This window comes from Corvus cornix, chromosome 7, assembly GCF_000738735.6.
Source record: "Corvus cornix cornix isolate S_Up_H32 chromosome 7, ASM73873v5, whole genome shotgun sequence".
Lineage (NCBI taxonomy): Eukaryota > Metazoa > Chordata > Aves > Passeriformes > Corvidae > Corvus > Corvus cornix.
In genome coordinates this window covers 20,717,501-21,294,216 of record NC_046337.1, presented here as the reverse complement: position 1 = coordinate 21,294,216, position 576,716 = coordinate 20,717,501, and the positions used below count along the sequence as shown (strand labels likewise).

The following is a 576,716-nucleotide window of genomic DNA, read 5'->3' as shown; positions in this document are numbered from 1 at the left end:
TACTTTGTTTGTGAAGTGACTCCTCATTATATTAACTGAGTATATTGAAACACACACAAGTATAGTGATTTAGACTAATGTGTGAACTCTTAACAGTTTAACATAGTATTTCTTTTGCTACTAGTGTATTTCTACAGTTTGGCTTTGCAAATAGGTTGTTCTTATTGCTAAGACAGCGTGCTTGCAATATTTTGTAGCTGTCTTTCTGGAGAAGGGGAAGCCAGTTATGTTGGGTAGAAAGGCTGAAGTTGGGAAATAGACTCTTCTGTCTGCCAAGGTTATCAGGCTATCAGGAAAATATGCAATGGTCCAAGTCCCTTGCATTTACTACACAATATCTCCTGTGCTTCACTGTCTGTAGCTGTAACAATCCTTGTGCTTCAGTGGGCCTGATTCTTTCATGTAACTGGTTTTTGTACCACTTCTGCTGTAGTAGAATTGGTGAAGTCTCTTGAGTAGAACTGTGGAACAAAGAAAGGATTACAATCCCTATAACACATGCATAGTCTCTGCATAAATCAATTAGCTCAATCAATGATGAATGGTAGCTCTTCAATAGAAATCCTGTCAATTCTGATAGAATTTTTGACATCCTTTTTATCTATTCTTGATCAAATCTAGACATGTTTTTTAGAAGAACAGAACACTTATTTAATGCAGTATAGCTATCACTCATTGTCATAAATGTGAAAAGTTAAATGACTATTTTTCTGGTATAAACTATTAGTTTTATAACCTAAATTTCAAGAGGAAGGGAGCGATAATTGCAATTACAGGGATTTTGGCACACCGGTTATTCAGTTTTGAATCGTTGGACACAAACAGCGAATACTGTGATATACAGGTTTATTTTTGCTGTCTTTAGCATAAAGACAAATTTAAAAACAATAGCTATTATTTCTGTACATCCTTCAGTTCTGCCTGGTCGAGCCAGGTAAAACTAATTTCAGAGATTCCTGCACAGGATTTGCTGGAGCAAAGAATTAACCAAAAATAAGTGAAACAGTAGTGAGCAAAGGGAGTAAGTGTCAATGGCAAAGAAATAGGTAATTCCCAGCATCCTCAAGTCATGGTTTGGCACCTGCAGAGCAAATGGGGCAGAAAAGGCAAAAAGTTACAGGATGTCTTCTGGATGGAGTTAGACTCTCAACCATTCTGCTTCTATGTCATTATGGTGGAACTTATTCTCCCACTTCTTGTACTGCACAATTCAGCACTTTGAAAACAGAAAAGGAGATTTCCTTTTTCAGCACTGTAGTGGCATCTCTTCTATAAATGCACTTAAAGGCAAAGCAATAAAGGGCGGTTGTGCCAAACATTCAAAAGGAGTATTTGTTTTTTCCAAGGTTTGAAACAACGGAAACTATAAATGTACTAAAAGCTGTAGAGGTATTTTAAGTTTGGTTTATGATAACCTCTTCTGATTATTAATCATGAGATGAATATTACAGATGACTAATGAGTAACATCACATATGATTTCAGTTAATTTTATCTGACCATGTTCATCTTGATCTGGAAGAGGAGAAGCAATCAATTCAAATTAATACTAAAAAAAAAAAATTACATTTAGGCTCTGAAGCAGTTGGTATTGGAGCAGTTTGGATCAGGTAGATCCTATGGGTTGTCTCCTGTGGGACTGGTGCTTAAAGTGAAATTCCTGCTTGGATACTTCTAGGCCTGAGTCATAGCCTTAAAATTTTCTATAACAGCATCTACTCTGTTGGCTGTGTTCTCAAAAACACTTGAAGAGAAAACTGAGAGAAATTATGCTCCTTTGAGCTGTTAAAGGTAATTAATTTCAGTGATGATCTTATTATTCCTGATAATGCCTGTTCTTCCATTTACTTTCATGCTCTAATCCAGCAATACCTTGACTGTAGCAATTAGTAGAAGTTTTAATAGTTTTCAGTTGATGCTATTTATTTAAGATTATCATATTGCAGTGTTTAGCTCCACTTTTGTTATTGGCTTTGGGTGTTTAGTGCTTTAAGAACCCAACTTTAAATCAGTCTGCAGCATTCACTGAAAGACTGAATATCTGGTATTTCAGAGAAAGGAAGTCATTGGATATGTGTCTTTGCCCTGGACTGCAGAGTGGGAGAAGAAATTTAAAAAGGTCATCACAAAAAGCCATTGATTCCTTTAAAGCTGGAGGTAGACTGTGGGAGCTTGAGCTTGTGCACCAGCTCTGAGGTGTCCAATTGCTCACCTGCTATCTGCCAGTGGAATTTTTTTTACAAGGAAATTTCACTGGGAAATTTCAACATAAAAGGAATGTGTGGAAAAACTAGTACACTTTCCAGTGTTGTAGGGTTTCTGTGGCTTCCCTGTTGCTGCCTGTGGATATTTCTATGATGGTCTTTCTTCATGAACCTTGGAGAGTTCCCACCTGATGTGGGCAGAGTCACAAAGCTGTGAAGGTGACTCATACTTGTCCTTTGAAAGAGGAAGACCTATGTACAAAAGGAGAATGTCCACAAGGCTACAAAGGAGATATTTCCATACTTGCCATAGTAAACAAGTGAAATCTTCTAGAGAAATGTTCTCTGGTCACTCACGGAAGTGCTTATGCTTTCTTGTATGTACAAATAGTGACCAGCATATCTGAGGAAAAAACTATTACTGGAGTTTAAATGCACAGACCTAGACGTATGGGCTCAGAGGGAAATGTAGGTTCCTAAGAGTTCCATCTTATTTTGCAGTTTCATTTGGCACTACAAAATAGAGTTGTTGGAGACAAAGAAAGAAAGCCTAAAGGAAAACTAACTTAGACAGACATTAAGACATTAAAAACACGCAAAAAATTTGATTAATGTTGACTTCTTCCTGCAGTTTGGGCAAAATATTTTTTTAACATGTAAGTTCCACTTAGAGCTTTGCTTTAGAAAGCCTCCCTGATGTGCTGAAAGGTTCAAAGAAGTTCTGGGTAGTAACTAGTGCAGCCAAGACACAAAATTACTGCAGGGTGAGCAAAGGAACCAAGCAATGGATGCAGAGCCTCAGGATGGGAAATGTATTTTCAGATATTGCTGATGATTTTCTATAACCTGTCGTATTTCGTCATTATTGTACTGCTATAGTTTTGGTTATGGCAAATATTTTGGAGCTGGCTGAATGAAAGGGCAAAAAGAGATGTTGCCATTCTTTTTTCTCCAGAAGCCCAATAGTCTACTAAGGTGTGCTTCTAGATTTGTTGCCTTTTTGCTTGAAAGGCTTTGAAGCATATTGTGTCCAGGAACTCCAAATCACCATTGTGTACCCTGTTAAATTTCCAAAAGGATGGGGGAGATAGGAGATGAATCAAGGAAGATGCCCTTTGTCCTTTGCAGTTATTTCACTTTAAAATACACATATGTGTCTGCAGGAAAAGTGGCTAAGACTGGCTAGGAGTTTAGAAGAAATACTTTAGGATGCTTGGATCCAAATGCCAAATGCTACTCTTCTGCATACAGCTGTCTAATAAATCTGGACCAGGAGAGATTATAATCTAATGGCCTACTTTAGGCATATGCATTGAAACGAATCTCTTTTGTATTTCTACTGGATTGTTAATGTGAGGAGAAGATGACAAGCATTCCAACTCTATGAATTTACATTCTCTTCTTTTTTTTTTTCCTAAAATGCTAAGGGATTTATAGATTTTCTGACCTAAAATTATACTTATTCTATTGTCGATAACAATCCAACAGCCAGATTTGCAATCCTATGGTATTGCAGTAAAAAATTTAATATCTCTAAGCAATTTTTTACTAACACATATATTTATTCCTGGAATTCTTTTGAATTCTCTGTCATCATTAATCCTATGCAACATGATGTACAACAGAAGAGAAGCCAGAAGATTACTCTGTAAATTGTAAGTAAAGCTCTGGTAGAGCACTCACATGGTGGTAATAAAATAGAGCTTTCAAGGGTGCTGTGGAAAGTTAGAGGTGACAAGCTGAACTAATAAAACCATCTATCCCATAGGCATATGAGTAAGCAGAGTGATTTTTCAGCCCAGTACCAGTTTAACACATAGGCCAGAAGAGGAGGGATTGTGTCGGACATAAACCCGCAGTTTGTGGGACAGAAGAGGAGATTGTTGCCGGCTTATTGGCTGACCTGAACTTAGACAGAGGAGTTAGCCCTTGTCTTGGAGGTCACTGCTGGAATTTTTTCGTACATGGAAGATATTCCAAATCTACAAATATAATTTGGTGAGAGGAGGCCAAATTTGGACCTGTCAACTTTGACACATCCCTTAAAAGATTCCAAATGATAGCAATGGTGTGTAAGAGAGTTGTAACAAAGGAGAGATTTTCAGCTCTTTTAACAGAGAGCTATATAATCACACTTTCTTGTAGAAGCATTCAGTGTGAAGATCTGTCAATAGAAATCTCAAACTGTGAATATACAATTGCACTTTATTATCCCTTTGTTATTTTGTAACTACATAGGTATGACAGACAGAAACTGATGTTAAAAGAAATCCACAATTGTCGGTGTGTCACATACATGAATCCCACTGCTGGAAGTTTTTCAGTAAATCAGCATCTTTGGGTAGGTACACCAAATGCCATATTTTAACAAAATGTTTTTGCTCACAGTAACACTCAAGCTCTTAATTTAAGGAGAATGAACATCCTAACATTTTGTTACTGTAGTGCACAGCAGACAGATGGTGGTCTGTCTTGCACAGAGCAAACAAGGAACTCAGCAGTTATAATTACCAGGTAAAAGGTGCTGAGGGGATGGAGTACACAGGGAAACCTTCAGTTAAACCCATTGCCAAGGCATCCCTGGGAGCCTACATAAGCAAGTAAGTGCTGCATTTAAAACAATAATCATGTGTAAGACACTCCAGGTTTCCTCAAAAGTCCTTTGGCTCTCTAAGGAGTACAGTGAAAAGAGTACACAGAGGTCTCCAAACCTTCGCACACCAGCAAGGTTATTTGTTTACCTTTGTGTCTTAAGATTTATGGTGCTACTGTTCTTGGCAGGGCCTGGAAACCAGCCACACACAAAACAGAGAGAGATGGAAGCAACTGGTGAACTTCAGAGTTCTGTCTTTCATGAAAGATGAAGAGAAGGAAGCAAAACTCCTCCTAAGGCGTCCTTTTTTTTTTAAGAATTAACTTCATTTTATATTAAAATTGTTTTGTGATTACTTTGTTTCAGATCTTTGGGAAGGATGTGTTGGCTGTGTTTTGTCTGCCAGCTCAAATGAGCTGTTTGTGGCAGTTGCATAGCATTTTTCTTCTGCCTTGTGCCATATCTTGGTTGCCACTGCCTGTACCTGTGCTCAAGCTCAGGGGTTTCCATTTTTAAGGTGGTTAGGATTTGAATTCCAAAGATCAGCAAAATGTGTCTGTTAGGATGTGCATGTAACAATTACCTCAACAGTCACACTTTTCTGAAATCTTGTGTCTGTGCTGTATTTATTAAATGCATAGACTATTAAAGGAAACAATTCAGTTCCCTTAATCCCATTTCTGACAGACCCACGTGCAAATCCTCTGAGAGAGCCATGCACCTGTGACTGATCTGATGGAGCACCAAAGCAGAGAGGCGGCCTGAGATCAGCTCCTTGAACAACCAGACTTCACTGAGTGACAGCTTGTTTGTGTCCTGAGTGAGGTGCAGGACCTGGTTCGGAACGTCACAATGGAATCGCTGCTCTGTGACAGTGACCGTAATGTACTTCAATTCAGTCACCCCACAGCAGCAACAAAGGCCAAAAAATCCACCACAAGTGTGCTTAACTTCAAAAAGAACAACTCCGTGAAAATAGGCAAGCCCACTAAAAAGAAGCTAAAATGGGCCACTAAAAGAATTAAATTCTTCCAGGCAGTAAGAAAATCTCTGAAGTAGGGGCACAGCAGCAGAGCATGCCCCATCCTTTGGGAAAGACATCAGAAAGGATGAAAAGAGCCTGGCATGGCTAATCAGCAAAGGAAAAAAGGTTATTAGAAGTAAGAAAGATCATTCAGAAACTGAAGTTGTGTCTAAACTAAGTTAGAAGGGCTGCATACTGAAGACTGAAAATAAAACTGTAATCAAACTAGCCAAAAGAGTTTAAGGACTAACCAGCTTCAGGGATCAGAATTTCCCCTAAACATTTTTTTGATCACTTTAGCAGAAACAGATGATAAAATAAATATAAAATGTCAAAATGGCTATGCATTTTTTGTACTGATACTTGCTGTGAGTAAATCTGGGGCTAATCCCACATAGAAACTTTTTTTAAGAAGAGAGTGGGGACATCAGCATAGCTCTGAGGAAGGATTCAGAGTACCAAAAGCGAGATCCACACTATTTAAAAATACATGAGAAGCTTGGTGACAATGTAAAGTCCTTCCAGGTAGTAATGACGAGGATCAGTTGTGAAAAATTGCCAAAGTGATTGGGTAATAAAATTACCCAGATGAAATTCAGAGTAGATAAGTGTAAAGTACATGTACACTGGGGAAAAAAGCCTTTTTCATATAGAAGATGATGGACTCTGAACTGATGATTACCACTGAAGAGTGAGATGTGGGGGTTATGATAAATAATTCCATGAAAAGATCATCTCAGTGCTTGGTGGTAGTTAAATAAAAATGAATCAATAGTTAGAAGTTATTAGAGAACAGAGGACAAACAGAAACCATAATTATTCCACCGTGTGTGTATTCCACCAAGTATTCCACCATGATTCACCAGGACATTGAAAATTAGGTGCAGTTCTAGACATGTCATTGCAAAAATGATATTTTAGAACTAGAAAAGGTGCAGAGAAGTGCAACAAAGATGACTGAACCAACAGCTTCTGTGAGGAGGCTGGGAGACTTGATAGCATTGAAAGGAGGCAACCCAAGCAGCTGTCTGCAAAGCCACAAGTGCTAGCAACAAGGTATATGCTGAGTGACTGCTGTCTCTTACAGTGCAAACACATGTGAAAGGAATGGGAGAGAGAGGTTTAAAACAAGAAGAGGGACTTCACGCAGTGGATAAAGGGCCTTTGCAACTCCTTTCCAATGGATTTAATGAACACAGGTTTTCATGCCATCAAGGGGAGACCAGAGTTTATAACTGGAAGGGTGCTACCTTTTGTGAGTAGACAAAGCACAACCCACTGAGAATATCTCCTGAGCTGAAAATATTCAGAGATTATGAGAGTATTAGGGGCCAAATATCATATGTTCTTGTGTTGGTTTTATTCTCACCAGGTGGCAGCTGCTGACCACCTCCCTGTCTGGTTGAATCCTTTCTCTGGCCCAGTATGGTTGCTCATGAGTGTGTGATCACAGGTAATTACAGATGCAAACTTTTCACATCCAGACAGTTGTAACATATCTTGCTAAATTAAATAATGGGTTTTTTTGAGAAGATCAAGTATCAAAATGAGATTATAGTCTTAATACTAAAGCAATACCATAACACTTTATAATTAGTGGCTCATACTATTTTCCTATAAGGTAGCTCCTAATCATGAGATTCAGTGTTGGTTGTGAGAGTCAGGACAGAGTGGTATATTGGCTGTGGGGACAGTGTTTAAGTGGGCAGGTTCAGCTGGTGTTTCAACCATTCATTTATGCCCTTGAACAAGAAGCTCATGTTCACTTCTTTTCACCTGTTAATTTCAGCTGAAATTAAGAGAGCTGATTAATTAAAAAGGAAGGAGTCCTTTTATCTTCAACAGCAGACCTTGTGCCTCGCTACTACTTTGTACTGTTAGTCTCCTTTTATACTTATATTTCAACTTGTTACTCAGAAATATGTTTAGCATGGTTTTTTGCCTTACACTGTGTTCTTTCCTATGCAGCAACTTTTATTTGTGTAGTTTTAGTATCTTTTAACACCTGGAAATACATAGATTTAAAAAAAAAAAAAAAAGGTGTTTGAGTATTTATTGAAACCATCTTTCCAGTTTCTGAGGTGCTCTCTATATTGTATTTGAACTTGTCAACAATTTTTTTGGTAATAGATAGAATTGAGAAACACATCTCAAATAGCTTCTCATACCGCTTGGTCTCACTCTTAAGAATCACTGTTCTGATACAGCCTGTATTAGTATACTTGGTAATTAAGTTAATTATGAATGTTCCATGATATGATTTTATTTGAAAATGTTGACTGATCCAAAGCATAATTTCTACAAAGGTGTATGAGTCTAAGAAATTTCTGTTTAGCTGGGTTTGCTTAAGCTTTCTGATTTACAGATATTATTTTTTTCTTTCACATAGGAACAAACACTCTGAAAATGAGGTATTCTGTGTTTTGCTCAGTCCTATCTCAGCCACACCAAGGCAAAAAAAAAAAAACATCCTCAGGTAATTTTTCTGAGTTCTCTTGTTTTTAGGTGACTGTTAAAAATACCATAAAGATGTTAATAATAGAATTATAGTTTAATTGATCCAGGGTAAAGGATCAATATGTTACTCTCCCTAAGAAATTTAACAACTCTATAGTTCTTTTTTGCTTGACATTCCACTAAGGTGCTCTCTAACATATTTTTATTTTTTTAAAAACAGCATGCCTACTCTGAGCTATCCCAATTTGATTAATCACACGGAGATTATTAGTCCTTCTGGAAAGAAAATGCCTGCAAAGGAGCATGCTGCCCTGAAGTCAGGCACATTTGGCAAGCTTCATACTAACTTGATAGTGATTATGATCTCCATCGAGTGAGACAGGCAGTGAATAAGGTATTTAACACTGTGTGCTTTGGCTGTGAAAACCTTTTCGACTTGTGCTTTCAATTTCTGGATTTCAGTGTTATTAAAAATATCTGTGTGGGTATATTTTAAAAGAAATAATTATCCTTTCCTATACACACACCATTTTTTTAATCTCAGGGAATTTTCTCTGTTTACTGACTGCTCCCCAGAGATGGATGCTCTAACCACCATAGAGAGAGCAGGACCATAAATATCTTTTGCAACACAGGAGCTGCAGTTACAGTGTAGTGAAATCTATCCTTTTGCAACACAGGAGCTGCAGTTACAGAGTAGTGAAATCTATCATTTCACTCATATAAGATACAATCTTTCTGCATCAGAAAATTACCCAGAACTTTCTACCCACAGTGACTAGATTCAACTATGTTTTTAATTTTAGAGATTTGATATGTGTATTCCAGGTAATACAGGTCTTTCTATGTAGCTCTTGTATTCATAAATTGCTCTTTCTCTTTACTAAATATTACAGATTCTTGTATGATTTATGTAACAATTATTTTCTTAACATCTTCAGTCTAACTCAGTGGAGAGTTCCCCAAATATACTTGTATAGGCTATGTCAATATTCAGAGTAAGTATTATGCCTGAACATCTAAATTCTGTAATGCCATTTTCTCATGGTAGTCCACTGGCCGCCAGAAGGAGAATGCAGCATTCTCAGGCAATGAGGAGCGTAGCCATAAGATATCTAGACTGTTGTAATTATCAGGATAGAAGCGTTTATAAAATCTCTCCTATAGCTCTCCTACAAGCCTGAAAATTACCTTACAAACTCTGAAGGTAAAAGTACCAAGAGAATAAATTAGACCATGTTTCATATACAATTGCACTGGTTTCAGTCAATTCTGAATTGTTCTGAAACACCTGGAAAAGTAGCTGTTGTTTGTAATTATTATTTTAAAAACTGTAATGCATTGTGTAACAGCCATGATCTTATTCCTGGGTTTCTGTTTTATAAAGCTTCTAGCTGGAAGTTTAGTATTTACTAAATACATTTTCTAGATCTACTAGGAGAACTCACGTCTTGCTTCTTGTGCCATTCCATGGCACTTCTCCTTGGAGGGAAGAGTAGTAGGAATGAGAGGGTAAGGCCAAATTTTCTGAATGTTGGAGTAATGCCTCTAGTCTAGTCAAGAGTATGAATGTGATTGATGACTTTGCAGTGATGTGGAGGGCAAAATACTGACATGTTACAATAAAAATTTTTTGAAAGCCCAAAATTTTGTTGCCCATGACAAGCTGCCACATGATTAAGAAAAGAAGTTTGTGTTCCAGACTGCTCTGAAACAGAATGTGAACAGTTCCTGCAAATAGTAGTTCTCCCAAATGTGTTTATTCTAACCCGTCTATACAGCAAACTACTGTGCCATGTGGTGCGAACCTTGAACAAGCTGATTCAAATATCAGAAACAACCTAAATGTGGCAGATCTATGGTCCTGCACACTTATAAAAGCCAGGTAAATATGTCTGCAGAGATCTGGTTCCCATATAACCAGGTTTTTCCCTTACTGAAGGCAGCTCAGATGTAAAGCTTACATGGTACCACTCCACTCTGCTACAGTCTAGGAAGGAGACAACTAAAGCTTGGGGTCTGACATAGCAAAGGACAAAATTTGGGCTCTAGGTTAAAAGTGCCAGCTGCTTTCTTTGTTTTGGTTTGGTTTTTCCCCCTGGTTTTTTTGGTTTATGTGTGTGTTTGTTTAGCAAACAAACTTAAGTACAACCTTACAACCCCTGAGATGTCCTCTCCCCCCTCCCAGTTTTGTAAATTACTGGATGCTTACACACAGAGCAGACTGCAGGGAGGGAAGAGCATGCAGAGTGCTGAGGAGTCCAAGTTACTCCCATTGGAGATGATGGCTTCCTTCCTCATCCTTCTCAAGTCCACGTTCAAATGTTATCATGGTGGTTGTCTTTTCAAATATGAATGGTCCTTCCATTTCCTTCTGCTGCCTCGTGCCCACAAAGTTTGGCAGGATCTGTCTAGAAAAAGCACTCTCATCACGATTCCTGTACTGCCTCCTGCATGTAGGCAGAAAGTGAGGATGGAGGAAAGAAATAAGGGAAAGCAAAGAACATCTAACGATTCTGAACATACTTTTCCTCAAAAGAATTATTGAAAAAATACCATAAGATTTGGCAACTCAGTGAACCTAGTGTTAATTTTTTTTTCCAAGCTAGCTTTCTTTTTGTTTAGCCTTCCTATCTGGGTTAGCTTTTAACAAATTCAGCTGTCACTTTCTATATGAGTGAGAACATTTTTAGCACTGCAAATCGAGCTGGCAACAAGTGAGCAGTAGTGTGAGACCATCAGCAGGTGCGTGGGAGACAGCAGCAATTTGGGAAGCCTGAAACAGTGCCTGTGAGGTTCGCAAAGGGAAATCAATGTTAAAAAAGCATAGTAAAAATCTTTCTGGTTGTAAGAGGTATTGCTGGAACAACTGTGGTGCTGAGAGCACAATTTGTTTTTCTAGCCTTCAATAATTTCTGATCTTTGTATGTTATCTCTAAGATTTAAAGACAGTTTCCTTTTTTCAATGCATTTGGAAATATTAATCTTTGTATTGAGATAGGAATTTCACGCATAGTTCCTGAGGGCTGCTTATTTAGGATCTGTTTAGAAGCAAGAAGGAGAGCAGGGTGCCATTTTTTTTGGATCAAAAAGTTGCTGCGAAAAGCAATACCCCAATAACGGAAAATTTCAAAATAAAACTTCTCAATAATGATATCTGCTAGACATAAAAACAGATAAATTGTATTGAATCAACTTGTACATAAACATGAAGACAGTAGAGGAAGTATGGTACATGAGCCACATGCACACCAAATAATTATTAACATACTTGCTGAATTTAGTCTTAAGTATTGGGGTGATTCCATGCTGCAAAAGTCCCAGTGAATGCATTTGTATTAGCACTTTGCAGCAGAGAGACTTTAGTCTGCCAGTTCCTAAAAATGAATGCAGTGTTCTTGAGGAAACCATGCTGGAACTGGCACTCTGGGTGAAATCCTGAAGTCAAGAGGAACATTTTCACTGCCTTTAATAAGGCCAACATTTGTTGACTGATAACAACCAATAACAGAATGGAGAGTTGGAGTATCAAAGTGATAGTTAATGAAGGGTATACTAAAGGGTCGAGGTGAACAACACATCAGAAACAATGGCAAGTGTCTTAACCTCAAGTCTGACGTGTTGTTCTTACTGCTGGTGTAGTCCTTTGGTATTCAGTGTGTCAGGATTATCTATAATGGGAGTGAAGTTAGGAATAATACAGAGCAAAAGAGGCAATCCAGAAAAAAGAATTTTTAAACACAACCCAGGACTCCAGGAGGATACAGTCAGGCTATCCTAAAGAGAAAGATATGTGACAGAGGTAAATAAAATGGGATTATAACAAAGGTGAAAGTCATAGAAAGAAGGGGTAATGGGAAGGGTTCATTGTTTCCATGGCAAACAACTTCATTATGTAACTCCTTTTTAAACAGGACATTAATTGTCCATTAAACATACATAGTATGGAAAGCAAAGATTCGTCTTTTGGTGACCCAAGAATGCATATCACTGACTGAAACATTTTAGTTTCTAATGAGGGATTGACAGTATCATGTATAAGGAAAAAGTGTTTGAATTTAAATGTTTTTGCAGGGAACACTTTCACCACTCCAGTGATACACAGCTTCCTATTTCCTTGGTCCTTTTATGGCTCCATGAAATCATCCTGTATTTCCTTAGTTAAATGTATGGAGGAAAAAGATACTGAACATTTTAACAAAATTTTCATCCATGCTACAGAAGGTACTTGGAGGTATGATTCTCAGCATGAGGTAAGACAGGTATCTGCCCTGCTTCATGGTATATTATACTCTAAGTACTAGAAAGATGTAAGGGGTGTTATTATACTGAAACTATACATTTTACAGATCAATTGTTTATTACAGAGTATTTTTTTGACTCTGTTCCTTGTCTGAATGAACATAATTTCTATATAAGAGGACAGATGATAAAAACAAAATCACTAGAGTCACAAGAAGTATTCCGTCTTCTGTTTTACTTGAAGAAGCATACTTACTGAAGTTTCTTCTTTGCAATGATGTTATTTATCTTTCTTCTGTTCAGATGCTACCACCTTATGGTTGCATGCCATGGTAAAGACTAGGAGAATATTCAGAATCAATGGAGGATACACAGGAAGTAGAGTGTACTCCAAGGAGGGCAGAGTAAAACAGCATGAAATCATATATTAATAGCATAAAGTGCCAGGGAAAAATAGTCCCATAATTTTGGGGTGAACTTGTTTTCCTCCAGAAAGGGAGCTGAGATGAAAATCTATCAAAAAAATCTGCCTTGCATTTGATAGCCTGTTCAGTTGTCTACAGAGAGAAGACCCAGTCCAGGAGATCTAGCAGCCAGAACTTCTAGCAATGGCATGCTGCCAGGGTCTGAGAGAAAAAAAAATTAAGATACTGCCTACTGGTTCTATAGTTAACAGGGCTGTTCCCAGACTTCATAAGTGCACACATGAAAAAGAGACAATTGTGATAAAGGGTTAATATGCTGGGTGAATACTTGTTTGTATCTCTATATTGTTAGCACCAGGGTGTTGATGAGCACATATTTATCCATAAGCCACTAATTTACTGCCACTTTGCCCATGGTGTTGGAGAACCTCGTTACTTCCCAGTATCTGATTGGGAGAAGCTGACCAGAATTTTAAAAGAATCACAAGAGCACTAAAATGAGCTTCATGCTGCAATGAACCGTGTTGTCTAAGGATGCCATACAGCACATGTAAGTTTCTTTACTTTTGGTACATATAACACCTGCTCTAGCAAAGGTAATCACTGATGTGCAAATTCATTTAAAGGTGACCAGCAGGAGTATTAAAAATAACCTCCCCAGCTTTAGGGATATATGCTGAGTACCCCAGGAATTTATCACAGTTTTAATGTGAACTGTAACCACTTTTACTTCTAATGCTTCCAAGAAGTCTTTACACACTGTGAATTGTTGGCTCCTTCTCAGCATGACCCACTGGCCTGCTACTGGTCATATCAAACAGTAGAGCCCCGAGGGAGACTGTGGTTTGAGCTGTCCAGGTATTTTAAAACTCCTTATTGCAATGTTACAGTGGCTTCAAACATTCTCCATTTTATGTGGATAGGAAATGAAGGATACTAAAAAACCCAAAGCACAACAACAAAAAAGCTCTGCATGTTAGAAACATATACAGAGCTTCAGAAAAGAGGTTTATTTAATGCTGTTAAATTAGCCCCGTATTTTACAAAGGTATCATGTGGTGCATCAGCTATCATCTGCTTAATGCATTCCAAGGGGTCTCCTCATACAGGAGCAGTTCCTATAACGCAGTTAGAATTCAGACAGTTTTGAAAAGCAAATTAAAAGAGTAGATGGATAGAGAGAATGGGGTTTAAATTTAGATTTACTAAAACTTCTTTTGGAAGAGTTTCTGCGGCATACATTCTATGGTTCTAAATCTGACAAGTACTCGATAAAGTGGTTTGACTTTCTATTCCTATACAGATTTTATTTTTGTGCTGAGATGCTAAATTCAGCACCAGTTCAGTTGTAATTATTCTAATTATTTATTAAATTATTTTTTCTACAGAATTTGTTAGACAGTCATTAAGTCATTTAATTAAGGATTGTTCATACAAGCAAGGATTTCCATGTCCATTTCTCAGAACAAAATACTCATTTCTTTTGCTGGGTGTTCACTTACTGCATTCCACATAGTTTGAACAGTAAAATGGCCTTGGTTAGATTTGTTTTGCATGTGTTGCTTCACCCTCTGTTTCTCATACAAATCTAAACTGGTATCAGCTTTGAATTGCTGGCAAGTGTTAACTCAAAATCTGCACCTCTCCCATTTCATAGGAAGGTAAAAAAAGAAAATATTTCTGTTCACATTGGCTCCTTCTTTTCAGCTCCTCAAGCCTAAAATTACTTTAGTATAAATTTAAATAAAGCATCTTATTACAAAAACCTTGATGCATCCAAAAATTACCTGTTTATAGTGTTTTCAGGAAAGTCACTGGATTTATCTCAGTGCTAAATGATGAAGAACCCCCAAGAAATACATACAGGCTTCATCCACTGGGACCCAAAGCAGAAAGCAAATTAGCTCTTTATCTTGTTTGGATTTTTGTTAATCAAGGAAAATGCACTTAATTACTGTGACAGGAAGCAGTGCATGTAGAAACTGCACTGAGCCTGTAGCCAGATGTCATGCAGTCTGAGATAGCTTAAGTTTGTTGTGCTGCCTCTTTGTCAACAGAAGAGAACCTCCTCAATCACAGCTAGAACTTGTTATTTTATTCAAATAAGAATTCCAGTAACTCCTATAAGAAAAACATATCTTTTCATAGCAATAAATGCTTGTTTGTTGTTGTTCTGGTTTTGGTTTTGGTTTTTTTAACATGACCTTGTGGGATTTGGGGTTGTTCTGAAACCTGGATGCACTTAACATCTCTGTCACCTTTCAACCTCTCAATTTGTTTTGAAACTGGCTAGTGAAAATTGCCAACTTTGAATCAACAGACAAGCATGAAGTATTACTGAATGAGAATGGAAAAAAAAGAAAATTAGTTTCTGTAAAGAAACTACATTTAGAAAAGTTGAATTAACACATAATGCAGAGCAGGACTCAGTCAAAACCTTCATTTTGTTTCCCCTGGCTGCACTTGGAAACACAGAAGTTCCGATCAGGAGTTTGCAGCTTGGATGAGTTTATGAAGATTTTACTACTATTTTCTGGCCCATTGCTTTTGATAGCTCAAATATCTTAAGAATGCCTGTTATCATGCAAAAATAAATACTCTTAGTCCTATCTTTATAATTATCAGCTGAATTCTTGAGGTATCTTGTGGCAATGCTCTCTTAATTGGAGTTGGAAGTAGTATCAAGAAAAGTCTATACTGTTTGCCAGTCTTCCACAGATCAGTGGAAGTTTATCAAGTCTCCAGACTTTAAGGAGGTGGTCAGGTTATGGATTTTGGGTTGCTGTGACATTACAGCGCAACGGTTCATACAGCATTGCTGAATCCCAAATGCCAGAAAGGAGAGAGTGTTTGCTTTCCACAAGGAATGACCCGAGTCAGATTGTGTGTCAGCAGTCGGATTAAATTTCAACAGCAGATTGCAGGGTTTCTTTCTATGTTAGTGGTTGGACTTGATGGGCCTGGAGGTCTTTTCCAGCCTTAGTGATTCCATGATTCTTCTCCCCATCATTGCAGAGCCTTCAAATTTTGACCCTGGAATACTGCACTGTGAATTGTCTGGTTTCATACATAAGCAGTGTCAGAAGGCAAATGAAGAGGGCTTGTCACCACATGTGTGGATAGTTTCTCATCTGCTCTGTTCTTTTTTATTTTTCTCGGCTTTTGTAAGGACTGCTAATTTAACTTCACGTTTATGTTGTTCGGGCACCTATCCCAAATTCAGACCATCATTCAGCAACCTATTACACAAGTTCCCAGTAGAGTGCAGGGGTCCATGACAAATGACGTGCAGCCCAGGCAGGGGGTTAAGGCTGTGGGGTGAGAGAAGCACTGTGAGAGGTGGCAGATCCCCGTTCTTGGCTCTGTAAGACTCAGCACAAGCTGGGAAGCCACCACCTCACAGACAGGTGATAGGGTACCAGACAAGTAGCTAGGTGAAGCCTAAATGCCTGTTCCTGGCTCCTACTGAGTTCCTACTATCACAGTTTATCTGTAATTTAGGAAAGAAACATATAATCTTACCAATTGCCCTGTAAAAGTTGTCAGCTCCTTGTTTACACAGTTCCATGAAATAGATAGTATTTCAAGGTTACTTGTGACTAGCTTTTGTTCTGAGGTAACAGGGAATGTTACTTCTAATTAACTCATCATGTTCATCAAAATCAAATTCTTCAAATCCTTGGGACCTGCATTACAGAGAAATTGCCTCCAAGTACGATGTAGTAAGAAGAAACTAGCATTATTTAATCTGTGGGAAATTCATTGAAATAATGTCACATTTACCCCATTTTGACTGACAAATTAAAAACAACATTTCTCAAAATATATGTTCAGTAAAACTATAGTGTTAACAATTTCTAAATTATTATTTTTACATTAATAGAAAGCCTTCAAAGATAGATCTTTTGCTAGGAATGTGCCTAGAGTTACAGAAATAAAATAAGTATTTTATATTTACAGTGCACAATAAAATGTAGTCAATGGTGAAAGAGGACTATGTAATGAAGTCCAGAATATAATTAAGAAATAGAAATAAAAGCTGCAGAGAAAAGATTTTCTGTTTTTCTCATCACCAAACTTTGTAATTGCAAAGTTTGTTCCTATTTGTCTGATGGGTGGTAGTCTCTTTCACAGCTCCAGGCTGAAAGCAATGCTTATTGAAGACTGATCCTCCCACCCTCTTCATATATTTATCTATTTTTTACTTTAATTTTAGAAACTCTTTAATTTTACAGTCATGGTGTCTTTATTGAATCTCTTACAGCTACTTTGATATGTAACAATGAAGGAAATTTTGGCTCAAAAACCCAGATTAATGACAACCAAAATGTCTTGTGTTGGTTTCGAAGAATTTTTAAAAGAAATAAGCTAAGCTTCCAAGGATTCTGGACTCTTTGCTCTAAAGCTGGTAATCACTCAACTTCTTGGCATGATATTATTTTAAAATTTTAAAAATATTTTTATTATCTCAAAACTAATTCCTCTGCCCCTTCTTTGGGAAAGCTTGAAACTGTATAAGTTTTGCCAAAAAGTAAAATTCTTCTTTTTCCATAATAGAATTTCTCATAAAGTTGCAACTCTGATTTTTCCAGCCTGCTTTAAACCTGATCTAAATACAAGATAATGCAAAGCTGATCGTTAATGTGAAGTTTCCAGAAGTGGCTTTAATACAGCACCCTTCATGGCAGGATAGCATTTCGCATGGAACCTCATGCTTAGAGGACTGAATTGGAAGATTGTGGCTAAAACTATTAGAGAAGGCCATAAGTCCTCAGTGACAATAAACAAGTGGCAGAGGAAAGATAACACTTGTCCAGCAGCACTCATTTCCTTACTTGCTTTCTGCTTCCAAAATAGGGGTTTAGTGTAAAAAAAACATTAATGTTATTTGTCAATTCTAACTTTGGATCAGGAAGAGCAACTGGGAATTTTGTATGAAAGGTCCATATTTGTGCCTTTCCTGTGTATACTGCTATTTGATATGGATAGACAGAATTCCCATGATACCTACATTCTCAAGTCAAAAAATGAAATACCATCCTCCCTTGCAGACACACACGTAATATAGAGGCACCCATTTCAACTGCTCATTTACAAAGTAGCCATGTCCTGGCACCTACATAATTCAAACAGCTTTATTGACCAGCAGTCCTGTGTAGTGCAGGTACTGTCTCAGCATTCTTCAAGCCTGCTCTGATCAGTAGCTCTGAGTTTAAAGCTGAAGAATAAAGGCACTTCTTTATTTGATAGTTTCAGCAGGCAGTCACTGTAACAATTGAATTATTTTCATGTAGAAACAAAACCACAGATTTGACTTGTTTACCCTATTGTATGAAAAATCATTCAATCCTGAAGGTTGTTTCATAAACTCAATAGTAGTTATCATTTTTTTTCATTTGCACAAAATTTTATATATATATATATATATATATATATAAACTCGAGTTTTACTTTACCTTTATAATCAAGACGACTTTAACGCTTATTTAATCTTCTTTCTACCTGCCCCCTCCCCCAAACAGGAGTACTTTACTGCTTTTCTTTCATTCTGTCTGCTTGTTGTCCATACCTTCTGCAATCCCTGCATTTTACTAGAATATTAAATGATCCTAGAGGAAAATATTTACTATAGAAAGTAGTTCGTTGTGATATAAGGACAAATAGTACGGGTTTACAGTGCAATCAGGAAGCTGCTCGGAGAACAAAACGCTTGCTCCCGTTTTTGGGCAGCAGCCCCGTCTTTGTGGCAGTGGCCGCCTCCGCCAATATTAATTGCGCAGTGCCCCCTAGGGACTCCTGCCGCCGCCGGGGATCCCCAGCGGCCCTCGAACGCCGCTCCTCTTCGCCTTTCTTGACCTTGATAATAACTTCGAATTTCATCCTATTCCAGCTATAATGATATTACTTGCTCTTTAATTCCTTCCAGTTTTTGTTTTGGTTTGGTTTTTTAAGTAGACTATTAATATCTGCGGTTTACAGCACTCCGTGTATCTTCAGTGCGTGTATATTTGGTTTCACATACGGAGTTTTCTCTACGTTGTTTGAATTTGATGGTAACATTTTAAGACATTCTTTTCCAATGTGGTATTTCTGTGAGATGAGGTTTTTTTTCCAATAGTTTGTTAAAAAGGAGCTGTGTGAATTTTCTTCTGAGTGCTGGAAGAAAGAGGCTGGGAACTGCAGTACTTTGCACAGATGTCAGATACCTGATGAGTGATTTCTTATTGATGTGGTGGTTTTTGGGGAAATAATAGTAATAATGAGAACAATGATAAGGACATGTTTCCTTTCACATCACTCACATAGGTGAGCTGAGATGTCCAAAGAAAATTTGTACTTAGGAAAGTAGAATTTTGCCAAAAGTATTTATGATCAAAGCAGTTTGGAAATAAAAGATGGTAAAATGAGGAAAGGGCAGTAGATTTTGAATAGGCTTCATCAGCAGAGGGGAGAGGTCATCTGGGAAGATTAGTTATAGGAGCTATTAAATCACCTCTGTGACACTGTTAGAAGAAGCTGCTTAACATAATCATGTGCAATCAGTAAAAATGCTGTTTATTACAGAGCAGTTTTGATTTTCCTATTTGGTATTGTTATGTAAGATGGTGTAATGTAAGGCCATACACATTTCTCCAGTACAAATTACCGGCATTAATGGTTTATGGTGTTTTCCTGACATTTTTCAATGTAAAAAAAATTATAGGGAAGTATCTCTCCAAACCTATTTCCACTAATATATTTATTAGAGACTTGCAAAAAATTTTTTCTTTATACTGTTGTTGTACACAATTGCAACTGATACAGAGTTTATGTCAACTAGTCCCGCATCCTATACCTCTGTTTGAGTTTAATTACCCTTCTTATTGACACAATGCCAACCATCTCTTTGAAGTGCTTCTCATTTAGGGATAAGACTCCACAAAAAAGGATTGTCTTCTAATGTGGTCTCTCCAGTTTGAAATTGGACTTTTCTATGCATATTTTCTTATATGTAAAGTGGAGAATAGTATCATCATTTATGTTTCTCATATATTTATGTTCATGGGTTATCTCAGGATAGACATGCCAAATCAGAGTTTTGGATTTGGACACATTTTGGTTGCAAGATGTTAAAAGTTGACTGTCACATTTCATGAGAATGCACTAGAAAATTTGAGGGTGATGGAATCTTTGCCAGGGTGTTTGGTTGGGGTTTTTAAAATTATTTTATTTTGCATAAGTTTTTGGCACATATTAGTATCTTGCAATATACTAGCTTATATCTTTCCCTGAGTTTCCCTTCATTCTAGATCATAATTTTGTCAGGATGCATGTTTTTGTACCACGAAGTACAACAGATTTCCAGATAAACTGAGTCAACAAGGGGTTAGCAAACTGCTTTAAAATCAGTAAAGTTAACTCAGTCTTAACTGTTGTAATGCTGCTTCCATAGCGATGCACAGTTGTAGGACCAAATATCTAGTAGCAAGCTACTAAATTGCAGCAGATTACAGACAGGCTGTACTCTCACTTATTTTATTATTTTCTGTAAGTCTATCTTGTCCCCACAAAGTAAAATCGTGTCAGAAATATAGAGCTGTATTTTTTTAATTTTACTTCCTTATTATGTCTTAGTTTAGTACAATTCAGAATATTCCTTGCATATTCTTTTACTTCCATTTTCGTGATTTATTAGATGGCATTAGCATGTGTTGGCTCTTTCTTTCATTTTCCCGGATAATCTGGCAGCCAGAAAGAGCTAGAATGAGGTACAAGTGCAAGTACATACTTTTGGAAATCATTCTAAAGCATAATATATTGAAATGTTTTATAATGAATCCTTGTTTGCCAGAAAAATATTCAACCATGCCAGAAAATTATCTGTGAGGAATAATTCTACCCCCTTCTTTCCTCCCCCTCTTCCCAATTTGTGTTGCTTGGAAGAGGAGACGAAAAATGGCACAGATGCATGCAGTATTGCACAAAGAGTATATATGGACATTTCAGTCACTGATATTTCCCCATTTTCTGATGCTAATGTAAGATATGTTGGTTTTGCATTTGTAATTAAGATGAACAGATGGTGAAGACTTAGTTTAAAGTAATACTGTACATCCATTAAAATAATCTCTGCTGACAGTGATTCTTTACTATAGCAAGACTTAATTGCATCTATAACATGTGTACATCAGAAAGAACTCGGTCTTTAGCCATTTGCTCCATTAGGACAATAGTAAAACAGACGTCACCAAAATAGAATTTGTCCTGGAGACTCCTAAGAGTAACAGATGCATCTCTGCTGAGAATATTGGCTTGCTTTAATTAATGAACACTTTATGAATAAAAGAAAACATAATTTCAGAAAATATGCAGGATTTCTGTTGAAAAAAGGCGCCCAAGTTTTGCAGGACGAACATTCAGGAACATGAAAGTAAAATTTTTAATAGATAAACTTGATGTTGCTTACCCTATTTCTCTCATGGACTAGTACATGTAATTTGAGTGTTCCTTGGCAAGCTTTATAAATGTGTATCTTTTTAAACTGGGGTTTTGTTTTAAATTAGGTACATTGTGAAGGGTCTGACTGAAGCAAGTCCTTAAGTCTCTACGAAGAAAAGCAAACCTCTGCATGTTTTCATTTTCCATAGAAATGATATAAAATGTCTTTTTTGAAATTGTTTATATATGGGTTATATAAAAATACCATTATGTGTTTTCTCCTTAAAATCTGTACTTCACAGGAAAGGAATTTCAGGTTATAACTCCAAAGCAGATATCTATTCCTTCACCTCTTGTACAGAACAACAACAGGTTTGTTAAGAAATAATACTTATTTTTCACTAAAAACATCATTTGGTGGTTGTATATTTATAACACCCCCTTTCTGTTTATTTCTTGTGCTACCTGCTGTCACCACATTGGTAACTATTTTCTGTGATAATGAAAACTACTGAATTCTAACCTCTGAGGACACAGATTGGCAGAAATACCTTTCTTCCTTTCCCCAAGCTTCTTTTGTAAGGACATCTATTTTACTATTGTTGTGATTACCAGAAATTAAGTATAGGGTTTGATTAGCATTTCTGCAAGTTTTTTTAAACTAAAGTATATCTTCTATTGTGCCAGAACTATCAGCAAAATCACTATACAGTGGCTGAACAGGTCTTTACTGAGAAAAACAGTTGTCCACACTAGTTTCACAAAATGAGTGAATCCCCATCTTTTATTGTGTGCTTCATCTGTTGAAGGCCTGGGCTCCATACTCTTTCCTCCTCAGGAGTTGTCACTATCAAGGACAATGTCTGGGAGACTGTAGTGTGTCACATGTTGGTTTAAATTCCTTCACTTTTTCCTGTTAAAATTCTGCTTTGTTTAAAAATATTTAGATATTTATTGAAGCAAAGACTTGAACCCTGAGGACCCATTTTCCACATGAGTACCACAAACCTCATGTTACTGAGTCATTTTCACTGTGCCTCAGAATATTTAAGTGTATTATACCAAGTGGAATAGCACCAGCAGGAGAGATTGAGAGAGCCTTTATCCTAGAATATGAAAACTCTGTAACATGCTAGTTAAACATTTTTACAGAAGATATGGTTCAAAACCCCTCAGGCAAAAGAAGGAATTGAACCAACCTTTCTTCTATTCAAGACGGGGTGTAGGGTAAAGCAGGATAGAGGTACTGCTTTCTTTTAATCAATACATTAGTTTTCTTTAAAATGTCTGAAATTGAAATTAAATATTTCTCTTCAGTGTGCATGCCTCCTTCCCTTCCCACAGCTAAAACTATTTTAAAATAATTTGGGCAGAAATTTGTGGTTGGGAAAGAAGATGGTTTGACAGGCACACTGAGAAAGTCTTTCATTTGCATAGATTTCATTCTGGTGACAGAATTAGACCAAATAGTCATGTAAATACAGCTGAGGTATATGGAAAAAAGGAAACAAAAAAGACAAGGGATGAGACAGACTGGGACTCAAGGGAACAAAAAAGACTGCAAGTTTTACAAAACATTCATTTGTCTAATTTGCTCAACGTAAGAAAGAAAGGACGGGTTTATTTGGGGAGTTAGCAGAAATTATTGATTAGAGGAGAATTATATTTACTGGATATGGGATGGGTAATGTTTTTGAATGGATATAGAAAATATCTCTCCAGAACTGGAATGATCCATAAGTCATAGGATGCAGGGCACAAAACACCAACACACTAACATACTGAGAAAGGCTTTAAACAATAACTGAGTAAATCTTGGAAGAGTTCCAAAGAAACCGGGAACAGAAAAGGAACTACATGCACAATAATGGGGTTTAGACAATAGAGATAGTGCAGCAGACATTCATGAGTGGAGTATTAGCTCTTTAATTATAATAATTACCTAAGTTTAAGGTCAAGGCACCTGTGCATTGCTGTCTGTGAGAAACTGATTAAAAAATTAGAAGTAGCATTTAATCTCTGTGATACTTTTCCCAAAAATTCTCTTAGAAATTTGGATATTGCCAAGATTATTACTTATTATTTGTGCTGTACCTAGAGACATTGACTGAGATGGGTCCCATGTCACCACCCTGATATCATTGATATCAAGATTGACTCTCTTACCACTTAAAATAAAATATAAAATGAAAATTCTCCACAGGGAGGAAAACCATGAAAAAGACTCACATCTTATTTTATTCTGCTTTCCCATTCATACTGAACACGGAAATGAAAGGCTTCATTTTGTTCCCTTTAGTAATTCAGAGAAGTCTATTCCTGGTCTTGGAAATTAACTTTTTAGCTAATCAGTTGGTATAACCTCAGATTTGCTGCAAGGGAACCCTATCTGAGAAGCAGTGAAGGTGGATCTTGTCACCTGGACATGGATGAAGCACAGAGTTTTGCAAAGTATCTCTGTCTGGAAACAACACTACTCTCATCATCCCAGTTATGTTCATGGCTGTCAGAGGCTCTGTCCTAATTTCTGAGCAGGAGAATGCAATTGTGGGAGAATTTTGTGCTTCTGGGACCTCACATGCAGCCGGTACGTGACGTGGGGTTGGCCAGCTGTGCTTGTGCCACACAGTTCCATGTTCTCGCTGCCTGCCACGTTAGGTAAGCTGGAATTTGAAAAAGAGCAGGCAGAGATCACTGAGGTGCATACACAGAGAGAAAGACCTCCTGTCCCTTTCCCCTCCTCCCCCAAGGTATAAGTATTTGGAGTTGGATTGCAGGTAGGAATAGAAAGCCAGTCCCAACAGGGATGGATACCAGCATTTTTTACCGAGAACACAGTTAGAGGAGACTTGAGTGAAGAATGGGTGTCGAGTTGAGGAAATTATGGAAGAAACAGAGGAGCACAAAAGAAGGAATAAAACAAAGAGAAGAAGGAAATATTAGAGGCGCTGCAGCCAAGGTATGGACATGTGTTATATAGGAAGACATTTACTAAAAGCTTATAGAAATTAGAAGCATAAGGTTATTTCTTAAAAGAAGGGAGCAAGTGCATGAAAAGAAGTCATAGGAGAGAACAAGAGGAAACCTGGAAAAAGAGACTGAAAAAGTAAATATGACAATTTGTAAGTGAATTGTTGCAATTTGTTATAGCTATTGCTCTGCAATGCCATTTCTGACAAAAAAATATTTCCATCCCAGTAAAAATTTGAAAATTTTATAAGGCTTTTAAAATGAGTAATTTCTAGTAAAACACAAATGGAAATGTTAGTATACATTTTTATTTTAGTGAGCAGTCCAGATTTCGCAATTTTAGTTCGCGGTTTCTTGACTTTCTCTCTTTTTGCTACTTCCTCCCTTTTTCTTTTCCTTCATTCTAACAACTCAAATCTGCACCATGTTCAAAAAGAAGTGTGTTCCAGAGGAATTTTGACAGTCTAAAAATGTCAGAAATGAAGAAAAACATCTCACAAGTGCACTTGACAAGTGCACTTTGCAAGAAGGAAGGAACTGCTTCTACAAAAGGTCACACAGAAGAATAAAAAAATACAGACGAAAAGAAATGCAATAGTATTTTCTGATGAAAAAAATTTAAGTGACATGTCCAGGAATGCTTCATTGGAGAAAAAAAAGGCATTTCTAGTTTGTATTTCTCATATTTCTGAGTGAGAAAGAAAATATTGAAAGGATATGTTAATACAAAAACAACTTTGGATCCCCTTCTGACCCTGAAGCAAGTGTCAGGCTATCATTGTAGGGGGAGATGTTTTCTCTCCAGCTATGGCCTATGGTTGATAACCAGACCTTTTACATTTCAATTGTAAGTTAAAGATGTCCTGAAAGAAACAGAATTGTTTTTTCACCATTGTATGTGCTCACCCCCTCTTGTGCTTTCACTAGTTCAGGGGTCGTTGTTTACATTCACATTTGAGGTAAAATGGACTAGAGATGATCACTGGAAAAAGAAGTTCACAGAAGATGAATTGAGAAAATGAGGTGCCTGTGGTGAAATTCTGGGTAAAAGCACAAAATTAACTGTCGTCCAAGCCAAAGAAGGTGAGTAACTCCAAGTCGGTACCACCATCACTCTGATTGAAGTAGTGAAAGAACATTGGAAGAGCCTGTTCTAGGTGAGAACAAGCCTAAAGATGAGGAAAATGATTAGAAGATGAGAGGATGGAAAGCTTTTAGTGAATCAAAAGCACCTGTTAACAATAAATAAATAAATAAAAGTGAAGAAGAAGAACCCTTTTGCCTGTTCTTGAACGTTTTGGTCAGATAAAACCAAGTCTTGCGGTATCATTTGACAGTATCTTGTGAGAGGGATTGCAATAATGTTAAAATATGGCAAGAAATCAGTAATATTTCATGGTTAGAATATTGTTACAATGAAAGATGAGACCAGGGCTGATTGTTTTCAATATGATTAAAAACTGAAAATTTGACTCGAGCAGAAAAATGAAAATAAAGGTCACTAGGATTATTTGATTTCTAATACCATCTGAAAATTTTGAGAGGGAAGGTTCTGTAAGTTAATATATAAGCATATTTAGAAACAGTTACTGCTTTAGAAAACTTGCAATTTAAAAACACAGGTGAAAGGCAAGGAGGGAGAACAGAAAAAGAAGCTAGTATACTTTCCAGCAAAAGTTTATTCTGGGAATTATTAAAAAGATATTCTTCTAAAAGCAGCTTGACAATATCTCAGGCTATCTGGAGACATTAGGAAAGCCTCACTGGAACACTAATCAATGGGTCTTGCATGATACCTGTTTTGGTAAAGTGCCTGGACTACATTATCCTTTTAGGTTGTTTCTAGCAGAATATTTTTTGACTGGGGAGAAAAAAGAGAGTTGGTCTTCTGATTCCAGGCTAGCCAATATCTTTCTCACTGACATTTTAGGGGAAATGATGTGAAAATTTGGCTGTCATTGCAGTTGCACTGTGAACAGCTTCTCCTCCACTGGTATGCCTATTATCTGAAATAGTCCAATTAATTCAAATGTGCAAATAATTTCTACCAGAAGTAAGAACAGATTCATAATATGGCCCTTAGTTTTGGGGCTGGGGTGAGGGATGGGTGGAGTTTCTGCCCTAAATGTTATTTTTTCTTTTACCTAAAAATTTAAATTGGAAGGCTCTTATGAGACAGAATTTAGTTAATTCTGTGGAGTGCTCTGAGATTCCAAAGTCAGAAGTGCTAAAACCTTTGCAAGGTTTTCTTCCCCACTAATTAACGTCCCTGTGATCAGATGGGAATTTGTAGAGTAGGCTGGCACTTCTATGTAATGATGTTATATTGTAGATGAGAATATTTGTACTTTCTGTTGATATTTGCACTGTTTACTCAAGGCAAAGCAGAGAGCATGATTCTTTCTAGTGGCATAGAATTACAAGGGTTTGGCAAGGCAGATTTGAGAGAGAATGGCTGGCAATTTTTTCATTGACAGAACTTGTCAACACTTAAAGGTGAGCAAGGACAATAAGTGGGAATGATGAAAGCTTCTTTTTATTTTCCATTTTAAAATTGACAAATAGCTTCACCAGGCAGAAACACAGCAGAATGAATTGTAATAAGCACAGTGTTTTGGTAAATTATATTTGTTAGTGAGGAAAAATCAATGTATTGATTTTTTCTTTTTATGTGCAGAATCTAGTTATAGAATGCCTCATAAAAATTATCCTTCTAATCCTTGTACAAGAGTAAGTTAGAAAAACTCCACTTCAGATCACAGTGTTTCATTCTCTTTTTGCTTCTGGAGAGTAAGTTTGAAGGGCAGAATGTAAAATGTTCTTACTGATTTTGAAGGGTACTTAAGAGTAGCTCCCTTAGGTTCAAGTTGGGGTAAAAAGAAAATGTATGTGTTTGTGTAAGTGAATTTAGCCACTGACTTTCCGCAGTAGCTCACCTGAGTAGACAAGCTAATGGCAAAAACCTCTGTAGACCTGAGCAAGGCACCCTTCTGCAGGGCAAAGGAAGAGGTTAGATGTGTTTGGAAGCTTTAATTAAACTTTGTGTAAATGATGCCAGAATGCTACATGAGTTGAGTGCTGTTCTCTCTATCTTTTATTATGCTTTCCAAAGATACTGGAAAAATATTTCAATTATCTTAATTTTTTTCCCTAAGTTCCAACATATCTCTGATATTGTTTCCAAAGTAACAGGTCCAAGCACACTCCTAGCATACTTCTGAAAGTTGTAGGATATAATTTGGCAAAATTGAGAATGACAAATTTGACACTTAGGATGAAGTAGAGAGGATTGAACACAATCACTTCTGACTGTGTTGTGAGCAGTAATAAAAATACACTTTTATGAAGCGAGCAGATACGTGGTACTAGTCCTACCTTGTTAGTGTAAATGCACTGAATGAGAGTGAGTTATACAAGTGTAAAGGCAGCATAAAGGAGAAGAGTCAGTCTAGAGTATTTTGAAAGTACATGAAATCTCATTTATGCTACTGTGCTGCTGAAAGCAACTCAAACACATTTTGTGTAGTACTTGTATAAATATTTTGGGCCTGTGTGAGAATGCCCTTTCCTGGACTTTTAGCATGGAGCAGAAATGCACAGGCTTTTTTTTTCCCTGCTTTTGAGACTCAAACCAAGGAAAAGAAATGTTAGCATGGTTTGAGGTGGCTCTGTTTTTACCCCCTGGATTTATTTTTCCAATTAGAATCACGGTGAGAGCCACTGTGAGATGATGCTGAAGAGAGTGTTCGGTGAAAAATGTTTCACCTATTTGTTTCAATTCTCACAGCAGGTGTTTAGTTGTAAAACAGTAATTTAACATATAGAGTAACCTAGAATCTTTTCCAGATGCTTATTCACCTATGCCGTTGGCTTAAATGAAAATACAGATGACTGGACCAAACTTGATGTTTGTAATGTCATTAGTCATGGGAATAAATGGGATTCTTCATGGTTCATTTTCCTTTAAAAATAGAAGGAAATAAAATGCAGATGAGTTAACGTTGCAGGCATAGAATTTCCCGTATTTTTCTAGAAATAATTTCTTATAAAATTTTCAGGCTTTTGAGTAACATGTGGTCCTCAGGATCCTGATTAATTAAAAAAGAACGTAATCACACCCTCTTTCATGTGGTTTTAAGCATAACCCCATGCTCTGTAATTTTTCCAAAATACTTCCTCAAGTTTTCCAGCCTGCTTTAAGCCATTTTTCAAGCATTTTTTTTATTATCTCTGCTCGGCAGTTGGACTTTTTCTTTCAAATTAATTCCTTGATTTGTGAGATGTCATAGTGTCAGAATCCCACTTAAACCAGGTAGTGCAGCATTTATGGCAGTAGGATTCAGAGTAGAGCACACTTGACTAACAGCCAATGTCTGATACACTTCCCTACGTTGTGCTGGGATGAATAGGGGCAGCAAGAACCAAACCTTCATAACCTCAGCAGTTTCAGCTCAGCTACCAAGGAAAAGTTACTTTGCAACAGTTTACAAATGGGGGAAAAGGTTTTGCAAAGTAACGTGAGAAGCCTGTGTGCCTTAAGGAGTGTGTTTCTTTATCTTTCAACAATTCTTTCTACAATTCTCATCTGCTATAGATATATTTTGTATATCCAGGTTTTGTTCTCTGACAAATTCTGTTCAATAACTTGTAGAAATTGCAGATCTGCAGCAAATGTTCCAGGTTTTTACACTAATGGCTGTGTAAGATTTTTCCTATTTTCCCTCTGCCTTGTTCTACTTCATATTTTGGCATTCATATGGTTCATCCTTTTGATATACAATATATTTCCATGGTGTATTTGTGTGTTTGTGCACGTTGTGAAATTTCAGTTCAGCTGTGCTACAATATGCATGCTGCTTATATTGTACAGTGAGAATCTATTGTCCTGCCTTTGTAATTTGATCTTGATTTCGTTCCTTTCCAAGATAGCGTAACTCCCATGTTTTGACCTTCCCCCCCTTTCAACATTTCTCCAGAGAACTGATCAATACCTGCTGCTTTCCCTTTATTCAGATGATGGATAGTTTTGGATAACTCTGTAATCTTTGCTCTCCTGTTCAACATCAGATTCTCCAAGCACTGACCTTCATACAGGAATTCTTCAATGGCATTCAGCAGCCATGCCTCTTTCCACATGTTAAAGAAAGTCTGGTGAGGTTCTCTTGTTATTTATTTAGATTTCCTGAAACAGAGGAAGCAAAACATAAGAGCAGTGAAACATATGAGTTCTGACCTCTTGTAGGGTTTGATAAAGCTTCACCAGCTGAGTGTCATTTGATCTCCTTCTCTGTTTCTGTAATCTGTACTTGACCCAGTTCTAAGTATGATCCAGCACTTTCCAACAGGTTAGTGTCATGTGACTGAGAGTTTCAGTATTTACAGGAGACGCCTAAGGGAGAAAATAAGGTATTTACTGCTCAAAGAATGTAAGTCTGGTGTTGAAGCTGCTTTCCGGTTCTCTGAAGTGACTCACACAGGGCTAGAGACAAGAAGAATTTTCAGAGGAATTTTTCATAATCCTGCAGAAAGCCTCCCCCTTTTAGTCTGAAGAAGCAAGAAGAAGAAAAGCAGATCTCTTCTTGCCTCATAGTAAGACAAAATCATGACTTTGATACTAAAATGGAGGGTAGAATGCACCTACTTGTGCTTGAAGTTAGGACCAACAGAGCACTATTTTGAACTGAAGGAAGGAGAAATAATGAGCAATTCCTATTTTGTGAGGAAGTGGGCACTGACCAGATGATTCTAAATCTGAATGCAACAGCATCCAGCTTCCAGCAGAGAGGCAGCTGGAATTGCCTAGGCACAAGGTGGTAACCAGGAGGAACTGACAAACCTGAAAAAAGTGAACGATTTTAAATGAGCACCAAACCTCCACAATAACTTTGAGAATACTCTCTATAATATCTTTTTGAATTGCCTTTTGAAATGTCTTGGGGGTTTGTTTGGGTTTTTTTCATTTCAGATCTATGTAATATGCATTAATTTTTAGATCTGTGCCTTTCTATTTTTTCTCTTTACTCTGTGCATTATGTATATTTGTATCCAGCTGTGCACATGCTTGGGTGCCTCATGGATTGGCCTGTACAGAAGAGTCATGAAGTATTTATGACTAGATCTTAGTCTCAGATGGATAAAATTGCACCAATATCTCATGATGAACACAAAACAGACCAACAGCATGTCATAAATATGACTGAATTTTGACTTCAAATAATTGAACTGACAATACACAATAGTACCAGACTTAGAAAGACCTGCTGAAATGATCCCAATTTTAAAAGGGCTTTGTCAGCATACTTCTTAACACATATTAGAAAGCAGCAAAAAAACCCAAAAAGCAAGTTTCTGGTGGAGTTTGTGTGCTAGGTTTTAGCACATTGTCCCTTCCTACTTTTCTTTCAATGTTTGCTTTTTAAAAGTATGGGTTCCTCTGTTCTCTGGTAGCATAGGAAGGACTTTGAAGGACTTTTTGACGAGGGAGCACCTGATTATAGATAAAGACAGATAGATACACACACACACACGTACTACACCTTTGATTTCCCATGTATCTTATAAATTTTCAGGCTGTAGGAAATGTTTTTTGAGCAAAACACAATACTGAAATTTCAGCTTTTTAAGCTGGTAAATGTAACTCAACTGGATTTAATTTTTGTATTAAATAGAAACTAGCATTTTATTTTCTAAATTGCATTGACTAAGAAAATGTGTTTTTCCTTCAGATAAAATTATGTGAAATCAAGACAATCTTCTGAGATGCCTATCTGATATTGGTGGGGAAGAAACCCCCAATGCAGCCAAAAGAACCTCCTGATTCTGTGAGTTTTAAAGCAGAAACAAATTTCCAGTCCTGGTGAACTATGCAACCATTGACTGACTCGTGTGGTGTCTCGGACCCTTGGATACTGTCTTGACAAGGTAGAGTTACATGATTCAGCTTATGTTACTTCTTTCACATGTTACTATGATTTTCCCATTCTCCAGTAATGTGTTACTTGAAGCAACCATTTTGTGTTATTTCAGACTATCTCTTAGTAAGAGCTTCAACCAAACACTGCATAGTTTGCTGCTATGAATAGTTGCATAGAATGCTACTAAATATAATGCAGATCAGCAATGCAAAACAATTTGGAAAGTTATTCCCAGCTTAAGAGGATTTCTCTTAGATTTGTTGAATTTTATTTTTGCTTAGTCCTTCTGAAAAGTGCAAAACTAAAAATAGAGAGTAAGGCAAAAGTTTCACATTATGCACAGTGTAGGAACAAAGTGATCCACATGCTGCCCTTTGAACACAACCAGATGAATCCAGATTGTCAATTCTTACACCCTTATTGGATTTTGTGATGGTGAGATTTGTCATAGTTTTTATCTAGGTTCTTCTTAAAGCCTTAATTCTTAAAATCTAGGAATAGCTTGGAGAAATTGGCTTTTTCTCATTCCCACTTGTTTTTTCTTTTCCTTCCTTTGTTTATTTCCTTTCTTTCTTCCTTTTTGTTTTTCTAGCTTGGTTTTTTTTTCTGTTTAATAATTTTATTGCTTCCATGGCTAGAGAAAACTTCAAAACATATTCTGAGTAAGTTTTTTTTTTAAAAAATGTATCTTTTACTTCATTGCTTTAAAGCCAATTCAGTTTTTCAGTGGAACATAGAACATACGTAGATATTAGCAGAATTTTCTGTTTCTTCTTCTGTAAGAATTAATTTATCCCAATACCAGTACAAGCCACCCTCCTCAGACAGCACTGAGTCCTCATGAACTCAGGGAGAAGCAGAGAAAGGAGTGTTCTGGAGAGCATTGCATGACAAGGGGAAAAAGTTTTGGGGCCTCTGGCTGTTGCTGTAGAATGTTCATCCGCCTGATCTCATTAGATCTCTGCCCTCTGCACCAAAATTGCACCAGTTTTAATTGGTCTGGAGAATATAGTTGGCTGTGATGTCATGAAAACAGATTCTTGCTTCCAGTGCACCAGGAATGGTTGGTTGAACTCAGAGGTCAAGGCTGTGTTGCCATTATGAAGACTGACTAAATTTGACTGACTAACATTCAGGCAGGCATGGATTGAATTTCACCATGGAGAAGATGTAAATTCAGGAGCAAAAAGTCTTCAGATTTTACATCTGTTTAAAAATAAATATATATATATGTATTGACATATGTTCGTGAAAAAGGTGCTAGAGGGTTTGGGATTTTTTTTTCTTCTGACTTTATAGAACAGTATAAATTTTATATTCACTGGAAAATGACAAGCTGTTTTTAAGTGGTAGCTTCATGTCAGTGCTAAAGGCTGCAGCTATGATTGCCAGAGGGATGAAATGCCCATTAAAGATGGCAATTTTACTTGCACTATGGGATTTCTGGGTACAGGGAATTTAGCCATGAAAAAAAAAGGGGTTTTAGCAGAAACATGCACTTTTTCCTACATTCAGTTTATAAATACTAGTCAAAGTATCATTGTCTTTATCTGTGTGTGTATGTGATTACTTTCAAGATGGAAAATGGGCATTTCCACACAGCTTGAAAGCTGTGATCCTTGAAAACCCATCTTTATTCTCTGTCAAGGATGACTGGAGTAGATTACACTGGAGTATTAAAAGTACTAAACCACAAAAACCTTGAACCGTTACCACAGCTAAGCTACCATCATAATGGTAAATTTTTTTAAGATCTAGAATATGCAATAAGTGTCAGCTTTCTTTTTTAAATAAACTATTGCTTTATCACTATAAGAGAATTTACTTATCCCTTGCAATCTGCATTTATTAATAACACTAAAAATAGAGCAATTATATTTAAATGACAGAGCTAAATATTGAGTCAGTGGTATGAAGCAAATGGCAGTGTTGCTCGTTTCTTGAAGAATAACATACTTCATGAAAGCTACTTTTCCAGGTTGTGAAACCCAGCAGGGCCTTTCTGACAACAGGCTACAACTTTCAAGTAAATTACATAATGTAATACTGAGTTTCTGTATTTCACATGGTTATGTACACATTATGTGTGATTTTTTTTTTTCCAGCTCAGAAAAGTTCTGAGTTAGATCCCACTTCTCTGCATACTAATGTAAATTGTAAAAAAACCCCAAGGAAATTAACAGTTAAGCCATTCAGCTATTCACCTACACTCCACTCACTTAGTTACCTCCATTCTGTTACTTCCCACACACACATCTCCATCCTCCACTTGAACAACCCACAATTATCTCCATAATAAACCACTGTGTTTATAATAATGGAGCTGGGAGCATCATCTATCAGTTTAAGGCAAACTTACCATTGTATGGCCTTGTTTTCAGTTATTCATATGAATGAATTTCAGATACCTAATAGAATTTCAGTTACTTATAACCTTTATCAGAATGACTTTTTCCTGTGTGCATACCTCAGTCTAAAGTTTTGGGAAAACTGCAGCCAAACCAGCCATTTGCAACAGAAATGCTGAACCAAGGTGAGTGAATTTGCTCAAGATAATATACACTGGTGACTTTTCTTGAACATGTAAAAATTATTAGTATTTGAGGCAAGAGTCTGAATTGATCAAGAAAACAAACATATCATCAAATCTGTGCAATTCTACAAGCTTTATTTTGGTTGGAGCCACGTAACCTGTGTATAATTTGGCCAGACTTTGGCAACTCTATCTGAAATGAGAAAGGTTCACCCTGAAGTTGTAGGTGATAGACCAGGACTTTTCATTCAGTAACAACTTTCAGTTGATGTGAGCTTTGCAATTCCTGAGTCTGGGCCCTAGAAAACAATAATCTGTGCTTTCTTTATTATGTTTTCTCTTGTTCATTATTTTTTGCATTTTTTCAGCACCCACAAAGTTCAGGTTATCAGCCACATCTCCTCCACTGAGTTGCAGAACAGGGCACACAAAAACTGCATTTCCCTGTAGCATACTGATACCAGTGAGGAAGCTCCTGTTGTGTAGCTGAGCATTGCCCTGACACATGAACAGTCAGGCTCTTGCTGCAGTTTCTGAAGGCAAAGTGAAGATCTGAGGGGGATTTTAAAAGGCAGAATGTGAAGGCTTTGCAGATACTGATAGACAATTCCTTCCACAAGTGTGAGGGGCAACAGAGGAAAGAGCATGACTGGGCTTGTTTTGAAAGCATCGCAGTCAGAGGAAGGTACCTTGGCTCACAGACTAATTGGAAGCGAGCGCTGACCTTTGATATTGAACATGAGAGGGTCAGTGGTGAGCAGATAGGCCACAAAGGGCTTTGGAAGTCAAGACAAATCATTTGTGTCTAATTCGACTGAGAAGGCTACAGAGAGCCAGTTCTAGGGAGTGGCAAGGGAAGGAGATTTGTGTCGAGCTTTAGAGAGAAAGGGCTGAGACTGGAGGCGGGAGAGGGAGTTGGGAGAGCAGGGGAAGTGACTGGACAATCTGAGATCAGCTATAGCAGTGAAAGGGGGAGGGAGGATGGGATGTTTGAAGCAACCTTCATATGAATGAAAGCTTGACAGAAATGGCAGCAGTTTCTGAATTATTATAATATATTCCAAAGACATGCCAATTCAGGAGTTCACAATGCAGCTGTTGTTTCTGAGGGAATGAGAAATTATTTTACAATTTATGCAAAGGACTATTAAAAAGGTGGCAGACGAAGAAAAAATATCTGCATAAAAAGGAAAGTTAATTGCTTCATAAAATGACTCACTGAGTGGTTCAAAAATCTTCTCATGCATAAACAGCAAAGTTTTACTGTTTGGGTTTTGTTATTTGGTTCCTTCATATACTGAAAGAGTAATTTTCATGGGCCGGCATCTCTAGAAATAATGGTAGTTACATAATTGGATGTTATGAAACAAAGCTGCTATCTCTTAGTTTTAGGTTCCTGGAATTGGAAAGTTATAGGAACTGGGAAAAGTGGTTTCATTTCTATTTGCTGAATTTACCCATGGACATTTGTTCAAAGTGCTCATCATGTGCCTAACTTTCACCTTTCTTCTGGGACTATCAGAGACATAGCTTTAGCTGAGCATGAATCTCTTGTCACCAAAAACAAAAAAAAAAAAAAATTATCAAAGTTATTGGCCTTGTAAATTATCAAGATAAAGTAATAAGTATAATGGGCACTGGACTTCTGGTGATCTTAAATGCTGTTCTAATAAATGGCCACTATAATAATTGAAAGTCCTCTGTGAAGTTTTCTGTCAGTCAATTCTATTTCTCATATGACCACACATAAAGACCACTCTGAAAATGCTTGTTGCTGCCTCCAAATCATGGCTGTGACTGGCAGTACTCTGTACAATCATGAGTACTTTGCGATCACAGGTGTCTCATACTGTTGTACAGGTTTGTTTAGATGATGTCCAAAAGTCCAGTGAAACATGGGCTCTGTTGTGATGAGTGATGTGAAGATGTGGAGCCAAAATGATGCTGGCTTTGTGGCAGCTGTCTAATTGTTCATTTTAGCATGGAGGCTGATTTCAAACCAATGTTCTGCAAAGAATCCATCAGTGACAGAATTTGCAGGGGTGCCTTTTATGCATGTGGGTGGCTTGTAAAAAATCACAGACCTGTTCTTTTATTTCAAAAGCAGCAGTTGGATGTTGTAGTTAGGCAGGTGTCTATAAATCCCTCATCTATTCCAAAGAGGAGAGCAGTTTTGCTAATGGAGTGGATGAGCTAGCTGCCAGACTTGAGAGAAACCAGGAGTGGGGACTTGGGTAACCTTAGTCTTTCACATGCATCTTACATACAAACAAAAATGTTTGTTTTCTAACTTCTAGCTTGGAATTTGGATGGGGATGTTCCTCTAGACAGATAGGAAACATGAAAGCATTGTAAATAGCACAAGGCCCCTATATTCATATCTTTATCTACATCTATATCTACTTTCATTTTTATTGTTTATGGCAGAGTGTGTTTGGGTGGGGTGTGCTTAATGTGGAGGTTTACTTGTGGGCTGGTACTAGAGATATTGGTTTTATTTTGATGGATAATTTATATGTGCAGTGTCATAGCACCTCATATTTGCAGGGGACTTTATTCAAGCTAAGTTTAAGACAAGATGTAGACTGTGTCATAATACAGGAGTGATTTGGTCAGCATTGACTTCAAGGTATTGCCCACAAACAAGAAGGGATAATCTCCCTTCCTAGTTGGAGGCGTTTATGTGCCACAAGCATAATGACACTGGTGAAGATCAAGCCAAATATAATAGTTTTCAAATGCTGGAAGTGCCCGGTCCAGTACAGCTTCCCTTGTGCTCCCTCCAGTGATCCTCCATCGCTCCCCTGTAGCAAATCAGGATAGCTGGCTATTCAACCTAGCTGATTTTTTGTCTTGTCCCTTGCTGCCCCTCACATATGATTTCCCAGGCCCACAGTACTAATTTCCTTCTGCTCTTTTTTGGTGCTAGTGGTGCTAACAACACAAAGGTTGTGGGTTCCATCCTTATATGGGCCATTTACTCAAGAGCTGGGCTTGATGATCCTTGTGGTTCCCTTCCATCTCGGAATATATCTGTGAATAATTATATCATCCTACTGTGCTTATTTTCAGAAACTGGAGGAGCTATTAGCTCTCTCATCTTTGATCAAGAGCAATTTTAATTAAATAAATTTTCTAAGAAGGAAACTAACAATTTTTTTCTGTTCAACCCTTTTCTCCTATTCCACAAGGAATCCTGCATTTTTATCCTGCCTTAAATTGGGAACATGAACATAGTGAAAACCTCTTTGTTTTAAAGACATTGTCCTTGATGGCCCAACCTATTGTTCTGCCTTCCCTTGGCAAGTCACCAAGTCTTGTTGCCCTTTTGTATCTAAAAATATATCTTAGTATCTTTTAATGTAATTTTTCTTCTATCAATTTGTCAAACAAGCAGAAACTGCTACAAATAACTACAAAGAACTGACCTTTATTGAGGATATGAGTGATATCTTCTTGTCACATCTCATAATATCAGTCAATTCTGATAAGCATAGTTCAGAAACAGTTTAAGTAAATACTGCACATGCTCATAACATTAATTGTCAATTCAAACAAATTGTAGTTATCAGTCTATCCAAATTCTTTGACATGCATTTTGTACGGGCTCTCTGCTCACTCACCTCTTATTTTGTGATCTTAGCTGGTTTTCATGGTGCTGAAAGATATATTTTTGATCACACCTTAATTTATTTAAAAAAGAATACACTTTCATGTCCCATTTTATAAAAAGCTCCCTCTCAAGAATCCTCCTTCTTTAAAAAGGCTTGTAAAGAATCAAAAGGTGGGTTCCTGGGTTTAATTTATGATAGTAGAGCCATTTAATACACAATGTCCTTCTCCTTAGTTACTTATGAATTGACATTATAAAATAAAATGTCCCCAAAGGTGTCTATATGCCAGTTTGCAAGGAGAACATACCCTGCTACATAAAGAGAAGGGATCTCATATTAAAGGACTAATGCTTGGAACATCTGAGAGCTCTTTAATGTTATTTACTCAGTGTTGGCTTGAAGCCAGTAACAGAAACCCTTTAAATACAACAGTGAAGAATTTGGTCCTGAGAGATGTTGCAATAACAAATTACCTCTCTCTTTCCCCCTCAGTTATCTCCACCTGTGAGATGGGAACAGCCTGTTTGTCAGAGCACACTTGTGAGATGTAATTCATTAATGCCTGTGAAATGGTTTGAGATCATTGGACAGAAGTCTCTGTTCAAGTGTCAGCTCTCAAATTAAATCTATTTTATATTGCTGCATCAGAAACTACTCGGACACTCTTGTTCCATACAAATAATGAGCAGTATCTGACTGACATTTTCTTTGGCTTAATAGGATAGTCTGTCCACAGTGCCGAAGGAAGGGCGTGCGCTAGTGCAGGGACATTAGGGAGCATTGATAACACACTGAGCAAAGTCCAGATATATTTGGATTTGGGAATTCAAAGAACTAGGAAAGAAAGAAAGTAAATTAGAAAAGAGAGAAAGACAAAAAGAGGTTGGCTGAGACAGTAGGTAGGAAGAAAGGAGGAAGGCAGGTAGACCAGAGCAGATAACCTGAAAAAAAAAAGATGAGGAGAAAAAGCAGAAAAAGTTGTGAAAAGCGACTTTTCAATTAAAATGAAAAGGCAGTTGGATGTTTATTGCAAAAAGTCACAACTTACAAAAACAAGGCTGTAATGCCATCTTGGGGTTTCTAGTGACATCTCAATCCAGCAGAGCTCTGCTCATTTGGTTTGTGAATGTCAACAGAAACCCCTTGATGCTATTGAGCTCACAGTTACCTCTTATTGATTCTGTATTATTTCAACAGTGGAAAAATAACACCTTTATTTTCACAGCCAAAGTATCTCACACTGTGATAGAAATGTACATGAGCTTATTGAATCTCATCTCTGTTCATTTCTATCGAGCTTCCAACACCTAGGTAATGTTATCACTGTGGTTTAGAGAGATATGTGTTCTTTTATGGCTATCAAGTGAAAGACTATTTATCAAATATATCGTAGTCCAGGTCTTTATTAGGCTAAGGGATATAAAGTGTCCAGCTGTCTTCTGCTGTTTATTATTTTAACCTCACCTTATCAGTACAAATATTACCCCAAACAAGCCTCTTACTGATGTGTTGTATACATCTTTCTCATTTTTCACAGACAGAATAATCAAACAGGAATAAAACCTATTTTGTGAACTGAGTGAGAATATGCACCATTTAGTAATGAGTTTGTATAAAATGCATTGGAGCTTCGAGCCCAGCTCTGTAATATGTGGAAAGTCTTTCAATTTTGCTGAAAGAGAAGCAGTTCAAAGGTGACATCCATGAGCAAGTAGTATGTTGTCTCTTGATTTCCAAAGAGTTCAGGTAAATAAGTGTGTTGGGTCTGGCTGAGGTGGAGCTCATTTTCCCCACAGTGCTGTGCTTTGCTTTGTGTCTGGAAAGGTGTTGATAACACACCGGTGTTTTGGCTGCTGCTGAGCAGTGCTTACACAACATCAAGGCTGTCTCTCAAGTGTTTCCCCCCTCACCCAGGAAGCTGGGAGTGGGCAAGACCTTGGGAGGGGCTTCAGCCAGGACAGCTCACCTAAAGTGACCAAAGGGATATTCCATCCTGTGTGATGCCTGCTCAGATATAACAGCTAAGGAGGGGGTTAGGGTGGGGATGAGGTGAGCGTTTGTTACTATGAGGTTTGTCTTCCAGGACAATTGCTACACGCACTGAAGCCCTTCTTCCTGGGAAATGGATGGACATTGCCTGCTGGTGGGAAGTAGAGAATAAATCTTTTTTTTCATTTGCTTCCCCATGGGCTTTGTTTTTGCTTTACTAAACTACCTTTATCTTGACCCATGAGTTCTCTTCTGTCTTATTTTGTCCCTGCCTGGCATGCTGAGGAGGAGAGTGATAGACAGCTTGGTGGGCACCTGGCATCCAGCCAGGGTCAACCCACTGCAATAGGAAACAAATTCATTGTAAAACATACAGCCTCAACTATACTATCCTGTGCATGAGTCACAAAAATTCCATTAATTAATTGGAATAGAACAAATTTACTCTCTGTGTTGCCAGTGGAAAAGACTAACAGTTAAGTTCTAGAAAACGGAAATGTTGTTCTGCATATAATGCTCCTAAAATAGACATTCTTACATTGAGAAGTAATCACAACTTTTAAGTAGAAGTTTTTTCTTTAGAAATGGCAAAATTCGGAAGAATTTTATAAGGTAAATTTATGTTCCAGTAATCAAACTGAAATTTTTTTGTACCTCAGAAAATAATTTTGTGAGTTCACATACACCTAAAGCTTCCCTAATAATTATCTGCCTATCTAGTCTAAGCCAAAATCCCTTTAGTGCTGAGAATTCTACAACCTTCTTATCTAGGCTGGACATGTGTTTTTCTTTTGGGGAAAACTTTTCCCAATTTTTCTTCATGCCTTCAGACTGAAATGGTTCTTTCTTGTTCTGCTTGTTGTAGACTTGTAGGAAACTGATCATCAGCCTAACCATAACATCTTTCTGCATAAGTGAAGATATCATCATACTGTTTTCTAAACATTATTACCAATCTTTCCCCATTGGCCATGTTTTCTAAATTGCTCTAATTTTTTGTTGCTCTTCCATGGATTTTCTCTGCTGTAAATGTAACTTGTGAACAGTGATGCCAAAAACCAGCCATCAGTTCCCTTGCTGAGACCTTGTACATACTGCATAGCTGACCTCTGTTACCCTACTCAGATCCTGCTGCTAAGACATCCCAGAATGGTGCTTTATGTTTTTCCAAGTTTCATCTCAGTGTTGGCCACACTCTGCCTTTGGCCTTCTCCACCCTGCAGTGCTGCTGTCTGCCAAGTATTCTTTTTTGTGCGTGTATATTTGATACTTGCTACCTAAGTACCGAACTTATTTTTGATACTAAACACAAAAACCTCCTTGAACTGAGTGAGAATTTTGAATACAGAGGCACTACATGTTCTTGCAGAGGGTATGGATCCAGTTCTGTGAATTGCCTTGAAACCCTCTTAGTGCAGTAGAGGACTCCTATTATCAGTCTTAAATATGTATATATTGCTTCACATTTGGGGGAAAAAAACAACAAACCAACAACTTGAGTCCAGAATTTTAAAATTATGCTTTATTTTCTTTTTATTTTTTTCTTGGCAATGAACACTTTATTCTAACTGTCTTTAATTACCAAAACTTTATTGAAAACATCAAGAGTTATGTGAAGATACACTTGACCTGGAGTGAAGTATCAGGAGTTTTTAAACATTTAACTTATAGTGTATATTAGTATGAAACTAAGTTGAGCAGAACCCATTAATGTCACAGTGGTCGGTTACCAATGGAAATAAATAATTCATGATGAAGGGAATTAGTCTAATTAGCAGGCAGTTTGAGTCCTTTGATAAAACCCAGCTCTAATTCCGTGAAGGGCAGGAAGTGCTGTCATCAGTCAGCCCTGAAAAGATTAGCATCTATTATGAATGAGGTTAGACACCCTAGTGAAGTCATGTGTGTCCTGGAGACAAACTTAATATGTTCCAGAATGGGACACAGTTTGTCTCACCAACACATCATGATTCCTACTGGGCTATTGTATGTAATAACAAGCAAAGATCAGTGCTCCTTCCTATCATTCTCCCCCTGTCCATCATTCTGACAACTGTGCAAATACATTTTCCATGCAAAGCAGGGAATGTGCCCTGAATACTTGTAAAATTGCACAAGATGTCAAAGAAAATGTATTACCTTTTCTCAGCAGCCTAAAGCCAAACAAACTAAAATACCAGTGCAGAAAGAAGTATAAAAACACATCTGATAAATGTATGGGGTGTAGAGGAAGGTGTATCAGTTTAGAGGTACATTGATTCCATTTGAAAACATTATTGCTGTCTGTCACAAGATGTGTCAATAAAGCTATAGACGTAGCCCTGTGTGATAGGTTTTAAAATAACTGGTGATGCTATAACGTTATAGTATTGGATGGAGAGTAATATCCTGCAAAATTGCCTTAAATTCTGGAAGTATGGCCTCAAAAAAAAGGAGAAGCTTCTTTGTATTATGTATTTTCGTTTAGAAATGCTAACTGCTTCATTTGAGGAGAGTAGCTGTGAGCTGTGCAAGCTTCACAGTTTTGTACTACATGCTGACGCAACATCAGCTGTGTTTCCATTTTTGCTTATGAGCCTTTTGAAATTATATGTTTCCGTTTTGCAATTTGATGCAATAATGAAGAAACTCCACATTTGTACGTTATTGTATTGCCTGTTTTTATTGTAGGAAATTAATTGCTTCTTTTATTTATGTTATTAAGGGGGGGAGAAAACAATTTTGCAGTATTTTATCATTTGCTGTAATAATTATCCTACTAGTAATACAACGGAAGGCTTAGAAACAGTATATTATGTTCAAATGTCTGAACAGTACTTAATATGTTGACACTTGTGGCTGGGGAATGTTGGTCTTCAAGTTGTATTGAAAAAGGTAACAGTAAATGGTTAATAATACCCCTGAGAAGCTTAAGATGATTTATAATAGAGAAATGAAGAGGAAAAGAATAAGTGTAGTCAACACAAGAAATTATTTTCACAGAAGCAGAACAGCTTAGCAACTCTGCTGTCCAAATACTAATTGACAGTAGAACACTGATATTTCAGAGAGTGCCGGAATCAAGTGCTACACTAACTTCAAGTAGATTCCTGGATGAGATTTAAAAAAATAGTGATCTTCTCTGTAGGGTTTCTTGCTCTGAGTTCCTTGAAGAAGGAAGGTACACAAGGTAGTGGTCAATCTTTATTTGTTCTTTTTTGTCTTGAATTCACTGGCTAGTAAAAGTCAGAACAAAATTCAGTTGTAGGAGAGTTTTTGGGTTTTGATTCTTTCATCTCTGTGTGCCTCTTAAAAATGACCTACAGTGTGGGTGTGCCCTGGGCTGACAAATGGGTCCATTCAGCTTACTGAAATGGATTTATTTATACATATGTGTGAACAGGTGCATACAATAATCACCATTTTTATCCCTATGTTGGTAGGGACATCGTGCTTGGAAACAGAAAAGTTTTATGTTCTAGAAAACTTGCAGTATTAGGTACCAGTTTAGGAAAGTAACCACATGTGCCCTGAAGTCACATAAGACAATTGGGATAAACAGGCAGAAAATTATAAGGAAAAAAAAATTATTTTGTCATGTCTCTTGAGGTTATTAACTGGCCACCTAGCTTTGGCTGTTGTAACAGAATACAGGAGCTTCTTGTATAATTCATGGGTATATGTTAAGTCCTCCATGGAGTTCACAGACTGGCTGGATCACTTTTTTTCAGGTTAAAAATGCTGCTGTGTGTAAACATAAGAATATATTGAAACATCATTTTTTTCCATAGATCCCAAGAAACACCTGCCCAGGTCATAATTTGGTAGTATCCACCAGAGAAAGAAGTAGAGCAATGAATTTCTTCTTCCAAAAGCTCTCCTGTGTATCTCGTCTAAGGGAGGCTGAAGTGACTGAACATAGATACTTTGCCTTTCCTGTCTGTGAAGTGTGATACGCTTTTTAGCAACTGTTGTTTTTCACGTATCATTGCCTTCAGAATTCATAGGGTAAAGCACAAGGACTGGGAGAGGGTTAGTGAGCAAAGGCTGTTTCCATCCAGCTTTGGTCTGTAGCCCTGTGTGAGGCTTCCACCAGGCAATGTGTGGCCTGGTATCAGTGGGCCCAAGTCAGAGCACCACAGAATGGTTTGGGTTGGAAGAGACCTTTAAAGGTCATCTAGTCCAACTTCTCTGCAATAAGCAGGAATGTCTGCAACTAGATCAGATCATCATGGACTATTTTACTACTTCTAAATCCAGTCCTTTCAGCCAATAAATCACAGGTAGTTACACAGCTCAGCTATACACCCACTGGGAAAGATACATATTCCAAGTGCTACCAGAGGATAAATTCTTAATCTGCTGATTTTCCTTGAAAGATGTGTTTAAAACAGTACCTTATTCTTATTTTCTGATTACTCTGCTTTCAGTACCAGGAAAGTAACACTGGACAATGGCTGACGGCACAGCATTTCTGATTCTTACAGTGTGCTTACTTTGGTATGTTCCTGTGACAATATCAGTGTTCTTATCTGGGACAGATGGATTCACTGTGTCAGTAAGGAAAACTGGGGAGGTCACAGTAGTGCCCACATCATGGGACAAAGAGAGCATATGCCTCAGACAGCCATGTTGCTATGGATTTGCTCTTTCACATTTTACTGGAAAGGTGAATCCTGCAAGACTTAGATATTTTAAAAACCAGCAAGCTGGTGAAAGAAGATCTTTTTACTGAGGCATTCTTTATCTCAGCAGCTGTCTCACCTGTCCCCTCATCAAGACATCCTTATGGGATATCATCCATTAATCAATTCCTCTCCTTCCTGCTATTTTGCTACCAGTGTTTACGTGTCATCCTGTGTCTCTATTGTCCTTATTGTTCTCACACCCTCCCACAACAGCAATACAGCAAGATACTGCAGCAAAGGACACATCAGCCACATTCACAACTAAACCTATGACATGCTGAATCCTTTTCAAGGTTTACAAAAGTGTGTGTAACAGCCCTATGTATTCTCATTACTGATCACCCTTTTAATCTGTTCTTGCTGCATGTTTTATTCAGGGACCCTTGTCACACATATCACTGTGAACCATCTCTTTGGTCTTGTTTAGGACTGTTTAGATCTTCTTGTAAACATTAACAAGGAGCTAAAATTGTTCCGATTAATGTAACATATTGGTGAAACGTTCATTCTCAGGTATGTCTTTGATTCATTACTCTCATAATATCCTATGCTATCTAAACAAACAGCTGTCCATTGTCCCCATCTCAGATCAGCTTATGTTCTCAATTACCTCCTAAGAACATAAGATATTCACTGCTTCTACTGAACAGAAAAGTCTACTGAGCACAAAAATGTATGTCCCTCTGTTTCTTAATTCACCATGAAGTTAAATTCCGGGGATTTTATTCTGCTAGTAATGTAAGTTCAGGTGCTGCAACTCTCACTTAAAAAAGCTTTTTCTATATTTAGATCAACTAGATGATTGTCATAAGTCCTCTCCAACTAAAATATTCTATAATAGAGCAATGAAATATAGCAGGGAAAGAAAAAAAGACAGATTGAAGTAATACCATAGCATGCACTGATTTTAGCATGTTTATCTGAATCAAACCCACCAAAGTTTACTTGGAGTTAGAGAAACTGGATAGAAATTAAGGTTGCAGGAATTTTCATCAGGAAAGTATTCAATTCTCAGGGCATTACTGAGCATATAGCAGCATGACAGGAGAAGGAAGGGACCGTGGAGGTTAATATTGCAGCAACACCAAGAAAACTGCAATGTGAAGTCAGTAGCATACACTGAAGGAGCTATCCTGAGCGCCATTATAAAGAAGCTGAACCTTGAAATAGGTAGAAAAATGGTTAGGCAGCTGAATCTTTGAAAAATTACTGAGAAACAATACTTCTGCATTACAGGCAAGTGAACTTTTCACTGCCTTAGCTCTAACTGGTTGTACTTCATATCATGTCCTGTCTGTCACCCATGGGTTTGCAGGTGAAAAACACAGTTCATACTTCAACTCTCTGTGTGAACCCAATCCAGAGGGAACATTTTGGGACCATTTCCTGTGTTTTGGACAGAATAGAAGCCCTGGTTAAATGAAGAGAGAAATGTAGCCACCCCTTCGGACCCAAGAGGAGGAAACAGGTTTGTCTTCAGTTTAACAGCCCAAGATATTCCTATGTCAAATTTGCAGTCCTGATCAATGGGAGATTCTTGCTCATCCATCAAGGTGAGGTCTGATGTAAGTAGCCACAGTCAATTAAGCTGTCATGAAAAGACTTTACTTAAATAATCTTTTATATTTATTTGCAGATGGCTGTCTCACTTTCTTTTTTTTCAGCTCCACCTCTTTCTCTGACAATGCCTCAGGCCCTATTCTCTGCTGCTGCTTTTCTGCAGACTCACAGCATCATCTGCTAAGAGTGCCACCAAATGAAGGAGCAGTGAGAACCCACTGGTGAGATGCTTTCAGTTACCACTCTCAAATATCGGGTTCTTGTCTGGGATTTCCATCAAGAAATGAAAAGAATAGGAATTGGTGCTTATGGTTGAACTCAAATCCTGCCTGACTCCCTTACATGTGCAGCCTGTCTTATACAGAACACATTGCAGTGTTTTGACAGAACTCTGTTGAGATTGTCTCCAAACTGAGCAGCAATGTGACCTTCTCCTACAGTACAAATTATAGGAATGAAAAATGTGTTTTACCAATGCACCAAAAATTTGAAGCTAACAAACCTTCTCTGAGCAGTGTACTGTAACTTCTGTTCCATAATTAAACCAGAACCCCTCTCCTGGACAGGTTCACTCAGCTTTGCCTTTCTTTGAGTAATACACCTTCAGACCAGTGCCTTGTTTTGATGTATTACAATGATAGACTGAAGAGTTCATGTAATATATCATCACAGGCAGCAGTTGCTGGACGCTAAGGATTGAGAGACTGAGCCAGCTGTTTTTCTGATGGGTTCTTGCAATGCATCACCAGATGATGGAAACTGATAATGTATTACTTCAAAATGACCCCACCCAGAAAAGGAAGAGTCCAGAGGTGCAGATTCTGTATAATGAGGCATTCAAAGTATGAAACAGGGCTGCAAACTCCTGGAACAAGATGTTGGTAATAAATCAGCTTTCTATAGTACTACATTAGCTATGTGGCTGCACAGGTACACACTGTGGTCTGATTTCCAGAGCGTCTCTGTGGTGCTGGTTTGGTGCAGACCAAAGATAACCCTAGCAGCAGTTTTACCTTCACTCTTCTTGCAACTAAACAGTTCACAATTCAAGTAACCCAGAACAAGGGATAGAGCAGAATTATATTGGCTCAACAAATTCGAATATTTGGGATTCCTCCTCACCTTGGGGTACTGTCAGAACCGGTCGGATGCTACTCTTTTAGTGAACTAAGCCCATCCATGGCAATGGCACAGATGGGAATGGCCCCCTTGATGTTTATGGGAGTATGGCATCCTAAAGGGACAGAATGGGCTGGCCCAGAGCACTGCAGTTGTGATTGACTTTTCCTGCAAATCCTGAAGGCAAGAAAGACTCTTTTAGCCATCTCTTCATCCCTTCTTTGTTTATCTTTCACCTGCCACACACACAAAGAGTCAGGCCAAACAGTAATTGATCCCTAATTACCATCATCAATTAAAAAGAAAATTACTGGAACAGATAGCAATTCTGAATACTTGCCAACAAAACTTTATCTCATTGATGAAGCAGATTGTATATGTGTAAAAGTATTTCCTCTGCATTTTTTTTTAACCCTAGGCCAACCATGGCAAAACAGAAAAACTGAAAAATAATCTTTTAAAATCATGTGCTATATCTCTACTGCAGCTCTTTCAAATACCTCGTTTGTTAAATGCAGTACTGTTTATAATTTTGGATATATAAACATCATTATATCTTTGGCAAACTCTTGAAGATAAATGGGTCCTACCCTCAAATTTTACTTTTTATTTATGGAAGGTTTGTACTGCAAATAAACAGTAATTATATTTTACTAACAGTAAGTATGCTTTTCTGACTGTAGTCAAATATTATAAATCATGGGACTACAAGACATTAAATATGGTTTCGTAGCATGTGATTCTGAGTCAAAAACATTCCAGTCTCATATATACAGAGGTCCATACCCATAGAACTCTGCTAGTTCAGATTTGATCAGGGATTTTTGAAGAGGAGCCTTGCCTGGCAGACTCCATGCAGGATTGGGTAGAGATTGCGCGCTCATGTCTGATCCACTGCCAGTACTACCAGGTGCTCTCTTCATCTTTGCTACTCCAAGGAGCTGGGTGTTTTCCCCCCCGCCTGCCATTCATCTCGAAGCCAGTGCTTAGCACTTTGCAAGGACAAGTTCTTTAAAATCACGTCTGTAATTCCTGCAGTTGTGGGTACAAAATTGATTGCGGGTACAAAATTCCGAGTGCAAAAGATCTCAATACCTACCAAAGATTCCTTGATTTAAAAAAAAAAAAAAGAAAAGAAAACCAAGAATCTTCTGTGTTTGCTTCTTCAGACTACCTTATTTTATTCCCAAGATTATATAAGTGATTGGCCATCAACATTGAAGCATTACAGAAACATTTTGCTCAGTTTTGACTGCTTTTGTTTTATTTTATTTTATTTTATTTTATTTTTAAAGTATTTTTGCTTTACCTTTAAATATTCTGGCTAACATACAATGGGGAAAAGTTTGTATATCAGCAGTTATGTTTGCAAGGGACTGGTGGAGAATGTCAGGTGGATGTTCCCTCTCTGACAACATTTTGTCACAGTTAAGTAATGATCATTAATATCTCCTTGAATGAGACTTTATGGAAATTGTAGTTCTGAACATGCAATCAGCTCATTTATGGCCTAACAAGTGTTTCCCTGAGCCAGCAGTTGACTGGCACTTATCGTTTTTATAAAATACACCTTGTCTGCTACTATTAGACATTGAGACGGCACTTTCGCCTATAGTTTTTGGCACACAACAAGCATCTCTACTCTCTCTGAGGAAAAATCACAAAACTTGTATTTAGCTCTCCTCATAAACTTGTGCCAGGCTTCTAATCCAAATAATTGTTTAAGATTATTACAATGATAATTATTGTAGTGATAATAACACATTATTTCAGCTGACAATACATTAGTTCCATGGGGAGATAAACTGCAAGGCCAATGGATTTATCTTGATAACAAAATGGATTACTATTAACTATGATGGTAATTTTTCCATCCATGCACAAAGAAATCTCCCATTGAGTTCATTGTCTTTTGGCTGAGTGCTGGTAAGAATTTCATCTACATGTATGTAACAAGACCGGATTCCAAACTAGAACAATATTGTTACTGTTATTCTGTATTGTCTAGACTTGCTCCAAAAGCCTATAGCTTTACTTGGCACTTCAGGCATAGGATTTCTGTCTTTCAAAATGCCTCTTAAAAATTATGAAATGCAAGACAAATGAGGGATAAGAACAACTGTGAATTTATTAGGATATAACAGGGTAGATTTATAGATGAGAACAACAAACCTTAACCTAACTACTGTTTCCTGTATGTAGCAGCATGGAAGAAATGGCTTTACTTTCATGATCTTCCACCATTTAGCCATAGTTTTTGCTCTACTGGTGATACAGGCTTTGAACATCATAGTTCCGGCTTCTTATGATGATTTTGGACCATAGCAAGTCACATCTTATATCCCTGTTTTTCATTCTCAGTCTGAAAAGTATACAAGGACATTTGATCTAGAGAATGATTTTCACAGTGATTATGTTTCTGTAGGCAAGCAAACATACAGAACTGTATTGGCAAAAATCTACAGGCCAAGAGTCTTTAAAGAGCTTTGGATCAGAACCTGAGTCAACACTTAATACTTATTTACCAAAACAATTACAGGTCATACTGTTAAAAATCCATACTTGTTTTGTTTAGTTCATCTGGTTCATTCCTCTCCTGTATCTTTATCACTGGGCTGTACTGGCTTTCATATTTTGTCTTTACAGCACATCTTTTAAAAAAATAATTAAGTAATCCAGGTCAAATATAGTATAAAATTCTTTGGAAATTTTGATAATTGTCATGGACATTTATTTGCTAAAAAGTACATCTGACACCATAAGACTGACATTAATATGCAAATCAGTGGACTATAAAATTCATTTTCATACCTTTAGGGCAGTATTTTTATAAATACAGAAACACAATCACGCATCCTCCAGAGGACTAAAAATAATTATACAAATTTACAACAAAGCCCAAGGCAGTGTCTCCTTTTAACAGTCTGGTTTTAATATAATTTAAATCTTGTTAAAACTTAATTACCAATTCTCTTCCATAATTTAGGTGGAAGAGCTGAAGTCTAAGCTTGCTGTTTGAGATAGAGAACTTCATCTGAGAAACAAAGACACCGAGGCACAGATTGACAAAATAAGACAGTACACAGAAAAACTTGGTAAAGTCATCACAGATAACAAGGAAAAACAGAATATACATCTACCTATTAACATTGTCATAGTTTAACTCAGGTCCACAATTAAGTTCCATGCAGCCACTTGCTCATCCCCTTCCCTCCCCTCCTGCCTCCCCATGGCAGAACAGGGAGAGAATCATAAAAAAAGGTAAAACCTGTGGGTTGAGGTAAGAATAGTTTAATAATTTAAGTACATTAAAATATAATAATAATAATAATAATAATAATAATAGGGGAAAGGACAGAGGAAAAACCCCAAGAAATTCAAGTGATGCCCAACACAATGGCTCCCCACCTGCTGACCAAGGCCCAGCCCATCTCCAGCAGTGATCAGGCCCTCACATCCAACTCCCCCAGTTTATACACTGTACTTGACATTCTATGCTAGGGAATATCCCTTTGACCAGTTCAGGTCACCTGCCCTGGTCATGCCCTGCCAGCTCCTTGTGCAGCTCCTCTCTGGCAGAGCACGAGACACCAAAATGTTCTTGACTTAGGATAAGCATTACTTAGCAACCAACAAGAATTTGTCAACAAGAATTCTATAGTAAATCCAAACCACCAGCTGTTAGTAAGAAAATTAACTCTGTTCCAGCCAAACCCAGAGCAAACATCCATAAAATGGAACTGAGCTTATGTCTTGTATGACAGAAATATAAATACACTGGAGTGTATAAAAATCTACATAATAATATTTACATCCACACATACGTACTTATATATAGGTGGTGATTTATTCATTAATGTTGGTATAGCTCAAGCTGTATCCACCTGGGAGGGGAATTGCAGGACCAGTGCTTTCATCCTCTTTGTTCCATGGCTGTTTTCTGGGAGATGATGGCGGCTCAGAACAGGTGTAGAAGTGAGTAACTCTAAATTTAAAGCTGGCCTGTCTACAGGCTTTGGGTGATACGTGGAGTAGGCCCATTTTATCAGGAATTTCTACTGTATGAATACCTGTGGATCCATGTCTACTTTCTAAGGCTGCACTTCTGAACAAGATAATCTGCTCTCTTCCTCCATGACTGATAGAAGAGGTCACGATGGCAAGTTTACCTCTGTATCAGAGGTATGAGGTCAGGGAGAGGGCCTCAGCTTTGTACCCCAAATAAAGCTCCTGGTAAGCAATTTTAAAGTAACATTGTACTGAAAAAACCTGTTTCTTTGGACTGATTAACAGAAGCTTCTGTACCCTCAATGTCTACTCTCCTTACGTTAAAGCAGAAAGCAGAGCATATGGCTTCTCTGTGCTGTGTCCCCTCACTCCCTTCCCCCTTCTACCTTTGCTGCCAAAAAACACAAGGAATCTCAAAAATGGTAGATTCCTGATTTCCTCCCTCAGTGATATGTGTCCCATCGACACGGAGACTGCTGCCTCAGGTCTATTCTTTGTGCTGTGTTTGCCAGCCAGTGTTTCGTAACAAGTGTCACTGTCTGCTCCCCTGCTTTGAACTGGAACACATTCCTGTTAGCCCTCGCAGCCAACTGAAAGCAGCTTTGTATTGATTTAATTCACCCTTTTGAGTATGACCATGGTCACAATGAGGGATGTGCATCCAAACTTCCAGCTATTGCACAATCGCCACTGGGCAGAAATTCAAGCGATTTGGCACAGCATCGCTTGGGAATCAGTTCCCATTGGTTCATTCTGCCCAGTGCATGCCTTGCCTTTGAAATGCCAGGCATTTGTTAGCAATACTGATGCTGGTGACGGCCATCCTCATAGTGCTGCTCTGTCCTTCTGGGCTGCACATTCATTGAGTGTTAATGGAAATAAGAAATGCAGAGTATTAGAGAAGCCAGTATGTTACAGATTTCACATACTTGCATTATTGCATTAACAAATAACCTGTTCATTTACAGATATACAAATTCATCCTATTTGTGACGGACACTTAGTATGCCTCAATTTTTCCTAGAATGATGATGCTTAAATTATAAGATGTCAAATTTATTTGGTTTTTTTAACTGCATAGAGTATTCAAGAATCTTTCATATAGAAAAGGTATCCTTCAGAGCCAGAAGTATGGCATATTTAATAAATAATAAATAAGATTTAATAAGACATTTAAATCAAGTGTTAAATAGGCTGTCATTTGCACCTGTGTGAGTTTGAAATTGAGGAGGTTCCTGTGCTGGACTAGGTTGTAAATATGTTGGTTTCATTGGGCTGTAAATACTTTTTTTTTTTAAATCATTTTTGCCACGTAGCACCACTGCAATGGGTGTGAAAATGGAAGTGTGATATTTTCCAGATTGTTGCTAGTCAGGCAAAAGTTAGAAACAGCAACAAGAGTCTGAAGATGACCTTGCTAAAGCTGACTCTGCTCTTAATGCAGAAAATGCTGCTTTAAATATTTTAAATATAGTAATGTGTCTCTCTTTCTTGTGCTGTGGTAGAATTAGCAGGTTTTTTTTCTCCTCACTTGGAAGTTCTGGATCTATACTTCTTACAGTGGAGCTTTGTAATCCTGTCAGCTTTTAGGTAAACCTGATGGAGTTGGGAACTTTTCTGAACCTACTCAAGCTATAACCAGTGTGATGCAGCACTGTGGAGCCTCGTGTCTGTCTCCAAGGGGGAAAGTCCAGAGGACCGAGGCTGGAAAACTGCAAATCTATACGTGGAGAAGGTAATTGAAAATCTGTTGTGAGCACATTTAAGAAATGTGATTTATTTGAACAGTCCAACTAAATGAGGTTTTATTGCTAGGCATAGGTTTTCTAGTGCTATTTCAAGAAAATATCAAAGATCACAGAAATAGCTCAAATTCAAAAAATGTTCCCAAGTGAATTGCAAGCACCTTTACCATCTTATTTCTGCAAAATGTGACATATTTAAATATTGCCAAAGAATACACTTCCTAAATGTCAGTATGTTTTTAAGAAATATACAGGCTCCAAGATGTATGTCAAAAAACCAGATTCCTCAGATGGGTGCCACAGAAAATCTTTTTCCAAAGAAGCTTCAGAAATTTCATTCTAATGTGTGCTATTAATGTGATGCTGTGACTGTTCTTAAGAGAGCTGTCATTATCAGGCTTGTTTGGACTGGACTGTGTCAGGCAACCACAGGCTGAGAACTCAGTGCTTAGCTTTACTCGCTCTAATGTACCTTAACTAGGCATTCAAAAGAGGAGCCAATGACTATCCAACAGTGTACCCTGTTCTTGCCATACCTTGGAGGCCAGCAATTCCCAAATAATGCCCATATGTGAAAAGGAAAATGTGCTCCTGTTTGCTTTGTTTGAGGCTTGGAAAATACTAACTTTTATCATTCGTCTGAGCAGCTGGTGACAGCAGTGCTGAAATGCCAAAGAGGTAGGCAGTGGGAGGTTTACAGCATGTCTGTTTGCTTGCCTCATCTCCTTTGTGCTGAATTCCTCTGTAGCACATCCTGTCCATTTGTCACCAAGAAATAAGATATAGTGACCAAGAGAAAGTCGCTTCACATGAAGGATTAATTTCATATCATGTAAGAAAGATGGCTATTGATACTGCATGCAGGACCACTTATCATGCTGATGAATTTCATGTACCAGATAGTGTCAGGCACCAAAGATTCGGTTTCAACACAGCCTTCTTTGCAGCTTTTGCAAGTTCCGAGGCTCAGTTAAGCACCAGTACGTTTTAAAGTTGAAGCCTTGCTTGGTGAGATGGCACAGGTAGATTGAATCCTACCTATTCAGCAAAAGGTTCCAATTCTTGGTCATTCTTTAATATCTCTGATGAGATACAGAACAGAGAATAAGGTTTCAAAGCCTTTCAGTTGCTATATATCAATATCTGCTAATTGTGGAGAGAAAAATATTTTTTTCATTAATGCTAAATGGATCTTTTACATATAGATACTATATTTCCTAGAAGATAAAACATTTCCTTTGTTCACCACATCCCTGAAAGGGAACACGCAAACATTTTCAAAAGCTTTCATGGGAGATAAAATATTGTGGATTTCTTTTCTAATTGCCAGGAGCAGTGTAACTGCACAAGCCCTGCCCATGGGTTTGGCTGAGAACAAGGCAGGATGACGCACTAGATGCCTTCAGGTGGGTGAAGTTACAGTTTCCATGAGTGGTGTTGTGACAGTTCCCAGTAGCAATACTGCAATCACAGCATAGCAGACTTTCAGTGTCAGGGCCGTGTTCCAGCCTCCAGTCTCTGCTCTTTTCTCCAGCTCTGCACTGCCTATCCCAGGTTATCTAAACTTAAATGACTGGAAAGTATAAATAGAAAGAGTTCAAAACACATCAGGAAAAAGACACACTTCCCATCATATTAGACTGCAAAATTTCTGATTCTGTTCTGATTTAGGATATAAACATACCAGCTCTTCCCCTTTAATTTGATGGTATTCTAAAAGACAGAGTAATTACAAAAATGTGTTGGACAGCTCTGAAGTGAAAAAGATACTAATATACACTTCACAGATTTCTCTGTCTTCCTTGGGGAAATGGAAAATCAAAGGCTTGTGATATTGGTCCTTACTGCTCTAAAAGTGTTTGAGACAGTGGTGTGGGGCAACACAGGTTTAGGTTTCAACATGTCCAGGTGTCACTATCTGTATCTTTGAGAATACAACCTCAGTCTTCAATTAAAAGGAGTGACTGGAAAACTGTTGGTAGTCACACAAAGTAACAACATACTGAAATTAAAAAGTAAAATAATCAACAGTCATAGCTGACCATAAAACTGCTGAATGTCCCAAAAGAGCATGGGGTTTCAGCTGTCTGTCTCCCTGTATGCTTTAAGGCAGTGTCAGGGCAGGGTTGCACACATTCTTTTCTGCACAAGTCCTGCAGAGGGATACAAAGCAAGTCAAGAACCCCTATGTATGAGGATCATATCTTGACTACTCCATAGGTGGAGTTTTAGTTTATCCCAAGTTATTGCTCATTAATAGTTCTACAACCAGTTCTGTCCTAGGGAATTCATGCCACTACTTGAAAGACTCATTTTGAGCTATTGATCAATGAAGAAAACAAGACAAATCAAGTTGTTGCTTAAAATTAAATTAGTGATTGACCCACTGGAGTTAATACCTCATTTAGATTAAACATTGAGAAGATGTGCTTCTGCAAAGTAATGCATTAAAAATATTTTGTCATTTTGGTTTCTTACTGATCAATTTCTGAAAAGCAACAGTCCCTGGTGAATAACAAAAACTAATTACTGCAAGTTTTAAGAGGAGTTCATGTTAGTAAATCACCCATCAGTCCAATTAAGTACTGTTTGTGTCCAGAAAGGAATTGTTTCTCATATCCTGGAACAACCAGAATATCTCCAGGATCACAGACATTTAAAACAGTAATTGCAAAACATATTATTGAGATGTACAATATTGGCATAGTTTGCTCGTAAAATGAAAATTTTGTGTTATTTTTTCTCTGTTGGGGCTGTTGTTAGCAAATTGCTAGATTACTCAGATTTGTTGAGATCACAGACCAAGCCTGCATTAAAAGGTCATGCCTAATACTAAAGATTCTCACAACTGTGGGCTTAAAAAAATCAAGCATTATCTATCTATTTGAAAATAGAAATAGGAGCCATGGGAAAACAGTATCCTGAATTTAGTCTGAACATACTGATATCAGTGGGAGGTGCTCATGCAAAGTAAAGGCCAGAACTGAGTGTTACATGCTGTATGCTGACAGTCCCACTGAAGTAAAACTGCAGTAATCCCCCAGGTTATTCTTTCAAATTTGTAACTACTTTTTTCTTTGTAACAAAAATTAAAAATAATTATGTGACTATATTTTGCTTTCTTTTTGTGTAAGGTCACTTATTTAATTTTCCCCACACTAATATAATTTTTAGATTTTACTAGTTAAACCCCAGGATACTGTGATTATGTAAAGGAGATAGGGACAAAGAGTGGCAGACAATTTATTGGTAAAGAAAGACTTGTGTTTGCAGATAATAAAAAGCTTCAGTAAAGGGAAGGTTTGGAAAGAAGAGTAGATTTAGTGTCAGAATAAATATCCAAACTGATAATCAAAATATATATGAAAAACAGTTTTGAATATTTTTTTTCCATTTCTGGTACTGACTCAGGATTTAGCAAGCTGGTATTTTTGTGGAACGTATAGAAATTTCCACAAGCTTCAGAGTTTGTTACCTGATTACTGTATCTCCACAAACCATTTCCTTTTTTTCCTCTAGGTAGATTGATTTCTGCAAAATTGTATTAATTTTGATGAGGAATACATTTCTGTAGTTATTGTTTAAACTGTAAAAGAAGATTGTCTCCATGACCCAGAGTTCAACTCAAAATTTGTGCAAGAAAATTTCAGTGGCTGCTGCCCACAGTGCTTGAGTTGTTATCATTAGAGTCCAGGAGGTAGGAGTCGAACTGGTGCAAATTTCTTCAGCTCAAAATTTTAAGATTTTGCTTCTTTCAGCTCTTCTTTTGCTATTGCAAAGAACTCACTTCATAGTTACAGACATTAAAAAATACTAGAGAAAAAAATGTTTTAAATGTCATAAATTATTTTTAGACTGTGAGAATGGGTTGTGTATCATGGCCGTGCTTCATTTGGAGGCTTCCAAAAATAGCTCACCAGAAGAGTCTCTGCACAGAGACCCAGAAGATCTGAATTTAATTCTGGTTCTCACACTGATCTGCAGGGTGACCTTGGGCAGTCTGTGTGCCATTTTCCTTCTCGCTAAAATGGAAATAATAATACTTACTGCCTTTGCAAAGGACTTACAGACTAAAGCATATGAATCGATAACATCTTCTCCTCAAGTATGTGAACTAACACAGGAAACTCTTCCCACTTGCATTAGTGTGCTTTTAGCATTTAAAAATGTGAAATTATAATGATTATTGCATAGGAGGGAGAAGCCCAGAAGTGTTCCCCTAATCAATAAGTTGCCAGCTGGAATGCAAAGGAAAACAAGGTAATGTACCATTTAGTGTAACAGAGAAGAAAATAGATGCTTTCAGTGTGAGTATGGCAGCTACCAGTGCAGTCATACTGTATTATCTTGCTGGCTTATGCACTGGTGTGGCAGTAGAAGAGTATAAAACATACAAACAGTTTGAAATCCCTATGCTAGTTTTCAAGACTTCCAGTTCTCCTGGAGAGATCTGTCACCTTAGACAGAAGAGAAAAGCTAGACTTAAGTGCTCTGACAACGTGTGTGTGCCTTGTTCTGCATGTGGGGACTTCCCCCTGGAATGCTGCTTTGCTTTCCCCCAGCAGATCAGCAGCACAAGCTGTCTTGGCACAGTGTGCTTTACAAGAATGACAGCAAACATGATTCTTCACTTGTGTCCATAGGCTTGTTGACCTGCAGAGCCTTTTTGTGGTCCATGCAGATGGATTCATTGAGCTTGAGTATTCATACATTGCTTGTATAATATCTCTCAGTATTTTATATCGGCATTTTATATCAGGCACTACACAAGTCCAGTGTCATCTACTGTGCAGCCTAGGTGAGCCCTGGCAGTAATTAAAGTATTTTAAACCATCTGCTTAATTGCATTAAAAATACACTGTTTGAATGCACTGTTTGAATGATCTTCAGGAAACTATTAGGCTAAAACAATTCCCTCTTGGCAATGTTTAACTAATTCACAGTGTTCTGTGAATTACGTCTGGTCTTTACACCATTTGTTAGTCTTACTTGTAGCAGAGCCCTGCTTGCTGCTACTGAGCCAGAAGATTCCTCCTGTTCTCTTTCCCTCTGCTTTCTCATCTCTGCCTGTGAAGCTCTTCATCACAGTGGATACGTGGGCAGCAGCGCACGAGAGAAGATGGGCAGTGAACTCCAGCCCTCCCTTGCCAGCCACGCTTGGAGCCTTGGCCCTGAGCAAGGAAGAATGCTTGTGCCAGCTACTGCTGTGCACTCCGGCTCTGTCCCACACATGCTTCGCTGGTCACTCAGGGCACCACAGTCTCTTCGGCCAGGGAGAACAGGGAGGCGCTGGAGCAGTGTGACCAAGCGGCACTTGCAGCTTCCCAGCACAGCGCCTCAGCGGGAGCGTCCGCTCGGCCCTGGCCGAGTCCCCGTGCCAGAGCACGGGCACTTCCCCGGCTTTCTGGGCGGTGGCGTCAGGCAGCACAGCCGTGCTGCAGGGCCCAGGTGCCTCGGGAGCCCTTCAGAGGGCCCTGGGTGAACAGGGACAGTGGCCTGGCGTTGTCACCTGCGGGAGCGCCCCCTCAGGGCTGCCGCGGAGGCACGGCACGGCACGGCACGGCATCCGCACATCCCAGCTCCTCCAGAACGGGCAGGCCCCAGCTGCCCGCAGCTCTGGGCTCTGGGGAGGCAGTGTTGGCCGTTCGGGCTCTAAGCCTGGCCCAATCCCTCCTCTGCCTCCCCGCCAGGAAAAAGGCACTGGAAACACAGGAGAGAAGGCTACTGAAGATATAGATGATAACTGTAGGCTAGCGGGCTTGCTTCAGTTTTCATTAAGAGTGAATTAAAGCACTCCTTTAATAAGCATTGGAGTCAACCCATCATGAAGATTGTTTGAATATTCCATCCCTGCCACGTGGGCAAGAGTCAGTGGGTAGCTTGTCCTGAGATCAAGCCCCACCCTTTCTCCAGAAATCCCCCTTACTGTGTTACTAAACTGCCCGGATGTCTCCCAAAAGCTACTATGTAAGTATCTAATAGTCTGAATTACAAATATTAGGATAGTATCAGGTAATACCATTAGGTTATCTCAGCATAAACTGAAATAAAATTGTAATGTTTATACATTTTACTTGATATATGTGCAAAAAAGAAAATTTGCTGTTGGGTGTGGTAAAATGTTTATGATTAAATGCTTTATTCATACTTGTATGTCAATCTATTAGTGTGCTGTTAATTCAAATGTTACTATGATGTATTCTATCGCTGTTAGCACATTTATCACAGGTAGATGTGAAACTTAGACAAAGGTGTACATTCTCATTAATGATGAGCAGCCTATTCATCTTACTAGAGTGTAATTAATGTTAGTTACAGTACTTAATTTTTCACTGTTTGTCATGGTGCATATTTAGCATTTCTTCTGTCCTTTATCAATCTGCTCTCCTATCACATGAGCACATCAAAAAGATATATGTAAATATCTGACCTGTTTTGATGCCTAATTTTTATACTTTTCCAAGACCTGGAATATTTTTAATCTTATCCTGTAGGCAGCACTGTTAGTTAAAAAACAGACTGTAAAGTGTTGTCCATTGCTTTGAGGTTTGGGTTAACTTTATTTGCAATAATAACATAAAAATCAGATAACGAAGTAAAGCAGGGCACACCATGAAGACACAGATACTACTCACTGTAGTACTGTGCTGTGCTTGTGTGAGGTTGAAATGGTGCCAATTGTTCCCCTGGATTTTCAATTACATGGTTTTTGTACTCTAAGGCTGTTAGTGCTAGTTAACTATGTTGTGTGAATAACACAGCTCCAAAACCAATAGAAGCATGGAGTATCTGAAAAGTGCACGTTATTCCATAAATAAGTGCTACAACAGCTTGTTGTTATACTTTAGGAGCATCGCTTTGTCAATAATGTTGTTAGCAGTACAGAGCCAAACCACAGTCCCTTGTGCAGTGGTGCAAGAGGGGAAGAAGTTATGGCTAATGTGTCACACAGCAGGTGGGAAACAAGCCCTGCAGAGGTGGGTAAAAGGGACTGAGCACTGAACACATTCTTGGATTTGCTCCCCGGTACGCCAGTAAATCCAGCTGAGCTGGAATCCCAGGATAAGTCCATATTTTTGTATTGGTCCCAGAAAAAATACAGTCACCTTAGCTGAAACCTGGGCAGCAAAGCATTTTTGTTTCTTGATCATCCATAATTCCTATTAAGATGGATTGAAAGAGAATGGATCTTTCCATTAATTGTTGTTGAATGAAATTTCTTGGGAAAAATATCTGAGTTGGGTCAACCAAATGCATCAGGTGCAGAATGGATTTGGGATATATTTTCTCAAAATTTCAAGGAACTGTGTCTGAGAGAAAGCACACCAATTCCTATTTGTTTGTCTCTTAATTGGTGGATATTACACCTCTAACGTATTAGGAATTAGTGGTACTTTTCTGTGAGATGACTTCTTTTGTAAACCACTTTTCATGCCAGACATGAAGCTGATCACATCTCCAACATAATGAAATCCATCTTAAAATTTCATTCAAGCCCTCAAGGGCCTGCAGAAAAACATAAATCTATTAGCAAATCCTTAAAATAGTTCATTTGTATGCCTTGGATTAATCATAATTTCCTTTTGACCCACCACAATTGAAGTAGAAAGGAATCAAACACAGGAATTTAACACATTTCAGTATGAAAATTCAATTTGGACACAATTACAAGTAGGTGTAATTGTAGTTTAGTAGCAAATTAAGAACAAATATACCAAGCTAGGTTTAGGCATTTTAAACAAAATGATGGTTGAAGGTGCTCCATAGTGATTGAAGTATGATAATAACCTGTAATGTGAGCAGAATTGAGTAGGGCTTTTTTCCATGCTACCAAAGCAATGCTTTATAGCAATGAGTTATATTTCTATGACTGCACCAAAATCTTTTTACTAAAAAAAACTTCTTCCTTTGAAATTTCTATGGCAAAAAGACCAAAAATTTTTCCATAAAATAACAAAATTCCTAAAATAATAGACTCTGGCATTCTCTTTCTCCCCACTTAGCCCTGACTTATTTGAGTAGAGGGAATTGCTAAACTAAAATGTCTCTTTTTAACTGATAAAGAATAAATACAAAGAAACTACAAAGTTGCCTTTAACCTTTATGGCATTACAAAGCTAGGTATAACAACAAGCTGTAAAACACACCAAAAAGATGAGCATTTCACTCCATTTTGATTTGACCATTTTGCTTTCAAAAGGAATTTATAAAAACACCCAGGAACAATGAACATCTGAACTCAAAATGGTCCAGGTTTATTTTTACTCCAAAAGAAGAAGTCTCAATAGAGATATTGATTTTCTAGCATTCATCCAATATTGCACAGAAAATGGACCTGACCTTGCAATCCCTAGTGGAGACATGGAAGCAGTCATTACAGTCATGGTTCCCATTGATTTTAGTGGGATTACTTGCATAAGTAAGGGTTTTCAGGATGTGACCCAGTGTCCCATTAGCAGTAAGACCAAGCATACATGGATGTCAGTCCCACTCCATTCAGCAGGATGCAGTTTACCTTCCTGTCCTATATTCATCCTATGGTTTTATTCCTGCCTATTTATTCTACATATTTTTTGTTTTCTGTCCCACTGAGCCTCATCATTATGTGAAAAGTACCAGTCCTCCTGCCTTCCTGAGCGGTTTTTTTCACTTATCTTCCAATGTCATTTTGAGCTCAGAGTTGATGCCTGCACTTACAGATCTTTCTTCCTTTATTTGTGCTGTCTATGATGATAAAAAAAGTCCTTTGGGCTACACACTACCTCTCACTGTATTTTTTAATCTCTGGGACCAAATGAGAAGACATTACTATACTTTGCAAAGTAAACACAGAGCAGTAGAAAGCTAAAAAATTCAGAGACTGATTTTTTTCTTAACCCTCAGGAGGTTTCTTGTGCCCCATGGCTTGTGCAGGAATGCTACTCCAGAACCTCACTGCTCAGAAGGATAGTAACCTCCTAATTGTGACTCAAACTATACCACTGACATTCTGTTCAGGTTTGTTCTTGTGACAAGCTTATCCTTTACCTCAAATAGCTCTTTTCCTTCTTCAGTATTTCCTCACTAATGTAGCTGTGATAAGGAGTCACATCTCCTCTCTGCCTTCTTTTTTTTTCATTAAATGTGAGCAAGGTGGAGGAGAGGTGTGCAAGAAACAGGAAGACTACATGTTTGTACAGTGCCTTGCACAATTGCCCAGTCATGGTTCAGGGCTCCATAGGCTGACTTTGTTTCAGCAGTGAATAATAATGACCCTCCAGAACACACTGCATGCTTTATTCCAGATGGACACCATTAATTCCTTCAATTTTCATTGAGATGCAGAGCTTTAGAACAAGAATACTAGCAATTGATTATTTTTGTCAGTGGTATTTTCAAAGAAATGAAGAAATGAAATGTACAGTATATTTCAGTTTGCAATGATCATTCTGTTGTTCCATTTGCAATGGAAATGAGCATATAACATATTCATGTGTACAGATAAGGAAAATGACAAACATTAACATCCCTTGCTCTATTCATTTATAATATTCAGTTAAAAAAAAAAATTCTTCCATTCCCTAGTTTTTATTTTTGTTTCAGTAGCACAATGCAAAACAACAAAAAAGAGAGAATTAATAGGTAAAATACATTTAATTACTTTCTAAGCAAGTTTCCTGAAAATTAATATAATCTAAATCACAAATTCTTTGAAAATCTATCACTAAAAATATATAATTCCATGCCAGTTTCATTTTTTTATATCTTTTTATGTGTTTTAAATATAAAGTTGCTTATGACATCAAATAAACTAAGAGTCTGTGTGTGTGCACACTTATATTTTCGTGGCCAAGCAGCCTTTGATATGAGACTCAGCCTGTTTAAGCGGACTGCAGTGTTTGCCTTCTCAGTGTCAGTCTGTTTCTGCACAATTTAATCTGCCACTAAAAATAAGTTTTTTGTTCTCATGGGTATAAAACAATATGCCAAGGATAAATCGGTGCAGCTTGCCTTCCTTAACATTTTAGGCACAACCTGAAAGTGCAGCTCTTTCCTTTTCTCATCTCAATGGGATGCTAACCTAACAATCACAATTTTAGGACAGGGAAATTGTTTTGAGCAGAAATAAATTGTCCTGCCAGTATTGTTTCATGGGGTAACATTAAGGCACATTGGGCCTGGGGTTCACAGCTTATGATATCTGGTTTTGGAGGACTGGGGTGAAAGTAAGAACATGTAGAGAAAGAAGAAGAATTAAATATGAGTTCTAGATTGTTCAAGTGAGTTGAAGCAGTTCAGCAATAGACATCCCAGAATCCTGCAAAGAGGCTTATTCTCCAACCACCTTCCCTGGTGCATCGCCACCTCCTGTCAGAGCCCCCGAGGAATTATTCTCTTTAAGTGTGGATTCCCTTTTTTCCTCTTTTGTTGAGGTATCTAAAGATACTGGGCTTTAACTTACGGCTTATATTTGCTGAACAAAACAAGAAAAAATATCTGTGGTTTTCTCTGCAGCTGCCAAGAAAGAGAAATCCGTTATTTGTAGCTCTAGGGGAGCAGCAGAGGAGGGGTCTTTTTGTCTGCTTTCCAAGGCCTGGAGTGGAGGCTATTGTGGTCTGGGAAGGGCAGGCTGGAGCAGCCACTGCTGCTATTGCACCAGGGTTTCCGTGCTCAGGCCGGGCACGGATCTGTGTGTGACATTCATACCTTCACCTGCTGTGAAACAGAGTTTTCAGCTTTGAATCTCAGTGAAGAGAAAATGAGCTGCCCCTCAGGAATATGAAGCTGAGGCTGACGTGTCCAAAGCCCTCCTTCCCTCTGGCAGCACCTCAGGGCAGCCACTGACACCTGCAGAATGTATCCTGCAAATGTGGCCACAGAACGGCAATGCCACAGGTGTAAAATCCTTATGATCAGTGCTCCCCATTGTGACCCTGAACAAGTTAATCACATCACTCCTCTTGAAGGTTCACACTGCCACTATATAATTTATGTGGGCCCTCAAAGATAGATGGAGACGTCAGCTATTGATCACAAGGAATCACTGCCAGTCAGTCTTTTTGTTGGTTTCCATCCTTGTGATGTGTTTTAAAAAATATTGTATGATTCAAAATTATACCTGTAAAACCTACAAGTAGAAAATTACTGTGTGCATTTAACTTTAATAACAACCTTGCGAATATTTATAGTACTAGTAGAGTAGAATGTGTTATACTAGTTTATTTCCCAGTCTGTTTTAAATGATATTATTCATTAGTAGTTGTGAAGTGGTATGACATATTTTTAATGTTGCTTGTTTGTAACAAAGGTTCTTAATACCTTTTCATAATGAAAGGGGATAAATGCTCACATGGAATATGGGAAATTGTGCTTGCAAGAGCACAGAGTGTTGTCTTAGGGTATTAAATTAGCATTTGGTACTGCTCTGCTTTGTGTGCATTTCTAGCAAATGTTTCAGCTACAAATCACTGTAATACACCTGTATTCTGGTTCTTCAATTCATATAGCATTTAAATCCTGCCAATACTGTGTCTTATAAATATAAATATGCAATTTAATTTAATTCAAGCATGCAACACATAATTTTTCTTCTAATTAAAATATGATATTGCAATATGGGAGCTGCCTGGGGCAGACAGGACGCATTAGATTGCCAAGCCAAAGGGAATTCTGAGACAGCTCTGAAGGCTGGCAGGGGAAGGGACCAACCCCCTGAGCCCTTGGCACAGGGCACCAGCGGTGCCCCGCCTGGAGGCTGTGGTGTTTGTGGTACCTGCAGGTGCAACCTGGACTTGCTGGCCCCACTGCAGAGCCTTGCTGGCCCCCGCGCTGCAGACAGCGGGAGCCCGGCGGGGCACAGCCCCTGGTGCTGCGCTGCCCTGCCTGTCCTGTGCGAGCTGGCAGAGGCAGCACGGCCGCGGCAGCCTTACTGCTGCCTGAAGTTGGCTCATGTGCAGCAGAACTCCGTTTTGGGGAGGAGCGACTGCCCCACAGCAGCAGCTCGAGGGATTCCTGTAACGCTCTCCCAGAATCGAGCAAAACAACACGAACAGGCCTTCTGCATAATGACTGAAAAACTGTTAATGGCCATCTTTAGTAACATAGCAACAGCCAAACCCTTGAAAAGAGGAAGTTTTCATTGAGAAAGCGTTTCATTTTAAACATTGAAATTTGGTATAATGTAGTGTATGAAATAAGTTTTGAAAGGAAGCTGATGATTAAGAAGAAATGCAGTGGGCATTTAATAAATGGAGGAACTGCAAGATAATTAACTGGCATGCATAAAGATTCATGCTTTATACCAAAATTTTAATTTTGCACATAAATGTGCCTGATGTAGGCAGCATTTAATCACCTAGCTGACAGGAGTAACTACTTTCATTTAACCTTGACTGAAGATCATGAATTCTAACAGGTTTAATTGGATACATCATTTAACAGAATGAACAGAGCAAATTTTTCTCAATTCATAGGTTCTGATTGACATGCACCAGCAATAAGGCGTTGCACAATTAAAGCTGATCTGTATTCCTGGCCTGGGCAGCAATTGCCATAGTGATGTGACACTGTTTGATCACTGTGGCACTGAAACTATACTGAATTTCCCCTTGTTTTGAAAAGGGCAATGCTTTAAAAAAAAGAGAGAAAGATAAAGAGATTTTGGCACTTTTTTTTTTTACATTAATCACATTTATATGCACAAACTGTAAGGGAAGGAACTTGTCTTGTTATCAGTAACTCAGAGGAAAGAAGGAAAAATGGTATATTCTTTTATCCATTTAGCACATTATTTACAGAAAGTCAAAAATGTGGATAGTCAAATGAATTGTAACACATTAAGGGCCTGATTGTTCTGGGCTTCCATTTGAATAGGAAGTAATTCTGTGCAGTTCTGCTATTCACCTGCAGTTTGGCCTCTCTGTCCTTGCCCAAATCAGTTCCACATCACAGATTACTTGCCAGCTGAGTAAAGGTACTGAGAAGGGGTGCTCGTATTGCAAATGAGGTAGAAAAGCATGAGAGGGAAGAAGTGGTACCCAACAGTGATCTGCTACATACTTTTCCTGGCACACAGTGTTTCATATGATAAAACCTTGAAAAAATTCATGGAGGAGCTGGCAACTTCCAGTTCCCCATATGGCTCCTGCCAGAACTTTCACTGCCTCTGGCACCTTTCACAAGTTCTAGGTTTGACCTTCATGAACTGGAATTGTTCTTCTATTGTTCAACCATAAATATATGCATACATACACACACACACACATATATACATATACACAAATGTGGTTTTTTATGTCACTGTCTTCCACTTGAATTTTTGCTTCCAATACCGCCTTTTAATTTTTTTTTTTTTTAAGAGAAAGGTTTGCCAAACACTAAATGGTCCAAGGGCAGAGAAGCACACAGTGTGTTTCAGCCTGGCTCAGTAGAGCCAAAACTGCAGTAAAAAATCCTTCCTAAGTCCTGAACGACCTCTAAAAAAAGCTTCAAGTACGTTCTGCTCCCCACCATGAGCATTGCAACATCCATGCTCAGAACAGCAGGTAGCTTTTCCACATTTTTCTCTCTGCATCCCCTTAGCTTCAGTGACTAAGTGCTGGTCCTTGATCTCACCTGCAGACAGACCTATTGCTACCCATTTGGCATCCTTCATTTCTGTTTAGGCAATGTATATACACATCAAGCAACAAGCTTTGTAGGAGTGCACTGCAGTGGAAGACAGAAATCTTGGGAAAAGCTGGAATCCTGATAGGCTCAAAGACATGAACTTTAGAGTCAGGACCGCTAGATGTATTAAAAAATACTTTTTTGGACATTTTAGAAGCCTCTCTAATTCAATTATTTGTAATACCTTCCTCTGTCAGAGGTATTTCCTACATGATTCATTGTAATACAGGCAAAGGTATTTGTCAGTATAATTTATCACTCACTAACATTTTTAAGTTTCAGGTAAATGATGGGATCACATCCCCTGCCTCTGCAGCCACATCATGTGCCTTGGAACCACAGCAGGTTCTTTTCTTCATGCATGGCGAGTTCTGGGCGCCTGGCTCTTCCCTGTGCAGGAAGGAGAGGCAGGATTCAGTCAGTGTGCCTCAGCCTGGCCAACAGGACACGTTTCTAAGACGCATTGCCCGCGCCCTCCTCGCGTGGGGGCACACGGCAGCAGGAGGTAACCTGGCCCCACTCTGCCCAATCCTGAGCCCCTTCAGGCTGCTCAGCATGGGTGCTGCAAAACTGCTGGGCCCTTCTTTAAAGGGTATCTTTGGGCCCCATTTAGAAATGCTTGTGCTGTAATTTACTCCAAATTTCTCCAAACCTTCCCAATAAAACAGCTATCTGTCTTTTTAATGTCCTGTAATACACACAGGTTCCACCTCATGGTGTCCTCAAGGCAGGAAGACTTGAGGCACCCATTCAGCATTTCTCTAAAGAGATTCCCAGGGGCAGCCCTTTGCCTTCCCCAAGGTGCACAGAGCTTGTCAGGAGCACAGTTGGGATAAAGTACAGCCCTCTCCCAGGAGCCATGCTCAGCTCTGACTTTTCTGGGGAATACTAGAGAGTTCAGTAGAGCTGCATGGATACACATTTGCCAAGCTGAAGGGAATACAAATTCGCTGCTGGAGGGAATTGTTTCTCTGGCTACTCGGATGGCCCCAGCTCCAGCCAGTAGCTCTGTTCATGTGCACCCAGTGACACCAGTTCTGGAGTGCCTCGCTGTGCAGCACCCTTCTGACCTTTCCTTTATCAGCTCCCCAGCCAGTTCATCCTCTGCACTCAGAGTCATTTGGGTGCTCCGGCCGTGAGTCTCAGGAGTTGCACGTCGTTCTTGCCTTGTCTTCGTGCTCAGTCATCCATGCTGAATTATCTTCCACTCCTCCCTCAGGGAATAACCAAGGCTTTGACCTAGTGGGACTGTTTGTGTGCTTAAATGCTTTGATGTACCAGACACTGAGCTGCTTGCTCCCAAATCTAAGGTGGCTGGGGATTTCAGGCTGTTCTCAGAACAGTTTGTGCACTGGGAAGCATAATCTGACTGACAGTCAGCAAAGGACACCGACTTGTGCGTTTTCAAGTATTTTATCTATCATCTTTAAACCCTTCTGTTTTCTTTAGTTTCCAAACAGCTGTCTTTTCAAGTTTTGGATCTCCTAGAGAGGATATACGGCTGTAATAATAAATATATTTCATTTCAGAATCCTCAGGGAGAAGGGGACATTCCTTTTTCACTGATATAAGATCACGTCAGTAATTTCATTTTGAAGGCTGTTCTGAACAACTGGGGGAAATGAGAACACCGGTCCCATTTTCCCCAGGTTTTCCTGAATCCACCTTTGGACCATGACCTAAGCAAAATTCTGAGTGCAGTTAATGTTTACACCTTACTTGCACTGTGTAATTTAACTTTCAGCAATATAAAATGGGATAGCAGAAATATTTTTATGTGTTCTTACAATGTCCAAAGTTGTTTGTTACTGTTTTTATTTGAAGGAACTAGACACAATCCTGGCTGCCTTAACCACTGCCTTTGAGAGAGCTACAGCTGAGAAAATCCGCTGCCAGGAAGAAGTGAATAGAACTAACAAGGCTATTGAGCTGGCCAACAGATTAGTGAAAGGTCTGAGGTGAGGTCCTACAGGGCAGGCTAATGAAGCAGCCTACAGAAAGCACTTCTTTGTTATACACTACTGATCTGGCAATAACAGAGGCACTTAGCAAAGAACCTGATGAGCTGAAAAAATTATGTCATTATCATTCATTTTTTTCATAATAGAAACATGGTTTTGACCTTTGCATTTTCTTACATTTTTGCTTCATTGTGGTATATATTAACTGTAAGATTACCTGGTAACTAACCTATCCACGAGCATTAAGAGAAGTAGTCAATTGTGGATATTGACAATGAAGGCAATTTATTAAAATCTGATGACTATATTTGTAACAATTAAACAACACTAATGATTCTGCCCAGGGTTGGGATACATAGAATCTAATATAATTTGCACTACTTAGTCAAGCAATATGATAATTCTCTAATTATCTGTCTGAGATTTGCAATGGGTATTTCAGGAGAGAATAAATAATGGCAAAGCCATGAATTTTCAAAAATCCATATTGTCTGTTGATCCAGTCTGGCTCAAGGGAATCCATACTCACTGATGGATTTTTCATTTATCATTCATCTACTGATGAGACTGCTTTTTATACACACACACTTGTACACTTTTTATAGATAACTTTATTTTATTGCAACATTCATTTAGGAAATCTCTTGCGGTGGCTTACTGCCATTATAGGTTTTGTCCTCTTCTACCCAGTACTTTCAAGTTGAGTTTGATAACCAAACACATAATAAACAGCAAAAATAGAAGATCCATTTGTTATTAAGCAAAATTATATGGCTGAGTGTGGCTAGTGGAACTTAAAATATAAAACAGGGTTTAAGACTTATTTCCTGAATCAATAGAAAGGATTTATTGACTAAAGGGGAGGGAGGGCAGTGCAGAAGGCCCATTGTTTCTGTTTGAAGAAGCAAGATGAATGCATTTAGAACGTTAACATCCTGGCTGAAAGTGTAATGTATTTTAGTGATTAATAATGCCTGTAAAACTAAACCATGTACCTAATACAGAATAATAAAATAAATAACATAGAAGGCCTCTTTAAAGTGTGACAATAAATGATTGTTCCAATATTTTCTTCCACCTAACATATCATATTGTTTGGTTCTCCCATGTGCCTCCTGCTGGGCCTGACAAGTGCTGGAATAGCATACGTAGAGAGATGAAAGGCAAAGTGTGGGTATGCTGGGGGGGAGGCATAATGAAAAATAATCTAAAGGAGGAAACAGAGATGAAAGGAAAGAAGGAAAGTTGAGCCATGTGCTAGATGAAGACAGTAAAATGAGTTTTAATGGAAAGTCCTTCAGCTAGTACCTCCCAAAGCACCAGCCCCATGAAGAAGGCGGCCAGCTCGACAGATTGGTAATGGGAAATAGAATTCATTCCTGTTGTTAGCTGTACCACACTTGGTCAAAGGCAGTAATAACCATATGACAACTAGTGATGTACAGGAAAAAAATCCGTTTTAATCTGCTCTGTGGTAAACAGTAGGTCACTGTTTACTATTAGCAAGCAGTGTAATACTGACACTGCTGTACTGGCTGTTTCTTTGTCTTAGTTTTTGCTGAGAAGACATTCTCTTATTTCTGTAGTTGTATTTTGTAAGGACAATTTCTCAAGGAAAATAAAATTATTCACAGCATTTTTTATAAGCAAACATGTAAAAATTTCTTTATTAACTGGTCTTTATAAATACACCTTTACCATGACAATAATAGTAAGTAACCAAATGTGTGAGTTTTCTTCTAATTCTTAGGGAAAGTGTTGACCAAGCAGCAGAAGAGCTGATAGTGTCTAGCCAGGATCCCAGGGAAAAGCTTGTGTCATGTCAAATCTCTTATTGACTTTATGGCATAAAAGACCCTGGCCAGAAGTAAGGATTATTTTTTTCTGCCTTCTTCTCTGAGCCCTGGCACACAAGGACTGTTTTGGGTGGTTGCATGAGTAGTTGTTACTCTGCACCAAGGAATCCTTTGCTTCTGACAGGTGCCAATAATGCTGTGGACATCTGCCTTGAAGGCTTTGAATCAAGCTGACAACTCATTTTATATCAATCAAACAACAACCATTTTCAATAATTTCCCATCCAGCTGGGACTGAATTTGCACAAGTGATCTATGTATTAGAGACATTACCAATCCACAGAAACATTCAGCATCATGATTATGTTCTGTTTTCCCATAGAAACTCTTGCATCTGCAGAGAAAGCAACAACTTCTTCCACTATGCAGGAGGATGCTGACAACTCAATTTTGGTCACTTGCTGCCAAGCTCAACTTGCAACAGTCAACTTACGTCAGACTGGAAGGGGATTTTTTATGTCCAAGCTTGCCACTTGCAAATCCTCTCAGTTGATCCTCTAATTGATGTGGATCTGTGAACCTACAAGGTAATACTTTAGCATTCACTACTGTTTAGCCACTGTAATGTGTATTTTTTTAATAAACCCATAGTAAATGAATGGGAGTTTTAATCCTGTTTTCTGGGTAGGAGAGCTGGACTTATCACCAAAGAAAAAATATGATGCAGAAATGTTCCAGATGGTAACTTTTCCTCACTGTTATAGTTTATTTTCAAAGTGGTACTGGCATGAGCCCAAATTTTATTCTGCTTTGTGGAGATAATACCTTCTTCACAGATATATATATTTTTAAATACACAGTTAATCAGAAAAAAGCCTGGCACTGATTCCATTCCCTTTTTGACCTGTTGAACCATCATGTGGCTTACACGAATTCCTTCAAATACTTTATTTAATAGAACAGTATATTTGGAGGCAATGTTCTTCTGGAAAGGGCCAAAACATTCCCTTTGCTCGTGCTTGAAGTACATTTTGCTATCTGACTGGAGCTAGAGCTGACAACTAACCCACAGACCCTAGGAATGTGGTTAGCAAGCCAGGACAGCAGGCAGGCTCACCTTCTTGTACTCTGTCAAGTGCTGTGCCCTGCTGTTTGCATAAGGGGACCAGCTTTTATTATTCTACTCTGTCCCTGCTACCGTGCACCAGGGCAGCACAAAGCAAGATTTAGTGCTTGGATATAGTATTTGCTTGATAGCAATTGTTACAGTTAAGGCTGCACTGAGACTTCTGTCTTAACCTGCTGTTCTCCCATGCTCAGAATATTCTATTTCTTTTTTAAAAAATCCCTTTCATCTGAAATTTTTCATGCTTGTTATCAGCTGAAATATGATTTTTTGGCAAGCCTGAATAAAATTCATTCATATTTGAATTATACAAGGAAGTGGGTGTAAGGAGAAAGGTCTCTTTTTGCACATTCATAATTCACAAAAAAAGCTGCATATTACAAGCTGAAACTTTCCAGGTGGCTAGTTTTGACTGAAGGGTAGTCTTCATGCTAATTACAAAGAGAGAATGACTGAAAGAAAAATGAAAGAGAAAAATTAAAAATGACACATATTGTGATTAACTCATTTGTTTTGTAGGTGTGTCATACAAAAGTTCCATTGTGAGCCACTTAGAGCAAGTTTAAAGTAACAATTTCATTTAAGTTAAGATGAACTACCATAATTACATAATATCAATGTTTTGTGCTGCAATTTCACTAAGAATCTCTCTACAGAAGCTGCAGAAGCTTTTACTTATGCAAATGTGTAAGCTCACAGTGAAATCAGTGCAGAATCTTATGAATCATTAACTTCGGCCAGAAAGCCAGTCTGGGGAAGGGGGGAATGGCATCTGGGGAAGGGCAGCAACTGTCCCTATGCTCTGGGTCTCCCTGAACACCGAACTACTGAGGAAAATAACTCGGGGTTTTTGCAGTTTGTTCCAACTTACTACACTGACTGTTAGGGACAGAAAACCCCTAAAGCTTTGTTATTCTCTTTTCCTTGCTATATTCTCATATACTTGTGCACGTAACAGGTGGCACATAATCGACCAGCACTGTGTGACTAACCCTCCATGGTACCAAAGGATTGCTTCAGCAGAAGGTACCTGGGCAGCAGAAGCTGGGAGTGTTAGGACAGTCTCCCTTAACCCACGGAAAAGACGTGCTGTGACATGCAGCTCCATGTTCTCACAACAGACCTGGAAATAAAATACAAGTATATAAATAAAGCAATATAACTGTAATTTTAAACATCTGAAAGAATAACTGGCAATGGTTTGCATAGTAATTCCTGACCTTGCTCTACATGGAGCAAAGATGAGTTCAGAAATTCCCCAGTACTAAGTTCCCAGTAACCTCTTGGACACTAAATAAGGACTGTTGGATTCAGTGCAGGAATCCTCATCTTTTTTTATCCCTTGACTTTTGGGTGAAGTAAGGACAAATACATTTTTCCCCAGTGCTGCTGCATTTTTTTACAAAAAAAACAAGTGAGTGAATTCTGGGACATACTAGCTTCTGTAAGTAGAAATTTAAAACTTAACCTTTATTATTCCAGGTCCCTATTCCAGGAACAAAAGGTCTTGATCTGGTCAGTGAGTGGATGGATACTACAACAATTGCTAAATAGAAAAGTGACAGCAGTGCCTGGCAATACTACGGCCACATAAAAAGTCCATGGTCTTATATTTACAGTCATCACTGGCATAAGATCAAACCTCAGGACTGGGGAACAACTGGATAAAAGTCAACATCTGTTTCAAATGTGTAAATTATCTATTTGAATCAAAAAGGGACAAGTGCTAGTGTGAGTAAAAACTGACGTGGAGCTATGAAGGAAACACGGCAACTCTCTTTCTTCTGAATGCCTGATGCTGCCCAAGGTGTTAATGCCCCAGCAACCATAACAACTCTGCTCAAGCCCTTTCCAACTTTCAATTAATCACAGTATAATGAATGGGATACCACATACTGGCATTGTATCTCTTGTCCTTCACCAGCCCCATACTGGGATGACTCTATAGGTGCATGTCATACTGTAGGTATTTCTTGCTGGTGGTCCTGTTCTGGCACAAACCTGGAAGAAATTACTGATCTTGTACTTAACCCAGTACTTGCAAGTTACATTCAGAGTATTTTTAATAGTCAGCTCTCTCTCTGATTATGTTCTACAAGTATTCAAAGTAGCTTCCTCTGAAAACTCTTCTTACACCTGTATGATAGTTACATTAACTCCCAAGGGTTGCAGTGCCCGAGACACGTTGACTCCAGCTGGATTTTTACTTGTCTATTTTTCTTATCTTATTTGCACCCTTGCATTTACTACAGTTCAATGATTGTAATTTGAGTACTCCTTCCTATCTAGCTGAACAATCTTCCCCAACACAGCACCATCCTGATGTGTAATCACTCAGGAGACATAATCATTCACTTAGAACTAAAATAATTCTCCTACCATTTGCTCCTTACCTCCATTCTGCCCTTTTTCTCTGATTTATTGCACTATATTCCTTATGAAATATTTTGACATCCATCCCCTCTATTCAAGTCTTGTACCCACCCTTGGAGGGAGTGCTTTGAACAGAGGAAGGCCGGGATGAGTGTGTATCTCATATACTCACCCTTTTATTCCAGTGTCATTTCCCCCACCTCCTCATTATATTCCTGAGCCCTTCCCCTCCTTCTAGTTTAGCTGTACCTACTATCTCTCCTAGAGCTGAGTCCTCCCTTCCCTCCCCTGCCCCTCTAGTGAATGTCAGAAAACATCTCCTCACAGCCTCTGCTATCAGGATTGTGTCTGAATATAGGGATCCTGAACCCCAGCCTCATCTAAGCTCTCTAAATCACTTGACCCCAAAAAGGTTGCCATAGGACAGCACTTACCTACAGTGCAGGCTGGAGAGAAAGTGCTGTTAAGGCACTGAATTCCTTCAGCTCTGAGCTTTGCACCTTATTTAGACTGCAAGAAAGAATTTAGTGAGCCAGAGCACTGAATTTGTTACTCGTTAAGCTTAGTCAAAATTACTGTGAAATTCCCTAATTAAACAGTTCAAGCTGAGAAGCAAAATGCTTTCTAACCCAGCCACCACAGTGCCCCACTCAGTTCTGTACCTTTTCTTCTTTCTTGCTGCCCTCATGTTACCTCATGTGCTGCCTGTTGGTTTTGCTTGTCCTGTCCCCCAGCCCCCACACCACATCAACAAGCAAAAAGCTCTTTATGCCAAGTATTGACCTAGTGGTGTGGATGCACTTCCCAGGCTGGAAGTGCATCTTGAATTTCTCGCTCCCCCAGGAGTATTTGATTAAAGGAGGATTTTCATGGTGTGTTGAGATTCAGAACATGGCTGCTATTCAGTAGCTGCTGGTGGCAGTTCTGAGCTGGAACACACACTGAGGCTCCGCTCCTTCTGTGGTGGTAAACTGAGTCCTGGGACCAGGAATTCTGCACAATTTCCCCCAGTGTGCAGAAGAGCACAAACAAGACCATGCTCACACTCGCTGCCAGACTGCTGTTCTTGCACTCAGGGACACAGGTTTCAGCAGATTTTCAGTGAACGATTTTCCACAGAAGGCTTTCACACCTGCTCTCTAATGTGTCTCTTACAGCTAAAGAACTTGAATCAGCTTCACTGTTACTCGAGATGTGTGAGGTCAGTTTGGAACCATTTGGAAACTGAGGACGTTTTGTGAGTGTCTGCACACCTGCACAGGGCCCCAGAACAGAACTTGCAAATGCAGGAGACCTCACAGGACAGTGTGCCTTTTACAGGCCTAGGCCTCAACAGGCTTAGCCTAATTCACAAACACACACGTGCTCCTCATTGTGTTCAGAGGAATACACAATCTAAATTATTTTCTGCTATTATAAATCTAGAAAAACTTCTCTATAGCCCAGGAGATGGCTCTGGAGTCACAACACAGATGTGTACAGTTGTACAGAATACAGTTCACAGTTTTGTTTCTTTCTTCTCTTTCTAGTAATTGAAGTTTTAATTAATAAAAACTATGCTTACAATGAAGTTTTAGGAAAACAGAATATTTTAAACAAAGGTATATATTTCCTTTATTTCCTGTCGTTTGATTTATGGATTTGCAAACTTACCATTTCAGCCTGGACTCATAAAGCAGGAAAATTACTTTAAAATTAAGTTGACAGCACTTTAGGATGAATTATGGATACTTTTTTTGGCTTCTGACAGTAATTTGCTTAGGGATATTCTTCTGGCTGAGAAGCTGTAAACAACAAGACATGGCAGCAAAAATGCAAGCAAAGAAAAACAACTAAAAGAATTAGATCGGCTATAACATTTATAATTTTGATGCTGAATTTCACTCCTCTGGGTCTAAACCAAAAGAACAGTATTTATTTCATAATCTTTATTTCTCAATTCACTTATCCACAGTGAATATATCTATGTGTATGTGTTTTCCCTCCATGAATCACTGCATCTTCATCATGAGGAAAACAAAATAAAACTTTTAAAATCACCACAAAACTCTTTCATTTATTTAAAGTAACATCTGCAAGAGGGGAATTCTAGTGCTCCATTTTACTTATCATATAAATGTAGCTTTCCCTGGTACATTGTTCCACAACTCCTTATAGTGCTAACTTGTTAAAAATTGTGCCACTGTTTATATTAACTAGAGCCCAGGACTACAAGGAGCTGTTGAGGCACTTACCCAAGAGACCAGCCAGAACACAGGCACTGCAGTGGAAGGATTAGTGAGCATGATGCTCAGACACTCATTTCTAGCTTGGAGTGGCCACAGCTGATTGCAGTTACATCTGGCCACCGGATGTGCCCCTCTCCATGAGAAAGTTGCAGACACTGAAAAGTTAATAAAAGCATTTTCCAGCTCTGCAGGATGTATGCTGTTCCTTTCTGCTATGCTGATGCACATGACCTTGTGCACAGTACCTTGTGCAAGCAGTTACTGGACATGCAAACCAGGAAGTGGATGTTAAAAATCATTGTATTATTAAATGATGAATCATATCTAATTTAAGTAAGAGATAAATATACCATTACTAGTAAGCATATGTCATCAGGTGATATGAGTTGTATTTGCATACTTTCCAGTCACCAGAGTGCTTTAAAACCATTCTCATTTATGGACAGTATGTTTCTCTGAAATAGGAAAACAAGGTTTTTTCAGGTGGTGCATGAAGCAAGAGTTCAAAGGACTTGACCAAAGAGTATCAGCAAGTTAACTAAAAATGTACGCTATCAATAAAATCCTTACAGGAATATGTCATAAGCATAGTGTTTTTGCAGTTGGGTTGCAGAATTTTATGGGCAAGGAGTTGAAAATTACGATCAAGATGGCTGGCTCTTGTAGCTTCATGCTTGCCTTGCAGTCTGCATAAAAAATCTGGAAATTAACTTGGAGCTTCACATGGTTATCAGGCCTGTGCTGATAACATGACTGAAAGTAAGATGTTTCAAAGAAACAAGTTGATGATTATTACTGCAGGCCTGGGCCCTAGGGTATATCACCATGTCCCGCAGCCATAGGGAGGAGGAGGAGAGAAGATCCAGCAGGCAGGAATTGTGCAGCAAGATTGATTTATTTAATTATTTTACAAATTCTTTCATAGACTTTTTTCTTCATAGTCTAATTGGACAAAGGACCAGCCACCCCTTGGGGGTGATTGGCTAAAATCCTAAAACATCCATTGTCAAAATATTTTTCTACTATACCATAAACAAGACTTTTCAAGGTTGCAGGTGGCTTGGTTGTTTACATTCCCTGCTACCTCTTCTGCGTGAGAGAAAAGTCTCTCATGGACTTAGAAAATAGCAAGAAAATCCTTGCTAGCAGCATTTTTGTATCTACTGATGATGATCCAGGTGTTCATAACATGCATGTGTTTGCCTTGTCATGGTATTATCATCACATAGTCTTTAGACAACCTCAGACATTACAAAAATCAGTGTTTGCATTGCAATTACAAAATGTCTTACTTTTAAAATCTAAAGATTGCAGAGAAACTATTTCAGAGGGCAAACAACAGAACATTAGAAGAAAGAAGCAAACATTTTATTAAAATAATTTTTGGGAAAAGCCTTCAAGGATTTTGAAAAAGGCACAGTCCTTCTTTATGACCATGTGGAGCCAGAAGGGTCATCTACCAAGTTCTACCATAGCTGCATTTGAACGGTAAACTGTGGGAACTCACAAAATCCCAGGCAAGGAGATTCCCCTTACTTTAGAAATCGATAGATTTTAGACATATTTTTCCACAGCACTTTGTGATATCACATATCACGGTACTTTGTGCTGTCATTTACATGGGTGAAGTAAAGACTGGCAGCAATCCGACTGCTCACTTTGAACTGAACAACCACACAAGATGCTGACACAGAAAATCACTCTTTGATTTCTCAAGAGTTAAATTGCGTCTGCAAACCATGTCAAGTTCCATTTGGAGTAAGCTTTGGTGTCTGTCTAGTGCATTTCTGCCACTGGTTATTCTTTCTTTTTTGTTTCTTCAGATAAGAAATGCTGCTAATGAGAGAAGAGGATAATTCTGAAATGCTTAGTCACTTTTATACTTTTTTTACTGATCCTGTGGAGAAATGACAGAATCCTGTAGTTAACATGATTCAAAAGATAAGGGGGAGGAGAAGGTGGAGAAGGATTATATAAAATGTATTTATATTGCTTCTACAACTCAATTGTTTTCAGTATAGTGTCACGCTCTCAGTGTGGGGGAATTCTGCATGTGTCATGATTCTACAGATGTTCTTGCACACTACATGCAGCTGCACTATTTGTCACGGGCAAATTTAATAACAAGATGCTTGTTAGGTGTTCCCTTTAATCCTAGTTCACAAAAACATAGAGGGGAAAAACCCACTACCTGATAGCTTGCTTGCTTCCCTTCTTTATATAGCCTTTTAAAAGACTTTAAAACAAATATTGGAAACACCCATCTTTTGTACTAAATTCTGTAACACCTGCAATTACAGCTCTATTACCTTTGCTAGAATGATCTTGTTCTTTCTAATGTTTATAATGCTAATTAAGTAATTTTAAGTACCTGAAGAGGTCATATTCCTAACAGTGGGGGTTCCTCAAGAGCTTGATCCTTCAAAAGGGAGAATAATTTCTGCTAAGTCCCGAGTATCCTCTGTTCTCAGTGACTTGCAGATGAAACTCAGAAACACGCCATACAGCAGCACGACAGAGCCAAGTGCTGCCAGAAATTTTACAGAGTCAAACTCAGAAGAGCTTTCCTAATCTCGTCATTTTAAAACCCTGGATCCTCTCCTCTAGGTACTGTCTGTCCTAAACTTTGTTGGTCCAAGGGTAGTGTGTTAACTAGCTCTTCAGAGGGGACTATACCCTTGGGTTCCAGCTTCTTCCAAATGTATCCAGGAAGTAGAAGAAGATTTTGAAAATAGAAAAGAGAAGAAAAATTAAAAGGGGGGGGGGTGTCACCTGGAAAGCCTATAACATGCTGAAACATGGGTTGTCTAGTTAGTGGCAAGTAAGGTAACCAAAGAACTGGCAGTGCAAGGAGAAACTTGGACTTCAGAGGAACACAACGGAAAGCTGCAGTAGAAGTACATCCAACTAAACCAAACAGGACAAAACCCAAAAAGAAGGTACAGCTGTAGAAGACATAACAGGTGTTACACTATCAGTAGGTGTATGAACAAAAAATAGATGTTATAAATGAAAAATTTTAATTTAATTACTGCATCTCCTACAGTACAAGAAAGACATTAACCTACTGGCACTACTCCAGTGGAGGCTATAGCAGGAAACCTGTGAGGAGAGGCCGAGGGCACTGTGGTTCTTCAGCCTTGAAAAGGCCAAGAGGGCAGGGAGACCTACTGCTGCCTGGAAATACTTCACAAGAGGCTACAAAGAAAACAAAGACAGGTTTTTCTTAGATGTGCACAAGGACAGGAAAGAGGCAACCTGCAGAAGTCAGACCAAGAGAAATTCTGATCAGGGATTCGGAAAAATTATTTACCATGAGGGTGGTGAAATACTGGCAGAGGATCCCTGGAAGGTTGTGGCTCTCTCATCTCCAGATGACGAGGTCTGTATGTCCTCTCCTTGAGAGTAACTGCACTTAACAGATCACCTAGATATTAATATCTATACTTGTAACATTAAAATATACATATATTTACAAGTACAGTTGAAACTGAGTTCTTATAAAGCATAAAAGAAAAGATGGATCAACAGGGTATTTTTTTTGCCATGGAAAAATCACATTTTAAAAATAAATGTAACATTTATGTACAATTGTATGGGAGATATTTTAAAACATCTTGAATATTGTACATGGTGAAAACTGCATATATGTAAAATACATAGTCATGTATCAAGTTGATGGAAAAGTTCTTGTTTGTACAAAGCTGATCAGATAATTTTGGAAATGTATAACAAGTGTTTCTGTTATTAAAGATGTGCATCTGTCAACACAGTCTGCCAAAGAAAATGGAATATTCAGTGAGTCTTTTCAGAAGAATGCCGACAAATAGCATTGAAATATTTAATAGAGATGTGAAGATATTAGTTTCCAGTCTTCAGATGATTACTTAGCTTGTAAGTTAAACAGATGTGACTATGATATCTCTCATTCTGTTTCTAATCTATCTTTAATCATATATATGAGATCTAGTTGTGTTTGTGTACAGACCCAGTTTCAGAAATTATTGTGAACTACCTCATGTAACACCTGCCTGACAGTGCTTGTCTGTGTGTGTGTATGTCTGAGATATCTTAGATTCAAGCACGTTTCTTAATTATCCTATACCTTTATCAGGTAACACTATGGTCTCCTGCAGCTACAAGAATTTTTAACTTAGCACTACAAACTATAGCTCTCAGTTTAATAATCACAGTATTCCTGCTGATTGGGCGAATTATATTGGTGATGAAAATCAAATACTTTTTGTTAGCTGGCCTCCTGAAGGCAATGAAGAAATACAAGTCAATCAGACTTCGAATTACTCTAATTTAAGAGAAGGTAGCAAAGTGTGAATGTTTCCAAGATCTGCTGCTCATTCATGACTCTGCAGTCTCAGCAGGGTTTGCAAATCCTTGCTCTGTATTTCACAGGCTATTCAAAGTGACTTTATAGCCAGATAAATGTGATTTTGCCATTATTAGTAAAAACCAACAAGGTTTGTATTGACATGACAGTGTACGGACTTGGCAGTGCTCTGGGTTTTTCTGGGCCTAGATAGATTTTAACTTGGTTTAGCTGTGACAGCAGTTGTCCAGCTCTGAGGCACTCTTGACTAGATTTGTTTAACTCTAATTTAGGGTAATAACAAATGATTATTCATTGTGAACTAAACTGCCTACAACTCTAGGGGCAGTCACGGGGAAGAGTGCAGACACATTTGACACAAATCAGCCATTTAATCATAGTTAGATGATAGTGTTAAGAAAACATATAAAACTAAATCCAAGGAGACACCAGGCTGAGAAGGAAGACACCCCTCTCCATAAGTATCACACTAATCATAATACTCCCCCATTCCTTTTGAGGAATACCAATCTTAAGACCCAAAGGAGAACTGGAAGAGTAAGCACAACACCAGAGAAGAGGGAATTTTTAGTGTAGCAATTTTAACTCTATTTTTAATGAGGTCTTCCTGTATTCATTAAGTAATTTTGACTATTAGACTGTTTAAAACATTAATTGGACTAACAATAAATTCTTAGATTCATTTATATTCTGTGCCTTTTGCCAGTACATTTTTGCCAAACAGAAGGCTTTGAGTGCAATAGCACATCATAACATTGCCAACATCTTTAAGGACCTGGAAGCTGAAACAATCACTATAAAGATCACTGAAGCTCACAAGCACTTTTGGCCAGTTGCAGTCAATGCTGCTGTGCTCTATTTTCTCATGGACAAGCTGAATAAAATCAATCCGGTGAATTAGCTCTCACTCGAGGTTACCACTCAGGAAGAGGTCAGTGTGTTTGCGTGCTGCTGTTTTAATCTAGTGCTACCACTGGCTTACCACTTTCCCTCTGGTCACAGGCTTTTACTGCTGTATTTCCCAGGGCAGTGCAGTGAGCAAAACCTTCTGAGAACATGAGGCCGAGTGTAAAGAACCCAACTGCCTGTGTAACACCCTCAGCTGTCATTTACCTTGGTCTGTTTAAAGGTAAAGCTTACTTTCACAGCCCAGTTAGCTCTCCCAGTACAGCACGAACCCTGCACGAGCTCCCATTTACTGCTCTATGTATGTACAGCTCTATGTGCGGCCCAGCAGCCACACATAGATTTTCAGGTTTGCCTTGCATGCCTTCCCAATTCAGCACAGTAGAAGGGAATATGGAAAAGTTTGTGTAGTTCTGCTTCAGTCTCCTTGCTGTAGCTTGAGCTGTTCATGCTGCCAGCTGGCTCTGCCAGGCCCCTGGAAAACTCCCTCCTCAGGGAAGAACATCCATCTGAAAGGCTTCCTACAAACTGCATTTGCTCTGAACCAGTCCAGGCTGCTTTCTCGTTAAGGATAGAAAAGCACGATGGCTGCACAAACGTTGCTGTGGCTGGGGGGCACCTCTGCAGGGACAGCCAATTTTCCCACTCTCTACTTTCCATCTTCATCTCAAACACTGGGAAATGCACCAACTTTCAAAGTAGCTCTTCATGTCCTGAGTGCTGCTGCCACATGTATATATTCCTCCTAGAATGAACTGAATGGAAAGAGTGTTGTATAATGATCTCTCATTTAGCTTAAAGTGTCATCTTTTCCTTCACTGCATTTTGTCTGTGAGAAGTATGCTGAGTCTTGTGCAGCTGTGCTCTCGCTCTTATTCGGCACAGATCTCTTCTAAGCTTTGCACCCATACCAGGAGTTTCCTTCTTCCCTCTAAAAAGAGTGACAAATGGGTACAGAGCAGAGGAGCCCAAAGCCTACATGGATGTGAACCTGGACTAGGATGAAAATATTAATCTGATAAAAGAAAGTAAAATTCCAAATGGAGAAGAGAAAGGGAAGACAAAGAAATCCAGATTCAAATGCTGACCCTACTTGTTTTCAGAGCATAGAATATCTACTATACTGAAACATAAATCAGCCAACCAGTGAATTCTTGCCCAGTATCCTCAAGGTCATCTGGAAGTCACCTACAAATGTCCTGCACGAGGACACATGCAGTGACTGACTTCAGCAAGGTGACAAAGACCTGCTCTGGTTGAGGTTGGAATGCTCAGAATGCTCACCACCACACATCGCTGGGCCTTGCCTTTGTTTGATACATTTCTGATTGAGCTGTGTAAGCAAGATACAGTTCTTCTCAGAAAAAAACACACTATATTAATTCCCTAAAAATTAACCGGGGTTAAACCAATTGCCATTGTCAGGCATGCTAACCTTTAGAACAAATATAGCATTAAATCATGGATATCTATAGGGAGTTCCCTTGGATCATTTGATCAAATTATGCTCTTAAAAGTGTACTTCAAAAATGTCATCCTGGTGTAGGAGGAAAAGAAAGAAAATAAGGCAATGAAATTAATGGAAATTTGGAGAAATGAAATGTTGTCTCATGTATTTTGACAATGTAGACATCAGTAGGTTTGCCAGACAGATCAGCTTCAGATTTGACTTGAGCAAATTAAGCTAGTCTAAAGCACAAGCTACTTGCTAGTCATTTTCTTGGCTTTTTCCTCTTGAACCATTTTACAAGTTTATTTACATTAAAACAGCATTGGCTACGTGTCTCCCATGTTTGAGGTCATTCCCTAGCCTCTGGGAAGAAAGCTGGCATCTGACAAGGTGGCCAATTCCTGGTCATAGAAATATTTTAAGTAACAAGGCGTACAGACAGCAAGAGCAAAGGGGGAAAAGATGTGAAGTTGAAGAAATGAGAGACTGCTAAAACAATTGGGTATAGACAGAAGAGGAAAGGGCACCGAAACACCTGAAGGGCTCTGACAGAGAAATCCCACTGCACCAACTGTTTAATCGTTACCCTGCTTTGCAAACACCACACTCTAGGCACCTTTCATTCGCAGACATCTGCTGCTGCACCCCATTTCTTTCAACTGTAAGACATCAGGCAGAACTCGGCATAGCTGAGGGATCCATAATAATACCAAAAAAAGAGAAATGATACCCAAGAAAAAGTGATGCCAATGAGAAACAATTGCTCACCACCACCAAACCAATGCCCAGTCAGTCCTTGAGCCACAGTCCCCAGCCAACTTCCTTCTCTAGTTTATACACAGAGCATGATGCCATATGGCAGGGAATATCCCTTTGGTCATTTGGGGTCAACTGCCCCAGCTGTTGTCCTCTTAAGTTTTTGTGCACCCCCAGCCTCCTCACTGGTGGGATGGTGTGAGGAGCAGAAAAGGCCTTGACTCTGTGTGAGCACTGCTCAGCAATAATTAAAACATCTCTGAATTATCAACACAAATCCCCATGCTAGCTGCTATGAAGAAAATTAACCCAGAAAATCTACCCCAGTCAAAACTAGCACAATCTTAAACTGAGTTTGCTGGACTGGAAGGTGTTTGGTGGTGTTGGGATTTTTACTTGTGAATGTGACAAATTTGACTGAAGCCTAAGAAACATTTTTACAGATTGCTTTAAAACAGGCTTATACTTTAACACTGTCTAGCCTCACACAACATGCTGTGATTTGATTTGGTGTTATGATGATGATGTATTACAACACCAAGTAACAAATACTGTAGGGAATTCAGATTGGAGAATCTAAATATCGGTCCTCTTGTTTGATTTTCCTACATCTCTTTCTGACCTAAGCACCTAAATATCCTAAGTCTGGTCATGGTCCACACCTTGACCATATGGTCCTCTACCAGAGAACAGAATTATTCTAGGCAATTAAGACACTTGCCCATATCCATTTCATCTGCAAGATCTTTGGAGGCGCAAACAAAACACTGGATGGGAAGATTTGCTAATGCTGATAGTGCTTTAGATCACTTGGTAATCTTTTTCCTGTGATAGTTATTACTGAATGGAAATCAAATGCATGCATGTTAGGACTAGTAACAGATGGCACTTCTGTTCTGTGAGGAAGAAATAGGGGCAAAGGGGCAGAAAAGTTGAACCTCCCCCCTTCCCTGTCTTACCAGGATTCATTGTGTTGCCCTCCTGTTACAGTTGGCTGTGACTCTTTCTTGTTATAAAGAGATGTCAGAAGTTAGAGAGAGACAGACGATAACCTTAAATCCTTTACTGCATTTTACCAGGATTCTGAAAAATAAAAAATAAAAAAATAAAAGCCAGCTGAGGGAGTTGGAAAATGTCAGTGAGGCATTACACAAAGAACTTGATACATTTGTTGACCTTTCTTCTTCCTCCACCCTTCTCCTCTAAGATGGATTTAGTAGTAGTGAGTGCTTAGTGCTATAAGTGCTTTCTTAAAAATAATTTAGATGCTATTGTCTGTCTGCCTGCACTTGGAAAACATAGCTGTTTCAATGAGCCCCTGCTGAAACGGAAGAAAAAGGGTTTATTGAAATGCCTCCAAAAATGCACCAAAATTTCATTCTTCCCCTTGTCTGCTGAAACCCATCTTGTTCTTGCTTTTACAATCTTTTGTTTTATTTTTTTAATTGTACCATTGTATTCAGGGTCTTTTCATTCTTCTCCGCTATTTTACGAATGGTGTGTGTGGTATTAAGAGCTGAAGGCAGAGATGAGAGGAGAAGTGTTTTGAATTGACTAATTTGCAGGCAAGAAATAAAGCTCTTGTAAGGTGGTCCCAGGGGTATCTTTGCCATGAACACTATTTGAAATGACATGTAATCTGGTACATTTCAAAGGCAAAACATTTCCCATTCTAAAGTATCTTCCTGAGCCAGGGTTGGTTTACCTGTTTCCAGAGAATAATAAACTCCACTGAGGCCAAGGAAACTCCTTCTCTCCCCTCTCAAAATTCCTGTTCTTTTCCAAAGGGGCAATTGCAGCTAACAGTTTATTTTTGTCCTATCTTTTGCTGTTCTAATGGCTCAGTGCTCACTATTAATACATAGCTGAATGCACCTCTGGATTAAATACCAAGCAACAGAACCCAGCACATCCCTGTACAACACAATAAATAATGGCGTGGAGCTCTCTTGTTGTTTCTTACAACAGTGGAAAATTTAGGTCTGGTTCTTACAGACTTTTAAAATTTTAAGCATTTCACCATATAACTTTGATCTGGCAATTTCTTAATAGAAACTGTTCCTCTTCTAGGGAAATCTGAGTTCAAATGACCTTGGAATGTTGTATTAATACTCTTTCTCAGCACAATTCAGTGTTTCTAGTCCTGTTGACATGCTAAAAGGCTTACACACAAAAGTCCACATTTAATTTGTTAAGGCAGAAAGTTCAGAAAAGCTTTATGTTTAGAATTTTGTCCATATTTTGGTGAAGGCTTAGCTAGTATTATAAATTGACACACTTCATCATCATCTGTGAACATGTTCATATACTCTAAGGAATGCTTCTATATATGTATGATTTAAGCTTATGATATTCAGAAGCTGTATTGCATGGTTTTAAAAGATTTTAAAATGTTTTAAATGAGGAAATTGGCCACAAATAAACCCCAAAGCTTTTGAGAAAATAACCACTGATAAATATTACAAATAATTCCTATTAATTTCACAGTTGTTCTGTTCTAAAGCTTTTAGTTACAAACAAACTCACGCTTTGTGAATATTCTGAACTTACATGGATCACTGTTTCAACATTTACTTGATTTTCTCTTTAACTCTCCATGAAGAGAAATCAGGGTATGGTGTGTCTACAACAATGACTCTACATTTTTATATTTTTAAATGTATTTTGTATTTATTTTTAAAATAAAAAACTTCAGTTACATTGATTTTAAAAATTCACATGCTTGTGCTCAAATGTACTGTCTCTACTTAGTATTTTTTCAAGTGTGGACAATGTTAAATAAATTATGTTACTTGAACAGAGATACTTAAGATTCCTGGATAGAACAAGCAAAAGAAATGTATTTGAAATGTCCAGAAAGGAGAAATTTCTAAAAGCATGAAAAGTGAAGAGTTCTCTCCTCAACCTAATATTTTTGTAAGCTAGCAGAACTTCCAGGATGACTTGTCCTGTCAGTTTGTATTACCAGTCTTAGCCCTTTGAAGGACAGATTTTGTACTGTGAGTGACCATAATGTGTGTTGTATTTGGATCTCTACCAAACAGAAGTCATGATAAAATATTATGCACCATAGATAGGTCTTACACCTTAACTGTTGTTTTTCATGGGGTTCTGTCAATTGTAATTCTTAATTTATGGGAACTTTGCCCAAATGTAACTTGGAACTAAACGTGTCCAGTGTTCACAAAGAAGGCAGTGCTATTCCCCAGTAGTGTTTATCTCCTGGACAGGTTCCCATATCGGTTCTGAACTATTAGATCAGTCTGGGCTAGATGCTATTACTAACAATCATGAGAAAATGTACATTTATCATGAAATAAAAGACCTTTCTACCAAGTTAGTTAGCAATACCACTGGTCTTAGAAATTTTACCACAACGAGAGAAATAAACCAGGCCTTTCCATGACTGCTGAGTGCTGTCACATGTTAACACATGGACGGCATTACACCTCCAACACTCAGTGTCTGAGGAAAGTTACAGTGCTTGGCTCAGGCAGCTGCCTGGGGGAACACTCGCTGCTTTCTGAAATCAGAGGTAGCTGCCTGCTCTTGTGTATTTGCACAAGTCATCAATCTTGCACAAGTATGCTTGAGCAATAGATTTGATCCTATTGAAAACTTGCTAACCCTCCTCTGACCCAGCCAGTTCCTAATGCCAGCGTAAGGACTTCTGTTCAGCCCCTTTCATTGCCTGTGTGCAATGTCACCTTCAGTGAGACATTAACTTCTTTTTTTTCTTTAGATACATTTCTAACATATCCACTTCAGTGTGCATTAAAATATTCATATAGGCAATATTTAGGGAAGCCATCGGCAGGAATCAATTGTTTCACTCTGGGATGCTTTTCAGACACAGGAGCATTTTGCTAATACAGAATACCTAGTCAGAAAGCAGCACAATATCCTAGCTCAGCTGATTTATTGAAACTATATTTTTGAGGGCTGTTATTTTCCTTTGGTGACTCACGTGATGTGGTGCCACTTAAACACTGTGTGTAGAACACATGCTTGTTTGAACACTTCATTATTTGGCTCAAAGTAGTACAGTATATTGTTCTGTTTAGGGAACAAGTTTGAATTTACCATTGACTCAGGAGAACTTCACAATGTATCGCTGGGTCAAGGACAGGAAGCTGCAGCAGAAATAGCTATGGAAAAGGCATCAAAAGAAGGCCACTGGGTTATACTTCAAGTAAGTCAAAGCTCTTCATTACATCAGTGCTGCACTGCGGTGTTAAAAACTGAAGCGTTTCGAAATAACGTGTGCCTAGATGAAAAAATACTAAATAGTGATTTAAAACTTCCTTTGTCTTTGCCACAAGGGAAGCACGTAACTTCATCTGAATATGTGAGTATCGCTGAATATCACATAAAATATGTATTGCAACTATCTTGCATGTAGGGAGTCAACTAACGTATTTTCCCAAGCACATGATATCTGATTTACTAATTTATTATCCATTAAAAAAAATCCTTTAGTAAATAAATGTGTAGCAAAAAGAATTGTTACGCTGTATAATCAGATGAATAGATACAAACAGGGAAGATTGCTGTCATTATGCAGTGTATTGTGCTAAACAGATGCACACAATTTTTTTCAAATATTGTGCAATATCAAACTGCTTCCTTATCTCTGGGTTTTTCTTGTATCAATAAAATGTTTCAAATTTCAAATCAATAGCTCACTGGGAGGCCTGTTTTTCCCTCCCTTCTCCCCCCTCTCCCTCCTTATCTCTGAATATTTATTTTGCAGTAAAGTGGCTGGACACATTAGAGAAATTACTGAAGAAAACCAGGGAAGGAAGTCAGCAGGGTGATTGGTTTTGAGTGTGGGGAACCTGCTCCTTTCCCTAAAGCACATCTAATTCCAGAGTGGATTTAGGAAACCTCCCATTAAAATAACTGATAAGCCACTACCTGTATTACTGCCTGATCACCATGCTGCACTGGATAAATTTGACCAGGCAAGCAAAACACCACAGAAGCAAAACTTTAAAAATATGAGTATTAAACTTCTCATTTTAAAGCCACTTGAAACAGTAAGTCACTAAAAGCCTTTACAGGATATGCAATAATAAAGCAGAATAAATTTCTTTTCTTAAAGATTTGTTCACATATCCTAGACTGACTGCCATCTATCATCACAAAAAAAAAATCAAACAAGAAACTACTTCTTTCAGTTTTAAAGTATCACATACAGTTTCTAGCTAAGTACCTGTCCGTGTGCATGGGAAATGAAGAATTTGCAGTCACTACAGGTAATTACTGTAGTACAGAATAAGAATTTATTTTGGTTTCATCTAGCTTAGTTTGGTTTATCTTGAGATGCACAACCATGTGGGTTTGTGTCTCTGGAATATATTTTATATATTCTGAGCATGCAGTGCACTGGAATTAGGTCTTCAGCTGAGGTAAATCAGTGAGGTGCACTACACCAATTTATATTCCTAAGGGTTTGGTCCAAAACATTTGGATCGTACATGAGAGAAAAGCGTGGCTTGGCTGCTAGACTATCATTATTTTCCTCTGTCCGTTTAATTTTTACTTTGGAAGGCTTTTAATGAAAACAATTTTTCTTATTCACTCTTAAAAGATACTTACAAACACAGGTGTATATAGGTAATAGTTATAAGCTGTGAGCAAAGATACGGTCAAAGAAATCAAGTATCTCTTTGGAACACAAGTCTGTATTAAAGAGCATCCTCCTGAATGCTAAGAAACTCACCAATTACGAAAAAAAAAATTGCTTTTTCGGCAGTATATTCTAAAAAACCTCTGTAAAAATTACAAAGGCTTTTCTTCTTTTTCACTTGCATAGAATAACCTCTTCCAGCAATAAAAAGGGGAAATACCGCCAGCCACCCGCGCGGCGGAGGGAACGTCACCCAAAGTGCTGACAGACGCACAAAGAAACCCGCGGCTGCAGCCACGGCCACAACACGTTTGTCGCCAACTTCTGCCGCCGGCTGTGGCTCCGCCGAGCCCGCTGCGGCCCCCGGCCGGGCCCGGCCCCTCCACCCGCGCGGCGCCGCCTTCCCGCGCCCGCCCAGGTGTGCTCGGGGCGCCGAGCCGGGCCGGGCTGCAACTCCCAGGCCGTGCCCCGAGGCCGGCGGCTCTGCCGGGGAGGCCGACACCTGTTCGCTGCCCGGCGGCGGCCCGGCCCCGCGGTACCTGCCGGGCGCCCGGGGCAGCGGCCCGTGCCCGTGCCCGGGGGCGGCGGGGCGGGCTGGGCCCCGGCAGCGCGTTCCCGGAGCCAGAGCGCCCCCTGCCGGCCGCTGCCCCGGCGGGCCGTGCCGAGGCGCGGGCGGGCTCGGGGGGCGCCCGGGCTGGGCCCGGCCCCGGCGGGGGAGCCCCCGCGAGGAGCGCGTACCCTCCGCGTTTGACCCCGGGCAGCGCTGCGGGGGTGGGATGGCGGCCCCGGCCTCCACGGGAGGTGTCCCCTTCGCAGACGCTCGTGTTAACGCTGGAGTGGGGGCGCACGGGACTCCCCACGCGGGGCCGCACCCCCAGCACCCGCTGCCAACACCCAGGCACCGGCGGGGAGAGTCTGTAACCCGCCCCCCGACCCGGAGCCTCCCGCTCGGGCGCCTGGGTGAGCCCGGTCATTACCAGCGCGGGAGCCAGCGCGGCTGGAGCGGTGTCAGCAAAACCAAGGCACATCCTGCACTTTGGTCCGCAGTTTCCACCCGGAGGACAGCGGTGTGTCATGGGCAGGAGCCAGAGGTCACAGACCTGCGGGGCTGAGGCGACTCGGCCGACGGCAACCCCGGGCGTCCGCCCACGGAGCTGGGGTTTGTGCCTGGGGAAGAGCAAACACGGGCTTGAACGGGCACGCTCTGTTAACTGGTTTAAATGGCCACAAGCACACTGCTCTTCCTGAGCAACTACACCTTAAACAGACTTGGCTGTTTAATAAACCAGCCCTGGTCCCCTGCAGCGCTGACCTCTGATCCCATAGCAATGCAAAGATTTCTTGGAGTGCTGTGCCCGCACTGCTGCGGCCGAGCGGCGATAATGACCAAGGGTCCGTGACCGACAAACTATTTAGGCAAGAGGGAGGCAGAAAAGTTCTCTCCCACGTCTGTGGGGCATTTGGTGATTATCACTGCCTGTGGCAAGTGGCCATGCCTGGCGGGCGGCAGGCTCCTCACTGAACTCGGCATTTGTCAGACGGTAATGGGAGCAGGTAGCAAACAAGCCCCTTCCCAACCCATGCAAGCCAAGCACGGCCGAGAGAGGTGGTTCACAGCCCCCATCCTCACCTGAGCACACATTTGCCATTTCACCTCCTCCTCCTCCTCCCCCGCAGCCCTGAGCAAGGCAGGTGTAGAAAGCTCCAAGCGCCACAGGCTTCACACCCACGCTGTCCCTGGGAAAGAGGGAGGGCGAGGAGGGAGGCAGGAGTGCAACAGGCCCCGTACCCACGCGGCACCAGCCGTGGGCTCCCCCGCCTCCCCCGCCGCCCCGCTCACCTGCAGCGCCCCGAGCCAGCCCGCGGCCGCCGCGCTCCGGCCTCGCTGCCAGCAGCTCCCGCTGCGGGAGGAAGGAGAGGCATCCGAGGAGACAAGGGGAACAAAAGGACGAGATCAGAAAACGGAATAAAAGAAGGAAATGTAGCGAACACTAAAAACAAGAAGAGGAATTTTACCCGTGGGGAAGAGAGGGAAGCGCCACTTACATGAGCTTTTCTTTTTCCCCCTACAATTTCTGCAGAAATTCTGACAATGCACGTGCTCGTTTTCCCTTTCCCATCCCACACAAACCTGTTGTTATTTTACTTTCATTATTTCACTTTATTGCATCAGAAATGCTGAATCATAAAACAGGGGTTAGTGAAAATGGTGTTTATATTACAGAAATAAGCCCCACATTATTTTAAAGATCCCTGCACTACTGCTATTATTATTATTATTATCATCATCATCATCATCATACATCTTGGCAGGTTGAAAGGTATCTCAGAACAGTAAGAATTCAGCAGTAATTTAACATCCCACAGCAGTATTTTAAAAGCATCAAATAGCATTTTGAATTTTAAGTCAGTACAAGTGTAAATAAATGGATGTACTCCCACATGTCTGTTGTTTTTAAACTTGTGGTGATACTAAAATATTTGCCTAACAGCTTTGAGTTGTAGCAGAATTTCAGCTCATATATACACATGCGTGTGATATTGAATTAAACCATTTGTCATTCTTTTCCCATAAAAGACACAATTTGGCTCTCAGCAAACCATTTGAAATAGAAATTATGATGATACCACAGCTCCATTTTATTTTATGGTACTGTATTGATTTTCAAATAGACAATACATTTTTGTATTTTTGTAATGGTCTAAAAGAATATATTCTGCCTTTTTATTTTACAGTCCTTATGCTATTACTTGTTTTCATTTCAATAAAGGATGGCATTTTTCAGAGATGCTACCATAAATTGCTTCATTTAATAAGTTGCTACACAGAATAATAATGTTACACCAGAGAACAGCACTTTGTAATTTGGAAGAAATAATGTTTTTCTTTTAAAAATATTTCTGCCTCTTTATTTTTAAATTAAAATTATCTTTCTGCTGTTTTCTTTCTGAAGGATAATCTGATTATTTAAAAAATCCTCTTTTTTCTTGCAAGCATCGGAACTTGGGTGTGACATAAAGGGGCTAATTAAAATGGGGAACAAATTAGATTAATTTCCATGGATATAATAGTGATATAAAAGTCTTGTTCTCAACAATGACTCCATAATAGAACAATTTCATTTATGCCTAAGCAGGTTCCTTATTCTGTCTAATGAGGATTGCCAGCAATATCTTAGTGACAAGGTTTTTATATATTTTTTTGACAGTTTGATAGGAAATCAGTGCTTGCTTCAGGCTTTGCAGTCTCTTCAAACCTGGATTATGAAGGCTACCATAAAAATATGGATAAAATGCTACCTCCCCGTAGTGCCATCCGTTATGGCCTGCACCCCAACGTGGAGATTGCTTTTGTAATAACTGCAGACAACATACTCCATATGCTATTAGAGCTGCAATTCAAATATTCAGTCACTGGGGAAGGAGTCTCCTAAGCTTGTGGAAGACAAGGTCAGTCAAAACATAGAGCAGGCTTCAAATTTGTCACAAGACAGTTTTTGTCTATGTTTATGGGTTTATGTTTGGGGTTTTTTCCCCCTATGGACACTGATTTCAATCGAATTAGATATTTTCATACCTATATTTTTGCAGGGATTCATTCTGAAATTTGCAATGAGAGATCTCTAGTATACGTGAGACATAAATATATGCATTATTTTGCACCACAAAGAAAAAAGATCTTGCCGGGACATTACAATATATTAATAATGTCGTGCCATTTAGGATCCTTCATCAGGTTGCAAAATGCCATTATTTCCAAACTATAAGGCAGAATTTGCTTTTCTTCCTAACAGCATGGATGTGCACAGCTCTTTCACTCCTTCTCCGTTTCACAGGATAAATCCTCCATATCCTTCATACTATGACATGAAAGCATAGAAATGCTTTCACTGCATAAAGTTAAGATACACAAAGTTTATAATTTGCTTTACATTTATGCAGTAGTGGGTACATGAGACACTTGCCTCATACAATATGGTATCTCTTGAGGATGAAGGCAGAGCTAGACGACATAAAGAAAAAATCTTTCAGAAGAAAGGAAGATCAGGTATTTCATTCAAACACCAGCTGAATGATACTCACATAAACTGATTTGTTTTCCAGAATATGAAAGACTGGATCTGCTCATAGATGAGGTAAGTCATTCTCTTCAAGAACTTAACTTAGGTCCGAAGATATGTGTGCTTTGCTTTACTAATCTTATGGGATGCATGGTTTTAAATAGCATGAGTGTAGATGCCAGTAACAAGCACTTGTGAGTGACACCTGGGGAGCTTATTTGTCATTTCATTTATTTAAAAACTGTGCTTCCCTAAGCTGCCTGCTCCAAATTCATCTCCATATATCAAATTATTTGTTTTAATTTGTGTGGAAAAAATTATCATGAAACTGCTCAGGACGCTGAAATCCTCTCTCTCTCTCTGCATACTAGGAAGCAAAATGCAAGGCCTCTTATTATGGTCAGATTCCTGTTTCAGTGCAGACATGGAAGTAAGGTTGGTACATTCTACTCTTCTGCCACTGCAGAAATTTGTCTCCTCTGTTATAACTGTGAAGAGATCTGGTTGCTAGTTACGGTATGTGTTCACGTGTGTTTTAGGCAATCCATAGGAGAAAAAGGAGGCAGCTGTTTGATGCCTCAAGAGACCTTCTGATGCCAAAACCGACTACTTTATATATATACCTGCTGTAAAAGGCACATGGTTCAGATTGTGTTAAATGATCAACACCTTCAAAGCCATCAGTATGTGGCATTCGACCGTCATTAGGAGAAGGCCACATACTGCAGGTAAAGGTGCAGCATCAACACCCAAGTCCTGATCTCACTGTGCCTCTGGTGAGTGCAGTAAAGTGAGGTAAAAAGAACGTGGGTAACATCACACATCTTCAGCAATGTTTGGTAATAATACGTCTCTCAACACCAAGAAAGTGCTGAATAGCAACATGTAATGTTCTTAATCACAGAAGGCCAAATTTTCATAATATCTAGCAATCTCAAACAGCAATGTACCTGCTGCACTAACATGTAATACATGTTCAATCACATAACTGGGCAACCAAGTAGCTTCTTAGGCATTGCTAGCAATTTACACAGACAATTGTAGTAAATCCATGCAGAGCTGTAGTTTATGCATACCACTCCAAAAGTAGGTACTAAAAATCTAATTCATAGAGCTAGTTTTTTTAAGAGACCTCCTTTTTTGCCACCTAAAATTACCTTCCTTTCGATCTTTAATTCAGAGTAACAAAACATGGGCACTCAAATAGCCATTAGTGCAAGCAAGCCAGCAGAATGGTAGCTTGATTGCATGTACAATTTTCTGTGGGATATCGGAAAGCAAGTTAGTAATTTGGCCCTTTATCATTTTCTCTCTACATATGCGTAGGTGGGTGCTTCCATGTGTATCTATATGAATTACTATATCATATAATTACTTAATGCAATTAGAGTGAAAACCCAGAAACTACACTCTTGTTTTTCTGACTGTTTCCCCTTTTTTAAAAATAAATTACTCACCCCAGTGGCTAGAGCCAAAATATTCTTTACACTTGATGATTTAGCTACCTTATGTGTTTTTACTGGGGGAAAAAAAAGCCCTCTATCATTTATCATGTCATCTTATCACAGTCTCTTTGTGAGACGCAAATAGCACACTAATGTTTTCTTTTGTTAGGGTGAGTTGGCAATCTCCTCAGAGATGGAGCAACTACAGACAGCTCTTTTTTTTGATAATCTTCCTGACACTTGGATGAGACTGGCTTATCCATCAACATACAGTTGCTCAGTAGTAAGTCAAATGCCAACAGTCATTCAGTATGGATGGCACTTCATGTCCATTATAAAAAGACAGAATTGAAACTAAAGAATCTTTTTGGCAAATATCTTACCTTCTTGTGTAACTCAGAATAGCTTTTTATCATAAACTGGTATTACCAGTGTTATGAAAAGCAGAAAGAGCCTTACATTTACCTTGCCAATTACAGCAGACTTTACAAGATTTCTCTAAAATTTGCATTCCCACTTCTTCCTTGCTTGCTTGCTTTTTTCTCAAGCTGTGTGCGCTGATCAAATACATTTGACAAGTGCTGTAGCACTCAGTTATCTGCTACTCAGAAGACCAAGCTTGTTTTCCTGTGTCTTTTGGGATCAGAATTTGTAACAATAAAAGGGCGTTGCTCTGAGCTCAAGGGTGAAATGATCACCAGAAGAAGTAGCAATTAACAAAGCGGCTTCTGTTAAGGACAGAGAAAAGTTTCAGAGGAATTAATGGAGCCATCATGTTTCTGTTCATCTTAATTGAACATCTTAAGATGTGTCAATCTATCTACTCTCCATGACTATTTTATAATACCAAAAATAAAACTGAAAACAAAAAGTGAAAGCCGTCCAAGACTGGCAGATTATTTCCTTGCTGACATACATTCAATTCTCCACGGGTAGCCTCCTGAGTGAGGCAAAGAGCCACTGGCTGATGGAGCTAACCAGGACTCCAGAGCTGACCAAAGGACAGGAAAGCTCTGCCAAGCACAAAGACAGGTAGCGCTAGAAGGCAAAGCAAGCCCACACTTCTGAGATCCGTTCAGACTTCTGAGAGATCAAAAGTGGAAGAAGAAATCTTGTTCAGCAGAGGAGACATTGAGAAAAGCACCAGAGGTACATTGTGGTGAAGATCAATCAGAGCTTTACGGAATTAAATGCTCTTTTAGCTTTCCTTGATGGAAAACTAAACCACCATAGAGATACTGTGATGTCTGTGATAAATATATGTCCTGAAGACAGAAAGCGTTGCCTAGGGGATATAACGCAGTAATGCTAAATTACAAGCTGTTTTCCTGAAGGACAACACAGCTGCTTTCTTTAAAAAAATATATGGAGGATTCAAGCTGGACCTTATATTCATGTTTGGACAAAAGAGGGTAAAAGTACCCACTGATTATATAAAAGCTGTCTTGCAGAACTAGTAGGATTTAAGGTGACAGATTATCTTTTACCATCAGGTGCAAAATGCAGTGAGTCACCAGGGAGCAAAATCATTGCTGTGAAGCAGAGTTATGCAGCTGGGCTCCAAGACGGCCTCCCTGCTGGAGCACAGTATGTACGGGGAGGGACTGCGGAGCAGGTGAAAGGGAGCCACCACAGCGGGTCTGCATAGACAGCACTGGTGGAGTGGTCAGCTTAGCCTGGCTGTCAGTCCCCTGGGTTTGGGGAGGTGAAAAAAAACCAACAGAGACTGAAAACAAAACTTGAATCAATGTCATGTCTAAAACCCCATAGTAATTGTCAGTAGCAGGAGCTGTGAGCTTACTCCAGGGAAGGACATCCTCCCTGTCATGCACGCTGCAAAGCATGCAGAGGCCTCAGCCATCATGATAGTTTTATCCTCCCTGTTTTCAAACCCCTCTGTCTCTTATATATCTATCTGACATGCCACCATCTGAGACATCTGAAAAAACTCTCTTGGTTTCTAAGAAGCTGCCATTTTAAAGTAAGGTGGGACAGAGTGAGGAGATGAAGGGGGAAAATCAGAACACATGACAGTTTAAGCATGTTGGGCTCAGCAAACATGTCAGAAACAGCAAACACAAGTGATAAAATGCTGGAGATCGTCAGATCACCTAATAATCTCAGATCTTCAGTTTGTCTTCAGGATCCTTTTCTGTGTCTCTGAAATGAACATGAATTCTGTTAATGCTTTCCTTCCTGGCCCTATATGTCACCTATTTCACGTTTCTGTGGAGGAGTCGCCTCTTGCCTCTAAGCCAGCAGTCTCCTGTCTCTGGCTTAGAGACAGTCAACTACCCCCAGGGCAGATGTGCTAGCATTTCTGAACAGCAGCATTTTAGGAAGCAAGAAGCAATGTCACAGAGTGCCAAAAAACCCCTCAGCTAGAAAGGTGGGGATGTGATGCCCGAGATCTTAGATGGGGGAAAAAAAAAACCAAGCTGATGCTTTCTTTTTCAGGCCACAGAAATTCAACAGATAGGGAAATACAGTGTGGAGGAAAGAGAAAGATTGGAAACTTGTGTCACTGGTCATCCAGCTTTCTGTAAATTTGCAAAAGACCAACAGTGGAATGCCTTAACAGAGGTAAAAAATGTTTGGGTTCTGGGCTGTGACTGCATTGTCAGGCAACGGCTGGTGCAGGCTGAGGTGAGAGCAGCAGTGAATGAGGATTTGAAAGGAGACATCACATGTAGAAGGGATGAAGTGAAGGGGCATATAAGGAGCAGAGGATGGTGGGGAGGGGGGGCAGGAAGGCACAAAATATAGGAGCTGCCAGAAGAGGGGATGTTCATTCCCTCTTTGGGAGATATTCATGATACACAGATAGAGGCTTAGAAACTATTCCACAAAAACTCAGGGTTATGGCACTGACTCCCTCACAGGCTAGAAAAATACATGCTTGAAAAGAAAAGGCCTTCAGGGTAGGAGGGTTTGTTATTTGGGGTTTTAAACTGACAGAATCTGCTGCTGACTTGTAAGGTGGGGAGGTATTAACTCCTGAGAAGGAGGAACAAAAGGCAAGGATTGCGATCCTGCGAGAAAAGACAAGGAGCATTGCAAGTAGAGGTGGGCTGGTCCAGACGGGGGGGTTAAGGATATTCATCGAGTGCTTTGAGATGAAACATGCTGTGTGTTCGCAAAGGTGTCTGTCAGTCAAGTGGGGGAGCAACATTGTGACAACCTCTCTTCCAGGAGCAGCAAAGACCAAGATTTTATTCCCTGCAAAGCCAGCCAAGAAATTACTGAAATGGCTGTTTTAACAATCAAAGCAAACAGGGAGAGAACAAAAGAACTCCAGATGCATGTACACACACATCCATCCATCTATCCATGTCCTCCTATGGCCTCCGAAGAGCCAACTTCCACTTCAAGAAAGTCTCTTACACTGGTGAGAAAACAAGCAGCAAATTATTTTGCTGCTGTAAAACTTAAAATTATCTTCGTTTCAGGGAGGGGTGCGAAAAGGGTATAACTTGCATGAAAATTTCTGAGAGTACTGTTAAGTCTAATGCACATGGAATGGCAGAAAAGAGGTTAGATTTCTTTTGAAGGAGCCACTCTTGTTTCCTGAATACCAACTTGCTGTCTTACTGCCTACCTCTCAAAGCACAGCTGCTGCTGTGGCTCCTTGAGACAAACAGGCTCAGGTTCCAGAGGGGCTGTCCTGAAAGCCCACAAACACACAGTATTGCTGCACTTGCTGTTATTCACTTGTCAGTATTTAATTAACAAACACAAATGCAGAACTATGCTGAAATCAAAAAAAGATAGTTCGGTTTGGAAAAAACTTTTAATATGAGGAAGTTGCTTGATAAACAGAGAAAAAATTGTTGTTCAGCTGCACTCAAAACACAAGAAAAGGGAAAAAACATCAATGTGTGCCAGGGCAAAAGCACCACTGTCTTGGCAAGAAACAGAAACATTTGCAAGCTTCTGAGTTAGTATTTGAACAATTGGGAAGAAAATGAACTAGAAAAACTGCCTGATGGGCTGCTGAGAAGAATCTTCCTCCCCCTGCTACACACACTGATTTTTGTGTTTTCTTATATCCGGATAAGATGGACTGATGGTACAACAAATAATATCTGACACAGGAGTTATACAAAAACTATGGTATCAAGAACAGAATTTATAGTGGCCTGCACTCCTTGAATTCAATAGCAATCAGATGAGCAACAAAAGTATAATCAACTACCACTAATCTGTTCTACCAGAAGATACTGAAAACTCTATAAGCTTTTTCAGACAGTTGCTATCCCAGTATAGGCTGATACAAAATAAAAACCAAAACACCAAAACCAAACCAAGCCCTGAATTCCTGGTTGAAGATCAAGGTGAGAAGAAACCTTAAGCCTGGCTGTCAAACACCTGAAGAAACAGGTTTTCCAGTGTTTGCTTTGGTCATTTTCCCTATGGTTGATAACTTTAATAAATTACCCTTAACCCTTCATCAGAAGTCTGCCCTTCTCCACTTTTATCCCAAGTTCCTAGTCAGCAACTTCTCAAATTGCCCTTCACATTTTGGAGCTATCTTCACATATTGCAGATGAGGGTCAGAATTCCCTGTTGCCAAGCTATTCATTTTTTCAGTATTTCCTTTTAATCCTTTTCCTACACAAAACAAATTTCTAAATATTACCTGTGTCAAAGTAAAGATTTTTAAATATACATACTTAACTTGGGGCTGGTGGGAGGTAGGGCTGCAATTGTTTGCAGTCCAGGAGCTTCACTTTACTGGATCCTTCTTAGCAGGGCAGGTGCCAGGTTGGTGTGTGTGCACACACAGAGCATTCCAGATACAATGTGCATCCAGGTCCTTCCCAGCACCTGTGATTCCTGACCTTCTACACCCAGTTTGCTTCTAAACACTTTGAAAGCAAGAGCACCCTATTGAAACCCTCAGTGTTCCAGCATTTGCTAAGCAGTACATTCTATTAGTGAACACGTTCACTGCAGGTTAAAATTCTCAGACGCAGATGATACAATGCACTGAGAAGTATTGGCTGGAGGAAAAAAGCCTGTCATACATAGCAGGACTACTGATAATGTGCAGTGTATTACACTACAGCAAAAATGACTAACATCAAAGCTAAACAGGAATGATTTGTATGGTTGAGACAAGTAGAATAAAATACGTATTTTAACTAAATCAGTTTTTAGGAACACCAGGCACAGGTTAATCCTTTATAAATATGTTCACAGAGTACATTAGACACCAGCCCGCCTACACAAAATGAATGCAGCACACACTCTGATGTATTACAGAGGCAGGATAAATGAGGGAACTCTTCTGTGTTTGATCTGGTTCTGCTCTGTAATTCAGAGATACTGGAGATGGGTGGTGAGTTTCTCATTGATCCCAAAAGAACCAATAATGTTGAATCCTGTGAAATGTAAGCTTTGTAGAGGATTGGAGGCTATGCACGAAGGACATTGTAGCTTTAGGGGCATAGTCTCTTCTCTGGAATGTGTGTAACTGGCATTCGCAAGAGTCATACATATCCTGGGGAAACTAGACCCTGTAGCTTAACAATACTTAAAATGCATACCTAGCTCCACAGGCAATTATATCACTCTCATGGCTACATCTGCATCCAGTTATCAAAGGATAAATTTCCAGCAGATAATAAATGAACCTGCAAATGAGTATCTTCAGAATTTTTGAAACAATGCTAAATTTGCCACACATCAGCATTTAAAAATGCAGCAGAACGAAGCCAGAACATCAATCCAAGTCTAAGATATTTCAATAGAAAACACAGAGCTGGAAATAAGCAATTCAATTCCCCCCCACACCCTCCATTCTTTCCAGCTCTTTAAACCACTTACTCCAGTCCTTGCTTCTCTGAACTGTATTTTGCATGTGGTGGAAGTGTTAATCCACAGTTACCGCACAACAGGGTTGTGAATTTTAGCTAATGAAAGCTTTTAAAGGCACAATGAAATGCTCAGATGAAAGGCAACAAAGAAGTGCAAAGTATTATTACAGCCTAGCCTAAGTTTTACTGAGAGCATTCTTATACAGGATGGACACAGCATAAATACGTATTACAGATGATAACCTCCCTGGAAAGGCTAATTCCCACCTCTGAAGCTGCCAGAGGCAAGGGGTGGCAGTCTTATAAGACTTAATAGAGTCTCATAATGTTTTCATCCTGTTCCTACCCCCAGGAACTGGGAGAGAACCCCTGTATACATCTGAATCCTTAATGAACAGTGTGTCCATCCCGGCATATTGCCGGCACAATGAGATCACAGGGAGTGCAGACTAGGATGGTTCAGTGAACACTTAAAGGCAGAGGCAAACATAGGAAGGACAGCAAATGCTGTAGTCCCAGTTACAGCAGCTTGCCATACAGTAAGTTTACAGCGTGTGTCTGTATGCTATCTATGGGAGAGGTAAGCAAAGGGACAGATGTCTACTTGTCATTTTCCTTGATAATTTTTCCTAAAATCCAAGTAATTGTGCATGATATCAAAAAGGAGCAATTAACACAGTCTGTATTTTGCAAAGGTGAGAAAGGGATAGCTGTCAACAGGATGTGGATGAAAGCACCAGTAACTCATTTGGAAAAGAACTAGCACCAGAATAAATGTACAACAGCTTACCAGGCAGAGAGAGGACAGGATCTGCTGCTCTGAAAGATGGTTTGATCTGTTACGATGGGAATGAAGTCTCCAGTTTGAAAAATATTATTCTGCTTCCTGGGTCTGCAAAAGCTAACATTGTTCTAAAGACTGCATCTCTCTGATCAGCTGCCCTGTTTCACTGATCATAGTCTAAGTGATCCGTAGCCCCCTTCTTTTTCTGCCTCTGTTCAGATAAAAGATTACAGCTTCATTTCAGTTATTATTTGCATGTTTTTCTTAACAGTTTACTCTCAGCAGCTTCTGATTTAACCTTACATGTTCTGTAGTTTGGGAAAAGGCTAGAAAGATAATTTTTAGATCGGTACCTAACATTTTCAAAGTAATAGCAGGCACCTCACGCATGCATCTCATGTTCCACCCTTTTGGAAAATGTATTCTAACACTCTACTTACCTGCTTTAAAAGGACTGGCATGTTGAACCAGCCGGCCTTTTCCCACTGCTATAGCTTTTCATGTTGTATTCTGCTCTTCCAATTTCTGTATTTTCCCTGCATTTTGCAAGACAAAATGCAGAAGTTTAAAGGCACATAATGTTTATGTGACAAAACCTTGCTTCTAAGTACAGTATTACAGATGGATTCATTTAATGCAACAGCATAACGTAATTTAATTATAGTAATAGTGCACAGCAACAATCTTACTACTTATGTCAGATTGTGAGACATTGTCTCTTAAAAGCTTCATTATTATTATTTAGTTTTTGGATTTAGTTCCACAGTGCCCCCCCCCCCCCCCTACATACAGTAAATTAATTTCATAGGTGTAGGAGAAGAAACAGTAGGTAAATTGCTGCCATTTTGCCCTAAGAATTCACAATACTAACTGAAAACCTATTTTGCATTATCAGGTGATAGTCAGACAGCCTATGATGAAAGCTTGTAGCCTTCTGGGCAGTAAGCCCTCAGACCTGCATTCTGCAGTTAAAAAAAATTTTAAAAAAATCAAAAAACAACATGGGCAAAAAACCAAATAGGAGCATTCCACCACATCTACCTTTTGTATTTACCTGAGAGCTTTTACTGTGGATTGATCCAAAATCCTGTGCCAGTCATTAACTATTTCTACATTCATGTAAACTATAGTAGTTCAGGGCTCCAGGTTTTTTCAGCCCACAGCTTCCACTGATATCAGCTGTGGCTGACAGCAATTCTGAAAATCCAACCCAGAGTAATTCCTATTTCTAAAATGTTTTCTATCTGAAGACCAAAGATTTTTTTATCAGTGTTAATTTAGCCTTGAGAAAGACAGAAAAATGTATCTTCAGGCAGCACAGCTGTATGCAAAGTGAACATCTGTCCATTGCCAAATTCAGTTTAGCTAATAATATAAAAAACACACTTCATTTTCTTTTGCAGACAGGATCAGACTGCAAGGGAAAGCCTGGGGAGGAGAGGATTTCCGTGTTTTAAAAAGAGAAACGGGAAGACTGAATTTCCTAAAGTCACTGAGGAAATGTGTGGCTGCACTAGGAAAAGAACTCAGCACTCTAGCAGCAGAGATACCATTTTCACAGCCAAAACCAGATGGTTTTTCCCTGCAGTGTGACATAACAGCACAAACAGAGTAGGTCTGTGGATTTTGTGGCAATGAAGTTAAATAAGGTTAATTTCTGGGTGGCTGAGAGGTATTGTCTTTTTGTAATTGCATCATGGCAAAAGCTCTTCTTGTTGTATTTCAATAACAAGTAGCCAGGTAATGTGAATTAGCCAAACCAGTGCAAATCACTGCTTTTTAGAGGAGTAACAAGATGTACCCTTTTCTTGAAAGTATGGAAACTGCAAAAATAATCCTGCTGCATGCTGACCTGTTGCTGTTCATTTCCTAGCTTGCCCAAGGCTTTGTGTGTATTTTCAGTCTATACATTTATTTAGGTGTGAAGCTAAAGCCACAAAGGGTCTTGGGCTCAGTCCTGTAATGCTTGACTCTTGGGGACTCTTTCAGCTTAAGAAACCCCTAGCTCCACAAAAGCCAGTATCTCTGCATCTCTGTGTGCAAGGGACTTGCATTTCTACTTCTTTCAAGGTTTTTTGGAAGATGACTCCAGGGTGAGTGGATACACTTGTCTCCCCTTTTGGCTTCACAATGTGTATAGGTGTGTGGAAGTATCCATGCCCAGTGGCTCCTTTTAGTACAACATACCAACATAAGGAGTAAATAAGTCGAGCTAGATTTCCCCACTCCTTTTAAAGCATCAGCAATGTATATAAGAGCAGTTCTGTGCCATGAGAAATAAAAATGCACAGCCCTTTCCTATTTGATTTTGAGTAGATGTTTCAATCCAGAATCAATCTTCTGCAGCAAGTATTTGCTAAAACCTAGCCAATTCACTGTTTTACAATACCAAAGGCCACCTGCCACATCTATGGCACCTTTACAAGCTACAGATAGAAACATAATTACATGCCAATTCATTTTTGCATTAATTTTGGCATGCAGCAGAACCCCTTTCTCTAGCCAGTCTCTGCTACTGCAGCAACACCCTGTAATCAGCAGAAACCTGGACTTTGATAGAAGTGGCACCATTTTTACACCTTTATGCCCTGGTGTACTTCATACGGTGTACCATTTGCTGCCAAAAGCCTCTGCATTCCTTAAAGCTTTGTCTCAGAAAAAAGAAATCCGGGTCAAACTCCCCTGCATCAAAGCAAGCTGGTGGGGGATTTCAACCTTTGTCTTAGCTCCGCGTCTTAGGTGACTCTTCTGAAGATTTAAGGGCACTAAGAAAACATTGTCCTCTTTGCTGTGTTTTGCATGGAACTTTATTACAACTGGAAAGCAAGAAACTGTTCCCAGCCTAAGATCTGCTACAGTAAATAGGGTCACTTCAGCTGCGTTTGTAGCAAGATGAGGTACAGAAGTCTGTTCCTCACATTGATAACATTGTTCCCTTGCCTATAGGTGTCAGTTTGGAAACAAACCTAGAGCTACAATCCATTTAAAGTGAAACTCATGATTATTAGTCTCTCTGCTATTTCTTTTTCCTCTTTTTTTTCAGTTTAACCATTCCAGTGCAGTGAACAACTTCCGCGCTGCTGTGAGCTTGACTCCTAGCCTCAAGATCTCACCCTCCCTAGTGTTGTCTGGATATCAATTTTTTCAACCCCCAGTCCTTCCTCACAGGTAGGAAGCACATCACAACTCATTAGTAATTTACTGCTACAGTAATTTTTATAATTACTGCCAGGAGGCCTCATTAAATTTGATCTAATGAATAAATATTGTATTTTTCAACGTGATTACCAGAACAGCTTAAGCTGTGTGCCATAAACAATTATTTTCTTCAATATGCAGTATGTCAGTGAGTATTGATTTTTATTTTGTAAAGAATTTACTGTATTTCTATCCATGGCTATTAAGTAATAAGTAGCCAACCCTCTGAAGCCTCAATTGCCACAGAGCAGATGGCAAAACAGGATTTGGGGTATATGTTGCAAAACGTAAAATAATGCACATTAGTGAAGATAAAGGGTTTGTCTGGAGGTTAAGGAGTGCTACAATGGGAATGTCTCTTCTAGCCCTCAAGAAAGCAGCCTGCTCTAGTCTGATGAGTAAGTCAGATAACAAAAAAATTTAGGATTTATTAGCAGGATACAAAAATGCATTTTATCTCGAAGAACTAACATATGAACAAACAATGATGCCTTACGTTTCATTTGCTTTTAGAGCAATTGCTCAGATGGAACATTCTTCTAACAGGTTTAAGAAAAATAAAGAAATATACAATATGCTGAACATGAACCTATAGTTCAAACTGAGGCTGCAAATTATATTTACTTTCCAGCATCATTTACTCCTTTTTTTCAGCAATTGCAGACTTCAGCAAACAAAACTGTAGCAAAACAGTGAACTGTAACAAAAGGCATGCACTGGCAATGTCTTAGGACATACATCAGAGGAGCTCAGGACCAGGAGGAAACCCTTTACGTTTTTGTCGGATGAGAATGTTTTCTGCACCTCCAGCTATCCTATACCACATTAGATAGATCCAATTCCCTAGCTAAAGCACTACTTAAATAATTCTAAAGTAAATTTATCTACATCAATAAATAGCACTGCTAGTCTGTGCTATCAGGTTTTTGTTTAAGCAAGACTTTCATTTAGGGCAAAAGAAAAAGGGGTGTGGGTAAACCTTGGGTCACTAGGGGCAATTCATGTACCCGAATCCTATTTAACGGACATTTTGGAACCACATTTTCTGCATTTTCTCCCTTGATTGTTTCATTTAAGGAAACCTGGGAGTCTTGAGATTGTTAGCTCAGTCTCCCACACTCAGTCTCCAAACTGATGGCTTCCACTAGATTTCCCTGGGCTGAGCACAGTGCATTTACCAAGCTGTGTCACCAGAACAGACTCTCTGGCTCTCACCTACACGCAAACATTACCTCCAAGTAAAGCACAGCAATTAACTCTACAGAGAACCTCAGGACTTAGATCCACCTTAGTTGCTACTTAATAACATTTCTGCTTCAGGACACTTAACATTTGCTCTCATAAGGCCCCTTTATACCCAGGCTTCTGTTGTGACAGATGTAAAGGAACCTTAGTCTCACCAACACTGGATGAAAAATACCCGTGCTTCCAGATAGGCTGCCAGACAAAGCATAACCTCCCTCATCTCACCAGTGGTGGGAGCTGCTGAATGATCTTTGCAACAAAGCAACTACAAGACAGATTCTCTCCCCTCTTTTTATTTTTGTTGCTCCATGTCCCAAAAACAAACTAATCACAGCACTGCAGAGCTCAGTAGCACTACAGGTAAAAGCACTAGCAACAGTACCCTGGTCTGATACCTCTAGTACCTCTCTTGGCTGCAGCAACTATTTTGTGACGGAAAATGGTTTAGGTGCCATGCAAACACCAAGAAAACATTGCTCAGAAATTGAGGCAGAAAGAGCTCGAGGTGTTTTTAAGTGTCCAGAGGAGTTGAATGTTTTGTAGAAACAAAGCCATTTACAAAATCCATGTCTTCTTGCATATTATACAGCAAGCCATGGCACACTGGGAAGCGCAAGGGAGCTCCAGCGAGGCTGGCTGTTGCACTACGTATTAGGGAACCCGAAGATATGGCAGGAATCACATTTCCTTGTGGATCCCAATATGTTAAAAGTATAATGTGGTATCTGTACAGGGGAAAACAGAAGCTACATTTCAGCAGTCAGGCTCAATTACCAAGTTAGTTAAGCCTGACATCAGCCAAACTGTTGATCTCATTCATAACTTTTCTTCAGAACTGGAAATAAATCAAAAGCTAGACATGAGATTTTAGAAACTGGAAAAACAGGTGGGAATAAAACCAATGGTACCTAAGAGACTACAATACTCTCAACTCCCGCGCATCAGCTAGAATGTAAAATACACTTACTAGTGAGTATGTCAAAGAAATAAACTGACTCTAATTGCAAAGAGAAAGGGTGTGTGTCTCCAGCCTGTGCTTAGTAGGTACATAGAAAAAAAACAGAAAAGCATTATTCTTTGCTGTGGGTAAGTCTGCAGGTGTTGATGAAAATTAATTGTAATCACATTAAGAACATTCAAGCGTTAATTTTTTCCAAAGCAGGCTTTAGCTAGGTGAGTGAATGGGGTTTTGGTCTTGCAACTACAGGAAAAGTGACTTGTTTAAGATCATACCAGCAGGCTTTGACAGGACACTGTATCTGTATTCGGTAATGGGCACATAGATATCATATATACAGGTATATTTTTATTTACTGGAGGTGTTTTCAGAGCTTTGTAGTATAGATGCTGTTTTCTAGCCACACCAACCATTTAAAAACTCGAAGTTACTTCTCCCAGAAGAAAAATAGGATTACATCAAAGCATTTCAGTTCCTCACAACAAAACTCTGTGCTTGGTTTCCAGTACCAAAATTGTAACATCGCAACTTTTTCATAAGAATTAAATGGAAAGAGAAATAAAGGGGGAAGAAAAAGCTTTAGAGTGTTAACTCTCCACGGCAGGAGGAAGCCAGCATGGGCATTGAGCTCGGCACACTCATTCCCTTCTCCCTGCTGAAAGGGACACAAAAAGAACTCTGGCTAAGCATTTATTTTTCTGCTAATGTGAAAGTTTTCTTTTAAAGAGGAAGCAGATTGAACAGAGCACGAGAAAAGAATTTGACTCTGGCTTATTTCCAAAGGGGTTTTTTTTCCTGATGATTCACTGTTATCACTTGTATTCACATTACTACTAGCCTCAAAAAGAAATACCCAAAACCGAAACCAACCCCCCAACACACCCAACAACAACAAAAAAAATACATAGCACAAAAGCACTAAGAAATATAATCTTTCCTACTGCTAAATTCTGCTAATAAGCTGTATAAGAAGAGAATCATGTAAGATAAGAGTGCCTGTGTTCATTCACATTTGAGTAGGAACATTGCTAAGCCTCTATATCTGGAACTTTAGAGCACATCTAAAAATGGTGAACCTCCAAGGTGTTAAATGAAGTAGTGGACACTGCTTGAATTTATTTTATCTCAGCTATATAATAAAGTAGAAACCATCTAAATCTCTCTCAAGTCTAAGATGTTTAAATATTCAGTATAGTCTTTCCAGTATGTCCTGGGGTGATGTTATGAAGCCGCTTTATTCCTTAACCGTCTGCTCAATGCCCAAGGACACCGTGCCTCCAACATGGACCTGAGGGGGCGTTGAACGGCTCAGCCCAGGGGCTCCAGGGGCTCGGGAGGGAGTGCGCCGGGAGCACTGTGCTGCTTTTTCGATTTCCTTTGTGTTCCAGCTAGCTGGGAAAAGGTTCTGTTGGGTTTTTTCCTTGTTCTTTTTTCCCTTCCCTTCCCCTTGCCTCACTGCCTCCCTTCCCTCCTTGCCGGTCCGGGAAGCCTGCGGGGGTGGCCCCAGCTGGTCCAAGCCCATGTGTCTGTTCCCTCTCTGGGAATTTGTTGTATTTTGAGGGGGTTTTTGATCCTGTTCTACCCTGTTTTGTACATGTGCTAATAAACAGTTTGGCTTCTTTTTCCCACTTTCACTTCTTGTGACCCATTTGTCTCATTGACGGAGGAAAAGAGGAGGAACACGCATTCTGGAGTGTTTCCTTCTGAAGTCTTGTCTCGAAAACCGAGACACAGTAGTTTCATTTTCAAACAGGAGTTTGCTTGGGAGAGCTCTCACCTTCAGTCCTAGTGTGAGTCAGTTGTGAAGCTTATGTAGCAATTCACAAACACAGCACTTTTACATGGATATTCAAGCTATAAAGAGGTAAGGGAAGGCCAAAAGGAGCACCGGTAGGGTTGCTTTGTTATTGCGTATGTGATTAAAAGAAATGAGGGTGGTTGCCATAGGCTTCTGTTATTTACACCTCTTAACACAACCTAGCACATAATTTCATTCTCTGTGCCTGCAGTTAATATTAAGACAGGAAAGGATATAAAGCTAGCTTGAGCCCAAACACAAATCTGTAATTTCAGTAACATTTTGTCTGCCTTCAGGAGTAGACATAAGTTTTACCTGTAGACATATTCCAAGGGAAAGATTGTATCAGTAGGCTTCAACACAGCTGGAGCTACACTTCAACTGATTTTTTTTTTCTAGTCCAAGTGATCAGTACAAAAACTACTACCAGACAGATGCATGCCTTCTTACACCCCATCCTGACCAAACTATGACTTCCGGTTTATTTTTTTCATATAACAGAATTGCCTGCCATCCTTTAAACAAGAGCTTGATCAATTCTAGCTGGAAGAAAGCCTGTACCAAACAGCAACAAGATCTAGTTTAACATGACTGTATCTCTATGCTCTAGACATATTTTCATACAGATTCAATACCCATAACTTCTTGTAAGTATCAGTCACAACAGGATTCCTAGTTCCCCTCCCAACTTCCATTTTCAGGACTCCTACCTGTAGCACTGATCATTATGTTTTTGAGTTCAAACATACAATTCCCCCACCGTTTCCCAGATCCAAAGGGTTTGTGGGGTTCTTGACACCCTTTTAGGTGACCCAGGCTTATTACTTGGAAGGAGTGAGACCCAGTCATATCAGTGTGGTGCTGTCTTCTCTCTCTGGCATTTGGAGCCCATGCACTTGTGTATCTACAACAAAGCCCAGGTTATCTTGGTGCTGGTGTTTATGACCCCACAGACTGACAAGCCTCTATTTGACAGTTTTATCTTTTTACTCACTTAGAGTTGCTTTAGAGGCCAAGAACATGAAAGAACAGTAGGCAGTGTTTCCAAAATCTCCGCACTAGCTCACGCCATTAGCCATCCAAGAGCTGCACTCACAAACAGGTGTAAGTGAATAAACTGGATTATGCCAGCACAGGTCAGTGGGTGACTCTTGCCTAAAGTTTCAGGTGCACAGTGTATTACAGATGGTTTCAAAGTCAGCTGTGTTCCCTCACCCTGAAACATTTCAAGCCATTCTTTAACTAGATGCCACCATTTTGCCCTGCTTCATTTCATTTGCCTACCTAAGCAAATGATGATGATGCTTTGGTATGTTGCCATCTCTACGCTTTTCTCTTCAAAATACATTTTTAGGTTGCTGGCAGACAAAATGAAGGTCTATGAGGACAAGAGGCTAGGAAGGAAGAGGGGTAGTTTCCAAAGTTAAAATTCCATTGCAGCTCCCTACGCTAATATAACTGGTTAAGCAGCCAAGTGTGCTGCTCTGCAATGTTTACTGTATGCTGCTTCAGCCTGTGAAGTAACACTGCCAGGCTGGTTTATAATGAAAAAAACTTTAATTGTTAAGGAAGACAAAATTTTTTTTCTCAAGATTTGAAGAGAGCTTATGCTTCAATGTTTGGCTTAACTAAAAAGCAAGTGGAATGGGGAAGAAGCAAATGACATACATATTAATATATACCGGTCTAAAAAAATCTTCTGATAATAAGGAAGTTATGGCAAATTTAATCAGTATATACCATATATTAATTATAAATTATTATACCAGGTTAAAAAAAGTTTTATCAGACCTATGCACAAGATCACCTGGCTCTACATCTGAGTAGTGAGGGAATGTCAACTCATGCAGCCTTTTTCAATAATAAATCAGTAGTCATTCTACCTCACACATGAGCTTCATTCCTTTGCTCTTCCTTACACAGTGATACTCTATTTCCATGTATCTTTGGTTTTTAAAGCTGACAGAACCTCTTCCTCTCAAGTTTCCTAAACTGCTGCTCTTCCACTGCACTTACAAACCATGAGCTCATTAACTATTTTTCAAGTCCACATCAACAGCATTTAAGTAGCTGTGGTAGAGGGGCTTGGGGAAAGTGATGTATTGAGACACCTCAAAATCATCACGTAAAACACAAACTAACATCCTACACAATTTTTAAATATGAATTTATTCTCACACCATCAGCAGTGCAATGAAAGGCACATCCGAACACAGCTTTTAGGTGAGAGTAACGAGGTGAGGATTTCACCAGTGAACAGTATCCGGGACAGCTCAGTCACTCTGCTGGATCACTTCTTTCCCATTTCCTCTCACTCGGGCCAGCCTTGTATAACCCTTCTGCCACAGCCTCATACAACTCCTGTCTCTAGACCCAGAACAAAAAAGCAGCACAAGTGTCAAAACCAGTCTTCACCATCAGCCTGCAATCAAGGCCCCTCAGGTAATTCTCTCCTCCAGGAAAGAGCTCCTGAGAGGCTACTTAAGAGCTTGTTTGTAAAAGAATAAATAAATAAATAAATTTAAATGGCAGCCACATTACTCCAACTTGTGTCCAAAATTTTATCCTCATCCTTGTCAGCTCAGGATGTAGGCATCAGGTTTAAAAAAAAGTAGAGAAAAAGCAGAAGGGTAAGCACAAAGCACACATGCCTAGAGCCTGTATCGAGCCTGAACTAAGCACTCTGTATTTTGACCATCACAAGTGAGTCACCAGGTACCAAACAATTCAATCCAAGCAGCATGAATATCAGAGCAAGCCTGGCTCAGAAACACAGGGCCAGAGACAATAAGATGTCCAAGTCCCACTGCTCCCCCACGTATGACGGGAACAACCAAGTCCTTTATGTCACAGCATAAGTTCACCTGAAAGTGGTAAAATAGAAGTACAGCTCTAACAGGCTTTTTAAAAACAGTTCAGAGATGAAAATATTCTAAATCTGAAAATCTTTATTTTCAAAATGAAAAATTTTGTACAGAACAGCACAGATCTGAGTAAATCTAAATACAGCAGTCTCTGTAATATAACACAAGGGTCTGCTTTTAGCACAGTACTTTCACACTCTAGCAATCAGAAGGCAAGCCAAGCAATTAGGAGGAAAAAAAAACCAACCACTTTTATCTGTCAGAACATGTATTTCTAAAATGAGTTCCTTCTTCACAAAATGTACCTAGAGGGAAGAGCACTCTCCACACCTCAGATTGCACAGCTATTCACACTATAAAAACAGATGAAGAAAGGACAGGAGATTTTCTATAGGAGAGATGATTTATGAAACAGAACTGCAAGTCTGAGACATAAATATCTGTTGTTTCTAAATTCCTCTCTCCTCCCCTCCCACACACACTGATGCAATTCCCAGAAAGGTATGAACTGCGGATCATTTTGTGTACACACAGTGCAAATACGGCGCAAACAGAGAAGTGTAATCCCATGTTGATTTTTCTACTACTAAACTGTACATTATTTATAACATTACCTTCTAAACCTTATACAAAGCTTACACAGTAGTTTCCATAACCAAACTAAGCACATTTACAAACTTTGTGGTTCTCTGGATGCAATTTTCATGGCACCTTCTTTTCTACAACACTGAGTACAGGAGACCCCATGCACTCAGCATATCAGAATTCTTCAGCTCCATTTCTGCTGTACTTACATTTCACAAATGTCATGTGAAAGAACCTTCAACAATCACACAGAGCCAGATACAGAAACATGCACTGCCCCTTTTCCTGATAACCAAATTAAACAAGTTACCACCTTTCATCCACTTGAAGCTGGCCAACAGCCACATGAACTGCCACCCCTCTGCTTCACCAAGCCCTGGTCTGGAGGTATCCCTCTTCCCCAGGACCACTGCTGACTCTGCAAAGCAGTTCTGCAGCTGCAGCAAGAACAGGGAGAAGAGAGTCCACGAACATAGTCATTTAACACACGAAGCATTCTGTTTCAGACAGTGGTCACTACACAATGTATACCAGTATGTTCACATCACATCACCAGTAGGCAATGCTAGTGCTGTGGAAGCTTTCAGCAGTGGCCTTATCTCAGCAAAAACACAAAGTGCCACGTCAAACGGCTTCTGCTGCATTTTTTAATTCAGAGAGTCTCCCTTCAAATGGCCAGGATGAACTTTTAGTACTCTATAAAACCAAATATTAGTGCTTGAAGACTGCTCAGCTGCAACTTACAGGGCTTCCTTTTTGAACTTAAGAACATGCTGCTGTTTCAGAGAATTCTACAATTCCATTTGATCATTAAGTGTCTGTATTGCAGAACTTGGCTGCTTGGTTTTGTGGAGAAAACCACCCCAAGTTTTCAGAATATCTCTATCTTTTTGTAAACAATTTTGGAGCATAAGTATACCTGCAGCAGAGATCGCTGCATGAGTGAAACGAATGGCTTAAAGCCCCATCTCCCTTCAGGAAGAAAAAAACAAGTTACTATCATGAAAACAAGGACTGATGCTATCTGATTTGCAAAGTTGTTTAAAAAGAAAACAATGGCCTCTGGGCAAAGACCTTCATTGAACAGCTTTCCCAACTATGGTTTATACTGAAAAAAATGAAAGGTTTTTATCCTTTTTTACCCAAAAGGAGAGGGAAGCAGGGAAGGCACTTTGTAATCTCATTTGATTAAACAATTCACTGCAGGCAATAATATGACGTAGTTGAAAAGAGTATGTAATTTAAAGGCAGCCACAGCTTCAGTCTTCCATTCCAAGTTCTTGTTTCAGACTGAAAGACAAGTAAAAACATGAATCAGCTTGTAGCAAAACACTGAAAACTCTTTTAGATCAATTAGTGGAAGCCCTGACAATACACACTGAGGTTAAGAGCTAAAAGGCAGAGTGGATGTATCATTTGTTTCAGGTGAGAACCAGTGTATCAGAATAATCATAGGGCAAAATCTCGGATTCTGGAGGCAACACAGACTAATCTTGAGATTTACCTGACGAACTAGGATGTGGACATCTCTGCCCTCCCACTTTTGAGATGCTTATCCCACTGAATGCAACCACGTCACTGACACAACGGCACACTCACCTTTTTAAGTAGGCATGGACATTGTCAAAGCCGTGGTACTTGGCCAGGTAGACCAGGACACCCGTGGCACATCGGCCATCTCGCTGTCTGCAGAAACTACAGTTGCAGATCCCACGACATGGTGGGCACCTCCATGTCTACACAAAGAGAGACAACAACAAGCCCTTTCAGCTGAGACGCTATGCCAGATGCAACTCACACCCACAACTTGGAAGAGTGCCCTGCTCCACAGTGAGTTCTGCAGTGAACATCAGCACTGCATAAAGTTGTCTAAACCAGTGCAAGACTACAAACTCCTGAGTCTGTAGGTGATTAAACTCTCTGTTGCCTGCCTTGCACGTAACCACAGGAAGCATTCCACTCTGTTTAACTCCTACATCACAGCCCACAACAGCAGCACTTTGTCCACAATACAGTTTCTTTCCATAGGGCATTAAGCACTAATGCAAGGCGAAAGAGAACACTGTTCTGATACTCAAACACAAGAATATTTCGGCTGCTGCTCTGTTCTCATACTTTACTCCTGCAAATAACACTACCGAAGTAGTAAATACAACAAGTTCTACGCAACACAGCTCTGTGATTCAGGGTGAATCACGCCAGGACTGCACGATGTACTACAGCACTGTAAGCAGTTCTGTTAAAACTGCTGTCAGTGACCAACACCTCTGGCTGTGCAAGTCAAGCACAATAAACCACCCCTGAGCATGTCTTACCGGGTCCAGCAGTGCTGCTCTGACATCCTCCCCGTATCTGTTGCGGAGGCACGGCCCACAGAACTGGCCCCGCACTCCTACGCAATCAGGGTTACGACAATTTGTCTTGGTGTCTATGGTTTTTTGGCGACACTGATGGCAGGTGGATCCCTAGAACACAGGAAAAAGAAACAAGACATTTAAGATGGCATTTTAGTTAGGGGAATAAGGCATTGAAGAAAATCTCTTTGGGAGCTAGCAGTGCTTATCCTGAAACAGAAAGCCACCTTGCAAAGTTTGAACCAAGACTGTTTTAACACTGCATCTTCAGTGTCTGGTAATCATTCTCCCTGGCTGGTATCACTTAGGTATTAGCTGTTGCAGAGTGACAGCAAGCTAATTGGCTTGGTAAAGGCCATTCTACAAATTCAGGCAAAAATAAGAAGGGGCATTTCAAGACCTCACACCTATTTCTGCCAAAAATCACATCTTTTCTCTCAGTGAGAGGGAGTGTGCTCTCTTTGATGCAAACAAACACAGTGTAACAAAAAAATGACTTCACAAAGTACACATTTCACAAAGTTGGGATATACTTACCATGGCCCTGTTATATACTTTTTCTCTTGCAGATACACAAATATTATCCAGCTCTTCCGCTGTTATGTCCTCAACTGGGCGCACAACGTGTGGAAAAGCCACGGCACCACGGTGACCCCTCCTGGGAGTACGGGCTTCATGCTGAATAGCAAGACACAATACTTTAAGTATTAGTTTCAGCAAAAACTATACAAAGGCAAGGACCTTCACAGCAATGCTGAAGTCTCAAACACCCATCATATATTTAAGCAAAATATAACAGAACTTTGTACAGACATATGATATGCATGCAGCTTTAGCACCCTCACTTGATCTGTCACCTTCGGGGTGCAGCGATGCTACTGATCTTGCTTCACTCCTTCTGGAGTGAAAGAGGAAATGGTTTTCTAAGGACAAGGAAGGGGAAGTGCAGAACACGTACAAAATGCCCCCCCCCTTTTTTTTTTTCCACTTCTTCCAAGGCCATGGCATACTGATAAACCTCATCAACTCTATGAATTGCTGTTCTCTTGAAAGAGTACAAAACCACCCTCAAAACTCACAACAGGAGAACCAGACCTTCATCATACCTCCAGGTATTCGTCAGACATCTTTCTTCTTCTCACTAAGATGTACCGGTCATCTTCTTCCTCTTCTGGTACAAGAGTAGGAGGACCTTCAATCAAGGACCTGGACCTTGTGTGAGGCCGAGAACTTCGGTCTGGGTTCCTCCTCAAGGCACATTTGGGCAAGGAACGCCTTGGAAGTCGCTTTGGTCCCTGCTGAAGTTTAAAAGCCCCTAATGAAACAGGTGAAAATACAGATAGCTCCTGTCCCTACTGAATTCCTCCTCTAAAGATGCCTTCCTCCCAGCTTTTCCAAAGACGTATCTATCCCTGTCCCAATCAGAAAACACAAGGTTAAGAAGATCCTAAGCAAATTCATCTTAAACATTCTGCTAGTCTCAGAGGAATAGTCAAAAGCAGCAGAACCTGTGTCTATGAGGAGTTGCAATTTTTAGTGTTGTTCTCATCTTCACCCAGCTTACAAATAGATCAGCAGTGAAATTCATTACACTGCTGATTCACAACCTTCTTTAAAGTTAGGCTAAATGCCAGGTGTTTTTCAAGGCTCCAAGTTCACAGAATATTCAGGTCTGAGCTTCAAAGTCTGAGCTGCCCCCCCTTATCTCCAGCCTTTGTATAACCGCATATTTACACAGCACCTTGTTTAGTTTTATTGGCCTGTGGAGACACTTAACCTTTCTAAATTAATCTGTTCTGCTTTATACTGTGACAAATCAAAAGAGAATTACATAATGAGGACACCTGTTTTAGAAAGCAATAAAATTCTAACTGGACTTTGATTTGCATGGTTTATTAAGTTTTTTCATTGAGAATCCTGCTTTGTAATGTCAGAATTTGACTCTTAGAAATCTGAAGGCAGATACAGCAAGTTTATACTCACATGACTGACAGCTGGCAACGATTTTCTCCCACCAAAGATACCAGAAACATTTTGCAACTCAGCCATTAGTTTTGCAAGCTAACAAGAGAAAGAAAAATGAAGCAGAGCCTTAAAAGGGTATTTATGTGCTATTACAGACTACTAGGGCAATTGGCTAAAAGTACAATTACTTATAGGAAATGCAGTCACTCTTCAACTCTTTACATTTATGTCTTATTTATGTTTTAGTGACTGCAAGTAATTTGGAAATACTCAAACTTATTATGTTGTTAGGCTTGCAGCCTATGGATTTTCATATGCCAGTAAATGTAAAGTATCAGATTTATATTTTAGGAATGCAAATTTGTCTTAATGCATTCATGCAGTTCCCATTACAGTGAATTTAAACAGAGGTCCCCCAAGAGTCAAAAGGGAGGGGGGAAAAAGGGAGGGTCCCCAGGGAGACATTGAGTACTTGCCATTGCTTTGTTTTCCTTTATGTTTAAAGCTCTTTTTTCTAAAAACATAGCACCGTTTTCTTCAGTGTCAGAGTCTGAATCTGGAGCAGGCATCAGTGTTTCAGGAACAGGTTCCATCTCACCCTTCCTCCTCTCCGATCTTCGAGGTGGAAACCTCATGGCTACTTTCAGAGGAACAGGGCATTTCTGCCCTCTCTGATCTATCGCACTTTCAGCACTTGTATCATTCTCCTCTGAATCCGATTCCAATTTCTATTAACAAACCAGAATGGAAGCATGTAAATCCAGGAGAGCTGCTATGCAGGTAAATACAGTCAACAACATTTTGTCTGGGAGTGGTTTAAGAGGCTACCTGGCTGAAATCCAAACATCCAGTCCTAGTGTTCTAGTGCACTTTGGAGCGGGAGGGAAGGAGATGGGACACGGGGATAAAAACCTCTCAGGAAGACCTACATGGTCGTGCCAAACACACCAGAAAAGGGAGTGTAGGTCCAGTTGCAGCAGTGTCAGCTGTCACTTGCAGGTCTAATAGCAAAAATAGTTTGTGTGTGTGGTGTGAGAAAGAGAACTGCCTTTAAAGGGCTCAGTTTTGCTACATATAGCATTTGGCTGTAAAAAAAGACACCATGTAGTTCTCTGCACAAGGTCAAACCCAATTTTGTAAGCTGCCAAGAACAGCCATCTCATACTATCAATGATAAAAAATGGAAACTTCCTTCTAGAGCCAGCCAATGAAATAATTATGAATAAAATCCCAGTATTTTCCAATCTTTGAATTCTGATGTCTTGCTTACAGATTCTCCTAGAACCAATGGTTCAGTGAGGACATAAATTATTTAGTTAAAAGCTCATTTTGCAATGGGCTTTGATTTTTCTTTTTAGACACAATAAGTCTGATTTTGATCAGCAGTAACAGTGGGCATCAAATGGCCGTTTTTATTTACACAGGGTTTTTATTAACCAGGTATGTGATTTTGGTTGCACTTTATGTGCAGTTATTGATTCTTTTTTCTACTTATCTATTCCAGCTTTGTCTCCTACTTACTCTCTTTAGTATTGTTTTAACTCAGACGTGTCTTCTTCCAATTAGACATTTTTCTTTTCTAGTCATTCCTCAACATGTCCTGAAGTTATGACAAACCTGTTTTTGCCAAACGTGGTACTACTTCAATTTCTCTTCTGAATATCGACCACTGACCTTTTTAAGCAATAAAACTGACCTTGCACTGATGTCAAGGAAAAGCAGGAAGGCAGATTTCAGCACCTATCACTATTTCTCTAATGCTGAAAGACATGCATTCCCTGTTACACCGCCAGAGTGGAGGTCTGACTGTGTGTCAAGACACACAAATTTTTCTGAGGTTTGCTGGAGTCCATGGGCTAGCCTAACATTTCGTATTGAGGAAACCAGAAACGTTAGGGTCCAACAGAGTAACATCCAGCAAGACAGTTTTAAGAGATATATTTCAAAATACATGAGGCAGATTTTAAAAGCTCAGAATCTTGAGTGCTTTTCATGGAGACAAAAAGAAAATTAAACTTTGGCTACTCAGACTGTTTACTAAATGAAATGATGCTTCTTTCTGAAACACTGAACTTTCAAGCTGAAGCTGGCATTGTTTTCCAACGAAGAATGTGTAAGAATTCAAATATAAAATAGCGAACTAAAATCAACTGTCTTACCAATGCATCTTGAACTTCATTTTCTGAAAAGCCACAGAAAGATTCATCATCAGAGGCTTCATGAAAAATTTTTGCCAGTTCTTCTTTAATATCCGACCTAAATTTGCATTTCTAAAAAAAATAAAATATCCTTTAACTGAAGTTGCACAGAAAATTATTAGCATTTACAAGTGCAGTACAAGCTAGCTTTTTAATAAAGAAAAGGAAGACTTAAGGCATTTCACAAGGGGTTTCAGAACCACAGCTACAAATTACCAGGCACACTAGGTTAGGTGACATTTCAAAGGCTAGAATTGATAGCTAATCTGTTCCCAACAATTACCACCTAGAAGCACAAGTAAAGAGTGAAATGAAATTACAGCATACCACAAAGGTTTATAACTACTATACAAAAACATAAGCAGAGCAAGTAGTTTTAATTGTGCACAAAACATTTACCAGCTTTATAAAGTTTACATTTTTGTTACCTTTACTAGTACTGCACATATGGAATTATTTGTTCTTGTACTGTACTTACTGTGCTTGCAAAATTATCAGAACCAAAACTGTCACAACTGTCATCAGAGGATGAGGATGTTTCCATGGGAATCAGTTTTGTATTTCGAAAGGCTGTGAAGTTTCTCCTTCCCGAACAACCTCGGCGCTACAAAAGGACAACAGCAACACCATTAAGAAGAGACCTACGGCAGCACAGTAGCTTTTAAAAATATCTTTTTATTGACGCTTAGGATCGAACATTTTAGGATGTTGAGCAATCTTGAATGCAAGTCAGAAAACAAACATCAGCTTTGAAATAAATCTCAGAGTTAGGAATGACAATAGTTTTTACTCTGGTAAAATTCTGATCATTGTTACAGATGAGTATCTTTCAGTATTTAAGAATACTTCTCGTATGCAAACAGACAAGTGGAAATAAGCACATAAATCATGTCATTTCCCAATCATAATAGCCAGTGATGGAAAAAAGTGCAAGTACACGAAAAGCACCTGGAAACCTACTTTGATTCATTTATTACTTTCAGTTTGAGGCAAACACTAAATACTCTGCAGCTCTTAAGAAAGGGCCAAAGAATCCTATCCACAGATTTGAAACAACTGTTCTAGACAAAGCAGTTTGCTGTTTTTTTCATTTCGCCACCGATTTGAAAGATTTTTTTTTTTTATGGGCTTCAGGTTTTCCTTTCCCCGGAAATGTTTCTACTGGCAGTGACCCATTTTATCCCCCGAGGGTGGCATCGATGCGGGGGGGCAGTACCCACGCTGAGGTGCTGCCACGGTCGTGAGCGCTGGCCGCGGCCGGGCCAAACGCTGGATAGACAGGGCTTAAACAGCAGCTGCCCGGGCCAACCTGGAGCCCTCCGTCCTCTCCCCAGCACCGCTCTACTTGCGGGTTTTCGCTTCACAGTTTCGCCGAGCACCCAACAGCGGCTCGGCCCGGCCGGCCCCAGACCACAAAAGGGGCGGCTTCTGGTGCCGCCCGCCGCGGCTGAGGGTGCGCGCAGCCGGGGGCACGGCCCGCACCGAGGGCCTCGGGCACGGAAGCCCAGCCCAGATGACCCGGGGCGGCCAGGGGCTCGCAGACACGCCCGTCCCCTCAGGCGCGGTCCCGCCAGTGCCTCCCCCGCCTCCCGCTAAGATGGTGCCGCCCCGCACACACGCGGCCCAGCCACCCGCCGGCCGCCGCGCCGACCCCTGCGCCCCTTCCCGCCCGTCCCGTCCCGTGGGGCCGCCCCCCGCCTGCCTCCGCGCCCTCGGCGAGGCGGGGGCGATGGGCGCATGGCTGTGGGCCGCCAGCTCCCCGCCGAGCGCGACTCCCAAGCCGAGACCCCCACCTCAGTTAAGGGCACCGCCATGCGCGGGCCGCCCCCATGCTCCCACCGCACTGCACGCGGCGGAGCAGGAGACCCGAGGCTGCCGGTCCGAGTGGTGGGGCTGCCCCCACATCGCTCTCCCTGGGGTGCCCAAACGAAAGAGCCCCCCCACCCGACCCCACCAGCCTTCCGCAGCGCGGCTTAACCCAGCTTGCTCTGGTTCGCAAGACCCCGGAGGGCCCCGGGAGCGGCGGCAAGCTCCACAACCTCCCCCCTCCCTACAGCAGCAGCGATCCGCAGCCTTGCGGCGAGCCCGGCGGGCAGCGGCGGCCGCAGGCAGCGCTCACCTGCGGGCGCGGCGGGGCCATGCTGGCGGCGGCGGGCGAGCGCGGGGAACTGAAGGTTCGCGCCAAAGCGGCTGGACCGCGGGGGGCGGGGCCCGGCGGCGCCTTTCCCGCGTTGCCGCCCGCGTCCTGGCAGATGCAGCGCACACCCCCACGGGATTGGGCACCCCGCGAGCTCACCCCGCGCCCGCCCGCCCACCTCTGCTGAGGAGCTCATCAGGTCTCCCGTGATGTCCCCGAAGGGGCCAGTGCGGAGCCCCCTTTTTTTTTTTTCTATTCGCGGTTTGAGCTTTGTGGAGCTGCAAGGGCCTGGCCCGTGGCGCGAAAAGCTCCCGGGCGGAACGCGGCGGGAGTCGGGTGCAGAATGGGGGCGGGGGCCGCGGCCGGTCGTGCCTAGCCGGGGCCTGCTGGGAAGTCCCCGTGGTCTCTACGCCTTTTTTTAAAAAGCAGTTTTTATATGCCATACCTAGGTTGGCTCCACTCTGAAATAAACCCCCCAAACCTGCCAGTTTTCAAGGGCAGCGGGGCTTCTCCACGAAAGAAAGCCAAGGGTCTGTGCCCCGGCTGTTCCCAGCAGAGCCCGCACCCAGCACCGCCTGCCAGGCAGGGTAGTACAAGTACAGTGCGTCGGAACACTCACCCCGCAGCGCGCAGGCTACCCCCAGTCCCACGAGGAATGGAGGGTCGCTTACCAGGGCCCCACCGATGAGTGAGAGGAGTGAGACGAGGTGACGCCTCTGCTCCTCGGGTAACAACAGTTCAACAGAATTTTACAAAGAAGTTGGCTGCCTTGCCCTTTGCAATCAAAATACTATTTGAAGACGGGCCAGAAGAAAATAGATCAGTCATTTTAAACCATTTTTGGTAACATGTATAATAGCACGTTAAATCAAGTGCGGCCGTTAAACACAGCAAAATAACTGCTATGCAATATTTGGCAGCGATAGTAATGGGAGAAGCCCTGAAGAAGCTGTATGGGATTTGTGGCCCTGGTGTTTGCTATAATCCTCTGTTTATCCTGGGGTTTGAGCAGGGCTCAATACCAGTGCAACTCTTGCTGCTCAGCATTTCCAGGTGCCTCCCTGACAGCAGGCGAGTCCCCACTGCAATCGGCTGGAGGGAGGAGGCCCCGTGCACGTGCAAACCTGTGCCCGTGTAAGGCAAACCACGAATCATCTCTGAGCCAAAGCCTGTAAATAGGCTACAGCACAATAGAGTACAAGAGCCCTCACAGAGGTGTTCTATTTTCTCCGGGCATTATTCTTCCTGCGCATGCTGCAATCTGTCACGTAAAAGAATCTCCATTTTAAATAAGCCCATAATTACATACTTACCTGCACTGCTGGCTTCTCAGCACACACACAAAAGCAGACAAACGAAACCAGTTCTCCAGAGACCAGACCACACTCCATTCCTCTAAATCCAAATTAGTGGAAGATTGCCACCCAGATGGCTTCCAAATAAGACAGCTCAGTTGGGAAGAGGGGGATGTTTTCTGAATTTTGATGTAGTTTTACTTCTTTCAGAAAAAGAAATCTACAAATACTTATTTACTTACATGGAAGAAGAGATCCAGTTTATTAAGAGTAAAAGCCCTTAACATCTTGAATCACTTACCAGAATTTTACTAGAGAAGTAGCCAACCTTCACAGCTTTTAAGAGCATCATATGAAATGTTATGGAGTACTGATGGCACTAGCTGAAGCAAAACTTCAGACTGCAGTTAATTTTCCGTGTAATGCTTAATGGAAACAGCATTCTTCAAATCTTCAAACTGCACATGTAGTTCAAATGGCTTTCAAATTAATAGGCCAGAGCAGAGATTTTGTGGGGAATCCAGACAGAACATTTTGTGAACTGTATTGTCAAGGTTTTTTTAATATGTGAAAAATAATTATTTTATTGAAAATTGTGTATATCAGCTCACATATTTTACAGATGACTGGGGATAAGGGAGCAGGAAAGGGAAAGAGAAATGGGATGTATGTGAAGGGCAGAGGCTTCCCTTCCTACAGCGCACAGCAAGGGTACCAGAAAATTAAGGTCTGTAACTCAGGAGATGGTTGTTGTGACCTGTGACACTGTGATTTCCCATTTTCATCCTCATGGCCTGCATGGCCCTGCTCTGCCCTGCAGGGCACAGGTGCCCTCAGCGGATGGGCAGAACAAACTTACCAACTGGCTTTACCATGATGGAAAAAGTTTTTCTGTGTTTGTCAAGACATAGGCAGCACCACTGTCCTACATCTAGCTATTAACAGAAGCTGAAGACATGCAAAGGTGAACTCAGGTGAGCATTGCATTTTCAGCCACACTTACATTAGGCTAATGTGAGTAGAGGAAAACATCCCTGCCCATTCAGTCCCCCAGTCAGGGTCCTGCACAGCCTGTCCAGTGCTACCAGCCAGCTCACCCCTCAGGGCTCACATGTCGGCAAAGATCATCTGGAGTATTTTATCAGGTGTTTTCAATAAAATAGTCTGTTAAGGTCTCATCTTTCCTTGAAATGAGCTGTCACTACATGGTAGCAGCCCTTGGAAGACCTGCTAAGGGAATTGGCTGAAATTATGGAGGGACATGCAGTAGATTGAGCGTGCAATGCTTTCTGCATCTATCTAGGGGAATCAAAGTTGTTTACATGTTAGGAGCTTCAAGCAGTAGCGAGAACATGGACCTCCAACAATAGCCCCATTGTCAGGAACAATAGATGTGACCTTTGGTCTGCTGGGATGAAGGACAAGGGCTGTTTTCCATGTCACCCCGCAGATTTTGGCTGTTAGCATTGTAACACAGCTTTTCTCTCTGGAGGCAGGAATCCTGCTGCCCTGTCCCTGGCTCTCCTACACAGTTCCTATCTTAACTACACTCAACACACTTTATGCTCCTTTCTCTTTTTTTTTTTAAATTGGAGCTATACATTTTTACCTGCTGTTATGAATGAGTGTTTTAGGACACCCAAAGAATCCCTGGCAAAGGTATCAGCAAAAGCATGTTTAATATAACAATGAAAGCATGACAAAGTTCATTGGCAAGGTTCACTCTACTACTTACTAGATGGTTAAAGCACATAGAGAAAAATTGTACTGAAGTCTACAATCAATCTAAAACTAAAATCAACCAGAAATTATCTACATGAAAAAAGGGTAAGGCCGAGAAAGACTAAGGATAAAAAAGAATAAGGGAGACCCTCCCATTGAGTCACAAGGTTCAGAATGGACTTCCTTGACAAACTTAGCCCCACACCTGAAAAACGGTCTAGGTGTAAATGTTTTAATGGCACTTAAACTCAACAGCACTTAATGACAGATTAATGTAAACAATTAAACAAAAGATTCTTACAGAAGTTACTATAGCACAACAGTAACTCAGTAATAGGCCTAACTTACTTACAAACCTAAACTACTTAAGAATCTAGGAGAGCAACATTCATAGTACATTTGCTATACCACATTCACACTCACATGCGGACCCAAAGGAGTACACACAAGGTATATACATTTCAAAAGTTCCCTTTGAATTCAGCAAAGTACTCACATCGGATGCCTTTGGATCTTCTCAGTGGGCAAAGTGTTGAGTCTCGAGGAGTGGAGGTAGCCCAGGCTCCATTGTTGGCGATTGGTGGTGGTCCCCCAAGTATGGCAAACGTGAGTGTTGGCTGGCCCTGGGAGGCCCCACTCAGGGGGAGGTGCTGGTCACAGCCTGCTGCGGTCCAGGAGGGCTCAAAGGGTCTCACTTAGGACTGCTCTTTATAGGGTCACAAAAGGGTTGGCTTTAGCCATAGTAATTTTCCATCCTGGCCACAATTTGGGTCAATAATTTTCTTCGAAAGTCTGGGAACAAAAATGTTGTTCCACTTGGGTTGTTATTCAGGCAAGAAAAATCAGTTTTCAAGGCTGTTCGTTAAAAACAGCCACACTAGAAAGCATAAGCTCCTGGCAGTGTTTCTGTTAAGTTCAAGAGGACCTTAGCCCAGGTGGTGTTTGTCAAGGCCAAGGCTTAATGAGTATTTCTGAGATCATAGTATGGCCCAAGGGTGGGGATGCACCACCACACCTGCCTAAAATAGCATGTGGACACATTAGTTAATGTCTGTGTGATGCTAGTATTTATTGTGATGAGACTTGCACAGTGACACATATTTATGGGTGCATGCGTTTAAGAGGAAAGGGAGAGTTTGGATTCTCATGGCCACTGAGTACCCGTAGCACAATGCAATGACACGTATCTTAGCTCCACAGGAAAGAATAAGACTGCAGCCACTAATGACAGTAATTAAAAATTTATGTAAGAGCTGTCCAATCACCTCTTCATCTAAGCAAATTATAGTGTGTTATTGAAACCATTAGTGCAATAAAATGAAGCTAAAAACATTTTGCATTAAAATAATCAGACATTGATTTATGATGTAAATTGTAAATCGGTAACCTATAACACACACTAATTGTTTTTCTCTCTCCTGTAAGGTGTGTTTCTTGAAAAGATCTGATCAAGCATATCTCTTTGTTCACACATCACCCTCCAGTGGCTCACACTACTATACAAGACATAATAAGGTGTATAATCAGGTAACCTGCTATTGATTGCAATCCAGAAAGGACATACTTGTTCTTACACAGAACATCACTTTTGGAGATTTAATTACAGCTAGACCTCTATGTGTTTGCTGGACATGCATTTTTATGGAGTACCTTTTTAATGTAAATACCTTAACACTATGCTCTCATAGGTAGAATCAGATTTTGTAAAATAAATATAATATTTAATATGTACAATCCGTTTCTAGTAAGACCAGCTGTACTAGCTCCATAAAATACCTCCACAATGCAATTAGTATCTTTTTCCTTTTTTTTCTCTCTAAGGAGAAATAGATTTTCTCCTTTTAGTTTAACAGGTTTCTATCTCCTTGTGCTTTGCTATGATTTTCTTGTTAGTAAAGGCTGTGTGCCAATGCATCCTGCATGTTGGATTGAAGGTGGTCATGTCCAATCTTATCCGATACTGTATTTCTTTGACACAAACTGCCAAGACCACAAAAATCAAAAGAATAAGAGAAGGAAAACCAAAGGAATAATACAGATCAGTGTCAGAAAAAGTGCAGTTGATACTACATTCATCGGTGCACTAAGAAAATGGCTGAAATGTGGTCATTTTTGATAGAAACCTTAATGATTATTCCAAATGTAAGTCACAGCAGATCATTTGGAGCCCAGAGCGTTATGATGCACATTATGGGAGCATAATTACAATGCTCATTTGATTGTCCTGTAGCCATTCCACAAAATGCATAGCAAAAAATGTTGTTCGAAAGTAGCTGGTTTTGATATGCAGTAGCCACTTTTAAAAGCTCAAAATCCCAGCCCTTTCATTGTTGGGCTTTGATTTGTATTTCCCTTTGAAAACGCAAATTACATTTAGTCACATCATAAAGAAATCATTTACAAAATGTTCTGCAATTGTATAGCTGTGGGAAACAGAAGGCTATCAGGAAATAATCAAAAATACTTACTGTAGTCTCTTTTTTTGCCCTTTTACACGAGCTTTGCCATTGCCTTTTTGCAAATGTTGATTTGCATTGCCTCCACCAGCCTTCAGCAAGATGTGGTTGCTGGGAGAGGATGGGGGTGGGAGGACATGTGGTGGCATAACCTTCTCCCCAGGGATCTCTCTCCCCAGGCAGCTCTCTCAGGGGGGAGGAAGTGAGGGGGACAAGTAGAAAGAGTCCCTCAGGGCTCGCTAGTGCCTGCCACAGGTTCCCAGGGCACATCTCAAGTTTTCAAGCCCTTGGGTTTTTTCACAGCATGAGGAAAATGCCCTCTCTGCTGCAGGGAGCCCTCACCTTGCCTGCTAAGGCAGGAAAAGGAATGTGTGTGTTGAGCCCCAGGTGTACCAAGCTACTTAATTCTGCACAGCACAGTGTCCGTGTCTCCGCCCGCCAGCACCTGCCAGAGCGCCCCGGGAAGTGTCCGGGAGGAGGCTCCGGCCCCGGGCAGGGACGGGAGCAGGGGCTGCGGCTGTGCGGAGCCTGGGTGCTGCTGCAGTGGGAGCTGCAGGGACGGGCTGCACCCCCCAGCTCGCATTTCTCCCAAGAGGCCACTCCTCTATCCTCTGAGTTGTTCATCTCAAATGCCCTGGATTTACATTCACTCAAACGTGATCTTGGCAGACCCTTATTAGTGTTATTGCCTTAACAGACTTCTCCTCTCTAACCTCCAACTTCTTGCAACAAACTGGCTTGAGCTGCTAAGCATGGCAATTCATTAGATAAGAATGTTAGGTAAAAACCCTTATACGGTGGACACACATACAGAAAATAATTCTGTCAGATGCAAATTTCAGAGGTAGCACAGCTATTTGATTCCATTTTGTGATAAGAGATGCCATGTCATGTCACAAAATGGACATGTCAGCCCCTCAGTTTGGGGTTTTTCCACAGTTACATAAGTCACTGCCCATCTTTCCCAGCCTAAAGTAATAATAATTATTATTATTATTATGTCAAAGTGCATTCTCTAGCACAATCCGAAAAATCAATTGCATATATTTGATGCACAGTCCAATCTTCTTGGCAGCAAGTCTGCAAGTTATAGAAAGTCTTAAAATACGTGGGATTTTATCCTGAGCAGCATTAGCTGAGCTAGAGAGCAGGACAGAGGTGAGGGATGCCATGGCTGGGGACTGTTGCTCTCAGTGAGGCAACATCTGCTCCTTCAATCAGCTCAGCAAGTTGCCAGATTCTGGTCAGCATGCTGTCATACATGGCCAACTGCTAGAAAATAATCAGTGGGAGCAGGTAAGATAGAGCAAAACTGCAGTAGCCAGTTCTTTCTTTAAAAAGTAAACCATGTCCAAAAGCAGCCATCCCCATTTCACAGCAAGAAAGCAGGTTCTCATGGGGCATTAGCTCAGTCATGGCAGTGCTGGGGGGAGGCACAAATGGGCACCCCCCCCCCCCCCCCCGAATAGGGACTGTTTGCTTTCTCTAGCACTTCATGGAAATAAACCCCCCAGCAGCAACAACAGCTGTGAACCCCAGCCCTGAAAACCACTGGGAGCATGGCAGTGTTTTATCCACTGGTCCATCACTGAGGTCAGGGTGTGGATGAGGAGACAGAGGGGCCACTGGCATCCCCCCTGCTCAAGGCAGTTCTCAGCAACATCAGCACAGGATGAGCAGTTCCCAAAGTCATCCCTTTCCAGCCAGGCAGTATGGCCAAATTTCCCTGAGCACAGGGGTACCGTGTGCCGTGGCAGCAGGCAGACAGGCTGAAACCCTGGGAGCTGCATATCCTAGCAAAAAGGGGTTGGATGGCCACCTCATCTCCCCTCTCCGATCATTAATTCTGTTCATCTTCCTGACAAGACCAGCACAGGCACTACATTTTGGTATGTGTGTCGAAATCAATAGGAGGCCAAAGCAACACGCAGAAATGCAGGAAGAGAAAGAGATTACAGTGTTGCCCAAATAAAACCCTGAGCTGCGGGAAATTCCTGCCCAGGTCATAAAAAGCGACCTCTGCACCTCCACCATCCTGGGATGGATTGATGGTCTGCTCATGTCACAAGGGGTTAGGCTGAGGAACAGCCTGGAGTTGTTTATGATTTTGGTGCCCCTTGGACAGTTCAGTGGGCTGTCACCTCTGTGACAATCGTCCTGTGAATTTGCAAAGGCTCTGTGGAAAAGAAAAGGTTTGTGTGAGGGGTCGAGCTGCGTGACAGGTAACTCTGCCATTTCATTCGCTCGCCACTCAGGCAGGTGAGCAGCTACCAAAACCCTCTAAGCATCTCTCTCCCTTTCAGAAAGACCTCTGTCTCTTGAGCAAGCTGCCTGTGGGCAGCCCCCTGGCTGTATGTGAACAAAAGCAGCCTGTGTTTGCAGGCCTGGGCAATGTTTTTGCTCCAGGGAGTCTCCCATTCACGAGCTGCCCTGCTCAGGAGCAGGGTTTCACAGGCGCCTGAATTGCCAGCTGGTTCACAGCACAGCAGCACATGGCTCTGATCTGCAAGACACAGGGAACAAGCTCCCAGAGAGTGCAGCACCACGGCAAGCTGCTGGTCTGGCTGTCACTCCCTCTATGGGGCAGGTCCCCAGGACACTCATCTCTTACAGCCAGTCCTGATGGCAGTGGCAGTGCTGCTGGGGAAACCTGTGTTCTTAGGAAGACAATATCCAACAGGGTCAGACCCAGCTCTGGGACACTGAGCTAAAGAAGAATGATTGCTACCCTCAGCAGTGAATGCTCTCCGGCCTCTTTTTTTTTTTTTTTTTAAGACATCCTTTGGTATATGGGAAAGACAAAAAAAAAGAAAAAAACACATCAAAAAAATTGAACCACGTGTCTTGTTGGTAGAAAAAGAAAGAAGTGTTTTTGCTCATGCCATGAAGACATCATCTGTGGAGGTAAAGCCTGTAAAGTTTCAGAAAACCAAGGGCCATGATGCTGAGGTTAACCTGCTCCTCCTGTCTGAACTGAGCACTGCTTCCTCCCTCACAACCCACCGGCAGGGTCAAGAACCAATGGCCAGGGAGAGATGCTGCTGTTCACCCTGAAGCTTTCCAGCTGATGTCTGGCATCCAGAGAGAGCTGGGCAACTCTTGTGATTCACATAAGATCCAGACTAAAATGCTGCTGAATGAACAAACAGATTCTGGTGTAAGCTCTGACAGTAAGTCTCACATTAAAAACAAAAAAAGGAAAAGAAAATTTGTATCTGATTTTGTAAACATTCTCTCAATTGGATGCAAATACTCACTCACTTTGGATGTCCAGTTCTGAATCTGCCTTCATGAGCTCTTTGCTGTTTTTCATCATCCATTCCAGCAGACACCTCAGAGCTCGCTTCTTACAATTCAGAGCATTTTAAACCCTGGAAGAGGAAAATGCAGGTACCTTTTGGGGATTAAGAAAACATCAACATCCATGCATGGAGATATGAAGCCCAAGAGAAAGAAAAGCCAGGAAATCAAGGGGCAGCTCTAAGCACTGGTATTTTGTGCCACTTGCAGAGTCAGCCCTGGAGGGAGGGTGTAGCAGTTGCAGCACTGCCAGGGATATGTGTGTGGATGGAGGGCAGTGTGTCCAGCTCCTGCCATGCAAATCTAGACATACTGGTACTTAAATATGGTTGGCTTTAACAGACTTGTAAGAAAACCCTAAGTGAACATAACATGGCTCCTTTCCAAAGAGCATTTCCTGAGGCGTAGCTGCCTGAGACAATCTGATTTTACACATTGCTGTGCATGGTCTTCTAGCTGCATGTTAGTAAAACATGAAAAAAAAAAGCTCAGCTTTGTAAAGTACTGGGGGTGTGTGTGAAAATGTAAGCACAATTTTATTTATAATGCATTATCACCAAGATAGGGAGTAGCCACATTAAAAATGATAAAAACAAGATGGAAAACTAGATCTTGCTGAGAATTTTTTTTTACAAGTTCACTCACTGTTGCTTTAACCAGCAGTGCTGGTGCAGCAAAAGGATTCCTAATCAGTCACTAATGCATGATTGTTTAATTTTAATGGGCATGATCAATACCATCCGCTCCTTCTTTAAATGCTAATGAACACTTTAATACAACAGATGTGGACAAACAGTACATTGCAGATTAAAATGAGGCACAGCACTAAATAGCTTACAAACAGCAGAGGAATCCTGCTGGACATCTTGACAAACAACCACAGGCAGCTGATAAATCTTGAATTGCCACCACCAGGCCACAGTGTCTCAGGCTTGGACAACTACACTGCCATCCTGATCACCCCAGAAGAGAAAGGTGCCCTTCCAAGCCCTTGCAATTTCTTTCTTAGGATTTGTGCAGGCCCAGCTGTGATTCCTGAGATGCATATCCAAATTTTAATAACACAAGCACATTTCTAGCAACTACTCTCAGGTGCAGTTACTATCAGTTGGTATCCTCCAACCCATTTTGGTCATGGCAAGAAATGTCAGGGGAGGATCCCCAACCTTTACAAAATCCCAGTCCCCTCCTAAGTTGTGACAGAGAAACATCCAGTACTAGATTGTCCATGTCACCCAAATTAGTTGTCAGGCTCAGTAAACCAGGGCCAGAAGCTGGGTTACTAACTAGCTTTCAGCCAGTTTGAAGCAACAAGAAAATGGCAAATGTTGTTACCACAGGGCATCACAACCAGCTGAATTCACTTCAAGGTAAAGCTTCTCTTTTTTTCTGCTCTTAACTGTTGTCAGAGGTAAAGGCACTTCAGTGAGAGAGATGCAATTCCTGACACCTGGTGTCATTTGTGTCTTGCTCCATTGGTTTTGGTGGACCCTGTCCTGAATTCATGAAATGTGAGTCCCAGTTCTGGTAGGTATTGGAAACTCACCCCAGGGCACAGCCCTCACTGGGGCTGGTGGCAATCAGAGGAAGGAGAGTTGCATGTGCCCACAGGAGTGGCCTTTGTGTGGAGCAGGGAATTTAGAACATCCAGTGACAGGGCTATGGTGATGCCCCCTCACCCTGAGCAGGTGACATGCCAGCAGCTCTGCCAGCATTGCTCACAATGGTGTGCCAGCGAGTACCATCTGGGATTGATGGTGTGCAGCACCCTGTTCAAAGGCATCTCTAATTCACAGTTCCTTGGCTTTCAGAGTATACCATGCATTGCTTTGGGTTCAGCTTCCTTTATCTCTTTCTTCCTTTTTTCTTCTCTTGCATCTTGTGAAACCCAAAATTTTTTTTCTCCTTTTTAATTGTGTGAAATCAACTTGGAGTGAAAAGGCCACGAAGAAACTTTCTGACGCCAACTGAGTCTAAGCTGTGTCTTTGTTCTCAGCAGAGCTAAAGACCACATTAATCAGAAACTTTGCTGACCTTGTCTTTACTACCTGAAGACTGAAAGACAAAAGCGACACAGTCTGGCCATTTAAAAATTCAATTAAAAAATACCAGCTGCACAGGGATAAATATTATCATAGACCTCAGTGGGGTTAGTTGTAACTATGATAAAAGGCAATGCCTTCTTCTCACTCTATTTTAATTTTTTTTCACCAAAAGAATAAAGCGTAGTTTTTGATTCTCCTTCTGATTAAGACAACTGTGTATGTGACAGAGTGTGCTCAGTGGTGTTGGGTAGCTAATGTTGCGGCTTTTAATAAGGAACAAAGTAAGAAATTCCTGAGAAGGGATGGCAAGCTGAAAGTGGAGAAGTGAAGCTATTAAAGTGGACCTGAAGAAAAATGTCCCTGTGTCCCTTTTTTTCAGATTATGCTGGTCTGATAAAAATACTACCTCTTCCTAAAGCCCTGGCAGAAGCAGAATAGACAAGGGGTGAGGAGACTCTGCTCAGAGCTGGACTCAGCATCTAGAGGCAAAGTGAGGTGAGGAGAGAGGTAACAGCACAACTCTCCTAAGGATGAAACGGAGAGCCTTTCATTGTGGCACCTGGCTGTGCCTTACGGATTTTATTTTTGAAATATTAAGCAAATGAGTGGATATCCAGTCAGCTGAGAACACAAGCAGCCAAACAGAGGGGAGAAAATCAAATAAAATCCCTTGGTGCTGACAGTGACAGGAGGAGAGGTGGCAGCTCCCCCTGTCCACTGCCAGGCCACAGCCAGACGGGTACCGGCTTTGGTGCAGCAAATTTAATAGGAGCAGGCATATCTTCTCTGGGTTGAACGTTCAGTTAAATAAAGGGCCAAATTCCTCTCAGAACATCCTCCGGCCCCGCCAGCTCCCCCTGGCTCTGTCCTTTCCCGGCTTGCCGGCGGCCTGCCTGTGGGGTTTCCTTGTGTGCTGCACCTTTATCCACCCGCCCTCGCTGGCTCTGCTCTGCCCTTCGCCCCTCCTGGGCTCGCTGTCACTCTGTGGGGGCATGCCAGGGATGGCCGTGGGCTGCGGAGGGGTGCGCGGGTACCTGCGGTGCTGGGAGGCCGGGGGGGCCGCTGGCAAAGAAGTCCTGCTGGGTCTTCCCGCGTGCCGAGGGGGCACTGGGGAGCTGGTCCCACTGCGCCGCCCGTCCGAGGAGCTGCGGGAGGTAGCGCTGTGCGAGGCATTTCTACCTTTGCCCGCAGACCTGTCCCTCTCCGAAGGGGTGTCAGAGGCTGTGCTGGAGGCGCTGCTACCTTTTGAGTTCAAGTGCAGATTTGAAAGGTTTCTCATCAAACTGTGTGACAGGGGAGAGGAATTCCTCGAGTGGCTGATGGACGTGAGCTGGTGACTGACCGGAGCACGTGTCCTCCTGACGGCAGCAGCGTAGGAGTCCTGGCTGCGAAGGTAGGGCAGGTAATGGGTGACTGTGGTCGGGCTGTGGGGGTGGCCGTGCTGGAGAGAAATGGCTTTTGCTATCTGGTGCATGCGCAGTGTCTGCATCCACTGACTGTCAGTGCCTGGCAGGGAAATGGAAACAGAGTCAGCTTTCTGTAATCGATGGAAAACAGCTCTCAAGTTTACCGAAGGTGTGAGGTTAGGTACCAGCGTTTCTCTCAGAAGAACCTCAAACCGCCCTTCCCCTCCTAGCCTTGCAGCAAATAGTCCTAGGTTTGAGTATGTTCAGTGTTATGGTTGAACATAATGTTGGGCTTTTAAAATAGCAAGTGATACAGATATTTCTGATGCCACTGCAGATTATGGAGCTTAGACCAGAATACACTTACTGAGCCATCGACTTGGCTCTTCAGGTGGGTTCCCACTCCCAGGTGCCTCCTGGGCTTTTGAACCCAACCTGGTTTTAAACATGCCCTATGATGCTCTTAGCAACCTCAGCAGATTTCTCCACAGCTTTCATTACAGAAGAGCCTGGAGACCTCCAGAGCAGGCACAGACATCACCCCAAGGTACCAGTACTGCTGCAACATTGCCTTCCAGCTGCATCTCTCCCATCCAGCACAGTCGTGCTGTTCGCAGCCCAGCACAGAGAGGAAGCGGTGCAGAGCCAGTGCAAATCCCAGCTGTGGCAGCCACGTTCACCTCCTCTGGCTCCAATTTCTTTTCAAACTACTATACACCACAAAAACCAGAGCTACTTCAGTTGTTGCTGCTACTACAAATTCAGAATTCAATCCACTTGGCATCCAGCTTCATGCAGAAAACCCACTCTGTATGTGGAAAAGCCAGTGAGGCATCAGGCTTCAGCCAGCCTGGCTCAGACAGTGCTTAACTGTGAGCAACTCAGGGTATTACAGTTCCCTCTACATCTACTGTCACAGCCCTGGGGTCGTAACAAAAGTTGTAGCTTTCAGAGATCAGACTGAAGTGGTTTTGAAAGTCAGTCCTGTGGTTTCCATGAAAGCCTTTAGCAAATACAATAGCTGTAAATTTTCCATTTGAACTGCAAGGGCTGCCTGGTTTGCTACTTCGTGGGTAGAGCAGAGAACAGGAATTCCTCTTATCTGAGGCCACAGCTCTGGCCAAAGATCCATAGGGAGCAGGTAAAATAATTTTGTTCTAGAGAGATTTGAATGATTTGTCGTTAAAGATTGCTAATATCATTCCAACAGGAAAGCATAACCCTTGCTGCCTCTTGCTGGAACACTTCACTGACCATGGGGAGTTTTGTGGGAGCTGGATAGCGGCTCTGTCCTCATTAGGATTGCTCCTGTTAAAATGTAATGGATGATCTCTTCCACTCCTCTTTTCCCCAGACTTTGTTTGAATCCAAAGAGATTTAAATCACTTCAACTTATTGTCAAGTATGTCAAAAGGAAACTGTCTTTCCTGTTGTAGTGTGTGTGACATCGACACAGCAGATAGGTCCACCTGCACTTAGAGGTGAACCTTCTTTCAGAGAAAGACAGATGGGAATTGTCTCCTCTGCTTCTTAACCTCCTTGAAAGTCATGGTTTCAAAAGAAACATGCATGCCAAAGTGTACTTGCTAGACAGTATCGCCTCTGTCGTTCCCCCGTGCCCTCCTACCAAGGATGTGGATGTAAATCACAGACCTCATAAACCTGGAAACAGCAGGCTCAGGACTCGAGTTTGGGTTTTCATCTGTTACCAACACTCAGGTGGCCATCACAGACCCCATGGGACCAGTGCTGATCTCCCTGAGCAAGGGGCTCCCTTCAGACTGTTCAGTCCTTGCTCCTTACAGCCAACAGCAGTTGCCAGGCCAGGATCCAGCTGCCCAGCAAGGATCTCCCAGTGTGCCCTGTGGGGCTGCCTCTCATGGGTTGGAGGGCTTCTCCCTCACATGGTCTCTGAGCCACCAACTCTGTACACTGAGTGAAGTGCTCTGTGTGGTAGCCCACAGAGGCAGTACCTTCACTGCCGGTTATTTTAGCCTATTAGACAGGTATTACCCATACCTCTGTGCTTGGATTTGGTGGTCTTTTAAAACTGGGATAGGTGGTCTGGTAAAGAAGACAGGCCAGAAGGTTTGCTAGAGCTGAGGCACAGCTTTCGTGCTGGCTGGTAACCCACCTGCTCTGAACTGTGCCTATTTAATTGGCTGCTGACAATACATTAGTGCCTCCATGTAACTCCTCCAGTGTGCCAAAGGGACAGACAAGCTCTCCCACCACTCACTGAAAAAAAGCAACCATTTCGGCTTACAGCGGCCAAGCCAACCTGTGAAGATACACACCACACTTTGGTATGGCTGCAGGGTTCATCACCCCAAAACCAGGGTAACCTCTATCTGCAAAGCTATCTGCAGTAAAGATGTGTCTTCTAGGACACTCTCTAGGTGCCATTAGCGTTACAAGACGTAATTGTGTGGCAGATGGATCACAATTGCTTAGGAATAAGCACACCCATTTTAGATGTGTCTGTAGTCCAAGTCCAGCACCTCTGGCTTCACAAGGCCATTCTCCTACAGTTGCCAGTAGTGTACAAAATTGAGAAGTTCTTCCTCTGCTCACTGGCATCTTGTTCCAGCTCCTGTACTGCCCCTCAGGTGTCCCAACCCAAACACTTCCGAGAAAAACAGCTTGGCTACCAAACACTTTTACAAAAACAACAGCACATCTTAAAGGCAGAACTGTGCTAGAGTCAACTGAGCCAAGTGTGAATCTGTCAGCAGCATACATTAATTAGGAAATGAAAACTGGAAAAGTGGAAATTGTAAAGCCCACTGCATTATTAAATGTATCTCACTGAACAAATCAAGCCTCAGAACCCATAACAAACACCATTCCAGAAGTCAGATAATGATGAGCTAGGGCTGGCTCAAATGGGCAAGCTGAGCTGTGGAAGAAGAATGCAGTGGGAAGATTTCCACAATTCCTCACAGAAGAGCAGGATGTCAGGAGCACTTGTGTCTGCCAGGCTGGCAGTATGGTACCTGTCAAAACAGCCTATCATCCACAGGGGACTTTTTGGCACCCCACATGCAGCTTCTGAGGCTACAGCCTCAGTGTGTGTGTCCCCCTGCAAGAGCACTGGCCAGAGCAAGAGCAATCTGCACCCACACATCTCTAACAGGAGGTGCCCTTTATCCAAGCCCATCCATGCAAAGCTGTGTGCTGGGTGGCTAAGGGTGGGAGGGAAGAGCTGGCCGAAGCACTCCAGTTGAGTTTGAGCTTATCACCATGGACTGCTTCCAGCCTGCTTCCTATAGGAGCATACAGGTCATTCCCCTTATCCTTCAGAGACAGGTAACAGACAGCCCTACCAGAGGGAAAAATGGATCTGACGGCCACCAATGTAAGCAAGTTATTCAGGGACATCAAGACTGGAGGCAGCCTGGGCTGCAATGATCATTGGTAGAGTTTGCAGTTCTGAGGGACATGGGTCAGGTAACGTTAGGCTCACGAACTTTAGAAAAACAGACTTCCAGCTCCTCAAGGACATAGTCAATAGAATCCCCTGGGAACAAGGGAGTGGAACAGAGCTAGCAGATCTTTAAGGAAGTCTTCCATAGAGTGCAAGAGCTCTCCAGGAGCAAGAAATTGGGCAATGAAGGCAAGAGACTGGTGTGTCTGAGTAGAGAACTGCTGGTCAAAGTCAAGGGAAAGAAGCGAAAGCACAGCAAGTGGAAACAAGGACAGGCAACCTGGGAAAAGTATAGACCTGAAGTTTGGTTGTATAGGGATGTATTGAGGAAGGCCAAAACAATGCTGGAACTGAACCTGGCAAGGGATGCAAAGAATAACAAGAAGGGTTTCTACAGCTATGTTAACAAAATAAGAAGATCAAAGAAGCTGTATCCCCCTGATAAACAGCACTGGAAAACTGGTGACAACAGATGGGGAGAAGGCTTTGCCTCAATCTTCAATGGCAGCCTCTCTTCCCACTCCTATCAAGTCAATGGATAGCAGGATGAGGACTGGAGAAGCAAAATGCTTCCTGATCTTAAAATGATTCCTGTCAGTGGACAAGGGAAGAGCTACAGATGTCATTTATCTGGATTTCTGTAAAGCCTTTGACATGATCACCCCCAACATCCTCTCTCAATTGGACGGAGATGGATTTGCTGAGTAGACTCTTAGGTGGATAAGGAATTGGTTGAATGGTTGCATGCAGAGGTCAATGGCTCAGAGTCCTGGTATACATCAGTGACAAGTGATGTCCCTCAGGGGTTCATATTGGGACCAGTGTTATTTATTATCTTCATCACTGACATACAGAGGGGTCAAGGGCACCCTCAGCATGCCTGCAGGTGACACCAAGCTGAGTGGGGCAGTTGATGTGCCCACTTTTTGCTGTTCTCCCCATATACACCCTGCCTATGTCAGCAATAAAGTTCATATGTGTTGACTCACCTGAGTCGGATCTGCTCCGTGAATTCCCCTCCGAGTTGGAGTGTGAGGTCTGTATTATGAGCTGTACTGCCTCAACCTCGTCCTGTGCTTTCATCTTGCTCCAGCAGATAGCTTGGATGTGCCTTGTGCTTTTGGGAGCTCTAACATCACTCTGCTCAGGAAGGACACAAGTGTGAGGATGTAACAACACACAACACACTAAGCTCCCCTATGAGGGGACTTCCACTAGTGCCTGGGTGGCAGCAGTGCTTTCAATATAGAGTCTGTCTTGCAAAACCACTTAGCTAGTTCTCAAATATTTTTAGACTCTAGATAATTTTGGCTGGTACTTGTGATTATGCTAAAAATGTGGTAGTGAATAACTGCATCAATTCTTGTACCCTGTGGAGGAAAGATCTGAAGGCCTTCCTCTAGAAACACAAAAATACATTTTACTAGTTCTATTAATGTGAGCATCAACTGTGCACTGCTTTCTGCTAAAAGAGGTAGGACTAAGCAGGTCTTTTTGCAGAGGGACCCCCAACAAAATTTTCCTGGAGTATAAAGCTCTTCAGTCTGCTGTTAAGGACCTATGAATCCTGTGAGAAACTTCAGCCTGAAAAAAACTACTTCGGCACTTCTGAGACAAGCAAGGCCCAGGATTTCCCCATCTCTCCATCACTGCCTGAATCCTTGTTCAGGACAGAGCTGGAATCTCATTTACTAACCTTCTTCTGACACACAGTAAGTCTTTATAAAATACTTACAATCACTTTTGTAAGTAACTGCAAACTGTTTTTACAAAGCTAATTTCTATCACATCAAATTGTATTCAGGATTTTATCTTATCTTATTCTTGATTTCTCATTTTCTATCTTCTCCTGTTGCTTCTCTGCTCTCCTAATTAGCACATCATTGAAAAGATAAAAACCAGCTTCTTTAAATAATGCAAACATCACTGACCATTACACTTCAAGCAAAAGGAGCTTTCATCCTTGAGAACAAGAGCCATCGCAGGCCGCAGTCTGCGGCCATTGTCTCTGTAAACTTCATTCAGCTTTTGCTCTGGACTTTATATTTTACAATTAATTACAGGCTGCTGAGACTTGATTACAGGATATAACAAAGCCAGAGGATGTTATTTCCACACCTCCTGTGTAGGTTTTATCTTGGATCAACTATTTTATTTGTTTCTTAGATCTTACCTCATATGTAACAACACATTCTACAGACTGGTGTTCTTCTATGCCCACAATCCATTTCTCCATTACAAACGGTGGCTGGAAAAAACATGGTGGGAGTTTTATAAGGTGCTCTTCACTGCCCCACTTGTTTCTAAATCGCCCAAAAGGTATTTACAGCATTTGCCTCTTTTCATTCATTCCTATATTGTTAACATCAATACTAATCTTAATATTTTATGAGACAAAGCGATATATTTTTGAAATATTTACTTCCCTGTTTACAAAAGGAAACTGAGAAGAGATTTCCATACATAACACACAGCAGATGAGACAACATGGAATTTTTTTGTGGGGGCATAAACCTTTTTCAATTTCATGCATGTACACTTTTTTCCCTGCTAGATCTACAGAGGAAAACATGAACAAATATCTATAGATTCTCAGAGATATTCCTTGACAAATATAAAAAGGTTGAAGTATGTGAAAAGGTAATGGTACTGTATGTAGCTGTTGGTTTATTTAACTTCACAGCTTTTTTAAAGGAAAAATTGAAATGTCCAAGATTAAAATTAGACAGAAAACTAATATAGTAATAGCAACAGTAATAATAATAATAACCAAAAAAACCCCACAAGTGTTGTTACAGAAATCAGTAATTATAAAAATAGTATTAGCATGAATTAAATATTAGAATCTTCTTTGGCAAATACACCTATATCATATTTTCCTTACAATTTTTACTGTTGACAATCTGCTTTTTCATTTTTTTCCTTCAGAAAAAATAACTAAAGGCTTCCCCCCCAATTTTGCCCCAAAAACTCACAGCTAAAAGCACTCAAGAGTTTGGGTGTTTTTACCAGTGCACATTAGAGCAGCATTCTAATTGGCAATCAAGCTGTATATTTTTTCACTTAGAACTTTATTTTGTTAGCTATTATCAAGGGGAGCATATTAATAAAAACAAACAATTAAAATAATAGCTAACAAAATGCCCTCTGTGTTAACAAAACTTCTGTTCCTTAGGAAAAAGCAGTCTAAATGCTTACTGGTAAATATTTACAGGCAGGTTCTGAAACAGGGTAAAATGCCCAGTGACAATGAATTGCAGATGTTCAGTGCTGTACTTTCTGCAATGGGTTTCAGTCTTTGCAATCCACTGTTGCATGAAAGAGAGAGTTTTAGAACCAGGTAAAATTTCTAAAACCGTGCCAAAAAGAAGAAAAAAAAAAAAAAAAAGAAAAAAGCCAACAAAACGCCCCCGACAAATTACATGAAGTTTCTGGAACATTTAAATTGGTTTCCTCTCTTGAAAAATCAAGCAATTTTTTGAACATTCTTTTCTTCAAAAGGGGTAATAAATTCAGAGGATACAACATGGAATTAAAACAAGAAAATATAAATTAGTTCCTTCTCTTATTTGTCTATTGTTAACATTATTGTCAGCTTAAAGGAAAACCAAAATACCTAACTCCTATTATGATACAATTCTATTTAAAATGTGCATTTTATTTAAAAGCTGTCAAGAGATTGAGCTTCTGCAAGCACAAAAGTCGACTGCTGTGGTATTTTATGTCTTTGTTTGAGATCTGTGAATTTGTGAAAGCTTTAAGACTGTAAATACCTTCGTCATCTTTAAAATCTCTACATCAGGTAGGTTAGTGTTGAATGTCACATCTTTTATGTAGGTTATTGCAATTTCATCCCCGTCCATCTCCATGTACATTTTCCATTTACAATCCTATGAATAATAAAAAAAAAAGAATGTTGGATTGTTAGAATACAAATAGGAAAAAAAAACCCCAACAACAAAACCCAAAATGAAACAAAATGAAAGCTGAAGCAACCTGAAATCTAATCCTCAATATATGAAGGCAAAAAACAACGCAGCAAGAAAGTTAAGGAACATATACATGTTTTAGGATATGCATGTTTGCAGTACAGTGTTGATAATGGAAAACCCTCAGTCTTCTTGTTCCCTCTTCTCTTAGCTCAACCTGTGAGGCAGCAGCCACGCTGACAGGTCTGATGTCTTCCGAGGTGTGGTGTCCCTGAATGACCTCATTCAGACAGACAGCCTGTTGCAGCACGTGGTTTGGGAGCTCTGCACACCCACCCTGGGGCAGTGGGGGACAGGCAGTGGTGGGAGCCATCACTTGGGGTCACAGCCAGTGCTGGCAGCCAGCCCCAAGGATATCATCTTGGTGAACCCCAGAATAAATGACCAGAGTCTGCGCAACATCTTCAAGACAATCACTCAAATAATGGGCAAAAGGATGAGCTTGTTCTTACAGCTCAGTTATTTTAGATACCGAGAGCCCAGCGAGGCACTGAGCATCCTCAACTTGCGCTTGCCTCCAATTGCACTATTAATTATAAACAAGCTCAGCTTAGAAAATAATCACAGTGAGTCTAATAAACCAAAGCAATAAAAGGTATCCTTAATTCCCTGAGCTGAACAGGGGACCAACATCCCACACTTTGCACAGGTGTGAGCCTGCAGAAAGTGACAGCTGGCAGCATCCTGCAGGACATCCCACACAGACTGAGTGCTGGAGCTGGGGTTTGTGTCTGTGGCCAGGGAGGCTCCCACTGGGGACCAGAGACTGCTTGTCCATGGTGCAAACCAGACAACATTTGCTGGTCTGCCCAGCAGGTGCTTTGGGGATGAGGTACTGTGCAGTGCACTGAGCTCCTTCAAAAATCAGTCCCCTGAGGGACCACAGGGCTACAGTGAAGCAGAGTGTCTCTATCTTCATACAGGAAGGAGGGAATCTTCCCTTCACGGAGACAGGAGCTCCTCCAGACATGCCAGGGGTTCAGTAGGGTCTGTGTCTGCTACAGGCCACCTGTAAGGCAGGTGTGGGCGCAGTGCATGCAGGAGGCAGTCTTCACCTTGGTTTTGCTCAGAAAATGCAAAAACTTTCAGTGGGGACACAGATGGACACTTCGGGCTGCAGGCTTGTGTAAGGAGCTATCTGCAAAGACAAACGTCCAGCAGCCTAAAAAGCATCCGTTCACACAGGTGATTTCTGCTGGTGTCTGCACGTGTATCTCTCATAAATGTAATGTAGGAGCTCAGCCCTCAGAAGGCTCAAAGCTTTCCATCATGCATTGAATTGGTAATTCCAAGATAAAAGTAAACTGAAATATAATCATTTCTGAACTGCAACAAGAAATTATGTTTATGACAGCATTTGGCCCTGTGTGTCCATCTGTCCCCATTGAAGGCTTCCACATTTTACAAGCAGAGAGGGCGTGTGAGTTGGTTTTCGCACTACCCTGGTGTGAGTTTGAGCGATGGGAACTGCAGTTCAGTGGTCAGGGCACCAGCCAAGACTCAGAGGCACCAAGTTCAGTTCCCAGTTCTGCTACTGGCTTCCTGTGCAACCTGATCAGGTGCCAGAGTCACGCTGTGCCTACATTTCCTAATCACGGACTGTATCTCTTTGCATGTCTCTTTTCTGTCCTGCTTTTTGCATTTGTGAGCTGACCCAGGGTAATGCCTGTCCTGTCCCAGGCAGTTCAGCACTGTGCACTGGCCCTGACATTGGCTGAGCAGGCCACGTGCTTTGAAACAGCAACAGCAAAGCAAGTTGTCTCTGACTCCTCCTCATCTCTCGAACTGTGCTCCTCTCCTTGCCCACAACGTTCTTGCTGCCAGACTTTTTTGCAGGACATTCATGCTTCTGCCAATCAAACCTGAGGTTAGAGACAAGATGCTTGATGACATTTCTAAGTTTTATGAAAACACCTGAGCCAAGAAAAGAAAAAAATATTGACATAAAGTACTATCCTCCAGTTAGTTCAGCACATCTGCCATCTCTGAATAGCACCAGTGCCAAGCACCTGAGAGCTAGAGCTGCACCTTGTGCCAGGGCTCCCAAGCCCTCCTGACTCAGGACTTCGTGCTGTTGACTCCCATTTCCCTGCAGACTAGATATGACAAATATGATCTCATTTTAATAAACAAAATAAATCAACCTACCACTTCTAGAGAAAAGTCTGACAAGCATCCAAGGCCTGGCAGGGGGTGGGCACTGCCGCTGCCTATCCCCTTGCGAGATCTGCTGCACAGGCAGGATCCCTCTCCATGTGGTCACAGATCAGATTGCCCCACACAGGGGTGGGTGGATACCTGAGGCCTGCATAAACACTGCCTTCCTCAGCTCTGAACTGCATCTTCAGAGAAACTCTCCTGTCCCTCAAATCCAGTCCCCAAACCTTTGGTCCTCCTTGGAGCCCTCTCCAGCAACACTGTGCCGATACCAAGAGGGCAAGATACCATACTAGGATACCCACTCTGGTCCCTCAAAAATTCATGTCTCATTTTATTTGGAAAGGTTTTCATTCTGTGTTATTAGAAAATCATTACTGGAAAGGAGAAAGAGAGAATGAGAGAGAGAAGGAGGGTAAGAGGAAAGAAAGGGAAGGGGACATTAGGAGAAAAAAATGAAAAGGAAGGAAGGAAGGGAGGGAGGGAGGGAGGGGAGGGAGGGAGGAAAGAAGGAAGGAAGGAAGGAAGGAAGGGAGGAAGGGAGGAAGGGAGGAAGGGAGGGAGGAAGGGAGGAAGGGAGGGAGGGAGGGAGGGAGGGAGGAAGGGAGGAAGGAAGGAAGGAAGGAAGGAAGGAAGGAAGGAAGGAAATAGAAAAGGCAGGAGGTAGGTGACTTTAGAATCAAGGCACTTAGCAAATGTCTAAGATAAGTAGGTGGCTACTTGTCTTACAAACCTAGTAACCATTTTGTTCAATAATGCAAGATTTGTGTGCTGCTGAAAGGGACATATTTCCCCATCTTCCAATGGAGTTTCAGGTTCTTGTAATAGGAGATGCTCACCCATTTAAGCAAAAATTTGACTAGAAAAACCAAGCATACGAATTTCAATTCTTTGATGAATTGTAGCCATAAGACTTCTTAGATCAAAACTACTTTTAGTGCCAGGCGTATGTGGGAAAATAATTTGGAAATGGCTTGTTCAAAGTGTCTGGTTGATAGATATGCTTACACAAGTCCTTCAAAGGGACTTCCTGGGACATCTTATCATTCAAGCATTAAAATACCTCCCAATATCTACCTGCTTGATTTTGATCTAAATAAAAAATTCCAGCTTTTTGTTTTAAAAATTTATCTTGTTTCAGAACTGAAAGGTACAACCTGCAAAACTCTGTGTGAAAACATTTCTGAATAACACTTGGACAAAGCCAATAAATGAACAACCTCTGAAAATTATTGTAGGAAAGAAAAGCAAATCACACATGTATTTGAGCTGCTTCTCCTCAGCTTTGAAACAGAAAGTAAGAACACTTTAAAAATTAAGTCTCCAGCTTACTGTGGTGACAATACTCCTTTAACCCCATATGCGTTTATGTCTGCAAAAAAAACCTGAAAGGAAAATGAAAAAGATCAGGCACAGGCTCTAAACAGCAAACACACATCCTGCAACAACAGCTTAAAACCTTTGCTAGGGAGGCACTCCATTTTTCAAGGGGGCCTAAATCAAGGATTAATTTTAAAATCACTGGTTGCAATAAACTTTTTTGGTTTTTTAAAGATTGAAATAAAAATTGAAATGGCATTGTAGCAGATAACTGGATATTAGAAGAAAAGTAAGATGTAGTGCAAGATGAAACAAATATGAAAAAAATGTTGGCCATGCTGATACTAAAAGTAGTAGCATGTTGATGATTTAGGTCTCCAGAAGCTCCTTTACATTCTTAGCTATTATCTATCTCGGCTGCTGAAACCTGCTGTTTTAAAGGCATTAGAGTTGAACATCTAGTGACAGCACTTGGGTTATTTATCATTATGTATCACCCTGCTACACTATATTTTATTATACTGGATTTAAGGGAAGATAACACAATTATGGTTAATTTGCTTCTCTTCTTTATATATATAGTGTCATGACCCACCACAGCTTTGTCCCATGAGATATTTTTAACCAAAAAGAAATCCACAAGAAACTCTCCCTAAAAATTCCATTAATAACCTCTTGTAGCATGTATAGGTTGCAGGGTCTGGAACTAAGAATGTTTTAATCTCTTCAGCAAAACAATGTCTCATAATGATGTACAGGACTATTGCTGCACTGATGAAGAATCATACATAATTCAGCACCTTTCACTTGGCACCACTGTGATATCCTCATTAGCAGTGGCTCACAGTGGCTGTCAGATGGTGTCCATGCGAATGCAGGCATTATATTGTCTTTGAGATGTGCAGCTGCTTCCATGACACTGCCAGTATATAAAAACATGACGCCAGTTTGTTTTATTTAGTGCTAAACCTTCCAGTTTGTAAAAACAAGGCTGACACAGAGCCTGACATGAGGCAGTGAAAATAATTAGCTCTCATTTTCTCAGCCTCCTATTTCCTTCTCCCCGCTGTGTTCTCTTTCCACTAAACCACCACATGTCAGTCGAAATGGGAGGCAATTAGTGGGCTCATTTCAGTCCCCACAACTGTGCTGAAAAGAAAGTATTTATGATGGCACAATGAACAGCTGAAAGATTAAATAACATTTGCCTTTTGAAAAGAAAATGACTTCTAGCTAAATGGGCAATTTTTGATTATTCTCAAACAAGCTTAGAGTAGTTGGTTTTTAAAATACAAGAAAGGAAAATGAGTCATTTTTAGGTGAAAGAATCAAATAAAACTTGACACAGTAATGCAAATAACTGATGTTTTATTGCAAAATATGTAAATGTGTTATACCCTTAACAATGGCTGGTGTCTCAGGTCAGGGCAGGCTGCTGCCAGCCAGGCTCCAGCAAGAGAAGGTGGCTCCACCGCCGGTTTTGTTTCAGCTGTGCAGGCAGAAAAAAAGAGGGGCGGAGGGGAGGCCTTGCGAGAGAGATGGTCTTAAAATGTACAGAAACAAAGCAAGCAGAAGATATATTTATGTTATCAGTTGCCTGGGTGCCTCCTCCGAGCCAGAGCCCGTACTCCTCTGCAAGGCAACAGGCACTGAATGGCTGCAGCTTTGCCTGGAGAAGCGCGAGGCCCTGTAACACCTACGCAGCCCAACCAGCAGTACCAAAAATATCTGTCCCCTGACAGCGCCCTTCTTCAACATCCAGCGCTGTGGAGCTCTGTGCACAACAGAGTGGCCCATAATGGTAAATACCAGGCACTGCTGTGTGTGCCCCGGGAACAGGGGCTTGCAGCAGGCAAGGCAAGAGCTCAGTGACACTCCAGCATTTACCAAAAGCTGCCCTTGCCATGTGATCAGAAGCAAACGGGGGTGTTGCAGTCGCAGGCACCATCCACATGAGCAGCCTGCTTGCAATAGCAGGATGAAGGTGGAAGCATGAAAAAGGAATCCCTTCCCTGAGGCCTGCATGGGTGCCCTCCTGTACTGTCCCCCAGTGGCATTTCCTGTGGACCACTCGTGGGGACAGTGTGCTGGAGCTGTGTGGACACCACACCCCCACTGCAGCACACGGAGGTGACTGCTCACACTCTGGGGCTTGCAGCTCTGCAAGACATTGGCTGTAGGAACAAGGGTGCACAGGAGCTCAGGAAAGGCATGGCAGGGCCACAGGACATGTCCTGCATATGCTGGGAACAAAGGCTCCTCTTCCAGGCTTTTGTCTGGATGGCACATGCCAAGCCTACAGATCACTGGGAACCTGTCTGTGCTCCTGCAGACATATCTGTGACCAAGGCTGTACAAGAGAGATATCGTGTGGAAGACAGCAAGTTAATTCAGTGGTCAAGGTATAAAAATAAATCTTTAGATTAAAAAGTCTAGAAAGTCAAGTGAGCAAAATACCTAGCTGAAAAGTCTGTATGTCTCTTCAGGGCTATGGAATAATTTCTAATAGGAATCCCTGGTCTAGCACTGCCTACACAAGCATTTTTAAAGGCCTTAGCTTGACTTTGACCTCAGTTACACATGGATGCTACAGCTGGAGCAGTCCCAGTGGAGATGATGGAGTTATACCAGTTCCACCTCTTGCAAAAACAATACATGGTCCTGAAAAGAGTCTTTGGAAGAAAATATCAAGAGTTCAGATCACCTGCACTGATCCACCTTCTTGGCAGACTATGTTATTCTGTTCTTAATGGTGGTGGCAATATTTTAATGTGGCTGTGGTTTCATTTTACAGCTTAGGTTATTTTTTGTGTCCCTTCACTGACTACTTGTTAGAATAGGAGCAAATCTATGAAAATAGCACACAAACACAGCTACTCTGATTTTTGCATTACCTATTAGTCTTTAGTAGTGAAAGCATTGTGCTTTGAGATGGAATTAAAGAGAGAGGATTTGGAAGATGAGGTTTTGAGACAAGGATAAATAACCCCATGTTAGAAAGTCAAGGTACCTGTGATTATTTTGCAAAGGAAGGATCAGAAAAAACCAATTCCTCTTCCAGCTATACTTACTGAAGAGGGTTAAAATACCCACAGAGCATGGAGACTATAAACGACTGAAAAACTGTAAAACTGCAATTTAAAATTTTATACCTTGGCTCTTGCTTCATTTTTAAGAAACTAAAGAAAGGACTTGTAAGCGTTGATATAGTGGGAGGGTGGAGAGGAACAAACAGCAGAAATGGTCTCAAGCACTTGTGAAACCGCATTCCAGTTACAACTACTTCAGTGCTGTTTTTTCGTGTAGTGCCTGCATTTTGCCAGCCTAAGCTTCTCCACATGAAGAGTTGGTCATAATGTCACTTTAAAGTAGCCTTAATCATATATTACCTTTTGCACTATACGTTTAAATAATAGCATTAAAATATATCTCAGTTCAGATAGCCAAGGCTAGAAAATAGTTCACACAGTTAGCAGATGGTTTTGAAGAGGCTCTGCTCCTTACCTTGTCAAATGGAGAGAGAGACAACTGGGGGAAAATAAGGCAAAATGGTGAGCCAACTTCAAGGCTTTGTGTTTGGATATAGGTCAAATTGTGCCACTATTGGTAAAAAAGGAAAACATTCAATGGCATAGTGAAATCTGCCCCTTTGAGGACCAAAACTAAAGAATGCATCAATAGAAGGCAAAAGGACTGTAAGGCGTCCTTCTCAAGGGGTTTGGTGATTCATCAGTGTGGAGCTGACATAGCTCAGGCACCTTTCCCTGATTGGGAAATTTTAATGAGCCATCTAGGATGAGAAAGCCATTGAAAATTCCCCCTGCAGTCCTGCAAATCAGCTCAAGCCACAACTGCCGGGATTTGTTGTTTTACTCTCCATCTTGGAGTTAATTGGTGGTCCCCTGCTTTTTTTTTTTAATTTGTGGGGAAAAAAACTCTAAATCTATCACCTTTCAGCTCATTGGGAATTGTGTACAGAAAGGTCATGAAAAGGCAGTAAATGGAAGTAACCACATAACTTGAACTACAAGAGTTGGAAAAGAAACCTCTAAAAACCAGGTTAGCTTTGCGGTGCTCACTCCTGATGCATTCAGAGAGCACAAAGGTCAACGGAGCTTTTATTGCCTCCAAAGATGCAACTAAAAAGGGAAGGAAACTGTAATGAAATGACTGCATCTGTCAGCTGGTGGAAACCAACATAATCCCACTACAAGATGCAGTTTAAATTAGATAAAAAATATGGGGCTGGTAAAGCTGTTTACTGGGAAGTCAGTGTTTCATTCAGCATACAGAAAAGGCTGAACATTCAAATGCTGTCCTGAAGCATATCCAGGAGGATCCTTGCTAAAAGGCACTGCCATTCCTAAGGCCCTTAAGTTTCTGCCTGCTGACGAAGGAAGGTGTGCTGGCTGTGCTGATGGGGCACGGTGCAGTGCCCGGGAGAGGACACCTGTGCCCTGAGGAACCATCTTCACACACAGATGGTGCTGTGCTCTTACCAGCCAAACACATCTGAATTAACCTGCACCCCTGAAATGGTTTCTGGGTCCTGGACCAGCTTCTCCAGCACTTTTATATCCAGTGGTATTGCTCTTTTTTCCGGTCATGATGCTCTCCATGGCTGTGCCCACTCCAGAGCTTTAGTTTGGACCAGGAGGCTTTTGTCCTGTGTGTCCATCCTGTCCCATGCTTGGGCAGAGCCACCTCTAATGACATGGATGGGCTTGCTTCCAGGTGCAACTAGAAGATGCACTACAATAACTAAAGGGAACTTGACCCAGAAGACCAGCACAGAGCCAGCCTGGTGTAAAATCTCCCAGCATGACCTGTTCTCCTTACAGAGCCCTCCCAGCTGAGCCTAACAACCTCCCTTGCTGTACACAAGTCTAGCAGCCAACACATCACCCAGGAAACACACACCCTCAATGTGTAACCCAGATTTGAGCTTATTGCTTCTTTTTGCACATGATTAGAACAGGAGAAATGCTTCTTAGCTAGGCAGCTGGTTATAGGGACTGATTAGGGTAAAGTTCCTTTGAGAAATTTATTTTTAAACTGATGTAGGCCAGCTTTTTAGCTATAAAGATGGTGGAAGGTATGATCCCAAGTGCTTCTGCTGACCCAGTTTTACAGGAGCAGGCACCACTCTTTTGCAAAAATGGGACAATAAAAGAAGTTTAAACCTTTCGATCCTGGTTTTTGCCCTATTCCCAGTTCATTTTGGAACAAATCTAGATGGCAATAGTAGCTGGCTCAAAGCGGCCTCTAGGGGAGCTACAAGATTGTATCCAGGGGTTTTCAAAGAAGCAAGCTAGCCAAATTTCCTATACAGTATGTACAACACCAGTCTTTGTTAGTGTTACATTTAATGCAAATTACTTGCCCATGTTGGCCCTAGCATCGTGCCCAAAAGCTCAGACAATCTACTTCTTCCAGTCCACTTTTTCAAACTGGCTCTTCTGCAACATCTTTAAAGGCAGGTACAAGTTAACGTGCAGATCTCAGACAGATGTTTCCAGCCCAGACATATTCAGGGGACAAACTGTGCATTCCCTGGAACGGCATCACTAAGCACATGGGGTGCTGCAGCAGGGCAGCTGACAAGGAAGGCATGCCTGGCATGCAACCACAGCTTGGGAGGGAATGGCTTCCTTAGAAAAGGGCCCAACAGCACACAGAGCAGACAGAAGCAATTAGGAGCTCACAGGGAAGGCAGGACCAAATAAAAAACGTTGTCAGAAGCCTGCAGAGGTTATGTCAATACTACACAGGCCCATTGAACTAACTCTGCCCTCTCTTAACAACTCTGCTTCTGTCCCATAGACTCTGCATACAGTCTCATTTGCACATTTTGCTGTCATGGCTAAAACATCTACTCATCTTCAAACTTTAGAGGTGTTAGTACAACATGAATTTCTCTACAGTGTGCAGAGGTCTATTTGCTCCTTCTTTTGCTCTTTCCTGGGGGTGGTTGCCCACCACCCTGCACTATGGCTCACAGCCTATATTGGAAATGGAAGGGAGATATGAGCTATTTTATGGACTTTTAGTTCCTTGAAGAGTTAGTTGCACATGGGAGAGAAAAATGCACACCTACAAAAAAGCAGCTGTACAGCTGCATAAGCAACATGCATTCAAGAACACTGTAACAGTCTAAGTAATTCACATAGTGATAAAGAAGATTTTTATAGGAAAGAAGTACTCAGGATAAAAGAAACAAACTAAAAAAGAAAATCTCCTGACAAAAAGCTTTTTCAAATTGATAAAATTATTTCAGTATGAGTACAAGTTCCTACTAAGTTCAAACCTAAATGCTTTCTCTGCAAGCACCACCAAGTACAGAAATCAAGAGACTTCTGCAAACAATATGCCCTGAAAGCAAAGCAGCCAGATAACACAAGATGAAAGTCAGCCTCCCACAAGTTTAGGGTGGACACACAATGCAGATTTATCAAATACAAAAGGAAACAAATCCTGCTGTCACAACCCCTGACTCTAGCTCAGAAATGCTTTGCACACCATTTCCACATAGATGATTAATTCTAAAACCCTTGAACTCAGAGTCCATGGCAAGCTGGACAAAGAAAACAAAAAGCACGGGACAAACCTCACTCTTGAGAAAAAACAATGTGGTAGAAATCCTTTGCTGGAACATCTGGAGTCATCAATACTCCTGTTACACAGGGTGTAATGAGAGATCCTTGAACCAGCTCGGCTCGGAGCTGAGGTTTGATTAGGATGTGGCATGCTGGCAATTGCCTTTTACCAGCTGAAGTGCAGCAGTTTTGTGCAATGTGCTGCAACTACCCCTCCCTCTTTCCCCAGTACCATGAGGGCACACAGTCACCACCAGGACCAGTCCCATCCTGCCCAGCCAGCAGCCGTGCATACCATGTATTTTCCAAACTCCTCTTGGTTGCATAGAACAGTATCTCCTTTCTGCTGAGACAAAAGGAAATCTGCCCACCAACATCAGGCATATGCCACGGCTCAACTGTTTTTAATAAACAGGTTATTATTTTACACCCATTGGGATAAAAGGAACAAAACGAAATCCCAAATTACAAAAAATACAATTTAAAGAATTGTTCACAAGAAAACAAAAGCTTTCAGCCAAAACTTTCTGTGCCACTCTTTCCTTCCTTGCCTGTTCTGGGGCATGGTTCCTCATCACTGATGCAGCCCCATTTGCCACCTTGACATTCAGTTGGCACTTTCCAAAATAAGAGGATTCTCATGCCAATTTATCTTTTGTGTCCAGAAGATACTGGGCCCTCTGAGTAGGGACTCTTAATCAAACCACCTGATCTAGCACTCCCAGCTTACCTTTGGACCGTTTCCTGGCTTCAAGTGATAACCAAAGACAAGTTCAAGATTCACTACTTTCTCTATGCTTTCTTCAGCTCCACCTGCAGAATCCTGCCAAAAAAAAAGGCAAAGGTGAGAATTCACATCTACCACAACCCACTGGGAGACAGGAGCACACCCTTTGGTGGCAGAAAGGATTTGCCTTTCAGATGCTAGAAGTCTGACAGGCAGCAGAAAGGAGACATCACACGCCAAGAGGGGCAAAGGCTTCTGCATGGGTTTAGGGTGGGTGGTGGATGGCAACTGGGAGATGCTGCACAGTTTCTGCTCCTGGCTGAGCTGCTCTGGCACAGTGCAGTGTCCCTGTGAGCATTGTGGCAGCCTCTGCCATTGGAATTGCAGCTGGCACGGCAAGGCGGCAATGCTCTGACTTTCATTTTCCCCTCCAGGGAACAGAGTTTTGCTATGTGCAAATTCGCTTTAAGTGGATTTCACTCTATAGCTGTGCAATAAATTATGACTAAAAAAGCTACTTCAGGATTTGGGGTCTAGAATTCCTTGATTAGTTCACTGAACTAAATCAGGCAAATATTTGATCTAGCAACACCAAGGTTCCCAAACACTCTCTCCCTTTTGCATGGGTCTTATTACTGATATCAGAAAACCAGTTGATTAACGTAAGGGTGACTAGACACTAAATCATCCTTCTCTCCTATAACATTAGCAAACTGAGGAGTCATGGGCTTATTCTGGGCCAGGAGTCTGCTGTTCTTCAGTGGTAATCAGCTGGTGGCAGCAGTTTGGAGGGATGGCTCTTCAAAGTAGTTTCTGATTAATGACAGCAAACTAATCACGACCAGTTGTCTTTTAATTTAATTCCACCAGCTCCATGATAAAATCTTAGAACCACCTTGAAAACAACTTTTATTATCCTATTACTTGTTCTGATGTGACCCATTGCTGCTGTTGACTCTCTGCATTTGTTCCAACCCTCTGTAGGAACTACAGCCTTGTCCTCCCCTGAATGGGGGCAAGTTGAGACATGAGAACAGTGAAATATTCATACCAGCACGAGAAGTATGTCTTATATCAACAATGAGACTTGCCTTAATTAATGGCGGAAAATGAAACAGATTTAGGTAGTCATGAGTTAACTTCTCGATAGCAGTCTAGAAAAAAAAATCAACAAAACCAGATGGCAGTTATTTAGAATCTCATCCTGCAAATACCAGCACAAAAAACAGCACAACTCCATGTGCCCTCTATTTCCCACTGTGGATACATTAGGGCATGTGTGAAGAGTTTAAAATACAGCCCTGTCCAGTAAACTGTTGTGGTAGATTGGGCCCGATTTACATTCAGAATCAGATCTGCTTAATCAGAAAAAGAGATGTTCAGGAGCTTGTTTTTGTTGTTTTTATTTATGCTCAAATCAACCCAGGAAGCTGAGATCTTTCATTCTGGACATTATTGACTTTATTAAGTTTCAATAATTTTCCCTGTAGGAAATGTAAATTAAATATATCAGTAATGGTGTGTGGGCATGGAAAAAACGGCTGATGAGCAAAAGGGGAATAAATCTGTGTGACTTATGAAGTTAAATTTGCAGGACTAGCAATTACAATACAAGTGTCTCTTTACTAGCAAATTGTGATCTAAAATGATTGAGACCCAACAGAATTATAGATGCTACTTTTAGAAAATCCCTTTTCCAAAGCTGACTGCCAGAAAACTGAACTCTCTCCTGTGGCTACAGTACTAGTACCATTGCTGCTGTCATGATCACATTTTCCAGACCGTAATTTTCTTAACCCATTACAAACATTAGATATTTAAAACACTGTTTTAAAGCAAAGTTCTAAGAGTAAAGAAACCTGGCTGTCAATCAGCTTTAGAGTTCTCCAACTGAGTTTTGTTAGTCTAAATATGCTTTACACTATAAATGAGATCTGGAAGTTGAGAAGTTGATATTTCAGTTCAAATAACTGTTTTTGTATCTGTTTCTCCTTCAGCTAAAGAGAGCTCTCTCTGAAGATTCCCAAGCTTTTCCGCTAGGAGAATGGCTCTCCTAGGTGAATCTGTAGCAGAACTGCCATCCAGCTCACCAGAAAACCAAGAACTTTAGAGGAGTATAAAGACTACAGCACATTTTCATGCCTCATAAAATGCTCAGGGTGCTTTGAGTTCTATATCCATATGAAGCTAGAACTCCATTTATTTTAGATATCAAATATGTTCTCTTTTTAGCCTTGTAACGTTTTTTGTTGCTAATACTACTGAAACCCCATAGACTCTAATATTCACACTATAACCTAGTGCAACATTCAATATATGCTGATAATACCTTTAAATGGATGATGTGTCCTCTGGAAACAATTCCCATGTCCTTTAGATCCTCTTCTTCTAGAAGAAGCAATTGCTTCCCAGTGATATGATGTTCCTTAAACAAGCTAGCATAGACACTCATTTCACCAGAAGTATCGCCTTAAGATAAAAGAGGTTATTCAAAAATCCACACAGCACTTTATTGGGGGGGGAGGGAATGAATAAATGTATATTAGTTCATAAATATAAATATGAAAGTACACATGAATAGCTTTTACCTTTTCTAGTAAGTTGTTGCATCCAGAAAAACTGCAAAAAAGAGGAATCAATCTTGAAGTTCAAATTATCACAATCTTGTATTACAGTTATTTGTAGTTCACAAGTAATCATCGTTTTTAAAATAAAATTTAAAAACATTTCTCACTTTGGGATGACTCAAGATTCACCAATGCAAGTGATTATTACTTCTATTTAGCTTTTCTAACCTGCCTTCCATTTTGCAGCCACCTTTCTCAGTTTATTGTCATGAAGAACTGAAATGACTGAAGCGGAAGCTGAGAAATGTCACGTGCTACAAGGACTGAAGTGAAGGAGCCAGGGCTTTTATGGCTTTTGCACTGGCTTTCCAGACAGTCCTTTGGTAAATGTCAGCCAAACAACCCCATGATGCACAACACACAAAGAGAGTGCTTGATAGGACATTGAAACACATCACTATGCCAGAGATAAAGCACTAATGTGTCTTGTTTAGCCTTTTAGCTGAATAAAAAGGTAAAAAGCACTCAATGCCATTATTTTATATGAAAAAGAGGTTCCACACCCCCTAAATAGCCCCAAACTTTTTTCAGTTAATTGCCATCCAGGTGGCACACAGTGGGATAAAACCTGTCCAGGGTCAGGTCTTCCACATTCGTTAAAGGAGGACTCAGGAATGCCCTCCTGGTTCCTGTCAGTTCCCAGCTCCCACTGTTTTTTGGACACTGGAGAATGTGGCTGTTTCAGGAAGGTAACTCAAATTCTTAATTTACTCCTGGTCGTTTCCAGGCCTTTCTGGGACACAAGTTTCACCAAACAAACAGCATCTCACCCTAGATGTTCTGATCCGGCCCTCCCTCCCACCACATCCACTGTAATTTGTTAGAGAGCTCCAGCAGCTCAAGCTTGGCCACATTAACACAAAATACTCACCACATCTTCTTCGGTCCATGCACAAATATCAAAGGAGGGCAGCAACTGTGTGAGAGATACGAATTGAAAAGAAAACCATCTGACCATTTTTCTCCCCTCCACCCAAATTTTACTCTGGTGGCCGATACTATTCTGTTCCTTTTTCCCTGCAAAGCGCAGGACTTAGGCTGTGACTTGTACTAAACCATTGGATTCACAGTGATCATGGGCTGGCTCCAACAGCGTGTTGGCAGTGTTAAATCAATCCTATCACTCTCTGCAGATAAAACTACCAGCAGATCTCCAACAGGAAGCAAGAGTAAACCATCCGATGGCAAGGGACTCTAGCTGCCTCTCCTCTTGGTTCTGACACTACAGGAAGGCTTTTGCTGTGGCTTTGGTACCACTTGATTTCTGCAATGAAAATAATGCTGGGGTTATGACTCCCTCCCAAATGATGGACATTTTCTGCAAAAGGAAGGGAAAATTTCACTGGACAGCAGCAAAAACAGAATTTGGAGTCTGGCCACTGCAGATTGTCTTCCTGTCCATGTACAGACAAGTCTCTCTTTGTTTCTGCCAATGCTTTGTAACTGCTCCCCTAAGGCTGGGGGAGTACAGCACTTCCCAGCCTCCTCCTACATTTTGTTGGATGCAAGATGGTCTTAGCTCTTGAAGCACTAGGAAACCACTGCATTAAACAAAATTCTGGGATGATCTGAAAACTGACAGAGGAGAAGATGTCACTGTGACAGTGATTGCCATTTTACTCATTCAGGTATATGGTATCCCAAGCTTCACCTTCTTCGCATTTTATCCAGCTTAAAGGGTTAAGATTAATTGTTGTAGATCTGTATTTGGACAGTTTGGACAGTCAGCGTCTCCCAGAAGCTTCATATCATGGTGTAGTTGCAAACTCTTTTGATGTAGATAACAGTAATTTATGAGAGACTCAGCTCGGTTACCCACGAGCCCCCATGGCTTTGCCACCTGCTCCGGAGAGCTCTGCCACCCCCAGGTTCCCCAGCCCCCACCCACAAGCCAAGCATGTCCTCCAGCTGCACACTAACAACAACCTGCAGCCTGGGCAGAATGCTGTGAGGCAAAAGTACTGCTGGGAGCAACACTTAAGTACAAGGAAGGGCAAGTGGCAATCGTGAACACCCTCAGGAGGCCATGAGCTGTGCCTTTTGTAGGTACTTCTAGTCAAACTGGCTGGTGCTGCAGCAGGAGCCTGGTACAGTAATTTGTACAACTGAAAAATTTACTGCAGAAGTCCGATAATGCATTTTTAGATGTACAGTGGGTTTTTTCAGCTTTCTTCATGTTTAAATATAACCAGTGGCAGAATAGTTCTGTATTCTTTCTTTTTTTTTTTTTTAATGGGAGAATAAAGGAGAAATGTCACACAGTGAGTAATACAAAAAAGTGACTTAAACCAGCAGACAATAAGGAACCTCTTGGAACACCAGCGTTTTACACAGTGACACAAATGCATAAAATTTACTGTCAAAATGTTTATTGCAAAATAGAAGTTTGGAACAAAAGAGAAGCAAGGGAAAAGTTCACATCAAAAGAAAGTTTAGGACACCAATCAAGGAAATTTAATACATTGTATGATTTCTTTTTGTTTGTTTGCTTTGGTTTTACACTGGAAAATTGAATCCACAGTGTGAATAAAACAAGACATGGTATGTCAAGTGCAATAAGGAAGATAACTGACACTGCAAGATTTTACCACACAGAAGTGTAACATTGCATGTTCCACACAAATTATATATTCAGTTTACAGCACAAGAATCTTGGCATAGGCATTGCGCTCAGCTTTGCTTTTTCAGAAGGGAAAATGAAGTTTTCTAACACTGTGAAAATATTTTCTATTCAAATTCCATCAGATCAAACTTGAAGTGTAAGTAGCATCGACTCCTATTATTCAGTACAAAACTTCTTCAGTAGTGCAAAAGCAAGAAATGCAGTGGACTATATCTGACTTTAAAAGGCATATGAATATTTAGCACACAATATAAAATGTTGAAAGAAAGTTCTTGGTTCTACAGTTTTAAAATTAGATCTTCACACATCAGAAATCTCTGTGCAGATTTTACAGTGTACACTAAGTCAAAGCCTGGGGGAAAGGGGAAAGGTCTCTCCTCCAGATTCCTACCAGTACATTTTAAGGGCTGTGAAAATTACTAAATGAACTTACTTTATCTACCTGAACGTTCTACCTAGGACTGTAGTTAAAACCTCTGCCAAGTCAGATGTCTTATTAAAAACCTGTAAAAGCAGCCTGATTACAGAAAAAGGAAGTACAGCACTAAAGATGCACAGTAATACTGCTGAATATTTAACAGCTATATGCACGTTACAGATCTACTGCTACTGCTGAGAGCAATACCCATCATTACTGCATCAGATTTTTAACTCAGAATAAACACTTTAAAACCCAGAAGGAAAGGCAATCAACATCTAAGAAAACCTCTGGAACAATAAGCAAATGACAAGTCAAGAACATGACTGTGTGACAAGAGGCCACGCCAGACCTCACCTCCAGGAAGCGCCTCCCATCCAGAGGGGACAAGCTCCATGTCAGGGAGCACACAATGGCTGCCGATGCAGCACACCTACACACTGTACCTTAAGGCACTTGCTACTCCAAGAAATTAGTAATGTCATCATCACAAAAATGACTAGAGCAAAAGTTTTCCTCCATTAAGTCCCCTTTCCATTTTTTTTCACCACTGCTGAAGGAAAAGAAAGGGAGTTGGGAGATGGGCATCCTGTCTTGGTCCCAGCTGACCATGCATCTTTCAAGCAAGCCAGAAGTCGATCCTCCCCATTCTTCTCTGAGGCCATTTACCCACCTAAGTCAATGTTTGCAGTACAGCAGCCTGGTAAAAATGAGAAGTTCAGGCCTGGTTCTTACCTTTCCCCTCCACCAAATGCAGCGATTTTACTGCAAATACCTTCAGGGTTTATGGAAGACAGCGAAAACTGGGAACCCAAAAGACCTGGAATGGCCTAGTGAGCTGAGAGGTGTGTACAGGAAGGCTTTTGGTGGTTTGTTCTGGTTTTGGTCCAGAGCAGCCAGAGAAATGCCTTCTGGGTTTGGTTAATGCTTTCATAAGCTGACACACTGTGGCTGTGGACTGTTCTGGAGATTCATATAACCTGGTGATGAGACAGGTAGAAGATGGACTGGGATACGCTGCAGAGCAAAATCAGGTATGGAAGATGAAATACTCTGACCTCCTCCAAACACCATACCTGCCCACCAGAGCCACTTTTAAAGCTTTTATCTAGTGAGAAGCATTTCAGAGGCAGAAACAACACAGCTTGATTCTCACATACGATATTCGGCTTGTAAACTGGAGACATCTGGTATGAAACTCATCCCAGGAAAGTAAAGATGCGACCAGTACCACTACTTTTTCAGTAAGCACAGCCAATATCCTAAGTATAACACTATCTCAACCGCATCAGAAGACTTTGACAAGTCAGTACCTTACCTACAATTCAGAGATGACTTTTGCTACTTCAAATGAATGGGGAAGTTTTACAAGAGCTTTAATTTTCCCTTAATACAGTTTAATTTGCTTTGACAAACAACATGAGGAAAGAAAGGCAAAGGGGAAAAAAATCCATCTTGTTCCATTCAAAAATACTGAAACAAGTAGATAGTAGAAATTACTACAAGCACGTTACCACATTCTGATGATATTTGCTGATGTAAGTTACACCCCTGGGTAAGCACAAAACCTTGAAGACAGACTTAAACCTTGTGATTTTGCAACTACGAAAATCAGTGTCATACTACTTAACTATTTTTATTTCTGTAAAGATTAAAAAGTGAATTTACAAATTCAGTTAAAACCCACACAAACATAAATGTGCATGAAGTGCTCTGAGATTGTCAAACACCAAAAAAGTGCAAAATATCAATGCTAGGAACAGATTTTTGGGGGTTTTTGAATTCTAAATGTACTGAACCAAATTTTGTTTTCAGTTGTACAACCCTACACAGCTTATGTGGTACAGTAATTCATGCACAATGACACACATCTTAAGATCTAAAGTGCACATACTACATGACACAAATCCATCAAATTTGGCTGAGTGCAAAGTGGCAGTTACAAAAATAGTATCATTGCTGTGGGTGTTAGCAGACGTAGACTTACAAAAATAGTACAAATCTGCACTGGAAAAGGCTATTTGTTTTTATTTCCATGTCATTATTTGCCCTTCCAAGTCTCCTCTTCTCCCTCAAATCAGGTTGCTCTGATGGACCCAAGAAGCCATCCCCACCTGAGCCGAAGGAGTTCCTCCTTGGGATACTTTGTACATGTACCGCACCATTTAAATTATAATTTCCTCATGAGAAAAGCTTCCAGATACAAGAAGGTTAACTTCACATCAATATATTTGCAACTGTTTGGAAGAAGGTTAAATGACATCCTGCAGGAGCTACGCATCTCAGCTGGGTCTAATCCTGTGCAACCTGAATGGAGTAGGCCAGCTTGAAGCGCAGCACTTGCCAGACCAGTGCTGATGCTCAAGGATAAAACAATTCTTTCTCACAACCCAAAGAGGTGCCTACTCTAGAAAAACTCCTTCAAAGAATTTTGTTTTGTTAAGTGAACATGTAATGATTTCAGGCCTGCTGTTATCTAATGTATCCATTTTTCTCAAAGCTATCCACCAAACATGATAATATGTAGGTTAGAGCTGTGTAACAGGCAAGCCTATAATTAAAGAAGCCACTCAAAACCAGAAGTTTTCATAAAAGAAACCCTTCCAGTAATTGAGAATGGAATTTTGATGGCTTATTCCCACTACTGCTGAACTACACAGTAACATTTTTCTTTTGAAATGCTGCCCTTCTTCCTTGGCAAATATTTTACAACATCTTCCTTTCTAACCTGCATCTGTGTTTGCACTGGTTTCCCTCCCTCCTTCTGCATCACTACTAAAGGGGTCATCAGGAGAAACATCCTCACTGCTTTCAACATAAGTGCCTGGCAGACAATTATTGCAGCAGATTATTACACGCTGAATTTTATGGTAAGCTGTAACAGCAGCAACAATACTTTAAAAGAAAGGTAGCTGCAAAAAACAGGTATGTAGAGACTAGTAAATATTCCTGATGTTACTGCCATCGGAAAATTTCACACAAGCCACAGTAGTAGGGCCCGAGCTGAAATGTCATAGCAGCTTCTCTTTGTCCTTTTCTAAGGATGGCACATGCTGTTTAGGAGATACAACAGAATCAAAATTTACAAACACCGATTTTTGCTCTCAGGTACAAGAATAAGTCCATCAAAGTTAATGAGGCTTCATGGATTCACATCAACATAACTGAAAATTAGCTTGTAGATCACAATATCTGATAATAGATGCAGAGGTCTGATTGCAGTTTACTTTGCTAGCGTGAATTATATACACATGCACATACACGTGAGGGGGAAAAAAGAACATTTATACAAATCATCTACTAATAGGGATTATCTGGGTTCTGCTGCTATTCAAGTTTAAACCTTATATTTAACTAACCCCTCTCTTCCCCCCCAAGCTTCTCTCTTCCTAGAAACCTATTTGTGACTTCCCACAATGCTGCCTTGAAAAGGGCATTAAATTAGAAACACAGCAAACCCCTTCACTACACCAGTATGAAAGAATGGATGCAGAGAATAGCAAATCTGGAAGTACAAGTATATGCATATGATTGACAATTAAAGGAGTAAGGGAAATGACAAAAAACACAAAAGAAAAATTTGAAGTACATTAATGGCATTAAAGGCATTGAAGTTTCTCCCAGTGTTTCCAGATCTTAAATTTATCAAGCCATAGTTTCTGTAATCAGGCATTAGGAATTATAGATATAATCATGGTTCTTAAAATAATAATAATCTCAATTAGTTTGGAAAGTTTAGTTCCAAATTTCATCAAAGCAGAAATAAGTCAGCACAATCGAAACAAAAACAACGTATCTTTCTACATACAAATATGCTCAGCCTGGAGAAGATATTTTTTGTTGTTGTTTGTTGGTTTTTTGTTCTTTTACAGGATTTAAACAGACCAAACTGACATGATTCTTGTTCTAAAACTTTATTGTTTTGTTTTGCTAAAACGATTTCAGGGTTACTTCTACAACTTATTTCATTCACTGCTATCATCTGTGTCATCAAAATCATCATCATCATCATCGTCATCTGACCAGTCGAATTCACTGAAACCCAAAGCCATGTTGATTTTCTTCCCTTTTCTCATAGAGGTGGTTTTAGAAGAATTCTTTTTGGCTTGCATGTTTATCTGCATTCCAGAATGCAGGACAGATCCTGCTTGGTTCAGAGAGAAGATATCCCCAAAGCCCGTCATCATCAAGGCCTTCAGACTTTGGTTCATGCCAGCTACCTCCCCGTTACTTGTTGCTGTGATCTGACATGACATCTCTGCACTGTTTGACTCCTCTGTTTTAGATTCAAAGTAAGACTCCTGAGACATTCTTGCAGCAAGAGGTAAGAAAAACTATTTAAAGGAGGAAAGGACAGAGCAAAAGTGAAAGTTAGAACCAATTTAAAAATCAAGGAAAAAGACACCACCAGATTAGTCAGCAATCAACAGAAAGCATACGATTAGTGAATCTAAACATGGAGGTCAAGTAAGAATTCATTAAAACAGACAGCGTCCTTCTGGGGTCATTGTTCTTAAAACAAAGTGCAAAATCACTGAGTGGCATGGCAAGAACCACAGGCAACAGAGCTTTCATGACAAAAGAAGGTTCAAACTCTTCAATCCTTCATTCTGTACAGCACTAAACAGAATACAACATTTCCCAACCAGGTGGACTGGTTCCAAGGCAATTGGAGCTGCTTAATTCAACCGGATTCAGGATTGAAGAATAAATCAGGTTAAGACCAGAGAACCCAAACAAGCTCTGCAGTTTGTGTAGAAGTAGGAGCCCCTAAATATCAGAACTGAAAGCCACAGCAGACTGGTTTTGAGTGTATGCTCAAAAGAAGAGAAAGGGTCACCCTGCAACAGCCACGATCAGAAATGAGTCTCTCACCAATGCAAAGGACAGGAGAACCAGCCTCCAGCCTGTACCAGCACCACACTTTCAGAAGCCATCCCAGGGACAAGCAGGCAGGGGAAGAGAGGTGGTTTTGGTCAGCTCATCAGCTTCTTCAGCTTTTTTTTTTTTTTTTTTTTTTTTTTTCTTTTCTTTAGTGGTATCAAGAGACATCTGTCATTTGGTTGTACATCATATTAAATTTCTACTTACATAAACTTCACCTACAGATAATGGCATTCTCCTGATCCAGTCTGTTTGTAGTAACAAATGAAATGTGCCCTCTTCAGCTAAATGATTAATAACTCTTCTGAGTGGCCAGGCTCTAACCTCTGTGACATGTTTGCCTGTGCTTCACAGGGAATAAAAACTCAGGAGTTTCATCCTAAATTAAACTACCTACTAAAACAACAGCAAAGGAGCTGTGTGTGAACACCTGCACTAGCCTTTCTTTCCAAAGCATTTGCAAAACTACCTATCCAAATTTCATGGGTTTTCATATCTTTTTTAACCTAACCAGAAAACTGACTAAAGAGTCAAAGGCAGCTGGTCACAACAGGTTACAGGGGTGATTATAGTGATGCCCTGGAATGTGATACAGGAGGCTTCACAGCCAGGTTGCTCAAAGAGTGCCCATTTCTTGGTAAAACCACTTACATTGACTGATTTTCTATCATTAAAAAAGACAGTATTTGTCTTCTGTTCCCCTTGAGCTTTCCCTGCTTACATAGACTTACTATTTGCATTGTGGTTAAGCAAAGTTAGTGATCAGGGTTTAAGAAACAAAAATAAAACTGAGAGGGTGGGATGATGGGGTGCCCTAAATACTCTTCATGCACCCTATAGCTAAGTGATGAAAGAACCTGCAGCTAAGCTTCTGTACACCTGGCTGTACAAAAAAACTCAGTTACGACATCAACAGAGTGCTAGTTGGATCAAGGATCACCAAAAGCTCTTCCTGATAAAAAGAAGGAATCTTTTAAAAAAAACACCTAGTACACAGCACACACACTGCATTGCCAGGTAGCTATAGTCAGTTGAGCTCCAAAGAGCATCCCCTGACATATGGGAAGAATTCCCTACAAAAATCAACAAAGCTGCACATCAGCTTTCCACTAAAATACATTTCTGTGTCACGGACTGTTCAATGCCTGAGAGTGGGTAAGCTGTGAATGGTTCATTTTGCAAATTATAATCACTTTACTTCCTCCATATTTTGCCATCTTGTTATCTGGAGAATTTAAAGAGTTTGCTGGGACAGGACATGCCTTTAGTGACACATTGCATATGATGACTATCAGAAGAGACATTTAGAAATGGCTGGGATCCACCAATCTCTCTAAATTCCATGGTTCTTAAATTACCACCTGCAGGTACAGGGCATCACAAGTGAGTATATGGATTTCATGCCTTGCTCACTGTCTTCCTCTAAATAAGAGGTTCATCTTAGCTACATACACTACCTTCTTAAAGTCAGATCTTCTTTCAAGAGAAGTCTCCCATTTCACTGCAGCTATGGATATATTTTACTCCACCAAAATACTCCAGATTCCCTTGTGCTAGAGGCTCTTGGAGATCCACACAAAAGAATTTTCAGAGATCAGACTCAAAGGTGTCTGTTGCATAAGATGCAGCAGAAATAAGGTTAAAACAAGAGCAGAGAGAAATGCACAGAAGCATTTCTAAATACTGGACTCATCCTTCCTTCATGCTGAAGTGTATGAAGCTACACTTTACTCTTTGGAGCTGGAGCAGCCTGCCACTCGTAGTTACCTACCATGCAGGATGAAGCTTCTACCAATGCTACAACATTGGGAAATCAAGTGGCAGAGACAGCTTCGCTGTTCTCTATTCACTTGGTTTAAGTTTCTCCTCCTGCACACCACTGCTGGCCTCTGGTCTTTGCTGCAGAGCAAAATGAAGAAGTGACTGCAGAACAGAGAGCAGGGACAAGAGTACCAGCTAAGACACAACGAGGCCTAGCACTGGCTAAGAACCAGGTTTATGCCTCATGGGAACTCTAAGATGTGTCACACCTCTGGCTGCCGTATCTTTACTCCTGTTTTTACAGTCAAGGTAGTTTAAAGTTGAGCACTGCAGCTCCCTGGTTTAGCCCTCCAGTTTGGTGCTGCCGAGCAGACACTGCCTGAACTAATGAAGGGAGACAGATGCTTGACTCCCAAGGATTACAGCTTGCAAATAGAATGCCCAACAGTATTTTGTAAATGATTTACAGCTATGAATTTACAATATAGTTGTATGTGTAACCAGTGTTACAGAAAATCCAATCCTGCTTGAACAAGCCCTTTTTTTGCCAGTATGTCAAATTTTTTCCAATAAAAGGGCTTTTAAAAAAATATGTTTTGTGTAACAGTTCACTTAAAATGTACAGAAAAAACAAACCTATATTTCTCTATTAGAAGAAATTGCATTTAAATGCAATAGGAGAGTTGGGTTAATGCTATGCAGAAAGACAGTTCATGCTTAGCACAATAGGCCTTAGCACAATGCTTTATTCTTGCAGCAATGCCAGCTCTAAGTGAAAAGTACAAGTCATAAGCAAGTACAGCATAAAAAAACCCAAGGGCCTTGCTGGTGAAAAGGTTTGCTCGTTAAGGCTGTGTCTCATGCTGTGCTCAGGATAGAGGATGGCCCACAGCTCAGTTACTGAAATCTTGCAAGTGTTAAAGCAGGCACAGAGATATCTACCGAAAACATACAGAATCTGCACATAGGAAAACATTTATCCTCCATGATTTCATTACTGCATGTTCGCAGCTGGAACATAAATGCAACTTCATTCAAACAACAGCAATAAGCTATGCCTTAAAAACAAGTCATATGTAAAAGGGGTCTGGCTGGAATCAAGGTTTTAAATAGGATAAAATCGTGAAAATAAGAAAAATCATACACTACTGCAATCTCAATTTGGTATTTGTTTTAGCTAGTGCTTTAAAAACAAATAGGTATCACAGTATTGTTTTTTAACAACTCTGTTGTAATATGTCTCGCCATGCACTAACCCTGTGGTCCTCCCCCTGCCAATCAGTGGTTGAAGAGCATAGTATTTCATTAAGAAGTTCAAGATAATGCAAGGAAGGTTTTTTGTTCAATTGACTAATAGAAATGTGGCAGTTCTACCAACTGGTAACTGGCCAGTCAAAGTTATGTTAACTATAACTATGAACAAAACCTTAAATCAACACTTCAAATTTTGACCCCCTTTTCACAGAATGTGAATTTGCTTCTTTTCAAAGAAAAAGAACAGAATCAAAAAAATCTGCATAAGTTTCCTGACATGCCTTCTAGAAGATACAAATGATTCTTACATTTAAGACCAAATCCTGCATCCTATAAAGTCAAAAACTTTCTAGTTGAAAAAAGAATTTATTGAATGTAAACAACTTTTTAAGCTGAGAACTCTAAATAAATCAATGGGACACTACTTAAAATTCCCACGTCACAATATGAACCATCAGTAATACGTGGTATCTAATGTATTAGATGAAATTTTTAAAAAATATTGTTATCTGGAGTGATGCAATAAAATTGGCCCAAAGGAGCAACTGAAAACAGGAGCACTACTTCCTTGGTGTGTCTTGAGATTTACACAGACAAAGCTCCAAATACTTCTGACACAAGATGAAAGATTGAATTATTGTCTACTTACAGGAGTATTTGATTGTTCAGTTAACTTCTGCTCCCACATCTTCAAACGTCTCTCCCGTTCCTTTAGTTCCTGCTCTTTAAAGCTCAGATCACGCTCCAGTTTCTTTAGTCTCTCTAAGGTTGCCTCAATTTCACATCTGCACGGAGACAATTTGTTACATCTTGTCTTTTCCTGACAGATATAAATTGTTCATAATTCCCACTTGAATGTTAATTAAATGTGAAAGGCTGAAAAGTACAATACTAACTCAAGCAGTTCATTTAATTACCAAATGCAAAGTCTTTCACAGCTTTAGGAACAAATGGCAATGTTTATACTTGAGAACAACCATAATACCTTCAGTTGAAGAAAAATAACATTTAAAAGAGTAAAATACCATATAACAAAAACATTTTAAAAACAAAAATGCCTTTTTTTCCCCCCAGCATCATGAAACATGATCTGATCCATAAAGAAACTGCATTAAGAACTGGCAATGGGACAAGCATTAGCAACACAATACAGGCAGTCCAAGAAGCCCGTTTGTCTGGGTTTATAACTTGACTATAAAATACTATTTGGACTTACACTCAAAATGCACAGAAGCATTTTGTGGAGGAATGTTTTCCCCACTTAACCTTCCTGTTTCTTGACGTGAAGCTACAAGAGCAAAAATACAAACCATGATATGACCCAGCCCTGCAAATGGTTACAAATACAAGCTTCTCAAGTTTGGAACAGTTGTGAAAAGGATTTGGTTTATTTCTCCCCCCTTCTCACCATACATGCAAAAAAGTACTACGAAAAGTAGGAAAGGAAGGAAACAAAGGCAATACTCTAAGAAGCTGTAGATACCATCTTTATTTGGTTTCACTGCATGTACCTCCCTTAAGAAAGTAGTTTCCTTTGACATGCTTTCTGAGGGACAGTACATTTTAAACACATGAACTGGACTGCTCTTGTTTTGCACTACACAAATACACAGAAGGTGAACAACAACTATGTCACCAGATTCAGACATATTTTTTGTTTGTGGGGTAATCAAAAAGAAATCACCAATTTCTATCAGAGGTTGAACTTGCATTTAACAAACCATTTCTGAGCCTGTTTGGGAGATTGTGCACTGCCTGCCACCTGTATCCTGACAGTTGTAGGAAGAGTCAATCACAGTGTTTTATTTTTCTCCTTGAAAAAGTGAGCTCCTAAGGAGACAAGAGACCCTAAAGAGAGCTCCAAAGATAGCTATTTGGACTTTGCAAGGCCAAATACTCTGCTCAAACTTCCATGTTATTTTTCTTGTGTTAACACACTGTGAACAAAATATGTGTCTTGGGGTGACTTTATGATGTGTATCCCATATTCGCTGCCCTATACCCAGAAATTAATTCTTGTGCCTTTCTATGCCTCTAAACTGAGCCTGAGAGAAGGAAGGAAAACCGAGCAAAACTTTTTCAAAGCAGTTTGCAGCTTGTCCGAGGTCACACAGAGATAGTGACTTTTTTTCCCCCAGCTGCAGCAGGGGAGCGAAGAAGCACCCGGCTTGCTGCCCCCAGGTCAGTTTTTGGCCAGTTGTTCAGTTTCTTTTTCTCCGGAGAGAGACTGCGAGCTGAAGTTTTTTCCTTCCCTGGAATTTCGGATTTTCTCCCTTTTCCACTGGACTGCTTCAATATCAGAGCACATTGGGAGGACTTTCCACCGGGCACAGAGGGCCTGGCCCTGGCCCAAGCCCCAGCTCCAAGGAGACCAAAGGGAGGACTCGAACACTTTCCCAGGTTTCCCAGCGGAAGATTTTATTATTTAGCATTATTTTCCTTTTCCCGTGTGTTTGTTAAATAAATAGTTTTTATCTCTTTCACTTTCCTTTGAGGATAATTTATTTTTCCCCAAACCTGGTGGGGGAGGGGTGGTGACCTGCCTTCTCTCAGAGGATATATCTCTAAATTTGGCCAAACCGGCACAATATGCTCCTTCTAATGTTTTCATAAAGAAAGTAGAAGGACTAACAGAGTTAGCTGTCATTTCTATTTGGGTGGAGAAAGAGAATTACTTCTTCCTTCCAGGACTCCTGTCCTGGCATGGAATGATTAAACTCTTTGTCACTATCAACCTAAAAGAGTTCAGCCTCTCAATGTGGGAAAATAGCATACCCAAAGAGTCTATTTAAGCAAATCAAATAATATAAATATTCCAAATTTTATGGATTTCTCATTTTGATAAGATACCTCTGTCAGAGAGTAATGCTTACAAAGTACAGTGAAAGGATTCAGAGCTAGAATAACCATCAAATCCTATTGCAAACTTTACCATCATGTTTAATTCTACTGCAGAAATCAGCCACCTGGGGACATAGGCATTTATCACAGTTGAGTCCTGCTGAGTGAGCTGTTCTATGTGGTGGTCAGAACAAATGCCCCTCATAATTATCATGCTTCAGATTTCAAGAAAAATTCTCTGTCATATTTAGGCACGCATAGATCAAGATCTCTGTGCTGGGTAGGAAGTGGTCACACATTGTAATGAAGAGACAATGAGGGAACAAACTAAAAAGCACTGGACCAAAGGTCAGAAAGCGACTCCTCCCCAGACACCCATATCCCTCATAAGCCCTTTCTGGCAGGTGCAACACATACTATGCTATCTACTGCGGGAACTACAGAGCAATTTGAGAGCAGTTGCAAGCACTGCTTTTCTTAGTTTGTCTCTCATCATCGCTGCTACTTACACACAGCTATTATTTTTTACATATGTAAATTACATTCTCTTTTAAAATAATATTATGCACTAGGGGAGTCCTGGTAACAATAGTTTTCTCTATGTCAAAAGTCTATTTTGTACTGTAATTACCTCTCTTCATTAGACAGAAACTTCTCTTATAATACAAGGTCAGTCTGCAAAAACCGTTGCATTCTGAAAAATAATTCCACTGCATAATGAAACTGTGTAATTAAAGAGAAAGTTACTGTACATTGCCCAGTTAATGAGTCCTACTCCATAAATGAAGCAGCTTGAAATATTATACATGGTAGGACATGTGGATTTGTTTGCTTCTGTAGTTCTGCAGTCTGAGTTTACTGGTTCTTCTAGAATAATTTCATTCTGTGACACTGAAGAACAAACACTGCATTTTGAGAAACTATAATGATAAACATTCCCAGATTAAAAACAATGACTGGCATTTGTTTATGTGTCTTGACTTACTACACTAATTTAAGTATCAATAATAAACTTTTTTAATCATTGGAGCAGCCACTCAAAGGGAGAGGATGGAAGGAGAGATGCAGTTAGTCTACATGACTAAACGCAGACAAATGTGATCTCTCACTGAATTGGAACATCATTACTTCTACAGTAATTTTTTCCTACTGTAATACAAGTGACTTGAGAAAGGGCTCCAAAAAGATCACAGAATATGGACTTAAACATAGGGCAGACCTACGCAACTCGGGCGTAAGACAGTGCCCCTATTTTATTAAATAATAAAATGTGCCAAACACGTGTAGAACAGTTAGGAAAGAAGACACTGAACTATTCTAAAGAAATACAGAACGAGCAAATCAAAATGTGTTATTAATACAAAAATTAAGACCAGAAAATGTTGCAAATAAGACCACATTATATAGATAAGTCAAAGCATCATTTGTGTTATCAACTCCACCAGTCATGTATAGATTCAGCCCACTCTCAGTTTTCATGCCAGCCAGGCAGTGATACCGAAGACTCCAGTTGCTTGCTATTATAGCTACAGTTTTGGCATGTCTATACAAAAAGAACCTCAGCTTGCCTTTTTTTAAGAGTGGGGAAAAACACAATCCAGCTTGTCTGAGCTTTGATTTGCTTTGGTAAGTGCAGTATCCTTATGAAAGTGCAGTATCTGGATCATTAATTCAGAGGTCCCTCAAAGGAACAAGCATAACTTTTGCTTTTCCCAAGCTCACCCTTCTCCAGGGCTCTGATATCCAGGCCTCATTAAAATTCCCTATTTTGTGGTAATACATCTCATTCTTTCCCTACTGCTGGTTCAGCTATCTCTTTGCAAAACACTGTGGGATAAAAAACCATGGGGAGAAAAAAAAGCAAGCACTAAAAGCAAAGATTTTTCAATGCAGAAGTTAAAACATCTTAAACTTCTGTGCAATTGTTTTCAGTAACAAACTTAGTCTCTTTTAGTTTATCCTTTGGGATCACTTTATGCATCTTTCATCTACTTCAGGTGGCATATTTTTTGCATCCTTTCTGTTAATTTGGCTCAACATTCATGAACGCCTCCATACAGACATGGCTTTTGCATCAGGGCAGGCAGCTGTTACCAGAATTTGGGTAGGAGAGCACCCCTCCAGCTTCCAAACAAGCGTCCACATGACTTGGGCTCTTTCTGAACCCTGTGTTTTCATTTCGGCTTGATTTAGAAATCATCTTTGCTTTCAGGCAAATCATGTCCCATCATGAATTTGTATTTTCTCTCTCATACTTCCTTGCCTCCAAGTCATTTATTAGTCCAGAAAAAATGCCATATTTATCTTTAACACAAGTCTCCATGGTAAGAAGTTTTCCCATTACTTGATAGTACTAAAGAGCTTTTTGTTGCTACATGGCTTTTCATTAACACCTTTTCAGACATTCCTCATCTGAGAAATTTAGGTGCATCAAAACAAAATTTGCAAGAAATACTTGGGCCAACTGAATCACACTTCAAGAAATAAACTGATTAAGTAAAACAATGTTTGTTACCAAATGTCAGCTAGCAGAGCTTTTATTTTGCTATATTGGCAGGATTCAAACAGTTACTTGCTTTTCCTAAAGACATTTGAGTACTTGCTCATCTTTTAAATAAATATTTTTACTATATAGGGTGTATAAGAAACCCCTCACTAGGGTGTATTTTTCTCCAACCCTCCTTCTTCTGTCTGCCATCAAAACCACAATATGATGCTCAGAGTCTGCATAAACAACGGTGGCCACGAAGTAAGCGTGGGTACTTTAAATTTGTCCCACGCCCTAGAACACCGGTCTGAGGGCAGAGGGCCCGGCGGTGGCCGCGAAACAGCAGCGCCCGGACACGGCCCCGGCAGCCCCGGCGGCCCCGGCGGCCCCGGCAGCCCCGGCGGCCCCGGCGGCCCCGGCGGCCCCGGCGGCCCCGGCGGCCCCGGCAGCCCCGGCGGCCCCGGCCGGGCACGCAGCGCTGCGGGGCGGCCCCGCGGAGCGGCGCGGGAGGCGCAGTGCGGCGCTGCCGCCAGCAGATGGCGCGCAGCCCCCGCCGCCCGCCCGGGCCCGGGGCCGCCGGCAGCGCGGCCGAGCCAGGGCGGGCCCGGCCCGGGCTATTTATACCCCGCCGTGTGACCGGGGCCGTCCCAGCCACGGCTCAGTTTTTCCACTCGCCCTAGTAAAACTCTACGTCTTGCCTTTCCTTGGAAGGCAGCGGAAGAAACGCGGGATTGCCGGGTTTGACACAAGCCCCATTTCCATGTGCTCGTCCCCTTCCTCCACCCCGTCCCGGTTTCTTCGATGCACGGAATTTTTCAGTATTTCTGCTCCCTGCTTGTTTGGCATAGGGCCAACGCTTCTTAATATAGACTGAGGCATGATCGTCTGCAAAAATCATCTCCCTGTGCAGATCTGTTTTCAATTTTTCTTCTCAAACAGAAGTCTGTACTGGGAAGCAGCAAGTTTTCTAACCCACAAATAAGCTTCAGGGACAGGTTTTTGAAGTTTTGGCACATTCCAAAAAGGAGGCTGGAAGTTTTACTTCAAAACTGTAATGTAATAAAATTTTCTCAAATCTCATCTCCATTTATAATCACTTACGAATAACAATCACAATCAGCAATAGCTAAAATCATATGGTCAAGCGGTGCTGGGACACTATGCAAAAACAGGACTGGCCTGGGCATATGCTGGATGTGTGGACACACAGTTAGTACAAAGGAGAGAATGTATAAAAAATGGTAGAATGCATGACCTTGACTTGGAAGGGGGAGGGGTTTATGCCCCTTATCTTTTTTTGGTTTGAATATTAACATCACCAATACACTTTCAATGAAAATTGCATCAAACCTACATATTATATATTATCTGAGCTCTTTTGCCCCCACACTATTGACTGAAAACTTGTAATTGGTTTTAAGACATGAATCATAAAACCAGAAATATCATGATGCCTAAACCAGTGTAATAATAAATATAGGGTACAGCTAAGTGCATTGGCTCCTACTACAAGTTTCGCAACATTCTGGGCATTCCTGAAAAACAGCAAGGTAAGTTACGTTCTAAAAATACTTCAAGCACACATATTTTCTACCAGTACATCATCAGAGTCTGATGTCTTTCTGAAAAAAAACACTCACACCATTTCAATGTAAAACCACATCATTTCATCTTGGGAGGAAGAAAACTTACCTCCACTCTGCCTTGTTATGCAGGAATGAGTTACACTGGTCTGGAAGGTTGCTGTCATTTGACATAGATTCCAGGATTGAAATAATCTGCTTGAAAGACGGTCTTTTCTGAAGAAAAAAAGAAAACCAAAACAGAGCATTTGCATTCATATAAAACTACTAAAACTATCTGCAGGAATTTTTCACCTGAAACCTCACAATTAACAGAAATTGCCACACTTCTTTCTGACCACAGCATCCTACAAGAGGATTGTAAGTCTGTAAATGGTTTCTTTTTGTTCTTCCATTAAAGAAAAGTTCGGGAAGAGTCACATAGGCTAGTAGGACTCAAGCCTTAGCTTAGTCTCCCATGTCTTAACAGCATTAAACATTAGAAGCATCAATAATCATCTAGATTCTTAATTTGAAAGAATAACTTTTCTCAAGCTAAGAAGGAAAATGCTTCCAAATAGAGAAGGCTGGCCCACTAGCAACTGGTAATTATACAGATGGCCTTTTACAGGTATTAACATAAACTCTTTGGTGTGTGAACAAGCCATTTAGCTGCCCATCAAAAACAGGTTTCTGGCTGCAGTTCCCCTCTTGCAGAGGAGATACTTTTCAGAAAAACTCTCATTTAGCTACCTCAGGAGCAGCCAGGGAAGAAGTGAAGATTGAGGCTAGCGAAGGATGTCTCATCTGGCAGCTAAGCTCACATTAGTGGACCCTGTGCTCTTCTGTCCTGGGCTCATTTACTGAACTTTCTGTTCCAGGGCTCTCCATCCAGCACCCACTGTGCTCACAAGTCAGAAAGAGCAGTTAAAACTTCCCTGGTTTTTTCACTTTTCCCTTAGTCCCAAGGGGAAGCTATGAAATAGGATAATAACTGAAAACTGAAAAAGCCACAGTTAAACGTGTTTCTTGAAAGAGCGCTGACTCTGTTAGTCTGTTTGACAGACCCCAGACAAGGTTGAGACAAAAGGTTGAAACAAAATGTAGATACATAATAAGGGGATGATGCACATTCTCTCTCTATCGTGCCTTTAATTATACCATTTCTGCTAAAATTACAGATGCCGCAATTAAAACGTGCATTTTAATTTGGGAGCACAAAAACAATTAGGAACAATGCTGAGGTGTCTCTCTCAGGAAGATCCAAGTGATTTCCACATTATAAAAGAAAGACAATTTCTTTATTTTAAATGTCAAACAGCATGAAAAAGTGTCAAATGCATAACAAAAAAAGAGACAAGCTCTCTTATACTGTAATGCTGCACTATTCGGCTGTAACTGGAGGTTTTGTCTGTCATTTTTTGGTCCATCTCCATGATTTTGGGCAATGGGCAGTTCAGTGAGCTACACAGATTTTCTTTGCAACAGACATGCTTGCCCCAGCCACCCATGTGCTTACACAATTTGGTCCCCAGCCCAGCACGCAGGGAGCGGCAAACTGGGCATGCTGAGCTTCACGGCAACAGGTACCTGTTCAGCGGCACATTGCTTGCATTGGTGACACAGCCCCTTGGATGGAAACCCAGCAGGGTCACCCTGCCTTTACAGGGGGCTGGGGAGGCGGCCGTCCTTCCCTCCAGGTGCATGATGCTGCTGGACCTGCGACAGCTGAGCAGATCCTCTGAACACACTCTGGAAGAGCCCAAACCTCCCTGGTCAGGAGTTGGCTGCGCTGGGGGCTCAGCGCACAAAATCCATCCGTGACACCACCACCAACTCCACTGCAGTTTTGGGGCAGAAGAACCTTTCAATGGCCTTCACACCCTTTTTGTTGCTACTACTGGATCTCTTGTAACCACACCAGCAGATGTGAACTGTTGAAGAGATTCAAGGGCTTCCCAAATAGTGAGGAAGCTGCCAGACAGGAGACAGTGGCTCCCTCCAATTTAGAAGGGTACTGGAACTGCTACACACTGTCCAACAGACTAGCAGGTACCATAATGTGCCTGTACTAAACAAATTCTGTTTTCAGGAAGACACCAAGGGCAAACATTCCCATGCTGCATTATCTACAATATTTTATGGATTATTCAGGATAATTTACAAAACACTTCTATGAGTTTTGCTTGCTCCTTTTTTCTCAGGTGTGTACTGGGAAGTACAGGGCAGGGCTGACACTAAGTGAGCACAGTCAATTCTACTGTCAGGCTTGTCTGGAGTAACCAGAGTGGAGACAATGACAGAGAACAGGGCTTTTACTAAGGGTGGGCAAAAGGATCAACCAACTGATTTGGGAGAAGCAGCAACACTCACTTGGTGGGTCCTACAGTACAGGCAAAGGAGCTGCTGAGTTGTGCAACTGGAGCTGGAATAAATGCAGAGTCACACAGTACTGTCAAAGTACTGTACATCTCTGGCTGTGCAAATTCTGTGAACAGCCAGCAGCAACCCTGCCAGCTTTGCAGCTGCCAGATTTACAGGTAACAGCTTTGCATGGAGAAAAACCTGACAGGAAGGCACAAGCCTACACTGTCATGTGGGTTTTGTTGGTCTTTTGCCCCTAGGAAAGGATAATTTCAGATTTAATAAATGCACTCTAAGTGCAGAATGGTACCTTGGTTAAAACTGGCAAGAAGTGATTTGTGAAACTGGGAGCCTGAGCTGAGAAACTTAAAAAAACAAAAAAGTCTTCTTTTCAGTGGATAACTGCTTAGCACTTTCTAGAAAGCCATTATAAGGGATTCTTAAAATATCAAGGCATGAGTCGCCTTTGAAAACTGTTTCCCTTTATATCTGTGATGTCTCATACTGAAATCTTTAAAATATATGCCCCTCTAGAAATAATTCTGGCTAATATTTTCATTGTTTCCTTCCACTCAGTATTTCTTACTGAATAGGTCTGCATAAAACCAGGATATTTAATCCATATGGCTTTCATTTTTTGCTCCTTCTCTGTTCCCAGATTTCTGATTTCCATTAAAATACTCCATAATTTATAAACATCTTTGATGTGGGGAGAAACTGAAGGAACAGATGAAATGAGAAAGAATTGTTCACCCATGTCTCGAAACCCCAGTAAACAAAGACATCAGTCATGAGCAACCTTGTTTCTACAATTACCTAATACCCAAGCAAAAGCAACTTGTTTGGTAGAAATTTTAAGGTGTGAACTGTTTGTTTCAACTAGCAGTTTAAACTGCATAAATACTATCATCCCAAGTATCTCGTGGAGCAATGCACTACAAATATTTTTCCCCATGTGTGAAGAAATTCTTAAGAATTCAAAGCAGCATTAATAACTCTGTCTGTTCCCATGAAGAAATTATGGTGTGAGCAGTGTCTGACACTCCAGCTGCTCTGCAGCAGCTCTCCAAGTGTATTCCTTAGCCCCACCATAAATGCATATCCCTCATTTCTCAGGGGTAAGCCACCAAAAGTTACCTCATGCTTTCTGTGGGCTAAAAGTATGCACCTTAGCAACTGCTTTTGAGCAGCTGACATACTCAAGCTCACCCCTGCTTGACCTTCAGTAACTTGTTCATGCATCAACGATCTGATTTTCTAAAGCTAATCCCGGCAAAAAGGGAACGTTACACAGAGCAGTATTTCAGAGGAGCGTGCTCCATCTTTTGGCTCATGCAGGCCACACAGCCCTTTATCAAAGCATTTTGAGAACTGTAAGTAGTGATCCTTTCCCAACACGTGACTGAATAGGTCAGTCACATACCCAAATTGTGACCACAAATAACTCCATTTCAGTCATGTGAACAAAGTTGTAATTGCCTAACAGAGGAAGAGCTGCATGAAAAAAACTAGTGAAGAGCAGACTGTCAGAAAAACCCCATCTCACGTGAGATTCACACTTTGCATGCATCAGAGACACCTCTGGGAACAAGGTCCCCAGGAACCAGCCCACACCCAGATAAATTACTCTGCTCATCCGGATGGTTAAGCATCATTCTTTTACAACATGCAAATCCCTCCCTCTCCTTGAAAAACAGCAACAGTCTTTTGGACACTTATGGATGTGGCTTGAACAAGGCAGTGAGCTGATCTAGCATGTGCTACAATTACAGAAAAGAAGCTCCAATAATTCTTATTCTGAGGCCTTTGGTAGTGATGCTGACATTTGGGAGCAGTTAGTAAAGATAAGTAGTTGGCTCTGAAAGTCCTCTTCAGTAATTACTGACCTAGAACTTAAGCAGCCTACTTGTAGATTCAAAAACTCTAAGCATGTTTCTCCCCTCCCTTCTGTGGGGAGAATACAAGGAGCTATTAAGGGAATGGCAATTTTATGTCTGTTCACATGGAAATCACATGTTGATGGATCTCAGTCTTCCAGATCCATTCTGTAGGAAAGCAACTCCTTGCTTTAAAAAGAGAGACCAAGAATAGATATTTTCTTTCTCCTGTTATTCCTCTATGGCTACTGTCTGGCGATAAATTCTAGTTTAGAGCACCTATATGCTCTACTTTGTCTTGGAATTAATCTTTGTCTCTCTGAAGTAGTAGCCTACTTTCTCCTGAGTTTAAAGAAACAAAGTTCTTCCTGGTGCCTTGACTTGAGTAGAAGAGCACAATTTCCTTTGCTTAACTATTCTTCAATGTCTTAAATATTTTCATAGGCAAAGGAAATGGATGTTAATCCTTGGTACTAAAGCTAGTATGCCCACAGGCTCCTTCCAGACAGTTTTATGTACAACACGACGGTCGCAGAGTCCATTTAAACAAGGTAACTCTGATAATCTACAAAAGCTTTTACTCTCTAAATACTTATTTAATCCCTTCTTTGTAGCAGCAGATTAATAGGGACAATGGTGCAGCTCTTTTAACTTTTTATTCTGTTTTCATGGTTAAACGGTACTGCTATTATTATATTATTACAGTAAAGTCATTATAAAGCTCACCATTCAAGTCCTAAGGGAAGAGATTAGGAAAGGTTTAATGTTAATTTAGAGTGTGTTGCTGCTGTTCCTACCCATGTCTTACGGATTCACTTATTCTTTACTTATACTTGTGTTTTCAACACAAGTAGGGCACAGAACCGGACCTTGAAATATGTATTTCATAATGTGATGCTCACATACATCCAAGAGGGATTAAATATTAACCTTTGAAAGAAAATACAAAATCTGCAATTTTTCCACTTGCTCCAAAATGGCTACATTTTGGCCATCATACCATATTTCCTGCCATTGTCTTTACTAGTCAGGAAAGTTAGCAGCATAGTAACTCTTGACTATAAGGGAGAGACACACATTTAGGTATAAATATATAAATCCACTTAAAAAAAAGACAGTCCTGGGTATCTTTGTGAAGAAATGTGTCAATGGTGTCAGCTCAGACTTGTCCCCTGACGAAATGCTAATGCATTTTGCAAAGCAAGGCTGGAGTGGTGGTGTAGAAATCAAACACACATTTAATTACCTTTGAATCAGCATCCCAACATTGGTGCATCAGTTCTGCAAAACTTCTGGGACAACTGCTTGGAATGGTTAATCTCTAATGGAAAGAGAATGTACCAGTTACTGGAAGCATTTCCCTTCAGGCTGCTACTAACAGTTTCCAATAAGAGCAATAGACTTCAAAGAATTGAAGCACACTTCCTCTTTTAAACGCAATATAAAAAATGTGGAGACATATGAGAAAGAAAAATCAAAATTACTACCACTAGCAGGAAGCACAAATAATTTTTAATAGACCTATAAGAAAGTAATGTATCAAATGCACAAATGGAGTTCCTTAAAGCTGAGAGAAGAAGCAAAACCAAGAGAAACAGCTTTTAATACTATAACATAGTAGTTTGTGGAGGTTACTGCATAGTATTTTAAGATGCTTGTCAGATAGGCATAATGTACAGCCTGCCTTAATTCCTTTCTCCCACGTAAATGATCTAGCTGTACAATACTATAATCACTTTTGACACACAAATAGCTGAAATATAGATTACATTAAGTGAGTTAAAAAGAGTTAAGTGAGGCTCTACATGAAACAAGATGTTTCAGGAGCCTGTGGTCAGAAGGATTAATGAGGACATGCAGATCTCAGAAAGCACTCACAGAGCACAGTGAACTCATAAATATTTCCTAATGACTGAAGACAAGGAGTTGCTGGTTATAGCCAGGACCACTCACTACAGAGAATTAGTTTGAAGCTAGTTTGGTTTCATTTGCTGAGAGTTTTAAACCATGAAAGAATTCACTCAGCCAGCCTTAGATGATTTTTACATTAACAGCCTGCCTCCAGACTGGAAAGCCTAAAAGGAAATCCTTTCTCATATACACAGATACTGAAGCCTCTCCAGTTGACTGCACATGCTTCCAACACTACACACTGAAGGAGATCCCTCTGCTCTCCCTAATACAGTTAACTGACTTCAGATGTTTCATATTATATAAATAAATTTGTTAAAGTTAGATAAAAAAACCAGTTTCTCAGTGAAAATGAGTCCAAATGTAAGAGAGATCAAGCTGGAAAAAGGGTTCCTGTCCTCTAAGAGGTGAGAACCAGGTATTACAGTCCTGTTCAGACTAACCTGCCAGGAAGACCCTTTCAACTGCCCTACTATTGCCATTTCAGAAGCAAAGCAGAGCAAGTTATGCCACTCTGTACCATTACATTACTGCAGCATGACCTGCAAAGCCTTACAAGACACGGCAGCCAAAAGTAAGAGTTTAACAATTCTGCTCCACAAGCATTTGAACACCATAAAAACTGGAAATATGAGATACAGAGGCGAGGCACTGCAGAAGTCTGATTATTAATGTCATAAATTAATGTGCAAGGGTTTCTGTGGAAGAAATACACAGAAATTTGTAAAATGCATAAATAAGTTGTACTGGTGCTTGATCTCTAATTGAGTCATTGGCCTAAAAATACACTGGCTGTAACCCTCACTGTTCCAGGAGGTGGAGAATCAGTTGCAATCACCACTTGTCTCACTCGTGCAGAAGGTTACCTATATAATATGTAATATAGAGGTAGCAGGTTCCAAATGTCATATTATAATAAAGAATATATTTCTCAGTGGCAATTTATTATGAGATCATATCTAGCATAACCTGAACTCTCATGCTTTGCTTTTTTGGCTTAAAAAAAAAATCTCTACCACAATAAAAGTAACACTGTGAAATGATGCAGAGTGTCAAAGGAGAACCATACAGAAACATTAGAATCTACTCCATTTGCTGGCCTCAGGCTTTGCAAAGGGGATTTTTCACCTTATGCAATTACGCTTTGGCCTCGATCCCACACCGATTTTAAAAGACTTGCAGTCCAAAAAATGGAGGACTGGCTCAACAGTGATTCAGTCCTGTTGTGGACTGGAACCACGCAATCCCACTGATATCAACAGATTGAACTGAGAGCAGAACCTGACCCTTACACTTGTTATGGGACACAGAAAACTAAGAAGAAAAGTAGCACAACTGACTTTTACAAGGCTTATGCTGGACATGTTATCCAAGTCACGGCCAGAAAAAATAAAAACTATGCAATGCCCTCTAAGCTCCCTCACAGCCCTCTAAGGAAAATGGTAGCAGCAGGCTAGTGGTACCTGACAGGCAAAGAGCTGGCTCTGAGAATGCCACCCCTTGGGTGTCTTCAGCCATGAGTAAAATAGTCATGTCCACATTTTGCTGATACTGTATTTTACACAATCCCTGGCTCTGGAAAACTGTAGAGAAATGTGCTGTACTCTCTGACATCTTTTAGCATGTCACTACATCTCTTTAAAACATTCCCAGTGCCACTCTGTACCCTTCACGTAAAACTGCACATGGTAGGCACAAGAAACAAATACTATTGATGGAAGGTTTTATGGTTCCTCCTTCAAAAAGATGCATGAGGCTTTTCTTAAACTAGGAGAAAGAGTGTCTTTGTGCCCCCTGCTCTGATAAATACAGTAGAAGACCACATTCACAATCTTCACACTGTTATAGTAGCATTTCCAACTAATTGGTGTATCACAGTGTCACTCACTGGAATTAATCCAGTCCTCAAAAAGAAGAAAAAAGAGAGAGGGAAAAAAACACCAACAAAAAACATTAAACTAAGAGGAGGAAACCTAACTCCTCTGTTTAACTCTGAAGCATTTTGAGAAACAGTTTATGTAGAAGAATAGAAATCTGTATTGTACAGCCACTGCCTCGCCATTGTAATGTTTCCCAAGCTTCCGCTGTGTCTAGATAGAGGAGGTTTCATCTTTGTGGAGGATTTCCATGCTTGTCTGTGTGTGGTACAGTCACAACTTTAAATGTTTTTTAAATGTAGTTACTGTCTTTGATATCAAGGGACTATGTGTTCAGATATACGCTCACATGTCCAACTAACTGAAAGCCTCAATTTGTGAGAAGAAGAAAAGCGAGGCTGGGGACACTGTACAAACGGTGTTTACACCACTGAAGTGCTTTTGAAATGGAAAGACTCTGCATGAGGAGGCTTGCAGCTATGCCACAGCCTTGCCGATACCAGTGAGGAGCTCATCTTCAATGTAGTGTTGAACGTAGGTGGCAAAACTGTAATTTCTCTCTTTTTTTAAAACTATTTTTTCTTCTTTTATTTTTGAAATTTTCATCTAAGCGGCAGTTTCTTGTACTATAGTGACTCCTGCTGGGAGAGTTAAGTTGAAGTAGCTGAAGGTCTCTTACAGATATATCAACTCCCGGCCAGTAAAAAGATGTCCTAAACGCAGGAGATGGAGTTAAACTGTTCCCCTACCTTGGACGCAATGGCTTCTTTCATCACTAAGAACAAACCCCTAGGTTTTACAATTGAGACTGAGAAACTAGTACAGTACTTGTACAATTTTTGATCTACAGCATCACGACGTGAAGCTGCAACAATTAGATGTAAAGGGTCCATTCATGAGGAATAACATCACTTTGACCCTTTGTGTTAGCTCCTACTGCTAATCTTTCCATACGCGTGAACTTACTTTCAATTTGAAGAAGATGAAAAAGTCTTTTGCAAAACCCCAATACTGTTTTCTGATCTATGTACCTGAATGTAGAAACGTAGTCTTACCTCGTTTTTTTCCACTACAAGCCAAGCTACTTGTAATCCTTCCAAGCCTTTAAAGGGGACCTCCCTTGTTAGCATCTCCCAGAGAACCTGGAAGAGAAAAAAAGAAAAGAATTTTTATTTCTGTACTTTGTATTTTAAATACATTATTAAACCTTGATACAGCACTATTCTGTATCCAATTACCAGGCAACCAGTTTTCATTTGCAGGAACTTGGACCAGTGTTTGTGTGCGAGATCCTCTCACAAAATTAATTTGAATGTTTCTGCTTTTTCACCTACAGAAAAGCCAAGATGAAAAACTCGGTTGCTTTTTTACTATCTTTGTACACTATAAAGTTCACATTTGGCAACTGGGACTTGGGAAGACAATGAACTCCTCCTCTCCTTCTCAGCTCCAACTAGACATATCTTTGCTTTGCAGTAATTTTTCATTTAAAAATATTTCTATGCAATTGCAACTAGTGAATGTGATCCAAAAGGTATTTTGCTCCTATGATATGCCTATAAAAATATAATTTTGCAATCAAAACTGTAATTGTTTATCTCCAAGTATGTGATCATGTTAAACTAAGCAATACATGGCATATAAAAAATTACTCTGTTCTCCTCCAGATTTTATAGACATACTGTCCTTAGATATAGAAAGATCTCCTAATTTTGCATGCTTTTAGCATTTTGGTAACACGGTACCCAAGAATCCAAGCTATTCTGTAGAAAAGAGTTTGGCATCATCAAAAAGGCTTCAAGTCAATGAATCCAACTTGTTTTTCTGCTATTGGTACAACATATTGGAATTCAACCAAATTAATAGCACTTTGTACCTCCACTTGTGTATGTCCCCAAATTTTTACAGCAGAACCTTCATATACACATCTAGTTACGAATATCTACAAACTTTTTCTTCAGCTCATATATCAAGTATAACAGCAAAAACAAAATACATTTAATGCAGGATTTGCCAAAATGCATTAAGATCCTTATGCAAGTCTCTGTATCCTCACTGTTTGGGTTAGTGCCCAGGTTTATTCCAGCTGCATCGTTTTGAATGGATTGTGGACAGCTATGAAGATAATTAGAAAGAAAATGCAACAATATTGGCAGATGGAGGTCAAGCAAAAAAAATGCATTGAAGCAGAGTTGGGCCTTTAATCAAGTGAACAGGGTACTCCAACAATAGACCGATTTGAATAATTCTGCTTGAGTCAGAAGACTGATTAGTAAAGGTAAGGGTATCTTGGAAAAATAAGAACAGTTTTTCTGAGAATAAGAAATATATGGGGAAATCTTTTGCAGACTTATTCAATTACCCTGTTAGCCTCAGTTCAATCCTTTCAGAAGGAAAAATAGGCACCTCAATTGTAACTCAAATTATCACCTCTCTACTGGTAGAGAAGGAAATTTAATTGTGAGAGAAGGACAACATTTAGCAGTTCCATGTACTTCAGGCAAAATAGCAGTGTACAGAACAGTCAGTTTAAAACAAAGGTCCCTGGACCAAATCAAACATGTGGTTGAGCAGCCTTGCAGAACCACCTCATCTGTGTGACTGTACCATGAAACCACAGAGGAAAAACTCAAGTTTGCACATCAGATAGAGCAGTATCTAAATAATCTTCATAATAAAGAACATAATGAAATACATGTTAAATGTCTTCAAGAGCCTTGAGCTGGAAAACTACTGCGATGCTACCTTTCTTTGAGAAGACTGTAAATTTTAAGAGCTGTCTTGTTTCATTCATGCACATATGCTTGCGCAGAACATTTTGCACCAAATTCCTTTATCATGACACCTTTAGTGTTTATTTCCACTGCCCGAACAGATCACCACCTCCCTAAACCAACAGCGCTAGTTATAAACACTTCCAACACTGCACATAGTTGAAGAGAAAACCAGCAGTCTGACACAATATGAAGGATTTTTGTTAATGCCTTCATTTTACTTATAAATGAAAGTAAAAGATACTAAAGTGGGATGTTGGAAACCTTTGTATTTACTTACACAGGTTTAGAAAATATTTTAATAACAATGCAATTTTCATATTCAGGCCAGTTGTATAGAGAAAGCCTTTCCTTCCAATGGTGACATGTCTCTATGTTCAGTTTTACATGAGTTTCAACCCCCTCTCACGGACTTGCTACCCTGAATCATCAGCTAAGGTGAATGATTGCATCAGCAGTCTTTTAAAAAGCAGCAAATGGGTACCTTCTGCATTCTCATTTACCTCTTCCTCTCCCCAAGGTGATTCAGCAGCAGACAAGGACCTCAACCTGACTTACCCCAGCCTCTTTACTATGAGGTACACACTTGTTCATTTTCAGAACTGGCTCCCCAGCTCACTTCATAGGGAAATCAATTTATCCTTCCTTTTTGGTGTATAATCTAACTGAGACTGACATGGTTCACATCCCCTCCCACCTGTGATGGTGAGGATCACCTGCTTTCACAATCACATCACATCTCTGTAATGATGGACAGCAGCTGCTCACAGAGAAAACAGCCAAACTAGAAAAAATGATGAAAAACAAAGCAAGGCCATTTAATGTAGTGGTTTTATAAGCTGCAGCCTCTGAAGATGTTGGACTCATCTTTGCATATAGAGGAACAGAAAGGAGAGATAAATGTATGTATGTTCACCCTATACATGAACCTGAGAATAAGAAATATTTTGTCTTCAGAAAAAGCTCACACACTTATTTCTGTCAGCTCAGCTGTGCATTTCAATTCCTATCCTCTCAACTATGTGACAATAACCCAAAGGAAAACTTAAACCCACAACACCCCTACCCCATCTCCTCACCAGTGCAAAGCCAACAAAGATTCAAAGTGCCATGTGGATAGGGGAACATCCAAGTAAGTAATTTGAGGAAAAGAAAACACTCTGAACACCTTCACTGAAAAAAAAAATTGCTTTGTCTGGTAGGAAACTGTTCACAGACAATGGTCAGGAGCCACAGTTAGCAGAAGTACAGCATAAGCATTAGCATTGTGCTCACAGAGGTACTGCCCTTAGGCATGAAAACTAGGTCTGTCTTCTCTGCATTGATCCAACTGCAGTTAAAGATCGTGTAATTCTTTTCAAAAAGAGTAAGGGATAACCCCTGGAGCTGGCCAACATTCCCTCTATAAATAACATATGTTCTCATAGCTAAAGCAATGTTTGAACAGCTGCTACATTTAATGGCAGTCTCTATTCCCCCAATAGCCAATTAATGGTTTTACTTATTTGTTCTTGTAAGTGATAAAATAATTCAGCTACATCGGATAAGCTCTCTGTGATTAAACACATTTATACTGATACACAAACACACACTGTGGTGCACTGCAAACAGTTCTGCCAGGGTAACATATTCTGAGCATATGTCTTCATGATTTTGAAACAGCTTTTAGAGTGACACTGTCATCCCACATACACTTTCCTATCTGGCAGAGATAGCGAGGAATGGCAGAGATGGCAAGGAATAATTTTTGAGCAACATACAATGACATACAAGTCAGTTTCTGGGTTCATCACTTGTAACACTTGGTTTCAGTTGTTCAAGAGTACAGACTTGGAAATGAATCAGAAAAGAGAACTAAAGCATGGCTGAAGGAAAGTGTAAGATCTGTCTCTGTGTGGTAATAAATCTCCTGGAAAATTTAGCTTTAGCACTTCATGACAGTATTATAAATTATTTACTATGTATCTCAGAGAATACATAGGCCTGTTTAAACATCCAGGAAGAGCAGGACAAGCTAATCTAAACCTTAGCTATAAACATGTACACAACTGCTCACAAAAAGGAAAATTCGTTTCAGCTGAGAAGCAGCTCAGACCTACGAGGCTGCAGAAGAACTTCAACACTTCATGGAGAAAAGCTCTCTCACAGCTTAAACAGAATATTTAAAATCACAGATTGGTTTGTAGAAAGAAAAGACCATCTGATAAAAAAATAGAAGAAAGGAAATTAAAGAAAAACATGGGGAAGATGAGAAATATTGCAAATGAAATATCTATTCCTAGCATCTTACTAGTTTACATTTGAAAGGATTCTGTTCTTTGTTAAGAGGACTTTAACTGAAGTAAAGCAGATTTGTCTCTCTAGCACAAAAGCTGCTGGCAAGTGTTATGCTTCAAAAAGGGATTCTTTACATTTTGTTTTTATAGATGATAATAACTTGAAGAGACAAAAATACCCTTTCTCAGATTTCTTGTTTTCAGACCCCTAGCTAATTCTCTGATAGTTTTTACACTTATTATAGGGAGATTCCAACTTTCAGTATTATATTCAGGCCATTTCTTGCTGGTATAACCCACTGTATCAGCAATTTCAGCAACAGAGAACTTGGGCCACTGCCATTCTTCATTTCTACCCCTCAATCTCCTCTGAAAATGATGGCGTTCCAAGACTAGAGTTATAAAAAGATTAATTACTTTAGCCTAAGTGAATTCATAAGCTTCTACCCACAGTAGAACACATTAGTTCAAAAATAATATATTAAAAATTGTGGGTCATTATTAGATGTTCTAAAGAAGCACTACACACCCATAGCAACATTAAAATACTCTGGTAACACTGAACTGTTTTCATAAGGAGGGTAGTTCAGTTCTACCTCCAAGCACAGAACTGTCAAAGGAACCTTACTTTTTGAATGAGGCAAAATAAACTATGCACAACATACTGTTCCCAAGGCACTGTTAATACTTGACGTGATAAGATATTAAACAATTTCTTACCTTCTCCCACTTTGAAAACATTACCTAAAGTCAATTCAGACTAGGATGACTATGTGAGCAGTTTAAACTATAACACCATGTATGGAATTTTTCCTCTAACATTGTTGCTCTGTTTTGAAGCTGGAATGTTTCCCTTCAGTGGATAATATGTGATTGCTTCCAGTAACAGTTTACATTAACATTTACATTTACTAGCTTATGTTCTCTTACTCTTTGTGACCCAGTTCAGTTAAGCAAAGATTTTGAATCTGACAATAAAGGCTCCTTTCAAACCTTCAAACTTTCGCTGTTAGGTGATGCCACATCAGGTCTCAAATTTTTTTCTCACTATAAACAACTGTTTGGCAAAAAGTTTAAGTCATCCTCCACTGAGACATCAGCTTAGCTATGCATAGCCATAAGTGCTAGCTTAAAACCACAGTGCCTCCCTCACATCTATCTCCTCCCATCCCTCAAAGAGAAAGAGACAATACTTGACAGGTAGCGAAGAATTTCTCATTCTGCCACCCACTGTTGAATCCAAACAGAAAAATGGTTAATACAATGATATGCATGGAACTACAGCCCCACACCCTTTCCTTTCCCCCCCAAAGTACTCTTTACTGTCCTCTAGCAGAGAAAGGCTATGGGGTTAGGCACACAGTTGATATGACCAGTAGGGCTATTTCTAGCCTACTTTATATTGCAGAGCAAAACTAAATTAGAGTTTAACTGTAGACAGAGTAAAGTAATTCACATTACTGAATCTGAAAACCTGACATTCTTATGAACTATAACTAATTCCTTACCCTTCAGCAAAGCAGTGCTGGGCTTCTATATTTTCAGATGGGGTCTATTCTCACAGATAGTGACAGCAGTGTCTTTTAAACAATTGAGCACAGAGCAGTTGTTTTTTAATAAAAATCAGTGACACTATTTTGGGGAAAGTGGAATGCTAATGATTTCATCCTGTTACACACCTATTACAAGACAACCTTTTTCTCCTCGGTTCCACAAAAAAACCCCACAAGCAGAGATTCATGATGCAGGTTTTTCAGCAGCTCCTGAAAGCCTTTGGACATATGGTGAATACTTGTGGCAAAGCATGCACTTCCTATGCTGGCATGCTGCTACTCTAATCAGATGTTACCAAACATGCAAAATACTATGTTCTTCTACCACTTTCAAGCATATAATTATAAATTATGGGTCAGTCTTAAAAGGAAGTGTGAGGTTTTTTGTTGTTCTTGCACCATGTGAATTCTGTCACACTAGAGAACTGCTACAATGCATAGTGAGATGAGGCACTCACCACTCCATACGAGTATGTGTCACATGTTTCAGACACCGGAAGACTTTGAATAACTTCTGGGGCCATCCATGGGAACGTGCCCACTAATGACATGTGTGTCGTATGGGAGTGGAATCTTGAGGCACCAAAATCACAGATCTGGCAAAAATAAATAAAATATTAAACTGGTATTAACAGTATCAACCTCATTCATCAGACATGGAAACATGCAGTCAAGCAGCAGCATCTGTTTTCAAATAATTAAAGTGTTCATACCTTTAACACACCATCAGCAGCTATAACAACTGAAAATGAAAAAACAAAAGGTTACAAAAATGCTGAGAACAAGTCCAATACATTTTTACAGCAAAATACTTTGTTTTTCAGTAAGACAAATGACCCTAAGGTGAGCCAGCACCTGAATGTGCACACCTGTCCTGGTTCCTTTGAGAAGCTTACAGAACATATGCTGGATACCTGCAAGCCTCCAAAGAAATGCAAAACCTTTCAGGTCTTACTGAGTTAAAAGACAACACCACCACAGATGAACTTCATTCTCCCCAGTATAGTTAGGTTTAACAAGAAGCTCTCGGGAAGAGTTGTTAATAAAAGGAGAAAGCCTACAACCAAGGTGAGACCTACATATTTCTTGACTATTATCTCCCTGTGTGTCCCTCCTATCCCACCACTAGTAGTAGAAGTTTCATCTAAAAGGCAATGTTCAGCAAATTTCAAGAACGACTGTCAATTGCTAAGTACAGACTCCACACTCAATGTGTATTACTCAAAAGCCTGAGTATGTGTCAAACCTCAAAAAAAGCCACAGTAAAGACAAGATTTTCTGATAAGAAATAATAGGCCTTATCCAGCCTATTGTGTCTGGTGTCTGCCAGCCTTCCCTGGTACTCAACCTTTCCAAATAGGAAAAGGATGTGAGGAGTGCCCAGGCAGTGTCTGAAAGCTGATGAGATGGCCAATCATGGCCAGCAAGACACAAGTTGGAAGAGCCCTCCACAGTGCTCTAGATGATGCCAAGTCTGTAGTGAACTTCAGACAGGCTCAGGATGGGGAGGAGGGAACAGGCTCTTCTGTGCTTCAACAAGTGAAGCTTTGATGACAACCAAGGCGTTAGTTAGTTCTGCTTGTTCACAAAGCTCAGGCACAGACTTAAATGCCACATTAACAGGTAACAGTAAACACAGAGCATTTCAGTGTTTTGCTACTTTACCATTCCTGGACTTCAGGTCCCTGTGGATAACTTTGACTGGAGCTTCCATGTGTAAATAGTGCATTCCTACACAAAACAAAGGAACAATCCAGTTAGGCTGAGGAGGGCCATCACATATCTCAGTCATGTTTCCTGGTTCCCACTAGCTGTACTCATTATGAGTTGCCATACCTGTATGCCGTATTGACATGCTGAAGGAGAAGCAAAGCTTCCTGTAATCTACCTCGAGTAAAAAGCACTAAGCAAAGCTCACATATATCTCAGAGCATCTATATGGATATGCTAATGGTTTTTAACATCATATGTAGTTATTTTCTCTAACTATATAGTTAAGGAGGTGTCTACACAATTAAGCCAGATATTAATTTACTTTTTTTTCATTAGTTTACACTAGTTCTTGTGTGGTCAGTCACAGAGAACACAAAGGATGGAACAGCTTATTCTACATTATTATACAAAGAATTTCAGTATGTTTGCTGAGAATAAGCCCTTAGCTTCCTTAAATGCCCCAAATCAAATCAAATGTGAGGGCAATTATGCACTTTACCTCATAATTACTCTACATCAGCAAAATTATCCTCTTGGGACTTAGGAGCACATCAGAACTGGCTCACAGAAGCCATTTTCACTCCAGAATATTTGGGATTCATAATAAACAAGGAACATATTACAAAGAACAGTGAATGGGTTTTGCTTTTTTTATTTATATATGTTTGGTTGGTTTTGTTACAATTTAAATAAGGAAGACTAGGAAGGCTCTCCTGACTTTCTAAGGAAAGCATCTCCAGCTGTACATTTGCTGGCTGTGTAGGATAGCATACGCCACTATTCTTGCTTACCTTTAGCTATGTCAGTGGCCCAGGTCATGATATGATCCATATCCATCTCTTCACTTTTGTTACTATTAATGTAATCAAACAGTGAGCCAGCAGAAGCATACTCTGTTAAAAAACAGCAACAAACACAACATTTTAAAACATTGCACCTAACTTGAAAGATGTAGTAGAAACTCTGCCAGTTCTACAAAGCAGTCAACCTCTGCCTTAATGACAAAGAACTTGGGGTCGACAGCCTAATATTATTACCAGTGTAGTAGGAGAGTTTATCTGATTATCCCTACAGACATAATCTACTACTAACAAAAAATGAAAAAACAAACAAGAAAGTGTAATCATATAGAAAAATAGGCATTAAAATGAAAAAGCGTTAGAAAGGTCTGGCATCAAGAAAGATCAGGCAAAGCAGTTCAAATTCCAGAGTAAAAGGTTCTGTATGCTCCTTGTTCAGGACAAGCAGATGTTTTTCTTAATTTCCCTTAACTGTACCTACAGAATCCCACAGCAGGATTCTGTGGATACAAACAAGGGCTTTTGGGGCCCACTGGTGTTTGGAAGTGTGGCAGATGGAATCCAGTCTGACTATCAGAGTTGCAGGGCTTAAAACAGGAATAACAAGCTAGTTATACCTACACATATTTAGGTGTGAAACTGGAGACAACTCAAATCTCCACAGTACCACTTTCATATAATCTAAAATTCTTACTTTTTTGAACAGTGCATTTGCCACTCTTGATCAGAACAGTTAATAGATTAGTTTGGTGGTATCAGATCCATCTTATTGTTTCTAAAATCAGAGGATACTCCTCACTGGTAAGCAGTACTGTGTATAAATGATGCCCCATAACAAAATATAATTTTTAATTTTTTTTTTTTAAGTAAAGCCACATGCTAAATACATAATGTTCTGTTACAAGGAAAGGGTTTGCAGGTAGAAAGTCTCCTATTTCCCATGGAGAAAAAATCGGAAGGATGAAACTAGAAATCTAACACGGAGATAAGCAGGACAGATTTCCCTGTGCTGCAGGTCATGTACAGTAGTTTAAAGGCTGTAGCTCTTCCCCTCAGTATTTCTTAAATAAGTTTTATGCTTATTTAGAATTCATTGATGTTTCACCAAAAACACAACAGGAGGTTCATAAGATGAAGCAGCTGATACATTTTCTTTTATCTGTTTGCAATGACGGGGCAGGCACATGCCACCCAGCGCAGCCCAAGTAGCACAAAGACCAGGGGATACAAGGGATACAAGGAGCAACTGAAGCCTTTTGTCCCTCTCTCCCAAGGCTATTCAGCATGCTTCTCAGGCAGAATTTAGAACCTACTTAGAAGACTCTCAAAATCTTCACATCATTTCAAAGCAGCCACAAAATCATTGCCTACATCAAAGGTATCTGAATTTTTTAAATAATAATATTAATCAACGATTGATACATGATAGGCTAAATGAATACAAAAATTTCCATTGTTCCTCACCAAGGAAATCAAAAACACTGGGAGACCACTGCATGGGGAGGGAAACAGACCAAACTGAATCTGCAGCCTAGAACATGGCAGGCCAGATGGGAAGACTCCAGTGCTAAATGAAAGAGGGAGAAAACAACAAGTCCCTTGAAAGTAAACACTCAAGTGTTAGCTTTGGATCACGCTGCACAACCTGCCACTGAAAGGACAGACGTGTACCTTCTGATGTCACCGAGAGAGGAGTAAGCTGCTGACCTGCACATTTCCACAATTAAAACAGAAGCTTTTTTTACCCGTGATGTCATCATCTGTCTTAAAAATGGCTTCTTCAGGAATAGGTTGGCTGCATGCTTTACATGCCTTTACAGTGCATAATTTGATCCAGCAGGGTCAGGGACAACTCAGCTCCTCCAGCCCTTTGCCACTCTGTGTGAACAGAGGCAAGTAAGCTTCAATCAACAAAGCTCCACTGTTATAATTTCTTCTATATACTTATTGTGCCACAGGTATTTACTAGGAGCTTATGGATTTGGAAATCATATTGCAAGGACAATGTTTTGTCAATAATAATGGAAAAGAAATACTTGCTTTAGAAAGGAAAGCTCTGATTGCCTTACTGGACGCACCCTGTGATGGGCTATGGGATACATATGGTTCTGTGCAATGGGGGCAGAAGCTCTAAGAACCTTTTGGGATGAGGCAGCTGTGGCCAAAGGCCGTATCTGAAAGCTACACATTGAGACTGCTGCTGACAGAGATGGCCAGTAACATCTAGAACAATGTGATCCACGTCAGCAGCTCACTGAGCATCAGGATGAGCTGGAACACTGACATACATCCCAGCAGGAAAGCATTCCTTTTAACTGCAGCTGTAGCCCTTCTCAGAGAACTCTTTAACAACCCCACATAAGACAGTACATGCAGCTAATGTTCAGCAGATGCCAATACTTGGCTCAATGCTCTCATCTCCATCACTCTGAAGGAACATTCGTTTCTCAAGATTTCTTCTTGTTTGTGATTTTCTCTCCCAAGAATGAATCTGACTAAACACAGGGTTAAGTTTGCAACACTGAAGGCCATCCAGAAGATCACAAAGTGAAAATCCCTCTAAAAGACATTTTAAGCATAATTAACATTTCTTTTATCAGTAGCCATTCTCTCATTTGAAAACAGTGTGGGGAAATGGAACCTTGCTTCCCTTCCAACCCATAGGACTCCAGTCTCCTTAGAAGTTGCACGGAGAATCAACACAGTATGCTAAAAAACCCCCAAACCTCTTTCTTCTTTAGCCAGGTGTGATCAGAGTTCCTGTGGAACAAAGCTGTTGAACTACACACCATAGTCTCTTTCTCACAGGTAGTTAAAGAGTCCTCCTTCTCAACAGCACAGTGAATTACTTTAATTGCTGTTTGTCCTGTGACTGGTAAGCAGGTCATATGTCCTCCAAACACTGACCTTTTGTGAGACCAAGCTGAGGACTTCTGATCCAGACATCATCCCAGGTCATTGATTACACCTCTCCTTTGCTACTCTGCTTGCTGGTTTACACTTACATTAAAAAGGCTAGTAAAATTACATTACTTGATTTATTAGCTTTCTATTAATTTTATTGCCTCCAGAAGGAATTCAAGCTCCTGTCTATATGCTATCATCAATGCATTTCTGAGTGGTGAAGACTGTAGTCACCCCATGCACCTCTGGAATGCTGACTGCCACACCATGACCTCCAGTATGCTGATACTCCTGCAGTAAGCAAAGCTCCCTATGCCCTGAAAAGTGCTGCATTTTGGATGTGCTCCCACCAGATTACACTGCTATCTGCTGTGATAACCAGCAGTCTAAGAGGCAGGTAGAAATAACTGAATTTTCACAAGTTCTGACCACCATCTAAGAACCAATAAAAACCTTACTGGCAGTGACTCAAATTGGTATTAGATTGTGCCACACACAGAAGACTACTCCTCACATTGAACTTTGAAAGGTTACAGACATGCCAAAACATGACTCCTAATCCACGCTATCATGCATTTTATTTCTCCAAACATTTGTTTCAGCAGATGGGAAATTTCTTTGCTTTCTACTCCTATCTTACGTAGTTTGTCCCATACAGGAAAGGGAGAAAATTCTGTATCTGGACTATCTCCCAAGATAAGGGCAGGAAGCTTAAAGCTGTAAAAAAAAAAAAAAAAAAAACCACCACCAAAAAACCCCAACAATACCACAAAAACCAACTTCTGCATAATTCTAAGAATGTCAAAACAAATGAAACCTAGCTTCCAGTGAATAAAGGGAGGTGTCTTACAATGTCTTATAAACCCTTGACTCTATTTCAAGCTCTTCCATTTGTCCACTTCACAATGCAAATTCTCCTATTTTCAATGCAGGCAGAACTCATGGGGCAGCTTTGCTCTGAGCAGGCACCCAGCCTACCCTCCTCACAGAACCAGCCAGAACTTCGTATCATGAAAATCTCTGCTTTTGTGACATGCCCAATTAAAATGGAAAAGCAGTTCTCTGAACAGGGAAAGAGAACACAGTGCAAGCCTCTGTTTAAAGGGGTCCTGCAGTTGTGCATTAAGAACACCCTAGGCCCCATCTGCCTCCATGCTGCCACCAGCTATGCTCCCAGTCTGGTTCCCACCTCCAGCACTCCCACTTACATTGAAGCAGGTGGTGCCATGCACCCTTAACATTTAAAGAAGACCAGAACAATTAGCAAAACATTGTAATTGGGCAACATTGGAGATAACCTTTTAAAACTGGAGTTTTAAAGAATCAAGAAAAAGGTCAGAAAAAATTCTTACCTGTAACTATGCCATAATTTGGAGGTTCAATGACAGCTCCATAGAACTGAATGATGTTTCTGTGACTGAGCACACTGAGTATTTCTGCCTGTTGAAAACAAACAAACAAACAAGTTAGACAATTAGGAATGGGTCATTTACTATGATAGTTTATTTCATACCTCAGTTGGTACACACACATATACAACATATTTTTTATATATATATGTATATATATATAATATATATAAAAGCACATACGTATCTAGAAAAGACTGTTCACAAATGCTTGGTATTTGAAAACCTAGTGAGAGAGTCTGGCAGATGAATGCTTTGTATGTATGGGGGGGGTGGGAAAAATAAATTTCAGACTATTCTTTCATGGCCAAGGCACTGATGTAGGAAGTTAAGTCTTTGGAAAAACTGAAAACCTTGGAAAACTTTATTCCAAGAAAGATCTGGGATTTTTGGCAAAGCAGCAGCAGTCCTATCCAGAATTTGTGTTTATGCACAAAGTACCATGGGTTCAGCGAGTCCAGTGTTCCAGGCTGTTACAGCATACCATGCACACACAGCTCCATCCAATGTTTACTGGAAATGTGGAATTTCCAGGCATGCGCTGTGGAGTCTGATTAAATACACACAGCAAGCATCTTTGAGACTGCCAAATAGCCAGCAGTGCAGTTGAAACTGCTCCTCAATGTAGAGTACAGATGTTTGGCAATTCTGGATAAATATGCAAAACCTTCAAATTCTACTTGAATAATGCTGCTGGGCTTCAGCAAGAGACTGCAAGACAATGAGACTGTACCAACATAAATTAAGACATACACACCCTGTAGTTTTTGAGAAAAAAGGTCAGATATCTCCTGGAAGCTGTCTCAACAGTCTCACCTCTGTAGTGTATTAAAATAAATACTCAACAGATTTTAGACACATGTTTTTGCACAAGTATACATATTATGCAAATACAGATATGTACTATTTTATATTTTTCTCCACTGTAATGCTTTACTTTAAGATTTCGAGATTATGTTAACTCTATACCAGGCAAGAGCATCTAACAAGAACAACATCACAATTAACTCCTCAGAACTTATCAAAAGTATCTGACAGATCCCTTCACAGACCTTTGACTGGCAGTGGGAGTGTTGCTGTTTACCCAGAGGAGAGTTTTCACACATATTCTTAGATAACTGCCAATTAAATTATTTTGTGGACTTCTAGGTGAGTCAGCCTGCAGTATGATTTGCTGAAAACAGCATACATTTTAGAAGTTAATTTTCTGGTATTATGAAAAAAGATTACTCACTTGATGGTAATACTATTTTTCTTGCTGAGCAGGCTAAGCAGCATGAAGAGTTAGTGTAACCCAAGTTAAGTTCAAAGCTATAGTTAAAGATTTAATTGAATATGTGTAAATGTCTGTGCATTAGCTAAAGATAAAGGTCTTAATTGAAAACTGTGTTGAAGTTACTCAAAAAGTCTTTAAGCAACAACAGCAAAAAATTGAGTCATCTAATGCCTTTATCTGTAATTATGCAATTAAGCACATGTATCATGGTACCCCCTATAAAACACAGGCCAAACAAATACCGCTTTGCTATAGCTCTACATTTATTACAGTAGCAGTAGCTGATGTACCATGGGATTCTGCATCAAAACTGCTATAGCTTTTCTGTCTTCAGTGAATCTACAAGGCCACAAAATAATTTAACTGGCAGCTACCTAAGCAAATGTGGGAAGATTCACCTGCAGTTAAACAGCAACACTCCTAGAGCCAGTCAAGGGATCTGCCAGCAGAAGGAGCTCTGCCCTCCAACTGCAGCCGCACCAGCCTCCCAAGACAAGGGACTCTTGCAGCAGCAGCAGCATGAGTTGTACCTCCAACCTCCTTTGCTAGCCTGGAGGATGCAGGTGACTGCTTAGTCATCCAAATCTCCATCTCAGAAACTTTTGTATTATGTTTGTATATTCCTTAGGAAATACTCAATTGGGCAATGTCCTCTAATTCTTACCAGCATTACTGCCAGATTACCAGGAGACCTAACTCTCCTTGACTGCATATCTGAATATTCTTATATGAGACAGGAATAACACAAACAGTTAGACAAACCATCTAAAACCACCTTTTCATGAACACCTTGGTTGGAGCAATGGAATAAAACCATCTTCTTGTAAAGTACTTAAAACACACCATGTCTTCAAAGCACTGAGCATGCCATCTGCTGTGGTGTTTACAACACAAGTACTTCAAGAGGTTATTAGAATTAAATTGATGGGTCTCACATTTTTTTCCCATAGCATAATATATTTAGGTCCCGGCTATAAAAGTAGTACTAGATGAATCTTTTAGGAGAATGATTAAAACTGTGCCATGATTAACAAATCCAAGTGCCATAGCTCCCTATTCCATCACAACTATGTGCAGAACGCAGTGACTGTTCTCCATCTCACACAATTTGCTGCTGGATCCAGTGAAAGCCCATCAGGGTCAGTGGACAACAGAAGGGCTACACTGCAGCAACGCCAGCAGCAAACTCAAGACTGACCAATCACCCAGTGCTACCACGACAGGACTGGAAACGAAATATGAACATTAGCCCAAGAACACAAGTACTTCACTGGCACAGACACGCAGCGCTTTTATCACTGGAAATGCAAAAGAAAATTTTTACCATTATCTTATTTACATTATATACACTAAGATCACATTACAGAAGTATGAAAAAAATGCTGTGTTGACCATGGCTAATACCATCACCTTCACACTGATGTTCATACCCTAATCTGGGATTTAACAGATACCAAAGCAAGCTTCCATCTAAGAAATCCAGAGAAGCACCTTCTAATTGCCCACAGATACAAAAATTAACAACTTTGGGGTAAAAAAAATTGCCAACTGTTCCTAAGGACTATTATATCAGAAAGAAATCCTCTCTAAACACTTTTAATCACTCTGCTGTTGGTTAGCACTAGCGATTCTAGACTATTCCTTTCATGTTTTGTTCTTTTCTGTTGCTGTAGATCAGCTGTGAACTCTATTAGCCAATTTAAAGACACTTACTCCTTACAGCGAGAATCATATGCAAGCCAGTCCATATCTTTGAAGCTTTTGTACTATCTTTGACAAGAAGGTGCCGTATTTCAATGAAAATTACTTTCAGATAGCAAATTAGAGAGTGGTGGTTAAAGACTGGTATTTCAAAGATTTCTTAGACACTAACAAGAATATTTAGAATCACCTTTAAGCATCAAAACTATACTTAAATCCAAAATGCCTAAATGCTTGAAAGAAAATCTTGTCATGCATCTGTCTGTCTAAAGACTGTTGAAGAAGTCAGCCCTTGCTAGGTTGGGCATGACGCTCTTCCCTCAGTAAAGCTGCTATCTAATTTTATGCAAGCTAAATGAGTACCAATTTACTTCCTAAATAGCGATGACAAGTAACAAGTATTCAACTACTTCATTACATCCGTTTTTTGTGTGAAAGACGGAATTTTATTTTTTTAAAGGCTGGATTGAACCAGAACTAGCGGAGTTCTGCTGAAGGAAACACATCCAAACACATAAATACAAAGTCCCTGGACTTAACATAGAGACACAGATGCACAAGGTAACTGCAGTAGAGTTGAATATTACGCTTTGTGCCATTATAAGCTAAGTAAGAGCCTGTTACTGACCATCAAACTATGCTATAACTGTTCATACTGCGCTTACATCACAGGTATGGATAAAATTATGTCCCTCTGTTGAGTCCTGCTGAAGGGATTACAGACTGCGCACCATTTCTCAAAGGCAAAGGGATTCAGATTTCTAAACAAACCTAATCCACTGCTTACATAATTCAAATATCACAAAATCCAAGGTCAGAACAAATTACATTGAAAACTTTTAAATTTAATTCTCACTTACTGGGTTACTGTAAATCAAACCCAATTAATAAAACAATTACAGTACAAGAGTTTGGAATTCAGGTAATCCCTAAGTGTAATTGTGTCCTGTGAACCATGGTATGGATCACAGTGTTTAACAGGTAATTTGGTTTTATGCCTGTTTAATCTCTACTTATTAACATATGTGAAAATGACAATTACATCATCTAAGACTGACATCACCCTAGAGATGCCTGTAGACCCACTAGTACTGTTCTTAACCTTGTAGTACAAACAACCATATCTTCAGGTGTTTCAGCAGGAAAAAACAAGATCCTCCTCTAGGTCTCGTCTGTGTTCCGCAATTGCTGGACAGAAACCACGAACACAAATTCTAAGCACAGCCAGCAGCAGATGACGGGACAAAGCAAGCTGCCTGGACAGCATGGTCTCGTTAAGAGAAGCATAAGCCTCAGCTCACCAGGATGACCCAAGCCCACATTTGTTTTTGCTCTGCCTTGTACCAATGCAGCAAAAGCAGCAAGTGCAGATCAGCTCTGATGAGGTCTTCAAGGTCGCTGCTGACTGCAGATGTGGGCAATGGCCACCTGATGCTGAGCTGGCATTACTTGGGAATCAGACAAGGCCGTATCGTCAGATCTTTAATTGCAGCCGCAAAGACAGTAAGGATGTGGACGGAGGCACTTTGCATACAGCTGTGTTGTTGCTTGCCAGCTACTCATAGCAGCTGCAGCTGCTCTTGTTAGAGCTCCCTATCCCAAGGCAGTTAAAGTTAGCAAAGACCAAACGACTCAGCATATTTTAGTTACTCTAGTTCTCCTTGGAAATATATTAGAAATTTGTTATGCTCACACTTGTAGTCAAGAGAAGCGATCAAGGGCTTGGGCTAGCAGTCTATTCCAGCAGCACAGCTGGAACTGTAGAAGAACATCTGTTCACAGAGTTTTTCAGTATCAAAAGACTTTTTTCCATGGGTTCAGACAAACTGAGCCCAAAGCAACTCAACCACCACTTCTTCTAGGTGGCTTTGGAGCAGCTGACTGGAAAGAGTAAAGTACATTTCCACCCTGGTCTGAGCACACTGATTTAGGAATAACACAGGAAATAGCTGCAGCCACTTGTGAGACCATTGGGTCAGCCAGCAGCCAACCAACTTTCCTGCTAGTAAATCAGGTTAACTGCACAGCAAGTGGCACCTTCCCTCCATGCAAAATTACAGAGTTAGACATGGTTAGCTACTTAATCTGATTAACACAACTTCCTTAACTGCCTTATATTTATTATTACATTATGCAAAAGTTTGGCTATTTAATTTTCCAGAGAAATTTTTGCCATGTTTATTAAGGAGATATTTAGGCACACTTAAGACAGCTTTGGAAAGATATTTTTTTTCCTAAGTCTTGTAGCATTTTAAAGGCTTTGACCTTTGTCATGTTCTTGGGAGAGTTGCAACTTAGCTACTCTCAGGAGGTTTTACCTCCTAATAAAAGGGCAGCTGGAAGAGGCCAGCTGATGTTTTCGTAAAATCATTCTATTAGTGACAACCACATACAAAAAAGATACAGAATGCTAATATATATAAATCCCACACCTTTATTCCTAGACTCCTGCTCAAAAGTATATCCACTCTATCTCCATTTCCAGGGTCTCATGAATCCAATTCTTTCTTGTGAATTTACTGATGTCTAAGAATGGATGACACCTCTTACCATACCAGTTTCTCTAGGTGAACAAGCCCAAAACATCATTTTACAGATGCAATACTAAGACAATCAGCATCTGTCATTCCTAACAAATTATCTTCTCAATATGCAGTAAAGGGATACTTAAAGAATTTCAGAAACATAAAATTATTACCATGAATTATATAGCAGGATGTTAAGTAATTATTACAGTTTTGAACACTAAAAAGAAAATTAAACAGGTACAAAATAAAAAATTAGGACTTTGCTTACTGATTTGTCTATTCTCATAAGGTTTTCTAAGGAAAAAAATGAAATCAAGAATTTTGTGCTTTGGGGGCCCCAAATAACGAGTAAAAGATACTGATTGTCCAGTTTAATGAATTTTTGTTAAATCTGTTAAACTGTCTTTAATACTAACTAGGCAAGACAAAACCCACATGAACATGGCAAAGCCAAAGAATCCTCAGTGAGATTTTTTTACATGCAAATAAGCAGTTACCAAGTGCTTCAATGGGCACACTCCCAGCGTGTGTTACCATCTCTTCCCATACGCCATCATAGTTTTAAAACTATGGTTGCATGTCACTTAAAGCTGTGTGAGCTTGGGCTTCTTTTTTAGTACTCATTTAGATGATAACTTATCCCTAAAAAAAGCTGTTTTCTATAGGCCACTTACATGTTAAAACTGTCAGCACTTACATCTTAGAACACAGCCTCTATATTCAGGCTGTATTAAGAAACAGTATCCTGTTTCTTAAACCATACAGAAAAGAGTTAAATTACATTCTCAGATTGATGTCACCAGCATTTCTGTAAATAACAGAATTAAATTCTCATAAGTACGTCTACAATGACGTACAAAATTTGTACTTTGAAGCATTTTGATTGAGGAAATCTTTGAAAGCATCAAATTTGCATCCAAAATTGTGTCCTACACTGTTACAAATCCCAGAGACTAAAGTGGAAATATACAGGAAACTAATAAATTCTTATTGCTATATAATCATCTTGCCATTACTTTAAATTCACTGGTGTATATCATCAAAAAAAAAAAAATCTCATTTTTGGAGATACTGTGATGAAACACACACTTTAAATACCTCGTATTGACTCTAAAGCAACAATCTTAAAGAAAGAAAAAACACACTACCAAGACAGCTCAGTTCTGTTAAACTGTCATAATGTACCACAGGTAAGGAATATGGACATAAATTTATTAAATGCTGTTATAGGCTCACCCCACCTTATGAAATTCACTTTGAAATAATTAATTTGCATCATGCAGCACCATAGGACTTGTTAGTAGTAAGATGTATTGGATACTGACCATTTGAAAAGAAAACTGGGTTTTGTACTCTACTATAGTTCTTTATAGCAAGCTTTGCACACAACTTGGTATGTTATGGATAATTTGAAGGCTATGAGATTAAAAGTACTAGCTAGCAAATTCAGAATGTGCCCGCCAAAACACTGCAAAGGCTTGTTCAGCCCATGAAAAGCAGGCTGGTCCCTCTAAAAATCACAGTGGATTTGTCCTTGTGATGCGGCAGCAGAGCCTCTGCCCTGTGCAGCAAGAGGGAGTGAGATCAAGCTAACTGGCTCAATTCTCACTCTGACCTCCATCAGCCCAGCGCAACGATCACGCAGAGCCACACCGCACTAACCAAGAAATTGCAGGATCATGGTGTTGGTTTTCCTCATGAGGAGGGTTAAAAACTTGTTATCCATGAGAGGAGGCTGCTAACAGACTGATGAAACCAAGCAGAGGCACTTTCTGCAGAAAATCCTTACAGAATGTTTAGTAAGCTTGAAAAAATTCTGCGTTACATTTCCAGTGCCATTTACAAAAATACCCAAACAACCAAAAAACAAACCCAAAGATTATGGAAAAATAACTCATTTCTTAGACAGATTTCAAGTAGAAATACACCCACAGGATTGTTACATTTTGCAGCATACAATGTGACATTGTATGAGCATTTAATATTAAGGTATCTGATAAAGGCAGATCTGCCAAGAACAAGTTTAGTTTGGATTTCACTACTGTTATTCACATAAAGTAAAACCATTCAAAACTATGTATTTGTATTGGTGTAAGAGTTTAGAAATGAGCAATGTCCTGCAATATTTGTAATTTTTAATTCAGGCAGATTTGGAGTACTAAACTGCCTCCAGCTGCAAAGCAACACCAGCAATTGAGTAGAAACAATAGATGAGTGGACTAAACGGCAGGGCTGAAATACCTGAGCTCCCATAGAGCTGTTTATTTTCAGCAATCATCATTTCTCTTTTCAGTGCTGGGAAATTTTCCAAGTTACTCACAATCATTTTGAACACAAACCGGCTTTGACTATGAAGAACAGTGACAAAACCCTCAACATTCCTAAAACACAACCGAATAACGAAACTTGAAACTTTCTGACTCCTGGCACACTCTGCAGGTGAGAAAATATCATGGCTAATATGCAACACAGGGATCATTCCAGACTCAACAAATGGAAAAATATCCAAGGAAATTATTTCTGATATCAAATTCACTGTAAGTTTCATGAGCACCTTGTTGGAAAGGCATTTTGGTATGAAAGTGATGGGCAAAACGAATCCCCTCTCAAGGAGCCATGGCCATACATATACAACTAGAGCAGTGATTTTTCTGAGGTCTGCAGAGTATTTGTAAGGAATCTGGATAAGACAACCCAGAACAAGTCAAATCTCATTATACAATGGCTTTTGCTGAACAATTAGCACAGACCCCAACAGAGACAGCAACAGCTGTACTTCTGCATCCTGATCCACTCCTCTAAAGCAGTTATGATCCTTACAATGAAGTATTTTTCCATCTTGATCATGAAAACTGTAATTCAACCACAGGTAAAAAAACCCCATCATGTTCTTGATGAACACTCACTTACAGGCTGCCTTAGAATGGATAAATCAAACCTGCTATAGCTAATGACAGGGACAACACTTGATGGGATCCCTCTAATTGGAATCCTAGTGAATGTTATAATTCCAGAAAATGTTCCTCAACCAGGCAGGCTGAGCCCACCATAATGAAACAAACACTTCACAAGATGTGTTACCTGTTACATGTTAACAGCAAACCATAAGGTTTTGTTTTGCACATGGGCTGCTAGAGCTCTGCACAAAGTTCTTCCCAGCTATCACTCAAAAATGAGCTGCCCCTGCAGAAAAGGTATGAATCGCTCCCTACCCGGAGTCCACCTAACTCAAAGAAGCTTTCAAAACAGAACTTACAGCTGTGACCAGCAGGCATAAAAAGGAAGGAGAGAAAGTACTTGCCAACTACAGATGTTGGCACTCTGCTGAAGCAAATGAGAATCATCCACGGATGAGAGGCATTTTTCTGTGACATTTACCTACCCCAAAGCACAACCTCACGAATCTGAGGTTTTCAGGAAAACAAGTTGACACCATTATCTGAATGACACACATCATGATTTTATGTGAAACTGTCCAAATAATCCAGCATGAATCATGGTGAAATCTACCTGCTTTTCAGAAAAGCCACTCTTCTTCGTCTAAGACTGAAAACTGTATTTTACTTAGAAATTTGGTTCAAATGCTACTCCTGTTGTGCAGCAATGACCAAAAAAATAAAACTAGATGACACTCCTGAAATTTTGAGCTTTTATTTTAATAAACATGGACCCAGTGTTTATTTTTTGTTGGGATTCTTCATGCTGCCTTTATGGTAGCTCAATATACCTAATGGGGAATGAATAACATTTAAAAGACCAGTTACAAAAATGAAGATCATCTATTTTGTGGTTACAAAACAACTGACATGCACTACTGACCCCATTGCCCTGCACTGTGCTCCCTGAGAACCTGCAATAAATGAAACAGCAGAGAGGAAGTAGGAACTCCATATACTTGGGACCACAGGAACTTTCAGGACCAGGGTCACGTGCAGAGTCCAACAAAACCTCTCTCCCCTGGACTGTACTGAAAAAGCTGAAGAGAAGGCATCATGCTGCAGCTAATGACAATTCTAACCTGAATCTGAGTGCAGCAGAGAGAATTTGCATCTCTTCCTATTCTAGCAATGCCCGTAGCCTTTGCATAACTACTAGCTGTTTGATTTATGCTCCAAGCACGACAAGGATTAGATTAGCAAAGTTCAGTACAATGAACTGAGCTCACAAGCTGGATCCAGGGCCCAGGAGCTCCATGATGTTTGGTGGCACAGAGTACATTCAAATCCACAACAGGTCCTTTGGCATAGAAGAATAACAGCATCATATATACCACAGCTTCCCATTTTCCAATGCCAGACGCACCCAAGCCCTTGCCTAAGAAATTGACTCCTATCAACGATCAGACACAAGCAAATGTAATTTTTCCATGCACCTTCAGGTCAAGCAAGGTTGGAATGACTTTAAGCATTCTCCTTCAACCAAGCAAAATCATCCTCTAGCAAAGCTTTGCTGCCTGAGACACAACTCTCTAGAAGACACAGCAAGAACTCTTCTCTGCCCTGTCACAGCTGTATGGCTGTGCGACATTTCCCTTCCCTTTCTACACCTGCTGCTACTGTGCTGCACACTTTACTTGCAACACCACTGGCCTGCTGAGGGTGTTTACTTCTAGGAGACAGTTCCCTTACTCCAGATAAAGTCCTTCCTTCTGCCTGGGAAGGCAGGGAGGGGAAAAAACCCCAGTATTGGTAGGAAAAAAAGGACCTAGAGAAACATTTCTCCTTCTTCTTCAAGAGGAGTTAATGGTATCTTGTGATTAGCATACAGTGTTACTATAAAGAGGGTTTGGCTGATTTCATATATGCAGAAGGTTGTCACAACCCTTCTGCCTTTTTTCCTTCTTGAGTTTGAATTGTTGCACTTTGAAAAGTTTTAAGATCTCTCCTCAAGGTCAATTTTATCAATTATCTCTGTCCTTATCAAATCTAGATATAATTACTGTACTTAGCTCTGAGGGGAGGATGGGACCATTTTGAGGTCACTGTTGTGCAGAGCAAGTGTGATGGTCTTGCATATTACTGCAAGCCTTGCAAATATTATTTTTAAATATTTAAACCATTAATTAGTCCATATTGTATCCTCAGGGACAGCACCATAGATCTTAAGCCTTTAGAAGTGTCCTGCATCTTTTCAGATGTCCTCACTGTTTAGTTTAGACTAACATACCTTTATTATTGTGTATGCACAAAAAGAAACCACAAGGTGTAATAGCCTTTTGAAAATACTGCTTTTTTGTTCAAAGTCTTTACTGAATTCAGAATTTTGATGGATTGAAGTAAATGGTGGTGCTAGAATAATACTAAAGTTGTACAATTCAGATCCCAATTCTTCCAAATATATCTTTTAAGATACACAGTTTCTTGAAAATGTGAGGAAGCAAAATTCCTCATAAAAGCTGTGTACAAGGAGGGGTTTTCACAACAATGAACAGCCTAATCAGGGTGAAGAATCCTCAACTGAAAGCTCACAAAGAGATCCCTCTATCCTTTCTCCATTTTTTTCAATTCTACTTTTCTCGATAGGGGTGTCTCACCAGAGAACCTGAAGAGTGAAAGATATAAGTACAGGACTGAAATCCATCAAACCCAGGCTTGTGGTCCAAACCGAAGCAGCTGTCAAACCCAGAGATAGGAATGTATGCTCACTTCTGCCTAATAAAATTTGAATCAAACACTTTGCATCTGATTCTCCATGTGAGCTTTTATGCAAACTTCTAAAGTGCAAGGAATCCTGGGGTGGAAGAGCTATTCTGAGAGCTTTCACATAGTTCATGTAATTAGGGAAACCACTTCCTTTGATTGTAAGTGTTCAAAACAGCTGAATTTCTTCTTTCAAAGGACTCTGTGATTTGGGTCATCTCTTTTACTTGCTCTTTTATGTTTCTCAAGATGAGAGGTGAGACTGTAAAGCACATTATTTAGAAAAAAAAAGATTCCACTTTTTGTTTTAGGGATTGAACTTCGACTATTCAAACGCTTGTCATTTGGAAATCTATCTTTCTTTCCCTCCCTCTGTTTCCTTCCTTTTCTGATAAGCTCTTCAGTGGCTCGAGAGAATATAGTCCAAAACGCCAATTTAAACCTAAGGGAAAACTGAAATATGGTACATAAAGGAAAAGGGACTCTCATTTTCCTTTGTGAGGTTGTGGTTGAATATGTAATCATAAAGGAACTCTAGCTGCAGGATCTCAGTCCCCATGTCACATTTACTTTTCAATGGTTCCAAACATTGACCAAGCAAAAAGGCAGAAATACAGATTTTTAAAAGACAAACAAAGCAGCTGCCCTTGTCTTTGAAAAGGGTTTGCAGGTTCTTCATTTCTCAAAAAGGGGACTCGTGTCACAGTTTGAAGGCAACGACCATGTCACCAGAGCTAACAGCTGATGCCAATGTTGCTACAGAATCAAGTGTCACCGCCCTGAATTTCTTGAGTCAGGCACCCTGTTAGTGCTGTTACTTCACATTCATCTCACTAACAGCTGCAACAGGCAGCGAATACCCCGTTTCTCACAGTATAGCACAGAATCCTACTAGTGAAAAGGCAGGAGATTTCTTACTGCAGGTTTCAAATTTATTAAGTAAAAACAGAACGCTTGTTGATCCTAGGAGGACTGAGCTTTATTCCCAGCCAGTGAAAAACTGCAGGACTCCTTCCAGAATTATAGCATTATATGACTTTACAATAAAGACTTCGGTACAAATACATAAACAGCCGAGAACCCAAAAGTTAAGAGCAGAACTCCAAAATGTGTGGTCCTTTTGAGTGGGGTCTGGATCCTGCATTTGTCTTTAGGGCTCTCACAAACTCTTACAGGGATAATAGCAAGGCAACATCCAAAAGAAAGAGGAATTGAACAGCTCCAAATTGTAGCCATGTGTTGCTACATACTTACATCACACACAGCACCCTCAGCATAGAGAGACACCACAAGACAAAAAGCCTTTTCCTTGGTGTAGGAGACTAGAGGTGCACAGTTCTCAAAAACGGAAACACACCAATCACTGCTTATAAGCCTTCATTTCTGAAAGGTTTGCCTCAAATGCATCTAACATAATTAAAATTAAAGTTGTTACAAGATTAGACAAGAAGTGATTTCTGTGCTTTTCCCCCACTCTAACCTCGAATAGGCATGCACTACACTTTCTCAGCTCTACAACTCTTCCCAGTAAGAGAAAAAGATAACCTCTTGGAAAATGTCACTCATTCGCTTGAGGGTGCAGCAACTAGTTGATTTTAACAAGATTCCAGAACGACCTACTCATCTCTCCTATGCTGCCCCTGCCAGATAATAATTTGCAGAGTGCCTCAGCTTTCACTCAAAGGCTGCCACCCGTCCAGCCTGCATGCCTGTCTTTTGGTTTTCCCATCTTCCAAGAGCAACTTGGTACAAGCAACTGCATCTCATATTCTGGTGTCAAGAGCTTCATCACTTCTCCTACAACAGCTCAAGGGATTTTACAAACCATGCTTACTTTTGATGTGGCTATTGGAAAATCAGGTGCCCAATACACAAAACCCACAGCTATTTGGTCAGTTGTGTATATCATGACCATTTTTTTCTCCCTTACCTCCACCATTTAGCCACAAGGAACCTCAATTTTCAGAAGTTTTGCAGTAAAATAAATAAGCAACCAGAGGCGGAAGAGAAGTGGGAAGGTGTTCCACTGTTCCCCTTCAATTACATCCAAGGGCCAGGCCCTATTTTGCCAAGGAGGTGCAGCCATAGGGGGCCCCTCCTGCGTGCAAGACACCCAGTTTCCCTGTGGAGCTAACTTTCTTAAATAGAAATTATGCATAATGCAGATTCCCTAAACATTAGTCTAATAAACAAACACATATTTGCAAAAAGGATTCTTCCCCAGTAGCTGAACTGTAACAGATGAAACATTTAAAAGGAGAAATAGGGTAGTTTGGAGGCAGCTGGATCAGAAGAGTAGCTCTATGTTTGCCTTTACTGGCCTCAAGTCTCTGGTGTGTTAACACAATTAACTGAGTATAAGAGGAAGAGTTAATGTTGAAGCTGTTCTCTGGGCTCCTCTGCAGCCTCCAGCTAACATAAACACATCTGAATGTTTCCCTGTGACTGTTTATATTGTCCTCTTAAAAAGGAAACTTTCCCTATCAGCACCTTAGTAAGTAGCAGTAGGTAAATACGAAATAACTTCTACAGTCTTAGTTGTGTTACTGCAATTAAAAAGACTGATTTTGATGCTTTCATTCAAGTTACAATATTTTTTTTTTCTTCAACTTTGTTTTCAGTGAAATCTTGTGCCCCAGAACCTTACAAAACTCGCATGCAGCCAGTTTAAAATTAAGGACTAAAAACAAAAAAGGAAGTAAACTAGGGCCTATCTAGTTCTACAGAGCATTTTACTGCCCTCTTAAAAGCACCAAACACATTGTTTAGAATTCTATTGCTACCATGTGTGTGGCAGGTAGTTTGGTGACCCAACCAAAGATTGTGGCCCCCATGCTCAGCTTTGAATACTCCTGTGGAAAACAACCTTCAGGACATTAATGGTCCCAGACTCAGAACACATCAACTCCAGCACAGGTCTCTGACTGCATCTGAACCATCACACAGGCATGCAGCAACCCAGAAACTGTCAGATTCAAACAATACTTCCACACACTTCAAAAGCTACTCTGGAACCATCAGAAACACTTTGTCACTCTGTATGCTGCAGTGAGTGCACGTTATTTAATTAGTATCCCCAGGAATTGCAATGCCAACAAATTTTCATGTTGGTCACAGACACTTAAATCGTCAGCTGTCCCTCAAAACATGTAAGACTCAAACATGCAATCACTTACCATCTCTCAAGTTACCACTCACCTGTCATTGTGATTTTCTACTTGTTTTGTAACCTTGTTTTAAGAAAACCATATAGTTAAATAAATGTCTACATAAGTGTAACTTGAACCAATCCTCAATTGCCTGAGCCTGCAACAGCCTAAAACAGCACTTTGAGAAAAAAGGATTTCTTCTGTAGCCATCAGATTTCTACAGCAAAGCTTCAGGACCGCTTAAACATCCAAAAATACCATTGTGCAGTTGATCACTTCAACAGAAGCTCAGGGTCAGAAAATGTCGTGGGAGGGGAAACAAAAGAGCTGCCATTTGATGTCAAGGGTTGCTGGCATAATGAAATAAGCAACACAACCTCTCCTCCAAATTATAAATAACAACTGATTCCATGCAAAAAGAAGACTGAAATAGAAGAAACGTATCTAGAGAAAAATTAAAAATAAAATTAAAAGAAAAAAACAGGCCAAAAAAAATCCACAAAAAAACCCCAAAATAAAGAAACAAACAAAAAAAACCCTACCCTAGGAAAAATGCCCTTAATTGCAGCTAACTATCTACTGGAAACATGAGCAGCCCACTGTCAAACAAAAACTTACAGCAGAATGACAGAATAATTTTTAAGACAATATACAGTGGAGTTAAACTAATTATGAAAGTAAAGAACATTTAACAATATCCTAACAGACTGCATGTTGTGGATAGCAAAAATGATAAGAAAGAGTGTTTTCTAAACAGAGACAGATTTTGTCCCTATTCTAAACAACAGTTATTCATAATTTATAGGAAACCAGCACAAAAACTCGTTCACCTGCAGATGCTGCACCTTCTGAATAAAAAGAAAACAAACCACTGAAATTAAAGATAACTGAGATAAAAGGGTCCAAACCTCACAAAGATATTCCTAACCCAGGGATCAGGCACACAGTAAGTTCCTGTGACTCAACCAAGCTAAGGAAGCTGTACCTATATTCCTAATAAGCAGCACAAGCAAGGTAATTTCACTTCTCACTTACAAAGTTTAAGGCAATTCGAAGGACAAGTGAAAGAAAGGAACAGACATATCTGGTGCATCTTAGCTTATTAATTTTCCTGTTTATCAAATCTGCTTATGTAGCAACTGTTCAACACTGGCCATCAGTCAAAAGGACATGTGTACGTAACCCTTTATAATTTTAGTACAAAATCTAGTGGTTTAGACCACTGACAGTTACTATGTCTCAACTGATTCAAAAAACTTTTGAAGCAACAGACTGCCAGTGTGGGCTCTGACACGCCAGTTTCACTGAAGCTGATGTCTGTATCAAATTAACCCCAAAGTTGGCTTGATTTAAAAAAACATGCATATACAAGCTGGTGTAAGTACGAATCTCAAATTAAGTTGGTCAAAAAAATCAGTAAGCCACACAACTTGTACTACAAATATTCATTATTTATATGAGGCAACTCTCACAGATGTTAGGCTTCTAATGAAAAACTTGGTATAAATACATTTTAATACACAAGTAAAAAAATCCACTACAATAAAATGTAGCAAAATACAAACAAATACTTTTCTATGTCTGGATTGCTATGTTTCCAAGATTGGTTTAGGAGGGAGAGACACAGGAAAGAAGTTTCTTAAAACAGACAAAATGAAACTAAAGCATGTTCTTCGCAAGAATAATTGTATTCTGTCAATGCTACATCATTATACTGGTGTCTCCCAAATAAGGGGTTTTGATAATATTTTGGTTGCAACACATATGCCATGACACAACACAGTCTCATCCAAAGCATCCACTAAGAAAATCTCATTTACTTGACTCCTGGAAATATGACATTCATTTACAAAATAAAGTCCTCCAGAAAATTACCCCTTGAATGAAAGCCAAGAATAGGGCAAATACAGAATCAGTCAGATTCATTGCAGAAGTCTGTCCTATCCAAAATTATTTATTCTGCAAGACACATAATACATAACAGCTGGAGCATCTGAAGCAATTTTGACAACTTCCAGTCTATAAAGGGTTCTAAGTATCCTCTTGATACCTTTTGGGAATACCCTAGTCAGCACCAAGAGATGTGCTCTAAGCCAATTCCTTTACCAAAAGATATTACAAAAACCAAACAGAAAACTTTGAAAAATAACCACTCTATAAAACAGAAACTAAGACATTTTAAAACACTCCTCTGGTATAATAAATATAGTTTTATGTCCTTTATGTCCTTTATCTCCTTTTACCATCCCTGGAGGTATTTAAGGAAAGACTGAATGTGGCACTCGATGCCATGGTCTAGTTGCCAAGCTGGTGTTAGGTCATAGGTTGGACTTGATGATCTTAAAGGCCTCATCCAATCTAGTTGATTGTATGATTCTGTATTTCTTTGAATTAATATGAAGCTGGAAGCATTCCCATGAGATCACTTACTATGAACTTCGTAATTTTTCAATATTGGTGCAGATAATCCCTGGAAAGTTCATATGTTTGACTACTACACCCTGCATAACTTCATACAGCACACACTCTAAGCCCTCTCTCACTGTTCATCCCTCTGAATACTTGCTGACTCAGACCTGAAAGAGGTAAGGGAGTAGGAGCTCCTAGAAAGAGCTAGTAAAATAATAATAGAGCATCAAAATTGCCCTTCATTACAGCCAGGACCCAGTGTAGAAAGTCATTCAAGGCTGGCACCAGCGCAAGCATAGCAGCTACAAACTACAAAGAAAAAGAACATCTACTATTTTTAGTCCTGTCAGGACTAAAGTATCAATTCCAGTTTGTTTTGTTTTGCTTTATTTTAATCTGTTGTTTTTCTCTTGTTACTCTGGAAAATCATTGCCAGTCCTTATTCTCATGACCCACATTAAAATTATCACATGCTCTCTTTTAGCACTACAAACATGAATGAGGTAACTCCAGTGACATGCATATGATTATACTTAACTCATCCCCTTCAGAAGGTACAAGCACAATCTATGTCTTCTGGACGGTCCTTTCCAGAAGTGGATCATAAAAATCAAAAAAGTGAACAAGCTGCATTATATGCCATATGAAAAATTTTATGAAGCATTAAAATATCCCCTAAAGCATACAACACACATATTACATACAAGAAACCTTGACAATATAAAATTAACTTCCATGGTAGTCAGACTCCAGGCAATACAGCATCAAAACTAGAGAAAACATGTTTTTATTTTTGAGTCTCATAAAACTCAAATGCGTTAGAGACATGACTGAACAAAGCATGCATAGTTAATTCTGCTCGATTTAACTGTTTCTATCCACAAGTTAGTTCTGTTAGTTCACCAGAAATATTTAAGCATTTCCAATAAGATCACAATTACATTTTACTGGGGTTTTTTTCCATCTCTCCTGCAGTTTGCACAGACCGCTGCCAGCATTTTGAAGGAGTCTGGGAACATATGTACTGAACGAAATCAAGTGATCTTGTGCCCAAGTACGCTGGTTGCAATGGCTGAAGCAATACTGCTGCCCATCAATAGCATGGAGACAGCTTATGGACCATGGAGTACTTTCAAAGACCTGTGATATTAAAATCAAATTCAAATTTCAGGTGAAATTCCACCAGTAATAAACCTCCTGGTGAAAAACCACGCTCCACATTCCAGTTGCCAACAAACTGCCACCAAAAGCACAGCCCTCAAAAGCAATGACAAATAACAGGTGAACTTCAGAGATGGGCAATCAAAGGAGGTGAGTGCTCTTCAGTGAAAAGCTAACATGGCAAGGCATAAAACAACATTTGTAACACTTCACTCCAGCAGTTATCTGCTCAAGATAATGGAGTCAAAAGAACTGCTAGCAATTTTCAGAATAAGGCCCCTGGCCCCAGTCTCTCCCATTCATTTCAGTGGGAGCCAAATTACGGGTTTATCCAATAATTCATATAAATCTCTCAAAAAATACTAAATAACTTCCAGAGTAGTAGATGTGCAATTTTCTTCAATGAGTGGACACAATTATCACTTAGGGAACAAGGACAGATCCTGCTACAGGAGGCATTCCGACTCTGCCACATGCATCATAAACATCATGCTGACAGTTTGATTTTCCATAAAACAATTCACTAGGAACTCCTGTTTCCTACTTTAAATCTAAAACTACTATAGTGCTTGTACTAGATAGTAAAATGGCAACCAAATTTTTGTTTTGCTTCTTGTTTTGCTTTGCTTTTGCTGCTGTTCGCTTGTTTTTGTTTTGCTATTTAATCAGTCGGGCCACATTCCTATGTTTTACTTAATCAGCACAAGTCTTGCCCAGTTTCACATCTGATACTCTAATCAAGGCATTGCAGCATATATGTATTTTTCCGAGCAGACCTATTTATGTGTATTTTTTCACATAAACACACATCTCTTCCCATAAAGCTGTGTTGTACTGTCTGCTCTAAAAAGTTAATGCCTTGCAGAGGTATTTCTCAGTTTTCAAAGACTTTCAAAGCAATCTGTCTGAGTAACACTCTTCCAAGTATTTGCAAGTTTTTCTAAGCACATATTCTAGTATGCTATGCTGGAACAAAAATTGCTTTGTTTCACATGTTAGAACTTGTTAGCCCCCTGGCTAATACAAAACCTTCAAGATCTTTGATGGTTGTGATTTGCTTGTTTAATAAAATGACACACAAATACAACATATTTGCAGAATGATACCACAGCTCTATTGACTTGGCTTGTGCCCTTGCACTTGGCTAGCATGAAATGCCTCTGAGCAAGTTTTTCACAACTCTCCTATGTTTTCCCTCTAATCAGTTGTTATGGATTATTGGCAGCAGTTAACAGAAATACAAGACAAGCAGTCATGGAGATAAAAGGACACTTCCTTCCAAATAAACTAGAAAGAGTAGAATCACAGAATATACCGAGCTGGAAGGGACCCACAAGGATGACTGAATCCAGCTCTCAGGCCTGCACAGGACCATCCCCAAGAGTACCTGACAGCATTGTCCAAATGCACAGAATAATTTGTTTTCTGGACTAAATGCATCCAAGTATCTACTAAACACAGATACACAAGAGTTACAGCAAGTTATTTTTGTATTGATATCAGAAGAGTCATTAACTCACCATGACTTTCAGCGCAGTTCAGACACAGACATTCATTATTGTCACCACTACAGATGAAGATGCTACATGTGTAAACATGTGACAGCCGTTAGGGTCAGAAGACCTTTTGGCCACCAAGGTTGGCCTCTGGTACAGCACAGGCCACTCTACTTCAGCAACATGCTCCTGTGTTGAGCTCAACAACTTGACAAAAACAATTGTCTAAAAAGATATCTCAGTAAGAAGACCAAGAGATGAAAAGAATCCTTCATGTTCACTCCTTCCATTTGTAGCGTGTGCCAAGTGTTACTCATCCTCACTCCTGATAATCTGTGCTTTTTTTTCCATTCTAATTTTTATGGCTACAAATTCCAAGCACTACTTCTTGCAATAACTTTTTGCAAGAGATTAAACCAGCCCATTGTTTTTTCCATATGAAAATGCAATTTTTCTATATAAGCTCTTACTTTTTAATTTTTTAAGGCTGTTGACAGAAAAGTTCTGCCAAAGCTTGTTAGACTTATTTAAGGCATCACCTCTTGCCTCTCTGCTGCCTTCCCAGAAAACTTTCAAGAGAAAGTGCCCATACCAAGCTGCTCCCATAACCTGTCTTGTTTAGTTTAAGCTGCAAATCATAACTAGTCTGAAGAAAAATAAACAAATTTGTGATGGAAGGCACTTGCTCCACTTCTGTCAACTCATCCTGACCGATGCTATTCATCACCCCCTCTTGACACCCCCACCCTCACTAACTTTCCATTCTGTGTTTTGCAGATTCCCTTGGGCTCCCCTTCCAATTCATTTACGCTCTTTTAAACACAGCAAAACCACATATGCCTAACAACAATTTTCCCAGTGCTACTTACCAAGACAAAGCACGCCTGGTTCTTACAAATTATTTTACCCTGATTTGCATATGCAAAACAATTAACCTAATTTGCCTAACAGCACCATTATATGAGCTCTTACTGAGTTGCAAGCCTTCATTAATCCCTAAATAAACCCTTCAATTATAATGAACTTTCTGGCATATGGTTTCCTTTTCCTACTGTACAACCTGTGTACCTTGATACTCCAAACTGAACTTTGTGTTGTGCTGTCTTAAAAAAATGGATTTCTGTTGAATGGTCCAACCGTGTCAAGTAATACAAAGGATTGTCATTTCTCCATCCTTTCCCATTCCATTAAGTTTTATGTCATCACAAGATGTATTAATATTGTTTTTAAATTTACTTTCAAAAAATGCTTTAAGTACATATCAACAGGTCTAGCACAGATACAGGTGTAACTTCTTCAGAAACACACATGTTCAATAAAGGTATTTCACTGACCCTGACTGAGATCTGCCAGCCAGATGATTTTTAAGGAGAGCATTACTGATACTGCATAGCACAAATTTTACTTCTCATGTATCTTGATACTAACAAATAGTAGAAATAAAGAGAACAGCACAAACTGACATTGGACAGAATGTATAAATCTTCCACTGTCCTAGAAAAACCTTGAGATCCTTTTACATTATTTTAGACAGCAACATGCTTAATCATGATAAAACATGCTTATCACATCACTAAGCATGACACAATCATGGCAGCTCGGCTGCTGCAGCGGTAGATGAACTTTGGTGTCTGCTTATTTACTAAGTCTACTATGCCTAGCGCTGCTCCTCTGTCCTCCAGCTTGTAACCGTCCTCCTAAAATAGTCTGAGGATATTGTAGACAAGTTAGATATAGTTCTGATGGAACAGCAGTCCAGTGACTGTGCTGTCCATCACTACACTGGTGCGTGTTCACTGCTCCATCTGTGGTGCTGACCAGCAGGCAGACTGGAGCGCTGTGAGGACCACATACACCATGTCTCTGCTGAAACTGTACAAAGCTGAGGGGTCTAAAGGACTTCTAGGAAATTTAAAAAGCTCTAAAAAAAAAAAACGAACAACAAACCAACCTTAGCTGGTAAAGTGCACTAAGCTAATTCTGCCTTTTCCCTCAGGATTGCCAAGGATCTGTCTGCCTTTCCAGGTCACAAGATGCCCCAAAGGAAGGTGACTGGTAGAACAGTTAGGGTTAAAACTACCTCATTGCAAGACCAAGCTATGACTATGTGGCTGTGACTAACTAGGAGCTAGTGGAGCCCTAGATCAAAATCTTCAGCAGGCAGGGAAGAGACAACTCTAAGCCTCTAGTGAACATACAGATGTGAACCACAGAGCAGACATCAAGAGGAGAAAATGGTACCAAGTAATGACAGTGAACTTCCTATTTAGCAACATGCTGGTGGTATCAAAGGGAAATTAGTAGCTCCACAGGTGCAGCCAGCTCTCTTCCTCCTCAGGGCCAGGCAGAGGAGAGTTGCAAAACAAGAAAAGTGGGAGAGAACAGTGAACAGTAGAACAATAATGCTTTAAATCAGCCCCCTCAGCTTGGACCACTCATTAAGTCTTTACTGTAACATCATCACTTATGGAGTTTTGTAATTAAACCAACAAAAATCCCAAGGTAGTTTGCCTGCATTACCTAGAGGATGGAAAACACTAGAAAAGAAGTTTTGTTCTTGTTACCACAGCAGACAAAGTGAATGAAAAGTAAACTTTTACCTCTTTTTCTATTTTGAGCAGCTTCTTTACTGCCACTTCCTTGTCCTGAGAAATCCATCGGGCTCGGTAGACACTCCCAAAACTCCCTCCACCGCAGTTCTCAAAAAACTGCAAGTCATCAAATTTAATTTGCACAAATGAAGCACTGGTAGACGACATCTCATAATGACAAAATATACCACAGCAAAACCTGTAAAGAGAAAAGCTTTTATTAATGCACATGCTCCAAGGATTTATGGACTTTCTTACCCATGCTCAGTCACCCAAAAATCAGAATTAAAAGCACACTACAGTAAAATCCACAGGCCACAAGAGGAAAAGTGCCTGGGAACTTGCATTCCAACAGGCTGTGCAAAAGTTTGGATAATTTGCACAAGCTATGAGGAGGAGCTATTGGACAGAAACAACTAACAGTATTCCTCAGAGTAATCCCGACGTTTCCCGAACACCCTGGAAGCAGCTCTGCAAAAGGCAGGCACGTCGCTCCGTCCCTGTGGACAGGGAGGAAGCGTGCTCTCGGCTCCGGGCTGCCTGCCCGCTCGCTCAGGCACGCCAGGCACGCCGTCCTCACACTGCCATGGCCCACACGAGGCACACGCCACCCGCCCGGGCAGCAGCCGTGGCCGGCAAGCAGTGGCACCTTGGCACACACCACGCGCCCTAACAGTGCTCCGGGCGAGGCTGGAGCACTTCGTGCAAGGATGTGGAAAAACCTGGCCATGGTAAATCTCCCTTCCTGAGTGACTCAGTTCTGTTTGCACGTTGTAACAAAGCACAAGTACAGGGTAATTCATCTGGGTTACAATATGTGAAATTCTGCAGCCTGTGCCAAGACTGGTGTTGGCAGTTTCAAGAGACGATCCCAAGTCTGCTGACAGGGGAACAGAATGTCCTTCCCTGAGATTTCATGGTGATAAAGCTTGTGGCTGTAGCGAATTTCAAGAAACATTATCACCTAAATGCATGAACAATGACTAATTTTAGGTTTCTTTTTTTAATGATGTAAGATCAGAAAGCTAAGGTCTTTAATGGGACTGCAAGACACAGCATCCTCCAGAGCCATCTGCAAGTCTGCCATGGGTTCAGTTCAGATGTACCAGTCTAGTCAAAGTAGTTTTAATTACCAGCAAAAGTTACTATACTTGCAATTAATGAGTAAATTTATCAGCATAAAATGATAGATGGGTTTTAATAAAACAAGCCAGAAAAGAACCAGAGATTTTGGGCTGATGGTGAAAACTACACGTCCAATTTCACTGGTAAATTACACTAACAAAACATACAATGCCTTCTGGGAACCTCAGGTTCCACAGGTCTTTTTGAGATGAAACACACATTATGTGTTGCCCAGAGCTGGAAAACACACCTGTGCAACTCCTTGTACTGCTGACTGCCAGAATCCCTTTATGCTAGTCCCTTCTGTAACAAAGGCATTATTTGCCCCCTGGGTCTCCTGATTGTGCAGCTAATCTGATCAAAACTTTGAGATATCATTTGACCAGGAATTTCTGGCATATTTCTGGCAGGAATATTTGGTTGCAGCTATTCTCCAAATGAGAGGTGAAGATAGCAACACTTTTCTATACATAACATACAGCCTTCTCTGAAACTGCCTGCTTCATTTTATTTCTCTTGACCACCCATAAAGACAAATGCTGACCAGAGCACGACAACTTTACTATGTTTACAGGAGGCTCTTTAGGAAGGAGCAGACTTCAAGCCTTTCATTAACAGCCAGCCTGCAGAGCTCTCGGGAACATGAATGCTCTCTCCCCAGAGCTGCAAGTCAGAGCAGGGATTACCAGTGGGATGTGAAATAAAGTCCCTTCTTCTAGCGCTCTGCAGCCCCTTCCCTAAGACAAGTGCCTGAACTGTCCTGCTGACCTTCTGTTCTTGTTTTAACCTTGTTGCTGTCGTTAATTTCCTGCCATCCCAGAGTCATCCTTTGCATGGCCTGCACACATTTTCTTTAGAAAAAGCTCAAAGGAAAGGAAATTGGTCAATCCTACAAACCAAGAGAGTATTGAATGGTTTAATGTTTTGCTCTTTGCCAGTGCTGCTTAATTAGCAGATCTTCAGAAACAAAAGTTCATTTGCCTTATTTACTCCAGCAGTTACTCCAAGTTCATGCTGTGTACATGGTGTCTCAAGCATATGTGACACTTTACAGACAAATACAACAGGCTGCCTTCCCAACCCAAAGACCTCACAATTCAAGGCTGAAGCCCTTCACATATTTATGCACATGGGTAATCACACTTAAGTGAACAATTTCCTTACTGATAATAGAACTAGTTGGAAGAGTGATGTTACTCACAGGCAAAAGCATATGCACCGACTAGACCATAAATTTAACAGGAAAGCAGGAATAGCTGATAACAGATCATTGCACAGAAGAAACCAAGTGAAAAGAAAAACACATCCCAGGAAAGAAATATTTCTGGCCTTCACTATCTGAATTCAGTAGTTCTGAAGAGCTGTCAAATTATTGAACATTACTGTTCACCCAGAACCACCAAATCAACTGTTCAAATTAGTAAATTATTTGATTTCTGAAAATTACACTAGCACAGAGTAACATGCACACCAGACACTTGACAAATACAAATGAGTACTTTTCTGATGGGTCCTCCTTACTGCTTCAAATTTTACCTAAATTTTCATGCACTCGCAATGCAGTGTCTGGCACACAAGCATTTGCAGAAGCTACCATTCATTCTTTAAACACCCTCCCAGTTTCAAATTTACCTACATAATCAACCAGCTGCAGATCACAGGATCACACAATGAATCAGGTGGCAAGACCTTTGAGATACTGAGTCCAACCTGTGACTGAACACTACCATGTCAACTAGACCACGGCACTGAGTGCCACATCCAGTCTTTCCTTAAACACCTCCTGGGCAGCCCATTCCAATGTCTAATCACCCTTTCTGTGAATAAATTCTTCCTAATGTCCAGCCTAAACTTCCCAAGCTTAAGACCATGTCCTCTTGTCCTGTCGCTGGCTGTCAGGGAGAAGAGGCTGATCCCTGCCCGGCCACAACCTCCTTTCAGGTAGTTGTAGAGATGCTATAGGGCACCAGCATACAATAAGTTAATGTTATTTAAAGAATGATTCATTGGTTTGCATCAGGTTCTTCCAGATGCTTTTTTCCAGAGAAAGTAGAGGAGGTTTACAAGAGACATTCTTTATTGAGAGATCTGTAATTAAAAACCTACATTAGTTTTCTCCGAGATGAAACAACAGACCTGTTTAAACATTACTCCATGTTTTGGATTCAAGGCAGTTAATCCTCAATTAATCCTCAGATCAATCTCTGTGTTATGTTTGAGAAAACAACTGTTTAGATTAACAATTGCAAGTGACAAATCCACACACAGTTATTAACTTGTCATCCTGTCTTAAAGATACTTAGCAACCTGAGTTTATACCACTGGTTAAGAGAAAAAAAAAAATAGATCAGATATTTCATTAAACTCCATAGTCTTCCACTTGTATCTGAAACAAGCACAGCATTCCAACAATGTGCAGCACTTTTTTGCATCTTACACTTCTGCAGTCAGGAGAGCAGCCCCCTGCAAGAGGGCCTCCAGGCCTGGGGCATTATGGCAACTCCTCTGCAGACAGCTAAAGAGGGTTTGGCACCTACACCCTCCTTGCCCACTCACACAGTTTCAGGTGTGTAAGTACCATCACTGTGTAGCAGGGAAACACTGCACTGACTGACTTTGTTGCTTGTTCTCGATTAAATGAAAACATGACAATTTAGAAACAGTGAATGACAGGTATTTCAGGAAATAATTAAATTGCTGGTTATTTCAGTTATTCCTATGGGATCTTCCTGGGGGAAAATGAATTTGCTCCTTTTTCTGTTTTATGTCTAATAGTTAACATGAGCTTGTAATCTTGCAGCAACATCTACATCTTCTCCTGGCTCTTTTGTTCCTCATAGTAACTTATATTTGAGCATGTTGTTAGAAGCTGTTCATTTCATACCAAAAAGTAACAGATCTGAGTTGCATTTGGCAGTGTTTAACATTTGAAATTATTATTTAACATCAGTACTTAACATGTCAGGATTCTACTATGCAGAGTCACTTCGTAGCAGGCAAAGCCACCACACTATGTCACCACAAGCTCAGTTCAGTACACTAATGATGTAGGTGTAGGAAACCATCTGCCATCACTGGCTTTTTGTGATTACAGCACTTTAGGGGATTAAACCACGTGAGGGTCCTGACCCTGCTAAGGTCCCATGTTTGCTGCTCCCCCTCGACCCCCCAAGGTGAGGGAACCCCCAGGCACGCAGGCTGCAGACCAACCCTGCTGCAGGCTGCCCTGCATCTTAGCACAGCGACACTGGAAGAACCTGACACATTCACTTATACCTCACAGCTCCCTGCAAACAGGCTGCAACCTAAGGCAAAGTGCTTCCATGCCCAATACTCTGCTTTATTCCACGTACAAAACAGAAGTCCCTCCTATTTGTCATTCAGCTACTGCTCCCAGAGCATGGAGAGCTTCCACTTGAGGGACTTAGAGACAGGAGGGAGTAAAGAATTTAAAAACTGCACAGTAACTGCAACTCATAATTTGTTTAGTGCGTGGCTGTGAAACCAAAAATTGCCTCTCTCATCTTGCACGTGCACCTGACGCTGCTCAAGTATTCAATTACTTCAGGAACACCCTTTGTAATTTATTACAGGGAACAACCATGCAACTCCCTGCCCCTCACTTTACTGTGTGGTTCCACAAAGTAGGATTCAGTGCTTCTTTCAGGAAGGCACACTGCCAACATATTGCCAATAAAGTAGTAGCACACCACACTTGTGCTATCTTAAAATACACAGCTGAATGTGCCAAGTTTCCTTATTTGGCAAAACAGCCCATTTGCTTTCAGGATCTTTGACCATCCATTTTTAGACCCAAATCATCCTTTGTGTCCAACATGGCCTACAGTCCTTGAGCATACCAACCTGGATTTTTTCAGCAGCATATTTATACAGAGCTAAAAAATATATATATTAGAAAAACAAATTAAAATGTCCAATAAAAAACCCACCCTCAAACACCAAAACATGGTTAGCCACTGTCTTGTCCAAACAGAAAACAGAAAAGGAGTTGCAGTGACACTGAGCTACAAAAGATACTGCAGAAAGAAGTTTTTATAAATAAAAAAACCCTTAATCACATCATGAACTGCTCATGGATAAGATGCAAACAAACTGGATAAGATGCAAACAAACTCCAAGCACAAATCCAAATTAAATATATCCTAATCTTCTAATCTCCCAATGAGTTAAAATAAAGCAAATAACCCCTACAACTCCTAAACTTTCTTAATCAGACTGAGAAGCAGTCCTGCAGATGGTGAGACTGGAGGCATGGCTCTGCCTACCTTAGTTACAGACGCAACAACATTTGAGCCTGTCCTTTGTCAGAACCTAAGAATTCTGCATAACTTTTATTAATGACATTTCTAACTTTATTTTAATTTACATAACCATCGCTACAGAAAAAGGGCTCAACTCTGCCTCAACAGTCTGAGTACTGCAGGAAAAGAATAATTTTTAAGCCAAGCTGTGTCAGTGGTGGAGACTGAACGCTTTAAAGGCTTCACTTTAAATAGAAAACATACTATCTCAGAAGACCCCTAAATTGCTCACTTCACTGACATTATACCTTGTAAGTGATGCCTGCCAGCAGGTACACACACACACACAATAGCATGCATGAACGACAAGGCAGCTTAGCCGGCACTCAGGCCCATAGCACAGCTCTGTCCTGGCACGGGCCAGACTGCAGGACCTGGGCCTCAGTTTTGTCCGTGTTTCTGTCTTCCCCTCACAGTGAGCCAGGCTCTCCAGGGCTACCATTATTCACACAATGCCACCGGTATGCAAAGCACATTATGGATAGATAAAATAAGTAGGCTTCTGAGGACTTACAATTTCAGGACAAAGTCCTGAAAACATCTAACCGCATGCCTCCTGTGGAAAGCTATGATGTTTTCAGGCAGTGACCCAGTTAATCCAGTGCTTTCAAATTATTTCTGTTTCTGGAACTTAGAAAAAGTAATGATCCATGGCTTTCCCGATGGCTCTGTCGCTGAAACTCCCAGCAGAGCATGCTGGATACAGGGGTAATAGATGGCTCACACACGCGTGCTTAATAAAAGATCATACTGCTGGAAACGAGCTAACTTAAGCAAACACAGCAAAAACAAAGAACGGCAGCTTACTTAAAAAAAACAAAACGAAAAAGCCGGAGGGAATGAAAGTCACACTTCAAATCCCAACCCGACCTATTTCATGCCCAAAACAACAGCAAAATGCAGCAGGTGCGCTGCATTTGATACACAGTCTAAGGAGCGCAGGGGTGGCCGAGGGCAGCAGCCCCCAGCCGGCCGCCAGCTGCCCATGTCCAGCTGCCCATGTCCGGCGGCCCAGGTCCCGCTGCCCACCCTCACGGGCGGCAGCCAGCGGCAGCACCTTTCCCGCGCCGGGCCGTCCCGCCCGGGTGTCGCTCGGCGGACACCGCTCTGCCCTGCCCTGCCCTGCCCTGTCCTCCCGGCGGGGCACGGCTCCTTTCCCGACCCCCGTCCCACTGCGCGGCCACGCGTGGGCGCCGCTGACCACGGGGGCGTTTGGCCGGCGCGGCGGCACCAAGGCGACGCAAGGTCAGGCCGTGCGCCCGGCCGGCCGCCTCCCTTCGCGGGGCTTCTGAAGTTGCTTCAGCACGGGGAACGTCAAACCCGGAGAGCGCACCCACGGCCCGGCCCGGCCCGGCCCCGCCGGCTGCCCGCCGCCTCCCTCCGCCCAGCGAAACGCGCACCCACCGCGCCGCCGCCCCCACCGCTGCCTCCACGGGGGCGCCTCGCCGTCCTCACCTTTCCCGAGGGACTCCGGGCTGGCGGGACCCGAGCGGCGCCGATCCCGGAGCCGCCGAGGGAGGCTACAACCGGCGCGACCGCGTCTCCCGCTCTGTCCCCCGCGCTTCCGGTTGGTGCCGGGAGCCGAAGCCGCCGCCGCCCCCGCACCGCCTCGCAGCGGCGCCACCCGCGCTCCGCGCCGGGCCCCGCGGAAAGGCGCGGCCGCCGCCGGCTCGGGGGTGCGGGCGGCGCGGTGCCCTACCTGTAGGGGGCGCGGTGCCGGGGCAGGGCGGGCGGTGCCGGCGCGGAGCGGCCCCTCGGGCTGCGGGTGCGGCGGGCGGAGGCGACAGCGGCTCCCCCCACCCTGGGACACGGGCGGGGGGGTACCGGGCGCGTAGCCCCTCACGGGCTGCGCACCTTGCACCCACACCTTGAGCGCTGTGCTGGGGCTGGCGTGAGGCGAGCGGGATGGAGCATCAGCTTCTCAGAATCACAGAATCGCAGAATCACAGACTATGCTAAGTTGGAAGGGACCCACAAAAACCATGAAGTCCAACCCCTGGCCTTGTACAGGACATCCCCAAGAATCGCACCATGTACCTGAGAGTGGTGTCCAAACACTCGTTGGACTCTGTCACGCTTGGTGCTGTGACCACTTCCCTGGAGAGCCTGTTCCAGTCCCCAACCCCACACTGCGTGAAGAACCTCGTAATAATATCCAACCTAAACCTTCCCTGACACAACTTCAGGCTATTCCCTCGGGTCCTGTCACTGGTCACCACAGAGATGAGATCAGTGCCTGACCCTCTGCTTCCCCACATGAGGAAGTTGTAACTGCAGTGAGGTCTCCCCTCGATCTCCTCGAGGCTGAACAGACCAAGTGACCTCAGCTGCTCCTCATATGGCTTCTGCTCAAGGCCCTTCACCATCTTTGTTGGCCTCCTTTGGACACTCTCTAGGAGCTTTATATCTTTCTCATAATTGTGGTGCCCAAAACTGCACACGGTACTCGAGGTGAGGCCGCACCAGTGCAGAGCCTGGCTGGTGATGCTGTGCCTGATGGCCCCCAGGACACACACTTGGCCCTCCTGGCTTGGACTGACCAAGGAGGACGGCCTCTGGCTGAGTGGCTGACTGCTTGTTGGTCAGCTGTGCCAAACTTGGGAAGAGCCTCTGGACTGAGCAGGGCCTGTTCTCTCAGGTGTTTCCACTGGACAAGGGCAGCCCAGCCACTGCAGGTGGAGGGAGTCTAGGCACGGGGCTGTGGTGCCATGGCCACAGCTTTGGAAGCACAAGCTTCTTCCTTCCAGGGTTCCTGCTTCAGTGACAGGCAGTATGGCTAAATATTTTACCAAAATGACCAGATGAAGGTAACAAAAAAAACCTGCTTTGTTGTTCTTGTGCCATGAGGGCTGGGATGGTATTTTCCCAAGATGCGGCATGTTTAAGTCCTGGGTGTCATCTGGGATTTCCAAGCTTCTGTGGGTGAGGGTTTGGAGGTGCCAAGGAGTAGGAAGGGAGCAGGTTTGCCCCTACAGCCAGTCCCCCTTTCAGGAATATGGAAGAAGAGGAGGACTTGACTGGCAATTGTAACCCCTGCCACCCTTCGTACATATTCCCTGGCTGCCCAGGTCAGAAATAAAACAGAGAGACAACCCACCTCCACCCTCTGAAGCCACACAGACTGCTTCTTATCCAAACATTTTAATGGTATTGAGGTACTCTGCTGTTGCAGAAAACTTTTTTGCAAACAGAATCAGCTTATTAATGTTTCAATAAGACAGCTTACTGGTGTCACACTTAAAGGAAGTGACTCAAAAGACTCGGGAGGCAAACAATTTTTCTATTGAGGTAAGCACATCATATGGCTGTGACAGCACGTTTTCTGTACAATACAAGTTATCATGCAAGATTCAATGCCTAGCGCTGCTTTACTCTGCACTCCCCAGGTCATCTACTGCTCACTGTACACTGTGATTTTATATTCTTTGGAGAACTGCAGCTCCTCTATATCTCTCATATTTGACTGTTGATACATGCATGTGATCTGCCATATAAAACCAGTTGTGTAGCACAATGGTTCACAAAGAGGTGTGCAGCATCCCACTGAATCATATACATTAATTGTACATCTCAAAGGTGTATGGTATCAAGGTGAATCATGGAAGAACACTTTACTGATTAATCAAATGTAATTATTTAATGGATATTGAAGGCTTTCCCCCAGGTTGTATTAGTTTGGCATGAGGGAAAATAAAAACCAGTTAAAACAGTGGAGCAGAAGTATACATTTCTGTGCTCAAAATACAACATTTCACTGAACTGTAATAATAGGAGTAAAGTTCAGCAAGATCTTAAGCACTCAGTGCAGAAAGTATGTGAAGACGAAAGTCAAAAAGCAGGCACTGGTGACCCCCTTTTGCCCACCTGACAGGTTCAGTATTGCCAGGACAAGCAGTGAAGGCAGTCAGCATGCTTTGGCTTCCCCTGGGTACTGCAGTTTCAGGCCCTTCTTTGTCTGACCTGAGAGCGCTTGTGCTTTCTTATGAACTGATACGCTGGTGAGCCTGGAGACATCTCCAGTCAAAAGTGCCACATTTTAAAGGAACACACAAATATCAAATACAAGTCACATGAAACTATGCTCTGTGCTCTGGAGGAGGAGAGGTGCCACATACTTAGTCTCTTAAATGCTGTAACTAAAGTGTTTATCCTTCCTGTCAGAGGCAGTTGCCAATTAGTCAAATGATTTAAAAATCTGTTTGAATGTTAGATCAGCTGTTTCACAGGCATTTTCCTTTAGCACATGTATTCAGAGGTCTCTTGCCTAGTGTGCTTTGTCTGGGCATTTTTTCCATGGCTGTTTCTCTGCAGAGCTGGGATTTACCATATGTGACTTTAAGCCCTGGTTGCAGGGCCTAAATAAACGATTCCAGTAGCACATGAGAAATGAGGGGGTGGTTAATATTTCCTACTTCAAGAGTAGGAGTGCAGAGTCTGCACCAGGCAATGTGTTAATGTGCCACTTGTTTAAATCACGTAATTGCACCTGCTCTAGTAGAGGACAAGTGAGAGAAAGCAAAGAAGTCTGCCCAAGGACTGTCCAACCCCAGTGCTACACTGTTGTGAAGCTGAAACTATTACAACAAGGTTTTATGTGTGCATTTTGGGGCTTGTACTCTTTCTGCCCTCTGGTTAGTGAGACTGGATATTTTCAAGCTGTTTTTCCGTTGTCATGAAAATTAAATCAAAAATAGCTAGAAAAGATCAGAAAGCAGCATAATGGCAGTTTCTTAAATGGTCATACTACCATATAGAACACCGAGTCAACACATGGTGGTATGTTTTCCCTACTTCCTGAGGTAGCAAACTCAGAGAAACTCAAAAGTTACATATGGAGAGCTTAATCCTAATTTCAGGCTTCTTCAATTGATATGGGACAGGCAGAAAAGCTTTTTTTTTTTTTGTTAGCTATTTAAAAGCTAACGAAAGTTATTGTAAAGCCACAACAATTGGCAAAGGATAAAGGCAGCTTTAGCAACTTTTAACTCGATTTTAGAGTTGAAAGGATTCATATGAATTGTCTCTTTACATCTCATCACAGGTTGTGTAATGATGTCTCACCATGTTTCAACATGGAAAATACAGTGTCATCCATATGTCCAGATGGTTTAAATCATCCTGCCTGCCAAAAGCGTAAGGCACAGCCCTGCCCTGCCTGTTGAGCCCTGTTCCTGCTGCTGCACTGCCCACCTCACCTTCTGGCAGCATGGTGTTTGCACGGCTACACAGGGAACTGGGCCATGCGGGAGAAGCTGCTGCAGAGAAAATGAATCAGTTTTCACTCAGAGCAGAATGCATGTCATCAGGCAATTGCACAAAGACTCGTGCCAGCACAAAGGCAGGAAAGGAGCAAGGGCTGATAAAAGCAGCTGAGAGGGGATGGAGCCTGGAAGTGCTTTTTTAGCAGTAGTGGTGGTTTATGCCAGCTTAAACTATATGTGAAACTCTAGACTCAGATAATTTGTAGGTGGACACCTGCTCTGTATTTTTCAATTCTCCTTCAAGACTGGCCCAGAGTTCATCTCAGGCTTAATACGGAGGTTTCTTTGAAGCACGGCTGCTTCTTTGGTTGCTACGGCCTCCTCCCATTTCTAGCTTAAAAATTGGCCAGAAAACATGTGGAAGTCATGCCTGGGATGTACTGGGAAGGTTGTACACACTGCTGTAGAAGATGTAGCACTAGTGTATGGTAGTGTTAATCTAGCTAGTTTGAGCAATGTTAGCTGTAACAACATGGTGGCACTAGGTTTATGCCATTTGTTCCATCAGGTTTGTGATCTGGAAGAGGTGGACAAATGGCTCACCTGAAAGCCCTCCCTATGTTATTTTTGCTTGCATTCCAGACTGAAATACATGCAGGTATGTCTACACATGCTGTGATCACACACCTCTGCAGTTACACCCCAAAGCATAACTAGCAGGATTGGTTTCATGACTAAAAGACAACTTGTGTGGTACTGCTAGCCAAAATAAGCTGCCTTTTCTCTTTCTGGGTGACGGCAAGTGGAAAATCTAAGGAATTGTCTTTGGAATTGGCTCAGAGGCAATCTTGCCATTCCTGCTGTACATGAGGGGGTGAGTGTGCACCCAAAACCACCAGCCTGATGCTACATGCAGTCCCCATGCTCGCACAGCTGAGACTGTGATTCCTGTTTGCTTCAGCAGCCCAGTCTTTGGTGTCCTGTGGGAATTGGCTTCTTGACTTTCATGAGGAATGAAAGAAGAGCTTGTACCAACCATTGTCCATCTATGAGACCCATCTTTGTTGTTGTTTTCTTGTCTTTTTTTTTTAAATTTTAAATAAGGATTTTGTGAAAGTGCCTATATGTTATACTTAACATGAAATTATAAATATATTATTAAATATTAATTACTTATAAAACGATTAAGTACAAAATTATTTAATACAGACCAGAATGATTAAATACAGACATGTGACAGAATATGCTTGTGTGCAATGGGTGTGGATCAAATACCTGCTTTGTGCACAATGGTTTTCAGAACTGGCAGGTTGCAGCTTGTACACTGCCTTTTGATCAGGCATGTGTGCATTGTAAAAGCACATGTAACTTCTACAAAAATGTCAGTATAATTAACAATGAGATAGCCATGAGGTGGCAAAATATTAACAAGAAATCCAATTATTGATCGTTTTACAAGAATGGTTTTCTTATCTTTTTCTGGCACCACAGTTTTTAGCTGATCATTATACTCAGCTGTAATCCACTCACTAGTACTCTGTTCAGCTACCATTTCATTACATACTTTTAATTGTATATATATAGCTCATACTCCTTCTTATATTAAATTTTGTGGTCCAATGGACTTAATTTGTTGTTCTAATTTTGGCAGATTTTTTCTCTAAAATGTAATACAGCTTAACACTGTTTTCTTTGTTTTAGAGCTGTGCTGAATTTATTGTAGCTGTGCCCATTTGTGTTTTCTAATCCACATTACTCTGAGCTCCACTGAAGCAACAGTCCCTTCATTGCTCTCTAAATTTTTTTCCAATAGATTGCTCGGTCACAGAGAGTTTGGAGAGAGGCAGGCACAATTCCACCACCTCTGAGGACCACCAAGGGAAGATAACAACACAGAACTTTCAACAAATGATTTAAAGCATAATATATTTTCTTTATTAAAACCAATTATTACCAAACTATTTAATACATTTACCTTTCTTCTAAAGTAAATGCAGGTACTGGAATAATGAAAATTTTGGCCACCATTGGCAGGGAATTGGTTTGAATTACAAAGAAAATATTAATCCTTTTAATGATGTACTGTATTATGAGTAGCTTACATTTTTTGCTACTTCTTTAATCCAGTGTACATTAATTAGAAACAAATCTGTCTATTGGAGATAACATATTTTTTCCCTTTGTATGTAGAGATTAAATAAGACTAGAAATTGTCCATAATGTTAGACTGCCTCAGAAAAGCTATTACTCTAGATAAATTTGTTTAGCTATATCATCTCAGTCCCTTTTCCTGGGATTCCAAAAAGAGGTGATCAACTCCCCCAAAACACAAGCACAATATTAACAGTGTCTAGTTATGACAGGAAGGAAACAAAAATCCCTGCAAACCTCTTACTAGTTTCTGGCAACAGTGCTAGCTGATCAGGAGCACCACAAAGGAGTTACATGCCAGACAAGAGGAACAGGAGAAACACTAGGGCAGGAATTACAAATGGAAGGAAATGCTGGATTTCAAACAGACACTAGACAGCAACCTGCCAGTACTGCAGCCCTCAAGGGTCAGTCCTACAGAGAATGAGGACATCTAAAGAAAACCCAAGGCAAAACTGTCTCTCTGTTATCTGAGAACATCCACAATGCTGCCGACAGTACTCCTGTGCAGAGATAATGTACACCTGTGAAAAAACACAAAGAGTCGGCAAATACAGATAGCAGGTTCACTTGCTGGCTCGGACAGCATCTGAAGAAAGAACTATTTAAAAACACAAGAGGTGGTGTTATAATGAGGAAACCATGGAGAGCAGAAAGCTTATGATTATTGACAGAAGTTGATTAAGAAATGGATTATTGTCTGTTAGGATGTTGGAATATCTACTGTCACCTCTATCCTACGTATCTTTATGTAAATTTCCTTTAATTGAGGTATTCATTTACAATCATTATTTTCATTGGTAATGTGCTGTATTTGCATTTGAAAGCAAAAAGAGGAAAAAAATTAAACATGACTGGCTGACCCCTACCATGTGAGAAAGGGTTCGCTTTTTGTCACTCTGACCCAAATGGATTAGGGCCAGGAAATAAAGGTCAAGCTCTTACCAGTACCCCCATGTGTCACGTTTTTATTACATGGAGTTTCCAAGAAAAATATTCCAATTTGCGTCAGTAATTATTCATTCTTTATGCATTATCATGTCAGTTTCTGAGTTTATTTTGAATTCAGAAATTACCTTTGAGTGCCAGGCCTATTAAAACGCAACCCTTTGTGAAATACCCTTCAGCAGTTAGATGTAAGTGATAGATTCTGTAGCTGTACACACTCTCTTTTCCCTTTTAAGAATCTCCCCTTCTACAGCAGTCCCCCCATCACTCGAGTCATAAACCGCCAAGACCGTGGTTGGATTATGCTCCTTTGTGGATTTGCAAGTTGCTGCCTTAGTTAGATGTCTGAGGGCTGTACTTGCTAAAGCAGTGCACAGGGCAGATGGGGTTGGAGCCAGTCTGTCCATGCTGTTGGACAGCGTGAGGTAAAAGAGTGCGGTAACGTACCCTGCGTGCTCCTCTAACACACTGACCACAGCGAGAAGCTTGAGACCAGCGACGTCGGAGCTCCCTGTCCTGTGGGAATTGGTTTGGGGCAGTGCTGCACCTTTCCAAGAGAGGCAGAAAGGTGATGGTCCCCTCCAGCCACTGAGGCCACACCCCAGCCCAGGGCTGCCCAGCCCCACCACAATGCCATGGGAGACATCTGAGGGTGCCAGGGGTTCCATGGGCACAGCTACAGCCCTGGACACAGGGCTCCAAAGATAAGCTCCTAAAGAAGTTTCTGGTTTTGCAATTTCAAGGATAACTTTTTAATCTGGTCATTATTTTCTTTGATTGCTAATACCTTGACCTCTGGTGACAGCTGCTGCTTATGCCTGCTAAACTTTAATGCAGGCTACAGTAAAGAACGTTATGATTATTTGAAAAGGCAGAGTGTAATGCATTTCAGATTAACAGTGAAAGAAAAGCTATTCAAGTTAGAGGTTCACTTTGCCATATCACTCTATGCTGCTTTCCTTATTATCAGTACAAAAAATGATATGAGAATAGCACATCTTTTAATTTCCTTCTACTATTACCTCTTGATTTGCATTCAGAGCTCCCAGAAGAAATACTGCTGAATTCAGAAGTAGTCTATTTAAGCTGCGTGGTGTTTAAAAATCGCTGGAAGAGGCTAAGGTGCTCTATATTATGCAGTTGACCTTACTAAGAAGCTGTGTTAACAATTTAGATTTATAATTTTGTTAAATTTTTTTTTTTCTCCAAGCAAAATTCATTATCTTTTTTTGTACCGCTGAAGGTTAAATCTTCTTCTCTCTGACTTATTTTGTAAGATTTCTAAATTATATTTAAACTTCTTGTATTTAAAAGGTTGTTTTGCCAGTGTCTTTGAAAAGAAGGATTTTTTTTTTCTGTCTCTCTTTGTACCTGGTCTGAAGAGACTGTGTGCCCTCACAGTGTTTTACCTAGGAAGAAAGAACCCAATCCCTACATCTGCAGAGTCCTGCAAATACATTTGAACTCTTTTGTCTTGCACTATCATATCTTTGTGGCCACTGGGTTTGAACAAGATGTCCATGGAAAATATTTTGGATCCTGCCTTTACCAAACAGTTGTAGCCTCCTGGTGTGCAGGATTCAAGCCTCCCTGGATTTAACCAGTCAGCACTGGGCCTGGTCACTGAGAAAAAGAACAAACCCTAACAAGTCAACAATAGTGAAATGTGCCAGGGTCGGGAGAGCTGTACCCTGTGACCCTTTAGACTCTGCAGCCCTAAACAGAGGTGTTTGTGCTCTCTGTTGCTGCCTGAGCAAAAAAATGTCAGTGGTGGAACCCTGTAATGCAGAACAATTTCCAAAATGCTCAAGGTGTCACCATGCTGGCTTAGTGGTCCCCTGCAGTGGATATTTATTATGGACACTGCCTCCTGGTCATCTCTCATCTGAAAACTCATACTACAGTTATAACTCTGCCAGTAAATAAAACAGGGTAAGGAGCCCTGGGCCCTGAGGCCAAGCAGCATGGACCAGCCATATCAGCACTGTATGGCCTGTGACCATCAGGCATAATCATCATTTAGAACAGACATATTTTTTCAGCCTGCAGTGTTGCAATGAGGAGGGGGCTGTGCTGCAGGGCTTATGCTGTTTGTGCAAGTGGGTGTGATGGCAGTACAGAGCACCTTGGGTCCCACTGGAGGACTGTGGGGGTGGGACAGAGACAGGACAGACAGCTCTGTAGTTTCCCCTGGAAATGCCCTGCTGCATGATCCCCCACAAGTAATGGCTGGACACTCTCCTGCAGGGATAGCTGGCATAGGCCACAACCAGGCCAAGTGCTGCAACTAAAGCAGGACAGACCATGAGCAGAGCGGTGCTGAGGATTGCCCAACTCCCTGAAGCCAGGCCTGCAGACTGGCCTGAGAGTCAGCAGTAAGGGGGTGTCTTCAGTGACACCCCCTTCAAGTTGTGACTTGTAGCTGTGAGCACAGGGGGAAGTCAGGATGGATGTTTTGACCTTTCAGTGTTTCTTGAGCTCCTATTCATTCTCCACTCTATTGCAACAGTCGCTCAGACTTCCTACAGCAAGAGCAATATATTGACAGCTGCCTTCCTGTTGTAAAGTCAACACAGGGAGCAAGGGAAGCCCAGGACAGATTCTAGAGCCAGAAGGTAGTTCTATCAATCTAATCTCTAGGTATGTAGACAGTGATCAGCACCATAGCAACTATCTGAGCCACTTGAGTGAGTTAGATACAGAGATGGCAACACTTGTTATTTGTACAGCACCCTTTATTGGAAAATTAAAAATGTCAGATACCAGTTTCATTGAGTAGGTAAACTGCATTCATTTGTTGATATGGAGGTGCCATAAAACCTCTCGTTTTATCACTGGGATATAACTACATGATAGAGACTGTTGGCAACAAATAAGTAAAACAGTTAGAGGTTTTAAAGAAAAAAAGAATAAACCAAGGGGATAAAAACATACTAAATGCATGAAGAATTGGTCTATACGCAGAGCCAAGCCAAAACTTGGCAGCTTTATAAACCAGCTAACACAGAAATAAATGAAAGTCTAAACAATAGGAACAAACCTGGAACAAATAAAATCATGAACTCAGAAATGTTACCAATTGATTGCAAAGATAAAAATGCCTTTTGAATTAATTGTGTCCCTGTAGTTTATTCTACTGCATACTTTGCTTCTGGGAAGATTCTGCATCTGAAAAAGCCATATGAAGTATATTCGTCGAACAGTACAAATGGAAATAAATTTTTCTCACTTGAAATAATAAGACACAAATTTGTCTCTATGTTATTAGCTGGTTTTCCTCTGAATCATCTTGAACTTCCAGTCAGACAGCAAAGTTAAAATAAATTATTTCATCATGCTGCAGAATATTTCTTAACTGTGTAATTCTTTCCTTTGCAGAATGCAGGTACCAAGCAGTTGTGGTTCTATGTGTCAGCATTTCCCTGGTGACTCTCAGCTCTTGCAGAATTTATGCTTTGACTAAAAGAATGTAATTATTTTTATAGATAAAAAAAAAAATCTGTATGTGCATACTGACTCCACACAGTTCTTCTCAATGCAAAAATAAATATACTCTGCATCCAAAGCAAAATGTAGACTACATCAATGGGGTCATCTCTGAAGCTTATGAGATAATAGTTGCAACTTCTAATTTCAGGCTTAAACAGTTTTATGACATCCAGCTTCACAGCACAGAGCAAGTGTGAATGCAGTAGGAAAGACTTCTGCCATTTGAACATTCCGTTGGCATGCACTTGGCTGCCATCTGGGCTTGCCCAGCAGTAGTACAGCCATCCCCAGAAGGATTTGGGAGGGGAAAAGGCACTGCCAGAGCACCTCTCCCCTCATGGCTGTAGACCCGGAGAGACCTCCCTGTGGTGACCGAACCCAGAGGTCTCTCAAGTGCCTTGAGTTAGCCAAGGTCTCGAGTTTGCTAACCTGAAGTAAAATCCTGCCCAAGGTAAGATAACTCGTAGTGCTCACATTAGTGACTGAGCAGGACAAATTAGCCAGATAGCCAAAACTAAGACTATCTCCCTTCTTTATTTAAACCCTTCCAATTCAAATGTTTTCTCCTTAGAAACAAACCAGCTAACAAGACCATGGTGTTGCACCACTGCCAGACTGTCATGCCCTGTGGCAGGGATGGATCTGACTGGCTTTAAACTCGTCGTCCATCTCACAATGCATGAAGGCCAACTGCGGGTCTGAGGCCCAGCAAATGAGCAGCCAAGTTTGATATATCAGCCAATTAGCAGCATTGGTATTTATGCAGGAATGAAGCTGAAAGTGCAAATAAGGCCAGTGACTAAACCTTTCCAGCAATTACATTTAATAAGGTACTGCATGTTATTTACAGAAAAGATAGATCACACATCTCCTACATGTAAATGCACAGAGTGTGAAGACAAAAGCTGCACTCTCTTAACATGCTAAACAAAATAAATAAAACAGAATTATTTTGGCACAATAACTATTACATAAATAAATATTCTAGAACGTAATGAATCAACATTTATTTACAGTCTATTGAAAGTGCAAACAATTGGCTGAAAATTAAGATATTTATAAATGTGTAAGATCAGAAAATGTGTTAACCAGCCACGATTAATTACAGCTGAAGTTTAAGGTTTTAATGTCCAGGAAAATATTCTCTTGAAATCCATTTGTGCATATTGTGCTCTTTTTGAACCAGTTCTTTGCTACCTTTAATGCTATTGATTTTGACAACCTTGCTTTTTAATAGAATATTGTAAAAACCTGATTCGTAGTTTAGAAATAAAGAAAGAAACACTGATTAATCTATTTATCATTCAAAATATTTTCAGTCCTGTCAGTTTTCTGAAATGGCCACACTGCTTGTAGTAGTGGGAAGTATGATTAAGATTAGGAATTTTTCTTAGTATCTGTTGTATTTAAAATGGAAATATTTGCAAGTCTTCTCTAAATGGAACTATACCTTGGACCACTCTTGAACTTGCATTATTTCATCAGATGCTTACATACATCTTCTATTGAGGTCAACAGTAGCTGAGCAAGCTAAACTGATGATCAGTTTTGGTCCTGACCTGAAGAGTAAATCATAAAATACAGATTCTTAATTAGGGAGAAGAACCCACTACCTATCTTAGAACTGTTACAAGCTTTTTGTGCATTTCCCATGAACTATTCTATTTTATCTTTTGCCTTTTTTAAATCCATATGAGATATCACTTACTACACTGTAAGATGAATTAACAGTTCACAACATGGTCACCCATACACCTACAGTGCATATATTCTTCCTCAGCCAAAGTTCTCCAGCAGGCTGGTACATTGTGCGTTGCCTAAGACCTTAGAATATGTTTTTGCTTATTTTTGTAGTGGCAGTGCAGTAGCAGAGAAAGTGAAGTTCTTAACAAGTGACCTTGAGAGGATAAAAGATCATTTCTCATCATTGCTTCAAATGTTTATGCTCGGCGCGGTTCCAGTCGGTGAGACATCTGTGATAAAGTTCTCTGGTTGTCAATCACATTTAATTGCCGCACATAGCTCCGAACATCCTGATGGTTTTTATTAGTTAGGGCTGCATCAGGATCTGGTGAAAGAGAAATGATGGAGGATTGATACACATAAATGGACAAATGCCTGAACAAAATGCACAACTCCTTACAAGCTGTCACAGGAAAGAGTAGATCCTAGTGATTTAAAAAGGAAGTATTTAGAAATTGCTCTCTTTGAAACCTTTCCTCCATATCTGACAGTCTTTCTGGTTACTACCCCCACAAATTAACTTTTCTGTTGGACATCCTTGGCTACATTTACTAAAATTGATGGCCCTTGGTTACAGTTTTACACATCACCTTACCAGTCATTAGCTGTAAATTATACAGCTAACAAGTACGATTTAAAACTGCTCATTTGCTTTTGAACCAGCAAATTCCACAGATTCAAAATTATATAATTGATTTAATCCTCTTTCATGCAATATTCTCATTTCTAGCTCAGTATTAAGTATTTGTAACAATGTAGTGCTTAGTGGATGCCCCATTCAAGCCTCAGAATTTACTACCTGTTTACATTACTTAACATAACCACATTATACCTATTCCAGCAACAGTTATGGAAGACTACTGAGTTAATTTCTGACAATCTTCAGCCTCACAGGGAACAGCTTACAGTGTAATGTAGTAAGTGTTAGGTAACTTAAATTGAACTAAAAAATGATACTGAGGCATCTACAATACATTACACATACACACAAAAAGCATGGAATTTATATCCAATAGATCTATATACTGGCATTTTGTTGTATCATTTATAATGAAAATTCCATTTCTAAATATGTGAAGGTCTCACTCATGCTTAATGCATTAAAATTAAAGACACAAAGCCAGAAAAACCTGGACTGCGGGAGAAAAAAAAAACCTCTCTTAATTTCTACAGTTCTACAGAAATTTCTACAGATCTTCTACAGTTAAGCTTTGACCCATATGGAAAGAAACTGTTTTTATTAAAATATAGTTTTATATTATTTATTCTGTTATTCGAGAAAGAGGAAGGGTGCTGTGAGTCAAAATGGATGAAGTGCTGAGGGAAATGCCCATGTGACTGAGACTGACAGTGCACCTGGATGGGATGAGACCCACAGAGAAGCCGGCTTTACCATACAGCTCTGTCATCTTACATGGCCTCAAGCAAGTTCTGGTAACTACACTGACAAACAGGTTTTAAATTCACCGCCTTATGCAGTTATGTAATTTATAAAGGTCATGTCTCCAGACTGGTTTCATATGAAAACAGCATTTATCCAAGAAAGTATCTGTGCTGCTGCCTGTAGAGTTATTTCAACCACTTCTGAACCCAATGGCTAATTTCAGCTGGCTCTAATTTGACAGATGGGTAGACACCTCATAGATATTTAGCTCTTTCACATGCAAGGAAAACAGATAGAGGAGATAGGGTTTATTAGAGCTTCCTGAAGGACATTTCACCCTGTGAAACATCACAGGATCCAAACATGGAAAAATCACTGGAAAGCAGGCTTTTCAGTTCTGGTACACACAGAATTAGTTTAATTACTGTAGCTACTGATGATAATGCTGACTGTACAGATGTTGTATACACTTACTGAAAGATTGGCTTCGGCAGAATTTCACTGTCCTGACAGTGTTGGCAATCATGCGCTGGAAGGAAAAGATGGGATGCAATCAGAGAACAAGCACTGTATTTCATCATCATTTAAACGAAGCACCTAACTGTGCCTGAGTGTGAAGATATATGCCAATAAAAGCAGTCATATGAATGAAAATATAATTTTAATGCTGATACTTTCATATGTAGGGTGTGATTTGCATTTACACAGGCTTTAAATAAGCATAAGTATAATTTACATGCACTCAGAGAACTCTTTCCCTTGCTTGAATGCTGTAAAAGGCCCTAACTAAGAATGAAAATCAGCCCCTTCAATGTGCATTTCTTTGATAACATCTTACCATATTAAAAAGTAAAAGGAATACCATGGAGTATTTACACGTTAATTTAAAGACCATCAGCTCCTAACAGCAAGGCCATTTCTAGAATATAGTCAGCAATTAAAGAGCTTTCACCTTTTACATAAACTTGAGTTTAAAATGCAGTCCTCCTGGAAAATGACAGTGTAAATGAGCATGTGAGGGTGTGTGTTCACTGATTCCACTGGCAGAATGCTCAGTTCACAGGTGAGAAGGCCACTGTCAGTACTGTGGCCCTGCAGCCAAATTTCATAATTTCAGACCTGCTAGACAGTCTTATCTTGCACAGGTGTATCTAACTCAGTGTGAAAAGTGGATTCACTTTTGGTGGACCCTTCTACTGACAATTCACTAAAAAAACCAGAAGTCGCTTTGTCCTTCTTGGCTGTACTTCCTCTTCAGTGAAAAAGACATCATTTCACCCAATTCAGTTTCAATCAATACACTTTGCTCTGATAAATCAGATATTATTTTACAATAGTTTTAAGAACAGAAATTAAGGTAAGTCATAAAGCAAAACATTTAAGATTTAGTTCTGGACTGTAGAATTTTAACTGGCTTCTGTGATTAGTGATTAGCACCATACATGTAATACACCCGCCAGTGGGGGTAGGATTAGTTGTTCTACATAATGCCAAATAAACTGAAACTTCAGCAGTCAGCTAGATAGTTTGATTCAATCACTGTTACAAGCACAACATTTGTTTCAGTTTCTTTTGCTTAGGTTAAGAAAAAGTAGAGGAGGGAAATGCTATTCCCTATCAGAATGTCTGTGCTCCAACACAACTACATCGTCTAACACAGCACACTCTCACCAGGCTGCTTCATATGTTATGGAAATTTTGTGTGAGATGAACAAGCTACTTAGTCATAAACTCCCACAAAATGGAATGATATACCTCTTACTAGTGAACAGTAAAGCCTAGGGCACATGCTCCTCTAAATTAATACACAATTATAATCTTAAATGAAAATGTTACAAATGAAATAAGTTTGTGAAATCTGTCATTCCAGAAGTGGGAAGCACCAATGTAAAACATTCCTTACACACACACTCATAATCTCAGACATTTTAATGTACTGTCAAGCATACAAAAATGGGTTGGTGGCTGGTGTAAGAAACACTATTGATATATCATGAACTAAATGTCTGTGGATTACACCTTGTACTATCAAATGAAATGCAGCTATTCTGAAACTGATCTAAAATATGTTCATTCTAAAACACACTTTCCCAAAAGATCTAGGGAATCTGGATATGGATCTGCTTATGTTGTTTCTAAAGTCCTATGTATCTACATGTATAATTCAAGTAAGAGTAAATTTTATCTTATGGTAATTTTCATACTTCTTCAAGCCATTATTACGATGAAGATTTTCTAAGGCACTTACCTTGCAAACACTCTCACAGGTGCTTAGCATTAAGCATGTGAATAAACTCCATTGACTTCAATGGAACCTCTTAAATACTCAAGATAACTGGACTGAGACAGAACACACTGCATGTTACAGTGTCAGTTTTTCAGTCTAACCCAATCAAACATAAATCAAAACAACAGAAGCATATAAACATGACTGTTTCACACATCTATGGCTTCATATTTGGCTCTGTTATGTGATGCTGCTATTTTGATTTATACCAGTTCAAAAAATACTCATCTACAATAACTGTTTCAAGGAGAGATCATAAAGTTGAACTGAACCAGCCAACATGATGAAGTTTCAAGACTGTCTAGCTTCAAGAGAAGCTTTGGTAAGGACACTTCATTTTTAGGAAGGTAACTAGTTTTGCTGGATGTGCTTTCTAGGATTGTTAATACACATCCTAATTTTTCATACCTGTAAAGTGTTTAGGTTTTGAAGCCTCATTTCATAATAATCTTTAGAGCTATTATTATTAAGCTTCATGTGTGAAAATTTAGATTTATCAAAAAAAAGGCATTCTTTGGAATAATTTTACTCTTTTTTCTCTTGTGGGGATTTTGTTCTCAAAAAAAGCAGAATATTCAGAATAAACACTGTGATGCAGTACTGTACTGAAAGACAAATTAAGTGTGTGTAGTGAAGGTTTTTAAAAAAGATTCTGCTATTTCCAAATTTGCCATTACGTGGGCTCTTCTAGGCAAGGAAACTGGAAGTGGCAACAGACTTATCTGACTTCTGGTTAAAGGCTGAACTGCCTGGCTTCCTTCAGTTGGCTGAAAGACTTCATTTTAAGGGGTTCCTTTGCCTTTTCCTAAGGATAATGTGATCCAATCTGTGCATTCAGAAGTATCCTGGCAATGATGAAATACAAACAAATGTGGAAGTGGGTGTTACGGCTGAATAAATGGAGAAACTGTGGCCCAAAGACAGCATCACAAGCTAGTGGGGAGATTCTGAAGCATTATGTATCTTTGAAGAGCTCTTTTCACATTACTTTTTTTCCAAGTGCTGTTCTACTGCCTCATAATGTCTAAACTCCTAACAGTTCCTCTTTGTAAGGTGTGAAGTGAACAGAAAAACAGCATATGAAACAAAAGTGAATTTCCTTTCCTGAATCTCATAGATAAGTTGGATCGTCTTCTTTTGATGCAAGAAAACTAGAAACATGTACAGAAAAAATGTTCAGATGGAAGTTTAATTGCCTGTTCCTTACAGTTTTCTTCAAATAGAGGATTACCTCTAGTCAATGCCTGCAAAGATTAACTTCTGTTCACTTACAGTGCTAAGTAAGACCACTATCAAAAAGCCATACACACCTAAATTTGGATCTTTCTGAAATAGAACTAACTGCATAATATAACAAGTAATGGCTACTAGCGGCATGCTATGTATACACAACAATACCCTTTCAAGTTTTACAGTCTGGAATTGTGGCAGCAGGCCAGCATATTATCTCCTAATCCATTCCAAACCCAGGTTGCTAAATATTATAAATATTCATACATGCCATTGAAAACTACTAAGGGCTTTAGTCACACACTTTTTGCATCATCTTTATGTTCCAAAAATTAAGGAATGTTTGCCCCTTTTTTGCATATGGATAAGAGTGTGAGTTCCCTTTTGTTCATCTCCACAAAACCTGAAAACAAATATGCACAAATTCTCTAATCCTCTTTTCACACCTGAAGGTGATGCGAAAGAGGAAGAGGGTTGACAAAAGGAAAAGGGTTGACAAAAAGAAGCATCAGTGGTCAGCACCACGGCACTATCTTGTGCTGCCATGGCAGGTCAGCACTTTCAGAGCTTTTTCCTAACTTCTGCTCCCTCTACAGGTGTTATTTCTGAGATAATGCTGGATAATGTCATACGGAGAAGGTGCCACAGAAAGTAACCTTTGTTCAGGCTCTCTGATGATTTGAGAAATGGCACTGATAAAGTTCCCAAATAATTCCATCTTCCCTTTGTCTATGAATACAAAATTCTGTACTGGCAGTCAGAGTGCAGAATTATGCAGCTGAGGTTTGAAAAAAGGAAATCAGTAAGTGGTCAAGAGTATGAAATACTGCCTGTCTCTAAGGAGAGTCATGCTCAGTACTTCCCTCACTTCCCTCTCTCATCTTTCCCTGCAAAGACATAATTCTAGGAAAGTGCTTTTAAATTTTTTCTAATATATAGCTATAAAAGCAGTGTCACTTAAATGGTGTATATTGCCATGTGCTGCAGGCTGTAGGTCGTCCTGCATCTGCTAAATCATAGAGTTTACAGGAACTATTACTACTGACAGCTTTGGGTGCTTGCCTTCACCTGAGAAGAGGGTCATTCCAGATCACAAACTAATTCTGTTTGCTGCCTACTGCTATCTTTGTATCTTTCACATATTTACTTACAGCTCTCAAAATGTTCCCCACCTGCCAAACTAAAACTACAGCATTTAAAAAGCTTTACAAGTTTTGTTCCTCTGTAACAAATACGTTTTCAGTTATTACATAGATGAGTCTTCTGAAGGCACACTTACAACTAACATCTGCTGTCAGCTCACCAGTGGAGAAGAGATGCAGGTGGTTTGGTGTCATGGCATATATGCCAAACTAGAATGTACATCTGAGCAACACCACGGTGGGAACAGCTTGCAACCTTCTCCCCATCTGCTTCTTGCAGTGAGATAAGTAAAACACCTTCAACACTTCTCTAAAACCATGTCTTGTTTGCTATTGAAGACAAAGCCTTTTACTAAAGACTTTAACTACTAAGACCAGTAATTTAATTATTTTGTCTACTTATTGACGAAAGTACAGATAAAAATTTTCCAGGCTGGATTTTAAGGCTTCATGCAATAAATGGCAGAGTAAAGAGCACAAATACAGTGCAAATACAAAGAGTAAGACCATACCTATTCCTGACACTTTCAGTACTGTTTGCCTGTCGGGGTCTCCTCCTCCCTGCCATGTAGCCCTGGGAGAGGGGCCCTGGAGGGGAGACACAGGGTTTCCCTGGCCCTGCTCAGCCTCGTTCCCCATGGGTTGTTTTGTGTTCCCCTGCACGGGCAAAGGACCCTCGGGTCCCGGGATTGAGCAGTTCCTCGGCAGATCCCAACCATGCGGCTGGAGGAATAAACATCTCTGAAACATCTATCAAGAATCGGTCCATAGATATTTCTTTTCCACGGCCTCCTTGTTTGATATGCATGTTACAGTATCCCCGCTGCAACATAATGGTGGATAATGTGAGCAGAACGATCCCTGATCCCTACAGCGACTGATTTGTGAATAAATTCTAGAAACTGTGGATTTCTCTTCTTGTTTTGTTTTGCTATTCCATATCTAAACTATGGAGGAACCGTGGAAAGACTCTTGGCTCTCCGAGCCGCATATGGACATTTATCTTAAACTTAAGATTCTTGAACAACGATTTGTAAATTTTAGCTTAATTCAAGCTCAAAAAGAACTGAGACACTTCCTGGCATGGTTGTTTAAGAACTTTTTCTATGTTTCTTGGGATTTAATTCTTACCAAAGACTTTTGCAAGACCGTTTGGACACAGTTAATTTTTGAGTCAAAATATACGCTGATGGAAGAATATTTTCGTGAATATTATTTAATTACCGAGACTGTTGAGCAATGTCAGCTGTGTCCTGGCGAAGGGAAGTGTGCCTCAGGGACCGTGCGGCCTCGCCCACGTGCACCAAGCCCTCTCCGAGCAGCAGCGAGGCCGTTCCCGCACATGGGCGGAGTGGTGTGAGCCGCAGTGTCGGCGGCGGAAGGCGAGGCGCGGCGGGAGCGGCGGGACCCGGCGGTGCCCGCCCGGCCCTGCACAGCGCGTGGTGGAGCCAGCCCCGTGAACGCCCGACCAAGAGGGGCGGCGCGTGGGCGGCGGCTGGGTGGCAGCGGAGCAGAGCCGCGCCCAGCCGAAACGCGCGCTGGAGCAGGGCATGGGGGAGTCATCGCTCGGGGGCCCGGCCGAGACGTGGCTGCAGGGCCTGGCATTGGCAGCCAAGCTGCGACCAGAGGAGGCGACGCACGGAGAACGGAGCGGCGCGGCCCGGCCCGGCTCCGCCCGCGCAGCGCTGAATGCGACCCCGGGAAGAGCGCGCAGGCACAAGCAGCTCCGGCGGCCCTGGCAGCACGAGCAGCCCCGACAATTCCAACACGGGAGCAACCGAAAGAGAAAGCAAGAACGCAGCGAGACAGAAAACAGCAGCCACTCGGAAAAAGGAAAATACCACCGTAGCTAAGGTTTTAGGAATAGTAAAATGGTATAATGTTAAACAAAATTATGGTTTTATAACGAGATGTGACAACCAGCAAGACATATTTGTTCATAGAACTGCTATTAAAAAAGAATAACCCTGAAAAATGCTTCCCAAGCTTGGGAGATGGAGAAGTAGTAGAGTTCAAAATTGTGCAAGGTAGAAAAGGGTTACAAGCATCGCAGGTCACTGGGCCTGATGGTGTTCCTGTAAAAGGCAGTATATATGCTAAAAATTGTAGTCATGTTAGACAATATCTCCATTATAAGCTCCCCCTACAGTCTCCCTTTCCTAATCCCACCTTTCCCTTTTACCCTATATCCTATTACCCCCAGTGTATTCCCAATCCGTTTCTTCATCCATGGTTTCCCTCACAAAACCATGCCTTTGCCAATTGTCTCCCCAAAAATCCCTTTCCAATGCCGAGTGGGGGATGAAAAGGGGGAGGGAAGAAGTTAAACCCTCTCCTGCATCAGTTTCCCCACAAAGCATGCCCGGAGAGTCCTGTCTCCCTTCTGTCAGCCTTAAGATGTTCCAGAGAATCTGCTTGGACATTTAAAGACTCAGGAGGGTGGCTTGTTTTGTTTAAAAACTGCTCTTGTTATGTTTATCCAGTTGTTTTCAATGTTAAGTTTTAAATCTCTTTTTGTTAAAAATAAACGGGTGAAATGTTGGGGGCCCTCCCCCTGCCATGGGGTCCTGGGGGGGAGACACGGGGTTTCGCTGCCCCTGCTCAGCCTCGTTCCCCATGGGTTGTTTTGTGTTCCCCCGTGTGGGCAAGGACCCTCGGGTCCCGGGATTGAGCAGTTCCTCGGCAGAGCCCCGGCCATGCGGCTGGAGAAATAAACATCTCTCTGAAACATCTACCAAGAATTGGTCCATATATATATTCTTTTCCACGGCCTCCTTGTTTGGTACATCATGTTACAGTATCCCCACTGTAACATTTGCCCACATCTTGTGCAAACCAAATGGGTCTGTTTACAAACTTCCCTCTTTACCCATAGCTGTGGCTTTGCCATTCTCTTCCCTGGCTTCTCTTCCCTAGGCTTCCATGTCCTCCCACTCCTCGCAGCCTCCTCCGGATCAGGAAATGGGAAAGGGGAAGAAAGAGCATGAAGTCACAAAGGCAGCAGCAGGTAAAGCTCAGCAATGCTCTGCAGAGTGATGTCCCCCTACTACTGGCAATACCACTGTTCTGCCATTCCAGCACTGAAAAGATCAATATATAGGAAAGCATAGCAGGAAAAAATTGACTCAGTCTTTTTCCTTTTTAGCTTGAGTTGCTAAAAAAGACTAGGCTAATGTAGTTTAACACCATCTGTCTGTTTTTCCCTTCTTCTCTAGATAATTTTATTCAATTTGAAAAAAGAACCCAGAGTTTCCAAACACAAGAAAGCCCCTACCAATTTGCTATGAAAACAGATGGCTGTGGACAAGACAAAGATTGTGTAAGTGCCCTCCTGTCTCCTTCAGGAAAAGGGCTGTAGTGCAAGTTTCTATGTTATGACAAAAGCCTATTCACACAGAATTCCCCAGCCATGAAGAAACGACACATGCCCCAGCCACGAGGAGAAATCTGAGCAGAGCTCAAGCAGCCATGAAACACAAATGTTTAGGAAACCAGGCCTTGCTGTTTCTGGCACTCAGGGAGCTCCTGGCTCAGAGACTGCCTGACAGCTCCTGCATGTTTTAAGATGCATCATTTAATATAAATAATAACAGAAACATCACAAAACAGAGAAGATTTAAAGGAAGCTGTTTCAGCTGAAGAGATGCCACTAGGTCAAACTTCTACTTTTGGCTGCCAGATACAGGAATAAAGTTGTCAGCAGCACATCAGCTGTCGGGATCAGAGCTCTGTGGTGAGAATGCAGACACGATGCCAGAGGCTGTTCTCAGTTTCATCACTGTGCTTACATGAGAGTTGGAGGGACTCACCTCCTCCAGTGGCAAGTGGCACCACCAGTGGCAATTACCCAGATATTTTTATTCATAAACTTCAGCAAACATAAAAGGAAACAATTTTCCAAAGAACCAAGATCTTTCAGAAACATCAGTAAGGGTGGCTCCCAGTAATACTCTAAGGAATCTCCATCTGCTTATGACACAACATCCTGCAGCACAACAAACAGACCGAAACAACCAATGGCAAGACATAATTCCTGTGAGGAAATCTGGTTTCTGCTTTTCTCCTGAAAATGGCAGAGTAACATCACAGATACACCTTGGGCTTATACTTATTTAAAAGTGAGGGAAATTTATCTGAGAGTTATCTGGCTGAGTGGTCTTGTCTTCACAGTTTAATATCTGGCAATTATGTGTGGATATGACAGTTTTAAGCTTAACACAAGTAGGCGGCAGCGACTGAGGTTTAACAGTAGGCTTTTCTTCTTTGCTTGACCTCATGACACATGCAAAAAGCTAAAAACTGCCAGGTCCACAGTAGGATTTGAATGAATTATGTGGGTGGAATTTGAATACAGGTTGCTCGGAACAGCTATGGGTTGAGAGAGGCAGTAAAAGCACCACAGAAACATGCAGAAGAGTTAGTGAAGAACAATAAAAATACAAAAGATATACTTGTAGTAAGGCATGGAGAAAAAGCAGAATGAGCTTTTAGGTACACTAACTGAAGAAAGGCTTAAAATACTAAAAAAGGAGAATGTGTCCCTTTCTGGTGACTTGAGGAACATGAGACACAATATCAATTCCTTAAAAAATATGCAGCATCAAAAATACACTAATTGCACATTCCTCTCCTAAAGAAAATGATCAAAACTCAGACTATTGGTACTACATTCTTGCAGTATAAAATATTATTTAAAACCTTTGGGTGCTACGAGTAAACTCTTGTTCTGGGGGTAACATTCTTTTGAAAATAAGACAATGAGCAGACTAGGGTAAGGAGAGCAGACCTGCAGCAACGTAAATATAGATCAGTTTTAAGCTGCTGTAAAATTCACTCCTGGCTTTGGGAGTGCCAAAATGTGGTATAGAGAGGAGCAGAACTACTTTTAAATGACAAGCCTGCATTGAACTTCTGTCTACAAGAAGTGCTTATAGGAGAGCTGCTGCCTCCTGTAATGGCCTTTACACAAAATCAGGCATAAAGAGCCTGAGGCACAGAGCTCTGAGGCCAGTGGATGTACCGGCTCTTCTGGCTCAGGAGGTGTAAACAGGCCAAGTGAGGTGGAGATGTTGGAGCCAGCCACAGAACCACGGCTATAGCATCACAGCTGCCATCCCTTCTGGTTTGGAGGTGTTCCAACCAAGTCTTGAGATCCCTCTGTGTTCCCCGAAGTATTTACTATCTATACTATTGTATCTATATCTATACCTAATTAGAACAGTCAGTCCAGAAAAAAGTCCTTTTCTGGAGGTAGAAGGCTCAAGGCCTTTGGAAGGAGATGGCAACACTGTCTGCATATGCAATTAGAGAAAGCTATTATTGCAAAGTGAGGTCAGGCCCTTACTCAGGCATTAGCACTGCCATTTACTCACAAAATGTCTCATCTTAGTAAAGGGGTATTTTCACCCAAGGACAGAGGCTGTCCTGGAGAGACAGATTAAAATCTAAGAGAATTCACTCAAAGTGATGATCACTTTTCTGTGAAGTTTTTTAAAGAGCTAAAAGTCCTCCTTTTTTCCCCTCTGCAATTTCAGTGCTCAGGGGGTCAGACAAATGCCTCCACAGTGCAGTGGAAATAACTGGAGTTACGTAACTCCAGTGGAATGGAGTGGTTCTGGTTACTGTACTACTAAGAACAAGGACACATAGGTGCCAGAGGAAATATGCTCTAGCATGGCTGCTGAATGGCTGAGAGGAAACGGCCTCAAGTTGTGCCAGGGGAGGTTTAGATTGGATGTGAGAAAAAATTTCTTCACTTTAAGGGTGGTCAGGCACTGGAATAGGCTGCCCAGGAAAGTGGTGGAATCACCATGCCTGGAAGTGTTCAAAGAGTGTGTGGATGTGGCACTTGAGGACATGGCTTACTGGGGAACACTGTGGTGCTGGGCTAACAGTTGGACTCAGGGATCTTGGAGGTCTTTTCCAACCTTAGTGATTCTGTGATTCTACTGTTTACTGCCAGAGTAATAAGTCAGGTTTGGTTTTACTAGGCAGATGCCATAGCTGGGTTTGGCTAATGCAGGTTCTCACATACAGGTGTCATTAACCACATTAATTAGGAACACAGCCTTAGCAACCAAGAAAATGTCTCCTCACGGCCAAGAAACTCGAGTTTCAGTTCAGATTTCTGCAATGGAAAGTTGCCTGCCTGCAGTTTTTGACAATGGTATTTGAAATGATGACAACTTAGGTACAGGACTTAAATCAAATTTGAGCATGGTCTAGCCTTTTATCATTGATTCTCCTTTCCAGTAGGAAAGCAATCAAGCCAAAGACATCTCCTTTCATCTGTCAAAGGAAAAAAGAAAATAAGATGTTGTGCAAGTTCTTTTCAATGCTTCTTTCATTCTCCAAGGAGCAATGCACAACTATCCCAGCCTGAGGCAGTTCAGATGTGTTTGAAGGAACAGCAGTTAAAATCACAGGTTGGTCCCAAACTGGCTGTTAAAAAGTGTCTTTAACAGCTCTGCTTCCTGTCCCTGATGCTGCCTCTCCGAAGAAACATTTTGGCTGTGCATGGCTCAGTGGACAGTTTATTCTCCACCTCTGTGAGGTTTTCCAGAAACCCAGAGGTCCCAGGCTCTGTGTACAACACAGACTATTTTTGCCAGCTCTTGGTCCTGCCTTCATTTTCTCTAGCCCTGGAAGTCATTGTTGCAAAGTTCACTCTTGAAGAGGTGAATAGGGAGGTCTTTTTAAGTTTTCTTTCAAATATGTCATACATACCATTTTTTCGAAGTTTACTAGATTGTCAGTGAATGTCTTGTTTCCCTCATGAGTAAATGTCATGTCTGTATAGAAATAGAAGACACATAAAAGCCCATTACTGAATCATGGCCATATAAGACAGCAGAATGTTTTATCTATCCCTTACAAAAATCATAGCAGCTGGAAAGTAAAACATTTAGGTTTTAATTTGCAGCATTTCTGAGACTAATAAAATTGAGGTATGATATTCAGATGTACAAAAGCAGTTGTTCTTGTCTCTGTGTCATGCTTTTTGTAATGGGAAAAGATCACATCTCACACTGAGATTGATTTTTGCTTTTTCTTGCTGCTACTCTTATCCTTCAAATAGTTGACAAATAGCTTTCAAGTTAATAATTCTGGTAACATCCAAGCTTACCTTTTATAAGTAGAGGCATGAAAGGAATTATTGGAGGGTCCAATTTAGCTACAGTTAGTCTGTAGGCCCTATGGTTTCTTGATGGATCCTGACAAAAAAAGAGAAATCAAATAATTACTAATAAGTATTATTATATGTAGCAAGACACTATATGCATTCATTTAGATGTCATGGCATTTATTAAAAACATTATTTTTTCCTGTGACTTTGAAAGTGCATCTGCAAATTCAGACACCTTTTATCATTCTCCTGGACTAGTTACACAATGAGAATGCAGCCACTAAACACAAACATTTTTTCATGCCAAATAGCGAGGTAAGATATGATTACAAAAACATTCTTCATAAAAGAAACCACCTATTTTTCCTCCCTCCTTACAGCTGCAGATCCAGTTTTGCATATTTTTTCCAGCTGTAACACTAAAATGTATTGCCTGGAAAAATCCAGGCTGAAAAATAGAATTTCCCATATGTACTATTGGAAAACATGTGATAAAGCTTTTCTGAGTTCCCAGATTAATTTTGAGTGGTACATAAGTTCTCTCAGAGTAGGTTCCTAAGAGTATAATTTATTAGTCATACATACTTGTTTTAGCAGCTCTAAAATGGGATCATAAACTTCTTAAAGTCAAACAAGGACACATAAAATGTTCTGAATCAAGGAATTCAAATCAGAAACTGAATTATCTCAGATTGTGCATAGAATAAGGGATCTATTGCTATTCACCATTAAGCTTTCAAACTCCGCATAGATCTTCTTGAACTTGCTTGGGAGTTTCTGTTAATAAAAACAAAAATAGCAAACCTTAATTAAATCCGATCAGTGCGGTAATTTTACTGTAAATGCTAGTTCCTTCCACAACGCCCTAAGTCAGGAAAGCGCTCTTTTTTTGCCAGATATTTCTAACAATGTGCTAATCTAAAATACAACATGTTTCCTAGCAACCAGATTAAAAATAGAGACGGGACCAGCCACAAAACCTGGATCCTGATTTAAACCCCGACTTGAATTTAGTCCTTTGGGATGTTTAGATTCAGATTTTTGTTTGGCTCACATAGCAATCACTGAATTCAGAATGTAAGTGGAAATTCATGTGAATGCTTTCAGGACATTGCTGATTATAGCCTATCTGAAAATATAATTTACACACAGCTTGTGTGGGGGCAGATCAGCTTAATTATTCACACCTATGATGAACTGCCCTTGCAAACATTCATATCCATGCCTGGGCACTTCCAGGAGGTTTTTTTGCTCATGCTGATGATGCATCTATTGCTTAAATTCTTGACATGCTCAGCTGCAAAGGTCCTCTATCACTTTCTGGGGTACAAATTAATGAATATTTTTTCAGTCCACAATTCCTACACAAATAAATCATGGTCAGTTGATCATGCAATCATTGAGATGAGATGGGCTTTCCTAAATACTTTCTTTCCCCCTCATGCATATTATGTTATACAGATTAAGTAACTTTACTATAAAGACTATAAGGTATGTTATAAATTGGTTTTAAAGATCGCTGTAATTTTTTATGTACACTTAGGATATGTCAGCTTTCTATTTTTCGTAAGAAATTTCTCTGTATTTGCTGAATTTTTCAGACTACTACTGGCAGTGGGTAACATTAAATAGAGACTTTATAGCGCAGAAATGATTTTTTGCAGTACTTTCTACATTTGGAGTGCATACCCTAGCAAGCTATTTACACTGTGCCACAGCAAGGGCCTAATTTTTAATGATGTGTGTCAACAACTGTGTGCCTAGTTTGCATATGCATGCAGATTAGGTATTTGTGAAGTAAGTGGTATAATTGGACATTTGCACCTGCAAATATCTAATTTCTGCATGCAACTAATGTAAATGCATGATAATATAGAAGAAATCAGGTCTTGGTATGTTTGTCTTAAAATATTTTCTGTATATATCTGGCTAAAAATCGAATTGCAGAAATTCTCTTGATAAACCGACTGCTCTACAGAACCAGAGTGTGATAACATTTCCTTGATCTCAAGTTAATCCCCCACATGTACAAATGATCTGTGCCCCGCCCCCAGCTCAGACCTGGTGCCCATTTCAGAGTGCTGTATGTAGTATATACATTCAGTTTCTTCTTCTTTAGTCCTGTACTGTCTCAGCTCTCCCACCTCCTCTCAGCAGCCAGAAATGAAGGGTCATTATTCTGTGAAACTGAAAATCGTTGCCTGTAGCACTGATTGTATATGACACATGTATTTTTGAAAAAGGGGCTGGTGTACTCTCAGATATGTCAGTCTGATCTCCTGTTTCAGAGCACATTTTTAAAGGTGTTCAAATTTTGGTCTCAGCTGCATCAATAACCTCAGTCATGCTAATTATTTTTAATTTCTAATGAACAAATACATGCACATTTAAATCTGTTTTGCTTTTGATAACCAGCATATTCTCAGTGGTTACACCGTGCTGGACACTGCACCCTTTTTATACCCTCATATACAAAAGAGCAAAGCCACAGAAAAAGGTGGAAGCTCTGAGAATGAAGACCAAACTGACAGTAAGCATGGAAATGCATGTCAGAGAGAAAACCAGAACTGGTTAGGACAAATCCACATTTTAACAGGGCAACAGAGTCCCTGTTGAGATCAGAAAATAGTATGTACAAACAGAGGATGAATTTTAGAGAATTATCAATGGAGTGATCTCACTGAACCACCAGTAAAGGCACACAGAGGATGTGGGCTGATCTAAGAGGTTAGCTGGCTAACTTGCTCATCCTGTTGGGCAGTTTAGCTCAGCAACAGAAGCTGCTGTTGTCACTCTTGTTAACTCCTGTGAGCATTCAGCACATCCATGGGTGTAGTATACTGCCTTACTAACAACTATTGTCACCCTTAGCTAAGGCTTATGGTCAGGAGCTGAATTAGTAGATCTAGCTTTATCAATAATAAAGGCCCAATTCATGTTTTTGCTAACTGAAAGTACAAGTCCCCATCAAACTTCCTGGAACTGGATTTTAGCAAAGACTTACCTCCCACGTCAATGAGAGACGGCTCACGGCAACATTACTCAGTCCCATAATAATAGCAAAAAAGGAATTCAGATTTTTGTATTCTTTACAGCTGAAACACAAAGGGCCAGGTTTTAAGTTGTATGTATCAGTCAAAGCAGTACATATGAAAACCTTAAGAGAGCCGAACTCAGGCATCTAGTTTAGAAGTGACTGAATTTGGGCAGTCTTGGCCAGCATGCCTGCAGACATCTCTTCACCCAAGTGCTAGCACTTCACCACACTCTGAAGGCTTCTTTCCCTTATGACCTCCCTTCTACTTCACTGGGTGCAAGCTTCTGCAAGGACCTAGTCTTTGAAGCAATTCCTCACCCAGAAACACAGTCCTGAAACTGGGCTTAATTCAGTCCCAAGGGATACCAGAAACAGTGTAAACAACTGTTTATAACCTCATTTGCTGCAGAACCTGCTGACAGCTTCTGAACAGCTAATGAATGCTTGAAGCTCTTCTCAGGCAATCTTCATGGCAGTTTACAGGGCCATCAGTCTTTTCAGAGGGAGAAGATCAGCTGTCTAGAGATGCCCCATGCCAGTGACCTCTCCTGCAGTATAGGATTTTTATTACTTATAGATTCTGGGACTTCTAGTTCAGGAAAAGAACTGCCATTTGTTACCAGCATCATTAAAGAGGTGCTGGGCAAAAGGAGCTCCAGGGCACACTTCATCTCTAACGCAAAGAAGGATTTTGCTATCAATCAGGAAAAACTGGAACATGTAATCGAGTACTATGGAAGATCCAACGTGCCATATGAAGGAGTAGATACAATCTGATGGGAAGAGTCAATGCAATTGCTCAGCTGGGTCTGCAGCAGGTGGCTCACTGACTCAATAGGAAGGGAAGAGACAGAACAAAGCCTGTGAAAAAAAGCCTCACAAATCTGCATCTCACTAGGTTTTTGCAAATAATCTCCTGTTTTTCTCAGCTGATGTGCCAACATCCAATTCCAGCACCTCAGTCTCTGTTTCTTCAGCTGTGAGTGGCTTTCCTTAGGAGTTGGTATTGAGACTGTTGGGGTTTAACATCTCTGTCAGTATCACGGAAGGTGGGCTTGAGTGCAGCCTCAGCAGGTTTGCTGATGACACCAAGCTATGTGGTGCAGTTGATGTGCTGGAGAGAAGGGATGCCATCCAGAGGGACTTTGACAGGCTTGAGAGGTGGGACTGTGTGAACTTCATGAAGTTCAATGAGGCCAAGGGCAAGATCCTGCACTTGAGTTGGGGCAATTCCAACCACAAACACGGTGAAGAATGGATTAAGAATAGCCTTATGGAGAAGGACTTGCATGTGTTGGTTGGCAAGAATTTCAATGTGAACCAGTAATGTGTGCTTGCAGCCCCAAAAGTCAACCATGTCCTGAGCAGTATCAAAAGCATCGTGGCCAGCAGGTCAAGGGAGGTGACTCTCCCCATCTGTTCTTGTGAGACCCCACCTGGAGAACTGTGTCCAGCTCTGAGATCCCAACATATGAAGGACATGGACCTGCTGGAGTGAGTACAAAGCAGGGCCATGAAGATGATCAGAGGACTGGAGCACCTCTGCTGTGAGAGACCTGGGATTGTTCAGCCTGGAGAAAGCTCCAAGGGAGATCTCAGAGCACCTTCCAGTACCTAAAGGGGCCTACAAGAAAGCTGGAGAGGAACTTTGGACAAGGGCATGGAGGGACAGGACAAGGGGGAATGGCTTTAAACTGAAAGAGGGTAGGTTTAGGTATTAGGAAGAAATTCTTTACTATGATATGGTGAGCCACTGAACAGGCTGCCCAGAGAAACTATGGATGCCCCATTCCTGGAATGGCTCAAAACCAGGTTGGATGGGGCTTTACACAACCCAGTCTAGTGGAATGTGTCCCTGCCAATGGCAAGGGAGTTGGAACTCAATGATCTTTATGGTCCCATCCAACCCAAACTATTCTATGACTCTGTGATTTACCAAGAAAATTTTAACAAGATTAAATCTATGATTCTCAGACTTTTTTACTCATCATTGAAGCTCTTAGCTCCTCTGAGGTATCCTTAGCTTCAGACAAAATTAGTACAATCATCTCATCCTACTATCTGACTCCATGATTGCCACATCATCCTATTCTCCATCATCCACACCTACTCTTTCTGTACCTTTCTATACCTATATTTCTGTACCTATTCTATTCTTTCTGTACCTCCATTTCACCACACTTGGGTGTGTTGAGTGAGTGAGTCCTTTAGATCTTAGCCTCACTTGTGTCTGCACTGTGTGAACACCGAACATGTGAATAAACGATCTTTCCCATATGCTGGTCTGTCTGTTGGGAGATTGCTGCCCTCTCAGATCTTCTGGCAGAGCTGCTCATGCAAATTCTCCCACATCAGATTAGCGACAGCGAGCAAGGGTAGAAAGGATAAACTGAAATGCTAAAGCTACACCAACTTATTCTGACTAGTGCAGGTCAGGGAGTGCCTCATTAGTGGATCTGAGGGGAGATAAAGATGAAAAGCAGACAGGATAGGCTGTCAGTGAACCTCTTCCCTAGGCACAAGTAAATCCATAAAGGGATATCTGTCCACAGCACATGACAGGATTAGGAATAAATTATGGCAGGGTAAAATAATTAGTAACACACAGCACTAGTGCTCAAACAAAGTAGGCAGCTGCAACTGTATCTGCCATATTTAATTTGAATCTATCTTCATATTAAAAGGGAATGTTTTGCCAAGTACCCTGTTAAGCAATACAATTTGACAAAGTCTCAGTTAAAATCCATCTAGATGTACAGATATTCTGTAAATTCTACAGAGTCTACAATAAGTAATTTGGTTCCAGACAGATGATCACTGTAAGGCAGCAGGAACGGGGCTGCATGGCTCTACTGCATATATACTGCATGTAAAATGTCAAAAAGTGGATCCTCTAAAGCACCACAATGCACCACCTCAGAGCAGAGGTCCCTCTGCCTCACAGAATGCACTCTACCAGAAAAATCTTCCTGTTAGGATGAATAGCAAACACACACACACAGACACACACAGACACACACACACACATACACTGGTCTCCAAAACAAACATGTACGTGGTTAAAATCTCTTGGTACTTACACAAGCATATTCATCTTGGCATTTTCTCTATAAACACACACTTCAAAAATTTCTCACAGGCTTCTTGGGCTTATAACATATGCATATGTATAGAAAGAATGATTTTCAGAAACTGAATGAAAGTGTCTGAGTACAATGATACACAAGACGGCTTCTAAATACCTGTGGATGTATCTGCAAAGAGGAAATATACACAAACTGGGTTTGCAGATAACCATAAGAGTATGTGCAAGCACATCCCAGAAGGCCTTTCTAATACAATTAATATGGGAAGAACTCACTGTTGGAAATATAGTTCACTTCTCCCCTTTGTTTGAAAGTTTATTCCTACAATAGCTGGAGAAAAGAGATGAACCTGGTAACCTCTACATCCTCTTCCAGCAGATGCTAAAGAGACGGTGGCTCCTGGAACTGGCAACAGATGTGCACAGCACTTGGAGCCAGCACTTGGCCTTGTGCTTGCCTGCACAGACTGGGAGCACACATCAAGGGTGCATGGGGTGGCAGACACAAAATGATGTGCCTTCTGCAATGGCATCTGCACCTCAAGCCACAGAACTGAAACAAGCTTCTCAGTAGCAGTTACCTTTGAAAATGGGTATGTGCAAGGCATCTTGTTACCACCAGTCATGCCTAAGATTAATAGTGCAGCACTGAGCTGTTCTCCCTGAACACTTTTCTAATGAGTCTAGTACTTCTAGGCAGGGTAAAGTTCTCATTAGGTCTCAAGGATCTTCACAGGCAAAACTTCCTCAAAGATATTGCTTCAAGGTCTGGGCTTTTTCTCCCCTCTAACTTCAGCGCACTTTGTGTTTGTTTTAGTGCGTGTGTAGCAGCTGTTACCATGGCAGCACTGCACAGAGGGCAGCAGCCTGGCAAAACTTCCCAGCGCCTTTCCAGCGGCTGCAATTAAACCTGCCCTCTTGGTTTGTACAGAGGAAAATCTTGTGCTTCAGATTTCTCTGCTTTTAGGAGACAAAGAGGACTCAGCAGAGCAGACCGCTTTTAGCAATTTATTTTTAGCATTGTAGTGATACCAGAAACATGGAAGTAAACAGGAGGTTGTCAGGCTGTTGTAAATAGCACAAGATTAAACCCATGACTCCGAGAAACTCACAGGCTAGGGCAGTTTATTGAGGAGATATTTAACTGCAATTTTTAGGATACTTGATTTCAAGTGTTTATGGAAATTACTATTGTCTCTTAATGACCACATTTCAACATTTTCCCATTTCATGCCTGTGATTAGGAAAGACCCCGACGTCTGTGTGGGTGCCACTGCCCTCTCCTGGGCACAGCCCGCCAGGCTGGCAGCTGCTTCCCACTCCTGTGCTGTGCAGTGAGATAATGGAATACGCGGTGCATGTATTTTCAGAAACTAAAGAGGTAGATTCTGTCCTCTGTTCTAAACATAAAACCGATCCTGCATGCCCGCCACTAGGTTTTTAAAATCTTCAGCTTTGACCAACTGTAATCCAACCGCAGGGCTCGAAGTAGCTCCCAGAAGGAAGCTGGTACTTGCAGAGCAGGGTGTCCTGGAGGAAGGAGCCACACAGATCTCCAGTTTTGATGTGAACACAGACTTCAGCTATGTGCCATTACTAACTGAGAGGAGGGCAGCATCACAGTTGCAATAGTAATCTCTTCCTATACACAGCTCCATTTAATGATGCAAAAAAGTTAAAACCTATGGTTTAACTGCAAGTAACATCTCTTGTTGGTAGAACTGCCTAAAGGCTTCTAGTTACAATGCCTAGAGCTGTAGACAAACACTACATACCTCAGCAAACTGTTTATTCAGACAGCAATGAATGCAATAAACACACCATGAACTGGAAAGCGAGGGAGAGTGTAACAATGATAAAAATCTCTATGTATGCGGGGCATGGATATATCCCTGCTCCCTCTGAAGTCAGTCACTGCCTGCTCTTGACTTCAGGGAGTTAAGGCTGACATCTCTGGCATGAAGGTTCCAAACAGTTTAAATCTGGATAGGAATAAAGGAAGACAGCAAGAATGCCTGCTATCCAACCTCAGACCCAGAAGTTAGTAACAAAAGAGGACATTCCATATTTTGCATTTTAAAACAAAAGTATTAGAAAAAAAACAAAGAATCATAGAATCATTAGGGTTGGAGGGGACCTCTGGAGATCATCCAGTCCTACCCCCCTTCCAAGGCAGGGACACCTGGACAGGTGACACAGGAATGTGTCCAGGTGGGTTTTGAATGTCTCTATGGATAGGGAGACTCCATGAACTCCCCGGGCAGCCTGTTCCAGTGCTCTGCCACTCTCAACATAAAGTTATTCCTTGTGTTGAGGTGAAACTCATTGTGTTTTAGTTTAAGGCCCTTGCTCCTCATCCTGCTGCTGGGCACCACTGAAAAGGGTCTGGAACTATTCTCTTGGCACCACCCTTCAAGATATTTGAATGTATGGATGAGATCTCCTCTCAGTCTACTCTTCTCTAGACTAAACAGGCCCAGCTCTTGCACTCTCTCCTCCTATGAGAGATGCTCCAGACCCCTCATCATCTCTGTGGCCCCCACTGGACCCTCTCCAGTAGCTCCTTGTCTCTCTTGTACTGAGGAGCTCAGAACTGGACGCAGAACTCGAGATGTGGCCTCACCAGGGCTGAATAGGGGGGGAGGAACACCTCTCTTGATCTGCTGGCCACACTCTTCCTGATGCACCCAGGATCCCACTGGTCCTCCTGGCCCCCAGGGCCCACTTCCAGCTCATGGTCACCTTGTCATCTACAAACAGCCTCAGTCCCTCTCTGCAGAGCTGCTCCATAGTAGGTCAGCCCCCAACCTGTGCTGCTGCCTGGGGTTACTCCTCCCCAGGTGCAGGACCCTACACTTCGTATCATCGGCAACCTTGCTGCAAATCCCAAACAGAACAAAAGTAATATGAGTGTCATCATCTTCATGCTACCTCTCTTTACTCTCCCCTCTTGGTTTTCTCACTAGGCACAATTCTGAGAACAATTCTCCTGAGCAGCACCAGAAATATTTCTATTCTCAGGAAAATGAGGCTCAACTTTGTTAATATTTACTAATTCATATACTAATATTTGCCAATGTATGCAAGAGTAAATGAAGGATTCTCCCAATAAACTGACATATATTTACTCACAGATTTGATGTGTAAACATGGCCCTAAGAGATCACAGATCAAGGAGCAATGGAGAGCAGCACAGGAAAGAAGAATATATATTAACAAGGTTCTATACAGCCCTAAAAGAAAATGGACAGAATGACCAAATACAGAATGTTTTAACTTCTACTCTGTGTGGCTGTCTGAAAGTAGAAAATAAAAACATACCGACTATACTGAACCTCACTTCCAGCTCCCATATGATTGTATACTTACTGGGCTGCTATCTTAATGTATTTCTTTAACAGCTGAACACGCTTGCTGAGTTGAGAGCAAAGACAAATCTCAGTGACCACCCAGAACTGGATTTCATTGAATCTTCTCAAAAACAAGTCCAGATTTGCTGTGGTCTTTTTAAAATTGTGCCTTCCAAAAGTGTGATAGATCAATTCCAGCTAGGAAAGAGAAAACAGTTCGGAATTTTTTTTGAGGTTGCGTTTCTTGGACAGAGGAAAGAGGCTAAGAACGACCAGGTAAGTATCTAGCCTGAAACTTACTCTGCAGTTTGCATTTATTGCTGCATAGATGACAAAGATTCAGGTTTCAAATCCAGTAGACAATAGCTGAGGCATAGTAAAAGCATAACTACAGATTATATATAAATAGCTTAATACCTTAAAACAAACAAAAGTAGTTCAACAAGAAGCACATGTCCAGAAGAAGTTTATATTTCTATTTTGCCTATAAAATTAAGAATGTCTTATACTTTTGAAACTTGTAGGTGGCTTTATTGTAGAATTTTTGAAAATCAAGCTTAGAGGAGGTTTTGGAAATAATGTAGAAACTTACAATGTACAATTAAACACTTTCTAACAGATTCTAACCTGCTGAATAGACAGATCCTCATACCTCATGCACGCAGTTGAAGAGCTCCCAGTCATAAACTGTCATCTGATGTGCTAAGTCTTTGGAACTCATCAGTTCAAATGTTCCTACCGTACCAGTAGATGGTCCTTCCTGTTCTGGTAATGGTGCCTACAAACAGAAAAATATTATAAAATATTTTAGACATGCTAAATCGTATGGTTGGTGCTTTCCTTCCATAATATTTCTAATTTTTTTTTCCGTGTGATCACTTTGCTAATCATGTTTCTAACAGTAAAACTGACATTTGCAGTAGAACCGAAATTTGCTTTTAACCACAGACAGGTATTAGGAAATTAGAAGCCCCGTGCAAAATCAGTATCCAGTATGCACAGGATAGTCAGGAAAATTCTGAAAGCCCTTCAGAGACACTGCAAGGAAAGAAACCAGACTGTTCTCAGTGTGTTATTTTTAACATTGTTCTAAAAATTGAATCTATAATACACGTTGTGCTAACTAAAGCATGTGTGTTTGTTTGGGAGCAAAGGTCTTTCAAAAAAACTTCTACGTTTCCTTTTTCACATACACAAATAACTAGGCCATCAAGGACAAGCCAAATACTTTTACATATTCCTGATTCTAATGATGAGAATTAGTACATCTAGCATGCTTCAGAAATCTGCAGTGATTGCAAGATCTTCTGATCGTTTATACAATAAACCTCATACCTTCTCTTTGACAGTACAGTGATGCACAATTCGTGATTGCAAATATTGCTAAAATACTTCCAACCAACCCCCTTGCAAACTGGAGGGTGAAACACCCGCAGAGCTGCCCGTGAACGCGTGGGTCACTTGTTCTGTTCCCAGGAGAGGGCGGCAGAGTTCACACACAAGTTTCCCAACTCACCGCCTTTGTTAAACACATAACGATGGAGCACGGAATTGTCAACAGGCTCCTTTCTGAATACAAACTCAGTGGAGTCCGCCAGATTAACAGACCATCCTTAGATACTGCAGTATAAAAAATGAGCCTACTAAATGAATCCCCTTTTATGTAAGAATAATATATTAGCAATAGAAATAGGTCTGAGTGGATTAATACATCAAATCACTTTCTCTGTAACACATAGTATGTAGGAGCTTTATTTCTGTATGAATTCTTGCTTTGTACTCTAGGCAAAACTTTCCTTTCAATTATCATCATAACACAAACTAATTAAAAATTACTAAACTAAATAACGAACATTATCACCTTAAAAGCTTCATCTATAATTAAAAAAAAATAGTAGAAATGTATTCTCTAAAAAAATCCAGGGCAGCCATTAATCTTATTAAAAACTGCAGATTGCTTTGAATTGGGATTTGCTCAAACACAAAAGTTCTTTAGTTTATGACAACACATGAAATAAAGGTACAACAGCTTTGTGTAGAAAATTCTAACTTGTGGAAATCTGTGGAAAGAGAATTGCCTACAGATTGAAAGTTGTCTTTTTTCCCCCATTTGGAGATGAACACAACATAGCTGTTACCATAACAAACACATATTTTCCAAGGCTAGGAAAGAAGCACTTAGATGCTAACTCACAGCATATTTGAAAATTCATCTACCCAGAACAATTTTCACATGGGAATTGCCAAATGTCATGTGGGTAAATGTTCATGAAAGGGCAGCAGCCAGAAACTGGAATGTGAAAGGATTAAACTGGGAGGCAGCTAAGGTTGCAACATTTTTTGATTTGTTTACACCTCTTTGAAAAAATGCAGCTGATAAGGGGGGTGTAATTTTTTTTTGTTATGCAGTGCTGAGGGCCATTTTTAAGGTGCTGAATGTACCTCCGTAATTCTTACTGAATTCAGTCTAGTTGATGAAAACTAGCACACTGCAGCCCTGTATCTCAGAGCTCCCTGCATCATTTTCAGTACTTGATCCACGGTAAATAGCACAGGTAAAAGGCACAGAAAGCCATGACAATTTGCTGCCAAAGCTATGCGTACACAGACAATGCAGAGCCATATATAAGTACCCAGCACAGCTGTACTGATGCAACACCCCTGCTTTACAGTAGCATGCCCCATGAGGGTATCTACTTGGCAGGATTAATTAACCTTAAGGGAACACCAGAATTTAATAAGCTGAACAAGAGGTATCTCTGCATGGAACTACATATGCTAGATGTGCATTCCCTGGTTACTAAATTGAAAGCAGCAGAAAAGCATAGATTTTACCATATCCATAAAAGAAATCAGGCATACATACTAAGTGGCTTGTTAAAAGCATACAGGAGGCTGAAACAAGGCTAGGAGTAATAGAGTTCATGCTGACATGACTTGGCAATGACATTTGTTTTTAATGAAATAAAAGGAACAAAAAGTACAGTCAAATCAAACTCTATAAAAGCAGACCCCATGGAGATCACTAGAATGACTGTATAAACTGTAAGTACTTATGAGCAATTCTACCTAAGAAAAAACCAGACTTTCTACCAGGAATATTTTCTGTGATTCTACTTAGAATTATCTCAGGTTTTGACACAGTATTTTGTGAGGATGAAAAAGAAAAGATTTTAAGGAATTTACTGCTGGAATCAAATCTCCCAAATGCTTTAATTTATAACACCTGTCTTGGAAAATATATCTTTATGCCTTTGAGGAGATAATTCTATAATGAGGAATTACTGCAAGTCTTGGTGACAATACTCAGCTCTTCCTAAATGCTTGACAGAGAGAGTACTGCCATCAAGTTCTGTTATGTGGATCAGATGAATGGATTTCTGGTCTAGTCCAGGGAATTAGAACACTAGCTTGTTTTATTTTCAGGTCTCATCCTACTGCAGTGTGACAAGCCCTTTGTTGTAATGTTTCCACTAGTGTTTACCTAAAGTGTGGATAATGCAAAAAGGGCCAAGCGTTCAAACAAACTGGAGCCCTGACGTTCCTGAACACTGCACACATACATACCAGTGAATCGAACTGATCCCGTGGGCAAGCAAACAGCCGGCCATTAACACTGAGAGTGGTGAACACTGAAACATCGTGAGGCTTGAGCACAACCTTTTCTGTAAAAATGAAACAAATTATTATTTATTGTATACAGAGAGAATATATCAGCAGGACTGATCCACCAGCTGCACAGATCACCCTCCTAGGAACAAGTTTTGCTCAGTAACCCAGTGTCCAGGATACAGAATAGAAGACAACAAGATCCTCTTTACTGAATAAATGTGATAATCTCAGCCCAAACCAGTCTCCTACAGAACTAGAATCCCAGTTCCAAACTGTACAGACAGGTCAAGAAGCCTGTGGTGCTATCACTAGAAACTACCTGCAAAATTTAAGCCTAATTAGAGAGTCCATTCATTCATTGCTGAGCTGTAAGCATTTGGAGAGCTGTTTTTAATAGAAATTGCTCTGGAAAGCTGTAACTGCTTAAGGAGGTGATGGAATGCATTACAACATTTCTAAAAGAGCATCACATCACAGGTTAAGAAAAGATAATGAAGTAACTTACAAAGCAGTTTCTTCCAGCATATGCTGGTGGTCAGCAAATCTGACAACAAAAAATTGCTTCATCTGTAAAACGTAAAGCTGTCTGGTGTCAGCTCTCAGGAAGTGAGCCATTTTTGGCAGGCACTACTGTTTGCAAAAATGCCTTCCAACATAGCTCTCGTTACCTCTATGTGTCTCCACACAGTCATACTCAACCAAAGCACTTGAAAAACACCAGTTGTCCAGCAGCATTTGCCCTCCAGTTACTCTCACATTTCCACAGCCTATAGGGGAGGCCTGATCCCTGACCCTCTGCAAACACTAGGTCAGTGGGTTTGGCACGAAGTTGCTCTGTAGGGGTTTGTATAGGAGAAAGGTTCACGAAGGATGTCTGGACTTCAGGCGGCTCTCTTGAAAGCTGTTTATTGCATAGGCGAAGTTACAGCATTTCAGGGAGTGGGTATGCAGAGCCAGCCCTACAGCTGCCAGCTCCAGCTGTAGGCATACCTGAAGCCCCTTTCTGTTCAAGTTACAAAGCATTTTATACTTTTCTTTGCACAGTATCTTAATACCTATCAACCAATAAGCACCATACACAATACCTTTACATTTGCCTATAGCCTATCATAACTACTACCATCACCATATTATAGTCATTATTATCCAATCACAAGAGTAAGTAATTTACAATTTAAGCTTACAGTGGAAAATTCTCAGACGTCTCTTCTTCTTGCTACATCGACATTTCTTGTTTGCCTGCGATAGCTCTTTTTGGTAAAAACATGTTTTCTATTAACTTATGCTCTTCTTGAGACTTATTTACTTGGTGAAAAACATGTCTTTGTTTGTGGTCACATACCTCTGCCCTAATCATAAAAATCTCCTTCCAACTCATCTCCAACCTTTGCCTTCTCAGTTATTCAGTGACCAGTGTTTCAGCAAAACATCTTTTACTCTATATGAAAACTTGCTTTCATTTCTATCTCATCCTCAGTTTCTACATTCAGAGATCTTTCTGCCAAGCCTACATACCTGTGAAACTTTCTTACCAAACTTTCATCCTCTCCAACAGGTTTGCATGGACAGAGCAGCCAAAATGGTAGTGACCACTGCCAGAATGTTTGCACTGCAGTGTTTTCTGATGTTACTGATCCCTGAGTCTAGCACACATACATTTTATAGCACACACAATTTATCCATGCTTACCTTCTATTTCTGGCATTAAAAAACTCTTACAAGTCTAACAGTGAAGGAAAATTGGGGTAACTCTGCTCTTTAACATGCCGATACACAAGCTTCTCCATTTGTCCCATCTCCCATGTGAACTGCAGTCTGTGCCTGCAGTAGAGGAAGGACTTGCCTCTAAATTAGGGATTGTGTACTAGCTGAACATGCACATGGGTATAAAACCTTGACTGAACTAGTCTTTCAATCCCTCCAAAAACTCTGCTTCACCATAACTGAGTGTTTAAGATGATGGAAGTACAGTACCTCCTCCTGAACTCATCTTCACTATGATGAGGCCTTCTCCAGAGCCCAGCTTGTCTGCTACTGCACTGATCACTTCCTTCACAGAAGAAGACACTGGCACCCGGATAGTGGTGTAGGTTTGGTCTATGCAGTACACCTTAAACAGAACTAAAGAAAAAACATCGCAGGGTTTATTCCACATGTAAAAATCACAGATTTACTCTACAAATTACTTTCACTTCAGTAACCACTCCTCACAAATGAAACAAAGCAACAATAAATCTCTACGTAGCTCCCCATTCCTCAGATGCTCTACAATTTCTAGCATAGAAATCCTTGATTTCCCAGAGTTTCGGATTTTGGAATTTCAGTGTTCAGTGAGCTGCCTGTCCTATGAATGAGAAAGGTGCAGCCATACGAAAGGAGCCATTACTGCCTGTCCAGACAGACACAAGAACTAGCATTTCCCTGGCAGCTGGAACTGTTTTCCTCTTTGTAGGCCTAGAAGAAACACTGCTATGGACAACAGAAGCTGCATGCATGGCAGGATGTCTGCTGTTCATATGAAGTTAGTTCCAGCTTTTGACGTGGTTCTTCTGTTGGTCTGATTTATGCCACCAGCTTTGTCAGCTACATGAGCTTGCATTTTGTTGCCTTGTTTTTACTGTCGTTCATTAGCAAGAGCTGTCTTTTAATATCAAACATTGAAGAAGCAGCTGTTTTAGGTGATGAAGTTCCACAAAACAACCATTAAAACAACCTTATCAGTAATCTGAAAATGACATTCTGATATGCTGCTGTAAATTTTACCTTAATCTCTTCAGAGAATCAAACAACAGCAATAGGGCAAACCAGCAGATTCTGGTTTTTAGGCTGTGTGCCTAGGTTCTTGGATTCTAGATCCATGATCCATGGCATGATTATCTGCTCCACTCCCACCCTGCAAAGGAACAGCTGTACATGGTAGCTCAAACTACACAGGGGAGACAGAGGCTCAAACATGACCTACAGCTCCCACTCTTCATTGCACTGCCATTACCTGCAGTACACTGTCTTACTGGTTCTTGCCTGTTTTGTTCATTCCTTATTTTAAAGGTTTTTACATGTTCCTCTGAGGAAGCAGTGTTGATAGCACAAGTAACTAAGGGAAAAAACCAGGAGCACCTCAAATCAATGATGGAGAATACCAGGCTAGCAAAAGCAAGGACAGTTTGCTTCAGGCTTCAAAATTCTAGGTAGGTACTTTCATTTATTTTTAGACCATTTTTTTGAGACAGACAAATTTATGCAGATGTCAGTGGCTCAAGAAAACTTTGCAGAGAAGGAACTCACCTTCATCGCTGCCCCTGATAGGCTGGCGTTTCTGTGCTCTGTCATCACTTGTGTTGAACAGCTGCAGAAGAACTTTGTGCTGAAAATGAATCATTGAGATTCACATTAATGCAAGAAGAAACATTATGAGGTATACATGAACTACAGTAGATCTCTTATCAATGGCAGGAAAAAGAGTAGCAATGCAAAATTTGACAATGTTAAAAGCTATCTCTCAATGTGGGTATTTAGTATATCCATGACTACTGAGGAGAATATGCTTATGAATTTGCTGGGCTTAAGATTTTACATTAGAAAACGGACAAATAAATTTTCCTACCTTCTTTTGTGATGCTTTAGGTTCTTCAGAACTAAAAAAAGGTAAAGCATAGAATATATAATTAAATATTACCTGGAAGATTTTGTGTACAAAATCACCTACAGAACATGGACCACTTGTCAAACTAGAATATGAATATAATCATATTTATATGTGAAAAGACTAGATGATACCACAGTTAATCTATGACCAAGGCAGAAAAAAATATTATACAAAGTTCATGTAAGCATGAAATAAGCTTCTGTCAACCTCTCAGTGAGGGTATGGTGTTTGCAAGAATGATGTGGAAAAGAGGCCCATCGACATTAATTCAAATAAGCCTGCATGCAAACTTTCAGTTTCATATAACTGAGTGTCATTCACAGAATGGCTTTTTAATAGCTATAACCAGTAAATTTTCTTCATCAATTTACTGAGAAAAAGGGCAGGGAGAGTAAAGAAGCAAAAACTGTGCTTACATTTGCTTTACAATTTTCTCTAGCTCTGGAAGTTGCTCCTTTAGTGCTGCAATCATTCTAGTATCATCTGATACAGATACATAAAATTCCTGTAAATGACACAGAATAGCCTTTAAATAACTATAGGGGTAAATGAGCAGTACTCAGGAGAGAGGATTATGAGATGACATCTGATAGCTTAATGATTATAAAGAATGATAATCTGCATAGAGGAACACATGCTGGGCCCAACCCTCTATTACTTCTACTACTTGTTTATCTCCAGCTGATTTAAAGCAAGAGTTATACATGCAGAAGGGAAGCCTGAGGAGGCTCCTTAGCTCACTCTGTAACCACTGACTGCTTGTGTAAAACCTGCATTTTCAGACTGTCAAGGATAAAGCCTAAAAAATTCACAAATAATCTAGCATAACAGGTTTTTTATTCTTTGCTGCTGTAGTCTGCAGTGCTTCAATTGCTCCTGAGTCACTGACTCTCAGCTGCTCTAACCTGCTACAGTATCACCCGCTTTTCAACCCTACTCAAACCTCTTCTGGATCTATTCATATAAAACCATCACAAAGAAGGATCAATGTGCTTGCAACAAATGATTGTTCTTTAACTTCTGGACAAATGAAAGACTGTGTCTCCAAAGCTTGAAAAGCTTGAAAAGCTTTCCCATGGGGGCTTGTGGGGTGTCTACCATTCTTAAAGACCCCCTCTATTCCCCTCTGCTAAATCTTAGATTCAGTTTTAAGCTCTTTGGGACAAAAACTTTCATTCAGCCAGCAACATAGGGGATTCTGTTCCATAAACACAACATATCATAAGAATGGCATGATCACTTAAGATGACATTGGCAGTGCATCTTATCTTAGAAATCCAAGGATAGGGCAGCTACCACAAAGATTACAAGGCTTCTGGAGACAAAGATCTTAAGTTCCAATAGCTGGAGTACAGCTTTCATTCAAATGGAAAGGACTTTTGGTTTGGTAGAGTGGCAGCCCTCCAGCTCCTTCCTGGCACAACTCAGGCAGGTATAAACAGCGATCCAGTTCAACCTGTAGAGCCCCTGAACTACAAGAAAATACTAGAGAAAGCAAATTCCGCTACTGCTATTAACGCAATCTACCCATGAAGTGCTTCAAAAGGGATCTGCAATACTATTTTCAGAGGTCCAGAGGCTGGCAACGGTTCAAGCACTGTTGTGATGCCTTTACTGTCTGCAGCCAAACCTGAGAAAACAGAGTTATGACTTTGTACTTTGAAATGACCTATCTCACTTCAGTTTGTGACAGAGTTCTAAAGACTGGGAACAGGTTTTCAGCTTATCTTGCCTAGCTACTTTTCAGGACAGTGATACAGTGATTTCTTTATACCTCCAAAAAGGCCATTGCTGCTTCATCTTCTTGCAGTAAATCTCCATATAAAGCAGCCCACTGCAGAACCAGTCGAATGACTCGCCTTTTGTTGTTGAGGGCATAATCCATTTTCTCCTGCTCTGTACCCTGAGAAGGCTGGGCATGATAGGTGCCACAGTGTCAAGGAAAACATTCAGTGATTGAAAATATCAAACCCAGTATGAATTCACAATCAACTGACTTCCAACAAACCACTTTCAGGGTGCTCAAAGATAACTCTCTAATACATATTTCCAAATTCTGTCATCCACTAGTGTAATGATTTGCAAACTCTTCATGTTCATACTAAAAAGTAAAAAGACAATGAATTTTCTGAAGAGCACAGGAATGACCACAGTTCCACAACAGAGATGCTTGCTGCAGGGGAACAGAACAGAAATGACACTTGGAACAACAAAGAGGATTAACCACGGAGACTGAAGAAGGATATTTCTCCTTGTTGCTCTTTGGAAACAGTTGAAGAAAAAGAAAAATGTCACTTTGTGTTTAACAATTCAGATTTTCCATTTGTGAGGAAGACTACCAGAGTGAACCACCAGTGCTATTCCTTTCAATTTTACAAGTTATTGTAACTCAAGATGAGCCTCAGTTCCATTATGGGAGGGGGACTTTGACATTTACAGCCTAAACTGACTATAAAAACACAGGATTAAATAAATTTTGTAGCAGCTTCATTGTCATGAGGAAATCAGACATTTCCACTATGTCAAATAAAGTGTATTTAGGACACAATCCTTTGTGAAAGTTATTTTGTGACAAACAATAAGAAAAAACGGGAAACATTTCATTGACCTTTTAAAAGACAAAATGTCAACATTACAAAAATCGACAAATAGCTAAAAGGCCAAAAGTAACACTTAGTGAAAGAAAAAAACAAGAAAAGATGTAAAGGCACAATGGGCAATAAATTGAGATAATCTGAGCCTTTAACCTGTGTGAAAATGAAGTATCCCCAGAAAAAACAGGATATGACAATTTGTGTGTCTACTCACTGAAAAAAGGTTGGCAGTATATATTTAAACTCTTTCCAATAAACTGATAGATGAATGGGATGTAAGCACATAATGAGTGCAGTAAAATCTTCAACTTTGCTTCCCAATTACCAGAACTCTGATTCTGGATTGTCATGAGTAATACTATTCCCAATTACATAGTAACATGTAACATTAAAGTACTGACACTCTCACTCATGGCCAAGTCCAGCATCCTTGCATCCTTTCAAGATGCACTATCAGTTGCTCTAACAAAATATTTTAAAATACTAATTAGAAAATAAAAATATTAACAAGGAATATAAATTATATAAGATATTTATTTTAAGCTTCTTATTTAGAAGAATTTCTCTAACAATACTATTAATAAAATGCAATGGGGAAAAGTACCTATTAAATCACACTTTGAAATGATCCTGCTGCCCAAAGCCCCTGCAGAGATTTGACATTCTACCAGTGTTACTGGGGTGCTCATTTGACTGACAAACTTTCAGAAATCTGCATTTTAATTTCATTTGGAAAGGTTTAAAATGAGTAGAGAACTGAACATCACAGTACAATTAAGGAAGAAAGTAAGTCAGAAGGTCGTAAGAAGTAAATAATTCATTGTAAGTTATGTGCTCTAATATACTACTGAGTCATTTTTCTCATGCCATATTTACCTTTCAAACACTGTAATTATTTAATGTATTTTTCCTTCCTTTTTAACTGACCCACCACAGGCACTGGTAATTTTTCCATATTTCTACTGCTCATTTATATTGATTTCTCTTTTATTAACATTATCACAGAGAAAGTCAAGGAAGGGTTCTCACATTTTTATGTGATCTTCAAGATACAGCTTCACTACAGACTGCAATCAGAAATAAACTATGAAGAGTCACATAATAGCAAAATATTTATCAACAGCAATATGGTTAGAGCTCAATATATACATATATTTCTAATTTTCTCTAGCATATGCTAAGAAATGGAAGCAATTCTGAAGTCTGTTCTTCCCTGCATAGGAACACTCAGCTATAGCAGGAGCTGTGCAAGGTCACTGCTACAATAGAATGCAAACTTTTTTGCTGGCACAATGGTAAAGGAGGTTAGCAAGACACTCATAGAGAAACATGCTGAAGAACTATCATCTACAGAGAGCAAAAGGAGGAGTTTATACTTCGTAAGTATTTAGACAGTCGTTCTTTAAAGATGCACCCCTGCACACATGTTCACACACTTGCACTAACCCAAGTGCATTTTTGGAGTTGCTGCTCGATTTTAGGTTTTCTTTTGGGCCTTCTCCTGCCTCCCTCTGACAAGCTGTAGCTCTGAGAATTTGTCCATTTCCACTCCGTGAAGGAGAGTGAAAACAGGGGCCTTGGTCCAACACACAGGACTTAAATCCTGATTCAGGGAGCATATTCTTTGCTTCCCTATAAAACAGAAGTCTGTGGTTTTTTTAATATTGCAGAATCTATATACTTTAATGACTGCAGAAGACTTGGTGTGCCAAAGGACAGCACAGCATAAGCTTGGAATCCACAGCAAGCCATAATGTTACTTAGACAAAATGGTGCACCTGTCCATTCCTTTCAGGATTGCAATAACTTACAAATGACTGCTATAGAAGAAGTGAAAACCCAAATAATTTATACCCTGTACTATGCTTGAAAGCACTTCAGTGGTCTAGCTCTACTCATACTTTCATGCTGCCAGCTAAAATAGTATCCTAAGTGGGTGTAGGAAAATAGACTTGTTTTGATTCAAAATTGGGAGCTGAAGCAAAAAGTCTCTGACTGAATCACCTTTCTTCTTTCTCTTTTTCTGTTTTAATTTCCTCATTGAGCATAACTAATCTCTCCTTAGTCTCACAGCACTGGTGAACACTTTTGTAGTGATTTTGCTCCAAAAAGATGAGCTTTGTTAGGAACCTTTCAACTCTAACAATAAATTTCAATGGTACAATCAACAAAGCACAGTTAGCTTTTCCATATTCAGAATGGACCAAATAAATAATAATTCAGCTCCAGGAAAAGCTAACACTAAAGCAGTAGGATACCAGTTACTTCCATCGCCTCTCTGAAAAGAATTAGCATGATGCTTGCCATGACCCACTTAAGACCATGGTCTTAGCATCCTCTCCAGAACAGATTTCATCACAAGTGAATATTTACCCTTAAGTGTGATTATCCTTAACTTCGATTATCAGAAAAGCTTTTCCCCTATAAACAATAAGGTATATTTTGCTTACAGGTCTGATTTTTCCAGTTACTGGATATCAGAGCTACTCAATTATAATTGAGGATAGAGAAGCCTGAATCCCAAATGGGCTGACTGAATAATACGAGCTAAATAAATCAGGACAAAACCCCCCAAACATTAGAAGTGCTGCCTTTTCTTCCCCTCTCAATGCTGTCAGCAACAGCATTTCATAATACTTTTGATATCCAAAACAATGTGATTTTGGAAAATTTGTTTCAGGTGTGCGAACAATCTTCTACAGACCAGTTTCATGGGTCCAAAGGTTTTCAAAACAATCACTCTCCTCACTAGGAGTAACACAAATGGATTCTCAAGCTTGCCAGACAAGGACACAATGCTCTGTTTTGTGGTTTCAGGAGGTGAGCTTTCCCAGATGTCACTCGCCCCACTGAGCTTGAAGGAAAGCACTTTCACACCATTGTGATTCTAAACAAATAAATAGGGAACTGAAGTTATTACACCCCTGTCAGAATTCTATAAAACAGAAAACATTATATGTTTATTTAATGTTCCCAGTCACTTGATAGCTTCAAGTCACTGTGCACAAGGAAAACTCTCAGTGTCCAACAGCTCCCCACACTAAATAACCTGCCAGTAATTGACAGACTGACATTTCACAGACTCCTGTACAACATGCAGAGTATGAGAATCACCCCCAACTCTCAATGCTCTCCACTATTAAGATTTCATCTCATAGTATTCACATCCAATTGAAGTTTTTTTCAGTTTTTAGCATTTGCTATAGGCTATTATTATAGATTATTACTATTTTTTCATAACTGTTAGGACAGCACCTAGGAACTACTTACCCATTAGTCTACAAGTTCAGGCAGCCTTTTGCTTGAGGCAGTTTGCAGCCTCAAAAGTGGACCACTGAAATTACCAAGATATAACTATCCTGGTTAAAATGTAGATGCTGTAGTTCAGCAAAACTCAAGAAAGAAAGGAAGGATCCAGGAAGGGTAACCCCAACTTTTATGTAATTTCACATATCTGGTGGAGGGACAGTACATTTATTTCCCTTGGAACAGTAACCAGCACAGGAAAGATACAGATTTCATAGCCTGTACTGTATCTCATCATGGGTTATACACCAACCATCTTAGAGTTCTGAGCTATGGAGAGCTGCTAGTCAGACACTGAGAATCTACCCACAAGGCACAGCCTCCATGGAGTGGGAGGTACTCCTTGAGAGACGGAAGCTTCAGTTTCATCACTGACAGGTACAGAGGCTAAACAGATTTAACTTTTCTCTTACAAAAGGATATTGTGCCATCAAGGCTGGGCAGAGCTGACTATTTGGCATAAAAACACAGTGCATCATAATAAAATCATTTAAAACAGAATCTGTGAAAAAGAGAAGAAAGAAAAGAGTCAATTAAGCCACTGCAAACAGCTTGGGGATCTCAAGGATGAGTTTTCTTTCACCTGAAATATCTTATTAGCCCTCTGCAGATAATAAAGTGGTCTTTTTGCACTTTCTTTGTAGGGATTAGGTACAAAAAAGGGTAATGAACAAATATGAGCTAAAATACTAAGCTTTTAGTCTTGTCTGAATGAATTTTATTGAACTTATGTTAACAGGCATTTGCCAGTGTCAAAGAGAAATCTGGCAGAGCAAAAAGCCCAACATCTGTGCTAAAGTGAAATATTTGGATATAATTCTCTACAAGTGTGGAGTTCCATACAGAGGAAGAATTAGGCCTTTCACACCTGGGTACCTAAAAAGAGCTGTAACATTTGGCTTTAGGAGTTACAATACCAGGCAGCACATTTAGTATATCCTATGCAGGAGAAGGCAAATAATTTCATTCTTTGCTGATTTCCTAGCTGTGAGTAGAATGCCTAAAAGAAGTAAATGGACAGTCAAATTTCTGGGTTTATTTTGATCTGAAAGTATCACAGCTGCTACATTTACATTAAAACGTATATGAACAATATGACTGACATTTTCTCTGGCAAAACCCAGCAAGTCATTTCTTCTGTTAAAATGACCTGTGGTAGTGCTGGTGTAAATACCAGTTTGCCTTATCTTTCTATTTCTGACAACAAGAAGGATTTATAAAGCCTGGCTGCAGAGGCCAGAATGAGTTTGGCAGGCTTATATGGAATCACTGAGAAACAGTGAACACAATACCCCAGGGTATAATTTCTACAGTGCAACTTTTGAGATACCAGAAACATTTAAAAACATTGTAAGGGATGGCAGAAGAAATATGAAGATAACTGTGCAATATAATATTACATCACTGCTTCCACTTGTATAATTCCTATATGCAAGTATCTCTCTTGACAAAACTCACCTCTGGAAGAGTGGCATGTTTTTTTAATGTAATACCCAGAGCAAACTGTTTTTTAAATACTCTTAAATTAAAGGAATACATAAATGAAAAATTCAGTTTTCCAGCATTCTGTTATCCTATATCCTAAAAATAACCTTATGAATTGTGACACATTGTATTGTATTGGGATATAAGTACAATCTTGTCACTAGATGTTTCAACAGAAAGTTTTAAAACATTTTAAAAATAATTTGGTTTTGAAAAATATCTAATACATGCATACTGTGAATGGCAAACTTGTGATTATATAGCTGCAAGACTGAAGAACAATATTCTGCTTGCAACCCTAGTAAACAGGTATCTATGAAAAGAATCCTTTTTTTTTTTTGTCTTTAAAGTAGTGAAAACATACACTTTAAAAGGATTTCTGTAATTTTTCAATTATTCTACCATTTATGGACCACTATATGGGTTTCTCCTCTTACTATGAGGTCAATAACAGATTAACTGGATTTAAGAACACCTTTGAATATATACTTATCAGACATCTGCAATGCAAAAAGAACTTGTAAAAGCAATGTTATGTAGTTTAATGTACGTCTATGCATTACTTTATCAGAATACGAGGATTTTTTGTGTCTGACTCTTTCCAAAAATTAAAATACTACTAAAAGTAAGTCAGCAAATTTTTATATCTCTAGATGTAAATTCTCTGTTCTCTTTACACTAATGACAAGCAGCCTATTACGTGCAGATGCAGCAACCTGCATTCTTGGGACTCGGCCCATGGTGTGCTGAGTTCTTCTCCTTTGAGTAAAAATTCTTCTTTCCCTGCACATGGGAAAGTATCACAAATAGGAAACGTAAATTGTGATACTTTAAATGTGATATGAAGATTTGAGAATACTTACACTAGCACAATGTAATGACTGGAGGTATCAAGCTATTTCACAATATTAAAGTGACCTCCAGAACAAGGAGTACCATTACTAATAGGGGGCTCTGTTCAGGCCTTATAGTTGTGCCTAATTAAAGTCATAACTGGTGGTCTGGCATCTTGGAGGATTTTGCTGTTCTACTATGATGTGGAAGCACAAATACAATAGAGCAGGCTTGGAGGAACGGATTGCTATTTTCAGTTCTGGATTTCCTTGGTTCTCTCGGGGTTGTTTCAGAGCAGTAGATAGTTCTTGTTCTGGGAAAAACTACCACTAGGTGCTTTTCAAAGCATCAAATGCAGTGTTACCCCAGCAAGTCCATCTTATGGGGTAATAATAAAACAGCTTCTGCCATGTAGATACCTGTTGCTTCACTTAAAGTTGCTTCAAGGCGCATAGTTTCTAGAAAGTGCTCTAAAATTTTCTCTGGGGTTCCTGACATCACAATATACCTGAGGGAGGGAAAGGAGCAGTTAGCATCTCATAGCCAAAAGAGCTAATCAAGAAATAACTGTGTACCAGCAAGAAGATCAGGACTGCTGTGCTGCTGTGTGCCAGAGTACAAACACGCACTCTAACCAGAATCTCTGTGTGCTTAGGACAAAACCACTCACAGTCTTTGCTGGCTTCCCCCTGTAAACCTAGGAGCAGTCACATTCTCCACCCCGCCCAGGGATGAGAGACAGCCCCCTCCTCACACAAGTACTTCAGTATAACACCACCACAGTCACACCACAATCAGCAGAGCTGCACTGGTCCAAACTTGGAGAAGTACAAGCAGAAATGCTCCTCCACTGAGAATAAATATCTCAGTAACAATAGCAACTTGCAGTCATTAAACGGTTTTAAAAGGCTTACTATGAGCCCAAAATGAGAACAGGTGTGTCAGTGTCAGAGCAAGGAAACAATTTCCTTCAGCATCACTGACAGAGGCTGGTCTGAGAAGGTGGGGGCAGATAATGAAATAGCACACTGTATCTTCAAATTTGTGCAATGCCTCACATAACTGAAGTAAGTAAGTTTCAAGTTGATAAACTGAGCACTGTACCATTTCCTGGAGTTAATTTAGTGAAGTGAGAGAACCAGTGCAACAGCCAGGTTTTTCTGCTTCATGCAAAAACACTGGTGAGATTTTAAGTACCAGCAGAATATCATATGATACTGGAAAACTTGTCCTGTCATCTTTTTTTTTTCTCTTTTCTTGCAGATCAGATTTTTTATATTTCCCTCCATTCTTTCAATCTTTGCATCTTTTTTTCCTTCTTTTTTTTTGGGGGGGGGGGGGAATTCAACTGATAAAGTACAAAACTTAAAAAAAAAAAGAAAAAAAAAGAAAGAAAAAACCCTGAGAAGTGAAGATACTCTGCTCCTGCTGAGAAATAAGTGGTGGAGCTGAGCTCCTGGGAGCTCCTCCTCACTTTGAGCACTGACCGTCACAGTTCTTTTACCTGCCAACCACTTTGGAAGAACTGTATTGATGTCCCAAGAACACAAACACTTGTTAAGCCAGTGCACATTCTCACAGAGATACTAACCAACTATCTAAGTGAGTGAAGCAGAGAAATCACAGGTTGCTGTACTCTGAATATGAAAGTAAAAGTGAACAGTGAAGTGACTTGCAGGGCTGCTGAATTCATCCTGCATGAGTGTGATCACCCATAAAGAGTTAGATCTTGGGAGTGATAACTTCAGAGCCAGTCCTCCGAAGCGAAACTGTCACTGTTTGAAAGCACAGCTTGGGGAGCTATGTAGGAGCTCTGTCTCCTCCGCAGAGGAGGCAGTGGAATCAGAACTGTAACCGAGGTGATCTGCTCCCAAAGTGAAGTTTTCCCTAAGGCCAAGAGGAGAAAATTAGTTTCTTCCTGAGAAGAGGTGCCTGTTAAGCTTCTCTTTTAGGCAGTCATTTTCAAAAGTACTGAGCATTCAACTAACACATTCCAGTAACACATTCCGGAAATCAGGAAATATGGGTAATTTTGTTTTGGACTCTCAAACATAAATGTAGCCACTGTATTTACTAAGAAAAGAAACATCATCCTCAAACCCAGTGAACTCACTTTGAAGCTTTAAACATAAAGACACTGCCAACACAGTATTAACAAAGTAATCCAACTAGTGAAAAGCAGTGAACCTTCAAGGTAACTTCCTATTTTGGGTAACTTATGTCTATTTGTCATTGTTATCAGCAAAAGCTTCCTTGTTGGCACATTTCTAGGACCCAAAACCTGACCAAATGAGTAAAATATTTACAGAAATAAAATTCTGAGCTTTACCTGAAAAAATTCCTGGAATGCGAGACCTAAAATACAGCCTAACTTAACCATTTACCATATATATCTCTGGCTATTTTTACCAAATTCTGAAAAAAAAGTTAAATAATACAAGTAATGCTGGTACAAAGAGTTTGCAAGGAAGGCAGTGCTTCAAAATGTTCAAATGAAACTTTCACTTTTGGAAGCATGAAAAATGTCTCAGACCAAGAAAATGGATTTAAATCTATGACCAAGTTGCTGCGCACTGCAGTTGCTGATGCAAATCCACTGGCTACAGTCAAGTTCCCCTCATCTAGACATTGAAAAACTTGTGTAAGAGTACACATTTTCCTGGTAGCATGGATTGTTTCTCTAGATTTTTTAACAGGTCAAGTGAAAGAAGAAATAGCAGTTTCTGAAAAATGGGAAATGTGTATATAAAATGCAAGGAATGGTTTATTCACTCTTCACAGATCTTTATAAATCTTTGCATTCAGTTATGCAGATAAAGTAAGTATATGAAATCCCAGATGAGATAAAAACTGTACCCAAAATATTGCACAATAAATTGGCTCTTTTTTGAGAGAAAGTGAGGTTCAGGATAAAGGATTCAAAACTTGTTGAAATTGTATGAATGCTTCTGAAGAAAATTGTGCATCCATTTGCAAGTAACACATTTACAAAGTCTTTAGGGGTTTTACCAACATTTGGAATGATAAGTGCCTGACTCTACTCCTATCACAGTAGTATCCAAGCAGAACTGTACTTTTTCCCTTTCAGTAAGAAAGGAAAATATAGTTAATATTGTTATTACAGTGTAAAACTATTCTGTAAGATAAACTCTGAAACTTTCATTGCATGAGATCTTTGTTTTGTATATAAATTGTGCATAGCAAACTCTTATTAGCATCTAGACCTCAAAATACAAAATAAAAATATCTGTTCTTAACAATAAGAATGTATTTTCCTCATGTCTTTCACACAGTAACTCAGATTAATAGGTTTTCATCGATCTCCATGCTTAGTCTAGCTGGAAGCTATCACTTGAGGTAAGTATTTACACTGAGATCTTTAGGGAATTATTGTGTAAAGACATAAAGCTGCTGTGCTGCTAGAAAGGGATATATTATTGAGTATGGGGCATGTGCTGATGTCTAAAAAAAGAAAACTTTATATGCACTGCAGTCTTCCACCAAAAGGGAATATGCTATTGTTTGGATAATAGTACCATTTAGAAAGGTTAATAATTGTCTGACACTTGCACTACTGAATGAAAACATACTTGTGCTGTGGCTGTGAATTTCCTTGATTAGAAATTCTGTTTCCTGCTGGGATCTTCTCCAACACCAAGACATCCTGGTCATGTTCTTTCAGTCTTACTGTATTTGCTTCCACATCCTGCAAGACAAGTTACTTTTAATAATATGACTGCACCTGATTTGGCTGATTAGTTTCTCTAACAAACTGCATGACTTTGAAACACAAAAGACTGGGGTTGGTTCTTTCCCCCTGTATTTATCTGTCTTTACTCTGTTTTCCTCACAGGCAGATTCAAGAAGGAAGCACTGGAACTGAGGCAAGAAGCAGAGAATTGTGGGAGAGACTGGAGCAAGAACTATGTTAAAAATCTCCATTTTATGGAGATGTCAAATTAAAAAAAAAGTTCGCTGAAAATCAGTCTCTCCACAACTTCCCATATGTAATGTAATCTCTATCCCCAGTTATATACAAACACTATTTTCTACAATCTGACTTTTCTCTAAAATAAAATAAAATTTAAGAATAGGAAGTCTTAGCTCAGTAAACTTCATTTTCTACTACCACCTCATAGTAGAAAAAGAAAAAAAAAATTAAGTATAATGTGCATTCAAAAAACACAGGTAAAAATTAGTAAGACCATGGACTTGGATCTTCTTTGAAGTATTGACCAAAGCTTAACCAGTTGTAAGTCTCCACAGCCAACCCAACCTTACTCCCAAAGGGATCCTCATTCCCTTTTGTACAGTAACCACAAGTAATTTTTCTAGCGGAGTACCCTTTCTGAACTGGTTTTACTGCTGCAATACTGGGTATATATATGTTCAAATACAGGATGATACTAGTTTTGACTTCCTCTACTATGAACAACCACAAAACAGCCAGAATTTACAGAGTTACAGTTGGTAAATCACATTTACCCCAAAGTCAGTAACTGTAAAATTAGTCTGGGAATATCCTTCTAGAGTTCTCTGATAAAGACATCTGTAACTTAACTCCATTTGCGGCCTGATTCTTCCTTGAAACTCTTCAGTTTAAGGTACCTGACACTGACCTATGTGGGAGAAGGGGTGATCTTGTTTTTTTCTATATTTGGACAGAATATCACCCAGAATCCTGGGCAGCACAAGGAAAAACTGAGCAGGGCAAATGCTAGATCATAGAATGTGAGAGACAAAATATACCATTTGATCACATTTTCATGTCTAAGCTAGGAACAGAGAGAGAAAAGGTGATGAACATATTCTTTAGTTGACCTTCTAAACTGTCACATTTCTGTTCCACAATTAGGAACACTTACAAATGACGTTATTAATATCAGTATATTCACAGAAATAAGACAAACTTTAGAAAAACTTGCAAGTTCTGATACCACACGGTGAGGGCAGACCTGCCCACTCTTACCCTTAGGATCCTGTTGAAGTCCTCCTTATCTACTCTCAGGAAGTGGCAGTTGTCTTCCCGCAGAACAATGGATGCTGCTCTGGGAGCATCATTCACAAGTGCTAACTTGCCAAAATCATCTCCTTCGTGTAGAGTACATACCACACCCTGCGCAGAGCAAAACATTTACATGCAGAAACCCATCATTACTCTGGAATCTATTGAAAGTCCTTGTACAAACACTGGACTTCACAATCAAATACCAAAACAAATCTATTTGGCAGGAAATCAACAGCCAAAATAATGACTAGGAAACAATACTTGATAGCTGGTTATTACTATTACTAAAGAGAGGCAAGAACAGAAAAGAATCAGCTTGTTCTCTGAAATTACATTCAGCTTGAAGGACTCTTCTCATCCTGCTGAAGACAGAATTGTCAACTATTTTTATTTATAGAAGCCCTAAAAAACAAAATCGAGTTTGCAGAAATGACACAGAACACAACTCCAGCTGTTGTGCATCAGCAGTGCTCTGTTTCCTCCAATTTACAGTAAAAGAGGATCTGGCCCACCCAGTGGTGTAACAAACATGGCTAAATATGCGTTACTTAGACTTAGCATTAGGGGCCCTGTGCTAGATTTTGGTGAAATGCTTTGTGTTCAAATGGAGAATTCTCAGTCACTGAATGAGGAATCAATAGAGAAGGTTTTTAAAGGCTCAAGGGATTCCTGTGTATTAAAATCTACTTTTTTTTGCCTTGAAAAATCTCACTCATAAACAGGAAATTTAATAAAGATGCTTTCTGGTCTATGGCTTAACTAAGATGAAGAGCTGGCATAAATTTGGAAGAGGTTCATCCAACTTGAGAACCATGAGTCACAAAACAGTACTTTTTTCAGATATGCATGAGAACAGTTAGTCATCCAAATTCATGACAACACAGTAGTAAAGGGCCGGGGCAAAACCCCCATGAGACAAAAGCCTGGCAAGTCACCAAATTCCAGCAAGTAAATTTGTCCTAAAGATACTGATGGAACTCTGATGGATTATATTCAGAAACTATGTAATATATCCCAAAATTATAGAGCAATCAACTGGAAGTATAATCAGTGAAACCACTGGATCATTTCTTAATAAAATTACATTCTATTTGTTTTGTCAGACAAAGCAATTTTGCTCTAAATTAAGCTCTACTCCTTCAAAGTTTACTCTTACAATTTCAATAATAGCAATCACAAAAAATAGCTTCTGAAAAAAATACCTTTCCATAAATGACTACGTTTACTGATCCCTTTAGGATAATGTACCAAGAAGTACCTTCTTCTCCTTGATTAAATACTACAAGAGAGAGAAAAGATTTTGCAGTTAGAATATAGTTATTCAAAATATAAATGGGCCAGATTCTGCACCCAAGAAAATTTAAGGTAACTCTACAGTCATATAAATGTCTACCTCATAAAAGGGCATACTAAGATTTTAAAAGCAATTGCCTCCGAGAAAAACAATTCATACCCATATAGGAGTTATTTTATTACACTGATGAGAAAGTTGCTTTTCTTTTCTATGACAGTTCCAACAACTACTTTATCAATAGATGTCAGGTTATCAATTACTAATTAGCACACTGATTAGATCCCACCAGTAGCACCATGTTCTAACCTAGTTCTCTAGTGACTGTGAATTTAATATTCATTTGCTAGAACTTCTCAGTATTAACACGTCTGAGTAATTTACCATTTTAAATCCTTTATTTTGTGCAGGAAGATTTTTTTTTAATACAGAATTATACTAAAATACATTTTAAATAGAGATTGGTCGAACCAAAAATTCTAGATAAAAACACAACCAAATTGTAGGTGACACATACATTCAACAGAATTAATTTTAGTTCTGTCCCTGCATTTGGCAACAGACTAAGCCAACACTTATTACCCTAGGTTTTAAACACTAAGTGACAAACAAGTTTGAAGAATGCATCCAAGTTTTGCTCTTGTCATTTAAACATTAGGAATTCAAATGTTCATGACACAGGTGAGAAAGAAGATCTGACAGGACTCCATTTACTTACAGACTGTTCCTGCTTTGGGATGTGACTCAAAAATGAGGACACCTGCTAATTCTCGTTTTACCTTAAAATAGAGAGAAATTAGAGTTGTTATATGTATCTCATTCCTCCTGGTGATGAGGTCACATATTATAGCCCAGTTGTACTTTCCTTCCCTCTGCATCATTGATCAGTCATTGGCCTGCTTCACTTATCTCCTAATTCCTATTGATTTGCTTTACAGAGCTACATTTCCTGGCTCCAAATGGCTCAGACAAGGGCATCTTTAATATAAGGGCCTCCACATCTTTCTTTGTACACACACATGTGAAATGATCATAAACAAGACAGAAAGTTTCAAATGGTAATAGTTAATCTGTTACAGAAGATAGCTAGTGATTGTCACTTACTCCATGGAAGTATTCCTATTCTTTCCTGAGAAATCAGTACCTTCCCCTTACTGGCGTAAGTCTGTCTGCTTCTGCTGTGTCAAGCTGTGAGGCACAGCCATCTGGACCTGTTGAGTCCCCGCTCTGCCTCACAGCTTCCCAGGCAAAGCATCCAGCTCACTACCTCTCCAGAAACTGGAGAACGTGACACTGCCCTTGGTGTCAGCCTGCTCCTTGCTGGGTTTGTTTTGCCCTGGTGTGATTAGCTCTGACTGGGTGGGCAGTTGTCTCTAGTGAGACACTGCTCACAACCACTTTTTGTCACTGTAAACACTGTGTTACTGCCACAAAATAGCACTAGCACTGGGAATCTCATATGATCCTGAGTTCTTTTGTGTGCTTTACATCTCTCTTCATACAACCACAAGTCTCCAAGGACTTGGAGGTCAATTTCCAAGCAGCGGGATTCATGTATTTGGAGAATGTCAGCTGGTGACAAGCCATTTTTCAGAGGTACTACCATGTAACTTAACCATGCCAAATACAGATCAAAAGCTGCCTCCAACATGTATTTACTAGTACTATTTTCATACCACTGTCTCGGTTGTTTAAATTAAAAAAAAAATTTAGGCCATGAAGAAAGACTTGGGAAGGAACTCTTAAATTCTGGACATAATCCAGATGAGAATCCGATGGCTTCCACCCATCTCCTAAAATGGGTGGAAAAATTTGGGTACTGATGTACTTAAAGGCACCCACCCAACCTGGGTGTTCAGCCACCAAGTACAAACATACCCCATCAGCCACCTCTCCTAGAGCTCTTTCTAGACAGCCTGGGGAAAGCACTCTCTGTTTGCAGCCTGGAGAAGAAGAAAGATAAATGGAGGTGTTTGCACGGGTTTTTTTAAGTACACTGACCTGTGAACACACTCACAGGCCTGTGACTTCTATAGCACTTAGCTCACCAAACTCCTTTATAACTTCTGCTCAAAGGCAATGACACTTTCATAAGGACAGGAAATGCAACCCCATTAACACTGCTCTGCACATAGCAGAGAGCATTCCTATCCATTTATGTCCCCAGATGTCTTCTCAGTTGATTCAGTCACTGGCCTTTGCAGTGAATGAATTGGCTTGATGAAGCCCAAAGTTTGATTTGTTTTTAACACTGTATTATATAATTGTTTTTCATTCCTAGATTAACTTCACAGGCTTCTCTAGCAGGGATTAGTTCACTACCATGCAACTTGAGTTTTATCCATTTTACTTTCTGCTGCTTGTGGCATATCTAGAAAACTTATTATTTTAGGAATTATGCCTTACTTAAAATAAATTAAACATTCCATTTCCTTTCAAGTCGATTGACCATTAATCTTCTGGTTCATAGAAGCAATGCTGTCTGTTGTTCCTCTAAGATTTCCTCCAAGCTAGTTATGCTTTCTGTCTTCTGCTTTAGTTCATGATGCACGTAGTAAGCTGGCATTTCCAGACCCTTACTGAAAACATGGAATCATCTGTACTTCAAAATGCCAAGTATTCTTTGCAGTTTGTATCATTTGCCATACTTGTTCCATATGCTACTTGCTGTGGATTCTGACCTCAAGTTTGTTTTTCTTCTGAGCTGAAAATATTTTGTGTTTCAATTTTTTTTTGTTCTGGGTTATGTCTGCAGTACCAAGAATTTTCTCCACTTCCTCTCAATATCTATCTTGGGTAGTTCTTTTGTTTAACTTTTAAAGGGTCATTTCTGGGTCTTACAGTAGTCTTTCTTTAAATACTTTTTTCTCTACATTCCAGGGATTTTTAAGGATTTTGGATGGCTGTTCCCATGTTGAAGAATACATCTGCTGCAGGTAGCTCTGCAGGTACCTTGGTTTGCAAGCTGCAGTTTGTCTGCAGATTGAGCTCTGTGTGGGAGCCCAGAGAGTCAAGAGGCCATGAACTGCCAACCCTTTCCATAGCACATGGCACAAGTGGCACCAGCCAGGTGCATGGACACTAGGAGACACAGCAGGAGCAGAGGACACGGGAAGAGTGAGACTTGCGCGTGGTGGGACTGTGAGGGGATAAAAGCCCAGCGGTTCCTTCATGGGGGTTCCCTCCTCGGAGGCACCAGCTCGAGCTGTTTCTGTGTTACTACACTGTGAATAAATTGCTTTATGGACCAAGATATACAAGGCTCTGCTATGGGAAACTCGGGGTGGAAGCAGTAAGGAAACCTGGTCTGGCTGTGAGAGTGTGGGATATGCAGGAGTCCAGCAGGACCTGCCAGGTCACTGGAGCTGCCCACTGTGAAGGGGCTCCAGTCCTAGCACTGACAATCTCTGGTGTTGGGGCTGTGACTGCCAGAGTCTCACAAATGGTCAAACTGGGAAGTTTCCTTAACACCCATGCAATTCAGATACCAACTCTGAATGCCTATTTTTTTTTTGAAAAATACTGTTCAGGTTTTTATATATTTGCATGGAGTACTATCTTTCTGCAATGCAGCTTCATAATTAGCTGCATCTGTCCAAGTTAACTGAGAATGACTGAAAGTAACAAGAGATTCCAAAGAAGGTATTGTCAAATATGGATCTACTTTCTGACTGGTTTCCTTTTCCTGAAAGCATCCACATGTTATTGCTACCAAGTAAAGTCCTATTTAGCTTGTTTCAGTTGTCTACAGTGTATCAACGATGGTGAGACTTTAAACAGATGCACTTTCTTGTCCATTCAATTTATTCTGGGTTCTCTGCACTGTCCTTTACCACTTCAGGGAGAAAGTGTCTGATGAGCTTTCTTTCACTCAATGACCAAACTCCAACCAGCAAGCACTGCACAGTGTAATTCTTCCTCCTAACTGGTTCAAGCCAAGACTCCTTACAGAAATCAATTCTGCAAAATTCAGTAGTACCAGTACCTTCACTTACACATAGATAAGGACCCAGGCAGAGGCACCTGTGCCAAGTGAGGGAGACAGGGGCTGTGCAGAAATACTTGAAGAGAATGATATCTAACAGACAACCTACACCTGCACAGTGCTGGAGTGATTCTCACAGACGGAATAAATTCTTTGCATGGAGAGTATAAACAAAAATGGTTACAGGCTCTCCAACTTTAATAAAGCACCGGAAGTAAAAATTGAGCCTCCCTTTGGTGATGAGTTAAAATTTTAAAAATTACTTACTGTAGTAGAAAGATGAGATAAGGCCTTAATGTGGAGAAGTTCTTCATATATAAATTCTAAATCATCTACAGTTCTCTGGCCAGGGCTATAGAGAGAAGATAAAAGGGATAGCTAAATGCAATAAATGCCCAAAATAAATACTTCAGAGAAGGACAGAACAACACAAAATGCTGTGGTACTGTGTAGTGAAGGGTACATCCTCACTAAACAGGCACTGAATGATGTTTCTGGCTGGAGGACTGAAACACACAAAGGATGGAAGCTCTGTGAATGCTACCTGAATGACACGGAGCAGCAGCCATGGCAACCACCTTAGAGAGATCCTGATTAGGCAGCTTTTCTTATTAAATCAAGTGTTCTGTATATGTATAGAATGGTCCCATAAATCGGAAATGGTACATAAAGATTTGCTCCTTTCAGAAGGACTCCTGAGTGTGGGGCATGTACTATTTTTCACATGCAGCACTAATTAGTTGTAGCAAACAGGCAGTAGTAGTGGTTTGTAAAGGAGTGTGTGAATTTCTGCTGAACAAATTGGAGATGCAGCAGTGCATCTTGGAGGACAGCAAACAACTGCTCTACAGTTAATGCTGAGTGCTGCTGTTTAGCCACAAAGGTAAATAAGAACCACTCAGTAGTTTCAGCTTCTCTCTCTGAAAATTACAAGGCATTCCCATTACCAAAAAGCATGCACTGATGAAGGAATAACTCTTATCCAGCACAAGGAGCAAGGAGGCTGGGACTGTGGCTGACATAATTGCTTTTCTGTAACCTACACAAAATTTTCTGATTGCTAAAGAATTTTCTGATTGCTACAAATACTGTAGGGACTGCAGTGTGTCAGAGATGCTTTGGAGGATCTAATGAACAGCACATAGGAGGAGTTGTAGGAGCTTTTGAGTAACCCCCAATCTTTTTCCCACTCACAAGATTCTCTTCAGTTACAGTATCTAATACAACATTATTTTCTAAAAGGACAAATTCTCCTGTCATATAATTTCAGACAGCACTTTGGAGTGACATATGGAAACACATAGGAAAAAAAATTCCTTTAAAGCATTATTTGAAGCTACTTTTACAGGACTAAGTCCTTCCAAACAATATGGTTTAGATTTGTGAAAAGCAGACTGCAAGTACTTAATTCAGTGGGCCAGGAACAGAAGAAAAGAGCAACAAAGACATAAATTTGGAGAGGGAGAGGATAAATTTAAGATGTGAGGCAATGGGATACAGGAAGTCCAGTCTGGGAGCAGGAGTTCCAAATGAGGTTTACATGCTCCACCTTTACAACAAGCACAGTTCTAAACCCTGCTGTCTGCAATGTGTGGTGTCAAAGGAATTAACAGCACAGTTGAATCTTTGGACAGCCCTAAAAGAAAAATTACAATGTACCTTTCTGACAGTTTTCCTCTTAAAATATCAGTATTACAAGAGACTAGAGGATCAGGAAAGCTGTATGAGGAAATACTGTGCTCTACAGGTTTTCTGCCTAGTCACCTCCTGATTCAACAGTCTGTCTACATCATGTGTGAGGCACAGGGAGTACCCAGCTGTGTCACTCTGGAGTTATATTGCATCTTTTTACAAAAGTAGCTTGATGGAGACTTCTTTTAGATGAAAGAAGGACTGAAGAAGTCACAGAAAACAAAAGGACAACTGACATGTCTGCTAAGCAAGCTTTACTTTTCTTCTGTTCTTCACCTACCAAGGACATGCATTTATTATTAAATAAAGACAAATTTAGAAAAAAACCCATTCTGGATGAAATTACTCTTTTCTCATACAGAATTGCATAAACTGTTAAGGGAAAAACAGAAATTAGTTTGGTACTGCTATGCCCTCTAGTGACTCAAAATACTCTATTGTATCTAAATCTGGCTTGAAATTACAAGGCTGACACTCCTGGTGATTTATGCGGGGCAGCTTAATTAAGTACAGCATAAAACTAAGCCAGTACTAGCTAGAAAACAAAAGGTAAGGATTTTAACAAATAATAGGGAAGTGGCAACTGTATTACATGCCTGCAAAACCAACATGTCTTGGAAAACACAGTGTAACAAATTACCGAATTTCTAGATTAAATCAAAACATAAAAGGATGATGTCTTACTACATCAGATCTCTATCTGATGTAGTAAGACAAAAGGATACACTCTTCTTTCAGCATGTCCATTTGCTTCCTCTGTTAGCACATTGGAAGGACTGACAATCTGTAGTGGATATCTGTACCTAGTCTTTACTTCTGCTCCTGCAGATGTCACGTGGAGAGATATTAGGCATCACCGTGTCTTTAAAACCTGTGTGGTGACCCACTGATGTTGATTTGTAGGATCCTGCTGTGTAAAGACCTAGTTTCTGCAGGGGACACATTCTAACAGCAATAGCTGGTTATAGAGCGGATAATAAATGGAATAGGTAGGGAATGAGGGTACACATTAATGGACAGAACTCAGGTGATATTAAGTGATCAATAAAAACTGTTCAGTGTTTGGAGAATTTACCAAGGTCAGACATACTGAGCTTCTCTGTGACTTGGATGTTGACAGTAACATAGTACTTTGCCATTGATAAGCCATGTATGTCCAAGCAATATAATTGATTATTTTTATTATACATCTAACCAGAAAATTCTCAGATAATAAGAAAAAGGGAAAAGATCAGAGACCTCACAACATTGTGATTAAGTGTCAAATGCTCTCTACTGAGAAAAAAATGTGCTAAGTGAAGTCACCAAGAATATGTAACACAGATTTATTATTTCAGTAACACTGCTAACTTACTTTAGCTAGGGCATTAAAAAAGAATGTAATCCATAACACCATCTGAGCTAAATACTGTTGTCTGATGAATATAACTCTTCCTTTAAACACTCCTGTTATTATTGTGTTGAGCTTTGTATTACAGCATCCTATTCAATTAGGGTTTACTATCAGGACATATTTTCATACTGAAGGATGGAAACACTTAAGGAGGAGCTCTGTTAATTCTACAGTAATTTTTCCAGAGACTTGTGCAAGGTCTGCACCTGTGCTCCAGCCATTATAAGGAGCAGAGAGCTGTGTTTGCTACTTCACAAAAAGCTATTTTCACATTCAGTATATGTTTTTCCAAAGGAAAAAAAAAAAACACAATAGCAACAAGAGCCTGCCAAAAATTTCCCTGAGCTCTATTCTGTTTTTTAAACTATAGAACATTCTTTCACAGTTTGACAGTTAAAATGCTGCAGTTAATGTAATAAACAGAGAATTTTTTAAGTTGGCTGTCAAAACAAGTGACACTTTTTGTTAGAGATTTTCAGATTTTGAACAATAGAAAGTACCTTTCAAAGCAACAGCTTCATTATACAATCAAATTCTCAAAGTAATCTTCTCATCAAAGAATATTGTCTTATTTCTTTCAGGGTAATTATCTGAGTTCTGCAACCTCTCTGGAAATGGTTACTGTTATAAAATGCAGCTGTGTTGGTTTGAAAATTGTGGGTCCTGCTCAGGTCAGCTAGAGTCAGCATCTCTGAAGCCTTGACAATTCCTTTGAACTTTTGGCAGCTGTAACAGTGTCTAGTCAAAACTAGCAGGGCTCTGAGGATTCATGGAGATTTTAACAGCTCTGCTTCAGCTCAGCCCAGGGAGGATTTTCAACTAACAAAATCATTATGTATGTAAACTGAATACTAGAACTAGTTAATATGGTCCCTGGCAGTACAAGCTTACTTCAATGAGCAAAGGGCTACAAAAGTAAGCACTTTCAGAAATAAGGAAAGATGCCAGATGAATATCAGTCTTGAGAAAACCTCTTTCTCCTCACTATATTCCATGAAAATCTCCTATTAGTATTCTTTCAGGTGATGCTCTGCAAGTGACGACACAGAGAAGAGCAGTACTTCCCACAGCATCTCTCCAGCCTTTCAGCTCTGTGTAAGCAGTCCAGATGATAATCAACATTTATCCTGCCAGAGTAAACTTACAATTTGCTGTTCTGAAAGCCATGACAGAAAGCAAATATAGTAGGCAGACAAAACGCACAATAACCTAAGGGGAAATTCTCCAAGGAATGACCTGCTCAGTTGGCCTGAGGCAAAGGAGAGAGCGCAGAGGGTCACAGCCCACATAGCATTGCTCAGTCTCCTAACGACTGGTGTCTGCTCAGGGGTTTTGCTCCTCAATGGAAAAGGCACAGGACACGTCTGCAAGGAAACAAGACCTCAATTCCATGACACCCTAAGGGTATATGGAAACACCATGCTCTCAGTCTGCCTTGTCCATGTATTTTTTGTGACAGAGAGCAAATGCTCCTTTGGTTGTGTTGACTAGATCTCTAATAAGCAGAAGAAAGAGAATGTATACTTCAAAACTATTGCTGCATGGCAGTGTTGCCTGTTTTTATAAGCACAAGTGTCTGATGGCACTTTTTGAAATTCGATGCTCTTCGTCAGCTTTTGGGGAAGTGCTGTCCAAATGAGCTTATGATCTAAACATAACACAGGGACAAGAATGGAGAAGGGAAAGGATACAGATGGAAACAGAACAGGAGCAAGAACTTGTGTTAGGTGATTCAAAAATCTTTTACTATGAAAAATGTTCTCACACTGTAGGCAGGGTCCACTCCTATCCCATAGCAAAGACAAACTTTGCCAATGGCCTCAAAGTAGCAGGATCCAGCCCTGTGTACTTGCCCGTCTTGGATGGACCCTTACAAGTAAATCTTCAGTGAGAGAGAGATTAAGTAATTCCTTATTCTCAGTGCACTTAAGTAGCAGTAAAATATGTCTGCAGTGGCCACTAAACACTACCTGCTTAATGCTTGCCTTCCATGGAGGGTCAAACAGAGTTTATACTGGTTGCTTTGAAGTCACTCTAAGGCTGGCTGTAAAAAAGGCCTTTAGCAGTTTTCAGTGTGACCAGGGTGTATTGCTGAAAGGATGGTTAGCCAGCCGAGGAGAGGATGTCATCTGATAGCTATCAGGTTAGGCAGACATCCTCTGTGGCCTAGGTACAGAAAGCTTTTTTTTTCTCCCCCAAGTATTGATTCTATAACAATAGGAATTGATAAATAAACCCGCAGCCACATTTCACACTTTGCTAACTAACTACAACAGGCCAAGTCCAGCTTATCTTGATTCAGTGAAGTTCTACCAAGGCTGAATCCAATTAATGGCTGCCACTGACAACTGAAAGTACCTGCTGTGCTGCCATCCTACCACTCTAGTCAAAATAACCGAAAGCAGCGTAGCTAATTGAATGACACTTCTAAACACAAAGTTGTAACAGAGCAGGATCCTGCTATTACTAGCAACTTACTTTAGGGAAGATTCAGTAATGAAAAAAAAACTCGTAATGCAGCATTTTCCTGCAGGTGAGTATGATGGCATTCATGAACTTTGATGGGTATTCTCAATACACAGTTCAACTTAAAAGCATTAATGAGGACTGGAAATCACATAACGAGAATGTAAAAACTTCAGAGGCTGGACAAACTGCCACTGAAGTGAAATAACTGCCCAAAGGGCACCTGACAATAAATGTATGTTTCTCTTGTTTCCATGTCATAAGGAAGACCCATAATATTAACTCATTATTCTGCTTACGGTTTCCTGAGAATCATCCTCATATGAGCATCTGGCCCAATCTGAGAGAGAAGCAGCATAGTATCCTGTAGCTCCTCATCACACTCCTTTTTCTCTTCCTCAGTTGGCAAAGGGGCATCTTCACGTTCATCATCCAAAAATCGATAAAATAAGTACTTGTCTTGAAAGTGGTGTTCTTGGTCCACTGAAAACAACGTAACACATCAAATACTAAGTGCTCCTCAATGAAGCAAACCTTGAAGAAATCTGTGTAGCATCGTGTTTGTCACAGATTATTTAGGAAGGGAAAGAAAGCTACAGAGAAACCGTAAGAGCATGAAACTATTTCTCACATATGTCCAAGTTATGTAGCTTGAAGGGTACACTTTTAAATTGTGTACAAGTACTTTCCAAAAGGCTTCCATATAAGTGTGTTGTGGGTGTGTATACATACGTGTGTGTGAACATGTGGGGTTTTTTCTTATTAGTTCTATTTTCTTATTGTTTCAAACTATTTCATTTAATCAAACAAATCACACTGGGGCAAACGGTTACCTTACAAATCTCTAAGAGGTATTCTCTAGCATGAACACTTTTCTCTACATGTTTAGACAGGCTGACAAAAGGTAGCAAAAGCAACTAAATTCCTTGTAATGTAGCAGAAATGTGTATCATCAAGGTACAATCCCAGGGGCAAGTTCATTGACCTGTGTCCTGGTGGAGTAACTTAATGGAAGGACTACCAAGAGAAGACCTCTAAAGTAACATTATGATACTGCAAAGGACAAACACTTGGTCTTCCAAGCAAGTCAGAGTGACGTGTTGAGTTGGATACTCTGATGCAGCTTGCAATAGCTTGCCCTGAGAGTTCAGGGGAATACATGGCAGGAATTAAAGCTACAGCCCTTAGGGTAAGGGAGCAGTGGAAATGATCTGTCTTTCCAGTATGGAAATTTCTCCCTGGGATATGGGAAGCACAACAGACGATAAATGGGAGTTTACTGTAATAGAGATGCTCTTCTGAATTTAATAAAAATGTACGTGCAAAGCTTCGAATATGAATATTGCTTTAGAAACCTACCCTTTTGAGGGCTGTAATATCCTGTTACCAACTAAATCCTGCCAAATGGAAACTGAAAGTCAATGTGAAATGCAATCGGAAAGCTAACATAAAATCCCAGATCTCTGCACTGGAATGTCTGGTGTGCTGAATTTGGGAACCCCTCCAAAACCAATGGAAATCATTCCAAAATGATGGATCTGAGCAAACAGAAATACTCACATTCACTTCTAAATACTGCACATCTTTGATGAAGGTTAGTTTTATGTAAGGTAATACATCCCTTGGTTTTGGCCTGAGTGCTATCCAGCTCGTCTTACAATATAAACACAAGCCAGTGTACTCCTAAGAGTTATCATTATAAATTGTTCATTTATGATCCAATATGCTCGTAAGTTAAAAAAGCATACTGGTAGCAAGATTCAAATAATACTGAGATGCAAATAATACTGCCTGTGTGTTGCACTTGCACTTAAGAATGAACAGGCTGCTCTGTGGCACTTTTTTTGGGCTCATAATCCCTTTCTTTTTCATGGAAAAGAACTACAGAGGAATTGATGTCACACACTGCCTGTATTTTAGTCAAGATACTGATTATCTTACCATGGTTAAGAACACCTTCTTCCAGCAGTACTTGCCACATTCCAACAGCCTGGGTTCGTAAATGGACACAAGGACTTTGCTGCATCATCCAGTCAACTAGTTCTGTCCCCACACAACATTGCCTGAAGGACAGATAAACAGACAGGAATGAAAAGGAAGCTAGCCAAGAGAGAGACTGCACACAGTAACTGCCAAGGAAAGTGGCATCTTGAACTCTGTATAAACTTAGTCAAATTTCCCTACAGAAAACACCATGTCACTGTCTACATGTACATGCTTGAAATACCAGTGAAGGTGTTCAGCTTTGAGAGGATCACCTTAGCAAAACAAGTGTTCTGGGAAATGCAGAGTTCAAAGGATCAAATTGAGCCTGTGACATCTGGTACAAAACCTACAGCACCAGTGCAACGACCTCCCACCCAGTTTTCAAAAGAAACCTCTGTATGCTATGGGATACCGAAAGCTTCATGCTTTTCAGAATCCTGCATGTAAACAATAATTTAATACTGTAAAAGTTATGCCAATGCAGCCTCTACAGGAAGAGTGAGTGCTATGAGGGTATTCCTGCATTTGTAACCAAACTTCTGTCACACTGTATTTGGAGACATTGGTTTTGGTCGAGTGTTCCTGAGGCTCTCTCATGCTCGGTCTTGGCCACCTTGCACCTCCTGACTGACCCAGAGACAGACAACAGCAGGCCTCAAGTTCTGGAGAACACCCAAAGAGGGGTAAAAAAGCAAAAAGCCAAATGGTCACTTAGTAAAATTCTTTATCATAACACTCCCTAGCTCAGACGAACAATAAGAGTTTTCCCAGTTATGTGTAAGAGAAAATGGTGCAGCTGTTGGGACCAGCACTGCTCTTCATTTATCATATATGCTCTTTTGTTCTTCTAGAGCAATGTTATATTGTGACATATTCTCGAATCAACTCACAAGCTCCAAATACCTTTGTATATTAAATACATTTTGGGCTGAAATATGGAAAATCAATGCATTTATTTCAAATGAAGATCAGCAACATATTGCTTTACTATTTAGAAAAAGACAGAGATTTAAAAATAATTTTTACTTAAATACACTTGGAATAATGCACTAGATATTTGATTTAAACATTAGATATTACAACAAATTGATTGCTTCTTAAGCCAATAGTAGATAGATCCTGACACCTTGCAGGCAGATTTCTATTCTACAAGTGCCATTGTTATCCCACTTCAGCAAGACTGTGCTGCCACCAGCAGGAAGATAAGAGAGCCTGGCAATACACTAAAAAAAAATTAAATGGAGCAGCAAATCTGCATCAGGAATGTTTCTCACAAGGTGAATTTTCAGAACTCCACAGTGAGCAAGACTGCTGTAGTAATCACTACAGGAACACAATATATTAATGAACTTTTCTATTATCTCTTACTCATATACAAAGAGAACAGAATCTACATTTTAACTTGATATTACACAGAATATTCCAGCTAACTATGCTATTAAGTTTGGATGAGTTTTTGTATGTGAATGCTCTGTTCACAATCACGGACTCAATTTCCAGTCAAATTACTTCAGAAAGGATTTACCAGGCCCATTAAAGACTGCATAACATCCAACTCAAATAGCATCACAGAATAATTTCAGACCTTTTGAGACCTGCAAGTATGGTGAGGCATAAATGACGAATCAGAGAACGGCAGGCATAAAAATTCAGAGGCCTCTATACAATCAGCTCACACACCTGTAAGTCTTCAGATGGTATTTACGGTCTCTTATCATGTGAGGAGCTCGGGACAAAATTGTATTCCGCAAAATCTTTCCAGCTCTGAGGATCTTTTCTGAAGGAACCTTGGTGATCATGGAGAAAGAAAAAGACCAAGACACACAGATTTGAAACTTTCTGAAATCTCTGCACTGCCTTCTGCAAAATAAAACACAAATGCTCTTTTCCCTGAACTGTAAATCCTCTTGCACAGAGGCTTACTTTTGCAGAGCAATGTAGTATATATTTGGGATTTTAAGTTTCACATACTTATCACATCTAACAAAAAGCATCACTCCAGCTGATTCATATCACTGTTGGAAATAGTTATTTCCATTTGTCTAATAGCCTGGCTCTACAGCACATCTATGTTCTATTACCTGTGTAATGGTTTTAGTAGGATGATGTGGGATGTGAGGATCAATAAGAGGTGTCTGAAAAATAAAATGAAATAATTTTTTAAAGATCGACCAGAAAAAAATAAAATAAAGGCTAAAGTAAAAAAAATTAACAAAACTGGTGTAATAACAAAGAATAATCTGGCCAGGAGATATGAATAGAAAAAGCCTCTGAAGATATCCTAAAGACAAACTTGCTTATTGAGGATCAGCAAATTAAACAGTGACATGACAGGTGAAGATGAATAACAAATCTGTGCTAAACTTTGTAAAGTACTAATGACATGTGCAATGGCCAAACATCACACCAGATCTGAGCCTACACAGGCATAGTTAGCTCTTCCTCCTGCACAGCAGCATTCCCCCACACGTGTCTGCTTTGCCATTCAGCCCACCACCATGGAAATTCTCTCCTCCTTCAGCACCTTTTTCTATTCAGGTCTTTTCTCCCTTACAGCATAGCACAAGAAACAGGAATGGAGACAGAGATCTTCTTTCACTATCTGTGTTTTCTAAATTAACACCAGGCTGAGCTGGCAACCCTTTTATAGCCACTCTCTGAAATGCAGAGGCACGCAGGCCACTCGCAGGGACCCAGGTAAGGACCTTCACAAAGGGGCTGGTGAAGGAAAAAGGAAAGAACAAAGCAAGTGGCTTGGTTCTGCAAAGGGAAGAGTGAAAGGGAAGACTATCAGGCTCTACAGGGGAGAAGGAGAGATCGGGATGAGAGAAATGGGGAAACAGGCACATAACAAACAGGAGAAAGAGGGAGCACACGGCACAACACAGAGGAAAAAGGAAAGTGGAAGGTTAAAGGACAGTAGAAATGGAGACAAAGGAGAACAAAACCAAACTTCAGCAGCCACCTCAGACCGATGGGAAGACATTTGGCTTTGTTGAGCCTGGTAGTGAACAGCATGGACCAAACTCACGTCAAGAGTGCAATGTCAGGAGACACGACACAAGGGCTGACTTTGGACAGCACTCTGGCCTTGCCGACAGCAGATCAGGCTGAGCACAGAGGTCTCCCACAACGGCAACACTCTGCACCTTGGCCCACGGCAGCCACAGTTCCCTCACGCCCCCATGGCAAAACCAAGATAGCCAAGACAGCCAGAGCAGAAGTATGGTAAAACATGAGCCAGGTACTTCTGGGTTGCCAGGTATTGGTTTCCCTGAACTGGGCATCTGTCCATTAGCTCCCACGGGATTTTAATGACATGACAAAGTCCTTGTAGTTATCAACTAGTGCTAAGAGCTAAGAATGCACCAGGAAACTATGGGTCAGCTGGGAAGGGGAAAATGAGGGAAGCATATGACAGAAATCAATAATCTTAACATAGAGGCCTGTATATATGGAAACCAATACAAAGTTTTTTGTTTCTACCTTACAAAAAGTCTCTGAAAAGGCAAATCAATACAATTAAAATGGGATTCCTGATTTTTCTCATTTAACAAGTCAATATTTTTTCACAAATTCATTTAAGTTACAAACATTTCTGTCCAGCCAGAAGAGCAGTAGCACATCCCTCAATATTTCTTGGTTTCTGGAACTGTGTGGAGCCTGCTCTATATAGTCTATATTTGCAGTTAACATATGTAAAGAATAGCGAAAATCTTTTGAAAGATGCCTCTAATGAAAACAAAACCACTGAATAACAATCTCAAACAGGTACAATATACTCAATCTAGCTTCCAGATTTTAATTCTAGTTAGGAATATACTTAAAGGAGAGCTAAAATGTGTAAGACAAAAAACATAGATTTTTAGAGCACTGGACTAGCAAAAACAAATGCACTTTTTTGTTTTTCAGCATTTCAATTAAGTTTTAACAAAAATGCATAAACTAACAGGTGAAAAATTGAACATGGATGAAGATTTTTCAATAAATCTCCCAACCTAATCAAAGCAGAATATAAGACAGCATTTGGAAGAAATCTGATTCAACCCAAAAGTACAGAAAAAAACCAAGGGGAAAGCTAAGACACAGCACAAGAATCTGCAGAAAGCAGCAGGAAGGCTTGTTCACCTACATCCTGACCAATACAGAAGGATCAACTGCACAGACAGAACATAAGTTGGGTGAAGGTGATCATGAAATGACCCAATGTCAGAACTTTACAGAAGGAAGAAAGATCATCAAAGCAGACACAATGGACTAGGAAGAAAAGTTTCCACAAAAACAGGATATTGATAGCTATATTCCTGGAGTGGGTCATGGGGGAACAAGTGTAAGGTAAAAGGAGTTAATGGGAGCCGGCAGTTACTTAAAGAAACAGTATTAACCATACATACAATACATACTAGCACAGAACTTAACTAGAAGGTGAAGTAAAGACTCAGCTAAAGAAAGAGCTCTTCACTGACACACAAGAAAATACACAGAAAGGAGAAAGGAGGGGGTCTAGAGAAGGCAAGTGTAGAACATACACTGAATAACAAACGACAGAATTTGAAAAGCAAAGGTACAAGATGAGACAGACCTGCCAAGAAATGTCAAGGGGTAAGAAAATATTCCACAACTGTATTAGTAGTAAAACAAAGAAAACAGTGTTGAGATACTGTTTAATAGAGGGAAATCTATTTACAGACAGTTCAAGAAAGCCAGAAACTTTTGATTTATTTCTTATCTGTGTTCATTATAAAGATCAGTGGCAGAGAGATGGTTAATATTCTAAGCAGTAGAGTGACAGGAGTAAAATCTCAACCTTGAAAAAAACCCCAAAACATAAATTAGCTATTTTCAGATTGGCTGGGTTTGTAGAATTTCATGCAGGAAACTTGAAGAGCTTGAAGAAACTGAAAGAGGGCTGCATCCATCTTGGAACCATCAGCAGCCACTCTTGGGGTCTATGGAGGCAGCTGAAGACAGAAATATGGGAAAAGGAGAAGCTGAAAAAATACAGATGTCAGCTTAATGTGTCTTCCTAGAAAAAGTCCATTTGTAAGCACCTGGAAAAGAACAGGGACATGAGTCACATGTGACGTATATTAACCAAGAACAAGTCATGCCACACTGATCTAATTTCTTTTCATGATCAAGTAGCAACACTGGTAGATTAGAAAAGAAACAGTATATTTTCAGCCTTTTAGTAAGGCTTTAGCACTTTCTCATCAGATATTCTCTTCTGCAACAGGCAGATTAAATTCCTACAAAATAGGTGCAAAGTCAGTTGGAAAAGCGCATTTTGAAAAGCAATTACCAGTGAAGCAAAGTCAAACTGGCAGTCATACCAGAGGTCTGTTCTAAGCAGTGTTCAAGAATATATCACATCTGTTAATATTAAATATTAACATGGGATGAAGCAGAATATACCTTTATTGATTCTGCAGAAGACTTCAGGATGGAAGGCACTGCACATACATTGCAGAACAATTTTACAATATGAAACAGCTGTAACATTGGTCTAAAAAATGATGCTTTTATGCAACACACACAGTGATGACTACATTTCTGAAGCAGGTAGAATCAGCTAAATAAAGACAGGGTAGGGAACAAGTGTCTTAGTGCAGTACTACAGAAAAGGAAATAAGGTTTATAATGTTTAAAATATTTAAATATTAAACACAACTGAATAACCAATGCCATACTTGTGTGAAAGCAGCAATACTGTGCTGGAATGTAGTAATATATAAGACACACAACAGTGTTCTGCTTTAATCAGCCTAGATAAGACCTAATATAAAGCACTGTGTCTCATTTGCCCACTTTACTCCAAACGCATCGAAACCAGCTGGACAGAATTTTAGAAGAAAGCAACAAGAATAATCAGAAAGCACAACATAAATAATCAAAGTTGTTCAGCTAAGGAAAAGGCAAATCTTAGCAGAGGTGTGATAAAAAACTCTTCAGATTTAAAAGGCCTTTGAAAAGAAGAAAGAAGTGACCTAGTCCATCGTGCAGAGATCAGGAAATAATTTAAATTGCCGTAAGAGAGATTCAGTCTAGGCATTGCTGAAGCTTTTCTCACAGAGCGGACAGTGAATACTGGCAGATTGCCAGAGAGGTCTGGTTCCTCCATCTTTGGGAGGATACATAAGGAATCTGTCAAGAGCGACAGTGCTACAGTGAGCATGTGGCTCAGGGATGGACTCAATGCTTTCCTGAAGTAACTTTTAGCCTCACTACATGGTACTGTGCAATTTTCGAGGACAGCTTTACAAGTCTAAAAAGAGTTCAAACACAGGGTGGTGCTGGAAGAGGCAATCAGTAACAGAGCCCCTGGGGCAGCGAGCCCGAGACACTCATTCCTACTGAGGGACAATGCCATCATCATCCAAAAGACATGCCCAGCAAAGAGTCCCCAAAGTTACAGCCTTTCATAGCTGCTGCAGTGAGCTCTGGCTGCACTAGTGATTAGCTGAAATGCAATAAATGGAAACACAGGGCTTGGACTTTGTTATAGAAAGGCAAGACATATTTCAAAGGCAGAGAAATGTAACATCAGTTAGTTAATAGGAGATAAAGGGCTCCAGCAACAACTTCTCATCAGAAAAAAAAATGTATTCTGTAAGGGATAGTCACAGCTTGGCTGAAGAACAAGAATTGTTTTGTTATTCTTTATAATCTTCGACCTTCCATTAAGGGTTGCTTAGAAAGTACTTAAAAAAAATAAAGTAGCTCTCCCTATAAAACAGCAGAGAGTGAGGAGAGTGTTTAATTGCCTTCTTAACACATCCTGGTATCTTTGAAGAATTAATGAGACTAAAGTACATACATGTGGCACAGAGGTCCTTGATGATCCCATTTCTCAATACTTCTGAATAAGGGAAAAGTTATCATGCAAAGAGCTCAATTACAATAGTTTACAAATAATTACTCATCTCCTGGCCACAGGAGTGACCGGTGTACCTGCTCTTGGCTTTCCTTCAGTGTGAGATAAAGCAACACAGCAATACCATCTTGAACTTCAGCTACTCTATTCCCTTTTCCAACTAGTGCACACTCAAACAGTTTGTTATGACCTGCTGATCTTCCCTGTAGGGGAGGAGGTCATAGGGGTCTGCAGGGTAGAGAAGGGAAAGCTGCTGGCGTTGGTAGGGGAAAGCAGAAAATTATTATGAGAAACTGTGGTAAAAAGGTTTTTAGCATTAACATTGACAAACTCCCTATCTGTACATTTATGGATTCACATTTGAGCCATTCAAACAAACCCTTCACAAAGCCAATCACAAACACCATATTTAAATTGGGGTGAAGCAGAGAAAGTAATAATTTTAGCCTCTATTCCTTTCAAGATTCAAATATTTATGCATGAGAGCATTACCACAGATTTAAATAGGATTATTCATGTGTATAATTTTATGCACACATTTAATCTGTGGAGAAATAGGCCTTAGATTTCAAACCACAGGGCAAGGCCTGTCTTTATTTTGGTGTTTCTTAAATCCCTGAGCAAGCCATATGCAAACAAATAAATAATAAAATGAACAACAATAATAGTTGCCATGAGATCTGTATCTGTCAACTTATTTGAATCTGCTAAATAAAATCCAAGAACATCTCTTATAAAAATAGATTTTTCTATTCCCCTTGTTAAATAGCTGTAAAGGGATGTTTCTGAGCCTTTACATATGAATGAATGCTTTAGATCTGCAGCGATTTGGATCTATAAAATCAAATGATGAAGGGGACTTAATTTATTACTCTCAAATGCAAACGCAGGATATGTGTATTGTAAAGAACTAAGATGAAATAAAATAAAAGCCAATGAATCACTTTTTTCACATGACCTCAGTGTAGCTCATCTCTGAACAGAGAACAAGTTTCGGTATTGATTGGAGTTAACCACAGCATGTTACCAGGGTGATCAGATAAAATTGTGCACTACTGTTGATCCCTTTATTTTCAGCTGGGGAACAGAAAAGAATTGCAAGTGACATCTGTTTTCCTGCTGGCTGGCCGGGGGATCCAGAAGAAACAAAGGACAAAAGCCACACAAGTTGAAAGGTGTCAGCAGCAACAGCCACATCACAAGAGGTCTGTTTGTTTTACATCCTCAGTATTTACCACTATTGGGGATTTATAGTCTAATCCAAATCCCACTGGAATCACTGGGAAGTGCCTAATTGACTCAATGAGTTTTGAGTCAGGCTCATGGCATCTGTTTCTCCTGAGTGTATTTCAGGGAGCAGAGCTCTTACTAGTTCCAAATGACTCCTGACGCCTTCTGATTACTACCATTTTTGACTGACATGTTTGAATATCTTTGTATACATCTCCCAAAAGACTTCTAATGCCCTATCTGGTTTACATGGGAGGAAATAAAATATACAAAAAAACCCATTCCCACAATATCAGCAAAATCATAGCCAGTCAGTAGGATACAGCTGACAATTAGTCGGAGTCCCCACAGCCCTCCCACACAACACCTCCCACTTCTACTCTTATCATTCTTTCTCAATTTTTTTGTAATGTCATCTACTTGAGCTGTTTTGGACCAAAGGCAGAGATAAGAGTTCCAAAGATGATGTAGCGATGACTCTTTCCAAAACAAGCCATTATTTCCAGCACTACAGAATAACTATGTAACAGGGATAAAGCTGAACATACAGTATCACAGTTTTTGGAGGGCATTATCAGCTGGAAAGCAGTCTTAGATAGAGTATCTTGAAGTTAACTCCATTGGTCCTATTTGCAGCTGCAGTGAAAGAGTGTTATGCAGACTGCACCAACCTCTGCTAGGATACTACAGGGAAAACAATACACTTATTTAATGCAGATTGCTGAACATGAGAGAAACAAAGATTTTGTCATAAAAAAGTCCTTTGGAACACATCTTTGTCAAAATTTGAAGGAAAATGTAGTCAATGTTATAGGAATTTTCCTGAGATTAGCTCAGTTGGTCAGATTATGGTGCTAATAACATCAACACTGCAGGTCCAATCCCCGTATGGGCCATTCATTTAGGAGTTGGACTTGATTATCCTTGTAGGTCTCTTCAAACACAGAATATTCTGTGATCTGTGATGATATTAATCTGTACTGGATCTCTGGAGTAGCCCTATGTAGAACATACTGATATACTAACCAATGCTTGTCACCACAGAACAGTCTACATGATGACCTCTAACCCCAAAGGGTGCATAGTTCATAAGAAACCTTGGCACACACTTCCTGCCACAGGGACGTCTGATTAGATTAGATTAGAATTTGGGGTGTGATACCAGGACTGAGCTCTGGGTCCAACGCAGAAAATCATATTTAATCACAGAGCTGATCACAGAATATTCTGAGTTGGAAGCGACCTACGAGGATCATCAAGTCCAACTCTTAGACGACTGGCCCATACAGGGAGATTTACCACACCCCTTCAGAAGACAAAAAAAATGGAAATAGAAATGCAATCATCACTCCGATCATGCTGTAAACAATTCATTCTCCTCTTCACTCTCTCCACAAACATATGCAGCAGCTGGGAGAACCAGCCTGTGCTCCACAAGAGAGCACTGGCAGCCAAAAAGCAAAGTACCTGCTCACATCTCCTAACTGGAAAAGTCCAAAACCGACAATGATTGACCTCATACCATGTCTGTAGGGGACTTAGCAATTAACAAATACTTGGCAACTAACAAAGGACAAATTACCCAAGATCACTTGTGTTTTAAAAGGACCAGTCTAGACATTTTCAAATTGTACAACCAAAGGATGTTCAAGCCACCCATGCTCACATAAGACAACCATTCTAGTCTCTTAACAAATATCTGCAAACAGCAAAATGGGGAGAACGGCAAGGTATGAACAGATGAACACACAGTCACAGCATGTTTGCAAAATTAGGGAAGAAAATAATCAAATTTTAAAAATCTTCTGAGTTTCATAGAGGTATAGCACCTGTAATCTAAAAACCCATAATCTAACTACAAACTATCTAAACAAACCAAAATAGTCTAGTAGAAATTGTCAGGGCCAGTGGTTAAAGACAGCTCAGTTTTATTCTGTTTTTCTGACTGCATGACCTTACACAAATCACCTAATCACTGTGTGTTTCATTTTCCCCTTTTAGGAGAGAGGAATACTAATAATTTCCACTTTTGTAAAATGCTTTGAATACTGTCAGCAAATGGGCTACTATCAAAATATTCAGAGTAATGATGACTGGTTTAAAATCTATATTCTTTAAATGTAATACAATGTGAAGACTATGCTGTATTTTAAAATACATTCTAAAATTGCTTTTCTTTAGTAATCTACATTTTTTAATAGCATAAACAGGAAAATATGTTCCTTTAAATTCTCAAATATTCAGTGTAGCAAATTTATTTTAGAAAGTTAAATTGAAATACATTATTAACACTTCAACAATGTTTCCTTGACAAACTATAAACGTCCATCCTTTTAACACAAAATGATTCAGCCATTACCAAAAATGACACTTCACTGTGAATGTCAAAGGGAAAAAGAATATTGAAACAGACTATGACCAGTGCACAAAACCCCCCAGAACACGGCTAATGATGTCTTATTTTCCTGTCATTTTTCTACTTCCCCACTACAATGAAACAGCTGCTATAACTACACTGCCTGCATTGAATAAAATGTCAGAAAATGCTAACTCTGCTGCGAGCATTCCCAATATTCTGGTAGAGGTGTGACTACAGTTATCATAATGAATCTCAAGCCAGTGTTGTCTGGGTTTCTCTGCTCCTGCATTTCTTTAACCTACGAAAGAACAAAACTTTTTTTTTTGTCTCTCATGCAAACTACTGGTTTCTTAGTATTCACAGCTTTAAAAGTATGTTTACCTGAAATTACTTACTTCTTTAGAAACAAGCTATAATGGCAAAGACTTTAAAAGTTAGGCAGCAAGGTTACAAGTTCTTAAGGCCCATCTCTCACACTCTAGGTACACAGCACCTAATCAAAAGACAAACTGAAGGGATGTTAAAGATTAATAAGCTTCACTTAATTAATTCACTTATTTCTAGATACCTTTTTAACTTTGGTAAGCACCTCCTACCTCCAAGCCTCACAGAAGGTACTCAGTCTAGAAAACAGGATAGGATGGGCTCTCCTAGGTTTCAGTTACATCCAGATGCCAGAACTGCCTTCTGAGGACGAGGCAGTGAAATTTTAGATTAAGTGATTTCATGTCAAACATAAGGGCGCCAAAACCTGGATGGAGCGTGAATTATGTGTGAAATTGTGAACCTATTAAAATTAGTGGTAAAATTCTTGACTTGAGTGTAGTCATCACACTACCCACGTGAGGCAAGAGGACCACTGCCTCCTGGGTGACAGCAGTTCATGTATTGTGTGATGCCCACTAGTCATTTCACCTCTGAGTGTTTCAACCTCTCCATGGTAAAATGGGGACACAGTGTCTACTCACAACTGCAACAAGTGATGAGAATAAGCAACTGAAAACACTGCTGAATGCTGTAACTGGAATCCTGGAAGTCTAGTGTCTACAAATTCATGCTGGGAACTTTACAATGCTTTTTAACACAGAAAGGGAAATTCATCTAAGTGAGACAGGGCTAGAGGGCATTGAAGGTTACCTCCTGAATTCCCTGGGGAGGTCAGCAACAAGGTTAGGCCTTTAGCAAGTGGGCAAGAGAAGTTAATTTATACCCATTTTATGCTTCTTCTGGTGATTTCATGTTTCTTATCCTCCAAGTTCAGGGCAATGCATTGTGTGAAAGCACATGAAATGAAGAAACATTGAAGGAGTGCAGCACATGGGCCTTAGAGTCCAGCTTCCCTATTTACTCCTCTTTCTTCTTCCTGTCATCCTTTCAGAAATCAATTTTTACTAAAAATGAAGCTGAGAAGGAATAATCTAACAATATCCAGTTCAACACTTCCTGGTATGCTATTTCTCAGGAGATTTTTAATGATCTATATTGATGTTTTCCTTCTATATGGAATATATTTCTTAAAAAGGTAAATGGTTGTTTCCGTAGTATATGAAAATAAACAGAGGAAAGAAATCCCAAAGTGATGGCTAGATCAGAACACATTTTACAAAAAAGCACAAATATTTTCTTTCAGCCAAGTACTTCTCTACTTCAATGGTTTTAAGTCTCCTGTCACAAACATAAAAAAACCCTCAAGCACTTGTTTAATTTACATATTTGTGTGTCAGTGGAAAAGACATGCATTCTGCTCTTGACAAATATCCACAAAACAACCTTCTTATCTTCCTTAAAACTTCTATTTCTCTTGATGTCTACAAAAAGCTTGTCAAAGTGGAGGGTGCTGATGTGCTGAACCATGCTACCTATCCTATGTCATCCAAGTTTCTGAGGCTGTGTAGGATAAAGGCTTTTCTTTTTCTTTTATAGTAATATCCAATTGTGGTCTTACACATTTAACTAGCACAAAATTAAACCTTAACTGCTGTATTAGTTCATCAGGGCATTCAGTATTCTTTAGATACAGCGTCAGTAATTGTATTGATTAAAAACATACAAAGGCATTTGGAATCAAATTATTGATCTGAACAAGACAGATTGATATGCTGTTTTTCACATTAAATCCATAATGCATTGGGAATAATCAGTAAATAGAACACAAACATTGAGTTAATGTGCATCTGTGAGAACAGTAGATATTCTCCAATTAAACAGAGAAAGAGTAATACTTTTAATTCCTGTCAATTACAACAAAATCCGATTTTAATTGGAAAATAGTAAATATTTCATATTTGCGAATTTGCTTCGTCTCTCCTTCTTACTTTCTACAGAGCTTGCTGCTGCCTAACTTGCTACTATTTAAACCTGACCTGTTCACATTTTTTCTTATTGTTTTGAATTTAGCTCATCCTCCCTGATTAACTAGCAAGGGACAGACACTTCTAAACATACTCTGAGATGCTTCTGTTTTTAAATGAATCTTTATTGCAACTTGAGAAAAAAATTGGCTCCACAAATACACACAAAAGACTGCAATAATTAACCCAAGACGGGTATGGAGAGACAAAATTATTCCACCTGACATTTTCCCTAGCTAACCACATTTCTTTACAACCCAATTCACCATAGTATGTTTCTGAAAGAGATGACCTCTTTTTACCTCTCTCAGTATGTAGCCCAAGCTGTGTAAATTCTGTGATGTCTGGCTTTTAGGGGTATCACAGAACCAGCCCCGTCCTTGTGAAATGGAAGAGCACCTATTGTATTTTGTAATTTATCCCGTTTTTCCCATTTTTCTTTAATGTTAGTATTGATTTTCGCATTATTGCTAGAAGTATTGTTTTGTCCAGCTGAAATTCTGTCCCTGACAACTGTCAACCACTCACCCCCTTTTTAAACATAATCTCAAAATCTTATTTGGCTTAACTGACTCTTTACTGGCTCTTAGTGTAAAGGATAACGACTGTTGCACCACGTTAAGCAAATCAAAGTGTGAAAATGCTGTTCCAGAGAAATTTACTTACCGCAATCCAAACCAGTCTGCCTGGAAATACTCAAAGTACATAAAGTATTTCCTGCGAACTTGTGTTAAAACAGTGCCATGGTTCTTCCTGGGCCCAAATGTGCTTTGCTCTGGGAGCTAATGCTCCCACCATCTTCCTATTGCACAGCCACTCTCTCCTACCTCTGCTTCTGGTGTCACTGCTCAGGAGGCTCCAAGGTGGGCTGGGCCAGAAAATATGCTGGGGAGGAAAGTAACCACCTGAGCCATTCTGCAAAAGGCTACAAGAAAAGAATGGCATGAGAGAAGAGAAGGTGTTTCTTTAGGCTCCTCGGATTCATAAATTTGGTCAGCTACTAAAAAGAGTGAGGATGGACCAAGCAGTACTGGAGGTTTACAAAGACATAATCATAATTCTCCTGGTAAGCTACTGGCTTTTTCTCCATCAAGCTCAAGGTTATTATATAAATTGTTTATATGTAATTTCATTTCCTAAGATGAAAACAAGTGTGTCTGAGTAATCCTAATTAAAAGCAGTGTAGTAACCTGTACTGGAAATAAGTTGAGGTTTTAAAAATTTTTTTTTGGAGCCTAAATTATGTATTCTTTTAATTTCTCTACTATTCAACTCAGCTACGTGCATCTGTATTTCCTCACTAACTGCTATCTTTAAGACAGCTGCACCACTGATGATAAAGCACACAAAGATCAAACATGTTCACAGTCTTGTGCCAAGCCTTCTTTCAGAAGGAAATTCACAAAAAGAATAAATAATGAAAGTCATAAATCATAAACCTCAACAGCACTTTCTCCTTAACCATCATGGGTGCTAACAGTCCTAAATACATTTTCAGCTCTGCTGTAAAGAGCTGACATTTTTGCCTCTGCAATTCTGACTCTGAATGGCTCTCAATGAGCCCCACAAACTGGATGCTTGTGGTGCTATTTGTGTGCAGCCAGCACAACAGGCTTCTGCTCTTGACTAGCTAACACAAGAAAAAGAACAAAATCACTGGACAGCTTTTTCCCACTATTTATTAACCTCTCAAATTTTTGTCATCCATACACAAGCAAGAAAAGATGCTGCTAAATGATCAGATCAGACACACTGATTACTTCTTACCAACTCAGAACTATAACTGACTTTGTGGAATACCAATTTCCAGCATGCATGGCAGGACAGGCAGTCAAAATGCTCTGTGAGAGATTATATGAGTGACTAGAAAGAATCTGATTTTAAGATCCCTGATCTAATTTTTCTGCCAAACTTGAGAAAATAATTACAAGATTCAAAAAAATTCCTTTTGCTGTTTCAAATATAAGTGCCAAATGTGTTACTTGTATACGCTTGACTTGTCTGAAGACATGAACCTTGAAAGGGACTATCTTTTTTCTCAGTATAATTACCCACTCTTTCTGCCTTTCAACTGAAAGAGATAAATGGAGCATATGTGCATGTTTTTTAGGGGTTGGGACAGAATCTCACAGAAAACACAGTCAAGAAGCAAAAGTCATCAAATATGATTCCACAATATATATTATCAGACTGCCCTTGCCAGCACTGGCAGAGAAGGTAGTAGGCTGTGTCCTCAGAAAAGTGGAACTGAGAGTGATGCTCCTGTGGAAAGATGCTCCCACACCTAATTCACAATACTGAGTACTTTACAAATTTTAGTATTTTCTAGGAATTTCTGAAGGTTTTTTCCATTCTTTAGGTTATTTATGTAAACTACAACAGCAACACTCATGCAGCTAGACAACAGGAGTCTGAAAGGCAAAATGTCTCTTTACCCAAATTGCCTTCCCTGTGCTACCCCAAGCACCTCCACAGCCCTTTTGTCAGGTTGGTCAGATGGGTTAGTACTCGATTACACTGCTACACTTAAAGAGGTCAGCAGTGTGAGTTAGATCCCCTCCAAATTACAATTTTAACAAAGAAATATATATCACTTGGTTTTGCACTTTTCTATTGATTTCTGAACTTGTCATTCCACTTTCAGTGTCTCTTAGGATTATCACACCAAGGACTGATCACAATAAGCTCCTGTAAGAAATCTCATTAAAAACACACAAACAACCATGAATCTCATGCCTTATGATGTTCTAAGTAAACCAGCATCTTTCTGTCTGACAGTCACTCTATTTTTTCTCTGACTGAAAGCTCTTTGTAGCAGAGGACTCCATCCCTACTTTGCATCACAGCACTTAAAACAAACAAGAATTGCAAGGCTTTAGAATGCACACAAATTGGAATAAAGTCTGAATAAAAATAAGAATAAAAATTAAAGGGCAACAGAAGTGGAGAGCATCAAAATAACAATGATAACAGTTTAAGGGGACTCTTCATTTAGAGAAGTGGAGATCATATATATTAATATTCATATGTAAAAGTCATGAAACTAAAAACTCATATAGATCAGCTCTAGCATTGACTTGAGTATATGGATTATTCTGCTGGTAACAGAGGAAGTCTCTCTCCTTCCCATACCACTCATTTTTCATCTTTTCACTCCTCCCTCATAATAAAACCCACACTACCCTGACTTGAATCTTCCAGGTAGTTTCACTGACTCAGAAAGTCACTGCAGCTCTCAAAGCAGGATACAAATGCAGACACTTTTCCAAGCTCAGTGTTCTGTTCCTGAGTCAAGGGCAGTAGCTGCTCCTGCAATGTTTTACAGCTGTGACAGGAAAGGGAGGCTTCCTCTTTAGGTGCTGACAACTCAACTGCATTATGTTACTGGACGCTAGTCACTATTTTTCCCATTATTCACCTTCTTTCAAGAGATAAATGTGGCAACTTGTTTATATTTTAAAACTGAAATATACCTACATATATTTAGTACTCTGATGTTACTGCTCTTAGAAAACAAGGATGAAATTTAAAACAGAGTATTCCCTCAGGTCCTGTAGCTTGCAAAATTCTGCATTTGTTTACAAAAAGTGTAATGCATCCACGAAGTCTTGCATCCATCTCTTACCACTCCCACTGTTGTCACACACAGCTCTATTTATCATTAGAACCACAAACCACCACAACGAAAACTCCTCAAATAGACAGAAAGACCATATGTTTTTCATCCAAATTCATGAAAGGGCTTCAGGGATCCTTGAAATGAATCAAGTATGCACTGAAGAGAACTAAGTTATCTTGACATGTACACAGGTAAATACACAGCAACCTGGACCAAGGATTCTTGGTCCACAAGTGCAGTGCTACTCGTTCCTGTATAGTACCAGATCAAATGAGAATCTCTCCCCACATCTGCAGGTCTCATACTGGGGCTACTCTGGCTAGTTCTGTATCGGTCTGCTCAATCACAGCACAATCACAATTAGACACAGCAGAAGAAACCATTCCCAGTAGAAATTGTCATTAGGACCTCCAGAATTCAGGGAATACAATGAAATAATGGATCACAGATATTTCACAAGTTATTGGGAGCTGATTGTGTAACAGAATATGGGGTGCTGCAAGCTTCCTCTGAGGTATTGCTATTCACAAAGACATTCAGGAGGGAAGTCTACCACTGTATATCACCTGCCTGGCTGAAACTGGAGATATCCAACCTTCCCTGGTGGTTCTGCAACAATTTAGTTTATGCAAAGTCTACTTAATGAAACTCAGCAGACTTACTAACAATTTTGTTTACATTACTGCCAACATATAAAGACCTTCACATTTTTCATGCTTATGTTCCTTACTAACATATGAAAAATGTATTTTTCACAGGCTCCTACTCATCTCACACTCCTGTCTTTGTTATCTCCCCTGCCATAAGCTGTCATCATGTGACATTGCCAGAGACTATATGCAGAGCCTCTGCACTAGCCAAATTGTTACAGAATGTGATAATGATGAAACCCTAAGCACTTTCACTTAGAGCAAAATGAAGAACTTGAACAGACCTCTAGGCAAATTACTTTCATATACGTGAAATTGGTGCCAAAATATTAGAGCAGCCCCTAAAAATAATGGGTACAGTTCGGACTGCACAAAGATGTTATTAGAAATATTTGCATGTAGTGCTTTCACACTATCACTTCAAAAACAGAAAAGGGAATTATTTTTTAACCCTATGCAAATATTGTATAGGAGAACTGCCTGGTGCAGAGCCCAAGCAAGAAAAGAAATCAATGCACATCTATCACTGGGCAGCTATACAGAAAATAAGTTATCCTCTAACACAGTTTTCATGTGTATGTTGGAGATGCTACAACTTTCAAACAAACACCTTGTAATTACACTTTGATAGAACACTGCCTGCTTTCCTCTTTTTTTTTTTTTTTTTGGCTCACAATTTCATGAGCATGTGAAACATTTCCCTTAGAGTTCTCCTAATGCTCTATCAAATTCCACATTTGATAATATACTGAATATGTTAAACGATAAGCTTTCCTTTCGGTCATCTGGGAAAAGTAAATTGAAATATAGGGAAATTAGAAGTAAAATGATTGTGTTTATTGCTAGAGTAGCTAACATGGTGAATGAACATGATTATTACTGGTGTCTTGTGTGGGTTTTTCAAGCTGAACATTGTGAATTGCAGTGTCATATTTACAAACAGTATACCTTCAAATGTCCAGAGCTACACGTAAGTGCTTGAAAATCGAAACAAGTGAATATTCATTTGCCTGGTAAATAGCAATATTTTGAGGATTAACTCCTGATTATGCCCTGCTCTCTCCACTGAAAGATCTTTACAATATAATTGCATTAACGGCATTTAGATGATAAAAAGGAAAATAATGTTTTCACAATCAACCCAATTATTTAAATACATAAAAATCAACATGGTACCTATGTCTTTTTGAAAATTAAGTAAAGAAAAGGAATCTACATTTTACCACATTGAATTAGCAAGGAAAGAAGATAGATGAAAAGGTGACTTTCACAGAAGTATTGCAGCACATTCTATAGGAGCTTTGGCATACAAAATACCTTAAAATAAATCACTTCCAATAAGCTTCCAATCTAGAAGTGTGCAGACATTACTTGAAAAACATAAAGGCGATGTTTCAACCTGTAAGGTTCACAAACTCAATCTATGTGTTTTTCAAATATTACTTCGTGCACAAGGGGGAGCTCCTGCAACTCTTTATCACAATAAAAACCCAAAGACAATATAGGGAACGTAATGGAAATATAGCATGAGAGATTTCAGAAAAGAACAGACATTCTTCACCCAATAGCAAGAATTACTGTATGAATTTGCACAACTTAATCTGCTTTTGTCTTCTGTGTTCAGCATGGATTCCTCAGATTCAAGGAGATGAAAAGCACTTTTCCCCTTACAGGATGTACGCTCTCAATGAAGGAGCAAACTTACATACGTTTTAAACAGTCACTGAGGCGAAGCTGTAAAAAAGAAAGGCAGCATGGTTTTTGAGGTAGGACGTTGTTTTAATGTAGTGTGTCACAGCAAAAATATATTTGAGCAGGTAATCAAAGTCTGTACCATAACAAACACAGATAAGAGGACTTCATTAACACTGCTCAGTCAGCCCCCATTCTTGAAACACTCTGCTTTTGAGCACTTAATTGTTTAGCCTTCTTCTCAAGCAGAATTTTGTGTGGCTTCTTGAGGATGTGGGGGTTCTTTCAGCAAACCGCAATATGGAGATTCCATTATGGAAAAGAACATAAAATTTCAGCTTGGATCATTAGCAGGGTGAGAATTTTTTTACTATCTACTACTTGAATAAATAACTTACAAATCACAGATTTCTCTTCTTCCTGTGTATCATTTCTATGCTTTAAGGCATCCACAGTTTGCAAAGGAGTTTAAGACATTTGCTGATTGCAGAAAATAGCATTCAGCACCACAGTCCATAAGGGAGTGGAGATTCATGCTCTCAATGGGGCTGTCCTCTGTTCTTATTCCTTTGTCTCCACAACTCATTCCTCCAGTACCTCTTCTTTCAAACTATCTTGTATCTCACATTTCCAGAGCAGATGGGCTATTTCTTGTTCCTACCTGAGTACCAGTAAAGGGTGTAAAAGAACAGGGGAGAGACCTCTGGCTTTCAGTCAGTATCTGGCTTTATATTGTCAAAATATTCCTCTAGCAACTAAAAGAAGCTCTTGAGAGAAACCCCACATGGTTAAACATTGAGACAGGAATGCCCAAGCAGCCCAGGAGCAAAGACAGTGTGGGAATTCTGCACATAAAATGCTCACAGCCTGAGTGCACAGGTTTGTAGTGAAACTGCACCAAGCCTCTGGTGAGCCAGTTTCAGCTGACATTTTTCAATGTTTAACACTGCGGTTATTTTTTAGGGGCTCGCAAATGGTACACTCCTTACTGTATGAACAACCCCCAAAAGTCAAGCTTCTAGTCCAAAGGACAGGATTCCTAGTGTATAACTGGAAAAAGCTATTTAGTATGTGCTATGTATTTTCCTCCAGCTCAATGTCAGACAGGTTTGATCCATTTCAATTTAAAAATCAGCCACGAGCATACTCTCAGCATGGAGAATTCAGTGTAAACAGCGAAAAAGCGGCCAAACTGTAAGGAGAGTGTCCTGTAGTGGGAAGCATCACGCAACCCTGCTGCCAGCTCTGCTGGTAATATATGGAACCAGGACCACTACCTATTCTGTCTGCACGCTGGAACCCGACCTCCCCTGCGTTCTAAGTACTCTTCTGTATCTCTTCCAAAAATGTATTTGAAATTATTATTGATTTTGTAATTTTGGCTTTAGGGTTACATTCATCTCTCATATGCAACTCTACCCCATGGGGAATTTTCAAAAACTAGAGTGAGAGAGACCAGTGCACAGATATATTGGTCTGTCCTAGTTTAAAAGACCAACGCTCTGTCATTTTCCCTTACATAAGACAGCATTAAATCGACTTTGTTTCCATTCCCCAAAATATAACTGAGAACAGTAGTATACTCTCTCTCAGTATTTTATGCTCAATTTAACTCCTATATTGCATTAAATGATGTGCAATAATGTAACCCGAAATGCAAATGAATTCACATTTGGTAAAAAGAATCTCTTTGTTGCCTTCTCCTAATAGAAATAATTTTTTTGTAGATTTTAATGAACTAGAAAAACCAAACATCCCCATATGGTGAGAAAATTCCAAAGCATGTATTCAAAGAAAAATCTTATGTTACTCATCAAAAACTAATAGATGTGACAGGAGAAAAAAATTAAGCTATGAAGATGAAATTCAAATAATTAGCAATTACGGAAGAACATCTATTACAGTACCTGTAAAAGACTCACCACACGCTAAAAAAGAAAAACATGCATTTCATATTTCCAGAGTGGAATACATGAAATTTCATTTGAAGCAAATTACTTACAGGCATAAACTTCCCTGGAAAATTAAAACAACACATACATACCTTGAAATGAATGCTTCATGATGAGAACTACCGAAGATGTTATCTCTTTCTGTCCTAGAGTGTAATGCCTTCTTACCATATGAAAGATTTTAAGGAACTTCCTCCTAATTTCAGAAGGTTCCCCACTCAGTCTTTTTCTGGACATTACAGAGCAGTCTGTGGGTCTCTTCGAGCTGTATTTGCTGTCTGCCCCACAGGTATTATTCTGGCCATCTAAAGTAGTCTAAAGATGTCCTGCTAACATTTCCCTTTCCCTGGATGAATGCCCTTCCCTGAAACACCTGCCATTTTGGGAGTCATGCATCATCCTAAAAACAAGCAAAATATGGAAAATCTAGAAATATAGTGCAGTTTTCTGGTATCCTGATTTTTGGTTTTGAAAAGCTGGCAATAACTCTGGGAATTTGGCCCTGGAATTCCAGTAACTCCCTGATGGTTCAAACCAGACTGCAGGGCATGAAGGGCAACAGACATTTTGTGTAAGCACTGTAACAGTTGCACGCTTTGAAACTGCAGGAATGGAGTTTGCAAGCAGTAAGCAAAATACTTGGGTATTTATCTCTGCTGCATTTACCTTTCACTGACCATAATTAAAGACAGCTGTGGCCATATGGAGAAAACATAGAACTAGAATTCAAGGATCATTTCTATGCTGTGTAGCTTCTTCTGCCACGTTCGCCAGGTGGTGACAAGTACTTGTCACGTATTTACTCACTCAGCTTCTCTCCAGAGAAATGTGTACAGTGTGGGAGGGAGAAGGGTGTCTGTTTTATACACATCTTGTATAGGAAGATAATATGGTTTGCAAAGGACTCTCTTCTTGTAAAAGTCACTAAACAGTTTGAGCCTGCCCTAGCCAAGTTCTGTCTCCTACCCAAGAAATTATTTTGTGCAGGAAGAGTTCTGTTGCGCTAGAAAAGCCCAGCTATTGGCAAATGTATTTATCATTAAATTTTACTCAGTTTCTAAAATACGTTGTACCTAAGAGTGTTTACCACCCTTAGCTGAGCATCACTTCCCATTACTATCTCACGTCCTATGGCAGACAGATATTTCTACCTTTTTACCTTTACCTGTTACTTCTATTTGCCTCAGAAAACAGAAAAACATCCTTTAGTTTGAATTCTGCACCTGGTGCTTTCCTTGAGAAGCCAAGCAAGACCCCTGACCTGCCTTAACTCCAAGTGTGCCGCTGAAATGCCAATAACCTAAAGAAGCACTTAGACATAATTCATAACTGTTACATAAAATGCTTACAGAATCCAAGGTGCTATCTAAGTATCTAAGAATAATTACTCAGTGCATGGAAAAATGTTTATGATCCTACAGGATAAGGTTGTGTCCGGAAGTAGTGTAGCATTAGTGAATAAGACTCTAGGAATAGGAACTGCATACTGTAACATGTATACATTAAATAAAACCTGAACGTGACAATTAAGAAAGGTCAGTACCCTTGAGGAAGCAGGACAGACAGACAGGGAGAGGTGGAAGTAGTTATTTTTGCATTAAGGAAACACACTAAAATATGCCTTGTCTTCAGCTGCTGTCAAGATACGCTTTTTGTGCAACAAAAATACATTTAACCTTTTAAAGCCATCACACAAATGCATCCAGTTAAACTCCTGTGTCCAGAAAAAAAGGCATTGAAGCATCTGTTTATTCCTGTAACTTTTCTACTCATGCCATACAGAAATTCTAGAAGTTATCAATCTTTGCAGCAACGCCTGACACTATTCCTGCCCACTATTATTCTATATATATACTATATCCCACTATTGAAACTGGCACAGAAATATTCATGAGTTCTTTCATGTGGGCCCTCATCTGGTGAGGCTGAAGGCACAGAACTATTTTACAAAGGAGAACTGGGATGTAAAGCTGCTCTCTGAACATAGGAGAAAATTCACCCTGAGCAAAGGGCCAGAACAATGCCTATGCATCAGTTCAGACTCAGTTAAGCCTTAAAATAGGATTTAATAATGAATTTTATGATCCACTGGTTATCCACTGGTCTTGTCATAGTGCTGCTTTTCTTCCTCACCCTCAGCACTCTTCCAACAAAGGCCAGGAAACCAGACTGTAACACAAACTTCAGCAGCAGTACACTTGGTAATAATCCTGAACCAGCTGCTTTCTTCAGTTAAATGATACAATGTCTAAGGCATTCTTATAATTTGTATACTGTACTCAAGAGCACCAACCATTTGCACTCAGTTACTTTCAATTCAATGCTGCACTTTTGCATTTTTCATAACCTCCCCCTCCAGCAAAAAAAGGGCAAAACTGTGTGTGATTTACCTTATTACAATTTTTAGAAACTTGGCAAAGAGCACTGCTTGACATACTGTCTTTATCTGGCATTCCTAAAAAAAGAATACAGAACATAAATACATACTGTACATTCTTTAAGTGACGGTGAAGATACTTATCAGTAGAATAGGGAATCTGAGGGTTCAGTACTTTGATAACACACACATTAATCTGCGATTTTTAAAGAGCAAAACATTCAGAAAGAAGTTTCCTTAGTAAACACAAAAAAGACAAAAAGCTAATTTGTGTCAATATTTTAAACAGCTTGCTAAGCACAGTACTTTTTCAAAACTTAATACCTGAAGCATGTATACAGGAGTTATTTACACTTTTTCATTTAACATTACCTGTCTCTCAGTACATGGCAGTAAAATGTGACATTGAGTTTGCACTAATTAGCAATGCTATGCTATGCTATACCATTATCCTGCAAAGAAAACATACTGAACATGTAACATAGGGGACAAAATTTGCAGATGCAATTGCTAGCCATCAGATATTGCCCTGCTTGGCATCTAGATAATCCCTAGCAAATAAACAGAAGTGTTTTGATTTACGTAAGTGATGAATTCCAAAGGCTGCCCTTGGATTCATGTGTACAGCACTATCCCACAGCTTGACAGGTTCTCATGAGGCAGAGACGTAACCAAAATTATTTAGCTATGTAACAAAGGTTAGAGAGCAGCATGTTTACTGCAAGCTCAAGCACTAACCTAGATTCTACAGCCAGTTGTGTAGCCCATCCTAACTAAAAAAATTGAGACAGTTTGTTATATTTATTTTACTAGCAGGACTCATGGCCATGTTCCATGGAATTCATGTAACACAAGTAGTAAAATGCTACACGACATCATCCACTATGTTTTAGCCAACAGGCAGATTTTTATACAGCTCTGTAAACACTTGTATACAGTTTGGAAGGCAGTTAGGCAAGTTCCAAAGTGTTTTCTACTACATGCAGTTAGTTATACTACTGCAGTTGTAATACCAAACTGAATTAAATTTTTAAAGTTCAACACCCAAACCCAGAGAATCTCCATCTCTCCCTCTCTTTCCTTTTCTTGTTTGCTTGCCCACCACCTGATATCTAATTTCTCATACTTACTGTCATTGTTGGAGCCAGTTTCCATAACACCATAAGGAGGAGTGAGAAGTCCAGACATATACTGTCGATATTTCTGAAAGACAGCGATGGCACATTCGGTCAGGTACGGATGTATAAAGCCATTCAAGGGAATATGTGCTATTTACATTTGTGTGTCTCCAGCCTTGTGCTTCTCATGCACACATGAAATATGAGGCAATCAAACGTCTTGACTCTACAAGGTCTGTGTTCTTGACTGGAGCACACACTGCTTTTGTTTCATCCAAAGTTGTGCTAAACCAGTTCCCTCTTTCCTCTTCCCCAAAGCATGACTTTAAGGGTACTAATAAATCAATATTTTACTTAGCTGTGTGATTTCCCACAAAGACTGTTTTAAAGCTCATTTGAAATTACACCACTCATCTGAACTCAAACTAGAAACCTACTTTATTACAGGAATGGAGGCAAGCTAAGGGTTCATAAAAATCACGTACAACAACAGTTTTGGTGTCAGATTTGAAATATACAGGATGTTTTGTGAAAACTCTGAACATTGAAATCCAAGACACTAATTTTGGTTTTCAGAAGCTACAAGGCTATGAAACACACAAACCAAACACCTCATATTATGTATATCCTCACACAAAACCTGTATTAGCAGATGAAACTTTGTAACTGTAAAAATAATGTCCCTTATACCACTATAAGCTACATAATTGTAACTGATGTCAGCAACTAGTATTTTTCTTCAGTGAATGCTGATGACACCATCAGTAAGGTTCAAAGCTCTGTCTAAGGCTTAGGAAATTCACAGAAGCTACAAAAATAACACCAAAGGAAAATAATTGTCCTTTTATCAAATACAAATCATTCAATGAATAAGAGACACATTTTTGTTTCCAATCACACTATATTACTGTCATGGCTAAGGATAAACAATTATAACTCCCTTTTGAAACTGCCAGAAAACAAGCTTGTGCAACAGGGATGCTGATGTTCAGCGTAAATAGAATGCGTCATACAGTCCTTCGGATGTGCAGTGAGCTCAACGTGAACAATCAACCAGCTGAAATTCATGCAGGTTTCAACTAAGCACACATAATAATTGAGACAGAGAATGTCCCTTATAGTGCAATTTTAATTTAAAAGTTTTATCCTTTGCTCTATGGAGTTTGGGTGTACTCACTTTTAAAACGTTGCCTGCTGAATTTAACAATGCTTGAATTATCCTTTATACATTTCTTTTTCTTGGAAATGGAAATGAAAATATCATAAATTCTAGCACTAAAGACTGAATGTCTTGCACTCTAAATAATAACAAAAGCTACAAAGATTACATTAATCTTAATAATCCAATCCTATTTTTAGACAAGCTATTACATCGTAAAGCTTAGTAACATATTATTTAAATCTCACCCATAATCCAGCTGAATACTCGTAGAAGCAAATCTATGCTATATCCCTGGTCAGTCACACAAAACAAATGCCATTTCATTTGAGGATAAAACTCTCCTATTTTCTTTCCCAAACCATTCAGTTTCCTATATTCTGCATCCAGTCCCATGCCTGGAACTCAACCAGAGGAAGAACATAAGAAAGAATTATTTTCTCAGTTCAATTAGTAAATCACACATATAAACTGAGGGAAAAAGTCATTTTGGTTGGCCAAATGAAAAAAAAAAAAAGAAAGTGTGTCCCAAGGGGTTGAAATAACATTTTATTCAAATAGTAGATAAATGCTTTGTTCTACCTTCTACTGAGTTTGGTCTTGAAATGTGATTTTTAGATGGAAAATTGCAATGTTTCATTTGGAACAAGATAAAACCAAATTGTATAGATGTTTTTCTCTTCTTCTTCATCATCGTTCAGCTGATATTAATTTCTTCATTTTGTTTTTCCCAAAATAGCATTTTCCCAGAAATACTAGTCCACATTTAAGCCACTTTTATAAGGAACTTCAATTGTGGGAAGAGAGTAATTTTATCTTTTATTCCCTATACCGTGTCCACAGCCATCATATACTGCATGGCCTTTTTTCTGGTTAATTCTCTAGTATTTTTCCTGATTACTATTCTCATGAGGCAAAACATAGAACACAGCATACAATTTCCAAAAGATATGAGGGCACAGCTTCAGAAAAAACCTACAGGCAGAGTAAGCCAGAATTAGATATACAACTTAACAGGAGGCATCTAATCCCATTCAGGCACACCTCATGCTCAGGACACCAAAGTTCACCAGGAACAAAAGCAGAGACTCCTGATAGATAACACAGGATTTCAGTACCACTCCCAAATATGTCAGCTCTGTCACGTTCTGCATGAAGGTCCCACTCTGCCCTGGGATAAGTGCACTTATGAGTCTGATACAGCCAACCCTGCGAGCAGTGTTGCCTGTGAAGGAGTTCAAACAGCATTACCAGAAGAGGAATTAATTCAAGGCATGCCCTCAGAAATCTCAGTTGTTCATACTCCTCCAGGGCACCTCTGTATAAATGAAACTTCCTTCTATATCTGGGTATCTGAAGGGAGGGCTGATACAACTGCCTACACATGGTCTCTCATGAGGATATCTCAGTGGGTGTGGGCTGACATAAAAGGTATAATTTATGCCTAAACTTGTGTCACCTCATCAGCCAAATTAAATGTCAAGGGAAACTTATTTCAAGGAGTCAGGGAAACACTGTTTGCTGGGAAACCTAAGCATGTGAAGACAGACCTAAGTACTTGCATAAAGATTTGCCAGTATCACATGGAATAATGAAGTTCCAGGCATGAGATCTCTGAAAGCTCAGATAATGAGACCTATCTTGTTACCGTAATGTCTGTAAATGAAAATAAAATTCAGTAAGTTAAATTATACTCATAGGTGGCATTTAAAACCATCCTGAAGATTAACAGACTAGATATTTACAAAAGGCTTTTGCAAAGGTATTCCACAGGTGGTATAAAGCCTGGAAAGGCTTTCCTTATGAGAGATAGCAACAATTATCATTAAATCATCATACGCTTGTTTATTACCAGAAGTCTTCAAGTTTTGTAAACCCAACATGATAGCAGTTTTTAAAGCTACATTCAATGACCTATTCACTCTGCCTTCAGATTTCTACCAATTTATAAACTCTATCATGTAACAGCTTAAATAATAGACAATTCCTATATCTAATCTGACAGCAAAAGTAATAAAGACAGTATTTTTTTTCCAGTTGCTGACCGCCTCATACTCATGCAGTGGTGAAAATTAACACGTTTTGACCTTTTCAGCTACTGCTATGGCCTAAAGCAAAGACAGCTACTGACAAGGAACAGTTGGGTAGAGGAGAAAAGGAAGAAACAGAATCACACGCTTGCCTTACTGGGAAGGTGTGGGGGAATGGTTTCTAAGGCCACTCATTGTCAGGTTTTTCAGTGTGTTTCTTTGCATGCTCATATTAAGACTTTATTTGTAGTTAGCTGCAGTTTGACTCATAGGTTTTCATGACTATAATAGGTTTTCTTCAACTCTGTGGACATAATTAGATATATTTTTATGTGCTAGTATTTAGAAAGGCAATTACTGTAATTCTGATGCAAGCTATCTCTAAATTCCTGAGAAATGCTTATAGCATAAACAAAGTATATAAAAGATGTCTTTGATCTTTGTGGTTAGTCCCTTCTCTTCTGCTGCAAGTAGTGAAGAGCTAATACCTGTTCACAAACATTCCAGAATAAGCCAGATACACATAAAGAATATGGATGAGCCTTTGTTGTCCATGTTCATTGTATACCAAAACCTTAGCACTCTAATGGGAAAGACTCAGGACTGATGAAGGGAAGACACGTTGGGTATAAAGACTTGAACACAGGTTCCACACCAAATACTCCCCCAAGGGCAGCAGCTCTGCAGTTGGCCAATAAGGGCTGTGTAATAAGGACCGAGGCAGTGATGGTTTGTAGCACTGGGGACTCAGGCTTCTGATGCTTCCCCACGCCACGGTGAATCTACAGATACTAGGAATCTGTGGCCAGATACCAGGAATTAAGTGTCTTGTAACACCAGAGAAAGTTTTATTGACCTCAAAATGGGCTCGGTTCAATACATGATCTCTCTTTTCCCTTCTCTTTCTCCCCTACTCATAATCTCAATCACTGTCATTTTTCACCATTTCTGAGGCCTCCTGTTCTGCCTACCACTAACTAGCAGCAGAGAAGGTGACAAGGCAAAGCCCGCACTACTTGCAAACTTGGGAGTAACACAAAACAATTAATTTCAGGTGTAGAAGTCCTAAGCCAAACATCAAGGTGACCTTTCCACACGTATTTTTCAAAACCTTGTGTAACAATTTCATCAGATGCTCCTTTTGTGACTACTGCCTGAGTTCTGCAATACTCCTGTACTAGCTGTCAATACTTCTACAATGGTTTCTCTTGGGGAATATATGCTGTAGCTTGACAATGTGAGCCAGCTTCTCTATTTTCTTTTGACAATAAATAATTGATCACTGATGCTCTCAGTACAACTCTGCTCTTCCTCTAAGTTGGCAATGAACCACCTCCCTCATGAGCATTACTCACAAGGGCACGCCACTCCCATGGTGCACTGTTTCTGCTCTTTTCTCCAGAACAATAAGAACAAAAGCCCCTGAAAGAAAGAGCCCATGAAGATTTTTGGACCCTCTTTTCACTCATCAAATCAAATGGAGATTGCTGTCTCAAAATCCAGACTTTTGCCATTAGATGGGTAAAATCTCAGGTCATCTGCCTGCTATCCGTTTCTGTTTTCCAACAAAAAGTGCCTAATGTTCTTAAGATTTTCACAAAAAAAACCACCCCAGACAAATTATCATATTGTTAGGGATTTTTTGTCCCAATCTTGTTACAAAGGGGAAAACAAAGAACACCCTTGCTTTTGCCCAGTAGTATGTTCTGAGACCCATAGCAGACTCGGCCTAATTCTGATTTCAGATACCGTCTTCCTACAATGTTTACAAATTACCAAGTGTATTGCTTCTAAAAAAGCTCAATCAGAAAATTTCCATACAATTCAGGTCAATGTCACAACTGGATATCACAAGAAGGACCTAACCCATGGCTGTTTAACACTAGATAAGAAATCATTGTTTGAAGCTGGTGCTTCACTCTAGAACACCAAGTATCCTGCCTATTGCTAAATGTTTGCCTTTGTCATTAACAGAATATAAACATTTGTTGTCACTTAAAGTATAGGTAAGAGAACAGAATTGATGTATTTCTGAAGGAAAGTATGAAGACATATTAGGAAAATGTAATGCTACAATAGCAAAAACATATTTTGTGGAAAAATAGAAAATAATCCATGTGAAGGTCTTACCACAACTTACTGAACAGAAACAGACTGGTTTGTATACGTCAGTCTATCAAGTCATTAAAATGTGACAGACAAGGTCTGAAAAAGCAGAAGTGAAGCACCATTGAGTCATATTCAGACAAAATAAATACAGGAAATGCCTGTACCAAAATTGCTGAATCCTGATCCCAGAACAGGTACAGTTTATGTAACAGCAGATGAATCTGCATCTTTTTCATTTACTTACGTACTTACCATCTTCTGAATGTTTCTGCCTGGCTCTAATCAACTGCGCTTTAGATTTTACTCCATCTCTTTATTTTGGAGGCATGTATTTTTCTGTCACATTCCCACTTAAATCAATTTATCGTGCTTGAAAAGCTCTGTGTGCAGAATCTGCTCTATCACAGAATCCCCTTGATATTTTGTCAAGAAGAAAATAGCACCAAACTCTCTGAAATCACGCCAAATAGCAGACTTGGCTACCAGATAGAAAGCCAAAGATAAGACTGCACTGCAAAAAATCACATCCAAGGAAATTAGAGCATGGGCACTGATTAAGCAAATTACACAGCCTATTCTGCTCCATCTAACTTAAATATAGAAATGCCATCATACAGTTCTCCAATTCTGTCTCCTAGAGAAATCCACTCAGGAAATGCACTTGGGTGGAGACAGGACTTGGCAAGGAGGGGTGGGAAAGATTGCATTTACTTTAAAGAGGACAAAGAAAACATACAAAGAAGAACAAACAATCCATTTGATTTATGTGTTTTCTTTTACTTCAATTGTGTAAACATAGAATAGATAATGCATTTACAGGAAAAAAATACTTAACTGCCTTTAACATGAAGTTTGAGTTGTCAAAAGTGGCTGAAAAAGAGCATTATACATTTTCATATTTACTTTTTCACAGTGGTATCTTTAAAATCAAATGATGATGTCACCAACAGTGCTTCAAACTCAATATAAGATCATAAAAGAAAGCTGTGCTCTCATTCCTTCCTCTTTCATTATCACATGTAGGAGAGAAGCAGCAAATCACACCTTAGCTGGAATTTTCTGAACAATGCAGTGACAGAACAGAACTCATTCTTCTTCAAACTGTTCTGCAACACTAACAGTTGTAAACCTGCATCTTTATTAGCAAAGCCAGCAGATAAATCTCAAAAACAAAGAGCAGAACAACTAAGAAAAGTGTGCTATTTAAACACAATTTTTCTTACCACTACAGCCAACCTTTAAACTTACATTAACAGGACTTAGACCAAGCCAAGTCTGGAATCATCTCTTGGGTCATGCACAAGAGGAAGAACAATTTCCTGAAGCTCAGGCACAAAATACTTCCTTTTACCTTCAGACAGTCATACCTCTTATTTTCACATACACTATTACAATGAGTGGATAAGCACAGGTGTGCTCTTTCAGATGATCTCAGTTTGCAAAACAGGCAATAGGAAACTGAGGCTGGCTTTGTTCAGTTCCTCACCTGGGCAGCTACAGGCTGCCTCCGACAGTATTTCTTCTATATTGTGCGCATCCCTGACTTTTTCCGGAGCAGAGCTTCAGCTGAGACAAAAGGTCATACAAGAGAGGTATTTGTGTTTGCAAAGTGTTTTGACAGAATGGTAAATTCTGTAATTGTGGCAACAGAAGTGTCTTGTTTCTGAACACATATCTAAGCCTGCAAAGCAAGCAAAAAACAAGGATTGTGTGTACTTGGTAAGCTGGAAGTCAGCAAGAATCTCTAAACCAAGTTCCTGTTCCACCCTGAGAGTGCCACCTTGTAAATACGGAAGGCCTGATACATATGACCAAGGTATCTTTGCATGAGTGTTGTGAAACAGACTTCATCTGAAGAAATGGATGTTAAACTAGGTGTGTGCTGCTGTGATAGAGAAAAACTGGAAACCTCCTAGTGCAGGCTGTGCTCTGACAGTGGGCTGAAGTCATACTACTCCGTACTAAAATTCTGTAAGGCCACCACAAGGTCTCTGCAGTAGTTAAGTCTTAAAAGTAGGTTTTAAGTGCAACTTAAATGACACATTCGCCTTATTATGACACTGTGCACAGCAGTGGCTTTATTCATGGTTATAAACAGTTTCTTTTCTTCCCTCCCATTATATACATATTTAAAAATAGATTTGAAACAAATAAAGAAAAAGCAGACTGCTGAGCTGATCTATAACTCTGGTTTTCATATTTATAACCTCTGAACACAGGAGTCTAGATATTTGTTTTCATCTGGAAGGAAATTCTGGGTTAAATATTAATTCCCCTACAATCAATACAAACCTCTTAAGTATTTCACTGGGGTCAATCTAACACTGTTTTTGCTTCTCACAGAAACAAGCATACATCAACTTCCAATACTCATCTAATATCAAAGGCTTCCTTTTCATGGATAATTCTCCAAAGTGATTGTTTCTATTCAATTGCACATAACAATAACAAGGATATTTAAAAAGTGTAAATACGTAAACATATGATTTCCCTTATAACATTAGCTTTTCATCAATGCTTTTAATATATTATTTTGATTACTGTGTGAGCTGCTTTAAAAGCAGTTTGTTCAGCTCCCTCAGAAACACTGCTGAAAAATCAAAGCAAGTACAATACAAAATAAGAGGGGAAAATGTAAAGACAAAGTAAACAATTATATTTCAGCAAGTATGACTGAACAGTCTATTCCTTCCAGTGGATAGAAAAGAGTGTGTTCTGACAGAAAAATCACTCACAATCAGACTGGTATCACTTAACAGGACACCTGGGCCTCCAATTCACCCAGCAGTCTTTGCAATGACACCACTGGAATTACCTCATCAGCATAAACCTCTCATGGGTCAAAGCTGCTCAAATCTGGAGTCCCTTTCATGCACACTGTATTATAGTAAATGATGCGTGTGGTACTTCCCCACAGGAGTTCACAATAATGTTTCAGCTATTTTGTAACACAGTGTTTAGTTACATGGTTTTACATCCACATTTACAGTCCAACATCTCATGGCTCTCATGTCTGAAGTTCCATATAAAGACCTCTAAACAGTCTGTTAAACATAATCTCTTTTTGTACAACAGCATCTTGTCTGAAGATTCCAAAATGTATTGGATGGGAATGATTGACTTTTATCAAACTGAAACGCAGCATTAGTAACAGTGATTCAGCTGTGCCGTAACGTAAGGATTAGGTAAACTGCATTAACACTCTGCAATGCAACAGCTTTATTCAGATGGGGCAGTTTTCAAGGTTTTTCCTACAGACTGACATGCACATGCAAGTGACTTTCTCAAATCAAAGACAAGTTATTTAGCTGCCAGTCCCTCCCCAAGACTGAAAAAGCCCGCACACAAATGCTGTTCTGCAGCTCTAACCCGGAGTCCTGCTGTGACTGCTTGTCGTACAACCCTTTCCTTAGGTAAAAAAGTAAAGTAACAGTATTCATCTCAGCTTAGCCCTAGAAACATTTTCAAACCTCACGACAAGAGGGGATAGTGAGGAATGGAGGCACACAGGGGTGGGAAAGAAGGAAGAAAGTCCCACTGGAAGTTAAATGTTAGAAAAGAAAGAAAAAATGACAAGAAATAAGAAGGAAAGGAGTGGAAATATTTTAGGGAACAATGGGTGAAGGGCAGGAGGGGAGTGCAATACATAGACTAAATAGGCTCCTTCAATCCACTTATCACTAGGAGTGAAGATACTTCAAGGGAGAGGGCACACTATAAAAATAAAGGACAAAAAAAGAATATGAAGCGGCTTATGGATATGTCTAATAACAAAGTCCCTCCTCTCTCTTTTTGCCACTGAAGAAGCAGTTCACAGAGTGACAGAAACAACTAGGTTGGAAAAGACCTCTGAGATCATCAAGTCCAACCTATGACCTAACACCACCTTGTCAACTAGACCATGGCACTAAGCACTACATCCAGTCTTTCCTTAAATACCTCCAGGGATGGTGACTCCATCACGACTCTGGAGAGCCTGTTCCAATGCTCAATCACCTTTTTTGTGAAGAATTTCTTCCTGATTTCCAGCCTAAACCTCCCCTGGTGCAGTTTAAGACTGTGTCCTCTTGTCCTATCTGTTGATGTCTTAGAAACAGGTATACAATTCCACGACAGGCAGAAGCTTGGCTCCTTAAATCTGGCTGGTGTTGAGACAGTTTAGGCTTAAAGACTATGCAGATTGAGATGAACAGCACATAATACAACAAGTCTGTGCAAATTATCCAGTCACAAGCTTAATCTCTATTTTCCATAGTGAGGCATGCTAAATGTTTGCAGTATTTTTCATTATGTGGCTCTGGGATGTAAATTATAAGAAAAATTAGAAGAAAATAGAATATGTGAGTTTTAAAGGATTAGAACAGTATACACTAGGCAGAGTCCAAACTACTCTGTGATTCTGAAGAGTGACTTGGTTAAAGAAATGATGAAACATTCTCACAGATTAATTCAGTTGTGTAAAAAACCCCCCTCCAAATCCTTCTAGTTACCATTTTAAAATCACTCAAATTGTGGATTTTTTCCAATTGAGTTGAGCATCAAGTATATAGACTAGTTTTACTAGTTGACAGCTCAGTGTGGGGAGGAATTTAGTATTAAAAAGCTTTTGTTTTCTATTTATTTCATTTTCTGAATAGGCATTTCCTTCACAATATAATGTATTAACATAAAAAATTGTAAACTTGATTTTCATTCCTCATTATTAGTCTTCATTCTACCTACAATCTGTCATGTTATTTATCATTAAGATTAGAGCAGCATTTGAGATATGCAGTGGGGCACAGTAATGAAAATGCACCGTTGAGTTTCTTAAGCGAAAAAAATCCTAAAGGGATTTTAAGGCTGAACACATTACCAAAAGAGAAAAATGAAACAAAAAGAACATGAGAAAAACGAAGACACAACGTAATGAAAGGTAAACTACAGAACTAAACTGAATAATAATCTTTCCAGAAAAAGAAAGATGGTGAACAGAGGAGAGCATAACATCAGTCTCCTCCTTTGTCAAAAAGAGTCCTGAAATGGGGTCCACCTGTGCTAAGTACTACACACAAAATAAAAGGTCAGATCCTGTCTCTTCCTCCTTCCAAACAGAAACATCTATAGTGCAGTTAGGGGCAGGATGCAAGCAGGCAAGTGACACAGCACAAAAGATGCAGATTGGCACGATTTCACTAAACCCAAGATGAGAATGTTTCACCAGGGATTTTTCTCCACGTAAAGCAAGTATGATTATATTGGAGCATGAGGTAATTGAGAACAAGAAGTTCACAGATTTGGCATTCATTGTAGGACAGACCTCCAAAGGCTGAAACAAAAATGCCTTAGGAAACACTTTCCCATCTTTCTTTCAAATGGTATTTGCTACAACACTTTTGCAGTGAAGCTGTACCACCAAAAAGGGATGCAACTAATAAAAAAATGGAGCCAACCCTGTCCCAGACAGGGTTGTAACTAGATACAACCAGATTCCAAGAGACCCAGCTTTTAAGTTTATGTAGGACTACACAAATGAGGATGATGATGATGATGGAAGACTATAAACAAGCAACTATAAAAGAAAGAGAAAGGGGGTTACTGATGACTTTCTAACACACCACTGAACTTAGCCACATACTATGAATGTAACAACACAGCAGTTCTGCGAGGCAGTTTAGGAAGGATACTCCCCAACTTGAGAGGCAATGAGAAAAGCTGATTCTTGCACTAAGACAACTTCTGTCAAAGTGGCTAAAAGATGCTCTTAGTGAAACATCTGTGGCATTTAGGCTGTCATTCTGAAAGACCTGACTTTTAAAAGTATATTCTAAAACTTACATTTGGTTTTAAAAGTTATCTATTTGACAGACAATTCATTAGGAACTGAAATAATTTTCTGAACTTCTGTGTTTCCATTCCACTGCAGCAAACAGCCATTTCTTCTGGGCATCCCCTTACACATGGCTAAAAATAATTTCATTAGCATATTGAAATCTCAACCTAACCACTAGATGGATAGATTTCATTAAGTTAGGGCATGCAGTACCAGATCATCAATTTTGGAAGTAAAACATCTTTCTAGTCCACTGTTTTCAATAACTCACTTTTTAGATACCTTTGTATTTCCTGCTCATACCTTACAGAATCATGTTTCATTTTTTTTATTTAAAGGATGAAAAAACAGTATTAAATACACCAGGCTGTGCTGGGGAGGCCCCACCACCTGCTTCGCATGAGCCCTGGCTGTTCTTGTTCTGAACCAATTGGAAATGATGTATTACAAGGAATAATATTTACACAAAGCAAACACCAGTACTAGATAAATACACTGTTCTTACATGGAGAGCAAACTAAATTGGTTTCCAGTAAAAGAAGAAAAGTAACAGTGCGTGATATTACTGCACTATGATTTTAAGTAATTTCTGTAGATTAGCGTATGAAGACAAATGGATTGTTTAAGACTTATATTGCAGATTTTGAAAATCCAACACAGGCAATACAAAACTCTTTGCAAAAAGCCTTGCTAGGAGAATGCAGTAAATAATTGTGAATCTGGCTATGCAGTGGCAGCTGAGAGGAGAAAGCATCTTGTCCACTCATCTTTCTGTCCATTTCTTTAACAGTGCAAAGTTCCTGGCGGTTTTCCCAACCTTCTCATCAAAAGCATACCCAAACAAACTTTAATTGTTGTTTCTATTATAATTGTGGCCACCACGTGTCAGACCTCCTGTACTTCGTTCTGCTCCCCTGCTTTCCTAACAAAATGCAAACTTTGCCTAGCAGGCAATTCCTCCCTTTCCCCCCTTCTTCACAGACTCTTCTGATTTCAGTGGAAAAAAATTAACCAAATTTGAGATAGAGTTCAAACAGGGTCCTAGAAGCTATACAGAAATTAGTGATAGGAGAGAGGTCCCAAATAAAGTGTCGCTACTAAGAGAAAAGAGGGCAGCACTCTTGGACATGCCACTTCACTGGGTAACAGCCAGCTGGCTAATCCTCACAGGTATAACTCCAAACACCACATATACTGTCTTCCATCAAACAGATACATCAGGGAAGTTATGGCAGTATTTGTAGCAGGAAAGAGCAAAAACGAAAACGAAATAAGCTTTTTCACTCCTCCCTCTCACAGAAAAACTTTTTGATCATTTCCACTGGCTGTGATTATATTCTGACTTTATTTTGCAATTTCAGTTCTTATAATTAGCAATTCTTCTAAGTGTTTTCATTAAGACCATGCACAGATGACCTAAAGTTGTAACTTTTCAGTTTTTTGTGGATACTGGTATTGAAAGTGCTGAGCACCCAAAACCAGGCAGCTCTAGCTTGGAATGCACTGCTATTGCCTACTGTTGCAGTGATGGAAAATATACATGAGCATTCTTATGCAGTCCTGATTTTAAAAAAGCAGGTTTTATTGAGAAGTAATCTGATATACTTCATCCTTTTTCTGACAGCAAGAAGAATGATTTTTGTAGCAAGTGTACTGCTATACTGGGATGAGACTTTCAGTCCCTCTAGAAGACAAGACGAGGTCACTGGTGATACTAGAGCTAGATGTCTTAATTGAAGGGCTACCTAATTTGCAACATCCTGCACGTCAATCTATTTTTGTAGGGCTCTTTCTCTGTTGTGAAGCAATACAGACAAAGCTTGTTATTGTCACTTTGACACTGTGTATCCACTCACCATTCAAAGAAAGTCTTTATATAGACTATACAGTAAATAAGCTACAGCATGAGTCACACTGCAAGAGTCCATGGTTCTTGAGTATTATGAGGCACCAGAGGAATCAACTGACTTGCATATGAGAACAAGGCCACAAGTGTAACTATAGAACTGCCTTTAAGAAATGTTTTGTTAACAGAGAGAAAAAGCTGCCTTCACATCTAGATCCACTTCACATAATTCTTCTGGTATCTTAAAACTTTGGAACTACATTAGAGACAAGTTTTGCAAATCACATTGTAATAAAAATCAAACACATGGAAAGTAAGGCAATAATTTTTTTTTCCATTTAATAGAACTATTTTTTCACGTGCATTAATTTCTGTTTATCTGATCTGTTTTCCTTTGGCAGTACTGAGGGGAATTCAGTGTCAAACAATGAGGAAACTGTACATACATGCCTAACATATTTAACTGGCTAGTTTCCAATTTACAAGTATTTCCCTACATACTGCTAGTTCCTTGTTTAAGGAACATCACAGAATGTAATTTTAGCATTATACTGTCTCTTCAGTTTTATGAACTTCAGACTTTTGTGAAAATCTTGGTATCTTTTAGATAAAACGGGCACTGTTATCTCTGTCTGTTGTACAAGATTATTCCTTGCATATCTCCTATGGAGTTGAAGTTCATGATATTCACCTGTGTCGGAATGAATGCCCAGCTGATATCAACTAACAGTTTCACTGGCTTCAGCAAAGCTGATTTGCATTCGTTGATCTGTTCCAATAGCACTAATGATCATCCATGTTCAGATAAAAAAGACCCATTGTCCACTAGATAGTACTGAAGACTAAATCTCATGAGATCACTGCCATATTCCCAAGTATGCCATTCAGTCACTATAATTGACATTTGAAACAAAACAGGTACAAACTGGGAAACGTGATGTCCGACTACACTGTAACCTTCAGGAGACTCCTTTTTAATTTCTGCAGTGGGAAATTTCATCTTTGGGAAGGGCGACTTGAATACAGCCTACATTCCAGCCGTGTCCTGGCCCTCTTCTATTCCCAGGCTCTGTTTCAGTGCCATACCCAGAGGGAACACGGATATGGACAGGACTTAAAAAGGCCCCCACCACATCCTTTGTGCTACAGAAGAATCACCTAGCAATTTCAGAAATTGTTTTCACCTCTAAGCTTTAGGAAGTCACAGGTTCCAAAAGTAGTAAACAAGAACTCTATGAAATAGAAATGACATATTGTCTTGTCTTTCTCATGGCAAAATCATAAATCAAAAATTCACATCAGTGGCAACCCATAAGTTTAGCAAACTTGACAGCTACTACAGATCTGACATGATCAGAAAAAGCAGCATGAACAGGCTTGCAGATCTACTGGATGACTACACCGGCCAGTAAGTGTCAGCAATGCTAGCTTCAGATAGAATCCTTCCTGCAAAGAGAAACAGTGGGAAAATCCAGACAAGAAGAAAAAGTGCTAGTGCCTGAATACTTGACAGGGAATTATTTGTCAACGATAGCATGGATAAAATCTGGTCTCTTAAAAAGGAAAATTGCTGCAAGTGCTCAAAGGTGTCTTTATAATAAAGAAGTCAGCAAGAAAGAGCAGATGTAACCTAGATGCCAAGCAAGACCAAGGCTGCCAGCACAGACCTGCTGATTTGCTCTGCCTCAAAACAGGAACTAAGGGTCTGATGCACCTGTGTTACTCCAACTTCAGGCCAGTGTGACTTTTTTTTCAAGAGGTGCAAAACTCAAATGATGCTCATATATCAGATTAGCTACAACAATAGAGATGTAATTCAGGAGACGTTTCCAGAGTATATACAGTAGCAGAAGGATGATGGTGGCCAGTAAAGCTGTTTCAAGCTACCAGAAGATGAAAGCTGAAAGTGACAAGACTTTGTACTCAATTGACACTCTTTGTTGTAGCAGCAGTCCCAGCAGACAATTTCACTGCCTTTTCTCTAACTTTCACAGAGCTATTTTATCTAGTTCTCTTACTACAGCCCTAAACAGTAAAAGGAACAGTAACACCCATGCATACAAAGAACTCCTAAAGTGGCTTTGTCTATAGTAGAAAATGCTACTAAGAGCCTGACTCAAATCATCTCTGAATTTATCAGTATGTTTTAGAAATTTCTGAAAGATAAAAGAGGCATCCCGTTAAAACTACAATTCTCAATGTCACATGTCAGGCTTTGCTTACTAATGAGAATTAGTATGTTTGATGTCTTCCTTTGCTGTTCTCTTCTGATGCCTTGCAGCAGAATGGTCAAACCTCTGCAGCTGTGGCATCCAGAGACCAGTTTTGTGGTGGCCCCTTGCCACACATCCCAGGCCATACTCTCTTCCTGCATGGACAGGTGGCAGAGTTCACTGTGCAGACACTGGAACAGCCTGATACTTGCAGCACAAGATACTTGGCTATTAAGCAGCATAGTGGCCAACCAGCTGCTCCCCAGTACCTGACAGGAAAAAACTGTAGGCCAAATAAAAACAACCTGCAGTCCAGGCATGGCCAGATGGGCACTGGGGTTATCCATGACAGGCTCTTCAATTTGATCTCTGTATTTAGTGCATCACCATGCTTGTGAACATAGCCCAGCAGAGTGCTACTGAATTAAGTGCTTAGTATTTGTAAAATGGTTCAAGATACACAGATTAAAGACCACATATACATAATATTATTCTGGCATTGCATTCCTTCAGGAACAGACAAATACCACAGTACGTAATTGGGCTGGTATCTCTTTAAATCCAGATCATTAGAGCTCTCCCAAGATCCCCATCAGTGTACAAAGAACCACTCATTTGATTATTTTACAATACAAAACCCCCTGCATATATCCACAATGATTATGTATTCAGTACAATCCCTTTAATGTCAGTACATCAGATGTGTTTCAGTTGAGATTTTGCATTCATAGTCACATTCAAATGAGTTTTGTCTTGCCTTCTCATCTCCTGTACTTGATCTCTCTCTTTAAATTTGGCATTTCTAGGAACATCTCCCAGCTAGGTCTTAAAAGTAGATTCTTTTCTCTGCTCAATAAGCAAGAGAACAGTATATAATTTCCTACTTTATGTACAACATCTGGCACTGTAGAAAGAACCACTACAAATCTTACCAAGGCAGCAGAAAAAAATAGCTGAGAATCCTCCTGTACGGAAAACAACTCTGCAACACTATAGGCTATAACACCTATTACATATTATATGAAAGGTTAGCAGATCTCCTGGCAGAGCATAGTAAAGTTTGTGGGATTCGATTGCTGTATAGCAACAGAGCACTGAGAGAGAGAGAGGGCCTTTCATCAAACATTAATATGAATCTCAATCTGCTTCTCCCTATATTAAATAAAAAATGTCAAGATAAATCTGGCAGGAGTATATGCTTCCATATGTTAATATTTTGGGTGATAGTCTACACAAAGCATCTGCAACAAAATAACTTTCCCTATTTAACCAGCAAGCAAGCTGAGGGTACAAAATTTCCCAAAGCACCAGAATGACTTAACCATGCTGCACTTAGAGCAGTAACTCAGGCATTTCAGAAACTACACAGCAATGACATTCAGTGAACCCAGAAACATAATTTAAATATATTTAAGCATTCAGAAACAGTTACCTAAGTGCTGTGCCTCTTAAGAATCCCACTAGAGGCATATGAGAACTTGGGGCTATCATGTGAGGTTAAGATCTATCTTTACCAAGACTCCAACTCCAGTAAGAGGGTTATTAAATGAAGATGGCCCCCTATTCCAACGCAGTCTTAAAACGTAGAACCATGATGGTGAAGTTCACCTTTGCAATGAGAGTACATGGCAAGGGCAAGCAAACGCCAGCTGGGACAGTGCCACAGGAGCGATCTTAGAGTAGCACTAGAAGCTTCATTTAGTTTTCCAAGGTATTTCACTCAGTTCTCCAAGCAGAAAGCAGACTGGTTGATCATGGGCACAGTGAGACAAGAAGAAAACTTGTTTCCCTAATTATACACTGGTAGACAGCCCTTCCTCATGGACTGTGAAGAACAAAAGTAAGATCAGAAGGTATTCGTCTTCCAGTAATTTTTAACTGCTTAAACTTTCCCTGTTAACAAAGCAATGTTGCTTTCCAAACCTTTTCATAAAATTATAGCTCTTTAGTCATTTGTCAACACTCATCTGTCACATGCTCCTTGAAGATGCAAAGTCTTCAGGAGGAGTCTGGAAAGGAATTATCTGAGATTGTCAGTGTCTGAAGGCATAACTAATCAGTCCATGGAGCCTTGATAATTGTTAGGTCGTTTTACAGCCCATCTGCAAAAGCACTGCCTAAATAGGAATCAAATACCTACAAAAGCCTGTCCTATGTGTTTGTGGAAATAATAGCCAAAATTAACTTGGAATGTTGCCACGCACTTATATAAGGTCATGGCACGATGTGGTTACTTGTCGGTACTGATATTTATTCAAGTGGAATAAAGTGCTATTCATGAGCTAAAAGTCAACCCAATGTTTTATTTAGAATTAAAGTGCTTTTCTCAAAGAGGATGGCTTTTCCAAAGCAGTAAGTGCTGGGCCAGTTCTGTTTCGTTTAATGTCAGTGGCAGCTTCCAAAACAGCAGCCATAATTTCAACCATTATGCTGGGCTGTTCAGGGCAACTCCAGTCTGGTGAGCCAGCACTGTCTCCCCAGGACAGGAGTACAGCTAAGGGTGAGCAAGCTGGCACAAAAACAGGAACTTGAGTGCAAGGGTAACTAGAGATTGACAAGGCTCTCCTGACTATATGGGAAAACCATCAGAAAAAGACTGGTAGGAATTTTAATTACAATTGCATTATACCTAAAAAATTTCTTGTCCAGCAGCATCACAAGGACTGTATATTCATCACAGGCCTCCACTCTGTCCAAATCCAGGACAACATACCTGGAGTAGTAACCAGTAATACTTTGGTTAGACCAATAATTTAATCAACCATGTGCATTTTTTTAAAAAATACATTTTTACTGAGCTATTGCTGTTGTTTCACAACATTACAATTTAAATTGGAAGGGTACATGATACATATAGCTGATATTGAGCACTGGTTGTTAATGTTAAAGAGGTACTATTGCGTATGTCTCATTTCCAGGCCATATGACTAACCCTATAAATTTCCAGGCAGACCAGGCCTACAAAGATGGTGACAACCAGTCCATTGTGTTTGGGGCATTGAAACAGTAAGGAGAGGCCAGATTCAAAACACTTCTGTGATGTTTCAAAATCTATCTTGAAAATCAATGAAAAGCCCAGTCCTGGCCCTCCTGTGTCCGTTTAAGAGGTGACAGAAATCCCCAGTATTAGTAAAACCAAAGCTACTGCTTAAAATCAGGAAGTCCTTAGAGAGCAGAGGAATGAACACCCTGAGACTTTTATGTTAGCTAGAGAAGTCATTGCAGCTGCACCTTTTTCTAACCTTGCAAATAAAATAAATAAATAAAATTTGCAACAAAACATTTTTTGAAATGTTTTTTCCCCCTAGCACAGTAATTCCTACTTCAACAAACATCTCACATGCTAAGCTTTCATTAGGTACAACTCCATCTAATGTACTTTTCAAGGAGTTCAGGTCAGTAATGGATGTAGTTATTCAATACCACCCTCTTGTAACCCTCTTAGACCCTCTTTCCTCCCTCCTGTAGTCAATCTTCATCAGCATCTAATTACCTATATTCCCAGCTTTAAAACTTTGTAGCAGACACTGATGATATTGAGTGGCAACACACGATCTTAGTCTGTTTACAGATCTCTTTTCTTAGAATTCCCTTTCTGAAGAACCACTGGATTACATCCAAGCCCTTCACACCTTCCCATTCAGCCCATGGCTATTGGCCATAGTTCCACAATACAAAGCATTCAACACAACAATGGCCTATGCCCTGCCAGCCACTGGCTCCCACTCCTGTGCCCAACATGTCACCTTCTTGGCCAGGTCTGTAAAGATTGGGAAGAGGGCCCTTCTGTGAACAGGGATCAGTGAACAGATTTGGGTCTTTTAGAAACTGCCACACAGCCAAGAAAGAACAGCCAGAAAGGGACAAGGCGAGTGTTGAGACAATATCTGTCTCATTTTGGTACCATGAAAAAATATCCACATTTTCCTGCAGTAGACCAGTTAGACATTTACAAAAGTAACCAAAGCATACTACAAACCTCTAAAAAGCAACACAGCATTTGGTTTTGCTTTCCAGTGTTACATAAAGTTGTTTTTACATCTTAGAAATAAAATTTTAGCAGCCTTTCAATGGAAACGAAGATACATATGTATGTACATACTGCATATACTCTACTCCATACTGCATTTCAGAGTATCTCACTGAACTGATTTAATTAACATCAGCCAGAAAAGAAAAATATAACATGAAAGTGATTCAAGATCTGTATGATCTTTCTTCTAATTAATGTCCTCTTTTCCACTGAAAGAAAAGCTCAAATGACAGTTGACTGCCATCTGCCCTGAATTTGCAGGCAATGTCTCATTGTCTCCAACTGTATGAAGATGAATATCCAGATTAATCAATCATTCCCAACTGTCTGTCTTCCAGATCATGGAGCACATTGGGGAAAAAAAAAAAAAAAAAAAAAAATCACTGACTGCAGTTGCAATCCATAGTCCTTTGCCTGTCTACATTGTTGGGAGAATCCAGGTACAAGAAGTTGGCCAGATATCTCACTTCTACCAAGTTTCCTAGTTTGGAAGAGAGTGCTTGGAAAATAACAATTTCCCTTCAGTCTTTATTCTTTCATTTTAGAAATTTTTCTGCTGTTCTGTTTCTAATAAAAAGTCAGCAGGCAACTACTGAGAAAAGATAATTAGTCAAAGACCTTCACAGGAGCCCCACACTGACACAAGAGACATAATCAGAGGCTGTTTCTGAAGCCCTTTTGTGAATTATCTGAAATCTCATGAGCTGTTACATTGGATTACACTACTTACAGATGCAAAGGTAGCAATATCAAACTCATACACATCAAATGGAACAGTGCCTTCTCTTCACAAAGTGCTATCAAGACTTTCAAATTCCAAAGTAAAATTAAACAGATCCAAGCTGTGCTTCTTTCCTCTTCTGATACCCTATTCCATGGTATTTTCTGCAGCAGACTGATAGAGTGTTAAATGTTCTTAATAGTGCTATCTAGGTAACTGTACGCTGAGTCTACCCATTATTTTCTCTCTCTGTACTGACTGTCCCAGAGTATTCCGTAGAGCACATAGTAATATCTAAATATTTGGTTGTCTTTCTGATCCATCAGAGTATAAAAATGGACAGGCATTGGGTCTCAAAACCTTTTTGAGAGCAGATTTTATCAGCAGCCATTCACTGGAACTCAAAAGAATGCAGCAGGCAGAGGCAGGCAAAAAGAACAGTGTAGCAGCTGCATGGGTCACAGGTACAGCTACCACTAAATGACCATAAATCCAGACTCCTGTTTTTGATACGAGGTTGCCCAAGTGAGGACCTGGGGTTTTATTTCATGATTTAGAGCATGTTCTTTTCATTTCCAGAGCAGAAACTTAAAGTGAATCTGTGGATGCATGTAGGGATTTAGTCACCTTCAGACTATCTCTAGGAATAAAAGTGGTAATGAATATATCTAAAAATCATCTAACTCCTTGTCCTCCCCTGCAACTCCCCCTGAAGCACTAACAGAGTAATTTTCCAATTAAAAACTAGACAGTCCACAAGCTTGCCAGCCACTCATTTGTAAAAAGACACAGGGCACCCATTTTAATGCTGCAGTCACATTTTAATCAAATATTAATCTTTAGAGGTCTTTGAAGGGAGGAGATATGCTCTCTTTGACAAGCTGATTCTTAAAATAACTTTTTTTGCTTTAGCAGTTAACAGGTCAAACGAGAATGCAGCAGGCAAGTCATGGACTAAACAGCACTTTCAACAAAAAAGACTCAGCAACATCAAGCAAGTGTCAGAAAGCACAAGCTGAGGGGGATGGGACAGTAAGCAGGACATGCATTAACTTTCAAAGTTTGCCACTGTCCAATTGTTTTTGGATATTGTGCATGACAGCGCAGGTCATCCACTGGAGCAGGAACCTTCAGACTAGGGGCTGCAATAGCTCAATGCCTCCTTGAAGCCGAAGTTCCATGAGGAAATGTGACTTGATCTAATTTTGGAATCTGGAAAAAAGACAAACATCAGGAAGGAAGTTTAAAAAAAGTTTAAGTCCTTTCAAAGAAAAAGGAAACTCAAACCAGATAAATTCACATAGCAGTAAGTCACCATCAAACTGCTATGACGTCTCCTTGAGAACAGCACATAAGAATTGCTTGTACCTCTCTGAAATATTTGAGACGGGGAGCAGGAAGTCACTACAATCTGTGGATGGATTTAGCCCAATGGTTTCCAGCTGTCTCTGTATATACTGGTAGTTCAGATCTTCATTTGTGTACAACACACACAGCTCTACTATGTTAGGTGATCACAGAGCTCCATACTTTCCATTTCAGACTCTCCTATCTATAGAATAACCTTTGTAACTGAGGGCTGGAATACTCCAGACCCCACAGATGATTAAAGCTAACAGACAGGAGATCTGTCACGAAAAAAGAATTGTAACAGAGGAAACTACTTCCAGGTTTCTGGGATAAAGAGATAAACCACTAATTCCACATGAATTCTTCAGTACTGTGCATGCACTGACAGTGAGAACAATTCTCTGTAGGTGTCGGCAGGATTGCTTTGGTCAATTGGGGGTACCCGGTACAGCCTGACCCGTAACGTCACTGAACAACAGGATCAGAGGATCAGTCAGTTCCTGTGATTCACCTGGTAAACACAAGTCTCTCAGGGACTTGTTTGCTGAATCAATTCTCATTTAACATGGGCAGTATTTAAAAATTATTGGGTCACAGAAAAATGAAATTAAGACTTTATTAGCCAAGTCCCAGTTGTAGGAGAGTAAATCCTCATTATGCTGTAAAATGGTCTAATTTCTATTACAGGGTTTTTCATATGGGTGATGGATGCATGTTGACCTCATAATGACCCCAGAGGGCAAAGGTTTCCTCCCATTCTCACTTTGTTTGTCTCTCCTGTCTTCTTCCTCTTTCCCCTCCTCCCTCTCTCCCTCCCACCTCTCTTTTTCTCTGAAAGCCCTGTAAACTGTACAGAATTTATTTTGAGCCGGTGGAAAGGGGTTAAATCGGCACAGCAAAGAGTGCTACTACCTCCTCCTTCCCTCATCTCTTCTCCTCCTGCACAGTGGCAAGCCAAACTGCAAAAGCAAAGTCAGAGGAAGGAAAAGGAACAACATAAAGCATTTTTAAAACACCCATTCTGAAATGTTAAAAATTATCAAACATAACTGAATGGAAAAGAATTCCAGCTTGTCTTTTTAAAATGGAAGAACACTGGCTTTAGACTCTACTCCCACCATGGGTATGAAATAGGCACAAGGGTCAATGAGATTTAACATGTAAGTAGAGGGAAAAATCCCTATAACAATCTTCTACCATACTGCCATTACTGAATTTTAAGTACAACTTCTCCGACAAATATATTCTATAAACTTCAGACATTTTAGTATACCCAGAGACAGTCTATCCTCTTTTGCTTTAATATGCCCCAACACTCCTGTGATCAATATTGAATTCATAAAGTAAACAAGGTCCAGCTGGGTAAATAATGAGCACAAGCACACCTTAGCAAGTGGTTATTTATCCTAAATCAACCCTCAAACAACGTTATACCCTGTTTCTTGGAATCAGTGTAGTGCTGGAATTTCACATTTCAGCAATACAAATCCATGTCTTTACCACAAGTGCTAATTATAGAGTTCAGCTGCTGCTTCTTCTCTTTTTAAAGTAATTTACAGTTGTTCTCATACAGGCTATGAGTGTTGTCAACTCACCTATGTTTTCAGCTGAGTAAAGTATCTCACGCTTCCCGACTGGGGTGCTACGCAGTGCTGCTGTATGGCCCTTCAGGGAAAGCAGTAGTGAAGCTCATCAGTAGTCATATTTCTGCACTGCCAAAGTTCTGTGTAACCATCAATGAGTCAGTTAATTTTCCCTCTGACATGTGCATGTCAGTGCTAAATCTCTGCATCTGTAAAACACTTTGGGATCCCTGACAAAGAAGGACTTTACGTAAAGGTCAGATGAATAACTTTCTTCTTCAGCAAAACCATTTTAAGATAATTTAAACAGACGTGCAAGTCTAGCAATCTGGAAATTCTCACAGCTGCTGTTTGCTACCTAAACTCTGCTGCTTAGAGTCATGTGTGTTCACATGATCTGCTAAGCTGGGAGCAGGGGGCTGTCTTTTGCTCTTGAACTTTTTCCTCCTGCACTTTACAATCAGTCCAGCAATGCTTTTATTGTGTAGTGCTGAATACATGAGCATGCATGTAAAGGGCATATGATGGAAGTTGCTTCTAAATGGTTTATAACTAATCTGTCCTTTATTAGCATTTCTTTAGGAATTGAAATAAACTCATTACAATTTCAAGACTTTTTTCTTTTCAAAAACAACCCAAAAACTAGATCCTTAGTTTTTGGTCCTTAGAATTTATACTGCACTTTGCCTTATATGGCAACCACAGAGTAAGGGAACCGTATGTTCGATTTGCATTTTCTCTAGGTATGAAAATAGGTATACTGGTTATCTTTAGACAGTATTTATATCAATTTCACTTTCCCAGGATTCAATATACAGAGCATACCTCATACAGGCTATAGTGTTTTCAAGAGCTATTTAAAGGCTTCCTGTGAGTAACAAAGAAAACTAACTCTCTGGAAAGACACGAAGCTTACAAACTGAAACTCTGATGAAAACTTCAGTAATGAGCATTGAGAAATATAAGTAATCATTATAAGAATAGCATAACCCATCAAAGTCCGTAGGTCAGACAGCTTTCTAGTTCTGTGTTGTAACAGAACAGTGGCATCAGCACAGGGCACTACAGGAGAATTAATGACTAGCTGTAATTAATGGCCCTGGGCTATGCCTGAGGCAATCAGCTCCTCCCATCTACTCAGGAATCCCAGGAGATACTCTAGTCTCCTTTGGAACACTAACATCTAGTTTTTAGTAAAATTCTTTCTACACAGAACTTTTGTGCTTAGATTATTGGGAGGACTTTATGTACATACATGAATAAAAATACAGTCAATTAGGGAGAACATATTGGAGTGAAAAGCACTATCAGTGCCTTCAAGACTGAGTTCAATGGGAACAAATGTTCTCAAATAATAAAGAATGCAAGTGGGCTAGTATTTTTGATCACATGCTCTCTACATTTGAGGTGAGACCTATACTGCATTAACAGCTTTCTGTCAGTCTTGCAGCACTTCAGTTCCTTCAGAAAGTCTGTTCTTCACCCCTGCTCAACTGTCTTGTTCTGCAACATCTCACTTCACTACCACTGCTATGATCACTGCTGTAAAAATGTAAGAGAACCTTTTGGATAGGTGCTAGGCACTTCAAAAATTGGTTATAATGCATGTACAACAAAGATAATAATCATTTTAGTCACCATTGCCAGGAAGTTATCAGCACACTACAGATCTTAATTTGATGTTAAAAAAAAAAGTGGTGATACATCATACGTTGTTTTATTCCCTGCCACAGTCTCTCTTCAGTTACATTTTCTTATTCCACACCCACAGACTCCCTCTGCAAACATTCACCGACTGCCTCTTGGCACAGATAGCAAACACATTACAGACTTTGAGCAAAGAAAAGAATCGACCACTCTTCTCAGGTGAGCTCTGTAATACTGCAATAGACCCTTCAAATCTGGAACCTGGATATTCTCTTCCCTAGAAAAGCCTTGCATTGAAGAATAATCCATTTGACTGAGATGCAATCTGGAATGTTGCCATACACTACAGAAGTAATTCTCAACATGACTAGCAACATGAAACAGAGGTATCTCTGCTGAGCACTACACACCAAATCTCAGCAAGCTCAGCTCCACACTTACATTCAAATACTCTCTACTAACAGCCTACCAATAAATTAACAATCAGCAATACTCTCATCACATAGTATAAAAAATCTTATCTCATGTGTGTTTAGACTTACGGCTTGTTTGGTTGTCACACTTTTGGTCAAATTCCCCATCAAATGCATGCAAGGGCTTTCCCAGTGAGGTCTGTGTGGTCTGTGCATATAATCTAATTGAAAAGGACAAAGTTCTGACTCCTGTAGCCAAATGATGAACATTCTCATTATTACATTTAATTTTTTAAAGACATTGAAAAATCTAACCAGTGTTTGTGTGTTCTTTCAATGAGACAGATCCAATACCAGAACATGGTACTGGCTGTAACAGTTTATTGATTATATACCAACACAACAAAGTAGTAACAGGCATAGACCAGGAAGATTTGCTACCTTGTTTCAGAATTGTCCACAGATTACTTTAATATTAAAGCAGATCTGTACCACAGTCCTCTCCACGGTAAAAAGAAGCTGACAATTTTATCACTGCTTATCATGGCCTGGGGTAAATTATGCATTTGTGTACAATTATCAGTTTTCCACAGCCTTTCACTATGTTTTGGTAGTGATGGTGATGCTACTGAGATGATTAACTAACTTCCCTTCAAAAACAGATAAAAACTGAAATGACAGAGTTTCTGGCAAGAGAATTTCTGGCAGAGGAAGCAAAGTAGGAAATGCAGTTTCTGATATAAAACAGCCCACCCTGTCTCATCTGAGAGAAGGCTTGCTGCCTGGGTATTTCTCAAATGAAAAACTGCCAGGGTTTAAAACAACTGAAGCTTTCCTGCTATGAGAATTATGTGCTTTACAGATCATGATAATTCCTGACTAAAATATGAAAGAGTCAGTCTTTCAAACTGTTCCTTTCCTTCAGTGAGGTTACATTTACAGTTCAATGAGTGGACTTGGATTACAGGGTCCTTTTTCACTTGAAGAGACTGAGAATATTTGTATATATTGCATAAGCAAGATTCAAGCAGTGAACAAAAAATATGGGAAATGTCTCTCTGAATAAATTACTCAGTCCCTCAAGAATTTTCCTTTTATTATCCCTCACACCTTTCTTTCTGCCTCCTTCCTTCCTCCCACCACTCATCATCTGTCCTAGGAAAATAATGCCAGGTTATTCAATGGCCTTGTTAACATAAGAAATTGTTATGGTACATTGGTATGCTGACAAATCGGGTTTGTACTGTTTGTGGTGAAAAGTGCAACCTGATTCTCCATCCCTTCTGCTGGGAGTTCAGCTGGAGTCACTGAGGAAATCCAAAACTGAGGAAGAAACCTGGACTTTTAAAATGAGCACTGGCAGGCCAATACTGATGACTGAAAACAAGGAATAACCACCCCATACTACTTTCCCTGCTGAAGCTGGAAAGCTAATTGGGACACAGCCCAAGAGCAGTATGAGAAGTCACATTATCACTTCTCCCATGGCCTTAATCTCTGTCACTGATGGTAAAGATAAATTCTACATTTTATTGCTCACTTTTCCTTTCAGTGATTGCTCTCTCCATCTCATAGTTATTTGTTTAGATTTTTAGCGCATAAAAATCCTGGCAATGCTACTGTGGGCTCTGAGCCATCTGAGCAATCTTCTTTAAATACACTAACACATCATCCATATGGTTATCCAATATGTAACTATTTACCTTCCACGATAATCACAGAGGTAATAAAAACTGTTAAAAGCTTCACAAAACTTCACAAAAGACTGTCACCCTAATTAGGAGTCTATGATTTTCACTGAATAGCAGAGTTTTAGGCATCAGTCTGAATGATCCCCTTTTTGAACATACCTTCATTATTATATGTCTTCCTTAAAAAAGACTGAAAGATCAGATGAGTGGTTGTCCTTAGGAGCTACCTGTTTGAGATCACTGCTGTGTGTGCCCCAGTAGTCTGATACTATGCAGTTCACTATGTTCTGGAAGATATCCACTTCACAGACAACATTTAGCAAGGCTGTGAAGACTATCTGAAAACTAGAAGGAGACATACCAAGGAAACTCCTTTCCAAGTATGATCTTCCCCAGTAGCTTATAATTTTTTAATGGATTTCAACAGAGGTTCCAAATTTGGTAGAGGGCCCGATCAAGGTATAAATAGTTTGTTTTTTATAAAAGCTGGAATTGGTACTATTTCCTTTAGAGTCAATTTAAAATTTTTTTGCCCCTTTCAGAGATTCCCTGTTTCCCTAGAAGACAATAATATTTGGATGAGAAATCACTTTTTTGAGACAGTTACAACATGTATTCTCTTACATCATGTGCAACACTGTCTATCACAATCTTCTATGTGTACTTCTGGCAGTAACTGATGCTGTTGATCACGGCTACTTTGTACACTGTAGCTTGTGAGCTAACATTCTATGCCAAAAGTTGGTTTTGAGTATTCCAGACACAATTCCGTAGATGGATTAGTGATTACTGAGCTTGTGGAATAAATCAATGAGCTCTTAGGCCTGCATGCCTATAGTAAGATGGAAGCTTTTTAAGCATGCTTTAAGACCTACAGTACTTAGGTCTCTCGGGATACTTGCAAAATTGTGTCTCTTTTTATCAGAAGTGACTAAACCCAGAAAGGACTAGGAGGAGCAGGAGGATGGAAAGCCATGTCATTCCTTTTCCTGGCCAGCAGATTTCATAAGCTTTGGGATGGGGACACAATATACTCATTGCACCAATATAGAAGTTCAGTCCCTCTGCTATCATGGAACTTGAGAAAGCCTCTTCTTGGGGCAACAGAGTTTTCTTTTGCCACCAATAGAGATAACAGGCGTCAGACTTTCAAGTGGAAGATGTATTGTTTTGTAGACAGAAAACTAGAAGAAATTATATTTAATCGACACAGTTTGAACCCCTATGACTGTACGTTTCTCAGGACAGCATGTTGTTTGTGTGAGATGCCACCATAGGACTCATGCTGCTTTAAGGTTTCAGGCCCTGCCGTGGCAACTTTGGTTGGCAGGAGCTTTTCCACTGAACTCAAATGTAACAAGAAAATTTCTATGTTGTTTTCCTAAATATCATAAGTAGAAGCAAACTCAATATACTGAAACTGGCATCAGGAGCCCCCTGCAGCTCTAAAAGTGCAGGTATTAGTGTCCATTAGCACATCTTAAAGCACAAGAAACTACTTTGCATAAATTGATTGACTAAAACTGAAGGTGAAAATGAAGACCATGTTGGAGTCCAGTGAAAAAGCTTTTCAGGTACCAGTGAAACAGTGTAACAGACTGATAAACACAGAATTTTACTCTGGGCGAGGAGGATGAGCCTTTTTTTGACAAATAGAAAGTTCATCAAGACTATATTCAGCCCACAACAGACTTTTGTCTCTTCAACTACGAACGAAAATTTTAAAAAGCAGTTACCTAATTCCATTTTTGTCATATGCATTGCAATTAGTTTAGCATCTAATTTAAATGTGACTGCATTACGAAACTTCACAGAAACACACTGAAGCAAATGTTTGTTTTAAGATCACAACATCAATACAACTATAGAGCATCTTAGCAGATACAGGACTTCTAGCTCTTCAGAATAACTTCAAGACAAGGAAGACTACTTGTTTCATTATCTTTGTAAATCCAAATAATCTTCTGCTGTTCCAATGAACACAGATCACAGGAAAGAAAAGGATGTCTTTATTTTACTAACAGAAGCCCAACTCCATTAAGAAGAGCCAGACTGGTTATATTACTCTGTGACATGTGCAAGGGGAGTATTTCACAGAACAAAACATAGGAATCTTTGCCATAGTGTTTACAACTTAAGGCCACATTGGGTACATTAGAACAGACATAACAAGATCAAAGAAATCACCATTCCTCTTTGCTTCCTGTTGCTGTACAGCCTTCCTCTCTTTTGCGTTTATTATTTTCTAAGTCAGACTGCTAAAGCTATGAGTTCCCAACGGGACCCCAGCTTCAGGGGCTAAGTACAACTGAGGGCCTGTGTGATCATCCATATGCACATTTTGTACAAAAATAAACTCTCTACTTGGTCCATGTTTCATCTGCCAGTTGGCTAGATTGGTTATTTATTCTGTTGGGAAGAATGAACACCCTTTTTGCAACAGAGCTTTACCTTCCCTCTTTCTCTATTTCCATCTATCAACCTTGTAGGAAAGTTGCAACTACTAACAGATAAACCTTAACTTTTGTTTTGGCTAAGACCTACAGAAAATACCTGTGTTACAAAATCTGAAACTGACCCATATTCTGAATATTTGAGGTCTGTGAAGGGGATAATAGACACACAACTATCCCTACATTTTTCAATTGACACAAAAATAAACCATTTGTAGACACACTCATGCAGGTTACTTCTGTTTCTAAGCCTCCTGTTACTATATTTGGCCACAGTCACAACACTATAAAATAAATAGATGTTCTTCTGTATCTTTATACCTACTTTCTCAAGCTCCTATCACTGAAGCACCTTTCACACCTCCTTTTTCATATTTCATCAATTTGTTTGTTTAAAGCCACTATCTTTCCCTAGAAATAAGTAAATAAATATAGAATTATTGGTGGGTTTTTATAAATGCTTCCAAATTTCCCTTGCTTTCAGACTGCACAGCAAGACCTGCCTTGGGTTTCCCTGCCTTTTTGCCTAAAGCCATGAGAGACAGCCTGAGATTTCACATCAGTAGCTTTTACTAAACGGTTTTTTTCTCTTTGAACAAAGCATCACCTTAACATCTGAACAGTAAAATTCCATCTTTCCTTTTTATTTTCCCATGCATCATTTAAACATGCTGCTCTGAATTCTACAGTTAGAGTATTCCCGAGTAGTTACAATCAACAACATCTTTAAAGTCAGATACAGCAGGAAATGTGTGCTATCCAGGATAGTTTCACACATTTGTTTGCTGTATAGTAGCCTCAATTTAAATATGATAATCTAATTTAGTAAAAACGAACTGAAATCAGATTTACTGCAAAAACTTTTAAAATTTAATTTTCAGACTAGCAATCAATGCTTATTCAGTTTTCATCTTATCCCTGCCTCCCTTTTTGTAGATGTTTAAATGACACTGAATTAAACAATTGCACAAATTTTAAAAAATGTAGGAAAATTACCATCTGCACTAAATTCATGAATAAAAAGGTCCAGAGAAATCAGTCTTTATGAGCATTTGTCTTAACAGAAAAAAATTATAAAAAGCAAAAATTCTCACAGTAGAAATAATTTTTAATTTTTTTTTCTGGCATTCTGTCTTTCAAATCATTTTGAAACATAAATGACAGAAATTAAAAAGGGAACTCTCACTATCATCTCATTCAAAACCTTACTCAATTCCCGAAATATCACTTACAGGATTAAATATTAAAACATCTTCAAAGAAAGAACTCTGTTGAGACACACAGCAATAAGCCTATTACTATTCACAGACATAAACAGTATCTAAGTATTATCTGCTCAGTATTACACTCCATTACATTTCCCCTAAATCTTTGCAAAATAAAAATATACTCTGGTAAACAACAAGAATTGCAACAGAGGGAAACAAACAAAAATCTTAAACTTACATTGATGTGTTATTATAGGTCGTGCACAGCAAGTAGCCCTACGGATACATTTTAGGTTTTTTATCCATGCTCCGTTCTTGTTGCTGATGTGACCACTTAGGCACATGGTCAAGTTGCAATCAGCTTCCCTCTCAGTGATGTATGAGAGCTGTGCTGATTTATCTCGTCCTTCTGCAGCAGATTAGCACTAATGTTTCTGCTTCTGTATCCTACCTTTCTTCAGCATAGACTCTGCACTATCATTGGCAATCCAAATTAAAGAGCCAGTGAATGTAGAACAGTTTTGGGGTTTTTTTTTCTGAAATCATTGCAAAGCAGGTAGTCTCACACAAACAGAATCTTTTATCCATTGAGCCTCTTTTTTAACACTTTTGGCAAGAACAGTAGTCAGAGATACAGAAGAATGGTTCCAGTAAATCTGCTATAGTCTTCTAGTGATTTATTCTGTTAAAGGAATATTCTCCTATGCAGATGGCCCTAGGCAAGAGATGCCTGTAATGCAGCAACGTTTCAGCCAAAATAATGGGATTTTCACTTTGTAACACAAAGGTATTGTGTTACACACAGTGAAACTGAAGTTTAACCCAAAGAAGTGAACAATGTGAAATCAATTCATGCAAACAGGGTTTATGAGGAAAAAAAAGCAAGTTAAGTACCTTATACATTAAAGGTACTTAAAAACTGATCAAGTTAAAAACTATTTCAGTGCCTTACAGTGCATACATTCATTACAAATTCTCTCTTTTTGCCTTAGGATTGACAGATTTTACACTATCAAAAGTATTACAAAGAACCTGACTGAATCTTTTTGTTACTGTTTTCAGTTTGCAGTAAACATCTACTATTTTAGCAGTAAAATACAATTGTTAATTCACAATCTCTCAATTCAAGACACCATGAGACACAGCCATTTAAATTTTCATTAGGACTTTGAAAAGTATTTAGGAAAAAATGGATGTCTTAGACCATCTAGTCTTGAAAATGTGAACATTCTGACAAGTGTGCTCACTGTCAAAATGACTCACATCACTACTGTTCCTAGCTGCTACTCTTTCTGATCACAGAAGTATTTCTCTCTGTTTTTAAGAACCAAATGCATACCTGAATATTAAACAAGAAATATATGCTGCTTAAACATTAGCAATATTTGAGCAGCAACTCATAAAGACCTATTCTGTGTCTATTATCAGCATTCATTTTTAAAAAACATTATATGGAGTGTCTTACCCTAACCAGGAAAGTAACAATGAAATTGTATTAACCCATTACTTTGTAAAAAATGCTACTACAAAGGACTATCTTTGCTCTAATATGAAAATCTAATGTGGTAACATCCATTTCAAAGTGCTTTCTGGATTATACATATACTGATTTTTACACCTGCACAGGAGCACACAACCTTGGGGACAGAATGTAAGAAAGACCTAAGCATGATCACTAGCAGAGAATTTATTCAAAAGCAGTTTTAGTTCTAGGCATGGGACTGCATGAGACTACTTCAAGCCACTGCAGCTTTCCTCCTCTTTTTGTGCGCTGTTGATAAGGAATGAAATGTATGACTGAAGAAGGGCATCCAGAGAAAGTGACAATCTCCTGAGGGAAGGTGTGTGAAAAAAAAGCTTCAAGGTACCCCCAATATTGAGCTGACAGCACCTGGACTGATGTACCTTCAATGCCTTCATGCCCTTCCAGCCTTCAGAGAGCAATTTGTAAATGCTGACTAAGCATCTTTTGGGTTTGAATTTGAGAAGTTTCTCTGTGTGAGAGATGCCAACTACCAGACGTTCAAAGAACTGAAAGTCTCTGTTTGAAGAAAGATGGAGGTTGGTGCTACACTCCCATCTGACTTTGAGTCCTCTTCAGGACTACACTCATCCAAAGAGCAGCAATTCTACATTTAGTTGTCTTCCCTGGGGAACAAGATAAAAATTCCCAACTGTTATGTCAGCACACTATCCTAAAGAAATAGCTCTATTCCATTAGCAGTTCTACAGTTAGGAGTATTCCTCCTCTTCTGTGGAGAAACATCCTACAATATCAAAACAGAAAGATTCACTGCATCAGAGAGGGCAGAACGATGTTGATCTTCCTGACAGGGTACCACCAGCAAAACAGGGTGTAACACGGATGTTGCAAACAAAAGTGGAAAGTGCTGTCAGTTCTGAAGGCAATATCAGTTGCAAGGACACTTTTTTCCTCTAAGACCTGAAACAAAATTTGGATCCCATGGTTTCACGTATGTCTTTGCTGTACTAAGATAAAGGTATGTAGCCAAAATAACAAAATCTTTAAATCTGGTGTACAAACAGCATTGGAGCTGCTACTGCAGATACACACAGAATCAATCTCAAAAAAATCAACTCCACTTCAAACATTACCATTTATAATGTCCCCAAACTCCCATCAGATGTTTGTTTGGAACCTCACCACTCTGATGGTCAGAAAGAAACTTCTAATGTACACTCAAACACTCAAGCTGCATTAGTACCCATCTGCTCCTGAGCAGCACTATCCTTTAACAGTTTCTATCCCCTGAATGGTGGTCTTGTGTACTTACAGACGCCAACCATATTCCATATCAGCTTTCATATCAACCAGACTAAACCAGACATGCTCTTCTATAATATAACAGTCAGTCTATCTCTCTTATCACTGTAGTCTTTCTCTTCATCTATCCCTGTTTGAGTTCATCTCTTCTAAACCTGGGAGAGCAGAACCATACATACTATGTTCCACTTGGACTGAACACAACAGTTTATTCTGGTAGACCAAACAAACTGTGGTTTTAATACATGGTGCAATAACATGTAAGCCTCCTACTACCTTATCTTCAGCAGCTAAATACTACATATTTATCTGTAATTAAATTCTGACATTTATCAATTGGGATGTGTTAATATGTACTTTCTCTGCTATACTACATGAGGTCATGAAGTTAGGAATTAACACCAATTGGCACTGACTTATGTCCAAGTGCTTTTGGGTAACATTACTGCTGGCCCACTTGTGAACTCCCAGTTTTTTACTGACACATCATATTGGCTTTATAAGGTAATTTCCAGTTCTCTGAAGCAAGTTGTTTCCATAACTGTTCAGCAAGGAGGAGAAAAAACAGCCATTGTATCACTGTTTGCCACTAAAAAGCATCATCTGTCCTTTCTAAGCCCCAGTGGTTTCTTTAAGAGTTACACACAAGCTATGCAAACAACACACTAATACTCCAAACATGCAAATGGATTATATGTATTTCTACAGGAAACTATTCAAGGCAATTGAGAGTGTAAAGTCAAACAAATTATCATCTATAATTGACAACATGCAAGTAACTTTTAATTAAACATGACTCCTCTACTGAAAAAAAAAACACATTAAAACCCTACTAAAAGGGAATATAGCTAATGAGGAGGGGGAAGTGGGAGGGGAAGGAATGAACAAAACACTGTTTTGTGAAGAGGGTGTTGTTCACCAAAAAAAAAAAATTTACGAAGCAGACTTTTAAATGTATTTCTAACTAATTATTGATTCAAAGCCCACATCAATTTCAAGCAAAAACATACATGCAAGTAAAAAATGCAGGTTCTCACAACCACAAATAAGATACCAGAACGCTTATTTATGCAAGCAACTGATTTGTTTAAAATGTCAAATATTAGATTGAGACAGGCAGGAAGAATTTTGGAGTTAAAATGATCAACATTATTATTAAAGAATAATATAGAGACATCTAGAACCTATTGAAAACTATACACAGAAAAACCCTAAGCCAATACCCAGAATTTTTAAGCCACAGCTGGAGGCCCATCACAGAAAGGGCACTTAGCTGCTTGTGCTGAGGTCCCAAGAAAGCTTAGTAAAGGGAAATCTCTTCAGTTGAGAATGTGTGCTCAAGTAAGTGTTGCATATGACGCATCTAGACATTAAAGGCTTGTTCAACCATTCAACAATCATCAAAACACTTACAAAAAACAAATGTATGCTGTCTTCTCACTTTGCATATGGAAAAAGCAAGAGGGTGAAACTAAATGCCTTGACCAAAATTGCAATAAGGTGACTTTCATAAGACAGGCTTATATGACTTGCCTTTTTGCAGCTATAAATCAAATAACTCCATAGCAGAGCTGGCACATCTTTAGGCTTTCCACAGGGAAGAAAACAGGAATTTATTCGTAGTCTATCTAATCACTGACAACCCATTCCTCCCGCTCTCATTACATGGAAAAAAAATAAGGGAATATACAAGTTTCCAAAGGCCAACTCAGAGCTTGCCCTACATTTTAACCTCAGTCAGCAAATTATCCTAGGGATAATAGTATTTCTGCCAGCGAAAGCTCTTTTGCAACTATTCCTTGTACCAGTCCTTCATTAGGCTAACTCTGCTACACAAAACCCCCATTTTCTCAACCTAACCCTATGACATTTTCCCCACAACCCAGCCAGCAAAATTTTTAGTAGAGACTATGGTTTTAGTGAGTAGAAGACCTAGTAATGCTTAGGGAAAATAAATCAGTGGAAACACTTTAACTCCAGGTATCCAGTCTACATCTCAAGGCTCTTTCTGCAAGAACTAAAAGGACCTTTTTTCAGAATTAAAGTTGAGCTGGGATTTGAAATACAGAGATCTCTAAAAATCAGGGTAGTCTTCCAGCTGCAAACTGCACAGGCCACAATGTGGGCTATGTAAGCAGCAAGGACGAAGAACAAAACTGAAATGATTACATGCTGTCCCATGGGCTACAGAACCCACTTGCCAAACAAAACTTTTCTAAGAACCTCTGGAAAAAGCTGAGTATACAGAAAGCACAAGCCTGTATCTTATCCTTCTGAAGGCTTTTCCTTAGAACAGTGTTACAGTTTCTCACTTTCCTCAAAGTGGTCATCTAGGTCTGCTTGCATTTTAGTGTTGGTGTTGTGAAATGTCCCTTTCCCACTTCACATCAAAGCTGCAGACAAAATAAGAGGTGACAGTTATAAACTATCTTACTGAGTGGCAATGTAATAGTGTAAGTGTTTTATTCCTTACTTTCCCTTAAAGAATCTCTGGCACGCTGAATCTATCATTAAATGTATACTTAAAAACCAAGAGATATAAAATTAGCTTTATAGCCTTCAGCCCCAGACAGAAGAACTAGCTTCCTCATTTGATAATGGTGTATCTGCCCAATGGACAGATATGGCCCCACAAAAAGATGTTTAGCTTCAGAGAGCCCGTGTGTAAAGGCCACTGTAAGACATGTTAGACATCACTTAAAAAATATAAGAGGCCAAAATCCAACTTGGGTGAAGAGAACAGGGAAGAATAGTTTTAGCAAATGGAGACAGATACCCTAGGTAAAGAGGTAACATTTCATACACTGAATGTGGGATAGGTTTCTTATCCAGAGATCAATTGCCGTGAGTTGTACCTTAGGTATAATAACTTTCTTCACCTGCAACTAAGTTTGGAATAAGTAAATCCAGACATGACAGGTACACTGTTTCTTTTCAATGGGTATTCTTTCCACTTTTTTTTTGTTTTTAACAACCGTGGATTTAATTGTAAGTCGTGATACTTAGTGTATTTTTTTCACTCTTCTATGCAGAAAAGTTTCTGTAAGTTTCAGGTTCCTACCAGCACCCTCTAATCTCAATCAGTAAGATTTGCATAAGGCAGTTTTCTTAAAGAATTGTGCAGCAAAAGGAAAAATGGCAATCACACACTAGTAAGAAGTCAAGATTGTAAAGAGGAGATGGACATGGCACTAAAATGTTACTGAAAAGTGAGCTATGGTTGTTGAGTATTACTGCATTTTGGAGATCAGACACTGTGAGAACATAAGTAACAGTCAGGAGGGCCAACAAGAATCAGGTTTGTTGAGTGAAGGACACAGAATCAAGAGTTATTTGCTTCAGCCATGCCTCAGGGAGAAGCATAAGATTAATGATCCAATTTTTGATGAGCAACTTCATTCTGAAGACGAAATGAAGTTGCTGAGTATACTTCCACTTCAATATTTACAGAAATTCTGCGCAGAAGGAGAGTGGAAATAATTTCTACTGGTCATTGAAATGAAATGCACATGCTTTGAATGTTGCAGCTTCTGTAGAATACCGTGTATAATTAGTATTTGTGCTTTATTTTCCTGAATTAACTGATTAACTTGATTAACTGCTGCTAAACAGCCAGCCAATTTTTGACTGGAAAACAAGATGTAACATGAAGCAAAAAGGTGAAGCTAGAGGTGAATTTTGGGTCACTCCTTCCCCCTCATGCTTTCTTACAACATGGGCACAAAGGGATATTCCACAAACACCAAAACACATCTGCAACATGTGGAAATTTATACTTTATCAAAATGCAGTCATCAACACTGTTCACTGAGACAAGAGATCATTCACAATTTATTGGTTTTATTTACTTAATGATGTACGCATTGATAGAGGGGCAAATGTAGCAGAACAGTGATCATGCCAAGAGGTCCTTGTGAGGCAGTGCCAATAAAATCCTTAATTTTCATTAATTTAAGTGGTAGTAGATGTGCCAAAGAACGGAATGCAGGTTGCACCAGTTTATGCTGGGTGTGTTCTGTCCTGGGACAACTAGGAATAACTCATAAGAGGAATGAAAACAGGTAAAACAGAAAAATAAATGGAATTACATATTCTTGCCAATACGTTATTTTCTAATACACTTTTCCTTCTTTCGAGAGTGAATTTTCCCAACTGATTCTGTAAACCTTTATAATACTAGAACTGCAGTAATTTTCCATTCTTTTCCATCCAATGCACATGGACGCCACTAACCACTTCAGATCAGGCTGTATATAGCACCACATAGTAAGGTTCCTTAAAATTAACAAAAACCCAAAAATGCTTGGAAATTATTCTTCAAGACTGAAGCATTAAATATCACTACTCTAAGATCAGACAGCCCTCACTTATAGTTAAGAGAAACAAATCTGCAAAGCAGAAAAATGGACTTAACCAAAGTTGGAGGCTTTAAATACGGTTATGTGGGTCGCTGTTGGTTTATTTTCTTTTAATCACTGAAGTAGACAAAGAAAGAAATGTAGTAGCTGTCACCTATCTGGATATCAGTAAAATATTTAATAGTCATAGCTCCTTTTAAAAACTGAAAATGCCTTGGGTAGAAGCAGTGTCATGAAAATTAACAATTAGCCAAATGACTGCAAACAAAAGATAATGAAACATGGCAACACATAAAAAGGTGGCAACTAAAGAAAGTGGGAAACGGCTGGGTTCTGGTTTTCTTTTTCTTTTTATTCATAATCTCAAAGAGAGAACAAACAACTTGATAACATGAAAACACTGGAGAAGGAGAAGACAAAAAAAATGGACAAAAAATAAATGTAATATGTAAGTCTCTAGGGAATCAGCAATGCTGAGGAAAAGATACATTTGGAAAAATTCAATGGAGACATCATTTGCATAGAGCTAGTGACTGAGCAAAGTCTAGGAAGCAATAATCCTAACTTGGAGTATACAAGCATGCCTTCCACTGTCATCATTTCTACCTCTGTATAGGTATCTATGTGAGCTTAACTAGTGACAGTTTTTCTACAATGGCAAAATGCTCTTTTCTCAACAATTATCAAATGCTAGCATGTAAAACTGACAGTAAACATCAGATTAGGTATGTTCCAGACACATATGAAAGACAGGGTCATAAAATTCTGTGTTCCAGAGATCTCATACAAAGAAGCATGATGGCATTTCCAGTAATTTAAGAATAGTCAGGTGATTTTTTTTTTTTTCTTTTAATTATGGCAAAACATAGACATGACCACAGTGTGCAAACGGGGATGGATATAAATACTGAGGACAGTGAGAAATCATCCAAAGGACATGAAAGCAGTTCACAAAAGAACCAAAGAATGAACTCTGAAAACAAATTCTGGAGGGGAACTCAGAATAAATTTGTTACTAGCATGTGATGCACTTGGCCGTGGAATGTCTCTCTAAAAGTGGCACCCATTCACAAGCCATTTGGCATGGATATTTAAAATGTGCAAAGACAAAACTTTACAGAGCATACAATACAGACCAATAGCTCTTCGGTGGAGAGATGGAGAGAGCACATAAAATCAGAGAAATGGAAATAAAGATCTCTTTAAATAAAGACATCATTTTACTTCCAAAAGAAGGGACAGAACTAGTCCTACCCTTGGAGACTGATGGGGAGGAAGCATGAGGGGCTTTTATTTACACAGTACACAATACTGTCACACTCCATTTTTACAGTACATAAACAGTTTGAAGGTTTTTCTACAGTATTGTCTGAAAAAGCAGGTACTGGTCATAGCAAGACACAGAAGACAAAGTACATGGAACATTTTGCCACAGGCACAGCAAATTCTACTGTCCATTATTGCAATGAAATTAGTGTAATTAGAGTGGTTTCACTTAAAACAAAAGAGTAAACAACACTTACTGGAACCCTGCTATCCTGTTTTAAGTTTCCAGATATTTAATCCATGCTGCTGTTCTCTCACTGTGAAGAGAATCTAACAAAATAAGAATATCTTCCCCCCAGTTTTCTTATGCAGCAGTCTGTGAGTAATGCCTAATGTAAATAGACAAGCACTGCTGCGGCAGTAAAAATGACAAGATAAAGGACCTACTAAAGAAGGCGGCACATTCATGACCAGTAATGCAGCAGTTTGAAAATAAAAGTAGTAATATTAAGAGATGTTCTTTCTATAGTATCAAAACTTCAATATATGTTTCTATTTATTTTCATCATACTGAGCATATCAATCTTGGGCACAGTCACAAGGACATCTCTTCTAGCAAATCCTACTCACAATAAACAAGCCATTCAAAAATGTTCATTTAAAAAGAACACATCTAATATAAAGATAGCATTCATTATTACTTTAACAACTTTCAAAGAAAGAATTCTTTCTTCCCTCTGTATTCTTTGGAATAATAATTTTCATTTATATATGTGGCAACAGCATAATCAGATAATGAAGATATGCATAGGTAGACTGAAATAAGTGTTTTAGCAATAAAGGTATACTTCAGGATACAGGAAAAATCAACAGAAACACTAACTGGTGAAGACAGAAGAAACATGCTAATGCTTTGCTTTAGCTGGGGACAAGAAAGAATAAACAGTCAATCACAGTCAAGTATCTATTTCTTTCTAGACATTTGATACTGTATTTACACATACATACTACCATAGAGGGCGAGCTTTGCCATTATTCTGTCCCAGGGCAGCAGGCAAATATAAAGTACCTCTCCATCTCCCTGCAGCAGCTACTTGCTAGAGAACAGTTTCACAGATTGGTTTTTGAGAGTTGTTTATTCCCACACTAAAAAGCAGAAACTTCATATGAGTAGTATGAATTATTTTGTTAAATAAGAAGAGAAAATATAACTCGTGGTCTGCTTCAGGATACCACAACCATTCATTACATTTTATTCAATAAAAATTAACTCAATTCTTACTCAAAGACTTTGCCCATTTAATGGATACCAGGAAAGGAAATTCACCTACCATTTTGTAATGATACTCGGATTAACAGTATGGATGACCAAGTAAAATCAATGTGTTAGAGAATTCTTGTGGTAGGAAAATATGCATTCCTACCATTGCTAGGGCTTGAAGCATTTTCAGTACTTTCATTTCCTCACACCTTCCCACAACTTTAGTGTGCAAAGTTGACAACAATCCACTCAAGCATCAATACTTATGGGCTGATCGGTAGCATGTATCAGCCTTTGAAGTCAAATACCAAGTAGATCTTCAGAAAGGTTAAAAGGCAGAAAAATCCACATTCTCTTGTTAAAATAGGAAAAGTCGGTCTCTTAGAATAAAATTATACCAAGTACTTTTTGTATATGAGGTCAGATGGAGGTAACACCCTCCATAAGGCAACTCCATCTGGCAGATGTATGTAAATACATCAGACAGAAACAAAAATGAAAGTTTTGATGTGAATTTCTATTGTAATCTCAAATCATATAATCTTTCAACCATACCACAGCAACAGCACAAGTAAATGCCCCAGCTATTTATATGCTCAGATTAAAGTGTAGCTCTTCCATGATAACTCATTATGTAAAATGGGTACAGTAATCAATTCTGCTACTGCATCAGTGTATTCAGACATATCTTCTTAATTGTCCACACTTTTACTACATTTCACTCCCTTAGCTCTGCAGAGCAATGTGCTAAGAAATACTAAGTGATGGCATAATTCTCACCACCTTCAACAGCACAAGAATTATTTCCTAACTTCTTCATGATTGATGGTTATCTAGTAAAATCTAAATGTCACAGATAAACCTAAGGAGAAATACCCAATAAAACCTTAAGCGGAGATCAACAAAGGTTCCATTAAATGCTAGCAGGAGCAAAAGTGACAAACGTATAAAGAGAAACCATATTAATCAATCTGTAGAAGAGACAGATACCAGAAAACTGTCTGAGAAATGAGGGCAGAAAGAAAAAAGGCATTTGAAAAATGTTTCATGCTTCTAGAGAGGATACAGCCGCTTGAAGGGTATTGGCAGAAAGGAAGAAAAGAGAAAATAAGTCTGTAGTGAGCTTTTAATCTTTCCTTAATTGTACTGAGAGTCTCCAGCATCATCCCCAGAGAGAATTAAGCATAAAAGACTAAGTTACTCAAACAAGTTCCTTTATAACAAGTCCTTTCAGAACAGCATGACTTCTTTGAAGGACTCAGTTTCTCAAAGACTAGGTCACACAAAAATCATATTGTAATGCATATTTTTTTTATGCTAAAACAAAACTACTATATTGGACCTGATTCCACAAACCTGCACTCAGGAATATGTAGATAAGGTTCTGTGGGAATTAACAGAATAGTTTGTCTATTTTGGTTAATACTTCAAGAAAATGGTTTGCACTGGTCATCAGAAAAGATATTTTCAAAGGTCAAGAGAGTGGTGGTATGCAAAATTAAACAGAAATTACTCAGGAAATGGTCAGAGGTTAAAATGTAAGCAAGCTGAACTGTATCAGTAAGTACTAAATGCAGGATGGCAAGGTTTCACTTTAAATGCTTATTATTTATCACCCTCAAACAACTGTTATATAAGCCTGGCTTAGAGCTATGTACAGCATCTAGAAAGAAAAGAGAGTTTTATCAACTTAATTTGAAATTAAGAGTAGTAAAGTTCATTCAGAAGATATTTAGTGAATAAACTTTTATTTGTGAGTTTCAGCTTTCTTTCAGTTTCTTCACTTGGGACTTAACTGAGAAAGTATTTTAAGCAGAGTTCAGAGGAAATACACACTAATGGTTTTATCTAATCAGGCATGGGATAAAGAATAAAGAAACTGAGCCTTAAGCACTACACCAGACTGATGGTATGAATCCATGTATTCTGCTAAACCACTGATTTCAACAACAGCCCGTAACAGAAATACTAGATGAAAACTCAAATTTTGTGAACATCCGATTTATGACATAGTTCAGAAATACATGGAACACATGTCTTAAAAGGCAGCACATCTTACGTGGTGTTCTTGCATATTTGTGGCATAAACAACCATTCACAAAAAGAAAAAAACTTATCCATAAGCACACTTGCTTCCATAAATCCCCTTGACATTTCAACATTTCTGAGGGTCAGCAGGCCCTTTCACATTGCTGGTGAACAGATTTCTAGGAATTTTGTAGCTCACTGAACTAATGGAATTTGAGCAATACTCACTAACTCTGAGAACTGCAACTGCAGAGTTTTACTACTCAGATTGAAATGAGGATTGGCTCAAGAGCAAGCACGTGGACTATTTAGGGTTTTTGAAACGTCCTTCTTCTCTTGATATCGGGGACTGGCCACAATCAGCACAGATGACAGGCTGAGTCCTGTAATTCTTATTCTCTGCCATAGGAGAGATACTCCACATTTAGGTCTTAGTTTTCTGTATCTTCCTTTTTAAGTGTACCTCAGGGATGCCTAGAGTTCGTAAGGCTTTGATATGATTTGCCTCAGTACAATTATTGGGCTGACCATTTTGTTAAGCACCCCTGAACTACTTAGCCACAAAATCATTTGAGTGATTCCAGCCTCTTGGCTCTCACATTGTATCAGCTGTGTCAGTGGGTAGAAACTGTTACAGAAGGGATAAAGCTAAAGAGAATTGAAACCTACTGCCACCAGCCTGTGCTGCTTATTATACAAGGAGAAAAAAGTAATTAGCAATTACCTGGGTTGAAATCTCACAAAGCTCATAGATTTAAATATGGTAGTGTTTCACCATGGATGAAAAGTGAGGAGGAACCAGGCTAAGATTTCTAATAATCCCTGAACTCTGATTATGACCAGGAAAAGATATCCATGAGAACTGTACTATCTAATGCAAGCAAAGAGCACTCTTCTTTTGAACCCATTTATTAATCCATATGCCTAAACAATTCATAACGTCTGAGGTTTAGCTTGTTTTAAGTTGCTGAATGCCCATTCAAGGGAGTACTTACTTAAGAAGAGAAGAATTTACATTCGACTATATAGGACTTGTATGTTTCATTATTCTTGCTATATGAAAGTGAACATTTTTACTATATTTTTACAAAATATTTTGTAACTACACCAGACTCTGGGAATAAAAAGTAACAATACATATTACAATGCAACAGCCTAGATTTCAGCTTGCAGTAATCTGTTTTAAGATCTTCCACTGCCACAGATCCCATTGTTAAAGATCTCTAAATTCCTTTAATGCTGGCAGGGCTAAGCTAATGGATTTTTAAAATGTCAATATTAAAACATATCCATTGATCCAAGAAATGGTACCATATCATTTGCCTCACCTATTATATAGTACAAGCAGAAAGCACCCATTCAAATGCAGAATGCAAGCACGCACTCTCTACAGCAATGCCTTGGAGGAACACACCGCTGTATCAACTGCAGTAAAGCAACAAAAAACTCAAGCTTCTAAGGGTTTACTATTTTCTCAATAACCTGGAGACAAACAGTAATAATAGATAAACCTCTTGTGTAAGGACAAAAAGTATAACTCATCTGAAAGGAGACAAAGGACTGAGATGGTAACACCAACCAGAAGATCAGAAAGGGTCGATCTCTGAAATAACCCATTCAAATATGACCCCACGGTTAAGGATGGTCTGTGTTAAATCCAGAAGTTGAGAAGTGTAAGCAAAGCCCTATGCAGTTGATCACTTCGGTATCCACTTAAGGCAGGAAAGGACACTGCCAACCACAAACGCAGCTAGAACCAAAGCTCCAGGCAATCTGACACAGAAGTTTGACAAGGCAAATCTAAATTTGCCTTGTAGCATATACACACACAATACATATTAGATAGATAGCAGATTATATATGCACACATATCTGAAAAAACATAATTCTGTTAGGCTTTTTTTTCTCTCTGTGACAGAGAAGAATGAGAAACATATTTGATAGTAAAAAGTACATCTGGGGAAAAAGCCAGAATCTATTTTATAAGCTTCAAATGTTACGATTCTTCTGAAAGACATTTTTACTTAATAAAAATGAACTAATGAAAGACCAGAAGTTTGTTTCCTGAAATAATATTCATAAGCTCCCAGTTGTGTTTTGCAATATATGTTTTTGCCATTTAGCACATCATGCTTAGAGATACCACATTTAATAATACAATCTGCTGAGGATGAAAAGCACTTTCTTTGCTAATAAAAAAGCTGGTTATAGAAAGTGCAAGTTTGGCAGTAAAGCTTCCAAGAAAAATTGCAGCCTGAAAAACATCTGCAGACTTTAAGTGTATACATTTCAGTTTGTCAGATGTTCTTCTGTAATTTAAATATTTTAAGAATTAATCAAAATACTTTATTTTCTTGGAAATCGGATGAGTTTGTATTTTTCAACTTTACCTCTAACCATGATAAAATATGAGAAAACCAATAAAGGCATTACTTAACAGGGTGACTGACATACTTTCTGGATGTTTCTATTCTTTTTTCTCCAAGAAGTGACCTCAAGTAAGTCAAGTTTCTGCAATACTATTTAAGACCTTTTGAAGTGCTAATGAACATATAAACATTTATAGAGACTATAAATAGGAATGACAATATATTTTTGCACAGTGCCTGGTATGACAGGATTCAACAGGGGGTTCAAGCTGATGGTCAATATTACAGTGAAACAGAATAGCACCTAAGAGAAATTACACGGTAGGATGGTTTAAGAGAAATCACATCTACACAGTCCTATTCCACCTCTGCACAGTGATCAGTGACAGAGTCACAAAATGTTGCTTTTGAAATTGATTCAGAATAAACCGTGAGACTGACATGCAAATCAGATGTAGGGATGACACAGGAGAACATGCAACAGGAAAGTCTGCTGCAGAGAGACACAAGGAAGGATCAGGCCCTTCCAATCAGCTTGTTATTTTTCAGTATTTTCAGTTGCTTAAGGGCACTTCAGTCTGAAGTGCCACTGTCACCTTAAACCAAGGATAGCAACAAAGAAAGGGACACTCAGAGTTAAAACTAACTGGATCTTCTGCAAGAATTCTGCCTCACTGACAACATCAAATATCATAATAATGGCATAATAAATTATCTGAAATAGAGCAGACAACTATTGATTATGAATTTTTCAGTCACAATGCCATTATTTAGCAAAGGATTTATCATAGCAAGACTCTACCAAAACACTTGTACACTTTCATCAGTACATATAACACAAATACAAAAGCTGCATTACTGAAGTGAAAAATCTTGTTCCTAGATAAGCTTTTCCACTGCCAGTGGCCAGGAAGGTTTCCTTAGGAGATACACTGTCATAAACCGTATTCACAAAATCTGCATCTGTTCTTAAAATATAAAGTGATTAATACAACCAAATGAAAGCAGCAGTCACCGTGTTGCTATGCTGACAAACATGGCTGGTTCTGATACATGTTTGGCTACTGAGGGTTAAATGCTGTTTCATGCTCATTTAATCTGCTCTATTAGAGCATCACTCATTAAAATTAGAAATGTCTGACAAAGCAAAACAAGAGGAAGAAAAACTAAAAGCACATTACAAAGATGATCAAAACCAATATAACAGCAGCACTAAAGGCCAGAATCTGCTCCTATGGGGCTCCACGTGTACTAAAATCAGTTGTGCTGTATTCACTTGAAATATGTTCAATTCATACCAGCAACACTGGGAGCGCTATCTGGCACTTTTTCTTGGTATAATAACAACTCTGGAATCCTTCCCTGCTACTCACTTGCATGCTTTCCTGGTATTAACACAGAAAGTACGAAGGTGGGATGTTATCTATTTTCAAAGCTTTGCTCACATCTAGTCAATTCTATGTTTACTGTTGTATTCTAAAACTGGGCACAGGGATTTTTTTATCTTCCTCCTCCTTCCATGTGCTCCTATAGGGAAAAAAAAAAATTGCCTACCCTCACTTCCATTTTCAATGTCTCTCACACTAGCTCTGTGTCTTTGCATAAAAATTTGAATGGGTTATCAGCTGAAGATTTGCAGACAGCATAAGGCAACAGATTCCACACACTTGGGTCCTTCCACGTCTCCCTTCTGTGTTGTATTCTGTGTCTGATAACATGGAATAATGTTATTATTCTGACAAGACGGCTATTTGGGAGGTTGGTGAACACAGTATTCCAGCTACATTGAAAATGCAGGCTACCACAATTTGATCACTTTTACATTTCTCTAATAAAATCCCATTAGAGAGACAAATCATCAAGGAATCATTTGAGCAGTCAATAGAGAGAGGGACATGAAGCGGGTAAAGACAGCCACGTGTTCCATGACCATCTTTTTATACTTTTGTGAGGCTCCAAGCACTTCACTATTTTAAAACACATGATCACCCATCCTGCAAAGCTAAATATTCTGTATTTTATTAACTATAGTTTTATACCTCTAGTATGTTTGCCTATGGGAAATCAGTAAATCAGAGCAGACACTTCTGCAATTGATTACCGGGCAATAAATGGGCAGAGCGGTACACCATAAATCAAGCTGATAGTTTAGGGGCTGGACATGAATCTGATTTTTTCTTTGATTCCCCCCTTCCAATATTTCATTTCTCAGATCAAATTTAATCTCTCACTCAAATGAACTGGAAAGAATTTCTGGTATGGAATACTCATTGGTGAAAAGGTGTATTAGAAAGTACTGACATTTACGTGAGATTCCTAATGCTCCTTAAACATGTTAAAGTGTTCAGGAGTCTGCTAGAGAAAGAAGCAAATACATTCTCAAGTAACAATGCAACATGTATTTTCCAGCAGCCTAAGACAAGGAAAAGGCTGCCTCTCTGAAACGCTGCCTACTGCATTACACTGCAAAATACCACACGAGATGCAGTAATGTGCTTTGATAAATAATGCACTTACAATACGACCAAATGGATAAAAACAAAGCAAAATCCTTCCATGTTTATTTTCATTAGTGTATTTTTACAGCGCCTTTGTAATTCCTACTGCCATAATCCCAGGGTATAAAATGAGGCATAAAATGATATTATACCTTGATATGAGAGGTGTGATTAGATACACCTTAAAGTGACAAACTGATACTCCATACAAATACATGGAGAGCTGTAGTCCCAACTGTGATGAACTTAAGCCTTATTCAGAAGCCCCACAGAACAGTGCTACAGCAGACCCTTTCATACATGTACTTCCTACAGGGCATTCCAATGAAACACTGTATAAAACTTCTGTTCTGACAAATCTGGCTTTAAACTAGCTCATTAAAACCTAGAGCTCACAGTGCTCAGAAAACAGAGGCAGTAAGAAAGCTGCTTCTCCCAAAGCTATCATTACAGAGCAGTTCAGTCTGCTGAGGGCTACTGATTAATGTCGAATGGATGAAAGCAGGAAGCAAATTACACTACAGTTTATCAGTTTACAAGATGTGCAAGTGCTGCTGAATATGAATTTAAAAAAAAATTCATTCTGACCTTACAGGGGCCAAGTCTCTCTCTCTCTCCAAAGTTACTGCATACAGAAGTAATAGCAGTTCTTCATTTACTCAAGTGTTTCTCAAGGCATGTTCAGTAACTTCTAACACAATCTTATTCCACACAAAAGGAAATTGGTTATTTGTATGTTATCCAAGGAAGGCTGAGTAATACACTGTGGTAGGAAAGACCTCTAAAAATAAGTCACCTCTCAGCAGATTCACTCCCTTCCTGTCTGCATTTGAATCAGTTTGCAACTGCATGAAAGGACAAAGCTTGAGGATGAACTATGGAGAACTCCTGGCATGATCACACTGCTCAAATGCATTCATTTCCCTCCCACTCTGTTTAAAAGAATCCAGTTATTAGGGGTGGAGCAAGGTAGTGACCCAAGAGGATGTGCGTGAACAGAGCTCCTCATGTGTAGCCTTTTGCTTTCATGTTTATTTTTGGATGTATTTTCCTTTGTGCTTTGAAATAGTTTTTTTGGACAAGATAGCTAGCACCACAATCACACATGCTAAGGAAGGAAAGCAAGCCCTTATCAACACAAACAGTATTTTTTCCTATAGATTCACAGGGCACCTTGGAAGTGTTACAGTGTTACAACAGTAATGAGTTACATTTTTCATGTTTGTTAGTGCTCCTCAGACACCAAAGCCAGGGATAATCAGTGCACAAAGGAACATCACCAGTGATTCCCACAACCTACTGGTCCTTCATCAGGGAACAGTATTCAGCTGTGTGAGAATCCAGTGTGAGATTTCACCATCTTTAATCTGCTGTAACAGCGTTGATAGACAACGAGTCTGCAAGGATGAGTAAGCAGAGAAGATCAACAGATGTTCCCCAACAGGATGCTACTTCAACAGACATAGTCATTAGAGAAAAGACTGGCCCATTTTAACTGGTAATTGTTGTTATCAGGACAATGTCATTTGTTTTGACCAGCATTCCCCAACTGATAGAAATGAAGGTCATAGAAAATCCTTCTGTACTTAAAGGGGTGACTGAATATGAGGCTGCATGTATTAAAGAAGGCATCTTGTGCATTTTTGATAAAGAATATCCTATCTTTTCCTCAAAGAATACTTAAATTTATAAAACTGACAGATTAATACTGATAAAAAAAGAAAGAAGTCAGTTTAGTAGCAGCTGTCTCTTTTGTTCAGGTATAGACCCAACTACAAGAGTACATAGAAATTAATACCTTTGCTGTATATTGTGCATTAAATACATCAATAAAATGTATCTAATCTGGGAATCATTCTACCAATACAATTGCTTCTTAGAGCAATACAGCTAATACAGGGTAAGTTACATTTCAATTTAAACAAAAATCAGAAAAGTCTGCAAATTCACAATATGAAGTTTCAGAGATTCTGAAAATTCTTTCTAAACTTAGAAATAATTAAAATGGATAATCTTTCTCTCTCCTAAAATCTCATTCCAGGATATATACTGGAAGTTTCATAGCTGGCATAAACGGATATGTACCTGTCTTTCCAAGAACTGCACAGACTTGAGGTATAAAAGTATTTGTTGCAAATGTGAGCTTCATCAGTAGGTTTCAGTATTAACAAATTTTTACTGTTAAGAAGGCTAGTTCATAGCTTCTAGTCCTAGCATTTCAGATTAGTTGCACAGTAAATTAAAGTCAATATTGAATCAATTTCTGTTGGTTCATTTTCCAAGATTACATTCACAATCTAAAAATAAGAAAAAATATTTAGAATTGCAATATTGATTTTCTTTGCTCTGTAGGCCAAAAATCTTTATTTGGTTAATGGAGTTTTGACTTGTCCTTTCCCTCAAAACAAGGAAATAAAGTAAATTTTCCCAAAAATGAATTTCCTGGGGAAAAACAAACAAATGAAAAAATAATATATAAAATGTATCTTTGCACTTCCATTATTAACCATAAAAATCCTACATACATAAAATCAGTAACCATTTTAAGAGCTGTAACCCTACAATTTATTTAGGTTGTTCTTATACTACAGTATTCCATTATTTTGGAATTATTCAACATTTTCTTCTGAATAAATGACTTCTGTCATGAATTAAATTCTCATTATGTGGAGAGCTGAACTTACATGCAGTAGATTTTAGCTTTTACAATATCTGGACTGTAATGAACTGACATTGTTGCCTTTCCCCATTTTTCCAGGGTACCATATACATGAAATATCTGTGATCTGTGTGGGTCTTCATTAAACACAATTAAAATCTGAATGGCATGTAACAGTAACAGTTTCCCCATACAGACTTCGTCACAGCAAAGATATATGAATCTCAGGATAAGGCAAAAAGAGCAACACAGCAACTAAAACATTAAAAAAGTCTCCCTTTAGAAAATTATTTACTTTTCTTCAGGTAACAATAATATTAATAACAATATACTACTGGTGCTACTGCTAATGTATTTTGGCAAAATTTTCTTACATAATTTTCTGTCCATTTTAAACGTTCTCTGTTTTATCACACATTAGCTGCAGGTTATGCAGACTCTGTGATTAGCAGATTGCAAGGAAATAAATATTATCTTGAAAAAATGAACAACTTTATTATATCTCCGACCAACCAGCAAAGCTGTATTTCATGGAACAATTTTCCACTCACTGAGAGCACAGAGATAGCCTTCTTGAAAGAAAGCACACCAAAATATATCAAAAGTTCACTGTAAAATGGCACAAAAGGCAAAGAACCGCCACAAATCTAAACTGTGGTCTGTGACTGACACCTGCAGCATTTGTGACCTGCTCTACAGCCCAATTTCATAAACACTGCAACACACAAGATGTGTGCTAAAGCTGCCTATGATCACTCCAGTACTTCTAACACACGTGACCTTTCCCAAAAGCATCTCTCATCAAAAAACTCTGCAAAATCATCAAAAGTGCTAGAAACAAAGCTGTATTAGTGATTAAAGAGCAAATATTGTTGAATTTTTTGTTTTAAAACTACTTTGAATATGTTATAAGGTTGAATATTTTTAAAAGGAAACCTCCACTCCCCCAATAATCCTGATAAGAGAACAACAATCTCTGAATGCTTAGCAGGAAATTCATATGCATGGCAGAAATGACTGTGCTTATACCAATTAAAAATGAATTTTTAAAAAAAATGTTACCAGACAAACCTACAATTGGATTTGTTCTCCCCATCATTATCTTGTAAAGCACTGTCTACATTATCAAATTTCTGACTACTGGCAAGTGCTGCATATGTTAAAACAGATGAGACCACTGGCATATTTCATCTTTTAATGCCAAGGCTTAAAACTACAATGCAGCTGCTGCAGAGAAAAAAAAATTGTAGACTGCAAAAAAATATTGCCTTGTCAAATACTTCAAATTTTCTGCAAAACTTCAGTAGCATTTTATTTTAGCTGTAGAACTTGCCAAAAAACAGTACAAATCACGGCTATGCAATTCAAAGAATGATATCTGATATTGTCAGGGCATTCAATGGCAAGCATCTTTCATTCACACAGTGGTCTCTCATGCCTTGGTCACGCTGCACCATTAACTATGCTCAAGGTAACATATTTGTAAGCAGGTGATGGAAGTGCTGTTTCCTCCATCAGTGTAGATAGCTGTGGATTTGACTTTAGAACTGCTTTAGGACAATTATTTGGAGTATAATACTGCTCTTTGTCAGGAAATGAGAAAGCAAAAAAAAAAAACCATCTCTAGTTAGAAGCCGAACTAAAATGTTAGAACCAGCATCTATTTCTTAAATACAGTTAGTGTCCCTAGACCTGCAACTTTAGGACACTCACACCATCTGGCAGCTCTGCCCAACACCTACACTTGCACAGTCACCATTTCAAGCCAGCTAGCAGTGCAAATTGGCAATGGTGTAGGCCAGGCCAACAAGATGCCTTCCAATTCCCACAACACTTTTCAAATCAAATGTAATGCTTGCAAAAATGCAGATTCAAGCTCAGTAACTTTGCACAGCAACATATTGATGAAGTCTTCTCTGCATGGATGCCAAAGTACACAGATTACAGAATGAAGAACCTCAGCAGTATGTTCTCCACAAAGGAAAGTTTTAAGGGAATTCACATATAATCAGTAAGTTAATTTTTAAGTGATCTTGATTCATCTGCAAATTCTAAACCCCTTAGAGCTGGTGATGAGACAGAAGTTAAGGAGAATAATTTAAAATTTCAGAGTATAATAAGAACAGACTTTCCTCATAAATGCTACCAATAAAAGCAAGTTTAAGGCTAAGAGAGCAACACCTGCAGTATACAAGTAAATTTTACCAGAAATTTCACCTAAGTTATTTTGTTACAAGAGGCCCACAAGAAAGAAATACAGGAGTATGTAAACATACATAATATGCAGCACTAAAGTAAAAACTTTCATGTTTTTCTGAACTAATTTTAAAAAATTATACTTTGCTTATGGTATAAATGTCTTCATGCTATATTACAAATACTTTCAAGGTTAAGTAATTTTTTTCTGCATTAACTGCAAATAAATCTGAACTTACCTCCCAAAGTGCTTTGAAGTCCTTCTGCTCAATTCGAAGGAGCTCACTATATTCCCTGGTAACGATGGTAGCATGCCGAGGAGTGTTATCCAGAATGGACTCTCCAAAAGCAGTTCCTATTCCAAGGGTGCATATTGTCACAGCATCCTTTGAATAATAAAAAAAAGGACACATTAAAGATTTCAGGATGTTTTGAGAGTCTTTATGTCATATTTTCTAATAGCATGGCCTTAAGATTCTTCAGCAATCCACTTAAAAAGAAAATTAATTTGTCACCAACAAGGAAAAAAACCTATATGCTGATTAACAACATGGGAAGCTTTAATGTGGAAACAAGTGGGACTTCTGTTTTCTGTGACCATCAGCTGAAGTAGATATTTCTGTCTGCAAATCTGAGAACACAAGAATCACTTTCACCTTTAGAAAAAAACTATGATCTCTGTTCATCCATCTCTAAACACTGCTGTGATGATGAGATCTTTAGAAATCTCATGATGAGAAGGTAACTAGAATCAGAAATGCAATCTCAGAATATAAATTTCTGTCCTACACAGCCTACCCTCATCAGAAAGAAAATTTGCCTGTTATGTTTTCTCAGTAAACATAAATTTCTATTATAATATCCTCTTGTATTTATAATGCATTTCTCTATTGTACATGCAATGCACTTTTACAGTTGAACCAACTCTTGGCCCTTCTGTTGAAAATGCCAGCAAATCTTTCAGTTGTTAATAGATGCTTGCCAATTAACTACTAGACCAAAAAAAAATTATTTTCACATAAATCAGGGATTTCAAGAAAACTATTAAAGTTCAAACAACCTGGAAAAGCTGTATCCATGTACAGAGCATTAAGAAAGGTCCCAAACAAGCAGCAAAGTCCACTTCAAAGGAGTTTATATGAGCACATGCCTTTCTAAATGATGTCTAAATGAATCTCCCTTGGCCAGGAACTCCTCTATAGTAGTTCCAAAAAAAATTATGAGCTACTGCAGACAAAAAATTAGACTACTAGCCATTAAACAACTTGCTGAATCAAGATCTTTAGATACATGTTCTATATTCAGCTTACAAGTTGCTTTGTTCCTGATCACAGGCTTGAAGCTGAACACCCACATTTTCTAAGGTGGACCTTATCTGACTGTCTGTTAAGTAATTTTAAAAAGTTAGCAACAGCATAAAAAATTTAAAATCATACAAACTGCACTTAACAAAGGAAATCATATATGCACACAGACAATTACATATAAACATATAAAAACACATGCTAACTTGATACAACATGGGAAATATAGTTTAATTCTAAAATGTAGGATTCATGCAACATCTACAAAAATCAAAGCAGAAACTTTGGCTGTCCTTGTGGCTGATAATCCAGGAGAGATGCATGAGCATATTTCAGCATCATTTTCTGGTTTTAGAATTGCACTGCTTTCCTTCCATGCATCTAATAAGTCATAATAGGCAAATGTTATTAAAATCAAGTTAGTAGCTTTATAATTGCAATACAAAGACAAAAGTCCATAATAGTCCAATTCTCTGAACCACAGCAGATTGCTCTTACACAGATGTAACCACATAAAATTGTGGGTTCAGGAAAACAGAATCAATTATGTCTCAGAGAAGATCTAGGAAAAATTTACCAACTGTCAGAAATAAATTTTCCACGAAGGAAATAGGAACAGGTTTTGTTTAAAAGAAAGTATATTTGAGAATGATCACCTAGGCACCTAAATAGAAGTCTCTATAAACTATAATACAGGTTATACACTGAAATCTGCCTTCCCAAGCTTACATTTCAGAGCTGAACACTCTATGCATGCTACAATACTCACAACTGCACTCAAAGGAGCTACAAAGAAAATGTGCCTACTGCTCACACAAAATTTGATCTCCAGATATCTAATATATTATTCTCAATCCTATTCAGAAAGTTAAGATAAAAGAGCCCTGTTCAGGGCAGGACAACCAAACAGCCTGGCATAAAAGAAACTTTTCCTGTAGGTGAATCATAAACATTGTTTACATATTCTAACTTCTTTCTCAGTCTCTCCCCTCCCTTCAAACAATAAAATAATTTTAAACATTTCACCTCCTCTGTTTACAACCCTAAAGAATAACCTCTAATGACAGAACAAACATGAGAAGAAAAAAGGACCAGTGTTGGTTAAGAAATGACTTTATAAGATAAATTCTGATGAGGCAGCTGTTAAGCTTGAGAAATAAATTAACACTGTGGGGTGTTAGGCCAAGAGGCTGGAACGGTCCTATCTACATTCACTAAAGGGAAGTCCAGGCTTCCATCAAGTTCTTTTAGATTTTTTTTCCCAAGCCACCACTATTCTCCACAGAGATGCAGTTTCACAGCCAGCTGGGGTGCAGGCCTATACGTCTTCTTCAAGGCTTCAGAGCCCCATTTTCTCACTACCCCTTATTTATACATCTCCAGCCTCCTAGGGAATCAGGTGTGTTTCCTATTATGCCTGTTAACCTTACACTCAAGAATCTCCTGCTGTTCAGTGGAGACTTCAGGAGGATTGCTGGCAGCTCAAAACTCAGTTTGCTGTTCCCCTCTGCAATCCCAGAAGCAGCAGGGGGTTCTAGTGGCTGCTAACCAGCTAACATTCACACAGCTATTTAAAAGGCAGTATTAGAGACTTATAAAGATGAGATTGCTTCCATTGCTACCTGCCCTCTGTACACAATATAAAACAGTAGTGTTCAAATCAGAGGCTGTTAGTGTATTCAGTTTCACTGACTCTTACTGCCACATGAGACACATGCAGGGAAGGCATTCTTAAACCTTTCCCTGATCCCCTCATCAATCTAAAACATTATTGAGTTTGTAAGACCATTTTATGGAACGGATGAGAATCAGAAACAAGGCTCTGATTTATTCCCTCCCCCACCATCACAAGGATCATCCCATATCCTCCTCCCTGACTTGTGACCCCTTCTGTTTTTCAACCTGGCAAACACAATTTTTGTACTGTGTGTAAATAAAATCAGGGTGTCAGGAAGAGAAATGAAGAAAATGGGGAAAAATATTGCTAGCGCTAGGCTCAAAGGGATTGGGGACATTTCCTTGAAATTTTAGTTTGTTCAACATTTTGAGTTTATAAGGGAGCTGATGTAGCTAGATTGTTTTTAATTTCATCATTTTCCCACACCTTGCATCTTTATCTCACCTCTGCACCTGTGTCTCTAGGACCATACTATCTCTGTGTTTAACTGGAGATTTGCAGAAGCTGGCATTTTGAGAAGTTTGCTTATTATTACTTTGACACAGTTCAGTTTGTCCCCAGCAAAAATTTCCTTTTATAACAGAGACACCAAGGATATACATGAAAGTAAACTATCTATGAAGTGATTTTTCTGTTCCATTACCTTCACTTGAGTGCTTCAGCCATTCAGACAACACATCCTTGTCAAACTATTTCTAACAATAACATAGAAATACCTTCTGAACACACTAAAATTGCAGTTTGCAAACATATGTTAGGCCACCCTCTTTACACAAGACAAGGTTATTTGCTCAAAGGAGGCATTGTGCTTCTACAAAAGCTGTGAGCAGCGTCTCTTCTAGTACCTAATTAAAATATGTATGGTTCAGATTAGCCATACTGTAATACTGCATTCATTATTTCCATACCTGTCTATCTGATCTTCTAAAAGCTATCTGCAATGTCTTGGACTTCTTCCTATGTCACCTGACAGAGAGAAGTGAAATGATTTTTCTATATTAACTTCCAGTAAGCTAAGTTCAAAACCAAAATTAGCACAACCACAACACTGTGGAGCTCAGCACGAGCCAACACACTCTGCTTCTCAGCTCAGTATATTAGTTCAGCCAATCTCTGTGTTACAATGAGTACAGCAGTTCCCATGCTCAAACTAAAAAATTTAAAGCTAGCTTAGGCATATTTACGCTACTAACTACAGTACAAACCTATGTTACAACTTCACATAGGTTATCTCCAAAATACTTAATGGCACTTACATGCTGAAAGCAGTATTGCAAGGACTACTACCCTGTTTAAATCCCTTTCCTTGATGCCACTTCATCTTACCACATACCTCCTTTGTCCTCAGTTTCAAAGAGCTGTGAAATTCTTCCATTTCTTACATGAACATCTGAACCTCTTTCTTCACAGTCATTCTTCTCAGCAACCCCACTAACTCATTTGGCTTTTCATCCCCAGCCCTCTGCATCTTCTTACAGCTGACACTACTGTACCATCCAAGCACTCATGGTTCCTCCTTTAAAGCTTTTCTAAAAAAGGGTAATTGTTTGTTAAGTCAATGCCCTATGTTCAGTTTGGTCTGTTTTTGAAAACTGACCTGCTTAAAATAAACTCAACCAAAACATAGGCAAGATAAGCTGGCAATAGGCCTCAGCACACACTATGATTCAGCTGGCAAAATACAGCAAAACTGCAGATCAAATTGCTATTTGGTCTTTGTCTTTCTTCCCTTCATTCCTTCATAGTTTACCAGAAATATCTTTGGGGTAAAATGCCCTGAATCTAATTCAGAAAATCGCAGTGCTGCAGAATCTGGCACCAATGTAACACTGATGCTTTTGTCATAATGCATTTATTCCCAGCTTTATTCTGAGACATTGCCAACAGTCATCCTTAGACTGTTCATCTTCAAAACAGAGTCCAAAAATGAAACATACACAAGGCAGTCAGCCTTTTAAGACAACACCAAACCAGGAATATCTCTAAGAGGAATTTCTGTTACTAGATATCTCAACATTGGGTAGGCAACAGTGCCAAATAAAGATGAATTTCAGAATCTGATCATAACTGAGGGTAAAGACGTCTTTCTGATATATTCTACAGAGGCTGCATTTTCTGTTTATTTTGATGGTAACTAAACTATGTCTTTCTGTGATTTTTAAGTGCAATATTTATCAGGATATTTGTTACAAAGAAGTTCAGGCAAGACCAAAACAGTTCATTACAGTTACCTCTGGAATTCACAGTGGGACGTTTTCACCTTAGAAAAAGTCCTCTTCAGTCTCTTCTTGATTGCTGAATACCCAGAAAAATCCATAAATAGTTTGCACAGAAAGCAGACTCCACTCAGGATGTACTGGATGAGTACTCCTGTCAAATCTCTGTAGCCATTCCAATGGCAAATGAAATTACCAGCAGATTTTACCAGCTCACAAAACTAACAGTAACAGCGAAATTTTCTCTGGCCAAACTCTTTATAACAGGTGGGTACGGTAAATAGTCGAACACGATTTTCAAAGTGCCCATTTCAGTACCGAGCACTGCCTGCACTCGCGTTTGCTATGGTGTTCTAACACTGCCCCCTCGTGACAGAACACAGCTTTGCAAGCAGAAAGGATTTTTCCAAACCAGTTTATCAAAGCAAAGCTTTATGAGATCCTAAATATCTGTGTCTGTCTCTATTAAAGCACTTAAATCAGTAGATGTAACAGTTCCTGTTATCCTAATACCAAATAATAGCTATTATCAATATTTCTGCTTATAAGAATTCTCAACTTGGTGCTAATCAGTATTACTAATATTTTCTGAGAGAAATCACAGGCATCTACATCAGTAAGCTGATGTGCAGCCAGTGTGTGTGTGAATTAATACCTCACTAGCTACACTGAAGTCTTGATCCATTAGTACATTAAGATACCATTTCTAGTGCAAGACATGTTCCTACATGCCTCTGTAGGAACAAAGGCTATTAAGACCCTTTTAGTAGGGACCAAGTATGCAATAACTTACTGCGCTTCTAATGGGAGAAAGCTACCCAACACCAAAGGTGACCGCACAGAGAGTCAGCACATAGTAGCTAACACAGAGTTACACTATGCATTAATTCCTAGCCTTGATGAAATTTAAGTTCCGCAAGCAGACAGATAAACACCTAGCAAAAGTGGGACTTGTAAATTTTAATCAAGAGAATTTATTTTCTATATTTACATTAACACTGTAAGCATCAGCATATAATCATAGGATAATTCAAGCTGCAAGAAAACTCAGGAGGTCATCACCTCCTGTTTATCTGAAGTATTAACAGTGTCACGATTAGTCATGTCTGAAGACATTTTAACCAACAGGAACCTAAATACAAAGTTAGCTTCTCTCTTACTAGGAAAGATGGAATAATCCTGTACTTTTACATGAGTCTACGAACTTCTAAACTCTGGTAACTGCATCTCTTCTGCTCTGCTGAAAATATCTCATTAGCATTAGTGTCATTTATGGTATAACAGTAACAGCAGAGCAATTAGTCATTATTATGACTTTGCAAAGGAACCTTTTGCTCCTGGGTGATGTGACTGGAAAATGTGCTCCAAGGGTACATTACAAGCACCCCTACATCTTAAGCACTGGTCATCCATTCCCAGCTGGGAGCACAATGCTTCCAAGTCAGTGTGCCAGGGCTGCTCTGACAGCAATACAACACCATATTTCCTCCATTGTCTGGGTTTGTAGCGAGCGCAGCAGGCAGGGAATGCTAGCAAGTACTTCAAGTTCAAGCATGACCAGTACCATGCCAACAAGAAAGTACAGACATCCAGGAGCTACAGGCAGGAGAATGAGCAGGAGACCAAGAATGTACAAGGAGGGACATGGTATAAACACCAAGTTGGAGCAAAACCAGAGGAAATGTTGGGCTCAAATAGTACTCAAGAGTCCCCAAACATCAAAATTATCCAGACTGGAATGGTAAACATATGGGCTGCCATTCTTTTGGCAGTGAGGCTGTATTCTGTGGCAACTAGGCAGTGGTAAAAATTCAGGTCGTTGTTCCTGTGAGAAGGAAACATGAGATAAGAAATAACTGCAGAATATAACTTCTAGAACCAGAATTACATGAATTGTAGTTCAATAGCTTCCTACTGGCAGGAAAATGAAGTTAACCTGAACAAGCAGAAAAAAATATTTACATTATATTCATTAAAAACCTGAAGTGTTCCATACTCCATCTAATGGAACAAATCAACACTCCAAATTCTTAATTTAACATCCAGATTGTGCAAATGTATTCCTTTCTGAGTCAGTAAAGAGATTGATTCTTCACAACAGTTTAGTGCCATCTTTTGGCAAACACTGGAAAATCCTGATTGCTTTAGATCTGCACAGAAAAGGGTCTCATAAGAGCCCAGTACTGTTCCAAATTGTGACAATACCAATGACAGCCAGGCCATGCCAAGAATTGCTCAAATTAAGCTAATTATACTCTCAATCAATCTCTACTTAGTACAGTGAAGAGGTTGCTAAAAATAATGATATCAAAGAAGTTCCTTTTGCATCTATCGTTCTACTGCAGGAAGTAGAAAGACCCAGTACTCACACACTGCCTTGACTTGCATTCTGACCCAATTTCATCGGTGATGCAATGCTCAACAAAGTGAAAAAAACCACAATTTCTGCTATGAGCAAAAAAATTTCCTCAATCAGCCAAACTTTGGGCAAAAAATACACCACCACCATCCCCTATTCAATCACCACCTCATTCCATCCAGGTGGGGAAAATGGGTAGTGGTCTCTATCAGGTCCTGGGTAGCTATACCACTCATGTAAAGGCACAACGAGCCCCATATCAGAGGTACAACCCCATGCTGAGCTACATCATGGGATAATCACAGATCTCAAACATGGGAGCAGGGAACAGAGAGGAGGCCTTCCCAGAAGACTAAGCTCAAGCAGCAAGGGCAAGACTTGTCAACATGACTTTAGACACCATGGATGGCACACTCCAGGAGAAGTATCTCATCCTTTTGGATTTTTATTTACTCTAAATTTTATAAATCCAGGAGTACCAAGGTACTGAGAAACCACTTAAATTGGGGGAGAATTTTACTTGTTCTTCTATTTCTTAACACTGAATAGATATTACCTATAGGCTTCTTGTCCAACATGGCAGCAGTTCCAGTAGTCTGCTATTACTACAATACTTCCCCATTTCTGCAGTGGAGACTGCATTATGCTGTTATTAGACTGCACTGTTAGTGGGTTTGGTTTGAACTTTCTGAACAAGAATGGAATTAAAATACTTCTAGGGAATGAATTACCAACTCTGAGATCTTTAGCACAACTTCTACAGCACTTCTAGAAAAGATGGAAGAGTCCTGTTTCACATTAAAATGTAGACCATTTCCAGAGCACTACATTTCAGTTTCTTGAAATCAATGGCATGATTTGCCTTCCTTAGACTAAAGACAACTGAGACTAAAAGAGACTCAGAGAAACATATACATCCTTGTGATATGACAAAACATCTGTACATAATGTGTCGTTATCTACCTCATCATATAAAAAGTGATATTCTTTCTTTGTACTACTGACTGGATGATTTAAATTAAAAATCTATTTTACCTGGTGGTTGCTTGTATCAGACACCTTCACATCCAGTGATCCTGTCAGGACAGCATACCAATTCGTCCCAATATCACCCTGACGGAATACTGGAAAGATGAAATCTTGTAAATCAGAGCTATCACTTTAAGTTTAGCAACAGTAACAAACATTTTCCCACATATTACTGTACTATTGCAGTCACTGATGGGACTATACAATTTGCCATATGAGATTACTTATTTACTATTACAGTAATATTTCCAATGACACTGGAAAGCACATATTTTAGTAAACTAGTCAATACACCATGGAAACAATGAAAGCACATAGAACTCCTTCACTCTTCTCCCCAGTTTGCTTCTTCTCTACTGTTCTTTTGGTTAATTAACCAACCAAAGAAACAAAACAAACAAGGAAAAAGGTTTTCTAAACAATGTCCCTTTGAAATCCGTAATATTTCAATGCAGACACAGCTACCACTGAATTCAGTAAGAGTTCTGGCTGAACAGCAACTGCAAGACTGTGATGTTCAGGCATTCCAACTGTGTGACTACAGAGCATCAAAATCCCTGTTACTCTAAGCAAACCCCAGTGCTGCATGCCAGATTTACCTGAGGTGTTTCTGAGACTCTACTAATACCACAGGTTTTCATCAGTTATTCTCCTGGTACACATTCCCATCACAGGACTACCACTTATTTCCATCTCAGCTTCACAGAGCAAGCACAGGTGTCCACCTACATCTGGCCCACGGGCTGCCAGAGCAGGCACGGAGCTGTTGCACCCCACAGCAGTTTGCCTGTGGTTTGGCCTGTGCTAGCCAGGGTGCCTGGAAACCACACGCTATCAGCGGTGTACCTCGCTGATACCTTTGCCCCTGACAGCACAAAGCTCTGGCAAAAGTGATCAATAATACATTTACGGGGGAAGAATGAGGCTTAAGTCCAATGACTGGCCTGTAATCTTCCAACAGAACAGTGGCACTCTTACATCCAACTGTATGCCTTGTTACCATAGATTCACTACACACTGCATTTGTAGAGCAAGCAGCACTTCAGTCCTGCCTTGCCCTGCAACTGTGACTGCAAATATTCCACTGATTCTGCTCTCATTGATCTCTTAAAGACAACCACAGCCTAACCCCCAATTTTATCTACATAAAACAGATAATCATATGAAACTGTCTTACATGTGATTCCTTTTTCCAGATTTTCATAATATCCACAGAGACATATCTGCTGGAGAAGGTTTGGATGAAATTTCTCAAAAGCTTTCACTTCTTTCAGTCGTGTGAATATTATATCTACATCTTCACTAGAACGTTCCAAAGGCCTGCAAGAAAACAAAAGACAAATTCTCAAGGGCTTTATCAGAGAAACATCCCCACCGGCATGCACCAAACTTAAAAATGTTTGCGTTAAATATCACACTATAATATAAACCAATTAAAATGCATTTCACAACTACATAATGAAGCCCTTCCAAGATATCCTAACAACCGCCATTTATCAACTTGAGCATGATTCTTATCATTTCAACACAGGCAGTGTCCAGAAGCCCACTTAGCACCAAAGTCCTGATGTAGCATCACTGTAAAAGTATTTATGATGATGCAGTCCTTATCCTAAAGACCTCAGAATGATAATATAGTTTTAGGTTTGTAAGGAAACATTAACAAACAGATGTCCAAACACACAAGAGGTCTGTGGAATCAGTGACCAAAACAGATTTTCTCTATCTGGTTAAACGGAAAGCATTAGATACCAACAGTAACTTCTATAGCCAAGCTTCTCTTCTGCATTTTACTGAGTATAAACTGACTTTCCTCTTCTCACTTGCAAGGAAGAAAGACAACTTTAATAAGTATATTCTCTTCCATGAAGTCTCTGTCTCTTAGTGTTGGACAAATTAAATATGCAAGCAAGAATCTTAATTTTTCATTGGTAACAGTCAAGAGTTTTAATTCAAATGTTTAAAATAGATAAAATATATGACAGCAACACCTTTTAAAAAAAAACAAGACTTCAAGAAAAATAAAATTGTAGAACTCTCTAGAACAAAGTAGCATGTATACCAGCAGTTCAGCAGGTTCAGCATATTACTACATATTTATGAAACTAAAGTGAATTAGCTCTGTAACACACTTCAAATGTGATTATCAAACATTATGAATCAGCAGGTAAGCCAAACACTAGCTGACAGCATTAGAAAAAAATTTTTATAACAGATTAAAAAACCAATCACTAAGGGCAGGAAGAAACTGAATTTTCCTAGGACATCATGCTGGATCATATGCAGAAATTATTCATGTATAAGGGCATAACAAGAAGAGAGACAACTGTTAGTAATCATTAGACCAATCACTCACTCAAATGTTGCTAGTTAATTTTACTGACAAAAATGTCCTTTCAACCAGTGGATGAACTTATAATGAACAGAAGTCAGGTAGCTACAATGAACAAAGACTAAGTTCACAAATATATATCTTTATTCACCTTATTGTTACACCCACAGCATAAGCACTCCTTCCAACAAGATTTTTTTAAAGATTCCTCTTTGAAATCAAAGACTTTAAGGAATCCAAATCTTTGTCTCAGTGAAGAAAGCCAAATCCTACTTGCATTGAATCTCCGTATCTCTAATCTTTCTTACTAAATTATGTCTAGGAGGGATTAAATCTCTATCCTCATTTATACTCGAATTTACCCTTATTAACTACAGATGAGAATAATAATTCTCTGGTGTATGCAGTTGCTTCTACATCACAGTGACATCCTCTTACCACTTCAAACTTACAATCAACTACAACAGCTCTCTTTTGAAATATTTCAAGCAAGATTTTCACCCATTTCTTTTTTCTTGACTGTGCACTAGCTGACAAGTACTAATAAGCATTAACTCTCTTGTCAAAACCCTTTTAAGAAGATTAGGAGGTGCAGCTTGCAAACAGATTTAAAATCTACTTATACAAGATCCCTACCCAACTACACTAACTGTTGAAACACTAACTATCTTAATTTATGGACTCTCAAAAATAACAGCAATACCCAACAAGTCAAAAAGGTGAGATCATTCTCAGAAAATCCCCTCTTCCTAGAGAAACTGCATCTGAGACTTTCATTCCTACAGCTGCTCATAGCACTCGATTTGAGTCAGTCAATTCATTTGCACAGAACTGACTACAGGATCTTAGTGTTCAGTGGTTTTAATAGTTTGATGCAGTCAGACATGGAAAAAGGAAACAGCATCAGAAAACAGTATGCATCAGGTTAATCAACACTGTTGTCCCAGTGGTCTTTCTGAAACATAAGTGCAGAAACCTTTTCCACTTCTGATTCTGTGTAAAGGACAAGTTTGGGGGAGATTTAACTCATAGGCTGTGTAACATTTTTTCCTGAGAGCTGTTCAAGGGACGGCATTTCTATCTAGTTCAGAAGAAGGTGAGGGCAGCGATGCCCTCCACTGATGTGGCAAGGAGTGTCCTGTGCCAGGCGGATGAAGTGCAGGAAAACCTCTTTCTTCTGACAAAACTCCATCAAGGCCCCAGTAATGTGAGTCACTATGGAAGGATGAGCATTCTCACAGATAGCTGAGCCATGCTTTTTAGTTTAAAACATCCGCGGGAAACCAAACTCACATATATTGGAAAAGTCAAAGTTGTGTGTTCCTAGCAGCTTACATCAGTAGACAACTGAGCTACAGCCCTTTGTATCAGCAGCAGTTACTTCCACTCAGAGTACACAAAGTGAGCTTTTGAAGACAGACACACAGACATGCTCTAAACCAGAAAAGGCAAACAAACTATTAAGTAACACACATAGTAGTAATCCCAAAATCGTTATATTCCTTATAATGCTTCTTAGTAGTTCTTTACGGCAAACCATTTGTTCCAACAACCTTTCTTCCAAACATACTGGATTTAATATTACTGTATGCAAATATATTTCCACAAATATTTTTACTGGGAAGGGACCCTTTTTGATCCAGTACATGTGGAAACAAAGCTAGAATTTGGGAGAGGTTTTCAGGGAATGATTTAACCATTAATCAGTCTTAGAAAAGGTACATTCTCTTCCAGCTGTGTTTTAAAAAAAAAAAAAAAAAAAAGGGCAGCAGCCAGCAAGGAATCTTAACCGCACCCCAGAATAGCACCTTATTCATGTCTCTCAAATGAGATGCACAAACACCCAGTTCAAGATTTAGCTGTTTGGTTAAGATCATGATTTCTTATTCATAAAAAACTAACTGGGATTCAACCTGTTTGACAACAAGACGCCTTTTTTTCAGAGATCCTGGGAAATGTCCTCAGTGTTTAGGAGTAAGGAATTAACAATTTGGTGTCCCAAGCTGAGGTGGCCCTTGTCCTTAGGAGCACATGAAATTTTGCCTGTGTAAAATTTCAGACTGCAGTGTAACAGTGGTATCAGTAGCACTCAAACTCATTTCTACTAAGTGTTTATAATCCATAGCAATGAATCTGGTTTCAAAAGCCAAGTATTACTTAACTGAAAATAATGTACCATGGCATCAATTAACTGCTTTTTCACAGGCCTGCAAAACTCAGGCAAAGTTTGACCACTTTCTACAAAGCATCTTTTAATAAAATTATCATCATTATAACTTGTAATTATCATTACATTAATTATCATTAACTTAATATTAATCTATTTATGATGCCGAATTTTGTTTTCTGTTTCCTAAGTACAAGCTGCCTAACCTGGAACATAAACAGGAAAGGACAACATAAATTTATTTCTTCATCACAGCTATCTTACTGCAAACTTGTTTTTTGTAAAGCACAGTTTGGAGTAATACTGAAGCAGCAAATGTTGTAATATAGTCCTTAGAACATTAATGATTCAATCTATTAATAGAAAAGTACTACTGATGGCAGATGGAGAATTATTCAAGCTTTATTTTCACTGTAGTCACACTTAAAAAAGGCAATGGTATTAATGCAGAAAGGAACCATTCCCCAGAACAGGAAGACAGGCTGCAAAAGTCAATCCCAAGGAATATCCCTACACTCCTAATATGGCTCTAAAAGCCTCTGGAAAGATTTTTCCAGATACCTTATGAGAGTACCTAACGTCACTTCTCTGTGATCACCACTGTTGTTCAGTCTCCCTGAGCTTAGTCCTCCCCTGCTAAACTACTGCTGGTGCTGATTTATTTCTGTTCTGTTCTGTCCTGTCATATTGATGCTGATGCTACTGAAGTGCCCCTTCACTGCTGATGCTGCAGAGTTACAATCTCATATCCATGAGCAAACAAAGTCAAAAAACACGTTTCAGTGAGTCTTCAGCTACCACTGGATTTTCTGCTAAAGTTTCTGTCCTGTACCCATTCCTGAAATCTCAAGACTGACATATGGAATTAGGACCATAGGTTAATCTAAAAGTGTGAACAACTATATTAAATCAATTAAGATTCTTCAGCTCTCGTTTGGTAGATGTATGAGCTAGAGTAAAAGCATTTTAAGGCAAGGCCACCCTTGTAGAAAGTCTATGACTCCATCCCAGTAAAGCACCTCCTCCCTAGACTACCCCACCCAATTTAAAACAACCTTGAAGTCAAACTGCACTGACATCTCATTTCACTGTAGCCAAAGCAAGGGGGGCACTTCGAGAGCTGCAAAACAGGGCTACCAAATAAATTATTAGGAAGGGATGAAAAGCAAGAATAATTTATTTTCACTACCCTACAAGCCCTTCTGTTTTGTTTGACCCCAAAATGCCTTCTTACTTATAGTACTAATTTTCCTCTTCAGAGCATAGTAAGTGATTACACTGGCAGTAACGTTTTCACACTAAACACTATTCTGCTTCTTCAATACAACATCACAGCGTACATATCCAAGTGACAGCATCAATGCTAGTTACACATTTCTACTCAATTATGTCAATAAGGCTTTTTTAAAAAATTATTTTATCCCTCTTTATCTGGATGTGAAGATTTCAGGAACATATTTTATAGAGATAAAACAATTTTCTTGACAATGTCTGCTCACCTATCTGTAAAAGGTGATTATAAAGAGAATCTGCCTGAAGTCTATCCTCAAAAGGCTGTTCAGCTCAACATGAGCTGGCAGTGCTGGCAGTCCCAAAAGCCAGCCACATCCTGGGCAGGATCAAAAGCACGGTGGCCAGCAGGTCTGGGGAGATAATTCTCCCCTTCTACTCTGCTCTCATGAGACCTCATGTGGAGCACTGCATCCAGCTCTGGAACCTCCAACATAATAAGGATGCGAACCTGCTGGAGCAAGTCCAGAGGAGGGACACGAAAGTGACGAGAGGGCTGGAGCTCCTCTCCTATGAACACAGTCTAAGAGAGTTATTGTTGTTCAGCCTGAAGAAGAGAAGGCTCTAAGGAGACTTAACAGCACCTTCCAGTACCTAACAGGGCCTATAAGAAAGCTGGAGTGGGACAAGACATGTAGTGACAGGTCAAGGGGCAGTGGTTTTAAACTGCAAGAGTGTAGTTTGAAATTAGATATTAGGAATAAATTCTTAATTCTGAGGGTGCTGAGGCACAGGAACAGGTTGCCCAGAGACCGTGTATGCTCCATCCCCGGCAGTATTCAAGGCCAGGTTGGCTGGGACGCTGAGCAACCTGATCTAGTGGAAGGTGTCCCTGCCCATGGCCAGGGGGGCTGGAATGCGGCTATCTTTAAGGTCCCTTCCATCCCAAGCCATTCTACTTTTGTATTCTCTTTTTTATTTTTAACTGCAAACTACTCAAGCTCGAAGTTCAAATACAGACAGAGGATAACTGTTACAATTCTTCACATACACAATATGGGCAAAGTATTTCTGTTCACGTGCAGTATATATAGCTTTATAAAAGAACCTATTTTTGACGCTTTTAAGATTAAGTATTTGAATGTTTATGTAGTATGTTATGAAAGACTTGTTAACCTAGAAGAAAGGAACAACTTGGAGAGTTTTGGTTTGCTTTTGTAAAGTTAATCCAATTATAAGCTATTACTTTCTCTGTTATCATATGTCCTTTTTTTTTAGGGTCTTTCTCATAGTGGGTTTGACAGTTGAGGAAGAAAAACCAGAATATTTGTGGTTTTACTTTCTCTGCCAAGATGCCGCTAGAATTTTAAAACGTTTATTTCTACAAAATGTGTTCAAAAACCTGAATCCTGCTCCAAATGAATGAAAGCATTGAATTTCCTTCCCTTGATCTTTTTAACTTTTTAAAACAGCAGTATTTCAATTCAGACAGCAATGAACAGCCCATGAAAGATGAGCAGATGGATCTATTTCTTCCACTGGTGAGACTGTTTGTAGAAAACAGCTGAAACACTAGAACAGACAAATAAAATGAGTTCATCGCTGGGTTAAAACTGAAGCATCAATGCAAAGATGCAAACTCTATGAGCTGCAAAGTACCAGTAACCACTACCATGGACCATTTAGTGAATTTAATGGTACTTGAAAATAGTGAAACATGAGCAAGGAGACAGCAGCAAGTAATGCCATTTAAACCAGATCATTTCTCTGTGCTTCCTGTACTTTCTCCTGTCCTTTCCTGACATGCAGAAAAACAATGCTGTAGGATGCAGAAAAATACCAGTACCAATGTACTATCTTCCCTTAGTGAGAGCAGGACAATACTGAAGATCTCTGCTCCAGGCAATGCTGCAAGGCTCTTTGACTTTTAATTTCTCTTTGAGAAAGGAAAGTTTAAGAGAGGAGTAACAGTGATCTATCAAAGCATTTTAGACCTGTAGTGAGACACTTAAGCACTAAATATAAATGAAGTTACTTTTAATCTGAAGTTGTTTCCAGGTAAGGGTTTACTTCAACGGCAAGAAAGGTAACTAACTCCCACCAAAAGGCACTTTTCACTTGTTACAGTAGTATCACCAAATCTGTTTTCAACACTCACATTTCAGATCGTCTTTCCCTTGTAAAGCCTCATCATGATTCTTTCAAACAATATTCAAATTACTATTATCTTCTCTTTATTGTAATTTAAAGAGACTTTGGGATTCCAGCTCTCATTTCCTCTGACAAAAAAAAAAAAAATTATTTAAACACTGTTCCCTAGGACTCTTACACACCCAAATCATTCTGGTGTTTAAAAAAAAAAAAACAAAACACCAAAAAAAGCAACACAAGTAAAATTGCTGATGCTTAGTTTTCAATAAATTACTACTGTCACCTACACTCAGGATCCCTGTGATAATCTCTCAGGACCTGCTACATAAGGCACAAGAAATACTGTAGGTAATCCTGATCTACACAGGTACTGAATGACCAGCCAGTGAAATGCAGACTGACTGGTTGCCGCTGCAGTCAGACAGAATTTGTTATAGTTCAGTTCTGTCTTCTTTAGTGAGGACCAAAAGAAGGCAAATATGGGGGACTCTCCTTTACCTACCTCATTATCATATTACTCAATTAACTCAGTTTGATCAATGCACTGAAAAATTATTGGAGAGTTAAACAGAGCAATCAAGTGTACTTCATTTCTTTACATACCCTGATCTACAAATCATGCATCCTTCCAAAAGGTCAATTTTTAGATCTGTATATACAGTGGAATGGCAAAAGATATATTTATTAATTATATTCATAACGACTTATCTCAAGTTAAAAATACACTACCTGAGCAATATAGCTCTAGTAGAAAATAGAGTCTTTTTCACCTTCATTTGCTGTCTAGAAAGACAGAGTATTTCAGAAGAAATAAAATTGCACAGTTATGTTCTTTCATTTATGAGCACTTTCACATATCATGCATGCTTTGCAACCAAGATGTGACTAAATCTTATTGAATTAAACCTCCAAATTTCATAAACATAAACTGGAGCTCAGGACAGTTAAAATTCCATTTGACAGAAGTAAATCCAGATGAAACTACATTAACTAGCATGTAGCTTCACAATAAACATTAAAAGCACTTTACTATGAAGACAGACTCTGAGATACACTGCAAATGAAATTTGTAATTGAACAATATGCACAAGTGATGATATTCCTTGATTCAAACTCTGGCCACCACTATTCACCAATAACACCATGCCAAATGCACCTTTCCTGATTTAGGATCTGCATTGTTACAGCTAATGAAAATTAAAAATTTACAGCAACAATGAAGTAAGTTTTACAGATTTACATTTGCACACATTTTGACAACTGATGAATTCAAAGATGAAAGGGAAAGTCAGTTAGGAAACATTCACAGATATTGATAAAGCAGCAGAAAGTAATTGATCATGCCAAATACAGTACAGAAAATACAGCACAAAGGAAGTATCATTAAAATTACAAGCTTTATTAAATGCAGCAAATTGTAGGATGCAGACAAAAGCAAATGTCATGGTGGATAAGAAAAATACTTGCACTTGGAAAATATCTGGTAAACACCTGACTTTGGGGGCACAATTTCAATTAGCTGGTTTGTAGTTTTTTTACTCCTCTGCTGGAATATGGAGTTTTGTTATAAAAAAAATTGTAATCTGCTCAGAGTATGGGATTTTAGAGATCAAATCCCAACAACATGTCAGAAAGAACTCAGGCAACGAGAGTTTAGGCATGTTTCCAGTATGATCTGGTGAAGAGAAAACCTACAGTTGCACATGTAGCATATCAATCGTGCAGCCACTTGACAAGACTACCAACTGAATTTGGATATATCATGTTCTAACAGGCATATGCACATACTGCCTTGCTCTGGAAGGCTATGAGAGTGTTTATACATGCTGAGGTAATCACTTTCTCTTCCTCTTAATACCTGTCCATGGCATAAGTGTGTAACTTACTGCAATCACATGTAACAAATGGAAGCCAATACTGCAAATGCCTAAGCCAGAGAGACAATAATAAAACAGCTTGAATTTGTTTAAAATACAACTCCTGTTCCCACTAGGATTTAATCTGAATTCACATATTTGATAAAATGGACAGACGTACAAACTTAAAAATTCTTTTGGTTTCTCTAAGAAAATATGGAAAGGAAAAGGGCTTTTTTATTATTCATCAAAGACAGCACCTTTGCACTGGACTAGAAAATGAGGTGCAGGATGTGGAAAGATAAATTTGTTATTCATCACTCTCAGAAGATTGCACCCTCACATGAGCACTAGAAAGCACTTAGGCTATGTCTATACACCTCTGAGTTTCCACACCCACTGCAGTGCCTTCTGCTGCTATATCCCCACACAGACTTGATCCAAGCATATTCCAGCTTAGTCACACACTATTCAGAGAGAAAACACGAAGCACTCAAGCCAACCGGAACTGCAGTGTATGTCCATGATTCTGTTCAGATCCAAACCACATGAAAATGGTCATATTCCTATGGATTTCTTACAAATAAAAAGCAAGGGAGAAATTTATACAGAAGACAGTGTAAATTTTACCAAATGCACAAAAATATATTTAAAAATAAAATAGCATCATAAAGCAACTCTATTTATAATAGTGCCTGATTATAAATTTATATCCCATTATCTTTGACATAATTAAAGGTTATAGAGGATGACAAGCATTTTCTCTACTTATTTTACAACAATTCTTTCAGAATGTCAACTCTTTATTCAAGCCTATCTGTATGCTCAAAAGGGATCCCTTGTTTACTACTAAGCAAACAAAGCTTGCATCTCAAATACATGTTACACTGAACCAAAAAACCAAATCCTGATTCAAATATGTTGCTGTTATGTTACGTAGCGTCAACATGATTTTACATTCAAATCTGTAAGAGGAACAGGTCTGAGATACTACCCTGTACACATTATTTCAGTTTTTTGAGACATACATAATGCAAGACTAACAAGGGTGACAAGGTTATAAAGGCTCAGTATGTACAATATGTCCTTGAAAAGCCCATTCCTACTTAAATAATTTATAAGTCATTAGGCAAAGATCGTAACATTCTCAGCACAACAGGCTAGTGAAGCTACATGCTTTGCCCTGTGATCTGCTCCTCCAGTCTGCTAAGGCACTGAAGGTTCCATTTAATTCAGAGAAAAACACAAGATACCATAGCCAGGTATGAAATCCTGGGATCTCTAGCAGCTGTGCATGCTGTGAAACTTTGTATCTGAAGCCGATTAAAACAATTAACTGAATTCATAAATGCGATCAGGTTTAGAGAAATAATAGTTATGTAAAAAATACTTTGTCTACCAGTCATTAAAGACACGTCACCATGTAAATTTCCAGATTAGATGGTTTTTGGTGCGAAAGAACACATGAGACTAGAGAAGGCATTCTTCCGAAGTACACACATGCAAAAATCAGTGACCATTTTTTAATTAGGTGCAGAGCAGATATACAGAAAAGTGCTAAGATTAGAGGGATACTTCTGCTCCCTAAGAAATCAGCGATAAGGCAACTATTATTTCAAATGTAAAAGGACCGGTTTCCTTAAGAGAAAAGTTATTTACTCCTCCAGGTATAACCAGAGTATATAGTTGCTCACTGCTCATCCTCTCTCCTGCAAGAATAAAATATTCTTGATAGACCACAGTGTTCTGAAATTTTCCTTACCTTTACACTTGTAACTTTACATATAAATAGTGTACCACATATTTGATTTTTAAGTGTGGATCTTTGACTTTTGTGGCCAGTAACTACACATAAAAGCTGCATGGACAAAGCACTGGTAGTCCCAGCCCACAGTAACCTACACAGTAATAACATTTCTCCTGTAACATTTTGGCAGTTTTTCATTTTCATATGTGCTCTAATTTTATATGTTAGTAGTTCCACTTTGGCACATGATTTGGGGAAAAACCTGAAGAACATATACAAAAGACATAATTTCTATACATGATGTATTTTGCTATTTCCATTTTGAATTAAATTCTTTTTTTTCCCCACATAATTATATTGGATAATCCATATTACATGTTATTTTAATTGTCTTTGTTGAGGCTCACTTAACATTCTAAAGCATCCCAGTTTTAGAACTGTCTTCCTCCTGGAAATATATTCATTGACTAAAACATACTAAAACTCTATTTATTATTCAGTAAAAACACATGGTACTCTATAAAGAATTGACTCATTAAATGATCCCATATTCACAGAATTCACACCTAGGATAGAAAATGCTATACAATTTTTAAAAGGCTTAAAATACATAGAAATTGATAATAATTCAAATGAGTACACTGGTAAGATTATCTATAGAAAATAAATACACTTTGGAAATGTGTGTAAGTTAATTAAAAACACTTTATCTAAATTTTTAGATGAAAAACCAGAAAAAAATGCATAAGTGTACTTCCTATGATCACAAAGCAGAGCACAGCAGAGACCAGGAAAAAAACCCTAAAATCTTTCATGTATGGGTTTGTCCTACATACAGACTGCCTTCTGGGAAAGGGTAAGGCATAATTCTTAAGAGCACTTGGAACTGATTCTTTCTACTCAATAAATTGGCGCTACTAGCTTACTCCAAATAACAAAAAGTGACAGAAAAGTTGCACCTTAATAGCGCTAATGCAATTTGTGTTACAGAAAGGGTCAGCATTAGTAATTTTCATACAAAATAATGACAGAGAGATTTCTAAATGAAATGCCTCACATATGTTTCCTAAATACATCATCTACTCCCCAAGGCTATGTACTTCATTAAGCCCTGAATTTTAGTTTACAATTTAGATCTCACAGTGTATTGCATTTAGGAAAACAGAAATGACAGGATCACCTATCTAAAATGCAACTCATACTCTCCTTCACATCCACTCAATGTCAGTTTACAGATAGGCCTCACTTCGGTTTTTAGATGGCTAGATTACCATCAACAGTTCTGTTTGTATTTACTTTAGGAGTGCTTTCAACATTTATACACATAAATAAATTTATTTGACCTGTAACAGGTTAATCTTCTCTTAAGTTACATGTTACAGAGGGGGATCAGTATCTGTGGTAGGTGTCTAGAGTGTCTAGACCAAAAGTTTCATTAACTTACGGTTTGCTACCTGGACTGTTATGGAAAACCTAATCAGAAGTGCAGTTCTACAAGACTAGGAAGTTACCTGGAAAGGGGAGAAACTATGAGAAGGGGAAGGTTCCTTCTATGTGCACAAAGGGTTTTCTCCACAGCCCCAAATGGTAGCACCTGTCAAAAGCTGGCTCACGATGCTCAGCATCGTGCCATACACCACGTAAGGGAATTCTCCCTGATAGCTTTGTTTGGAGCCGCATAGGGTATCTATGGTCTACATTTTTGTTAATTATATTCCTAGACTAAAGGAGAGACACTGAGTGTTCAGACATCAAATGACTTCTGAACTAATCCAGGAATCGAAGGTATGAATACAGCAAAGGGCGTTCAAACCACCCACCACGCTACTCGACATTGCGAGACTTGGGGCTGCAGCACCCGAGACAAAGCATTGCTGAGAATTTTTAGTTTGGTTTTTTTTAAATAATAATTTGCCCGTATTTTTGGCAGCGCGCACAGCACCTCTGAGCACACGTAGCCAGCCGTGCTTCCAACCCACGCGGTGCCGCCGCCCGCCTGCACCTGACCCGCAGCCAGGGGACAACCGCGGGCCCCGGGGCGCCGCAGCGGCGACGACAGGGACTCGTCCCTTCCCGCCCGCCTTGCAACGATGCTGGGCGGGGGCTGTGCAGCGCCTGAGGGAGGCGGGGGCGGTGTGCCAAGGGGAGGGGAGGAAGCGGCCGGTGCGCTGGGGCGCCGTGAGGGCAGGCGGAGGGCGGACGAGGGCAGACTGCAACGGGTCTGCCATGGCCCATATGGCGGGTCCCCGGCTGGCAGACCCAGGCCCCCTCCGCGCCCCGGAGCTTCCCCTCCTCCACCACGTGCAGTATCTTCCCGGCGGGGAGCAGCAGTCCCCGTGGGGACTGCCCGTCCCCTCCGCTGCCCGGAATATTTCCAAGCCCTCATCCTTGCCCGCCGCCGTGGCTTCCCCCAGGCGTTTTGCTTCCCACCTTCACGCTCCTTATGTAAGGCAGGATCTGATGGGGGGTGTCAGCGCGCGCACACACATACATGCATACACACTGCATCCCTCCGCAGCCGCTCCTGGGAAGATGCCGATACCTTTTATCCAGGCACGCGATCCACTCGCCGGAGGACGCAGAATGGGAGCCGTGAGCAGGCGACCATGTTGGACCGGGATCAGGTTGCCGCGCACCCGGCTGGCAGCGGCTCCCCCCGCCCGCGCGCCGGTCGGTCGGTCCGTCCGTCCGTCCGCGCTCCCTCCCTGCGCGCACGGCCCGATGGCTCGCCCAGGCCCCGCCGCAGCGGCGGAGCGGGTCCGCCCGCCGCCCTCACGCGTCCGCCGGCACCCGGGCTGCGACCTGGGGCCGCCGAGATACCCCGGCCCTGCTTCAGCGCAGCCGGCAGGGAGCGGCCCGGGGAGGGGGCGGAAAGAAGTCACTCCCCTTCTAAAAGGTGGTGTGCCCCTCCGGCTTTCGAGAGCTCCTCAGTGGCCACACTTGAACCCGGCTTACTGATCGCTGCCCTTGCTTCACCAGAGATGTCCGTGACTGGGTTTGAATTGGCAATACAAGCCTTTCAATCGAAACAAGCAGCTCAGGAGTATTTTATCAGCACGCCAGAGCACTGTGTGTCTGTGCCGTCCCCCCCACCCCCTGCAGTAAACGCACAGGTGAGTGAAAGTATAGTCCACATTTCAGGATTTTTCCTGGAGCCTTCCTCCAGTCTGCTGTCCATCCTGTCATCCCCCATCAAACTGTGTGCTAAAGCCTCTCATTTTATGTAGGCGAAAAATGAGGTGGGCAGTAGCGCCTGTGAACAGGATTTGGCCCTTGGAAAAAACCCAACACATAGCATGAGAGAGGTGAGTCTAGTGTACAGTGAAACACACCCACACGCGTCTGTTCTGCTAGTGTGGCCTGCAAAGTGCAGGGTTTTTAATTATACTAATGTATACACGATTTTAAAACTGATGAGCAAGAGGAAGGAATTCACAGCAGCAGCTCTCCCTGTTTTGCAAATCCTACGTTAAATATTTTCTATTAAATATTTTCTACTAATTGTTTCAGGTTCTAGACAGTATCTTCCCAAGTAATCAGTGTATGACCATAAGCTTCCACTTACAGTCAACACAAATTGCCTTGAGTACCTTGCAAGAAGAGTAGGAAGTTATACAAATCTCAGCAAGATGTTTGGGGTTACATGTAGGTGATAGCAAAGTAAAACTGTGCCTTCCTTCAGGCTCATAACTCTTCTCTGCTCTACAGTGTGGGAACCAATGATTAATTCAAATCGTGATCATCTGCCAGTGCCTTTCAGACTTCATGGGCTATCTGCTCTGCCTTCTGTTGTAATTTCTTTGGTTGTACCAAGTAATTTTCTTAAATACATGTTCTACTTCACATCTGCATTTTAGTTGTTTGCATTGGTGCCACAGCTTCTTTATCATTTTAAAAGAAATAACTGTTAACATTAGGATACTGAACAGTATGATGAAATATCTAAGGAAATGTATCTAAAGATCCCTTTTGCTAAATGGATACAGCTAAGAAATTGGTATAGCACAGGAGAATGCCACAAAAGGCATTCATTTTGCCTCAAAAAAAAAAAAAAATTTAAAAAAATGGCATGCCAGAGGAATGGAAGAGGCTGCCAGTCAGTGAAATTAAAGCTGCAGCTCTTCCTTTGCTATCATCCATGAGGAAAAAATGAGAATTTTTTGCATCTAAGCAATCAATCTACTCAAGGAAAATCAATGCTATTCATTTGTCAATATGCAAGTGTTTGAGAGCCAATAGAACAAGAGCTTAAAAGGTAAGAAACTCTAAATTCTCAATCAAATTAATGATTTATAACACAGTAAGTACATTACAGATTAATCAATAAAACTCACTCATTTTGTACTCCCATTATAAAACATTCATGATGCTATTCCACGTAATTACGGTTTTCCTTCCAGAGCAATCCCTCAAGGCAGCCCTTACTGCCCTTTCCCCCGTCAACCAGTTTACGCTGCGGTGGATGCCCTTTGCTCTGAGCTGGCGTCAGGTCTGGGAAGGACCCCAGCAGTGGCTCCTGGCTGAAGGCCGTTGTGCGTTCTCCCGGGCTGTTGGAGGCACACCCCACCGCACACGGCTCTGCGGGCGGGTTGGCGCGGGGCAGCGGCGGCCCGGGCCCGCAGAGCCGCCCCGCCCGCACAGCCGCGCCCCGGCCCCGGCCGCCAGAGGGCAGCCGAGGCCGCCGTGAAGGGCGCCGCAGCGGCGCCGCCGTCGGAGGCGGGGGCGGGCAGGAAACGGCCTGAGCGGGACGGGGGGGGCTCTGGAGTGATTTCCAGTAATGCCACTTCTGAAAACCTATCTCAGTGCCATGAACCTACCCTTGACCAAACCACGGCCCTGCCCCGGGACAGTCCTCTGTAGTTACCAGTAATTCGGATTCCAAGGAACGCACTGCGTGTTGGCAGAAAGGGGACGTTGCTCACAGTGCTTGGCTGTGGGCAGGCACCACTCAGAGCTGTGTATCTTTTTGTGCGGTAACCATTAAATGAGACTTCAACACTTTGTGGAGTCTGTAAGCTAGACATGCCCAGACTGAGCTAGGAACCTTGCCTGCATCCCTGCTTCATTCGGAAGTGTCCCAATCAGGGAGCAATTAGAGCAAGACAGCCAAAATTAACTCTGGCATTTGTATTATGAGCAGTCATGTACTTTCTCATTAAGACATCAGTGAAACTTCTCAGAGATACCTAGCAAGGAATAAATATTTGAGTAGTTCAGGTATTAGCCTGTGTCAACCGAAGAGTCTCCAAATGTGACAGCGAGGATACTGTAACACGTGTATCAGACAACGAGGCCTGTGGAAAGAACATATATGGACTGATTCTTGGTAGATGTTTCAGAGAGATGTTTATTTCTCCAGCCGCATGGCCGGGGCTCTGCCGAGGAACTGCTCAATCCCGGGACCCGAGGGTCCTTGCCCGCGCAGGGGAACACAAAACAACCAATGGGGAACGAGGCTGAGCAGGGGCAGCGAAACCCCGTGTCTGTCCCCCCAGGGCCCCTCTCCCAGGGCTACATGGCGGGGGGGAAGGGACCCCGACATCCAAACTGCACAGAAATGGCAGAGTTCCTGACTATTGAAATCGGAAATCCCAGGCCCCAGTCCATGTTCTCCTGAGATGAAAGGTACCAAATGAGCATTATATAGCTCACATGACAAGTCAAATAGAGTGCAGATTATCCTGTGACTCTTAAGAATTCAGACCATAACAAGCCTAGGAAACATAATTTTAGACTACTGGCCTTATGTTAATGGTGTCAAGTGCCCATTCGCTTTTGAGAACATATACTAGAAGGAAAATGCTAAAGCACACTTCATTAGTTTATACTCTGTACCTCCTCCTGCTGCCTCACAGTGCCCATTCTTCATTGCTTTTCTAAGCTATACACTTGTAGGAAAATAAAGATGACCAAAAAGATATTTGAGATTTAATTTCTCCTTATTGAACAGAAGGCTAATGGGACTTTTTAGAATCTGATTTGTGAGATGTGATTAAGCAGCCAAAGAATTAAGATGGCAGCTGCTTTCAAAGGAGATTGCTGCTGGGAAATGGAGAATTGCCACATGAAGTATGTGAAAGATCAACTGGCCTTTTAACTTCCCACAGTTTACAAAGGAGTGACAGGGCCATGCCCTTAACAAGCCCTTAAACCACAGCAAACATGAAATCAGCCAGTCTTCAAGATATATCATGCCTGTAAGAATAAGAGTTCAACTTTGTAGGGTCCAAACTGCTGTTTGCATTATGGGACATAAGACAAATCATGTTGAATTTAGTACTTTGACTATTTCTTTGCTTTTTCTGACCCGTACAAATACTCATTCACTCACACTTACTCAAATACAGCCAATGAGATCTTGCTAAAATTTTCCAGAAAAAAAAAAATCTTCAAATAGAAACTTGCTGTGAAAAACTTGAACCAAAACACTAAATCATAGTTATTAGAGCTTAAAAAAAATTTATTTATTAGGTGTATTAAGATTACACAAAAATAGGGTACAAAGGAGAGCTACTGTGGAAAACTCTTTATCCCACTAATTATACCAAAAACTTCAAGAATTTTCAAGTAACTGCAGTAATAATTTCACAAGTTAATTTTAAGCATGTTTTGTATTGTTATATGGAAGCCAATATAAAAAGTATAAGTCCAGAATGAGCACAGAAATTCTACCTCAAGCAATAGTTTAAATTCGTGTATCACACAGAAATCTTGAGAGCAAGATTGAGACTGACAGAACTGTGATCCATGTTTAGAATACAGCAGTGCCACATTCAGTGTGCTTAGGGTTGGAGGAACCAAAATGTGTTATCAGTTGTACACAGAACACCTACGGACTTCAAAGGAGTAATCAGCCTGTAGTGGAATAAAGACAGAGAAACCTGCATGTGAGTTCTTTTGGGATTCATATGCTGTGAGGGCTGCAAAAGATGTGATTATGTACATTCTTTAAATCAGTGCATGTATTAATAAAACTGTCCTGTAAAGCAAAGTATTGATTCTCCTCTTCAATGCTAATCAATAAACCCAGCATACAATAACCTAGCAAGAGAGTTGCAGAACAAGTAAGGACTTCCTTCCCTTTTTGCATCATTCTCTGTTCTGTCTTGTTCCTGTGCTCCTCACTAATTCAGGGTAACTCCCTAGTTAGTTCACAGGAAAGTCTATTGAAATAAATAAACAAGTTCTAACTTAGTCACAAGAGTATTGTCAAGATTAATTAGCAGATGAAGTATAGTTCTTTGAAGATGCAATGCTTTAATGCATTTAATAAATGTTAATTTATTATTGTTTAGATTTATGGACACATCAGCATACTGTGTTAAAACAAAGTTTTGTATGCAGAACCCAGGCCAACATAAGGAATTTCAAGTTGATAAATATCAGGGAAGTACTTTGCAGTTGCCTAAGATATAAGGCAGGCCGGGACTCAGACTGTGCTATGTCCCTTTTCAGTACGATATTCGGGTGACAGTAGAACTTGGTGCCACACTAGACCCCCACAGCCTGCTCCTTATTCTGGGAGTACGGAAGTGCATCAGTGCTTCTTAACAGACCCAAATCAAACTGATCAGCAGGGGCTGAATCACAGACATGGTGAAGAAGGTCTGGCTTTGTGCCCAGTCATAGGAATAGGATGCGTGAAGTGCTAGGCTGGCTTTCCACATACCCACAAGAGCCTGACAGGTTATTTCAGCTCCTCACTGTCTGAAAGCAGCTGTGCTGCCTCTGGGCCTGACTCCGTAAGTGTTCATTTATAACATAAAGCATGCACTTGGAAACTCCAGTGTGCCTTATCCACACTGGATTGCCAGCTCAAATGTCTCACTTTCTCTGGAACATAGTTATGGCTAATGGAATTAATTATTAGATTGTAATTATCCACTCGTTCTTTCATCCAAAGTACAAAAGCAGATGAAAGTTCTTATTGTCTATATGTCTAGTTTTGTACTCCTTTATCCTTCCCTGCCAGCTTTGCTGTATTTCAGGAATCATAGATTTTCATCAAAGGCTGAAAGAAAAGGTGGTTTTGCTTAGCTGTAGAGCCAGATGAGCATATTTTGACTGTTCAGGCCAAGTTTCATCTTCACAACTTGGTGTCAGCTCTCTCTGCTGAATACAGATGGATATACTGGGCAGGAAGAGCACTGGTTCATGGTCTGCCCCTAAATTCGCTCCAGATGCTATTGAAGCCATTTGATTATTATTATTTATTATTATGAAATACCTAGTTTTCATTATTTTACTATGTGGAGTCTGAGGGAAAGCCTGTGAATTTCTAGGAGCAAGGTACTCAATTAAATAACTTCATGGTTTCTATGTCCTCGCAGATGATACCTCAGCAAGAAAATTTGTGATGTGTATAAGGTGGTCTTCCTTAGGACCCTTATTTTCATAATATCAATCATTTCAGACTAAATTCCAATAGATACTATTTTCAACATTGCTTGATCACTATAGGAAATTTACTTTTCCTGGTCTGTTCCCCATTTCTGCTAGGAATCAGTTCCAGAAATCAAATGTATCTATTTTTTTTTCTCTGTTGTGTTTTTGTATTGATGCATAGACACTTAAAAAACAAGGTTCTGATGCAATGTAGAGATTCTGATGCAGTGTTGAGGTTATTCTATTTATTTCTATATGTGTATTATTCATGAGATATGGGGCATAAAATAATTTGACTGCACTCTCCCAGAGCTCCTTTGTGATAATTCATGAAACAACTTCTCAGTAGTAGACATTTTTATTTATGTGAGTACCACACCTCCCCTTAGAATTTGAGGTTTTCAAGGGCAAAAAGAACGTGGTACTTGGATTCCAGGCAAATAAAATTCCTGTCATGTGGGTCAAAGGTGAATTCAATAGCCTTTCTTCTCTAGCTTCCAATGCCTTAGCTCTCAGAGTGATTCCTTGTTTGCAAAATTGAGACCTGTAAAACATTATACATATAACAAAATGGGGCATATAATTTAGTTAGACTTTATATGAAATAATGACTTGTGATCTGCAGTGAATAAAGAAACAGGTCTTTAAATTATTTTCTGCAAATTCTTTCGGTCAAGAAGACACACTACTATGAGTGCAATTCAGATCAAATTCACAAATTATTCTAGTGCAAGCAATAATTTCAGAAATACATGCAGTGAAAGTCCAGGACTTTCAATAAGTCTGAGACTGTCCCTTTTGCATTGGTGTTCTTCACTACTCTAGGAACAGGACTGTAGTTGGCATCACAGAAGTCCTATAATGAAAGAGATCAGAGCTTTATATTTACTTGTACAATGTGATATGGTCTGCTATAGATAAAGATCATACGTGGCACATATTTGCACTTGATAACACATTTACATAGTAATTCATTGTGCAGCTTCATATATATTCAATGCAGCTATTCTATTCATCACAATACAGTAAACAAGTTAATTCTTTCTGCAACATTTGGTTCAAAGGATTCCAGATTTAATTTTTCTAAGAGCCTGCTGGGGGCACCAACACATCCCCATAAAAATCGAATTATGAAATTAGGCAAATGAAAAAAAAATTTTAATAATTTATTTATATGGTATAAATTACACAGTACACCTCAGGTTATATGTAATGTTTATAGTCTTATTTTCACAGCTTTGAAAATACACCTACAGTGAATTTGCTTGCAGGCTTATACTCGCAAATAATTCACACCAAGAGTGACCTGAATAAAGCAGGGGCATCTCTAATAATCTATTCTGGCTGAGAAAAAAAGGTGAACCAATTGGTAAGTGGGAAAAGAAACTGCCTTGACTGTGGGCTGCATCCTGGCTGGTACAGACAGGTGGCATTTGTTGGTTTAAAACCAGAGGGTTGAGTTGTGTAACAGGAAACCCAGCTACAGCAGTCACATAGCTAAATAGCAATTGTGAGGTGCTACCTTGTGCATGTAAAAACAACAGGAGAAGACCTGTATGGATTAAAAATATGTTAATGACACCACAGGAGCATAAACCAAATAATTACCTAGTTTGAAGAATGGGGGCTTTTTCACATAGAAGTTATCTTGGTTCTAGAGAAAAGTTACACAAATCTGAAAGCTTTAAGCAGAAACTGGACAACATACAGCAAATTTTTACAGAAATGCTCTGTTTTCTTTGGTGTTCTCTGATTTTCCTGATGGAAGAAAGACTCCACATTTCAGATTCTCCCTTGCCCCCTGAGAGTAGCAATGTTCAGCTGCTTAACAGCAGCAAATTATCTTGAAGTGCCTATTTTTCTAATGCTTCTTACATAGCGGAAGGATGGAAATGATAGATAAACAAAAGCTAAGAAAAAAAGCAAATGAGAGGCCAGCACAAAAAGAGAATAAGAGTTGATCATCAGACTGGAAAGAGCTTGCTGGGTGAGAAGTGCAAAAATTTTTACAGGATCTGAATTTCTTGAGGACTGTGGACAAGAATCTTACTGAGAAAATTTGATGCAGATAAAGAAGTGAAATGAAGTTATTGCCAGGAAAGTAACAGGAGACAAAGACCTCTTAGACACTAAGCAGAAGAAGCTGGGCTTCTAGGAGCAGCCAAGAAATGCAGCAAGGAAGTTGCTCCTCATTGATGTAATGGCTTATCAACTATCTGGTACTTGGAAGTGTTCCTGAAAAGAGAAAAAGAAGTGACAAAATATTGCACAATCACCAGAAGTTTTTATTATCTTCACATAGCCACAAGTTGCTTCTGACAAGGCAGGGTTTCATTATTGCATTTCATTATTCAGTAATTGCATATTAACATTTTTTGATATTTTGATTTTTGTGCTCTTGTTCTACTTCTAGTCAATGTAACCTGTTACATTATTCAATCACTTTTATAGTTTGTTTTTTTTCAAGTTCAAGTGGAATTCCCTGCATTTCAGTTTGTGCCTGTTGTCTCTCATTCTGTGTCTGAACATGCCTGAGAGGAGTCTGGCTTCATCTTTAGCTCTAGCCTCTAAGCCCATCCTACTGGGTCCATACCAACAATGATACCTCTGTATTTCCCAGCACTGTTGTGAAAATTCTTAATATTTTAAAAGCACCTTGATTCTACAGTGACGATGGCAAAGAAAAATTAATAAAGATATAATTAACCTTGTGGTCACAATAGTTTCTGAACAGATTGCATTAAATGAAACAAAACACATAAGCAACACAGAGGAAAAAAGCTTCACTGGGGAAGTGTAGTCTCTTTGCTCAACTACATTGGAGAAGCATCCTCACAAGAAAGAAAGGGAATCTTATCGTAAATAACAAGTTTGCTGTGGATAATTTTAATCCAGTCATTTCTAGATTTTAGACTTTGCAATTTTAGTATTGTTAGATACACATCATGTGTAACAAAAATACTGGCCAGCTTTCCCTACTGCATATGAATATTTCCTCTAGCAACCTAGTGGGTGCCTCAGAGGGCTGGCATGGAAGAGGATCTCTGGGGACTATGACAACATAAAGGCTGTTGGATATTCTGAATATCCAGTGAGGGCTGTAAGCATGCTAGGAAGGTCTTTTGAGGGCAATACTGCAGGGCTGCACTGAGAACTAGCCCATCCCCATCCCGCAGGGGAGTAAAAGGACCACAGGAAATCCTGGAGTGAACTGTCCCCATGATTATCACATGATTATGTGATACAGCCCCATCATGAGGGCTAAAACTGGTCAACCTGTGAGCTATTTGCTCATCAAAAAATGTTGTCACCCCTAGATATTTTTTAGAAGCACATGCACCCATCCTTTTCCTTTTCTTCCTTAGCAGACCTCTGGAAAGAGGAATTCATAGAAGTACCTATGTTTGCTCTCGTTAGTAGTTTAGCCCCTTAAAATAGCAGCACTTTGTAAGCACACCTTTGCCAAAACAGTTTTTAAATAAAGTATTTAAAATGTTTGGAGAGCTTTTTTATGTTTATGCGTTTTACACAACCTAGTAAGTTTTCTGGGGTGAAATTGATGTGAATCGGGGATGCAGATACTACAGGTCTTTCTGCATAGTTCTGGGAAAACACAAAAAAAGCAAAGCACTGATTTACTTATATTGTCAATCTTTTTCAGGTTTACTTACATAGGAAATTTTAGGTTTTCAATTAAGGTTTTGGAGTTTTGAGTGATATAAGCACACATTGTCTCTGACTAACCAATCTCATTTCACTTTGGCAAAGAGACTGATTTATTCTAGGCTTTCTCCTCCCTGGAAGAGATGATGTTACAAGATACTTCTATAGAGAAGATAGTATACAAATCCATCAAAAATGCTTCAGTTAATATTTGCTAGCAGATAAACCAGGGAAATACGCAAATTGTACAAATTTCATTCTTTAAGGCATTTTCAGTTTTGCCTTCAATAAGCTGAGAAATACTATGTCATCTTACTATAATCTTGTAGAACATTTAGATATTTGAAACTAACATAGTTCAGGGAAAGAAAACCAAGAGGATAGCATGCCACTGTCCAGTTACAGCAAAATATATACTGAAGTAAAAATATTTAAACAGATGTTATAAAGATTCCATTTCCATTGTGCAGCATAGGCACATCTGCTGTACTTTAAATACTTCTCATCTGTGCCAAAGAAATACTATGAAGAGAAAATGCCTTTTTTTGTGCTTTTCCTTTGAGTTTACCCTATGTGAATACAGAAAGAGCCTTTTCAATAGGAAAAAAGGCACTGATTGTGATCACAACATTTTGTCTTTGCCCTACAGCTGCCATTTGTGACTAGTATGGACATCAAGTCCTGGCTCTTGTTTTCTGGCCTCTTTTAAAAACCTTGAATATCACTAAAATAGTATTGGGCAGGAAGGAAAGGAGGGACAGCATTGTGCAAGACCAAACAAATGTAAAAATGCTGCAGTGCTACACTCACTTCCTTCCAAATCATTTTCAGGCATTAGCTTATTGGTGTTGTTCTTTACAAAGGAAATATTTGATGTCATAGTATTATCACCAGTGATGAAGTGCACCTACGCTGATGTTTATGATACAGCTTTGTTTTGGGGACATGCTTGAGTTTCAGTATTAAGGCCTCGAGCACATAAATTCCAGACTTAGACAGTAGTGGAGTGGTGACTTTAGAGTAGTAACTTTAATTACTTATAAGGTAAGGCTCTTACATTTGCTCACTGGAGAGTCTGGAAGACTTAATACAGCTATATTTAGCAGCGACATTTAGTAAGAAGCATCCACTACTACTGACTATGTACTTTAATAATGCAATAGTCTCAGAATTACAGAAAACTCCAACAGGAAGGCAGTCTGCCTTCATTGAGCTGCTTCTGTTACAAACCGGTTACATATTCCCAGATGACACAGGTACCCAGTCTCTTATTTTGACTACGTAAGTTTATCCATAAGATATTATTTAAAGCTAACAGATGCATGGGGCACAGGAAGAAGAAAACCTTGAAAGCTTCTGTTTTATATGGATTCTTCTGGGAAGCAAGCATGCAGCAGCAGTCTGACAGGGGATCTACAACAAGCTAGCAGCTCTGCTTCCGTATGGTACAAAGAGCCCAAGAAAAAGCTCTGAGGGACACAGAAGTTTTGCCATTAACTCAAGTCAGTTTGGAGTAAGAGTGGAATATAGACGTTACACCAATGAAAGTTATGCAGAGATGGTCCTGTAGATCCTGTCAGCCATAAACGTAGGACATAGAGACAACATTACTAATCACTATGCCACATGCGGTTTTGGAGAAAGCGGAATCAAATCTTCAATCCATCACCTTAAGGCTTTTGGGTACAAGACATACAAACATTTGCTTTGTAGGTACAAAAAATGCCAGAATTTTGTTACTATTAACAAGCATTCCAAGAGTATTAATGTGCTTGGTAAATCATACTGTTGTGTGATGCTTTTGCACTTGCAACTGCTAGAATGTGAAATCAGATTTACTAATATTATGCTCTAAGGTACTTTGCATGTTCAATTATTTCAAAAGCACAGTTCATTAAAATTATGCTCATTTTATGGCAGAAGAATACTTTATGCCATAGCAGACACCTCAAATACAAGACACTCTACAAAAGGAATTTAAAAGTTATGGGTTTGTACTTCACTTATCAGCATTTGTAGTGCAAGAAGCTTATGAGATTTCTATCTCTTCTTATACTACTTTCCTTCTGCTTCCTTTAAATTATTACTGTGCCTTAATTTAGACTACTGCCTTATGGTCTTGCCATTTTTGTTTTTCTAATTCTAGTTTTAACCAAAATCACTGATCTCCTCATGGTGCAAAAAGTAGGATTTGTATGTAATCTTAACAACAGCTTTTTAGATTTCTCATAAATTAAATAAAAAAAGAACTGAATGTGAATTAATTTGGATGTGTGACCAAGTGACCATCTCTGCAACGTGACCATTTGTAAAAAGATCATTATGTTATTCTCAATGGTTTTGCTGTTTAATATTCCACTGCAAGAAACAGAACTGTTCTCTCTGTTTCTATCAATACAAAGTGATTACCTGCTACCTTCTTTAACATTGCCATAAAAATAATTTGCAAAGTGAATTGCATTCATCAGTATGCATGATGCTTTAATGCTTCTCTCTATTAATATAATTAAATTTAACTGGCAAGACAGTAGACAGGAATACTTAAAAGTGAACTGCACAGGTATGTATCAAACCAGAAATGAAAAGACCAATTGACTGAGAAATGTGTTGAAGAGCTTAAGTTGAAAATTCCAGAAATCCTCTTCAAAACAAAGTATCTAAAAATAACTTTATTCATTTATGAAACTGGGCTTGTTCAATTCCTGATAAAACAGAAAATCTTCTTAGACTGGCAAACTTAGATAAATCTAAATCAGACTTTGTTTGAAAACAGATCCAACTATCAGCTCACAGGCTGCTGGACAAGAGCCTGTGGGAGGTAAGTGGGCCTTTGGCTGTCACCAGAAATGTTCCGCCTGAATCGTCATGAAAAAACCCCAAACAAACAAACAAAAATGTGCCAACCTTCTTTCCTGCCTCCAAAAGCAGGATTAGAAAGTCTTTCAGTACAAGACCACATTTTTGCAAATAATAGGGAAACAAGAAAAAAATCTGGAAAAATATAGATGGAGAAAATAAATGTCTGTGGCAATGTGTGGGATAATGGAAGTATATTCCTAGATTATTCTAAGCCAAATGCTCTTACTTTACTTATCGTTCTAGCTATTGTCAAAGAGGATATACAAATTATTTTTAAAAGCAGGCAGAGAGTAATTAACATTTTGCATTCATTTCTGAAGATATTTGCAGCATTAGATAATTTGAGAAATTGTTCGACTTCAGTGGTATAGAGATGGTCAAATTTGTATATACTGAAGTCTTTATGTGATCAGGGGTGTAATTCAATTTTTTTTTTTTTTATAATTTCTTTTCAAGTTTTTATTGTTGTATCACTATAAAAGTGATGGTTTAAAAAGTAACAACAAGAAGTCTCTGACATTATTGTCCACTTTATTAGGGCCGAACATGAAAGGTACTACAGACGGTAAATCTACTTATCAGTAATTGTAAGCATTTTAGGAAATGAAGTTATTTCATTTAATAAATAAATAATCTCTCACTGTAGAAAAAGAGTGATCTCTAACAATAGTCAAAGGCACCCATCCTGTGAAGATGGTATACAATGATTAGAGTTTCCCTCGTGGTAGATTCAAAGAAGTCAATGAGATGCACAAAGTTGACAACTATCGGACTAAGAAATGACAAAAGAATTGAACCAAACTTAAACTGCAGAACCATCATTAATTGTTAGTAGTGTTTCCTATGCAATTTACTGGTCCTTTAGTGTTTTTTTTCTTTTTTAAACTAGTTATTCAGGATGTGAAAGAAGCATTATATTGATATTTCGGGGGGGAAATGTCAGTGAGATTTCAGTCATACTCTAGTGTGGGTATAAACACATGGCTTCAGGAGTACTGACACTTGGAATGAGTCAGTTTGTTTAAGGAGGAATCAGTGGTATTTTTAATTGATGTTTTTTAATATATCTGTCATAAGGATTCCTTGCAACAAATACCATAAGCATAAGGATCATAACTAATTTTGCTGTAAAAGATTCTATCAGGCACTGATTAATATGCTGAATATGCTGTAAGCTATAGCAACCTGTTCATTCTTCTTCTCTGGTTTTATGAGATTCTGTAGTTGCAGTTTCTGAGCTTTCTCTGGATAAACTCGTGTAAAAAAAAAAATAAAAAAGGAAAAATATTGAATTTACCATGGCTAAAACAGAACACAATTTTACCACGGAAAACTTCATGAAAGATGATCATGCTCCAAGAAAGTTAGAGAATGTTGTTTGTCTCAGACACAAGTTCACCAACTGTATATATTTAAGTAGTTCTCACTGTTTCCATTTGCAGATAAAAAATGTGATCATATGATCCTTTCAAGATAAGCTACCACTAATTTTAAACACTTTGATTAGTCTCTTTTTATTATTTGAAATAGTATCTCACAGGATTTTACTGTATTGAATGCAGCTCCTTGAGTTGTGAAATGCTTCCGGAGAACTATCAAATTCCAAAGATATTTTGGTCCTAACAACATGCATGTGTGATATGTCATTCCACCACTCATGTTAATACATTTTTGTCTGTATGTTGTAAATAGCTCCATTTGCTCCTTTTACATTTTGTGTTTTTGCAGCTATCTGAACTGTGAAGTTGCATCAGCTCACAGTACAACCAAGTCTTTTGTAACTTTTTTGACTCCTAACTGCATTTAAATCACTTAAGCTTCAAATCTGAGGGTTGTCCTTAACTCTTAAGATTAATTCTTCCCAGAAAATTTAAGAATAGACATTTTCTTCATTTTTTTTCATGAAAATTTTGCAGCTTAAAATGAGCAAGATGGGAGTCATTGCCAGTCCTTATCTCCAAATATGTCCAGTGAGAAATGGAGGCGTTCTTACCATTTGAAGTTTCAGAGCAGATGGAGTTTGGCTATTCTGATTCAGGGTCACAAGGTTGCATATTTCCCTCCACTCAAGCATTGTAACACTTGGTAAGCATTAGTCAGATACCAGGCTTCCGTATGTTGCCCTTAGCAGTGTGGCTGAAAGGAAAAGTAGCTTTTTTGGTAAACTGGGAGAGTGAGCAGAGATTTGAAATTGGCATAAAGTCAGCATCAGTCTCCTGAGGCCATTTGTGCAGTCTGGCTTCTGCCAACTAGTCTAGCAAATTGTTCGTGTTTGCTGTTGAACTTTGTTCTGCATATGTCAGGGTAGACTATTAGCAGCTGAAGAAATGGACCAACCAGTGAAAACTTCTTGTAAATTAGTTGAGCGTGACTGTGCTGTTCAGTGTTGACTTTGCAACTTGGCAATGCTATCCATTGCTCACATTTGAGGAGGTGTATTGGGCATCCACTTAACAGTATATGAGTTTATAAAATTACATGTGAACCCACGTTTGTAGCTGTCAGGAGCAGAAACTAAAATATTTTCAGTGAACACCATTGCCAACTAAACAGAAACAGTAACTAAGCAACGCAGAAACACCACTTAGGTTGTTCATGATTCGGAAGCACAATTTACCAAATGTCTTCCTCCCCCTCAACCCCCAACTAAAACATCTGTATTTACTTGGAAGCTTTATTTCACTAATCTGCAAAATGTTATATATCAAAATTTAAAAACCCAATATGAAACTGAATCATCATTACCACAAAAATCAGTGGAACAGTTTGATAATGCTGAATCCCGGCACAACCTTTCCAAAAACATCGACTAGTTCCACATGATTATAAAGAGAACACGATAAGGAATGAATTAAAGAAATGTTTTTCAATTACCTTTTTTTTCTTAAACTGAAAGAGGCTTCTTACTTAGAAGCACCCTGTCACAGGCAATGGCAGTGCTACTATCCCAGTAATACAGCCTTAGGTATCTGTGCCTAATGCCGTAAACCATCACTTGAATCAGGTCAAAAAACCTTCTTCCCAATATAGTAGCATTGGCACCGTGAAGTTCTGTGTCGTGTACTGTTACTTTAAGGCAGTATGTTATGCAAAATGTTTGTCCTGCTGTTTCTCCATCCCTGACGATCCTGTTCCTTCTCCCCTTTCTCTGGGTTTCACTGGATGAAGAAAGGTAGCAGAGCTACTGTTCAAATCTGTCCTGAGCTAGAAATTTTAGTAGAATATTCAGTATTATACAGGACACAACTTTTCTCAGAGGCAGGATGGTATTTTTCCTGGTTTATACCAATGAGCTGTATAGGCCTTTACTGAGAAGACATATTTTCTACACCTCTCAACTATAAAGAGATCTGGATAGTCGATAATACATGTTCCATGAGAGTGCCATGCTAATTATCCCATGAGTCATTCCACGTGAATTTATAAGTTTCTACAATCTGCACCAATATTTCAGCTTCTGTCTCCAGACAACTAAGCAAAAAAAGCTGTGAAAAATTATTTTCAAGCTATATTAATCACCAGTGGCTTTAAGGACTATGGTTAAGTTCACAACTCCACTGGAAAAGATGGGGGCTGCACCTGAAATGTATTCCTGAGTTCAGAATTTCAACCAGAAATTAAGTCATCAATTTTGTGAATTGCTGCCTTGGGAGCTGTAAAAAGTTCAAGGTAAAAAACTTCATAATGCCAATATTATGGGAATTCTGCAAGGTTGTACCTGTTACATGTATTTCGTAATAGCACTTTAAATCTAAAAAGACCAGGAGATCCTTAAAACTACAAAAGAAGTGTGTTTTGCTTTCCACTGATGTCACATCAAATTAGCTCTAATGTGGAAAAATACATATATTTGCTTATGAAAATGTGCAATGTACAGTTACTGCTTAATTGTTGAGGGACTCAGGTAGACATTTTTCATCTTTTTAAAATGGAAACAGGTGGGATATTCAATTGAAAAATAAATATGCCTGCACACGTGGCTGTATTACACCATCTTATTAAAATATGCTGGACACTTTGAAAGCAAAGACAATGTCTCTGCCTTCAGCACCTTATTATGTAGGAAGAATACTGTATCTCTTTTCTCATATTGTCAAGGTACAGAATGAGAGATACATTCAAAAAATGTTCAAGTAAATCCTTCATTTGCTATTATAATTACTTCCTGGAGAAGTTGTGGAGTTTGAATTTTTATAACAATTTTTACTACTGTTTCAGATTTAAAAAAAATAACTAGTTTTTAAAAATATAAATTAAAAATATCCATTTTAGCCATCTCAAGAACTTGGTTTATGTTTTCATATTTTGACACAGACATTAAAAAGTCAGTATCTTGAGTTTCACTATAAGGAAATAAATTTTTTATTTTTAAAAAATTCCATTTTAGCCAACTGTAGTAACTGTTTTAAACACTTCTTTAAGAGTCTGAACAACAGAATGAGATACCTGAGCTATCTGGGGTCCTGTGAGCAATCTCACAGCTTAAGTGCTGACCTACATGTATTTTGATTAGTTTAGGAGATCCCCAGCTGTACCCAGCTATTCTGTTTTCTGTTGGAGAATGCATGTTCCTCAGGCGTAGTAATTAACCTTACACAGGCCCTGCCCTTGTTATGTATTAATCACATTTGTATGGGCTACACACATAGCATCACATCACTCTCAGATTTCCCACTTACAGGGTTTCTTTTGTATTTGGTAGAGGACAACTCCTTTCTGTGCTCTTTTTGTCCTTGTCATTGTACCTGTGTAAGACAGGTACTTAACATGAAGGTTTCTAAAGAGATAAGATCTACCTTTATGAGCTAACATCCCCCTAAATGTTGTTATTATAGGCAAAAAGAACTTCAACCTAAACTTCAAACTAAATAGGCTGCTTTTTGGCTGAGATTATTAAGAGACTTGCCAACAAGTCAAGGAACTCTCAGAACTGTAAACAGCACAAATGAGAAATAAAAGAATTATAAGCCTAGTGTTCCACTCAGCCTGTCATCCTCCTCTTTGGTTGCAGTCCAGCAGCTTTTTGGAAGCTTGCTTTCAGGCTAATAAAAGTTCTCTTTCTCGTGTGTCAACCAAGAGCCACTCTTAGGTTAGAAATAATCCCATGAGCCAAAATGTTCTTTGTGTGTGTGCAACCTGTACCCATGTCATTCAACAAACTTGAAAAAAGTGGGTATCACTCTTACTAGGCTTGAAAATAGAAAAAACATGTTAGGTCTGGCAGATTCCCTGATACAGCCCAGAAAATGGATACATGATATCCCAAGCCCATTTGAAAGAGAGCAAGGGAGATGCAGGAATATATTTTTCAGATTTTGTTGTCTATCAGACCAATCAATAATGAGTTTCAGAAGTTTCTACTTCTTTTCAAAAATCTAATTTTTAAAGTGAAATATCTTCTAGATGTTAGGCAGATTTTTTTGTTTGTTTGTTTCATTCTAGAGTTCTTACTGTGTAAGATCTGAAGACATATTTATAGCTTGTATATACCTGGGAAGTATAGACTGCAAAGTTTCACATGATCTGAATCCCCATCATCTGGATTTGAGACCTGTTTGGACCACTTAATGCTACTTTTTAACCCTCAAGCTAAGGGATTTCTGTGGAAGGTGGAGCTCTGGAGAGGAACATTGCTTGGGGTCTCCCCCTGCTGAGCTGCATGAGGATGTAGTTACAATGCACACCTTGAGATCATGTGCAGTACCCCAGTAATGACAGCTGTTCATGACCATATAAATCTCAGAGAGTCCAAATCTGAATGGACAAAGGCAGCTCTTCATAGGACTTATCCTAAGTTCTTGAAGGATCCTTTTAAATGAACAGCAAAAATTACTCTGAGGAAATGACAAAATAAAAATACCTCAATAGACTACATACATATTTAAACACATTTATACTTCTTTGCAAATATGTGATTGGAGTAATCCCTGAGTTACAGCACCAGAACAAACCCCACCACATTTATAACAGCCCGCTCAAAGCTGTAGAGAGCTCACTTGATCCCGGTTAGCCGTAAAGAATATATTTCTCTCATGTGTCATGAGTTTCCTTCATTCAGAGTATTTCCCACGTCCCTGGCCCTATAGCCTGTTCCCATATCCTAGATTTCAAATACCATTGCTACAGACTTCCAGTTCGAATCAGTCACTTCGCCCATTTTCTCTCTTTCAGGCTGTTGGGGCATCTATGTTCCTATGAGCATGGCTGAACCATTACATCATCTGGGACTTTGTGACCTTGCAAAGTGGGTAAGTGTCCTGAAATTGCCCCTGCCCATCCATTTATCTTCCAGCATGACTCTGAAATCCTGTGCATTAGAATAGTTTGCATATCAGAACAACATGCAGCCCTGAGTGCACTTAGAATTGATCATGTGAAAGATGCTGTTAAACAGTTTTAGGGGTTTTCTCATGCATTACTGTTCTTGGAAATGCCTTTAGAGAAGGAGGATAGTGGTTGTGTGTGTCATAAGGCTTCGGAAATCTTTTGTTTTTCATCTCAGTCCACTGGCCAAAAAGAAATTAGTCACTTTGTTGTAAGTATCCTGTCTCCCATTGCTTTGTTTAGGTTTGCACCTACTTCCTGAACAGAAAAAAAAAGATTAATCGTACCAACATGCTGGTACATGTTGGTACACATGGTACACAGATGATACAATGAGAAATTAAAACACTGTTCTCAGTTTGCTGTCTTTTACTACCTAAAGCACTGTGTGCTGGGACTAATTCTTGGAAAGACTCTTCCCTCACTCAGAAAGTGGTCAGCCCAGGGATGAGAGAAGAGGGTTCTGAGCAGCACAGGGCTTCCTAAATTGCACTGATAGCATTTAAAATGCTAATTTGAACTTTCTAAAGAGTAAATTTAATTTGGGAACACAAAGGAAATTTGGTAATTGACATCAGATAAAAATCTGATAAGAGACAGTATCCATAGAAGGACTCTCTAAGTCTTGTCTCCTTTCCTTACATATTCAGCAATATAGGGTAAGAGAATGATATTATTTGAAGTGTGCTTCTGTATTGTTTTCCAAAAGAAAATTAGAACTGCAACAGGGCGTCTTCATTTCTTTTGGGCAGGGCGCCAAGATGAAAAGCAAAAGGTAAAGTTCCAGGAGCTTACTGCCAACATCATGCTTTCATAAGTATAAATCAAAATTATGACAGGTACTCCATAATAAGCACCTTCCCATGCTTATGTTCTTTAAATGAATATATGAACCAGACACTGTTGAGAAAGGGCATTCCTTGATGCACAGCTGTTCATCACTGTAAGTAGTATAGTACATGACAGAATTTAATTGATTTTGGGGTTGAAAATAACCAGAAAAATATTAAAGTACGTTTGTTTTTACTTTTTTTTTTGGCTGAGATTAACCAAACAGTGAAGCAGTCAAAAGGCTGTGATCAGAGCAGAATGACAGTCAGTGACTCTTATTGCTCAGATGGGTGTTTTGTGTAGAACACTTCTAAAATCCATGCTGAAGCTTTTAGTCAATGCTATTCATGCTCCGAAGCAGCGCTATTCTCTCCCACGCTCTCTCAGGATTGCCTTGCCACCACTGTCTTAAAGTGCTCCCCTCCTACAGAGTATCTGGTCAGTGGTAGCAGCAGCTGCAGGAACAGCGCATTCAGCATGCCAGACTGAAATTCATGTTCCAGGAATGTCTCCTGGGGGGTTGAGCAATTCAGTCAGATTCATAGTTAAAAGCCTTTCACTGTAACACAATTACCCTGCAGTAGAGAAGAGGAATGGTTGGCATTTGTTTGTTACAAATGTGCCTTGCAAAACCCATTATTATGAAATCCTTGCTTGGGTGAAATTTCACTGACAATGGGATGTACCTCTGCTAGAATGATAGGCTTCTGTGTTGGAAATATGACGGGGAAAACTGAGTGATCAAGAACATTTTATATGGGTTTCAACATCCATTTTCTCAAAAATATTAGGGCTTTTTCTGTCTGAAAAGTAGCAACCACAGCTGTCCAGCAGGACCCAAACAGTTCCAGAAAGTTGTGGTTTAGTGGCTGTTTAGAAAAGCATTTATTTTATTTTTTTCAGATTCTGGCTGATTCTTGTTATCATAAAAAACACAGAAAGTCATTGCAAAGAATATGTCATCTGCCTTAGGCAGGTGGGGCAGTCTTACTGGCCAAGTTACAGATTTAGTTGGCCTCTAGCCATTCAATTTGCAATTTCTATCACATATTCTGCACTTCTGGCTTAGTCTGAGTCATGGCCTGAAACAAGAGAGGAAACCGCCACTGTCTGGCCAAACTGTCTCATCCTGCAATAGGAATACTCTGTATTCCTCTGCCTTGTGATCTCCACCACTATGTCCTATTCTTCCAGCCACTGGGGAATAACAGCAAGGGTATCCAAATGTGGCTCTCCTTAGACCACTGTTCTGCCTCCTGGTAAGTGAAATCTTGCACCTAGCAATGGGGCAGAGAATTGAAGCACAATATGCTCATGAGAATTGTGTGATACAGGGCAAGAAGAAAAGAGTGAGAGAGAACTGGGATGCTTTACAGATTATTTGTGATAGAGTCAAAGATGGTGACAGTAACTAAAGCTTAAGAGGGGGCTTAGGGAGGAGATAGGCCCAGAAGGAAAGGGGAAGGTAAAGGGGAAGGGAAAAAAAAAGGGAAAGGGAAAGGGAAGGAGAAACGGAAAGGGAAAGGGAAAGGGAAAGGGAAAGGGAAAGGGAAAGGGAAAGGGAAAGGGAAAGGGAAAGGGCTGAGTGGTGGTGCAAGTAAAAAACTGGAGGGAAGAAACTGTGAGAGGTAATACAGGGAATAGGAGAAAGTTGTCTGGAGATTGGTTCTCAAGAGGCTCAAGGTGCAGAAGGCAGTTTTGTATCTCAGGATACCACACAAAACTAAAATTTTAACACTTTGTGCATGTATTCTTCAGCCAGCTCTATGACAATGAAATAATTAGGCTTATTCACAGGTCTCGCAGTTGATTCTGACAGATTAGACATAAAGAAAGAGCTTGATGGGTCAAATCTTAACAAACTCTTTTGGGTTTGAAGGGATTCAGTTCTAGTTCTTGGCCTGACATGAACTCGCTCATCATGTAATTTGAGCAGTGTGAAATACAGAAGTCAGTAATTCAGCTGAAGCATTGTATATTCCATATTACCTGAAGAAGCAGTCTCATGGCAGCATAATTTGCCTCCTTTCCATACTTACATTTTTTGGAGTCCAGAACCAATATGCTTTCAAAAGTACGTGTAAGGATTATACAGACAAGGTGATCAGTGCACAGAAAAGAGACAATTCATAGATTTTCCAGACAAATCCATAACCCAGAAATAGAACACAAAGAGTCTGATATGATAGCAAGGTTGCTGGTCTGGACAGATGGAAAAGACAGAATATATAAAATAGAAGGAAAAGAGACTCAATTTTCATAATATTAAATCTGAGCTGATAGTCCAGGTGATAGTCACAGACACCATGTTCTTTTCTTCCAAGCTGATACAGCATTGTATTTGTATGGTTTAAGTTTAGTTCTTTATTAAAACAAATGCCTTCAATTCACAGTGCAAACACCTGCACTCACTCTGGAGGTCCATGTGAGACTGCAGTGATTTGAAATGCACCGGGAAGAGGTGATTTCAGGAAATACCTATCTACCACTATATAAGGGAGAAACAAGAGAAACACAAGAAGTAGGAAAATATCAGTAAGAAAACACGAAATTTAGCCTGGAATAGCTCTAGCAAAATGGTTGTTAGAAAAATTTCCATACATTTTGTGCTGAAACCTGGTGATGATACAGGGAGAAGAATTTGTTTGTTGTTGTTTAGATCCTCCTACAAGCACAAAATGAGACCTTCGAACATTCTTCAATGAAGCTCTGTACAGAGATCCTCTGCTCTTATCATGAGCTTCTTTTCCAACAGAAACAGTTTGCAGGATCTCAAACTCAGGGCAACCACTTAGGCCAAGAAGCAATAACAATAATGAATAGCTTTTGTATCCTTCAAAATGAGTCATGTTGTTCAAAAGGTAAGAGGGATTTACTCATAATGGGCAGGCAGTGATGATTCAGCAATTATATTTTCAACAGACTGTCAGGCAAACTTCAGTGAACTATAAGAATGCATCTGTACTGATCTCATGGAAATATACAAAGGGAGTTGTTTTTACATTATTAGAAGCAAACACATTACTCAGACCCAGAAGTATAAAAGAGAGACTGATGGGCAGCCAAGTCTCTCAGCAGACAAGCCAAATAGATTTCTAAGCCCTCTTGAAGCTATCTTTGCATCCTTCCTCGAAGAACATTTTTAAAAGAAGTAATCCAGATTTCTTTTAAGTAATGGACTGCCATAATATAGATCCAGATCACTACTACTAAATGCCAAAACCACAGATACTCCATTCCATGCTTCCAGAAATACTTGAAAATGCATCAAAGGTTAAAAATGTTTGACATTGCAAAGTGCCACATTGATTAGTTCATCACAAGTGAGTTTTGATCAATCAGAAAGTTTGCATATAAAGATTGTTATGAAAACCGCTAAGATATATAATATCTTCCTTTGTAGCACCTAGTGAAGGCTAGCCTTTAGAGAGAGAGAGAGAGAGAAAGATCGAGAGAGAGAGAGAGAAAGAGAGAGAGAGAGGGAGATTTGTAATACCTATATATGTAATATAGGTAAATCCCTGCTATGACAATCTTCTCCAAAGAAGTATGGTATTTTTCTGGCGTCCATTAGATTTCAAAGGGCCCACATAGATATTAAAGTCTATGTATGTAGGATAGAAGTTTAGAATTCTCTGTGTGGATACAGACGCCTTTTTCCATCAACTTGAGGAAGAGCTGTCTGTGTAAGACTACACTGCCTGTGATGCAGTTCTCTTTGAGACTGAATCAACCGTTGAACCACCTTTAGAATGTTTTAGTCAGATGAAAATAATACATTTAAAAGTATTGATAACCTTACAAAACTTGAAAGTTTAGGTTTGTATAACCACAACTTTGTAATTTGAAATTCAGTAACAATATTTTTTAAACTAAGAAATACTTTTTCTTCTGAAATACAGGTGAAGGAAAACTTTAAAGGGCATATGATATAAAAATATTCTAAAACACATGGATGGAACCACATCCAAGTGACACGTAGTCAAGAATTTCTTAGAACCATCCAACTGTGAGGGGTTAGATTTCAAAGAAATTAAAATTCAAATTTATTTCTGACTGAACAAAATATGTAGTGCTGACTTCCTTCTTAAAGTAAAAGGCACTGAGCAGTCTCCACCAAAACAAACGGAAAATGGAGCCCAAGCAGGGTAGCGTAAGATAGACCAGCTAAGCCCCGGCACTTTTGCATTTACTCTGCTTTTCCTATCCCATAGTATGGAGTAACAAAAATGTGTGCTTGTGTGTGCAGAAGCCTATATGAAAGCATAAAAATATATGCCTGCACACAGTTTTCTTTGCAATAATTTAATTATAATACACTCTGTTCTACACTTTAACATTCAGGCTCTGTCTGCCAGATCAGAATATTCTGTGTGTTTGCATTGCTTGGAAAATGATCATAAAAAAGCAGCTGGAATCTCTGGCAAGTCATGTAGTGCTGCTCACAATAAGCATGTAGAAGGTTAAAATTAGAGTCAGAATTTGGTTTTGACATATTTTAAAAATAACTGACATTTGTCCTGGGAATGTACAACATCTAGTGTGCATTAGAAAAAAGATCTTTCTACATCTGAGCACACTGTAGCAAAACAAAAAAGGAAAGCTTTCAATAAACCAAAAAAGCAAACGAGCAACATGATCTTGAAATGCATAAATAGGATAATAACATGCAGGGCACAAGAAGTAATCCCTCTGCTCTGCTATGCATTGCTTAGGCCACAGCAAAAGCACCATGTCCAATTTTGGGTATTTCAGAATGGTTTCAGTGTGAGAGGACTAGAGGCAACATGGTAACACTGTTAAAGGATATAAAAGGACACTGTAAAGTAATAATGTAATAATGTATTCCCTGTCTGTATTTTGCAAAGGGCAAGAAATAATAAACTGGAAAAAAAAAGGAATATTAGCTATTGGGAGGTAGGGGACGAAATCTAACCATAAATATACTCGAAGACTGAATAGCTTGCCTGAAGAGATTGCAGGTTGTCTATTAGGAAATTTTTTAGGAAGAAATAAGGTAATGAAGAAATAAAGAATGAAAGGATAAATAATAACTAATTAATAGAGAAATCAGGAATTATAGAACTGTCACTGATCTCATTACACTGCAGGAGGATGGGCTAAGTGACTTCTGAAGTTCCTACCAGATCTACAGGTCCATGACTTGTTGGGAGGAGTGACAGCATGCTAAGACATGAGCCTCCCTCAAAAGTAATGAAATTTCCTGAGTATGCAGTGTCTGAATGGACAGTTTCTGGTTCTGTTCACATTCAGTTTCTATTAATTTTTTTTCAGCACAAGTTCTTACACAGCTGAAGCTTCACTCTCTGATAACTGCATTTCATTTAATCACTCAAATACAAGGTTTTCAAATGGACCTTTTGGTTTTGCCTTGGAGAAGCAATAGGTCACACTGAAATTTCTCTCTCAGACTATATTTATATAAAGTAGTTATAGATTATTATAACAAAGATTAAATAAATAACTTGGCAATTTAAAATTGGATCAGTGATTAAATTTATGGTTTAATGCCTCATATGTATTGTTTCCTACTGACTTCCCAGTACTTCACTTATTTACAATATGTGCACAGATTGAGAGCCACTAGGAGTTTCATGCTATCAGCATGGCCCATAGCAGTTTCCCTTTTCTTTCCCTATTCTTTTTATTTGATCCATTCACCTAGGCTTTTCCCTCACCTTGAATAAGCTTGATTGATAAAGAGAATAACAACTAAAAAAATTCAAGAGCACTACTCCCCCTCTGCCAAAATACGATTTTAAGTCAAACAGTGATAATATAGAACTGTTGGAATTAGAACATAAAACAAGAAAACTGACTTTTTCTTGACCTCAGATTTGCTTTTAAAGTTGTGGAACATTTCCAGTAGTGTGGGTGTATAAAAGAAAGCAGGAACTCTAAATACTTACTACACCACTTTAACTTCTCTTCCTACTCACAAAACACCACTTACATACATGCAGATAGAGTATCAAAATATTAATACTGGTCAGATCTTCATTCACATGTGTACTAAAGCTGAGGAAATTACTAACAAAAGATGTGCTTAAAATGCTTTATAACTTCAATTCCAAAATATTAACTGTTTTTCTCTATGCTTATTGTGATAGCAACGTATCTGTACACATACCATGATATTCATTATCAGTAATAGCTCCCTTGATAATCAGTGATCTCCAAACACAGCATGAAGCATCCTTGTCTAAATACACCATGGGAAATGGCTACCTTTAGCATGTTGTTTTATTATAGTCACACTAAAGGAGCTATTTTGCCAAAGGAAAGGTAATTTTTATAATTTCTAACCTAATTTTAAAATGCTTTACATATTATTGGTGATTCAGCTCAGATGACACATATAAGCTACAGGAAAGCGGAAAAGAAAGAAAGGTGAGACAATTCCTGTCTGAGCATGACAGCAGCACAATACCCCACACAAGTACCACACTGAACTATTTTGAAAGCCAGGTGTTTTCTGTTGTTCTTTACAAGAAGCATCAGTAAAAAAAATATTTCTACTCTCAACACAAACTATTTCCCAATTTCCCCATTAAAACCAGGATCTCACAGTAAGAATCAACACACCAGTAAATAAAAACAGGACTGCTGCCTTCCAGTTATATTCATATCTGGTTTGGTATGCATATATAATGTTGCACATTTAGCTCAACAGTCAGCAATGAGAACAGGATTTCTGTTCCTCCAGAATTTTGGGGATCTTAAACTTCAAGCTGAGCTTACGGAGTCACATTAGGTTTTGGTCCAACAATTATAATGGGAAAGAATACTGCACAAGCATCATGGATTAAAAAAAAAGGTGCCATTATATGTATCATGTAATACCATCCAGAGTAGGCGTCATACTGAAAGAGCAATAAATCCAGACTATTAATCTAGGGTTTGCAATTGTCCTATATGGATTAGAATAATTAACTCCTTGAATAAGGATTAAGAATGGGAAGAATAATAAAAGGTCACATTATTTTTTTTCTGTTTTTTTTAAATCTCTTGCCCTTGCTCAACATTATACACAGTTTGCACGAATTTTCCATAAAAATAAGCCACTGGGTTTTTTATTGTGTGCAAGCAAGCAGCTATAAATGAATTTATTACAAGTGTCTGAGTGTCATAAAATAGTATTACATTTAGCTAAAAATGAAAATCCAAATGAGTTGCAAATCATATCATTATAGTGATTAAACCCATGGCTTACCTAAGCCTGTATTTCAAATGAAATATTTCTGAATTTATGGAAAAGACTATGAGCAGACTGTTTAACAAGAGTAAGCAAAAGCTTAGCACAAAAAAAAAAAAAATGCTGCTACAGCAGCCTGTCACCCTTCAGCCAGCAGCTTTATCTTTCACTAAATTCTATAATGCTTTTTTTTCCTTCATTCTAGATATACAGTTGTAGCAGCATATTTCACAGCAACACTGCATCTGCACTTTAAAGCATGAGTTCAAATTCAGTTTTTCAGAAGCTGAGCCAAATTTAACCTTATTTCCATATTTGTATACCCACCAGTGTAACTGAGATAAAGAAAATGAAACAATTTACTAGCAGAAAAGTCTTGCTGTTTTTCTCAACCACAAAAAGCAATGAGGTATTATGCATGAATCTGCCAGTTCAACTACCTGTGCCATTTAGTTTAATTCATGCCAGCCACATGGGTTGAACAGTCCCTCCAGACCAGGACATGTTCCTTGGGAATTGCTAGAAGGGTGTGCAATGTACTAGTGTGTCATGAAGCCAACACTAGTCTGGGTAGTAACCATTTTCATCTGCAGTCTATGAGATGGCTTATATGTGATGAAGAGAAATACACAATCAGTGCATTTCCTTCTAAGTTATTGAACACTAAGCAATAAGTAAAAAGAAATTTACCTAAAGGAATAATCTGTGTCAATAGTCTCAGAGGAAGATGACAAAATAGCATACAGGATTTAGCCTAGTTCTTCTGGAACAGAAGAAAACTACATTTGTCATCCTTAATCAAATGATTGCTTTATCCAACTCATCATTCAGCTGCTGACAGCAGCAAATACTAAGTATTTCAGAAAAAAATGCAAGTAAGCCCTATTGAGGACTATAATAAAGTACCTGATTCTAGATGTTTTCTCTTTCTGGTCCAATCAGTAAATATTTACAATGCCATTTATTTTTGTCTTGTCCAAAATATTTGTGGCTGTTCTCAATATCCTCTGTTCGGTCCTGCTAACCTACTGGTTTTGCAAATGTCTTTTACTAGTGAATGATTACATTTATTTACATGTTGCATCTAAAATATAATTCATCAGCTTCAAAGTTAAGCTCTAAATCTGTGGTGCTTCTCTTTCATCTCTGCTCTAGTCTTGAACTGGGAGAAGTAGTAACTGAAAGTAGTAAACCTGTATTCCTATTTTTTATACCTCTACAATACATGTTTGCTGATCTTTATAAAGCTACAGTCACAGATTTTCAGCTCCTCTCATTTGGAAATCTAAGCAATTTGCTTCACATTTGATCTTTTTTCTTATTTCATCCAGCTTTTTTATAATACTTTCTAAATTTAAATGTGGTATTTCAGAGGGAAGCAAAATTTGAGGTCTTTGCACACACGTGAGCAGCTTATTGGAAGAGATTTGCTGAGCAAGCCCGTTCAGCTGCACGGCATACAAGCAGTGTTTGGGGTATGTTCACCATCCACTGAAAATGTCCCATCACAGAGGCCCTTTTACCTCTTAGCCCAGAGTCTGATTTATGTCAGAAAGTCTGCACACACTGTTTCATTAGGGAGATGAGGTTTTTTCTGGTAACTGGATATGCATGACACTATTGTATGGTGAATAAATATTGACATATTGTATGATGACACAATTATATGATGACCAAAGTAGATTTGTAGAAGGTCATATCCTACTGTAGCTCCACTGTTGCTAGCAGGGAGATCCCAGTGTTACAGAGTACGTGGCTGGGCTAAAGGTTTTGTAGTGGGTGTGATGTGCATGTTCTCAGAAGCAAAGACATTTCTGTGAGCAAAAGGAACGTGCCCATACACTTTCTTTTCAGGCAGCTTACCTTCTAATATTCCATATACCCATCACCAGTCTTGTTTAGACTTGTACAAAATGTGTAGGGATTTTCTTACTGTGTCATCAGCACTTACTATAAGGAGCAGAAGGCAGATGGATTTGAAGCTGCCTGCATGCTACAGAAACCAATAGGCCTTAACTGTGTTATCCCTATGGGCTGCCTAGACCTGAACAGCTCTTACTGAAGTTCATTTGAACTGACAGAGCTCATGCTTTGAAATGGGCATTAATAGATTAATGTATCTGTTTGTATTGCAAGTGAAGATAGTACAGGCCCAATTTGCCAGATAACTGACTAAAGCAAGGCTGTTTTCATATACTTTATGGTATATCAATATTCCAGTGGTTGCAACACTTCTTGCTCAACTCAGGTTCCAAATTCATTTTTTTACAGAGTAATTAATGCCACTAGACCTAGAAAGATGTAATAAATATAGTAAGGCTGAGATATGTTTCATGTATTTAAACCCTTGGAAAAGATACCACACCATTTGGAGAGATTGTGCAAATTGTCTTTATGCCTTTCTCCTACCAAATGAAATATTAATATTGATAGCTTATTGGCACAATGAATGAAAACCATGTAAGGATGACAGGGATTCTGTGCAAAGCATTTGAAAGATTTTGCTTTACCTTCCAGACAGCTCTTCAGCAACACACCTGAATCTCAATAATAAGAGACTAATAATCTGGAATTTATAAAAAAATCCCCATTTAAATGTTTATATTTCTTTTGAAATATACATGAAAATGATAGTGTCATTATAAGAATATGGTCTCAAGAGTTTTCACAATCACCTGAAAAGCGTCATACTGGGCAATGACTTATACTAAACATGGAATTCCTTCAACACAGTAATATACTTACAATGCTTAAGAAAGAAGGATGGAGTGGGAACTTGTAGCCAAGTCATACATCTTGTAGGCAATTTAAAGTAACACATCAGGACTTGTTACGCTACTGTGAGCATTTATGCTTCTTGTCTACAAGATACATGTTGTTATTTCTTAACTATCATTCGGTATAAAACTGTTTTTACATTTCTAAGCAGTCACATACAGCTGAAGACCCCAAAAGAAACAGAAGGTATCTCTAGTTACATATTCTGTATTTAAACATCAAAAAAAAAAAGAATCAACACTTCACTAAAAATTCAACACTTGGTGTATTTCCAAGAAAAATTCTTTTCCAATTTAAAAAATTAAATTTCTCAGAAGAAAATGATACTTTAACTACAAATGGTGCTCATATCTAAAAAGAATTTTAAACAGTTCACAGAGTTGGCAAAAATGTCTGCTTTATAATTAATGAATTCTTTTGGATAAATATTTTTCATCCTGAAAAAAGTCCATCAAGTCCATGCTACAAAGAACAGATTATAGTAACCATTCTGGGTTAAAACTGAAAACGAAACTACAACTGTTTTAACTGTCTTTCTTTTATCTAGTTTAATCCACCTCTAGCCAATTAATTTAAATAACAACAACTAGCTCTTAAATAATCTTCTGATGAAAAGCTAAAACCAGACTTACTGTCAGCTATGACATAAGATTTCCGTTTGCATATAAAATAATTCTTATATATCTGTGTAAATCACTTTGTACTGGTTTATTTAATAAGTGTGCAATTCATGTCAGTTTTGGGGGTCTAATTCCCTGAGATGGTAATGCTATTGCTGAAATACGTACATACACACATACACACTCTTAGATTGTTTGATCTGGTTAAATTCCTGTAAACAGTGAAATATAAATTCTACATAACCACTGATTTAGTTTATACACAAAACAAAATCATGGTTCACAGAGTCCTAGAATCCCTGAGATTGGAATAGCCTCTGGAGATCATCTAATCCTTCTAAAGCACGTTCTAGATAACTCATATCAAAATACCTCTAACTGATTCACAGTTCTATAAATTTTTACTTTTTTCACCTGTTACAACAAAGGCCTTAAATCACCTGCTCAAGCTATTTCTGTATACTGAAGATAAGTGCATTGTAAATCTTCCACTAAGCAGGCATTTGGTTTCATTGGAACACATCATCTATCGAACAAACTAATCATATTCATTATTCTGAGCTGCTCATAACAAGAGATCTAACCAGAGTCAACTTTGCTAAGACATTATTTGTATCCTTCAGTCTACACAATTCATAATTTCTTATTTATGCTTTGATTTTGCTATGCAATCTTTGTATAAAAGCCACATACTTCCAAAACCAAGATCTACTAACACCTTAGTGCACTGAAGATACACACGTTAAACAGCAACACTACTGGACTGATACATCACTCTGAATAATACAACAATAAATGTCCTTCACTGTAATATTCTTTATAATACTATAACAGGCAAATACCAGTCAACAAAGTAAGGTTCCAGTTTCCCAGCCTCAGATAATAAATAATGCTTCTGGTTTCTTGATTGTTATTTTTGAGGTTCCTTCCTCAGAGCTCAACACAGTGATGATGGGATACTTCCTCTGCACCAGAATGGCAGAAGGGAACATAGTTTTCATCTGTTGTACCACCCAGACTGAATTTTTTGCAATCACATGGCAATTACCTTTTATTGTAGTGGAATTCCTTAACTGAGCAAGATTAAAAGTGAACTGTCTATATAACAAAGAATACTGAAGCAGAAAGAGTGGGAGGAACAGCAGAAAAATAGGGAGCATAGAGGAGGAGCAGAGAAATATCAAAAAGGGTTGTGGAGCACATTGTAGAAGAGGGCAAGAGATCATCAAATCTACTATATTAACCAATTTCTAGGACAGAGGGTTAAGTGTTATTTCTAGTTCTATTTTGTTACTCAAAGAGGCTTCCTATATCATTAGTCTCCTTTAACTACAGTATAAAAACATCATTGCAAGGGTTTGCTGTGTTTGTTTTTAGAGAAATAAAGAATGACTGTGAGACTTCAATACACATGACTATTTCCTATGCAATGCAAAGAGCAATATTTCTCTAAATTTATGAAAAACTTTTATGGAAGCATCTAAACCACTAGATTTTGTATCTAGCCTTCTTTGGAAAGAAGGATGAACTGGCTTGGCTTTGCCAGTCTGTTAGACATATTTAAAAGAAAGTCAAGAAAAGGAAAGAGTCCGAATAGACGTCATGAAAACTAAGAAGATAAGAAAAGTTGAAGTTCTGAAAAGAACCCTTTCACCGAGCCTGCTAATAAAGACGGTCCATCTCTTCATTACCATGCTACTCATCCACCTCTGTTACTCTGCACAAAAGGGAAAAAAGCAGTCTTTATAGTTGTACATGATTATATTTTCCTTTTGTGTTGAGTTCAAAGTCTTTTCTAAAAAAGCAAGAGTAGATTGCTCACAATGTAATGGGCCATTCCCAGGAAACGAAAAAATGGCCTTAACGTTTTATATTAATACAATAGGTTATGTATAAAACAGGTTTTAAAAAGTTAATGCATATTAGCTTAGAACAGCCATATTTTAACACTGTGCGACTGAAAGTTCCAGTAGAGCAGATGAATGAAACTACAGAAGAAAAAAACTCGCTATGACAAAGAGATAAAGGTTTAACTAAAAGGAACTCAAATCTATATTTCAGGTGCCTCTTTACCTTCTATCAGGAAACGAGTTATTAGGAGTAATGAAATCAGAGATAGAAAATACAAAAAGTTTTTAGATCCTTCTGTGCAAGGCGGCGACACTGGCCTTTACTTCTTCACTTTATAATGGTTCCTTTGAGTTGTGGTTCTGAAAAAGCTGTGAAACATCTTCCTGTTATTTCTTTTTCATCTTTCCAAACACTGGCCAGGAATAACCCCATCCTATTCTTTTCTTGGATGTTTGAAACACATATTGACTGTAATGACTATAAATTACCTGGTTAATGTGTCGGATTTATAAAAGTGTTAGAGCTCCTCTATGCTGCTACGAGGTGTCTCTGAGAAGGTGCAAGGCACGAGAAGAATCTAACTTTTTCCGTGCCTGCTTCTACTTTAGGCCACTGCAAACATTAACTTTTGAAATTTTTTTAAGTTAACTGGATTTTAGGACAGTCTCACCACATCACTCCCCACCTGGTGAGCTGTTCAATCTCTTCACCAGAAGGAGCAGTAGACTGCTAGCCAGCATCACCTCTGCCAAATACCTCCCTATAGCCACCGTCCTGATGGTCATCTTCTGGGTGATAATCTCCCTTAATTGGGGCCTTTAAGTTTCAGATTCGGATTTCTACTGAGCTCAGTTACAATGTGCATGTGTAAAAGAAGCAACTGTTCCATAGCTTTGGTCACTCTTGCTGCACTGCACCAACTACTCTAAAACTGCCATGAGCACCAAACCAGTAGTTTTCAAAACACATCATTACACACTGCAAAACACAGGAAGCCAAGTAATAAACTGTGCAATATCTGCACCTTCAGCACTGATCTTTGGCTGCAGACCGAGGAATGTAATTGAATGTCTTAAGTGCTGCATGACTGAAATAAACAGGTACTACAGAGTTACATATCCTTTCCATTAACCTATTTAACCTCCTAAACCAACACTGGAACAAAATTAAGGTTTTGGGATGAAATGTCTTAAGAAAACTATTAGCACATCTTCTTACCTCAAAATCATCTTCAGATCATTTTGATCTGAGCAGAGCCATGACTACCAGATTGTAAAAGGAAGCATTTCAGTGTCCAGAGAGAAGTTTCTAGTGGAAGACTCCAGACTCTGGGTTTTCTCATCACAAAGATTAGCAGCAGTCATATTATAAATGTTTTAAAAAACATTTTTGGTCAGCTTAACATCTGCTACATGAAGGAAACTTTCAAAACTTGAACAAGTGTGCTCTTCCAACAGTTCCTCCCATCCCACTTAAAATGCAACTCAAAAAATACAAATCATTTTTTAAAGTGCTGCCAGTAATCTGTTATCAAGCATTGGCTGATCCTATCTGTTATGATGACCATTTCTTTGCTGATGGCACCACTCAAATTACTTAGAGACATAGTACTATTTAGGTTTTCTGACACTTTGCATTTGACTGGTAATTCCTGATAGAAAAGTGACCTGTATACTTGAATTGTGAGCCAAGTAAAGAAGCAGGTCTGCCTATGCTAGTGACTCAAGTAAAGGGTATTAAAAAACCACAGACTTAAGTATATATTTATCTACTATAGATCTAAAAAAAATTAATGGTAAAAGACTTTCAGCGTTTCTGCTCAATCTCAGCAATTCTGTGGAGAAATTTTGACCTTCTTCATCTCTATAATCATAATTTCATTTATGCTATGATCCTTCCTTGTGGTCCCAGTTAGAATTGAGACCACTTTAGATCAACATTATCTGGCTCTGTATGCACACCGTGGAAAGCCAACCACAAACTTGTGCATTAAAAAGTTTAAAAATCAACAGCACTTGAAAATTGAATTTTGCTTCTTTACAGACATATATTATCAGATTGTAAACATAGTACCAAAGTGAAAATGGCAGGAGACCTGATCTGTCCCTGACTTTTCTGAGTAGTTTCATGAATCCAATTTTTGCTTGCACAAATGGTGCACATGGAGAGAATCCTTTTATTCCTATGAATGAAAGCATTTGTATGCAAATGTGAACATTCAAATGCAAATGAATGTATTTGCACAAGAAGCACTTGCCCACCTGCCACACAGCCTTGACTTTTTGACTTTCAGGGCCTGGGTGCTCAGAAGCAGAGAATGAATAGGAGAATAAGAATGCCAGCAATATTTCAAAAGGTGAATGGTCAGTCACTGTGAACAGCAAGTGGGAAGGATAAAACAATGGTGAAAAAATTAAGAAAAATAGAAATGCACAAAGATGATTCTTGCAACTGTTCACATAAGGCATGTACACAGACCATCACTACCCAAAGCTGAAGCAGTGGTAAACTGGAAGCAAGGAAAGAAGAGGAAGCACTGTAAGTGAAATCAAGACTTTTGACAAATTCCTTTGTTTGCCTTTTTATTTAGCAGCTGAATAAATTACATGCAAGGATAAAATCTTCTCTGAAATAATGGAATCTTACCACACCGAGACCCCATTGATGAGACCTGGATAGATTCTTAAAATACCAGAAAACAAGTTTTTTGCATTCACACATTTCCATTCTTTTTCCTATACAAATGATTAGCTCTTAAGAAATAAAAATCTTTGTTGCTTTCTAGACTTCCCTGTGCTCTCAGATCACTGCTACGTTGACAGCATAAGGCGTGAATCTATTTCACCAGGCCAATTTGGATTTCTAGTAACAAAAGTTTAAAAGTCAGTATTGAAAAGATCTGAGAGCAGTTCATCATGCAGTTGAGGATCTGCATCCTTTCACTCCATATTACCAGAAGCCACAAGACTATTCAGATAATTTCTTAACTGTTTCTCATTACGCTTTGTATGTAGCCAAGGAATTGCAGCATATATCCCAAAAGTCTATCCCAAAGACAAAAAAACACCACCAAAACCCATGGCTCCTGCAATGGCTCTCGAGGAGCTGGCTGTTGACATACACGCACAGCAAGTGGACATTCAATGAAGCATATAAATCCTGTACAGAAGACTAAGGGAATAGGTTTTTTGGGGGCAGAGCAGCCTGCCAAAGTATGCCTGCTAGGTGACCGATTCATTGAATCTCACAGGAGCCCTCCTAGACCTAGACGAAGATTTTGGGGCCATACAGCCCCCCGAGATTTTTTTTCCTTTTTAATTTAAAATGTGTGATTACCCCTTACTTTCTGCCACCTGTTCTGCTTATAAACTTCTGCAGGGCCCCTCTCTCTGCTCTAATTTCCAACAAGCTGTCATGTTACCCTAACCCATGGGGCCACCTCCTCCCCTGGGCTTTGAGATGACTCGTGTGCATTCATGTATGCAGAGTGGCAGCTGGCCCTAAGGCCAACCAGGAATGTGACCCATATATCAGTTACTTGATTTTCTTGAAATTCTGAACCATGCTAAAATAGAGAACTCATGCACAGCTTCACTACTAGTAGTATTTCTGTCATTTCCATGCTTGTTACAATGGTTTCTGGAAAGCTACCATTCACAAAAAATATATGGAAAAACTTGGAACTCCATTAAAATTTTTGTCCTTTCAGACTCAAGACACCCTTACCTCTAGGAACTCCAGGTGCAAATTCAGGGAGACCCATCAGAAAAAATTGGATTTATTCTCTCTGAAATCACAGTCAGCTGGAGCTAGCTACTACAGAGTAGCCATCCTTGCCCACACACTCCTCCTCCTCCTCTTTCTTCACTTTCCACCAGTTTGCCAGTCAACAATGCCTGTCTGATGTGTATCACTTAATTTTGTGTTACCAAACCCTCACAAATATAATGTCAACTAGTACAAAGCATAGTCTCAGTAAAGGTTGTTTCAGGGTGTTTTTGCAAATCATTGCAAAAGTCTACAAGGTCCTCTTGTCCAGTAATGCTGCAAGAAAGGAAACAGTATGAACACATTCTAAATTAAAAGCAGGTCAATGCCACAAAGGCAATGAATTATTTGAAGAGAATTTTCCAATATGTCTTATTATGGAATTTAAATATGAGATTTATATTGTAAGAACAAGAACACCCCAGAAAATAGATATGATCAACACTTTGTAAGGTTTCCTGAATGCCCTTGGAATAGCTCAATGAAGGAAGATGTCCTGATATCTGCAAAACATTTAAATACTTGTGATATCTGACGAATGAAATGTAAAATTAGATTAACAAATACAGAAGTCTTAGTCTTTGATCTTCAGCTGTTTGCAGATGCAAACTTAAAAGCCAGCCAAAACCAGACATGCTAATTTATTGCTGAATAAGCTTATTTAATTTCTTCATAGTATTTCTGGGTGTCCATGTGTATACATCCCAGCCTGAAGCACAAGAAGGACTCAGAAGCTGAAACTGTGGTCCAAATTGTGTCACTGAAAATACACAGAGGTTTCTGGACACCTGGTTATTTGGCTGATTAAAAAAAAAACATTGAACCACATGACATTTCCCTGACAATCCCCTGGGATTTCAAAAACTAATCAGCCAATTGTAAATCTATAAATACCTTAAGGATTTTTTCATATAATTATATGGAATTACAAAACTATAATAACGTGAAGTTATCCTGATTCTGCAGGACCAGATACTCCACATCAGCCACATGCAGTCGCTAAAATCCTTTGCAGGACCAATTTAAACAATGCTTAAATATTAGGTAACAAGATAGACAAATTCAGTGTAAGGTATGTTCTGTAACAGCAATGATTTTTTTTTTCTGAAACAGAAAATTTCTTAGAGTGTATAATCTCTATGGGCACTTTATGTGTCCGGTGCATGGGTTAGAGCAATGGTGCTACCCATTGTAGATGTAGGCAGCGAGGATGAGCTATCCCAAAAGATGGAAGGACCTGAGTCAGATGCTAAAAGAATGTAATCAAAATAGTCCCTTCACTGCAAGCTTGATGAAGCTCAAGGAGAGACTTTTTTAATAACCTCAGTAAGGAAACTGTATATGCTTATAGTCATATACAGAGCACAGCAATTTGTCAGGAAGCCAAGGCAGGCAAAAACAACCATTCGCCTTATGTAAGGACTGCACACACCAAAAAAAAGAGAGATTATGTACACAAAAAATACCATTCTTGGCCAAAATTAACAGAAGTACATGGAATTATTGATTATATGTTAATGTTCTTGATATTTATAGGAGAGTCAAAGGAAACAACCAGTACCATCACTGTCCCAGATAATCCCCAAAAAGAAGATGCAGTAGTACAGAAGTAACCATGAAGCTGTTATTTAATTAATAGTATTTTTTTTAAAAAGTTATTGTGTCCTGTATTCTAATAATGACTATTTTCTAGCCATACTTTAAATGCACATTCTTACATAAAATTACTAAGGGCGTATTGATCAAAGGGTACAAGAACCCTTCATCTTTCTGTGACTTGTTGAAATTCAGCCCAAGAAAACAGCCACCAATAGATATCCAGATGAAATTCTTATGAAGTCCTGTATACTTTAGTCCTTTTTCTATATTTTCCTCAGAAAGAAGCATTTCCTAATGGTTTGATTATATTACACAAGCAAGCCTTTCAAAGTGGCATGGAAAAAAGGTTTGCTGGTATCACTCTGAATCTATTCTTTTAACAACATTTTTAAAAACAAACGTACACTAAAACCTTAAGAGGGACATGTTTGCAGGACACTATGAGCTTCCCATTGTAGCCACATGACATTTCCAACATGTTAGAAGAATCATTCCCAAGTAATGTTTGAAATTAGTTCAGGAGCATTTGGTGACTGGGCAGCTTTTGGTACATGCTTGGATTTTAGCCCATTATTTTGAAAACATTCCAGCTGACCCCAGGAATAGGGACTGCTGGGTAGCTGAGTTGAAGTGAGAAGGAAGCTGCTTTATTCAGGACGGAGGCTCAGGCAATGAAAGCTGTCCCCCATTGCATTGTATGAACTAATTTCTTACTGAAAATGTCAAAGTTTGAAGGTTTTCTTTGCGACTGGAACAAATAAAAGCTTTTAGGGCATTCTGAGAACCTAGATGCCACAATATGAGCAACAGGTAAACCACGTGTGATACATTTCTCTCCTCCATTTCTAGCTCTGAATGGGAAATGAAGGGAAAAAACCTTGGAATATTTACTGGATGTTTTAGGACTTCTCTTTCCCTGAAATGATCAGTGCAGGATTTTACTCACTGCCTCTAGAAGTATGTTCACACAGGCTTTCCTTCTTCACACACATTGTGAATTTGAACAGTGCCTTGATTAAACACTTGATTTCTCTCTTCCTTCCCCTGAAGCTGATTTAGATATTGGTGCCTCCACAAAGTGCAGCATTAATATATGTCATGCAGCCTGTATAAACCACAAGATTTTACCATGTCAGCTTTTGTAAAGATCTGGTTTTAAACATCTTATAACCTTAAGTCTTACAACCTCAGCATCTGTTAGAAGCACTGCCTGTTGCCTTCGGCTCTAAGCAGGGCTGAGAGTTTGTATGTCCTGTTGTCGTAGCCAGTGCTTATGCTGGCATGATCTGAACAGGTCCTGCTCAAATCCCAACTACAACATTTTATTAAACCATGCAGTTATCACCATAATCCCATATTAGGGCCTGAGGAACCTAGCTCTGATAGTAGGGTATATTTTCAGTTCAAAGCCTGCAGCAGGAGATTACTAAATCCCCCAGCTGTGAGAAAATTTTCCCATCCCAGAGTAAAACCAGTGAGAAAACATACAGCTCCCTCAGCCCACTCTTTAGGATAGAGTTGAGTAATTTATTCCACATTTTCAGACTGGTAAAATTAATTCCCCGCAAACCTCTAAACTCACTACTGTGAGGTTTTGCCTCTTCCTCGAGTGCTGGGTTAAAGATACATGACTTGGGCATTTTACACTCTCTAAGCACTCTCTAAGCACTACAGGAAAGAAAAAATTATTCACCCCATTTCAGAGTTTCCAAATTTCTTATGCCTACCTGTCCATCCAGCTAGTAATGCTTTACCTTTGTGTAAGGGCATTACACAGCACTTCTCTCCAGAATTTGCCACCCTCAAGGAATCATTTAATTCATATACAACTTTGACACTTAAGACAATTAAAAGAGCAGTCCCACAGACAAACAATGATGTTCTTGCACCAAAACAAGAACCAAGTACTGCAATAGCATGATAGTAATAAACAAGATTGCCATCCCACCCCACTAAAAAAATTTGCATTTATCAACAGCCTCACACAAAATGGGAACTAAACTCATGAGTACATTTCCAAAAACACATGCGTGGAGAGATGAGATAAACAGCAGCATCACAGCAGGGAACTAGGTACACTTCCGGAGGTCCAGTGTCTCTTATCACACATACCACTGTGCCAACTTGTAAGTTAAGGGCTTGGAGAAAATGTCATTTCTCCTTGCAGAGGAATAAAGCCTGTGTAGACAGCACATAAAAAGTGAAATTCCAAGACTGTTGAGAACAGAAGGTTATAAAGCAATGCCTCTCTTCTTTCTAATTCCACAATGTGGTAGTATTGATGAGCCAAGAAAATCCTTTCCACTCATTTTCAAATGTTCATTCATGTACTGCACTCTGCACCAGATCCTTCAGCTACTTGCAGATTCAAAGACTGCAAGGGAGACATGGTCACTTGGAACTAAAAGCAAAGAAATAATGTAGTGCTTTAATCACAGCCCATCCCTAAATGGAAGCCATAAATTAAGGAACTATACCTATACTAAAGCCTTTCTTGAGAAATATTACGGTTTTTTCCAAAGGATAATTTCAGTTCTAAGTAGACTATATCAGTATCTACAGGTGTTTCAATCATCTGTTTGTATATACTTATTGGTAGTTTGATGGAGTGTGTTCTGCAGCATTAATAAAAACTCGTGATCTATTGCTCTTAAGTACCTTACCATTGGGTCATAAGTCCCATTTCAATTGGACTTATTAATGGGATTTTAAAATTTTTGTTATTTAATGCACTATGGCTTTTCTATGCTAAATTTAGCTTTCATATGTGCGGCTCATAAACCAGAGACCAGAAAAAAGATTGATGATAAACTATGCCACCACAGGAAAATGTAAAAGAATATAAATTGGACATGCATGCCTGTCAAATACTTAGATGCCTCTACTGAGTTTATTTTGTGGCTGTGCATCTAGAAATATTTGCTACAATTACATAGCTGGGGCAGCTGTATGCATCATATTCTGCTGGCTTGGGAATTGTGTGCTCTTTTGCATAAGGCAGACAGGCCTTTTGAGTAAGCGGTTTTAGTGTCTTTCTTGGTAGACAGCAACAGTAGCTAAATGATGAAATGCGGGAGATGGCAAAAATAACAAGTCAGTACTAATTATGAAATTTTTATAGTGTCATAGAATAATGATGGCACACAGCTTTTGCAAGAGGAAATGATTCAGTTTTGCTATTCAATTCAGATGCCAAGCTCCAAATTTGCTTGTTTGATTGGGCTGGTGTTCTTTCCTCAGAGACTGGAAAAAGCTTCCATTAGCTTTCATTGGCCTAAATCAGAAGCATCTGTTAAAAGCATGAAACACTCATTGGTTGAGATCAACAGTCAGAAACCTGCACAAGGGCAGAATCTTTCCCCTGACGTAAATGACAAGTCAGTCATATGCCATCATTACTCTGCATGTCAACCTATGCATATATTTCATTGAATTGCTAACTCGGCTCAAGCCTGTGTCTTTCTTTGAGCTCTCTTAGTGATATTCTAAAATTAAAAGTCAGCATCCTACCCATTTCTCTCTTCCTTCAAACTGGTGCTTTGTTAGTCTTCACAACAGCATACAAATGCATTAGAAGTTTCAGAAAGCTAAGGAAAAAACCAAACTCTTACAGTGCTTCAGAGTAGCTGAAATACAGTGCAAACAAACTTAAACATTAATTTTTTCCATCTCATGCGCTTCTCTTTTAGATATAGAGGTTTGATTTAGAACCTTCTGTGAAATCACTTCCAGCTGCTACAGACTTACCAGGTCCACATTGATTGCTGGTTTTGGGGAAAAAACAAGGCCCCATCTACAGGTATCAGCTATACTCCACTGAAAATAAGCACAACACAGAGGATTATTCAGCACGTAACTGTGAAGCGTCCATGTTAGGGTATGTTTGGCCGGCTGTGCTAATTGCATCCAAACCCCCATGACCACGCTCCTACTGGCACTGCTCCATCTCCACATTTACTATAGCTCTGCCTCTTTCCCTCTAATAGCTTCTGGCATATTCTCCAATCCCACTATTTCTAATCCTGACATCCCTTTGCCAAATTGTGGAGGCAGCTTGGGGAAAAGGAAAACCAAAACAAAGCAGCCATCATCTTCAGCTGAAACTCACCCGCCTGCGTGGCTGCCTTCCAACATGTCTGCCAATGCCTGGCTGCTACAGGAGCTACTGCAGGAGTTGGAAAATCTAGGGGAAGGAGGAAAAATACACAACAGGCACAGAAATTAATGTTACTGGCTTCAAAAGCAACAGCCATCTGTTTTCCTTACTGCCTGGCAGCGTCAGGAGCTCCCTGCAGTGAGGATGGAGATTTGGCAGGTTTCCGTAACCCTATTGAGCTTTTACTGTCCCTACCAGCATCCCCTGCTGCTTCTCTCCACACCCTCAGACCAATTATACTTCGACTTTTTATTGCAGCAGCAGTGCCCACACAACCTTATACCTACGGGCACTTTAATCACCAACACCTATCAAAACTGGCAAAGTTCAACTACTGCTTAAGCATGACATTTCTAAATTGGGAATTAATATGATTTCACAGCCTTGTTGTATCCAAATCATAGGAAAACTTGTTTTAAAATGTAGTTGAGGCAGAGTTTACACCTGAGAAAAAGAACTTGGTTTAGTTTTGTGATAGCATGATCTTACCTATATCACCAAGATGTCAAGAAAAATTGTGTTACATATTCCTTCTATGGCTGCCATTTGAGTTTTTATTTGCATAATGCTGCTTTCCCAAACAGAAGGTTGCCAAAAAGACAGAGCATGAAACCTGTCACAGAAATGCAACAAAGAGAATTTGGAGGTTTTGTTTTCACATAGATCTGAACTGATTTCAGTGTATTTCATTGCCATAGAAATTAAAACAGAAATTTTCTCAGTGTATAAAGTTGTTATTAATATTTCTCTTCATCATATGCCAAATTTAAGCAAAAACAGCAAGTAGCAAAAAAGATATAACAGGTAAAATAATGTAAGAATATATATTAGGCACAGTAATAAAACCAGCTATCCACAACCACAATCTTCCCTTGAAGTAGCAGCTTTTTAGTACAGCTCTTCAGGGCTGCTTCTGTTCTCAGTTATCACAGTTTTAATATAACTTACAATCACTTCTTAGAGACTTAGTTATCTGGATTTTACAAAGCATTATCTGCTTTAGGAAAAACCAGAGAGCTGCATACAGTAATCTGTCATGCAAGAGCAAGAGCAGCTGGTGTAGCTTACATAAAGTGGCAAATAGCCCAGTGCAGTAAAATGTAAGCATGTTCATAGCAAGAGCAACTATTGGCATAGAACAGATGCCAAAATGTATTTCTATTTGGATCACAAATAAAATTATCTGTTTATTTTCTGTCATAATGAAGATAAAACAACAGGATACAATTTCCTGAAATTTGGGGGTGACAGATTATCTTCAAAATGTAGATTTTCTTTTTTAATTTTATTTTACATATATTTAGTGCTTCCAGTTACAGGATCTGAGTTATCACATAGATCTCAGCAAGTCAAAATCCAATTGGCTAGTTTATCTATTACCTTATCACCTGAATTGTGGTTTTGAGTGGAGGGTTGTTTGTTTATTTTGGGGTGGATTTTCTATTCTGCTCTCGGGTTTTTTTTACATAAAAGCAAACCATGGAATCATGAGGGTTTTGTTCTAGTTTTGGTTAGGTTGTTTTGGTTTTTTTTAAAGGAAGGAGATTGTTCATTCAAGTATTTAGTACCTGTCTCAGACAATTTATTCTTTTTCTGGTAGTTGTACTGCAATGGCTTCAACCACCAGGTATTCTTGGATCACAGATTACTAAATGCTCTGGCCTTGTGTTACTGGAAGCACATTGGAAGAAGGCTAGAATTAGGCTGCATTCCAGCTGCAAACACACAGTAGTTGACTGTACAGCAAAGATTCCTGTGAGAGGGATGAGTGGCAAGACCTGCTTAAGACATCCGAAGCTATTGAAATACAGACTAAAAATAGTAGCAGTGATCTCCATCACACTGGGACCCACTCTGTTCATGGACTTAGCAGCAATTTAATTACTGACTGCAGAGGGTGCAGTTTGATGTGCTGTTTTACATATACCTCCATAAGAAAGATGATCTTATAAAAACTCTAGATGCCAAATAAGAGTTCAGTAGTGCCTCCTGTTATGAAGGCATTTACAAATTCCCTCTAAGGCTGCATTTTCTTTTTTCTCTTGTTAAAGGATCGCTTCCTCAGTTTGGTTCTGCAAGAGTATCAGGTTTCCGTTTTCTACTCTAAGGGCCTTGTCAGAAATGCTTAGTGTTTCAAAGAATTAGTCCCTTATAAATCTTTGTTTCCTTGTCATTGAAAGCAACGTGAACTATGGGCCCACAAATACAGTTTTCAGTCAACTCTGTCTAGAAGCCACTGATCAAGTTATATGCTGAGGAGTGAAATCCCTCCATGGGTCAATATTAACAGGTATGAGATAAAAGGAGGAGTTAGGGAAAGCAAAGTGGTTGCTTTGGTTAGGTTTTTCCATCTTTTTGTGGGCAAAACTGTAATGATACTAAAACTTAACATCCTGCCTTTTTCATAGTGGTAACAGCAGCAGCATGGCCTAACTATATGTGACAGCCACAATGACTCTTCATGCAGTATGTGTAATGATCTGTGTTTAATGGGGGCTGAGACACTTCCTGGACACTGTCCATAGCAGTCCTCCTCTGAGGCTATAGTCACACATTTAATGTGAGAAGAAACTCTAGAGGAAGTATTTTCTTGCTCTTTCTGCTGTGACCCAGCTTCCTACCTATGATAGTTTTAACATTGCTATTAATAAAGCCTTTCTTTTTTCTTGTAGGGTCATATACCTTCCATGAATAAATTCCCATTTCAGTGTCACGAGTGAGTAGGATTTGGGATGTAATGCTTACCTCCTCCCATCTTCCTTCTCCAAAACTTCCTAGTCAAAAAGGTTCTAGTCCTAAGGAATCTTCAAGAACCTGTGAGTGGATTGAAACCCACCACAAAAAGGAATAAATCAGTCCTACTGTTTGTATGTCCAGAGTGCCAAGTCACTGGGAAGAGAATAGTACTTAGAGGAAGAAACTCACTCTACAGAGATCACAGTTGGGGGTTTTTTTAATTATCCCACAGGTGTAAGTTCTAGCAGGTTTGGGCCTCCTCCAGCTGTACATTGGAACACCTACAGAACACGTCAGAGTCCATCAGAGCCTATGGACGGAAAGTCATACTTTGCACTTTGATCTCTGTGAACAAAAAAAAAGTGGAACAATTTAGCATGAGTATTATGGTCTAGATCGTGCTTTAGAGGCTTAGCCCTTTCTGAGTTGACAGAAAGAATGAGTTATTCCACTGGTATTTTGGCATTTTAGCATAAATGCCTCCCAGGGCCTTAAAAGCATTTCCTGGAGCAGCAACTACCCGGAGGGTTCAGTGGGTGCGGCTTGAACTTGGCACTCACTAGCAGAACTAGCACATCATGCTGCAAAGGAATGGGGCTTGGGACTTTATACCTGTCACCCTCAGCAGGCTCAGAGCTTTTCATGTTTCACTTTTCATGTTTCACTTTTCATGCCTCCTATGACATGGATCCAGTGTAAATTTGACCTTGCTTTGGAAGATTATCACTCCCAGCAGAGACTCTGGGGAGGAAACATTCCTTGAGCTCTCTCTCTATCCTGAAACATTAGAATTACTAATAGAGCTCCCAGCTGCTATTATAGTTTGCATAATATAAACACCTGCCTTCGACAATGACACAACCAAAGTAGTAGACATTTGTCCACTATATAGCCAGAAATTACTTTTCAGCACTACAGAACCAGGCCACAAACAAGTAAGCTATAGCTAAGAGAAAGGGTAATTGTATTCTGGTCTGGCAGCCATGCAGACCTCTGGATGCATATATGTTTTTTAAATGGTCACCTTAGCTCTGCATTAAAGTTGGTTTGAAGCCAATAGCTCATTGCCCTAAGAAACTGCATTCCTTATGGGTTAATATTTCACTCAACAGGAATCCTTTCTGGCCAGATATCAACTATTCAAACAGGTTTGTATCTCACTGTTTCCAAGAACAAGAGTTTTTCAAAGCCTTTTCAAACACAGCTGAATCAAAATACATACTCCCCACTTCTCTTCCTTCTATTTAAATCCATAACTCCAGATCTGCTCGCTTCTCTAAGGATAGCATGCTTCTTTATATTAGTTACATATTATTTAAGTTGGATACCATAAAAACATGGTTTTGGAGCTCACACATAAAAAGCCACTAGAATTATTTAGTTTCAAAAGGACATTCAGTACAACACATCCCTCTCTTTTCTATTTGGGACTATCTGGGCTCACTGGGTCTAAGCTCATGTCAGGAAATGTGTCTTCCTGCTGCATCTACTATCATTATCTCCTCTGAGTAACATCCAAGACAAAGATAACATACAACAGAAATATCACATTACCTAATCTTCTATTCCTGTCCTACAACAGGTTGGTCACTGACAAAGAGCTCGACCTTACTTGTAAAAGCTGATACATCAGTCGTTGCTCCTTATGTCTTACCTTACATATGCTGGGCAATGGAACAGTTTGGATTTTATGATCCTACTTCCATGTTTTTACTTTTGTCTCTCTGGAGTCTACTATGAGGAAGTGCACCAGAAATTGGGGAATTAAGCTGGAAATAGCAAGACTGGGGGAAAAATCCACAACTGAGTCAGAAAAGCTAGTAGGTGATTCGGGCAAAGAAGATGTATAAGGACAGTGAATCAATGACAGGGAAATTATAAACTGTATATTGACAGTGGAGTTTGCTTTTAATAATTTCATAAAATGCTTGCTTATTTTTGAGTGCTTTGAGTCTCTCAACAGCAAATCTTTAGTGGAAAATGTGTGTGGTAAAGATAAACAAGACTGCTTCAACATCCGTCTGGGTGAAATATACTTCACTTACAAAAATCTCAGTCCAACTCTTTATGCCGTATTAAAGATATCTTTAATAATATCTTTATTAGACATAAAGAGTCCAGCTTTTATGAGATACTGTTGTTCTTCGGCTTCCAAAATGTGCATCAGCCATTACCCAGCAGCAACTTCACTCAAAAGCTAGAACAGAACAGAATCATTTACATTGATCATAAATACTTCTGATACACAATAATAGATCAGAAAACCTTTCACATATTAACTATTTATAGGACTAATTGCAGTACGCCTCTTCAAAGCACATCTCATTACCTGTCTTCTGCAATAAATCAGTGATGGAATTAAGAAAGGAGTCCTGAATCCTTACCCTCATAAATACAGGCAGGAGTTCCCAGTTCACACTCCACCAGTGAAATCAATGCAAGATGCACCTTCTACCCATCTCAAAGGCAAGCAGGTGATAACTCAGACCATATTGCTTATTTCCTCATCTACCCCAGTCTCCTGAGGAAGCCACAGCCTTCTGTAGTATGATATGCATCAATCCCATTATAAAAACCAGTCCCTCTGCCCCATAGCAAGGGCATGTTGGTTATGTTACAGGAATTTCAAAGTATTCTGGGTCACTCAACAAGACTGCAATGTTTGCATGTCCTGCCCTGGGCTTGGACCCAGCACATGACAGAGAATGTCTGGAACTCCATAAAATTCCAGGTATGTCTCATCTCATGATGAGAAGCTGTGTCCCATGATCCTCACATGCCTCTGTAGGAAGCTCTGTGGCTTTGTCTACCTGAATGTTTGGGCATCATTAAGGCTGTAGGGAGAAATGTCCTCATCTAGTCTCAACGTCAGGAAACAGAAGACTACAATGGTTTAATTCCTGCTTCAGTTTCAACAGTTGGGCTTGCATCAGAGTGCACCTTTCCTGAAATATCCATTCCTGATTTGATAATTCCTAATAATGGATGATCACTGGAAATACTGGTAGCCACAGCCTTTGGTTACCAGCTCGTTAATCACTGTAACCATTAAAAACTTATCTTTAATTTCCACTCTAGCTACAATTTCCTATTTTGTATTGGAGCAATTGGCTGAATATCCTTTTTCTAAAATTGCTGTGTCGAAAATCTGCTGTAATTTTTCTAGTAGATTGTGATCAAACTAGATATTTACCACATCTTTTAAGAGCTGAACAGAGTGAACTTCATTAAAGTTTTGCTACTGTTTTTCAGCCCTTAAGTTACTCTTGTAATTTTTTATTTGAAAAGTACTTAAGTACTTCTTATCTGTACAACCTCCACTCTAGTAAGTCTCTAGGTCTTTTGATTGCCCTACTGCAAAGTGAATAAAGGAAGGGTATTGGAGAAAACCTGAGCATTTGGAAAAGCCTGATAATGACTGGCAGCAGGCATATCACTGCTGCTAGGGCTCAGAGTAGGATGGAGGAGAGGTAAGAGGGGAAAGCCATTCTATCCCTTAATCTTTTTTCCTTTTCCAGTACCTTTATGCTCTGCTTACAATGACATGCTAAAAATTATCATTGGAGCTGTTGTAGTCCATATGATGTTTGTCCTTTTGTTATTCTATTTTGTTAATCAAGTTGCCTTAAATCAAAAACTCTAGTGAAAATCTATGCTTGTTATATTGATATTATGATAGAAGTTTGTAACCTTATCTAAAAACATTATGTTAATTTGACAGAACCTGAAGAGGAAGGGTTGAGGGGAGGTTGTTTTTTCAAATAGAAAACTGTTTTCATAATGAAGCACACATTGATTAGTTCTGTTTATTGCCTTTCTCTGCCCAGGTCTTTTCTACTCTTCTACCAAATTTTTTCTACCTTCCCATCTGAACTCACTAACTTAAAGTGTACACATGGATGTAAATAAGATTTCAGTGTTATCAATCCTCATTCTGCAATACCAGGTCTCCATTTATGAGCTTAAATTTTAGAAGCTGTTATTTACCCCATTCTTGCAAGACTATTACCCAAGATTCTTGCAGACTAGGTCTTCATATTATTACTTGCTTTTTCTGTCAATAAGCATAATCTCAACATAATGTTTGGCATCTTAGAACATCAAAAAAAGGGAAAAAAATTGTCCAAACCCCCAAAACAATTCTGTAGTTGCCAACTTCCACATTATCACACAGGACCACATAACAAGGAAGCTGAGATGAATCTCTAGATCAATGCCTGCACTGTTCCAGCCAAGCCCTCCAGGTTAAGGTCTTTTCTTACTAGGGATAGAGCAGTTCTGGCTGAGTGTTTCTATGGATAGCAGAGCTTCAAGGTGAAGGAAACCTTGTCTCACTCGACAAATTGAAAGTACTTTTGTAGTTGTGTGGCCTTCCTGTAGCATCAGGTGTTAGCATTTGAGTTAGACATAGATGTTATGATAACATTTATTTTTTCACTCTGAAGACACATATTAGCTAGAACTGTTAATTTTGACAAAGTCTGCTTAAGGAACTCTGTTTAACCTAACATGTGCAGAACTAAGTTTTGAATGCTGTCAAAATTCATTTCATCACCTAGATCTGTGTAACACATGGAAACAAGAAACAAGAACTGATTAAAGATTTCATGAGAAACAAACCTGCCAAATCAGAATATATCAGCCATACAAACAGATTCTCTGTATAAAATTTTTATATATAAAACACTGAAATTGAAAAATGCATTTAAAATTATTACTATAATATATAGCTTCCAGGATAATGGGCTGAACATTTTCTTCCCTTGTTTATTTAATAAGAATACTTATGGGGTTTTTTTTTCCCTAGTGATGCAGATGTTGGGTTAATCTTTTAACTCCTACAGAGGACATGAGAGTAGTACAGTAATGGAATTGGTGGCCGGACATCATTTGGCCATTACTATATCTCATTCTTCAATTATTGCACTGTAGTGCTAGAACATCCATTAGAGATATTGTTGCAGACAAAGGTCAAAGGGAGATCATTTACAATCCAGCACTTAATTTGTTCCTTCTAATTATGAGGGGGGAAAAAATCCTCACGATTAACCTATTTTCTTGAGCAACAAGGAAGAAGCGCTAACAGACCTCAGCATATGTGGGGAACTTCTGCCTGTGTGTATAAATTAAAGCTTTATGACATGATCCAAAGACAGAGGAAACAACTTAAGTTGATTTCAATCAATTTGGAATCAAAACTTAACTCAAAAGAGTTCTAAATAATTAGAATAACATTAGCTACTACCTCTTTTATTGCACTGGTACTGTCTTGTGAAAAGTGTTCAGTCTCTTAAACAACGGCATCACATTTACTCAAAACGAGGCTAAATGAGAGTTAGGTGCACTTTCTGTTCTGTATAAAATATATTCCCGCAGTAATTAGTGCCCAAAGTGAGTGTAGTTGTAATAATATTTAAGATAAAAGTCCATCAAGACAGAAAATATAAATGGACAATAACCAGACTGAATCAAGACTTTCAGTTATTTAAAGTGTGTTGTACAAGTCCATAAGCTAGAACACCTTCATTTTACAGTCATCATCATCATCACTAAATATATGTACATAAACACAAACTACTCTGGGGTATGGCTATACTGATGCACACTCAAGGGCTTCCAAGCAAGCCACAGTGATCCTGTTGAGTGGCAGCTGGAGTGCACAAACAGGCCTGGCTCAGTGAAGAATTGATTGAAGAGGTGCCATTCCACCTCAGAACCATTTCTGAAATTCTTGCATTCTGTTTCACTCAGTGTGGAGCAAGCTCAAACCCTTTCACATGTTCTCATTATAAGCAATCTTTTCCACACGTTTGTTCAAACAAAAGACGGGGACTTAAAATTCAGAAAAGGGCGCCAGGAGTGGAGGAACAGTTCCATAATTCCATAACAATTTTAACATTTCACTAGTCTTTGAATTTCTGCAAATAAACTGGGCTACAGGAATAATTGTAGGAAAGAGCAATGCATTATATGCTAGATACCTTCTCAGGTGCTTGTATAAAGAGAGGGTATTTGAATAAAACTGCTTGGGTTTTATTAACTCTAGTGTTTTTAGTACATCTGCACAGAGTGCTCTAGCTGAAAACAAATGCAAATGAGCAGAGTGAAAACGTGTCTAATGTGAGCACTGGGGTGTTTATGCTATACCTCACACATACCAAACAAGCAAGTCTACCCACTTTTTTGTTTGCTGTTTACCCATATGCAGTATGCACTCTACAACTGTCCTAACATGTATTGGCATGTCTGACCCCTATGTGAAAGACAAAGAGGATTCTTTGCTTCACTCCATGTATACCAGGCATTAGACCATGCAAAGCAAAGCACTAAATGAGACTTCTAATTTGGTTATACCCTCCTGACCTGATAGTGCTTCCTTTTCTACTTGTTTTACAACAGAAAAAAAATAACCCGAGAAAGCAACAATGAACAGCAGTCTGTAAGTACATAGCTTTCCAGTTTTGTCTAGCTTGAAACAAAGGAGGGGTATTTTTATCTTTACGAATTAAGATATGAAGTACAGAACAAAGGACTATACAAATAAGGTAGAAACAACAGTACTCGGTTTTCACCTGGCCTGACTTTCCAGAGCTGACAGTATCTTTCTTTTTTAAATTCCTGGTCATGTTGGAAATTTTAGCTACAGTTGTTTTGTTTCATAGTGGCCAGTCTGAAACATCGGCCACACAGTTGACTGAAACATTCACAACTGGAATTAAATTAAATTTGTTCAAAAATATATACTGCTACAGGGTGCTTTATCACTTGCAGAACAGGAGTCAGATCACAAAACTCACTGTTCACACAGTGACTCAAAAGCAGCACTTGAATAATTCAGCTTTACAATCCTGATATACTTCTATAATGGCTGCTTCTAAAATATATTTTCCCTTTGGACTGATTCATTTGACCATTCTGCAAAGCTTATTGACTTGGAACAGTGGGTGACTCCAAGTGGATACACCTGCATAGCCAATTAACTACACATGTCTAAGCCAGGCTTGGCACACGGAGGTGCACCTGGGATGGAAACACACAATTGCAAGAACTCAGGCATTACTGAAAGGAGGTGAAAACAGAGGTGGAGCTGAAACAAGTTTTTAAAAAATTGTTTAAGTGGATGAAAGGACAAAAATTAAAACCAGCAAGATTTTGTAGATTTTCAGGGTGGAGGAAAGCAAATGACAGGGTTAAAAACCGAAATTAAAATTTTTAATTTTAAAACAGAAGTTTATTACCTTGATTAAGTTGTAAAGGAGCTAGTTTTAAAGATGTATATAGGTAAAAATAGATTACTGGAAAATGTTTACTATTTGAGGTAGTCAAAGTTGGCTCAGTGACAGAGAGATGTATGAAGTCAGATTAACTTCATAAAAGGTGCTGTTTATTTATGAATCAAATTTAATTTGTTGGTTTTTTACTAAAGATTTTATGAAAACAAATACAAATAAACTGTCCTGGTTTATTAACATAATTTGAAAAACTAGATAAATGCTTTAATGAATATTTTAGAAGGTTGAAAAGCCAACCCAAAACTTTAAGTATGAATTAACTCAGTTTAGAGGGAGATGTTGTTACAATACCAGGAATTTAGCATGAGGAAGAAAAATAATTTTTGTAAAGCAATGAAGAGAATTTTAGCTGCAGAAATGGTGCTTTTTATTTCCTTCTTTAAAAAGGAGAGAGAAACCTCCTGAGGAGCAAAAAAAACCCCAAACCCTGAAACCATAGTTAGTATTGTATACAGTCAAAAAAGCCAGGACAAGTCACCACAGCTGGGGTCTGTGCAGAAGAGTCAGTGCTGTCTGACCTGTTTTGTGCAGCTTCTGGTCCAGGCTGATGAGGTGCAAATCATCTGTTCTTCAGAAGTGTGCACCAGTGCTCTGCCTCAGCTATTATGCACTGACTAGAATACTTGGGGTGGGGTTGGTGCTGTTATTTTTTTCATAAAAGTGTTGTATTAATCATGGAAGTGGTGCCTTCCTCTTCAGGTTTTGTCAAATTAACACAATGTTTTTAGATAAGGTTACAAACTTCATCATTCAAAGTCACCAAACCGTCATCATTCAAAAAAGTTACTATTTTAGGGAAGGGATGGTAGGTTTCATCTATGTCCAGGAAGAGGCCTCTCCAGAGCCACAAGACTTCATTGCAGGAGCAGTGCTGATGGGCTACAGTCTTCTTAATCTCCCAATAAAGGCACTGCAGTCCAGGTGCATTTCTGGTCAATGTCATATCAGCAAGCAACAATAACTTTCTACCACCTCTTTTGGTGGCAGAGAGGACCAAGAGACAGTGAAAAAGTAAAATCATTCAGCAGGACTGTGTGGGCAATGAGAATGGATGGGCAGGTGCTAATGCTGATCACTTAGGAAACAGTACTGGTATAGGAGAGTACATTTCTGCTACAAAATATAAATTGAACTAAGATCAGATCATCCTACTGGTATCTGGAAAGGAATACCTGCTACAGTATTTAAAAAGTATTAAACAAGAACTTTAAAAACAAGATCTTTCACAGGATAGGAGACACTCTTCTAGCCCTAACAAATGTCAATGGGTGGCATAGCAAGACTTTTGATTGGTGGTTCTTTATCTCAGTGTAACTTGACATTGTAAGGAATTTTATATGTATCTAATATGAAATTCTGACCCTTAAGGAAAGTAGCAGTGTCACCGTAAACTAAATTCATAATCTTAGAGGATTTTATTATGTCTAATCCAGACTCTTCATAGAGATGGTGTCTTTGCTTCCTTTTTTACCTTCTGTCTAAAATCCTTTTCTGAAGTCCTTTTAGTAATGGACTGATTCACATATTTTTGTTTCTTTCTGAAGTATCTCAGATTTTGCTTCCAAAGGCAGGAGCTATGTTTGAATAGCATTTATTTCAGACTCTCCTTCTTGACTCTTTTGTTTCTTTCAGCTTAACATTAAAGTTCTCTTTCCCCTCTCCAGAAGCCACATTAGTTCAGATCAACAGTTCACATTCACCTATTATCCTGTCACTAGCAGCAAAGGCCTGGGGAAGAATTAAGCAGGCAAGACCTTAGTGATGCTTTCCAAGACTAACCTCTCATTAACCAAGAGTATTTTGAACATTAAACAATTTTCACCTACAATTTACTTGGTTCTTTTAATACTTGTGACTGGATATATCTATTCTACCAAAATGATTTCCAGGAGCAGAATTTAATTTGGTTTTCTTTGTTTTATTTCAGATGTTCTACTTGCATGAGGAAGATGCCATTAAATTCAAACCAAGATACTATAAGGTTAAGAGATAAGTGTTTGAGAACTAATGCTTTTATCCTGTTAAACTGTGCTCTGAGATTAATGTTTAACATCTTATAGTTCTATGATGCATGTTTGATTATGACTCAATAATGACATTTGAACTATCCATACAGTGCAAACTTGAAGTCCACTGTAAAAGAGAAGTTAAATACAATGAAAATAGAAACAAATAAACAAAAAGCAACTCAGAGTGTCTTAGAGGTTCCCTTTTCATATTGTAATGTGCAGTAATAAAGAGAATGACACAGCAAGAAGACCAGTTGGTATTTTGGTTAGTTCCTGGTACAACTAAGGAAACCACAAAACCACATCAATCTCTAGTTTGCTCAACCAGCTACAACATAAAACATTTCTGATTTTGTTCCTAGTTTTCTTCTGGTTTACAAACCACAAGAATAAAGAAAGTTTAGCTTATGCTCAGCAATCAACCTAGATTGCTTTCAGAACCTCACTGACATTTAAAGTAAATGTCTCAGTGCAGTGCTTGGGTGTGACATGAAGCAAGCCACACAAGCACTGGTACCGTGTGTGCCTCAGGAACTGTGAAAATTTAATTCTGACTATTTTCTAAAATTACTTCTGATTCCTGCAAGAATCAACATATCTTCTTGCCATATTTTATGTCGCGCTACCAAGGGAAAGATGGTTATCAGTGCATTTAAATAATCAAGTTTTATTTTCCTGTATCAACCACTTCACAAAATAGACAGTGAGCAATACAAGTTAGGGAAAAAGATTGTTCTCTGTTCTTGGCAGTTCTTAAGTGACTCTGTATAGCAGGATGGATGACTACTGATCTGGAGATAATGTTGTTTTCTTTGCTTAAAAGGTGTACATTACCTTATGCCTATGCTTCTTACCCAGTGGCATGCAGCAGATACAGCCAAGCATGCATCTATCCCACTGGTTTGGAATGCTACTGAGACAAGGAGCCAGAATCTCAGCCAATCACCTGAGAGGTCTCAAATTCAGTGGTTATGTCCAGCCAAGCCTCTGAATGACAGCGCTGACCCAGAAGGTGTCCTGAGAGTTTTCTTAGCAGTGTCCACAAAGCCATTTCAAAGCAGCAATGCAAGATGTTACAGGATTCTTTATTATCCCTAGAGCAGGATGGCTATGCTCCATATGTCACAATCATTAGAGGACTATGGACTGAAAGCAAGGCTGATTCATTTAGAAAGCTTGCCCCTCCCCTGTATGGATGACATAGACAATCCCTCCCTGTTCAGCTATACTGGCTTCTGGATATACAAGCTGTCTAACAGCTGCAGCACAATCAGAAATCCAGGAACATAGGAACATAGGAAATGTTTTCTGTGCCTAAAAAAGTCTGAACCTTGCAAGCATAATTAAATCTTTCTGTAAAGGGAAAGCCAAAGAATGGCATTTTGCTTTGGCGCAGATCATAGTCAAATAGTTTTTAGTTGTAAGTAACAGCAGTACTTTAAATCAATCACTGCAGTCTCTAAACTGAAAGTAACCTAGAAACACCTCTGTGTTTGACATCTGTAACAAAATGAATGCCTGGTTAGCATTCTTCCTGCCACGAATTCCATTGGTTCTTTTTTTTCCATCTGGCTATAAAAGCAAAAGTTATGTACAAGTTAGCTCATAGGTTATTGCATAAAAACGGTAGTCTGTTGACCAAATACAAGTCGGCAACTGAATTTCTTCTCCATTTATGAATCTTCTAGTAACATAATGAGCAGATCAAATACATGTTCTAGATAACTATATTACAACTGGTATTTTTTGTGGATTCATGGTCTGGTAAAGAGGAGTATGAGGAAAGTCACCATTACTTAGGATAGCCAAATTCGGGAAGACATCAAAGAATATCATAAAGATTTAATAATGGAAGATTACCAATTCTGAAATATCTAGGGCCTTCAACTTTTCCTATGGATCAGTAAGTAAATGATACAGCACAAAAAATCAGTTCTTAGGTTTGTGTGTTTACTTAGTAAGGGATTGTCTGAAATGCTGGCAATCTGAAAAATGTCTATGACCTGTTTAAAAATGTAGTCTGGGCTAATCCTCCATTTGGGTGTGATTCCTAGAGAAACAGATAGACCTCATAGGACAGTCCTGCCACCCTATCACACTCACCTCCTAAACTGTTTCATCTTCATTACTCATCTATGAGAAATATTTTTTGAAGTCTTCTATTAATCATCATTAGATAAAAAAGATCTTAATTTCTTCATTGTTCAAGAAAGCAAGCATTTAAATCATTATGTCATATTACAAACTGTCAAAATGTGTTAATTCATCTTCTCATTCCTTACAGAAGCATTCAGATTGTCTTCTATTGGCAAAACAACATCTTTCAAAGAAAAAAGATAATTTTGGAAGAGTAAAGCTTTCCTAGTCTAAGTGCCTAACTGTAAAATATAATTGAGTACTATATGATAAGTCAAAAAGTAAAAGAAAATCACTCTTCTATTTTCTGAGCAATTTCCTGGGAGCTCACTTTATAATATGTTCTAATTGAGTCATAAGGTCTACCATATAGATTGTAATCTGTGGAATTGTTTTGGCCCATTACCCTTAGACTTCTAACATTAATGGATAAGTCCTTAACTATTAACTTTAATATCAGTATGTTATCTAAAATTAAATACAAAAAATACCAAGGGGAAAACTTAGTACTATTAAATGCCCCAAATGTATTTAAAAATGTACTTCTCAAAATATTGAGCTTCACAAACCTGAAATTAGGTTTACTTCCAAGGACTTTGTATTTTGATTTTGAATGAGCTTATGCAGTATTTTTATGAACTAAAATAAACCCATTTGATGTCACAAATATAGGTTTTTGAGGAGTTTTTGGCTTGCTTTGTTTTTTTTACTCAAGCAGAATTGATGATTTAATAAGCATATGGGCCTATTTCTGTGCTTTCTTGTTAGAAACAGTTCTGGAACTCTGTGACGAGGGGTGTTATTCAAGAAACACATGACAGGCATTTAGCTTTCTAAAATGTGCAGCATGGGAGATGAACCAAGGCACAGTAATTGCAATGCTTCCCAGGCCTTTTCATTTGAAGACTTCCAATGCCTGTTGCGGCAAATCTCAGCTTGGCAATTTTCCACTTCTGGAGTAACTGCCTCATCTTCACTGACATGCTTCCTTCCCTTTATTTCTACTGTAAGCCTAGCTCTGAAGCTCCTCAGATTTACCTTCTTTACCTTGTTGCTTATGCTATTTATATTCACAAGTCCATGCCCTTTATGTCCTTAGGTCTCTGTTCTTAGGTCTCTATACATCTAGGATGTATATTTCTTAAAGGGGAAAAATATGCCTTAGGAAATGAAGACTTTTATTTTAGCATGTCTTTGCTTTAATCTGCTTGATACCAGACTTCTAGATGGCTCTTCTAGGATGGGAAGGTGCTCAACTGCAAATTTACCAGTGCCTTTGTCCCTCGCCATGGGGAAGTACCCGCTGGCAGAGGCACCCTGGGCTGTTGCACCTGGCTCTTGGCATGGCAAGAGCTTCCATTGGTCTCAGAGCACTCTACTGCCCTGTCATGCTTCCTGCAGCTCTATTGCTACTTCTTTGTAGAAAGGGAACCACTGAGGGTAACTGACCCATGGTTACAGGATGTACATACTCTCCTTTCCTCAGGATACCAGCAAGCATAGGTTTTCCAGATATCTGTCTCTTTACAAGCTCTTCTTTCAGTTTCCTTCCTCAAGGACATGGATAGCAGCAATATTTGTGCAGATGCCAGAAAATTTAGCTGGTGCAGCCAGCATGCAGACTTCTGTGATGAAATAACTGAAAACATATTCTAAATTTCCACATTCCCATTTTGTTGCCACTCTTGAGCATTTTTTTTTAGTTTGAGCTCCTCTTCCTGCATGTGCCTTTCTTGCCTAATTAGAGCCTTTTCTGGCATCTACAATTATTGCTGTTCTTCTCTCTTATATAAATTACTGATGTCCCCTGATTCACCTAAAATGGTGGGTGACACTTCCTTCCATAATCTCTAATTGTGTTTGAAAGCTGACTCTCAACATCTTCATCAGGTGATCCTTTGTCCTCTGAGTCCACTTGTTAAAATCAGTTTCTTTGACAGAGCTATTTATTTTGCATATCCATTTTAGTGTTCAGATAAATCTATTTACATGTTAATAAGTCTCATTCCTTCCACCACCCAGCTCAGACAGGCACTGTGTATTTTTCAATGCCAATGTGTGTCTCAAAAGAATTAACCTACTGACTTAAGATAATATGAAATTAAATTACTAACTTGGTTACTCTTCACATTCTATAAAAAGAATGCAGAAATACATCTTTCCTGCTCAGGTTCCTTGCATCCCATCAGTGCTATTCAGCATCTCGGAGCTGTTTGGAAAAGAGATTGTACCTGTTCCCTTCTACCCAGATATTTAACTGAATTCAAAAAGAAATAAAGATATTTAATTGAATTCAATCTCCCTCATCAAATGTCAGCTGTACTAAAAATTTTTGTATGGCTGTGCATTGCATAATGCTTAGGAAGCTTCTTGTACTGCTTAGCAGAGTTATCACATGGCCATGGAATTAGTTGGAATTATATTTCTCATCTCCTGGGCCTATTTCTTGCATTATCTGGGAGAGTTTCTAATCTCAATTATGCTAGAACCAATTATATCACTCTGGGTATTTGCCAGGACAAGATCAGATTTTGACTCATTCTTTCGTGTTTTGTGCTTTTTTACTCCTCATTTCCTTTTCATTACAAAACTTTGTGACATAGTCAAAAATTACTTATAAAATTAGATCTCTAGCTAATGTGTTCAGAAAATTCTATTCAAAGCAAAGTTAGTTCTTAAATAAGTGGGCATGCATACTTTTATTCTATGTGCTTTGAATACCCACATTGTTAGCTACAAAAGTCTGGCTAAATATATGTTAAATTGTAGACAGCTTAAATTTCTTTTAGTTACTAACACAAATAATTGATTTCCTCTATGCCATAAGCAGCATTCTATAACAAATTACTCTGGTTTGGGGTGTGTGGATTTTACACAACCCCCCTCCTTTTCTGTGTGCTATGCATGACTTACCAGTGGGAAAAAACCACACAAATGATTGCTTTTCCAACAACATTTAGAAAATATTTTTTAATATACATATAAGCATGTCTACTGTGCAACTTAATGCTTGATTAATAACATCAATTTTACTTTCTCCCAAAAAGTGGGATAACTTGACTTAAGTCCCTAAGGGTGTAAGCCTTGTGAGAACCATTTTGAACATTTTGGTCAATATATCCAGTTTCCAGGCATTATGATGCTCTTGAAAACCCTTCCTTCCCAAGGTAGTCACTAGGCCTTCCTATTAGTCAAGCCCATTCAGTTTTTACTTTGAAAGTTTGCTTGTCATTTAATAAGGAAATAGACTTTTAAATAAGATTTCTGAACAGGGTTCATTTTCCTTTGTCAGTTAGGAACAGAAGTAGGAATTAGAATTAGCTTGGCTGTAAGATTACACATTGCTCTTTAACCAGCCTTTTCAAAGCAGATGCTACCACTGGCAATATGATGAATGGAATATATGGAATACTTCCCCTTCACCCTCCAGTTTCCAAGAATTGTTTGGATTTTGTTTTCCAAAATAAAAAGTAGCTGCAGCAATTCACACTCTTGTTCATTTCCACACACAGAGAAGCCAGAAAACAAGCTAAATAAAACCTTCCTAAATTGGACCAATATTATTCCCATTTACACCCTGAAAATCAACATGAATGAAGCAGGAAGCAGAAAATAAGCTACCAAGGGTAATAATTCTAAGTGACTAATCTGTTTGCTTTAGTTTCCTATATCCACACATTTTCCTTATTTTTTCGTTTGCTTCCACTTTGTATCCAAATTATGGCATGAACACATACCAGTCCACCTATTACATCCAGCCTTCAACTGAACTACAGCATCGACTGATCTTCCCAGTACTTGTCATGCAGAACAGCACAAAACATCTAGAACAGACTGTTAGTTGCACCTGCAATTCACTTTTAACCCATGATATGTCTTGCTAAGTCAGTGAGCAGTTGTGAAATTATATTTTTGCATGGGAGAGGGTACTTTGCAAAGATAGCAGGGATGACAGATGAGTGATATTTTTCAAGAGATAAACATAGGTCTCCCAAACGATAAAAGAATGATGTTACCCTAGGTGAAATAATCTTACAGTGCTTTGTTTAGTGAAATAGATCTTTCTAGAGTTTTTTGTGGAATGTATTATTTTACTGCTACAATACTTAAGTTAGGGAGCAAAATCACATTTCTTCTTTCTTAGAAATGAAAAACCAAATAGCAACCATTTCAGTGAAATGATGCAATGTTCAAAATGTTCAATCTAGCTACTTAAAGAGCCCCAGGGACTCTGCACCTTGGGGAGTGGTAGGGTCAGGCCCCCAGGCTTGAGTGGGAACCCATGATTCTTGTCTACACCACTGGGCAAAGTGGAAAGGAGTAGCAACATGTTTTGAAAATAGAAATAGTTTCCCTAGAAAAGCAGGGTCCTTGTTCAGGCTGGTCAAATACTTGCTATCAAAGCAAATGTTCTTCAATGGCAGACTATTCTCATAAACTGGTTGTTTGTTTTGTTTCGGTTTTTTCTCTAAAATTTCTGTCTTATCCTTGGAAAACTGAATTTTCATTATTTACAAAAAAAAAAAACCCCAAACAAGCTTACGAGCATAGGAGGTTTGAAGTAAAAACTGAAAACCATCAAAAATTTTCCCTGTGAAAATAGAGGCCTTTTTTGTTCATGTCTATTCCTTGCATCTTTTACCACTCCACGACCAGCTTTAGAGTTAATAACAAATAGAAACCTTTGTTAAAAAATTAGTTCTGGTTGAAAATTTGTCTGCCTACAGGCAGAGACTATCTAATAAATATTTTCCTTCTAATTTTTTATTCTTTTAACAATTTGCAATAAAGTTCTCCTTTATTGAGAAAACAATGAAAATATTGAGCAACTATTGAATAAATATGTTTTATTACTTGAATACTAAGATAATAAGCTTTACCTCTTTAGCATAAGAGTGTATAAATGTGCTTCCTTGAAAATTAATCAGTTACATGATGGAGACCAGAATCCACTCAATCACAGATTATAATTTTAGGGAGGGTCTAGGACCCTAGGCCTGAGAATAGATAGCAAATATCTGAAAGCCACAGGTTGGGAGAATGACCATTGCTGCAGCTTTCTGAACATACAGAATGGGGAAAACTACATTTGTTGAAGCTGTAGAAGAGGATTTGGCAGTGCTTGGAAAGTGAGATAATCAGACCTGATCAGTGAGTTCTAGCAACGAGTTTAGAGTATCTTAGAGTTATTTGTAAAAAGAGAGTACTGCAGCAGCACTGGCTTTGCTTCACCGGCCTGGTTAAATCAGACACATGAATGTCTTGCATGACAGGAATGCTACAAAACAGCCAAAGCAGACCTTCTGTTTTTCAGCTTGAGTATATATTTTACAGAAAGGAAACATTTATTCAACATTTGAGAAATGAACAGAGCAAAACTTTAAAGAGAGATTAAATACATAGCTGTGGGGGGAGATTGAATATATGGGCTGTTCAACTACCAAAGGAGTGAAAAATCTAGAAAGGGTGGGGTTTGGAGTTTTGTTGTTTTTTTCCCCCAGGTAAATGTCCTGTGTATGTCAGTAAGACTTTTAGAGTAAAATTGAGCCCATGTTACACTGTAAAACTGTAATTATGCAATTGGTTCTGTCATAGCAATCAAGTAGGTTTAATGTAGTGTAATTTGGGAAGGAAAGAATACAAAATATATATATATATATATATTTGTAAGCATGAAGCAAATTAAATTTGTACAGAAATGTTCATCATATTGGATTAATAGAAAGCGAGGGTATTTCTACATCCTCCATCTGTGTGAATGTTTTCAACATCTGACTTAAGAGAAAATGTTCTAATAGCTACTGCCCTTAGTAAAACCACATTTAATGCTTTTAAATATTGCCAGTAATACAATTAACTGAAAATGAAAGAAGTGTTTGTGTACAGGTATGCATACATGTAGTATGTAAATTAATTTTGAAACATTTATTTCAAGACTTACAGTGAAATATTTTAAGGTACCACTGTATGAATTAGAATTTATTTTAAATGTAGACTTTTCAGTGTGATGTCTTTAAACCAACCCCTGCTTTTTTTAATTCATGTTCTGTAAAAAAAAAGTTTTTATCTTCCTGGAAATCACTGTATAATTTTATTGTGAGGTATCAAAGTGTATTCTATCTTGAAAAACATAAAGAAATATGATCAGCAAAAATAAAGCATCCTGAAATATAACAGTGAAAAAATTCTGTATTATGTGTGAAATAAAGAGCTATGCTAATGCATACTAATGTTACATGAGTTTGGTCAGGCCTTCCTTTAACCAGTTTGAAAATACTTATCACTATATGTAAGTACATGTAATGTCCATATGCAAATTCTTGTATTATAAAGGTTCAATTCTCCAATCTGTAATTGGCTCTGGCTGCCAAGCAATATGCTAACAATGAATTTCATCTGCTTTTACAGCACATCTGTTAGTAGTGGATGACAGTCAATTGGAAGAACTGATTTTCCAAGCACTGGCACAAAATCAACTTTTTTCCCCCCTTGATTTCATTTATTTCCTGCTGGTTGAACATCCCAGCCTCCCAAAAGTGGTATCAGTTCATACCGGCCTTCACAACAGAGTGACATGACTTTAGGTTAAGAAGATGAATGTATTTTGAAGTGAACTAATAGGATTTGTTTGAAAAGGAATGAACAGATTACTTACTATAGTCTGGAAGTTTTCAGGTCTTTAAATGAGGATATATCTGCTGATGTGCAACACTACTCAATTCAAATACAAAACCTGAATGAAGAAAATATTTTTCAGGGACAGGGTGGAGAGGTCAATGTATATTTCCACCCCTGAGAAAACACATGAAAAGCACATCAAAAATAAGGAGGCTTCACTAAGGGCAAGTCGTGACTGACTGGTGACCTTCTATACAGGTTTACAGCAGTGGTGGGATGAGGGAAGATAGACTGACATCATCTACCTGTCAAAAAGCACTTGACACTGTCCTACACAACATCCTTGTCTCTACAGAGGTGTGGATTTGATAGATGGACCACTCAGTGGATAAGGAATTGCGTGGATGGTCACACTCAAAGAGTTGTGGTCAGTGGCTCGATCTCAAAGTAGAGTCAGTAATCACTGGTATTCTTTAGGGGTTGGTATTGGGACAAAATTATAATATTTAAGAAAACACAGATTAAAAAATCCTGAGTACGTAACTTTTATCTATGCAAATATCTAGCAGTGTTTCAATTTTCTTTCCTTTCTTTGCTTTCTTTGCAGACAAGGTTGGAAGCAGCTTCTTCAACATTCAGGTAAAAACTTACTAAGTTTTGCTGTTTTTTTTTTATTTAAGAGAATATGGTTCATATGAGGGATGTCAAACTAAATGCATTTGTATAGCAAAAATATGGAAGTAAATAAAGCCTAGGTTTTCTTGGAAATAAGCAGATCACATAGCTATCAAAAAAGATTGCAATGTGTTCACTTCAGAAACTTCATAAGAAATTGAACACATGCTGTATCTTGTGCTACTCATTATTTCTCCTTGTTTTAAAAATATGTAATGCTGATTTAAAAATATGTAATACAAAGAACAATGCAAAGAAACCCCAATCAATCAAAAAACCCCAAAGAAACAAGAAACAAAAGCTACTGCTCTTTTTTATTTTAAAACTGTCAAAAAAGAAAGGGGTTTACTTCAAAAGGTTTTTTATTTCTTTGTAGAACAAGGTGTTAATCACCTTGTTGGACTCTAAGCTGGCTTAAAGACACTCTCACTCAGTATATTTCTTCTGCAATGCATGCATGTAAACAATTGTTTCTGGCATGGAAGTTCATTGGAAGGTAAGTCAAAATAAGTTCACTATCAACATTTGGTTTGTTTCTGTTAACATCAAACTAAACAAGTTTGCAAGCTTTATCTTTGATGAATCTGCATGCCCTGAAACACTGGAGCCACAGATTGAGGGGTCACACTCGCATCTTCACGAAACACCACTAAGTGGTGCCTTCCCTTCCCCATCATCTGATTGAGATTGCGGCCTTGTATGCAAGGCCTTAGACAATGTCAAACAGAATATTAAAATCTAATATTTTCTTCTGACATGGGTCTTCAGATAAATGGCATTTTTTCCACATTTGTTCCAGTGCTATAAATGAAATAATTCCATGCCACATAAATATGTTGACTTTTGTGAGAATTCAGATATTCATATGAAAATATTTCAAGACTAGCTTGAAGTGGCTTCTAAATTCTTCTGTAATAAACCTATAATAGAATAATAGCTGTATCATCTGTAAATAGTAAATCTACTACTAATAGATCATAGAACCTGTACTATACTTGGGAAGTATGATTTGGCCTGACTTACCCTCATTTTTGAGCATGTTCTAATAACATTTGAGCTGAACTGAGTTGCAGACACACTAACCCAAACAAGTTTAACAGATGGTACAATGATGACCTCACACTGTGGTCTAGACAGGCTAACACAATGACTGCATAATAGAAAGAAGCCTCCAGAGCAGGATAAAATACAGTCTTTGGTGAAGATGAACAGCAGAACTCTGGGGTATATAATAAATTTATATATTAAATGTAAGTCTGTTTAATAGAATAATAGTTTTTATTGAGATGTGATGAGACCACATCGATGGCTGCACTGGTTGGATAAAACAGAGGTTTGAGATTTTCAAACTTACGACCTACACAAACTGTGGATCTCCTCCATAGTCCTTAAGTCCAGCAAAGACAAGCCACATACACCTACTGACTTTAAATCTACTCTTAAGTGCTTTCCTTTGCAAGGATATTTTCCAAAACTGTTTTTTCGCTAAGCAGCAAAATCATGGATAGAAATGACTGGCATGAAACATGGTGATTTTTTTCTTTTGATGATAATTTTTTTCTTAAGAACTTTTATTTTAATGGTTAATCATCAAAATATTAATCTAACTCTGAACTGAAAGTTTCTTATTTTGTACCTTTAATTCAATTGATTTTGAAGTAAGAAGAAAAGTATTTTTCTGTTGTTTTCTGGTGCCTAGCTCAGGGCTTGAGAGGCAACCCAGACAGAGGTGTGGTTAGTGGGCAGAAGATGTAGAAAAGGCCATGGCTGTGATTGATGACAGTTTTTTTTCACATGAACACCATCATGACAAATGGGAGAATATGTATTTTTGCACTTATTTAAGGAGCTTTGAGTCACAGTCTCTTATTTTAAAGACAAGGTGGCTCAATTCCTCTTTTTCATGTGTATGTATGTAAGTACAGAAGAAACTTTGTGATGCAGCACAATAAGAACTTTTTTATAACTACAAGCTTTTACTAGGAATAAGCTAAGGAGAACAATGAACAAGCTGTGTAGCTCTCACTTAGTGACATCTAATAAAATCTTTAAATATCACCACAATGACACTCAAACAAGTTTAAAGAGAACACTTTACTCTTGCACTCCCATCCTGTACTTTTTCTAAATTTCCCTATAACCAGAAAGGGTCAAATTTCACAGTAGTGTCTATGAGTGTGGCTCCAGTGTTGGCAGAGCTGTGCTCATTCCCATCACCTGAAATGGGTGTGACAGAAACTACACCAAGCATAACCAGCTCAACACTTCTGCCTCAGTTTGTGGAAAGTGAACTAAGGCTTTGTGGCACACAGGGGAGCAGTACTACACAGTGAGGCCAAATACCCAGAGTCTGATTCCAGCAGAGTAAACTTGGTCATATTTTGAACCTGTGAAGTCTAATGTGAATTGAATGTTAAGTAAATCAACTTATTTTATTAGTAGAGCACGGCATATTGCCATTTATTTCAACTCAACTTCTTTTCCACATCACATGCCTTTTGTGTATTTCATACATGCCTGAAAGATGCTATTTCTGGAATAATTTCCAAGGGTTTTGCTATGTTTATGGAACTGATTCTAGTATTCTTCCAGAAAATTTGGGTAGTTAGACCATGTGCACAAAGCTTTTGCAGCAGAGAAAAAAAGATCAAATCACGAGAGTGAAACAATCCAAAAATGACCCTGCTCAAGTTTAAAGTTCCTACTTTAGGCTGTACTGGGGAGTCTTTTGGTTTGGAAAACAAATGCTGAAAAATAACAGTAAAAGTCAAACAATTAAAGCACAAATAGGCAAGTTATTGAGCATTTGTTACTGCAGAGCTGAATGCTGCCTAGTCTGGAATCTCAGAAATAATTTTGGGAAGAAACTTAGGAGCTACGGAGCAAGAAATATTTTCTGACTATTACTGATGTTAAGAAATGGGCAGCTGCTTAAAAATGCTCAGTGGCTTGGAATGTCAGCCCAAGCACTGGTGAAAGACTTGGTGGAATGGTTTGCAGCCAAAATCACCCAGTGCACATCCATGCTTCCAAAACAGACCTTCCAAAGGCATGCTAGGTTATTGTGTGACCTGTAAATAGGACACATTAGCACACAAAAGGACTTGGGTTTCTGCTGGCAGTCTAAGTCTCCTTAGACCTAAGTCTTCCAAAGTCTCATTAGGACACCAATCTTTGGAAGGATTACAAACACAGCACAATTTACACTACCAGCACACTTTACCACAGGGCTATGATCTCCACCTAGAGCTATAGGGACAATAAATATATCAGAGCTAGATTGTGCCTCAAGGCAAATCATCTGTTGATTCTACTGGCCTTCCTGTTATGTCTTGTGATGTTTTGCCGTACTCATCTACTCATCCCATAAGACATCCATGTGAGCAGCTCTGTGGTTTTATTTTCACGTTTAAATCCAGTTGCTATAATCAGCTTTTTTGTAACTCAACTGCAGTTGTTGTGACCATATTAAAGTACAGCTTTTCAGGCTCAGCCTGTAACTCTGCTATTAGAGGTTCAAACCTCAGAGTAGAGAAAGTCTATAATGAAAGTGAAGCTCTCTTTCATTTCCTATGATTCAGCATAGCTGTACTTGAGAATTACCTGGTTTTGCTTCCCATGCTGTGACATTTGAGACCTGCCCTCCAAGAGCCGGTGGAAGGCTGTGGACTTGTCAGCTCGACATTTTAGATGGTATCACAGTCATATCATCACCTCTGCCTTAGTGCTGGCTTGGAGGCAAAGATACACCAAGTGAGTATATGGAGTGGCTGTTAAGGGCTCTGCTCACAAACCTCATCAAAAGCACATTAATTTCAGAGGAAACATGATTTTATAATTATTTCACTGCACTTCAGATTAATTGAAAAGGCATTCTTCTTGTTTAAAGTCTTAACAAAAATATTAAGGATCATGGTGTAAGGAGGTACTAAATGCAGACACAGAATCTTTTGAAAGCAATAACTTGATTTCTGGCCACTAGTTGTACTACATTACTACTTCAATGAAGACACAGAAATAAGTGGTTTATCCCTTAAATGAGTACATCCACAGTGACTTTTGCTGTAAGAATAATACTAAGAATGATATAGGAGTGATCTTTTAAACAGTTTGTTTCTAAAGGATGTTTAGTTGAAGGTCCCTCAGTTTAGTAGTTATCTCTCAATGGTATTTCCTGTGAATAGCCTTTCATCTTTCTGTTCCAAAAATAATAAGTGCAAAATAAGCTGGTGCTGAAGTCAGAAAACCTAGGAACCAAATTCTGAAATAGCTCTAGCTGTGACGCTAGGAAATCAGCCAGTCTGGTTCCAGCCCCTGGGAAAATAGGAACTTCGGCCTGCCAATAAAAAGAACAAGCACTCGTTTATCTTCCTCGAGAGTACTGATCTGCATCTCGTATATGTCTAATTGCATCAATATACTGTCAAAGTGAATCCCTTTGTGGTAGTCACCGAAACAGTGACAACCCACCAGTTGCTAATGACGTTTTCAAAACTATTCTAGAAGTGACAAGGCAAATGTCTAATAGCAATTTTTAAATCAGATCAGATTTTTGAACAGGTGGTTGTCAGGTCTTTTTCCAATGTAGATGCAATTAATGCCTTCTATTCATCATGTACTATTCTTTTAGTCATCTTAGAATAGCATGAAGGTTGGTGATTGTTTCTCATAGATCACTTGTTTGCTTGGATTTGAGGAACTCAAGTTTCTTTTCTCCACTTGCTTTAGACCTTACAGTAGGAAAGACTTCAGTCATAAGTTTGCTATTTCTTAGTGCATCTGGAAAATGTATTATTGAATTCAAAACCTAAATTAAAAATAAGGGAGTGGGGGAAACATTCAGTTCAAGTGAAATGCAAATTTTTGTATTTAAAAGAAAAATAAAATCAGTTCCTGTAAATGCAAAATATTTTCTTTAGTCTAAATGTTTCGCTTTATACATATTTTGTCCTGTAAAATATTTTTAAATGAGAAATTTATTTTCAAAATAAAAACTGAATGTTTTGATTTGGAAATGTCAAAATAAGCTCTAAATTTGACTAAAAATTATTTTCTCTTTGTGGTGTAATTTATAACCTATATCTAAATTCTATGGCCTATTTTATCTCATTCTTTTGTTTTCTCTTTGATACAATTATCATTCAGACTTACCTATACAAGAAATTACTGAATTTTTGAAGCTAAATTTATTTCATGTAATGTTTCTTAACACTTTTTACTTTTTTCTATGTATATTCTAAATCTAGATGGTGTCAAGCAATATTGGGACTGACCGAATTTCAAAATACTGCCTTATTTATTTGAAAGTATTAATAATTGAAGGAAAGAGCTCACCTATATGTAAGATCATGCTTCTCCTTTTTGCTTTTTCTAATATGACTAATACTTCAGTATGAAAGATATGCAGTTAAAATGCTTCTGATTTGCTTTTAAACTGCATTGGTTTAGTTTTAGATGGCAGTCTAAACTCTAGGCTCTACTTGTCTCTTTGCTTATATATAGCTATGTTTTAAAAAATACTAGGGAATCCGAATATTAAAAATAAAGTCCCTTATTTGGACTTAATTTCAAAGGATTTAACATCATCTTGTATCTGAAAAATACATTGTGTGTTATGCATACATAAAGAGGTATAAAAAACATTTTGTGTTTCATATAAAGCTGCTTGGTCACACAAAAACTAGCATACCAGAGTAAAAGATTGTGCTCTGAACTCTAGTATTAAAGTAGCCAGTTACCCTCCCAACGTGTGTCTCTTGGCTGACTGACTTTGGTTTTAAAAAAGATGCAACTTCAAAATAAGGCTTTTCTTGTGACTAATACATGCATCAGGTTTCAGTCTTGTGTGGCTTACACAGGATTATCTAGAGGCTTATAAGGAGTGATCTCTTGCTGTAACCTTTCCTTTGATTGATCTTGCAAGGTTTTTCTTTCTCCTCTCTCCCTCCAGTTCTCTATTTTTAAGAAACTGGTAGGAATATAACTATTGTTGAAAACTCTCAGCCTGTGTCAAATCTGGTTGAAGCAGTTGGCCCATTTTCACAAGTCCTTGCAGAGCAGGAGACACTCAGATGCAAACAGAGACTGTACAACAGCATAATGTTTCTTGCACCGGAAATCAGTTAAATCAACAACAGCCAGAAACTTTATTTCTAAAAATCCTGTAAATTCTACAAAGCTGTGCCAACAGTACTGTGGTTGTGAGGCTGAAAAATGCACTCACAGACTTTTGTTTTCCAACAGCTTTCAGTGGGATGCTGTTATTGAGACTCCTGCCTCCTTGTCAGGCTGGCATCTGCTTTTTGTGCTTGAGAAACCCAGCATTGTCTTGAACCACCATTTCACACAATTCTACAGTGTGTTCATTTCTTTCCTCTCTTGTTCTTTCTCGCTCATGAATTTGACAATGTAGCAAGTAAGTCTGATGGTTTGGGCACTTCAGGAACGGGGCTTGTAAGGTGAGGAAACTGTTCAGTCTTCCCAGCAATAAATAATTGTCTTTCTTTTTTTAAATGGCACTTCAAAATTCAACTGAAATTCAATTTTACTTTGAGCCTTAGGAGATTCTTGAGACTTGAGAGATTCTCCTAAGTTTATCTCCAATGTGTCTTGGAGCTGTAACATAAGTTTCCTCAGTTTGTAAAAACCATTAGTAACGTGCTGAGAGGCCAGCTGTGCTCAATGCAGGTTTCAGTGGTGTTCCACCAACCTTCATTTAACATTCGTGGTTCTGTGGCCAGAAGATGTGGTCAGGGTATTAATTCAGAACATTTCTGGGGGACAGCATCCTGGGTGGGCTGTAGAAGGCTGTAATAGAACTAATAATTAATTAAATTCACCTTTCTGCAGAGAGCCTTATCCTTGAAGGACCTATTGCTGAGTGAACAAGCAGCAAAGAAAACATGCATTCATTAAATTTAATCCAGCAAGGTAGACACAGATGTGTAATTTTGGTAAAGGGTTAGGGTTCACCAGAATGGCCCCTCCCTGGAGCTTTGTATGACAGATATGTTGGGGAAACAACTGAAATAAACACTGTACCTCGGTGGTTTGAACAACTGGGTTTATAGAAGTGCCCTCAATTTAATTTTTTTCTTGAAAACTTTTTCCTATTTATCTGTCTTCATTAGATTCATGAGTTCATATACAGCAACACTTTTTTTCCCCAAGAAGATTTTGTGCTGCCAAGATCCTCCTTGAAACTCCTAATTTTTTTCCTAAGCTTAGGTAACAAAATGTAGATGCTTCTTCTTCAGTGCATACCATTTGCTTACTCACTGTTGTTTCATCATCTTTCAAGGAAAGCACCACAAACTGAATGTGTAAGATTCTCTTCCCAGGTTTCATTGCAGTTATTCACCATGATGAAATCATAAACTACGTCACCTTCCCAGACTTCTTGCTCAAAATCCAGAAGTATTTATCTTGAATCCTTCCCATCTTTTTAATCATTGTTTCTGTAAACGAATCTATCATTTCTTTCACATTCACATTGCACTCACCTAGAATGCAATTCAGAGTGTTTCTCACTAGAAAACCTAGAAAATTGACCTAGGTAAATCCTGTCCTTCCTAAGCAGCATAACTAGGCAAAATAACCTGTGTATTTTCCTAGTTAGGATGAGAAATTGTAAAGAAATAAGAGTCCTTTGATGCAATTAAATCTGTTTTCAGGATCTGTAATTACAATTCCTGCTTTCTCATTTATGGGAGAGTTCAAAACACTAGAGTATCTTCCTGCTCCAGCCTCTTTAAGCCAGCACCCAGTACAAAGGCCACTGGCTTTCCTGAGCACAGCTTTAGAGCTGCTTTGGGCTTTGTTTTTATGTTGTTCCTGAACTCTTGCCTTTTTTTCTGTGAACAGTCTCCTATATACTGCCAGGTTCCCTGAGCAGAATGCAGAATGTTCTCTGCCCATAGTGCTCAAACTGCTGAGCAACCTTATACTTACTTTTGGTTTGTGAAAAAAGCATTAGTAGCTTCTTGTGGATTATTTATTGAAAGATGGTGGTTAAGCCTTGCAATTTCAACCCAATCTACACATGCTATATGAAGGACCACGTCCATAGTATGCAGGAGAAAGATCACCTCTATGTGTTCTAAATAAGGCCTACATACTCAAAATAAGAAACATTTCTTGCTCTTACAGTGAAACTATCTGTATTAAAATTTTATTCAAAGTGGTATTACCAAGTGTATGTAAGACTGCTAATGGCAGATCTCGGTGAAATTCCACTGGCCCTGCAATGTTTGAAAACACAGACTAAGGTCTTGACAATGTTGTCCTCTGTTTTAGAAAAACATATCAATAATAAAATTTTATTTTATTGTAAAATCATGATTAAGGCTAATTTCAAACAGTATAATAGATTTTAGAACATGCTGTGAAATATTCCAGGCATTGTGACTCAAAGTTAAGCCAAAGTCAATTGGGATGTCTGGGAGAATGTATAAATTTCCCCATATACTTGAGTAATTAACCAGTGAAGCTATGCTTTTCAAGGAGTTAAGTACTTAGACTTCTAAATAATTGTTACACAATCTGGTGCCAGGTGCCAACAACAGTTGCCAGGTAATTGGTAGCTACCAGTACTCTTCTATGCTCTGCCAATTATTTTGTGTGAAGGAAGGAACTGCAATGGAAAAACATTCATCCAAATCCTTTCTTTAACTAACAAACAGGTTGAAGCCAGTGCTTTTATTTGGACTAACAAACGAAGAGAACTGGATGTATGGAACACTACTTGCAAAACTGCGGTTATTATTGCCTAGGGCTACCGATGACGAGCATGACTTTCCCAGTCTTGGGGAGCTGCAGTGACTTCCAGCCCGGGGTGCGTGCGAGGGGGCACAGCGGCGGGCTCAGCCCCTGGTCCTGCGCGGGTATGTCAGAGTATCCAGGAACGCGCACGGCGCCGCGGGTCCCGGCGTGGGCAGCAGCTGCGCGGGGGGGCCGGGCGCTGCCTCGGCTGTGGACCGCTCCTGTGCTCGGGAGAGGCTAAAAACTAGATTTTTTAAATGAAGGGGAGGGGGAAGAAAGTTTGGCACTGTTGTTACTTCCAGCTGTCAGAGTTTCAGTCGTGACAGCTGTCGCGACTCTTCCCTCCCGGGAACGGCGCTGCTTTGCGGTGAAGCGGGGGATGCCGCTCCCCGCGGCGCGCTGGCCGCTCGGGCTTTCAAAGTAGCGCGCAGCTCCACAGCAGCTCGGCGCTCGCGTGTCTCCAGCGTCCCTCGCCCCACCGTCTCCAGCTCCCCCAGCGGACGGACCGGTGAGCGTTCCGCACCCACCGACTCTGCCCCGCGCTCCCAGCATCCGGCGGCTCCGCGCCCGCTCGCCTCGCCGACATGGTATCACCCGAAACCCGTATCCCGCTATAGCGTGGTATATCCCGGCGCGGGAGGTGCTTCCCTCGGGCCGGTCGCGCCCGCCGCCCCCCAGCCCTTCTCCTCCCTGGCACTGAGAGAGAGGAGCAGGGGCGCGCCCGCCGCTCCCTCTCTTTGTGTGCGAGCGAGGGAGGGAGCGCGCGCGGCGGGCCCGAGACACAGCGCGGAGGAGGGCGCGGAGCAGTGTGAGGCCGGGGAGCAGTGGTGAGGCCGGGGAGCGGCGCGGGCGGGCGGCGGTTCGGAGCGCGCCGCGGGGGCGGGAGGAAGGTGGAGTGAGGAGCGCGGGGCGGCGGCGGCGGTAGGGCGGGGGGGTGGGACGGAGGGAGGAAAGGCGGGCGGCTGTGCTGGCGGATAATGATGGCGTGGTGCGTGCGGCCGCTGGGCGGCCGGAACGCTGAGGGGAAGGAGGCGGCAGGACCCCCGCCCCCAGGTAGGCTGGCTCGGAAAGTTTGGGGCGAGGTATCGGGGCGGCTCCGCTGCGCGCGCCCCACAGGCCCCACGGCGCAGAAGCGCCGCCACGGGGAAGCCCCAACTTGGGGCCGAAACTTGTGGTTTCCCCCGTTCCGGGCGGCGCGGGGCGCCAGGGCCCCTCCGACCCGCCCCGCCGCGGTGCTTGCTCGGGGTCCGGCCCGGGCCCGGCCTCCCCCGGGCGGCAGGAAGGACCGGCGCTGCCCCCTCCCCCGCCGCCCGACCCGGCCTGGCCCAGCCCGGGACGGCCCTTAGCGGAGGGGCGGCAGCCGGAGGTGGCGGGGGGGCCGCCTGCCGCCGCCGCATCCCCCCGCCAGAGCCGCCAGGTCGGTGCCCGGGGAGCAGCTGGGTCCTTGCGTTCCGGAGGACACAATGGGCTTTATCCCGCAGGGAGGTCTTGGACTGCGATTCCCACCCCGAGTTTCGGATTCGTGTCACACGCCGGCGAGGCCCCGAGTTAATGGAAACTCTCTGTCTCTCTGCAGATGGCTTTCCGGATACCGCGATCCGCGCTGGGGATAGCACCCGATGTGGCCATTCACGAGCTTTGATTTCTTTCTCTCCACGTAGAGTCCCCTGCGTTCCATTTCAGTGCGAGCGGGGAGGCTGGCTGAGTGAAAGGCTGCTTTTGGGATCGTCTGTGGGATCTACACTGCCTGGTGTTGGAGGGTGGAAGCTTTGTGCTAGGGAGTCGTTCTTCCCTTTCTTCTTAAGGAGTGGAGAGAGCTTTCTCTTCAACAATGATGAAAACCGAAGGCAAGGGGGAAAGGACTTTAAGAAGTGCTTCTCCACACCGAAATGCTTACAAATCTGATTTCCATGCTATCAAATGCTCTTTTGATGGTGTAAACAATCCTGATAATGCTTCAAACAAAACAGGCTTGCATCAGAAGCTGAGCACCTCTTCCAATGGAGGGGGAAGTGACCCACAGAGTCGAGGCAGAGCTGCCACTTACGGCAATAGAGTACACAAGATCAAAAATATGTTTTTGCAAATGGGAAGCTCTTCCTCCACAACCTCTTGTGAAAGCAGTCCACCTGCTGAGACCAAACTAATCAGCCGGGCCATGGCAGCAGAGTATGGATCTTCTCCAGGTAGTCCATCTTTTCTCATTGTTCAAAAAAATAATCTTCTTAATACAACTACCAGCCCCAGCAGCGGTCCTGTGGATTCACTGTCTGTGTCTTCTGCTGCTGACAAAGTCATCCGTAGCAGCGATGAGGCAGACTTGGACAAAGTTGCCCTGGCAGAAAAATTTTCAGAGACCAGGAAGCTCTTCGAGAGAAATATAAAGCAACGGAGCTCAGTGGACAGGTATTCCCCCAGCAAATGTGAAAGAAGTGAAGATAAGAGGAGACATGGTTCAGCTTCTGATTGCAGCAATGTGGTGGACCACTTCAGTTTTAATACAGAAGCAAGTCTTCCAGTTGCACTGGAGAAAGCTGAAAATCAAAGTAATGAGGAGTTGAAGCAGCAACATTCTAATAGTGGTTCCAAATCTTCCCTCCTGAATGCAGGGCCCATTTCTAGGAGGCTGGAAAGCTTTCTGGGTGACAGTGATACTGAAGAATCCAAAGAAACTTCCAAAAATGATAGTTCTCCAAATCAGGACCCTTTGAGAGGCCAGCAGAGTTTGAATTCGTCTGCTGTTGCTGAAGGATGTCTGGAGAAGGGTGCATTCCCCAAAGGGCCTGGGATCTGCAGAGATGAGCTGAGCAAGGCACTTGGAAAAGACAAAAGAGAGCAACTGGTACTTGAGACGAGCCCGTGGAATATGGGCAGTGTGCGTGGTCAGGAGGCTCAGCAGACATCAGATAATGTTTCCTCCTGGGTTTCTCCCACAGAGGGGGCTTGCACAGAGCTGGCTGCACAAGATGAAACCTCAGGGCATGAAAAAGAAGGTTTGGAGAAAGATCACGCTGATCAAGAGAATCAGAAGCTCCTATGTCATGTACAGGAAGGGAAGAGAAGCGACTATGCCTTGGAAGTGGTAGAAGAGTTTATGGATGGCAGCAAGACCGACTGGGAAGAAGAAAGAGATGGGATGTCTGTAAGAGATGGTCCAGTTGCACAAGTACAGCGTGTTGTAGAGCAGGAAGAGGATACTGAAGAAGAGGAGCAAGTGTTGGAAAAGCAAAGTGAGGACTTCAGTGATCTTGGAATAGAGAATGCAGCTTTTGCTGATGACAGGGATACAGAGCCAGAAAACCAAGATCCTGAAGGCAAAGAAATTTTGGAGAGAGAGGAGGAGTATATGTATGACAGTGAATATGAGGAGTTTCCTGGACTTTCTGAAGAGGAAGATCCAGAGCCAGACCGAAAAGTCAAGTTCTCAACAGCTCCTATCAAAGTAAGTACATTTGAATTTTTTTTTTTTTTTTTTTTTAATTGTTTTGCAGTCAAAAGTACCCAGGAAATAGATTTCGTGGGGGTTTTTTTAAACTTCTAAAAACCATTTAAGAAGTGTAAGTTTACAGGTTGTATTCAACACCAAGTATGAGAGAAGTTAAAACTTCAGAGAATTTATTAATTAGTCACAAGTGATTTCTCAATTACCGCTGCTTCATAAGATAGTGTAGTGAAGCACATAAGATTTTACTTGCTGGACTTTTTCAGGAGCATAAATCTTTTAGGAGTAGATACAAACACATGACCTTTAATACTTGCCTTCATTTGTTTAAAATTGAAGCATTGCATTAGGAAGGATTATTTTCAGTTTTCCTTCTGGCACAAAAGTTTTAAAAAAAGCCCCAAACAAAACAACAAAACCCCCCATAGAAAACGTTCATATTCAACTTCAGATTCGTTTATGGAATTAACTATAAGAAAATACTAAATGACTGGTTCTTGTATTTTAAGATTCTAGAATTTGCTCCAATAATAACCATGTGTACATTGTTTGGTTTTATTACTGATTGGTACTAAGATCTAGGAGTGTTAACATGAGTGTTTTGGAATTATGAAGTTGCAGAAGTAAAAGTTAGCAGACTGGATAATGAGGAGTACTGTAAGTTATAACTTTAACAAATTAAAAAGATTTATGTGTCTAATTTTCCCCCACCAAAAATACTCACAAATAAGTCAGTCCACAACTCAAGCTAAGTTTACCCATAGTCTCTTGCAGACTTGAATTACTCTAGTCTTTCTTAAACTTTGGAAGGAGAATTGGGAGACATGGACCAGGACGGAATGGGAAACTGTCCAGGCTTTCCTCAGGATACTTCTCTTTTACTATTACATGAATGAAAGATATCATCTTTAATAAACAGCTTTTACACTTTGTTCGTAGAGAGTCAGGGCTCACTTTTACTGGTCAGAGGGATGTAAAAATTTTTTTGACTCTTGACCTTCCCAGAGTAGAAAGCTTTAATTTCCTAGCTTGCTAAACACACACCGGTGCTGTACCCCAGAAAATGTTTTGACTGTGGCAAAAAAAATTGGCAAAATGTGAGTTTTGTTGCATGTGGGTTTTTTTATAGTCTCTTCGAAGACAGGCTGACTTTATATGGCTTTCTTCTGGTTGATACTGCTTTAGTGGTGACCTGGAGCAGTGAAGGGGAGAGTGCTGCTATTGAAAACTGCATAATGAGTCTGGTGAGGGCTGGGAGAGAGCCGGAGGGGCATCAGTCCATTTCTACATGCGTTTGTGCACTCAGTATCTGAGCAAAGTGCCGTGTAGAATCTGCTGTAAATGTGTGTTGAGTGACTTTCTGCTGTAGGCAGGGTTTTACTGATCATTGCTGATACCCTACTGAAGCAGTGGCTGTTAACAGACTTCAGCTTTCTCTGCTATGTCTATTGCACATATAGATGAAAGCATTAGTAGAGATCTCAGTGCCAGCTGTGATGGAAGCTCTCGTGTAGACAAAACTCAGGTTTGGTAACAAGCACTGTTCAATTATAGCTGCTCCTCTGAAAGCCGCAGGAACCAACCTGTCTCAGATTATCATTCACACAACGGAGAGATGAACGGTTAGAAGCAACTGTTACGAGTTTTCAATGAAAAATAACATAGTTCTTGCCATAATGCCCCACTTGGATTGGCAGAATAAACTGTGCTCAATAGCAATATGGTCATTGAAGATACTTTTTAAGGCCCTTAAATTGAAACTTGTGACACTTGCCTTCCTTTATCCCTTTTTAGTGAAACTTGACTGTATCTTTCCTATATTGGGTATAAGGATCTCTTTCTGTATGTCATTTTCAATAGGTTTCCCCCCTTTGTTCCTTTTGCCTAAGCAATGATTTCTGTTCCCATGTCTACCATTTTGCTTCATGTTTTCTATGATCCTTAGTGGGAATAAGTCCTGGTTACATGGGTTTTGGGTTTTCTACTCTGTGAAATAAAGAATTCCAACTTTTTTTTGTGCTTACCCAGAATTTTCTTTAGTTGTGTATTTTTAATATCTCAATAACCTTTTAGAAAATCGCAGTTTTGCCTCACAGAAGGAAATGTCCCTTTCTTCATAGATTTTGGTGCATCTTAAATTGGAAGAGAAGAAAATCTTAAGTGGTAGCTAAAAGATTATTTCTGGTCCCCACCACGGCTTTGAGCAGTGCCATAGTGAGAAATGTATCATAGTAGCTTCTTTTTTCAGCTTTATTTAGACTAACAAGTTTGGCTAAAATGTGAGTGCCATTTTCAGACATTCATAGCCACAAGAGAAGGTCTGTGATTCTCCTCCTCATAGATGCTCCTGAGCAAGGCCAGGCTGCCCCTTGCATTTTTGCTGCTTTCATTCTGCACCTCTCTAGTGATTACAAAGAAACCGTCAACATCTCTTGCAGTCGCTGTTTAGCAGGTAGAGTTGAAGAATTCAAAACGTTCAGAATGTATTGGGCAAGAAAACGCACATTCTCAGATCTTCAGTGTTCTGCAGTGATGGAGCTTTGACCATTGTATTTGAAATACACAAAAGGGAAGTTGGATATGTCTGTAGGTAATGGATAGAACTTATAGGCACCTTAAAAACAGCATTTATGCTGCTGCAACAAAGAGAACTTGATTGAAATTTCTGTTTCAAAGCTTCTAGTCTGTTCTAAAATTGGCAAGGCCTTTGAGTAAAATAAAAAGACTGTGGAGCTCCCAGGGGGTATATAAGGTAGCTAACACTGTTAGCACTGCATCTGACCCGTGATGGAGATCCATAATTGTTGACATCTGTAGGAGGGTTTGAGAACATAATTTGATCTGATAATTTCAGGAAAGATGGAACATAATTACACAAATACTCCATTATTTTGTGTTGCCCTGTGCCTGTGAAAGCAAGCACAGATGAGACTTCTAAAAAGAAATGTTTCAATTCCATAGAAGCTGTTGAGAAATGACATGTGGGATTTCTTACCTGCCACCGGTGACCAGGCTCTCTAAGTCCTGTTGCTGTTTGATCATTCCAGACCCTAAGGAACGTTTTATCTCAGTTCTTGTTTCTCCTGGAGTAGTTTAGAGAGTGATACGTATGTACAGTTACTAGCAGAGCTTCGCAGCCTGGGTGTGTGTTACGGTACATGAGCAGTTTTTAGTCTCTTGTTGCCACATACAAAGCCAGTAAGGAATGTAAAGAACACTTAGCTGTCCAAGGTGTTTGCCAAGGAACTGAATTTGCCTTTGTCTTAAAGTTTTCTGAGTAAACTGTGTAAACAATCAGCATTACACACAATGCAAATAACATCAGGTAACTCTGCTGTCACCCCTTTACATTTCATTTTGCCTTTGTACTATAGACATCAAACTTGCTTTCTGTTATGTTATTACCTTGAAAGGCTTTAATTAACATAAATGTAATGACTGAGTGCTGTTTGGTATTTGTAATTTTGAAACTTTCTGTTGAGAAAACAAATGCTTGTTTTCAAATTGATTTCTTGAGATGTTTTCACCTCTGACCGAGTCGAACTTTGTTCTCAAAACTTTTAATGGCACAGTGACTAACTTCTGCAATGATATTTATGATTCTTAGAAATTCTATAGCTCAGGTAAGCTGAAAAGATAGTACAGCTGGTGTTTGCTGTTTGCTTCTGTTCACTTATCAGTGGTATCTAATTTATGTTGCCTGGGAGTGTCTCTTCCCCGCTTTTTGTGACTAGTAATATATTTTAAGATGGTTTAGTCAAGAAAACAGTTTTAAAAAGTAAACAGAACAACCCCCAAACCTTCATATTTTCACAGCTGAGCATAAATTTATTTCATAAGGAACCTGAAAGCAGTTTCACAGTTTGTGTGTTGACCTAACCAGTCAAGTTTCAGCTGCTTCTGAGAGTATGGAAGTCCTGCATAATATTGCCATTTGTCTTGCACATCACAATAAAGCTGTTTTATGTATAGCTGGGCACAAATGGTAGGGTTGTTCAGCCTGTCCTACTCTTCAGCGTTTTTAGTACAAAACTGCTTACTGTGGAAGTTAATGGAGAACTAAATGAACATAACCCTTGAATTAGATTTCCTGTATGACAGCATACTTGCAAATGCCTATAGGAGATGCACAAATTTTCTAGATCAGTGTGTAGACTCTTGAATACTGTTTTAAGACAGTGTTGTAGCGTAGTGCTTCAGCTTCCTACATCCTCTGATATTTGAACTGTTCACTTGTGTACTTAGGATGTTGTACACAGAAAGGGATACAAAATACACTAACTGCTTGGAGATACCCAAACCCTGTAGTTTCTTTGGTAATTGGAGAATTGATGGCTGGTCAGTTGTTTGTCAGCCATTGCTCAAGCACTTCAGTAAAATACTTCTGTGGCATTAGAAACAAATATGTAATGTTGGTGAGGGTTGATGAAGGAAAATAGAGATTTGATTTGAGACTAGAGTTAAACAAAATTGACTTATGTGTGGGAATTAATCTTTTTTTTCTTGACACAAATAACATGTTTTTCCATTTTACTTTGGGATCTTTTCCAATGACTGTTTGTTTAAAGTCATAGATTTTAATTGTTTTGAAGCTCTGTTTATCAACATTGTAACATTTGTAACTTAACATCAAAACAGCTTTTCTTCATATTTTCATCTCAGTCTCTCCACAGTACTTTTCAGTGACTTTTCACAAAAAATAATCTTGTTTTGTTCTGCCTGCATGTGAGAGTATGGTATCCCCGCAACTTACACTGAACAGTATGAGAAGTTAAAAACATGGATAATAACTGGAGGAAGAATGTATTTTCACACACATACAAAATCTTTTTGTGGGTTTGGGGTTTTTTTGAGAAAAGATAATCTTTAAACCCTTATTGAAAGTTCAGTATTCATATAAGTTAAATGTTTATTAAGCCTAAGTGCATTTAATTCCATGTATAGGTTTACCTGTGTTACAGAGCTCTGTGTCGAGTATTTCTGATGCCTTTATGGTCCTTGTTTTTTGATTCTATGGTGGTTGTTCAGCTCTCTGGAAAAAAGCCTGTCCTCACTCATTCTCTTTTCAGTCCCTCCAGCTTCTAACTTCCTAGCAATTTCACCTGGATTTGACAGGAAGGAGAAAGGGGTTTTTAAAGGTGTTTTGAAGTACAGATTGGTTTGTGGAAAATTAGCACTTTTATCAGAGTTGCATATTCATGGACTCACTGATGACAGGGCTGCAGCTTAGTTTACTTGTTCTTTTTGGCTTAATGTTAGCTGATCACTATGTATGCCCAGCCTGTGTTGTCTTTTGCTCTGAGAATAGCTGTGGGGAACAGGAGGGAGAAAAGGAGATGAATATGAGGTACTTGAGGGTTTCATGGAAGACAGAAGAAAAACTGAGGAGGTGGTGGAGGTCAACAAAGATAAGCAAATTTACAGGAGACAAGTTCAGTAGCTCAGCAGTTAAGTTGCTGAAAGATTCAGTGTCTTTTTTGATGACAATTACTGTTATTAGCATGTGAAAATACATAACCTAGCCAGGTAAAGAATGAACAGGCAGTAGCTGAAACTTTTTTGTAGTTTACCTGCGGAGAGATGGAAAAATAAATTATCCCTTTCCATATAATTCTAACAAAAAGGAAGGTGAACACTAAGAAGGACATCAGTAAAAAGATGCTTGCCTGTATTTTCTGAGTACGTTTTGTAATCTTGTGATCATGAGGATCGTGCAGAGTTTTTTATGGGGTTCTTATATTTTTATTGAGTAGAAAAGTATTATGCAATGGCAAATGCTTTAGATTTATTTTTCAGACATTTTCTTTCATCACTCTCTGTTGTGACTTGGTGTAGTGAATTGACCCTTTTTTTTAGATCTGGGGTATTGATGATTGCTAATGACAGTATTAATGCAGATTAGTTAATTGAGTTGATCTGGTATGGAAGGGTTATTTTGTTGTTTCTTCTTAAGGTCTTTAGAAAACAGGTGGAATATTTTTGTGTTCACTGCTGTTCTTTTAAAATTCCCCATACCGATTTGCTTTCTGTTTAGATTTGGTCAGGTCAGGATTTTTGTTTTGGTGAATACTAAATAAATACATGTGTATCTGTGTGGATCACCAGGCGTAAACTGTTGGTACCAAGACACCTGTGAAGTTTACAGAGGTTCATAACTGAATCGCTCTCTTTATATACAAAGTCTTTCAGGAGCTAAGATTTTTTTTTTGCTCCCTTTTATGTAGTATTATGAGTAGTTTTTGCTTCTTCTGGTCATATGTTACTTATTTTGGAGCCTTTCAGTCTTTTTGTCAGTCAGAGAGCAATGCCACCTCACCTTGAGTTGCTGGAGGAGTACGACCAGGTCATGACAGAGCTCTTCTTCTGCAGATGGAGATCATGGATTATCTCTGAACTTCTTCTCTGAATATCTGAAATGAAATAAAATCAGTGCTCTGAATCTGAACGGATTATTTTCTTTGTCTTTAATATTTTTTCCACTGGGATTTAAAAATTAAATACCTGAAAGTGAATGTTTCTCCTTCTCGAGTAGGTAGCATAACCTGACTGAAGTAGATACCATATTGTCTGTGTTATTCTTTAGCAGGCTACAGTGATTTAGCTCCTGAAGTGAAAAACAGAACTAAAGAATAAATTTTACTGGTTGTATTGAGAATTAAGTAGAGACTTATGGGACTGGTAAAAAAACTGGTTTATTTAGGATTACATTGTCTATATGAAATTGTCTGTATTGTGTATCTGAAGCAAGATTGCACTTTTGTCTTTCTATAAACTGACTTGGTTGGGGTTTTTGATTAAGTCATACAGAGCTGCAAGAACAAGGACATAAGTGTGCACAGCCTGCCTGTCCACCTGCTGGGTAACAGTATAATGGTTTATAATACCAACCTTTAACAGTTGCCAACCATTCTGAAAACTTTTTGAAGAAGAGTAAAGGTGTGAGTATTTAATAAATAAAATAAAGCAAGGTATTTCTCTTTGCTGCTTCTATCATTATATAGCATGAATTGAGTTAAATTGGATATATGCAATTTTTACTTAAAATATACAAAGTAGTGCTAATAAAATACTAACCATGTGGCTTTTGGAAGTAGAGGGAAGAATAAGGTAGCGGTAACGAGATGTCTGCTTGAACAGAAGAGGGAGATTGTAAGAGTAAACTGTAAGGTGTACATTATAGTTCAGTCCTACCTCTGTGCTACTATTTCAAATGATTATTCATAGGCACTTCACATTTTGCCAGGCATCACAAAGGCCTCAATTTGGAAAGCTGAAACTGTTTGCTATTGGATAATTTTCCCTGAGCTTTAACTTGTGTTTTGAATGTTTGGCTTTATGGAGTGTCAGTAAACTGGCACGTTCGAAGCGAAAGCTTGTTTCAGAAGCAGGTGAACCAAGGGGTGTGGTCCTGGCTGGGTGTGCTCCAGGCAGGGCATCAGTAACACTTCAGGGCCTCTCTCAGATGTTCAGTGTTGCTTTAACTGCCTGTGCAGGTGTTGTGAGGCTTTCCAGCAAATACTGCAGGATTACATGAGAACTTTAAAGTGATGTTGATGTTGCTTCCATTCTAATTAGTTGGAAGCCCTTCTGGGTAGTTCCTGATTTCCTAATCTGACTGTTTAATTACTTTTGTAATGTTATGCTTTTCATTAGGCACAAACAAATCTATATACTTAGAAATGAATGTTGGGAGTGGAGGTCCTTGGACTGTATTTTATTACTCTCTAGCACTTTCATGCAAGCACATGGTAAATTAGTGTTCGTCCTCTAAGTAATTAATATTCTTCTAAAACTAACATCATACTTAAGTAGACCTTCTTCTGTTCTGTGAAGAGTTTGAAGTATGTGAAGGTCATTGTTGTTTTTCTGTGATAATTCTATTTTCTGTGTTAGCACTAACATGCTATAGGAAATTTTTAGTTCTGTAACAGTTACAGGAACTGAACAGTAGGATCTTTTACACAGTAGGTTGTGTTGGTGTTTTTTGTGTGCTGGTCTTGAGGATGGCTAGATTAGCGTCTTCATAGAAGATGCAAAACCAATTTTTGCATTCAAAAAGTGATTAATTTTTCTGGTGTGAAGAATGCAGCTAATTTTCTCTCCAGATAAATATATATGCTGTTCAAGCACTAAGCATATTTGAAAATTTACTCTTATGTGCCTTAACAATTCAAATAATTCTTAAAAATTCAGCCCTCTGTCAGAACTGTTTTGGATTCAAATTAATTGTATCCATTCTGAAGGAAGAAGGTCCTGAGTGAAAAAAAAAAATTTTTTTCAGATAGCATTTTGCCACTTATTAGCTTGACAGGATCCAAAAGTTAGTAATGTTAGGGTAACCTCCTGGATATATAACAAGCTACAGTAAAAGGTTTGTGAAATTCACATGGTTTCCACTGTAAAATTCATCTGGTTTCCCCTATGCTGAGACAATAATTAGTGTTTGCTAAAATATATCTTCTAAAAATACCAGTTGCACATTAATAATTTTACAATCTCTAGCTAGCAGTGGCTTCTGAATAGTAAGATTAGAATTTCTTTTGTCTGTAATGCATTAGATTTAGTGACTAAACCCTGCCAGGCACGGTGCAGGGATGGACATGTTTAGCTTTCTCATCAGTCTTCTAAACTGTGAACTTGTATTATTTATTATCCACGTTTTAACTGTGTTTAAATGTTACTTTTGCTGCTTGGCAAGAACAGCTTGCTGACCAGTTCTGTATTTTCTATATTAATATCAACATTTTTACTTTTTCTCTCTCATAAAAGATGAACACAATGTTATGATTCCACATGTACACAATAAAAATTTCTGTCTTCTACCCTTGACTCTTCAGTCATAGTTTTTATAGTTTGCTTTTGCTTTTCTTTCTGTTATTGCAGTGTTTGGCTTCTGGTTATAAGTTTTGCGTTTCCTCTGTTCTTTGTAAATTGATGCTTTTCCTCAGAATTATTTTTCTGAAGTTTAGAGAGGGGTGTGTTGTTACTATTTTGAAATGGGGCTATATGCTTTTAGTTGTGAGGTTATGGTTTTTAGAATGTTATCCAGATGTTCTCATACACTTGTCATCTGTCACTTTAAGGCAAAAGTATAAATTCTTTCTCTTAGTGGATTCCTCAGAATTGATTTCAGATAGGCTTTTCATAGAAAGCTAGTATGCATAAATATTAGTAGTCTTCATTTGTATAGATATGTTTATGCTATTATTTTATTAATAACAATTATAAACATCGCTGACATCTAAGGGACCACTAGTTTTAAATTCTATTATCTGCTTCTGGCAGATGAGCAATTCCTATGATCAATTTTGTATAAAAATGAGCAAATTCCATGAGACTCCCAAGTACAATTCTATTACTTTTAAGCTGGAAAAATAAGAAATAATTTTTAGAATTTCCAGGGATATTTTAATGCTGGTGGCCCAAGAATTGCAGAATACATAATGCTGTTGTTATGGTGCAATTTTGCTTCCCCAGATTTCCAGCACTTTATAAATTGTTGTGCAAGGAACTAGTCATCCCTGTGGTAATGTGATTCTTCAGTAGATAGTAACTGCTTGCATCATCTTCTGCTCTGTTAGACCACTGAGTTGTAAAGAACTAAGAAAATACAGTTGTTGCTGTCTCCAAAATGAACTACTGCCATTCTCCACATTTTGCTCATTCAACCATTTGATAGTTAAGAGATCTTTTTAAAATTTAGTTGTACTGTTAATACTAGATTATAGGTATACTAATTTATACATTTTTTTCATGCCCTGGTATTTGATTTGTCCTCAAGAAATTAAATATTCTCACTAACAAGTTATTATTTGTCTACTCATGAACTTCCTTTTTATTATTAGTTTAAAATTGATCTTATTATAATTTGACTGTGTTTTTGGAGATACTGCTTTTTCTGTTGGGATGAAAAGTAAACAAACTAGACTGGTCTTGTTCCAAAGAGAGAATAATGCTTCATGAAATGCTTCTGCTGCATATCCTGTTTAGTGATTTGGGGCTGAGGAGGGTGATTGGTTTAAAGAACTTGGCCACTTTTTTTCTGATAGTGATAGAGTAAGACCATTTAGATGGTTTTCTTTGTCTGTTTTGCAGATTTTTTCTATAAAGTTCATGGAAGACATACTGTAAGTGTGACCCTTGTCTTTCTGTGTCCAGTTGTTGCCTACTGGTGTCTGTATGACAGTCACAAGGAGTTTGTTTATTAACCTTTATGCAAAGCCTTTATGCAAGGCTTCAGAAGAACAGCTTTTAAGGAAGGCTCTTTTATTGTGGAAGACATAAAACTTCTGAGAGTGGATTTCTTCCCTTTTAACCAAGTGGATCTAGTCTTGCTTTCTTGCTGGACTGACTATATGGCCATGCCTCATTTCTGGAGTAGATGTTTTGCAGGTTTTGGGAAGAGTTTGTGACACTGATCTCCAGTTGTAGTCTGAAGGTGAAGCAGTAGGCTCCTCGTGGGAAATACTGAATTATATTGGTTACTTTTTGATAATGTTTCAATGACCATTTTTCTGTGTCTGAGGCTACTGCTCTGCCGGGCTAAAGCTGTATACTAGTGAATGTAAATTCACAGGGAAAATGTTGATTACAGTTAGTACTGTTGTATTTACATAATTACAGTTACCTGTCTAGGTAGGCTTAGCAGAAAATACAACAGTTGCAAAAATTTAGTAAGCCAGTGTAAATGAACTTCGTGTCAGCGCTGCATGTTCTTGATTAGGGGGATGGCTGCTGCAGCTGCAGTTTGTGTTTTTTGTCTTACAGTGATGTTGAATAAAACATTCAGTGGCTGCAAAACATTTAGCAGATAAACCTTATTTCTTGAGATAAATGAGGGTGCTATATTATTTTTCCATTTTTTTCTAACTTATTAATGTAAATACAATTAATGAACATGCTGATATGTAAGATTAGCCCTGTTACATGTAGCTTATTCTTCCTTTATAGATTTCTGTCTTAATTTGTGTTGTTTGTTTATCTTTTATTTTTAACAATTCAGAAACTCAGCTGGAGTGATTACTAAAAATAGTAATGTATGTAGCAAGGCATTTCCTTTTCCTGGGAAACTGCGTGATTCCCTTGCAAAATGAGAAAACTACATCTGTTTGAAATACTGCAATTGGCAGATGGTATGGGGGAGGGGAGAAGAGAGGAAGGATTTGGTGGAATGTAGTCATAAAAAAAAAGTCACACGATATCAAAGAGGAGTTGACTGATTTCTTTTAACTGTTTGGTGCATTTGCAAGATAAAATCTGTTAAAATAATTGTTTTGAAACTTTTAAAATGTTACTTCTGTGCAAGCTGGAAACTGTCTGACAACAGCAATATTTATTAAATTGATGGTTGTTTAGAAGATGAGATCTCTGAAAATACCACTTTAATTTCCTTACTGATTGTCTTTAAATTATATGATGTTTGAAAGGAGGTGAGAAGAAATTTAAAAAGTTTTCTGTTCCATTTCTTAGGTTTTCAGTACTTACTCAAATGAAGACTATGATAGACGTAATGAAGAAGTTGACCCTGTGGCAGCCTCAGCTGAGTATGAACTTGAGAAAAGGGTGGAAAAAATGGAAGTGTTTCCTGTGGAAATTGAAAAAGGTGCAAATCAAACCTTGTACATTTGCAAGAGATACTATGGGAACAAAAGATAAAAACATTTTAAACTGTATATTCCCTGAATTTAAGTCTTCAGTTTTTGAATGTATGGGTCTAGGCTTTGACTTGTGGCTAGTTCTGGTGAATTTAGTGAGTGTTAACTGGATGGGCCTCTACTAAGTGCAGATTGTCATACTGAATTGAAGTTAGGAAGGCTACAGGACAAAAAAGCTTTAAGCAGTATCTATATATGAAATACATTCTATTTTTTTTCCTCTTTTTTTAAGTGGATTTCCATTATCTTTTGTGTTGAAGGACTGGGAACGCTTTGAAGGAACTCGGTACTGTTAATTGTTGCATCGTGTCGTGCAGCTAATGTTAGATTTTTGAATCCCTTAGGTGACAGGGGTCTGGGCATCAGTATCATTGGAATGGGAGTTGGTGCTGATCAGGGACTGGAAAAACTAGGTATTTTTGTAAAAACAATAACAGATGGTGGAGCTGCTCAGAGGGATGGACGGTGAGTTTTTTGTTGAATTCATTATGCTTTTTACAAATTTCCAACTGAGCCCAGTTGCTTTCATTAGATATGCTGAATACTGTGAATGAAAATACAAAATCTGAATGCTGCTGAGTGAATATTACATTCCTGCTTTATGTCAAATTTTTAAAAATGAGTTGTTTATTATAGGACATTTTTGCTAAGTAAGTGTAGATCTGCTGACAGCACATAGGAGAAACATTCAAAATGAGCCCATGCGTAGAAGTACCACAAAATCATGTTGACACCCCAGAACACCTATCACTGTGTAGACACCCCAGAACACCAATCACTGTGTAAATTGTCTAAAAAATATCAAGTCAAATGCTGTGTAAATTTTAATTGGTGATTTGCATAGTAGCAGAGGAGACTGTTTTTAAGCAATGAATTTCAATGGACTCAGAATTCATCATTATAAATACTAGTGAGTTTTAAGTGATGTTTGTCATGTCAAAAATACTTAAAGCCAAAATACTATTGTTTAACTGATAGCTAAGCATTTTTTTATTTTGCAGCATTCAAGTAAATGATCAGATTGTTGAGGTTGATGGCATAAGTCTAGTGGGAGTTACTCAGTTCTTTGCAGCCACTGTACTAAAGAACACCAAAGGCACAGTGAGGTACGTATGTTTTCTGTGAAATAAGAGTTTCTTTTTGTCATTTTTCATTCATGGAGATGACAAAACCATAGTATGAAAATTCTACAAAGATGTTGTGGAAGGCAGCAGTGTAGCAAACTCATTTCTTAAGCATGTGTTAAGATTTTTTGCTGCAAGATAATTTGGTTTTTTTCCTGTAGGTTTCTGATTGGGAGAGAGAAGCCGGGGGCTGAGAGTGAAGTAGCCCGTCTCATTAGTGAGACCTTAGAGCAAGAGAGATGTCTGTACGAGCAGCACTATGTTCATGATGATACAGAGCAGGTAAAACATCGTACATGCTGTGCTAATGGAATAAATGGGGGGGTTTAATCAAACTGAAGCAAAAGGAGTGTAACACAGGAAACTTGTTAAAAACAGGAAAATACATACCTCATACATTATTGTCATCAAGGCACATGATGATCGCTTTATCACTAATCCAAAATATACTTTTTAACTGTCAGCTGTATGTGATAGTTTTGTGCAAGTCTTTCTTAGCTCTGTTTTGTGGAAGTTTGATGAAGGTGTTTGCAGGTCATCTTTAACACTTACCATAGGTATATGAAATTAAAAAGGAGTAGTAACTAGTTGAGAAAAGTTTTGCGGCTGTTTGGATTCCTTGATTGCAGGCTTTGGTTATTGCTACTACCATAATGCAAAAGTATGTGTGTGTGTTACAGAATGTCATGGTTTTCTCATTTGGCAGGATGATGACTATGATGAGGAGGAGGAGGATACATATGAGTCACATTTACATGGAAAATCTGTAGAAGTTTTTGATCTTCCTGAAAATGAAGATATTGGTTTACTACTGGATATGGATTCAGCACAGTCTCTTCTTAAATTTAAAGAGGTGTTGTAGCAGTTTCTTAAATATTCTTTGTGATGCGCTGGGGGACATCTGAACCTACTTCATGTTCCCTCTCATTTTGGGTTTGTTTTTTCCCAGCATCGCCAATAAATATCTCTGGTAAATGTCCATTGAAATGTAGGTCTTCTATAATTTTTTATATCCAGTTTCCCTATGCATATTTATATTAAATGGTCTTTTGATTTAAATTAAATTTTAAAAGGCCTTGGAAACAGGCCATAGAACCCAGCCCCAACTCTGTCTTTGTTATGTCTGAGTACTGCATTAGAAAGATAGGATGCTTCTTTTAGTTCTTCTGTGGCCCACTGGCCTTTGTGTGTGTTTGCTGCCCAGTAGAATGGCTTTAGCTGCAGAGAGCATGGTGGGGGGTAGGGGATGGGACATGCAAATACACCTGTTTTGAATGGTCTTGAGTGGTGTTGTGAGATGTTCTCCAGGAAGACAAGAAATACATACCTAATTTCTTGGTTTCATCCCTGCAGTCTTCTGAGAAATCTGCGTACATAAAAGCACTTGATTCTGTAGATAGGCATATTTTTGGCTTGGAGGGTATTTTTGTGGTGTGTTGTTTGGAAGGAATAGATTTGTAAACCCAATAGGGCATTCCAGACTATGAATCACAACATAATTGGAAATAGTCAGGTTCTCTTTTCCCAGGGTTTGTATAAAGGAGCATATTTGTTTTATTCAGGACTGTGGGATTTAGTCAGGGACTTAAATGGTACATACAGCCTTTATCATTTAGGGGTCCAGGCTTCTCTGGTAGATTTAAGTGCCTGTAATTTTCACTCTGGGAGGAGAAAAATATTCTGCAAAGAAACTGTTTTGTCAGATGCAATTTGTTGCTACATCAACTTATTTTGTGAAGGATTGGTATTTTGCAGATCTCCTAAGTTTGTTCTCTTGATAACATTGACGATGTCATTGAGGAAGTAGAAATTGCAGGCTGCTGATCTCTAGAGAACATTTACAGTTTTTCTAGGTTTGGAAGCATAGCAGCAGGCTAAAGCTTCTTAAGTGGTATATTTACTGGGGATACAGTTATATTCTCGTGTGGAATCATTACTGTGCTGTTACTAACATAATCTAAATGAACAGTCATGAATTCACCAGTTTTAATTTGTGTTTGGTGCACTGTGCCTTGACCAAAAAAAAAATCCCCCCAGATTACAGATGGAAAGTGAGATAAAAGGAACAATTAATACTTGCTAAAAAAATCTTTACATTTGGCTTAAGTGTAGTCTTTTTGATTTCTAATAATCCTATGAAGATTTGTGGTGTAAAAATACATGGCTTAATCTTAAAACAAAGCCAGCACATTTATTTTCAAGTGCTGATTGTAAAAATACTTAGTACTGTTAAGGTTTTTATTTTATTCTGTGTACCAGTTTTCTTCATAAGTGCATTGCTGCCTTTTCATTCCCCTGGCACATTGAAATGTTGATGTAATCTTCTCCATTTTCTTTATGTATAGACAACAATGGGAGATTTTTAACTACAGGTGGTTATGTACTGTGAAACTTTTTTGAGGTTTGAGTAATTTTAAAATTTTTTTTTTTAATTAAAATGCCTGATTACTTCTCCTGTAACTGATGAATAATTACATTGACTTTATGCCACTATAACAATGGTTTGAGGAAAAAGGGAATCATGGGCAAATACTTAAAACTAGGATTTTCAAATGTAATTCTGTGTGTGCTCATACAATTTTTTTCATCTGTTCCAGCTACAGTTAAAACATGCAGTAACAATAGCTGAAGTGAATCAACTGAAGGAGAAAGTAAGTTTTCAACAAATATTGTTATTGGTAGGGGTTTTTGTTGGGTGGTTTGTTTTGGGGAAATTTTTTTTTGTTTTTATGGCCACTCATTTTACCAGGAGTAGGCTGAATGCAGAAAGCAGCAATCCGTTTATGCCTCAGGCACGATCTACTCTATGTTATGCTAGACAGACATTTGTAAGCAGAAGAGCTATGCTCAAATTAAAAAGAGAAGGAAAAAAAACCAATCAAACAAAAAACCCCCCAAAGTCACATAAAACAACAAAAAAATCCCATCCCCCAAGTCTCCACTTTAAAAGGAATGCTTCAGTATTACTGCTTAGAGCAACTGAACATAGTGGAGGACTGTATTAAACAGCTTGTAAACAAATACGAGAACATTATCAGTGGATAGAACTTGTCTTATTTGAGAATAGATTTGGCCAGACAATGGACTGTGGCTGTCTTTCTGTTACCAGAAAGTTTTTTCTGTTACCCTGTTTCCCCTCTTTCCCTCCACAAATTCCTGATCTGGTCTGGGCAAAGAGTTTTTTCCAGCTTTTTTTTTTTTTTGACGAAGATTGGTTCAATGCCTCTGCTTATTCTGAGAAAGGGATTCTTGTTCTTTTTTGCTGCTTCTTCCACTGATGCAGATTTGTACATGGCCTTTTTCTGAAAATACTGTGAGCGAGCAGCTTTTATGCTGTTGCTTTTCTGTGTTACCTTGCTCAGAAATGCGTATCCTAGGACAGGCTGCAATACGTTGCTGGGAGCAGGTAGCAGGTGAGGAGGGCATAGTGCTTCAGTTTGCAATAATTTTCAGTGGCAGTATCCGTTGGGGTATTTCATGCACTCTGCAGTTGTTGAGAACTCCGAGAGTAGAAAGGCAAAGCAGATGAAGCTACTTGAGACAGTTCCCTTTTTGTTTTCTGACAGTGCTCCTCCTCTTTGTAGTATTCTTGACATTTGGCCCACCTGAATTTCAAAAAAGCTATTAAAAATGTTGGTATTAGTACACCTTACAACCCCATTTTTAATTCAAGAAATTCTTGGTCCTTTCAACATCCTTGTTCCATTGGCAGGTGTTCTTAACTGGCTTCAAAAGCAGTGATTTCCTCAGTGTAAATGGTGTCCCCAGAGAAGAAGGCCTGGACAAACTAAGCTGTAGCTTGCCTGTTCACTCCTCCAAGGCCTCGAGAGCTTTCCATGTTAACATTGCTGTGTATAATGTGGCTGCTGTCAAGCTGAAGAGGTGGCATCCCTTTCCTTTACTGAGGGAATATTTGGTGGTTTTGTACATTAGCTCAAGAGAAGGAAACCCTGCACATGCTGTCATTTATTAGGAAGACCAATGTCATGTAAAGTTACCAGGGAAGATCAACTGGTCATGTTATCTTCATTCAAAAAGCTATTGGTAGCAAAGTAGTAGGACAAGGAAGTTATCTTATACAGGTTAAGACTCTTTATCTCCAGTTGCCTTTGAAGGTATTCATAATAGGCCTCTCCAGGGATGTTAGGATATGCTGAGATCTTAAACAATATGAGGTGGTAATAAAGATCTTGATCATTTTATCTCTCTAGAAAGACTCAATACCAATGAGGAAGCAGTAAAAGACTCTTGGGTTTCAGGGTTTTAGTTCTAAACTTGCTTGATTAGCAAGGGTTGGAAGAGTTGATATGATTACTTTTAAAGTGTCCTGTTTTAATAGTACTGATAAGTATGTAATTATTATCAGCTATTCTCTACTTAAATATGTATCAAGAACTAATTTTTATTTCATCTTTTAGTTTAGATTAATTCCTTAAGTATTAATTTTTTTCAGTTAAAAGTTGTCGAAGCAGAAAAAAATGAGTGGAAATTTAATCGAGCCCAACTACAGCAAAACTTGGATGAAAGCAAAGAGAAAATTAAAAAGTTAGAGACCTACTGGTTAGAGGCACAAAATTTATGCAAAACAGTAAACGAGCGTCTTAAAGAGACTCAAGAACAATGTGATGCCCTTGAAAAGAAATACAACAAGGCCAAGAAATTGCTTAAAGATTACCAACAAAAGTAAGTATCCCAAAATATCAGCTCTCTATTTATTGCTTTTATGTTTTGTACGTCTTGGGGAAAGCTGTCAACAACACGTAGGGTAGAATAGGATTTGCTTAACACACTTTCTTTTCATTTATTAGAGTTTAGGGAAGCAGTGGGCTATAAATGCTGAATTCGTCCTTACCTTACATCACCAGCTGCTGGAAAGGTTTGCCAGAAGTCTTCCTGCTGCTTTTGATTCATAGCTAAGGAAAAATCATTTAATATTTCAATAACAACTTCTTAAAAACAACTTAGTTTAAAAGCTGTAATGCATCTATACTTTTTGGAAGGACTACTTGAAATTTGACATGAGATGCTTTTTGCTCTTTGTGAAAAACCCTCAGCTTTGACTGACTTCAGTGTTCCAGATAGAGTAGGCATCAAAGGATATTTAATAACAGTGAGATACATGCGATTTAGTCTGAGTTAAGAGTTATATCTTGGAGGAGGAGTAAAAGGAATTCTGAGAAAAATTGAAAGTTTGGGGATATGTATCTAGCTGCTAAAATGGCAGCATGAAAACAGTATCTTCAATCTGTTACAGGGTTTGTAGTAGAAGTAATATTGTTAATTAGATACACCTATGTAGGACTCCAGTGCTGTTGTTATGTGGTAGTGTCTAACTGTTCTATGTTCTTTCCTCTTAGCTAAACAAGAGGTAATTGCAAAATATTTGTAGTTGTGTCCCAATAATACAGAGCACAACCGTTGCTTTTGATAGTTGCTGTAAGCATATAATACTCTTGTTACCAGTTTCTCTGCTTGCTACTTACTTTTAAAGGCAATTTATTAATGATCTTTTGCTCTTTAGTCCATGTCCAGAAATGTTACTTTTCACAGTACATTTTTGTGCTGTTTGGTGAGCTTTTTAAAGGTCTCCTTTCCCCTCTCCTCCCAAGCTTATCCGCATGGAAGTTCAAAAGTACGTGAAGATGACTGCTAACGTGCTAGTTTCCATTCCCTCACTGTTTAGCAAATTCCCATTACTCATTTGATTGTCCCTGAAGCTTTTGCATCTGTTGTAGATGTTTTATGCTTATTTTCTGGTTTTGTATGTTATTCCATATGGTGCAGGCAAAAGCAGCTTTTGTTTCCTTCTTGTAGTCATTGTTTCTTTTTTGTAAAACTCAGCCATTGCAATTGCTGTAGGATGAACCAAGTAGAAACTTGAAATGCAATTTATTTTCCTACAAAGAATTTTGCCATAGCTTTTGGAAGGAAAATACACTGTGTGTGCATGTATCTTTGTGGAAGAAAGTAAGATGTAATGATTGGAATCATGCATGTATTTCAGGCTTAAATGTGTGTGCAACCTGCCACTTTTAAAATGAGAGATGGTTGTAATTTTGCAGAAAAAGCATTGCCACGCATCCTTTTTCTGCCCAGAGTAAATTACAGTCATCTGTATTTTCTTTTGAAGACGGTAGAAGCATACAAATACATACATCATTTTATGACATTATAAGATTAATGAATCAGTTATACCTTACAGGCTGATTTTTGTCACTATTCACTAATGGAATGCTTTTTAATAAATGCAATTGTGCATATTTCTATTTAACATTTTTCTACATTTCTGTATATTACTGTTTCATAGACGTGTATTTATTTCTTTCACCAGAGAAATAGAATTTATGAAGAAAGAAGAAGATCATTCAAAGCTACTTGAAGAGAGAGACCAGAAATATGCAGAACAACTGAAAATCTATCAGGAAAAAGTAAAGCAGTATTATATTTTGAAATAAACTTCTGCATTCTTGGAGAGTTGTATCTCACCTGAATTTTAATTCTTGCAGATTTCAGAGCTTGAAAATAAATTAAAAGCATATGAGAAAATGCCTTATGTGTTTGAAGGTGGCAGTTTATTGGAAGATGGCTGTCAAAGTCCAGGCCAATCTAATGAACAGTCAAAGATAAAAGAAGACAATGAAAAAGAAACCAAATCAATAAAAGAAAGAATAAATTCTTTAGATATGCTAGTTTCTGGTAAGTTGTAGTATTTTTTTATTTGCACTTAAGGAAAATTAGGAGGAGTTATACGTGTAGAGGTTCTTTTGTTCTTAAGAGAAGTGTTGTCTGTTTCATACTGACTGAGTAAATGTTCTACCTGAGTCAATTTTCAGTACTGTTGTAATGTATTTCTTAAATGTGGGAAAGAAGAGATAGATGGAGAGACAACTATTTTAACTGTTCTTCAGATTCTCTGTTAGTGAAACTAATAGTGGGACTAAAACACTGAGATACGTCAGCTAAAATCCCATTGATTTCAAGCTATAATTTACAGCAAACTTGCTATGACTTTTTTGTCTTGTAATTTTATGTCTAGAATATTACGAAATATCAGATGGAGGTTCAAATGAGAATTACATTTTTAAAATATGTAGTAAATTCTTACTTTGTAAAGAGTTTCCATCCTAAAGAATGAAGCTAGGAAAGCACATTCAGGGTACAAATTTTCATCTATTTCAGAACAGAATTCAGGTTTCAAGCCTTAAGACAATTATATTCTGTTGGATTTTATTATTTTTTAAATAAAGAAGTTGGGTAAAACTATATTTCAAATTAAATAGAAATTGCTAGTGCAATGTGTAAAATAGTGTAGTATAATATAAAAAGTATTTTCGTATAGTAGTGGTTAGCAGGTAGAATAAGTCTGACTTAAATTCTGAATATTTTTCTGGACAGTGGGTTGGTGAACTTGCCTACCAGTTTTTGCTGGGGTTTGTGTTTACTTTTTTAACAGGTGTGTATTTGTTGCAGATTTTGATGCTTTTGTTGGGGATACTCCCAGATTAGACACCAGTGCCCACAAAGCAAAAGCTCAGCTTGCTTTGAAAGTAAAACGCCAGCCACCTTCTCGATCAAAGCTGAAAGAATCTCTTGGGGGTGGACAACAGACTGCAAATCTACAGGTACTGACACTGGTAGATAGTGACGCGCTCCTGAACGTGTGTTGAGTTTTATCTGTATTTGCAATTGTAAGTGTTCATGCTTCATTCAGCCTCTGCCAAAGCACTGTATTTTTATGCTGCATCAAGTGAAAAAACCTTTTTGGGTTCATATCATGTATGTGAACTCTGGCATGGTTTTTGTGGCACAGTTAACTTGAAGTTAGCAAAGAACTATGCAAGCTTCTTCTGTGCTACTTCTGCTTCCTGAAAGATTTGTGATACAGTGATATTATGAAATATACTAATTTGTCTTGTTATTTCTTCATCTGGAACAAGTTAGTTACCAAATTTCTTCAAAAACTAAACAGTTCTGAAATGCTTCATTATTCCCTAAGTCATCATTTAAGTTCACAAGAAGTATACCAGTGAAATGTTCTCATGTTTCTGGAAAACAGTTTAAGAATTGAGGTATAGATAGTCAATATATGAGAGAGCCTGTCATAGAATGAGAACACTGAACTAATTCAGGTAGACTGAAAAGTGGCTGCATTGAATTGGAATGGCCAAAGTGTACCAGAACATTTCTGATTTGGCTAGAGAAATATTATTTGGGATGTGCGGAAAGATAGAGGTAGATAACAGCCTTTAAAATCAACTTCATGTGATTTAGATTGTATCCACAAGTGTGTCAGTTCAAAAAATTAATTGAACTGATGGAATTTGCTTAGCACGTATTTCTGCCCTAGTAAAAGAACAGACAATAAATGAGTATATATCATGTTTATCATAAAATCACTTTCAAATTTGTTGAAGGATGAGGATTCAGAAGACAGTGTTCTCAACAGAGAATCTTCCGCCATGTACCTGACTAAGACCTTAGAAACAAGTGACAAATTACCTCTCCCACGCCTGGATGACCCAGATCAAAAGAGTGAAAAGTCTGAGAAAAGAGAAAGCACAGAAAGTCCTCTAGAGTCAAGTCCTTCTGCTTCCACGCACTCTTCTCCAGTACACAAACCAAACAACGAAAATAGCACACCCACCACTTGTTCACCTCCTCCTGAAGAGATGACTCCAAATTCTCCTCCAGGGTATCTCAAGAATGTTAAGCAAAGAGAAGCAAAAGGGAAAGGGAAAGAAGCCAAGGGTAAGACTCAAGGATTTACTATTATTTTAATTCTTTGAGATTGAAGTTTTACAAATTTTAGATGTAATCAGTAAAGGTCCTGATGCATTTTTGCGAAACACTAACCTTGTAAGTGGCAATGTATTGAAGTGTAAGCTTGACGGATTTCATGGTTTCCAGAAAAATTCATTGTTGGCTTTGTGGTTCCAGACATTATCCAAGTGTTTAAACAAGATACAGATTCTGAGTATTGTGGAAATTACTGCCTTCTTCATCATGCCCTCTTAAGATATTTGTCACTAGAAGAAGGTTAAAGGTATTATCATCAGCCTAGTCACTATTAATCATTATTTGGTAGGAATAGTCGGCATTTTTCTTATGAATAATTGAACAAGGGATCTAATATAATCTTTCAAATGTTTGATATTTTCTATAATCAGCTAGTACAAATGTATAAAGGCAGATGACTTGCTGTCTTTGCTATACAGCTTATACAAAACCATTCTTTTAATACCCTGAAACAGGATTTGTTTTATACTCTCCTTATTTTGTATTTTTCTATAAAGTCTCAAACAAAAACAGTCTTAAACCCCACTTATTAAGATATGTACCAAATACATACATGATTTTGCTTTCTTTTCTACAGTTTTTTTGTGATTGCAGAAGCAGTGCCAACTTTTTTTTTTCCTAAATTGGCCCCTGGAATTGCTAATTAATGCAGTACACCAAAGATGAGGATTAGTATTGAAAGCTTGGTCTTTGTGAGCAAAATGACACTAAATGCTGTTTCTGCTAGATTGTTGCTTTCTAACTGTATTTAAATGTCTACCTTTTATTTTATTGAATTAATCCTTTCTATTACCTTCTCACCCATTCATGTATCAGTCTGTATTTTAACCTACTGTGCTGTGTTTAAGAAAGTACCTCTTCTTAAAATTCTACTCTAGAAATGGAGATGGAAACAAATGTCAGTATTAAAAGTAATTCTTCTGGTTTTGTATTCAAGTTGACAGGAAAGATAACCAAGTTATCTGTAGTTATAATTTATTGGATGTTATATATTTAGAAAGAGTGGTTAACTAGCTAAAGTTCTAATGTTGATCAGAAAATAGTGATTAGATATGCAAAAAAAAAAGGGAAAACTCTTGACTGTCCTGACTCTCGGGTATGTGAGCCTTGAGATAATCCTTCCTGACATATATGATGGTTATTTGCTGGTGGAGTGATGGGGAGTTGACCTCAGTTTTGTGTACTAAACAGGATTTTGGGGTTTTATGGTCCTTGAAGGAGTCTGTACATATCATGTCAGTAGTTGTTTCAAAGGTAGAGCTTAAAATCTACTTTGTCTCCCAAAAAGCAAACTGTATCTCTTCACAGGTGGCTTAGTTAGGAAGCACCTGATTTGCAATACAAAATGTATTTCAGTTATTTTTAAAAAATCTAGTAGCCTCAGAATTTAAAAGTAAGTACATTTAGGACTTGGAGTAATGTGTCGCAGTCCACTGAGAAGAGGTTGTGTGGTGCTTGTCACTTAATTTTGCATAATAATTGAAAAGTTCGTATTGAACGTGCTTCCTTTGGCAAAAAATTGGGTCCTGAGAGGTTGTATTCCAGTTTTGAAAATAAGAGTCTTGGAGGAGATTCAGAGTCCCAGTTGTTTCTTTAGAATAGTCACAGTTTGTATGCCATTTCCAATAAACCCAGCTTCTCAGGAGCTGTCTGCTCTCGAGGTACTGACCATCGTGTAGGTTAGGCGCACCTTCTGGAGCTGGCAGCTTGCATATGTAGCCCACATTTGCAGCAGCTAGCCTGGACTAGCTACTGAACCAAAAATACTACTAAAGGAGCATCTATAAAACTTCAAGAGTAATAAATATTAAATGCTATATTTGCTCAACTGTTGCTTAAAAAATTAATTTATTCCATGCATCTTATACTGGTTATGTAGTTGTGTATTTTGAAGTTGACATTTTGCGAAAGAAAGAGGTACTTTTTTCTAAACGTATCATAAACTAACTTTTGTTTGTAATTAATTAGACCAAAATACTGTGGTAAACTTTACCTTTCCCTGGACAGTATAGAATTACTGCTTATCAAAAGCAATATTTTTGAATAGTTGTCAGCAACTGTTGTGTTGCCATTTTTCAATGGCCTGGTACAGCCACAGTGATGGGAAGGTGCCATAGAGAATAACTTAGGCTGATATGGCTGTAATATTTTCAGTTATTATGTGTGTGTGGGAATGTGAATTCTAACACTGTCACCCTGGTCTTAGTATCTGACTTACAAGCATCATCATTAGTAGTTAAAAATTGCAGGTCTTTTTAGAACAACATTTTTATTTTTCACCCCTCTATGAAAAACAGAAGAAAGGAAAAATGAAGACAAGACAGTAGAAACAAATGAAGGAATGCCATCAGGGAAGTCCAAAAGGAGATTTCCAGATTTTGGGTAAGATTTTACTTGTGTTCCTTTGGAAATAAGTGGTGTTCTGTGGTTTCTTAGAGAATATTATGTTCTCTAAATAAAACAATGTTGAGGAAATCCAGTAATGGACCGTCAATGGACAGAGTATTTATCGTCTTGAATTTGTAATGTTGTGTTCGTGTTTCTACCACGTTTTGATTTTATTTATCTATGCTTTTTTCCCCCCTCAAAGAATTTCTTAGGGTTCTTCTGGTGGTTTTGTATGAATACACCACTTCGCTTAAATTGCAAATCCATGGATAACTTTGTCAAAATCTTGTTGGTGTCTAGACTCCAATGTTTTGTCCTGCTAGGGTTATAGTATAAAATAGGCACCTGTCATGCCTTAATTCCTTCTACAATAGAGGTGGCATTACATAGGGTTTGGCTATAGGTGCTACCTACTGAGCTGTTGCTTGGAGGCTGGCAGCAGTGATGAATGCATCTCTGAATTTCATTTAGAAGGTGAGATAGTCAACAGGGGTAAAACAGAAGTGCGAGCTTCAAATTACCTGGAAATACAGTGTGGTACCTGAACTCTGGGGATTTAAGAGAAGAGTTGCTACATTTGCAGTAAATCTTGCTCCTTTGGAGACAGGGGTAAAGCTTGTTGAAGCCAGCTAACATTAAAGACTTAGACTGGTACTGCAAGAAATGCATCATAATGTGTAACATAAAAATCAACTTATTTCGCACACTGATAATGCAGTTAGTGACTTTGCTCAAGTTGCTGTGCGTTGTATAGGAGCATTAATGTAGCAATAACACTGTGGTCTTCCTCTTGGTTGCATCCACTATATGCTAGGCTTCTTTAGGCATTTTCTGTATTTATTTTGGTTATCTGTGGCCTTTGAAAGGGTACTGTCACGGTTTTTAAATGGAATATGAATGCCAGAACTTCTTAAATTGTATGCATAATCTCCAAAATCATGCTTTGTATAATAATATGTGTGGGTTTTATTAACTGTTGAAGTCAATATAAAAACCAACTTGCTGCTTTACAAAAATATTGCACTGGGTAAATGTAATGCTTTATGAAATTTCTGTTTTTTCACTTCAGGGGATTGCGAAAATCTGGGGGCAAGGGTAAGAAGCAAGAAAAAGAAAATCTAAGAGGTTCTCTGGATAGCAGGTAGTTCTTTTGTTAGTGTAATAAATACATGCTGCATTCCTAAAATTTGTAACCCAAGAATTTCTTTAAAACTGTCATTAATGTTTGTTCTTAAAGTACATTCTTGTGGCAAAATTCTGTGAAGATTTAATGATACAGAGATGAGATTCCATCTCACAAAAGAGTGTAGAGGAGGTGACATTAAAACTGTCTTTTGCTTAGGAAGATGAATGTTGAGTAAATTAAGTTAGCAATTACTTGAAGTTATTAAATTGTGTGAAATACTGCAAAAGTTCTTAAATTTGTGTTGTTAAATAACTCATTATTTTGCATGGATATTCAAAGGCAAGTATCAGTTTTCATTTCAAGTGTCAGTTGTGCTGTGAAACTAGTAAAAATAAGTGGCGTGTTTTGAGTTTGTTCTTGTTTTTAAAGGGATGGTTGTGTATTTGAGGGGTGGGGTGGGGTTTTTTGCTACTGTTGTTTAAACAGGATTTAATCTGTTTATCTCAGAGGTTCCCGAGAACTTTTGGATGACTCTGGCAACAATCTATCTGCATCAGATTCAGATTCCCCTGTTCCTACTTGCATGCCTTTCTCTTGGTTTGGAGACAGCCACAAGGAGCCTCAGGTTTCTAGCAGCAGTCTGCATGTTACTCAGAGTGGGCAGGATGGTTGTGAGCATGGTCAAGAGAAGAACAGAACCAAGGTAAAGATGACTAATTTGTGCTTTGAGTATTTAAGTGTTGCATCTTGATAAAGTAAAAACACCAGTGGTTAGTATGTGGAAGCCTAGTGATTTAGTCCTTGACCACATCACCTCTTACAAACTTTGCTGCAGAAGTTTGAGATATTACAGGTTTACATGCAGGAATTGTGTGTGTGTTCCTGTTCACTCCTCTTCAGTTGAAGCATCAGTAGAGGCTACTCAGGTGAAGTAGCATCTAAGGAAAAATCGCAGAGCATGCTTTTTTTCTGGTTGATAATGCTAAAACTAATTCTAGTTTCAGGAAAGCATAGTTTTAAAAGTCAGATCTGTTTCCCAGACTAGTTTGTGGAGGAAGTGTACATAAATAGAGGTCAACTGTCCAAACAGTTGGCCAGCCAGTTCTTACCATACTGGAATGTAGGGTTGGAGTACCAGACAGGTGGAGGCAGATAACATCCTAGTTCTCATTTACAAATACAGTATTAAAAGCCAAGAAACACATCTATAGAACACTTCCTTCCAGGCTTCTGAGTAACTACTGATCTAATAATTTAAAGCCTTTTAACCAGATCTTGAGACTGAGGCTACACAGTTCAGTCTATAACCATAGTTACAATCTTTACGGTTTAAACTATTTGAAAGAAACAGCTTTAGAAACTAAAAGGTTTAATGTGTGTGCTCTCTGAGTATTTGGTAAAAGCTTTTTCAATGTAAGACTGTTCCTAGCAATTTTACTACATCTTTACAATTTCATTCTCATTTTCTTTGGATTTTGTCAAATTGAAAATTAGAGTTACTTGAGTAAGGTCATAGCTGGGTTTATTCTTGAGTTTCACACTGTTTCTTCACTTTGGGATGCCCTGTTTTGCTTTTTTCTGTGTTGTTAGAGAGAAATGATTTGTATATCTGGAAGAGAAACTGGCCAGGTTGTAGTCCATTAACTCACTGATCTTTTGCAGAGATTGCAGACAACAAGTCTGCTTTCCATGTTTTCAGATGGTGATTGCGCTGAAATGCTATTGTAATACCTTTTTTTTAAATACTTTGTTTCCCTAGTGTAAATCTACGGTCCCTGTGATAGTAAATTGTCTGCATACGTAGTTTTTAAAAATCACAGAAAGTTAGTTTTAGAACCGTACAATCCTTATTTTAACACGGAAACTTAATAAGAGTAGGAACTTTTTAATCTCTGAAGTAGAACAGAGCTTTACAAAATACTGCCCAGTGTGCATCAGTCTAGTGTATTTACAGCTCCTGCATTGGTTGCTTCTGTTAAAGCATGCAGTGGTCAAAAGATGTTTCTGTAAATAACCCAAGGATTTGAAAGGTGTATGCATATACTTCAATACAATTTTTTTATTAAATAGGAGTGCATGGTTGGTCTCTTCATAGGTTGGCCTCTTAAGAGGCTGTAGTTGGTCTCTTAATAGGCTGTAGTAAAGCTATCAAGGTGTTTTCTGTGTAGATAAGCATTCAGTGCGTTTGTCTTTCAAAGTCATTGATTCAGAAGAACCCATTGGTCCCCTCTTCTTTGCTCCCTTCTATCTGATTTGAATAATTTTTGTGAGCATAGTAAAAGTCCTGCTGCTGCATTTCTTCTATAAGCACCCATAATGTTCCTAGGCAGCTGTTAATGTTTTCATATACCTACCATATACACCTACTTTTTGGCAATCAAAAAGTTACAGCTCTTACCAGATTGAATGCTCTCTTCCTTTGCACATTGTCCTGAAGTAATAGTCTTTTCTTCTTACTGGTCTATACTTACCCAAGTTGATTACCACTTCAGCCTTCCAGCTGGTTTCTTGCCTACTGGTTTGGGGGTTTTTTGTTTCCTTCTCATGGTCCAGTATGTAATTGCTGCTTGCTGCTCTTTTCCTTAGTGCCAGTTGCAAACCAGCAGCTGGAAGATTATGCAAGTCTCCAGCTCTATTCCTGCTTTGTAAAATGGTAGAAAGCTGATCCCATTGAAGAATAGATTCTCATACATTCATTAATCATAAAATCATAGTTTTCCTCTCCAAAGCCAGGCTGTTTTCACTTAGCAGTGTTTGGGGTCTTTTGTAAAGACAGTAATGTGACAGTGGCTGCTCCTTCAAATGAATGGCTAATTGTTGCTCATCTGAACTTAGAGTTGATAATTACATTTGCACAGTAACAAGGCTTTGGCTTGTTTTGCTATGAAATGACATTAAAACTGACGAAGAAATGTGCTTGACCACAGCAGTGAGTCTTGTTACTAAAACAATTTAAAAGCAAGGGACAAAGTCATCTTCCCAGAATTCAAGGAAAGAATACTCCTTTTTGTTGATATTAACTCAAAATTTATAAATAAAGCAATATATAATAAGTATAGCAATAGCATTCATTCATTTTATGTCTGTAGTATCCCATATGATCATGTGACAGCAGTTCTTAAACAGGAGGTGAAAGCAGAAACCCTAAAATAAGAACTTTGTCATGTAAAAAAATCTCTGTGGAACTGAGTCTTTTGCATTGTGTATAATTTCTATAGTTGTGTTTTAGCATTGACGATGTAAGGAATATAATTCTGTTATTACCTGGTTTCTGTTGCAAAATTCGCCTCTTAAAGTTACTGCATTTAGAAGGTTTTTGTTTTCTTAAAATGATTCTGAAGTTAGCTTTAAGTTTAAAGTTTGACAAAGTAGTGAGTCAAACTTTTGGATCCTTGTGAAAACGAGAAACACAGGAACTAAAATCTTGTGTGCTTGCAGACAGTTCTTAAATTAGTCACTTGACATAAATCTGTCCCATTTCCTGATACAATACACACACATACATACTGTTTATACTGATTGTTTTTCCAGAATACTATTTAGCTTCTGTAATCTGGTATGCAGTGTTTCATTTTCAATGCAAGGAAGAGCAGTGTGGTATAAACTATATTCTATTACCTTAAATGATAGGAAGCTTACCTCTAAAACCTCTTCTATCCAAATTCTATGCTAGTCAAGAGTCAAAAATCTTCTTTGCAACTGGCTCTTAAATGCTTAAAAGGAAGTTACTCCCATAAACTGAATAGGAGCAAGGGGGAGGAGAAAACATTACAACTGGTGCTCAGATGCTTAACTTTTGGCTATGTTTTTTCTAAGATTTTTGCTTGAATTTTATTGTCTTTCTCTTTTGTTTTGTTTGTCTGAATTGTTCTTGATTTTCTCTGTAAAGGTAGAAAGAGTGAACTGAGGGCAGCTAAAAGAAAAGCTCCTATATAGATTTTCAGTTTGGGTTGAAGTTAATTTGAGAATAGGTTGATAGACAAAGTATTCTGTTGTTTCTGGTAATAATTTTTACATCTAAAAGACTGAAGAAGATCCTAAAATTTAATGTAATTAATAAAATCTACATGGTAAATAGAACACCATTTTTCAGTCAAGAAAGGTACTACACAGAGGCAGCAGGAAAACTCAGGTTGTGGTTTGGGGGTTTTCTGTTTGTTGAGTTGTAGTGGTGATGTCTTTTTTCTTGAGCTTTGGTGTAGTGTTTTTAAGGCTGAAAATGTGTATCAGTAATTTAGAGTATAAGGGAGTGCACTTAAAAAATCAAACAGAATCCAGAAAACTGAGAGTTCAGGTTAAATTGAAATCAGAACACAAATACAGAAGTGCTAAATGAAGATAACTGCAAAAATGTAGTTCTCTTACAGAAGCATATCTTACTGAAGAAAAATATCTTTAAGATCTGTTTAATTTAGGATCTCAGGTTGTTTATGCACATAGGGATGTGGTATGGCATCCTTACAAAGTGTAATTAGTTGATTAGAGACTTAGAGAACATTAGAGAAAATACTGATAAATAATTGCTTACTGTTTGTAGGCAGCAAAGAGTAGTGCTGAGAAAAAAATTTTAAAATGGCAAAAGTAGGAGGCATGTTTTTGGCAGAATTATTTTTCACTCACTAAAGAAAAATATTTTCAAGGTCACAATCTGAGTTGGAAATGAAGGGAATCAAATTAGAAAATGTTCTGGAAAAAACATATATTTATATTCTTTAGGAGGGTTTTTTTACCAAACCTGCTGTGAAGTTTTCACATCAGGTTTTTTCAGTCTTCAGTTTGAGTCCGAGGCTGCTCAGGTACAACCTACATGAGGTTGTACAGGTACTGGCTGCTGGATAAGATTCAGCCTGGGTCCTGCTGCTTTTAGATGCTAAGCCAGGCATACAGATCCAAAAGCTTTCTTGAAACACAGACTAGGTGTAATAACTGAATGTAAACAGAAGTAATGTGAAGATTTTACATTCTTTCAATATGATAGTCATGTGAATAGTATATTAGTCATGTTTCTAACCTGAATTTTACTTTGTTACTTTTCTAAGAAAATTAATCTTCAACTAGATCACGTTGCTCAGAGCTATGTTCAAACTGAGACCCTGAATGTTTCCAGGGATGGGGTGTCCACCATCTCTCTGGGCAACCTGTGCCAGTGTTTTACCTCCCTAATTGAAGGTGTTAAATGAATTGCAATACAATACAGTATCTTAAATCAAAATTTAAAGGTTTGGGAGAGCTTGTCCTTGGGCAAGCTTTGTATTTTCCATGAATGAACTTATTTAAACTACTTATTTTACTGTTGACTGCAGTGGTTTAACAGTGGGCAGCTGAGAAGTCTAAAGCTAATTCTCGTTTTCACAGCTGTGAAACTGTGGGGGTGCTTCTGTGCCATGGAAATCTTAATGAACATAAACAATTAGGACTGATTTTTATCTTGCCAACAGAACACCACCTTCTGAAACACGTTCATAGTGTTTGTGGAGATTTCAGTTCAATACAAATTCATCATGAATAAGTCCAAGAAATGCCTTTTAAATTGCTTCTCCTGTAGTGTGGTATGCCTGCTGAAAAAGTAACTGATGCATTTCCTTGTGTATTTTAACACCATTTCAGGTTATGACCGATTCTCTGCACAAGTTGCTCTTATTGGGGATATTGCTTTAATTTTGTTACTGTGTTTCTGAATTCAGAAGTTTAACAAAAACAAGTCAGATGCTTGATGCAGTTAGTACATTTCATGTGTGTTCTAAAGGTAACTGAGTCATACTATTTTTTTTAAACCAAAAATCAAAATTACTAGAATGTCACCTAATGACCTGCTTTTCCAAGAAGTGAGTTAATAAAACATTATTTCCACTTGTTTGCAGAGTAGAATTGTCATAGATGATACATACCATAGCAAGCCAAGTTGTGAACTTTCAGGGTTAGTGACAGAACCAAATCTGTCAGGTCGTTCACACACTTTAACCTTCTCTTCAAATGAGGTGAGTTTCAAAGTGTGTATATGTGTGTTGTTGATGTTGTTGTTCACACTACAGCATGTTTAATAGAAACAGATGTGTGTGATGTGAAACTAGATGGCTGTTCCATATTTGAATGTTGAAGAGCACTGTAAAGAAGCTGTTAATAAACTAAGGACATGCATTAGTGAATGGCACATCAGCCTGTGTGTTCTGATCCTAGTTATATCATAAAAATCAGAATGAACTCTCTGATCAGATTGCAGTTTTTAATTTCAAATATAATGGTTCCACTAATTTAAAGCAATTTCCTGGATGAATGAAAACTGCAACATTTTTGACCTTGCCTTCATGTCTGTGCAGGTTTGTTTTACGACAAAATTTTGTCTCAATAAAAAAAGAAAAAGGAAAGGAAAAAAAGTCGGAATATGGTGGTTCTGATATATAGGTAGAAATTAGATACCTGAAAGTGTGTTCATTCCCCTGGAGAACTAATTCCTTTGGCTACGGCGGAAACCTAAAGTCCCCACTTCAGTAGCATTCTGAAATACTGTCTCATTTGGTGTTTGACCGATGGACATCTTTATAAATTAAATCCTTTCGTTTAGAAAAACTCATTAAAAACTGAACATAGTTTTATGATGTAATTTGAATTAGAGGGCAGACTGGTGGTTTGTGAATGTGACGGGATTTTTATTAGCTGTTTTAAGTCAGTCTTTGGTGAAAATCCAAAAATATCCCAGTAATATGTAAAAGTCAGAGTAGTCACAAACAGTGTTGTAAATTCACTAACGGTAAAATCTGAGGTGTCAAATATCATATAACTAGTTTACAGATTGTAGTATAAATTAAGTTTTTGCAGATTTTTATTGGAGATAACAGTCTTAGATCTAATGAAAACCAGAGGAAGTCTAGTTAATAATCTATCTTTGCAAGTACTCCCTGCAGTTTTTTGAATGGTTCAAGAATGGAATATGTGTTTCTAAAACTTTCAAGCAGTATAAATAGTAATATTTAATTAAAGACGTCTACTTGAATATTATTCTTTGATCAGTATTACAAACTTTCAGTAAACTTTGGATTCTAAAACTCAAATGAAAGCTGCCTATTACTAATTGTCCATGTGTAAAGTGATGATTTAAGCCTCTTTTTGTTATAGATCAGTCTAATTCCAGGGTTCTGTCTAGTTCATATGTTGCTTATTGTCCCAGTTTTGCATGAGCAGTGAAAGCTGTTTGTACCTTTTCAGTAAATAAATTGAGTACCAAGGGTCTGCTCTGAGGAAAACAAGGAATAAACTCTGAACTGTTTTCTCTTTTGGAAAGCAGTACGCATGAAGAAAAATACGTATTTCTGGGTTTGGGGGGTTTTTTAAGTTTGTCATCTAGGTCTAGGAAAAAATAAGTAATCAATCTTACAGCAGTTTGGGGTATTTCGAATCACAGAATAAATGTGCTTGGAAAAGACCTTGGAGATCATTAATCCAATCTGTGACCCAACACCACCTTGTCAATTAGACCATGGTACTGAGTGCCACCTTCAGTCTTTCCCTAAACACCTCACCTGGTTTTCAGCTAAACCAGGGATTGTGACTCCACCACCTCCCTGGGCAGTCCATTCCAATGTTTAATCACCCTTTCTGTGAAGAAATTCTTCCTGATGACCAACCCGAATCTTGCCTGGTCAGCTGAAGATTATGTCCTCTTGTCACTGGTTACCTGTGAGAAGAGGCTGACCACCACCCAGCTACACCCTCCTTCCAGGGAGTTGTAGAGAGCAATAAAGTCCCCCCGAGCCTCCTCTTCTCCAGGCTAAACACCCCCAGCTCCCTCAGCTGCTCCTCACAGGACTTGTGCTCCACACCCTTCACCAGCTTCCTTGCCCTTCTCTGGACACAGTCCAGCACCTCAACATCCCTCCTGAACTGAGGGGCCCACAACTGGACACAGCACTCAAGGGGTGACCTCACTGGTGCTGAGTACAGGGGGACAGTCATTGTCCTGGCCCTGCTGGCCACACTATTCCTGATACAGACCAGGATGCCACTGGCCTTCTTGCTGTCTGGGCACACACTGGCTTGTGTTCAGCTGCTGTTGACCTGCACCACCAGGTCCTTTCCCACTGGGCCACTTTCCAGCCACTCTGCCCCCAGCCTGTAGCACTGCATGGGGCTGTTGTGGCCAACATGCAGGATCCAGCACTTGGTTATGTTGAACCTTGTGCTGTTGGGCTGGCTCACTGATCCAGCCTGTCCAGGTCCCTCTGCAGGGCTTTTCTACCCTCCAACAGATCGACATTCCAGCCTAACTTGGTGTCATATATTAATTTCCTGCGGGTACGCTCAAACCCCTCATTCAAATCACTATTGAAGACATTGAACAGGATCATTAACTTAAGCTCTTAATGAGTATAATTTCTACCTGATGGTTGTTGTCCGAATGGGCTCGTAAGTATGCAGCAGGGGTTGTGCTAGCCAGTGTAACTCCTGCTTTCGGAGGAGTGGGCTATTGCATGCTGCCTTATAAATCCTGGAATTGTTAGGAAACTGGAGATGGAAGCACCTCTTAGAGATCTAGATGGGGCAGCATGGAGGAGTCTGCCTATTTGCTGGGCAGGTGCTCACAAGCAGTTTGGGGACGTGACTGCCTGGTGAGAGTTCAGTTGTTAGCAGCCAGCTAGTTACAGCAGAAGCACTTCACTCACAGATGGTTAGCAAGCTAGCGGGGTAATCCTTCTAATGTTGTTAATATGTTAAATGGTGTGGTATTTTCTTGGGCTCTCTATTTCTACCTCCAGAGCCTCTGCTTGCTTTCTGAATCACATGTGTTTTTATGCTGGAGCACATGGCTTTCTCATGCTTCCATACCTTAGGAGTAGCTTTAGTTCTGCTTTCTGAATTTGCAGCTGATCTCTTGTGTATGTAGTGGCTGTTTTGGGAACTCTTAACTTAGATGTACAAACAGCTTGGCATGTTCCTTCTGCCTCTGAATGGACATTTGAGAAAAAAATTATGTAGAGGTATTATTTAATGACCAATAGGCCTTACTCAAAAGTTCGTTCTCCATCATCTCCTTCCACAGTTTTCACTTTCCTGTATTCTGAAAAATAGAGATGTGCTTTTCCCTTGTGTAGTAGCAAAAATTCAGATTATACAGTATTAAATATCTCTGAGGAGATGATGTCTGTGTGTTTTAATACAGATTCGGGTCTTGATACAACTCTGGTTTTAGGGTTCTGTCTTTACCAATATGAAGTAGAAGGAGTTTGGTAGCAACTGATGATGCTGAAACCCTAAGTTGCCAGTCATAGAGCCTGGAGGACTCCTCCATAGTGTAGTCTGTTAGCTGCTCTACTCTGTTCTGCTTGGGCAAACTGGTTCAGAGAGCCCCCCCCCCCCAAGATTCTGTCAAGGGACCGCAATTCTCTTGACAAAATGAAAGACTCTGAGTCTTTTTTTTTTTTTTTTTTCCTTCAAGTACTTAGACTGTAATTACAGAAGTGAAGTTTTTGCATGGCTTGGACAGATTCAGTAAATCTAGAGTGAGTTCCAACTGGAATAAAACACTTTACACATTTTTTTCATGTAAAGAGGATATATAGATATACACACAGCCCCCAAATGATAGAAGTACATAGATATATTAAAAAATATGTATGCATCAGCATATATTTTAGTATTTCTTGTGGCTGATAGACCACAGCTGAGATACAGGTCCAACTTAAAATGCAAAGTAGTTCTCATTTTTTATGTATTATTCATGAACACTTGCTAGTATGACACAAAGTTACCAATATATTTTTTGTATTGCAATATCAGGTTGGGGAGTTCTTTTATCTAAAATTATTAAAAATAAAATGTGCATTTTAAAATTCCCTTGGTAATTTATCCAACTAATCTCTGTACAAAGCATCTCAAGCTTGATAGCTTGGATGGAAGACTTGGTGCTCCAGTTGTCTTGATACAGATGCTGTATAGAGCACTACAAGCCAAATCTCTTCTAGAGCCCTTTCCTGTTACTTTATGCAAATTGCTATTTTTCTTTTGCACATCAGAAAGGCAGATGTGTTCGCACTTGTTGTATCTACATAAGCATTTTAATTTGGATAAGGAGTTTGTTTTTGAAATAAATATTCTGATTGTTCCCACTTGCCTTACTTTGATTTATCTTGGAAATCAAATCAGATGTGCTCCAACAGTGGTCCTGCTACGTTCCGCTGCTAGTGGCCATTGAGTCTTTCTGATCAGACTAGAGCTATTTGGAAGTGAACATCCTTTGAAATGCTTGTAGTGTGTATTTTAGGACCTCAGCACAAACTGTTCAGCTCTACAAACTCGTTCGTATTTATCTGCATTGCCTCCTAATGTAACCACTGTCTTTTGTTTCACAGACCGGGGAAAGCAAAACCATTTTGAATTACATGTAGTCCTTCACTACACTGGAAATTTGAAAATTTTGTTTCCCCTCATACATGTCTTCCATATTGCTTGCTCAGATCCAGTGTGTTGTATGATCATATCATGTGACAGGTCTACATCTCACTATCTTTGACTTGCAATCACCACAATTATTTTGTTACATCAATCAACTCTCCCAAATATTTCATCAAATAAGCTGGATTTTGTGAAATCCCTTTGGCTGGCAGTTGTAGTTTTTCACCTGCAACTTAACAGGGTCATGTCTCAAATCCATGACTAGAAAGATGCTTATTTCCATGTTTTTTGTTTATAAATGAGTGTAAGGCTCGCTGGAAAAGGGGAGCATATTTTCTATTTGCAAATATCTTTGATGAGTAGTGGAAGGTGGCCAGTGGAGCAGTCTGCAATTTTAATGCATTCTGTACTCAGTCATGAGCTAGTGAGAGGTGATTCTGGATAGAAAAACTTCAGTTAACTGATGTTACTGATTCAAGTACCACACTTGAATTTCTTCTCTACAGACATTGAGCTCTGTTGTGTAGCTTTTCTTTTGTGATAGAGTAATTGTGCTTCAGGACAAACAGCAGCACCTTTTCCCTTCAGAAGCAAAATGAAATTGAAGCAGGGTACTTAAAAAAGCTCTGTGAGCTGGCAAAGTGTATTTTCAGTGGAAGTCTACAAGCTGCTATGTTTCTGAAATGGTCATCTTCTATTTGGGCAGACCTCTTGAAGTGTTGATGTAATAGCATTAGTTGAAAGAATGAACAGTCCTCTCTTTTACAAATGTACAAAATGTAGTAAAACTACCTAGAACGCTCAGCAGATTTACTGGCTACTAGAATTGCTTTTATTCTGGATTTCCATCACAACGATAATCAGTCATAGGGGTTGAAGTGCTTGATGATTCTTCATGCTGTGTAAGGTACCATCTAACATTAACATAGAGCTGTCTTAACCAACTAACTGAGGGAGTATGTTCATTGTTTGGATAGGTCCAATTTACCTTTTATGTTCTCTGTTTCTGACTTAGTTTTTGTTGAATGTTGTAGTGTCTTCTTTACAGTAAACTAGGCAAACTGATTTCAAGAACTTAAGTCCTTTTGGAGTAGAGCATGTTTAAAAATGCACTTTGTTAATCAAACTCAACTGGCAACTGGAATTCAACATACAGTCAAGTAAAATATTGCTGATTGTGACTTTTCTCAATTGGTTAGGCATTGGATGATGAATTTACAACAACAGGAAAGCAAAATCAATGGCACAGTAGGCCTATTTCTGAATGGACCACCCAGCAAGTATGCCACTGGTTAATGGGAATGAACATGGAGCAGTATATTACAGAGTTCACAGCTATGAACGTAGATGGACAGCAGTTAATGCAGCTCGACAGTGAGAAGTTAAAGGTATGTGAATATCCTGGGACAGATTTGTAACTGTACAGGTTTCACTGCTGATTCAGACGTATTTTTAACTTACAGTTTCCTGGTTTTGTGGCTTTTAAGGGATAGTTATTTGTTCTTTTTATTTATTTATTTTGAGTTACTTGCTTTTGAAATACTTGGAGACTGTATAGTTAGATAGTAATTAGTAATTGACTGTAGAATTAAAGACAGGCTGTTTATAGACATAAAAATAACAAATATTGCTTCCTTGTTTGTATCTTGAGGAAATGAAAGTAAGCATAATTATCCAAGGGGTCTTGATACATCTGTCACCTAATCTCAACAGAAGGTCGTATCAAACAAAGCAAGTTCTGGCCAATTCAAATAGAATTGCAGGATCCAGTTTTAGAAGTCTGTTTCTTCCAGATTTCTTCTTCAAATGGAAAGGCTAAAATCCTATCTGGTGACCTTTTAAATGTTTCAGGCTTTTACTCCTGCTGAAAATAGGTATTCTGAATCTTTTGAGCCTTTTCTTGCCATTTTATATTTGGAAGGCTGCACTGTATATGTATTCCTTATAGTGCTGGTAAATTCCTGCAGTTTTCTTTGCTTGTTAGATTATCACACTGCATTTTGGACAGGCAAGAGGTTCATTGGTCTATTCTGGCATAAGGCAAATTATTATTAAGGATCAGTAGTAGAATTTGAGGGGTTTAGGTGGGGAAAAGGTGTCTAACTTCAGTCTCCAAAATATGCCTGAATTGCAACACTAAATGTCCTGTGTTTTATAAAATATCATGGGCGCAGAGGAAATACAAGTGACTGTCTCCAGTTGTGGAACCTTGAATGTTGATGCCTAAAGCTCAATGTGCACCTGATGCTGTTGAGGGTGAGACAGTGCGAGCACAATCAGGCACTTGGAATCGGGCACTGCCACCTGCCGATCGCAAGTTGAAGTGTACTGTCCACTTCCTGACTCACTTCTTAATTATACATTTTAAAATCCTTAAAATTAAGGAGTAGTTACTGAATAAAAACTCCTCATGTATAAAAAGAGCTAGAAAAATATCTGGAGACTACTACTTTTATTTTCTGGAAATGCACAGGGGTTTACATGTTTGTAAAATGCAACACGAAACTGTTATTTCACGACTGAAGAGTTGGCCGTGGTTTCCTTACCTACGTTGTTACCCAGATGATTATTTACAATGCTTTTGAGGCCCTAAGTCCTTATTTTTCAAATAAGCAGACAATCTTGCAGAAAAGTGAATAACACTTTCTTGCATTGCTAATGCACAAGCACTGTTGACAGTGCTGTTGGAAAAAATTACTGATGAGATTTTGTTTTGTTTTCCCCCTCTAAAGGCTTTGGGAGTTTCCAGTCAAAATGACCGATCAACAATAAAGAAAAAAATTAAGGATATTAGAAAAACACAGGAAAAACTGGAAAAGCAAAAGGAAAAGGTTCAAAAGAAGGAGAAGGAAGTTCGCAAGACTGGCAGAGTGGTGGCCACTCTTGAATCAAGCTGCTAAAATGACCATTCTGTTTTAGTGCAGACTTGCCTAATCTTGAGGAAGTTCAGCAGATTTGTATATAATTGTACAATTGAGGGAGGAGGGAAAGTGCAACAGTTCAACGTGGTAGGTGGTTTTCTACTTTTAAATTGTGGTCCCTCCCCATTACAGCCCAATAAAATGAAATAATACTTTATTTTTATGTCTAGTTGACTCTGCCTGTACTAATAGAAAATAATTTCACTTTCTGCCTTAAGTAACCTTTCTGCTTCTAAGGTGTCATATGCCCTTTTCATTGAAATTGATGTTTGTGAAAAGTAGAATGCTGTATTAAAAATCATTCCAGTATTAGTCAACTAGCATTTGATAGAGTTGAATCTGATAGAGGGACAATAGAAAAATCCTGCCAACAAATTCAGTCTGTGACAGTCTGTTTATCTGTTGCCACTAAAGATGTATAGTAAAAATTAAGTTTAAGAAAATGGTAATGTCAAATTAATTTAAAAAGAAAGCATGTATTTCAAATTTATGGATTATTTTGTTTTAATTCTTGTACTTCTGGGACTTCATTTAAAGTTCTCTTTAGTAGCACATTGTTTTTGAATTCTATGTGTTGCAATTTACTGAGAAAATGACAAGAAAAACTAAGTAGTTTTCACAAACTACACATCCTAAGCATATTAGGTTTTCTGTACACTACCGGTATGGTGTTGGGACAAGGTTTAAGCCTATAAATAAGATCCTTTTTAACCTATTTTTCCTAAATGATACATAGTTTTATAGATTTATGCTATGAATAAGATCCATTTGCAATACATGTATTTCTCTTTTCTACATGCTACAAGATTTTTTGCGGACCAAATTTATATATTTTCTAATTTTAAACAATACTGTTTTTCAAACCTAAAATACTGAGGGAAGAATTGTAGGAAAAATTATCACTGACGCACTGGGTTTCTGCCTTGTATTTAAACGTTCAGTTGTAGACTACAGATTATTTCTCTTTAAAGGAGGATTTGATTCTTGAAATAGCTTAGAACATGACTTGGTGTTTCGTATATTTACATACTATTTTCTAGAGACACTACAAGAGCACTTCCTTAAATTAGATTATTCCAGAAGCATAGACGAGATTAAATATCAGTTCCACCCTAGAATGGACTAGAACAAAACGTACATAGTTTGTTTATGTGGACCAAGTTCTCCTTTAAATCTATGGACTGTCTCATTTTAATTAAATGAATGAACTTCACTGTTGGTGTTTCACATTTATTATTTTTTTGTATAAATGTCTTAAGAATTTCAGCAGAAGGACTGTGTGGAAATGCTTCTGCACACTCGGCATTTCCAAAATAAAGTTTGAAAATATTGGTAATAACTACTTTTTTTAAGAGGTTATATTTCAGTTTTATGCATTCTTTGGTCAAGATTTAACTTATGTACTTTGTTTGCAGTAGCTTTGAGTTGTGTGCCAAACTTACAGACCTTGAACCAAAGATGAATGCTGCCCTACTGATGAAAGAGAAAGGAATTACAAGTATGGAATCATCAAATGCTCAAGATCACCCACATAAAACCACCCTTTAATTAATTCAGTCAATAAAGTTGAGTGCTTTCACAGCTAGAACACAGTATATTGATAGAGCCCCATATAACCTTTTCCCTTTAAGCCTACTCCTGGACCCTGTGAAGAGTTTTCTCATGAAGCAGACTAGTGGAAATAATGGTTTCAGAGGTTTCCCTGTGTGCAGAGCTGTTGTAGGTGAGGAGGGGCCATAGCAGGGATGATAAACTCCCCTGGCACCTGAGCATGAGAACATTGATTATTACAGCCCATAGCATTTAACATCTGTCAGATGTTCAACAAGAAGGCTGGCTGCACGGAACGAGCTCAGTTCCAAGCTACACAATCACCCAACAGAGTTTAATTTTTACAATAGTTTTAATGAATAAATGCAGTGATTTTTTCAAAAAATTAACACAAACCAAGATTATTTCTACAGTACAAGATTGAGCTAATGTGCATACAAAACTATTAATCTCAGCATTTTGATAGTATACTACTTTTCTGTAGTGATTCACTTCAACTTAACCAGTGTGCTAGCAATGCCTTCAGTATAGTAATGAAAATACTAAACACAAAAGTTGTCTTCTGCACTTCTATTGAAACCAAAAGTTATCAAAGACCAAATTTTTAACTAGGATTAAATATTGTAAATCAAAACACTACGCATTTGTGTTTTCACCACAAGCATTCAGGGTGCAGGTGAAGAGACAGATACAAATATAATTATACAGCATGTTGTTTTAATAATCAGAATTCAATTGGTAGTTAGCCGAGAACATGAAAGAGACTTTATTTCAGTAATATCTAAAATACTTAACAGACTTTGTAGAAAACAAACTGTTAGCTTCCCTTCAGAAATACTGCTTGTGGTTGTCCGATGTTACTAAAATCAGTTAGTTAAAAGATTTAAAGCCTAGAATATAGCTTCAGACCTGAGTTTTTAAAAGCCCTTGCTATAACTTTCAGTTTTAGTTTACCAAAAGCAATAGCTGCAAGTGTCCCAACATTTGTACAGGCCCCATTTTACACTATATGGCATTCCTCATATCCTCTTACAGGGCCAAAGAAGAGAACAGCTCTCAGTTCCCCTCACTTTTAGGCCTGCAGATGGAAAGCTGTGCCAGTTACCACCTCGCATCCTTGTAAGGAAGAAAAATAGGGGCCTCAACATGCCCACAAGCTTGAGTAGGTAACCCTGCTGTTCTGGTGCCAATTAAGCTACAGCAATCCTCCCTCAGCTTGTCAGTTTAACTGTGTATACAGTCCACTCTGTAATGCACTTCTGTTAAAGTTACCTACATTAGCTTAACCAGGGTATAAAACCATTTCATTGTTTTGCGGAACTTGGCTAGGGAGATTGCAGGTGATAAGTCTTGAATCAGGCTCAGCTACAACTAGAGTAGCATGACTTCAATCTCCAACATCCCATCTATCCCCTTCACTTGTGGTATCTCACTTTCTGTTCTGTGCAGAGACAGTAAACTAGCAAAAGCCAGGCTTATTGTTTCTGAGGGATTATGCATGTCTGCTGCAGAACAAAAACCACAGAGCTACACACAGTTTAATTAACTGAGAAGAGGATTAGTTCTCAATGGCTTTAATTGCATCACTCCTAAAATTTTCAGGAATGACAGGGATCAAGGTGCAACACAGATGTGTATGATTTGAACAAAGCTGGTACAGTAGGCATTAAGTTGAATTCTTTATTAAAAGGACTTCTTATCTGAAATGTAATATTCATTCCCATCTCTTATCTTCCCCTGTGTGTTTTGACAGTTTGTCTTTGACTGATTAATATGTTCTGGTTATCATGTTACTACAAAAATGAGGCCAGAAGCATCTCACAAATGCAAAGGTATTTTCAAAAACCGTTAATTCCACTTACTCTTAGTTACTCTGAGAAGGTAGTTTATACTGTCAAAGTAATAGCGATGCCCTTATTACAAACAAATTTTTAAAATCTGTTTATTAAAATAGTTTCCATTTACAGCTGTACCTGCCATACCCAAGTCTGAGATCTTATAAAGGCTAGAATGTTGATACTACGTTTTGGTATGACCTACAGAAATACAGGCAAATGCAGGACAACATTACTGTACACAAGCCAATGCTATTTTTTAAATCACAATGATTAGGGCAAGATAAGTTTTTCACATCTATCATATATTCACAGTCAACCAAAGAAATACAACCAATGTCACATACCTGAGATACATTATACCAGTAGTAGCTGTTAAAAATGCTTTTTAAAATTCTTTATCCCTACAGAGATGTGTGATTTCTACAGCTGAAAAAACCCCCTTGTTGTAGGCAATGTATGTAGGCAACATACCTAACTTCACAAAATTAAGCTTCAGCATGCTTACAAGGGTATAGCAATGAGCTCAATACTTCTTACACGAGCTTTTCATTAATCTGTAGTATTGTATAAATGAAAAATGTTCCAGTGAGATTTTTCAATATTTTTTCTAATAAAACTGTTTTGTAATTATATTAATTAATACCACATGTGACAGACATTGCCTTGATCCCTACAGAAACCAAAATATTGCTCCTTTGACATAGCTCTGAAAGCAGTCATAAATAGAAACAAATTAAGTATGACCTCACTTTTTAAGTGCAGGTTTGGGAGTTTTGGTGGCTGTTGGTTTTTTAATTTCAGAAAAGCCTAATTACTCTAAACTTTCTGTTACACCACTTAAAATTACTCTCACATATCAAAAGTGGCTCAACATCTTGGTATAAATCAGGTCTTTTAAATTCCCTTTACAGACAAACCTACTTCTTACGAACTGCTGAGGAAAAAGCTACATACTGCGAAAAGTGGTCATGTCCTTTGGCTCACTGCTTGGCACACACCAATCATCGGCTTCATGGTTTGCTTTATAATGTTTCCAGGCTGCTTTGTTGTATACAGGGAGTCTTTCAATTGATTCTGTTGATAAGGCCTGTAAGGAGAAAAGGCTGTAGCTGATGATTCTTTTTAATTGAAGTTATTGTAACAGAACAGAGAGTTCCATTAGCAGTTCAGATTAGAGCTGCTGATAAACGTAAAATGATAGAGTGTTAGATCATACCTTGATGTAAATAACTGCATCTGTACCATAGCCTTCTAAGGAATACAGTTTCAGGTCTCCTTGGAAGTACTGTGCATACAGACGTGATATGGGTAAGCCATAACCAAATCCAGCCTGATAGGAGAAAAAGTGTATTTCCATTAATTGCATCAATCAGTGGCATTTTCTGTTTTAATAGGTAAAATAGACAAACTAAGCACGATGTTTGACAGTAACAGAAGTTCAGATGTTAACTATTATGCCCTCCCCCAAGCTATTATATACCCCAAAACCACAAGAATGCATGGATGATTGTGATTATGCGAAAACTGTTTCATTCATTTGTCAGACAGGGCTGGTAGATAACACTGCTTGTATTATGGTAGCTTTTTGAAGAGATGCCATTAGAGGAAACTCTGCTGTGTCTGTGTCACACCTCATGGAGCTACTAATCATAAGTACTCGGTGTTCTTAAGTCAGATACATTTCATCATCAGAACATATAAAAAAGGTTCAAGACACAATGTCTATGAATTTGCAGCTTATACTAAAATTCTACCAAGCCCTGACTGCAGTAGCAGGATGTAGCCCTGAAGTGTTAAGCATGATTTTTTGTTTAAATACTAAATTTAGAGGTAATCTCTCAATGACCGTACACAATACTTCTCTGTAAAGATCTAGTGTTTAGTGAGTTGCAGAGTCATCTACATGCAGAACTACATATTTTTTTAAATGATGCAATGTGGGAGAATAAATACAGGAAAGCTGTACAGAGATTCTAATTTCTGAGAGCTTAGGCTTTATTTCTTGTGCATTTATTACGTTCACATGAGACCAAAGTAGATTCTTCATATGCCCTGTCACATCTGTGTACCTTCATCCTTGCTGGGGGATGGTACAACTGACTACACAATACAAATGAACTATGGCCTTGATCCAAAGTCATTGCTATAATTATTCCTCCTTTCATTCAGTGGCTACAAAAATAATTCAGAATCCTGCTCTCACTACAGTACGTGCAGCATAGCTAAGTGTTCTGCTTGAGGTGGCTGATCTTTAGATTTAGTAGAGAAAAAGAGAATCTTGAACAAATTTAAATAATCTTTAGTATTTTATGCCATTTTCCAGTTATTCTTTGAAAAATGCTTGAATTGCTTGAATTAAGTAATATTTAAATATTATTCAGTGTAATATCTATAAAATTGGAATTTCATAGGTTTCGCTGTATGGTTTTTGTGACAATTAGACATATCCATGATGCCAGGGTATAAAAGATTTGCATACCAAAGGTGTAGCTCGTGATGTCTCAACACGAGGACGTGGTGCTGTTGAATACATGTAGTTGAACAGTCTGTCGATTTTCCTCATAGGAACACCACCACCACGATCACTCATCTGGAACAAGAAGGAGCATTTAGCTTTATATCCCTGAATACATTTTTTATAAAAGACAGCTTCTCTCAAACAATAAGCCAGAGAACTTTCAGGTAAAACATTATTTGAAGCTGTCCCTACTAAGTTACAGGTTCGCTTTAATTCTCATCTCCAACAATGACCATAGAGAGATGAATCCTTCCCTTTCATTCCTTATCCAAACCATTAAATAACATACTACCATAAGAAGCATTCATAATCTCTTGGAGGCAAGGAAATTCTACTTGAATTGTGCATTGCTTTTATCTTGGTCATAACACACTTTTGTCTGAAGTCACTATCTGTACCTTTTAGCAAATGCTGTGTATTTTATCCTTATTCTTCAAGAATATATACTTAAACTGTCATTTAAGTATAATTTACTAAAAGAAACCTGTTACTGAGGGAGTAAGTCAAAGGAGTTGTTTTACTACAGTTTAGCTGGACCTATGAAAAACCCAGTGCTTACAGTTGGTCTTTGAAATCCAGCACGGATGTTGTACAGAAAAAGAAGAAACTGCAAACTGTACTTCAGGAGGTTTGTTTTGTGTGGAATATACAGTATATATTTTGCTTTCTTCAGTTGTTTCACACCTGTATAGCTGTGTCATTGTCACTTACAAAATGCTAATATTACAATTGTATAAAGATGCTACTTAGTTTGTAGTCATGGTTGCTTCTAAGCTAGGGAAGACACGAGCAAGTACAGGATGCTATTGCAGAACCCTCAGTGTGACTGCAGCCTGTTCATTACTTTCCTGCTGAGGCTGTATGTGAAATTCCGTAATGGTCTTTTTACTTACAAACATCATCACATACAATCTATTAATGGAACCCTATCAGCAGCTCAAGTTACTAATATGCTGCTCACAACAGGAAAAAAAACCCTAACCAAAGTAACCTTCAAAATAATAAAAAAAAAGTGAGTACCTTCACAGTTAAATCCTCATTTCCCAAGGTGATGTGTACATGAATTGCAGGATAAATGCATTGATCAGCATGATGTTCCATGGTGGCTCTCATTGCATTCTGTAATTTTCAAGTACAACTTAAATCCTATTTATCCTGTAATATACTTTGTATATTATCTTAAAACATCAATTTAGTAGTTATTTTTATCTTGTATTTAAGAATCACAACAAGTGCATATTGGTTTAGAATGGGTTTTTTAATATTTCTGGCTTATTCAGTATCAGCATATATATAGTTTATTAGAATACAGAGACTTCAAATACTTAATTTTTTTAAAGGAAACGTGAACAGTTTAATGTACAGAAGTTTTGTTCTAGAATTTTTATAATGCACATAGTACATGCAATATGACACAAAGTCCAAGAAAAGTCTAGGACTGAACTGCTTGAGGAAAGCTCCTTAGGTAGGACCTGTTAAACATTTTACCAGATTTGAAGATACACAATTTTTGGGACATCTTATTCTCACTTGCTTTATTAACTAATGTCTTCATATGTTTTAATATTTAAGCTGTCTATTCAGAAGGTATTCAGTGGCTAGGTAGAAGAGATGCATCTTCCAAAGCTGTTCATTTTGTATGCAATTACTGTTTAGTGTAGCTGTGTTCCTGCAGTCAAATGGCAAGAAGTCTGCACTTGCAAAAACATGCTATTATCTAGAATTGGTTCAAAAAGTCAAAGCAATACAATCTCAGTAAACAAAGATGTATTGAAAGAACTGTGTAATTAATGGTTAAGTGCACAGACCTTGAAAAGTTCAAAAACCATGTGATAGAGATGTGATGGCACGTACACCACTTGCATGGGCTGTCCTGGTGATTTAGCTGGAGAGAAGAGAGTCTAAATAACTAAATAGCAAATGAGGTATCTTTTATTCATTCCCACAATAATTCAAAATGTGAATTTGTATTGTTGAATTTAAAAAAGGAAAATGTGAACAGAAATCATTTGAAAAGTTGTATGTTAATCAAAAGTCTTAATCAAGATTTTCAAATGTTGCTTGGTGCTTTAGAAATTAATCTTAAAACCCACTATGGCATCACTGATTAGGGCATATCATAGTTGCTTTCTAATAACCTCCTCATAGGTATCATGAAGATGGAATGGAATGTCTTGTATAAATCTTTAACGTGTTGCAAGAAATGCAAAGAGGGTGAGATGCAGTAATGTCAGGTAAAGACACATTAAATCTTTAGGGAGGGAAGGAGCCTGCTAAAATTTGTTATATCAACAGCTGTAGTATCAAAAACTTCTATTCCTGTCAGTTTTCTGATTAAAGGGAGGAATGGGGAAAGCATTCTGCCAGATTTAAAAAAACCCCAACCTATTTATTACAGTAGATACAGAGAAGACATGAACTATATGAAAAGCAGGAGAACATTTTACCACTAGCTCCTCTAGAAGAAGCCATCATGATGTTCAAGACCATGCCTTGTCCATATTCACCTACCATTCAACTCTTCGAGGATAAGTTCTGGAGAGCTCATGTAATACAAATCACAAAGTCTCTTGGCATTTTCATAGCCATCTATAATAATAAACACAGGAAGTTACATTTCCCCCCTCTCACTTTTTTTTTCTCCTTTAGAGTCTGCCAAAAAAAGCAAACATTAGAAGTACTGTGCGCTGTCAGGGAGATGTGTATTTTCTCACAAAAACTGGGTTTATAGGAAAAAGAAACAAAATTGTATTAACACTTTAAATAAAACTTCTGCTCCAGGTAGGAAACAACAGTATAGGAATATCAGGATGTGTATTTGCTCTTAGTATAGACATTCATGTAAGTTTTCAGGATTCTTGTTCTTATCATCTGAATTTACCTCTAATAACTTCAACAACATTGCAGTTAGGATCGATGCTTCCAATATGTTTTGGATGAGCTGGATTAATTTTCCCACCAAACAGTAAAGCTGCCAAAAAAGAAAACATTATTTAATATCCAGTATAATTTTATAATTTTAGTTTGTCTCTTCAGTTCTGCTAAATAAAAAATTCACAGGCAATCTATAATTTCAGTCCTCACCACACTTGAAAGCCTACTATTAATAAATATTTTAGGAATTGTACTAAGAATGAGGTATAAATGGAAAGGCAAATAGTATCCTCCTAAGTGGCACTTTAGTACATATTAAGCACTTAAACATTAAAGGAAAATACAGCTGACATGGTACAGGTATCATTTCCCCTCCATTCAACACTGGCACTTACAGTGTTGATTAAGGAGCATTCTGATTGAAATGCGGCTCATGTAGAAGCGGTCTAAAAAATACTGCACATTCTGTGAGGTCACTGGATCAATGCCAAAGCTTTCCTTGTATTCTATTACTCCTTGAGCCATCGTAGGAATTACATCATTGTGTCGATTCCGGATTTTTATCACAGTATCTGTAAAACTAAAAGGAATACATTGTTAGTATTTCACTTTTGAGGGAATTTAATACTCTAGCAAACAGAGTGCCTGTCTACAAAAATGAAGACTTCCATACAAAAATATCACACTTCTGCCGACTGCAGTAAGAAGGCAGGTCAGTCCTTACAGCATATTTCAGGTGACTAGCATTGAAACAACCAGTAATCAATTATTTTGACTATTTATAAAATTTTTATTTATTTATTATCTTGGTTACTGCCAAGAGAAAGAGAAAACCATACCAGCTGTTTCCATGCAGAACAACCCATGCCTGTCAAATGGCACGGTCAGCCAACACTGACCAGAGCATTCTACAGAATGACATTATGCTGAAGTGCTTCATTTCCTGTTTTAATGTACCCTCCTTTTAGGGACAGAGGATGACTGCTGTAAAGATTTGAGATAGGAAATTTTTTTGAAGCTATTGTTTTCTTGCCAGTTCTTCCATACAATATTAACAAGATACTAACGTGTGACAGCAAAGCCTTACCTGTGAACCGCCCCTGAATCTTCTGAGCTTTTGTCCTTAAAGTCAAGAATCTCCTGAAGACTTTGGACGTACCTTTCAATGAAACAAACAGGATAAAAACCAATTCTAATACGCCTCCCCAGATCTCTGGTTAGCAATTTGTGGTCTTCCAATGTTGCATGTTATCAAATCATTCTACCTGTCTCCCCTGTGAATTTTGTTAAGATTCCTTTGACTCTATTTATGATGTTTTCTTCCAAAATTTCCAGAGCAATGAATTCCACAATTCAATTAGAATACACAAAATATCATCTTTGTGTTTTAAACCCAGTAGGTGATCACTTATTTGTAGCCTCAGTGAGTTCCTGTTATTAGAAGAGTCTTTCCATTTGTTCACAACTTAAGTATTTCTGCCATCCCTTTCCTTAGATACTTACTTTCCAAGCTGAAGAATTCTATCTGGTTTCTCCTCACGTAGAAATTGTTCCAACCCTCTGATTATCCCTCTTGGTCTTTTCTGTTCAGGATGGAACTGCATGTAATTCAGGGGAATAATGGGCTAACACAATGCTACAATTATATTCCTCCCCATTTGTTATTTAGGTCCTAACACTATTTTCCTTCTTGCCATCAACTGACAAATCCAGAAAAATATTCCCAGCAGCATCAAAATTTCTCTTTCCATTGTAAGCAAGCAAGCACACAGGGAGGGAAGGTTATTCCCTGTGTTCTACTTTGCCCAAATGGAATTAATTTCCCATTCATTTGATCAGTGTCATCTAGTATCCTAAGAATGTAAGCATTTGTGTTTCATTAAGACCCTTCATCTTCACTGATAGCTCTTTTCATATTCAGTCATCTAGTCAATCCCACTTATTGGAAGATTTTGTGTTCTCTTAACTTTAAAAGCCTTTACAGAAATCCTTGTGCCTTTGAGATTGCCAAAGAGATTGCAGTTGCCAAGCAATCTCTTTGTTTAGCTTTCATCTTAAAAAAAGTTTATGCCTAAGTTCCTTACTTGAAAGCAAATTTTATTTTTCAAATAATGTCTTTTTTACTTTAATACCTTCATGTTCTCTCTGTTGTTTAATGTTTTTGCTTTGGGAGCTTCCTGTTTTTCTTTCTTCATATTTTCTATACCTTTACTCTCAGTCTGCAATAACCTGTCTTGTAAATGGTGTCTACTATATTTTGCAAACATTTTGTGCCTTAGTCTGCTTCTGTTGTTTCTTCAACTAGCTTCTTCACTTTCAGGTAAGTTCCCTATTAAACATTGTTCTGGTGGATTTTTGTTTAAAAAAAAAAAACTGTATCCTCATACACGAGTGTGTGCAATACTTAATTCTTAATGTGAGTTCTCTAATTGCTCCTAAAGGTTATTTCCCACATCTGTAAATTTAGTTTCTGATGACATTGGTGTATTTAATATCTCAGTATAAATAAGTGATGTTCACGTAACAAGCCTGTGAATGTTCTTTCAGTAGAAGAGAGTCAGTTCCTCCAACCTGTGTATATGCAGAAGGTCACCCTTCAAGGAATGGAATGTCACTGTTCTTACCAGCTCTGCACCAGCTGAACTGAAGGCGTTCTTAGGAGGTTGTCTGGAAGCAAGCTTATTTCCTTCATTATGTTTGCCAATCTCACAGGCAACTCTTGCCGCAGAAACATAAATGAAGTCTTTTCACAAGCATTTTCAGATCCTAAGACCAATATGACATCAGAATTAAGTCAACGCTTATGGTAGAGAACTACACAAGCTCGCTCTTTTTTGCACAACAGGCCTATGCCTTGGTTTCAAAGCTGACTCAGCCAGGCTGGTAAGCCAGTGTTTCTTTCATGGCAGCAGCCCACTTGTGTTTCAAAATTTATTGCATACTGAAATCTACCCCTGGCAGTAATGAGAATCTTCAATATATAAAGAGAAACTAATGCAACAGTTGCAGACCCATACTATACAACTTTAAATATGGCGTGTCTCCATGTGTATTGTTCATTTTATTTGCAGCAAACATTGACTCTAACAGCACTGATCAAACAGTATGTCATTCTGAGCATGTCAGAGAAGCAAATGAGGCCAGCGCAGGAAACTATTTATGAAGTATCATAGTTCCATACACCCTGCTTTTGATTACTGATCGTAGTGAATTGCCATAACTCATCCTCAGACACTTTCAGAAAATAAATCCAGTAATATTGATCTCATTTTCAACTAAATCTGTTGTGGTTTAAATTCAGTCTTACAGGAACAGAAATCAGATTAATGAATTCACATGAATAGTGAGAAAGAAAGCAAAGTAGGACAGCTACTCTGCTTAGCCATTAGGATACTAATACATCTAAATTTTTACCTTTTTAAGAGCTAGAAGTGAAAATACTGCCTCTGACCTGTCCTTTTGTAAGAGCAAGTGTCATCTGTGGGGGTGGCAATTAAATGTGGTTATTAAAATCAAGACCTACGTTTACTCCCACGAAGCTTGTCTTCCTAGGCGAGAAAGAAGGCTGCAGCGTGGGGAAGAGACTAAGAAATGCTGTACTTCATTCTCAGCCAGACTTCTTTCTAGACTTCAAGACTGTCACTTAAACAGCATCTGAACTTCCTAACCTGCCCATCTGCTGCAGTGAAGTACATACTTCAGGTCTAGTGTTTCACAACAGGTATCTCCTAAAAGTTACTCCTCAGTTCACTCCTTCCATTTGGCAAGGGGAAGTTCGGGAAGAAGATTAAAAGAAGGGCTGAGGACGGAAAAAAGGAAGCTGGGAGTGCCTTAAACATGAAAAATCTTCACCAAATTGAAATAGAGCAGTTTACTTTAAAGCATGCGGACTCAGACACATTATAAACTACACCAGTGAAAGAATGTCAGTCAATAAAAAAGTGAATAATTTACAAGAAACTCCTCCGCAATGGCACACACCAGCATTATGCGTTGTCTACATATGACCTCTGCCTAGAAACCTTTCATTCTTCTCCCTAGTCAGATTGCATTTCGGGCATGACTGTTACTGGCCTTTCTCTTTTCTTGGGTAAAATTCTAAGAACAGATGAGATCAGAGGTATTAGAATGTAAATATAATCTTTAAAAGCCTAGCACACACAGCAAATTACATTCCACGAAATAGTTTTTGTACCTGAAGGCCTTAGCTTTGCAATCCTGGGTCAAATATGAAAGGCAGTATAGGGCAGACAAATTGAACAGGCAAACGACTCTCTTTCCCTGTGCAGCTACAGTCTGTATCTAGGCAAAAAATGGGTATGACTCCTACAGAAGATACTGTGGTCTTATAACCCAAGACCAGACCTAAACTGGCTTATAGAATATTTCTTTTTTTTAAGTTAGCTTTACCAGATTTTATTATTTCCTCTTTGACTGCTCTCACTCTAGCAAAAGGAGCAAAAAAAAAAAAATCCGTCAGATTATAATGGCTACAGAATGTCTTACACACAAATACTGTCTCTGTCTTGCACTCTTTTTTTTATTTCTGTTACTAGCTTTTACTCTCTGGGATTAAATCCTTAAGCAAAAGACAGGAAAAAATATTTTAAAGTTTCCAAGATTATTTTTACCTTATGTTCAGGTATTGCTAAGAGCAAAGAAGTAGCCTATCTTTTGACACAAGGAAATAGTGTGCCTTGAAAATAAACACAGATTTTACAGTAACCATTATGTTATCTGTAGCGGTAAAATAATACAGGTCAAATCAAACTCTGAATTGCAAGATTCTTTGCTTAGAAGTATGGTAACAACAGAACACATGGTGGGGTTCCTGTAGGAATCTGGAGTTTTAAATGTCAGATACATTTCATTGCCACAAGTGAAACATTGAATAGATGGATGAAGTGACAGAAGATAATTATGAGAAAGTCTTCTTTGTAAGTCTTCCTGCTTATACAAAGTTAGGGGCCCTAGGATTAATTCTCTCTTAGGTTTTACTTACAAAACTATAAAAAGCCATGAAACTATCAACTAGTTATATATATAACACTTATGTAAACATGTATGCACAACAAAGCACCTCGGGTACAGAAACAGAACATATTACAGAATGGCTCCAACCTCAGGCTTTGAAAAGGTTTCTCAGTGTGACTTATACAACCTTTCTCTATGTGGTCTTTGCTTTGAAGCAGAATAGAACAATTCCTGTGATCCCTTTTGTTTTCAAGCTGACAGTCAAACCTGGAAGCATTAGGAGTGGTTTTGGCACAGAGCATAAGACTGAGTATCCTGTTACTGATTTACTCATTTTCAAGACTAGATTCCAAATCCTCCAGGATGGCTCTTGGTGTCTGCATCCTGTTCCTTCTCTCACGCACCTTCTAAAACAGCAGCATTTGGGTAGGATGTTTCTGTAGGGCACAGACAGGCGACTGAGAAGTGATGACTGGTTCAGCTCCTCAGTGCCAGCTGAGGCTAAATGTTTCACGTGTTTGGAAAATGCCTTTAGAAGGCCTCATGCTGCTTTGCAAAAGGCTTAACCAGTCTCACCTGTCTGAGTCACTGCTCTAACGCTACCAGTTGTCACAGCTGTTCCCACTCTCTCCCCAGCACTGCCAGTTCTGCAGGAAAACAAACACCCAACTACCCTGGTGGTGCCAAAACCTAGAGTTTTCAGCTAAATTTCAACCTTGTCATAGTTGCAGTCTCCGGGAGTGAGCCAACTAGGCTCCCTTGCCCCAGAAGGAAGCAGAGCCCTTTTCTGCCAAAAAGCACAGCATTAAAAGAGATAAGCAACAGCCAGGCAGCGCTGACGGGGTGAGGGGTCGCGGCTGTCCCGCTCCTCACAAGCACCTGTGGAGGAGGGGCAGCGGTCGAGGGCGGCTCGGCGGGGACTCACCGAAGTCCAGAAACTGCTTCATGGAGAGCGGCGAGGGGGAGAAGCGTGAGTAGAAGTCCACCTGCTGCGGGATGCTGCCCGGGGAGGCGCTGCCCGGGGCGGCGCCGCGCAGAAGGGCGCGCAGCAGCCTCATGGTGCAACTCCGTCCCCTCAGCTCAGCCCGACCCGGCCGCCATTTCCCGCCGCGCCGCGGCCCCGGCCCCTGCCCCTGCCCAGGCCGCGGCCGCCTCCGCCGCGCCGCCGGGAGGCGGTGCCCGAGGGGGCGGTGGGTGTCTCCTCCTGGCCCAGCCCCGTAGCGGCGCGGGGCGGAGGAGAGGGTGGCTCTGAGGGAGCGGGTCGGGGGTGCTCGGAGCCGCCTGGCAGCGCCTGAGGCGGCCGCTCGGCTGCTCCCAGCGCCTTGACGGCCCACCAGGAGAAGGCGACGCTGGCTTCGTGGAGGAGCCCGGCCACAGACACGTACGCGGCGTTACTGGGGCCGGTGTCGCCTACTGCCCGGCGAAGGGCTGCGGGTGCGCACTGACCGACGGGTGGGGAGCCGTGAGGGGGCCGGAGGAGCTGTGGGTGCGGGGACCGGGACCGCAGGGGCTGCCGCGAGGCCGAGAGATGCCTGTGCTCCAGCGGCGCTCGCCTGGCATTGGGGTGCCCGAGGCCTCGGCCGTGCGGGCTCAGCGCACCCGGAGCTCCCCCTCGCCGCGGGCTGGGGCCGGACCGGGCCGGGCCGGGGCCGTGGCGGGCGGCGGGGACCCGGCTCCCGGCATGGGTGACCCGCGGGCTGGAACGGGAAGCTGCAGAAACCCACGGAAGCGCCGGCGTTATCCGTAGGGCCGGCGGGAGGGCAGAGCCTCACCCGAGGGAATCGGCCGGGCTTGAACAGCCGTGTGTCTTCTCAGTGTCGCACCTGTGTCTGCCCAGCTGCCGGGTGGGCCGGGGTTTCTTTCAGTTACCGGGAAAAAGAGATTCAAACAAACAAACAAAAAGAAAAAAACCCCACGAAGAATAGGGCTTCTGCCTTTACAGATACACTCCTGATCGGTCAGCAATGAGCACAATACGTGTCTGTATCGGTAGAAAAGCACTTGGACCGTGTGCCACAGTAAATGACTTTACTGCCTGTTAAAATGCAACATGCGAGGTACCAAACTGTGTGTTGAATAGTTTCTTGTCCTGCTCTTGTAGAAATATCTAGAATACTGACAAAAAAAGGCAGTTAAGAGTGATTATAAGCATTTCTGATAAACTTATTGCAGTATAGATGTTAAAGAACTTTTTGACACTAAGCTCTCATCTCCATCAGTTAGATTTATTGGTACAGATTGATTTTAATACCTGGTAGCTTGAGCCAGGTGCCTTCAGACGAAGAAATCCTTGGGCAATTATTACAGTCTAAACTCCACATCTGTCACGTGACAGTCTGGATCAATAGCCATATTAGAGTCTGGACCCTTCTTGCCCTTCATTGCTTTGCTGTTTTGTTACCAAGTGTTTGCTACGTGGGCATCTTCACATCCTCTTAGGTCTGTTTCTGTGGGGGTTTCAGTCAGTTCTGTAGTCCATGTTATAATGCTGTTGCTCCAGCTATTAATTTTTTTAAGTAATATTTAAATTACAGTTTTGTCTATTCTAACTATTAGTAATGTTTAGGCTGTTAGTTTCAGGCTTCACTCTGATCCATCTTTGACTTACGCAGTACAGCTATGCAGCTCAGCTTGCTATAACAATTCTAGCTACTTATGTCAAGCAAGCACTTAGCTACTTTCAAATAATACTAATTTTTCAATAATTCCTACCTTTGTTTTGGTAAGCATACCTGCTTTAATAATTTAGTATTTGATGTGAGTTTAACCCTAGTGACCTAGCAGAGTTTGAAGGCAAGGTTCACTCTGTTAGTTACTACATAGGCCATAATTCACGCAAAGGCACAGAGGTGTGTACATCTATACCTGCGTACAAAGTTAGGATGAAACGTTCCCCTTGAGTTCAGTGGAATACATCAAATCCATTTATGTTTCTCAAAAGGCAGGAGTTGCTCCTTGAGGGCTGTAGGGGGATGGTCTTTCAAGTATGGCAGACTTGAGAGTTCATGAGCTCTGGGAGGTGTCCCACTCAGAGAGGTGCTGGTCACAGCCTGCTGTCATCTGGGAGAGCTCAAAGGGCCTCTCTTGGTACTGCTCTTTATTGGGTCAGGAGATGTTTGGCTTTAGGCATCAGTATGTTTCCATCCTGGCCATAAGCCAAGTTTGTTAACTACCTGAAATTTCGGAGGAAAAAAGTCCAGTAACAATGGTGCCATTTCATTTGTACTGCAGTTGAGGGAGGTAATTCCTGAGATCACAGAGCAGGCCTGAGGAGGTGTGAGAGGGAATGCACCATCACAATTCCCCCATGTCTGAAGTCAGTTCGTGGTGTTCCACAGAGTAGACAGTGTGGTCACCTCTTGCTCCTCTGCCTATACACAGGTTAATGCTGTGTTCTAGTTGTAATTTGAGGGAAATTTTTGGTTACTTAATTGGTTTTGTTAAATGTTAATAATATGTATCAAGAAGGCCTCTGCAACACTGCTGTCTGTCAAGTTATTCTCCACACAACACCATACAGTTCAATAACTGTTGAAATACTGTTCAATAACAAGCATTAGCCCAATTTACCTTTTGCATTTCAGTGGGCAAGGTGCCCTCATGACCTTCCCTTATCGTTACTGTTAACAGTAGATTGTACTCACAGTGAAGAAACATATATGGTGTGGAATGTACTATAGTTACCATATTGATTAAAATAAAGAAAGAACTGACGGTCTCCAGCCTGTGGGGAGCTTGTTGATGTGTGAACCAAATTTGGTTTGTGCTGGCAGTGGGTGCTCATGTGAGAAGGATAAGAAATCCTTTGATGGCTAACCCGATCTCCAGTGGAGATGTGCTGGCATCATTCCCAGTGTCATTCCTGAAAAGAGAAAACAGTAGCAACAGTGGATTATGCTGTGTATCATTTCCTTTTTTTGTTGTGGATACTGGTATTTGCCCTATAAATTCATCTTATTAAATCAACTTTTCAATATTGTTTGGTTTCCTTTAAACAAACCTTGTACCTGTGACTTGTCTGTGACATGATAGTGGCAGTGGATATCCTATGGCATCCACTAAAGCAGGAATAGTTTTGATATAGCAATCACATTAATCCGTTCAGTGCATTGTTGGATTGCCCCCCATTTAAGGTTGTCTTATTTCTTTTTAATGTTGCATTGAAATACAGAAAACATTTGATTCAGTCAGCCTCTAGATGCAGTTTCCTGAGCAGTAACTGCACCAATAGTATGTAAGAATGAAGCAGGATTAGACTGCTTTTTTCAGCTGGTTTGTAATCCAACCATAACTTAATTTTTATGCTGAAAACTGAATGGGTTGTTCTGCTCTGGCCAGGGAGTGGTGGCTAATGGGGCAAACAGCTTGTCTGTTTCTGCAAGACTTCTACAAACACAGCTTATTGGCAGGCTCCAGGGAAGACTGAGGAGTAGCTTGTGCTGCTCCAGTTTGTAATAGTTTGGGACTTGTAGTTGAGAACTGCCATGCTCAAAGCCATTTTATGATGGTCTCTCAGCTGTGAGCCAGCACTAGATAAGGCAGTGCCTACAAGCAGTACATCGAGTCTTTGTAAGCTGTTGCAATTTCTGATGTTGGCTCTGGATTGGCTTCATCTTTTAGATCTGTATGTTACTGTTTTGTTGTTTTATGTACACATACATACTATACACATACACTATTATAGTGCTGTACCCCTGTATATATTGTATATACTACATCTAGTACTATTATGTGTATAGTATATATGAGCATATATATGAAGCCAAATATAACAGATTTGTACTAAACTTACTATGATCAGCTACTTAACTGTTCTGCCAGTCAGTATTTTGTCATCTTGTAGACAGATGGTTGTGGCATTATGTAAAGGGGAGTAATTGTTTAATAAGAGCAGGTTGAGTTCTCATCTTTGAGATGCTCTGAAGGGTCTAGCAGCATTTTCTGGTTCTAGTTCTGGAAGCTTCTTGGCCTCAACAACAAATAGTGGCCTAGCATATATGCAGCTAACCTTTATCTTCAGGCTTTGTTGCATCAGAAGGCCTTTCAGCAACGCATCCAGCGAGGGCTGACATCTTAAGTGAAGATAAGCCTCATTTCCTCTGTTGGGTTTGGTGGTGTTTTTTCCCTGCATATTTTTGGCTTTTCCATAGGGTTTTTTCTGTGGACTCGAAACTGTACCCTGCAATTGTGTTATTGACTGTCAGTATCAAACTTCCACTGCTAAATACAAATAGGTGTGCAAAGTCCTCGACCATTTTTGGGGGATGTATCCATCTCCACTACTTACTCAAATACTCATCTGGCAGTATTTTAAGAAAATTTTTAGGAGGTTGCTTGCATGGAAGTTCCCCGGGACAGCATGAGTGCAAGCATGGAACAAGGAGAGGGGAGCCGTGTCCCAGTGGGAGCTGGCACATGATGCTCTGACTCTTTAACACTACTGGCAACTGCAGCAACCAGCAGAGAGCCTGCAAGTGTGAGATTGTGCCTTATCTCCTGCAGCTCCTTATCTGCCCTTTGCATGAGGCAGGGCAGTGAGAGCTACGGCAATGCTGAGAGTGAGAGAACTTGTACCTACCACTTTGAGCCTGTTCTTCTAGTTAACTTAGCTATGGCCACCTCAGGTAAGTATGATAAAATCACTGTTACCAAGACCATCTTTAATTAAAAAAAATTTATTTCACACTTCTATACAAATATCCACAGGTAATTTCTAATCATGGAATGATGTAGCATTCTTAGCTGGTAAAACAAAAGTTTGAGATAAAAATATACCAGTGACATGACTTATTTCACAAGAACCTTAACACTGCTAAGACATTCATGTTCTTAGATGAGGGCCCCAATCTGATTTTGCATTCAGGGGTATTCCTCAAGCTTCTTAGCCCCTGAGTACCCTGGCTTGTGATGCTGCTGAGCTTTTACGCAAGTAAGCTAGAATTCTAGAAGCTCAAAAATTTAGTAACATCTGAATTAATACGTAAGGGTTCATAAAATCAGGGTCATAACATACTGAGATTATCTTGTTTATTAGACTCATCTTTCTTAACACTAAAGGTAGCTTTTTAGGTGACCATACCTTCCAAGAAGGTACATTCAAAGTTATCAATAAAAATAAGATACTTGACAACTGCCCTTCTAGCAGGATTTTACCCTATGAGGGGAAAAAATACCAAGAGGTTTTTGCATAGTTCATATTACAAGCAATTAACGTGCATACTTTTTGAGCAGAATTTTGTTTCACATGGAATACACAATTGTGAGCTTAATCTTTGTTCTCAAATAGTACCAAGGCTTTAGAACATTGGTAAAAAAGTAAACTCTTTAAATCATTTTCTCAGCTACTCAGTTACTAATTAACATAATGGTTCTACTTTTATCAACATTCAGGTGTTCAAGATGATTCAGTAGTCTCAACGTGGATCAGCTCAGATCCTGACAGTTAAGGTAAATTAGGCATCTATAGCCTCCTTCAAGTGCTGTACAACAGTTGTAGTAGTCAATGCCTTTTGCCAGCCAGGAAGTCCTTATGGAACTGGAAAGCAGCTTCCAAAGGACTTTTCACTTTCTTGCAACAAGTATAAAATGGTATCTAAAACACTACTTCTGCTTGGTGTCCAAATTATTAAATAGTCCACAATAATATACAAATCATGTTACAGGACCTGATGTTATAAGTATCAGGAAAAAAAGCACCCATACACATCATTTGCATAAATATTTACATTTTAGAAAGCATTGGCACCTTCTCTGATTTATTAAAATGCAGTGAAAGCCTCAGGTCTCATAATCTGAAGTTCATAAACAGAAACACAAAAACCAGAACAGTGGATTTAAAAATTCAGTAGTCTCTGGCCTAGCAGTTAGTCAAAGACAATGATTTATAATAAAAATAAATACAAAAATGACTAAAATATATATATACAGAAAGTACATTTAATATTCAAGCCTCTCTTTAAAAAAAAACCAAAAAAACCTGTGTATATTTGTTGTGAGCAAGAATCACACAAGCTGATCTTAAAAAAGAACCCAAAATCAAGCAACATGACCCATTGCACATGTAATTTAAGATTATGCTTTTTGTTAAGCCCTAACTACTGCAGCAGGCAAAGGTTATGACTAAAGCAGCCTTGCAGGTCTTCAGTTATACTTGAACAAAGTGTGGTAAGGCCACTGTGTGTTTATAAAGCCCTGTGCATTGAGGGAACAATGGAGAACTCATCTTGACCTTAATCATGCATTCCTCACATACCTAGGAAGAAGGTCAGGATCACAGGAAAAGGTCTGCTGTAGTGGTTTTGCTTATTTTGCAGAAAAGACCCCAAATCAGCATAGTATTTTCTAAAGTGTGGATCAGATTTAAGGGGGCAAAGAGGCAGTGTGGAAATTAAATAATGCAAATAAAGCCTGTTGAAGCCATTTTAACTGTGCAAATAAAAGCCTCAATATAAGTAGTAATATCTACAATCAAATGGTGAATGTCCGTAGTGTTCACAGGTCTAACTCCGTCAGTATTCCATGAATGAAAACCTTAACTTCTGTCTGAACTTTGTGGATAAACAACATTTTTGCCTAAGAATAACTTTCATTTTCATTCCATTTGGTGAACCACTGTTTTGTCTCAAGGTCTTTGCAATTCCCATCTTTGATGTGCCGCTCCTCTTTCCGAATTCTTACAGCGTGATAGCGGGGGACACTGTCTTCGTACCTGGAACGCCGGAAGAACCCGCACTGCGCAGAGGAGGAAAAGAACAGTTAAGGTGGCAGTTGCTGCCAAAGTACTACAATTGTAGAGGCAGTAAATTCTTCCTTCACACAAATATGCAGCTAAGAAAATTGAAAACAAAAGTATGTAGGCCAAAAATGTAGCATACGTAGCTGTAAAAATGTGAGCCAAGAGGTCTGCGTTAGCTGTTCAGCAGCAGTTAAAGACAAAGGGCATGCTCTGACTATCCATGGTAATCAAGTATCTTAAAAAGATCCCCTCCAGTACAAAGCTGTTCATTCATCTAATGAGGACATTTAGTGCTACACACAGGAAAGCTGCTTCTCCTGAATCAAAGGTATGTACTTCAGTCTTCCTGTATGGTGACATGATTTACCCTTAAAACCCTACAGAAAGATTTCCAGAACATTGAAGAAAAGTTACTCTAAGGGCCTTGGTTTTCAAAGCACCATTTCAACTTCAGTCACCTGAACTAATTACACATGCTGGATTAGAAATAAGAGTCTTGCTTAGTTTGCCATGGGAAGTCATGCTGGATGAAATCTATAACAGCTTGTTTGTGCTATGCAATTTTTTATTCGAAGCCTCTGTAAAAACTGATTTTGGATATCAAGGAATGGACTAAAATTAATTTCCAAAACAAAAAGGAGCTATGGCCACAGTATTACAAAGATGATGACTGGTACACACTCAGGATCACTGAGGTCAAGATTCAGGTTAAGAGACATTGTGCCATCCAGCTGTCATTAGACACTGCTGGGGGTAAGAAAATGTTAAAGTAGGCACGGTTTTGTTCATAGTATTTAGGGTGCTGGGATTTTGGTTCTCTTTGGTCAATGGTTTGGGGTTTTTTTAATATTAGAACTTACATGGAACTGAATTTTTAAAAATTTACCGTGAGCAAAGACCAAATCTTTAGCCATCTCATAGTTTCATTAAACACTGTTTTGACGTAATTCATTAAGAACTCCTCCCCACCCCCTCATCCCAAGCATCACTTATGGATACAATGTACATGCATGTAATTATGTTAAGTGGAGTAAAGGTTGCTGGAAGCATAAATCATCATGCATCTCTAGGAATACAGCAAAGTGTATTCCTAGAGAAGTACATCTTAGAACTCAGGTAAAAGAGATGTTTCCACAGCAATAAATTCTCATTATGAAAACCCTTCTCCAATGTAAGCATCATGTACCTTTCAGCATGCACTAAAGGTTAGTAAAGCAAATTTACATATTGTCCATGTAGTCTTATCTTTACATCTTAACTCTACAGTGTTGATTCCCATCTTGCAAGCTTAAAGACTTATTTGTAATGTTAAAGCATAAATTTAAAAAAATACTAAACCCCATTGCAACAGATCACCATGTTTTTTAAAGAAATAAATAAGCAGCATTTTAGACCAGGGTAAACACCTCTGTGTGTCCACATGCACCAAAAGCTGAAAATCTGTCAACAGAAGGAGCAAGCAAGTATGATAGCTTGAAATCCAAAAGTTAATAGAACTTATGCAGAAAAAGCTTCATAGTTAGCCACTGCAACCATAGCATGTGCCACAGCTAGAAATTAAAAAATATCATCAGTTACCAATTACAGAAGTAGATCAGTACTATGCATCAGAAGTAAGCCTCTCTTTATCAGATGGCTGAGCATGGATCTCAGCCTTGTGATATGTGGCATCGTAATGATCTTTCTTATTTCTCTTGAAGAAACCACACTACAAGGAAGCAAGGTATTGAGTCAATTTTTGTGGACTGGAAGAAGTCAAACCGATTAAAAGTGATTTAACTCTGTGAACTGTCTTCCCATTATCTCTTCACAGGCCAACCAAAAAAAAAAAAAAAATCATCACAAGAACTCAGCTGTTTCTAGATCTGAGAATTTCTTGGGCTAACTTCATCTATATACAGTACCAGAATAACCTGAGTTATTAACAGAGTAACCTGAGAATATTATTTTAGAGGCATTTTGATAAATTTGTAGGGAATCCGTTCGGAGTTTTTTTTAAGAAAAGCTACAATAAGTATGTCCATAGCAAGTGAAGGTGGCTGTAAAGAGCAGAAAGAAGCCTATACAGAAACCTGTTCGTGGCCTAGTGCACAGGACAGACAAAAACACAGAGTGTAAAACAAAACCAGTTACTGCTTTGACCTCTTCAATACAAGCTTTTGTCTTAAACCAGTGATGTATCTGTCTTTGCAGTACAATGTTTGTGCTTCACAGAACAGCACAGTCTGTGCCATCAAAAACAGCATTTTACACTGTGTGTGCATGCGAAAAATGTCTGTATTTTCATGCACAGTAAAACGCTAGTAATTAAGAACCTAACAGCCCACCCAAAGTATTCATTCCTCAGGAATATTTGCAGGAGCAGCTGGGCATTTTTTTAAAAAATAAGGAAATTAGAACTATCCTATGGGAAGTAACCTGCAGCAAATACCAGTTCCTCAAAGCTAACTGCTGCAGTTTCAGTGGAAAAAAACTGACAGGCTATTCTTCACCTCCTCTTCCTTAATAACCTTCTGCTATCCCATAACAGCAAATGCTAACTGCCTACACCTCTAAAAACTAAGAATAAAAGGACTGCTCTGGTATATTTGGGACCATAAATAATTGGCATTTTTACAACGGTCACTAGGTACTTGATTTTTTCTTTTGCAAATAGTTAACCATTTTTTATACCTCTTTTTTTATTCTTTTAAAGTTTCTAAGATAAAAAAGCAATAATACAGAAATTCACCAGCACACTTGGCTATGTATTAATACTGTGCTTTTGGTTATTTTCATCTGCTATCAGTTTAATGGTAGTTCTGATGTTATGAGAGCAGAGCCCTGCTAAAACATTTGTAAACAGCTCACATGAAGTTTTACCCCTAACTGCAGAGGCTCCCATTAGCTGCATCCATCTGTATCAAACTATGGCCTCCGAACATCTGTCTCAAGTTTTGTCCAGAGCTCAAAATACTTCCTTTTGAGGATGTGAAAACAGAAAAATTACATAACAAGTCTGCCCATACAACCATTTTCATTCCAAATGTTGCAAAACTGAGAAACTGATAATGTATGTTTTGTGCAGTTTTGCCCTATTTTGAGTCCCAAATACTTAATCAGTTTGCTATCTTGTCAGTTATACACCAAAAAATAAAAAACAACCAGATGAATAAAAGCTCACCTTCCATAGTAAGAATACCAACAGAGCAAGCATGAGTATTCCAGCAAGGATAGCCACCGCGATGATCCACCACGGAACTCCTGTATAAAGGGCTACCGGTTTTGCAGGAAATACAGTAACACGCACCTAAAGGACAGAAAATGTGCAGGTGGAGGGAGTATATCAGAAGGTACATGTTTAATTAGAAAGCTGCAATTTATATAGTCTTATCTCTTCTATAACAAAATGTCTTCTACAAAATGCTTTCAAAGAAAAAGTTCCCACTGGTATAATTTCAATATGGTAATAAATTTTTCCAAACCCCTAAAAAAATGATCAATAATTCCAAACTCGGTTGAGAAGTTAAACTTCTAGCTTGTTTTGTTTCAAATTTGTTTCATTCCTGGTCTCTGGAGATAAGCTAGAACAATCACAACCATAACGTGGTTAGCATTAAACACTGAACCTACCTGAGTAACTTCATTTGTGAGTTTAACATTCTTAGCTGCAGCAGGAACACTGATAGAAGCCCTAACAAGAATGTCAAGGTAATTCATTGTGGAGAATTCCTGTTCCAAAATAAAATATGAATATTAGACACAGAACAGGAAAGAACTCTGACCTTTCAAAAACAGCAGGTAAGAGGACTTACCTCTAAGAAAGTACTGTTCCACAGTCTGGAACGCAGCACAATGGATGCCTTGCTGTCAAAACCCTTCAGGGGACACTTTATGTCCACACACCGTGCATTCACATTGCAGTTCTGCAATTACAGATTTCTACATGTAAATAAGATCACATCTTCACAGATTGTTTAAACCTCACCTCAAGATTAAAAACTGGATTATATGCATAATACTTACATGCAAGAACTACTATCTGTTTCTACTGACAGCAATGGGAAAATACAATGAAGATGTTATTACTTGCTTATTTTAATGTAAGTAACTATGCAGATATTATTTCCTAGTTCTCTCTCACAGTATATAATCTAAATGTTCAAATTTTAAAAGCATTGACACTTGGTTATATAAGAGAGAATTTCTTGCACTCTGCCAGACTCAGAAAAGCCCTCTTTCAAGTGCAGGGGGAAGTATCTGACAAGAATATAGTTGGTGCAATATCCTTACCAAGGTCTTGTATTTTCTTTCTGAGAATAAAGAAAATGCCTTGCTGTCTGTAATCTGCTTCTCTGCAACCTCACGCTTCCTTCTTGAGTTATGGGTTTCCTAAAAGGAAAAAAAGAAGTAAAACACTAAAAGTAGTTTATCATAAGAATCTTTTAATTCATACAAGCAGAGAAACTAGAGCTCAGTGTTTTCTTCTTCCAAAATCAGCACATGACTGACAGCATTATATATCCCTACTTACCTGCATTTACTGCTAAGAGTAAAATTTGAGATTACCTAAAGAAAGGCCAACAGACTATTTTCATTAATAGGGCAAGGGGAGCTTTATAAAGCTTTCAATGCTATTTCCATTTTTATTTCTAGATAAAGGGTATTAATGGTACTATGCTAAAAGAGTAAAAATGTTCTGAGGTCAGTAGATACAGGGTTTTTTAACTGTATACTAATTACACTCACTGCAAGTTATATTAACTAATGTAATGATCTGACAAAAACAGGTTTATGTGCATGCAGTTTTAATGGTGGAAAATAAGATCATATGGGAGGAGTTTCTAAGATTATATGAAGAAGAAAAAAATGTGGTTCAAGTTTTAGAAAAAAAGATCTTGCTAGATAGGCACAACCCAGGGCTATGAAAATTGCTTTTTATTATATTTGTTGTAAATAAATAAATTTAAGTTCAAGCCCTTTGTCTTTAAAAAAAGTACATGGAATTTAAAAGATGTTTACAGTTATTTATTGTTTTTCCAGTCAAAACTCAGATGTTTTTATTACTGAACAGTTCTCAATAATGCTGATGAAATTTGTTAGAACAATCAGCAGTTTCATCCTGTATAAGAGCATATAACAACAGCGCCCATTGCAAAAACAGTTACCATGATGTAGCATCTATCCTTTGGCATATTAGCCTCATTAGCTAGTTATTAGTTATGAAGTCTCCTAATAGGCTTAATCACTGATACATTGGCCATGTATTGTGCTTGTGAGCTTCTTAAGATAAAAATAAATCCTTCTAGAGGCAAGCTCTGATGACTTACTCTCACTTGCTATGGGGTGCCTTCATGTTGCACCAATTCAGGAACAGAAGATAGGGTAACATACCGCAACATGCAAACTGTTGATTTCATTCTCGGGTTGACAGGAGACTTTTTCCAAGCCTTTGGAATCTATTTTCATCAAATAAAGCAGCCATTTGCCATTACTAATTTCTTTTGGCCATTGGATATCCAGGGAAGCAGTGCCAAATGTTTTCAGTGGTCTGCCCAAGTTAGTTACCTGTTAAAACAAACAAACTTTCTTTGAAGTGTGAAATACTTTTTAGAGGGGTTTTCTTCCTGGAAACATTATTGACTTGGACAAGCTTTAAGCATGCAGCTAACAGGAATACATAACAGGATTAGAATGCCCCAACATGAACTTTTAGTTGTTGATTTTTATAAATCTATGTTCATGTGAAACAGCAACTCCAGTTTTGGGTTAACAAATCAGTCAGTTGCATAACTGAGGCAAACTGCAAGTTTATGAGGAACAAGAGAGAGAACAAGTTCTTGCTCTTGTAAGCCTGGAAGTTTTTTCCCAACCTCTTTTTTACTTGCTTAGTGTTACTGATCATGATAGCAAGTTCTAGATCAGATATTCTACCTGCTGCTGCTATAATACATGCATGCAGGTACAGAAAGAAGTAAAGGATTGACAGAGATGGACTCCTTGAGGTATTTTGCAGAAGACCAAGACACTGAAATAAACCCACACATTCAGAGGGGCTCTCGCAGCATCTGCTTGCGCTGGCTCTGTCCTCAGCCTGTTCTTGCACCAGCCAAAGCCTGGGCAGGCCCCAGGCAGGTTCTGCTTTAACTTCTGTTCCCTCCCTGCAGGAGCTTTTATGCCGCACAACTGAATGTGCATGAACTGCTCCAAAGAAAAAGTGTGCAGGCAGCCTCAGGCCACTTCCTCAGAATATGATCATAAAACATCAGGGTCTAAAGAAGCTCTAGTCCACAGTCAAACTGCATGTTCTGATCAGGAAATCAGGATTTTGGGACAAAGAAAGCCAATTTCAATATAGCAACTTTTATAAGTATTCATATGCATAAATCAAGAAGCTGTGCATTTGATTAAAAGCAGCTGTTAGAATTAATCTAAATTACTCACTCTGAATTCATACTCTATGAGGTTTCCTATATCATCTTCAGATTTCATAGCACTCTCACCAATGATGTTACCTCCAAAATATACCTGAGAAGGCTTAGCAACTCTGTTGACGTGGGGATGGGAAACAGGAATAATCAGATATTAATGAGTCTGCAGCAAAACTGTCCCCAGACCCCCCAATTTGTCATGCTACCAACACTTACCCAGTGAGTGATAAAAGCAATTCAAGAACCACTTTAGCACTGGCTGTAATTGGAGTCAAATTAACTTGAGTGCTTGTTCTACAATGAAAAGGAAACAATGGTGTTTATTTTACAGATTTAGCGGGTTTCTCTTTACTATTAAATTACTTCAGTGAATCAAACAAATGAATTCAAAATGTTTACAACTGTATATCAAAGCACAGTGCAGGTGCACGCACACAATGAAAACTTACGTTTCCAGCTTCAGGTTAATGTCTAAGTCTGTTGTATCAACATTAACTTTAGTGGTACTTAAGATCAGATAAAAGGTTACCTAAACAAGAACGAAGATAACAAAATATATGAGCTCTTTATAAGATACATTGATACATGACATTTTATAGAAATGCACTATTAAGTTCTAGAGTTAAAAAGACAGATTCAAATCAAATTTCCAGTTGCAACACACAGAAACTTTGGATGACTGCAGTCAGGAATGAGATTTTACAACTTAAGTGAAGTAAGTGCAACTTACATTAGAATTTCTTTTGAAAGGATTTCCAAGTTCACACTCTGCTTGAGAACCATTTTGGTTAGCACCACATGTTAGCTGTTTTTCCTGATTAAAAAGAATACATTTACAAGTAAAAGTATGTTGCAAGTATTTTACATTTTTCAGTATTTTTTCTCTTAAAAATACTTACAGGATAACCCCTCATCTCTCTGAATGCAGAGTATGTCAGACTGTCTGGAAAAGTTGCAATTAGTTTAGCTTCATATGCATCTTCACCATCTTTTTGTGGATATTTTACATCAGATGGATTGTTTGTCACTGTTATTTCCAGGGCAATATCTTTCTGGTCTTTCAGAACAAGCACTGGCATGCCATTTTCACTATAGAAACAGAATGTACAGGGTTGTGTGCATTAGGAGAACAAACGTGTATACAAGTTTGCTTCTTACTATGGTTTGTTCAAATAGAATTTCCTCTTATTAGGGGAGAATTACAGTAAAACTATAAACATATGAATAGTCATAGGTTTTTTTCCCCACACCAGTATTTCATCTGACAGTGATGAGTTAAGAGGACCAAACAGGTTGATAAATCCCTCAAGTAATCAGCAGTTTATAGTATTTCTGAACCAGCACTTGCATGTGACTCATGTAGTGCTGAATTTTCTCCAAATCAATCTACTCCCTGCTTTTTTCTTGTGAAGTATACATGGGTTTGGCTTCTGAGTGTGGCACTCACTGCTAAAGGTGTCTGACTGGTGGCAGTAAATAAACATACTTCCTTCTGTTTGTTTTACCCCCGTTCTAATTTCACTGTCCTTCTAGGAAGGAGAGATGCAGCAGGAGTATGTGTTAAAATGAAATGATTACTCTGTTTCTCTGTAACAGAGAAACAAGCTTCTCTTGGGCTGTTAGACTATACTATATCAAGTTGTCATACAGTCAAATTTCATCTGCAAAATAATTAACAGTGTCACACAATAAACTGCTGCAAGGCTGGTTTAGAATCTCATTTCTCCAGGTGTTAATTTTTTTTTTCTTTTAGCCCACACGTGCACTACTGTGGCCACTTTGTATCCATGCAACTCTGTACCACTTTTCTTCTCAAGCTCATCCCATCTCCCCCCATTCCTCACCCTGACAAATCAATACTTCTACCAAGGGCTGTTTGCCAGACAGAACAAAGCTGCTCTCGTTCCCAAAATCCTCTCCTAAAAGTTCTTTTAAGCACGTGTTAATAATTTGAACTTTAGAAATATGTTAATCAAGACTTACAGTGGTAAATAGGTGAACCTGTCTTCATTTCCCTCTCTTGTACAAAACCGGTACTGAAGCTTAAGATTGCTGTGACATTCATTGTCTTCTCCACATCCTTCTTTTAAGAACTCCACCTAAATAAAACCAAAGCAATTTTACTGCCTGACACACAATAGTAGCTTAAAATGAGATTTCTGAAGCACATTGAATAAAGCATCTACATGGAACTCACAAAGCACTTTTCTGGACAGAGTTCAAATTTTAACCTGACTTTTAATTCTTGCCTGTTGAGTTTTTCTTTGTGAGGTAACAGCCCTTGATGCTGGTAATTTAGAACTTTATATGTGACTAAAAAGCAGAGTTGGATAATTCTAAGTGAGAGGTATACTTCTAATGAGGAAATATATCTTTAAGTCTGATTCTTCAATAAGCATTGAGGAAATGAGAACTTTTAAATGAGATATTCCCTCCCTTTTATGTCACTGCTGCAGTCATTGCTCAAATGCTGTTACAGCATCCTAACAGTGGAAGAATTAGAGTGTACATTATCTTGTTATGTGGGACAAGTGTTCCCAGCAAGAGATAGTGGATTTCCATTTTTAATCAGAAGTACATTTTTTAGGAGTACATACTCCTAAACTTGTTGGGTGAGGGAAGAAACCTAGGAGCTATACCATCTTCACTTTTGTTGCAAAAGAAACACAGCCCCTAGTTCATAAAGTGTTGTAACAAGTTCAGAACAAAATATAAAATAATAATCCAATTGTTACATGTCCAGTGCCCCCCCAGTTATTTCCTTTGGACATCATTTAGTTTTCTACAGTCTTTAAAATTCAGTTATTTGTAGAAGTGCAGATTTATGCAAATATATGATATCAAAGGCTTACTTTTGTGATCTCTGTTTCAGATTCATTTGAATTTAGAATTGGTGTAAGATCTGGAAGTGCAGTCTCTTTTCTCTTGGATGGTGACTCCAGGCCAGCGATTTTAACACTGACTGATATTGGAATGGGACGTAGCTTATCTTTAATTTTTTCCTGTTAAAATATTTTGAATTGCATAGTTAGTGTACGGTGCAGAGAAGAAAAAACAACACAGAGATGAGCTTTTGATACTATAGAGAAATCCAGCATTTTCTAAACATGTGTAGGAACACAAAGAGCCCAGCCTTACTGTCTTTTTTTTTCTCTCTGGCTTCCCAGTCTGATGATTTCTCTCACCATTAAGAATTGCTTGGAACCACAGATGATAATTCAGGCAGGTGAAATTCACAGCACTACAGTACAATAACACACTGGAACAGGCTGCATGGGGCTCTAAGTAACATGGTTTAGTAAAAGGTGTCCCAGCCCATGGCATGGAGTTGGAATTAGATCCTTAGGGTCCCTTTCAACCCAAACCATTCTATGATTCTATTCTATTCATAAATTAAAGCTCTTTCATCTGCTGTGGTCAAAAGCTGTGGTCAGCCTTGGAGGCTGACTCGTTCCTGCTGACCCACTGAGGGGGAATCTGTTTAGCCTCTGGGAGCACCTTTTAGCACCACTACAGAAGCCAAGTCAAGATAGCACATACCAAGCTTTCTTGCCCTGCCCATTCATCCACTCCAAAACCCATGGGTTAAATTTCTTTTCCTAAACAGTCACACTATAAAATTGTATAACAATTATTTCTGTTGGAAACAGCTCTCCATTTTCGGCAGTTAGTCCCTCTTTGTTGTTCTAGATTAGTTCAGCTCTGTTGACCTGCAGAGTGTGCTGCAGTGGCTACAACTTATCCATACTTTGCAAGAAGGGCAACAGGAGGAAGAAGCATGTGTGCAGTAAAGTACTAAACTATGGTGGGTGTCTATTTTTGAAGCTTTATATTGCATATGACTTTTAAATTATATACAAAGTTATATACAAAGGTTCCTTCCATGAGGCTGTAAAAAACAAGAGCATTCTTTTGATTCAAGTGGATCTAAATGAAACAGAAATAAAGTACTCTCCCTTACCTGCAGTACAAGCTTCGTAGTCACACACTCCCATGAGTTCTGTCCCCTCAGGGTTGTACTTGCAGTGAACTGATCAGACGAGTGGTCAATGAAGCGCACCCTGGAGGGCAGGCCCAGCTGCCGCCTCTCGTTCTCCACTTCAAACATGTAGTTGATCTCTGTGTGAAAAAATAAAGTAGGTCACTATAAAAAAAAAAAAAAATCATTGCCATATTAAAAAGTACTTTAATTTCACCAGCTATGATCTTATAGTATTATTCTAGAAGACTGTTCCAGCCAGTGCTGGGCTTCATAAACTGTTTTCAGTCATTCACAAAACTTTCTCCTGTTTTGTCCTGCCAGTTTTGTCCTGCCACAGTTGAGGGCCAGGTACCCTGTGCGTGAATCTAAAGAAAATTTTTAAACCAAATCCTGTTATTCCCTAAGTAAACCGTTCCCTTAGGAGCATGCGGGGCTGGCTGGGGGAGCTGTAATTGCTGTGTGGAGCCAGCAGATGGCTGAGGTACCCACTGTAAATACCCCGACTCCACTGGGGGGGATTCCTGTCGGGTCCCAAGTGGCACCTGAAAGCCAGCAAGATTCTGAGGTCAAGGTACACTGTTAATTCTAACACTGAGAGCAGAAGTGTGACTACAGCTGTCTAGTTGTGTGATGAGGCATTTTCTTCTAGATCTGAACTTGGTGCATCTTCTAATGATCACTTCACCAAGCTAATTCAGTGCTGCACAGATGGGAACAGCACTGAGTGGGCCAAGGCACTGAGAGCTCCAAGCACTTCACCTGCTGAAGAACCAGGACCTCATTCAAGCACATCCTTTGGATTTTAAAAGTAACTGAGAAACTCAAGACAACACAGGAGAAAAAGGGGCATTTGGCTTAAAATTCTTCTCATTTCCCCTCAAAATCCTACACAGTTCTCCAAGAGGTAGCAACAGGAGCATTGTAACAAGTGCTTTACATTTTCGTGGCACAATCTAATTGTGGCACAGTCTTCCAGTCTTCTCCTATTAATGCAGATTTTTTTATTCCAGTTACTGACTTCCACAAAAACATTTTCATGAATATGAGAGGTTCAAAGGGTAAGCCTCCAGTAAGAAATAATGCTCACTATGGATATATGAAAGGGGCTTTTAAAATTATTCTCTAAAGCAGCATTATCCTAGACAGGCAAAATGGTTTGGGTCTGTATAGCAGCCATTTGCTCACTGGCAATTATAATACTTCTAGAGCTTCAGTCTGTCATCCACAGAACAGCTTAACACACCAGCATGACTCTAAATACAGATTGTGCAACAGCTGAGCTTAGCACTGAGTCACATTTTAAATTTGTCAGTCACTGTCTGAGATGAGTCACTATAATTTAAGTAATATCTTTCCATGATAAGCTCTAAAGAAAAAAACAAAACCCATGTGACATACATATCAAAAATATTTCTCTTCAGAACTTACTTATTCTGGGATTTAAATCTCTGGGGTTTGCAGTATATTTAAAACATGCTTTCACATCCATCCTGTAAAAAGTGCCAAAAAATTAGTATTAACTTTAATGAGGCATAGTCCAACAGAATGAAAAGTTTTAACAGTGCATTGACTGATCTTATCAGTCTTATCACTGTGGTATTTGCTGCTTGCTAGACTGAATTACAAAGTAAGAAAAAATGGTTAATAAACAATTAGAAAAACTTTCTAGGATTTGCTCTTATGTCTCTACTCAAGAGAAAGCTGTTCAAGCCAAGATACCTGTGTGAAAAGTCTGAAGAGGCAAAGTGACATTCATTTTCAAAAACAAGTATTATGACCAGAACATATTCCACACCTTGTCTTTAGCACAGTAGCCGGAAGAAATTCAGGAGGTCAAAATGATCATATGCAGATACATTTGCTTAATCTGCATGACTCTCACATCCCTTCACTTTAACATCATCACTGAATGAATTTTGACAGCAGAAAACTCCATACACCAAGGCTTCTTACAATTTTCTTTTCATTTACCTTATTTCACCAGGGTCCTCAGGGTTCTTTTTCTTTAGATCAATTCTGTCAGGCTGTACTGTAATGTTTCTTCTAATGCTTATCACAGGCCGAGATCTTCATTTGGGGGAAAAATGGGGAATAAAAAAAAAGGGTAAAAAAGGAAGTTGTTTCTGTTAAGATTAATGAAATAATTCATGTGAGTATCAGATTCCCTCCACACCTGCACTGATTGGCAGCAAAGACACTCCAAGAAGCACAGAATTTGGCTTTGATGCTGGTTAGAAAGAAACCCAAAAACTATTTAAAGCTAAGCAAAGCAAGTCACAGAGAACAACTACAGATCCTGAGGGGGAAGCGGGTTACACTGATGTGATGAAGATGTTGTCATTTTATACACTTATGAAAAACAGAAAATTCAGTGGTGTTTTCTACCATCAGTAGTAATTCAGCCCTTGTGAACAACTATACGTACTACAGTTCATTCAGATTCACATTCACAAGAGTTTTAATATGGAGCCTGGGTAACTGTGGGAAATGTTTTCATTTCCTGATTCCTCTGCATGTAGGCTGTAACCATACTTCTGCCTGACAACTTTTCCTTTCTCTGCCTTTTTTGGAAGAGAGAAGACATTTCACATGAACAAATGAATGAGCTGAGCCTGTTCTCATCAGAGCATCCAAAGGTTGTTTAAATAGCTGGTAAGCCACCTGTTCCATTTAACTGGGCCACTCCTTTCACTGTTTGTTCACCTTAAGAGGTTTTTGTTCTCACCTTGGTAAAAGTTTTTGTCCTGCCTTTATCAGCAAAAGATTAAGGCTCCTTTTGAGTAAGCAGAATGCTAAATAATCTCACCAACTCCTCTACCACCTACTCTGTTCTTTTCCACAAGCCACATGAGTTGCTTTTCTTGGGTGCTGTTCCAGTGTGTTTAAGAACATTACAATTACATACACAGACACTATACACCTTAGAGATGGGAGCATTGTAGGAAACTGTAGGAAAGGCTGTTCTGCCTGAAAAGTAAAGTTGTTTGTCCCAGAATTGAGATAACCAGTTTTGGAGTTTCTGCTTCTCCTCCTTTGGGACCTGAAAGCAACCACCAAAGACCTGAGCTTGATGAAGCATTCACAGTTCTGATACTGAGACAGTCTCCTCTTCCTGCCCATTACTAGTGATTCAGCTCAACTGTACCTTAAACTGGGAAAAAAAGTAGAGGTCTGAAAAGGACTGTGACTTCATCCCTAATGAAGGCATATGGTACAGAAATCCCAAAGGATCTTAGCTGCAGGGCTTCCTCACTGTTTCATGGACCCCAGTGCAAGCTCAGCAAGGCTGTGTGTGCTTCACTGGTTTGGACCCTCAGCTACAAAAGGGGGGGTTGGTTCTGTTTTGTTCTATCTTCAGTAAAGCACAGTCAGATTATATAAGGGCAGGAAACGTATCAGGTAACTTCTCCTTAAGGAATTACTTATCACTCTTAAATTCCACTCAAGGACACAGACATCCAAGTTACAACAGGGCAAAATTAAGGTGCAGTTACACTGCCCACATCAACACTCTACAGGAACTGTCCACATTCACCCTCTTACCCTGTATTGATTGTAAAGCAGGTTCTCAAGGGGAGGAGGGAGATAAAGTAACAAACCAATTTATGGAATCGCTGCCCTTCCCCCCACTTTCCCTCAAAATTTCCAATTTCTGGTAGAAAAAGTACACTCAAGACCAAACAGCTTTTTGTTACTTCTAAGCAACTTATTTTTAAGAAACTAAAACCAAAGCCCTGGTGTAATTAGTTAAGGTTCTGTGTATAATACCTGTACACATTTACAGAATCTGACAGGGAACCAACAGCAACATCAGGGTAGGAATTTTCATCCAGGTCCATGTTTCCAGCAACAGAGTAACCAAAGAAATTGGTGTTTGTTTTTTCACCATCAAGAATCTAAAAGGTAAACAGATAGAGGGAATTCAGACATTTAAAAGTGACAAAGGTGAAATAAGTAACAAGTGGACATAACTGTCTTATGGCCAGAGACAAAAGAGGGAAGAAATACAGTGAAGTAGGAGCTCTGAAATAGGATCTCTGCATTCAGTTCAGCTAAAGGATACTGAAGTGCCAAGATGATTTGCTTTCCTTCCAAGAAGTTACTTTGCAACAGCAGTATGTACCAGAAATTACTGATCTGCAGAGAGCTTAGTTCATCTGTATTTACAGTATTTATGGACTGTAGACACTGGAAACAGAAAAAGTATCCTATAAAGTATTCAAGCAGTATTCTAGGGAGTATAATCAAGTTCCATTCCCACCTTGCAAACTGGACACATTGGTCCTCAAAAAAAAAAAAAAAAAAAACAAACCATAAATATTATTTAAGAAGAAAGTGAAACAGTAGTAGTGAATGAGAAAACAAAGAAACTAATTGTTTTCAAATCACCAGATTTATTTTTTTTAAAAAACAGAATTTATTTATCTACACACCTTTTTCCTTCTGCACATATTATTGGTGCCAATGGATGGCCTGGCCCCAGAAATAAAAATATATATTAATATCAAGAATTCCTAATCTTTCCAGTCAGCAGTGTAATCTTTGAAGGGCCCTGTGACTTTTCTGCATACCCGCTACCCCAATAATAGCAATGGAAAGGAAGAGGGATAGCCCTGTCATTCCTTTAATTTTGTTCAAGACTGATTATATAGTAAAGGTTATTTCATTACCTGTGCTGGTTTTGTGTTTATTCCATTCTCGGATCCATGATAAATGTATACTTTGCCAAAACCATCATATGGAGCCCCTACTGCAATATCTGTTGAAAATAAGTTGCAACATCTAAAATCATTCCTGCTCTTTCTGCAGCATGCAATCAAAGGATAAGATGTTCCAAGTCTGGCCTTGCCAAACAATCTCACACATTTTTATTGTCATCGTTTTCCACTTGCCTGGATATCCGTCCTGGTTAATGTCCCCAACATTTTCAACTGCAAGCCCAAACATGGAGCCAGCGGTTCCATTTAAGCGAAGAGGCTTCACCCCTGCCCATTTGCCTTGGCGGTTCATGTAGATGTACACAGCACCCCCGATGTCCCCACTTCTGTCGAAGTACTGCGGGGCCCCAACAACGATGTCCTGCCAGCTTAGAATTGAAAGAAAAAAAAGCAGTGCTTTTGTAGAATAACTGTGAAAAATAGCTGATCAGACTGTGAGTTCAAGATGAGCTGTGCAAACAGCTGCTGAACAAAGACTAAAACGTGCATTAAACTGGTTGGGCAACAACAGCCCCACTGACACTACAAGTTGGTTTATATTCCCTTGGTGGCACACAAGGACCTTCTAGGGCCTTCTCTGAGACCAGTTTCCTCTTTCTCTGTTTACACTAACTGTTTAAATAAAACTCTTTATTAGAAAGGTAGACTCTGTCCTGATTGATTCTCAAGACGCTCACCATTTCCTCCAGGAAAACATGGAAGGTAGAATTTGGCATTCCTTATATTTCTAATGTGAAAAACCAAAGTGAAAATAAACAAGATTTCTATCCTTCAAAATACAGGCAGGCAGCAGGAGTTAACCACAGCCATACCCATCACTGTTGAGGTCCACAACAGCAACATCATAGCCAAAAGAAGAGGCCAGCCCTTCTCCTTCAAACATGTGCTCCAGGGAAAGTGCTCTCTGATTTTTCTTTTTCAGTAAAACAACTGCTCCACTGTGGTTCGCTCTTGGGGCACCAGAAACAAAAGTCATCTCATCTTGGGAGACAATTCCTGTACCAGAGTCCAAAGAGAAACCTATAACAGAGAAAGAAATAAAATATAAATAAACTAAGTAACAGCTTGCGTCTTAATATGAAAAATAAACATTTCTCCTGCTATATTAAAGTGGTATATGGAATACAAGTTTTGTCTAAAACACAGTGTCCTATGGCTGGGAAGTCTCCATTTCTGTTTGCACTGGTGGACGCATATGTACAAGTCGACACTCCTCTGTACATTACATTTAACTATCTCCCCCACAAAACATAGTATTTCATCCCTCACTTGGACCTGCTCTTCATGGACACCAAATACAAGATCATTTTTAAACATACAGCTTAGAAACAACTACAGCTTTACCACTTGAATATAGCTTGAGTACTTCACAACTTGACCTCTAGCAAAATTATCACGAAACCTCCAAAGAAAGTCAGTATCATTCTATTACAGACATGCAAATTGTACCGCACAAGCATTCTCATATGAATGATGTAAGCAGTATTTGAGAATCAGCTTACACAGTAATGGTGAAATGGGCAATTCGAAGTTAATGCAGCCCTAAACATGACATGTTCAAATTAATTTGGTCTTACATATTCTTTATAAGAATTGATACATTTTAAAATATGAAAAAACAATTTAAAAGACTATACTGCATATACCAATATAGCTAATAAAGGCCAAAGTAGAAAACTGCCCACTTTGCAAGGAAAGAAGATAGTAGCCAGCAGATGGGAGTCTTTCCTCTGAAACACTTCACCACTACTATGGAAATTCTCAATTACAGCAATTCACAATGAGACAGTTCCAGAAAAAACTGAGGGAGTCTCAACTGGGGGAGGGACAAGAGGGTTTGGAGAAATGCATGACAAATCAGCATTTCTCTGAAGCCTTATTACTTTGCCATCTCCCCTTTATCTGAATCCCTGTTTTTTTCATGCTTTACTTACAAAGTGTTTGATATGAGAGGGGATAGAGGGGAGAGGATCATGACAAGGTCTGGAGATTATGTCTGACCAGATGCTGCCACCTCAAGTGGTCACAAACCTAAGTAGCTATTCATCATTACATCCACTGACTTGTCCACCTGTATGCTGGGAGGCAATGTTTTGTACACAAACTGATCTGGATGAGTATCAGATACAGCTGTCAAAAATAGAAGACCTATAAACATGAGTGAAAGATTGAAGAGAAAAAAAATAGTAGTTAAGCAAAGCACCTATAACCACATTTGCTTACTGTCTAAACAGACAGAACAGTAATGCCTGGGATGAGCTGGCTTGCCTGGAAGTGGTTCTGACTATTACAAATCAAGACAGCATTTATGTTTAGGAGATAAATGCATTGGTTATGAAACTGCAGAAATTGATATGACTGTTCACAGCAAAAGACACCAGCCTCCATAGCACTCCTCACATTAGCAATCCTTATTCCACCAGAAGATGCTATCAGCTTGTCTAACATAAGCTCTTAGGATGATTTTTTTAGTTACCTTTACACCCAGTAATTACTGCTGATATTTAACAGAAGTTTATGCTCTCTTTCTCCTAACATATAAGTAGCTCTAAGTTTGCTCTCTTCTTGACTTGATTTCTTTCTTTTTACATTAGCAATGCCCTTCCCATCTGTTCAGCTTTCCATCACTCACAAAGAAATTCCAGTCTCAGGTTACCAAAACTGTATTTGTTGCATATGCCAAAAGCAGTGGATCAACACACCACAAAAATCTGCACTGGAACAGAAAGATTCTTTACACTTAATGCCTTTCCAAAAATGCAGCATAGCCTTTTCGGTGTATCTCACTGGTGTACAGAAAGGTCACTGGTCTAAGGACGTATTCCTGCTTGCCTGACTGCACAAGGACCAAGAGATTCACCTCCTGCACCACACACACAAGTAAAATATAAACAGCACTTATATTATGGTGCTTTAAAGGTCTGTTAAAAGCCACCGGAATTTTAAAAACTTGAAGAATAAAGGAGTTGCACGCATCTACCAGGAGAGAAAATCTGCAGTCTTAATAGCTACATCCAGAAACTCAAATTTTGATAAACCTTCTGATACCACATAGCAGAGACTGTGTCACTAAGGACTACAGACCCATACACCGTAATGACCCACCGCTGTGATTATAATCACTCCCTGAGATTCTGTAGGCCCTCGGCACGGCTCTTGAATCTCACATTACAACGACAGCTCTTCTAGGTACCTCAGCAGCATCATACACTTAAAACTGGCCCATAAATGTGGAGGGAGGCTGTGAATTATCCAGAACAGTTAAGATGTTACAGGGTCCACAATGAAACATCTGCTCCCATTTCAGATCATCACACCAGGCTGGGATCACAAATGTTTAAGAGGCCTGAAGAGATTTACCACATGTACTTAATCCTACCTAAGTAACTGTTAGCTGGAACAGGAACTAGATTCTTATCCTGGTGGCTCTCATCACCAACTTCGTAAGGCCCATCATCAAAGATACCCAGATCATAAAATGTCTGATTCTTTTGCTCTGCACGAACCACCCCTGAAAAAATGAAATGATAAAATAAAAGCAAATGAATAGTAAGCGAGAAAAATAACAAATAAATGTTCCCAACTTATATTAATTATGATGAATGAGATAGTGAGTGCTGTTATGGGACAAACACAGAATAGTGCACTGGGTTAGTGTTCTCTCTCTGTTCTGTGTGCCAGAAGCTCATGCTGCTCTACAGGGAAGCCATATAATGATCTGGAAAACATGGCATACTAAGGAAATTATAAATAAAAACATTGAACCAGTTTGGTCAGAAACCACCCTCATCCCCTATTTCTTAGCCTTATAAAGCCTCTCTTAAAATGGAGGTAAGCACACAGGAGTTTAAAAAAAATTTTTTTTAATTACAGTCCATTATGACAAACACCAGTAATATATTTAGAAACGTTATTTAAGAAGAAAAAAGCTATTGTTCAATAAAAGGTGTGCTTCCCTTTTATCAGCTGGGATAATTAAGGTTTTGGCAAGCACAAACATGTTTTTCCATTATACAGAAGAGAACTCTTAGGGCTGTCCTAGCACTTCTCTGCAATTAAAGTAAAATGGTGTCTGCACTCAGTATGCTGTTTCAGGTCAGTCAGATTTTGTTGACAGATACGTGGAAGATTAAGTTTTCACTAAAGTACACCTTGTGCCAGAGCTTAACGCACTGATTTAGCACGGTTCATACACCAGGCACAGGTGTACAAGGTGGAAAAACACAGTGGTTGGAGGATCAGATGTTCTCAAGAGGAAAGTATTTACAGCTGTTGGTCTAATGAAGTGTGATGGGAAAAATCACTTCAAGAGCCTGAGCTGGTCATTTAGATGCTTCTGAATATAAACTAACAAAGAGTATCTAGGGCTTTTTCCCCTTAAGTTTTGGAATATCTCCTACATGACGCAGAGTACTTTGCTCTTAGACAGATTATGCATGAAATTTTACATGGACATGCATGGATTTAGATATGAATGTATGTAGTATTGCTGTTATCTTCCTGCAACCCTTCAGTATTTATTTCATGAAGTACTGCTTTCCACAACTTCACAAAGAATAAAGGGGAGAATACTGCAGAATAAGCATAGAGTTCAGCAGCTATCTAACATTCGCTCAAATGCAGAAAAAAGACTGGTCAAGTAACTTATATAAATTTAGTAGTTTGTTCCTGTATGGAAGTGTCCAAGTAAGCCCTCAATCCCACCATAAGATTAAGACTAATAAGGGGAAAATTTGCTGTACATATGTGCAAAGTTCCATTTCTATTTATAAACACACTCAAAGGACATTTAAAGAAACTTCAGTAAACATTGATACAGAAACACAGCATTTTGTAAAAATAGGGTAAAATCATTACATCCCTATTATCTCCTCTCCCCTTAAAAAAAAATTATTAAACCTTTAGATGCAACCTTTGAGAGCAATCTCAGAGGAAATGGGAAGGGTAGGCAGGAAGGAAGCCAAGTCATACCTTTCCAGTTGTAAGTGCCTGGGGCACCAAACACAATATAATGATAGTCTCTAGTAAAAGTAGCAGCAACACCTTGCTGACAGGAACCAAACTTCTCATGGCCTCTTAAACGACCATCACAAAAGCTCCATACTCCATTATCCATATCATCCTTAATAGTGAGATCCTGGCTCAGCACATAGCACCTTCCAATGATATCCCGGGTTTCCTGCACTGTGTTTACATACTGCCTTTTCTCATAGCGATGTGCACACGTCTGCAAGACAGAAGAAACAATGTGATGTTTCTGCGTGTCATACACAGGTCACCAAAGAAGGCAGGGCTCCTCTAGCTACCAGTGCTGTAAGTCATGCTGTAGACACACCTGCAGTGCAGAGTCCAGTGTTTCCTACAGGCAACCTGTGGGAAAGGTTGGGTATCTACAGACACAAGTCAAAGCACTCCACTTCATGGTCAAAGAAGGCCACAGGGTTAAATCTCTAAAGCCCTTCCTGATACCTAATCCCTCTCTTTCAAGAAGTGAGGAGAAAACCACCCTCTCTCTCAAATAAAGAAGTGGCTGTTTCCCAACAGCTCTCAGAGTTGAAGGACTTTCAGACTTGTGCAGGACACAAGAAGCTGGTTCAACTGCCATCTACCCAAGACTATTCAGAACTTGCCCCTTACAGAAAAGGGCCACTAAGCAAAAGCTGAAAGCTTTTCCAGTGAAGGGGAGGGAAGTTGCTCCTACTTCCTCTGTTGGATGTTCCACTTAAAAGGTAACTGTCATTGGGGCAGAGCTGAAGCACTAAACACATCCTGTTCCTTATCCTTTTAGACTATCCCCTGGGAAAAGAATTCTACTCAAATATTTAACACAAAGGATGAATAGCAACAGGGTTAAGCAGTGTAACCACCAAACCCCTTTGCCAGCAGTGTTTCTCAAAGAATCAGATGTAGCAGGTTGCGTGAAGAGCACAAGTCAGGTTTCTCAGCTGACAAACGTTTTCTATGGTTCCTATCAAGGCCTAAATATTAGGCAAACACCCAGCTGCTCCACACTGAAAGCACTGCAGTACTGTCCTGCTGCAGTGACCTCCAGGGTGCTCACACCTCATCTAATAAGTGCATTTTCCACTTACCACTTACAAAGAAAAGACAAGACAGCATTAGTTGATGACTAATTATTCAGTGAATAGGACTGTTACCATGTGCTCCTCTCCACTTTGGGTTCTGAGACAGACCAAAGCTAGTTATTACAACTTCTATATGCTTAAATAACCAGATTCACATCCTGAAGTCACCTGCCACCAGTTTTGGAAGCACTGACATAGCCCTCCAATTAGATGGGGAAGCTCCACTGCACACCTACTTTATGATGTATCTGGTATCCTGCAGCACCACAAGAGGTTTATTTAACTGAGAATGTTACTTTTTAACCTCTTTCTGTTGTAACTCACGAATACTTTTTCTCTCTGTTTAATATAAAATAAAGAGTATCTACACATTGTATAAAATGAAGACTAGCAAGTAGTCTTACTGCAGTGCAATGACCACATTAACTCACAGGAGCTACTCAGTGGAAGTCCCTGATAAAAGTAAAGTGAGGCTGATCATCTTGGAAAACAGGCTGGTGACAGCCTGCTACTTTTACAGCCTTATCCACTATTCTTCCCTATTTCTGCAGCCACTGGTATTTAAAAGAAACAATGTGCATGTGACAAAAAAAAAGTGTTCCCCTTGAAAATAAACTGTCCATCCTAGATTGTTACAAAGGTTATAAAGAGAGGCTAACTCATAGAAAAATAATGTAAAGCTCTTACGACCTCAAATGCCTTATTTTGCTAAGGAGACATTTAAGTCTTTACCTACAGGAAATCAAAGGAATAAACTTAGGCAAGTTACCTTCAGCAAGCTGCACAGAAACACAGACCATTCAGAACATGTAGTGTAGACCCCAGATGTTTTTGTGAGTTAGTCCTTTAGCACTTACCACCACATTTCCTCCTGGCCCCTGACTTTGGACAGTTACACCCATCCATTGGTCTTCTTTGCTCTCCATCTTCGGGTCAGCTGCAGAGTATCATAAAACAGCTTCAAATATTAACAGTTCACTATATTTTATTTTTTCTGAAGCCCATGTCAGGAGAGACTCTTCATACAGAACACCAGACAGTCTGCAGGTGGCAGTGTCTGTACACTTTTATCACTAAGAGCATCCATTTTATTAAACTTCTGGCCTATTACTTCAAGTTACATTAATTTACAAAAGAGGAGGAATCTACCAAGATTTAAGCGTCTCATACTACCTTAGCAATTAAGCTACAACTTCCTCTGAGGCAAAAAGTAGTTACGTATAAATCCCTAGAAGAAACTGATACACTGCCTCAGGAAAAGACATCAAACAAGAAAAATCAGACAACTGTTTCAATTCAAAACAAAAGCACTGAAGAACTTACTCTCCTCATCAAATTTGACACGCATGCAATTGGTATTTGGAGACGTAATGTCACAGCTGTACAGCCCTCCTGTTCTGTTGGCTTGTTGGGCTGGAAAGGCCTTTTCCCGAGGAGCTCCAACCAGCAATCTGCAGGTAAAGCAAAATAATTCAAAGAAAAATGTAGAAGGAATATTAGAAAAGAGAAAGCCAACAGAATCAGGCAGTGTTTTCACTAGAGGTTTGACATGCCAAATTTGAAGATGGATGAAAAGCTACACCACAGCACTGCTCTTTTAAAAACAGAAAAGAGGAAGCGGCAGGGGAGAAGAGAAGCTGTATAGCAGTAATGCAGATTACAATTATTGGACCTACAAGCCAGTACCTGTATTGTTACTACCGTTTTTATTGTTGCAATATTCACTGAGGGTGGTTGATAAAAAGTAGGTGTCTGGCAGTTTCGGGAAAATCATCTTTCTCTCAGGGCATCAAGTGGGGTATTTTTTGCCTTACTAGAAATTGTTCATAAGGGTGGGAAAAGTCACTAAAATGACCAGAAACCCCCACAACAGTAAATACAATTGTTCCCAGGCTGTCTTCTAGTTTTACACCAGTCCTATGCGACTGTTTGCCTAAATTTAAAGGCACCTTAGTATCTCTGACCAAAGCAAGGTCCCTCCTGGCCCAAGGAAGTGTTCACTGAACTCTTCCAGGGTCTGTGCGAACATGCACTCCCCCTCTCCACTCCTTTGGCAGATACTTCATTTTGAAGCTGAAAATGGTTTTCTCCAACAAATCTCTCATCAAGAACAGGCCATTCCCACAAAGGACTTACTTCTAATAAATGGCTACTCTAACAAGCCCTCCTTTGACACTGTTCTGGTAACCAAATGCAAAGGTTCTTATTTTAAACACTGAGTAAAGCAAATTTCCTTCTGTATCCACTGTACATCATGAGTATTTATCACAAAACCACCAGCAGGCATATTTACTTGCAAAATAAGGTGTGTCCAAAAAAAAAATCTTACATTGTCTGTTTCTTTGCAGTGTCACATACACAGGAAGCACAGCTGCCTCTCAGGCAGCTGACTGAAATTAGTAGCAACCAGTGTGCAGTGGTTTGTGGAAGAAACGTCATGCTCAGCTGAAACACTGAGGAAGAGAGAACAGTGTGTGGGTAAGTGCAACACGGCAGGCAGGCAGGCAGGATGGATGGACAGACAGATGGAGGGAGAACCAGGCTGTGCTTCCTGACCCTTGGACATAAAACACTTGTGAAAAGATATCCCTGACATTACAGTGTCAAGAACAGCAAAGCTGGGGCTACAGTTGGATCCACAAGGCTCAAAGAGGACCTCAGACCCTCTTTAATGTCCAACTCTAGTTTTGCTTTGTTGTGGCAGTGGGACAAAGCATACTGCTGTCCCTCAGAATGCTGTTCTTACTAAAAACAAGACTCACTTTTCTTCATATCTAACAGAGAAGACTGGATCAGTTACAATCAATATGTGCTTTTTCTTATTAAGAAAATGTTTATTCATTCTCTCTAAAGTAACAAGACCCAAAATTGATGCATTATTAGAAAACATGCATTTTTTTAAACATTTTTTTTAATTGTTGTATTGTGCAACAACCAAATTTTCACTATTTCTACAGGACTAAATTCTCCCACAATTCATTCTCCTCCTCATGAAGGAAAGCCCCGTGAATGCTGAAAGTAATTTTACAGGTAAAGTATTTGCCCTTGTGGACCATGCACAGGACATACCATGTGGGTGGGGTTTGGTTTAAAATATTTTCTGCTTTTCCCTCTATGTATATCTGCCATCTTTTTCAAATATTTTTTCAGAAACATAGCAGTCATCACAAGAGTTTGTAAACAACTATGATTTTAGAAAGGCATCAATAACTCAATTTTCTAATTTTGGCAACAGTGCATTTAATTGTAATCTCTTAGAGTAATTCTTCTGCAAAGTGTCTGTTTCTGAGTTATTCCTGAATGGGAGAATAGATACATTCTCTCCTCAGTTCTATTACTGCCCAGAGAAAGACAGATTACTTTTTTTTTTTTAACATTAACAACTGTAACTTTAGGAAAGCAGAGGTACTGATTTATTATCTTACAGGAATTTTTATTACTTCTACTTTTTCATTCAAAGCTTGGGGGATAAAAATGATGTACTGAATTTAACTTAGAGAAATCAAAAACCTTTTGTTTCAACATTGTGAACAAAACTAAATGTTTCTTGAATTTAAATACTTAATTTGGTTTAATTCATCCATCTGCATACTACTGACAGTGGTGGTGCTGGGTCAAGAAAATTAACCCTGTTCTTTTCTACAGGATAGTGAGACTACGTCTCCCTCTAGCTGAATTACCTTTTACAGCATACCAAAGAAAGGATCTACTGAGGCACGAGGGACTAAACAGTGGCTAACAGAACATGGAGTGGAAACATGTGCCACCTGCCATAAAATGCCCCAAACATTCGGTGGCATCTTGGACACCGCTGAGGTCAGCAGATGAAAAATGAAATTGCTCAGCCTTCCTTCAAAAAAAAAAAAAAAAAAAGGCTTCCATCCAACATGATCCCAAATGAAACAGGCAACCTTAGATTCTTGCCCCCCATCCAAATCTTGCCTAAAGTTATTTTCCACTGTAAACAAAGAATTTCAAAGCAGACTAACTCAAAACCTTCCAGCTTTCAAAGAACTGTTATCAGGAATCCTGCCACTAGTCTTCAAGGTTTATCAAATACAAAAATCTTCTCTTAGGTACTTCACTGCAAGTCCTTACAACACAGGCCAACAGAAGCACATACTCAAAAAGGATTAGATCAGTTCAGGTATAATACTATGGTAAATCCTGAAATGTATTTTCAAGTAGCTACCAAAGACCCATTAAAAAGTGGCACAACTCCTTTGTAATTGTTTACTATTTTTCTGCCCTAAAGGCCACAGCAGAGACTAAACCTACGCCCCTGGGTTCTGCAAGACAGCTTACTGAAGGTGATGATTATAAATGTTATGAGGATTATCAACACTGTCAGGAATCTAAGTAAGAAAGTCACAGGCATCTAATCTTTGGCTGAATAAATGAAGCAAAACAAAAAATTCCTTGCAAACACACTGTGACTTCTGATCAACAGAGCTGCTGTTCAGCTTGCCTACCTTTTAAAAGGTACATTTGAAGAATCAAAATTCTATTATAAAAGCCAAATTACTTAATTTAAAAATAAAAAGTGTGCACAGAAGTATGACATGAACCATGCATCAGTGTGAATTTCAGCATGACTGCAGTAGTACAAATGAATCAGCTCATATGCTGAGCTGTGCTACGTGCTCAACAGAGTCCTTCCAGACAGAGGACACATTCCAGTCATTACTCTATGGCTACTTACTCAGCTGTGATTTAATAAAAGAATTTTAATCAAGTTTGAGCTCATTATGCCAAAATCAGGTTAGCTTTTTCTGGAGCTATGCTTTCTCATTGGCAAGCAAAACCTCTTTGTCCAGGACATAGGTACGGGTAGAGTGAAGGGATGATGCTGTCCCAGCTATCACTATGTCCTTATACTGGCAGATGAAACATGGACGCTTAAAACCTAGGAACTTTTCCTCTGCAAATGGAGAATGACAAAAATAAATTCTTAATTTCTCTTCCCCCATGATCACAGTATGATTCATTTTATTCACTGGGACTTCTCCCTGAAGATCTGTGGACATAGTCTACTGTAACTACTTTCAATTATGTCTGAATGCCCAAAATCATGCTCCAGAATCCATATTTAGGTAACAAAATAATGCCCCAATGTCAAGACTGCAGAGTGGGAGATGAAAACCCAAGAGACTCCAGCATGCAGACAATTTTACTGATTTTTCTATCCCATGCCAGGTTTGCCTTGTTACTCTACAGAGAACAGAAGTTCAGCCATACAGTATACTGAACATAAACATCTCTGAGCATCAGTTTCTGTCAGAGACTTAGCTTTTTATTGACTTATGACAACTTAATATCTAATGTTTACCATGAGTCCAACGTCAGACAAAAGTAGTATTGCTATTCCTCCTGTAAATTACAGAAACAGATTCCTCTAACTACTTGAATCCTGATTTTCCCCATACATCTTGCTTCGATATATACTATAACCTAACAGGGTTTTCCCTGGGCCAGTCAGACTGCACAGGTGTTAATCTACAGAAATGTAACATAATGAACTATTAATAGAATTTAATTTAAAAGAAGCATCTATCAAGTGACGGTGTTGGGAAAAAAAAAATCTGAATTCTCTCATACCCTGGCATAAAACTACAATGTTTTTTAGCTCTAGTTATAATTACAATACATGTCTTCCATTTTCAAACTAAAATTCTAATTTTAAACCAAATGAACCCATCCAGTTGCTGTATCAACTAGAATTATTTTATTTACTGATTTCTCTTAATTACTTCTTGAAGATACATAATAATGACTGAAGTCCCACTGCCAGTTACGAGTATCTGCTGGTTTACAGGGACAGATTTACTCCCTTACAGCCCCAGATTCACAGCCAAATTTAAGATACTCCCCTAAAATTAGAGCTCCAGGATTGGCATATAACAACGTTTAAGCTAATTGACCTTACTGAGGTGCAGTTTTGGCTCAGGTGGATGGTTCCTGCCCTGCACAGACACCAGTGACCCCAGCTGTACCTGCATGTGCAAGGCACAGCTGGAACACAACAAGGAGAGCTGTCCCATGCTCTCAAGACAGGGACCAGCACAACACCACATCCCTCCGTGGAACCCTATGGCACAGCTACACCCACCCTACCTTGCTGCGGTGCGACATTGCGAACACAACAGCTGAGGCAAGAAAAACTCCATTTCACTAGTTATGCCAAGCACTACTCAAGTCTCAGAAAAGATATCAGGGCATCTTACTGGCTTTATCTGCATCTGGAGCAGACCTTTGGATAAGTGTGTGTAGAAAACAAGCTTCATAAACTCACATATTTCCAAGAAGCAAAAGGTGAGAACTCACTGCCCACATTCAGGTAGGCACCAGGCCTCAGTTTGTCAACTGCTGTGGACCAGTGTTGCAAAAACATAACTATAGGTCCAATTCCAGATACACAAACAGTCTATAAACTGTAGGTCTGGTTGCATTTAGAAGAGCCAGTCTGTGCCGGTTTGGACAAACCTGGAGGAAAATATCCTCTGGCAGAAGGCAGGTTACAACCAGCCCTACCCCACCAGGTTCGGGAAAAAAACAAATTTTCCTCAGAGGAAAGTGAAAGAGATAAAAACTATTTATTTAACAAACACACAGGAAAAGGGTAATAATGCTAAACAATAAAACCTCTCGCTGTGGAGAGAAACCTGGGAAGATTCCAGAGTCCTTCTGTAGGTGTGGTCTCTCTCCTCCTCCTCGGAGCTGGGTCGTGGGCCCACCTCCAGGGCCTCCACCTCAGTAGAAAATTCTCCCAGTGTGTTCTGATGTTGAAACGGTCCAGAAGAGAAGAAGGGAAAAAAAAAACGAAGTCCCAGGAAAACAAAGTTCAACCCTCCATCTCTCTCCGGAGAAAAAGAGCCAAAAGCTGGCTGGAAAGCAAGCAGGGTGCTTCCTCTGCTCTTGCTGCTGTTAGAAGCAGGGGAGTCTGTGTATATCGGTGTCCTTGAACAAGCTGCTTTGAAAGTTTGCTCGTTTTTTTTTCCCTCTCCCCCCTCTCAGGCTCAGTTTAAAGGCACAGAAAGGCACAAAGTTAATTTCTGGGCATAGAGCAGCGACAGGGGATACACATCATGAAGTCACCCCAAGACACAGTCGTATTCACAAACAGCACGAATTATTGAATGCAACATACAGCGTTCCTCTGGACTGAGGGTGAGAATGCATTAACTGCAGAGCAGTTACATACAGCACTAACAGTGCCATTGCAATCACAAGCTTAACGTCCCAGGTCAACACACAGCATAGCTGAGGACACAAGGCTTACCAAACAGTGCCCCTTCTGGGGAGGGCAAGGAGGATGAACCTGTCTGTCTGTTCCTGCAAGTTCGCTCAAATTCTCATCCCCCGGTTGGATGCAGAAGTGGGGTACTTTTATGCCGTATTCACTATCATTGTGCAAAGCACTGTGGGTAGGACTGCAGTCAAATCTTCTGTTCTTTGTGGGCAGGTTTGCAGAATACATCTTGGCAGGAAGTGTTCTTGGTTTGTACAAAACATTTCTGGGTATCAGGTAGAAGAACGAGACCACGTGGCCTATGCCTCACTTGACATTGCCACCTCCAATGCCACGGCAACAGAAACCACAAGACCTCCATCTGATTTCCACACTTGCACCTAGAGGAACCATGGCCTATTGAGCTTCGCATTTTTTTCACCATTTTATGCTTCCAACAACCAGTATTCAGCAAGAACAGTTACATGAACATCAAGAAGAAAGGGTGTAACTTCATTTAATCAGATGTGGCCCAAAAGAGTTGTTAAAATCCAAAGTAAAATACACAAGCTTTCCATTTCAACATATATTACAGAATATTAAGCAGTAGGGTTCAGATTTAAAACCCTCCCTGCTTCAATTGGCAATTTTTGAAATGTTTAGTAGGTGGCTGTGGCTCCTTCTCAGCTAATGAAAACAACAGTGAGAACTAGGAGTGGTGTCTGCTCACAGCTATGTGAACTCCCTCCAATACTGCTCATGAAACAATCTTGCTCACTTCCAAAAGGAAAGTCAAAGTTAAGATGAGAAAACCGTATCAAAAGAAATCCAGAAAACCTCCAAGCTCCTGGAAGTATTCCCTCACTCCACAGTGAAATTCTTTTCTTCACTTACAGCCTGGAACTGTCCAAGGGTAACATACGATTTTTGCAACATACTCCAGAGAAGAAAAATTATCAGTAATTCATTACAGTTCTGTTTTGGAATAAACACTTAATCAAAAGAAATCAAGTAAAAGTAGGGAGAAGATCATCTATGTTTTTTAGAGTAAATCCAGTTCATCAAAGTAAGAGGCTTCCATGGAGTAAATTACATTTTGATTTAAGCAAATACAAAAAAATACCATAGTCTGCACCAAACTCAGATACTCTTCTATCTCCCAAAGTTTTCTTCATTCCTTAAATTCTTTCCTTTTCCATGGCATCTCCTACCCAAACAAGGTACAACATCTTTGCCAGCCTCTCTTTAGAAGTAAAAGCAACACATCAGTAGTGCCTGCTCTGAGCCTTAATAGACTGGAGAAGAAATCATGGTAGTGTTTCCTGGGTCAGAAACCATTAAACATTTCCGCATACAGGCGAAATAAAGTAATCACTGGTGTAAGTAATTTCCAATTTTGCAGGCTTCATTGAGCACAAGTGTCCAATTTAATGTTGCTGTTCTCAGGTAACAATGCTGCCGCTGCAGACTTTGCACTTCATTATGTTTTCAGAAAGTCTCCACAAGGGGGGCAAATTTGGAAACTGACAAAGCTAAAAGCCATGAAACGTCTCACCCCTGAATGGACAGTTAAGAGTCCGGCATCCTTTCATTCTCCCAGTTCCAGTGCCTTCTTGGGAAATGAAGAAAACAGAGTAACTAGCTCTAACTCAGATTAAATTCTACTACAAAATCACCAGTCACAAGTCATCTATCAAATGTTTAAAACCTCCTGGCAGAGACCCCTGATCACAATGTGGGCATCTACAGCCCTCCACCTGAGCTATATTTTCAGTCCTCTGCACTAATATGGTCTCAACTGTTTTTAAAATTAACAAACACAGAAGACAGATGCATTTAACCACCACAATATTTCAACATAACTGAAGCTGGTCAGTGGGACAGACTGTGTGTGAATATTGGTGGCACCACCCCTGCTTTGTGCTTGGATTTGGCATTCCACAACAAAAACAAGTCACAGGACAAGAGCACCACAGACTAATTAGCACAGAGGGGTTGTCTCTTCACACACTCAGGCTGCTAATAGGAAGTGGAGCTGAACTATGGGACTGGGCTCCTCAAAAAAAAAAACCCTCCCCAGCAAAATACAACCAGTAACTGTGTCAGCAGGGAACTTGTTTGTGATGCTTTTTACAGAGACACCCATCATGGTCAGTATGTTCTTAACAGCTGTTTTAAGTGACTGAATATTCTCCTGATCTGCTACTCCATAGCTACGTTTTTGAACTAACAGTGCAAAGCCGTGGCCAAGTACATCATTAATCTCTGTTGCCTGGAGGCTTGGCACTTGAAGGATTGCAATTTTCATTTTATTTCTTCAGCCTTTTTTAGGAAACAGATTATGATAGAGGCTGGAAAAAGACGCCAAAAGCAGCACAAGGACTGGGGCAAGCTACTACAAAGCAAAACTGGAACTACAAAGATACCTGTTGTTCTGGAAAGGCCACTTTTTATTGACTTTCTCAAAGTCACGTGGAAAAACAAACACTTTCCCATCACAGTCCAGAGCCCAGCCTGTCTAGATTTGAAACAGGTTTTGCAGATCTCATTTCCATTGGTACAAAGCATTTTTCTTAGAAGAAATGGTACAGTCTGCTCCAAATTTGTATTTCAAAATCCAGTTTTCCATTTCAGACACCACTCTCTGGCTTTAATCAGAAGATACCTCATAGTTTTCATACTGTCAAATAGCAAGTGCAACATGTACACTGCTTACAGGTTTAATTTCTCCCTTACAATCTCTGCATTTTTCAGATTCAAAGGGAAGAACACCTGTGCCAGGAACAGACCTGATTACGAACTGGTGCTGTAAAATATGTATTAGACAGTTTTATAATTAATTTATGATAAAATTATGGAAGAAATCATGTTAAAAGGATTTTCACTCAGGTTTTCTAACATGGCAGTACCTGGTACTACATAAAATCCTCTTACAATAACATGCAGTTTAACTCAAGAAGTGAGAAGTGCACCATTTCAAGAAACTAACTTGGGAGCCAAAGTCCTGGCACTTCTAGCTCAGCCCCATAGTCACCTTGTCTGCACTGGAAGGACTGAACTATGGGAGTCCCACCACGGCCAGCTGGGCACAACCCAGCTACTCTGCACTTCAGATGCACTAAGCTACAGGTCCTGACAGCAGCAGGAGAAGCAAGCAAGGACAAGTGCAGCAAAGAAGCAGGGGTGACCCTGCAGTCCCCAGCTACCTACAAGCACAGAGAGAGTGAACCGTCCGCCCCCACTGCCCCACCACTGCAATCTTGCTCTGCTGCCAACAGCGCCCACACAGCAGGGCCCTTCCTGGCCATTGCCTCATCCAGTGCAGCCCCTGCTCTGCACCAGAACAGGCCCTGCAGAAGAAGCTGCTATATAACGTGGCCAGTCTGTGCTGTGATCAGTGTCTTGTGGACATGGCTCACTCCACAGGCACAGTAAACAAGTGTGTAACAGAAATTAGGAATTACTGTCTCCTGCACCTGGGCTGCGGGTCATTCATGCCATAGAAAACCCCAGAATTCATTTAAACTTCTTCACATTTGCAGGACTCATCTTTGCATCCCCACTGCACATGGCATCTCCATATAAAGTTCATTAAAAATTAAAGCAGCACCACATCATATATTAAGCACATGTTTCAGAAAACAAACATGAAAGCAATGAAAATATGGAAACAGTTGCTCAGACTTTCTTTTTTTGGGGGGGGGAAAAAGTCTGAAAGCAGTGTGCCCAGTCAGTATTTGAAGGCACTGCTTGTTTGAGAAGTAACAACCTTAACAGGCTTATACTGTTCTATGTTTTGAAAGCCATTTAAAAAAAAATTATAGTAGTTCTAATTCAGCACAGAACAAATATTTGGGTTGAAATGTCATTCCTCTATTTCCTTCACAGAATGAAATACATCAGTTTCATTTATCACCATAATTAAACTATTAAAAGGCATGAAAGAAGTACAGCAAGAGGGATGGACATTTTACTGTAGAATCAATGGGCAATATAACACACTACAGCAACTAATACAGCCCTGCAGAAGTTGAAGAGCAACTGCTCCCCATGCTGACAGAAGCCATAGTTCCTTCACTCATACATCCATCTATGAGATCACCCCTGCTCCTCCTTTTCCAGACTTACCACCATCTCCTCTGAATTGTAGGGGGAATACCAAGACAGGTAGAAACTTCCTGCACTAGATCTACAACCACATAAATTCTGGCTGATTCATGGTCTCAACAGAAGTTCATCACATTTAGTTAAAACATACCAAGCAGCACCCCAGGGGGAAGCTCACCCACACCAGACCAACACTGGCACCCTTGAGCTAAGCTGTGCCCTGCCCAGCTGCCAACCTAAGCCCATGGACTACAGAAAAGTACCCTGTGGGAGCGGGCTGAAGAACTCTGCACGTGTAGAAAAAGCGTGGACCTTCCTGATATATAATCCCTAATAAGAGCTATAGAGAACAAGTACAAGAACAGCCATCAAACACACACTTCAACAGCCTGAAGGTACTTGCATGCTAGAGCACAGTTCAAATTATTCCTTCAGTCTTAAAGCCATCATAGCCCTGGGATAAATGCCTATAATAGGATCCACAGTTCGAGTAAGACTTTTCTTCAAGCCATGAACTTAATGACAAAAGCACATGTGTCACCGGGTACATGACGCATTATGCCCTCATGCCTTCAAATTAACTGAAAACACAGGCACTCATCACTTGGAAGAACATCACTACAATAAGGTACTTTCCTAGGAGAAACAGGTCATACAAATGCCTGTGCATCTGGGATGCTTAAAGAGCCCTTCTTTTATGTTCCATGCAGATACTCAAACACTAATCAAACAGATCAACAGAATTAAATCATACATTCACAAGAAACTGCTCTATATACACATCTGTGGAAGAAGAAATCATTATTTTTTATTATGAATAGGAATGTACAAACTGGGAATTTCAACCAGCTTTAAAAACAAGATTTTTTGCAAAATAACTTATGTTTGAGACTATGCCAAGAAATCCACTGCATTCTCTTACTCTGTATACTGCTACTCCTCCACATGCACACATACTTAGTTTTTACATGCATCCCCTCATACATACATTTTTTTCTTTTGCCACTCCCCACATTCTCACTTGAGCAGAATCTAGAATTAATTAGTTGTTTTCAGGCATTTTTAACACCCTATGTTCCTGTAATCTGCAAGTTGTGGAAACGGTATTGCAGCTATTTCTAGGACTGGATCTGATCTGACAACAAAAGTATTCTTCCACTATATGCAGGAGCACAGCTTGGCTGGAAAGAGAAGAAACTTACATCTTCAGCAATATTCTGGGACCACACTACATAATTATCAAATATTTCTCCAGCAGAAAAATTGAGTGGATAAAAAGATTACAGAGACTTGCAAAATTACACCATATAGTATGGCATAGTAGCAGCTACAGGAGTTTGCTGTATAAGAAAAAAAAATATCAAATTTATTTCAGCATCTTTGGCCAAGAAAATGTAATTTACACTTGAGGGTTTTTTAACACTACACAAAGATGGACAATTAAAATGTCTTTTCACACACTCTGCTAGAGATCATTAATGTCTAAGAGCCAGCAGATTGAACCACTATGCAGCTTCAGCTGCACTGATGACAAAGTGCAAGGCCAACCAATCTTCATAGTTCCCTAAGCAAAGTATTGTGAAAAGAGCAATAAGAAAAGGACACAAAAAATTCAGCCTCACATGGGGATGGTGTCCTTGCTATCTGCAACAGCTGGTTGCCACTTTTGACCACTTCCAGGATAAACATGCATTTCCCTCAGATCTTTGACCCATGCATGTGCTGCTGAGCAAACAACTCTGGGCAATACAGGAGTGAGTTGTTCCCAGCATATTTACAATTCTCTGTTTTTTAAAGATGTATTTTATAGACCTATTTTTGAGAAAGGTAACAATGATAGATGAAACAGGCACAGAGTAAGCACATATAGCTCCGTTGCAAAAAAATGTCATCTTCACTAAAAAGGAAGTAACATTCAGTCTACCAAAATTCTGCCATTCCTGTGGACACTAGCTATCAGCAAACTCAACAATGCTGATCATTCCTATCTGCTGTTCCCTATTTCTCAGACGATCTCCAAAGTCCTTGAAAGTAGAAAATAAATGCAAGGAATACAGCTAAGAACTACCCTAGAAGCTCGCTAGCTGGCAGTGAAATCCAGTGCAAGATCTGTCCATGTTACCTTGAGGGACTAGAGTACATTTTTATGCTGTAAATGGAATCTTGCCAGGGCCCATCCCATACACCCCTCCTCTTCTTTTTTCCTTGATTCAGTGGACCTTCTCCCTCCCAAACACAGTCTGAACATCCTCACACACATTAGAGCTCAACACCTTAAAGGAAATCAACATTAGGAAATTACCTATTTTTAGATGCAGTTCAAAAGGAACTAAAGGAAACAAGAAAAATAGCCACTGCTCCAACAGATCCAAAAATGATCAATGCATACTAGTAAATGCTTCAAAAATCACAATGCAAGAAGCTGCACCTTTTGCCTTTCACTGTTATTTTGATACAAAAATCTCTCTCAGGTACCTCACAGCAGAATACACACAGCCTGTCCTTTAAGCTAAACCAACATAATTGCAATTCTCTTTTCCAAAGTAACTGCTATGGAATTCTCAAAATCATCTTAGAAAACGTGATAGTCACAATACGTTAAACCAAGGGAAGTACATTTTAACAGGAATATGATATGTTTTATGCTAGAGCTGCAAAAGGAGATTTATTAACCTATGGTATAGTTCTTTTTTTTTTAACATGTAGAATGATTCCCTTAAAAATGGAAGTAAAACCTTTTTTCCACATTCATGTTTGTTTTTCTAACCTATATTCTTCTCCCATTACTTTTAAAGCAGCAACTTGCTTATGTATATTGCAATCAAAAATATTCAGTGCTAATAAACAAATTACTCCATGTTTTCCAGACTACTCTGTATCGTTCTTTCATCAAATATTCCCGTGCTGTTACCTACCCTTGCTAAATACCACTATAAGGTGTTAATCTTCCAGCTAATGTTTCACAGTACAGACAACCATCTGCTCATTCACTAATACAGATTTTTACTTACTTGCTCTTAAACTGACATTTGCCCAATAGCCTAGTCTCAGTCTTGTCCTTTCCACAGAATATGTCCTCAAAATGTGGCATTTTTGCAGTTATGGATAGACTGATTAATCTAGACCCAGGCTGGTTCTGAAACATTTAAGCAACAGCTGATTTTAAACAGCAGTTCTTTCAAAATAAATAAGGTATCTCCAATGAGAATTTACCAGAATGCATTCCTTACAAAACTTACAGTTGCTCTGGTACATGTGGGTGGACTTTAACAGAGGAAAAAAGAATGGCCCATGCTGACTGGTGAACAATTTACTGCTGTAATATGCCAGGCAATCCAACATGCTGATTTCATTTATTTGGTGGATTAATCAGACAGAAAAAAATTAATCAGTAATCACTCTTCTCTGCTTGTTAGGCCTTATGAAAAAACCATTTATGCAAAGCCAACCTACCTGTCCGGCTTCTGCCACCGATAACCAAGAACACAACTCAAAATCAGTCCTGGGAAAAAGCCAGCCTTCTGTAGTTTGCTCCTCCTGTAACAACTACACAACCCTTATGCAACATAAATTCATCATCTCACTTCTTTCACCCATGATATTACCATGATGGATCTTCCTTAAAAATCTGTCCCTTAACACTACAAGAAAACTCTTCACCTACTCCTCCCTCCTCCTTCCCAACTTCATTTGATCCTGACCTTCGCCACAGGACATCTCTCTTGACCACAGACAAACTCCTCTACTATCACAAACTAAGAAAGCAAATAAGTATACTAAGCAGGTTATCCAAGAATAGTTTGCATAGACAAAAACAGAGAGACGCTCAAGAAAAGAAAATACTAGGTGCAGTGACACAGTAAAATCATAGCCTAAAAAAAAAAGGAAATTGATTATAAATCCTTTCTTTTTTAATTGACAGAAGCACTAACTAAAGACCATCACTATTATAGCTTTTAAACCTGAAGGTGTAAACATGCATTGTTATTAATTCAGTTCACTCGAAGTCTGAATTACACTACACCACCTCTGGAAGCAGAAATTGTCATCTTCTACTGCAGACCAGCATAATCCAGCTCTTTGCTGCCAGAGCGAAGTGTCTCTGAGCCCAAGCCCTCATAGAACACAAAAGTATTGGCTAAACACCACTGAGGATGCACTGCAGCAGTACAGCAATGTCAGCAGTCCTGCTGACCTAAGGCAACTGTTATGTATTGATATAACAGCTCACAGTAGAGACATGCAGTATCAGCAAAACCTGTGACAAGTGAAAATTTCAATAAGACACTGCTATTTCTAGGCTGGTGATGATCAGTGCAGTCTTGACATAAAGTGCCTATCCACAGATTTTCAGCTGGGGGGAAAATCCTGCATGTTGGTAACTACAGTGTCTTCCCTTTTTTGCCTTACACAATAACAAGAAGTCTACCTGAATTCAGCTCCATACTTCTACTGAAAATAATATCAGAAATACTTGCAAGTAAATCCTTGTGGGTCCCTTGCAACTCAGGATATTTTGTGATTCTATCATTCTAAACTACAAATAAAAACTGGCTAATGGGTGTTAGGTTTACAGCTGAACTGATCTTAAGGGTCTTTCCCAACCCAAGTGATTCTAGGATTCCGTGATTCTATGAAAGGAATATACAAATTTAGATATTCTTGATGCTTGTGTTTTAACTCAAGATGCTTAAATCATTGTGAATTACAACCAAACTGGAATGGACTTGCTGGACATCTTACATGGAGTATGCATACATACAGACTGTATCTCTACATATTCTATAAAATTACATATATATGACTACACGCACTACATATATAGTGAGTAGCTAGTAATTATATTTTTATTATAATAGTAACACATTTATAACATATAGTAGCTAATACATATATAATCAGAGCAGTCTCCATCTAGAGATGCTGGATACACTCACATTTTCATTACAGGACTACTTACCTTTTAACCATGTTACTCCCATAGCTATGCTGTCCCCGAGTCTCAGAGCCCTCTAAGTTACAAACCTTCTTCCAGTCTGCAGATGAAATGCACTGCTGTTGTGCCACTACCCCCTTCCAGAACCAGAACTCCCTTTCATCGTACTAACAGATTACAAACAGAACAAGCTTACACAGGGCAATAACTCCTTTAGAGCTCCATCATCCTTTTCTGCTGCCTGACTCACTGTGCTTGACAATGAACCAGCACCATACACGCAAATTCGGGGAGGCTGCCTTGGTACCTCCAACATTAATGTTCCTCAGTGCACATAAAGTTTACGTTCAGCTGTCTTTCACACCCACGTACCATTAGCAGTCCACTTTCAGTCACCACAAACTAAAGTTTTTCTCCTCTCCATCTGACAAACCTTCCAAGTCTTCTAACCTGAAGATACTCAAAACCAAAATCTTGTTACTAGTCCATTGCTTTATACTCAGTACCATTTACAACTAATGTCAAAGCAATTGAACAGTCATCTGTTCACAATGTTGAGAGTTAAGTAACTCCTCATTAGCAAACATGGCATTTGTAGCTAACAATAATAAATTACGATTGCCATTCAAAGCTAATATGCAATCCTCAGTATCCTGTGACTAAGAAAAAAAGATGATCAAAAGCAAATACCATGTTTAATCAAAGGCTATTTCAGCTGTACCTCTATTTGTCACACTTCCTAGATATTCTCCACCCTCATCTTTACAGAGGATTGTTGTAATGATTAACACTGAATTATACGGTGTGAGGAAGAGGGAACCATTTCACTTAACAAATGCTTAAGTGAGGTAAGAGAAGAATTACACATCATTTCGTTTGTTTTACCAAGCCTTGCTCCAAGCCACTAGCCCTTGAATAGAACCAATGTATTTCAACTTCTCTCATTTTCTTGTTTTCCCAAAGATGGACTGATCTTGCACATGTCTACAGAAACAACGTTTCTAATTTTGTAAAACCAGAGGGGTAGAAGGGTGCTCAAGCCAGCAGGTTTCTTTGAAATGAGGGTCCCTGCCAGATGAGAAACCAAGCATCACTTTTAATTACGTTTCAGTGTCAAATTGGAGTTCATGTACTTTTGGAAACTACTTAACGTTCACACTCTAAATACAACTGAGTTTTGAAACTAGCATCCATTCAAGAAGAAGGGGTAAAATAAATACTTCTATCTGACTAGGAGATAGCTGTACATAAATCCACTTTTGCAGCACAGGAAAGACACAGACCAAAATGCAACTGGGAATGCAGAGGTAATGCACCCCTGATTCCTGCTGTTACAGGTAACAGGCAGCATGCAGGCATTAGACATACTTGTTTCTCAGCAGTAGACTTCAGTATGACCTGAACATACTCTGCTCCCATAACTTTCTACCTTCCCCAAGTATCTGGACAGCAGATACCATTTGTTCCATCAATGAAGAGTCAATCAATCTAGAAATTGCATGCAGTTTCCATGGAAAAGACCACACAAATCCATAGGTTCAACCTAGCTCATTTTTATCTGATATAAAAATGCAGACTAATATGGAAGGCTTCTCTTCAAGACAGCCCACCAAAACTCCTGTTTCATAAGACAGAACTCACACAAAGTGAGTTAAACACAGCTCAGTCCCCAAGAAAGATAGTTACAGCTCAGCATATTTAATGTCTTATTCTCTTAAAGCCACACACTATTACTCTTACAGGCAGACAAATTGTATTCAAAGTGACTACCACATGCCTGTCTGACATAAAAGGTTTCATTCCAAGCATGCTACCCAGCAGCTACCCAGGGTAGTACTCCAATGCTTTATGCTAAAACTCATGGATTTGAAAAACGGCCAAAACACCTCATACTCAGAAGTGCATGTCACCGTAAAACACAGTTTGTCTAGTCTGGTTTTGTCTCTAATGGAGACCCTTGGTTCTCATGAAAGCCTGGATTCAAAAAGTCATGTCAAGGCAGATAGCATCTGGCTTTGCTCTTTTGCCACATTGGATTGCCTGAGGAAGCACTTACTAGACATACAATACAGAACTTTCATACCAATAATCTCTGAGGCATTTCAGCCAAATAGTACATACTAGCTTGAATACTGTGACTGTCCTTGTGTTTCTGCTGTTTCTTTCTTCCCAGTAATTGGCTGTCTCTGCATATTCCTACACACTCATTCTGCCAGTACTGACAATACAACAGGAGACTAAGAAACTTCAGGCACTGCTTTCTTAGTAGTACTAAAATGAGACCAATGCAAGAGTAATCCTGTCAAGAATTAAGATAAAGGCTTCTGGAAAGGAGCTCACAGATTTGCATTTCATTCCTCAGGATGCTACGGGTCATTTTATCTGCTAGATGGAAGATGAAATGTGGGTGTATGTGATTTATACTCCTCCACACACTGTAATTTTTATGAAATCCCACAAGAATGGAAGTGTGAGCAAAATGAGCCCACAGGATTTTTCAATTTACCACCTAACTTTATGAAGAATATTATCTCTCTCCAGCTTCCTTCTCCCATTAACTCTATATGGATAATGGGCGTATCCTGCCTTGAAGTAAAACTAAGTATTTGGGGAAGGGGCATTTATTTAACAATACTTTACACTCACACTCCATCCAGCACTACTGGATAGGGTGGGGTCCAGCACTGCTCTGCTATGGACACAAAGCAGCAAAGATGCTGAAGATGTACACAGGAGCCTTATTCTGCCTTTGTAATTTCCCAAAAGAAGTTTCACGCATATGCCGCTAGCACCGACTCAGTTTCCCTGACTTCTTTGTATCACCTCTCATCCGCACTCCCGGGCAGGGAGTTACCCGAGGTTACCCGAGGCCGGGTACGCACAGGGAGAACAAACCCAAGAGGCTGGGCAGGCTCTGGCGGAGCAGATCACGGCTGCCCCGGGCTGCAGCCTCCCGGCGCGGCCCGCGCAGGAGAGCGCTGCGGCGGGAAGGGCTCCCAGCGGCGGCTGTCCCTCGCTTCCCCTTTCTAGCCCCAGCTCCCCACAGGCCATCGGGGCGCGGGGGCGGCCCCTCGCTCCGCCGCACGCCCCCGCCGCTCCGCGCTGCCCCGGCTCCGCAGCGCCCCGCGGCAGGTGCTGCCCCATCCCTCCGAGGGCCCCCGCCGCCCGGCCCCGCTCCCGCCGCAGGCCGACACCCCGAGGGGGCTGGCGACCCCGGCCCGCCGCCGCGGGAAGTTTCCCGGCGGTGCAAGGTAGGAGGGTCCCGCAGGCGGCCCGGGACGGGGCCGGGCGGGGCGCGGTGCACTTACAGCCGTTTCTCCTGCGGCTGCAGCTGCCGGTGCATGGCCAGGGAGAAGCCGAAGAGGCTGCCCGTCTCCCCGCTCCAGCTGATCACGTTGTCCGTGTCCAGGTTGAAGGCGCCGGCCAGCCCCGGCAGCAGGGGCAGGTAGAGGACGAACAGGGCCGCCATCTGCTCTTGCCCGGCACGGGAACCTGCTGCCAGCGCCGTCGCCGCTCCCCCAAGCTGAGCACACCCGCCGTGCCCCGCCGGCTCCGCGCCGGGCCCGCCCCGCCCCGCCCCGCCCTCCGCGGGTGCCCGGCCCCCGGCGGGTACGGCACGCCACAAAATGTCCCCGGGGCCCGGCCTCCTTCCCCTGGGAGGGGCAGCCGAGGGCGTGGCCCCGCCCGTGAGTCGCCCGCCGCCTCCGGGGGGCTCACCGTCTGCCGTGCCCCCGGTGTGTCTTTGGGTGTCTTTGCCCTTCGCGACACAAAATAAAGCCGTGCCGGGGGCGGGTCACGGCCGCAGGTGAGGGCCGGGCCGTAGCCCGCGCGCACCGTTGGGGAAAAGGGCAGAGAGCCCCCAACGGCGGCGGGCGGGATGTGTTTGAGCCATCCAACCGTGTCCCCCTGGGGGCTGATAACGCTCTGGCTGCTGCTCAGCGGTATCAGCGTACCAGTCGGTCCGAGTACCGACCACAGGCGTAAGACATTGCTGAAGTGTGCTAAGGTTGATATAGAACTATGGAAAGCATAACCCCAGTATTCAGTCTGTATTCCCCAAACAACATGCAAGAGAAGAAGAAAAAAAGAAGAAAAAAAATATGTATCTCTGTTTTCCAGACTCTTCATAGAGCACTTGAGAACAGAGACTCAAGATTACCTGAATCTCCTCCTCCAGCATTTCCTATCTCTGAACACATCTGAGAATTTCTTACCCCTACCTTTTAATTGTTCAAAAACAATATGTGGGTTTGGATCCCAGATCATTTTCTCTTATGCTTTCACCCATAACTCCAAAAGGTTATTTGCAAGCATACCTTATCAACTTTACCCACCCCAGAGAGAGAGAGGTTTTGGTTTTTCAACAGAATCTTGGTTTAGTGCTCTGATTTAGGGAAGCGGATGCAAACTTTTAAAACCTCACAAATTCCAAGCAGAGTGACAATACTCAGTTGTTCTTTTCGACTGATATCCAGGATATGAAGAGAGAAGCTAAGATTCCAGAGAAATTGAGAAAAGAGCAATTGAGACAGAGCACTCAAATATGTTGATACTCCAAATAACTCCTTCTGGAACAATACTCTGCTCCCACGGAGTTAATCCAAGCTACTTTTTCCAGAGTAATTATTCTAGGATAGCTCCATGTATAGACAAGCCTTTGGCTCAAGTCCAAGACACCCTTGATCAAAAGAGAGGAAGAAAACGCACCAGAAATGTCTATCTAATATGGAAACAAAACATTTTGTTAAAATTAGGCTCCCAGATATTTATTGCTAATAGAGCCCTTCCCTGCTTGCTCCTCATGCCCAACTCATTCAAAGTCCTAATCCAGTGTTCAATCACTGCCATAGCAGAAAACTGTACTGGCATAAATACTGCCCTAGTTTCACTAAAGGACCCATAAAAGGGAAGGGTCCCAGACTAATTATAAGCTGACTTACTACAATCCACGTATTTCACAGTAATTAGTAAAGATTTGAAAACAAGTCCTTTAAAACAGTGTTGGCATCTGTACCAAAGTCTTAGCAGTTTGCCTTTTGGGACAATCAAAACTTACATGCTTCTAATACTCTTACAGTAACTATAGTTACTTTTTAAGTAATGCTTGTACTCAGTAACTTGCAAGAAGTCAAAGAAGTACTTTCATCCAGAGCCACCTGAATGATACTGGCACATAAGGTTTATCTGACTTCTCCCCCTCCCTCTAACCAGCACTGCCTGAGCATGTTGTACCTGTTTGTTGTTATCCACAGATTGCTGAGGGGAGACAGAATTTTCTCATCTCCAGATGCAGTAACAAGCATTCCAAGACACAGCAACATTAACACTTTTCTCAAGGGACCACAGCAAGAACAACAAAAATAGAGTGTATACAGGGTGGAGCAAAACTGCACACGAACATCTTAGAATTACCTTGGAAGGTCTCTCATCATTTTGTACTATTTTCATTTGCTCTAGATGAGGAGAGAGGAAAAAAAAAAAAAAGTTTTACAAATATGTCAGTTTCCTTCCTTTGCTCTTCCTCCAAAACAAACTTGCTGTGAGTTATCTGTAACTAACACATACTTCAGGAATTCCTCTTTTGTACAATCCTGGTATAAAGGGAGACCAAGATTAGGTATGATGACCAATTAAACATGAGCACTCTGTTATGCATAATAACACAGCGATTCTAAGAAATGCAATGGTCACATCAAAGCTGTTTCTCTTTTTTGTAACAAACGCTCTGCTATTGCTGCGTTTTCAAGCTGTCTGCTTATAAACAGTGTGTCGATACTCAGCTGAAGGGCTACAAGATGTTTGCAAGCCTTACTGCCAGCAAAACTTTCCTCCTCCACACAACTGTGTAGCTAATTACAAAGTAAAAAAATTCATTTCTGGAAAATAAAAGGGGTGGAATGCAGAAGCTAGAGCTTGGCAAGACATTTTAAGCTTTCCCTAGAAGGAAGGCAAGGCACAATGTTTTACATTTCTGAACTTCTCTCATTTATATCAACAATATACTACACAAAGAAATACACAATTTGTGGATGTTCAGCTGTGCAGCTTTAATGTAGCACATCAAATGGTCCTGAAAAGACAAAATATGTAAACATTCCCTTCCCATTTCCTTTTAAAAAATTGCTTAATTTCTTAATTTATGTAATTCCAGATGAAAAAATGATACCACCAAAAAGGTTTGGTTTGGTTCACTATACAAGTTCTAAAGACACAGCATTTCAATTCAGAAATATAAACTAGGTTTAAGTGTTAGTAGCCTGAATGGTTGGATGGTTTCTCCTGAACACAATATACATACCATTTCTAGAACTGCATGTTCTAGAAAAATTATTTACATTTATTAAGCAGATGCATCTTAACAGCTACAAGAAACAGCTGAATTTTTATGCAGCCAGGTTATCAGACTATCTTTGCCGGTATATCCTCATAGCTGTTCTTGGTTCCCTATCATTAGGAGTAGCAAACAGCAGCACGGGAGATAAAGGTGCTTACAGTGGTGAGTGAAACAAACTCCTCAACACCATGTAAGCAAAATGTTTTGCTTTTAACAGTCTAAAAACCAGAGCATTAAAGTAGTTATATTTATACACTTGGTATTCTGAATTATACAGACGTGACACTCATTGCATTTATGTAATTTATAACTGGATGAAGAATGTCTCCGGCTCTCTCTCTTTACTATCTTTTCAGAGAGGTTACCAAATGCAGATTTTTTACTAGTTGCTATATTTAAACTACAGTTCCAAAAGAAGATGTTACTACATTCCTATTTTTTTTTCTCTTTGATGTCTAAAAAACCTAGATGACATTCTGCCATTCTTTACTTGCTTGCAATGTCAAAATATTTTACCTCAGTAGACATAGTATTACACAAATAAAAATATGAGTCAAAAGAAATATTTCAGTCCAGACCTGGAATTTTGGTGAACACTGAGACCAGTGTATACAGCAGTTTTTTGAGTCTTTTACATCTAGAGAATGTTTTTCCACCCAAGTTGTCAGGTACATTCCTTAAGTCGTTTCAGAGTGACGAGCCTGAACTGTTTGGAGAGTAAACATCTATGTAAACATACACAGAGGCACTTTATGAGCGTAGCTGTGCAGAGATCAGAGGAACACTGGTGACAAATGGGAATCAAGCACCCATAGTTTGGATTTCTGTGGAAGGAATTAAAGATGCTCCATCAAAATTACTTATAACTAACACATAAAATTGCAGTGGGCTTGAATGCATGCCTGTATTTTAATTCACTAGTTACATATACCACTATGTAAGATTTGCACCACCATAAGGTAAGCTGAAACATCGTTACACACATCATAGACACCTTTACAGCCCCACTCTGTGGTTCTCAGACAGAAATCTATATCCCCAAAGCTCTTACATTACCACAGCTGTAACTTGTAGCACTGACTGCATTCCAGACCCATCTATACCATTTATGCTTCCTTGATCTGCAATATATCCTGCATGTGAAACCTTGCCTCTCTTGTAGCACTTTTCACCAGTGTAGAGAGACATAACCTGATACCAGATGCAAACTTTTGGGCAGTTCTAGTCAACTCTCCCTCAATGTGCATCTTCCAACCAATTTGCACCAAAGCAGCCAACAATGGCTTATAGGCTAGCAGAGGAGATCTAAAAGATAAACAAGGTATTTCTTGGGTTGCTGTTGGCAGGGAGCAGGGGAGGAAGAGAGAAGGTTTACAAGCAAGTTGCTCACGGGATCTCCCTGGAGATTCTCCCCAGGAATTTTGAAAGCATGATGAACCTTCACAGGACATATTTTAACCCCACCAAAAACCAAAAAGGATCATTGCTCAGGACACTTTCACTCTCCTAGCTCACAGAGACCTGACTAAAGACTCTTTGGCCATCACCCAGAACACAATTCCACACAACCCTGATAGCACTTACCTCCAAGAGCTGCACTGGGTGCTGGACAGGACTTGGCCATAGGACAGAGTCTACAAAGCCCAAGATCAGCAACTTCAGTCACTCAAGGACTCTGGTCTCTGAGTCACTATCTAGCTTATTGAAATTGCACAGCTGAGATCCCCAGCTCCTCTTGCAATAAACTAGTGGAAACAGCTGCTTGGTCATTTCCACACTTGTTACACCTGTCTTCCCATCAGGTCCTGGATCAGACCCAGCTGTGAGGCCAGCCAGCCAGCTGTTTGGCTTCCATGGGGGAGGTAAAGCTCAGTCAGATTGCATAAAGGCTTCCAGTGATTGACAAGAACCATGCAAAGAAATCCAACTTCTTTTTTTTTTAATAAATTTAAATTCTTCTATAGCCAATGTCTTTAAAAATTCTACAATTCTGCTACTAGAGCCACCTCATTTACATGTGCTAACCAAACTGTGTCTGCCACTGATTCAACAGGACCTGTGGTCAAGACATGTTTAAACATGGTTTTCAGACCGATGCAGACAAAGCCAGCAGGGGCTGCTTCTCTGGTTGAGGTCTAAAGCTAGCAGTCTCAGAAAGATGCTTCCTCTACTTTCTTTACTTTTTCTTTGCTAATAGAAAACTTCTTGTTGTTTGGGGTTTTTGGGGGAGTTTTTTTGTAAACAAAAATAAATCTAACAAACGTATTCACTTTTCTCTTTAGATTAACATCCTGATTTCTGAAAAACAAATTGGACAAGGCAGAATTGAGCACCACGGGCATCTTTTTCTGGTTCTTTTGGATCACCACCATTTAAAACTATTTATTTTATGGAGAATATATAGTTTTAATTAATCATAGTCTTCTAAATCACTCCATAATGAGCAAATCCAATCTTTTGTTATATTAAGTCTCACTTGCTAACACACTCACTAACAATGATGAAAATGTTAATTATGCAAAGGCTGTTAAAAAAAATCCTAAATAAAGTCTGTAAAGGCCCAGTCCACTCAGGATCTGAGCTACTGACTGAAGGAAAAGTAGGTTTTCTCTCTCCCTGCTTTGTCTGGATATGAATAGCAGTTATGTGGAGGCTGAGGACACACTGCAGTTCTCATAAGCTCCCTGCCAAACAATGCAACCTTTAATTTCTGGAGCTTCACAAATTTTCTACAGAAACAAAAGATTCTTCTACCCTCATTCCAATCTACCTGCACTACCATTTTATATGAAAAAACTATCAGATACTTTAACTTTCTCATTTAGTCAAACAAATTCAGAAATTAAAATCAACAAATTAAGACAATCTGTTATGCAAGGAAGAATTTTTAAAATACTGCTTCTTTATCCAACCTAGAACCATTTATATCCACCAAAGGAAAAAGACTGAGGATTGCCTACATATGCAGTATTTTCCAATTAACTGCTTCTGTTTAATTATTAACAACTGCATTAGGCTCAACAGGAAGAATTTTTTTTTTTCCCAGAATAAGACTGCTCACACATGAGTTAATCAGAAACAATTTCATGTTTTAACAAGTACTACAGAAGTATTCAGGCAAAAAAAAAATTTAGTTCCTCTGGAATTCCAGTTTTATTCAATAAAAAGATTCATTGCATGATGCTGCCATGACCAGGCAGGCTTAGTGAGTGAACTGCAAATCTAATCAGTTTGGCAAAGGGTTTTATGGAAGCTGCTGTGCTGGCTTTGCTGACTTCAAGTGATTTTTTTCCTTTGTTCATTTGTTGCAAACAACTAAAATCTAGGTCAAGGAAGGAAAGGTCATTCTTTAATTATGAAAGTGCAAATTTTTATACAGTATTGGAAAGGTTTCAAAAGCAGTTTTGAATTCTGTTTTCATTGCGTATTCTTTTTTCTCACTGTTTTTCCCCAACTTTCTATACATCTAAATTTTGAGCACCTTCATAGGAAAAGGCAAAATAACTTGTGTCTTGTAGGTAACCAAAATCTAATGCACTGATTTTTAAACAATTATTTCAGTAACATTATAAATTGGTAAATGATTTATGGCACAAACACATTTCCATGATTCTGTACACTGTAACTGCTCCAATGTTTCTTTTCAGACCATCACTTGACTGGTCATACTCTCCAACTTGTCAGGGGAAATTTTTTTTCTGCGAGTTCTAAAAGTCAGGTTTTGGACTTTCACATAGTAATCACATTTAAATAAGCCCAGTCTTATTTTATGTGATAAGAGGAATTATTCTAAAATACACATTATAACAACTATATATATTTTCTTCAACCACAATCATCAGTCCCTGTGTGGGTGTGCTGGGAGTGCTCTGCCTTGCTTGTTTACATGTCTTTCACACCAGAAATCTCAAAGACAACACCCCAAACCTATCCAAGCTCATTCCACACATCTGGGAACACAAACAAGTGAGGAAGGTAAAATGATACAGTCCGGGAGAGGTGCTCTCAGTTTTCACTAGCGCTGTACCTTTCCTATCGTTTCCTGCATAGCACACACATATTGCTTTCTTTGCTTGTGGGTGTGTGTTTTTAGGACATACCAGACAAATAGTATGTTTTCGAGCATACAAGCAAGTAAACTGCTATGAATTTCTGACCACACCGAGTGAAATACATGCATCAGTTCCTGTTACTCAGCCTCCTCTAAAGTCAATCAGCATCTCCAAGGGTCAAGGTTCACTTTTAAGCAATTGAGCAACCTAACTGGCAGGTAGATCAAGGTATGATAATTCGCTTCTTGACTGCAAATAAAGGCACACTAACCCATTTTACTGTGGAACTGTTCTTAACATCAATAAAATAAACTGCATTTATTCTACAGTAATGATGTATTTTCCACACAGAGCATAAAGTACTATCTCAAAGCATTTCCGTTCTTCCCCTGTGAGGCATAACAGTACTACAATCTCCATTTTTCCAAGTGGAAAAGATTGACATCTATTTAAGGGCAATAGAGTGCCCCAGTATCAGAGAGGAAAGCTGCAGCAGAACCCACAGCCACAGCTGGTTTCTGAATTCTCCTTCCTCCTCTGCCTTATTAGAAAAAAAGCCCATCTAAACCTGAAAATTTGCAAGGTCACTTCTGCACAGCTATCAGCTGCTGAGCTGGGATACAGGTACATATTGCACATTTGGCCAAGAGTTCCCTTCCAATGAGTAACACACTGTGTTAGTAAAAAGCATGCTACATTGAAGGTAAGCACTAATGTCCCTCATCATGCTTTCTGACTCTCCATCTCTGGGAATTTTTGCAGTACAGTGTGAGTTGCAGCTGTACTTATCAGAGTATGTGTTCAGTGTCGAAACATTCATTCTGTTCCACTTCATTACTTTGTTTTCACTCAATATATAAAGGCTCCACGAGATCTCTCTGTTCCATTCAAACCTTCAACATGCCAGTTTCAAGCCTTTTACTGTCACACCTGGAGCTGACTGACCATTATTGTGAGAAGGAACTGATTTGTCTGTATTTGTGGATAAACAATTATCAGATCTACCAGGTGTGCAGCAGCTAGAAAAGAAAGCTGAGCAGGTAAGTGTTCTGCAGACAATAAACAGCAATCAACAGATGTTACAAGTACTTGCTGACCAGCTGCACATGGCAGGACAATCACCATGTGGTGGGATCAGGTCATGGTACAAGTCTGTGCCTGTCAGTAGGGACTGCAAGCCTTTGGATCCTATGTTCTGTTGCATGCCAAATTTCTGTCAGCCTCAGGATGACAAAATGACAGCTGCTTTGAGAGGGAAGAATCAGGGTATTAATCTTATGAGGAAAGTTTGCATCACTCAAGAATCTATTTGGTGTCAGAAAAGGAAGCTGTTACAGGAGATAGTCAATTTTCAGACCATTAACCATAGGTTGCATGCGGAAGTACAAGTATGGTTCAGGCACAGGAATTAATATCTAAGTCAATTAAATAGGCTTCCCTAGACTTGTAGGAAACAGACTGTCCCTATCTGGAACTAAATCATTGTGGTGAAGTAGGAACATAACAATACTCTATTATAGATAGTAAAATTTCATTTCATTTGAAATAATAGTCCTATCATATTATTCAGTTAATATCAAAATGCCACATTGCTTTGCAACAGTTCTACTTCTCCATAAATTTATTGATACATACTTCGTATTACTGGGTACACAGTCTAATTCCAATTTTGTGTTCATCATAATAGAAGAGGTATTTGTGATTTACTTCAATTTGAACAGTGGCTTTTTGCCACTGTTTATGATAGGACATGTTGCATAGTTTCAGTGTATTCATTCTCATTTTGTAATTCTTGCTGCATCTAAATAGTTATAGGGTGATCTGCTACTTTCCACTACTGTGCCCTGCTTCCTATCTACAGGTAGCCCATTGCTACTTGAGGTACAAGGGAGAGTAGCACACCACTGTCCACTGAGAGTTATTTTAACATACACTTCATTTGTGAAGTATCTGAGTTCTTTTTGTGGTTAACTTCGCACAATGTATTGAAATAACTTGGGTAGCTAAAAACAGTCTGACCATGGCTATATATGTGTGTATACATGTTTACAGATGCAGCAGTAAGCCTGTATTCCAGTGCTTCAAGCTAGGTCATGAAAGTATGTTAAGTAGCTGCTCCCTACATTAGACCTACCCTTTGAGAATCCCTCAGAAGTCTTTTCTTATTCTGCTGGCCAAAGGTGCTTTTTCCTAAGGGGCATGGGAACACACTGTCAGCTGAATGTTGCTGGTATGCCCCAGACAGTCTGGGGCTGCATTCTACAGAGAAACAGCAACACTGACAAGGCCGCCACAAGTCTTGTCATATTTCCTAACATTTTTCTTTATTCAACACTTCCTCATCATTTCTGGAAAATCTGAATCACCTTTATTCCTGCAGAACATGTATACCTTGGCCTTGCATAGACCCACACTGCAATTCTCATAACAGGGCACTTGCAAGAGAAGTATTTTCAAACACTATAAAAGCTAGAAGTCCAAACACTGTGACTCAGACCTCCAGAGCTCAAAAATGTAGCCAGACTTGGGTATTTCAGGGACATTATGGAATAGTTACTGGCAAGCTGTTTGCAATATCATCATAATAATATAGTGATATAATAACATGGAGCTGAAACACCTGAAGACTGGAAGCACTATTTTGTCAGACCAGCATAAGCTAAGAGTTGTATCAGCAGAATATAAAACTCAAAGTGAACACATTCAACAGAAATAAACATCTCTTGTCAGACTCCATTGTAGAACAAACACAACACTCCTTTGAAAAGGCATTTGTTTTCTTCCTAATCATTTGTAAGAGCAATAGAAGAAGTTTTTGCAATGACACTGCTGGGAGGGGATGGGGGAGTAAAGAAGAAAAAAAAAAAGAAGAAAAAAACCACGTTAGTGTAACAAATACCCTCCTAGACAAAATATTTTCAGATAACCACTTCTGTAATTTTTTATTTAAAGGCTCTTTGAGTCAGGGAAAAAAATAAAAACATCTAAGTATCAAGTCCCTATATCATTCTGGAATCACAAAACACAAGAATTCCAGTTCTCAGTACAAGGAATGTTTTAGTCCAGTTCGTATGAGGTTTTCTTTCTTTTTTTCATTATTATTAGTAAGTCAACAGCAGCTTTTAGTATCTTGAGAGACAAGTTTCAACAAAGCTGCAGTATGATATTTTCTGTGATTAGTAAATCAAGACTAGAAGATATGCCCACACACATCCTCCACAGTCTATTCACAAGAGAGGGAAGACATTGGCTATCTCTGTTGCAACGTTCCTTATTGTGTGTAATAGAGTAGTCCTTCTCTTGCTGTTTACTGCTGGTGCTCTGCAGGTTACAGACTTTGTTTGGATATGGGTTCCTCCAGACCACTGTATTTACTGACAGTTTCTAATTTACATAACCTAATTTTTATTTATAATTTTATTATTGACCTCTACAGCACAGTGGAAACAAGATATGCAACTAAATGGTACACTTTGGGAAAAGGGACTTTCTGCTTCAAACTCCCCTGCTCCACTATTGTTATATGGTCATATGTGAATGAACATTTCATAGTCATATTATTCATGATTTTATAAACTTCTGTCATATCCCACTTCAGTCATCTCTTTTTACACAGAAGTCTCCTTGTCCAATTCATATCTCAAATAGATATCATTATATGTTTCTCAACACTTTGGGCATTCTTTGTAGTTTTGTATTATGCCTTTTGAGACAGAATTGTCAGAATGCCCACAAAACATTCAAAACATAGCAAAGGCACAGATTTAGAGCAGTAGCACAATTATACACCCTGTTTCATATGGTATTCTATTTGTAATTCCTAATTTACTAATTCCCTTTTTGATTGCTACTAACCATTGAGATGATGGTGAACTTATCACAGGAAGACCAAGATCCTCAATGGAACAAGTTAATTCAAAGTCCATTTTTTAACTCAATCAAGTTTCTTAGTACAGTATTAACCTTAGTCTTGCTATTTTATTTCTCAGTCATTTCTGTAAAAACTTTTCTTTAGAACCTGCTTTAGTTTTTATCCACAAAAAAAAAGTATAGAGGCAATAAAGACTAGCTCCTTAATGCTCAACATCCCCTCTTAGGTTTTCAAACCAGGGCATAATTATCCCAGGGCATAAATCCCCCTAGAATTTCTATCTGTGAGAAATATGAATTCCTCCTATATTCTTCAGCCATCTCTTCATCTACAAAAGGATCTTCTCTTCATTTCACACCAATTTAAGCTCTCAAGGGCTCAAAGTAACTTGAAAAATCCAAAGTGATTGTGACAACTGACTCACCTGCTTATCTACAAGCTCATGACTTGCTTGAAAGAATTCCAAGAGGCATGAGGTCCCTTTGCAAACTCCACATTTTCCATGTTTCCACTATAACAGATCCCATTACAAATCCTATTATGTTCCTGGATTAAAAGTCAGCTTAGTTTCTGTAGTTTCTCCCAAGCACCCTATTTCAAACTTTCTCAAATGTACTCCCCTTTATTCCTCTGGTACATGATAAACAACAGTTAAAACTCCATTTGGACAAGTTCAGAAATTTCATAAATGCTCTCATTCAAACCTCAAGAACATTTGTAAATCCATATAAAACTCACAATTAAGAAAATACTGATTCAGCTGATGATGACAGAGGAAATAGGATGAACACACATATATATTCTTTATTTTCATGCTCATAATTATGCAGTTGTATCTTTTATAACATGTAATTGCCAAAGCAGAGCCTAAAAAAGCAGGCTGCTGTCTGTTCGTTATCCCCAGTCTTGTCAAGCTGTGATCTCAGGAACTGAAGAAGGAGCATGAACCCAGAAGTTATGTCTGCCCTTCTGAGGGTTACAAGTATTTCCTCCTCCCTTCGCCCCTCAAGTTACCAGCAGGCTGTAAGTCTCCCTAGTATAAATGCTGCCCAATGCATCTACTCTTTTCAAGCAGGCTGCTGGTAGCAACTGACTCATTACAATTCAACTGACAGCATGAAAATCCTTTTGGAGAGCAAGCATCCATTAAAATCTCTAGTTTTCTTGAGCTCATGCTCATCTTCCAACAATGACATCAGTAAAATGGAGTAATTTTTCAAGCAACACCAATTTTCTGAATTCTCCATGGTTTCCTATGTTGTATTCTACTGTTGTCTCATTTCTTATTTCATTATGACAATCTGGACTGTCCCCTGTGCGCTTACTTGGATTTTTTCTTATTCACACAGCGACTCAGAACAAAGGCACTTCTCAAATATTTTATGAGAAGACTTGTCTCTTTCATGTTAAAGAAGCTGCATGACTACAGTAAGCCAACACCTAAATATTTGCGTGCCTTGTCTCCACATGCCTTCATTAGAGAGACATAACCTTAGGTATTATTTATATGAATGCACATTCATGGATATAAAATTCTTGGCAGCTCCATATTACCATACTTACAAACTGTGTAGATGATTGTAGTCTCCTGGCCGAGCAATAACCTTCCAAGGGATCAACCTCTGTCACCACAAGAGAAAGGCGTTCTCAGCACAGGCTGTTAATCTCTACATAAGCAGATAGGCACTCTATGCTTTTTCTAGGACTAGGCAGGTATTTTCCTTGCGCCAAAAGGGATGACATTTAACCACTGAAGTTTTACTGTGTTGTTATCTAGTAGTCAACATACTTCTCATTCTAATCCATACTATGCAACATAGCATTTAATCTAATCCATAACATTCAGAAACCACATCCAACAAAGGAATTTGTATTTTAAGCAGCATAGCTCCGCTTATTTGCAACATACTGTTCTTCCATACACTGCATATTTGACTCTTTTAAACTTCATAGCATTCAAAAATACATTATGCAGAATGAAAATTCATTACTCCAAGGTATAAAAATATATAAGGACTTTATTTTAAAATCTATAGCTCAGAAAGTAGTCTCTAACTGTAGAAAACTTGAAGAT

At 39.3% G+C, this 576,716-nt stretch overlaps 6 protein-coding genes and 4 long non-coding RNA genes across 31 annotated transcripts; 3 read left to right on the top strand and 7 right to left on the bottom strand.

Moving 5' to 3' along the window:
- The first annotated feature begins 57,902 nt into the window (after positions 1-57,902).
- LOC109951015 lies at positions 57,903-78,199 on the top strand. 2 transcript variants are annotated; one of them, XR_002273517.2, is made up of 3 exons: positions 57,903-58,448; positions 70,268-70,472; positions 77,436-78,199. It is a non-coding gene; the product is annotated as an uncharacterized LOC109951015 (long non-coding RNA). The 2 variants fall into 2 exon arrangements; XR_005602403.1 differs by lacking the exon at positions 77,436-78,199 and adding an exon at positions 72,494-72,908.
- Positions 69,726-90,644, bottom strand: LOC104693865. Of its 7 annotated transcripts, XR_005602399.1 has the most exons (11): positions 90,542-90,644; positions 90,332-90,438; positions 89,679-89,868; positions 87,153-87,217; positions 84,029-84,152; positions 78,926-79,021; positions 78,681-78,810; positions 73,819-75,767; positions 72,908-73,012; positions 72,042-72,134; positions 69,726-71,463 (listed from the first exon to the last, which is right to left on the bottom strand). It is a non-coding gene; the product is annotated as an uncharacterized LOC104693865 (long non-coding RNA). The 7 variants fall into 7 exon arrangements; XR_005602397.1 differs by lacking the exon at positions 87,153-87,217 and having other exon boundaries at positions 78,926-79,026; XR_005602396.1 differs by lacking the exon at positions 87,153-87,217.
- Positions 90,645-110,937: 20,293 nt separating this feature from the next.
- CDCA7 (cell division cycle associated 7) lies at positions 110,938-126,143 on the bottom strand. Of its 4 annotated transcripts, none has more exons than XM_010406759.4 (10): positions 123,626-126,143; positions 118,454-118,579; positions 117,937-118,047; positions 116,254-116,505; positions 115,796-115,873; positions 114,919-115,110; positions 114,350-114,490; positions 113,774-113,923; positions 113,058-113,194; positions 110,938-112,748 (listed from the first exon to the last, which is right to left on the bottom strand). In XM_010406759.4, exons 2-10 carry the CDS (start codon positions 118,517-118,519, stop codon positions 112,718-112,720), a joined length of 1,158 nt encoding a protein of 385 aa, XP_010405061.1. In that variant the 5' UTR covers positions 118,520-118,579; positions 123,626-126,143; the 3' UTR covers positions 110,938-112,717. The 4 variants fall into 4 exon arrangements, with proteins under 4 accessions (XP_010405061.1, XP_039411526.1, XP_039411528.1 ...); XM_039555592.1 differs by lacking the exon at positions 123,626-126,143 and adding an exon at positions 120,095-120,188; XM_039555594.1 differs by lacking the exon at positions 123,626-126,143 and adding an exon at positions 120,095-120,188 and having other exon boundaries at positions 114,919-115,107.
- A 3,253-nt stretch (positions 126,144-129,396) lies between these two features.
- Positions 129,397-221,475, bottom strand: MAP3K20 (mitogen-activated protein kinase kinase kinase 20). 2 transcript variants are annotated; one of them, XM_039555590.1, is made up of 20 exons: positions 221,321-221,475; positions 214,428-214,617; positions 192,412-192,499; positions 188,147-188,248; positions 187,308-187,373; positions 186,356-186,384; positions 186,101-186,238; positions 180,095-180,181; positions 176,498-176,572; positions 171,141-171,247; positions 164,769-164,904; positions 154,051-154,095; positions 153,141-153,171; positions 152,882-153,021; positions 151,644-151,706; positions 150,556-150,648; positions 139,537-139,653; positions 137,937-138,011; positions 136,753-136,903; positions 129,397-132,436 (listed from the first exon to the last, which is right to left on the bottom strand). In XM_039555590.1, exons 2-20 carry the CDS (start codon positions 214,584-214,586, stop codon positions 131,757-131,759), a joined length of 2,382 nt encoding a protein of 793 aa, XP_039411524.1. In that variant the 5' UTR covers positions 214,587-214,617; positions 221,321-221,475; the 3' UTR covers positions 129,397-131,756. The 2 variants fall into 2 exon arrangements, with proteins under 2 accessions (XP_039411524.1, XP_039411525.1); XM_039555591.1 differs by lacking the exons at positions 129,397-132,436; positions 136,753-136,903; positions 137,937-138,011; ... (4 more) ...; positions 153,141-153,171; positions 154,051-154,095 and adding an exon at positions 155,527-160,554 and having other exon boundaries at positions 221,321-221,459.
- A 9,407-nt stretch (positions 221,476-230,882) lies between these two features.
- RAPGEF4 (Rap guanine nucleotide exchange factor 4) lies at positions 230,883-389,839 on the bottom strand. 5 transcript variants are annotated; one of them, XM_010406764.4, is made up of 31 exons: positions 389,650-389,833; positions 375,010-375,152; positions 373,839-373,927; positions 365,486-365,632; positions 313,571-313,643; positions 312,454-312,518; positions 291,418-291,471; positions 291,017-291,123; positions 289,292-289,413; positions 287,650-287,833; positions 282,067-282,151; positions 278,533-278,593; positions 277,726-277,802; positions 276,485-276,631; positions 275,106-275,221; positions 271,935-272,023; positions 269,620-269,698; positions 265,071-265,221; positions 263,713-263,801; positions 263,255-263,285; positions 262,936-263,014; positions 261,625-261,771; positions 259,606-259,703; positions 256,691-256,816; positions 256,058-256,236; positions 249,571-249,661; positions 247,293-247,343; positions 246,567-246,654; positions 246,167-246,231; positions 235,256-235,310; positions 230,883-233,722 (listed from the first exon to the last, which is right to left on the bottom strand). In XM_010406764.4, exons 1-31 carry the CDS (start codon positions 389,664-389,666, stop codon positions 233,595-233,597), a joined length of 3,033 nt encoding a protein of 1,010 aa, XP_010405066.1. In that variant the 5' UTR covers positions 389,667-389,833; the 3' UTR covers positions 230,883-233,594. The 5 variants fall into 5 exon arrangements, 4 of the variants coding, with proteins under 4 accessions (XP_010405066.1, XP_019146082.1, XP_010405069.1 ...); XM_019290537.3 differs by lacking the exon at positions 291,418-291,471 and having other exon boundaries at positions 389,650-389,670; XM_010406767.4 differs by lacking the exons at positions 365,486-365,632; positions 373,839-373,927; positions 375,010-375,152; positions 389,650-389,833 and adding an exon at positions 344,065-344,242.
- LOC120410304 lies at positions 387,994-455,674 on the top strand. The gene is made up of 5 exons (XR_005602390.1): positions 387,994-388,428; positions 406,394-406,470; positions 441,321-441,374; positions 450,764-450,795; positions 454,413-455,674. It is a non-coding gene; the product is annotated as an uncharacterized LOC120410304 (long non-coding RNA).
- LOC120410305 lies at positions 391,786-429,500 on the bottom strand. Its single transcript, XR_005602391.1, has 4 exons — positions 429,318-429,500; positions 428,957-429,025; positions 402,216-402,358; positions 391,786-395,935 (listed from the first exon to the last, which is right to left on the bottom strand). It is a non-coding gene; the product is annotated as an uncharacterized LOC120410305 (long non-coding RNA).
- Positions 455,675-460,105: 4,431 nt separating the features above from the next.
- Positions 460,106-502,767, top strand: LOC104693872 (neurabin-1-like). 5 transcript variants are annotated; one of them, XM_039555442.1, is made up of 19 exons: positions 460,106-460,178; positions 461,168-463,033; positions 474,503-474,635; positions 475,032-475,152; positions 475,689-475,793; positions 475,973-476,093; positions 476,518-476,664; positions 478,409-478,462; positions 480,265-480,494; positions 482,143-482,239; positions 482,318-482,507; positions 483,282-483,433; positions 484,226-484,559; positions 486,905-486,989; positions 488,065-488,136; positions 488,629-488,824; positions 493,983-494,099; positions 499,707-499,895; positions 501,240-501,585. In XM_039555442.1, exons 2-19 carry the CDS (start codon positions 461,423-461,425, stop codon positions 501,405-501,407), a joined length of 4,122 nt encoding a protein of 1,373 aa, XP_039411376.1. In that variant the 5' UTR covers positions 460,106-460,178; positions 461,168-461,422; the 3' UTR covers positions 501,408-501,585. The 5 variants fall into 5 exon arrangements, 4 of the variants coding, with proteins under 4 accessions (XP_039411376.1, XP_039411377.1, XP_039411375.1 ...); XM_039555443.1 differs by lacking the exon at positions 460,106-460,178 and adding an exon at positions 460,315-460,399; XR_005602388.1 differs by lacking the exon at positions 460,106-460,178 and adding an exon at positions 460,539-460,644 and having other exon boundaries at positions 493,988-494,099; positions 501,240-501,306.
- Positions 502,768-503,632: 865 nt separating this feature from the next.
- PDK1 (pyruvate dehydrogenase kinase 1) lies at positions 503,633-516,347 on the bottom strand. The gene is made up of 11 exons (XM_039555447.1): positions 516,109-516,347; positions 512,834-512,975; positions 511,297-511,368; positions 510,605-510,789; positions 510,217-510,306; positions 509,847-509,924; positions 509,144-509,220; positions 508,356-508,454; positions 507,297-507,407; positions 506,034-506,147; positions 503,633-505,904 (listed from the first exon to the last, which is right to left on the bottom strand). The coding sequence occupies exons 1-11, from the start codon at positions 516,239-516,241 to the stop codon at positions 505,764-505,766; spliced, it is 1,242 nt and encodes a 413-aa protein (XP_039411381.1). The 5' UTR covers positions 516,242-516,347; the 3' UTR covers positions 503,633-505,763.
- A 4,495-nt stretch (positions 516,348-520,842) lies between these two features.
- Positions 520,843-563,932, bottom strand: ITGA6 (integrin subunit alpha 6). 3 transcript variants are annotated; one of them, XM_039555446.1, is made up of 26 exons: positions 563,694-563,932; positions 545,438-545,565; positions 544,972-545,051; positions 543,000-543,255; positions 541,408-541,539; positions 538,841-539,048; positions 538,203-538,396; positions 537,981-538,069; positions 537,079-537,206; positions 535,282-535,377; positions 534,739-534,800; positions 533,290-533,447; positions 532,181-532,330; positions 531,312-531,427; positions 530,228-530,417; positions 530,059-530,142; positions 529,778-529,857; positions 529,545-529,622; positions 529,342-529,444; positions 528,292-528,465; positions 527,191-527,289; positions 526,713-526,823; positions 526,531-526,629; positions 526,082-526,207; positions 524,497-524,626; positions 520,843-522,914 (listed from the first exon to the last, which is right to left on the bottom strand). In XM_039555446.1, the coding sequence occupies exons 1-25, from the start codon at positions 563,852-563,854 to the stop codon at positions 524,519-524,521; spliced, it is 3,210 nt and encodes a 1,069-aa protein (XP_039411380.1). In that variant the 5' UTR covers positions 563,855-563,932; the 3' UTR covers positions 520,843-522,914; positions 524,497-524,518. The 3 variants fall into 3 exon arrangements, with proteins under 3 accessions (XP_039411380.1, XP_039411379.1, XP_019146007.1); XM_039555445.1 differs by lacking the exon at positions 524,497-524,626; XM_019290462.1 differs by lacking the exons at positions 524,497-524,626; positions 563,694-563,932 and adding an exon at positions 550,757-550,774.
- Between the last annotated feature and the right edge of the window lie 12,784 nt (positions 563,933-576,716).

Coding starts and splice junctions, on each gene's coding strand:
- MAP3K20 (XM_039555590.1), bottom strand. CDS start 214,586: ATGTCGTCTACCAGTGCTTCATTTGTGCAAATTAAATTTGATGACTTG. Junction 187,374..188,146: donor GGCCACTGACATAGCTAAAG/GTAAGCAAGAAT, acceptor TGTTTTGTGTAG/GAATGCACTATTTACACATG. Junction 171,248..176,497: donor GTTGGGATGCTGATTCAAAG/GTAATTAAATGT, acceptor TTTTTTCTTCAG/AAAAGACCGTCTTTCAAGCA.
- LOC104693872 (XM_039555441.1), top strand. CDS start 461,423: ATGATGAAAACCGAAGGCAAGGGGGAAAGGACTTTAAGAAGTGCTTCT. Junction 478,463..480,264: donor TGAATCAACTGAAGGAGAAA/GTAAGTTTTCAA, acceptor AATTTTTTTCAG/TTAAAAGTTGTCGAAGCAGA. Junction 488,825..493,982: donor AAGAGAAGAACAGAACCAAG/GTAAAGATGACT, acceptor ACTTGTTTGCAG/AGTAGAATTGTCATAGATGA.
- ITGA6 (XM_039555445.1), bottom strand. CDS start 563,854: ATGGCGGCCCTGTTCGTCCTCTACCTGCCCCTGCTGCCGGGGCTGGCC. Junction 543,256..544,971: donor GGCCAGGAGGAAATGTGGTG/GTAAGTGCTAAA, acceptor TCTGTCTTGCAG/ACGTGTGCACATCGCTATGA. Junction 538,070..538,202: donor TAACCAGGACGGATATCCAG/GCAAGTGGAAAA, acceptor TATTTTCAACAG/ATATTGCAGTAGGGGCTCCA.
- CDCA7 (XM_039555592.1), bottom strand. CDS start 120,115: ATGGCCCCGCCGCGCCCGCAG. Junction 118,580..120,094: donor TGGCCCCGCCGCGCCCGCAG/GTGAGCGCTGCC, acceptor GTCCTTTTGTAG/CGCCGAGGTTGTTCGGGAAG. Junction 116,506..117,936: donor ATGAAGTTCAAGATGCATTG/GTAAGACAGTTG, acceptor GTTTGTTAATAG/AAATTGGAATCGGATTCAGA.
- RAPGEF4 (XM_010406764.4), bottom strand. Junction 365,633..373,838: donor CTGATACAAGCAACCACCAG/GTAAAATAGATT, acceptor TATTATTCAAAG/GATGCTGTGACAATATGCAC. Junction 269,699..271,934: donor AACTTTAAGTGAAGCAACAG/GTATCTACATGG, acceptor TCTTTTTCACAG/ATTCTGTTTTAAATGATTTT.
- PDK1 (XM_039555447.1), bottom strand. CDS start 516,241: ATGAGGCTGCTGCGCGCCCTTCTGCGCGGCGCCGCCCCGGGCAGCGCC. Junction 512,976..516,108: donor GAAGCAGTTTCTGGACTTCG/GTGAGTCCCCGC, acceptor TATTGGTCTTAG/GATCTGAAAATGCTTGTGAA. Junction 510,790..511,296: donor GATTCAGGGGCGGTTCACAG/GTAAGGCTTTGC, acceptor TATTCCTTTTAG/TTTTACAGATACTGTGATAA.